Source organism: Nycticebus coucang, chromosome 8 (genome assembly GCF_027406575.1).
Source record: "Nycticebus coucang isolate mNycCou1 chromosome 8, mNycCou1.pri, whole genome shotgun sequence".
In the NCBI taxonomy this organism is placed as follows: Eukaryota; Metazoa; Chordata; class Mammalia; order Primates; family Lorisidae; genus Nycticebus; species Nycticebus coucang.
The window spans coordinates 94,490,036-95,000,469 of record NC_069787.1 but is presented as its reverse complement, the minus strand read 5'-3'; the positions used below and the strand labels follow the sequence as shown (position 1 = coordinate 95,000,469).

The 510,434-nt window shown below is 48.1% G+C and overlaps 15 protein-coding genes, 1 non-coding gene and 4 pseudogenes across 43 annotated transcripts; 13 read left to right on the top strand and 7 right to left on the bottom strand.

Moving 5' to 3' along the window:
* The first annotated feature begins 5,263 nt into the window (after positions 1–5,263).
* Positions 5,264–19,912, top strand: MST1R (macrophage stimulating 1 receptor). Of its 4 annotated transcripts, none has more exons than XM_053600256.1 (20): positions 5,267–6,782; positions 10,128–10,316; positions 10,398–10,526; positions 10,705–10,875; positions 11,199–11,359; positions 11,702–11,867; positions 11,976–12,112; positions 12,470–12,631; positions 12,726–12,819; positions 12,954–13,166; positions 13,249–13,395; positions 13,476–13,641; positions 13,813–13,914; positions 13,986–14,186; positions 14,702–14,782; positions 14,958–15,139; positions 15,277–15,347; positions 15,604–15,769; positions 16,597–16,733; positions 19,084–19,912. In XM_053600256.1, the coding sequence occupies exons 1-20, from the start codon at positions 5,553–5,555 to the stop codon at positions 19,265–19,267; spliced, it is 4,089 nt and encodes a 1,362-aa protein (XP_053456231.1). In that variant the 5' UTR covers positions 5,267–5,552; the 3' UTR covers positions 19,268–19,912. The 4 variants fall into 4 exon arrangements, with proteins under 4 accessions (XP_053456232.1, XP_053456231.1, XP_053456230.1 ...); XM_053600255.1 differs by having other exon boundaries at positions 5,269–6,782; positions 12,957–13,166; positions 15,238–15,347; positions 19,084–19,908; XM_053600254.1 differs by having other exon boundaries at positions 5,269–6,782; positions 15,238–15,347; positions 19,084–19,907.
* A 959-nt stretch (positions 19,913–20,871) lies between these two features.
* Positions 20,872–35,019, top strand: LOC128591400 (uncharacterized). The gene is made up of 2 exons (XM_053598843.1): positions 20,872–21,809; positions 32,841–35,019. Exons 1-2 carry the CDS (start codon positions 21,802–21,804, stop codon positions 35,017–35,019), a joined length of 2,187 nt encoding a protein of 728 aa, XP_053454818.1. The 5' UTR covers positions 20,872–21,801.
* Positions 35,020–38,938: 3,919 nt separating this feature from the next.
* On the top strand, positions 38,939–53,155 carry CAMKV (CaM kinase like vesicle associated). The gene is made up of 12 exons (XM_053600268.1): positions 38,939–39,277; positions 48,738–48,846; positions 48,965–49,096; positions 49,295–49,369; positions 49,583–49,721; positions 49,861–49,981; positions 50,131–50,206; positions 50,297–50,433; positions 50,599–50,677; positions 50,904–50,991; positions 51,282–51,384; positions 51,499–53,155. Exons 2-12 carry the CDS (start codon positions 48,752–48,754, stop codon positions 51,855–51,857), a joined length of 1,404 nt encoding a protein of 467 aa, XP_053456243.1. The 5' UTR covers positions 38,939–39,277; positions 48,738–48,751; the 3' UTR covers positions 51,858–53,155.
* A 151-nt stretch (positions 53,156–53,306) lies between these two features.
* TRAIP (TRAF interacting protein) lies at positions 53,307–90,021 on the top strand. Of its 8 annotated transcripts, none has more exons than XM_053600261.1 (15): positions 53,307–54,800; positions 62,210–62,267; positions 63,083–63,166; positions 67,000–67,039; positions 68,539–68,666; positions 69,889–69,980; positions 70,473–70,586; positions 71,414–71,501; positions 72,276–72,365; positions 72,780–72,868; positions 85,036–85,191; positions 88,242–88,290; positions 88,572–88,721; positions 88,832–88,882; positions 89,382–90,021. In XM_053600261.1, the coding sequence occupies exons 1-15, from the start codon at positions 54,703–54,705 to the stop codon at positions 89,499–89,501; spliced, it is 1,407 nt and encodes a 468-aa protein (XP_053456236.1). In that variant the 5' UTR covers positions 53,307–54,702; the 3' UTR covers positions 89,502–90,021. The 8 variants fall into 8 exon arrangements, with proteins under 8 accessions (XP_053456236.1, XP_053456235.1, XP_053456237.1 ...); XM_053600260.1 differs by having other exon boundaries at positions 69,886–69,980; XM_053600265.1 differs by lacking the exon at positions 63,083–63,166 and adding an exon at positions 68,357–68,414 and having other exon boundaries at positions 54,729–54,800; positions 69,886–69,980.
* Positions 66,628–66,766, top strand: LOC128592784 (U4 spliceosomal RNA). Its single transcript, XR_008382007.1, has one exon. It is a non-coding gene; the product is annotated as a U4 spliceosomal RNA (small nuclear RNA).
* Positions 90,022–99,660: 9,639 nt separating the features above from the next.
* On the top strand, positions 99,661–111,946 carry UBA7 (ubiquitin like modifier activating enzyme 7). Of its 6 annotated transcripts, XM_053599951.1 has the most exons (25): positions 99,661–99,882; positions 99,967–100,135; positions 100,231–100,365; positions 100,442–100,548; positions 100,858–100,948; positions 101,027–101,162; positions 101,361–101,458; positions 101,552–101,698; positions 102,135–102,305; positions 102,461–102,493; positions 103,360–103,467; positions 103,618–103,698; positions 103,778–103,933; positions 104,022–104,187; positions 104,266–104,471; positions 104,571–104,635; positions 105,300–105,483; positions 105,556–105,630; positions 105,870–106,053; positions 107,658–107,740; positions 109,099–109,191; positions 109,284–109,475; positions 110,987–111,079; positions 111,156–111,256; positions 111,717–111,946. In XM_053599951.1, exons 1-25 carry the CDS (start codon positions 99,827–99,829, stop codon positions 111,844–111,846), a joined length of 3,060 nt encoding a protein of 1,019 aa, XP_053455926.1. In that variant the 5' UTR covers positions 99,661–99,826; the 3' UTR covers positions 111,847–111,946. The 6 variants fall into 6 exon arrangements, with proteins under 6 accessions (XP_053455926.1, XP_053455927.1, XP_053455928.1 ...); XM_053599952.1 differs by lacking the exon at positions 102,461–102,493; XM_053599953.1 differs by lacking the exon at positions 105,556–105,630.
* A 177-nt stretch (positions 111,947–112,123) lies between these two features.
* INKA1 (inka box actin regulator 1) lies at positions 112,124–113,978 on the bottom strand. The gene is made up of 2 exons (XM_053599954.1): positions 113,693–113,978; positions 112,124–112,963 (listed from the first exon to the last, which is right to left on the bottom strand). Exons 1-2 carry the CDS (start codon positions 113,900–113,902, stop codon positions 112,166–112,168), a joined length of 1,008 nt encoding a protein of 335 aa, XP_053455929.1. The 5' UTR covers positions 113,903–113,978; the 3' UTR covers positions 112,124–112,165.
* Positions 113,979–116,278: 2,300 nt separating this feature from the next.
* On the top strand, positions 116,279–127,651 carry CDHR4 (cadherin related family member 4). The gene is made up of 19 exons (XM_053598842.1): positions 116,279–116,460; positions 119,932–119,986; positions 120,592–120,754; positions 120,831–120,922; positions 121,419–121,529; positions 122,441–122,544; positions 122,722–122,858; positions 123,054–123,237; positions 123,445–123,598; positions 123,826–123,919; positions 124,212–124,412; positions 124,493–124,632; positions 124,870–125,020; positions 125,116–125,336; positions 125,849–125,988; positions 126,492–126,548; positions 126,649–126,736; positions 126,966–126,996; positions 127,530–127,651. Exons 1-19 carry the CDS (start codon positions 116,279–116,281, stop codon positions 127,583–127,585), a joined length of 2,361 nt encoding a protein of 786 aa, XP_053454817.1. The 3' UTR covers positions 127,586–127,651.
* Positions 127,652–130,866: 3,215 nt separating this feature from the next.
* Positions 130,867–213,585, top strand: IP6K1 (inositol hexakisphosphate kinase 1). Its single transcript, XM_053599881.1, has 6 exons — positions 130,867–131,054; positions 178,418–178,768; positions 201,365–201,575; positions 207,351–207,532; positions 212,137–212,312; positions 212,843–213,585. The coding sequence occupies exons 2-6, from the start codon at positions 178,546–178,548 to the stop codon at positions 213,374–213,376; spliced, it is 1,326 nt and encodes a 441-aa protein (XP_053455856.1). The 5' UTR covers positions 130,867–131,054; positions 178,418–178,545; the 3' UTR covers positions 213,377–213,585.
* LOC128592048 (UPF0711 protein C18orf21-like) lies at positions 190,134–191,212 on the bottom strand (annotated as a pseudogene).
* Positions 213,586–216,525: 2,940 nt separating the features above from the next.
* GMPPB (GDP-mannose pyrophosphorylase B) lies at positions 216,526–219,028 on the top strand. 2 transcript variants are annotated; one of them, XM_053600038.1, is made up of 10 exons: positions 216,526–216,682; positions 216,802–216,935; positions 217,068–217,148; positions 217,239–217,287; positions 217,424–217,566; positions 217,781–217,939; positions 218,026–218,104; positions 218,178–218,305; positions 218,388–218,570; positions 218,654–219,028. In XM_053600038.1, the coding sequence occupies exons 2-10, from the start codon at positions 216,807–216,809 to the stop codon at positions 218,783–218,785; spliced, it is 1,083 nt and encodes a 360-aa protein (XP_053456013.1). In that variant the 5' UTR covers positions 216,526–216,682; positions 216,802–216,806; the 3' UTR covers positions 218,786–219,028. The 2 variants fall into 2 exon arrangements, with proteins under 2 accessions (XP_053456013.1, XP_053456014.1); XM_053600039.1 differs by lacking the exon at positions 216,526–216,682 and having other exon boundaries at positions 216,801–216,935; positions 217,072–217,148.
* On the bottom strand, positions 219,000–246,298 carry RNF123 (ring finger protein 123). Of its 5 annotated transcripts, none has more exons than XM_053600030.1 (39): positions 246,206–246,298; positions 244,661–244,778; positions 244,306–244,387; positions 241,666–241,745; positions 241,430–241,524; positions 240,985–241,039; positions 240,787–240,872; positions 240,412–240,498; positions 240,128–240,195; positions 239,855–239,980; positions 239,372–239,486; positions 239,187–239,291; positions 237,585–237,710; positions 237,374–237,466; positions 237,218–237,291; positions 236,341–236,458; positions 236,037–236,136; positions 235,800–235,861; positions 235,272–235,343; positions 234,937–235,057; positions 234,242–234,343; positions 232,862–232,968; positions 232,418–232,616; positions 231,606–231,751; positions 231,235–231,318; positions 230,394–230,501; positions 227,639–227,816; positions 226,779–226,853; positions 226,565–226,652; positions 226,388–226,475; positions 226,209–226,293; positions 224,660–224,799; positions 224,369–224,557; positions 224,204–224,279; positions 223,897–223,981; positions 220,128–220,270; positions 219,646–219,740; positions 219,431–219,516; positions 219,000–219,352 (listed from the first exon to the last, which is right to left on the bottom strand). In XM_053600030.1, exons 2-39 carry the CDS (start codon positions 244,740–244,742, stop codon positions 219,232–219,234), a joined length of 3,942 nt encoding a protein of 1,313 aa, XP_053456005.1. In that variant the 5' UTR covers positions 244,743–244,778; positions 246,206–246,298; the 3' UTR covers positions 219,000–219,231. The 5 variants fall into 5 exon arrangements, 4 of the variants coding, with proteins under 4 accessions (XP_053456005.1, XP_053456007.1, XP_053456006.1 ...); XR_008381787.1 differs by lacking the exon at positions 219,000–219,352 and adding an exon at positions 221,763–222,063 and having other exon boundaries at positions 219,475–219,516; XM_053600032.1 differs by lacking the exon at positions 237,218–237,291 and having other exon boundaries at positions 236,341–236,481.
* Positions 246,299–247,054: 756 nt separating this feature from the next.
* Positions 247,055–251,922, top strand: MST1 (macrophage stimulating 1). Its single transcript, XM_053600037.1, is given in 19 exon segments — positions 247,055–247,194; positions 247,906–248,053; positions 248,135–248,247; positions 248,327–248,441; positions 248,520–248,656; positions 248,743–248,837; positions 248,840–248,868; positions 249,016–249,134; positions 249,338–249,506; positions 249,684–249,814; positions 249,915–250,017; positions 250,145–250,281; positions 250,373–250,408; positions 250,498–250,612; positions 250,778–250,855; positions 250,992–251,138; positions 251,218–251,324; positions 251,423–251,562; positions 251,683–251,922. Coding segments are annotated over 19 exon segments (2,133 nt in total). The 5' UTR covers positions 247,055–247,142; the 3' UTR covers positions 251,845–251,922.
* Positions 251,923–252,303: 381 nt separating this feature from the next.
* APEH (acylaminoacyl-peptide hydrolase) lies at positions 252,304–261,519 on the bottom strand. 3 transcript variants are annotated; one of them, XM_053600034.1, is made up of 22 exons: positions 261,431–261,519; positions 261,223–261,355; positions 260,630–260,756; positions 260,121–260,214; positions 259,954–260,029; positions 259,705–259,865; positions 259,408–259,545; positions 259,221–259,312; positions 259,105–259,145; positions 258,899–259,020; positions 258,362–258,422; positions 257,131–257,228; positions 256,397–256,448; positions 255,109–255,197; positions 254,544–254,682; positions 253,978–254,061; positions 253,817–253,897; positions 253,381–253,469; positions 253,081–253,271; positions 252,870–252,972; positions 252,668–252,774; positions 252,304–252,567 (listed from the first exon to the last, which is right to left on the bottom strand). In XM_053600034.1, exons 1-22 carry the CDS (start codon positions 261,440–261,442, stop codon positions 252,462–252,464), a joined length of 2,196 nt encoding a protein of 731 aa, XP_053456009.1. In that variant the 5' UTR covers positions 261,443–261,519; the 3' UTR covers positions 252,304–252,461. The 3 variants fall into 3 exon arrangements, with proteins under 3 accessions (XP_053456009.1, XP_053456010.1, XP_053456011.1); XM_053600035.1 differs by lacking the exons at positions 259,705–259,865; positions 259,954–260,029; XM_053600036.1 differs by lacking the exons at positions 259,408–259,545; positions 259,705–259,865; positions 259,954–260,029.
* A 2,889-nt stretch (positions 261,520–264,408) lies between these two features.
* BSN (bassoon presynaptic cytomatrix protein) lies at positions 264,409–408,368 on the bottom strand. Of its 2 annotated transcripts, XR_008381786.1 has the most exons (12): positions 408,087–408,368; positions 313,910–314,318; positions 294,647–295,498; positions 285,961–286,470; positions 278,540–285,205; positions 273,586–275,653; positions 272,504–273,288; positions 272,271–272,370; positions 271,607–271,738; positions 271,298–271,352; positions 270,633–270,725; positions 264,409–268,319 (listed from the first exon to the last, which is right to left on the bottom strand). XR_008381786.1 is itself a non-coding variant. In XM_053600029.1 (11 exons), the coding sequence occupies exons 1-10, from the start codon at positions 408,284–408,286 to the stop codon at positions 271,312–271,314; spliced, it is 11,763 nt and encodes a 3,920-aa protein (XP_053456004.1). In that variant the 5' UTR covers positions 408,287–408,368; the 3' UTR covers positions 264,409–268,319; positions 271,298–271,311. The 2 variants fall into 2 exon arrangements, 1 of the variants encoding a protein (XP_053456004.1); XM_053600029.1 differs by lacking the exon at positions 270,633–270,725.
* Positions 306,216–306,605, top strand: LOC128592171 (60S ribosomal protein L34-like; annotated as a pseudogene).
* LOC128592168 (60S ribosomal protein L7-like) lies at positions 359,674–360,484 on the top strand (annotated as a pseudogene). The gene has a single exon (XR_008381789.1). The product of XR_008381789.1 is annotated as a 60S ribosomal protein L7-like (transcript).
* On the top strand, positions 361,657–362,010 carry LOC128592172 (selenoprotein K-like; annotated as a pseudogene).
* On the bottom strand, positions 384,846–385,340 carry LOC128592170 (protein mago nashi homolog). Its single transcript, XM_053600040.1, has one exon. The coding sequence runs from the start codon at positions 385,306–385,308 to the stop codon at positions 384,862–384,864; it is 447 nt and encodes a 148-aa protein (XP_053456015.1). The 5' UTR covers positions 385,309–385,340; the 3' UTR covers positions 384,846–384,861.
* A 16,991-nt stretch (positions 408,369–425,359) lies between the features above and the next one.
* Positions 425,360–510,020, bottom strand: DAG1 (dystroglycan 1). Of its 4 annotated transcripts, none has more exons than XM_053599347.1 (3): positions 509,575–510,020; positions 448,572–448,972; positions 425,360–430,135 (listed from the first exon to the last, which is right to left on the bottom strand). In XM_053599347.1, the coding sequence occupies exons 2-3, from the start codon at positions 448,854–448,856 to the stop codon at positions 427,733–427,735; spliced, it is 2,688 nt and encodes an 895-aa protein (XP_053455322.1). In that variant the 5' UTR covers positions 448,857–448,972; positions 509,575–510,020; the 3' UTR covers positions 425,360–427,732. The 4 variants fall into 4 exon arrangements, with proteins under 4 accessions (XP_053455322.1, XP_053455324.1, XP_053455323.1 ...); XM_053599349.1 differs by having other exon boundaries at positions 509,734–510,020; XM_053599348.1 differs by having other exon boundaries at positions 509,434–509,727.
* Between the last annotated feature and the right edge of the window lie 414 nt (positions 510,021–510,434).

The following is a 510,434-nucleotide window of genomic DNA, read 5'->3' as shown; positions in this document are numbered from 1 at the left end:
AGCCAGACCCTGTTTCTTAAGAAAGAAAAATTTATAAATAGACCCTAAGAGTAAGCTGGAGGGTCTGAGAGAAGGCCTAGTTGACCTGGGCAGGAGCAGATCTGTCCTAATAACGACTGAAGCTACTATGTGCACTGGGCCCTCTTTACCCTATTCCCAGTATGGCATAGTCAGACCATCTCCGGGTGCTTGGTGGTGAAGGCCCAACCCTCTTCACCCTGTCATGAGGCTCTCTTTGGGCATAGCCCTGAGCACAGCACAAAAAGCTTCCACTTTGCTGCTAGGTGGGGGTACGGAGCGGGGGTCTTCCGGTTCTGCTACAACTAACCATCTCATTGGCTAGGGGAAGCAAAAAGGCTAGGAGGTACTTATAGGAGAAAACTGTCCACTGAATGTGATCTTCAGACTGTCATAAAGAATCACTCTCATGCAGTCTTTGAGAGTTGGGTCAAGATTTTCCACCACTGGCTTGGCGCCCATAGCTCAGTGAGTAGAGCACCAGCCATATACACCATGAGGCTGGCGGGTTCAAGCCCGGCCCTGGCCTGCCAAACAACAATAACAACTGCAACCAAAAAATAACCGGGCGTTGTGGCAGGTACCTGTAGTCCCAGCTACTTGGGAGGCTGAGGCAGGAGAATCGCTTACGCCCAAGAGTTTGAGGTTGCTGTGAGCTGTGACACCATGGCACTCTACTAAGGGCAACATAGACTCTGTCTCAAAAAAACAAAAAAAAAAGAGGTGGCGCCTATGGCTCAGTGGGTAGGGCACCGGCCCCATATGCCAAGGGTGACGGTTTTAAACCCAGCCCTGGCCAAATTGCACCAAAAAAATAGCTAGGCATTGTGCTGGGTGCCTGTAGTCCGAGTTTCAGGAGGCTGAAGCAAGAGAATCGCCTAAGCCCAGGAGTTGGAGGTTGCTGTGAGCTGTTTGACGCCATTGCACTCTACCGAGGGTGATAAAGTGAGACTCTGACTCTACAAAAAAAAGAAAAAAGGGGAGTGGGTTCAAACCCAGACTCAGCCAAACTGCAACAAAAAAATAGCCGGGTGTTGTGGCAGGTGCCTGTAATCCCAGCTACTCGGGAGGCTGAGGCAAGAGAATCACCAAGCCCAAGGATTTGGAGGTTGCTGTGAGCTGTGACACCACAGCACTCTACCGAGGGTTAATAAGTGAGACTCTGTCTCAAAAAAAAAAAAGAAAAGAAAAAAGGGGCGGCACCTTTGGCTCAACAGAGTAGGGTGCTGGCCCCATATGCCAGAGGTGGCGGGTTCAAACCCAGCCCCGGCCAAAAACTGCAAAAAAAAGAAAAAAGAAAAAGATTTCCCACCACTAAAACCAACCCATATTGGAGAATGAGTCTGTGTGGGTGGCATGGGCCAGCGTACGCTGGAGCAGTTGTACTTACTATCGCAGAAAATGACAGCATAGCTCTGCCTTTGACCCCACTCGAGATCACAATGGAATGAGCATGGATGGCAGCAGGCCACAAGCCTAGATTACAAAGCCCCTGGGGAGCAGTTACAGGCTTGGTGGGTGCTGCTCATTCTGCACACATGTCCTGGGGTATCTTTTCTGCCTGTTTTCTGCTTCTGTTGCTCCCCTTGCTCTAGTTAGGACACCAAACCACTGCCTCTGGGGCCTGGGTGATGTTAGGGCAGCTGTCCTTGTTACTTGTGTTCTGGTCAACAATCAACCTCTAAGTGCCCTGACCACTGTAGGATGCTCAGCTTCTCTGTAGTTCAACATGTATTCTGGGCAGGGACAGGAGGGGGTTTCAGTTAGATAAGTGTGTGTACCTAGGAGCAAATGCATCTAGGAGTATGGTATTTACCTGTTTGGAGATCAGGGATGGAATGACAGGCAGATAGTCAGTGTTCCCGGCAGAGGAACCAGCATGTGCAAAGGAAAGGACTTGGTAAAGAACCTGGCATAAGGGTGGCGCCTGTGGCTCAAAGGGGTAGGGCACCGGCCCCATATGCTGGAGGTGGTGGGTTCAAACCCAGCCCTGGCCAAAAACTGCAAAAAAAAAACAAAAACCTGGCATAAATGATTTACAATGAAGCTGGAGAGGTTCTCAAATTCCAGGTAAAAGTCCAACAATAAGGGGCCATTGATTTTTTTTTTTTTTCTGAGACAAAGTCCCATTATGTCGCCCTCGGTAGAGTGCTGTGGCATTACAGCACAGATTGCGGCTGCACCCCAAATCCTAAAAACTTGGGCTCAAGTGATTCTCTTGCCTCAGCCTCCCAAGTAGCTGGGACTATAGACGCCCACCACAACACCTGGCTATTTTTAGAGACGAGGTCTTGCTCTGGCTCAGGCTGGTCTTGAACTCATGAGCTCAGGCAATCCACCTGCCTCAGCCTCAGAGTGCTGGGATTACGGGTGTGAGCCATGGCACCTGGTCCTTTTTTTTTTTTTTGAAAGAGTCTCACTCTTACCCTGGGTAGAGTGGTGCCATGGTGTCATAGCTCACAGCAACCTCAAACTCTTTGGGTTTGAGCAATTCCCTTGCCTCAGCCTCCTGAATAGCTGGGACTACAGGCACTTGCCACAACACCCAGCTAACTTTTCTATTTTTAGTAGACATGGGGTTTTGCTGTTGCTCAGGCTGGTCTCAGACTCCTGAGATCAAGCAGTCCACCCTCCTCAGCCTCCCAGGATGCTAGTATAACAGGTGTGAGAGTCACAGTCCCACTCCCCGCACACACACACACACCACACACACACACACCACACACACACACACACACACCCCCGCTTTTTTTTTGAGACATAGTTTCATTCTGTTGCCCAGGTTGCAATACTGTGGCCTCAGCCTAGCTCACAGCAACCTTAGACTCCTGGGTTCAAACCATCCTCCTGCCTCAGCTTCCCAAGTAGCTGGGATTACAGTTGCACACCACAACACCCAGGTAATTTTTTTATTTAGTTGAGATGGGGTCTTAAACTCCTGAGCTCAAGTTATCCTCCTACTTATCCTCCCAGAGCACTAGTATTACAGGTGTGAGCCACCATGCTTGGCTGCCACTGATGTTCTAAGCCGCAGTATAATGTATCATATTCCAATACTGCCACTAAGTTGATCCTCCAGGCTTATAGAAAGAGACTAGACCTAAGCCCAGGAGTTGGAGGTTGCTGTGAGCTGTGTGACACCACCGTACTCTACTGAGGGCGATAAAGTGAGACTGTCTACAACAAAAAAGAAGAGGCTAGGCCTAGTCCTTTGGAACAATGTCTACCTGGAGGCAGCCATCAACATGGCCACACAGTGGCAGCAGAGAAGCAACTGATTGCGGCTGCACCCCAAATCCTAAAAACTGGAGTAGGTGGGGTGTTCTAAGAGGACTTGTAAAGCCTCCTCTTAATACCTAGAAATCCTCTCATCTGGAAGAGGGATGGAGGTCATGAGAACCCATGTCTGGGCGCCAGGCAGAGGAAATTTCATTTTGACTTTGAGCTGAATGACTATCTTTAGACATGCTAACGGTGGGAACTCAGGAAATACACCATGGTTTTTGCTGAGTGTTTTTTTCATTTCCAGTTCAATTCTAGTTCAGGAAGGGAACACCTTTTCTGTTGCCTGGGGCACAGATATCCTTCCTACATTGGGTATAGCCACCCCCAGTTCTGTTTTCGCTTTCATTTACCAGGTGTTGATGGGGCTCCAGCCTGGAAGGAAGGGAAGTGTGGCTCTGGGGATGGAGAAAGAGGGATATATCCAGAGTTAACTGTGCTAGGGTGAGGGTACTGGAGGGTCTATGGGACTCAGAAGAGGGGCCTGTTGCAGATTGAGTCATGAAGGCTTTCTGGAGGAGGTGCCATCTAAGCTGTAAAAGGAGGAAGGGGAACAGTGCTTATGAAGGTCAAATTAAGAAGGGGATGCAGGCACAGAAGTATGGACTGGGTGAAGAAGTGAAGAAGACATAGCTCCCCAGGCCAGGCTAAATCCTGTTAGTCCTATTAGACTCTCTCCTCCAGCCCCCTTGTTTTCTACAGCGGTGGGATCCTGGTGGCAGGTCCAGGGCTACCCTATGAAGCTTCCCCTCCTTCCAGTGTCCAAGTCCACCTGGTGGAGGAGGCTGTCAGGCTAAGTTTGTCCCCCATAACCTCCCTTGTTGTTGAAGAGATCAGTTAATCAGTTGCCAAGGGACAGCTCTTCAGGTTCAGGTGAGGGAGATGGTAAGGAAGAACTAGGCTCTACCTACCCACCTACCCATACATAGGCTGGAAAGAGGACTCTGGTCAACCACCTAATCAGAACTACATTCTCATGACAAAATGAAATCCACCAAGGCTTACAGAGCAGGTTGGAGGTGCCCTGAGAGCCGAAGCACATGATCCCCCCTGGGGCATAAACAGGAAGAAAAGGGGATTCCTTCTTGAAGTCAGTATTGTGGGTTTTGCCCACCTCATATAGCTTGCACATTCTGAGGCTACACAGGAGGGAACAGAGCTAGGGTTGGTGCTCTACATAAGTTGCCTCTTTGACTCTATGTCCAGCCAGCAGGGCCAGGCCCTATACTAAAACTCTTATGGCCCATGGTTGGGCAGGGCACACATACCCTTTTTTTGTTTTTTTGGAGACAGCGTCTCACCATGTTACCCTCGGCAGAGTGCTATGGCATCACAGCTCACAGCGACCTCAAATACTTGGGCTTAAGGCTTAAATTCTTTTGCCTCAGCCTCCCAAGTAGCTGGTACTACAGGCGCCTGCCACAATGCCTGACTATTTTTCTTTTGTTGTTGCAGTCGTCACTGTTGTTTAGCTGGCCCGGGCCAGGTTCAAACACCCCAGCCTTGGTGTACAGGTGCCAAGCCACACATACCTTTTTCTAACACCTTGTTGCTGACTATTCAGGTAGGCGCATGGAAGGATGGCCCCTGACCACAAAGGGTGGCGGCCCACACGATTCCTTTGTTGGAGTCCTCTACGTCTCCCCTCTAGTTTTCCATATGTTCCTAGCCTTTGTTCCTCACAAGGTTTACACCCCCAAACTGCCTGTAGAAACCAGCTTCTGAGGGTGTTGTTGTAAGCTGTAAACTAGCTCCATCTCAAGAAAAGAGCCAGTGTCCTGCCCCCTTCTCACCTCGACCCAGACGGTTGTAAGGCTCAGATATGCTTACCTCTCTCTAGGCCACTAAGAAAAAGCCTCCAAGAGAAGGTGTAGGAGCCAGGATTCCTAAGGGCTGGTAGAGTCCACCTCACGGAGAGCCGGGATTAGGCCGGGCCTTCCGCGCGGCTCCGCCCCCAGCCCCGCCCCACCGCCCTGCCGCCCTGCGCCCTGGTGGATTTAGCTCTAAACGCCGGCTTGAAGCAGCAGGCAGGCATCTTGGCGGCGGGTGAGGCAGCTGTTCCATCCTGACCGGTGTGGTGTGTTCGCAGGCATCAGGTGCTCAGACCTGGGTGAAGGGGAAGGGAAAGAGGTTGGGTTTCAAAGGAATCCAGGGTGGGGGTCGGCTGCCCTGGAGCTCTCGTTAGCCCGGCCCAGACCCTCTGGAGTCTGCTCAGGCCCATAGGGGTCCCCAAGGGGCCCAGCTCGGCCTAGATGGAGCTTATACTGCTGCTGCCTCAGTCTTCCCTGCTGCTGTTGCTGCTGCCTGGGGTGCCTGCAACCAGCCGGGACTGGCAATGCCCACGCATACCCTACGCAGCTTCCCGAGACTTTGACGTGAAGTACGTGGTGCCCAGCTTCTCCACTGGCGCCCCAGTACAGGCCTTGGCAACCTATGACGGCGGCCGGGACGGGAGTGCTGTGTTTGTGGCCACACGCAATCGCCTGCATGTGCTTGGGCCTGACCTGCAGTCTGTGGAGACCCTGGCCACAGGTCCTGCTGGAGACTCTGGCTGCCAGACATGTGCAGCCTGTGGCCCCGGCTCCCATGGCCCACCAGGTGACACAGACACACAGGTGCTGGTGCTGGAGCCAGCACTGCCTGCCCTGGTCAGCTGTGGCTCAAGTCTGCAGGGCCGCTGCTTCCTGCATGAGCTGGAGCCAGATGGGACAGCCCTGCACCTGGCTGCACCAATCTGCCTCTTCTCAGTCCACCACAACTGGCCTGAGGACTGCCCCGACTGTGTGGCCAGCCCGCTGGGGACCCGAGTGACCGTGGTTGAGCAAGGCCAGGCCTCCTACTTCTATGTGGCATCCTCACTGGACCCAGCTGTGGCTGCCAGCTTCAGCCCACACTCGGTGTCCATACGGCGCCTCAAGGCAGATGCCTCTGGATTTGCACCTGGTTTTCCCGCGCTGTCAGTGCTGCCCAAGTACCTTGCCTCCTACCAAATCGAGTATGTGCACAGCTTCCATTCAGGAGTATTTGTCTACTTTCTGACCGTGCAACCGGCCAGTGTGACAGATGCACCTGGTGCCCTGCACACACGCCTGGCACGGCTCAGTGCCACCGAGACAGAGCTGGGAGACTACCGGGAGCTAGTCCTTGACTGCCGCTTTGCTCCTAAACGCCGACGCCGTGGGACCCTAGAGGGTCAACAGCCTTATCCAGTGCTTCAAGCAGCCCACACAGCACCAGTGGGCGCCCAACTTGCCACTGAGCTGAGCATCACTGAAGGCCAGGAAGTGCTATTTGGGGTCTTTGTAGCTGCCAGAGATGGCAGCCCTGGCGTGGGCCCCAACTCTGTCGTCTGTGCCTTCCCCATTGACCTGCTGGACACCCAAATCGATGAGGGTGTGGAGCGCTGTTGTGAATCCCCAGTGCACCCAGGCCTCCGACGAGGACTTGACTTCTTCCAGTTGCCCACTTTTTGCCCCAATCCGGTGAGCAGAAGAAAAGGGCCCCATCAGCTATGAGCAGTGTGAACATGGCTGAATACAGGCTGCTTCTTTCCACCACTGACAAGAGTCAGTGGGGAGAGGAGGCAGAGAGAAGCATTCTCTTTCAGCTAGGTCCTGAATGCTGAGGGTGGTGTGAGAAATCAGCCAAACAAAGGCCATGGTTGAGGCTCATCTCCCAGCAATGCTGGCCCCTGTCTCTGTCTCAATTTGCTCTTTCACCTTCTTGTCCATCATGGCCTCTAATTTTTTTAGGTAGTTATAGAGATAGTTGCTCCATAACTGTCTCTTCCAGCACAGCTCCCAAATGCTGGGTAGAATGATAGGCACCCCCTCCTATTTGCCTACCTCTCATCCTCTCAGGGGCACATGCAGAAAAATAGCCCCCCTCCCCATGCTTAAACATACAAGCAGATGCTCACAGATTCACACAGACTCACAGCTGCTTGCCAATACAGTTTCGCTTTTCCTTGTTTTGCTCTGCTTTTCAAAGGCAGGGGGCAGGAGTTTCAAAGAATCTCCCCTCATCTCCACCAGATTTCAGGGAGTCTCCTGGGCCTTGAAAGTCTGGGAGCTTGTTGGGGAGCCTGCATGGCCTGGACTTCATTAACCCATTCTCTATAGGGTGATTGGGGAAGGACCCAGGATATGTGGGAAGACAGCTTGGCCCTAGAATGTTCTGGAAGCCTCATCCCAGTCTTGTGCAAGTAACTATAAACATCTGGGGATGAGTAAAGGCCTAGGAGTGGCTGGTTGGAATTGGTCCACCTCAGACTTTCTTCCACCATAGTTGAGGCCCTACTCCAGATACGAGTTCTCACAGCCCATGCTGAACTGAGGGCTCCTTCCAAAGACCCTACCCTGATTTTCTCCAGCCATAGATAGAGAGAGGCAATAGAAACAAATGGGATTTCCTTAAAATGCTACCCTGAAGACAAAACTGAAACTGATTCCTTAAAACCAATGAAACAGTCCCACTAAATAGTATAAGAGATTAGAACAAAGAAATGGAGAGCAGCGCCTGTGGCTCAGTGAGTAGGGCACCAGCCCCATATACCAAGGGTGGCAGGTTCAAACCTGGCCCTGGCCAAACTGCAACAAAAATAATAGCCAGGTGTTGTGGCGAGCACCTGTAGTCCCAGCTACTTGGGAGGCTGAGGCAAGAGAATTGGCTGGAGGTTGCTATGAGCTGTGACGTGACAGCACCCTACTGAGGGCGATAAAGTGAGACTCTGTCTCTTAAAAAAAAAAGAGAGAACAAAGGAATGGGACCTATAAGTACTGCTCTCAGAGTCTCCATCCTGTGCCTCTATTCCTGTTGTGACATTCTGTACTGACTCCTTTTCAGCTCCTATTGATGCTTCAGAGGTGGGAGGAGAGATTACAACCAATGTGAAGAGGGGGATCTTCAGCATCTCTCCACTGAGTACATCAGGGTTGAGAGGCCCTAGTGATGTGGACTCCTTGCCTGGCCTGTTCTCCTTCCGTCTGGGAAGTCAGAACCTCTCCCCAGCTTGGCCAGTGATCAGTGGACCAAAAGACACCCAGCATGACTGGGCAATGCTAGGCTCCAGGAGGACTAACCTTGGGTCCTACCCACAGGCTGGCCAGGTCCTCAGGTGGTGTATGAACCAGTCTAAACAGTGTTTGTGTAGTGACTCTGAATGTGTAGACACTAGGGCAGCACCTAGGGCATGCTTATAGTGGTTGGCCTCAGGAGCCTGAGGGTCTCAGTGCTGGTGCCTTTTCTCCATGGCTTCAGGTAAGGTGCAGGTCCTCTGGACATTGGATACTTAAGCATTTTTAGGAGTCAGGGGCCTCTATCCTGAAAACTAAGATAAGGCCCGGGGGCCTAGGAAGGAACAGGCAAGGGGTGTGGACCTAGCTGGCATAGGGCCACTTTTCAGCTTCAGAGCCCCACCTGTCCCTGAGTCATATTGAAACCATCTGGCAGGCTTCTGGCTAGGGCCAGGCTGCTTGCCTGCCTCAAGTGAGGACAAAGTTCCAGTCCCCACCCACCTAGACTATAGACTCCAGGGTATGTAGTGTTTCTAGGCCCATCTATGCACCTGCTCTTGCTCCCAGGGCTACTGATCAGCACCAAGGTTCCAGGACTAGATTAAGCCTATTGGACCTGTGAGGCTCCTGCCTTGAGGAATGACCTCAGGGCTGGTGAGCAGAGCCTTGTGCACCTAGGGCTGGCTACAGAACCCTGCCTGTACCTTGCACCCAGCTCCAATACTTTATATTCATACCCTGGCTTCCTGGTTTCCCAGAAACTTCCACAGTTCTGCCTTAGGGCATGAGTATAGTCCTTGCTTGGTAAGGGCATAGGAGGCATTAGTGTCATCTAGCCTCTAGGGCCTATTCTTGACACCCAGGCTGTAGGGCCTTGGTTTATCCTTTTTGTACTCTGAAGGAGGTATAAGTAGCAGCCCATGGTATAGGAAGACTTAGAGTCTCAAGGACTATGTTACAAACCTTCTGTTGGCCAATTAATCTCAGAGTTTACCTCCTTATGCAAGTGGGAAAACTGAACCCCACTTTGGGGTTTGTTGGGGACAGTTTGCTGAAGTGCACATGAAAAGGCAGAGCAGAACCAGCAGGGGGCGGGAGAGGACTCTAGTTAAGAGCTCAGAGTTCCAGCTGGCAGGTGCAGTGGCTCACACCTGTAATCCCAGCACTCTGGGAGGCCCAGGAGGGAGGATCCCTTGACTCAGGAGTTTGAGACCAGCCTGAGCAAGAGTGAGACCCCTGTTTTTAGTTTTTCTACCAAAAACAGAAAAACTAGCTGGGTGTTGTGATGGACACCTATAGTCCAAACTACTCAGGAGGTTGAGGCAAGAGGATCACTTGAGCCCAAAAGTTTGAGGTTGCTGTGAGCTATGATGTCATGGCACTCAACCCTGGAGTGACATAGTGAGACTGTCTCAAAAAACAAAAAAAAAACTAGATCTGACCTGGCCCCTCTCCCGGGGGCTCTGAGGCCTTGGATGAGTCTGTAAGATGGGGGTGGTAAGAGCACCTGCTCTGTAAGTTGTGAGGGTGGAACGGGATTTGGTCTATGAGACTCAGTAATTTATTATCAGAATGGACAGGGCAGGGTAGGGTAAAGAATAGAGGGAGCCAGCCTTCCAGCCTGGCCTTCCCTGCCCTTGCTGCACTGAGAGCTCTCTGGGAGAGGTGGAGGCAAGTAACTGGTGGGCCAGGATCTTCTCCAGTCAGGCTGGGTGAGGAATGGGAGTTGGGCTGCTGTGGTCAACTGACAAAGGCCCCCAAGGACCAGTGCACAGGGCTGAACCCTGACTTCTTTTCCCCGACCCTCCCCAGCCTGTCCTGGAGACCACCAGCCCCAACACCAGCTGCCACCACTTCCCTCTGCTGGTCAGTAGCAGCCTCTCACGTGTGGACCTATTCAACGGGCTATTGGGACCAGTGCAGGTCACGGCATTGCACGTGACACGCCTTGACAATGTCACAGTGGCCCATATGGGCACAACTGATGGGCGTATCCTGCAGGTAGGTCTTCTTCTCCACATCCTCTTTGCCGCTAGGTCCCAGGTCTCCATCCCCATATTGCTCACAGCTGACCTGTCCTAGGTGGAGCTGGCCAGGTCACACAACTACTTGCTGTATGTGTCCAACTTCTCACTGGACAGCAGTAGGCAGCCTGTGCAGCGGGATGTCAGTCGTCTTGGGGACCACCTATTCTTTGCCTCTGGGGACCAGGTGAGGTGGGCAGGGTAAGGACCTAGGGTCAGGGCTGTCAGAGCACAGTCTTTCCATCTAATCCAGGGAGGCATCGACATACAGGTATCACCAACCTAGTTTGCAATGGGCTGAGGAGAGTCTATGGGGCCCAGTCTCCATCCCCAGCCACCCTGTGCCACCTGTCTGCAACCCCAAGGTGTTCCAGATACCTATCCGGGGCCCTGGCTGCCACCACTTCCTCACCTGTGGACGTTGCCTGCGGGCACAGCGCTTCATGGGCTGTGGCTGGTGTGGGAGCATGTGTGGCCGGCAAAAGGAGTGTCCTAGCTCCTGGCAACAAGACCACTGCCCGCCTGAGCTTACTGAGGTATGGCCTCCTTGTCATGAAACAGATAAGGGTGGGATAAGCTGAGCCTGGGTGGTGGTCAGCAAGCCTTGACCACAATCTTCCTCAGACCTGGAATATCCTCAGTATCTGCAAGGAGGGAATTCTTGGCAGAGGGAATGGCAAACTGCAAAGACTTAGAGGCAGAGGCAGGAACATGTTTGAACGAGGACTAGCCAGTGCCCCAGAATGGCTGGAGTATGGTGCAGGCAAAGGATTTTGGCAGGAGACTGGGAGAAGCAGAGGCAGCTAAGAGAGTCAAAACCCCACAGAAGGACTCAGGCTATCTGTTCCCTGCATTTCAGTTCTACCCCCATAGTGGACCCCAAAGGGGCAGTACAAGGCTAATCTTGTGTGGCTCCAACTTCTACCTGCGCCCTGCCAGTCTGGTTCCTAAAGGAACCTATCAGATCACTGTGGGCCACAGTCCCTGTCAGCTGTTGCCCAAGGATACCACAAAACTCAGGTAAAATTTGGTCCCTCCCTTATCCCTGATGGGGAAACCAAACTGCCCCTTCCCTGTGAGGTCCTGTTTTCTGCTTGTCTGGGTCAAAGGGGTATGGGGCCTGCTATGTGGCTCTCACTGCTGTCTAGGGAGATGTCTCTGTTCCTTTTAGAGTGTGCAAATGCCCTACCTATCTGTTGAGTCATGGACCAGGTAAAGTTCGTCTCTGCCCCACCAAATCCTTAGAGTCATGGGTAGAAAAATGCCATCACATCACTTAGAGAAGCCCCATGACTTGTGGTGGGCATGTAGCCAGGCCTGTGTGATTCCTGGCTAACTGCAGGGGTTCCCCTGGTGCTCCAGCCTCGTGCCCCGGAAGGACTTTGTAGAGGAGCTTGAGTGTCAGCTGGAGCCCTTGAGCACCCAGGCAACGGGGCCTACTAACGTCAGCCTCACCGTGACTAACATGCCACCAGGCAAGCACTTTCGTGTGGATGGCACCTCCATGCTGGGAGGCTTCTCTTTTGTGGTGAGGCCACCTTTCCCTATCTATGCCCTTGACCAGTGGGTGGTATAGGAAGGTAAGTGCTTGGAATGGAGGTCCTGTTCAACTTAAGCCACCTCTATGCCCTTGTAGAAGCCAATGCTGACAGCAGTGCAACCCCACTTTGGCCCACGGGCAGGGGGGACCTGTCTCACCCTTGAAGGTCAGGGCCTGTCTGTAGGCACTAGCCGGGCTGTGCTTATCAATGGGACTGAGTGCCTACTAAAACGGTATGTACCACCAAGCATGGGGATGGGAGGCTGCAGGGCCCTATTCAGGGGAGCCTCAACCAGGTGGAAGCCTAAATCCTGTTGGAATGGAGGGAAGAAGCCTCTGTCACATGCTCAGTGTGGGGAGCAGGTCCAAGAAGAAGGGCCTACTGCCCCCTCTGGCCTAGAGGCAAGAGAGCCCATGACAGAGTCCATTAGCTCCAGCTAAGGCTGTGTGGAACCTGTTCCTTCTGTGCTCTCCTACTGGGACCATCTATCTTCAGACAGACCCATGGAGTATAGGCAGGTGGGGATATGACCAACAGAGGAACTAGGGGTGACTGGCAAATCCCTGAACCCAATCCTTCATTCCTGCAGAGTCAGCGAGGGACAGCTTTTATGTGCCACGCCCCCTGGGGTTGCCATAGCCAGTGTCCCCCTTAGCCTGCAGGTGGGGGGTGCCAAGGTACCTGGTTCCTGGACCTTCCACTACAGGGAAAACCCCATTGTGTTGGGCATTAGCCCCAACTGTGGCTACATGTAAGTGCCACTTCCTTGCTCACTCTGGCCTCAGAGGTATGAGGGAGCCAACCCCAGAGAATATTCAAAGCCCACCACCCTGCTCTTTCCACAGTGGCTCCCATGTCACCATCCATGGCCAGCATCTGACTTCAGCATGGCATCTAGTGCTGTCATTCTTTGATGGGCTTAAGGCAGTGGAGAACAGGGTGAGTGGGCACTGGCCAGGAGAGAAGAAGGCTGGGCTGGTCCCCTGAGCTTCAGCACTACCCTATGCTGGGCTGAGGAGACTGGGGCAGCCATAGGTGGGGCACCTAGCTAACCATTTTCATGTCGGTCCCAGCAGTGTGAGGGGCAGCTTCCGGAGCAGCAGCAGTGCCGCCTGCCTGAGTATATGGTCCGAGCCCCCCAGGGGTGGGTGACAGGGAATCTGAGTGCTTGGGGGGATGGAGCTGTTGGCTTTACACTGCCTGGCTTTCGCTTCCTATCCCGACCTCATCTACCCAGTGCCAACCTATTTCCGCTGAAACCTGGGGAGCATGCCATTAAGTTTGAGGTAAGTGTGGGGGACAAGGGCAGGGATAATGGAGGATCAGGAAGTGCAGGCCACTGGCTGGTCCTCATGACTGTCTCTGCAGTATATTGGGCTGGGTGCTGTGGCTGACTGCGTCAATGTGAACGTGACCGTGGGTGGTGAGAGCTGCCAGCACAAGCTCCTGGGGGATGTGGTTGTCTGTCCCCTGCCTCCATCCCTGCAACTTGGCAAGGATGGCGCCCCACTGCAGGTAGGCAGCCCAGCTGACCCTCCTTGGGAAACATGGGCTGAGGACCTGCGGGCTTGGCCTGAGCTGCCATCTGCTCCCAGGTCTGTGTGGATGGTGGATGTCACATATTGGGTAGTGTGGTACGGCCAGACCCAGAAGGAGTCCCACAGAGCATGCTCCTTGGTGTCCTACTGGCTTTGCTCCTACTTGTGGCTGCACTGGTCACTGTGCTGGTCTTCAACTACTGGCAGTGGAAGAAGCAACTAGGTGAGCTCATTACTGCCACCCCGATTCATCCTCTACCCCCAAACAGTGGTATCTCCAAGTTCCTATACCTTCTCTGCCCAGGCCTTGGGGATCTTCCATACCTTCCCAGTGGGGGCTAGGCCCTAGGAGCTTGGAAACCAAGCCTGGCCACCAGGGGATATCTTTCCACAGTTTCTTCACCCAACCCAGATGTCCTGGAATCCCTGGATCATACTGCTGAAGTCATGCACCTGCCTGTGCTCCACTTGGGCTCTGACTGCAGAAATGGCCTTGGTGAGATGGTAGAAGCCCTGGAAACAAGGCACCCCCTCACCCTACCAGCCCCTCACTCCCTCTTCTCACAGAACTCCCTGCCATTGATGGTCTGTATTCCACTACTCGGGTTAACTCCTTCTCAGACAGTGAAGATGGATCCTGTGTTCCACTGCTACAGAAAGAGTCCATCTGGCTCAGGGACCTGGACTCTGCGCTCTTGACTGAGGTCAAGGATGTGCTGATTCCCCATGAGCGGGTGGTCACCCATAGTGACCGAGTCATTGGCAAAGGTGTGGGGGCCACATGGGGCAGGGGCAGAGAAGAAGTCCTAAGATGACATAGGGTCAAGGGACAATTGAGTCAGACTCTGCTCTGGCCTTCTTGCCAAACTGTGTGACCTTGGGTATACCATTTAACTCCCCTGAGCCTCCATTTGCTTGTCTATGAAATAGCGATTGGAAGAGTTCTGTTTTCAGTGGGTTCTGGTATGGATTATGTGGACATGGGAGGATTACAGGTTCTGCCATCATGCAGCTTCTGCTTGTTTCTTTTTTTCTTTCAGTCTTTTTATTCTTTTAGAGTCAGGGTCTTGCTATGTTTTTCAGGCTAGCCTCACACTTCTGAGCTCACACAAGCTCAGTCCCAAGTATCTGGGACTATAGGCATGTACCATTGTGCCTGGCTTCTGCTGCTTGTTTTTAATGTCAGATTGGCCAGTTTGGTGCTCTGAGGTCTGGTTGCCTATGAGAAGATGTGGTATGGGCCTGGAGTACCAGAGCTCCTCTCACCATTTCCCTTTTACCAGGCCACTTTGGAGTTGTCTACCATGGAGAATACATAGACCAGGCCCAGAATCACATCCATTGTGCTATCAAGTCACTGAGTCGTAAGTGGGGCGGAGGCTGGGAAAGCAGGGGGGAGCCCCAGGCCATGAGGTTTCTTGTTCCTGCTGTGCTACCACCTTACTGAGTGACCCTGAGCAGGACACCTTTATTTCTTATTGCAACCTGACCTTTGGAAAGGGCCTCCCTGCCCTGGGCCTGACTCGTGCCACTCTATAGGCATCACAGAAGTGCAAGAGGTAGAGGCCTTCCTTCGAGAGGGGCTGCTAATGCGTGGCCTGCACCATCCAAATGTGCTTGCTCTCATTGGTATCACATTGCCACCTGAGAAGCTGCCCCATGCGCTGCTGCCCTATATGTGCCATGGAGACCTGCTTCAGTTCATCCGCTCACCTCAGCGGGTCAGTGCTAAGCGAACCTTGGGTGGGGATGGAGGATATGACAACAGCTGTAGATGGAGCTGCTCTGCCCTTGCCCACCAACCTTTTTGTGCCTCCAGAACCCCACTGTGAAGGACCTCATTGGCTTTGGCCTACAGGTAGCCTGTGGCATGGAGTACCTAGCACAGCAGAAGTTTGTACACAGGGATCTGGCTGCACGGAACTGCATGTGAGAGGCCAGAGTAATGGGGTGAAGCAGAGGCGCAGGGCATGGGGATAACACAGCTGCCCGAGGCTACCTCAAGGAAGGGCCCTCTAGCCTTTGCTGTGCAGCCCTAGGCATGTCCTTCCCTCTCTGGGCCTCAATTGTTCTGTTTGCCCAGTACAAGCTTATACTGGACATTATGGCTCTGAAATTCTATAAGGAGCAGGTGGATCAGGGCCTGGTGGGATAAAGTACCAAGTAGGATTTCTCACTCTCCCAGGCTAGATGAGTCATTCACAGTCAAGGTGGCTGACTTTGGTCTGGCCCGAGGCATCCTGGACAAAGAGTACTATAGTGTTCGACAGCACCGCCACGCTCGTCTACCTGTCAAATGGATGGCACTGGAGAGCCTACAGACCTATAGATTTACCACCAAATCTGATGTGGTAAGGCCTCACCTGCTCTAGTGTCCAAATGGCCTCAGCACCCTAAGGCTGTGGGTCCCCAACTCCTGGGCCATGGACTGGTACTAGTCCATCACCTGTTAGGAACCAGGCCATAGAGCAGGAGGTGAGCAGTGGCAGGTGACAAGCAAAGCTTTATCTGCATTTACAGCTGCTCTCCATTGCTTGCATCACTGTCTGAGCTTCACCTCCTGTCAGATCAGCATCAGCATTAGATTCTCACAGGAGCATGAACCCTACTATAAACTGTGCATGTGAGGGATTTGGTTGGGCACTCCTTATGAGAATCTAATGCTTGATGATCTAAGGTGAAAATATAATGCTCTTGAATCATTCATTCCAAAACCATCCCCCTGCCCTGGTCTGTGGGAAAATTATCTTCCATGAAATGGGTCTCTGGTGCTAAAAAGGTTGAGGACTACTGACTTAGAGCATTGGGCCTTGCCTTTTTAGCTCTGAATGATCTAAGCCCAGGAATCCCCAGGCTGGGTAACTCCCACAACCCATCTCCCCACCTCTTGGGCAGATGTAAGATGGAATCTTACACTGGCCACGGCAAGAGGAGGTTAAACACTCATTGGCTCCTCACAGATAATCCGGGGCTTGCCCAGCCTCATCTCTGGGCAGGATGAGGTAGCGGGAGGAGACAAAGGGAAGACACTTATAAAGTATCAAGGAATGAGTTCTCAGTGGAGGGTGGAGTTCCCCATTTCCAGCTAAAGGACTTTGGGAGGTAGAGGCCCTGGGGGACCCACCTGCCTCCAAATTTGGGGTGAGAGTTGAGTCACCTCACCTCCCTCTTCCTACAGTGGTCATTTGGTGTGCTGCTGTGGGAACTGCTGACACGGGGTGCCCCACCATACCCCCACATTGACCCTTTTGACCTCGCTCACTTCCTTGCCAAGGGTCGGCGCCTGCCCCAGCCTGAGTATTGCCCCAATTCTCTGTGAGTATGTGGAGGTGATAGTGGGGAGGGAGACAGAGTTCCTGCTTGGCTTTCTGACTAACCCTCTGGTTGACCAGCAAAAGGACCCTCTGTGGGCCTCAGTTTCCTTACCTACGGGCTGGTCCCACCCCCATGCAGGGCAGGACACTGGGAAGACTTCACAGTTGCCATGGTAACAGCATTCTGAACTCAGGAGTCTGAGTTGAAGCTGGAGATTTGATTTCCTAGAACTGTTCCCCAAATCCTCCTAAGGGGGTCTGTTTACCATCTTTTCCACTAAGCTTCAAGGAAAGATGCCATTAGCTCCCACAGCAGCCCCCTCTATATCTTCAGATCAAGATTTTTTGTCAGTGATAGATTTCAGACTCCCTATTCCTGGAGGGATGATGGCAGCTGTGTTGTCCTGTGTTGTGCCTGAGAGGTGGGTTTGGGGCTGACATTTAACATCATAACTAGCAAGCATGCCTCAGCTATGTCCTGGTCTGCGTAGTTAAAACAGGAAGAACCAGATTACAGGTAAAAGTAGTTGGTGTCACCTGTCTCAAGCTGTGCTCCAGAAAGGATATGAGTAGACCTTCCTCATAGTCCTACCCTGCTTTGGGTTTGATCTTTATCATTCATTCACTAATGCATCTGGTTTGAAGGGAGGCAAATTAATTTTACTGCCTATCTGCATCCAGGTTGGACTCCCTGAAATAGACTCAAATGGATATTTATGTGTAAGAGGTCAGTTGGGAGCAAAGAAAGCAGGACTAGGCAGAGGGGGAAGTTGGGCTATGATACAGATGCAACAGAGGTCCATCCCATAGGGACTATTTGAGCTGGGATAGCCCTCTGGAGTTTTCTGAAATTGAAACAAAGCATCAGGTCTTTGTACCGGGCATTAATCAGTAACTGGTCACAGGCTATTCCTAGTCTGGGGGTGTGAGCTTGGCAGAGGCAGTTCTCTTCTACCTAGGGCCTAGAGAGGACCTAGGCCAAGACCCATCAGCAAGTAACACTCCAAGCCCTGGAAGAATAATAGGGGGATCTGGGTGGCACACCACAGTGTCCACTTCACTAGGGCAAGTCCCTTCTCTGGGCCTCAGTCTTCTCATCTGTGATGTGGTGATACATAGAAATAACACTACTGGGCGGTGCCTGTGGCTCAGTGAGTAGGGCGCCGGCCCCATATGCCGAGGGTGGCGGGTTCAAACCCAGCCCCGGCCAAACTGCAACAAAAACATAGCCAGGCGTTGTGGTGGGCGCCTGTAGTCCCAGCTACTCGGAAGGCTGAGGCAAGAGAATCGCGTAAGCCCAAGAGCTGGAGGTTACTGTGAGCTGTGTGACGCCACGGCACTCTACCCGAGGGCGGTACAGTGAGACTCTGTCTCTACAAAAAAAAAAAAAAAAAGAAATAACACACGGGCGGTGCCTGTGGCTCAGGGAGTAGGGCGCCAGTCCCATATGCCAGAGGTGGAGGGTTCAAACCTAGCCCTGGCCAAAACCAAAAAAAAAAAAAAAAAAGAAATAACACTACTAACCTTGGAAAACCTGAGAATTATATGGAGTATCATTAAGGCAGGGATGACATCCCCAAGATAATAGGACCCACCAGGTAAACCCAAAGAACTTCTGCTTGGGAACCAGGGTGTCACAGGTGCTACCACACTGTCCTGCTTCAGGATTTTTTTTTTTTTTGAGACGGAGCCTCAAGCTGTTGCCCTGGGTAGAGTACCATAGCATCACAGCGCACAGCAACCTACAACTCCTGGGCTTACGTGATTCTCTTGCCTCAGCCTCCCAAGTAGCTGACACTACAGGCACCCACCACAACACCTGGATAATTTTTGGTTGTAGTTGTCATTGTTGTTTGGCAGGTCTGGGTTGGATTTGAACCCGCCAGCTCTGGTGTATGTGGCTGGCGCCTTAGCTGCTTGAGCTATAGGCACTGAGCCACTTCAGGACTTTTTATCCCTATTTCACTGAACCCAGGCTTTCTTTGTGGAAGACCTGTGATGATAATCATGATAGCTTGTGAGTTGAGTTGTGTGCTAAGTATTTCACAGGCATCGTTTCACTCTATGTCCCTACTTCTCTATGACCAGAGGAGGACCCAGAGGCAGAGAGAGGTTAAGGAACTTGCCCAAGAAGGCACAGCCCAGGTCATAGAACATAGAAGCCCTTAACCCCTGAGGTAATTCAACTTCTGCAAGGTGGGAAGGCAAGACTGGAAAACAATCAAGTGATGCCCTTGATTGGGCAGTGCTGACCCTAGGCCCTGTCACCTGTCCTCATCCCTACGTGGCCCATCAGGGGTTTAGCAGCAGATGGGCATGCCTTGCCCCTGACATTTTCCTCCTCCCCACAGGTACCAGGTGATGCGGCGATGCTGGTCGATGGACCCAGAAGAGAGACCTACATTTGGAGCACTAGTAAGGGAAGTGGAACGGGTAGTAGCCGCACTACTTGGAGACCATTATGTGCAGCTCCCCGGAACCTATGTGAACCTGGGCCCTGGAACCTCAGATGAGGTGAACCTGCTCCCAGAATAGCCACTGTCCCCACCTGTGCACAGGAGCACATGACAGCCCCAACCACTCTCAGAGCCACCTCAGTCTACTTGACCTAATCCCTGGGCTGGACCTTCTTAGCAGCCTGGAGCTTACCCCAAGTTGCCTCTGGGCCACGCCAGGCTGGAGTGCAGTGGACCTCCACCTGTCCCTGCCCTTTAACCTTCAGAGGCGATAGGTGAGTAGGGCACATTAGATCCTTCTCTCCACAGAGTGAACCAGTTAGGGCAACGCTCCTGAAACATGTATTTATAGAGTGCTTGCTATGTACCATGTCTGCTGGGCACAGGGTCTCAGCAGTAACTATACAGACACTGACTTTTCAACCAGTAAAGGAACAAATTAATGTTTAAGTACAAATTGTTATAAATGATGTAAAAGAATGACAGGTGGCTGCTTTGATGAAAAGGAAAACTGCTTTAAATAGAAATGTAAATAGAGAGGTGAAGGATGCCTCTCAGAAGGTGACATTTTTGCTGAGGCACTATTAGGTGGGGAAAAGCCACAAGAATCAGAGTTAGAGAAAGAGAGTTTTTAGCAGTATGAGCAGCACACACAAAGCCTCTAAAGCCGGAATGGGGTTGAATCAATAAGAAGACTCCAGATAGGCTTAGGGCAGTGGCTCACACTTATAATCCTAACACTCTGGGAGGCCAAGGTGGGTGGATCATTTGAGAACAACCTGAACAAGAATGAGATTTGGGTTTGGCGCTTATAGCTCAGCAGCTAGGGCGCCAACCATGTATATTGGAGCTGTCAGGTTCAAACTTGGCCTGGGCCGGACAAACAACAATGACAACTACAACCAAAAAATAATCTGGGCATTGTGGCGGGCGCCTATAGTCCCAGCTACTTGGGAGGCTGAGGCAAGAGAATCGCTTAAGCCCAAGAGTTGGAGGTTGCTGTGAGCTGTGATGCCATAGCACTCTAATATTAGAGGGTGACATAGTGAGACTGTCTCAAAAAAAAAAAGAGTGAGATCCCATTTCTACTAAAAAAAAAAAAAAGGCTCAGTGCCCGTAGCTTAGCAGTTAGGGCACTGGCCACATGCACTGAAGGTGGTAGGTTCAAACCTGGCCCAAACAAACTAAAAAAAAAAAAAAATATATCTAGGCATTGTGACGGGTGCCTATAGTCCAAGCTATAAGGGAGGCTGAGGCAAGAGAATTACTTTAGCCTAAGAGTTTGAGGTTGCTGTGAGCTCTGATGCCACAGCACTCTACCGAGGGCAATAAACTGAGACTTTGTCTCAAAAAAAAAAAAAAAAAAAAAAACTAGCCAGGAATAGTGGCACATGCCTGTAGTCCCAGCTACTCTGGAGGCTGAAGCAAGAGGATCTCTTGAGCCCAAGAGTTTGAGGTTACCGTGAGCTATGACACCATGGAACACTACCCAGGATGACAGAGACTCTGTCCTCCCAATCCCCACCCCCACCCCCAAAGACTCCAGCAAATAGGAAGAGTAGACAAGGCCCATATCCAGTTTACAGGCCCTGGGTACTTTTGGAAAGGAGGTGAGTTGAGTACCCAGGCATGAAGTGGCCAGGATGGTTTTTTCTTTCTTTTTTTTTTTTGTAGAGACAGAGTCTCACTTTATGGCCCTCGGTAGAGTGCCGTGGCCTCACACAGCTCACAGCAACCTCCAGTTCCTGGGCTTAAGCGATTCTCTTGCCTCAGCCTCCCGAGTAGCTGGGACCACAGGAGCCCGCCACAACGCCCGGCCATTTTTTGGTTGCAGTTCAGCTGGGGCTGGGTTTGAACCCATCACCCTCGGTATATGGGGCCGGCACCCTACCGACTGAGCCACAGGCACCGCCCCAGGATGGTTTTTTCTGTGACCCAGGCTGCCTGAAACCCCTGCTCCTGGCCCTAGCATTTCTTCAGGGTTCCCTGCTCCATCTGTAACATTTCCCCAGTATACCATCAGGGGCATGGAGACTTGCCAGACCCCCAACACTGCCAGCATTGCATTTGGAACCTTCAAAGAGATGAGCCAGTGGCAGCACCTCAGCTCCACACTTTCAAGGAGCCAACTTCAAAGTGCCAAATGCCCAGGCTATTTATATTCATCAAGGATACTGCACAATAGCCACGAAAGGGGCCTGCTCCTCTGGAGACAGGAACAGTTTCCCCCTTTTCATCCTCCTTCCCTATACCTTGACTCCTAAGGGGAAGCTGAGCCACACTGGTACAGGTAGCTGAGGCAGCAGGGTACCTGGGCCCAGGACAGGAATCAAGGTATTTCTTCTGCCTTACTCAGAATCCCCATGGTCTCTATCCTTTCAGTTCAGAGACCCCCCAACTTACCTTCAGAGGGGGGAAGTTTCCCTAATTCTTCTGAGTCCCTAGTTCTCAGCCCTGCCATACATAGAACCCTGAGTTTGGTGTAGGAGTTCCCTGCTAAGCAGAGGGGGAGTCACCTTGGGACCAGAACTGCTCAACTGTTCTCCATTCTACTCACTCTGTCACCTTGGGACAGGGAAAGGCCCGTTCCTGGAGACCCTAAGGACCGTAAGGATGGATAGGTAAGGCTTAAATGGGGACTCTTCTGCTTCTGCTTGAGTGCAGGAGTTCAAAGATCAGAAACCTGTGAGCTGAAGTGGGCAGAAAGAGACAGGCTATCTGCCTATTTATTGCTATGCCTCTGATGCCTCTCAGTGCAGGTACTGGGGAGGTTGAGCCTTTCATGCTCAGCTACTAACCCCTTGTCTCTGTGTATGATCAGGAGACAGTTGTGTTACACCTGAGACTGGGAGAGAGGTGAGTCAAGTATCCTGTAGCCTCCTCCTCTCACAGTGGTGGTGCTGGTATGAGTGAAAGGACTACCTCCATCCCAGTTTGCAGTCCACAACCTTTAAGCCTATCCTGGGGCCCTATGGGTCACTCAAAGCCTAGGAGTTCCTTCCTCACTGAGCAACCTCTATGGCTCATAGACTACTAGTTTATCTGTTCACAAGAGCAGGGCTCAGAGAGGAAAGGGTAGGGGTGGGGATAGGACAGGAGGGGAACTTAGCATGGAAAGGGATCCCAGAGAAGGGAGATGGGAGGAAGCGCAGGGGGTGTCTGGTTTCCTGTGCATCCAGAATATGGGCTTTGGGCCTATTTCTAGGCCAAGGGTCTCCAGAGCCAGAATTCTCCAGGGAGAGCTTCTAGTTAAGCAAGTACTGGGGTCTTGGATTGTGACACACCTGTCTTCACCTCCAACTTCTACAGTCCTCAAATTCTGAGCTACATTCTCAGAGCCACCTGATAGTCCCAAGCCCATCTGGAGTACCAGGAGCTAAAACTGTTTTAGGACTTCAAATTTGTGACTGGGCTACCAGGGAGAACAGGTAGGTAGGGTCAGTTCTAAGTCCCTGGATAGGGAACCATGAGGCTTCTGAGTGACCTTCAGGTCTGGTGAAGGCTGGGCTGCCTCTGTCCTGGGGGAGACCTGAGTAGTTGCTCAGGTATGGTAGGTGGCCAGTGCAAGGGATGAGTTGCTAATGGCCATGTTAGGCTTGGGCTTGCCATCAGAGCGAAATGGGTTGAAGAGAGGTTTCTCCCAGAGCTTTGGGAAATCAACTTTCCTACCAAGAGCTGTGGAGAGCAGATACCAACACTTCTGCCTCATCTTCCTCCATCTTAGTCCAGTGGAACTGGGGGAAAACAGATACCAATAAAGGCTGGGGGGAGGCCAGGGTAGGAGCTGGGGCTGAGGAAGCAGCAGATGACTCATACCCTCCTGATAGCCCAGTCATGTCACTGTCATCTGGCACCTGGAGGGCATGCATGGAGTAGACTGACCTGCTTTGATGCCTTTTTATTCCTCTTATGCCTCAGCCCAGCCTTTCAGGGAATTTTCCCAGAGACCAAAACATTTTCTGGAGGACACACTTGAGGGCTCCAGATATAGACCCATTCCAAACCCAGTTTCACTGCTGCTCTGTGGGAGCTCAGGGGCCAGGCCCATTTTGGTTCCTATTTTGAGCTCAGGTGGTAGGAGCTAAGAGGAGTTGCTGACTCTTTGGTGCAGTTCAGCATGTGCAGGTGCAGAGGGATCAGTGAGTACCAGAGGCTCCAAAAGACAGGGGCATCTTTACCTTCTATCCTCTCCGATTCCTTTCAGCATTCTTGTGGCTAGTCTTGGACTGGGTATTTGGGATCTGGAGATGCCACAGAGAAGGCAGGGGGCTTGAAGCAGCTGATAGCCAAGATCACAGGGTTTAATCAACTTTGAAGCCAGTGCCACAAGTCCCTCCTGAGATGTTCCACCCCAGACCATGGAGAATCAGAGGCCCCAAAGGAGTCAGCTTCACCCCGAGCTCCATGGCAATGACAGCTTGAGCCAAGTATCAATCAGTCCTGCTGACATGTCCCTTGGCATGTCCTATGTAGGGTACGTAAGGAACATGTTTCAATGTTCCTTTGAAAGCAGGGAGCCCTATCTTCAAAGGGAGAAAGGAATCTTTTGAGCAGCTCCAGTCACCCTTCCATCATGGGTTTCTGCCCTGGTCTGGTTTCTTTGACTCAATCATCTGTTCTTTTTTTTTTCTTTGTCACCCTCAGTAGAGTGCTGTGGCATCCCAGCTCACAGAAACCTCAAACTCTTGGGCTCAAACAATTCTCTTGCCTCAGCCTCCCAAGTAGCTGGGACTACAGGCACCTGCCACAATGCCTGGCTATTTTTGTTGTTATTTAGCAGGCCCGGGCCAGGTTTGAACCCACCAGCTCTAGAGCATGTGGCTGGCACCCTAACCACTGAGCTTTGGGCACCCCCCACAGTCTTCTGTTCTTAAAGTCATTCCTACCCTGTTTCTCCGAAAATAAGACATCCTCCAAAAATAAGACCTACTTACAGGAAAGATAAGATGTCCCCTGAAAATAAGACCTAGCGCATCTTTGGGAGCACACCTTAAAATAAGACACTGTCTTATTTTCGGGGAAACAGGGTACCTCCATTAGGCCTAGGTTCCATAGGGACCCAGAAGGAGGGGAGTTCTCACATTCACTGTGAGACATAGTTCAAGGTCTCTTCTCAGCAGTCATGAATTCATGTGTTCTTTTGGCAGCACTTCCTTTGCCCCCACTTATACTGGCTTCTGGATTGGGGGCGGGGGGGGAGTTTCTCCCAGGCAAGGTAAGGAGTTCTCCCAGCTCCTAAGCCAGCTGTGGGCAGCAGTCAGGGCAGCTGTGCTGTTGCCCTCCGTCTGGGCTGGTACGGCTGGCTATCGTTCATGCAGAGTTACATAAGCTTGAGTCAACTGGGGCTCAGAGCAGTTCATTGTGGGCTATTTTTAAGCTGCAACACATCACAGCAGAGGGGTCACTGCACTGCCCTCACTTACAGGGAAGGTTGTTTAAACATCTGTTATTTAAATTTCTCTGTGCCTTAGAGCTTAGAAGCCATGTCCTCCTGGAATGAATGGGTTCTGCCTTTCACATCTCAGATTACGAACGGATTATCTCCCTTCACCCTGCCCTCGGTTCTCTATCCCTGGCTGTCCTCCTCTGGGATCAGGCAGATTGACCAGAGATCAGGAGGTTCCAGCTGCTTCAAACATGGTCCTGCCTCCATGGAATGGGTATATCCTGGCCAGGAGAAACTTCAGGGAAACAGGATGTCTAGAGCTCACAGGTTGATTGGCTATCTCCACAGAAGATAGTCAAGGGAAGAAGGAACAGACAGAATGCCAGGCACAGAGCTAGGAGACTGAGAGTGTATCTCTTTCTCTTTGGGGGCCTTGGTTTGCCATCAGCACCTAGAGAGGGTTGAAACACAAGATCTCTTGGGGTCTTTCATAAGCTTGCCTTTACCTGGACTGTGCTCCTAGCTGGAAGCAGGTCTAAATTCTATCCATCTATAGCCTCTGGGGCAGAAGGGCTGGTGTATGAGCCCCTGGACAGTAGCCAGGGATGAAGCCGTGGGGAAACAGGCCTTGCTTCTCGCTCCAATACTAAGTAGATGGCTGCACTGCGAGCTCTCTAAGGCTCCTTCTGATCCTAGATTTTTGGAAACATTTGGAGCCTTCTCAAAGGACAGAGTGAAAGGCAGGTAGACTGGAAAAGTCTGAGGCCAGGGACTTGACAAAGTTGTCTGCCTCCTGAAAACACAAGGGAGACGAAAAGAGGTGTGTGTTGAAGCAAGTCTGGGAGACTTGGTCAGCCATAGAGCTCCGAGTAGAATGCAGCTTCTGTGCTCTTCTTGCTACATACTTCTCTACCATCCTCAAAACTTCTGAAGTAGAAGTGTTCCAGAGAAGGGCGTCTCAGGGTGACTCCACTCTCTCCACAGGGATTGGAGCTTTCCCCACAAGACTGCCTGGAGGGGCAAGGTGAAGTGTGAGAGGAAGGCAATGGTAGGACTTGCCCTCACAGAGGAGACTTCCTCTAACCTCATCCCAAACCCGAGTTCCTTCCAGCTCCTCCTTGCCACCTACCTCCCACCTCTCAGTCCTTAGCCTGGGGAATGGGCTTAGCCTGGGGGAGGGGCTCCCCAGATTGCCATGGCAACATGTTGGCCCGCCTCACTTCCCAGAATCAGAAATAGAATTGGATGCCCTTCTTCCTGGTGAGAGACTATTTAAAAACATGTTGGGGGAGGGGTACAGAGGCGCTTTCCCTAGGGGTTGGGAGAAGGGGCCCAACCTGAGAGTCCATCAGGGTGGCTGCCCCTCTGCTGGATGAGATGGAAGTGGGCTTTGGCTGGTTAAGAATTCTGACACAAAGGGCTCAGTTTGGCCCATACTCGGCACTACGAGGTTCCTGGGAAGGTATTCAGCTTAGTGGTGCCAACAGAGAAAATGTGTCCTCCCTGGCCTGGGTTACCTGCTAAGCTATGGAAAGGAGGAGCAAGTCCATGCAGGACACAGTGTGGGTGTAGGGCTTGTGGTTGCAGCACTGGGAAGGGAGGCATGTTGGCTTCCCTCTATCAGGGCTTATGCCTGTGTGGCCCTAGGCACTGCACCCAGTGGTTGTACCACAGGTTCCTGAAGTGTGAATCCAGGCTCAGTGCCTGTAGCTCAGTGGTTAGGGCACTGGCCACATACACCGGGGCTGGTGGGTTCTAACCAGGCCTTGGCCAGCTAAAACAACAATGACAACAATAACAACAAAAATAGCTGGACATTGTGGCAGGCACCTGTGGTCCCAGCTACTTGGGAGGCTGAGGCAAGAGAATCGCTTAAGCCCAAGAGTTTGAGGTTGCTGTGAGCTGTGATGCCATGGCATTCCACCCAGGGCGACAGCTTAAGACTGTCTCAAAAAAAAAAAAAAAAAAAGTATGAATCCAGATCCTGATAGCCCAGTTTTGGATTCTGGTTCTACTACACACTAGCTGAAACAGACCTCTCTCCCCTTTCTGTACCTTGAATTCCTTACGTATAACATAAGGTATGATAGTGCCCAGCTCATGAATTCCTAAGAGTCTGGATTACAAGTGTTCTACATTGTGCCAGCACAGAGGAAGCACCTAGTCAATATCAGTCATTGTTTTTGCTGTAAGAGATGTTTGGTTCCTAGGTGGGAAGGGCCCTCTCTCTCATGGCTGCTTCCTTTGGGCTTTCTTTCATCAGCCAGGCTCTTCACCTTCTCTTCACCTTCAGACTTCAGGCCAGTTGTTCACAAAGGAGGCCAATCAGGGAATGGAAGGTTATGCCTCATTTCTGCAGGAGGTGGAGGATGGCTTAGTGGTCAGTCTGGATGCTCTCAGCATCTCCCTCTCCATGCCTTCCCAGTCCTCTCAGGCACAGCCCAGCTCAAATCCTGCACAGAGGCTAGAGACTGTTATTAGCATATTTGTTGTAAACAAACAAAAAAACCCACTAGCTTGTTCAAGCCAGAGATTAATGAAGTTAATATTGTTCAAATATGTGTGTACATGAATGTATGCACACACATGCACAGGCCACAGACCCTTGGGCTATGGACATCGGCATGAGGAGGACCACCTTCCTGCACTATACATGAGGGTGAACTACTCCTTGGTGTCAGGAGCAGTCTATTCTCATTCTCTTTTTATTTTATTTTATTTTTTGAGACAGAGTCTCACTCTGTTGCCTTAGGTTAGAGTGCTGTGCAGTCCTAGCTCACAGCAACCTCAAACTCCTAGGTTTGAGTCATCCTCTTGCCTCAGTCTCCCAAGTACCTGGGACTACAGGTGCTCGCCACAACACCCAGCTAATTTGTCTATTTTTGGTAGAGGTGAGATGTCACTCTTGCTCAGGCTATTCTCGAACTCCTGAGCTCAGGCTATCCACCTGCCTCAGCCTCCCAGAGTGCTAGGATTATAGGCATGAACCACCACGCCACCTCTGTTCCCATTCTTTTTTTTTAGAGGCAGTCTCACTTTTTTTTTTTTTTTTTTTGGTTTTTGGCCGGGGCTAGGTTTGAACCTGCCACCTCCGGCATATGGGACTGGCGCCCTACTCCTTGAGCCACAGGCGCCGCCCGAGGCAGTCTCACTTTGTCACCCTCGGTAAAGTGCTGTAGCATCATAGCTCACAGTAACCTCCAGCTCTTGGGCTTTGGTGATTCTCTTGTCTCAGCCTCCTGAGTAGCTGGGACTACAACTGTTCCCATTCTTAATTAAAGGAGCATCAGGGAAGGGGGGAAGGGTCCCAGGAAGCCTGACATGTGGCTGAGTCAGGCTTTGCCCAGTGCAGTCAGAAAGGTGAGGATGCAGCACAATGCCAGCCTTAGCCTTGCACCCCACGGCCAACTGTAAACACTATTTTTAATCTCTGTGAAAACACAGTTTCAGAGGATAAGCTTATAGCTTCATTCTCCACAAACCTGTGTCCTGGGTGGGAAGATTGAGATCTGAAAGGACACAGCCCTGGAAGACAGTGAGGAGGCCCAGAGCTTGGAGCTGGTGGGAGGGAAGATGGCCTGACTTTGCTACAGGTTAGAACCTCATAGGTCCTTGGCAATGAGCAGCTCTCCAAACTGCCACCTAGGCTTGTCCTCTGTGGCTACAGGGCAGCTCTGGGCCTAGGCTGGTGGTCCAGGAAAGTCCTATTCTCCCTTGTCCCTTTGCTTTTTCATCTAAGAATTGGGGGGAGGAACTGCCCACTTGTTTCCTGTTTTGTTTTATTTTTTTGAGACAGATCTTACTTTGTTCCCCTCAGTAGAGTGCTGTGGCATCACAGCTCACAGCAATCTCAAACTCTGGGACTTAAGTGATTCTCTTGCCTCAGCCTCCCAAGTACCTGGGACTACAGGTGCCCACCTCAACCCCCAGCTATTTTTTAGAGATGAGGTCTTTCTCTGGCTCATGCTGGTCTCGAACCTGTGAGCTCAGGCAATCCACTCACCTTAGCCTCCCAATGGTCTTGAACTCTTGAGCTCAGACAATCTACCCACCTCGGCCTCCCAGACTGCCACCATGCCCAGCCTTGCCCACCTGTTCTGATAGCTCACATTTCCTATGCTTCTATCCCATGTCCAGTTCTTTGTCCAACTTGTCCTTACTGTTGCCCGCTATGTACTGTGTGCCCACTATGCACTGTGCCCACTATGCTTTGTGCAGACAGCCTGTGTACCTACCATGCCTCATCCTTTATCTTTCTTTAGGTTTGGAAAGTTCTCTGTTATTTCTTTGAATAAACTTTCTACCCCAATCTCTCTGCCTCCTCTTTAAGGCCAATAATTCTTAGATTTTTCTTTTGAGGCTATTTTTTAGATCTTGTAGGTGGGCTTCATTCTTATTTTTTCTCTTCTAACTCTGTATTTTCAAGTAGCCTGTCTTCAAGCTAACTAATTCTTTCTTCGGCTTGGTCAATTCTGCTGTTGAGAAATTCTGATGCATTTCGCTGTTTGACAAGTAAATTCTTAAGCTCTAGAATTTCTGTTTTCTTTAGAAATTTCAATCTTTTTCTTAAATTTCTCAGATAGGCTTCTGAATTCCTTCTCTGTATTATCTTGAAGTTCATTGAACTTCTTTAGGACAGCCGTTTTGAATCCTTTGCTTGAGAGGCCCCCTACCTCAATATCTCTGGGATTGGTCCCTGGTAACTTATTTAGTTCATTTGGTGAGGTCATGTCTTCCTGGATGTTCATGATGCTTGTGTATGTTTGTTGATGTCTAGGCATTGAAGAATTAGGTATTTATTTCAACCTTTACAGTCTGGGCTTGTTTGAGAAGCTTTCCAGATACTCAAAGGGAATTTTTTTTTTTTCGAGACAGAGTTTCACTTTGTTGCCCGCGGTAGAGTGCTGTGGCGTCATAGCTTATATCAACCTCCAACTCTTGGGCTTAAGCGATTCTCCTGCCTCAGCCTCCCCAGTAGCTGGGACTACAGGCGCCCACCACAATGCCCGGCTATTTTTTATTGCAGTTGTCACTGCTGTTTTAGCTGGTTGGGGCTGGGTTCGAACCCTCCACCCTTGGTATATGGGACTGGCGCCCTACCCACTGAGCCATAGGTACTGCCCCTACTCAAAGGGAATTGAGTGTTGTAGCGTAAGTTTTTGGTCACTGTACCTGTATCAGCATTGGGGGGTGCCTCAGACTCAGTAATGTTAAACTCTTGCACACTCCTGGTGGTACCACCTTGGTTAGCTTGGTACCAATTCTTAGATGAGTTCTCTGGATTACCAGGCAAAGTGTTTGAGTCTCTTCTCTGAGCTAGGTTGCTGGAGTTGGGGGAGGAATGATCAGAGCACTTGTGGCCACCAGCACCAGGTCACACCTGAAGCTAGCCCATTCTCACCCAAAGCCAGTGGTGACTGTTGCTTGGCTACCTCTGATGTTTATTCAAAACCCAAAGGCTCCTTAGTTAGCAGATGGTGAAATTTGCCAGGACTGGTCCTTTCCTTCAAGGCAGCATGTTTCCTTCTGGTTCAGGATGGGTCCAGAAATGCTTTCCAGGAGCTAAGGCCTGGACTCAGGGGCCTTAAGAGTCTGCTTGGTATTTTTACTGTGACTGAGCTGGTATCCAAGTTGCAGAACAAAGTCCTCTGAGGTCTTCCCTTTCCTTTCCTCAATTTTTCCTGAGCCATGCTGCCTGTAGTTGGGGCAGACACTAGCTTAGCTGTAGCTGCTGGTGTCACACTGGGTAATGTGTACCGTTAAGTCCACTGGATCTGAGCCCACATAGCCACAGAAATTGCCCAAAGGCTGGATTCCTTGTCTGCCTTATGAATTTAATTCAGGCCTCAGATTGCTTTTTAGTCTACTGGTTGGTGGGGCTAGCATTATCTTGGGCTGGCTTCAGGGTAGAGGATTTCCCTCTGGCTGGGCTGGTCAAAATGCTCCTTGTAGGGCAGTGGTTCTCAACTTCCCAATGCCTCAAACCTTTAATACAGTCCAAAGGGGTCGCAACCCATAGGTTGAAAACCGCTGCTCTAGGGAATGCCCCATCCTTTAATTACCACGTGACTGGCACTGTGACCACCGTGGCCTAGCCCTATGCCCAGTGCTCTTCCCTCCCTCATGGGTAAAGTGAAGCTGATACAATGTGAAAAGAACTAGAACATTCTGACTTGAGGATTCTGAGCAGAAGTACAACCCCCACCCCTTCTACCCCTGTGGGATACTGGTCCTGGGCTTCAGGGACATGTGGCTCTGGAGAGGGGGTTCTGTGAGGCACAGGCAGAGAAGAACCATATGGAGCAGCAGAGACTGCCAAGGAGCTGCTGTCCCTGGAGCAGGAGCTAGGGAACATAGGAGAGGGGAGTTTGGGTCTGAGCCCAGGCCCCTCACCCAATTCTGCCTCTTGAGACTGAATAGTGAAGGAGCATCCCCCCAACCCCACCAAAGGGCCTGTACAGGGTTTCCTCAGAGTATCCCCTGCCTACCTTTATCCCCTGGCTTTAGATGGCCACCCCTTGGGTACTACCCTCGCTCTGGGGGTGGCCTGGCTGGGAAAGGTAGAGAGGGCTGGCCTGAAGCTGGTTGACTTCACTAGTGTCTCTGGGTCTTTCTGCCTCTAGAGGTTCCCTGATCAGGCCCCCATTCTTCAGGATGGGTGGGTCCCCTGGATTCCCACACTCTGTTACCCCCCAGGTCACTGGGGGCTGTGATGTGTAGGGTCACCATGGCAATGAAGTGGGGGCAGGGCACCTAGAGCATGGAGCAGGACTATGGAAGCCACCAAGAAGGTGGGGGGCCCTGATACATCAGGCCCCCAGGGCCACCCCTTGGACAGCAGCCAGCAGCTAGGGGATAGCCTCAGAGGGTCCCAGGAACCATGGATAAGCTCAGAATCCCCATATGCCAAGCCAGGATTGGCATTGTCTACCAAGACCGTCACTGATGGGACCCATGGCCCAGCCTCCCAGGCCCATGTCCCTGAGCCCATTCACCAGCTACTCCAGGACCCTACTCAGGTTAGCTCCCATGGCTGCTGTGAGCAGGCCTCCCAGGATGTCCCAGGACTCTTTTCCAACAAGCTATTTCAGAACCCCATCGTGGGAGCCCAACAGCATCTCATCATGGACGATGTGACCCTGACTTTACCAGTGTGCATGCGCAGTGACAGTACCAGTGACATAGCCCAGTATGGACCCTGCCGCCCCCGGCTTCGGGTGCAGATTGAGGGGGAGGGCAAGGCTCCAGCTAAGGTTCTAGTAGGCTGGGGAAAAGGCCCCTGCAGCCCCGAACAGATGGCTTCCTTAGGAACCAGGAAGAGTCGGTGGCTACCCTACTTCTTCTCAGGAGAGGATGGTGCAACTGAAGTCCAAGGTCCTCGTCTGACTCCAGCTCAGGACCTAGGTCAAGATCAGGGCCACAGCAAGTGCCTGTGTCCAAGTCAGGCTCCTGCCCTAAATACAACTTCTTTTCAGTCACTGGCTCCTCCAACTCCAGCTCTGGCTAATACTCCAGCTCTGGATGTGACCTCAAAGCCCACTGCAGTTGAAACTTACACCTGCACCCTTGATCACGTGACTGATACCACTGCTGTAACAAAGGGCCTGTCTCAAGACCTCCCCCTCAGGAGGTGTGACAACCAATGGTCAATCCTCTTAGAGTCTTCCAGAATGGTCACATCCTGCCAGGACAAAGTGAATTTCCACTCCAAAGAGGAGCCTCTCACCCCAGCACCTAATCCAGAAGAGTTCCCAGACAGTGCCCAGGAACATGAGGTTGCCAGAAGGCAGGTGCTACCCAAGCAGGCTGAGAACACAGCAGAGAAGACCCTGGTCTATACCTCCAGGCCAGGGAGCCCAACATCAGGCTCAGAGACCCCAGATGCCCCCAAGTCCCAGAGGAATAGCCAGGAGATCTGCAGCTCTCAGCAAGAGCAGACCCCTAATGTCTGTGACAATACCTGCTCCAATATGCCACCAATATACCAAGTAACCTACCACAAGCAGTCCCAATTTCAGTCTCCCAGGGAAGCCATGCAGATCCCCTCCCCCACTGCCCCTACCTGCCAGCTTCAAGAAGCTGTAGAAGACCATGTGTTGGTGTTTGATATGGCCACAGGCAATACCAGGATGGGGTTACTGTGCCATGACCCAATGGGCTCACGGGCAGTACTGGTGGGCCTCATGCCCAGCCACCCCTCCATCTATGTCCCTGAAAATATGCTGTCTGCCCAACTACTGACCAAGCCCATCCTGTCTCCTGACAGCAATAACTCCAGCTTCTGGTCCACACCCATTCTGTCCAGCCCGGTGCCCTCCAGCCTCTCATCTGGCAGCTATCGAGAAGTGGCCTTAGTTCCCAAGGAGGCCAGGCTCCACCTGGAGTCACGAGACTCCCCTGGTACTGAGACACCCTTAAAGGTCGGGATGCTCACTGGGCCTATTCCACTGGGGATGCCCCTCCAACTTGATGAGAGGATACATGTCCCTAGTCCTGAGTGGTCTAAATCTGATGCTGAAAAAAATGAATCTAGTCACACCATTTGGATGCTGGACTCCTCCAAGATGCCAAATGCCTCCACAGTCCAGACAAAGAAACTGCAGTGGATGAACTCAGAGCCTGCTATACCAGCCAGCACCCAAGAGGTGCCTAAACCTCTGTTCCAGGAGGGCCAACACAACCACAACCAGAAAGAGGTCATTACTGCTCACCCTGATAACCCACAGGCCAAAGATGCCTTCACCGGGCAGATCCTCTTTGCTGGACAGCACCCCCTAGCTGAGCAGCACCCCCTTACAAGTCTACCTCCTCTCACTAGGCAGATTCCCTTTGTCAGGCAGCTTTCTCTCACCAAACAGATACCCCTCACTGGGAAGCCCTCTTTTACTAGAGAACCCCCCATCAACAAAGAACCCACTCTTTTAAGAGGATCCCCTACCACTACTGGGGAGCCTAGCCAGGCCTGCACCCAGGAAGGTGAGCCCTCGGGCTTGTCTACCCATGTGCGGGTACTTGGGGTGCCCCTAGCCCCTGAGGAGACCTGTGTCTATATGAATAGAGACAAAGTTGGCACCAGTAGTGCTCAAAACTCCAGCATGAATCAGCTGACATCCTGGCAACATGGCAGCTTCCCCAGGGCCCAGGAGGAACAGCTTTCCGTGGTCACATTTACCACACCTAGCACTGGATGCAAAGTCTTCCCCATGGCTATGGTGGGCCCTGAGTCCCAGAATGCCCGGTTCAAGCTAACAGCTGAGGACATTACACACTCATCAGTTGTTGCACACCTTGGCTTGCTCCGTGGGGCCTGCTATGAGCTAGTGTCTGCCACAGACGCCCTGCCAGTGGGGTCGCCAGTGCTCTGCCGCCACTCACTGCGCACCTACCAGGACATGGCAGCTGTGGTGATTGATACAGGTACAGGATTCACTAAATGTGGACTGGCTGGAGAGGACCATGTCCTTAGTGTTGTACCTTCACGAGTCCAGCTGCTGCAGCACCCAGCCCAGGACCAGCCTCGGTATGCAGTGCCTGAAAACCGAGAGGGCTCCTACTCGGTGCTGAACCGAGGTGTCATCTCTGACTGGGATGCACTAGAGGTGCTGTGGCAGCATCTATTCTACTGCAGGCTGGGTGTGCAGCCTGAGGAGCTGGCTGTGCTTGTGGCCGACTCACCCATCTCACCACGCACCAACCGAGAAAAGGTGGCTGAAATACTCTTTGAGCGTTTTCAGGTACCAGCCATGCAGACAGTGCATCAGGCCCTGTTGGCGCTTTATGCTTATGGGCGTACCACTGGGCTGGTGCTGGGCAGTGGCCATGGCACCTCCTATGTGGCTCCCATCCTCACTGGGGATTTGGCCCCACTTGACACATACCGGCTGGATGTGGCTGGTGCTGATCTCACTGACCACCTGGCTCAGCTACTGCAGGTAAGTGGCCAATCACTGCCCAAGCCAGGGATGGTCAACCAGATTAAAGAGGCCTGCTGCTACGTGGCCTTCGATATGGAAGCTGAGATGGCCCGCACCCAGGCCCAGGCCCGGGTGGACTTTGTGCTCCCAGATAAGCAGGTTATCACACTGGGCTCTGAGCGCTTCTGCTGTCCTGAGGCCCTCTTCCAGCCAAACCTGTTAGGCCTCAACCAGCCAGGCCTCCCTCAGCTGGCTCTCCTAAGCATCAGCCGGTTGGAGGCCAAGCAACAGGAGCAGCTGCTGGCCAATGTAGTGCTGGATGGTGGCAGCACCCTGGTGAGTGGCTTCCCTGAGCGCTTGAGACAGGAGCTGGGCCCTGGTGCCACAGTACTAGGTTCTCCCCACCGTGCAGTTGCTGCCTGGCTTGGGGGCTCCATCATGGCATCTCGGGACTCCTTCCAGAGCCTTTGGCTCAGTCGCCGCGAGTACGACGAAGAGGGACCCTGGGCTATCTACAAGTACCAGCTATGAGCACATAAAAGTTCTGGTTCTGCTTGCTTTAAGCACTGCGATGTGTTTCAGGCATGAGGTGGTGTGGGAAAAGCGAGAGTCCAGGCATGAGGTTAGGGATGGGGCCCTGGCTCTGCACTCTGGAACTCCATTGACCCCTTAACCTGCCCTTTCTGGAGAGCCCTTGGAGTCCCTTCGCTGACATTGGCTCTTATCTGGCCTGACTTTTTACTATACCCCAAGGGCAACCACAGAGAGTGGCTGCTGTGGGTTTTGCCCCGTTGCCCTGACGACAAGCGCAATTACCCTTGATTGCCAGCAAGTTGCCATGGCAATTTCAAACATAATGTAATAACCCACACAGCATGGAGTGAGTCACAAGGTGGGGGACAGGGAGGGCAGCCCCCTCCCCTAGCTCCAGTGGGAAAGACTGTTTACCTCCCTCCACCCCCCTGGGCCACATCTTGAACGCTTTTCTTGGGGCTGAAGCTGGGGATGTGGACACAGCTGAGCAGTTCCAAAGATGATTGGGGACTAGGGTATTGACACCAAGGGAGTGTCCCTGTCAGAGTTCGGCTTCATAGGGGAGCTGGCCTGGTAATATAGGTACCTCCTAGAATCTGAACCTTGGCTGGATTTCTAGGCTGGGTTTGGAGGGTCTTTTATTGGCCAGGAAGAACATGAGGCATGAGAGTACTAGGTTTTGGTACCCTGGGATGGGGAATGGAGGGAGGGGCAAATGAATCCTGGATCCTGGGTGGGAAACCCAACCTGAGCTAGGGGATGAGGTTCTGTGAATACTGAGGCTCACATCTTATTCTGCCTCTCTGACTTTCTTGATTTGGTGGGAGCCAGAACTATAAATTTTGGGTTCTCTTTTCCTCTTCAGCTTTCCAACCTAGGTGGCCCCTGACTGGCTGCAGGGTGGCTGGTGTACAGCTTTTCCTTAGGAGGGTCCTTTTAGAGGCTACTGGGCAATGCCACCTGCCTCTGCTCTTGTCCCAAACTCTGCTCTATGCTGAAGGGCCTCCCACCATTCTCTAGCTAGTGAAATGGCTAGAAGCCATGTCCCCTGACCCCTCTCTGGCTTCGAATAGGGGGCATAAGAACAAAGCTCAGGGTGGCGCCTGTGGCTCAAAGGAGTAGGTGGCCAGCCCCATATGCCGGAAGTGGTGGGTTCAAGCCCAGCCCCGGCCAAAAATTGCAAAAAACAAAAACAAAAACAAAACAAAGCTCAGGTGGCTCCTGTGGCTCAAAGGGGTAGGGCACCGGTCCCGTATGCCAGAGGTGGTGGGTTCAAACCCAGCCCTGGCCAAAAAAAAAAAAAAAAAAAAAACAAAGCTCAGTGTTGGCCAAATCTATGCCCTGTAACAATTGAGAATTGTGGGGCCAGGCATGGTTATGCCCATAATGCTAGCACTCTGCAAAGTTGAGGCAGGTGGATTGCTTGAGCTTAGGAGTTCAAGACCAGCCTGAGCAAGAGTAAGACCCCATCTCTACTTAAAAAAGAAAGAAAGAAAGAAAGAAAGAAAATTAGCCAGGCATGGTGGCAGGCACCTGTAGTCCCAGCTACTTGGAATGAGAATAGCTTTAACTTGGTTTGGCACCTGTAGCTCAGTGCTAGGGCGCCAGCCACATATACCGGAGCTGGAGGGTTCGAACCCAGCCCTGGCCTGCGGAAGAACAATGACAACTACAACCAAAAAATAGCCAGGCATTGTGGTGGGCACCTGTAGTCCCACCTACTTGGGAGGCTGGGGCAAGAGAATTGCTGTGATGCCACAGCACTCTACTGAGGGCAACATAGTGAGACTCTGCCGCCCCCCCCCCAAAAGAGAGAGAATAGCTTTAACCTTAGGAGCTTGAGGTTTTGAGGTTGCTGTGAACCAGGCTAATGCCACAGCACTCAAGCCTGAGCAAAAGTGAGACTGTGTCTCAAAAAAACAAAAAACAAAACTGAGGATGTCATTTAGCTGGCATTAATACCCCCTGCCTGGAGGGCAGCAGGTGGGTAAAGCCAAAACGCTGAAGAGGCCCTTCCCTGTCTGAGCCTCTGTGTCTGGGAGTTAAAGGATAAGCCATTCCTCAGTCCTATCCCTGGGTTCTTATGTGCAAGTTGTTCTCTACAAATGGCAATGACCTGACTATTCCCACACACGTTTGAGAGCAACGGGCTACCCTGGTGGGGAGCCTGGAAACAGCCAATGATGTAAGATTATCACAAACCCTGCCTGCCCCAGGCATGGACCAGCCCCTTCCCCTGTCATGCTGTCACAGCCTGATTCAGTCTCCACAATCCTGAGATTTGTGTCAGGCACGAAGGAGATTGAAAACTCCAGGGACCAGCTACAGCATCCACACACGTGCCAGCAAGCATGCCTGGGTGCACAAGGAATGTAGACACACGTGCCCTTGGGCACCACTGCATACACTGCTGTTGCCATCTCCCTTGGCATAAGAGAGCATACACACACATACACGTGTGCACACACATCCTGCCACGTGCTGTCACCCACATGCACAGAGTATGCATAGAACCAAGAAGAGGTGGAGTACTGCCAGCAGCAGGCAGGGCTCTACAGATCCACCCCTTCCCCTGCCTATAAATCTTCATTCCAGTGTCTGCTTGGCTCCCATACCTGGATAGCCATGACCCTCAGTAAAGACAGAAAACATGTTTGCCATGTGTGGGGCTGGCCAACCATGGTTTGGCTACACCGTACCACTCAGAGACCCATTGTTTCAAGGATAGTGGGCAGATGGCAGGAAGGACTGAGTGCCAGGCCATTCATTCATTCTGCAGACATTAGCTGAGCATACTGCAATGAGAAGCAAGCTCTGGCCTGCAGATGCCCAGTCTGCCAGGAGATTCCTACTCAGTAGTAGGGTTGGTGCCATGATAGCGACCACCCAGAGCTCAGGGAGCCCAGAGACAGAATCAGTCTAGTCTGGAGGAGGTAACCCCTCCAAAAAAAAGGCATGAAAGAATGTGAAGGACTCCTCAGTATCCCCTCTGTAGGAAGATTTTGAGAGGGCTATTTGAAGCAGTCATTTTCCAACCTAGCCTCCTAGCCCCAACTTCTTCACTTGGACAGTCTCTCTTATCAACCACAGGTAGCCATGTGGGGGAGCCTCAATGTGGCTGAGAGTTTGGGGATACCCCACCCCAGCAGGGTCAGAAGGCTCACTTCTGGGATGGGATGGATCCCAGCTCCAGACATTGAGAGGCTCAAGCTTAGCCTCTGGGTGCTCAGGCTTGTGAGGGGAGTAAGGCGCCATTGGGTCCATGTGTGTCACTGACAAGGGACAGAGAAATGCTTTCAAAGCTTCTTCCTAACAGTTCTGAGCCTTCTCCCATCAGTCAGCGGCCAGACCTGGTGGGGCGCCTTGGTGCTATAGTTCTCTTGTGTCCCCATATCCCAGCCAAGCCCATTTAGAGTGATGCTGCTCATGAAGTGTTTAAGGGTGATTTGACCAAGAAAACAGTCACGCCATGTCATAGGTGACGTTTTTAGTTTAGGAAATTTGGTACCACACAGGAGGGTGCTGACTGGGCCAGCCACCCTAACTGGGACTTAGGACCGGTGAAGACTTTGGCCTTGCAGCAGCTGAGGGTGAGGTGAAATAGGAAGCTCTGTCATCAGAGTTTGAGGTCTTCACTGTGTTACCCACTAACTACCTGCACATATATACCTCTGTGTTTACTAATCCTAGCTAGGAGGTGCCCTAGCAACCACCCACGTGGTTCTTTTACGTGGGTACTGACTTTGGGGTCAGGTGTGGGGAGCTGGGCAAATTTTGAGCCCCTTGCCAGGAGACTCATGTGTAGCTCCAGAACTCCCAATTTCCCCCACGTCTCCATTTCTCACCCCTTACATTGGGCATACGAAGCCCCCTCCGACTCCTGCTGCGGAGTCAGGGGTCCGAGGGTCTCAGGGAGCGGTTGAGAGTCTGGTAAGGACCAAGCAGGCCGATGCTCACCAGCTCCACTGCCATCCCGAGGGCTCTTGTTCTGCAAGGGGGATTCTAGCTTCGGGCTCCGCTAGGACCGGGGCGGGCCCGCCTGGGAAGCCCCGCCTCCAGCCCGCCCCCGGCCCGGGATGCGAATCCGTTGCCAGCTAGCGGCTGGCGATGCTGGAGGTTCGCTAGCCGAAGCGGCTGCATCTGGCGCCGCGTCTGCCCCGCGTGCCCGGAGCTCTTTCTGCTCGCGGTCCCAGGAGCCCTCGGCGCCCAGCTGAGCCCGCGATCACTTCCTCCCTGTGACCAACAGGCGCTGCAGGTGCGGGGCGGGCCGGGCTGGCGGGGGAGGTGGGGGTCCTTGGGGGATTGTTTCCCTGGCTCGAGATTCGGGGTGCATAATGTGCGGGGGCGCCGCGGGGGCTTGAGGTCCCGGAGGGGCAGAGCGCGCGGACTCTGCAGATCCCGGGGAATGCGTGCGAGGTCTGGCTAAAGTTCCCCATTACCTCGGACGGCTTGGGGGTCCCGGGGAGATGCCTCTGCGGCTCCGAATTGTGAAAATATTAACCCTGGAAGATCTGTGGTCCCCTATGAGGGCAGAGGCCGAGGGCTGTGATGTCCCTCTCTGTTCCCAGAACTGCCATCAGCCCCTCCCAACTGCCGCCCCTTGGCCCCCTCCCTCCCGTTTAGCAGTCACTAATTTCCATGACAACGGAGAGTTCTTTATGGGCGACAACCTGGAGGGGGCTGGGCGGGGCTGCTGCGAGGTGGGGGAGGAGGCTCCTAGCCCGAGGGAACTAGCAGCCCCCCAGCCGAAATAGAGCTTCCTAGCCTTCACGTGGGGGCCACCAGGGGGTCCCAGTGCACGGACCCACGTGCACGGTGGGGGTGGGGGCGCACATGTTTCTGCTGGGAGGTGCCGGGCTTGGTGCTCACACGTGTGCCTCCCGCATGTGTATTGCTGTGCCAGCGGGGGCGAGCCAACAGCACTGAGGAAGGGGGTCAGGGTGGCACCACAGTGGGGAGCAGGGCTCGTGGCTGGGGGTGTAGGTATGGTGACAGTGTGCTTCCCTAGCTTGTATTGTCTGACAGAGACCTTGGGCTCCTGTAACCCAGCCCCCCAACAGCTCTGCCAAGCTGCTTTTGTTTGCACCCCTCAGGCAGAGACTGCTCCACCTGGTTCCTCTTAGGGATCAAGGCCTTCTGTCCCTCACCAAAAGCTCAGAGTCTGCAATAGTCCAGCCCTTGTACTGTTCCTTCCTGTTCCCCAGGCCCAGGCTTTGCGCCTCCAGAACTACATGCAGAGATCTGGTACCCTTCCCCCACCCTCAGAGTTGATCCCTGTCAGCTCAAGTGACTTCTGGGCTTCAGTTTCCTCAACTGGGAAATTGGTATCTCCACTCCCCTCAGAATCAGACTAGTCTCCAGGGATCTTCCTATCTTTTAAATTTGATGTGGACCCCCAAGTGCTCTAGACTGGCTATTTATGTCTTCTGGTGGTCCTCCTCTCCAGCCCCCATACCCTGACCACCACTCACAGGCAAGCAGTCCTCCACCTTGGGAGAAGGCCACTGAGTTCATGGTCTCTATTTAGGGAAACTGAGGCATGGGGAGGGGAGGTGCTATGCTGTTGTTATCCTGTTTCTGGGTTGCTTGTGGTGCTGTTTCTGTTCCTCTTGACACAATCTGCTGTGTGTGGGGGGTGGTGGTGATAGGGGATTAAAATATGCCACAGGGAGGACCCTAGGGACCCAAGGCCTAGAGAGGACAGCAGTCGGGTGAGGGAGCTTGGCTGGGGCTTTAGGTACAGCTGGATCACCTGAAAGGAGGGACTATAAAGGGAAGCAGTCAGGTCTATGAACCTCATTTCCATCCCCCCATGTTTCTGCCTTCCAACAGCCGCCTTTCCTAAAGATCTGTTGGATCTGCCTTACCGAAGCTGCCATGATGACAGGATGAGGGGCTGGGATATTGTTTTGTCTGGGGGGCTGTAACTGGCTTCTTTCCCACCAAGAAGCTCCAAGAAGTTGGCCTCTTTTTGGCTATGCCTCCCACGCCAAGTTCAGTGTATGTCTGGAAGATATAGGAGGGTGCAGTCTGAAGGATCCAGGTACCATGGCCCAGGGCACATGGACATGGAGGCCCTAGGGCTCTGCTGGGCATCCATCCCTTCAGAACTCCTGCCCACCTCCCTTTTTCTCCCCTCTGTGCCTGTGTCCCATTTACTTTGTTACTTCTTGTTCCTTGTCCATCACAGGTTCTGTATTTGTCTCCCTATGTCTCTGCTGCTCTCTCTCTTTTTCTTCCTTTTTATTGAGACTTACTCATGGCTAAAGTGCCATAGCATTATCATAACTCACTGCAGCCTCAAATTCCTGGGCTCAAACACTCCTCCCACTTTGGTCTTCCAAAGCGCTAGGATTACTGTCGTGAGCCACCACCTGGCCTTCTTCCATTTTTTCCAAAGTCTCACTTCCTCTGCCTCCCTTTCCTTGATGGGGACCAGGGTCACTGAGTCTTGGGAAAGGAGCCAGTTTAAAGTCTTAGGGAAAAGGGGGGCTGGGCAACTACTGTTACCCTCCCCTTGGTTTAAAACTTTCATCACCATACCAATCCTTTACTCTAGTGCCTTTCTCTGCATTTCCCCTCCTCCACCTACAGAGAAGCAGGGCCTCCAGTGGATTCTCCTTCAGGAGCTCAAATATTTCCCTTGGAGGGGCAGTTGACTCTTGGCTCTGCCTCTAGATTGAAAGCTGAACTTTCTGCATATAGCAATGGACTGATGCCATCCTGAAGGCTGGAGAGACCATTCTTCCCCCATTGTCTCTCATTAGATGTGAAGTCAGTCCCAGGAACTACTGCCCAGCTGGAACCTGAGACCCAGCCAGGGTAGCCCCTTAACCAAGTCCCAGAAGCAGTTAGATGATGGCGAAGGTATCTACTGAATGAGGTTTCCACCTCCACTGGTACTGTGAGTGAGGTTGGTATTCACAGCTGCTACTAAATCAGGTGATGTTGCCTACCATCATTGGGAGGAAGCTGGAGCTCTTTTAGACCTCTTGCTATCTTCCTAGATTTACTATAAGCTCTAGAGCCCCACATGACAGGGGAGTAGGGCAGCAGGAAACTCCTGTTTGTGAAAGGTAGGTCCTAAATCAGACTGACCCTGGTGGAGGAGGGAACAGGACCCCAATGAGGGGTCTTGGGACCCCTTGGCTTCTTCCCCTCTTGGGCTTTCCCTGAATCAGATTGCCTAGAGATAGAGAAGAGCCCCTAGGGTACCTTTTATTGAACAGACAGAGGCTCCCTCAGGATTGCCTGAGGCTCAATTCCTTGAGCCCAGTGGTCTGGCCCCAGGAGCAGGCAGTAACTGGAGTGTGCTTGGTCCTTAGGCTTCCTGAGAGCCATCTGGAGGGCAGTGGCAGCAGGAGGTTCTGCACTTCCTCCAAGATCCCTTTGGGCAGCCTCCAGTGCACACCATTTAGTTCCTCTGCAGAGAATAGAGGGAGCCATGTTTAGATGGTTTCTGTGGTGCTCTTGTGCCCTCCCATGGGCCCATATGGATCTGAGGTAGAGCCCAGGTCCTATTTCTGGGAGGAGAGCTCTCTGCTGGTGGGTATTGGGTTTGGGCCATGGGGGTGAGAAATACAGATCCTGTTCAGCTTGGATTCCCACCACCTGAAAGCTGTCCCTTGGCTACTTCTTCCAGCTTTGGGGACAGGGTCTCCTTTGTTGCAGGCAGGTACCAGGGGCTTGGTCCATATACTCACAGCGTCCCAGGGAGCAGCAAGGTAGCGATGGTGGAGTGGGTTGGGGGTGGAGGGGACCAAGGCACTAATTTGAAGCAGGGTTCCCCTTTCTCCTCTGTTTACTTTTGGGCCACGTCTGGAGGTCCAAGTGAGTAGGGTTAGACTGGTGAAGAGTAGTAGTATTCACTAGCTGAGACCTGGGCAGGCATAGTAGGGGGCAAAGGAGACAGATCTGTTCCTGTCTCAGGCTTGAGACCTGTAGGAATGGCTCCAGGCTGATGTTACTGTGAGTGGAGTCTCAGCTTTCTTTGGCGGAGTCAGTCTCTAAGACCAGCCCTGGGCACCTATGGAATTAATGCACATATAAAGCTGAAAGCTGGGGTCAGGATCAGGTGAGACATACATGAAACCTCCTACCCACACTATGCAGGCAGAGCCAGGAGCTGTTGGAGTGGGGTTGGCCGTAGAGGTTGTAGAAGGTGTCTCATAAAGGGGACATTTTGAGTCTAGCCTTGGAGCATCAGAACTCACAACCTTATAATGTCAGAAATCACAATGAAAGAAGAGATTCAGTTATAGTCTCAGCACTTTGCTTCTGTGGAGGCTGCTCCACAGGGAAACCAAGATAGGTAGTGCTCTCACCAGTGCCCGTACTTCCTGCCATTGAGTGGACACAGTTGAGCTGGCAAAACACCTGTTGTTGGGCATTTAAATAGTTGCTAAATTTTTTTACTGTTTTAAATAAATAATTCTATTGTAACAAATAAGATTCTGACATGGGTGGTGCCTGTGGCTAAGTGAGTGGGGTGCTGGCTCCATGTACTGAGGGTGGTGAGTTCAAGCCCAACCACGGCCAAACTGCAACAATAAAAAAAATTAAAAAAAAAAAAGAGATTCTGACAGGAGGCTTTGGGGGAAGGGCATTCCTGCCAGAGAGAATGGTGTAAGCCAGTGGTTCTCAACCTTCCTAATGCCACGACCCTTTAATACAGTTCCTGTGGGTTGTGACCCAAGGTTGAGAACTGCTGGTGTAAGCAAAGCAGCAGAGCTAGGACACAAGTCCCTCCCAGCCCTCTTGGGAAACCAGCTGGGTGAGGTAGTTGAGTATGGCCCTCAGCCTCTGGCCTGTGAGGGGAATTGCTGCCCACTGAAGTGGATGAGAGGGCTGATGCAGGCCCCCTCCCCCAGATGTTAAGGTGTGGAGATGTGTGGTCGGCAGTGAGTGGCTGTGCCTCTGCTCTGAGCTGTGAGAATGGGATTCCTGCCACATGCTTCTCCCCAGCGGATGCAGGAGCAGGGCTATGGCTGTGGTGGCAGACATGCAGTCAGCGATGATCTTCAAAGCCTCTCTTGTATGCCTCTGTGATGCCTCACAGGATGGCTTAAGCCCTGACTTCAATAATGCTGATGAAATGCATTTTATTCCCTGAGCCCAAGCAACTCAAAAGAAGAAAGATGGAATTTGTTTCCTAATGCTGAGGGCAAATTTTAGAGAGAACATCCAAGCCTCTGAATTCCTGGGAAGTGGGTGGCTGACCTTTGCCTGAGAGGAAGCAAGTAGCAGCCAGGGCTGGCCAGGAGGCTTGTCTGGTCTTTGGCTCTGGCTGGCAGAGTCCTGCCAAGCTGCCTCCTCTGGAGATGGCTTTCTCCCTTCTACCATGAGACTGTGAGTGCCTTTAGGTAGGGGGCCATCTATGTACCCAGGGCCCTAGTTCAGGGCCTGCACATAGCAAGTGCTAATGGTGTGGAGGAAGAACATACACAGCAGAGGCAGAGCAAATTCAGTGCAGCCTCAGTGCAGGGTTTGCTGTAGCCCCAGTGTCACACTAACTAGGAATTAGGGAGGTAGGCTCTAGGGTCAGGTCTGTGAAGGTCTAAAGACAGTCACCAATCTCCCCACCTCTGAGCAAGAACTCAGATCCTTTTTCTTTGGGTACTGGAGCCAGCCCACCCAGCACTGCAGATGAGGATTGGGCTGTAATTGGCAGGGTTGCACATCTGTGAAGCATCATAGATTGCAAAGAGTGCCTGGAGCCCGCTGAACCAGCTGTACCTGGTCGGGGGGACCTCTCAGCCCAGGTCTTCCGTGGGCCCCAGCACTGAAGCACTAGGCCGGCTTGTTTTATTCTTCCTGACCGCATGCTTCCTGGCAAATGCTTCCTTTTCAAGGCTCAGTCCTAATGGTGCCTCTTCCCTGAAACTTTTCTTTCTTTTTTTTTTTTTTTGTGGCCCTTGGTAGAGTGCTGTGGCATCACACAGCTCACAGCAACCTCCAACTCCTGGGCTTAAGTGATTCTCTTGCCTCAGCCTCCCGAGTAGCTGGGACTACAGGCGCCTGAAACTTTTCACCTGTCCATCCAGATGGTGATTCTCCCCCCTGAGGAATAGTCTTATGGCAATATTATTTACCAAATCCATTAAAGTAATCACAGTAAAAATTCCAACAGAAAATTAATAAAGGATAAGAATCTGTCCCTATGACATAGAATTCTTTGCCCCGAGGAATTTTTTCCTTTGGTGTCCTTCCAGAAAGGTGTTTATGAGTATACCCCAGTATATAAACTTTAAAAATTTTACCTAAGTTGGGCGGCGCCTGTGGCTCAGTCGGTAAGGCGCCGGCCCCATATACCGAGGGTGGCGGGTTCAAACCCGGCCCCGGCTGAACTGCAACCAAAAAATAGCCGGGCGTTGTGGCGGGCGCCTGTAGTCCCAGCTACTCGGGAGGCTGAGGCAAGAGAATCGCTTAGGCCCAGGAGTTGGAGGTTGCTGTGAGCTGTATGATGCCACGGCACTCTACCCGAGGGCCATAAAGTGAGACTATGTCTCTACAAAAAAAAAAAAAAAAAAATTTTACCTAAGTCAGGCATGCTTATAATCCCAGCACTTTGGGAGGCCAAGGCAGAAGGTCACTTGAGGCCAAATGTTTGAGATCAGCCTGGGCAACTCGGGAGACACCATCTCTAAAAAAATAGGTTTTTTTGAGACAGAGTCTCGAGCTGTCACCCTGGGTAGAGTGCTGTGGTGTCTCAGCTCGCAGCAACCTCCAACTCTTGGGCTTAAGCGATTCTCTTGCCTCAGCCTCCCAAGTAGCTGGGACTACAGGCACCCACTGCAATGCCTGGCTATTTTTTGGTTGCAGTCGTCATTGTTGCTTAGCAGACCCAGGCCAGGGGTTCGAACCTGTCACCCTAGGTGTATGTGGCTGGTGCCCTTGCCAACTGAGCTACGGGTGTGGCCTCTAAAAATATCTTTTAAACAATGAGCACAGTGGCTTCTGCCGTAGTCCCAGCTACTTGAGAGACTGAGGTGGGAGGATCATGTGAGCCTCCGAGTTTGAGGGTTCAGTGAGCTATGATTGTGCCACAGCTCTCCAGCCTGGGTGACAGAATGAGACCATGTCTTTAAAAAACAAACAACAAAAAACCCACCCAAATAGCAGCACCCTCTCTCCACCATTCTGTCTCTTACTTTTTTATTTAATAACTATCCTACAGCAGCATACTTTATTTATTTATTTATTGAGACAGAGCCTCAAGCTGTCACCCTGGGTACAGTGCGTGGCAGCACAGCTCACAGCAACCTCCAACTCCTGGGCTCAAGCGAGTCTCCTGCCTCCACCTCCCAAGTAGCTGGGACTACAGGCGCCTGCCACAACGCCCGGCTATTTTTTGGTTGCAGCCGTCATTGTTGTTTGGTGGGTCCGGGCTGGATTTGAACCCGCCGGCTCAGATGTATGTGGCTGGCGCCTTAGCCGCTTGAGCCACAGCCGCCAAGCCCGTACTTTATTTTTTTTAATAGCTACCAAGTATTCTTTAGGTATTCTTTAGTATGAATAGTCCTAATTGTTTTTGTTTTATTTTTTGGTAGAGACAAGAGTTTCACTTTGTCGCCCTTGGTAGAGTGCTGTGGCTTCACATAGCTCATAGCAATCTCCAACTCCTGAGCTTAGGTGATTCTCTTGCCTCAGCCTCCCGAGTAGCTGGGACTACAGGCAACCGCCACAACACCTGGCTATTTTTTTGTTGCAGTTTGGCCGGGGCTGGGTTTGAACCTGCCACCGTAGGTATATGGGGCCAGCGCCCTAGCCACTGAGCCACAGGCGCCGCCCAAATAGCCCTAATTTTTTATCATTTTGTATTGTGAAGTCTAACAAAAATCTAAGCATGTGTCCAAAATTTGTATGCACATTTTTATGAATTATTATAAAGCAAACACCTGTTCAGATATAGGTCCTCTTGCTGGGCAGTGTCTCATGCCTGTAATCCTAGCACTCTGGGAGGCTGAGACAGGAGTATTGCTCAAGGTGTGGAGGTTGAGAGTGGCCTCAGTTAAAGGTGAGACCCTGGGCTCAGCACCTATAGCTCAGTGGTTAGGGCGCTGACCACATACATTGAGGCTGGTAGATACGAACCTGGTCCGGGCCTGCTAAACAACAATGATAACTGCAACAAAAAAATAGCTGGGTGTTCTGGCAGGTGCCTGTAGTCCCAGCTACGTAGGAGGCTGAGGCAAGAGACACTTAAACCTAAGAATTTGAGGTTGCTGTACTAGGACACCACAGCACTCTACTGAGGGCGACATAGTGAGACTCTGTCTCAAAAAAAAGAAAAAAAAAAAAAAAGAGAGAGACCCTGTCTCAGCCCAAAATAGAAAAAATTAGCTGAGTGTGGTGTTAGGCACCTATGGTCCCAGCTGTTTGGAAGACTGAGGCGGGAGGATTGCTTAAGCCTAGGTGTTTGGAGGTTGTAGTAAGCTATGATGATGCCACTGGACTCTAGCCTGGGCAATGGAATGAGACACTGTGTCAAAAAACCAAGAAAAAAAGAAATAGATCCTCTAGAATCTCCCCATGGGTCCTTCATGACTCAGTCACAACTTTTCTCTTAGAAGGAACCATTATTATCTGACTCCTGGTGTTTATTTCCTAGTTTATCTTGACAGTTCTGCTACTGTGTTTGTAACCCTAAACAGTATAGGTCATTCTGCCTCTTTGAGCTCTACATTGACTACTATATGTATTATTTTGTGTTTTTTTGCTTGACACTATGTTTGTAATATTCACCGTGTGGTTGGGTATAGCTGTAGCTCCTTCATTTTCATTGCTATATAACACTCCATTGTGTAACTCTATCACAATACAAACCTGGCTGTTTCCAGTTTTTTGTAATTATGAATATGGCCACCATGAGCATTCTCATATGAGTGTCCTATTGCACAAATGTATGCACTTCTGTAGGACATATATTTAGGAGTGCAATTTGCTGGTTCATAGCAAATGTTTGTTTGATTTTCGTGACTTTGCCAAACTTACATCCAAAGGGAAGAGTTGCTGTCTACCAGCAGTGCTCATGTTCCTCACATCTTTGCAAACACTTGGTAGCTACAGACCTTCAGAGATAAATATCTGGTGGGTGAGGAGGGCCAGAAGTTCATCTTTGAAATAGCTGAAATTTAAAGAAGTTGTTTGAGGCTGGATGTGGTGGCTCACGCCTGTAATTCTAGCACTCTGGGAGGCTGAGTCAGATGGATCGCCTGAGTGCAGAAGTTGGAGACCAGCCTGAGCAAGAGGGAGACCCCATCCCTAAAAATAGCTCGGTATTGTTGTGGGTGCCTATAATCCTAGTACTTGGGAGACTGAGGCAAGAGGGTCACTTGAGCCCAAGAGTTTGAGGTTGCTGTGACCTATGATGCCACAGCCCTCTACCCAGGGAGACAGGGTGAGACTGCCTCAAAAAAAAAAAAAAATTGTTTGATAAATCTTTTTTTGATTGTAAATAATGCAGAACTATATACCCTGATGTGTCAGTTTAACACGTTTTTCACATGTATTAACCAAGGTAACCAAGCTCAGTGGCCGGATGTATGGCCAGAAGACAGGGGTAAGATCTGCGCTTGCTTCCTTCTAGCCCCTCTTGGTGTGGTCTCTACCCCTAATTTGGCCTGAGCCAACTTGGGATGTCTCAAAGGCAGCTCTCATGTTGTGAGGAGAAGTGGAGAATAATACAGCTGAGCCAGACCCTATCCTATTCACAGCTTAGAGTTTGGCAATGCCGTTTGGTTGTGTGACTTTGGGTGACAAGAAGAACTATAACCAGCCATCGGAGGTGACTGACAGATATGATTTGGGACAGGTCATCAAGACGTGAGTGCTGGGCCTGTCAGGCAAGGGTGGGTGGGCTGGTGGTCAAAGGCTGGGGAAGGAAGGGGTGGAATGCAGCTCATGCTGACGCCATAGCTGAGTGGATGCCTTTTGGCTACAGTGAGGAGTTCTGTGAAATCTTCCGGGCCAAGGACAAGACAACAGGCAAGCTGCATACCTGCAAGAAGTTCCAGAAGAGGGATGGACGCAAGGTGCGGAAGGCAGCCAAGAATGAGATAGGCATACTCAAAATGTAAGTGTGAAGCCTGGGGTCATGGTGGGGTAGGAGGTAGCATGAAGGGCTCAGGGGGTAGGTAGCCTTAGGTAGTATCAGTCTCCAGTCTCCAGTATCAGTCTCCAGTATCAGTCTCTGCTGTGGCTATAGTGGTGACCAGAGCCTCTGCTAGGGGTTCACTCAGCTTTAAATACTGGCTCTTGTCCCTGTTGCCAGGGTGAAGCATCCCAACATCCTACAACTGGTGGATGTGTTTGTGACCCGCAAGGAGTACTTCATCTTCTTGGAGCTGTGAGTGTGGTCTGGGGTCCAAGGATTCCCCAGTCCCCAGGGCCTTCACCCATCCTGCCCTCTTGAAGCTAAAGAAAGCCCCGTTTCTGGACCCTTGGGTTCCTGGTCCCTGTGCCTTGCCCAGCCAGCTGCCTGGTGCAGGCAGCCTGCCCAAGTGTTCCTGCCCCACCCCCGATTCTGCCCACGCCGGGCTCAGGGGCTGGTGTCCCTCAGGGCCACGGGGAGGGAGGTGTTTGACTGGATCCTGGACCAGGGCTACTACTCGGAGAGAGACACGAGCAACGTGGTACGGCAGGTCCTGGAGGCCGTGGCCTACTTGCACTCACTCAAGATTGTGCATAGGAACCTCAAGGTGAGGCCAGAGCCTGAGTCAAAGAGTCAATTGGCAGCAGGCTGAGGCTGGGGTGGGTAGCAGCTGGTGGCCTTGGTCCAGCCTCTGAGGCCCTCATGGTGTCTTTTGCTCACCCATATATCATTCCTGGCTGGAGTAGCTGGAGAACTTGGTTTACTACAACCGGCTGAAGAACTCAAAGATCGTCATCAGTGACTTCCACCTGGCTAAGCTAGAGAATGGCCTCATCAAGGAGCCCTGTGGGACCCCCGAGTATCTGGGCAAGCAGGGGGTGGGGCAGGGCGGGGGGCAGCTTTCAGGGAGCCTCTCTGGGCAAGAGGAAAAAGTTCCTATCCTGGGAATTGGGTATGGATGATTTCAAATCTGGCCAGGCCTAATACTGACCAGCATGTGGACACTGTGTTTGTAGCCCCAGAGGTGGTAGGTCGGCAGCGGTATGGACGCCCTGTGGACTGCTGGGCCATTGGAGTCATCATGTATATCCTGTGAGTGGATGGATAGATAAGCAGGCTTATAGACAGGTGGGTTGGGGGCCTGTTTCTTTGACCTTCCTGTGTGACCCTTTTCCCACTCAGGCTTTCAGGCAACCCACCTTTCTACGAAGAAGTGGAAGAAGATGATTATGAAAACCATGATAAGAATCTCTTCCGCAAGATCCTGGCTGGTGACTATGAGTTTGACTCTCCATACTGGGATGATATTTCACAGGCAGGTAAGGAGGTGCCCAGCATATGGGTAGAGTGCAGGATGGTAAGGCAGCTGGTGGCAGCTCTCAGCTCTTTCTGCTAGATTCTGCTCCTGCCACCCAGTACATTTATCCCCTCTAAACATTGAGATGGGGTGGTCATGCCTAGCTCCTTCCTGGCTTTGTCTCCAGCCAAAGACCTGGTCACAAGGCTGATGGAGGTGGAGCAAGACCAGCGGATCACTGCGGAAGAAGCCATCTCCCATGAATGGTGAGCAGGGCCCAGGGGAGGGTGGAAGAGGCCAGGATTCTCTTGATCTCTTTCCCTTTCACACCTAGGAGCCCCCATCTTTGAGGCTTTGAATGGTTAGGAGCACTCTGAACTCAAGCCAGTTTCTAGAGAGTCGGGTTGGTTGTCCCTGTATCCCACAAGGAAGGGCTGTGCAAAGCTTCCACAAAGGCCCATCCTCTCAAATCCAGATTTGCACCTATTCCAGGATTTCTGGCAATGCTGCTTCTGATAAGAACATCAAGGATGGTGTCTGTGCCCAGATTGAAAAGAATTTTGCAAGGGCCAAGTGGAAGGTAAGGCTTGGATAGTTCCTTTCTTGGCCTCATCCCAAATTCTCTTTCTGACACTTATAGTTTCTTGCCTGTATTACACCCCTGGAGCCACACTTGTGCTTTTCTCAGGCCATCAGATGTGGCTATAGTCACTGTCCTTATCTTAAGCAACAGTGCTGAGCAGCTGGGTCATTGGCCCTGGGGTGTTCAGAGGCAGCTGGGAGTACCACGGAAGGGGCTAGGTTGGCCATTTCCAAACAATTGGTCCCACAAGCCTCACCCTGATTCTTTCTCCACTGTCCTCCTTTCAGAAGGCTGTCCGAGTAACCACCCTCATGAAACGGCTCCGGGCACCAGAGCAATCTGCAGCCCAGTCTGCCTCAGCCACAGACACTGCTACCTCCGGGGCTGCAGGTGGGGCCACAGCTGCAGTGAGTGGAGGTGCCCTAGCCTCTGACAGCAGTGCTACCCCAGCCATGGAGGGTGATGCTGCTTGTGCTGCAAAGAGTGATAATATGGCCTCTGCAGACCGTAGCACCACCCCAGCCACCGATGGCAGTGCCACCCCAGCCACCGATGGCAGTGTCACCCCAGCCACTGATGGGAGCATCACCCCCGCCACTGATGGGAGTGTTACCCCAGCCACTGACAGGAGTGTTACTCCAGCCACTGATGGGAGAGCCACACCAGCCACAGAAGAGAGCACGGTGCCCACCGCCCAAAGCAATGCCATACCGGCCACTAAGGCAGCTGCCACCCCTGAGCCGGCTATGGCCCAGCCGGACAGCACAGCCCCAGAGGGCACCACAGGCCAGGTTCCACCCTTTAGTAAAGGGGAAGAGGCTGCTGGCTATGCCCAGGAGTCTCAGAAGGAGGGGACCAGCTGAGTGGGAAGCCTGGTTGGGGTGGAGGTGGGAGATGGGTAGGAGGGTGGGAATATGGATGCGGGGCTTCTCACTGTACATAGAGTCACTGGCATGATGCCCTCACTCCCCATGCCCCCGCATCCCCGTGGGGCATTCCTGGGGGCCACAGGAGAGTAGTCTTATCTCCTGTGTATATGTGTGTGAGTGGTGGGCAGGCCAGAAGCAGGGCCAGCCCCAGCCCCTGCATGGATTTCTTGTGGCTTTTCTGTCTTTTGCTAGCTTCACCAGTTTCTGTTCTTGTGAGATGCTGCTCTAGGGATACTCAGGGGGCCTCTACTCTCTTTCCTCTTCCTCTTGTCTCACCATTCCCCCAGGCAGGCCCTGCAGATTCCATAATCTCCCAGGCCCTAAACTTGGGTGGCCTTGCCCTGAGAGCTGGTCCTCCAGCGAGGCCCTGTCAGTGGTCTTAGGCTCCTACACATGAAGGTGTGTGTCTGTGGTATGTGGGCTGCTCTAGGAGTGTACACAGGCTGGTATAGAGGATTCAGAAATCTAGGGTAGTGTTTAAGTTAAGACTGGTCACATGGCTGGGGACATTGTGTGCTAGCTATGGGGGTCCTCAGGAGTGGAAGAGAATGAGTAGGAGGGTAGAAGCTTCCATCTTTATCTCTGGGAAGCCCCTCCTAAAACCCTGGGTTATTTCCTGCCCTCCTGAGTTCTTCCCTGGGTTGTACCTTCAGGAACAATTAAGATGTGGCAAGGAGGCCTGGGAGGGAAGAGTACAAGCCCAGCACCGAGTGCCCCAGCCTTGCTGGGTCCTTACCCTGGGCCAAATAGGAAGGGCTGATATCCTCTTGCTCTTCCTAGATGTCCACCGCCCACAGACTCAGTACACAATACATTCCATTACAGAGGGCCTGCTGCATGCCAATACTCTCATAGTCTGATTTAGGGGGTTGGCATTTATAGGAGCAGATTTTCTGTTCGCAGTTCAACTGTGAAATGGAGAGGAATCCCCTCTATTTCTACAGCTTACTTCTGGCAGAGGCCCAGGTGCCTCTAACCCATGTTGAGTTGCTTTTGCTGGGATGAGGAAGTAGAATAAGACTCCCCAGTTCCCTAAGGGAGGCTCCTGACAGGTGCCCTTGTCAGACCCTACCATAGCCTGGACAGGCAGCCACACTGGTCCTCGGCCCTTGCTCGGCACTCCGTGGTGGTCCTGCCCTTCTCCCTGCATGCCTGTGGGTCTGCTCTGGTGTGTGAAGGTCAGTGGGCTGTGTGCCTGTTGAACCTGGCAAATAAAACATCACCCTGCAAAGTCTCTGTCCACCCTCTCACTTTTACTTCCTCTGTGCTACTGTGGAGGAGCCCCTGGAAGGCAGGGGGGAGGGGAGAGGCTGGGAGCAGATTCACAGGTAGTGGCTAGTGCTCTGTGCCCTGTGGATTTTCTGGGCTGAGAGTGAAGATCACCCAACCCACAGTGCATTCCTAGATGGTTGTGGTGGGGATCATCTAGAAATCCATGTAGGTGGTGGGTCCTAGGCTGGGATTGGGCCAAGTAATACCTTCTGGGCTGAGAGTTGAAGTTAGGACTGCTTTTTTGACTACTGTTGACCAAGGAGCCTTTTTCTTGATTTGGGCATACAGCTAGAACCCACTTAGGGCCAACCATCATAGGGAGAAATCTTGCTGATTGCCAAAGTGGGCTTCCCTGGGCTGGGAGAGGGTAAGGGTGGGCCTTGCATAAAGGTTCTGTGTTACTCTAAATTGATTCCTTTTTCCTGTGAACACTGTACTTTCCACATAGGCCCAGGGTGAAATCTCATTCATCAGGAGCAGATCAGCTTTGTATCACAGGCTCTGTATAAGGTTTCTTCTGGGGGAGAGGGAACACTGCTACAAATACTACGCCTCTGAAAGGCCTAAGGAGACTAAGGTGGGCCTGGGTGAACTCACCAGGGATACTGCTCTTTTTCAGGGAAGACCTTAGATAACTTCTCTGATACATGAATAATAAAAAAGGTCTGTTGGTCCCTGGTTTTTGAAGCCTTTGGGCGTCCAAAATTCCAATCCTCCTTGCAGTCCCAGGCATAACTGATTCTCATGGGAGATCAGAGCTAAAGTCAGAGAACTGGCCCTAGTGTCTCCAAACTCAAGGATTGTCAGGTCTTGGTTGGATAAAGCAAGGTTGGCCTGAGATGACATACTGGCTTGGGACCTATGTGTCCATCTTTCTAGATTCTAGAAAGTGGTTCTCAACCTTCCTAATGCCGCGACCCTTTAATACAGTTCCTGTGGGTTCTAATATTTAGAACCACCTAAAATCAAGGATTGAGAGGGTGGAGTAATCCTTTAGTCTGTGGGAACTATGAACTGCCAGTGTATGGTCCCACATTGATAGAGCCCAGGGGACCCCATTGTCTTATTCCTTTTGGACTGCAGTTTTCTTGACCGTCCCAAGGTGCAGGGAAAAAAGAGCTGAGGGGCTTGGAAACAACGCGTTGCCTTGCGTCGGGAAAGGCTCTAGGTGGCAGGATCGCTGCTCCTCGCCCGGATGCAACCAGGCGCTCTGGAGGTGGCGGCCAAGTACTTCCAGGAGACGCGCGAGAGAAGCTACGCTCTACGGCGGGATTCCATACGGCGGCTGGGCCGCTAAGCCCAGCCCCTTGGTCCCGCCCCCGAGGTTTTGTCCAATCCAGACTAAGCATGCAGGCTCCTCCCCTGTCTGCCTTCGTAATTTCCTGTGCCTTCCCGGAAGTCGCGCGGTGGAGCCAAATTTGAAGTGAGAAGAAATGTAGGGGTGCGGCCACGAAGCTGGACTGGTTATAGTTTCCTTGGCTACCTGGACTCTCGGAGTCCAGCCATCATGCCTATCCGTGCGCTGTGTACTATCTGCTCCGACTTCTTCGATCACTCTCGCGACGTGGCCGCCATACACTGCGGCCACACCTTCCACTTGCAGTGGTGAGTGAACGCGGTGGCGAGACCGGCGCTCGCCACACTACCACTTCGGGTAATGGGGTGTCGGGCCTAGAGGTGATCCGTCCCTAGAACGCAGACGAGTGACAACTTTGTTAGACGGAACCCTAAAGGAGCATCTCGACCTGGGCAGAATTGGATTAGTGTAGGCTTTCTTTTTTTGAGACGGAGTCTCACTATGCGGTCCACAGCTCACAGCACCTCAAACGCTTGGGTTTACGCGAGTCTCTTGCCTCAGCCTCCCATAAGCTAGGGCCTGCAGTGTTTTTTTTTTGGTTGTTGTAGTTGTCGTTGTTTGGTAGGCCCCGGGCCGTTTTCGAACCCGCCAGCCCTGGTATGTGGCTGGCACCATAGCTGCTGAGCTACAGGCGCCCAGCGTGACTTCAAAACTATTAACCCGGTCAGGGTGATCTTCAGCTACCTTCACGAGCTCTTTTATTTTCTTCTCTAGGCTTTGGCTATGGGAGAGGTTTGTTGTGCTTTGCTTGATGGTTTGGAATTGTTCTTTCCAGAGTCCAAAGCGTATTCCTGGTGCCAGGAAACCCAGATTAACATGGAAGGGCAAGGAGGTGCTCCCCCTTCCAGGGTTCTTGCTGACAGTGTAGGACCATATGTTGAGTGTACAATTAGTGGGGAACATGCCCCAAGCAGCTGTGAACAGGCTGGTTTGGAGCTAACAGCAAAAGAGATAAGGCAAAATGACTCTGAGGAATGGTGTCTGGCAATAGTCACAGGGGGCTTGTTGAGCTAAAGGTCCCAGGAAGCAGAGAGTCAGGCACAACGCTGATGCTCGGTTCCCTTTAGTTGCAGAGCTTTTTTTAGACCTATGTTGCTGATAGCCTGGAGCTTCATGCTGATGGAGCATGGCTATTCCGTTAGACTAGAAATCAAGCTCACCTCTAAGAATGCTATACATTATTTTCTGTTTGCATGTTGGTTTTTTTTCTATCTTTTTACTTTAAACTTTTCTGTGTACTTAATGTTTTACATGTGTCTCTTGAAAACAGTATTTAGTTGGATTTTTCTTTTTTTTTTTGATAGAGTCTCACTCTCTTGCTCACACTAGAGTGCCATGGCCTCAACCTAGTTCACAGCAACTTCAAACTGGATTCAAGCAATCCTCCTGCCTCAGCCTTCCAAGTAGCTGGGACTATAGGTGCCTACCATGACACCTAGCTAATTTTTCTATTTTTGGTAGGGTTGGAGTCTCACCTTTGCTCAGACCTGTCTTGAACTACTGAGCTCAAGGGATCCTCCCACCACTGTGGCCCAGTTTGCTAGAATTACAGGCATAAGCCACTGCCCTCTCACCTCCCTGCCTTGTTGGATATTTTAAATCTAGTCTGATGGGTTAGTCTGAATTTTTAGTTCACTTAAAATTGTTGCAATTACTGATGAAAAGAATAGATCTATTATATTTAGTGTTTTTTTTTATTTTATCCTGCTCTTTCTTTCTTTCTCTCTCTCTCTGTCTCTCTTTCTTTGAGACAGTCTTACTTTGTCACCCTCCGTAGAGTGCTGTGGTGTCATAGCTCATAGCAACCTCAAACTCTTCAGTTTAAGCAATTCTCTTGCCTCAGCCTCCTAAGTAACTGGGACTACAGGTGCCTACTACAGCACCCAGCTATTTTGTGGTTGGAATTGTCATTGTTGTTTGGCAGGCCCAGACTGGATTCGAACCTGCCAGCTCTGGTATATGTGGCTGGCACCCTAGCCACTAAGCTACAGGCATCAAGCCCTGCCTATTATTTGTTATTCTCTCTTTTCTTGCTTTTGTTAGAATTGGTTAAATGTTCCACTTTTCCCTTAGTTTGAAAGTTATGTAAGCCATTTCCATTCTTTTAGTAGTTAGAAACTAAAATATGTATCCTTAAATTACCAAATTCAAAGTTAATCAACATCTTTCACATTTTCCCAGACAAGTCAAAGAGCTTAAAATATGAACACTCTAAACTAATTTATGGCTTTCATATGAAAGCTATAACCCAGTTATAACCTAAGAATACGGGGAGAGGGAGGGGAGGGAGGGGGAGGATGGGCAGAGGGAGGGTGATTTGTGGGATTACACCTGTGGTGCATCTTACAAGAGTACATGTGAAACTTAGTGAATGTAGAATATAATTGTCTTAACACAATAACTAAGAAAATGCCAGGGAGGCTATGTTAACCAGTGTGATGAAAATGTGTCAAACTGTTTATAAAACCAGTGTATGGTGCCCTATGATCGCATTAATGTACACAGCTATGATTTAATATTAAAAAATAATAAAATAAAAAAATATGAACACTCTCTCCCCACTTCTACCTTATTTTTATTGGATATGTGGTATTTTAATTCTATAATTTTTATAGTAAATATATTTGGTTTAGTCCATAAATATATATATGTATATATATATATACTTTTAAATTTAAATAGATCCTCTGGTGAGTGATGTGACGTCACAGCTCACAGAAACCTAACTCTTGGGCTGAAGTGATTCTCTTGCCTCAGCTTCCCAAGTAGTTGTGACTACAGGTACCTACCACAACACCTGGCTATTTTTTATTGCAGTTGTCATTGTTGTTTAGCTGGCCCGGGTTGCGTTTGAACCCTCCAGTTTTGATGTATGTGGCTGACGCTGTAACCACTGTGCTACAGGCACCGAGCCTGTATGTATATTTTTTTCGAACAGAGTCTCACTTTGTCACCCTTGGTAGAATGCCATGGCATCATAGCTCACAGCAACCTCCAACTCTTGGGCTCAAGCGATTCTTTTGCCTGAGCCTCCCAAGTAGCTGGGACTATAGGCACCTGTCACAATGCGTGGCTTTTTTTTAGAGATGGGGTCCTGTTCTTGCTCAGGCTGGTCTTGAACCTGTGAGCTCAGAGCAATCTACCCGCCTCAGCCTCCCAGAGTGCTAGGATTACAGGCATGAGCCACCGTGCATGGCCTCCCATCACTATATTTTTATTATTTTTATTTATTTATTTATTTATTTATTTTGAGACAGAGCCTCAAGCTGTCGCCCTGGGTAGAGTGCTATGGCATCACAGCTCACAGCAACCTCCAGCTCCTGGGCTTAAGCGATTCTCTTGCCTCAGCCTCCCAAGTAGCTAGGACTACTGGCGCCTGCCACACGCCCAGGCCATTTTTGGTTGTACCCTGTTTCCCCGAAAATAAGACAGTGTCTTATTTTAAGGTATGCTCCCAAAGATGCGCTAGGTCTTATTTTCAGGGGACGTTTTATCTTTCCTGTAAGTAGGTCTTATTTTCGGAGGATGTCTTATTTTCGGGAAAACAGGGTATTTGTCATTGTTGTTTGGCAGGCCTGGGCTGGATTTGAACCTGCCAGCTTTGGTGTATGTGGCTGGCGCCTTAGCTGCTTGAGCTATAGGCGCCAAGTTGATCATCCCTATATTTTTAAATAAATTTTTTGTTTGGATTTCTTTTTTTTTGAGGCAGAGTCTCACTTTGTCACCCTTGGTAGAGTGTTGTGGTGTCAGCTCACAGCAACCTCAAATTCTTGGGCTCAAGGGATCCTCTTGCCTCAGCCTTCTGGTAGCTGGGACTATAGGTGCCAGCCACAATGGCCAGCTATTTTTAGAAACGGGACTCACTCTTGCACAGGTTGGTCTTGAACTCGGGAGTTCAAGTGGTCTGTCCACCTGGCCACCCAGAATTCCAGGATTACAGATGTGAGCCACCACACCTGGCCCTTTTTTTTTTTTTTTTTTTTTTTAATAGCCTTGACACTTCTGAAGAGTACTGGTCAGGCATTTTGTAAAATGTCCCTCAATTTGAGTTTGTTGGATGTTTTCTCATTGTTAGACTGGGGTTATAGGTTTTGGGAAAGAATATCACAGACACGAGGTGCTCTTTTCATTGCATCTCACTGGGGGTACATGACATCATTAACATGACTTACCTCTGGTGATATTAACCTTAATTATTTGGTTAATGTGGTATTTGCCAAGTTTTTCCACTGTGAAGTTATTTTCTCTTTCAATACTCTGTTCTTTAGAAGCAAATCACTAGGCTTAATTCACACATCAAGTAGAAAGATGGACTTATGCTCCATCTCCTGGAGGAGTGATACCTAGATATATTATTTGGAATTCTTCTATAAGGAAGATTTGTCCCTTCTCCATTTATTTATTTATTCAGTCATTTATTTTATCAATATGGACTTGTAGATGTTTATTTTATTCCTTGGTTTATGATTCAGTATTATTTATTCTACTACTCAGAGTGGTCCATTCATCTACCCTCACTTTTTTTTCTTATTGCAGTAAAATGTATATAACATAAAATTTACCATTTTAACCATTATTAAGGGTAGAATTCAGTGGCATTAAGTGCATTTACAATGTGTGTAACCATTAGCATTATCTATTTTTAGAATTTTTCTATCACCCCAAATAGAAACACTGTACCCATTAAACAATAATTCTTTTTTTTTTTTTTTTTTTTTTGTGGTTTTTGGCCGGGGCTGGGTTTGAACCCACCACCTCCGGCATATGGGACCGGCGCCCTACTCCTTGAGCTACAGGTGCCGCCCTTTTTTTTTTTTTTTTTTTTTTTTGAGACAGAGTCTTACTCTGTCACCCTTGATAGAGTGCTGTAGCATCACAGCTCACAGCAACCTCAAACTCTTGGGCTTAAGCGATTCTCTGGCCTCAGCCTCCCAAGTAGCTGGGACTACAGGCGCTGGCCATAATGCCCAGCTATTGTTGTTGTTGTTACAGTTGTCCTTCTTTTAGCAGGCCCGGGTCGGGTTCGAACCTGCCAGCTTCTGTGTATGTGGCTGGCGCCCTACCCACCGAGCTACGCGCGCTGCCCTAAACAATAATTCTCTATTCCTCTTTTTTCCCAGCCCTAGAGAAGCTCTATTTTTCCTTTTGTTTCTATGAATTTTCCCATCTAGGTACCTCATATAAATGGAATCATACAATATTTGTCCTTTTAAATCTGATTGATTTCACTTAGCATGATATTTTCACTGTCCGTGTTGTAGCATGTGTCAGAATTTCATTCTTTTTTATGGTTAATATTTATTTGTATGTATGGAGATGCATTTTGTTTATCTACTCATCTATTAATAGACGTTGGGTCTGCTGTGGATAACGGTATTATGAACTTTGTTGAAACATTAGTGTACAGGTATCTATTTGGATCCCTATTTTCAGTTCTTCTGGTTATGTACCTAGGAGTGGAATTGTTTTTTTTTGTTTGTTTGTTTTTGTTTGTTTTTGGTTTTTGGCCAGGGCTAGGCTTGAACCCGCCACCTCTGGCATATGGGACCAGCGCCCTACTCCTTGAGCCACAGGAGCCGCCCAGGAGTGGAATTGTTAAACATACGGATAATTGTTGTTATTTTTTTGTTTTTTTTTTTTTTGAGATAGAATATGACTCTGTCACCTTGGGTAGAATGCCACGCTGTTATCATAGCTCACAGCCACCTCAATCTCTGGGACTCAAGTGTTCCTCTTGCTTCAGCCTCCTGAGTAGCTGGGACTACAGGAACCTGCCACTACACTCAGCTAATTTTTCTATTTTTAGTAGAGACAGGTTCTCACTGTTGCTCATTCTAGTCTTGAACTCGTGAGCTCAAGCAATCTACCTGCATTGGCCTCCCAGAATGTTAGTATTACAGGTATGAGTGAGCCACCACACCCAGACTAATTATATATTTAACTTTTTGAGGCCCTGCCATGTTGTTTTTCATAGCAGCTGTACCACTTTAAATTCCCACCAAATGGCTCGGCGCATGTGGCTCAAGTGGCTAAGGTGCCAGCCACATATGCCTGAGCTGGCGGGTTCGAATCCAGCCCGGGCCCGCCAAACAATAATGGCAGCTGCAACCAAAAAATAGGCAGGTGTTGTGGTGGGCTCCTGTAGTCCCAGCTATGTGGGAGGCGGAGGCAGGAGAATTGCTTGAGCCCAGGAGTTGGAGGTTGCTGGGAGCTGTGATGTCACAGCACTCTACCCAGGGTGACAGCTTGAGGCTCTGTCTCAAAAAAAAACAAAAAAGAAAAAAGTGCTTAATTCCCACCAAATAATTTCTCATTATTATTATTATTATTATTTTCTTTTTTTTTGGGGGGACAGTATTGCTCTGTCACCCCAGGTAGAGTGCAGTAGCATTATCACAGCTCATTGCAACCTCAAACTCCTAGGTTAAAGTGATCCTCTTGCCTCAGCCTCCTGAGCTGGGACTACAGGTGCCCGCTTCAATGTCTAGCTATTTTTAGAGACGGGGTCTCACTATAGTTCAGACTGGTCTTGAACTCCTAAGCTCAGGCAGTCCACCACCTCGATCTCCCAGAGTGCTAGGATTACAAGTATGAGCCACTGTGCCTGGCTTGTTTCTTTTCTTTCTTCCTTCCTTCCTTCCTTTCCTTCCTTCCCTTCCTTCCCTTCCTTCCCTTCCTTCCCTTTCTTCCCTTCCTTCCCTTCCTTCCCTTCCTTTCTTTTCTTTTCTTTCTTTTCTTTCTTTTTTATTTTTTGAGATACTGTCTCCCTCTGTCACCCTGGGTAGAGTGTCATGGCTATAGCTCACAGCAACTGCAAACTCTTGGGCTCAAGTGATCTTCTTCCCTCGGCCTCCTGAGTGGCTGGGACTACAGGCGCCTACCATGAAGCCCAGCTAATTTTTCTATTTTTTTAATTTTAATTTTAATTTAATTTTATTTTTTGAGACAGTCTCACTATGTCACACTAGGTAGAGTGCCATGGCATCACAGCTCACAAGCAACCTCAAACTCTTGGGCTCAAGCAGTTCTTTTGCCTCAGCCTCCTGAGTAGCTGGGACTATAGGCACCCCCATAATGCCCGGCTATTTTTTTTTTTTTTGTAGAGACACAGTCTCACTTTATGGCCCTTGGTAGAGTGCCATGGCATCACACAGCTCACAGCAACCTCCAACTCCTGGGCTTAAGCGATTCTCTTGCCTCAGCCTCCTGAGTAGCTGGGACTACAGGCGCAATGCCCGGCTATTTTTAGAGACAAGGTCTTGCTCTGGCTCAGGCTGGTCTCGAACTTGTGAGTTCAGGCAATCCACCTGCCTCGGCCTCCCAGAGTACTAGGATTACAGGCATGAGCCACCGTGCCCAGCCAGGGACTTTGGACTTTAACTGTCATCCTCTTTCCCCTGTCAAAGCCTTAAAGGTTGTCAGAAGAACAGCTTATGGCTAAGCCAACAGGGCCAATAAAGGCCAGTTGGTCTGAGTGCTGAGTACCAGTCACTCTTTGCAGGAAGTACTATAACTGTGTTTGGTACTCACCTCCTGTACAGGTAGCCACTGGGTTGAGGAGGAGCATGATAGACCCCGTTGTGGTCAGAGTGGCTGCCTGGCCTAGGTCCCAGTCAAGCCGGGACTCATCAGTCCATTGTTCTGCTTTTCATTCCAGCCTAATTCAGTGGTTTGAGACAGCACCAAGACGGACCTGTCCACAGTGCCGAATCCAGGTGAGGGTGCTAGGGTGGGACTACCTCAGCTGGAGACATCTTTTCCTTACCAGGGAGTAGGAACGTGAAATGATTTCTGAAACTGAGAAATATTTGACCTATTTGAACCCTCCTGGTTTGAGGCCAATTGGACCTCAACTTGTACCCTTGTGCTACTTAGGAGGCCTACTTGTACCCACAGGGAGCTAGAAGATGGACTTGTTGCCTAGGCCAGTTAGTTTTCACTTGGGTGGATTTGGCCTCCTCTGCTACCTTTTCCTCAGTGCCCCAGCACCTACAGTTGGGGTGTTTTTTGAACACTCATACATGGGTCTGCAGTAACTTTAGCAACCACCAAACCAGAAGCCCCAGCTTAGGGTACCTGTGGAGGTGAAAAGGTTTTCTGATTCTAAAGGATGTACTTTTAAAGATTAAGCCTGAGAGGCCAGGCATGGTGGCTCACGCCTGTAATCCTAGCATTCTGGGAGGCTGAGATGGGTGGATTGCCTGAGTTCACAGGTCCAAGACCAGCCTGAGCCAGAGTGAGACCTTGTCTCTAAAAATAGCCAAGTGTTGTGGCAGGTACCTGTAGTCCTAGCTACTTGGGAGGCTGAGGCCAGAGAATCACTTGAGCCCCTGAGTTTGAGGTTGCTGTGAGCTGTGAACTGTGACACCACGGTACTCTACCAAGAGCAACAAAGTAAGACTGTCTCCAAAAAAAAAAAAAAAGGTTAGACCTGAGAACAGGTCTGGCATCTGTGTTAGGCAAGCAGTCAGACTCACCTGCATCTCCTTCCTAGCTCCACGGTCATACTTTATCTTGTTTTCCAATCCAGGTTGGCAAAAGAACCATTATCAATAAACTCTTCTTTGACCTTGCCCAGGAGGAGGAAAATGTCTTGGATGCAGAATTCTTAAAGGTACTCAGAATTGATCTGATTCTACTTAACTCCAAGTCTTTTAGGAGTTTATTTCCTACTCCCACATGAGGAGAGTGCTTGTAGAGTATGGAGATGGGGTTGTGGAGGGGAAACTTGTTAAAGATTTCATGGCAGGCAGCATGGAGAGCAGAGGACAAATGATGAGACACAGTCATCAGAGAAATACACTGTAAGGCAGTGGTTCTCAACCCAGGTCGTGGTCTCTGTCTTGACCCACAGGAACTGTATTAAAGGGCTGCTGCATCAGGAAGGTTGAGAACCACTGCTGTAAGGGAAAAAGGAGGCTGCTTGACTGTGAACTCTTCCCTTGGGATTTCAGGGCATTTCCCACCAAAGGGTGGAGTGCCTCTCCTGAGGTCCCCTTACCTTTTGAAGGTGCTATCGTCATCCTTCTCAGTCTACTTTATTGCTGGGACAGTTAGTAACAGATTAGAAAACTCTTCCACCCTGCACTGTTGGACCCACTGTTACCTAGCCTGGTTATGCCTCAAAATTGCCTGAGGAGAGCGCCAACCCCATGTGCCAAAGGTGGTGGGTTCAAGCCCAGCCCTGGCCAAAAAAAAAAAAAAAATTGCCTGAGGAGCTTGGTATAAAGTCAGATGCTTGAGCTTTCCCCAAACCAAAAATAGAGGGCAGAGGCTCTGGAATAAAGATTTTCAGTCAAGGTGGAAACCTACCTTGCAGGGGAGAATGGGTAGATTTCCTCCTATATTTATTTTCTTTCCCTCCATATCTAAAATTTAGCTTTCTTTGTGCATGAAGGGGCTGGATTGGTAGAAGGCTTTTGAGGAAGTTTGTTTGGGATTAACGAATGATTCCTGGACCCTGAGAGTTAATTTACTGTGCATCTCTCAGATCAGAGTTCATTCAGCCCTAGTCCCAGAGTGTCATGATGTCCTTGGAACCTCTATTCTTCAAGAATAAGGAGTTTTTGGGCTTAGAGCTAACGTGTTCATCGTCATGGCAACTGCTCCCATCTGTCGCCCTTACTTGGTAGAGTACTGTGGTGTCACAGCTCACAGCAACCTCCAATTCTTGGGCTTAAGTGATTCTCTGCCTCAGCCTCCCAAGTAGCTGGGACTACAGGTGCCTGCCACAACGCCCAGCTATTTTTTGTTGTGGCAGTTGTCATTGGTTAGCTGGCCCAGGCTGGGTTCAAACTCGCCACCCTTAGTGCATGTGGCTGGCGCCGCAAGCACTTTTTCTGTTTTTCACAGCCAGATTTGTGAGACAAGGAAGCACTTTTTCTGTTTTTCAAGGCCAGATTTGTGAGACAAGGAGGTAAGTTCTTTAGTAGTTGTGAAGGTCAAGTGCAAGTTTGGAGCAAGGGCTTGGAAGCCCCTGCAAGGATGTGAAAGGAACTAGGGGCTATGGTTAATGGTGTAACAGTCTTGGGCTGGTGTCTGTTCTCAGGCAACCCTTGCATGCTGTTTCTACCTACCATTTCCATTCCCAGATTTCACCCTACACTAACCAGAGAAGCCACCAGAAGTTCCTGCCTCCAGAGTCCTGGTTAAAGTTTGATATCAGGGCCCACCCACTGGGCCTGGGCCTTAGTATTGGTCACCTATGAAATTCTGAGTCTTGTGTTCATCTTAGAAGGGGGATCTAGGCAGGGGTCCTCAAACTTTTTTTTTTTTTTTTTGTAGAGACAGAGTCTCACTTTATGGCCCTCAGTAGAGTGCCATGGCATCACACAGCTCGCAGCAACCTTCAACTCCTGGGCTTAAGCGATTCTCTTGCCTCAGCCTCCCAAGTAGCTGGGACTACAGGCGCCCGCCACAACGGCCAGCTATTTTTTGGTTGCAGTTCAGTTTGAACCCACCACCTTTGGTATATGGGGCCGGCGCCTTACCGACTGAGCCACAGGTGCTGCTCAGGGGTCCTCAAACTTTTTAAACAGGGGGCCAATTCACTGTCCCTCAGACCGTTGGAAGGCTGGACTATAGCTTAAAAAAGAAAACTATGAACAAATTCCTATGCACACTGCACATGTCTTATTTTGAAGTAAAAAAACAAAATGGGAACAAATACAATTCACACCGCCTCATGTGGCCCGCGGGCCGTAGTTTGAGGATCCGTGATCTAGAGTAAAGTTTGCTCCAGCCTCTCAGCATTTCTGTGGCATGGTTCTGGAACATATGCAAGGGCTTAAGGAATCTCTTGCACTTGACCTTCACAACAGTCTGGTTAGAGCCTACCATGTGTGAGATTTCATCCAGGGTTGGAAAGCTGTCCTGGCTTACCTACCTCTATTTGATCCTGGGGCTGGAAGGTTTGTGGTACACAGAGCCAGCTTAGAGCTTGGAAAGGAGATAGACTGTGATATAAACAGATTTAAGGTAGAGAGAAAGAGTAGTGGCCCAAGGTCCTTGACCTTTCCTATTCTGTGTCCCTGGTAAGTGCAACTAGTGCTCAGAGAGAATGAGGCCAGCACAGAGAATGAAGCCAGGAAGTGAAAGAAGCCTCTGCTGTTGAAAGTGATCACATGTTCTCAATTTTACTCCCCTTGCCACTATTCTACCTCTTTCTGTGTCTTGGGCCTTGCTCCTGAGATTATTTTTTCCCTCTATCTTTTTTTTGAGACAGAGCCTCAAGCTGTCACCCTGGGTAGAGTGCTGTTGCATCACAGCTTACAGCAACCTCCAACTCCTGGGCTCAAGTGATTCTCCTGCCTCCTCTTCCCACGTAGCTGGGACTACAGGAGCCTGCCACAACGCCCAGCTATTTTTTGGTTGCAGCCGGCACTGCTGTTTGGCAGGCCCAGGCTGGATTTGAACCCGCCAGCTCAGGTGTACGTGGCTGGCGCCTTAGCCACTTGAGCCACAGGTGCTGAGCCTATCTTTTTCTTTTTTCTTTTTTTTTTTAATTTGAGACAGAGTCTCACTTTATTGCCCCAGGCTGGAGTGCCCTGGCCTCAGCCTTGCTCACAATAACCTCAAAACCTCCTGGGCTCAAGCAATCCTCCTGCTTCAGCCTTTGAGTAGCTGGAACTACAGACACCTGCCACAACGCCCAGCTAATTTTTCTATTTTTAGTAGAGACAGGATCTCACTCTGGCTCAGCTTGGTCTCGAACTCCTTAGCTCAAGGGATCCTCCTTCTTCAGCTTCCTAGAGTGCTATGATTGTAGGCATGAGCTGCTGTGCCCAGCCTTTTTCTTCCATCTACCTACTTTTAAAAAAGGCACATAGAGCTAAGGTGGATGGATTGCTTGATCTGAAGAGTTTGAGACCACCTTGAATAACAGCGAGACCCCATCTCTACTAAAAATAGGAAAAAGTAGCTGGGCATTGTGGTGGGCACCTGTAGTACCAGCTACTCAGAGGGCTGAGGCAAGAGAATTGCCTGAGCCCAAGAGTTTGAGGTTGCTGTGAACTATGATGCCACTCAATCTAAGATGACAGACTGAAACTCTGTCTCAAAAAAAAAAAAAACCCTAGCTTTGCACAGTGGCAGTATTGAAGCCAATGAGGTTTATCCAAGGCACAATTATTGCTAATTGAAAACTTTTCCCAATACCCTGCCAACGACTTGAAATATAGTCAGCACTGGCAATTTTTGACGGTCTCTACGAAGACTGAATAAAAAAAGAAACAACACAAAAAACAAACAAAAAACCCCATAGAAATAAATTAGTGCTTATTTCTTCATTTTTGGCTTAGTTTGGCCTTGAGGTACAGTAGTATTCATGCCTTCCTGGACCTACAGGCCTCATTATCCAATCCTGGGGTTCCCCACAGCCTTATGGGAGGCCATGTGAAGGTTAGTTACGATACTTTCCTGCTACTCATTGTGGGTATTGTCTTCCAGAATGAACTGGACAATATCAGAGCCCAACTTTCCCAGAAAGGTAAGTTAGCAAGAGACACAAGGCTCTAGGAATTCCCTAACTTAGATGCTGGAGGAAAGGGCCCTAGGAGAAAGGCCTTTAACCTTTTGGCAGTCAGGAGTGCGCCCTCCTTTGTCCTGCTAGCTCTTGTGACTGGCAGAAAAAGAAAGGAAAGAAAGTGACTGAAGCTGTCCACCCAGACCAGGTGAGCCTCTTCTTTCTGTCTGCAGCTTCTTGCCCAGGCTGGGAAGGGCTTACCGAATGGGACAGAGTATCTACAGGAGAGGGCTCAGCTACTGAGTTTGGCTACAACCTACTTGGGTTCTGGGATGATGAACTGACCATACCCATGGGAGGGGGGTGGTAAAATCTTTTTCCAAGTAATTCAAGCAGCAAAAGGAGTGTTTGTCCCTGAATGGAGGCTCTGGCTTAGCTTCTCTAGTTTGGTGCATGACAGAGAGACACAATCCAGCCATCCAATTTTCTGGCCTAAACTTGTTCTTTTTTTTTTTTTTTTTTTGAGACAGAGCCTCAGGCTGTCACCCTGGGTAGAATGCTGTGGTATCATAGCTCATAGCAACCTCTAACTCCTGGGCTCAAGCGATTCTCCTGCCTCTACCTCCCAAGTAGCTGGGACTACAGGCGCCCGCCACAACCCCTGGTCATTGTTTGGTGCTCCTGGGCTGGATTCAAACCTGCCAGCTCAGGTGTATGTGGCTGGCGCCTTAGCCACTTGTGCCACAGGTGCTGAGCCTCCTTTTTTTTTGAGACAGATTCTCACTATGTCACCCTCGGTAGACTGCTGTGGCGTCACAGCAACCTCTAACTCTTGGGCTTAAGCGATTCTTTTGCCTCAGCCTCCCAAGTAGCTGGGACTACAGGTGCCCACCACAACACCCGGCTATTTTTTGTTTGTTGTTGTTGTTTTATTGCAGTTGTCATTGTTGTTTAGCAGGCCTAGGCCAGGTTCGAACCCGCCTGCCTCGGTGTATGTGGCTGGCGCCCTAATCACTGAGCTACAGGTGCCGAGCCTAAACATTTTTTCTTTTTTTTTTTCTTGAGACAGAGTCTCACTTTATCACCCTCCGTAGAGTGCCATGGTGTCACAGCTTACAGCAACCTCCAACTCCTGGGCCTAGGCGATTGATTCTCTTGCCTCAGCATCCCAAGTATCTGGGACCACAGGTGCCACCACAATGCCCAGCTATTTTTTTGTTGCAGTTTGGCTGGGGTTGGGCTCGAACCTGCCACCCACGGTATATGGGGCTGGCACCCTACTCACTGAGCCACGGGTGCCGCCCTAAACCTTGTTTCTTTCTTTCTTTATTTTTTTTGCAGTTTTTGGCTACCCACCACCTCCGGCATATGGGGCTGGCGCTCTACTCCACAGCCACAGGTGCCGCCCCTAAACCTTGTTTCTTATCTGGCTCAGGGATGAAGGGCTAGAACCCAGGGGCTCAGATTCTCATGCTGATAGGTACATTGACCTCTCTTTCTCCTTTCTCTTCCCCCTGTTCCAGAGAAGGAGAAACAAGACAGCCAGATCATCATTGATACTCTGCGAGACACACTGGAAGAACGCAATGCCACTGTGGAATCTCTGCAGCAGGCCTTAGGCAAGGCTGAGATGCTGTGCTCCACACTCAAAGTGGGTTCTGGTCTTATGGACACAGAGTTGGTAGGGAGATATAGCCCTAGTCTTGGGCCCACCATTCAGGGCTTATCTTTTGATTCTGCCCTAGTCGATACCTTGGTTTGAGGAGTTGTAAAGTGGAGGCTGATTACTTCTTCCCCAAGTCTTCCCATACTATACCCATCTAACCCATAAGAAAAATAATATATTGACTGTGCTTGTAGATTCTGTACTGAGTAGTTGGAGAGACAAGAAGCTTTTTCAGCACTTCACAGAGAGAATGCTCACCTAAGACCTCAGTGAGGCTGAGCCATATTTCCAAAAATGGTTCATACTCCACTGATGAGGCCAGCTTGAAGAACCTTCCATAAGCACTCCAGATCTTGGCTAGGTTGCTCCCTGGAGCCAGATCAAACAGCATCCCAGGGAAGAGCAAGGGCCTTTGAAGTCGGTGGTACTGAGCTGACCGAGCAGATCAAAGCCTGCAGAACAAACAGCCCTAGACCCAGATGAATTTTGTATCAGCCTGGGATGGTGAGCCTCTTGCTCTCCAAGGGGCATGAGGCGATTGATCTGAACCCATGATTGATATTCTGGCCTTTTAGACAGGAGCAGTGCTTGCTGTATGCCGTTTGAAAGGGAAAGGGAGCCATCTTTATGAACAGACAAGGCCTCAGGATATTCATTGTCTCTGTTCCTAGTCAGGGTCTGGGCCAGATCACATGGCATAGCTGGTGGGAAGGAGAAAACTAGCACCTGTCTGCAGAGCAGGAATCTCTGATGGCATTCTCACATCAGAGATGAGTGATTTTATGCTTAGGGCAACCTGGCCAGCTGGCCCTGGCTCGGTTGTCGTATCTTGGAAACTGTTTGTGGGTCTGAATGGTGGATGGTGAGGCCTAGGTTTGTGCCCTGGACTTCTTCAGCTACCGGCGCAACATGTACCATGAGGCTCAGATCACTGGATCTTGGCAGCTCATACTAGGCCTGTAAATGCTGGCAGTCGGCTGTGACTTTGCTAAGACGTATCTCAGGAGAAAGCAGGCCAGTAAGTGAGGAAGCAGCTGGCCTAGAGCCTCTTGTCAGAAAAAGCACAAGCCAGAGTGGGCCTTACCTCCTAGTATTTGGGGACATATGTTAGCATTTTCAAAAGATATGGTATAGACAGTTCTCCAGTGAAGTTTTCCCAGTGACTTTAGCTATGGCTCCTGGTATGGGTGTGTTTGCTCTTCAGAAGCAGATGAAGTACTTGGAGCAGCAGCAGGATGAGACCAAACAAGCACGGGAGGAGGCCCGCCGGCTCAGGAGCAAGATGAAGACCATGGAGCAGTGAGTGAACTGAGTTCTGTAGTTCCCAGGGCCCCCAGGTGGTACAGCTCTTAGGACTAAGCAGGGAATGGGGTTGGGTCACCTATGTGTTTCAAATCTCTGTAGGCCATGGAAGGCTCAGGCTAGCCAACTGTGGGCACATGTCTTCTTGCTTAGCTTCTGTGAACTTGCACTTTCTATGGGGGCCCTTGCTACATTTTTCCCTGTATCTGTTGCCTGTGGTCAGATGACCTGGCTAGTCTTTCCTTTCAAGAAACTGGGAAATCCCTGAACTTGAGGCCCTCTGTCAGTACCTCTTCTTTCTCAGCAGCATCCCTGGAGTTTTGCTCAGTTCTGCTGTGGGGCTTCTCCTTGGGCATACCCACCTGCCAAAGCATCCTAGCAGCCTAGGCTGTTACCACAGCAACAGCAGCAAAGGAAGGCAGAACTGTACTGGGTGCCTACCCATCAGCCTCCAGATTTCAGATGCTGTGGGCTGGACGTGTTTTTCAGGATTGAGCTTCTACTCCAGAGCCAGCGGCCTGAAGTGGAGGAGATGATTCGAGACATGGGTGTGGGACCGCCAGCAGTGGAGCAGCTGGCTGTGTACTGTGTGTCCCTTAAGAAGTATGTACTCTGGCCCCTTTCAACAAGCTCAGGAGCTAGTCCATGGGGCTCCAGCCATGCCACTGCTTCCTATCTCTTGTAAAGCAGATGGAGTTAAGGGGAAGGGGCAAGCTCTGGAACCATGCTGCTATAGTTTGAAACCTGACTTTACCTCCAAATCTCATCAGCTGTATGTACTGGGGCCAGTATTTTGGCTTCTCTAAGCTTCAGCTTCCTAAATGGAGATAGAATTAGACATGCCTCATGGTTGTTAAGAGAATTGAGTGTGAGGGTGGTGACTGTGGCTCAAAGGAGTAGGGCACCGCCCCATATGTCAGAGGTGGCGGTTTCAAACCCAGCCCCAGCCAAAAACTGCAAAAATAAAAGAGAGCGAGAGAAGAATTGAGTGTGAATTATATGTGTTGTTTCTAAAGGAGCTGATACATCCCTCTAAGCTATAAGCCCATCATGATATTAGCACTATTACTGACCCCCCCTGGCTTGCATCAAACTTTGCTCATATTCTCTGTGGTGGGTGGGAGGTTGGCGGGAAGCTGGGCCACTTGGCTGACTGGCACAGAAGGTCTAAGATGCCTCATATAGGGGGATGTAGGGAGCCCTCTAGTGAGGCTGGAGCTTCCTACATATCCTATTCCCTATAGGATAGATAGGGAGTAGAGTCTTTGTGCGTTACCCTCCATAGTGCCACCTGGTTGGACTCAGATAATAAAGCAGGAATGAGAATGAGCTGAGGGTTTGGGAAGTGCTTTGTGTTGGGTTGGTGCTGTGCCTGTGTCTGACCTACTGGGTGTTCTGTTCTACAATCTCTTTTAATGGCAACTTTACAGAGAGTATGAGAATCTAAAGGAGGCACGGAAAGCCTCAGGGGAGCTGGCTGACAAGCTGAAGAAAGACTTGCTTTCCTCCAGAAGTAAGGTAACTTAGTGGGGAGCAGAGGATAAAGGGAGAGGTGGCTTTCCTTTTGGCATGCTCACTCAGGTCTCCTGATCAAGGCCATGGGTACTGATGGCACAGCTGACTCCATGGGGCTGTTAGGTGACTTATAGAGACTGGTTACTGGTCCTTACTGGGCATTATCTATGTGGCTTGTCCACTTGAGGTACAAAATCATGGATATAGTCCCTCCAACCATGCATACTTATCCCCTCTGTTCTTCTGGTTCAAGAATCTAAGCCCAAAATATGACAGCTTCAAAGGCTTATTTTTGTACCAGGCCCAGAATAGGAGAGCTTCTAGAACTTGATTTGGTCTGCACAGCTGCCTTTACTTCTGTATGCTGCATCTAAGGGCTGCAGGGTAAGAAGCAGCTTTTGTTCCTGGGCAGCTCCAGATGTACTTTGCCAGACTGAGGCCCATCCTCAGATAGTTGAAATCTCTTCCTATATATTCAGTCTCTTCTGGACCCTAGGCTACCCTGACCATGCACTGGGTAGCAGCAGAGGGGGATAGAGCACATGGCCACCACTTGGCTCAGCGGTCCTCAACCTGTGGGTTGTGAACCCTTTGTAACAATGAAAATATATCCTGCATATCAGATATTTACATTACGATTCATAACAGTAGCAAAATTAGTTATGAAGTAGCAACAAAAACAATTTTATGGTTAGGGGTCACCACAACATGAGGAACTGTATTAAAGGGTTAAGGCATTAGGAAGATTGAGAACCACTGCTCTATACTTTCTTATAGTTGCAGACAGTCTACTCTGAATTAGATCAGGTCAAGCTGGAGCTGAAGTCAGCCCAAAAGGACTTACAGAGTGCTGACAAAGAAATCACGGTGAGGAACATCCCTGGCCTCATGGGAATGAAAGGTTTGTGTGCTCTCCGAGAGGAGGGCTGGGTTGTTTCTACCCAAGAACCTGTGCACCAGTGAATGGTGATGATTCTGGGGTCCTTGTATCCTCCTGGGTTAGGGTGTGCTTTTTGGCCCTGGTCTGGTCTAGAGTCTGGTCCTCCTTGGCAGAAAGCAGATAACACCATGGGTCTTCCCTCAGTCTGTCCTGTACCTACATCCTTGAGGTCCTTAGTCACCAGAAGAGGGTCTGTACCAAAGAGGGGTTCTAAAGTCTGATGGGCTTGGCCTGCTGAGCCTGATGTTGGGGTTTCAGCCTGTACTGCTCATGTCCTCTATATTATCTCTGGACTCAGTGCCTCAACCTTTCTCTCACAGTCTTTTCTTTCTTTCTCCAAGAGCCTGAAAAAGAAGTTAAAAATGTTGCAGGAAACCTTGAACTTGCCACCAGTGACCAGTGAGACTGTCAACCGCCTGGTTTTAGAGAGGTTTGTAGACCTTTTGGTATTATGCAGGGGTCACAGCTGGGAGAGCATCCTGTTAAGGGCTTTTAATCCTCTTAGCTTTGGTGAACTGTATGGCCTTTGTGGAACTGAAGTCTGTGGAACTCCTGCACTGGGAGCCAGCCAAGGTTTAGTTGGAAAGCAGTTTTGAGACAAATGTGGGGTCTGACAAGGAAAGGCTAAACAAAGCCAGAGAGAACCTGGGTATGTTCTGAGAATGAGCAGGTTCACTACCTGACTTTGGGCATACTGTTTATGAAGTGGCTCACTACATTTGTCTGTCTGCCTCAAATCTTATTTATTTTTTATTTAAAAATTATTTTTGGGACAGAGTCTCAAGCTGTCACCCTGGGTAGAGTGCCGTGGTGTCACAGCTTACAGCAACCTCTAACTCTTGGGCTCAAGCAAATCTTCTGTCCCAGCCTCCCAAGTAGCTGGGACCACAGGTGCCCACCTCAATGCCCAGCAATTTTTTTTTTTTTTTTGAGACAGAGCCTCAAGCTGTCACCCTGGTTAGAATGCTGTGGGGTCAGAGCAACCTCCAACTCCTGGGCTTAGGTGATTCTCCTGCCTCCGCCTCCCAAGTAGCTGCAACTACAGGCGCTTGCCACAACACCCAGCTATTTTTTGGTTGCAGCTGTCATTGTTGTTTGGTGGGCCCCGCCATCTCAGGTGTATGTGGCTGGCGCCTTAGCCACTTGAGCCACAGGTGCTGAGCCATCCTAGCAATTTTTTTTGTTGTATTTGTCATTGTTTTAGCTGGCCCAGGCCAATTTGAATCCACTAGCCAGGGTGTATGTGGCTGGTGCTTTACCCAATGAGCTACAGGCACTGCCTTCCTCAAATTTTAAAACAAATACTATACCACTCTAAAATTCCCCTGGTCCCAGGGAGGTGTACTTTTATTTATTTATTTATTTTGAGTCACCCTCAGTAGAGTGCCATGGTGTCATAGCTCTCAGCAACCTCAAACTCTTGGGCTCAAGCAATCCTCTTGCTTCAGCTTCCTGAGTAGCTTGGACTACAGGAACCCACCACAAGCCAGGCTGTTTTTTAGAGATGGGGGTCTTGCTCTGGCTCAGACTTGGTCCAAACCTGTGAGCTCAAGCGATCCACCTGCCTCAGCCTCCTAGAGTGCTACCCTGTTTTCCCTGAAAATAAGACAGTGTCTTATTTTATTTTTATTTATTTATTATTATTTTTTTTTTTGTAGAGACACAGTTTCACTTTATGGCCCTCGGTAGAGTGCCATGGCATCACACAGCTCACAGCAACCTCCAACTCCTGGGCTTAAGCGATTCTCTTGCCTCAGCCTCCCGAGTAGCTGGGACTACAGGCACGCGCCACAACACCCGGCTATTTTTTTGTTGCAATTCAGCCAGGGCCAGGTTTGAACCCGCCACCCTCGGTATATGGGGCTGGCGCCTTACCGACTGAGCCACAGGTGCCGCCTGACAGTGTCTTATTTTAAGGTGTGCTCCCAAAGATGTGCTAGGTCTTATTTTCAGGGGACATCTTATCTTTCCTGTAATTAGGTCTTATTTTCGGAGGATGTCTTATTTTCGGGGAAACAGGGTAGGATTACAGGTGTGAGCCACCTTGCCTAGTTGGGAATGTGTACTTTAAAGCTGCCAGCAGAGGGAGCCAAGAGAAAGGGATTGGTGTCCCTGCAGGCATGAGTATCCGTTTCTGCTCCTATGTTTCATAGAAACAGAGTAGCTAGCCCAGCCCAGACCATCTAAACAACAATGACAACTGCAACAACAACAAAACAATAGCCGGGCATTATGGCGGGACCTGCAGTCCCAGCCTTGGGGGACTGAGTCAAGAGAATCGCTTAAGCCCAAGTGTTTGAGGTTGCTGTGAGCTGTGACACCAGGCACTCTACTGAGGGTGGCATTGTGAGACTCTGTCTCAAAAGAAAGAAAGAAAAGAAAGAGAGTAGCTGAGAGCATCCTCAAGGCTAACTCCTGCCTGCAAGAGGACCTCAGCTAGGACGTAGACAGAAAACACACAAATCTTATGCATAACCCTTTTTCGTTTCTTTTCTTTTTTTTGTAGAGACAGAGTCTCACTTTATCACCCTCCATAGAGTGCCATGGCATCACACAACTCACAGCAACGTCCAACTCCTGGGCTTAGATGATTCTCTTGCCTCAGCCTCCCGAGTATTAGCTGGAACTACAGGCACCCACCGCAATGCCCAGCTTTTTTTTTTTTTTTTTTGCAGTTTTTGGCTGGAGCTGGGTTTGAATCCACCACATCCAGTATATGGGACCAGCGCCCTACTTCTTTGAGCCACAGGCGCCACCTGCTCGGCTATTTTTTTGTTGCAGTTTGGCTCAGGCTGGGTTTGAAACTGCCACCTTTGGTATATGGGGCCGGTGCCCTACCCACTGAGCCACAGGCACCACCCTCCTTTTTCTTTTTAAGAGACAGGGTTACCCAGGCTAGACTACCTTTACCCAATCATAGCTCACAGTGGCCTTGAACTTCTGGACTCAAGTGATCCTCCTGCCTCAACCTCCTTAGTAACTAGGACTATAGACAGGTGCCACCATGCCCAGCTAATTTTCAATTTTTTTTTTTTTATAGAGACAGAGTTTCACTTTATTGCCCTCGGTAGAGTGCCGTGGCATCACACAGCTCACAGCAACCTCCAGCTCTTGGGCTTCGGTGATTCTCCTGCCTCAGCCTCCTGGGTAGCTGGGACTACAGGCGCCCGCCACAACACCCGGCTATTTTTTTTTTTTTTTTTGGTAGAGACAGAGTCTCACTTTATGGCCCTCGGTAGAGTGCCGTGGCCTCACACAGCTCACAGCAACCTCCAACTCCTGGGCTTAAGTGATTCTCTTGCCTCAGCCTCCCGAGTAGCTGGGACTACAGGCGCCCGCCACAACGCCCGGCTATCGGCTATTTTTTTTTGTTGCAGTTTTGGCTGGGGCTGGGTTTGAACCTGCCACCCTCGGCATGTGGGGCCGGCACCCTGCTCACTGAGCCACAGGCACCGCCCTAATTTTCAATTTTTTTGTAAAGTTAGCAATCTTGCTTTGTCACTCAGGCTGGTCTCAAACTCCTGGCCTCAAGGAATCCTCCTGCCTCAGCCTCCCCAAGTGTTTGGATTACAAGGATGAGCCACCATGCCTGGCCTGCCCTTCTTTTAATTAGGCACAGTCTGTTCTATGTTAAGAGCCACAACTCTCAAAAATTGGTGAATCCTGGGGCACATTTTCTCAGAACCTCTTGAAATGATGTCATCCTGGCTATTGGCCACAAATACTTAGCTCAGAATAAACCTCGTTAAATTAAACAAAAAAAAAATTGTTGACTTCTCAGTGGTAGTTTTGCTATGTCTTTGTGCTCCGATAGCAGGGACCTTAAAACTACAAATGACCCCAAAGACCCTGCCTCTACCTTTCTTCTGTGACACCTGACATGTTGCTGCAGAGGTCTGGAAGAAGTCTTTCTTTTCCTGATATATTGCAATTTTGAGGTACATTCCTCCAACCGATGTTCAGATCTAAATGAAAAACAGGCTCAGCACCTGTATCACAGTGGCTATGGTGCCAGCCACATATATGGAAGGTGGTGGGTTCAAACCTGGCCCAGGCCTGCTAAACAAAAATAAACTGCAATAAAAAATAGCCGGGCGCTTAGCCGGGCATTGTGGCGCGTGCCTGTAGTCCCAGCTGCTCAGGAGGCTGAGGCAAGAGAATCGCATAAGCCCAAGAGTTAGAGGTTGCTGTGAGCCGTGTGATGCCACGGCACTCTACCCGAGGGCGGTACAGTGAGACTCTGTCTCTACAAAAAAAAAAATAGCCGGGCGCTGTGGCAAGTGCCTGTAGTCCCAGCTATTTGGGAGACTGAGGCAAAATAATCGCTTAAGCCCAGGAGTTTGAGGTTGCTGTGAGCTGTGATGGCACAGCACTCTACCAAGGGCAACATAGTAAGACTGTCTCAAAAAAAAAAAAAGAATAAAGGAAAAATAGTCCAGGCAGAGCAGATGGCAAGTGCAAAGGCCCTGATTTTGACTCAGCTGAGTATTCTTAGAGGAGAGGGACCGGTGGCAGGTGGGCCAAATCTCTGCAGTACTGCACAGGCTAGCTTTGTAGTTCATATTTTATCCCAAGGGCAATGGGAATTATTGAGAATGCCTGAGGAACAATCACTCTGGTGGGTCTGGCCTGTGTCTCTGATTTTTATTCTATCACCCATTGATGATTTCCTCAAACCTGTACTCTAGCCCAGGTATACCAATTCACCTGCTTTTTTTTTTTTTTTTTGACACAGAGTCTCACTTTATTGCCCTTGGTAGAGTGCTATGGCATCATAGCTCACAGCAACCTCAAACTCTTGGGCTCAAGTGATTCTCTTGCCTCAGCCTCTGAGTAGCTGGGTCTACAGGCACCTGCCACAACGCCCATCTATTTTTAAAGACAAGGTCTTGCTCTGGCTCAGGCTGATCTCGAACCTGTAAAGTCAGGCAGTCCATTCACCTTGGCCTCCCAGAGTATTAGGACTATAGGCGTGAGCCACCGCTCCTGGTCCCCAATTCACCAGCTTGATGTCTACCCCCTTATACTTCTGCTTCACTACATATGAAGACCTCATAAGACCACAGTGTCAGGCTAATTTGGGGAGTTGGATTTTAGATATTTCTTGATACTTTGGTCATTCTATAATTTTTAAATCTCCCTAGAATACATTAGAGATATATTCAGATCCAGTCACAGAAATCTGTGTAATTCCTCTTGACATTCAGGAGGAATTTTTAAGTTTTTGTTTTTATTTTTTGTTTTGTTTTCTTGAGACTAAGTCACTCTGTCACTCAGGCTAGAGTGCCATGACTTCAGCCTAACTCACAGCAACCTGAAACTTTTGGGGTCAAGCAGTCTTCCCGCCTCAGCTTCCCAAGTACCTGAGACTACAGGTGCGCGCTACCACGCCCACACAGTTTTTCGACTTTGTTTTTATTTTATTTATTTACTTATTTTTGCAGTTTTTGGCCAGGGCTGGGTTTGAACCCGCCACCTTTGGTATATGGGACCGGTGCCCTACTCCTTGAGCCACAGGTGCTGCCCTCTACTTTGTTTTTAGTAGAGATGGAACCTGGCTTTGCTCAGGCTGGTTTCAAACTCCTGAACTCAAGCAATCCTCCCTATTCGATTTCCTAGACCAGTGGTTCTCAACCTTCCTAATGCCACAACCCTTTAATACAGTTACTATGGGTCACAACCCACAGGTTGAAAAGTGATGTCCTAGAGTGTTACGATTACAGTTGTGAGCCATGTGTCTGCCTGAATTTTTTTTTTTTTTTTAAGACAGTCTTACTTTGTCACTCTTTGGTAGAGTACTATGGCGTCATAGCTCACAGCAACCTCAAACTCTTGGGCTTAAGAGATCCTCTTGCCTCAGTCTCCCAAGTAACTGGGACTACAGGCACCTGCCACAATGCCTGGCTATTTTTAGAGATGGGGTCTCACTCTGGCTCATGCTGGTCTTGAACCTGTGAGCTCAGGCAATCCACCTGCCTCAGCCTCCCAGAGTGCTAGAATTATAGGCATGAACCACCACGCCCAGTCTGAAATTTTTTTTTTTTTTTGAGACAGAGTCTCACTATGTCACCCTCAGTAGAGTGCTGTGGCATCACAGCTCACAGCAATGTCAAACACTTGGACTTAAGTGATTCTCTTGCCTCAGCCTCCCAAGTAGCTTGGACTATAGGCACCTGCCAAAACACCTGGCTATTTTTTGTTGCAGTTGTCATTGTTGTTTAGCTGGCCTGGGTAGGGTTCGAACCCACCGGTCTCAGTGTATGTGGCTGGTGCTGTAACCACTGTGGTACAGGGTGCCAAGCCCAGGCCTGAAGTTTTTTTTTTTTTTTTTTTTTTTTTGGTTTTTGGCCGGGGCTGGGTTTGAACCCGCCACCTCCGGCATATGGGACTGGCGCCCTACCCCTTGAGCCACAGGCACCGCCCGAAGTTTTTTTTTTTTTTAGAGACAGTCTCACTTTGTCCCCCTCAGTAGAGTACTATGGTGTCACAGCTCACAGTGACCTCCAGCTCTTGGGCTTAGGCAATTCTCTTGCCTCAGCCTCCCGTAGCTGGGACTACAGGCGCCCGCCACAATGCCCGGCTATTTTTTTGTTGCAGTTTGGCCGGGGCTGGGTTTGAACCTGCTACCCTCGGTATATGGGGCCAGTGCCCTACTTACGGAGCCACAGGCACCGCTCCCCGGCCTAAAGTTTTTTAATTAAGAAATTTAACCAGTCTGAGTCTCTACTAAAAATAGAAAATATCAGCTGGGCATAGTAATACACGCCTATGGTCCTAGCTACTCACTGCTTAGGAAGCTGAGGCAGGGCAATCACTTGAGCATAGGAGTTTGAGGTTGCAATGAGCTATAATGACACCCCTGCTCTCTAGCCCAGGTTACAGAGTGAGACCTTGTCTCCAAAAAAAAAGGCCAGGCACAGTGGGATCACATCTGTAATCCTAACACTCTAGGAGGCTGAGGTGGGCAGATTGCTTGAGATCAGGAGTTCAGACTAGCCTGAGCAAGAGTGAGACCCTGTCACTACTAAAAATAGAAAAATTAGCCAGGCATTATGGCAGGTCTGTAGTCTCAGTTCCTTGGGAAGCTGAGGGTTGTTTAAACCCAGCAGGCTGAAGCCACAGCACTCTAGCTACAGACAACAGAGTGAGACTGTCTCTGTCTCAAAAAAAAAAAAAAAAAGCCAGGTGAGGTGACTCACGCCTGTAATCCTAGCACTCTGGGAGGCCCAGGTGGATGGATTGCTTGAGCTCACAATTTGGAGACTAGCGTGAGCCAGAGCAAGACCTCATCTCTAAAAAATAGCCCGGTGTTGCAGCAGCCTGAAGTCCCAGCTACTTGGGAGGCTGAGGCAAGAGGATTGCTTTAGCCCAAGAATTTGAGGTTGCTGTGCGCTATGATGCCACAGCACACTACTGAGGGCAACAAAGTGAGACTTTGTCTCCAAATAAAGAAAAAAGAGAAGAAAAAATTTTAATTAAGAAATTTCTTAACTTTTATAACTTCTTACGTTAGCAGTACTTTTTTTTTTTTGCAGTTTTTGGCTGGAGCTTGGTTTGAACCCACCACCTCTGTCATATGGGGCCAGCGCCCCACTCTGTTGAGCCACAGGTGCTGCCCCAGCAGTACATTTTTTTTTTTTTTTTGAGACAGAGACTCAAGCTGTCACCCTGGGTAGAGTACTCTGGCATCATAGCTCACAGCAACCTCCAACCTCTTGCCTCAGTTTTTCTATTTTTAGTAGCAATGGGGTCTCACTTTTGCTCAGGTTGGTCTTGAACTCATGAGCTCAAGCAAACTACCTGCCTTGTCCTCCCAGAGTGCTAGAATTACAGCCCCCTGCCTGGCCAGAAGTATTTTTTATGGTAACATGTATGTTACATAAATTTCACAATTGTAACAATTTTTTTGTAATTTATTATTTTTTATTCATTAGTTCAGGTTCATTGAGGATACAAAGAATTAGGTTACATTGTTTGCATTTGTTAGGTAAAATCCCTCTTATAATTGTGTCCTGCCCCTATTGTAGCAATTTTCAAGTACAGTTTTTTTAAGTATGTACACATAGCTGTATAACCATCACCACTCTCTATCTCCAGGACTTTTCATGTTCCAATGCCTGAAACTCTGCCCTTTACACAATTCTGCATTCTCTTCTTTCCCTGGTCTCTGCATTACCATCTACTTCAGGTCTCTCTAACCTTGAGTATTCTAAGAGTATCATAACTGGAACCATACAGTATTTGTCCTGTTGAAACTGGCTTATTTCACTCATAAGAATGTTTTCTTTTTTTTTTTTTTTTTTCAGTTATGTTAACTTTATTTACAGGTATAATAACCTTAATCTTGGGCGGCGCCTGTGGCTCAATGGGTAGGGCACCAGTCCCATATGCTGGAGGTGGCGGGTTCAAACCCAGCCCCAGCCAAAAAAAAAAAATAATCTTAATCTTTCTCTTCATCTGATGTTTGATACTCTGGCAAAACTTTTGGTCTTTTAGCTTGAACCTGGAGCTTTATTCCATCAATGATATGATTTTCCTGTTGTAGTGCATTCTGAAGTTCTTCCTCTGCAGAAAATTGAACCCAACCCAAACCTCTGTGAAAGCCAGTCTCTTTGTCTCATTTTATTTATTTTTATTTTTATTTTATTTTATTTTTTTTGTAGAGACAGAGTCTCACTTTATGGCCCTCGGTAGAGTGCTGTGGCCTCACACAGCTCACAGCAACCTCCAACTCATGGGCTTAAGCAATTCTCTTGCCTCAGCCTCCCAAGTAGCTGGGACTACAGGTGCCCACCACAACGCCCGGCTATTTTTTGGATGCAGTTTGGCCGGGGCCGGGTTTGAACCTGCCACCCTCGGCATATGGGGTCAGCGCCCTACTGACTGAGCCATAGGCGCCGCCCCAGTCTCTTTGTCTCAATGCCGCTGTCCAAGGAATTTTTCTAACAAAACCAATGGGCCAATTAATACTCATACGCAGGGCCATGACACCCCTCACTGCCAAGGCCTCCATCTTTAGACTCTTAAGAATGTTTTCAAGGTTAATCCGTATTGTAGCATGTGTCAGAATTCCTTTCCTTTTTTTTTTTTTTTTTTTTTTTTGAGACAGTCTCACTATGTCACCCTCAGTAGAGTGCAATGGCATCACAGCTCACAGCAACCTCAAACCCCTTGGGCTTAAGTGATTCTTTTCCTTCAGCCTCCCAAGTAGCTGGGACTATAGGTGCCCATCACAACGCTTGGCTATTTTTATTTATTTATTTATTTTTTAGAGACATAGTCTCACTTTATCGCCCTTGGTAGAGTGTGCTGTAGCATCAAAGCTCACAGCAACCTCCAACTCCTGGGCTTAGGTGTTCTCTTGCCTCAGCCTTCCAAGTAGCCAGGACTACAGGCACCACAACTCCCAGCAATTTTTAGAGAAGAGGTCTTCCTCTGTCTCAGTCTGGTCTCGAACCTGTGAGATCAGGCAATCTACCCACCTCGACTTCCCAGAGTGCTGGGATTATGGGTGTGAATACATCTTTTGTAAAACATGCTATTCTCATTTTGTGGTATTACACGGCTGTTTGTCTCAGTCAGTGTTTGTGTATCATGGCCTTTCTCTTGGGCTCCTCCTCATGTGTAGTCATCCTTTGCTGCTTGGTCATCCTTTGCTGGCTTGGGAATATATGGCTAGGGTTTGCAGAGAATGTACAGTGAACTGGCATCATGCTGAGGGTCTTATCTGAACCCAGAATGCAAAAGGCTTTACTGTCAGGTCCAATATTGGCTGCCCTATGTCACTGTAAATAGATTTGCTTACTGTTTTTGGAGAAAGCTTTTCCATTTCTTGGTCCAGGGTAGCTGCCTGAGTCATGATTGAGCTGAGTACCTTTAGAACCCAAGCTGCACAAGACAGGGAATATAAACCTTTTCCTAGAATATCACTAAAGGCTGCTATCTGTGCCCTGGTTTTCAGGACTGCTGAATGCTTTTTGCATTTGCAGCCTCCTTGTGGATCGTGGCTGCTGTTTCATTTGCCCAATCCCCTAACCATACTTTCTGTCCCAGAATTTTGTAGAACTCCCTGGGTACTGATGGTATATTACCTTTCACACCTGCCATTTTAGGGAGACTTCAAGAAATAGCCACCACCCCCAACTATAGAGGGGATGTCAGGAAGACCTCTCATGGGTTCAAAGGCCCCCTGATCTCTGGGCAGGAGAGAGTTAGGGAGACCATTGCTTAGGGTAAGGCTACTAGAAGCTGTCTATTCATAGAGGAGATGCTGGCTGGGCATAGTGGTTCATAGCTACAAATCCAGCACTCTGGGAGGCTGAAGTGGTAGGATTACTTGAGGCCAAGAGTTTTAGACCAGCCTAGGCATTGCAAAATCCATATCTACCAAAAAAAAAAAAAGAGAGAGAGAGAGACATTGACTGACCCCTTGCCACACAGGAAATGAGTCTGCCCAGAACCTTTCCTCTGTTTTTATAAGGGGAACTTTGATTATCTTGCCCTACTTCCTGAGACCTCTGGCATGAAGCCTTGTAAATTGGCCATAGGTAGATGTTCCAGGAGTGTAACACGAAGGAGGGCTGCAAGGCAGGCTGTCAACCAGTGAGGGAGAAGACACTGAGCCCTAGATTCTTTCTTGTACAACAGACAGAGGTGGGAAGGAAAGAAAGTAGACCCTTGACAAGATGGAAAATAGATTTCATGGTCATAAAGGAGGAAGATACTGGGAACAGTCTGAGAGAACAAGAAATGTGTCCATATGAGCCAGACGTGGGTTTGGGGCCATGAGTGGGGCACTGTGAGAACCTCCTGAGTCTTAAGTTTAGAGTCGTAAATGCCCAGGAGGTGCTAAGGTGCTAGTGAAGACTGGCTTGACTTGAGCCAAGGCTGAGCATGTGCCTTGGGCCTCACTGAACAATGCCTGAGGGGATGTAGTAAGAAGTCCTTCCTTGAGCCACTTGGAGGATAAAATGGATATATTCAGCTAGACCCTGCCTTCCTCTTGAGTTCCTAACCTAAGCCTGGACTTGCTAGGGTTGGTAAATGGTGGCAGAATAATGGATACTGCAAAAAAGTTGACATAAGGTAGTCCTTAGCTGCTGCTTTATGCTGTAGTTCCCAAAGGGGGAAGAAAAGCAACCAGCAGCATATGGTTGGTATGAGGTAAGTTTGTGCAGCCTTTATTTCTACTTGCAAGCAAGGAGGAAAGAGATTCCAGGGGCCGGACCAGGAAAAGGGAGAAAGAAATAGTCTAGGCTTTCTGGGTTGCTTACCCACCCAGAAAAGTACAGCTAGCTCCCTTTCTTCTGATCTGTAGGCCCTAGTGACAGTGGGACTGTGGTATAGCCCGCAAAAGTTCCTGAGGCCAAGAAAGAGAGAGGGTATCCTTGGAGCTTCCCCTGCCACTCTCCCTTGAGCCACAGGCGCCACCCTGGGTGCAGCTTTTTAATAGAATAAAATCACACATACCCCCAATATAAAGTAAAAACACACTTATGGAGAATTTGGAAAATACAGTTATCACAGAGGTAGTTGCTATTGATATGTGGAATATTTCTTACAGTCCTTTTTTCTGCATATGGGGGTGGGGTATGTGCCAAATCATGTGATTGCACTAAACACAGAGTTTTTTGCTATTTAAATTTAATGTATGAATATTTCCCCATGTTATTAAATTTATATATATATATTTGTGTGTGTGTGTGTGTGTGGTGTTTTTTTTTTTGGCCAGGGCTGGGTTTGAACCCGCCACCTCCGGCATATGGGACCAGTGCCCTACTCCTTGAGCCACAGGCGCCACCCTATATATATATATTTTTAAGAGACAAGAGTCTTGCTCTGTTGCCCATGCTAGAGTACAATAGCATGATCATAGATCACAGCAGTCTCAAATTCCTGGGTTCAAGTGAGCCTCTCACCTTAACCTCCTGAGTAGCTGGGACTATAGACACATGCCACTGTGCTTGGCTGATTTTTCTTATTTTTTGTAGAGATGCAGTCTTGCTGTGTTACCTAGACTAGTCTCAAACCCCTGGACTCAAATGATCCTCCTATCTCATCCTCCCAAAACAGCTGGGGTTATAGGCATGAACCACCACACCTGGTCCCCATGTTATTAAATTTACTCTCCAGAAACACTACTTTAATGACTTTACCACATTCAGTTTATGGAAATGCTAGCCCCCTAGGGGAGTTAATTTTGATGATGTCTAATATTGTACCATGTGCCATGATAAGTAGCAACATCACAGGGGCAGGGATGGAGAACTCCACATTAGTCTATAATGTCTATAGTGACATTTCTGACTAGCTCCTTGCACTGAGTTCTGAGAAATTAGGCTTCATGCTTAGAAGGCGGCAAGCAGTCTTTTGTTTATATGTAGTGTTTTGGTCTGGGTTTTTGCTTGCTTGCTTCCTTACCTTCCAGACTGAGCCAAGTGATTTATTCCATAGAGATTTCGGGTTTTTTAGGGGGTGGTCCTCAGTTAGGAGTAGAGCCCCATACCCCTAGAGCTGAGCTATCTCTGATGCTTGAGGGAATGTTGTCCTTTGGCCAGCCACTATGGTCCCAAATAACCAGGCCATCTATACCTTCAGCCCAGCCCCTATGGAAATGTTGAACCTGAAGCTCCGCCCACCATCCTTTAGTGATGATATTGATCTCAACACTACCTTTGATGTGGATACACCCCCAGCCCGGTCCTCCATCTCCCAGCAGCGCCACTCCAAGAAGCTCTGCCTAGAGAAGTCATGGTGAGTGGTAGTCCACAGCACTGTCTGTGGCCTGGTAGGAGGAAGGCTAAGACAGCTGCCTTAGTGTAGGCCCTGCACTAAAAGTTCTAAGTGGCTGATGGGGCAGTGTGTGCTGCTTAGGCTTGACTGTGGCTTTGGTTCCAGCCACCTCTTCTTCCCTCCCTACAGCACTTAATCTGTGCAAAGCCCTTCTTTGGTATCATTAACTTACCATTATCCTTCAAGGTAAAGGTGTTACAATGTGAGTTAGAGAGAATGTAGGGGTCTCAGTATGGGTGGGTCTGGACTGATGGTATTGAGGAGGCTGGTCTCAATACTTTGAATGCTTGCCTATTAGAGTCCTACACCAGGGACTATGAACTTCCTCTGCCATTGTGTGCCTCTAAGGCCCATGCTTATGGTAGGACCATCTCAAACCATGGAGCCGAGGGCTTTACCACTCATGGGGGCAGCCCACAGAGGCAGGCATGAGGAGCTGTCTAGAGCTATAAGGCAGATAGGACCAGCACTAGGGGTGGAGTAGGACTGGGAAAAGAGACTATCTCCTTGACTAGGCCTGCAAACTGTGACTCACTGTGGAGACAAGAACTAGGCTCATTTGTACATGTGCATATATGCTACTCAAATAAGGAAGGTTGGGGGCTATGCAGGTTTCCTTTTTTTTTTTGAGACAGAGTCTTACTATGTCGCCCTCAGTAGAGTGCCTTAGCGTCACAGCTCACAGCAACCTCAAACTCTTGGGCTTAAGCAATTCTCTTGCCTCAGCCTCCCAAGTAGCTGGGACTACAGGTGCTCACCACAATGCCCGGCTATTTTTGGTTGCAGTTGTCATTGTTGTTTAGCAGGCCCAGCCGGGCTCGAACCCGCCACCTTTGGTGTATGTGGCCGGCACCCTACTCACTGAGCTACAGCGCTGAGCCCAGGATAAAGACTATGGATATGAGAGAAATAAAATTGAGATATTAGGCAGTGGGGGTGGAATAGGACATGAGAACAAGCCAGATGAGCTAACCATACCTCCCAAACTTCAGGGGCATACATACATAAAGGGCCAGGTCCAATAGCAATGATAAACAAACCTATGGCATGTGGGCTATAGTCAGGGAGCCTATCAGTGCCTGTTCCAGAGTCTGGTTTCTTCCTCTTACCTCTTCTTCATTTGTAAAGGTTGAAGGTGTGCCCCTGGGATCTTCAGGATGCTAGGCCTTTCAGAGACATTTCTACCATCTTGAGGGCCTGCTGGGGGCTGAGGGAGCCTAAGATGCCCCTAACTCAGTTCACCCTCCCCAGAGCCAGACCCAGAGCAAATGGACAGTCTTCCCATGGTCATCATGTGGCCTCTCCATAGGCTGTGGGTGTAGGTACAGAGGAATCCAGAGTTATCTGGCCCTGGTCCCACTTTTGTCTTCATGGCTTAAGGAGCCACAGAGTCGGGTGGCGCCTGTGGCTCAGTAGAGTAGGGCGCCGGCCCCACATGCCGAGGGTGGCGGGTTCAAACCCAGCCCCGGCCAAACTGCAACAAAAAAATAGCCAGGAGTTGTGGCGGGCGCCTGTAGTCCCAGCTGCTTGGGAGGCTGAGGCAAGAGAATCGCGTAAGCCCAAGAGTTAGAGGTTGCTGTGAGCCATGTGACGCCACGGCACTCTACCCAAGGGCGGTACAGTGAGACTTTGTCTCTACAAAAAAAAAAAAAGGAGCCACAGAGTCAGCCCTAGATCATAATCCTCCTACCCACTCAGGAAAATACCAGAAGAGGATATCTAGCTGCTAGGGTCCCCAGGAAACACAGTGTCCAGGTCTGGGGCTGGGAGTAGGAGCCTAGGACCTAGGACCATGCTGTACTCTGCTCCAGACCACGCTATCTGCACAAATTCTCTAGGAAGATGGCCTGGCCCTGTGGTTTTGTTTTTTTATTTTATTTATTTATTTATTTATTTATTTATTTTTTGGCCCTGTGGTTTTGGTTTTTTTATTTTTGTTTTTGTTTTGAGACAGAGTTTTACTCTATTGCCCTAGGTAGAGTGCCCTGGCATCATAGCTCATAGCAACCTCAAACTCTTGGGCTTGAGCAGTTCTCTTGCCTCAGCCTCCCGAGTAGCTGAGACTATAGGTGTGTACCACCATGCCAGGCTAGCTTTTCTATTTTTATTTATTTATTTATTTATTTATTTATTTTTGAGAGAGTCTCACTTTGTTGCACCCCGTAGAGTGCTGTGGTGTCACAGGTCACAGCAACCTCAAACTCTTGGGCTCAAGTGATTCTCTTGCTTCAGCCTCCCAAGTAGCTGGGACTACAGGTGCCCACCACAGCACCTGGCTATTTTTAGGGATGAGGTCTTGCTCTGGCTCAAAGTGGTGAGCTCAGGTAGTCACTGGCCTCAGCCTCCCAGAGTGCTAAGATTACAGGTGTGAGCCCCAGCATCCAGCCTAGTTTTTCTATTTTTAGTAGAGATGGGGTCTTGTTCTTGGTTAAGTCTGGTCTTGAACTCCTGAGCTCAAGCAATCCACCCACCTCAGCCTCCCAGAGTGCTAGGATTACAGGCTTGAACCACCACGCCCAGCCTGGCCCTGTGTTCTGAGAGTATTTTGTATACTACCTTACTGAGGTTAACTTACCAAGCATCTCTTGCATGTAGTGCCCCCTCTCTGCGTAGACAGGACTAAGCCTGAGCTCATTAGATGCCTCCTGCTTGCATTAGAGCATGACTGTTTTTCTTCCTGTGGGTGGTGAATTATTTGGGCTCCCCAGCCTCATGTGGAGCCTGGGACATGATAACGTGCCCAAGGACTTGGATATTATTGGAATTTGGCTCTGAACAGAAGCCACAAGATTTGGATGTGATCCAATAACTGTCTTCACTACCCTACTGGTAGTGGTTATCTAGCTATTTGCAGAACTGCACTTAGGATGGGTATCACCAAGGTGCCTGCCTAGAACACAGCCATGTCAGCAGCCATGCCTTGTGGACACCCCAAGGGGCATGTGCTGAGCCTGGCTTAACTTGCCCCTCATGTCTTACCTACTCCTTGCCTTCATGTCTCATTCTTTTAGCTCTTCCATTCAGGACGTCCCTAAGAAGGTACCCAGAGATTCTAAACAGGTAAGGGCAAAGGCTTCCCATAAGAAGCCTCTGAAGTCACCATCTAACCCTTGCCAAGACTGGCGTTGAAGCTGGACTTCTGGGAGGTCAGAATCTTGCCAGAGCTCTCTCTTTCTTGGCCCAAAACTGAGATACCTCAGGGCCACCCCTGGGACTCTATTCATTATTTTTCCCGCCTCCTAGTGAGGCATCAGAGATCCTGATCTTATTCCACCACCACTACTCTCCCTCCTTTACTGCCAACCAGTTCATCAAGTCTAGCTCTGAGATCTCCCCTGCAGGAATCTCAACTGTCACTGGGTGGCCAGTGCTGTGTAGGAGAGCCAGATGAGGAACTGGTTGGTGCCTTCCCTGTTTTCATCCGGAATGCCATACTGGGCCAGAAACAACCCAAAAGGGCCAGAGCAGAGTCCTGTCGCAGCAAAGATGTGGTGAGTATGGATTCCCATAGTGACAAGTGCCAGCCCTCTCAGGGGTGGAACTAGGTAGCCAGCCCCCTAGCTCAGTAGCCTGGCCCACTCATCTCTTTCTTCTGCCCTAGGTAAGGACAGGCTTTGATGGGCTTGGAGGCCGGACAAAATTCATCCAGCCTGTATCCTTGTTCTGTGGTAGTGGGCTAAGCTGAGCTATGGCGCCTACACTATGCCTCATCTGTACCCCCAGACGTCAGCCTGACAATGCCAGCAGCCTCAGGTGTGCAGAGCCTGGCCTTGTTCAGTGTAGCAGGGCTGCCCATCCCCAGCTAGCCTGGATATAAGCCTTTCACACTCTGCATTCCAGGGCGGCGCCTGTGGCTCAGTGAGTAGGGCGCCGGCCCCATATGCCGAGGGTGGCGGGTTCGGACCCAGGCCCGGCCAAACTGCAACAGAAAAATAGCCGGGCGTTGTGGCGCGCGCCTGTAGTCCCAGCTGCTCGGGAGGCTGAGGCAAGAGAATCGCGTAAGCCCAAGAGTTAGAGGTTGCTGTGAGCCGTGTGACGCCACGGCACTCTACCCGAGGGTGGTACAGTGAGACTCTGTCTCTACAAAAAAAAAAAAAAACACCCTGCATTCCAGTCCCTTCTCCAAGCTTCTTCCTTAACATCTCCTCCAGACTAACACAACCATGATCCGACCACTGTCTGTTAAGCCCAAGGCCAAGGCTAAGCAGAGAGTGGGGATGAAGACAGCACACACTTTCTCCCAAACCAAGCTGGATACCTTCCTATGGTAGTTAGAACAGTGAGTCTGAGTAGTGGCCAGACATACACCTCTACCTTGTAGACCAAGGACTGGCTAGGCAGGGCATTTTTAGGAGATAGGTACTCTACCAAAACCAGCCCCGAAGCAAGGCCAAACAAGCAGGTGAGGGTAAGAGTGATGGCCAGAGACGGTGCTCTTACTATCCTCACCCTGTCCCGTCCCCACAACGTCAGACCTACTACCTTTGGGGACTGACATGACCAGCTCATCATTCCTATCAGCAGGGCCTGCTCTGATCCTGGTTCCATGCTTCTATTTACAGCCATGATCAGATGTGGCTGGGCTTATTCTGGTCCTGGAAACCAGGGTCATTTGGTGACTATCTCTATGGACCAAAGTGCTTGAGGATTCTCAGGTAGCCTCAGCTTGAGCTTCTGTCTGCCTCTGACTTTGCTGCTAGGTATGGCTTGGCACAGGCAGGTTGGAGAATAGGGGATGGTGGTGCAGAAGGGATTGGGGGAAGATTTTCATGTAAAATAAAATAAATACAATCTTTTCTTCCTGATTCTGAGAGTGGAATTTTGTACCAACACTTAGGAAAACTGTTTGGCATTACTTTTTAAAGCAGGAATAGCACCTAGCCTCAGACCAGCAGATCCATCCCTAGGCATGTGCCCTCTCATGTGGTACAGGAAGACTTTAGTAAGAATGAGATCACTGCAGCTTTTTCCACAATCTCTAACCTGGGCACAGCAAAAGGTCATAAGCAGGAAAGCACAACAAATAACCAGTGGCCACTATCTTCCTTTTCTCCCCACCTCTAATTGCTACCAGCCAGATTACTAGTCTTTGAGTCTTGGCTTCAGCAGCACTTTCTCCCAGAGTACTTCCCTTGGTAACCCTTAGCCTGGATAAAACCCCCCTAAGTTCCCATACCCTCTATTAAATGGGAGTTCATCTGTTTGCCCAGGTACCCAGCTCCTCTTCAGAAAAATCTAGAGGAGTGTGGGGCTTTATGGAAAGGAGGTGATGCTCTTGGTTATGGAGCCGACTTGAGCGAAGACTTTAAGTGAGGGGAAGTGCAGCAGCAGTATAAGAGTATAGGGACTGGGCCGGCACCTGTAGTCCCAGCTACTTGGGAGGCTGAGGCAAGAGAATCTCTTAAGCCCAGGAGTTGCAGATTGCTGTGAGCTATGTGATGCCATGGCACTCTACCTAGGGCCATAAAGTGCAACTCTGTCTCTACAAAAAAAAAAAGTATAGGGACTGACAGGCTCGGCGCCTGTGGCTCAAGCGGCTAAGGTACCAGCCACATACACCTGAGCTGGCAGGTTGTTGTTGCCTGCCAAACAACAATGACGGCTGCAACCAAAAAAAAAAAAAAAAAAGCTGGGTGTTGTGGCGGGCGCCTATAGTCCCAGCTACTTGGGAGGTGGAGGCAGAGAATCGCTTGAGCCCAGGAGTTGGAGGTTGCTGTGAACTTTGATGCCACAGCACTCTACCCAGAGCAACAGCTTGAGACTCTGTCTCAAAAAAAAAAAAAGTATAGAGACTGACTGCCAGCACCCTCCTTACCAGCTGAGTGCTCTTAAGAAAATTACCTAGCAACTCAGGCTCAGGTTCTTTATCTGTAAAGTGAGGACAAAAGCACCAAGCTCCCACCTGTGGGGAATCTAATAATGAATCAGCATGTAAGTTAAGAACTTTCGACAGTGAAATAAGCCAAACGCAAAAATAATTATGGAGGCCAGGTGTGGTGGCTCATGCCTATAATTCTAGCACTCTGGGAGGCCAGGTGAATTGCTTTAACTCAAAGCGTTCCAGACCAGCCCAAGCAAGAATAAGACCCCGTCTCTACTAAAAATAAAAATAAATTTTTTTTAAACTGGCAAGAGGATTGCCTGAGCCCAAGAGTTTGAGGTTGCTGTGAGCTGTGATGCTACGGCACTCCACCGAGAGCCACAAAATAAGACTCTTGTCTCAAAAAAAAAAAAAAAAAAAGGTGATGGTGGCCCCATATGCCAGAGGTGGCAGGTTCAAACCCAGCCCTGGCAAAAAACTGCAAAAAAAAGAAGAGGTTGGTGCTTGTGGCTCAGTGAGTAGGGCCCCAGCCCCATATACCGAGAGTGGCAGGTTCAAGCCCGACCCTGGGCAAACTACAATGAAAAAATAGCTGGGCATTGTGGCGGCTGCCTGTGGTCCCAGCTACTTGGGAGCCTCAGGTAGGAGGATCGCCTAAGCCCAAGATTTGGAGGTTGCTGTGAGCTGTGACACAACGGCACTCTACCAAGGGCAATAAAAGGGCACTCTACTCTATTAAAAAAAAAAAAATAGCTGGGCATTGTGGCAGGTGCCTGTACTCCCAGCTACTTGGGAGGTTGAGCCAAGAGAATCGCTTAAGCCCGAGAGTTTGAGGTTGCTGTAAGCTGTGACACCACCTACGGAAGGCAACAGAGTGAGACTGTCTCTCTAAAAAAAAAAAAAGAAACAGAAATAGAATAGAGGTTACTAGGAGTTGGAGGAGGAGGGGGAAATGAGTTACTGCTTTACGTTCACAGTTTCTGCCTTAGGGTGATGAAAATGTAGAAATAGGGGAATGGTTACCAAAAAAAAAAAACAACAAACCTAAACATGTACTATAGAAAGACAACCTGTGTCCACAGATTGAAATACTCAACATTGTTAAGAAAGCAATACTGCCCCCAAGCAATCTACAGATGCAATACAATCCCTACCAAAATAACAATGGCCTGGCTCGGTGCCTATGGCTCAAGCAGCTAAGGCGCCAGCCACATACACCTGAGCTGGAGGGTTCAAATCCAGCCCGGGCCACCAAACAACGACGGCTGCAACCAAAAAAAACAGCCTGACGTTGTGGCAGACACTTGTGGTCCAGCTACTTGGGCAGCGGAGGCGAGAGAATCTCTTAAACCCAGGAAATGGAGGTTGCTGTGAACTGTGATGCCACCGCACTCTACCCAGGGTGACAGTTTGAGGCTCTGTCTCAAAAAAAATAAATAAATTCCAATGGCCTTTTTTTTAAGAAATGGAAAAATTGATCCTCAAATTTGTATGGAATTTCAGGAGACCAGTTTTTAAATAGTGAAGAAAGGAACATGTGTCTCAATGCCCATAGCACAGTGGTTATGGCATGGGCCACATGCACCGAGGGAGGCGGGTTCAAACCCAGTTTGGGCCAGCTAAAACAACAATGACAACTGCAACAACAACAAAAAATAGCTGGGAAAAAAAAAAATAGCCGGGCATTGTGGCAGGTGCCTGTAGTCCCAGCTACTTAGGAAGCTGAGGCAAGAGAATCGCTTAAGCCCAAGTGTTTGAGGTTGCTGTAAGCTGTGACGTCTTGGCACTCTGCCAAGGGTCATATAATGAGACTATCAAAAAAAAAAAAGAAAAGAAAGGAAAATGTTCTCAATTTTAAAATGTACTACAAAGCTACAGTTGTCAACAGTGTGGAGTGAAGTCGAGCATAATGGAAGTTCTAGACTCAGGTTGGTTACTATAATAGATCAAAGCAACCTTTAACCTGGAAAGAGGAACCATTGTAGTAAACTGTTTCAAAACTCTGAACCTGATCAGACATTTAACATCAAGAAGGTTGGTAGGTGAAGAGAAAGGCTGCTATTTGGTAAGAGAATGGTATGAATCAAGTAGTCATAATTCGGGTGGCACCCGTAGCTCAGTGGGTATGGTGCTGGCCACATACACGGGGGGCTGACAGGTTCAAACCTGGTCTGGGCCAGCTAAAACAACAATGACAACTGCAACAACAAAAAAATAGCCGGGCAATAGCTGGGCATTGTGGTGGGCACCTGTAGTCCCAGTTACTTGGGAGGCTGAGGCAAGTGAATCGCTTAAGCCCAGGAGATTGAGGTTGCTGTGAGCTGTGACGCCACAGCACTGTACCGATGGCAACATAGTCAGACTCTGTCTCAAAAAAAAAAACAAAACAAAACTGGGCATTGTGGCAGGTGCCTGTAGTCTCAGCTACTTGGGAGGCTGAGGCAAGAGAATCACTTAAGTTTGAGGTTGCTGTGGGTTGTGACACCACAGTAGTCTACCCAGGGCGACAGCTTGAGACTTTGTCTTTAAAAAAAAAAAAAAGTAGTTGTAATTTCCATTCCTTAGCCTCACCACAGTCAGCAACCCGAGTTCCAAAAGCACTTGACTGGTACCAGGGCAGGCAGTGGAGATCCTACCCTTCAAAAATTTAGAATTATGCACTTTGGTGGGGAGGTACCCCGAGATGCTTGCCTTGGTTTTAGCCCTTTTGTATATAGTACCTGGACTGCTTTCCCCCCACCTACTCCCATAGTCCCTATCTCCCTCCTGGGCATCTTTCAGAAGATTTAGAGAGCCCATGACTTTTTTTTAAGCCAGAAAAAAGTCTTTGTCAGGTCACTCACTAGCTGACTGCAGATAACAACAGAAATTTCTGTGACAACATGTAAGGAACACTGTGTAATAAATAGTTTGGAAAAAAATCATAAATAGGTGACTCCAGCCCTCAACAAAATTTAGCAATCTCTGAGGAATGGGAGAATAAGATTTCCAGAATTACCATAAGAATATACTTAAAATATTCAGTTCTCTCCCCCTTTTTTGTTTTTAGACAGAGTCTCCCTCTGTTGCCCCAGGATGCAGTGCCATGGCCTTAGCCTAGCTCAAAGTAACCTCAAATTCCTGGGTTTGAGCCATTTTCCTGCTGTAGCCTGAATAGCTAGGACTGTGGGTGTACCCACCACACCCGGCTACTTTTCTTTTTTTCTTTTCTTTTTTTTTAATTTTTTTGTTTTTTGCAGTTTTTGGCTGGGGCTGGGCTTGAACCCGCCACCTCCAGCATATCGGGCCAGCACCCTACTCCTTTGAGCCACAGGTGCCGACCCTACTTTTCATTTTTTAGAGATAGGTTCTCACTATGTTGTTTAAGCTGGTGTTGAACTCCTGGCCTCAAGCTATCCTCCCCACTTGGCTTCCCAAAGTGCTAGGATTTCAGGCTTGAACCACCATGCCCAGCCCCAACCACTTTCTAATATAGCATCAATGAACAACTGGAATTAAAAATTAAAGACACAATGCCATTTACATTAGCACCAAAAAAAATTTAGGTGTAAATCTATGCCTAAAATATATAAAAGATCTATGTGAAGGAAACTATAAATCTCTGATAAAAGAAATTAAAGAAGATCGGGGCAGCGCCTGTGGCTCAGTGGATAAGGCACCGGCCCCATATGCCAAGGGTGACAGGTTTGAACCCAGCCCTGGCCAAACTGCAATGAAAAAATAGCTGGGCATTGTGGCAGGTGCCTGTAGTCCCAATACTCAGGAGGCTGAGGCAAGAGAATCACCTACACCCAGGAGCTGGAAGTTGCTGTGAGCTGTCATGCCACGGCATTCTACCGAAGGCAACAAAGTGAGACTTTATCTCTTAAAAAAAAAAAAAAGAAAAGAAGAGCGGCACCTGTGGCTCAATGAGTAGGGCACCGGCCCCATATGCCGAGGGTAGCGGGTTCAAACCCAGCCCCGGCCAAACTGCAACAAAAAAATAGCCGGGCGTTGGGCGGGCGCCTGTCGTCCCAGCTACTCGGGAGGCTGAGGCAGGAGAATCGCTTAAGCCCAGGAGTTGGAGGTTGCTGTGAGCTGTGTGATGCCATGGCACTCTACCGAGGGCAATAAAGTGAAACTCTGTCTCTACAAAAAAAAAAAGACAGTCTTGGGGGCGGTGCCTGTGGCTCAAAGGGGTGGGGCGCCAACCCCATATGCTGGAAGTGGTGGGTTCAAACCCAGCCCGGGCCAAAAACTTCAAAAAAAAAGAAAGACAGTTTTGGGTGGCACCTATGGTTCAGTGGGTAGGGTGCAGGCCCGATATACCGAGGGTGTCAGGTTTGAACCCGGCCCCTGCCAAACTGCCACAAAAAAATAGCCGGGCATTGTGGTCCCAGCTACTCTGTAGGCTGAGGCAAGAGAATCGCCTAAGCCCAGGAGCTGGAGGTTGCTGTGAGTTGTGTGATACCACGGCACTCTATGGAGGGTAATAAAGTGAGAGTCTGTCTTTTTTTTGTGTGTGTGTGTGTGTGTGTGAGACTCTGTCTTTACAGAAAAAGAGCTGGTGGGTTCAAATTCAGCCCGGACCTGCCAAATAACAATGACAACTATAAAAGTAGTAGCCAAAAAATAGCTGGGCATGTGGCGGGCACCTGTAGTCCCAGCTACTTGGGAGACCGAGGCAAGAGAATCACTTGAGCCCAAGAGTTGGAGGTTGCTGTGAGCTGTGATGCCATAGCACTCTACCCAGTGCAACAGCTTGAGGCTCTGTCTCAAAATAAAATAAATTTCTTATAGAATTTCAAATAGTCAAAATAATCTGGAAAAAGAAGAGCAAAATTAGTGGACTTATAAACCTGGATCCAAAATCTGGCACCAAGTTAAAAGGCAAGATGCCAGGTGCAAATGACTACTGATATTGCAAATGGCCCTGCTCCTAGTGAACCTCTATGAACAGTTTTCTGCTCTGATGGTTGTGAATCTGACCAAGGCAGATTGCTCAGGTGTGAAGGTATGAATAAAGAAAAGTAAATTCATACCTCATGCTAGGAAGAAAAATGTAAATTCCAGGGACCCCTGCATCTGGGAGAGTGCCCTGGCCAGAAAGGGAGACAAGAGCCTGAAAACTCTCTGGACTCCAAAGGCAGTGGGTTGCCTGGAGATTCACATGAGACACAAGAGTAGTCAACAGCCACAAAAAGCCATCAGGGATTGCTTCAATTCCAGAACCTCATGCCTGTAATCCTAGTACTCTGGGAAGCTGAGGTGGGAGTATCACTTGAGCTCAAGAGTTCTAGACTAACCTGAGCAAGAGCCAGACTCCATCACTACTAAAAATGGAAAAATTAGCTGGGCATTGTGGTGGTCACCTGTAGTCCCAATTATCAAAGAGGCTGAGGCAAGAGGATCACTTGAACCTAGGAGTTTGCGATTGCTGTGGTTTAGGTTGACCCCCCTATCTAGGACAACAGAGTGAGACTGTCTCAAAAAAAAAAAAAAAAAACAACCTACCTCAAACCAACAATATATAGATATATAGACTAGAGACCACAGGAATAAATCCTGACATACATGGCCAATTGATTTTCAACAAGTACAACAAGACTATTCAATGGGGAAAAGACAGTCATTTCAACAAATGATGCTGGGAAAACTGAATATCCACATGCAAAGGATTAAGTTGACCCCTCCCTTATACTATATACAAAAATTAAATCAAAATGGATCAAAGACTTCAACTTAAGAGCTAAAGCTATTAGCCTCTTAGCAGAAAACACAGGAAAAATTTCATGATTTTGGATTTGGCAATGATTTTTTTTAACTATTTCTGAAACTACAGGGCCAGGTGCCGTGGCTCATGCCTGTAATCCCAGCACTTAGGAGGCTGAGGTGGGCAAATCACCTGAGCTCAGGTTCAAGATCAGTCTGAGCCAGAGTGAGACCTTGTCTCTAAAAATAACCAGGAATTGTGGCAGGCGCCTATAGTCCTAGCTACTCAGGAGGCTGAGAGCTGTGATGCCACAGCACTCTCCCAAGGGCAACAAAATGAAACTCTGTCTCAAATAAAGAAATGTACAGATAGCAGAAGAAATAAGTAGATAAATTAGACTTTTTCAAATTTAAAAGCTTTTTTGCATCAGAGAAGACTATCAAGAGAATGTAAAGACAACCAACTGAATGGAAGAAAACATATAACTGATGGGGGATCAATATTCAGAATGTATTAACAACAAATCCCAATTCAAAAATGGTCAAAGGACTTGAATAAACATTTCTCCAAAGAAAGTATATAAATTACCAGTAAACACATGAAAAAAGCTCCATGTCATTAGAGAAATGCAAATCAGAACTGCAATGAGATCCCACTTCACAACCACCAGGATAGCTATTATCAAAAAGATAAAAAAAAAAAAAAAAAAGCATGCTTGGGCATAGTGGCTCATGCCTATAATCCTAGCACTCTGGGAGACTGGGTGGGTGGCTCACCCAAGCTCAGGAATTTGTGATCAGCCTGAGCAAAGTGAGACCCGGTCTCTACTAAGAATAGAAAAACTAGCCAGGTGTCATGGTGGGCGCCTGTAGTACCAGCTACTGGGGAGGCCAAGGCAAAAGGATGGCTCGAACCCAGGAGTTTGAGGTTGCTGTGAGCTATGATGCTACCGCACTCTATCCTGGGTGACACAGTGAGGCTTTCAAAAAAATAAATAAAATGTGGAAAACAGTTTGGTGATCCCTCTAAAAGTTAAACACAATTACCATATGATCCAGCAACTCTATTTCTAGAATTACAGCCCTCAAAATTGAAAATAGGTACTTAAGTATTTAACAATAGCCAAAGGTGAAAACAACCTAGATGTCCGCCAACAGATGAATGGATAGCAAATTGCAGTATATAAATACTATATATATTTGGACTATTATTCAGCCATAAAAAGGAATAAAATATTGATATAGGCTACAACTTCAGAGAACCTCAAAATACGGTAAGTGGAAGAAAGCAGACACAAAACGTTGCATTTTGTATGATTCCTTTTATATGAGATATCCAAAATAGGCAGATCCCTAGAGACAGAAAGCATATTAGAGTTTGCTAGTGGATCACACTGGGGGTGAGGGATGTGTGGCAATTACTCAATGTGTTTGGGGTGTTCTGGGGTGATGACAAATTTTGAAACTGGAGGGAGGTGATGGTCATTGTGGATACACGAAATGCCACTGAATTGTACATTTTATTTTTATTTATGTTTATTTTTTGAGAGAGAGTCTCAAGCTGTCACCCTGGGTAGAGTGCCATGGCGTTACAGCTCACAGCTATCTCCAATTCTTGGGCTTGAGCGATTCTCTTGCCTCAAGTAGCTGGGACTACAGGCGCCCACCACAACACCAGGCTGTTTTTTTGTAGTTGCGGTTGTCATTGTTGTTTTGGTTGGTCCAGGCCAAGTTTGAACCCGCCAGCCTCAGTGTTTGTGGCCGGTGCCCTACTCACTGAGCTACAGGTGCCACCCAGAATTGTACATTTTAAAATGATTATGTTATATTAATTTCTCCTCAATTAACAAAAAAGAACTTAATGACTGGGCCAGGCATGGTGGCTCATGCCTGTAATCACAGCACTCTGGGAGGCTGAGGTGAAAGAATTGCCTAAACTCACGAGTTCCAGACCAGCCTGAACTAGGGCGAGACCCCATCTCTAAAAATAACCAGGCATTGTGGCAGGTGCCTGTAGTCCCAGCTACTCGGGAGGCTGAGGGAAGAGAATCATTTAAGCCCAAAAGTTTGAGGTTGCTGTGAGCTGTGACACCACAGCACTCTACCAAGGATGACATGGTGAGACTCTCTCAAAAAAAAAAAAATTCGGGGCGGTGCCCGTGGCTCAGTGAGTAGGGCAATGGCCCCATATACTAAGAGTGGTGGGTTTGAACCCAGCCCCAGCCAAACTGCAACAAAAAAATAGCCAGCTGCAACCAAAAAATAGCCAGGCGTTGTGGCAGACGCCTGTAATTCCAGCTACTTGGGAGGTGGAGGCAGGAGAATCACTTGAGCCCAGGAGTTGGAGGTTGCTGCGAGCTGTGATGCCACAGCACTCTACCCAGGGCGACAGCTTGAGGCTCTGTCTCAAAAAAGAAAAAAATCCTTGGAGGCTGAGGCAAGAGAATCACCTAAGCCCAGGAGCTGGAGGTTGCTGTGAGCTGTATGACGCCACAGCACTCTACTGAGGTTGACAAAGTGAGACTCTGTCTCAAAAAAAAAAAAAATATCTAGGCATTGTGGTGGGCACCTGTCTTAGCTACTCAGGATCACTTGAGCCCAAGAGTTTGAGGTTGCTATGAGCCATGACACCAGGGCAATCTATTGAGGGTGACGAAGTGAGACTCTATCTCAAAAAAAGAAAAAAAAAATTATTTCAAAATAAAGATTGAAAAGAAAAGTAAAGACATGCAGTTGTGGCTCCCCTATACCTCCCACCCTATGGTCTAACATTCAGTGACTGATCACCTCTCAAAGTCCTGGGACTTATCCCAGATGATAGCTCTCAATCAGCCCACCCAGGGCTGGCATCTGTTCTGGTCTGGAGGCGGGACCAGGGGTGGCTCAGAATTTAGTTTCACTTTTGCTTTCTCCCCGAAATGACAGGGGAACCAGAAAGAAAACTGTGAGCTGTTTCTCACTCCTATAACCTTGGTGCCTGTTTGCACTAGCCACAGCGGGGCACTGACCCTTGCTGTGACCACGTCCCAAACACAGACACTATCTATAAGCTCTGCAGCCTGCTATTCAGCCCCAGACTGGAGGATGGATATCCTGGAGACTTCCAAGCTGCTGGATGAGGAACTATATTCAAGACAGCTGTGAGGCCTGAGGTGGGGTAGAGAGTAGGGTGGCCTTGAGATCTCCAATCTATAACTACATGCCCTCCTACGTCCCATCCACAGGTATGTGTTGGGCTTACCTGCCATGCAGAGAATTCAGGAAGCCAAGGTCTTGCTGTCAGGCCTACAGGGTTTGGGGGCTGAGGTAGCCAAGAACTTGGTCCTGATGGGCGTGGGCAGCCTCACTCTGCATGATCCCAACCCCACCTGCTGGTCTGACCTGGCTGCACAGGTAAGTGCCCTTGGGGGCTATGGGCTTCCAAACCAGGGTGGAGGCAAGGCCCAAGAAGAATCTCTTTGCTTAAGCTGTACTGGTTTTCTCCCTAGTTTTTCCTCTCAGAGCAGGATTTGGGAAGAAGTAGGGCTGAAGCTTCTCAAGAGCGCTTGGCTCAGCTCAACAGAGCTGTCCAGGTCTTTGTGCACACAGGTGACATCACTGAGGACTTGCTGTTGGACTTCCAGGTAGGCCCAATCCCCCTGTCTAGCCTTCAATAGGGAAAGCTGGGAAGTGGTTCTGCTGATCATGATGTCCACCTAGGTGGTAGTGCTGACTGCCTCAAAGCTGGAGGAACAGCTAAGGGTGGGCACCTTTTGCCATAAGCATGGAGTCTACTTTTTGGTGACTAATACCTGGGGCCTTGTGGGGTAAGTGAGACTGCCTGCCCAAGCTATCACATTACAGCCAGCAATTGGTCACAGTGCTGTCCCCAGCTCCAGGCTTGCCCCTCCAATTCCACCTCAGGCCTTCAGCATTCCCTCCTCATTCTGGTTCCCAGTCCCATCCTCTGGTTCCCCTATTGTACATTCCAGACCTGCTTCAGTAACCCTCTCAAACTCTAGTTCCCAAGCCTTTAACACTAGCATTCCTTTCCCAAGTCTGGCCCTCTGAGCCTGACCTAGGGTCCCCTACCTTTAACTGCAACCTGTGAGCCACCTCACCCTACCTCACCCCAGGCAGTTGTTCTGTGACTTTGGTGAGGACTTCACTGTGCAGGACCCCACAGAGGCAGAACCTTTGACAGCTGCCATCCAGCACATATCCCAGGTGGGTGCTGAGCTGTGGGCAGTCACCTGCTGAAGGCAGGTAACAGGCACCCCTGAGCCAAGCCACTTCTCTACCCAGGGCTCTCCTGGCATTCTCACATTGAGGAGAGAGACCAATACCCACAAATTCCATGATGAGGACTGGGTGACTTTCTCAGGCATCGAGGGCATGATTGAACTCAATGGCTGTGCCCCCCGGTCCATCCATGTACGGAGTAAGTCAATCCCATTCTATCTTCAAGCTCAGTGGCCAAGTTTCTGTGGGGTCTGAATGCAGCCTAGTTCTTAGGGATAGATTCTCCTTCAATCTTCCTCAGAGTACAGCAAGGTCTGGGACACAGATGCAAGATAGGATGGGGTGTGGAAATTACTCAGGTTCAGGGGTCATGCTGACTAGGCTGGATCTTCCCCAGAGGATGGGTCCCTGGAGATTGGGGACACAACAACTTTCTCTTGTTACTTGCGTGGTGGGACTGTCACTGAAGTCAAGAGACCCAAGACTGTGAGACATGTGAGTGCAAGTGCATCTGAGGTGAGGGAGCTTGGGTGCCCTGAGGGGCCCACAAGTGTTCTGGACCTGACCCTGAGCCAATTGTCCCTGTAGGAGCCCCTGGACACCGCCCTGCTGCAGCCCCGTGTGGTGGCCCAGGGTGCCCAGGTAGTCCACCGTGCCCACTGCCTGCATCAGGCCTTCCGTGCACTGCATATGTTTCAGCACCTCAATGGCCGACCACCCAAGCCCTGGGATTCTGTGAGTGACCCTGTTGCCCCCACCTCCACCCTCTGTCTTATTGAGGTTTCACTTGTCAGATGACAATGACCATTCGCAGATCCAAGTTTGAATCCCAGAGGAAGTTTTCCCAGTCATCAAGAGGAGATAAAAAACACTATCTCTAGACTACAGGCTGGTTCCATGGAAGTGCCAGGAATGCATTATGGGGATCCCTACTACATCCTAACCTCTCAGATTGGTGATGGAAGCTACACTCAGATCGGCAAAGCCTCCAGGGCTGCTGTTGGTCCAGGCATTTCTAGGGGTGCTGCACAGGCTGGAAATGAAGCCAGGCCTTCCTCTTCAGGCTTCTGCTTCCCCTTCTGTGGAACAGGATGGATAGCTGCCTGAAGGATTGGAGTGGGAGTTGGTCCTCAGGCTGAGGTCACTATGCCTACAGAATCCCACCCCACAGGTTGATGCAGAGATAGTGGTACGCCTGGCCCAGGACCTGGAACCAATAAAGGGGACAGAGGAACAGCCACTGGATGAAGTCTTGGTGCGGACGTTTGCCCTGACTAGTTCTGGTGTCTTGAGTCCCATGGCAGCCATGATGGGTGCAGTGGCTGCCCAGGAAGTGCTGAAGGTACTTGATGGGGGTGGAGGATGACTCAGAATTTGTCAAGGTCAGAGTATGTGCTAGAGGGCATCCAGTACCACACAGTCACCCTAGAACAGTGGTTCTCAACCTTCGTAATGCCATGGCCCTTTAATATAGTTCCTGTGGGTCGCAACCCACAGGTTGAGAACTGCTGCCCTAGAGGCTTCACCAATGTGCGTATAACCTCTAGCTAGGGTCTGAGGGGTTAAAATTGACAGGAGGGCAGGGTGTGGTGGCTCATGCCTGTAATCCTAACACTCTGGGAGGCCAAGGAGGATGGATTGCTTGAGCTCACGGGTTCGAGATTAGCCTAAGCCAGAGCAAGACCCCTGTCTCTACTGGAAAAAAAAAAAAAAAACTGAGGCGAGAGGATCGCTTGAGCCAAAGAGTTGGAGGTTGCTGTGAGCTATGGTGACGCCATGGCAGTCTACCCAGAGCAACAGCTTGAGACTCTGTCTCAAAAAAAAAAAAGAATTGCCAGGAGGGCCAGCACAGTGGCTCATGCCTGTAATCCTAGCACTCTGAGAGCCTGAGGCAGATGCTTTGCTTGAGCTCACGTGTTTGAGACCAGCCTGAGCCAAAAGTGAGACCCTGTCTCTACTACAAACAGAAAAATTGAGGCAAGAGGATCACTTGAGCCCAAGAGTTGTAGGTTGCTATGAGCTATGATGCTAAAGCACTCTACCCAGGGGGATAGTTTAGTTTAAGACGCTGTCTCAAAAAAAAAAAAGAATTGGCAGGAGGAGGGGGTCCTGTAATCCTAGCACCCTGGGAGGCTGAGGCGAGTGGATTGCCTGAGCTCACAGGCTGGAGACCAGCCTGAGCCAGAGTGAGATCCTGTCTCTAAAAATAGCCAGGTGTTGTGGCAGGTGCCTGTAGTCCTGCTACTTGGGAGGGTGAGGCAAGAGAATTGCTTGAGCCCAAGAGTTTGAGGTTGCTGTTAGCGATGATGCAACAGCACTGGACAAAGTGAGACTCTGTCTACAAAAAAAAAAAAAAAGAATTGGCAGGAATCTCTAGCCTGAAGTGCCACCCCTAGGCAATCTCCAGGAAGTTCATGCCTTTGGACCAGTGGCTGTACTTTGATGCCCTCGACTGTCTTCCAGAAGATGGGGAGCTCCTTCAGAATCCTGAGGACTATACTCCGGTGAGAGCTTGGTGTGGGATTGCAAACCTTGTCCAAAATCAAGGCTAGGGAAGAAACATGGGGAATGGTCCTGAGGTCCTGATGCAGAAAACTCAATGTAAGAAGGAGATTCAGGCCAGTACTCATCACTGACCCCATCTGTGTCCCTAGAGAGACTGCCGCTATGATGGGCAAATTGCAGTGTTTGGGGCTGGTTTTCAGGAGAAACTGAGCTGTCAGCACTACCTGCTGGTGAGTTGTGGGGTGAGGTAGGGAGTGCCTTTGGGAGGTCTGGACAAGGCCCTCTGGCTAAGGCTGCTCTTGCCAACAGGTGGGTGCTGGTGCCATTGGCTGTGAACTGCTCAAAGCTTTTGCCCTAATGGGCCTTGGGGCTGGAGGCAGTGGAGCGTTAACTGTTGCTGACATGGACCATGTAGAGCACTCCAACCTCAGCCGACAGTTCCTCTTCAGGACCCAGGATATTGGTGTAAGTCCTGGCACTCCCCACACCCTTGCATCCCAAATCATTCTCTCATATAGCTCCCCCACCCAATATCTTCCTTCCTTCTTCCTAGAGGCCCAAGGCAGAGGTGGCTGCAGCAGCTGCTCAGGTTCTGAACCCAGACTTAAAGGTAACCGCACTTACCCACCCACTGAATCCCACTACAGAGCACATCTATGGGGACAACTTCTTCTACCAGGTGGATGGCGTGGCTGCTGCCCTGGATAGTTTCCAGGCCCGTGAGTGCTCAATTTTGCAGCTCAGCCCCTTACCTAAGACTGTGCCAGCTCCATTTCTGACCCTCTGCCCCCTTCTAGGGCACTATGTAGCTGCTCGCTGTACCCACTATCTGAAGCCACTGCTGGAGGCAGGCACACAGGGTACCTGGGGCAGTGCTTCAGTGTTCGTGCCACATGTGACTGAGGGCTACAGTGCCCCTGCTTCAGCTGTAGCTTCTGAGGATGCCTCCCACCCTCTCTGTACTGTGCGGCACTTCCCCACCACAGTCGAGCATACTCTAAAGGTGGGAAGCACCCTGAAGACCCCCACTCCACCCAGGTCAGCCCTCAGCTTGTAGACATCTTCTCCACCTGATATCTCATTGTTCCTCCCTCCTCCATAGTGGGCTCGGGATGAGTTTGAGGGACTCTTCCGACTGTCTGCAGAGACCATCAATCGCTACCAACAGTAAGGCCATCGACAGAGGTAGATGGGAGTCCAGGGCTCCCAGCACAAGAGTCTATGAGGCTGGCCCGATGTGGTGGTTCAGGCCTATATTCCCAGCACTCTGGGAGGCTGAGGAGAGTGGGTTGCCTGAGTTCATAGGTTCGATACCAGCCTGAGCCAGAGTGAGATCCCGTCTCTAAAAATAGCCGGGTGTTGTAGTGGGCAAATGTAGTCCCAGCAACTAGGGAGGCTGAGGGAAGAGAATCACTTGAGCCCAAGGGTTAGAGGTTGCTGTGAGCTATGACGCCACAGTACTCTTCTAAGGGTGACAAAGTGAGACTCTGTCTCAAAAAAAAAAAAAAAAAAAGAATCTATGGAACTTAGGCCAGGCCAGCAGCTCGTACCTATAATCCTAGTACTCTGGGAGGTTGAGGTGGGTGGGTAAATTGCTTGAATTCAGGAGTTCAAGACCAGCCTGAGCAAAAGTAGGACTACATCTCTACTAAAACTAGAAAAACTGAGGCAAGAGGATTGTTTGAGCCCAAGAGTTGGAGGTTGCTATGAGCTATGATGATTCCATGGCACATGGCACTCTACTGAAGGTGACAGTGTGAGACTTTGTCTCAAAATAGAAAAAAAAAAGAGTCTGTGGGGCTTAGTCTCAAACTTCTTCCTCTCTTTGCAGGGGATTCACTTCCCTGGCAGATATGAATGGGCCACAGACATTGACCTTACTGCAGCCAGTGCTGGGAGTCCTGAGAGCACGTCCACAGAGCTGGCAAGACTGTGTAGTGTGGGCTTTTGGCCACTGGCAACTACGATTCCATTATGGCATCAAACAGCTCCTGAGGCACTTTCCACCCGATAAAGTAAGTCGCTAGGGTTTGGGAGGCTGAGGGCTCAGGAGGAAACTCAGAGCCCAGCAGCCTCTATTTCTCTAGGTGCTTGAGGATGGAACTCCCTTCTGGTTTGGTCTCAAACAGTGTCCCCACCCCCTGGAGTTTGACATCAGCCAAGTGAGTGGGTTCCCTGGGGAATACCAAGAGCATTAGGAGGCATCTAATGTGGTGGTGGGCACCTGTAGTGATGCACAGATGCTGACAGAGAGCCACGTTTCTGCACATGTGGGTGTCCATATGTAAGGCAGAAGCAGGCACTTAAACAGATCCACAAACAGACAGTGGCCCTCACCCCATGCACCTGTACATGCTCACTGACATACATGCATCTGCTTCTGCTCTTGGTCTGGTTTCAGGACACACACCTCCTCTATGTGCTGGCGGCTGCCAACCTATATGCCCAGATGCATGGGCTGCCTGGCTCACAAGACCAGACTACACTCAGGGAGATGCTGAAGCTGCTGCCACAGCCTGACTCTCAGCACCTGGCCTCCATCTTCACCAGTAACCTAGAGCTGGCTTTGGCTTCTGCAGAGTCTGGTGAGACCCCTGCCCCTAGTCCCACATGCTGCTAATCAAAGGCCTATTCTTGCCCTATCCTTAGCCTGTGCTGCTGAAGGAAAATAGGGCCTGAAGACCTTCAGCCAATCAGCTACCTCTCAGTCCCTCTGACCTTGCTTCTCAGTATATTTAGGCCCATCGTCTGGTCCCTCAGTAGGCTTTTTCTCTCCTGCCTATCCCAAGTCTCAGTTCTCTTGGGAGATGCTCAGCCAAATAAGCAAATAAATAATAAAATCCACTGGGTTTTGGGGAGTAGATAGCTATGGCCCCCAGACAGAGTCATATAAATGTACATGCATGTGTGTACACCCAAGCATACACACATGGGGGAAGACTGAGACTGCTAGGGAGGAAATGGAAGCATTAATTAAGGGGGCTTCTTGATTTGATCCAGGAGTATTAAGTGGGGTGGGTGTAGTGGCTCCTAGCAGTCTGAGAGGCTGAGGATCACTTGAGCTCAGGAGTTTGAGATCAACCTGAACAAGAGCAAGACTCCATCCTTACTAAAAATGGAAAACATTACCCAGGCATGGTGGCCTGCACCTGTAGTCTCAGCTACTTGGGAGCCTAAGGTAGGAAGATCCCTTGAGCCCAGGAGTTTGAGGTTGCAGTGAGCTATGATGACTCACTGCACTCTAACTGGGGTGACAGAGGGAGGCTCTGTCTCTAAATAAATAAATACATACATACATAAAAGTAGTAAGTAGGGTGGTGCCTATGGCTCTAAGGAGTAGGGCGCCAGCCCCATATGCCAGAGGTGGCGGGTTCAAACCCAGACCTGGCCAAAAACTGCAAAAAAAGAAAAGTAGTAACTAATAGGATTGGCAGAAATCAAGAATAGGGGCCAGGTGCAGTGGCTTACACCTGTAATCCTAGCACTCTGAGAGCCCAAGGCGGGTGGATTGTTTGAGCTCACGAGTTTGAGAACAGCCTGAGCAAAAGCAAGACCCTGTCTCTACTAAAAACAGAAAAACTGAGGCAAGAGGATCGCTTGAGTCTGAGTTGGAAGTTGCTGTGAGCTATGACACCATGACACTACCCAGGGGGACAACTTGAGACTCTGTCTCAAAAAAAAAAAAAAGAAATCAAGAATAGGTAATAGGGTTCTCTCCCCTCCTCTCTCTTTTCTCTCTCTCTCTTTTCTCCCCTCTGTCTCTTCTTTTCTCTCCTCCTTGGTGCTGCTCTGCAGCATCCCTCCCTCATCAATAAAAACCTTTCATATAAAAAAAAAAAAAAGAGGGCGGCGCCTGTGGCTCAGTGAGTAGGGCGCTGGCCCCATATGCCGAGGGTGGCGGGTTCAAACCCAGCCCCGGCCAAACTGCAACAACAAAAAAAATAGCCGGGCATTGTAGCTGGCGCCTGTAGTCCCAGCTGCTCGGGAGGCTGAGGCAAGAGAATCGCGTAAGCCCAAGAGTTAGAGGTTGCTGTGAGCCGTGTGACGCCACGGCACTCTACCCAAGGGCAGTACAGTGAAACTCTGTCTCTACAAAAAAAAAAAAAAAAAAAGAATAGGTAATAGGCTCCTGGAAGAATACAGGAGACAGGGCCTAAGAACTGTCCCAATATGCCTTCTCCCCTGACAGGCCCTGAGCAGATGAAGGAACTACATAATGTCCTGGAAGTTTGGAGCATAGGCTCTCTCCTGAAGCCTCTGATATTTGAAAAGGTGAGGATAGGGCTGAGGTGAGTGGGTTGCCTGAGCTCACAGGGAGCAGCCTGAGCCAGAATGAGACCCCACCTCTAAAAATAGCCAGGCATTGTGGTGGGTGCCTGTAGTCCCAGCTGCTTGGGAGGCTGAGGCAAGAGAATCACTTGAGCCCAATAGTTTGAGGTTGCTACGAACTATGATGCCATGGCACTCTACTGAGGGTGACAAAGTGAGACTCTGTCTCCAAAAAAATAAAATAATAACTGGGCATTGTGGCAGGAGCCTGTAGCCCCAGCTACTCAGGAGGCCGAAGCAAGAGAATCTCTTGAACCCAAGAATTTGAGGTTGCTATGAGCTGTAACACCATGGCACTCTACCAAGTGTGTCAAAGTAAGACTCTGTCTTAAAAAAAAAAAAGAAAAGGCAGTGCCTGTAGCTCAGTGGGTGGGGCGCTGGCCACATATACCCAGGCTAGCCAGTTAGAACCCAGCCTGGGGCGGCGCCTGTGGCTCAGTGAGTAGGGCGCAGGCCCCATATGCCGAGGGTGGCGGGTTCGGACCCAGCCCCCGCCAAACTGCAACAGAAAAATAGCCGGGCGTTGTGGCAGGCGCCTGTAGTCCCAGCTGCTTGGGAGGCTGAGGCAAGAGAATCGCGTAAGCCCGAGAGTTAGAGGTTGCTGTGAGCCGTGTGATGCCACGGCACTCTACCCAAGGGCGGTACAGTGAGACTCTGTCTCTACAAAAAAAAAAAAAAAAAGAACCCAGCCTGGGCCAGCTAAACAACAATGACAACTGCAACAAAAAAAAAATAGCCAGGAGTTGTGGCAAGCACCTGTAGTCCCAGCTACTTAGGAGGCTGAGGCAAGAGAATTGCTTAAGCCCAAGAGTTAGAGTTTGCTGTGAGCTGTAACACCATGGCACTCTACCGAGGGGGACAAAGTGAGACTCTGTCTCAAAAAAAAAAAAAAAGAAAGAAAAAAGAAAAGGTGACAGCCCAAGTGGTAGTAAGGAGGTGTGGAGGTTGTGAGGGAAGGTGAGAAGTTTAGAGGGGAGTTTGGAGCTTTGGAGTTCTTGAGCTTGAGTTTTCCATCAGGGCCCTGGAAGCAGCTCTCCTTCCCTGAACTTTAGCTTCACTATCTGCTAAGTGAGGAGATGGTGAGCACCCATCTCACAGGACTGTGTTAAGACCAGTACACTAGCACACTGTTGGCCACAGTGAGAGGCATTGTTACAGTGTTGGGTTTTTTTGCAATTTTTGGCTGGGGCCAGGTTTGAACCTGCCACCTCCGTCATATGGGGCTGGTGCCCTACTCCTTTGAGACACAGGAGCCACCCCACTGTTGCAGTGTTAACACTACTGTGCCTTGAGTCTCACAGGATAATGACAGCAATTTCCATGTGGACTTTGTGACAGCAGCAGCCAGCCTACGATCTCAGAACTATGGAATCTCATCAGTCAGCCGTGCCCAGGTAACCCTGCCCTTTGGGGCTCAGGCCTAGAGGTGGAGGCTGAATCCTTGCTCTGCATCTTAGGCCTAGACCAAAGTTTCTGTCCTTGGCAGTGCAAGCGAATTGTGGGCCAGATTATTCCAGCCATTGTCACCACTACAACAGCTGTGGCAGGCCTGGTGGGCCTGGAACTGTATAAGGTGGTGGATAAGCCACGGCCTCTTGGTGCCTTTCGCCACAGCTACCTGCACCTGGCTGAAAACAAATTCAGCCGCTGGGTGCCTTTAGCCCCAGCCACCCACACGGTGAGTCCTTGACACCCCACCCCTATGCCCACTAGGCCTGGGTTTCCCCGAGCCTACCCAAATAGGCTCCACTCCAGCTGTGGGCTCTTACCAGGACCCTGAGTATGTGGGAGTCCTTAAGACTCTCTCCAGCTCCCTTCCTCCTATGAAGCCAGGCTGGGACCTGTCAGATACAGGAAGCAGCCATCAGCCATCCCCACCCCCCAACCCTTCACAGCCCCGGGTTGGGAGGAGCTGCCTTTAACTCATTAGTGAAGCCAGACATTCCCCACAGCTCCCTCCTTCCCAGAAGTACCCCTGAGGGGGGAGTGGTAAGGAGGGAAACTATGGCCCCAGCCCGAGAAAAAGTCTAACATACCCCTTTCTAGCTGAGTTAGACAGTAGGCTTGTCACCAGGGGTATGGGGTCTGCAGCTCTGTGGGAGTCTATGCATTCATATCACGTATATGAGTGCACTGGGGTCTGAGCATCCCTGGTGTGTGGACATGGAGGGAGCAAGTTCACACATATGTGTGCCAGATGGGAGTGCAGGGCTGTTCCTCAATGTGGGTATGTATGGATGTGCATGTGGGTACACAAGTGTGTGTTCCTGTGAGTACAGGGCTGTGAAGGCCTCTAGTGGTGTGCTCAGGCTCTACTGTAGCTGGCATTTCTTTGGGACACAGGAGAGGGGGTGAAGGGAATGCCCTCACCAGGGGAAAGAGCAGAGGTCATGGGCCAACACTGCTATTCTGTTGAGCAACCCTGGGGTCCCTTTAGACATAGCACACATAACCCCTTTGTGAGGCACCCTACCTCTAGCACACAGGCTTCCTTTGTCCTTGGAGTGGAGGGGGAGGACGGGGAGCCCCCGTCTTGCCTCTAGCCTAGTTTCTTAACCCCAGTGTGTTTTCCAGGGGACTGGCAGGGCTCCCTGTCCTGGTCTCTGGATGCCTGGCAATCACTCTTCTGTCCTCACCTCTAGGCACCAGAACCTCAAGATTTTTGAAATAGGGAAGGAAAGAAGGGTTAGGAAGAGGAGGCCTCTATGGACTGTGGCCCTGCTGGAGTCTCTGAGCAAGCAGAGCTCTAGTGGTCACTGTGCATTTTGCCCCTGAGTCCCTATGAGTAGTCCAAGGCCCTGGCAGGATGGGAGGACAGGAAGTGGCTTCCAGCTCCCAATCTTGTATCTGAGGAACAAGCAGCTTTATCAGAGATGGCAGGGGCCCTGCTCTGGCTTCCTCAGGAAGCACCACCCCCTCGGCCTTCCCCCAACACAATTGGCCAGTGTGATCTAGCATTTGTTTCCCTGTACAGGGCCCCACAGCCCCATTTCCTGTGCTGGCCCCAGCATGGGCAAGGAGAGAGCTGAGACTCTGGGCCTAGATCCCACCTTCCACCTTCCCACCCTCTGGCTCCTGCTTCCTGCTTCTAGTCCAGCTCTTCCTCTAGGAAAGGCTACTAGTAACTGGGTTAGATGTTGGGGGTGGGTGTAAGAAGTTCCTCCCTTCTTCCCATTCCCCTCCCTCCAGTTCCATCACTTGAAGTGGACCTGTTGGGACCGCCTGAAGGTTTCTGCTGGGCAGCCTGAAAGGACCCTGGAGTCACTGTTGGGCCATCTCCAGGTGTGCTCTGTACCTCCTTTGACCCCTAGTCTCAGCCCAGCCTTGCCCTGCTGGTATCTAACCTGTCTTTCTTTAGGAGGAACATGGGCTGAGGGTGAGGATGCTGTTGCATGGCCCTGCCCTGCTCTATTCAACAGGATGGTTGCCTGAAAGGCAGGCTCAGCATCTGCCCCTCAGGTGAGCCTATACCTGGCTTTAGCAAGGACCCTCCAGTACCTGGAGATTGGGGATGGGGGACATACAGCCTTTTCTCTTCTCAATCCCATCCTGGCCCCCTCACACCTTGAAGCATTCTTTTACCACATGGAGCCAGCAAATGGGCTGGGGGTGGGGCAAGGGGTGAGAACCTGAGTAAGAGCCTTCAGGAGCTGCTTGCTTGGCCAGCCCCACTGGCTTCCTCCCACCTTGCATGGCCCCCCTTTCACAGTTCACTTCCAGGGGACTCATGGCTTCCTGCCTCCTGCTCGCCCGCCAACTCCTCTTAAAATAGTTTCAGATGTTTCCTGTCTTGAGCTGCTCCTGCTCTTGGCTTGGGCTCCCTATGGTCTGACAGTGCCCGCTAGTCCTTGCCAGGCTGCCTTATGTCTGTTCACCTACCCAATCTCCCCTGAACTCCACCCCTCCCCGCACCCATCAGGATAACAGAATTGGTTCAGCGGGTGACAGGCTGGGTGCCTGAGCCTGGGCTGCGGGTGCTGGTCCTGGAGCTGAGCTGTGAGGGTGAAAAGGAGGATACTGCCTTCCCACCTCTGCACTATGAGCTGTGACAAGGCAGCCACCTCTATCAACTGGCTCAAGGAACTGAGCCCTGCATCCCAAGCCCTGAATCTTGAGCCCACAGTAGGCATTCAATAAATGCTTGTTGAAAGAAAGCATAGTGGAGAGGAGGATAATAGAACATGGGGTAATAATCCACATGGATGTGACATGGGCATAAGGCCCTCACAGGGAGAGAAAAAGCTCTTTAGAAGATTTGCCTGGCTGACCTGTCCCTCCCAGGGCTGGGGCTACCTCCTGGATCCTTAGAGGTAAAAAGTCAGAACAGTCTAGAAAAAGGCCTTTATTGTCCCAGGATGGAGGGCAGGGTCAGAGGTAGCTGACATCATTGCAGATGATGGGCTGGCGGCTACGGCAGCTCATGAGGGCTGCAAAACGTGAGATGTCTCCAGGCAGCTCGGGTTCCGGGCAAGGGGGGCATGACAGCCGCTTTCCCATCATAGCTGCCCGTCCAGCCCTGGTCAGCCGGCGCCGAAGCTGCTCCGAGAGGCCAAGCAGGAACTGTGGGGGCCGAGCACGGGCACGGTGCCCACTTCTATCACCCCCTTCACTGGCTGTTTCAGGCAGCTCCATCCAGTTGTGTACCAAGTCAGCAAAACAGTTGTCCCCCAGCACCAGGGGCTGGCGACTACGACCCCTATTCAGTAAAGCTGCTGTCCAGTCCTCTGCTTCCAGTCCCTGCCAATGCTCCAGGCAGGCATCTGGAGTGGACTTGGGGCGTGGACGGTGTACAGGTAGTACACTGGCTGCAGGGGCCCTGCTGGGAAGGGGGAGCCCCCTGAATGAGAGGCGTTGGTTATGAGTGGGCCATGCTGGGGGTGCTGGGTGCTGAGATACAGGCAGCTCTTCTTCTCGCCATGTGCTGCCTGATACCTCAGAGAAGCCAGAGTCCCAGTCCATTGCATGTTCCCTGGGGTCCCCTATGGCTGCACCCCTGTCTTTTGTCACCACTGCTTCCTCTTCCTCTTCTTCCACACAGCAGACAGAATTCTCATCCAAGGCATCTGAGGCCCTAAGCTGGTGGCTGGGCTGCACACCCAGGCCAGTTTTGGGGGCTGGTTGTAGAGGGCCAGGCATTGGGGGTGAGCCAGTGTCCCGGCCACACAGCTGAGGGGAAGAGAGGGCAAAAGTTGGAAAGATATTGCTTGTTATCCCTGCCTGCCCTCAGGCAAGGCCAACTCTGAGAACAGAGGATCCAGGAGGGCTTGATAGGCCTGCTGGGCTGGGTCACAAGGATGCTAGTGAGCACAGGGCCAGCATGGGAGTGCTGGCACATGTGTGGCTTTCATCCACAGACCTGGTGGTGGCAATCCTGCACGCTGCAGCACGCAGGGCTGGGCAAGTTGGCACCCGCCACCAGGGCGGGCAGGGTTGTAGACGTGAATGGGGAAGTAGGTCCTGCCCAGGGTTGGAGGGGCATCCCATGTCTCTTGGGGAATTTAGCTCTCCACATTCCAAAGTGTCTTTCAGAAAAAGACATTGTTTGTTAGGTATAAGGCAGAGCAAGGAGGTACAAGCCAGCCTGGGGTAGGGGGCGTTCACAGCAGCTATAGCACCTCTTTACTCCTTTGCCGCCCCATGCTCTGCCACAAAGGAAGCCTCCACCACATCCATTCTCCTCCACCATCCGCCCCAGCAGCATAGCCAGCTGGGTGGCTGGTACCTGATGCCCAGCGCAAACGCGGGCCATCTGGGCTGTCTGCGCCGCGCCACCCCGCCCCCATCCCGTCTCGGATGGGCACACTGGTACTATCTCACACTCATTGGTTATTCTGGACGGGCGGCAGCCTGGCACCCCACAAGTCCTCTTGAACCACACCCTTTCCCAAGCCTCACCAGTTCCCAGCGGAGCTGGCTGAGGAAGCTGTCAAGCCGAGCGCTGTGCATTTCCTTGCTGGTACCCCCACCAAGACTGCCAGTTCCTCTTGGAACCCGGGAGGGAGCGGTACAAAGAGGGCCGGGCTGGCCGGCCAGCGGCTCCCTCACTCCTGGTCTTGCCCAGTGGCTCCTCTCTCTCCTGAGCTCCCGCCGCCACCGCCCCAACATCTGGCAGCCCCGCCCCACGCGACGTAGCCAATGTGGGAGGGGCGAGGCTGAAACGGCCCTGTCTTTCAGGCTTCGCGGCTAGAGTAACCCCGGCGTACCCTCCCAGCTCCACAGCTGCTCCTGGGGAGAAGAGTGGGACTGTAGCTGGAAGCCAGACAAGGTCTGGCCTCGAACCCTCGACGCCCTGGGCAGTTGAGCTGATCCTGCATTGCTGCTTGACACGAGGCAGTTCGCTTCCACGCGGTGGCCTTATCTTATCCATTTGCCAATAGTGGTCCCTCCCACGGGGGCCGGGTGATGCGTCCGCGTGTGGGCAGAGCACCCCGATTGTTGGACCCAGAGATGATGTGGCCAACCCAGGGCCTGACCCACTAAACCTGTTCTTAAGATCGACCTAGACAATCCCTGAAAGTGGTGAGAGTGGAATTAAGCCCCTCTGAGGATTCCAAAGAGCGCGGGACCTGCGGGAGAGATCTCCGCCAAAGGCCCAACCGGTACTCTCCCAGCTGAAGTCCCGGCAAAGCTAGGCATGACTGCCCTCTAGCGGGGAGCGCGCCGCCAGCAGCTAGCTCAGCGGCTACTCCAGACCACCTCCCTTTGCCGGGTATCACGTGCAGACTGAAGATCGTTGCCGGCTTAGCGGAGAGCTACGCTCTCAGGATGGTATAGTCAGAGCCTGTCTCCGGAGGCTGCTCTGTGGATTGCAGGCTAGGCTCAAGCGTACAGGGTACCTGGAGACAGACTGGACTAATCAGCCGACAGGAAAATACCTGGGAATAAGGGCGATGGGCTACCCTGGGGGAGGGGACTCTCAGAGGATGTGATATCAAGATGCAGTCTGGATGAGTCATTATGGGGAGATCCAGAAGAGGGACATTTTAGTTGGAGAAATCAGCCTGTATAAAGACTCTGTGGGATAGGCACTAAGTAAGACCAAACAAAAGGTTCAGGTGTCTATGATTGGTGGAGGGAATGAAGAGATTAGCAAAACTAGTCTGTAGCAACCTTAGAGAGGAATATGGGTTTTGTTCTCTGTGATAAGAAGCATTAGGCCTTTGAGCAGGGAGGGAAGTGGGCTGGGCCTTTGTTTAGATCATTTATACTGCTTGGCCTTCACGTCTGTAATCGGAGGTGGACGGATTGCCTGAGCTCACAATTTCCAGACGAGACTGAGCTAGAGAGAGACCTCAACTCTTAAAAACAAAAAAACAGCTGGAGTCTCAGCGCCTGTTGCTCAGTGGTTAGGGCGGGGGCACATACACAGGGGCTGGCAGGCTCCAACCCGGCCCAGGCCTGCTAAACAAGGACAGCTACAACAAAAAAATAGCAGGGCATTGTGGCAGGCGCCTGTAGTCCCAGCTACTTGGGAGGCTGAGGCAAGACAATCACTTAAATACAGAAGTTGGAGGTTGCTGTGAGCTGTGACAGTAGGGCACTCTACCAAGGGAGACAAAGTGAGACTCTGTCTCAAAAAACAAACAAACAAACAAACAAAAAAACATAATTTAATCTACTTTGGGAGAAGGACTATGTACAGCTGTATAGTAAGAGTGGAGAGTCCTTCCAGGTGACATGACTCAGACCTGTAATCACAGTGACTAAGGAGGCTGAGGTGGGAGGATCACTTGAAGCCAGAAATTCAAGACCAGCCTGAGCAAGAGTAAGACCCTATCTCTACAAACAATAGAAAAGTCCCACAAAAAAGAAAAGAAAAGTCCCAGCTACTTGGAAAGCTGAGGCAGGAGGCTTGCTCTAGCCTAGGAATCTGAGGTTGCAGCGAACTATGATAATACTGCTGCACTGTAGCTGGGAAGAAAAAGCAAGACCTTGTCAAAAAAAAAAAGAAATAGAAAGAGAGAAAGTTAGCCAGGCGAGGTGGTACATGTGCCTATAGCCTAGCAACTTGAGAGGCTGAGGCAGGAGGATCCCCTGAGCCCAGGAGTTTGAGACTGCATAGTATGCCACTGCACTTACATTGGGTGATTCTAAAAAAATAATAATAATGGAGGCTCCTGTCCTCATCCAGGCAAGCAAGGACAGGGCCTAGGCTGGGTAGATGCAATGAATAGGGAAAGTGGGGCATCAAGGGGCATCAAGCATGATGCCTACATTTCCATCCTAAACAACTTGACTGGTTGTATGGAATTGCTATAGATTGAACTGGGAAAAGAGTGGGTTTGGGTTGGAAGGTCAAATGATCATTTGTAGACAAGTGACCTTTGAGATGTCTGCTAGACATCTAGGAGGGGAAGCAGGGCCAGCTCTAGGTGCATGGCTCTGGAGGTCAGGGAAAAGATCAGAATGGGAGCCTTGGATCTGGGAGGCAAAGCAAGTGGATATTATTTAAGGCCATGGACCTGGATGAGATAGAGGGAGATGAATACAGATAGAGGACAACAGCAGTTAGGACTGTGCCCTGGAACATTCCAGGGGGTGGAGGTAGAGGTGAGGAAGCAGAACCAGCAAAGGAGCAGCCAGAGAGGTGGGAAAAACCTGAGAGAATGTGGGGGACTTGGGAGCCAAGGAGAACCAGCATCAAATATTGCACTGGCAAGAAGGTGAGGCTGGAGAACAAACCTCTGGATTCTGCAATGTGTAGGTCATTGAAGACCTTGATAAAAGCAGTTTTGTGTAGAGAAGGACATGCCTGACTAGGGTGGGTAGAGAAGACAATGAGAAGTGAAGAACTGGAGAGAGCAAATGAAGAAAACATTTTTTTTTTTGGAGGCAGAGTGTTATTCTGTTGACCCAGGCTAGAGTGCTATAGTTGTCTGTTGTGAGCTTAGCTCACAACAATTTCGATTCAAGGAATCCTCCTGACTCAGCCTCCTGAGTAGCTGGAACTACAGGCAGCTGCCACAATGCTGGCAATTTTTTTTCTATTTTTAGTAGAGATAATGTCTCACTCTTGCTCAAGCTGGCCTTGAACTCCTTAGTTCAAGGGATCTTCCTGCCTCAGCCTCCCAGAGTGAGATACCAGGCCCAGCCTGAAGAAGACTTTTTAAAAAATTGACATAAAGCTCAGTGCCATAGCTCAGTGAGTAGGGCGCCAGCCTGGCGGGTTTGAGCCCAGCCAGGGCCTGCTAAACAACAATGACAACTGCAACTAAAAAAAAAAATAGCTGGGCGTTGTGGCATGCGCCTGTAGTCCCAGCTATTCGGGAGACTAAGGCAAGAGAATCACTTAAGCCCAAGAGTTGGAGGTGGCTGTGAGCTCTGATGCCATGGCACTCTACTGAGGGCAACATAGGGACACCATCTCAAAAAAAAAAAAAAAAATTGACATAAAAGGCTAGGTACAGAGGCTCACAGCTGTCATCTCAGCACTCTGGATGGGTGGATTGCTTAAGCTCAGGAGTTTGAAACTAGTCTCAGCAAGAGGGAGACCCTCAACTCTAAAAATTAGCTGGGCCTTGTGGCTGGTGGCTGTAGTCCTAACAACTTGGGAGGCTAAGGCAAGAGGATCTCTTGAGCCCAAAAGTTTGAGGTTGCTGTGAGCTATGACGCAATGGCAATCTGCTGGGGCAGAAAGTCAGACTGTCTCAAAAACAAATTTTTTTTTGACATAAAAAGGGGATGTGGGAGGGTGATTGGCAGATTCCCACCTAATGTGCACAATGTGAGGATATTTAGCACACCCCTGGGTGAAGGGCTCAACTACAACTTGAACTTTACCTTAGAAATGAAAACAGGGTGGTGCCTATGGCTCAGTGGGTAGGGCGTGGGCCCCAAATACTGAGGGTAGCGAGTTCGAACCTGACCCCATACAAACTACAACAACAACAAAAATAGCCGGGCATGCTGGTTGGCGCCTGTAGTCCCAGATACTTGGGAAGCCGAGGCAAGGGAATCACCTAAGCCCAGGAGTTGGAGGTAGCTGTGAGCTGTGATGTCACTGCACTCTACAGAGGGCGATAAAGTGAGACTCTGTCTCTAAAAAAAAAAAGAATGAAATGAAAACAATGTAACCTAAACATTTGTACCCTCATATTAATTTGAAATTAAAAAAAAAAATCTAGGGCGGTGCCTGTGGCTCAGCTGGTAAGGTGCCAGCCTCATATACCGAGGGTGGCGGGTTCAAACCCTGCCCAGCCAAATTGTAACAACAAAAAAATTCTATTATGGCTCAGCACCCATAATACAGTGGTTACAGCACCAGCCACATACACCAAAGCTGGTGGGTTCAAACCTGGCCCAGGCCAGCTAAACAATAACGACAACTGCAACAAAAAGAGCCAGGCGTTGTGGTGGGTAGTCCCAGCAACTTGGGAAGCTGAGGCAAGAGAATCACTTAAGCCCCAGAGCTGGAGGTTGCTGTGAGCTGTGACGTCACAGCACCTACCGAGGGCAACATAATAAGACTGTCTCAAAAAAAAAATTCTATTATACTATCTTGACAAATACTTCTCCATAGTGACAAGATTAAGGGTATACATGTAAAGCCATGATTTTTTTTTTTTTTTTTTTGTAGAGATAGAGTCTCACTGTACTGCCCTCGGGTAGAGTGCTGTGGCGTCACACGGCTCACAGCAACCTCTAACTCTTGGGCTTATGCGATTCTCTTACCTCAGCCTCCCGCAGCTGGGACTACAGGCGCCCACCACAACGCCCGGCTATTTTTTTGTTGCAGTTTGGCCGGGGCTGGGTTTGAACCCGCCACCCTCGGCATATGGGGCCGGTGCCCTACTCACTGAGCCACAGGCGCCGCCCCAGCCATGATATTTTTATATGGTTGAAAGTCAGGGGTGGCACCTGTGGCTCAGTCGGTAAGGCGCTGGCCCCATATACCGAGGGTGGCGGGTTCAAACCCGGCCCTGGCTGAACTGCAACCAAAAAATAGCTAGGCGTTGTGGCGGGTGCCTGTAGTCCCAGCTGCTCGGGAGGCTGAGGCAAGAGAATCGCGTAAGCCCAAGAGTTAGAGGTTGCTGTGAGCCATGTGACGTCATGGCACTCTACCCAAGGGCAGTACAGTGAGACTCTGTCTCTACAAAAAAAAAAAAAAAAGAGAGATTTTAGGCCAGGCATGGTGGCTTATGCCTGTAATCCTGGCACTTTGGGAGACTGAGGCAGTTGGATTGCTTGAACTCAAGAGTTTGAGATCAGCCTGCGGAGGAGCGAGACCCCATCTCTAAAAAATAGCGAGGTGTTGTGGTGAGTGCCTGTAGTCCCAGTTACCTGGGAGGCTGAGGCAAGAGGATCTCTTGAACCCAAGAGTTTGAGGTTGCTGTGAGCTATGATGCCATAGCACTCTACCAAGGGTGACAAACAGACTCTGTCTCAAAAAAAAAAAGGCTAAGATCTTGCATTTTATGTTATATGTATCTTACTACAATAAAAAAAATCTTTAAATTAAATGGCAAATATAATCAACCGAAAAATTGATATAAATACAATAAATGGACAAATCTCAAATCTCAATAAATGTTAAAATCTGTAGACACTTATGCACCTGCCACCTAGATCAAGATATAGAATATCCTCAGTAATTCCGGGAAGCCACCTTGTGCCCCTTCCAGTTGATATGCACAAAGGTTACCAATATTTTTATTTCTATCATGAAGGATTCCTTTTGCTTGTTGGATGTTGACAACTTTTCAGAAATTTTGTTTAGGGTCAGCCTCATATTTTGTAAGCAGATAATGTTCTAGGGGAGGGATCAGGGCAGCTGAAGTTCAGACTGTGGAGTAACAGGTCCTGGGCCTAATTTTCCTGAATGGTGTGCTTGCTCTGTCTCTAAGGATTGCCATGACCAGTTTTACCAACTGAACTTTAATCCTCCTCTCCTCACATCCCCTTGGGGTTGTGGTAATGAGTGGGGGCATTCATTGGGGGAAGTGGAAAATGGGATTTTCCTGGGCTCTAGAAGCCTTCCAGGGGTCTAGAGCTTAGTCACCAGGGATAGGTGGGGCTAGAATCTGGGAGGCTCAAGAGTCCTGCCTGCCTAGTTGTGTTTGAGCAACTGACCTGGCAACGGTGAGCCAACAAACAGCCTGGCTTCCTGAAGCCACTTCTGCTATCTATATCTTCAGACCACCATGGTGCTGCTCAGGTTCCTGGTGCTCCTTTTTGCTCTGGTTGTTTCTGGTGAGGAGCTGGCGGGTGGGCAAACCCTAATTTTCTCTTGGGAGTCCTGATCCTTCTCAAATAAGCTACCATGGAGGGCAAGGGTTAGGGGAGAGGCAGGAAAGCATAAGGTCTGAACCCCAACTCTTATTCCTTATCTTGGGGGTTTCCTGGACTAAGTTCTCATTCCCCATTTGTGAAATGTTGGATGTAGGGGCAAGGAAATGCCTTGGCTGCTTGGCCTCAAGATGTGGCCAGGCCCTATAGCAGAAGGACAGGACTATGCTGGTATGTGTGGTTCCATAAGTGTGGAGGGCCTCCAGCCTAAATCACTTGCTCCTCACAGACCTCCACAGCCTGCCTTGGTTTATAAATGTCTCCGAGAGCAAAGGCCCAGGCACCATCCTTCAGTTTTTCTCCTTCAACTGTTCCTTCCACATGCCTACCCTGGAGTTGCTCAATGTGCATCCACCTACCACGTTCTTCAACCCACCCAGCTTGGCCAGGTGGCAAGGAATCTATGTGGGCCAGGTAGAGTCATGGATACAGCTGGAGTCTGTGGGGCACAAGGGCAGGACAGACCTGAAATTTTCAAAGCCCCACATGGCACTGCCCACTTACCACAGGTAACCTTGAGCAGCTCATCTCGGCTGGATGCCCTGATGGTGAACCACTATGAACTGCAGCTTCGGTTCACCTGTGGCAACCATGTGATGGAAGGACCACTCTTTGTGGATGTGCAGCGGGACCCTGGCCGTATCAAGTGTGCTAGTCAATTTTCCAGCCCAGGTAAGGCCAGGGGCAGTAGGCAGGGTGTGGGAAGGCATGGCCTAAACAGATCCTCCTTGACTTCCTCTCTGGCTAGCTGGGGAAATGATTCAGGTGCCAGAGACAGTCACACCTGGGGCCCGGCTATACACTCTGCTGCTTCCAGGCCTAGAATTCCAGGGAGCCCAGGTAAGCCCAGCACATGTGACAGAGGATGACAGGACAAGGGCAGGTCATTGAAGACACATGTGTCTGGCCAGGCACAGCCTGCAGAGGAACCCTGCCACAGAGGCACAGCTAAGCCTCTGCATGATGTATGTTCTTAGAAACAGCTGCTGAGGGCTGTTCACCCCACAGTGACCATGGCTGTTCCCACAGGGACATCTCAGGGGATGAGTTCTTTCCAATTCACCTATGTGTTCTGAGTTTTCCGTGACAATTCTATATCAGTTTTACAATAAATATGTAGTTAAAAAGCAAAGTAATTGGTTTAAAAGCAGAAAGGATTGAGGATCAGAACCAGGGCTCAGGAAGGAGGCCAGGGAGTCCAGGCTGCAGTAAGGGTCAGTGGCAAGGCATGGGAGAACTGGGTGTGGGAGGTGCCTTCTAGATTGCTGAGGATGTTTATAGGGGAGCTCAAGGCACTGGGAGTTGAACAGGATTCCAAGCATCTCTGTTCTGTCAGATGAGCATTATCAGTGTCCAGGACCCTCCATACTTCCCTGGACCTTTCTCCATCAATGAGCAAGGTTGGCTGCAAGCACCATCTCAAGGCCTCAAAGGCCAAGCTGAAAAGGTGAGTGTGACCTGGGACCTGAGGGTATCCATGGATTGCATAGAGCCACTGCCTTCTGGAAATTTGTTTGTTCTTGGTCTTCTTGGCCTCCTTGACTAATGTTGCCTCTCCTAGTCCTGAATTTGCTGCACCATACTGGCTACCCTCCCACCTTGGCCTCATTCTGTGCTGGGCTCTGGAGTTCCAGAAAGAGGAGTTCCTGGCTGTGAGAGGTCACAGTCCTGCTGATAGAAAGGAGAGTGTTTAGGGCAATTACACATTAAGAAAAACTTCTGGGTGCCCATAGCTCAGTCGGTAGGGCACTGGCCACATAAACCCAGGCTGGTGAGTTTAAATCTGGCCCGGGCCAGCTAAAAAAAAAAAAAGATGACAACTGTAACCAAAAAATAGCCGGGTGTTGTGGCGGATGCCTGTAGTCCCAGCTACTTCGGAGGCAGAGGGAAGAGAATTGCTTAAGCCCAAGAGTTTGAGGTTGCTGTGAGCTGTGATGCTACAGCACTCTACTCAGGGCAACAGCTTGAGACTCTGTCTAAAAAAAAAAAAAAAAAGAAAGAAAGAAAAAGAAAAAAGAAAAAACTTCTGGGTAAAATGGCCAGTGCAGTCTGGAGGAGGTCAGAGAAGTTCCAACTTTAAATTTTTCACCTCTCAGTGACTGGCTGTTAGGTGGTAATTCAATTATGAATGACTCTGATATCATTCTTTCTTGAGCTATTTGCATACTAATAGAAGAATTTATGGCCCAAAGGTTAAGGGCTCAAAAGAAAACTTGTCAGCAGAGTTACAGATCATGGGAAGAGTGAAGGGCTCTTTGTGGAGGTCCTGAGGGAGATGACCCTTTGAGGGCAGGACTGGGCATGGACAAAGACATGGACAAACACTGTGGTTCCTTCTTTATTCTCTGTGCACTGCAGGTCTTCCAGTTGCAGATCTCAGTGTCTTATGGACAAGGCCAAAGCTGCCAGGGGATGGTTATGGTGAAGGTTCTGCCTGCTCCCTCTCACCAAGTCTCTTTCCTGTAAGGCTCCCTACCCTGGGCACAGTGGGGAATTCAGGGCCTAGCCCCAGGGAATCAGGGTGCTGACTGCTAGAGCATCATCCTAACTCATGTAGGAAGGGAACCCAGGGAAGGCCCTGTGGACTCCACCAGGGAAAGCAGGAGATGACAGGAGCTAGTATCCCTTCTTTGGTTCAGGAAGCAGGCCCAGAATATCACCATCACTGACAACCTGGTCCCTGGGAGCGAGGTGGTTCAGGTCCGGGCCCAGGGCTTTGACTTGCGCTACGAAATCCTCTCCCCGATGCCAAGCCCACTCTTCTCCATTGGACATGGTGAGGGGTATCGGGGGAGGGGCAGGTACAAGAAACCTATGGCTGGTCCAGAGGTGCCCCATCCACCTCTTTGCCTTCCTGTTTGGGGACCTGGCCTTGGAGGAAAATTGACTCTCCTCCACCAGAGGATCTGGTCATGGGGGCCAGCTGAAAGCAGGGCAAACTCTGCATCCCTTACCCTCCCACTCTGTCCAGCAAATGGCGTGGTGCGGACCACTGCGCCACTGGATTTGACTCATGCCCCAGGTGTGGTAGTCACCAGGCTGCAGGTGAAGGCCTTTGAGTGGCTCCAGCCATGGGCCAGTGCCAAGCTCAACCTTACGGTGAACATGCGGTCTGCCAACCACTGGCCCCCGCGCTGCCTCCCAGCGCTCCTGATGTAAGTACATGAGTGTCTTTTTTTTTTGGCAGTTTTGGCTGGGGCTGGGCTTGAACCTGCCACCTCCAGCATACGGGGCTGGCACCCTACTCCGTTGAGCCACAGGCACCACCCAGTACATGAGAGTTTTACCTGAGATGCTGGGGCAAGAGCCATAGCTCACTGCTGGATCAGACTCCCACTTTGTCCCTTGCCCTCCACTCCCAGGTCTCAAATCCCTGAGACTGTGCCTGTGGGCACTGTGCTGAATACCCTGAGTTGTACTGATCCAGACTCTGCTGGTGCCACCCTTGCCTACCAGCTATTGTTCCATAGCCATCCCAACCCTGACAGCTTCTACCTTCGCAACAAAGTCCTTGAGGTGCCCAGTCTCTGCTCCCAGACCCATTTCTAGGGTGGTTGCAGGACAGGATGGGTGGGCTAAGGGTTTGTGGCAGCTAAGACTATGGGGGTGGGGGGTGGGTTTGAGGGAACCTGCTTTGCAGTCTAGGAAACAGGTTCAAGGTGGTCTGTCTGGCCAGAGGTAGCCCAGTGTGGCTCAAGGCTCCAGGTCCTGGAGGGGCCTCACTCTCTGCCCTGTCTGGCCAGGTAAATGCCACATTGGACTGTGATACTCCTGAAGCCTGCTTCCAGCATGTAGCCTCCATCCTGGTGCTTGATGGTGGTCAGCCCCAGATGACCAGTGAGTGACTATACTGAAGCCTGAACTTTCAGGACAGGACTGTTCTGTTCTCCCTATTTCTCTCCCCAGGACAGGTCCTCTCTCCACTGTCAGAATCCAGTAGGGTAGTGCTGTCTCCATTTTAACCCCCAGGTGTTTCTCTAAGACCACCAGCAGGAAAGGGTTACTACCTCCCTCCAGACCTTCTTCCTCATTAGACCTCTCCAAGGCAGAGCCATGTCTCCCTTCCCCAGACCCCCAGGTCAGGGCTAGGTACCCCAGGCCAGCTCTTTGACTGCCAAATGGCCCCCAGCTGAAGTGCCAGTACTGGTGATGGTGACACCCGTCAATGAGTTCTCCCCAGCCTGTGCCCCACGCACGTTCCGGATTCAAGAAGATGCACAGCCCCATACTGTAGGCTCTGTGGTGGGCACGGATATGGATTACCCGCATGACAGCATTGAGTATTACACCTCTGGCTGGCCGGACATTTTTGCTGTGGATCGTCTCAGTGGTACTTCTACCTCAGGGCTGGGATGGATGGGTAGAGCCAGAGTTCGCTCTGTAGGCTGAGATGGTGGCTACCCCCTCTAGGGGAGGTTCATCTCCTGGGATCTTTGGACTATGAACAGCAGAGAGTGTACAGGCTCACTGTCCTGCTGATTGACCGTGGCCAAGACTGGGACCCCACCTATCACCGCTCAGGCTCCTGTACCATTACCATTGAGGTTGAGGTAATTGAGCCCCAAGGCCTTGGAAATACTTGGAACAAAGTATTATTCTCCTCTCTCCCCTCTTGCATTCTGTTTTTCCCTGCTGTGCCTCAGTTTTTTTCCATTAGTTGGCTGAAGGGGAGTGGGGCCTGTTGCCTCATCCCTTAGCTTTGGTTGTGGTAGGAGGAAATTGAGGGGGTGGCTTAGAAGTTTGGGGAGATGGTTGCACCCACTCCTAACTTGGCTGCCTTTCTGCAGGATGTGAATGACTATGCCCCCGAGTGTGAGCCCTCACTTCAGGAACTCACCATCTACACTCCTCTGGGCCATAGTGTGGAAGTGACCAAGGTGTCATGCTGGATCCCTCAGGAGCCACAGCGCCTGGCCTTCTCCTATAACATTGTGGGAGGTAGGAGCTATGGGAACCATGGGGAATACTGAGTTATGGGTGAGTGGCAGGCCAAGGCCAGCAATGGTACCCACCTTCTGCCACTCTGCTTTCAGGGAATAGCCAGAGCCGATTCAGCCTGCAAGGAGCCTTCCTGGTGTACTATGACCCTGTGTTGGAGTCCCCTTGGCCAGAGCAGCCCCATACCTATGAGCTATTGATTTGTGTGGCCGATGCAGGGCCCTCCATCTCCCACCTCAGCACCACAGCCACTATCATTGTGCATCTAGTTCCCTGGAAGGCTAGCACAGTGGCCATCAGTACCCACAGAGCCACAGTGAGGGGGCTCCTCAGGCCCTTGTGGGTGGGAAGAGAGGAACTTGGACAGTGAGGAGATGCAGTTTTTTTTTTTTTTTTGTAGAGACAGAGTTTCACTTTATTGCCCTCAGTAGAGTGCCGTGGCTTCACACAGCTCACGGCAACCTCCAACTCCTGGGCTTAAGCGATTCTCTTGCCTCAGCCTCCCGAGCAGCTGGGACTACAGGCGCCCGCCACAACGCCCAACTATTTTTTTGTTGCAGTCTGGCCGGGGCTGGGTTTGAACCCGCCACCCTTGGTATATGGGGCCAGCATCCTGCTCACTGAGCCACAGGCGCCGCCTGGAGACACAGTTTTTTAGGAGGAATGATGGGGAGAGGCATTTCAAAGGAAACTGTTGAGTCCAAAGACTCTAGCAATACAGAAGAGCAAATCTGGGGTGTGTGGTGGCACAGCTCATGGAAGAGTTTGAAGGCAGGATGGTCCAGGCATTTTGGCAGGGCAGTCGTAGGGCTGTGCCTTTCATTTCAGGTACCCTCGATGATACCTCTGCTTATAACAGACACAGAAGTCTTCTGGCAGCCTGAGCCCTGGTTTGTGGCAGTACTGACAACAACTGGTGCCCTTCTCCTCTTGGCTCTGGGCTGGCTCCTCTGCAAACTCCTCCATAGGTAGGATTTCTATTCTTGTGTTCTTTACCTATCCCCAGACCACTTATGGACCCTGGTAATGATAAGTGGTTTCACCCAAGATTTGAGATAATGCCCAAGTTGATGGCCAAACTGACATTAAGGAGGGCTGCTCTCCCTCCTGAGGTCTTCAGATTAGAGTCAGAGAGACACTGGGAGGAAGGGATCTTCATCATTGGCATATCTCAGTCTTGGAATGGGATGGATTTGGATAAATTCAGGGCTTAAAACACTTAATCTTGTCATGCTTTGAGTATTTACCCCTATTCCTGACCCCGTCCTTTACTGGAAACCTGCCCTGCTCCTACAGACTCTGAGATCCGTGGTCGGATAGGACTGAGCCCAGGGGACAGAGGTATAACAATATGGGTATTGCATATACACCTTGACTCTTCCCAATATAAAGGGACAGATGAGTGGTACTGGTTCCTGAAACCAGTAGGCCTACTGCCCTCAGTGCTTGGTTCTTCCTCCTGGCATTTTAGCTTGGCCCAGTTGCTGCAAGAACCAAGAAAACCAGCCCAGGCTGTGCTGCTCACCAGGTCAGTCTATTTTGTGTATCTCTATGCCTTGGTGGCCAGCTCTTAAACTCAGGCTGGGCCTAGAACTTTATCCCATATTCCTGTTTCTGTTTTCCCCCAGCATCCAGGGAATTGAGGGGGCCATTGAGAGGTCTATGGAAGCACCAAGGATGGAGATGTCCCCAGCACCCAGCAATATCATAAGCCTGGTATGTCAACTCACCATCCTGAGAAGGGGGCACTGAGGCTGCCAGAGCACTTGCCTGTCCTTGCCAAGCCTGCCCACTTTCCTGTGAATGGCTATCCCTGTGGGAGAGACCACTCCAGCACAATCAGGATAGAGAAGGCAGATGGGTTCCTACCCCTCTAGGGGCAGGCCTCCATCTGCTGCCCTGTGGGCAGGGTTCAACTCATTGAACATCTCATATTTCCCCTCAGAAGCACTTTGATGGCAGAGCACAGGACTGCCGTGAGTTCCTCTCTTCCCACATCATTCTTTATCTGGGCCTTCATCCCATTTCAGTATCTCCTATTCTCCTAACTCCAACTTAGTATCTCCTACTACTACCAGGCATCTACTATCTCTTTCCTGAATTGGGTCTTCTCTCACCCCACCCCACCCCTCCAGTTGACCTTTGTAAACAAACACCTGTAGGGCCAGAAGATGACTCATACCTGGTTCGGTCCCTGCTCATGGGGGAGGAAGGTTGATGGTGAGGGGAGAGGCCCCCAGATACTCCAGTATCACCAATTATGGCAGAGTGATCTAGCACTGGCCTTAGAAAAGCTGTTGTCCAGTTCTGGAGCATTGAAGAGGTTTACTGTGAATCTGTCAGACTTCAGAGAATTTGCTGAGAAGGGAGGGAAGGCCCAGCTTGGATCCCAGCAAAGGCAAGGTGTCATACTTAGGATTCTAGAATGTCTTCCCTTCTCCTTTGGGGAGGGAGGCAGTTCTGCTGTGGCCAGCAGCACCATTTCTCTCTCCTGCTCATCTGGACTTAGGTACAGGGAGAGACTACCTATTCAACACCCACACAGGAGCTCGGCGCTGGCTCTAAGGCCAAGCATCTGCTTCACTCTGTGTGGAATTTCTTTTGCCCGCTGTGTTTTCAAGTTGATTCAATAATAAACAAAAATATAGACAAGGCCAAGCCTTATAATCTTTGTGTGGGAGAATCTCTGAGATCTGTACTTTCTTGTTCTTACTTGGAGAACTACCTTATGAGAATACTCTAGGGCGGAAGGTAATTTTTTTTCTTTAGAGACAGAAAGAAAAAAATGTTCTATGTTGCCCAGGCTTGAGTGTAGTGGCTATTCACAGGTGTGATCCATGCCCAGCTTTATTTTTCATTTTTCTTTTAAGAAGGCATTAGGGTGGTGCCTGTGGCTCAAAGGAGTAGGGCACCAGCCCCATATGCCAGAGGTGGTGGGTTCAAAACCAGCTCTGGCCAAAAAACTGCAAAAAAAAAAAAAAAGGCATTAAATGGCTGGGTTCCCATAGCCCAAAGTTAGGGGGCTAGCCACATGCACACTGGGGCTGGAGGGTTTGAACCCACGCTGGGCCTGCTAAAACAAGAAAAATAGCTGGGCATTGTGGCGGGTGCCTGTAGTCCCAGCTAATAGGGAGGGTGAGGCAAGAGAATCACTTAAACCCAAGAATTTGAGGTTGCTGTGGGCCATGATGCCATGGCACTCTACCAAGGGTGACAAAGTGAGACTCTGTCTCAATTAAAAAAAGAAAAGGCATTAAATGATGCTGATAGTGACTGACATTTTACAGGGGTGAGAGGCTGTTATCTTTGTTGGTGAGTGAGGAAGCCTCCAGTCAACATGGCCCCTTGGAGGCCACCACTTCCTTTTCTTACAGAGAGGAGGCCAGTATTGCTTTTTGAGGGCTCCACAAAATTTCAGGGCAGTTTGCCAACTGTGTGGAAGTTTTCTTGGGAAGGCTCTGAAGCATCAGCAATGGGATGCTGTATGATACAGACTTGAGAACTCTATGGCAAGGCTGGTCCTGGATTAACAGAGGCCCTTCTGTTAATCCCTTGGGGAGACATTGCCTTTTTTTCCTAATCTGTTTCCCTTGCCCTCATCTCTCCAGTGTTGAGTTGAGCTGCTGGCGTGTAGTCAGATGGCCTATAGCAACCTGCAAGACGGTAAGTCCTGCTGGGTACAATGCTGGCCCACTCCCTATATCCAGACTGGCATCAGGTCTCAGGTTAATGCCAGCTCTCCAAGAGGATCTGCTGTCTAGGTGGAGGCTACCCTTACCTATGGTATCCTCAGGCTATTTCAATCTTTCCCCTTCCGGCAAATCTGTAGGCCTGGACCCTCACAGGGCACTGAAAGACCTTCCGTCCTGAGCTAGTTATGGTATTCCAGACCCAGGAAGAAGCTGAATGTCTTCTTTGGGTCCCACCAAGAGAGTGTTAGAGCAGGCCTCAGGGACACCAATCTGGAAATAGGCTGCTACAGGAAAGGGCTATAGGCAAATTTTTCCGGAGTACTAAATCTGCCCTAAGGACTCATTAAATCCTTATCTCTGAGTGATTTTTATCCTTACTTTACAAATGGAACAATCAAAGCTCTGAGACGTTGAGGCTCAAAAGTCAGAGTTAGGGCTTGGTGCCGCCCACATACACCGAAGCTGGCAGGTTCAAACCCGGCCCAGGTCAGCTAAACAATGACAACTGCAAAAAAAAAAAAAACAATGACAACTGCAACAAAAAATAGCCAGGCGTTGTGGCAGGCGCCTGTAGTCCCAGCTACTTGGGAGGCTGAGGCAAGTGAATAGCTTAAGCCCAAGAGTTTGAGGTTGCTGTGAGCTGTGTACTGCCTTGACACTCTACGGAGGGCAACATAGTGAGACTCTGTCTCAAAAAAAAAAAAAAAATCAGAGTTAGGTAGCTGGGGTATTTGGGTGTAGAGCCAGGCCATGTGTTTTCATCTGGTTTCCTAACCCTGAAACCAAGCCCAGGTAGGTGCTCTGTATGGGGAACAAGGTATCACCGTCTTCCTGGGACTCAACCTGGAAGGCAGGTCATGACAATCCAACACTGATAGTGTCCTAGGAACTCAAGATGCTTTTGCAGGGGTCCTCAAACTTTTTAATTTTTTTTTTTTTTTGTAGAGACAGAGTCTCACTGTACCGCCCTTGGGTAGAGTGCAGTGGCGTCACACGGCTCACAGCAACCTCTAACTCTTGGGCTTACGCGATTCTCTTGCCTCAGCCTCCTGAGCAGCTGGGACTACAGGCGCCCGCCACAACGCCTGGCTATTTTTTTGTTGCATTGTTGCAGTTTGGCCGGGGCTGGGTTTGAACCCGCCACCCTCGGCATATGGGGCCGGCACCCTACTCACTGAGCCACAGGCGCCGCCCAAGGGTCCTCAAACTTTTTTTTTTTTTTTTTTTCGGCCGGGGCTAGGTTTGAACCTGCCACCTCCGGCATATGGGACCGGCGCCCTACTCCTTCAGCCACAGGCGCCGCCCAGGTCCTCAAACTTTTTAAACAGGGGACCAGTTCACTGTCCCTCAGACTGTTGGAGGGCTGGACTATAGTTAAAAAAAAAAAAAAAACTATGAACAAATTCTTATGCACACTGCACATATCTTATTTTGAAGTAAAAAAAAAAACAAAACGGGAACAAATACAATCACACTGCCTCATGTGGTCCGCGGGCCATAGTTTGAGGACCTATGCAGGGTAAAGAAAGCGAGTGCCCGCTGTGTCGGATGTTGTGCCCAGTATTTAGGCAGGAGAAGAGTGGTCAATGAATCAGAGACTGCTGGGGCAGCACAGAAAGCTGTACCTCGGCAAAGTTGAGGAAGCCACCGGGAAGAGGTTTTTTTATGCCCTGGAACCGGTAGGAGAAGATGCGAGACCAGGGCTTCCACTTCCAGAGGTGGCATGACCTTGGCTCTGCCTCCCTTCTCTGAACCTCAGTTTCCTCACCAGAGTGAAAGGGAGTCAAAAGCCCTCTTCCTCTCAGCAAATAGCACACCACTGACATTTAAGTGTGCACGAAAGAAGTACGCACCCGGGACATTCGAGCAGCGAAGCCAAGGGCGATTCGGCCTCGCAATCACTCGCAAAACCGCCGCCGCCAGCGACGCTAAGAACGGCGCGCATGCACCAACCCGTGCCGTCACAGTCACGTGCCCCAGGCCTTCGGCACTGGCTCCAGAGGCAGGATCTGACTGACAGAATGATTGACCTGTCATCGGAAAGCGCTCTCCCGAGCATTGGGCGAAGAGGTTGTTGATTGGGGATAGCCTCAGTGGGGGGGCGGGTTCTTTACCGCCCTGGTTACTATGACGCCCGCCCCCCGCCCCCTCGGCTGGCCGCCATCTTGTTGTTGATCGTACTTAGTGGGCAGCGCCGGGAGCTGGACCGAGCGGCCGGGGAGGGCCGCTGCTGCGGGGCTCACCCACCTGCGCTGCCTACCAGGGGGCGGGCCGAAACTCAGAGGCCCTGGGGGCCCAGCTCCCATAGGGAGCTGTGGGCACCCGCTGCCCAGGCCAGGCCGGTGAGTGGACATAAGCCGGGCCGAAAGACTGGCCTTATTACGCCGGTGGGGAGGGTGACGGCGGGCGCGGGGTTGGAGCGGGCGCGCGCGTGGCTGGGGCTTCTGCCGAGCATTGCTGGAACATCGCTCCAGCATCCTGTCCTGACCTGCCCGCTGAGCCTCCCAGATGTTGGCACCGAAGCCGAGGGGCAGCCCAGGTGGAGGTCAGAGAGCCCAGTGATTGAAGATTGGTCGGCAGAGTAGCGGGAAACTAGCTTCTCTGACTGAAACCCTGGGCTTTGCTGACCCGGAGCGCTGAAGCGTGTCCGGTGCCAGCTTGATGCTGTCCTGGGCGTTATGTTGTTTCTGGGTGGGAAATACACTTAACCATTATCGCTCCTGCGAGTGATTTTCAGACCGGTAGAGATTAAGACCAGACGAAGCAGGCCAAAGCCCCCGCAAGCCAGGCGGATCGGTGTCACGGCCCTGTAATTCTGGCAGGGCGAAGACCCTTTGCCTGGCTTCTTCCTCTCGAGACTAGTTTCCAAGCTCACCGTTTGCTTCCTCCTGAAGAGACGGGTTAAATGTCCATAATGTCTGAATTTTACCTTGGAACATATTTCTTTTGGTTCTTGACTACCACTTTTGGAGACTGATAATATCTTTCTCTTTTTCCTTTGAAAGCGAGTACTATGGTGATGATTAGAATAATTTTATATCCTAAAAGGTATTCCATCAGTTTATCAAGAGACAAAGGAAATGAAGAATCAGAAAAATAAATAAGACTTGTTGTGGATGGTATTCCACTGCCAAATTCACTTTTTTTTTTTTTTTTTTTTAAGACAGGGTCTTTCTCTGTCACCCCTGCTAGAGTGTGGTGGTCATTATAGCTCACTACAACCTCAAACTCCTGGACTCAGGTGATCCTCCTGACTCAGCCTTCCAAGTGGCAGCTACTATAGCCATGCTACCACGTCCACTTATTTTTTCTTTCTTTTTTTTTTTTTTTGTAGAAACAGGGTCTTGATTTTGCTCAGATGGGTCTCAAAGTCTTGGCAGAGTGATTATTCCTCCTTGGCCTCCCAAAGTGCTAGGATTACAGGCTTGAGCCACCAGGCTGAAGTGTTAAATTCACTTTTAACAGTGCTGGTGGATGAAAACAGACCCCTTTCCTGCAAGGGTAGGAGGATTGGAGATCCTGGGCAGAATTGTACAGGTCTAGGAAGACTACTGACTGCTCCAGAACACATTCTATTTACAGGTCCCTTGGGTTCTTTGCACAGGCGTGTATGTGGTTATCACAAACCTGCATGAGATGGTAAGAAGTCAAGTAGCACTACTTTGTGCATTTCTGTTAGGTATGATCTTGTCATTTCTGAATTTTTAATTTTGAAAGAAAGCAGTTCCTTGGTCAGCAGGAGATCCTTTTGGAAAGCAGATACAGAAATCAGAGGAGGCTGGTAGCTTCTTGCTGTTAGCCTAAGGTTATACCTTATTTAGAGAAGAGAGAAAAATTGAGTAGTCTTTAGTTATTTCATTGCCCTCTTTTAGACCTTTTTAAAAATCTTTAATGAGTTTTGACTTCAGTAAGACCAGTTCCTTTAGCAGTTCTTAAAAAGAAAGAAGAGAAATACTAAGTTGTATCAAAATTGTCCCAACTTCACCCTCCAATTAACAGATCCTTTAGAAAGTTAAGGTATAGGCCAGGCTTGGTGGCTCATGCCTGTAATCCCAGTACTTGGGAGGCTGAGGTGGGTGGATTGCCTGAGCTCACAGGTTGGAGACCAGCCTGAGCCAGAGCGAGACCTTGTCTCTAAAAATGGCCGGGTTTTGTGGTGGGCTCCTGTAGTCCCAGTTACTTGGGAGGCTGAGGCAAGAGAATTGCTTGAGCACAAGAGTTTGAGGTTGCTGTGAGTTGTGACTGCACGGCACTCTACCCAGGGTGATAGCTTGAGACTGTCTCAAAAGAAAAAAAAAAGTTTGAGGTTGCTGTGAGCTGTGATGCCACTGTACTCCAAGGGTGACATAGTGAGACTATAACCCCCCCCCCCAAAAAGAAAAGGCAACCACAAGTTTAAATTCTTTCTGATTTCTGTTAAAATAGATAATCTAAGTTAGGCTTTTATCCTGTTTTGTATACTGGACCTCTTTGAGATTTAGAAAGAGACACTAACTTTAGTCAAGTTCACAACACTGACCTTTGCATACAGTTTTACATGGTTCAAGGGCCTATTCCATCCATGGTATAAACCTGTGCTAGAACATCAGAATGCATGAGAACTTTGCTTTTGTTTAATGGTTTTTACCATCATATGAATATGTTGGAGTAGCAAATGGTAACTTAAACATGGGTATTACAGTACTATAATAGCAGTACTTCTAATTAGGACATTTTTAAGGGTAAATGAATGAGGCTGTTGTTAAAATAGCAGACCCTCTATCTACTTTTATTTCTTTTTCTTTTTCTTTTTTTTTTACACTTGGTAGAGTGCCATGGTGTCATAGTTCACAGCAACTTCAAACTCTTGGGCTCAAGTGATTCTCTTTTATTTATTTTTTTCTGAGATGGAGTCTTACTATGTCATCCTCAGTAGAGTGCCATGGTGTCACAGTTCATAGTAACCTTAAACTCTTGGGCGATTTTCTTGCCTCAGCCTCCCAAATAGCTGAAACTATAGGCGTCCTCCACAGTGCCTGGCTATTTTTAGAGATGAGGTCTTGCTCTTGCTCAGATTGGTTTTGAACCTGTGAGCTTAGGCAATCCAATTGCCTCGGCCTCCCAGAATGCCAGGATTACAGGCGTAAGCCACTGCGCCCGGCCCCACTTTAATTCCTTTGTATTATTTTTTTGAGACAGAGTCACTCTGTTGCCCTTGGTAGAGTGCTCTGGCATCACAGCTCACAGCAACCTCCAACTCTTGGGCTTAAGTGATTCTCTTGCCTCAGCTTCCCGAGTACCTGGGACTACAGGTGCCCACCACAATGCATGACTATTTTTTGTTGCAGTTGCTACTGCTGTTTTAGCTGGCTGGGGTTTGAACCTACTACCCTTGGTATGTGGGGCCGGCGCCCTACCCATTGAGCCACAGGCGCCGCCCAACTTCACTTTTATTACTTTTTTTTTGAGACAGAGTCTCACATTGTCACCCTTGGTAGAGTGCTGTGGCATCATAGCTCATAGCAACGTCTAACTCCTGAGCTCAAGGGATTCTCTTGCCTCAGCCTCTCAAGTAGCTAGGACTACAGGCACCCGCCACAATGCCAGGCTGTTTTTAGAGATGGGGTCTTTTTTTTTTTTTGTAGAGACAATAGTCTCACTTTATGGCCCTCGGTAGAGTGCCGTGGCCTCACACAGCTCACAGCAACCTCCAACTCCTGGGCTTAAGCGATTCTCTTGCCTCAGCCTCCCCAGTAGCTGGGACTACAGGCGCCCGCCACAACGCCTGGCTATTTTTTGGTTGCAGTTTGGCCGGGGCCGGGTTTGAACCTGCCACCCTCGCTATATGGGGCTGGCGCCTTACCGACCGAGCCACAGGCGCCGCCCCTAGAGATGGGGTCTTGCTCTTGTTTAGGCTGGTCTTGAACCTGTGAACTCAGGGCAATCCATCTGCCTCGGCCTCTCAGAGTGCCAGGATTACAGGCGTGAGCCACCACACCCGGCCTTAAACTTCACTTTTTTTTTTTTTTTTTAGTTTATTGTTGGGGATTCATTGAGGGTACAAGAAACCAGGTTACACTGATTGCATTTGTTAGGTAAAGTCCCTCTTGCAATCGTGTCTTGCCCCCAGAAGGTGTGGCACACAGCAAGGCCCCACCTCCTTCCCTCTCTCTGCTCTTTCCCCACCCCTCCCTCCTACTTTCTCCCTCTGCTCTCCCCCACCCCACCCCCACCGTGTCATTAATTGTCCTCATATCAAAATTGAGTACATAGGATTCATGTTTCTCCATTCTTGTGATGCTTTACTAAGAATAACGTGTTCCACTTCCATCCAGGTTAATACAAAGGCTCTAAAGTCTCCATTTTTTTTAATGGCTGAATAGTATTCCATAGTGTACATATACCACAGCTTGTTAATCCATTCCTGGGCTGGTGGGCATTTAGGCTGTTTCCACATTTTGGTGATTGTAAACCGAGCTGCAATAAACAGTCTAGTGCAAATGTCCTTATGATATAAGGATTTTTTTCTTTCTGGGTTAAACTTCACTTTTAAAACACTTCATAGCCTGTGATAGAGATCCTACAGTGAAGTCAGGAGCTAGGGTAGCCTTATGGGATGAGATCTTATGTTCTAATGTGACATTCAGGGTTCTTACTGCCCAGCTGGCTTTAGTTCACCTCTCCAGGGTTTATCTTAATCCCCACTAACCGAAAGGTTTGCTAAACATTCCATACATATTATTTATACAAATTCTCTCACTGCTAAATTCAGAGACCTTTGCCCCTGTTTGGGATGCCTTTCAGCTTTAGTTTTGCTACTTTTTTCTTCAGTATGCAATTAATTTTCTACCTATCTTCTTATAAAACATTTGTAAAACATTTCAGCTCCTGGGGATATCACACATACTTCACTCCCTCTGAACTGTAGTAGCATGATTGCCCTTAAGTAAAAAACAAACTAGTGTTTCCTCTTTTAAGAATAATTTTTTTTTCTGTTTCTCTATTTTATACTTTTTTGTATCTTTTATTTATTTATTTATTTTTATTATAAAATCATAGCTGTGTACATTAATGTGATCATGGGGCACCATACACTGGTTTTATAAACAGTTTGACACATTTTCATTTTTTTTTGCAGTTTTGGCCGGGGCTGGGTTTGAACCCACAACCTCCGGCATATGGGGCCAACGTCCTACTCCCCCTACTCCTTTGAGCCACAGGCACGACCAGTTTGACACATTTTCATCACACTGGTTAACATAGCCTTCCTGGGGCGGTGCCTGTGGCTCAAGGAGTGGGGCGCCGGTCCCATATGCCGGAGGTGGCGGGTTCAAACCTAGCCCCGGCCAAAAAAAAAATAAAAACATAGCCTTCCTGGCATTTTCTTAGTTATTGCGTTAAGACATTTATATTCTACATTTACTAAGTTTCACATGTACCCTTGTAAGATGCACCACAGGTGTAATACTTTTTTGTATCTTAAAAGCACTTGCAAGTTGTAGATGAGGACTAAATATTTATAAAGATGTACAAAATCTGTCTGAGTTGGAAGGAGACACCCCCTGTAATTGTGGTCCCCAACCCCAGGTCCGAGGATTGGTACTGGTTTGCTACCTGTTAGGTGCCAGGCCACACAGCATCACTACTTGAGCTCCATCTCCTGTCCCATCCCCACCCACTACCCCCTACTCCAATCTGTGGAAAAAATGTCTTCTACGAAACTGGTCCTTGGTGCCAAAAAGAGTGGGGACCTCTTTTCTGTAATTAAATGGGGAAATGGAAGGGAGTGAGCAAATAGAAATGGGGGTTTGGTGGCCATGAATTTCTACCTTCTACCCTGCCTAAAGTGCTTGTAAATGTTAGTGCCCTATGGAGGCAGGTATGTCCTCAGAGTTGCAGAACTTGCTCAAAGAGTAGAAGAAGTAATTGCACATTTCAGGAGGGGCTGTGTATTGATTCTTGGCCTTTTGGCTAAGGTCAAGTGCAGAAGGGGCTGTGTGGCCCATTCCCTTTCCTGGCTAAATAACGAGTTTTGACTTGGTGAACATGAACATCATGACATTGGGTGCCAGTTTTCTTAGGTCTTCTTGATTGTTTCTTGGTCTCATTGGTACCCTGGGCTGCTGTAAATGGTAGCATTTGCAGTCTGCCCTCCTCTCAGTGCTTCATACAGTTTAAAGAGCAGTGTTGAGGGAAGCTAGGGAAAGGATGCACAGTGCATTCTGTGACTTGGAGCAAGGAAGCAGTTAAGCATTTTGTGTCTTTGTGGTACTGGGTTTGTGCTTTTGCACTGGTTTTATTTCGTTTCTTTTTTTGGGGGGGACAGTCTTAAGCTGTTTCCCTGGGTAGAGTGCTGTGGCATCACAGCTCACAGCAACCTCAAACTCTTGGTCTTAAGTGATTCTCTTGCCTCAGCCTCCTAAGTAGATGGGACTACAGGTGCCCACCACAACACCCAGCCATTTTTTTGTTGCAATTTGGCCTGGGCCAGGTTCGAACCTGCCACCCTTGGTATATGGGGCTGGCGCCCTACCCACTGAGCCACAGACGCTGCCTAGAGCACCTTGAATTTCATAAAATCATCTGGGTGTATTGTGATTGAATGAACAATTATTATTTATTTTATTTTATTTATTTATTTATTTATTTATTTATTTTTGGCCGGGGCTGGGTTTGAACCCGCAACCTCCGGCATATTGGACCTGCGCCCTACCCGCTGAGCCACAGGCGCCGCCCTGAATGAACAATTATTAAACAACTTATTTGATAATCAGAAAGAGCTGAATATGGTGGCTCAATTCTATAATCCTAGCACTCTTGAGAGGCTGAGGCAGGAGGATCCCTTGAGGTCAAGAATTTGAGACCAACCTGAGCAAGAGTGAGACCCTGTCTCTATTTTTTTTTTCTTTTTTGAGACAGAGTCTCACTATGTTGCCCTGGGTAGAGTGCCGTAGTGTTACAACTTACAGCAACCTCAAATTCCTGGGCTTAAGTGATTCTCTTGCTTCAGCCTCCCAATAGCTGGGACTATAGGTGCTCTCCACAACGCCCGGCTATTTTTTGGTTGCAGTTGTTGTTGTTTAGCAGGCCCTGGCTGGGCTTCAACCCTCTAGCCTTAGTGCATGTGGCCAGCGCCCAACTCACTGAGCTACGGGTGCCGAGCCGAGCCGAGCCGAGACCCCGTCTCTATTAAAAATAGAAAAATTGGGCAGCGCCTGTGGCTCAACAGAGTAGGGCGCCCACCCCATATGCCAGAGGTGGCGGGTTCAAACCCAGCCCTGGCAAAAAAAACCTAAAAAAATAAAAAATAAATAAATAAATAAAAATAGAAAAATTAGCTGGGTGTTGTGGTGAGCATCTGTAGTCCCAGCTACTCCGGAGGCTGAGGCAGGAGGATGGCCTAAGGTGAGCCCTGGAGTTTGATGTTGCTGTCCATGGCACTCTAGCCTGGGGCCACAGACTTTGTCCAAAAAAATAAAGTTAAACAGAACTGGCTCGGTGGCTCATGCCTGTAATCCTAGCACTCTGAGAAGCCAAGGGGGTTGGATTGCCTGAGCTCACGAGTTCGAGACCAGCCTGAGCCAGAGCAAGACCTCATCTCTAAAAATAACCAGATGTTGTGGTGGGTGCCTGTAGTCCCAGCTGCTTGGGAGGCTGAGGTAAGTGAATCACTTGAGTCCAGGAGTTTGAGGTTGCTGTGAGCTGTGATGCCACAGTACTTTACTGGGGGCAACAAAGTGAGACTCTGTCTCAAAAAAAAATAAAACCAAATAATGACAAGTGTTAGTAGGGCTGTAGAGAAGTTGGAGCTTCATGTACTACTGGTGGAAATGTAACACGGTCTCTTTAGAAAAATAGTCTGGGGTGGTGCCTGTGGCTCAAGGAGTAGGGCGCTGGTCCCATATGCCGGAGGTGGTGGGTTCAAACCCAGCCCCGGCCAAAAAAAAAAAAAGAAAAATAGTCTGGTAGTTTTTAAAGTCTGAAACATAGAGTTAGCATATGACCCGGTAATCCCTCTCTTCAGTGTCTACCCACGATAAATGAAAACAAATACCCACATAAAAATTTGTGCATGGAAGTTTATAGCAGCATTATTTGTAATAGCCAAAGGGTGAAGCAACCCAAATCTCATGAGCTGATGAATAGATAATAAAATGTGGTTTATATGTATAGCGGAATGTTATTCTGCAATAAAAAGGAATGAAGTATTGTTAAATGTCACAATATGGATGAACCTCAAATGTTAATTGAAATTAGACACAGAAGTCCATATTTATATGATTATGTCCAGAATAGTCAGGCCTATAGAGACAAAGTGGTTGAGTGATTGCTTTAGGGATTGTGGGGTGTTGGGAGATAGTGAAGTGATATCTGAAAGGGTATGGGACTTTTTGAGGAGGTTAGCATACCAAAACCTGAGTACTTGATCACCAGGGAACTTTGAGGTAGTGATGGTAGCATCTGTGAGTATACTAGTAACCATTGAATTATACATTTTAATGAGTAATTTGTATGATATGTGAATTACATCTCAATAAATCTGTTATTTAAAAACATAAAATATGGGCGGCGCCTGTGGCTCAGCGGGTAGGGCGCCGGCCCCACATGCCGAGGATGGTGGGTTCAAACCCGGCCCCGGCCAAACTGCAACAAAAAAAAAAATAGCCGGGTGTTGTGGCGGGCGCCTATAATCCCAGCTTCTTGGGAGGCTGAGGCAAGAGAATCGCCTAAGCCTAGGAGTTGGAGGTTGTTGTGAGCTGTGTGACGCCACGGCACTCTACCAAGGGCGATAAAGTGAGACTCTGTCTCTACAAAAAAAAAAAAACAAAAACATAAAATATTAGCCGGGTTTTGTGGCAGGTGCCTGTATTCCCAAGCTGCTCGGGAGGCTGAGGCAGGAGAATCGCTGAAGTCCAAGAGCTGGAGGTTGCTGTGAGTCCTGTGACATCATGGCACTCTACTGAAGGCGGTAAAGTGAGACTCTGTCTCTACAAAAACAAACAAACAAAAAAAACATAAAATATATTCATTAGTAAAAATATGTAAGTAGACAAGAAGGAATAAAAATACAGGATCATCTGTAACTTTACTGTTTGTGTTTTAGTGTATGACCAGACATCTTTTCCTGTCATAACTTGCAAAACTGGGAGTCAGCCATATATCATAAACATCTGTATTGGTAAAAGGTGCATTCAGTATACCTCAGTGGCCAGTTGGCAGTGATGGAGCAAAGCAGGAGTGAGGAGGAACGGCATTGAGGAGTGGTTGGAACCAGGGTGAACAAGAGAGAGAACACAGTCTCTAACGGGTCGTTCTCAGTTTTTTGTGTTTTTTTTTGAATTTCAAAGTATTGTGGTGGGTACAAGTATTTTTGGTTACATAGATTGCTTTTATAACACTTGAGTTGTGGTTATGGGAGTATTCTTCAGGTTAAAACAATTGTTGTTAGCAGATCTTGTGATTTTTATTTTTATTTTTTGAGGCGGAGTCTCATTTTTCTTGCCCTGGTAGAGTGCTATGGTGTCATAGCTCACAGCAACCTCAAACTTTTGGTCTTAAGCGATCCTCTTGTCTCAGCTTCCTAAGTAGCTGGGACTATAGGCGCCAGCCACAATGCCCAGCTAATTTTTAGAGACAGGGTCTCCCTCTTGCTCAAGGCTGGTCTCAACTCCTAAGCTCAAGCAATCTACCCACCTCAATTACAGGTGTGAGGCCCAGCCCTGTGATTTTTTTTTTTGCAGATTTTGGCCGGAGCTGGGCTTGAACCCGCCACCTCTGGCATATGGGGCCAGCGCCCTACTCCTTTGAGCCACAAGTGCTGCCCAGCCCTGTGATTTTTTAAAAAGAAAACCAAAGCCAGTGTGATGGCTCACGCCTGTGATCCTAGCCCTCTGGGAGGCTGAGGCAGGTGGATTGCCTGAGCTCAGGGGTTCAAGACCAGCCTGAGCCAGAGTGAGACCCTGTCTCTAAAAAATGAAAAAACCTGGGTGTTGTGGCAGACGCCTGTAGTTTCAACTACTTGGGAGGCTGAGGCAAGAGGATCAGAGGATCAATCATTTGAGCCCAAGAGTTTGAGATTGCTGTGACCTGTGACACCGCAGCACTCAACTGAGGGCTATAAAGTGAGACTCTGTCTCAAAAAACAAAAATTAATAATAAAAGAAAACCCAAAATTTGGATTTTAATATGAAATTTCCTGATTTTTAAAAAATTTACAATTTTTTGAAGCAAAATCTCATTATGTTTCCAAGTTGGACTTGAATTCCTTTGCTCAAGTGATCTGCCTCAGCCTCCCAAGTAGCTGGGATCATAGATGTATACCACTGGGCCTAGCCTAATTTTTTCTTTTCTTTTCTTTTTTTTTTCTTTTTTAAGATAGTCTCACTTGGGTCACCTTTAGTAGAGTGCCGTGGCATCTTAGCTCACAGCAACCTCAAACTCATCGGCTCAAGCGATTCTCTTGCCTCAGTCTCCCGAGTAGCTAGGACTACAGGTGCCTCCCCCGCACCCCACAACGCCTGGCTATTTTTTTTTTTTTTTTTGTGGAGACAGAGTCTCACTTTATTGTTGTTGGTAGAGTGCTGTCCCATCACAGCTCACAGCAGCCTCCAGCTCCTGGGCTTAGGCGATTCTCTTGCCTCAGCCTCCCCAGTAGCTGGGACCACAGGCACTCACCACAACGCTCAGCTATTTTTTGTTGCAGTTTGGCTGGGGCCGGGCTTGAACCCACCCCCCTCTGTATATGGGGTCGGTGCCCTACTCACTGAGCCACAGGTGCTGCCCTATTTTGTTTTTTGTTTTTTGTTTTTTGTTTTTTTTTAGAGATGGGGTCTTGCTCTTGCTCAGGCTAGTCTCAAACCTATGAGCTCTTCCAAGTGCTGGAATTACAGGTGTGAGCCACTGCAGCCGATCCCAGCCTAAATTTTTTTTTTTTTTGTAGAGACAGAGTTTCACTTTATTGCCCCCAGTAGAGTGCCGTGGCATCACACAGCTCACAGCAACCTCCAACTCCTGGGCTTAGGCGATTCTCCTGCCTCAGCCTCCTGAATAGCTGGGACTACAGGCACCCGCCACAACGCCCGGCTACCAGCCTAAATTTTTTATTTATTTATTTTTTTTTGTAGAGACAGAGTCTCACTTTATGGCCCTCGGTAGAGTGCCGTGGCCTCACACAGCTCACAGCAACCTCCAGCTCCTGGGCTTAAGCGACTCTCCTGCCTCAGTCTCCCGAGCAGCTGGGACTACAGGCGCCCGCCACAACGCCCAGCCATTTTTTGGTTGCAGTTTGGCCGGGGCCGGGTTTGAACCCGCCACCCTCGGTATATGGGGCCGGCGCCCTACCGACTGAGCCACAGGCGCCGCCCTAAATTTTTTATTGATCGATTAGACAGATTCACACTCTGTTGCCCAGGCTAGAGTATCATGGTGTCAACCTAGTTTCCAGGAACCTCAGACTCCTGGGTTCAAGCCATCCTCCTGCCTTAGCCTCCTGAGTAGCTGAGATAACAGGTGCCCACTACAATGCCTGGTTAATTTTTTTCTATTTTTATTTATTAATTCTTTTTTTATTATTTGAGACATAGTCTCAAGCTGTTGCTTGGGTAGTGTGCCATGGTGTCAGCTCACAGCAACCTCCAACTCTTGGGCTCAAGTTATCCTCTTGCCTCCTTTTTTCTTTCTTTCTTTCTTTTTTTAATTTAATTTTATTTTATCATCATCATTATTATTTTTTTGCAATTTTGGCCGGGGCTGGGTTTGAACTCCTCACTTCCGGCATATGGGACCAGCGCCCTACTCCTTTGAGCCACAGGCGCCACCTTTTTTTTTTTTATGAGGCAGAGTCTCACCATGTTGCCCTCGGTAGAGAGTGCCATAGCATCACAGCTCATAGCAACCTCAAACTCTTGGGCTTAAGTGATTCTGTTCCTTCAGCCTCCCAAGTAACTGGGACTACAGGTGCCTGCCACAATGCCCAGCTATTTTTTTGTTGTAGTTGTTATTGTTTAGCAAGCCGGGGCCAGGTTTGAACCTGCCAGCCTCAAGTGTATGTGGCTGGCACCCTAATCCCGGAACTATATGCTCCAAGCCAGTTTTTCTATTCTTTTGGTAGAGACAGAGTCTCACTCTTGCTCAGGCTGGTCTGGAACTTGTCAAGCAGTCTACCCACCTTGGCCTCCCAGAGTGTTAGGATTACAGGTGTTAGCCACTGTGCCTAGCCTTTTTTTCTATTTTTAATAGAGATAGGGTCTTGCTCTTGCTCAGGCTGGTCTTGAACTTTTTTTTTTTTTTTTGAGGCAGTGTCTCAAGCTGTCACCCTGGGTAGAGAGCTGTGGCATCACAGCTCACAGCAACCTAAAACTCTTGGGCTTAAACAATTCTCTTACCTCAGCCTCCCAAGTAGTTGGGATTACAGGTGCCTGCCACACGCCTGGCTTTTTTTTTTGCAGAGACAAAGTCTCACTTTATCGGCTTTGGTAGAGTGCTGTGGCGTCACACAGCTTACAGCAACCTCCACCTCCTGGGCTTGGGTGATTCTCCTGCCTCAGCCTCCCAAGCAGCTGGGACTACAGGCGCCCACCACAACACCCGGATATTTCTTTGTTGCAGGTTGGCCAGGGCTGGGTTTGAACCTGCCACCCTCAGTATATGGGGCCGGCAGCCTACCCACTGAGCCACAGGCACCACCCCCGGCTATTTTTGTTGTTGTTGTTGTTGCAGTCGTCATTGTTGTTGTTTAGCTGGCCCGGGCTGGGTTGGAACCTCCCACCCTTGGTGCACGTGGCTGGTGCTGTAACAACTGTGCTCTGGGCGCTGAGCCAACGCCTGGCTGTTTTTTGGTGGCAGGTGTCGTTGTCTGGTAGGTCTGAGCCGGGCTTGAACTCGCAAGCCTCAAACCCGCCAGCCTCAGGGTATGTGGCTGGTGCCCTACTCAGTGAGCTATGGGTGCCGAGCCTGGTCTTGAACTTCTGAACTCAGCCTCCCAGAGTGCTAGGATTATAGATCTGAGCCACCATGTGTAGCAAATTTAAAAAATTTTTAACCCTTTTTTTTTTTCTTTTTAAAGTCAAGGTCTTGCTATCACTCTGGGATAGAGTGCAATGACATGATCATAGCTCACTGCAGACTTGAACTCCTGGGCTCAAGTTGTCTTCCTACCTCATCCTCCTGAGTCACTGGGTCTGTAGTGTCTAATTTTTTCTTTCTTTCTTTCTGTTTTTTTTTTTTTTTTTTTTGCTACAGAGCCTTGCTTTGTTGCCCAGGGTAGAGTGTGAAAGGGTCATAGCTCACAGCAACCTCTCACTCTTCGGCTCGAGCAATTCTCTTGCCGCAGCCTCCCAAATAGCTGGGACTACAGGCCCCCACCACAATACCCAGCTACTTTTCTTTCTTTTTTTTTTTTTTTTGGAGACAGAGTTTCACTGTGTCGCCTTGGTAGAGTGCTCTGGCGTTGCACCTCACAGCAACCTCAAACTCTTGGGCTTAAGCAGTTCTCTTGACTCAGCCTTCCAAGTAGCTGGGATACAGGCACCTGCCACAACTCCTGGCTTTTTTTTTTTTTGAAGACAGAGCCTCACTGTGTCACCCTCAGTAGAGTGCTGTGGCATCACATCTTTTTATTTATTTATTTATTTTAAATAGTTTTTTGGCCGTGGATGGGTTTGAACCTGCCACCTCCTGTATATGGAGCTAGCGCTCCACTCCTTGAGCCACAGGTGCTGCCCCTGTGGCATCACATCTTACAGCAACCTCAAACACTTGGGCTTAAGTGATTCTCTTGCCTCAGCCTCCCAAGCAGCTGGGACTATAGGCGCCCGTCACAACGCCTTTTGTTTTTGTTGTTGTCATGGTTGTTTAGCAGGCCTGGGCCAGGTTTGAACCCACCAGCCCCAGAGCATGTGGCCTAAGTACTGAGCTACAGGTACTGAGCCAAATGCCTGGCTATTTGTTGTTGTTGTCAATGTTGTTTATCAGGCCCAGGCCAGGTTCAAACTTACCAGCCCTGGTGTATATGGCTGGTGCTCTAAGTGCTAAGCTACAGGTACCAAGCCAAACCTGGCTACTTTTTGTTGTTGTTGTCAATGGTTTTTTTTTTTTTTTTTTAGAGATAGAGTCTCATTTTATCACCCTTGGTAAAGTGCTATGGTGTCACAGCTCACAGCAACCTCCAGCTCCTGGGCTTAGGCGATTCTCTTGCCTCAGCTTCCCGAGTAGCTGGGACTACAGGCACCTGCCAGCCACAATGCCTGGCTATTTTTGTTGCCGTTTGGCCTGGGCTGGGCTCAAACCCTCCACCCTTGGTATATGGGGCTGGCGCCCTACTCACTGAGCCACAGATGCTGCCCTGTTGTCAATGTTGTTTATCAGGCCCGGGCCAGGTTTGAACCCACCAGCCCCTGTACATGTGGCTGGTGCACTAACCCCTGAGCTACGGGTACAGAGCCAGTATAGCAGGGGTCCTAAAACTTTTTAAACAGGGGGCCAGTTCATTGTTCCTCAGACCGTTGGAGGGCTGGACTATAGTTTTAAAAAAAATACTATGAACAAATTCCTATGCACACTGCACATATATTATTTTGAAGTAAAAAAACAAAACAGGAACAAACACAATTACACTGCCTCATGTTGATTAGGTGATTCTCCTGCCTCAGCCTCCCAAGCAGCTGGGACTACAGGCGCCCACCACAACGCCCGGATATTTCTTCGTTGTAGTTTGGCCGGGGCTGGGTTTGAACCTGCCACCCTCAGTATATGGGGCCGGCAACCTACCCTGTGGGCCGCAGTTTGAGGACCCCTGCTATAGTGTCTAATTTTTACACTTATTTTGGAGAAAAATCTCCCTGGTTTGCCCTGGCTGATCGTGAATGCCTGACCTCAAGCAGTCCTCACACCTTCTTCTTCCAGAGTGTTAGACTTACTGGTGTGCACCTGGCCTTTTTGTTGATTTTGATGCTTAAACTGGCCCCAGACTTAATGTTGAAGGTGCTGTTATGGTGTTCTAAGCACATGAAGGCTATGATAGGTCTTACAAAGAAAATAAGTGTGTTAAATAAGTTTTGTTCAGGTATGAATTATGCTATGAGTTCTGTGTTAATAAATCAGTAATGTGTATTAAATAAAGTGTCTTTAAACAGACACATACATAAAAGATTTTGTATATGTGTAGATCTGGAAGGTTATGTATTGATTGGTTGATGAGCATGTTGTGTCCAGAGGCTCACAGGAACTTCCATTCATATTAATTAATATCTAGGTGCAGTGGCTCAGTATTTGATAACCCAGTGTACACAGGACTATATAGAACATTAACTACCATCAATAATGAGAATTGACTGTATAATCTGTTGTGTTCTAGCTGATTGTTCTAGATTTTAATTTCTGGGAGCCACAGGTAGTGCTTACGGTGATGAGAATTCATCCCTTAAATTCCTCCTCCTTTTAAAGGTATTTCCTTTTTTTTTTTTTTTTTTTTGTAGAGACAAAGTCTCACTTTATGGCCCTGGGTAGAGTGCCGTGGCATCACACAGCTCACAGCAACCTCTAACTCCTGGGCTTAAGCGATTCTCTTGCCTCAGTCTCCCGAGTAGCTGGGACTATAGGCCCCGCCACAATGCCCGGCTATTTTTTTGGTTGCAATTCAGCGGGGGCCAGGTTTGAACCCACCACCCTCAGCATATGGGGCCGGCGCCTTACCAACTGAGCCACAGGCGCCGCCCTATTAAAAGTATTTCCATAGGTTGCCTGTTTTGAGTAGCTCAGCCTGGAATATTGTATTCTGTTTCACTGTTGATTTCTTGGGCCAGTGTTCAGTGATTGGTTTCTTTGTAGACAAGCACTCAGTTATCATTGTCCTTTTTTAAAACTCCCCACATCTCTTTTTATTTTTTTATTTTTTTGTAGAGACAGAGTCTCACTTTATGGCCCTCGGTAGAGTGCCGTGGCTTCACACAGCTCACAGCAACCTCCAACTCCTGGGCTTAAGCGATTCTCCTGCCTCAGCCTCCCGAGTAGCTGGGACTACAGGCACCTGCCACAATGCCCGGCTATTTCTTGGTTGCAGTTTGGCCGGGGCCGGGTTTGACCCCACCACCCTCGGTATATGGGGCCGGCGCCCTACCGACTGAGCTACAGGCGCCGCCCAAAACTTCCCACATCTCTTAAGAAATTAAATTATTTTGGCTTGGCGCCTGTGGCTCAAACAGCTGAGGTGCTAGCCATATACACCTGAGCTGGCGGGTTCGCATCCAGCCTGGGCCTGCCAAACAACAATGACGGCGGTAACCAAAAAATAGCTGGGCATTGTGGTGGGCGACTGTAGTCCCAGCTACTTGGGAGGCAGGGACAGGAGAATCGCTTGCGCCCAGAAGTTGGAGGTTGCTGTGAGCTGTGATGCTATGGCACTCTATCCAGGGCTACAGCTTGAGGCTCTGTCTCACGAAAAAAAAAAAAAAGAAAAAGAAATTAAATTATGTTTATGGAACTGGTAAGATAAACACTTTCAGGATGAGACAGGCTAGGGATTTAAGTGGAATGGAACTTTAACATAGGATTTGGTTGAAGTAAGAAAATTATTTAAGTATTGTGCTCTTTTGAAGATATTTTGTTAAAATATTTGGTGTATATTTTATTTACAGTTTACCATATTTTTTAATAGTTGATTGGAAGAGAATCAGTATGTAACATTCTTCTCACTTGATTGGAATCTTTTATTTCCTGGTCTGCATGTTTATTTTTTTAGTTTATTTTTATTTATTTATTTGTTTATTTATCGAGACAGAGTCTCACTTTGTTGCCCTGGGGTTGAGTGCCATGGTGTCATTGCCTCAGCCTCCCAGATAGCTGGGAGTACAGGTGCCTGGCACAATGCCTGGCTATTTTTCTTTCTTTTTTTTTTTTTTAGAGACAGGGCCCAGCTAGTTTTAGAGATGGGGTCTTGCTTTTGCTGGTCTCAAACTCCTGAGCTCAGGCCATCTGCTGGACCTGTATATAACCTTTTTGGATTGACTGCTTGCACTTAGTAATATGTATTTAAGGTTTCTCCTTGACTTTTAATGGCTTGATAGCTCATTTTTAGCTCTAATTAATATTCAGTTTCTGTCAGTACCACGGTTTATCCATTCACCTATTGAAGGACATCCTTATTGTTTCTAAGGTTTGGTAATTATGAATAAAGCTACTTTAAATGTCTAATTGTGTTTTGTGCAAAATAGATTTTGGTGTTTGTGGTTCTCTTTAGAACAAAAAGCTCATTTTATTATTTTGTTTTAAAAGAATGGCTCTAAAGAAAAGTAATATACCATTTTATATTTGTCATAAATTCAGATGGATTTTTAAAAGCTATTAGAAAGTGGTGCCTGTAGTCCCAGCTACTTGGGAGGCTGAGTCAAGAGAATCCCTTAAGCCCAAGAGTTTGAGATTGCTGTGAGCTAGGACTCCATAGTGCTCTACCAAGGGCAACATAGTGAGACTCTTTCTCAAAAAAAAAAAAAAAAAAAAAAATGGCTGGGTGCCAGTAGTTCAGCCGGCCACATACACAGGGGCTGGGTTCAAACCCGGCGCGGGCCTGCCAAACAATGACAACTGCAATAACAAAAACAACAAAAATAGCCGGATGTTGTGGCAGGTGCCTGTAGTCCCAGCTACTTGGGAGGCTGAGGCAAGAGAATCTCTTAAGCCCGAGAGTTTGAGGTTGCTGTGAGCTATAATGCCACGGCATTCTACTAAGGGCTACATAGACTGTGTCTCAACAAAAAAAAAAAAAAAAGAAAGAAAGTGGGCCACACGCAGCTTTCTTCTTTTTCTATGTTGGTTTTCATCTACCCTGTTTCCCTGAAAATAAGACAGTGTCTTATTTTAAGGTGTGCTCCCAAAGACGCGCTAAGTCTTATTTTCAGGGGACGTCTTATCTTTCCTGTAATTAGGTCTTATTTTCTGGGAAACAGGGTACTTGTCGTCTGTGTACTTCAATGTCTTCATCTGTTAAATGTAGGCAACTTTTCTTTTCCTTTAAAGCAGCTTTACTCCCTGGCATGATACTTGGGAAATTGGGTTGTGGGTAGGTAATTATTTCATCTGGGAAAATGTAATCTGTGCTGTTGAGCAAGCCTTGTTTCTGTCTTGTGGGCCTTATTGAAATACTAGGGCACTGCTGAGAGCCTACATGTTGGAGCTAATTGTAAAGTATCTTGGGAAAAGAAGTTTCTTTGGTAAAAATCTTTATTAAGAATCAGAGGCCTGGGGGCGGTTCCTGTGGCTCAAAGGAGTAGGGCGCTGGCCCCGTATACTGGTGGTGGTGGTGGGTTCAAACCTGGCCCTGGCCAAAAACTGCAAAAAAAAAAAAAAACATCAGAGGCCTGGGCAGTGCCTGTAGCTCGGTGGGTAGGGCGCCAGCCACATACACCAAGGTTGGGTTCGAACCTGGTCTGGGCCTACTGTACAACAATGACAACTACAATAACAACAAAAAAATAGCCAGGCGTTGTGGAGGGTGCCTGTAGTCTCAGCTACTTGGGAGGCTGAGACAAGAGAATTGTTCATGCCCAAGAGTTGGAGGTTTCTGTGAGCTGTGACTCCATGGCACTCTACCTAGGGTGACATAGTAAGATTCTGTCTCAAAAAAAAAAAAAAGAATCAGAGGCCAAGCATGGTGGCTCATGCCTGTAATCCTAGCACTCTGGGGGACCGAGGTGGGTGGATTGCTTGAGTTCAAGACCAGCCTGAGCAAAAAAAGCAAGACCCCACCCCCACCCCCTCTACTAAAAAGAGAAAAACTGAGGCAAGAGGATCGCTTGAGCCCATGACTTGGAGGTAGCTGTGACCCTGTGGCACTCAACCTGTGGCGACAGCTTGAGGTTCTGTCTCAAAAAAAAATTGGAAGGTTAATAAGAAAACACCAGCAAAGTATCGAGAGTTCCTTTTTTTTTTTTTTTTTTTGAGACAGTCTTGTTGACCTGGGTAGAGTGCTAGGGCATTCTATCTCACAGCAACCTCCAACTTGAGCTCAAGCTATCTTTTTTCCTCAGTTTTTATATTTTTAGTAGAGATGGGGTCTTGCTTTTTGCTCAGGCTGGATCTCAAGCAATCCACCCTCCTTGGCCTCCCAGAGGGCTAGGATTACAGGTGTGAGCCACTGTGCCGGGCACATGAGTTCCTTTTAGGTAAGAGCACTTAGAGGTGAGAAAAATCAAAACAGCTCTGCTTTAAGATTTTTTTTTCCGTTGTTGTTGTTGAGACAGAATTTCACTATGTCGCCCTTGGTATAGGGCCGTGTGTGGCATCACAGCTCACAGCAACCTCAAACTCTTGGGCTTATGTGATTCTCTTGCCTCAGCCTCCCAAGTAGCTGGGACTACAGGCACCCACAACAATGCCCGGCTATTTTTTGTTGCAGTTGTTGTTTAGTCTGGGCTGGGTTCAAACCCGCCACCCTCAGTGTATGTGGCTGGCGCCGTAACCACTGTGCTAAGGGCGCCAAGCCAGAATTTTTTATCTTTTTAGGTATAAAACTATTGTTAGGCTCATACCTATTTAATGGAGCAGGTAGGTTTTCTAGCCTTTATACAATCTGAAATTAAGATAAAAATCTTTCATTAGGAGATGTTCAGATAATTAGTTCTATAATTGTTCATTTGACTTAGTAAACCATAAAAGCTGGTTGGGAACTTTGGTTCTCCTCTCTGCTCATGTGAGTAGTAGTACCCTTCGGTCCTTGCAGCCAGTCTGGTTGCTGTGTCCACTAAAAACTATGTGAGTGGCCCTTGTAAACTGGCTGTCTTTGCTACACTTTCTTCTCATATCAATAATTTTGTTTTCATATGTTACTACTTCAGCTTTCCTTGTAAAAAAAATTGGAATTTTGTGTTAAATATTGCCAGTGGAGCCCCACAGAGGCCTTGTATCTGAATTAGAGCGTTGTCTGGATTGTTAAAGTTATGCCAACAAGTTTGCTTCCCTGCCAGGGTAGAGAGTGGAGGAGGATGATAGACTATTTCTTTGAGTTGGCTTATAAGTTTTTTTTTATTTTTGAGACAGAGTCTTGTTCTATCACTCTGGGTATAGTGCAGTAACATCATCATAGCTTACTGTTACCTTAACTCCTGGGCTCAAGTGATCCTCTTAACTCATCCTGAGTAGCTGGGACTATAGGAGCACTACCATGCCCAGCTAATTTTTTCTATTTTTGTAGAATTGGGATCTCTCTCTTCCTCAGGCTGATCTTGGGTCTTGCAAATGCTCAGGCTGATCTTGGGTCTTGCATATGCTCAGGCTGATCTTGGGTTTTGCATATGCTCAGGCTGATCTTGGGTCTTGCATATGCTCAGGCTGATCTTGAAGTCCTGCCTTCAGATGATCCTCCCACCTCAGCGTCCCACAGTGCTAGGATTACAGGTGTGAGGCATTGTGGTGGGCCTAGAAGTTAGTTATATAGTGCAAGTTACTGGATGTAGAATTTTTTTTTGAGGAAAAATTTTCAACTTTTTTTCAGAAAATTTTCTCCTGAACTATGGGCATTAATGGTGGTTGTCAGCACTGAGTATTTCCTGGGGGATTTAAAAAACCCTCCAAAATTATATTATCACCCTTGAAAACATAGGAGCTGTAACATGAAGGTTGTTATGATAATGTTCTTTCTTCAGGTGAAATAGTTATAGTATCTTACACATATTTTAGAGTAACTTTAGTAATTGTTGTCTTCAGGTTTTACTTGATGACTAAAGTTGCACTGAGAGAGTAAACGACTTTTTTTTTATTAAGTAATTAATTTTTTTATTTTTTATTATAGCTGTGTACATTAATGCGATCATGGGACATCATACACTGGTTTTATATACCATTTGACATATTTTCATCACACTGGTTAACATAGCCTTCCTGGCATTTTCTTAGTTATTGTGTTAAGATATTTATATTCTACATTTAGTAAGTTTCACATGTACCCTTATAAGGTGCACCATAGGTGTAATCCCACCAATCACCCACCCTCAACCTATCCTCTCCCTCCCTCCTCTCCCTCTCCCCCTTCTCCATATTCTTAGGTTATAACTGGGTTATAGCTTTCATATGAAAGCCATAAATTAGTTTCATTGTAGGGCTGAGTACATTGGATACTTTTTCTTCCATTCTTGAGATACTTTACTAAGAAGAATATGTTCCAGCTACATCTACATTGGATACTTTTTCTTCCATTCTTGAGATACTTTACTAAGAATAATATGTTCCAGCTCCATCTAAACAACTTTCTTAAGGACACACTGTGGGTTAATTGCAAGCATGGTTTGAAACTGGTATTCTGACCATTTTCTCACACTCTGTGGCCTTGGTACCCTGCAGTGAAAAGGAACATGGAGAGTATTGTCTCTATTGTCTGAAACATTTCCCACATCATTTTACAAAGGCAGTAAACTGAGCAAATGATCCTACAGGTGTACTCAGGCAAGAGTGCTAACCTTACTCAGCTCTGCACCAAGGCATGCTTGCCTCTCTTCACATTACACTGAAAAGACAGATTGTAGCATTCTCTTAGGAACTAGGCAAGGAAAGCAAATGCTGGTGTTGGTGTTTTTAGTACATTCCAGCTGTGCTGCCTTATTTAGGTGAGTCAGCTGACTTCTCTTTCTACTACTTTCTTGTAATATTGGATTCATAATACCTATTTTTTCTGCCTCATAGAGTTGATCAGATAGAAGAGAAGTTTGTCAAATGGTTGGTTAACTTAAGTCTTACTTAGGTTTTTCAAAAGTATTTTGGGAATAATTTGGTTTGACTGTTACAGTCTTACCTACTCTACTCCACCTCACCTCACCCCACCCTGAGCCACCCTGCTCCACTCTGCTTCACTCCACTCCACACTGTGGCCAGTGTGAGCCACTGTGCCCGGCCTATAAATTCTTTTATTTTTTTTATTTTTCATTTTTTTTTGGGACAGAGTCTCTACTCTGCCTTGGGTAGAGTGCCATGGTGTCATAGCTCACAACAACCTCCAACTCTTGGGCTCAAGCAATCCTCTTGCCTCAGTTTTTCTATATTTAGTAGAGACAGGGTCTTGCTTTTGCTCAGTCTGGTGTTGAACTCGTGAGCACAAGCTATCCACCTGCCTTGGCCTCCCAGAGTGCTAGGATTACAGGCATGAGCCACTGCGCCTGGCCAATAAATTCTCCTCCCCCCCAGCAAAAATGTTTATTTTCTCCTTCATATATATACAGTGATTCTGTGCCACTGCTCTAAATTCTTTTTTTTTTTTTTTTTTTGTAGAGACAGAGTTACACTTTATGGCCCTGGGTAGAGTGCCATGGCATCACACAGCTCACAGCAACCTCCAACTCCTTGGCTTAAAAGCGATTCTCTTGCCTCAGCCTCCCGAGTAGCTGGGACTACAGGCTCCTGCCACAACACCCGGCTATTTTTTTGTTGCAGTTAGGCCGGGGCCGGGTTTGAACCCGCCACCCTTGGTATATGGGGCCGGTGCCTTACTGACTGAGCCACAGGTGCCACCCTGCTCTAAATTCTTTTAAAATGTTTTTTTTTGTAAATTTTATTCTAACAGTCTCTGATTGATTTGGAGAAATTATAATTTGGACAAAATTATATAGTTGTACCAAAAATTGGTTTCATGGTAAGTAATATGAAATTTATAAAGATTTCTGCTCAACTGGAAGATGTTGTGTGGGTCAGGGCTAAGCAGCACTGTAGATATTCAGGCAAGCACAGGATATGTATAGGCTTTTTGGGTCATTGTTTTTGGTGTTCTTTTTTTTTTTTTTTTTTTTGTAGTTTTTGGCTGGGGCTGGGTTTGAACCTGTTACATGCGGTATATGGCGCGGGTGCCCTACTCCTTTGAGCCATAGGCGCCGCCCCTGGTGTTCTTTCTTTTTGGATACAATGCTGCAAAAATTAAAGTGAGTTCATTAGTACAGAAAATATAATGAATATTAAGTTTCTTGTCCAGCTGTAGTGGCTTATGCCTGTAATCCCAACCCTTTCAACATTTTGGGAGGCTGAGGCAAAGGATTTCTTGAGACTGGGAATTTGAGACCAACTTGGACAACATATTGAGACTCTGTTCTCCGCCCCCCCTCCCCAGATGAGCTGAGTGTGATGATGTGTACCTGTAGTTCCAGCAACTTGAGAGGCAGGAGGATTGCTTGAGACCAGGAGTTAGAGGCTTCAGTGAGCTATGATTGAGCCCACTACACTCTAACCTGGGTGAGATTTTTTTCTTAAAAAAAAAAAAAAAAAGTATTTTCTCTATTTGGGAAGGTGTATTATAAAACATGTGGTTGTGTTAGGTATTTCATGAATATCTGCTAAGAATGTGCTGACTTTGGCCTCAGGAAGCCAAGTATTAAGTTTGAGTAACTTCATGAAACAGAGTATACCGGGCCACTTGGACCTTAAGCATGTTAACTTGGCTGTTCACACTATTACTTTTCTTTGGTAGAATTGGGATTATATAAACATTATCTGTAAGAGAGACTGAAGAGACTTTCGACTAGTCAAAAGTAGAGAGAACTCTCAAGTGTATAGGAAGACAGTAGGAGCAAGTGTATAGGAGCGGCTACTACCCCCTAGGGCTGAATCAGTGCTCAAATAAGGCACCCTCATAGGATTGAGATCTATACTTTGTTGGAGGGGAGGGAATGGCCATGCCTAACTAGATGGCAAAAAGAGTAATTGTGGTGCCACACTGGCAGAACATGCTGGAAATCAACCCTCTAAAACTTGCTGGAACTCTACCCTTTAGGTTATTGATAAAAGCCATTTACAAGAATGTGTCTTGGCCAAGGCACTCTGCTGTGAAACTGGTTGATTGAGGTGTTTGAGAAAGTTGTAGTCCACTGTGCATTGTGGGAGTCAACAGTGTCTGGACACAGGGGAGCTGACTGTAGCAGGGGCCTGATGAGAGGAGCATAATGGGAACTAGGAAGAAAAGCTTTTTCCTTTTGCATTGTTTCTCCAGTGTCTAAAAGTCTATTACCTGAGACACAATATTGAAATTAGCCCAACTAGGCTGAGTGCTGTGGCTCATGCCTGTAATCCTAGCACTCTGGGAGGCTGAGGAGGTCGATTGTCTGAGATCAGGAGTTTAAGACCAGCCTGAGGAAGAGTGCAACCCTATCACTACTGAAAAATAAAAAACTAGCTGGTTGTGTATTCCCAGCTACTTGGGAGGCTGAGGCAAGAGGATTGCTCAAGTCTAAGAGTTTGAGGTTGTTGTGAGCTATGGTGATGCCACAGCACTCTACCTAGGACAACTGAGTGAGATTCTGCCTCAAAAAAAAAAAAAAAAAAAAAGAAAACGAAAAGAAATGAGGCCAACTAATGTTACAGTGGCCTCTAAGTGTTCACCTGCAAAGAAGAGTCACGTCTCTCACTTTATTTTTTTTTTTTAAATTATTATTTTTTTTATTTTTAATTTCAGTGTGCTTGTTCATGTTTGTTTGAAGTACTCCTTTTCTGGTGATTTTCTTCCTTCTCCTGCGGTGCTGGCTGTTTTTGATGTTGTTGGTAGAGACGGGGTCTTACTCTGGCTGACTGCTGCTCATATGGGTTTTGAACCTCCGAGCTCAGGCAATCCACCCGCCTCGGCCTCCCACAGCGCTGGGACTACAGGCGTGAGCCACCACGCCCGGCCACGTCTCTCACTTTAAAGAAACAAAATAGAAATAATTAAACTTAGTTTTAGTAATATGGATAGAAGATGAAACTAGCCACAACATTCCCTTAAGCCAAAGACTATTCCAGAGTATGGCTCTCACTCTAATTCTATAAAGGCTGAAAGGGTGAAGAAGCTACAGAAGGAAAGTTTGAAGCTTAGCAGAGGTTCATGAGATTTATAAAAGAAAAAATAGAAACAAAATCTAAGGAAAGATGACGTTTCCATAATATAGAGCAGTACAAGGTGAACAGCAAGTGCTGTTGTAAAACGTGTAGAACATCATCTGAAAGATTGCCAAGGATAATTGATGAAGGTGGCTACACTAAACAGATTTTCACTGTTGGTAAAAGTCTTCTTTTTTTTTTTTAATTTATTAAATCATAGCTGTGTACATTAATGCAATGATAGGGTACCATACACTGGTTTTATATACCATTTGACATATTTTCATTACACTGGTTAAATAGCCTGCCTGGCATTTTCTTAGTTATTATGTTGAGACATTTACATTCTCCATTTAGTAAGTTTCACAACAGTCTTCTATTGGTAGAAGAAGATACCATGTATGTAGGACTTTCATAACTAGAAAGGAGAAGTCAGTGCTTGGCTTAAAAGCTTCAAAGGAGGTTGGCGCCTATGGCTTAGTGAGTGGGGTGCTGGTCCCATATACCGAGGGTGGCAGGTTCAAACCCAGCCCTGGGCCAAACTGCAACAACAACAAAAAAATAGCCGGGCGTTGTGGCAGGCGCCTGTAGTCCAGCTACTCAGGAGGCTGAGGCAAGAGAATCTCCTAAGCCCAGGAGTTGGAGGTTGCTGTGAGCTGTGTGACGCTATGGCACTCTACCGAGGGCGACAAAGTGAGAGTCTGTCTCTACAAAAACAAAAAAAAAAAGCTTCAAAGGACAGGCTCTCTTTTTAGGAGCCAGTGTGGCTGGTGGAAGTTTCCTTCTATTTTTAATTTGTTGAGAGTTTTAATTAACATTAATTAACAGATCCCTAAGAGTCAGAGACTGACCTCACTGATAGCTTTTTTTTTAGAGACAGTCTCACTTTGTCACCCTTGGTTGAGTGCGGTGGCATCACAGCTCACAGCAACCTCTAGCTCCTGGGCTTAGATAGTTGTCTTGCTTCAGTCTCCTGAGTAGCTGGGTAGGTTTTTTTTTTTTTTTTTTTTGTATATTTATTTATGTAGGACAACCAAACATACAAAAAATAAACATCAGCATGTTTCTTTTAATTATGAATAGGCATGGAATTTTGTCAATTTTTTTTTTTTTTTTTTTAAGACAGAGTCTCAAGCTGTCACCCTGGGTAGAGTGCCATGGTGTCATAGTTCACAGCAACCTCCAACTCTTGGGCTCAAGCAATCTTCTTGCCTCAGTTGTTCTGTTTTTAGTAGAGATGAGTCTTAAGCTATCCACCTGCCTCAAGCCTCCCAAAGTGCTAGGATTACAAGCATGAGCCACCTCACCTGACCTTGGCCTGGAGAGATTTTTGATAGCAAATTAAATACATTTTATTTTTTTACCAGTTATGATAAATCGTATTTTTCTTTTCTTTTTTTTTTTGTAGAGACAGAGTCTCACTGTACTGCCCTCGGGTAGAGTGCCGTGACGTCACACGGCTCACAGCAACCTCTAACTCTTGGGCTTACATGATTCTCTTGCCTCAGCCTCCCGAGCAGCTGGGACTATAGGCGCCCGCCACAATGCCCGGCTGGTTGATAAATCGTATTTTTCAAAGAATTTGTCCCTTTTGTCTAAGTTGTTGAATGTGTTTGCATAAAATTGTTCATAATATTCCCTTCTTACTCTTTTAATGCATGTGGGATCTGTAGTGAGATACTTTTTTTCATTCTTAATAGTGGTGTCCTCTTTTTTTTTTTTTATTGACCAATTTCTTTGGATGTGTATCAGTTTTATTGATTTCTATCCAAAAGACTTTTGGCTTTATTTTTTCTTCTTTTTTTTTTTTCTTTTTTGGTTTTTGGCCGGTGCTAGGTTTGAACCTGCCACCTCCGGCATATGGGACCGGTGCCCTACTCCTTGAGCCACAGGCGCCACCCTATTTTTTCTTCTTTTCTCTTTTTTATATTTTATTAAGTTCTGCCTTTATCTTTGTTATTTCTTTTCTTCTTTGGGGTTACTTTGTTTTCTGTCTTCCTAAGGAAAACAGTAGGTCATTAATTTTATATGTTGTATACTTCTAAAGCTTTTAAACTTCAGCATTGTCTTAGCTGGGTCAGTATAATACCTAATTTTAACATATTTTTTCATGTATTATCTCTTTGAGAGAATTTATTTCCCTGTCTAATTTATTGACAGGGAAAATAGATAAATTGGCATATTGTAGGGTACCCAACTTTTTTTTTTTTTTTGAGACAGAGTCTCACTCTCACCCCAAATATAGTGCCATGGTGTTAATAGCTCATAGTAACCTCAAACTTAGGGTCAAGCAGTTCTCTTCCCTCAGCTTCCTGAGTAGCTGGGGAACTATAGGTACCTGCCACAATGCAATTCTTTTCTTTTCTTTTCTTTTCTTCTTTTTTTTAGTGGAAATGGGGTTTTGCTTTCATTCAGGCTGTTCTCAAACTTCTAAGCTCAAGTAATTAACCCTAGGATTGCAGGCATGAGCCATTGTGCCTGGCTCACAACTTGTTAATTGTGGAATTGATGCTTGTTTCCACTCTTTATTTATTATTATTATTTTTTTTGGAGGGGGCCGGGCATGAACCTGCCACCCTTGATATATGGGGCCAGCACCCTGCTCCTTGAACCACAGGTGCTGCCCAACCACTCTTTATTTTTTTTCACATTGTTTCTGATGCCCCAAATCCTGAGTGCTCTACAAGTTCAGGCTGTTTACGTTTTTTTTTGTTTTTTTTTTGAGACAGATTCTTACTCTGTTGCCCTGGGTAGAGTGCCGTGGTGTGTTATAGCTCACAGCAACGTGAAACTCTTGGGCTTGAGCAATCCTTTTGCTTTAGCCTCCCAAGTAGCTGTGACTGTAGGCATACGCCATTGTGCCTGGCCAGTTTTTCCATTTTTATTTTTATTTTCACTTATTTATTTATTTATTTTGAGACAGAGAGTTACTTTGTCTGTGGTATCATAGCTCACAGCAACCTCAAACTTTTGGGTTCAAGTGATTCTCTTGCCTTAGCCTCCCAAGTAGTTGGGATGCCTGCCCCAATGCCCGGCTATTTTTAATTATTTATTTATTAATTTATTTTTAGAGACAGAGTCTCATTTTATCACCCTCAGTAGAGTGCTGTGACTTCACAGCTCACAGCAACCTCTAGCTCTTGGGCTTAGGCGATTCTCTTGCCTCAGCCTCTTGAGTAGCTGGGATTACAGGCACCCACTACAATACCTGGCTATTTTTTTTGTTGCAGTTTGGCTGGGGCCAGGTTCGAACCCACCACCCTCGATATATGGGGCTGGCACCCTACTCACTGAGCCACAGGTGCAGACCCTCCCCCTCCACCCCACCCCCCGGCTATTTTTTAGAGACAGGGTCTCACTCTTGCTCAGACTGGTTTTAAACTCCTGAGTTTAAGCAATTGGCCCGCCTCGGCCTCCCAGAGTGCTGGGATTACAGGCATGAGCCACTGTCCTCTGCCCAAAAGTTTTCCTTTTTTTAATTTGTTTTTTGTTTTTTGCAGTTTTTGGCTGGGGCTAGGTTAGAACCCGCCACCTCCTGTATATGGGGCCAGTGCTCTACTCCTTTGAGTCATAGGCGCCATCCCCTAATTTTTCCATTTTTAGTAGAAATGGGGCTTGCTCTTCCTCAGGCTAGTCTTGAACTCCTTTCTTTCTTTTTTTTGTTTTTTGAGATAGAGTCTCACTATGTCACCCTGGGTAGAGTGCTGTGGCATCACAGCTCATAGCAACCTCAAACTCTATGGGCTCAAGCGATTCTTTTGCCTCAGCCTCCTAAGTAGCTGGGACAACAGGCGCCCGCCACAATGCCTGGCTATTTTTTGTTGCAGTTGTCATTGTTGTTTAGCTGGCCTGGGCTGGGTTCGAACCGCCAGCCTTGGTGTATGTGGCTGGCCCCATAACTACTATGCTATGTGTGCCAAGCCTCGAACTCCTTTCAGATGATCCTCATGCTTCGACATTGCAGACTGCTAGGATTATAGGCATGAGCCACCCTGCTTGACCTGGGCTGTTTAATTTTCATTTTATTTCATTTCTTTCTTTTTTTTTTTTTTAATTTTTGATTCATAGTTTCACTGTCACCCTCGGTAGAGTGCTATGGTGTCACAGCTCACAGCAGCCTCAAACTCTTGGGCTTAAATGATTCCCTTATCTCAGCCTCCTAAGTAGCTGGGACTGTAAGTGCCTGCCACAACACCTGGCTATTTTTTTGTTGTAGTTGTCGTTGTTTAGCAGGCTTGGGCTGGATTTGAACCTGCCAGCCTGAGTGTATGTGGCAGGCACCCTAACCACTGAGCTATGGGTGCCGAGATGAATTCTTTTTAAATTAAATTTAATTTTTTTGGCTGTTTAATTTTTTTTTTTTTTTTGTAGAGAGAGAGTCTTACTTTATCCCCCTCAGTAGGGTGCTGTGACATCACACAGCTCATAGCAACCTCCAACTCCTGCGCTTAGGCAATTGTCTTGCCTCAGCCTCCCAAGTAGCTGTAAATATTCATTTCTGAAGAATTTGACCTTTGATTATATTTTCAGATATTCTTCAGAGTAGTGTAGCATCAAGACAGTTAAATGTGTGATTGTACCCCCAAAGGAAGAGTCCTTTGAATTGTAGCCATATCTGAGTTCTAGATATATGTTGTCTTTTGGTGCTTCTTCTTTTTTTTTTTTTTTAAATTGAGACAGAGTCTCATTTTTTTCACCCTTGGTAGAGTACCATGGCGTCATAGTTCACAGCAACCTCAAACTCTTGGGCTCAAGTAATTCTCTTGCCTTAGCCTCCCTAGTAGCTGGGACTATAGGCGCCCACCACAATACCTGGCTATTTTTGTTTGTTTGTTGAGCAGGCCCGGGCTGAGTTTGAATCTACCAGCTCTGGAGCATGTGGCTGGCGTGCCCTAATGACTGAGCTGCGGACATCCAGCCTCTTTTGGTGCTACTTTTAAAATAGTATAGAATTTAGTGTTTTAGGGCGGCACCTGTGGCTCAAGGAGTAGGGTGCCGGTCCCATATGCCGGAGGTGGTGGGTTCAAACCCAGCCCCGGCCAAAAAAAAAAAAAAAAAAGAATTTAGTGTTTTAAAACTTACACCTTTTGGAATTCTAACGTGATGTCATTGAGGTACCATGGCCAGACAGGAGCCATTTCATGATTGCATATACCATGGAAACTAACTCCGGAGAGTTTCTTGTTTTAACCTATTTTTAAACTCTCATCTTTGATGAGAGTTTCTTTTTTTTTTTGCAGTTTTTGGCCGGAGCTGGGTTTGAACCCGCCACCTCTGGAATGTGGGGCCGGCGCCCTACTTCTTTGAGCCACAGGTGCTGCCCAAGAGAGTTTCTAAAGTGAGGCTCTCAGATGGTTTAGAAGGTCAATACTGTTGTGTGACCAGAGCTTTTGGTTTACCTCTCCTAGGTGTAAGAAATTTTTTTATCAATCTTTTACCTCTAATAGTAGGGTATATGTAAGTATCACTAGTATAAGGTGGCAGATTTGTGCCTAGGAGAACCTGTGTTAGATTTAATTGAGATTAGGATGAGTGACAAGAATTATTGCTCTTTTATTTCTGTTCTGAAGTGGAGTAGATTTTATTCAAAAGATAGTATGATGAGGGAAAATTCCCCAGTATGGAGGTGTGTATACTAGTCTTACAGTGACCTTAGAAGTTTGTTTACTTCTGCCTCAGTCCTGCCAGTTTGCCTCTACTGTGCTCAGTTTCTCTTAGCTGAGCTACAGTAGAGTAGAGGTAAAGAAAAGGAACCACAGTTTACCAATCATGCCAGAAACCTAGGCTATGAGAACAGATCTGGTATCACCCATCTTTTCAGTTGTATAGAAGTTTCTCTTTTCAGGGCGGCGCCTGTGGCTCAGCGGGTAGGGCGCCGGTCCCACATGCCGGAGGTGGCGGGTTCAAACCCAGCCCTGGCCAAATTAAAAAAAAAAAAAAAAAAGAAGTTTCTCTTTTCAGCTTTGGTCTCCAGTGGGAGTAGTGGTAGGAATTAAGTCCAGGAAGCTCCTCATTCCATATTTTAGCAGTTTAGATAGTCTTAATTATACGCTTTCTGTGGCATTGTGTTTTTTATTTTTTTAATTGTTTGGGATTCATCGAGGGTACTAGTGATACTTATATACACCCTACTATTAGAGGTAAAAGATTGATAAAAAAATTTCTTACGCCTAGGAGAGGGTATAAAGTCCCTCTTATAATTGTGCCATGATCCCTCATCCCTCGTCCTCCTTCCTGGTATTGTATTTCTTTTAGAACTATTTCTCCCATCCTTCTACATGTATGCTTTCTAGGTTTGACCATATTTTTTGTTGTTGTTGAGACGGAGTCTCACTATGTTGCCTTGGGTAGAGTGCCATGGTGTCACAGCTTACAGCAACCTCAAACTCTTGGGCTTAAGCGATTCTCTTGCCTTGGCCTCCCAAGTGGCTAGGACTACAGGCGCCCGCCACATGCCTGGCTATTTTTTGTTGCATTTGTCATTGTTTTTTGGCTGGCCCGGGCTGGGTTCGAACCCACTACCCTCAGTGTATGTGGCTGCCACCATAACCACTTTGCTACAGGCGCCAAGCCGGTTTGACCATATTTAGATTCATTTATAAATATGCTAGATGATAGGGCTTGCCTGTAGTATTTGGTCACAGCACAAGTTTTCCCATGGTTTCTTCTTTTTATTTTATTTTATTTTATTTTATTTTATTTATTTTTCATTTATTTATTTTTTTTTGGGGGGGGGGAGAGTTTTACTTTGTTGCCCTAGGTAAAGTGCTATGGCATCATAGTTCACAGCAACCTCAACCTCTTGGGTTCAAGCAATCCTCTTTAAAGTAGCTGGGACCACAGGCACCTGCCACAATGCCCAGCTATTTTTAGAGACAAGGTCTCGCTCTGGCTCAAGCTGGTCTTGAACTCATGGGCTCAGGCAGTCCAACCACCTTGGCCTCCCAAAGTGCTAGGATTATGGGCATGGGCCACCACACCTGGCCGTCCTTCTTTCCTCCTTCCCTTCCCTCCCTCCCTTCCACTTTGTTGCCTTTGGTAGAGTGCTGTGGTTTCATAGCTCACAGCAACCTCATATTCCTGGGGTCAGCCTCACCAGTAGCTGGGACTACAGATACCCACCATCATGCCTGGCTAGTTTTTCTATTTATGGTAGAGATGGATCTTGCTCTTGCTCACGCTAGTCTCCAACTCCTAAGCTCAAGCATTGTACCCACTGCTGTCCCTAGAGTGCTAGGATTAGTGTTAGCCCCTTGCCCCGCCTGTTAGAGTGACTTATCAGTTTATAATGTTCTTTTCAGTTAATTTTGTTATTTTCACCTGATTGTATAAAACAGTAAAAAACAAAGTGAAGAGACATTTGCTAAAACTAAGAATACTCTTGCCAGAATTTTACTTAGCATTCCTGGCTTACCAAGTTTAACTTTAAGGAAAAAAAAAAATCCCGGGTGGTGCCTTTGGCTCAGTGAGTAGGGTGCCAAGCTTATATACCTAGGATGGCAGGTTCGAACCTGGCCCCTGCCAAACTGCAACAAAAAAAAATAGCTGGGCGTATGGCAGGCGCTTGTGGTTCCAGGTACTCTGGAGGCTGAGATGAGAATCACCTAAGCCTAAGAGTTGGAGGTTGCTGTGAGCTTTGACACTACAGCACTCTGCTGAGGGCGACAAAATGAAATTCTGTCTCTAAAAAAAAAAACCAAACAAACCAAATTTTACGATTTTTTTTTAAAGGGGCATCATACTTTGTTATGATAACTTAGTGCGTAAGTGAATATGGTTAATTTCAGAGATGTTAATAGAAATACTGCATTTGTAAACCAATATTTTATGAGATTTTGAAGAAATTTGCCTGTGAAAGAAGGCAAATTTAAAGAATATACCTGTGAAAAGCAAAGGTACAAAGGATGCTTCACTTTATAAAAAGATTGCATATCAAATCCCAGTGGTTAATCTGAGGCTATAAAAGTGTTTTTGCCACAGAATTTGGAACTCTAACCCAGCTTCTTAGAGTACATGCCGTCATTGTTGTTTGGCGGGCCCAGGCTGGATTTGAACCTGCCAGCTCAGGTATATGTGGCTGGTGCCTTAGCCACTTGAGCCACAGGCGCCAAGCCGAGAAAACACTGTTTTTTTTTGTTTTTTTTTCTCCTCTCATTTATTGTCTGATTCTGTCAGTTAAGTTATTATAAAAGCAGCAAATGGGAGAGCTTCTGTAAGTTTTTTGGTCTTGTTCACCTTTTATAGTTGAGATTGTGTGTTTGGCTGCTACTTTTTACCCTTGTGTTTCTCTTTTGTATCATAGATAAAAATAGTAACCCTTTTCCTTATAGGCTATCTTCGGTTTCCTTCCATTTTAATTAGATTTTTGCTGTTTTTGCTATTCTTATTTAGGTATATTTAAACCTGTTTTTCTTTCATGTATCAAATCTTTTTTAGAATCAAAAAGAGAATTTTGTGTTCTCTTTGCTGATTTGGAATTTCGTAATTAAACCATAAACACATAGATTATGTATACATTAATGCATTTATGGGGTACAGTGTGCTGATTTTTTTTTTTTTTTTTGTAGAGACAGTTTCACTTTATGGCCCTTGGTAGAGTGCCATGGCATCACACGGCTCACAGCAACCTCCAACTCCTGGGCTTAAGCGATTCTCTTGCCTCAGCCTCCCGAGTAGCTGGGACTACAGGCGCCCGCCACAACACCTGGCTACTTTTTTGTTGAGTTCAGCCGGGGCCAGGTTTGAACCCGCCACCCTCTGTATATGGGGCCGGCGCCTTACTGACTGAGCCACAGGTGCCACCCCAGTGTGCTGATTTTATATAGAATTAGGAACACTTACATCACACTGATTAATATATACCTCATCTCGTTTACTTAATTATTGTGTTAAGACATTTATGCTTCATATTTAATACATCCGATGTGTACCCTTTCATTATGCACCATAGGTGTGATCCCACTATTCACCTTCCTTCGATCTGACCTCCCCCATCCCCTCCCATTCCCCCCTCCTCCATCCTTCATCCTGGGCCATAGTTGTGATCTATTCTTCATATGAAAGTGTGAGTGATTGGCTCATTGCCCAAAGCTCAGTGACTAGGGTGCTGGCCACATGCAGCAAAGGTGGAGGGTTCAAACCTGGCCTGGGCCTGCTAAACAACGATGACAACTGCAACCAAAAAATAGCTGGGTGTTGTGGCAGGCACCTGTAGTCCGAGCTACTTGGGAGGCTGAGGCAAGAGAATCGCTTAAGCCCAAGAGTTAGAGGTTGCTGTGAGTTGTGATGCCACAACACTCTACTGAGGGCGACACGGTTGAGACTATGTCTCCAAAAAAAAAAAAGTGTGAGTGATTGTAAATTGGTTTCATAGTAATACTGAGTACATTGGACATTTTGTCTTCCATTCTTGAGATACTTTACTAAGTAGGATATGTTAATATACCTGTGAAGAGTATATAAATGTAAAAGTGTATGTGTGTATGTGGCTGACGCCCCAGCCACTGAGCTACAGGCACCAAGCCAAATGTCTCTTTTTCAATGAGGTATGCCCTAATCTCTCTAATTCAATTTGCAAACTCTCCTGTACTCCATGCCCCGTTAATCTGCTCTACTTTTGTTTTCATGGCACTTATCCCCCCTGACATATTTCTTACTTTACGTACTGATATCTGTTGTTTACCATTTATTATCAGTTTCATGAAGATATCCTATAAATGTAAAAGAGGTAAAGTCTCCATCTTTTTTAAGGCTGCATAATATTCCATGGTATCCATATACCAGAATTTATTAATCCATTCATGGGTCGATGAGCTCTTGGACTTCTTCCATGACTTGGCTATTATGAATTGAGCTGCAGTGAACAATCTGGTGCAATTATCTTTGTTATAAAGTGATTTTTGGTCTTTTGGATATACACCTAGTAGAGGAATTACAGGATCAAATGGCAGGTCTACTTTTAGATCCCTGAGTATTCTCCATACTTCTTTCCAAAAGGGACGTATTAGCTTGCACTCCCACCAGCAGTGCAGAAGTGTTCCCTTTTCTCCACATCCACGCCAACACCTGCAGTTTTGGGATTTTGTTAATGTGATGCTGATTTGGAATACTATCATGAGGCTAACATACTTTCTTTTTCTTTTTCTTTCTTTCTTTCTTATTTTTTTTTGGAAACTTACTCTGTTTTCCTGGGTAGAAGTGCCATGGTGTCATAGCTTACAGCAACTTCAAACTTTTGGGCTTAATTAAGTGATCCTCTTGCCTCAGCGTCCTGATTAGCTGAGATATAGGCACCTGCCATAATGCCTGACTAGTTTTTCTAATTTTTAGTAGAGACAGGTCTTGCTCTTGCTGAGGCTGTCTCAAACTCTTAAACTTAGGCAATGTACAGTGTTATAGTCATGAGCCACCACTGTACTGGACCAACATACTTTATTCTTTATAAAGCCATATTACCTCTTTGTTCTAGAAGTTCGTAAATCTTTTTGGTTTACAGCCCTAATTTTTTTTTTTTTAAATAAAGAACTTGTCCCTTCATAAACATTTCTCAATATATTATATAGTTATGCTACTATATATAACTGTTAAGTTCATCATATACGTACGTTCATTGTTCAGCTATATTTATTGTGTTGAGTACCACATGCCAGGCAGTGCTCTGGGCACTTAGGATATCTTCATGGAACTGACATTATAATAATATATGGTAAACAACAGATATCAGTACGTAAAGTAAGAACTATGTCAGGGGGGATAAGTGCCATGAAAACAAAAGTAGAGCAGATTAATGGGGCATGGAGTACAGGAGAATTTGCAAATTGAATTAGGGAGATTAGGGCATACCTCATTGAAAAAGAGACATTTGGCTTGGTGCCTGTAGCTCAGTTGCTGGGACGCTAGCCACACACACCAGAGCTGGCAGGTTCAAATCCAGCCCAGGGTCTGCCAAACAACAATGACAACTACAACCAAAAATAGCCAGGCGTTGTGGCAGGTGCCTGTAGTCCAGCTACTTGGGAGGATGAGGCAAGAGTATCATGTAAGCCCAAGAGTTTGAGGTTGCTGTGAGCTGTGACACCACTGCACTCTACCAAGGGCAGCAAAGTAAGACTCTGCCTCAAAAAAAAAAAAAAAAGAAAAAGAAAGAAAAGAAAGACCTTTCTTTGGCTTAGCACCTGTAGCTCAGTGGTTAGCGTGCCAGCCACATACACCGAGGCTGGCGGGTTTGAATCCAGCCTGGGCCTGCTAAACAACAATGATGACTGCAGCCAAAAAATAGCCAGGCGTTGTGGCAGGCACCTACAGTGGGCGCCGATAGTGGTTGCCTGCAATCCCAGCTACTTGGGAGGCTGAGGCAAGAGAATTGCTTAAGTCCAAGAGTTGGAGGTTGCTGTGAGCTGTGATGCCACAGTACTCTACCCAGGGTGACATAGTGAGACTCTGTCACAACCTCCCACCCCCCAAAAAGACATTTATTTGATCAAAGCCTTTTAAAGGAAGTGAGGGAGTTAGTCATGTGTATATCTGAGGAAGAATGTTTTAGGCAGAGGTAATGGTGCAGGGGTGTCCAGCCTGTTTTTTTTCTTCTGTACAATGGAAGACTTAAGAATTGTCTTGGGCCACACATTAAATATACAAACACTAATGAAAGCTGATGAGCAAAAGAAAAGATCCATGTATACTTTATGCAGTATCCAACACCACAGGAAAGCAAAATAGTCCTCGAATAATCAGCATGCAGCCCTTGGGCCTTAGGTTGGATACCCCTGGTACTAATGTAAAGACCCTAACATGGGAATATTCCTGGTGTGTTTGAGGAATGGTGTGGAAGTCAATATACCTGGAGTGGGATAATAAAGGGGTGAGGGGTAAGATACGAGGTCAGAAAGATAATAGCTGTGAGGTTGATTATAGATCTCATGGACTTTTGTAGGCTATAGTAAGGAGTTGGGTTTTTATTCTGAGATGGGAGCCATTGTGGGATTTTTTTTTTTTTTCCATGAAGTTCTTTTTTTTTTTCCTTTTTGACACAGTCCACTATGTTGCCCTCAGTAAAGTGTCCTGGCGTCACAGCTCATACCAACCTTAAGCTCTTGGGCTTAAGAAATTCTCTTTCCTCAGCTTCCTAAGTAGCTGGGACTATAGGCGCCTGCCACAATGCCCGGCTATTTTTTTGGTTGTCATTGTCATTGTTGTTTGGCAGGCCTGGGCTGAATTCAAACCTGCCAGTTCTGGTGTATGTGGCTGGCGCTCTAGCCACTGAGCTGCAGGTGTTGAGCCAAATTCTTTATTCTTGATATTAAAACTTACACAGAATAATCCTGGTTATTCTGGAAGAAGCACTCTATTTGTAACGATCATTTAATCCTTTTCTAAAATCACTTTTCCATGAAGCACCTTTCTTCTTGGATGTAACATGATAGTAGAGTTGTGCAAACAGTGGTATATATAAGGCTGTGGTTAGGAAGAAAATAATAGTAATTGGACACTGTGTTGGGAAGTCTTAGTGAATACATTCTGGTTTTCTTATATGTGGAAAGGCAGCATATATTGTGAGAGGTAACCAGCAATACTGACAGGATACAAACTGATAAAAAAAATTATATCGGGTGGCACCTGTGGCTCAACAGAGTAGGGCGCCGGCTCCATATGCCAGAGGTACTGGGTTCAAACCCAGCCCCAGCCAAAAAAAAAAAAAAAAAAATTATATCTCGGCTCGGCGCCTGTGGCTCAAGTGGCTAAGGCGCCAGCCACATACACCTAAGTTCGCAGGTTTAAATCCAGCCTGGGCCTGCCAAACAACAATGACTGCTGCAACCAAAAATAAAATAAAATAAATAAAAATAATAATAATAATAATAATAACCGGGCGTTGTGAAGGTCACCTTTAGTCCCAGCTACTTGGGAGGTGGAGGCAAGAGAATTGCTTGAACCCAGGAGTTGGAGGTTGTTGTGAGCTGTGATGCCACGGCACTCTACCTGGGATGACAGCTTAAGGCTCTGTCTCAAAAAAAGAAGAAAAAAACAATTATATCTCAAGGCAAATATCTGGAAAAATTTAAGTTGTCTTCTGAATACTTTTATATAAACCTCTTTGTGTTCCTTTTCCATATAAAAATTTTCGTAACATGGCAATAGCTGGAACCAACTGGCCCACGGTCATGGCAATGTTGTAGAAGGTGAGCCAGGTGGTGGCCAGGAAGCCAAGGTGCTGCTTCTTGCCAGTGGCCTCCTCCTTACTGGCCTCCAAAGTATTGCTGTGGTGCCATTCTCCTTGCTAAATGCCACGGTGGCCACGCCCCCAGAGGACATGGAAGACAGGAGCCAATTGCAGGAGTTTTTGCTCACATTGCAGGAGCCAAGTCATGCTCTGACTCTCATTTTAACAGAATCACTGTGGCTGCTCTATTGAGAACAGACTGGAAGGCTGTGTGAGAAGTAGGGAGGCCAGTTAGGAAGTTAGAGCTGTTGGGGATCACACCATGACAGTGGCATTGGAGGTTGTGAGAAGTGCTTGGATTCTGGATATGTTCTGAAGATGGAGTCTGTAGGATTACATGGTGTGGGGTTTGAGAGAAAGAAAGGAATCAAGAGTGATTACCAGATTTTTGGTGAGTGTGGTTGTAAAAATGGAGTAGGGGACACTGTGTAGAGGGGGATTTTTTTGGGAGAAGAATGGATTTGTTTTGGCTGTGTTAAATTTAGACTTCCTAGACTTAATAAGCTGGTAGATATGTGAATCTGGTGTTCAACAAAGAGGACCAAAGGCCAGGCGTGGTGACTTATGCCTGTAATCTTAGCACTCTGGGAAACTGAGGCAGGAGGATTGCTTGAGCTCGGGAGGTTCATTTGAGACCAGGAGTTTGAGATCAACGTGAGTAAAGTCAGAACCCCATCTCTACTAAAAGCAGAAAAATTAGCCAGGCATGGTGGCTCACACCTGTAGTTCCAGCTACTGAGGAGGCTGAGGCAGGAGGGTTGCTTGAGTCCAGGACTTTGAGAGATTGCTATAAGCTAGACAGAGGCTAGGGCATTCTAGTCTGGGCAACAGAGGAAGAGTCTGCCTCTAAAAAAAAAAAAAAGAAAAGAAAGAAAAGAGCAAAGACAGTCCCACGGCTTCCAACATTAAGAGATTAAGAAGAAGAACCAGTAAAAAAAGATTGAGGAGAGTGTGGTGCTTGAAGGCCAAATGAAGAAAAAAGATAAAGGAGTTCTTAAATTTTTTTCCCACAGGGCTATGATGGTATTCATACCCAATCTTAGAACTATTGATAGTGTGTTCTTTCCCCTATCATTTACTGTATGACACAAGTTTGTTTTTTAAGCATAATAGACATTTTGTTTTTTATGAAATCTAAGTACAAAGAAAAAATACTATTGTACTTGACACAGATTTTAAAATGTTAACATTTTGCCATATTTGCTACAGACTTTCTGTTTTTCTTCTCTGAGGCAGAGTCTCACTATGTTTCCCAGGCTAGAGTAAGTGGTGTCATCACAGCTCACTGCAAACTCAACCTCCTGAGCTCAAGGGATCCTCCTGCTTCAGCCTCCTGAGTAGCTGGGGGCCATAGGTGCACTCTAGTATGTCTAGCTAATTTTTCTATTTTTAGTGGAGTTGGGAGTCCTTTTTGCTTAGGCTAGTCTTGAACTCTTGATCTTTAGCAATCACCGAGCCCTCCCAGAATACTAAAATTATGGTTGTGAGCCATCTTGCTGGCCTGCTTCAAACTTTTAGAAAAATATTGTAGATAAAGCTGAAATTATTTTTTTCTCCTAGAGACCAACCCTTTCCTTTTCTCTCCTCTAAAATTGGTGCATACCCTTCCATTCCATTTCATTTCATTGTTCTTGTTAGTATATGTGTTCATAAATTCATATTCACATACAATGTAGTACTGTTGTATGGATTAAAAAATTACAGTAATGACATCATACTAGTGCTATCATTTCTTTTCTTTTTTTTTTTCCAAGACAGAGTCTCACTATGTCGCCCTCAGTAGCGTGCCATGGTGTCCTAGCTCACGGCAACCCCAAACTCTTGGGCTCAAGTGATTCTCTTGCCTCAGCTTCCCAAATAGTGCTCGCCACAATGCCTGGCTATTTTTTTTGTTTTTTGGTTGTAGTTGTCATTATCGTATGGCAGGCCCAGGCTGGGCTCAAACCTGTCAGTTCCTATGTATTTGGCTGGCACCTTAACCACTGAGCTGTGATCTCATTTCTTAACTTGCTTTTACCAATTTTGTTTTAAAGTTTTTTCATTTTGGCATATGTAGCTCATTCAGTACTCTACAGTTTATGTATATAACCATTTATCCATTCTGCCTTTGAAGTACATTACGTGGTTTCCCATTTTTCTCTTGCAACAGTGCTGTAGCTGTGTGTGGTGGCTCATGCCTATAATCCTAGCACTATGAAAGGCTGAGACAGGAAGATCTCTTGAGTTCAGGAGTTCAGGACATACCTGAGCAAGAGGGAGACCCTATCTTTACTAAAAATATCAAAAATTAGGCTGGGTGCAATGGCTCATGCCTGTAATCCTAGCATTCTGGGAGGCCAAGGCAGGTGGATTGCTTGAGCTCAGGAATTAGAGATCAGCCTGAGCAAAAGCGAGACCCTGTCTCTACTAAAAACAGAAAAACTGAGACGAGAGGATCGCTTGAGCCCAAGAGTTGGAGGCTGCTATGAGCTATGGCACCATGGCATTCTACGCAGGGCGACAGCTTGAGACTCTGTCTCAAAAAAAAAAAAAAAAAAGTCAAAAATTAGCTAGACGTTGTGGTAGTTATCTATAGTCTGAGCTGCGTGGGTGGGAGGCTGAGGCAGGAGGATTGCTTGAACCCAGGAGGTTGAGTTTGCTGTGACCTAGGCTGAGGCCATGGCATTCCAGCCTGAGAAACAGAGTGAAACTCTGTTTTTAAAAAAAAAAAAAAAATTATAGGGCGGAGTAGGGCGCCGGTCCCATATGCCGGAGGTGGCGGGTTCAAACCCAGCCCCGGCCAAAAAAACCAAAAAAAAAAAAAAAAATTACTGAAAGTCATTGCATTATACACTTAGTAAATTTTGTAGTGTGTAAATAAATTTTAGTGCATGAAAGCTGTTAAATATTTAAATCATTTTAATATGGCCTAATTTGTCAGTGCTTTCCATTATGGTTTGGGTGTTTTTACATCTTGGAATTTAATCTTTTGTCAAAGGAGAGTTCAATTTTATTCTTTTTTTTTTTTTGGCTTATTTGTTTAGCAGGCCTGGGCTGGGTTCGAACGCACCAGCCCCGAAGCATGTGGCGCCCTAATCACTGAGCTATGGCACCTCTCAATTTTATTCTAATTACCTTATAGTTTTATTTTGCACATTTAGATCTCGAATATATTTATTATATTTGGATATATTATAAATGAAAATTTATTTTGGAGTACTGTTGGAGTTAGTGATGTAGTTTTATCTATGTACATATCCTGCTATTCAAGCTCTATTTTTGACATAGGATCATCTTTTCCCAGTTGATTTAAATACCACCTCAGTCTACTCCACTCTCTTGTCAGTGTGTGTCAGTTTCTTTGCATTTTTTTTCTTTTAGAACAGTGCTGCTGTTAGGCATATGGGGCCGGCGCCCTACTCACTAAGCCACAGGCGCCACCCTGTCTTGTTTATTTTTTTGAGAGTCAGGATCTCACTTTGTCTCTCAAGCAGGAGAATAGTAGTGCGATCATAGTTCATTGTAACCTCAAATTTGTGGGCCCAAGCAATCCTTCTCCCTTAGCCTCCTGAGAAACTGTGAGTACATGTGTGCCACCATACCCAGCCAGTTTTAAGAATTTTTGTCAAGGGTGGCGCCTGTGGCTCAGTGAGTGGGGCGCTGGCCGCATACATCGAGGGTGGCGGGTTCAAACCCAGCCCTGGCTGAACTGCAACCAAAAAATAGCTGGGCGTTGTGGCGGGCGCCTGTAGTCCCAGCTACTCGGGAGGCTGAGGCAGGAGAATCACGGAAGCCCAAGAGCTGGAGGTTGCTGTGGGTCCTGTGACATAATGGTACTCTACTGAGGGTGGTAAAGTGAGACTCTGTCTCTACAAAGAAAAAAAAAGAAAAATTAAAAAAAAATTTTTTTTGTCAAAATAAAAAAATGTATATATCAAGAACAAAAACAAAATTTTTTTGTCAGGACAAGTTTTCACTAGGTTGTCCAGGCTGATCTGAAACTCCTGGCCTGAAGAGATCCTCCCACTTTTGTCTCCCAACATCCTGGGATTATAGGCCTGAGCTACTGTGCCTGGCCCTTTTTAGGATTTGACTGTAATTGTATCGTGTTTCAATATTGAGTATCCCCTCACATAATATGTCTTCTTTTATTTATTTTATTTTATTTATGTATTTATCAATTTATTTATTTTTTAGAGACAGGGTCTTGCTCCTGCTCAGAGTGATCTCAAACTCCTGAGCTCAAGCATTCCACCTGCCTCAGCTTACCAAGGTACTAGGATTACAGGTGAGCCAGCACAACTGGCTAATCCATCTTTTAGATCCTTCATTAAAGTTTTATTATTGGTCTGGCATAACTTTTTTGTTTTCTTTCTCTAGAGCTATTATTTATTTATTTTTTAAATTTCACATCAATATAAGGGTGCATACAATTAGGTTATATTGTTTGCATTTGTTAGGTAAAGTCAAGGTTGTAGTTGAACCCTTCACCCAGGACTGCATAACTTTTAAAAATGTTTAGGTATTTTATAGGTTTGGTTGCTATTGTGATTGGGATATACAGTATTTATTCTTTTTTTTTTTTTTTTTTTTTAGAGACAGAGTCTCACGTTATTGCCCTCGGTCGGTAGAGTGTGGTGGTGTCAAACAGCTCATGGCAACCTCCAACTCCTGGGCTTAGGCGATTCTCTTGCCTCAGTCTCTTGAGTAGCTGGGACTACAGGCACCCGTCACAAGGCCCGGCCATTTTTTTTTTGTAGAGACATAGCCTCACTTTATCACCCTTGGTAGAGTGCCATGGTAACACGCAGCTCACAGCAATCTCCAACTCCTGGGCTTAGGTGATTCTCTTACCTTAGCCTCCCAAGGAGTTGGGACTACAGGCACCCACTATAACACCCAGCTATTTTTTGTTGCAGTTTGGCAGGGGCCAGGTTCCAACCCACCAACCTCGGTCTATGGGGCTGGTGCCCCATCCACTGAGCCACAGGCACCGCCCGATATACAGTATTTAAATGGTCTTCATTTTCTAATTGTTTTTTGGCCAATTTAGAGCAACACTATTTTTTCCTTGTTATTGAGCCTAACTTATAGAAACCTACATAAATCCAAGTACACAGCTCAGTGGTTATAGTATTCACCATGTCACCTGCACTATGTCCTTTCTTACTCAGTATTTTCTGAGAGTAACTTCTTGTTGTCTCCGTCATCTTGAATTTCATATAAATAACACTTTTTTTTTTTTCCACCCTGGGTGAAGTGCTGTGGCTCACAGCAACCTCAAACTCTTGGGCTTGAACAATCCTCTTGCCTCAGCCTCCCTAGTAGCTGGGACTATAGGCATGCACCACCATGCCTGGCTAATTTTTCTATTTTTAGTAGAGACAGGGTCTTGCTGTTGCTCAGGCTGCTCTTGAGCTCCTGAACTCAAGGTCTTCCTGTTGCTCAGGCTGGTCTCAAACTCCTGAACTCAAGCATTCCTCCTGCCTCAGCCCCCAAAGTGCTAAGATGATAGGTATGAGCTACTATATCCAGACCTAACACTTAATTTTTGTGAAAATAGCTTCTTTGGTGTCCTAGATTCTTTCTTGAAAAATCATGTCTATGAGATTAATTTTTTTTTTTTTTTTTTTGTAGAGACAGGGTCTCACTTCATAGCCCTTGGTAGAGTGCCGTGGCCTCACACAGCTCACAGCAACCTCCAACTCCTGGGCTTAAGTGATTCTCTTGCCTCAGCCTCCCGAGTAGCTGGAGATTAATTTGTTAACGTCTTGTGTGGCAGTACTTTTTAATTTCTACATAGTATTCCATGTGTGAATATACTGCAGTTTATCCATTTTAATTTTTTTACAGAATTAAATATCCCTTTTATTAATTTACAAACCATAATAAAATGTAATAGTCATTTCACTTCACCAGCAGCTCTTGCTTTGAAAAAGGAAAAATTGATACATGAATTTCAGCAACAAGAGAAACTTTTTATTTTGAGACAGTCTCTGTTCCCTTTGGTAGAGTGCCATGGGACTACAGCCATGTACCATTATGCCTGGCTAGTTTTTCTGTTTTTATTTATTTTTATTTATTATTATTATTTTTTTTGAGACAATCTTAAGCTGTTGCCCTGGGTATTGTGTGGCGTCACAGCTCACAGCAACCTCAAACTCTTGGGCCTAAGCGGTTCTCTTGCTTCAGCCTCCCTAGGTGCCTGCCATGATGCTTGGCTATTTTTTTGTTGCAGTTGTCATTGTTTTAGTTGGCCTGGGCTGGGTTCAAACGTGCCAGCCTTGTGGCCAGCGCCCTACCCACTGAGCTGCAGGTACCACCCAGTTTTTCTGCTTGTAGTAGAGACTGGATTTCGGTCTTGCTCAGTTTGGTTCTGTCTTTTTCTTTTTTGTAAGACAGAGTCCCAAGCTGTCGCCCTGGGTAGAGTGTTGTGGCATCACAGCTCACAGCACCCTTAAACTCTTGGGCTTAAGGGATTCCCTCACCTCAGCCTCCCAAGTAGCTGGGACTACAGGCGCCTGCCATGACACCTGGCTATTTTTTGGTTGCAGTTGTCATTGTTGCTTGGCAGACCCGGGCCTGGTTTGAACCTGCCACCCTAGGTGTAAGTGGCCCACACCCTTGTTGACTAAGCTACAGGTGCCTTTGTCTTTTTTAAGAGACCTTGGTTTTGTCTTTTTTAAGAGACCTTGCTCCATGATACAGGCAGCCAACATCATTATCTGTAGCCCTCTCAGTGTTTTTTTTTTTTTTTCTTTTTTCTTTTTTAGACAGAGTTTCATTCTGTTACCCAGGCTAAAGTGCCATGGCATCAACCTAGCTTACAGCAACCTCAAACTCCTGAGTTCAAGCGATCTTCCTGTCTCAACCTCTCAAGGAGCTGATACTACTGGCTTCTCTCTATCACACCCAGCTCGCTTTTCTATTTTTTTTTAGTAGAGATGGGGACTCACTCCAGCTCACACTGGTCTAGAACTCCTGTGCTCAAGTGATCCTCTCAGATTGTTAGGATTACAGGTGTGAGGCATTGTGCCTGGTCTCAGTCAGTGGTTTTTACAGTAGCCTCTGGTTTATAAAAAAGAATCAGAGCTGTGGCTATTTCCAGTGCTTCCAGTGTTGGGTCCTTTATGTACACCTGCAAATCCCACAGGATCAGGAGTGGGCTTATCTTCATTTTACAGGTGAAGGAGAAGTTATACACCTTGTAAATCTGATTTCACAGGGATTGAGAGGGTTCTGGGCACTTTTTCTTCTTTTCTTTTCTTTTTTTTTTTTTTTTTTTTTTGAGACAGTCTTATTGTGTCACCCTCAGTAGAGTGCTATGGCGTCATATCTCACAGCAACCTCACACTCTTGGGCTTAAGCGATTCTCTTGCCTCAGCCTCCCAAGTAGCTGGGAGGTACCCATCACAATGCCCAGCTATTTTTGTGTTGCAGTTGTCATTGTTTAGCAGGCTCAGGCCGGGTTCTGCCTGCCTCAGTGTATGTGGCCAGTGTCCAAACAACTGAACTGCGGGTGCTGAGCCAACACTTTTTTACCTTTTCAGTTCTAGATTTATTATAAAAGAAATACCAAAACAAAGAAATGTGGTATATTCTACCTGTTTAATTCTAGGAAAATATTTCAAACATAAAAACAATACCATGACTTTACATAGACATCCTGTAGAAATATCAGAAGTCTAGCTATTACTGAAGATTTTATATTTGTCCTTCTGTCCTGTGCAAGCTGCAGAAGTTTCAATGGATCTCTCAGAGAATGGCCATAGCCTTGACCTTCCTCCTACCCAAGACATCTGGCACTGCTGACTCCTCTCTTTTCCCAGCTACCTGATAACCCAGTCTAGAAAAGTTAGCATTCTTCTTATATCCCTAGTCAAAGGCAATCCCAAAGACAAGTGGGGCCAGAGATAAGCTTTTTTATTTTTTGAGACAGAGTCTCCCTGTGTCACCCTCCATAGAGTGCTGTGGTGTCACAGCTCATAGCAACCTCAAACTCTTGGGCTTAAGTGATTCTTTTGCCTCAGCCTCCCAAGTAGCTGGGACTACAGGAGCCTACCATGACGCCCAGCTATTTTTTGTTGTTTTTGTTATTGTTTAGCAGGCCCGGGTCAGGTTTGAACCCACCTGCTCTGGTGTATGTGACTGGCGCCCTAACCACTGAGCTATGGGCGCTGAGCTGAGATAAGCTTCTTTTAGTCTGTCTGGGGCAAGGTAGCAATTAATCAATAATAACTGACTAGAGTTCCCTGCTATAGTGAGTACCTCCAGAGACCCTGACCTGTCCTCCCCTGGAGAAAAGGCCCTCTGCCATTGCTTACCCATTTTTTGCCCTAAGTGTTGATTCTTTGCCATTTATTTCATGTTTTGCTCTTACTCACGGTGCTCTGCCTAGGATTGTTTAATTCATTACAACAAGTCTTTTTTGGGGGAGGGAACACTTAACTATGTGCCAGGAACTGCTTTGGACCCTGGTTATGGAGATAAGAGTTTATGGTTTGGTGGTAATGACAGAAAAGTAAATAAGTATGTTGATGACAGTACAGTGGCATATTGCTGTGATAGAGGTGGCATCAGGCACCTTAGGAACCATAGAAGTGTACACTGTATTCAAGTGTGGAGAGAATGGAGTCTGAGAAAACTCCCTGAGTCAGGAAGTCGATTGAAGGAAGACTAAATTGGATAACTAGGCAAAAGAGTGTGTGGATTAAATAGTATAATCTAGGGCAGTGATTCTCCATAATGCCGTGGCCCTTTAATACAGTTCCTGTGGGTCGTGACCCATAGGTTGAGAACCGCTGATCTAGGGGAATGGGAGTAGAGAATATTTTGGTGACAGCAGTGAGATAGAACATAGCTTCCTGGGTGCCTTTGGGTTAAGAAGATTTTACAGGTTTTCAGGAGTGTTCTTATATAGCCCCGTTTTGTCTATAATTATGATGGTCAGTGAAAAAAAAAGAAGGTTTTTGCAGATAGGACCATATTCCTGTTCCACAAATATTTCTTTTTTCATTTTAATCTTTCAGATATAGTCTCGCCTGTTTGAGTCCTAATATTAAAATGTACTCAGTATTAAGGAAGTTACCAATGACTTTAACTTTCTTTAGAGGAAATTGGGAAGTGTTTGATTACAGAGCTTTTCCTTATCCCATTGGTTGGTATAGAGTCAGAGGGAAAGGTGTTAGACATACTTATAAACTGACAGCCATGTATATTTAAAGTAGAAGAAATCTGAAACCTGAGTTCTTTTGGGAAAAGCAAAACCTTCTCTACAACTCATCAAGGAATGGCTTTTCCTGTCTGGTCAACCCCTTCCTTTGAAGAAAAGACTCTTACTACTACCAGATATCATTAGGAAACTGAATAGAACAAATTCTTGTTGCTTTCTATTTTTTTCTGATCTCTTCATCTTTGAATACAAAGTAACTGAAATAGTTGCTTTCTTGATGTCTTTTAGAGAACTGAGAAGAATCTGAGAACTAGGAAAGGAAGAGAATGAGGGCTTCTGTGCACAAATGATGGTTAGAGGAAACCAAAGTCACACATTCAACAAAAATTTACCAACTGTTTCTCATGTGCTAGGCAGTGTTTTATATGCTTGGGATACACATTGCTGGGAATAGAGTCTCTGTTCTTATTCACAGAGCTCTAGGGAAATTGTGCCTTGCCAGATGTTTTGATTTCCTCTTCCTCTCTCCTTTTCTGTAGGACAGAATAATAAGCTGAACAGGATCAGACCATTGGCTTTCAGCTCACCAGGAACTTCTACCTAGCTCTCCTTTTGTGGCCCATGTGCTGCATCCTCTGTCCTCAGTGTGCAACTGGCCCCCAACGCAATGTGTGTTTGTCAAACCATGGAAGTGGGGCAGTATGGCAAGAACGCAAGTCGGGCTGGAGACAGGGGAGTCCTCCTGGAGCCCTTCATCCACCAAGTGGGCGGACACAGCAGCATGATGCGCTATGATGACCACACTGTGTGCAAGCCCCTCATCTCCCGGGAACAGCGCTTCTACGAGTCCCTTCCTCCTGAAATGAAGGAATTCACCCCTGAGTACAAAGGTCAGTCACTGGCCAGTTTAGTGAGAGCAGCAGGCTTGGGCTAAATTTATAGACCCTGGACTACGTTTTCCTTGTTTGGTTTGCCTTGTGATGCGATTGTAGGTCTCTGTTGTCTCAAAGCAGCTAAGTCACTTGATTAAGCAAAATTCGAAGCTGAAAGCATCAGTGTGGTCTTTAGATCTTGAAAATTGAATTCATTGATAAATGAAGCTAGAATTCACAGAATTAAGTCTCATTGGTAGAAAAGAGCATGTTATTGTCAACAGTGTCATGTTACCACTGTTTTCTGTGGTAGTCTAGGAGGGAAGAGGGAAGCACTTCTTTGGCCCCAGAGGAGGACAGATTGTCCAGGTTAAGGCAGTTTGATAACTGGTAAGGAGGCTCTGTGGAACCTGTATCTATATGTGCTGAAAGATGAATTGATGGTAGAAAAAATTCAGAGAAATTGGGTGGCGCCTGTCGCTCAAAGGAGTAGGGCACCGGCCCCATATACTGGAGGTGGCAGGTTCAAACTCAGATCCAGCCAAAATTTTTTTTTTTTTTTAAAGAAAAGGGTAGTGCCCGTGGCTCAGTGAGTAGGGCGCTGGCCCCATATGCTGAGGGTGACAGGTTCAAACCCAGCCCTGGCCAAACTGCAACAAAAAATAGCCAAGCATTATGGCGGGCGCCTATAGTCCCAGCAAATGGGAGGCTGAGGCAAGAGAATCACCTAAGCCCAAGAGCTGGAGGTTGCTGTGAGCTGTGACAGCACAGCACTCTACTGAGGGCGATAAAAGTGAGACTTTGCCTCTAAAAAAAAAAAAAAGAAAAATTCAGAGAATTTCTACGGCCTGGAAGCCCTAACATTTGAAGGAAAAAATAATTTGTTTTAAGATACAAATTAACTTTATAGCAAAGAACCCCATGGGGTGGTCCCCTTAGCTCAGTGGGTAGGGTGCCTGTCACACACAGGCTGACAGGTTTGAACCAGGCCCCGGCCATCTAAGACAACAATGACAACTGCAACAGAAAAATAGCCAGGCCTTGTGGCAGGCACCTGTAGTCCTAGCTATTTGGAAGGCTGAGGCAAGAGAATTGCTTGAGCCCAAGAATTTGAGGTTGCTATGAGCTGTGACGTCACGGCACCTTGAGACTCTGTCTCAAAAAAAGAAAGAAAAGAACCCCGTGAATATTCAATTGGAATCAACTCACTTTGTCCTATTTTATTATTATTATTCTTGTTTTTGTTTTGAGACAGTGTCTCACTTTGTTACCCTTGGTAGAGTGCTGTGGTGTTATAGCTTGTAGCAACCTTTTGGGCTCAAGCAATTCTCTTGCTTCAGCCTCCCAAGTAGCTGGGATTATAGGTGTGTGCCACCACTCCTGGTTAATTTTTCTATTTTTAGTAGAGAAGGTCTCACTGTTACTTGGGCTGGTCTGGAACTCCTGAGCACAGGCAATCCACCTGCCTCTGCTTCCCAGAATGCTAGGATTATAGCATGAGCCACTGTGCCTAGCTTCCCCCACCCCCGAACAGATGGGGTCATGTTCAGGCTAGTCTCCAACTCCTAAGCTTCAGCAATCCACCCACCTTAGCCTCCCAGAGTGCTAGGATAACAGGCATAAGCCATTGCACACTGCCTATCTTATTTCCTTTTTCTTTCTTTTTTTTTTTTTTTTTTTGTAGAGACGGAGTTTCACTTTATCGCCCACGGTAGAGTGCCATGGTGTCACATAGCTCACAGCAACCTCTAACTCCTGGGCTTAGACGATTCCCTTGTCTCAGCCTCCCAAGTAGCTGGGACTACAAGCGCCCGCCACAACGCCTGGTTATTTTTTTTTTTGCAGTTTGGCCGGGGCCGGGTTTGAACCTGCCACCCTCCGTATATGGGGCCAGCGCCCTGCCCACTGAGCCACAGGCGCAGCCCTATCCTATATACTTAAAAAAATTTTTTTGTTGTTGTTGTTGGCTCAGCGCCTGTTGCACAGTGGTTACGGCTCCAGCCACATACACCACATTGGCATGTTTGAACCCAGCCCAGGCCAGCTAAAATAACAATGACAACTGTAACAAAAAATAGCTGGGTGTTGTGGCGGCCGCCTGTAGTCCCAGCTACTTGGAAGGCTGAAGCAAAAGTACGCTTTAGCCCAAGAGTTTGAGGTTGCTGTGAACTGTGCTACCGCGGCACTCTACCAAGGGTGACACAGTGAGACACTGTCTCAAAAAAAAAAAAAAAAGATATATGTTTTTTAAATTAAGGTAATAGAAATGAGGTCTTGCTATATTACCCAGGCTGGTCTTAAACTCCTGACCTGATTTATTTTGTTATTTTTAATTTTTTAAATTTAATTTTTTATTGTATTCTATAATGCTTATTTTTCTTGAAACAGAGTCTCAGTTATCTGAGCTACAATACAGTTGCATCATCAATAGCTCACTGAAACCTTCAGTGTTTGAGCTCAAGGTTACTCCTATCTCAGCCTCCCTAGTAGCTGGGACTATAGGCCTATACCACCATGCCTGGCTAATTTTTCTATTTTTAGTAGAAATGGAGACTCAGTCTTGCTCAAGCTAGTCTTGAACTCCTAAGCTCAAGTAGTCCTCTCACCTTGGCCTCTCAGAGTACTAGAATTACTGCATGAGCCACTATGCCCAGCCAGAACTCCATTCTTTTTTATGGCCAAATAATATTCCATTGTAAGTATATACCACATTTGTTTTTGTGTTATCTCTTGATGGACCCTTGGGTTATTTCCATCTTTTGGCTATTGTAAATAATGCTGCTGTGAACATTGGCTTACGAGTATTCATTTGAGTATCTGTTCTTTGGGGTATATAAGTATATGTAGTAGTAGAACTACTGGATCATATGGTCATTCTATATTCACTTTATTAAAGAAATACCTAACTGTTTTCCACAGTAGCGCTCTACTTTACATTCTTATTAGCAGTGTTCCTATTTCTCCACATTCCTGACAACATTTCTTTCTTTTTTTTTTTTTTCGTTTTTGTTTGTTGTCTTTTGAGACAGAGTTTTACTTTATTTCCCTTGGTAGAGTGCTATGGAGTCACAGCTCACAACAACCTCAAACTCTTGGGGTTAAGTATTTCTCTTGTCTCAACCTCCCAAGTAGCTGGGACCATGGGCACCTCCCACAATACCTGGCTTTTTTTTTTTTTTTTGTAGAGACAGAGTCTCACTTTATGGCCCTCGGTAGAGTGCCGTGGCATCACACAGCTCACAGCAACCTCCAACTCCTGGGCTTAAGCGATTCTCTTGCCTCAGCCTCCCGAGTAGCTGGGACTACAGGCGCCTGCCACAATGCCCAGCTATTTTTTGGTTGCAGTTCAGCCGGGGCCGGGTTTGAACCCACCATTGTCGGTATATGGGGCCGGCGCCTTACTGACTAAGCCACAGGCGCTGCCCATATACCTGGCTTTTTTGTTTGTTTGTTTGTTTAGTAGGCCCAGGCCAGGTTCCAACTTAACCAGCCCCAGCACATGTGGCCGGCACCCTAACTGAACTATGGGTTCCCCCCTATTTTTTTTTTTTTTTTTAACCAGTTAGATGAAAATATTTTATTTTTATTTTATTTTATTTATTTATTTATTTTTTATCTATTTCTTTTTTATTGTTGGGGATTCATTGAGGATACCATAAGCCAGGTTACACTGATTGCAGTTGTTAGGTAAAGTCCCTCTTGCAATCATGTCTTGCCCCCATAAAGTGTGACACACACCAAGGCCCCACCCACCTCCCTCCTTCCCTCTTTCTGTTTCCCCCCCCATAACCATAATTGTCATTAATTGTCCTCATATCAAAATTGAGTACATAGGATTCATGCTTCTCCATTCTTGTGATGCTTTACTAAGAATAATGTCTTCCACATCCATCCAGGTTAATACGAAGGATGTAAAGTCTCCATTTTTTTTAATGGCTGAATAGTATTCCATGGTATACATATACCACAGCTTGTTAATCCATTCCTGGGTTGGTGGGCATTTAAGCTGTTTCCACATTTTGGCGATTGTAAATTGAGCTGCAATAAACAGTCTAGTACAAGTGTCCTTATGATAAAAGGATTTCTCTCCTTCTGGGTAGATGCCCAGTAATGGGATTGCGGGATCAAATGGGAGGTCTAGCTTGAGTGCTTTGAGGTTTCTCCAGACTTCCTTCCAGAAAGGTTGTACTAGTTTGCAGTCCCACCAGCAGTGTAAAAGTGTTCCCTTCTCTCCACATCCACGCCAGCATCTGCAGTTTCGAGATTTTGTGATGTGGGCCATTCTCACTGGGGTTAGATGATATCTCAGGGTTGTTTTGATTTGCATTTCTCTAATATATAGAGATGATGAACATTTTTTCATGTGTTAGCCATTCGTCTGTCGTCTTTAGAGAAAGTTCTATTCATGTCTCTTGCCCATTGATAGAAGGGATTGTTGGCTTTTTTCATGTAGATTAATTTGAGTTCTCTATAGATCCTAGTTATCAAGCTTTTGTCTGATTCAAAATATGCAAATATCCTTTCCCATTGTGTAGGTTGTCTCTTTGCTTTGGTTATTGTCTCCTTAGCTGTACAGAAGCTTTTCAGTTTCATGAAGTCCCATTTGTTTATTTTTGTTGTTGTTGCAATTTCCATGGCAGTCTTCTTCATGAAGTCTTTCCCCAGGCCAATATCTTCCAGTGTTTTTCCTATGCTTTCTTGGAGGATTTTTATTGTTTCATGCCTTAAGTTTAAGTCCTTTATCCATCTTGAATCAATTTTTGTGAGTGGGGAAAGGTGTGGGTCCAGTTTCAGTCTTTTACATGTAGACATCCAGTTCTCCCAGCACCATTTATTGAATAGGGAGTCTTTCCCCCAGGGTATGTTCTTGTTTGGTTTATCAAAGATTAGGTGGTTGTAAGATGTTAGTTTCATTTCTTGGTTTTCAATTCGATTCCAAGTGTCTATGTCTCTGTTTTTGTGCCAGTACCATGCTGTCTTGAGCACTATGGCTTTGTAGTACAGACTAAAATCTGGTATGCTGATGCCCCCCAGCTTTATTTTTGTTACAGAGAACTGCCTTAGCTATACGGGGTTTTTTCCGGTTCCATACAAAACGCAGAATCATTTTTTCCAAATCTTGAAAGTACGATGTTGGTATTTTGATAGGAATGGCATTGAATAGGTAGATTGCTTTGGGAAGTATAGACATTTTAACAGTGTTGATTCTTCCCATCCATGAGCATGGTATGTTCTTCCATTTGTTAATATCCTCTGCTATTTCCTTTCTGAGGATTTCATAGTTTTCTTTATAGAGGTCCTTCACCTCCTTCGTTAGGTATATTCCTAGGTATTTCATTTTCTTTGAGACTATGGTGAAGGGAGTTGTGTCCTTAATTAGCTTCTCATCTTGACTGTTATTGGTGTACACAAAGGCTACTGACTTGTGGACATTGATTTTATATCCTGAAACATTACTGTATTTTTTGATGACTTCTAGGAGTCTTGTGGTTGAGTCTTTGGGGTTCTCTAAGTATAAGATCATGTCGTCAGCAAAGAGGGAGAGTTTGCTCCCATTTGGATTCCCTTGATTTCCTTGTCTTGCCTAATTGTATTGGCTAGAACTTCCAGCACTACGTTGAATAGTAAAGGTGACAGAGGACAACCTTGTCTGGTTCCAGTTCTAAGAGGAAAAGCTTTGAGTTTTACTCCATTCAGTAAAATATTGGCTGTGGGTTTGTCATAGATAGCTTCAATCAGTTTTAGAAATGTGCTTGGGCGGCGCCTGTGGCTCAAGGAGTAGGACGCCGGTCCCATATGCCGGAGGTGGTGGGTTCAAACCCAGCCCTGGCCAAAAAACCACAAAAAAAAAAAAAAAAAAAAAGAAATGTGCCACCTGTGCCTATACTCTTCAGTGTTCTAATTAGAAAAGGATGCTGGATTTTATCAAATGCTTTTTCTGCATCTATTGAGAGGATCATGTGATCTTTATTTTTGCCTCTTAATATGGTGGATAACGTTTATAGACGTGCGTATGTTAAACCAGCCTTGCATCCCTGGGATGAAGCCTACTTGATCATGATGAATGACTTTTTTGATGATAAGCTGTAATCTATTGGCTAGGATTTTGTTGAGAATTTTTGCGTCTATGTTCATGAGTGAGATTGGTCTGAAATTCTCCTTTTTGTTTGGGTCTTTTCCTGGTTTTGGTATCAGGGTGATGTTTGCTTCATGGAATGTGTTGGGGAAGATTCCTTCTTCCTCAATTTTTTGGAATAATTTCTGCAGTATAGGAATAAGCTCTTCCTTGAAGGTTTGATAGAATTCTGGAGTGAAGCCATCTGGACCAGGGCATTTTTTGGTTGGAAGCTTTTTTATTGTTTCTTTGATCTCAGTGCTTGAAATTGGTCTGTTCAGGAGCTCTATTTCTTCCTGGCTGAGTCTAGGGAGAGAGGGTGTGATTCCAAATATTGATCCATTTCTTTCACATTGTCAAATTTCTGGGCATAGAGTTTCTGGTAGTATTCAGAGATGATCTCTTGTATCTCTGTGGGATCAGTTATTATTTCCCCTTCGTCATTTCTGATTGAGGTTACTAGAGATTTTACTTTTCTATTCCTCGTTAGTCTGGCCAATGGTTTATCTATTTTATTTATTTTTTCAAAAAACCAATCCTTGTTTCATTAATTTTCTGAATGATTCTTTTGTTTTCAATTTCATTGATCTCTGATTTGATTTTGGATATTTCTTTTCTTCTACTGAGTTTAGGCTTAGATTGTTCTTCTTTTTCCAATTCCATAAGATCTCTTGTGAGATTGTTGATGTGCTCTCTTTCTGTTTTTCGAATGTAGGCATCTAAAGTGATGAATTTTCCTCTCAAAACTGCTTTTGCAGTATCCCACAGGTTTTGGTAGCTTGTGTCTTCATTGGTATTATGTTCAAGGAAGTTAATGATTTCCTGTTTTATTTCTTCCTTCACCCATCTGTTATTCAACAGAAGATTGTTTAGTTTCCATGCCTTTGGGTGGGGTTGAGCATTTTTGTTAGAGTTGAGTTCCACCTTTAGTGCCTTATGGTCTGAGAAGATACAAGGTAAAATGTCAATTCTTTTGATTCTGTTGATATTTGTTTTGTGTCCCAGGATATGATCAATTTTGGAGAATGTTCCATGGGGTGATGAGAAGAATGTATATTCTTTATCTTTGGGATGGAGTTGTTCTATATGTGTCTATCAAGCACAGTTGTTCTAGGGTCTCATTTAAGTCTCTTATATCCTTGTTTAATTTCTGTTTAGAGGATCTGTCCAGCTCTGTAAGAGGAGTGTTAAGGTCCCCTGTTATTATGGTATTATCAGATATCATATTGCTCAGACTGAGTAAGGTCTGTTTCAAGAATCTGGGAGCATTTAAATTGGGTGCATAGATATTTAGAATTGAAATGTCTTCTTGTTGTATTTTCCCTTGACCAATATAAAGTGACCATCTTTGTCTTTTTTGACTTTAGTTGCTTTAAATCCACATGGATCTGAAAATAAGATTGCAACTCCTCTTTTCTTCTGAATTCCATTTGCCTGAAAAATTGTCTTCCAACCCTTGACTTGGAGCTTTAATTTGTCTTTTGAAGCCAGGTGTGTTTCTTGCAGACAGCAAATGGATGGCTTGTGTTTTTTAATCCAGTCAACCAATCTATGTCTCTTCAGTGGGGAATTCAAGCCATTAACATTTATTGAGATAATTGATAAGTGTGGTAGTATTCTATTCGTCTTATTTTGTGAGAGTCCATTGCTTATTGCATCAGTGTGGAGGTTTGGTTCTGTCCTTTAATTTCTGAGTTCTTACTTTGCTGCTGATCCATTGTGGTGGTCAGTGTGCAGAACAGGTTGAAGTGTTTCCTGTAGAGCTGGTCTTGTTGTGGCGAATTTCCTCAATGTTTGTATATCCGTAAATGATTTGATTTCTCCGTCAATTTTGAAGCTTAGCTTAGCAGGGTACAGAATTCTGGGCTGGAAATTGTTCTGTTTAAGTAGATTAAAGGTAGATGACCATTGTCTTCTTGCTTGAAAAGTTTCATTAGAGAAGTCTGCGGTCAATCTGATGGATTTGCCCCTGTAGGTCAACTGGCACTTACTCCTGGCAGCTTGCAGAATCTTTTCTTTTGTCTTGACTTTGGACAGGTTCATCACAATGTGTCTTGGAGAAGCTCGGTTAGAGTTGAGGCGACCTGGGGTCCGACAGCCCTCTGAAAGCAGTGTGTCAGAATCTTTGGTGATATTTGGAAAATTTTCTTTTATAATATTCTCTAGTATGGCTTCCATTCCTCTGGGGCATTCTTCTTCCCCTTCTGGAATTCCTATAACTCGTATGTTGGAACGCTTCATAAAGTCCCGCAATTCTGACAGTGAACGTTCTGCTTTCTCTCTCTTCTTTTCTGCCTCTTTTACTATCTGAGTTATCTCAAAAACTTTGTCTTCTACCTCTGCAATTCTTTCTTCTGCATGGTCTAACCTGTTGCTGATACTTTCCATTGCATCTTTAAGTTCCCTGATTGACTGTTTCAGTTCCTTCAGCTCTGCTATATCCTTTTTATATTCTTCATATCGTTCATCTCTGATTTGATTCTGTTTTTGGATTTCCTTTTGGTTATTTTCCACTTTATTAGCAGTTTCCTTCATTGTTTCCATCATTTCTTTCATTGTTTTCACCATGTGTATTCTAAATTCCCTTTCTGTCATTTCCAACATTTCTGTATAGGTGGAATCCTCTGCAGTAGCTACCTCATGGTCCCTTGGTGGGGTTGTTCTGGACTGGTTCTTCATGTTGCCTGGAGTTTTCTGCTGATTCTTCCTCATGGGTGATTTCTTTTATCTGTTTCCTTGCCCTAATTTTCCTTTCACTTCCTCTTGCTCTTTACGTTCTCGTGCCTGTGGACTAAGGGTTACAGGACCAGAAGGGTGAGAAGGTTGAAGAGCAAAAAAGGGATGAAAGAAAGGAGGACCGAGTGATAAGAAAAACAGAGAAAGGAGAGGGGGTGGGTAAAAGGAATATTGACAAAAAGAAGAGAGGCACAGAAAGAGGGAGACAGAGCAATATAGGTGTACAGTAGGGTACTTTGATACAACCTTAAAAAAAAAACTACCTTCTGGGGGTGCCCAGTTGGGTGGTTCCCTTGAGGTCAGCAGCTCTTTGCTAACCTGATCAGACACAGTACCCCACCTCCACCAAGTAGAGAGGAAAGACAAAAATGCTATAAATCAAACCAAAACAAGCAAACAGAAAACTTTACAGGATAAAATTGGCTGGAAAAACCAAATAATAGTGGTAGAAACACTAACAAAAATGAAGTTCTAATTATTGAAATAGGCAGCAATTGGAAATTATAATTAAACTAGAAAAATTGAGAAAGAAAAAGGATCTGTATGGAAAAGGTTGAACTTAAAAAACAAAACAACAATCCACAACATCAAAATAAACAAAAAAAAAAACAACGAAACAAACAAAAAAAAAAACCACAACCAAAAACAAAGCAGTATGTATATGTTATTGAATATTGTCTGGGCAACACGTGGTCTTCTGGGGTATGAGATGTCAATCACAGTTCTGATACGACTGGAGGCTGCCAGTTTCTCAAACCCCAGCAGGGTAGACACCCTAAATCTCTCTTCAGCCCACTTAAAAGGCACTTTGAACTTGTTTACTTACTGAGCAGAAGCTTTCTCAGGGAAGTGCTTGTCGCTGGAATCACTGCTGAAGTGGCTATCCACTTACCCTGTGTGTCAAAACTGGTCTCCCTCTGCCCCCGAGGGTTAGGGCTGCAAGGCGGCTCAGACCCCGCCCTGAGGCTACTTGGTCGCTGGGTTACCAGCTCCCACCCAATTCCAGCTCTGCGACCCTGAGGGTGGAACTTGCCGGGGCAGATCACTCACAATGTCTGCCTGTGACCCAGAGCCAAACACTATTAGCTCCGTCTGGCTCAGCGGCTCAGACTGGGGCCCTAGACAAAGGCCAAAGTTCTCCGCACTCCCGCTCAGGCTCTCCCCAAGGCAGTTCAGCTGAGTGCCAAGTCCAAAGACACCAAAACAGTTCACAGGTAAGGCCTTTCTGGTTTGCAGTCTCGCTGCTACTGAACTTACAGTTGCAGGCGGGTTTAGACGGATTGAACACACGCGACCACTTGCCGGTTTTCCACTGTTTTAGTCCTCCTCTTGGGGTCCAGAAGTCTCTCGCTGACTCCCTGTATCCTCTCAGGGGTGATGATAGGCAGATCCCACCAGCCAGAGATGACTGGAGTCCTATATCCCCAGACTCACGGTGCCCAGATGCAAGGAAGCTGTTACTTGGCTGCCATCTTGCTCCGCATTCCCCCCTATTTTTTAATTATTATATCCATCTTAGTGGGTATGAAGTGGCATCTCATTTTAGTTTTGATTTGCTTTTTTTTTTTTTTTTAACACAACAGAAGATCTTGAATCCCATGCATTTTCTTTCTTTCTTTTTGTTTTTTTAGACAGTCTCATTATGTTGCCCTCAGTAGAGTGCAGTGGCATCATAGCTCACAGCAGCCTCAAACTCCTGGGGCTTAAGTGATTCTCTTGCCTCAGCCTCCCAAGTTGCCAGGACTACAGGTACCCACTACAACGCCTGGCAGTTTTTTTATTGCAATTGTCATTGTTTAGCAGGCCCAGGCTGGGCTCTAACCCACCAGGCTTGGTGTATGTGGCTGGCACCCCATTCACTGATTTACAGGCACTGAGCCATGCATTTTCTGTTTTTTTGAGACAGAGTCTCACTGTGTCACCCTTGGAACAGTGCCTTGGCATCACAGCTCACGGCAAACTCAAACTCTTGGGCTAAAGTGATTCTCTTATCTCAGCCTCCCAAGTAGCTGGGCCTACAAGTGCCCGCCACAATGCCCGGCTATTTTTTGTTGTTGTTTAGCAGGCCTGGGCCAGGTACAAACCCTCTGTAACCACTGTGCTATGGGTGCCAAGGCCCCATGCATTTTCTTTTCTTTCTTTCTTTTTTTTTTTTCAATGTACACAGATACATTTACAAGGAACTTTCATATATTTTTTTGATCCTTGTTTTTTTTTGTTTTTTGTTTTTTTTCTTTTTGGTCGGGGCTGGGTTTGAACCCGCCACCTCCGGCATATGGGACTGGCGCCCTACTCCTTGAGCCACAAGCGCCGGTTTCACTTACACATTCTAATGATGTCTTTCCCCCATAAACACTGAAGGATGCCAGGAAAAGTCTTCTCTTAGACCTCTATGTATTCAAAGAATGATGAAAAAACTGTTTTACTAACTTTAGTTTCAGAAATTACACTGCACATATCTTCTTTTCTTTCCTTTTTTTTTTTTTTTTTAAGTATTTTATTCTCTTAGTTACCACTGTGAATGGGATTGAGTAATCTATTAGAGAGTGAGCTTTATTTTTTGTTGTTGTTGCAGTTTTTGGCCGGGGCCAGGTTTGAACCTGCCACCTTCAGTATATGGGGCCGGTGCTCCACTCCTTGAGCCACAGGTGTCACCCCCACATATCTTATTTTCAAAGTCCACCCTTCAGAGAAGATAAGAAATTCCTGAAGTCCAATTTTGGATTATTTTGAGATTCATTTTGACTAAGCAACATTTTTGGTCGAGAGAAATGTTTCTTTGTGTTGCTCACATTCTTTGAGGAGCCAGCAGACACTGACTGTTCAGTTATAGGTGTTCTGAAAATAAATGCTGGGCTCTTGCCTTTGGAACCAGACATATCATGACTTAGGTTTGCTGAAACGAGAGTCTTTCCCTCTGGTGTCTTCGGGCTAAGTTTACTCATAGGAGCGGTAGGATTGCTCTTCAGTGCTGACAGAAAGCTTCTACTGGGTAGCGCCTGTGGCTCAGTCGGTAAGGTGCCGGCCCCATATACCGAGGGTGGCGGGTTCAAACCTGGCCCCAGCTGAACTGCAACCAAAAAATAGCCAGGCGTTGTGGCGGGCATCTGTAGTCCCAGCTACTCAGGAGGCTGAGCCAAGAGAATCGCTTAAGCCCAGGAGTTGGAGGTTGCTGTGAGCTGTGTGATGCCACGGCACTCTACCCGAGGGGTATAAAGTGAGACCCTGTCTCTACAAAAAAAAAAAAAAAGAAAGCTTCTACTTTTACCATGATGTTTAACTGTTCTGTTGCATGTTTTATAAGTGACCAACAATACGCTTCTGGAGTCTTTGTACTTTTTCACAATCTTTGCTTCTTTAAAACTGAGTGTATAATTTCTTGCTTCTCGATTAAGAAGTTTCTGTATTTTGGGTGTCAATTTGGCCTTGGGTTTGAGGCGAACTCAAGAGTTATCCAGAACCAAAAACTGGAAACGGTATGGACATGTTTCTTCAAAAGTGCTCTTATCATCATGTGACCAACTGTAGGCCCAGAGGAGATAGCAGGCCTGGCCCGGGCAGCTATCCTGTAGTCTCCGCGCCGCAGACTCCAGGTAGTGCTTCTGCCTCATCGCCACCGTCGCTTTCCGGCCACTTGCCCACCACTGAGACGCCATGAGAAACGGGGACGCGGGCTGCCAACTTCCCCGGGTTGCAGTCGTCAGTGTCGGGATTTCCCCATGCATTTTCTTTTCTTTTTTTTTTTTTTTTTTACAGAGTCTCACTGTGTCACCACAGTAGAATGCTATACTATTACAGCTCGCCTCCAACTCTTGGGTTTAAAGGATTCTCTTACCTCAGCCTCCCAAGTAGCTGAGACTACAGGCACCTGCCACAACACCTGGCTATTTTTTGTTAAAGTTGTCATTGTTTAGCTGGCCAGGGCCCGGTTTAAACCCGCCAACCTTGGGTACGTGGCTGGGTATGTGGCTGGCTCCACAACCACTGTGCTTTAGGCGCCAAGCCCCCATGTATTTTCTTAATGACTAATAATGTCGATATACAAATGTTGATGGCCATTTGTATATCTCTATTCAGAAACCTCTTTTCTTTCTTTCTTTTTTTTTTTCTTTTCTTTTGAGACAGTCTCATAGTCTGTTACCCTTCATAGAGTGGCATAGTGTTACAGCTCTTAGCAACCTCCAATTCTTGGACTTCGGCAATCCTCTTGCCTCAGACTCCCAAGTAGCTGGGACTTCAGGCTCCTGCTACAATGCCCAGCTATTTTTAGAGATGGGCTCGTTCTCTTGCTTAGACTGGTTTCAAACTCCTGAGCTTAAGGAATCCATCTCCTTTGGCCTCCCAGAGGGCTGGGATCATATGCATGAGGCACTGTGCCTGGCCTCAGAAACGTCTTAACAAGTCCTTTGTGCAGTTTTTAATTGGGTGATTTGTTTTCATTGCTTTTGAAACATCATTAGAAGAATATTAAATTTGGAAGAATAAATGTTCTAGGGCTGCAAGATGAGAGAAGCTGAATCAAACACACTACCTTTTAGATGCTGTATAAATGTAGCTTCCTCTGCCTAACTAGCCGTACTTAATATATTCATAGCCAAACCTTCTGCCATAAATATGACAAAACCAGAAAGAGAACTATAGGTCTTGTTAGCTCATAGAGTCCTTCTGATGGTAAAGGAAAGCATCCCTTCAAGGGTGTCAGGCCCAAGCTCCCAGATAGATGTTCTCTAAATTATAACCACCAAAACTAGGATAAGACTATACAACCTGAAGGTGCCTCCTGGAGAAGGATTGGCAGTCTTTAGCATTGGTTCAGTATTTCCCTCGGCCTTTTCCTCTCAAATTGGGGAATATCAAATCCTTTAAACCAACTTAATTTTTGATATTCAGGCTACATTTTCACTAGGGAAGAATAAATATATTTCCTCAAAAGTACAGTTCAATTGAATTAAAATTAATCCCTTCTTTTTAAGACCAATGAGGCCCTATTTATTTAAAGAAAATAGGAGAGAAAAAGAAAAAAAAAAGACTCGGTGCCTGTGGCTCAAGTGGCTAAGGCGCCAGCCACATAACACCTGAGCTGGCAGGTTCAAATCCAGCTTGGGCTTGCCAAACAACAATGATGGCTGCAACAAAAAAATAAAAAAAATACCCGGGTGTTGTGATAGGCGCCTGTAGTCCCAGCTACTTGGGAGATGGAGACAGGAGAATCGCTTGAGCCCAGGAGTTGGAGGTTGCTATAAGCTGTAATGCCACAGCACTACCCAGGGCGATAGCTTGAGGCTCTGTCTCAAAAAAAAAAAAAAAAAGAAAAAGAAAATAGGAGAGGCCGGGCTCAGTGCCTCACGTCTATAATCCTAGCACTCTGGAAGGTTGAGGGAGGTGGGCCTGAGCTCAGGAGTTGGAAACCAGCCTAAGAGCAAGACTCTGTCTTTAAAAATAGCCAGGTGTTGTGACAGGCACCTGTGTCCCAGCTACTTGGGAGTTGGAGGCAAGAGAATTGCTTGAACCCAAGAGTTTGAGGTTGTTGTGAACTATGACACCATGGTACTCTACCCAGGACAACACATTGAGACTCTGTCTTAGGAAAATTGGAGAATATTGGTGGTGCCTGTTGCTCAGTGGGTAGGGCGCCAGCCACATACACCCAGGCTGGCAGGTTCGTATCCGGCCCAGGCCAGCTAAACAACAATGACAACTGCAACAAAAAAATAGCTGGGTGTTGTGGCGAGCACCTGTAGTCCCAGCTACTTGGGAGGCAGAGGCAAGAGAATCGCTTAAGCACAAGAGTTTGAGGTTGCTGTGAACTGTGACACCACGACACTCTACCGAGGGTGACATAATGAAACTCTGTCTCAACACCCCCCCCCCCAAAAAAAAAAAAAAAAAAAGGAAAATATTGAAAGATATTTCTCTGGGAAAACAGGCCTGGCTCAGCATCAGTAGCTCAAGCAGCTAAGGTGCCAGGCAGAGCTGACAGGTTCGAATCCAGCCTGGGCTTGCCAAACAACAATGACAGCTACAACCAAAATATAGCTGGGTGTTGTGGCGGCTGCCTGTAGTCCCAGCTACTTGGGAGGCGGAAGCAGGAGAATTGCTTAAGCCCAGGAGTTGGAGGTTGCTGTGAGCTGTGATGCCATAGCACTCTACCCAGAGCGACAGCTTTAGGCTCTGTATCAAAAAAAAAAAAGGTCAATGGGCTTGAATAGATAGTTCTCTAAGAAATTATACAAATGTCCAATAAATGAAAAGATGTGGGGCTCCGTGCGGTGGCTCACGCCTGTAATCCCAGCACTCTGAGAGGCCGAGATGAGTGGATTGCTGGAGGTCAGGAGTCCAAGGCCAGCCTGAGCAAGAAAGAGACTCTGTCCCTAAAAAAAAAACTAGCCGGCCTTTGTGGTGGGCACCTCTAGTCCCAGCTACTTGGGAGGCTGAGGCAAGAGGATCACTTGAGTCCAGGAGTTGGAAGTTGCTGTGACCTGTGACACTATGGCACTCTACAGAGGGCAACTGGGGGGGGGGGGGCAACTCTGTCTCAGAAAAAAAAAAATGCCAGGCATGGTGGCTCAGGCCTATAATCCTAGTATTCTGGGAAGCCGAGGTGGGTGGATTGCTTGAACTCACAGGTTTGAGACCAGCCTGAGCAAGAGTGAGACCTCATCTCTTAAAAAAGTCAGGCATTGTGGTGGGCACGTGTAGTCGCATCTACTTGGTTGGCTAAGGCAAGAGAATTGCTGGAGCCCAAGAGTTTGAGGTTGTTGTACGCTGTGATGCCACGGCACTCTACCCAGTGCGACATAGTGAGACTCTGTCTCAAAAAAAAAAAAAAAAAATCTATAGGGGTGGCACCTGCGGCTCAGTGAGTAGGGTGCCGCCCCCATATACTGAGGGTGGTATGTTCAAACCCAGCCCTGTCCAAACTGCAACAAAAAAATGGCCAGGCATTGTGGCAGGCGCCTGTAGTCCCAGCTACTTGGGAGGCTGAGGCAAGAGAATCGCCTAAACCCAGGAGTTGGAGGTTGCTGTGAGCTGTGATGCCATAGCACTCTACCGAGGGTGATAAAGTAAAATTCTGTCTTAAAAAAAAAAATCTGTAGCTAACGTAATATTTAATAATGAAATGGTTGATTTTTCCCTTAAGATCAAGAAATAAGACAAGGTTTTCCATGCTTTCCACTTACAGTGAACATTTTACTGAAGGTTCTAACCAGGGCATTTGGGTAAGAAAACAAAAGGTATGAAGAAGTAAACGTGTATTTGCAGACAACATACAATTCTCTGTCTTCAGGCTGGATGTGGTGTTTCACACCTGTAATCATATCACTCTGGGAGGCCCAGCACGTCAGATTGCTTGAGCTCAGGAGTAGGAGACCAGCCTGAGTAAGAGCAAGACCAGGACCTTATCTCTTCTAGCCAAGTGTAATGGCATGCCTGTACTCTCAGCTACTTAAGAGGCTGAGGCAAGAGGATTGCTCAAGTTCAAGTTTGAGGTTGCTGTGAGCTCTGTGCGCCACAGAACTCTACCCAGGGTGACAGCTTGGCGCCTGTGCACAGTGGTTACGGCGCCAACCACATACACAGAGGTTGGCCAGCTAAAACAGTGACAACTGGGACAAAAAATAGCCGGACATTGTGGCAGGCGCCTGTAGTCCCAGCTACTTGGGAGGCTGAGGCAAGAGAATTGCTTAAACCCAAGAGTTGGAGGTTGCTACGAGCTGTGATGCCATGGCACTCTACTGAGGGCAACACAGTGAGACTCTGTTAAAAAAAAAAAAAAAAATGCTCTCTTCAGCCAAGCAGTTAATTAAGCAAACAACTCAGACACTTGACCTCTTGTGTTCCCTTTCTTAGGAAACTTTTTGAAGATACATTTCAGGCCAGATTGGTGGCACATGCCTAATCTTAGCACTTTTGGAAGCCCAGATTGGAGGATCACTTGAGGCCAAGAGCTCAGGACCAGCCTGGGCAGTAGCAAGACTCCATCTGTACAAAAAATTAAAAAATTAGCATGTGGCACGTGCTTGTCTCACCTACTCAGGAGGAAGGCTGAAACAGGATGATCTCTCTCTCTTTTTTTTTTCTTTGTAGAGACAGAGTCTCACTGTACCGCCCTCGGGTAGAGTGCCGTGGCGTCACACGGCTCACAGCAACCTCTAATTCTTGGGCTTCCGCAATTCTCTTGCCTCAGCCTCCCAAGCAGCTGGGACTACAGGCGCCTGCCACAACAGCCCGGCTATTTTTTTGTTGCAGTTTGGCCGGGGCTGGGTTTGAACCCGCCACCCTCGGCATATGGGGCCGGCACCCTACTCACTGAGCCACAGGCACCGCCCAGGCATTTTCTTAGTTATTGTGTTAAGACATTTATATTCTACATTTAGTAAATTTCACATGTACCCTTGTAAGATGCACCTTAGGTGTGGTCCCACCGATTACTGGCTTTTTTTTTATTACTAAGAATTGCCTTGGTTATACGGGTTTTTTTCTGGTTCCATACAAAATGAAGAATTATTTTTTCCAAGTCTTGAAAGTATGATGTTGGTATTTTAATAGGGGTAGCATTGAATCTATAGATTACTTTGGGAAGTATAGACATTTTTTTTTTTTGGCCGGGGCTAGGTTTGAACCCGCCACGTCCGGCATTTGGGACCGGCGCCCTACTCCTTGAGCCACAGGCGCTGCCCAGGAAGTATAGACATTTTAACAATGTTGATTCTTCCCAGCCATGAGCAGAGCATGGTATGTTCTTCCATTTGTTAATATCTTCTGCTATTTCTTTTCTTCTTCTTTTTTTTTTTTTTGGAGACAGAGTCTATGTTGCCCTCAGTAAAGTGTCCTAGTGTCACAGCTTTTAGCAACCTCAAACTCTTAGGCTTAAATGATTCTCTTGCCTCAGCCTCCCAAGCAGTAGCTAGGACTACGGGTGCCTGCCACAATGCCTGGCTATTTTTTGTTGCAGTTGTCATTGTTGTTTGGCTGGCCTGGGCTGTGTTCAAACCTGCCACCCTCGGTGTATGTGGCTGGCGCCATAACCACTGTGCTACAGGTGCCAAGCCTGCTATTTCTTTTCTTAGGGTTTCATAGTTATCTTTATAGAGGTCTTCACCTCTTCTGTGAGGTATATTCCTAGGTATTTCATTTTCTTTGAAGCTACTGAGAAGGGAATTGTGTCCTTGATTAGCTTCTCATCTTGGCTTTTATTGGCATATACAAAGGCTACTGATTTGTGAACATTGATTATGTATCCTGAGACGTTACTGTATTTTTCGATCACTGCCAAGAGTCTTGTGGTTGAGTCTTTGAGGTTCTCTAAGGATAAGAGCGGATAGCCCTCAAAGAGGGAGAGTTTCACTTCCTCTGCCCCCATTTGCATGCCCTTTATTTCCTTCTCTCACCTGATAGTATTGCCTAGAAATTCCAGCACCATAGTAGTGGTGATAAAGACAACCCTGTCTTATTCTGAGTGGAAAAGCTTTCAGTTTTACTCCATTCAGTATAATATTAGCTGTGAGTTTGTCATAGATGGCTTCGATCAGTTTAAGACATGTGCCACCTATGCCTATATATTCATCAGAGTTCTAATTAGAAAAGGGTTCTAATTAAAAATAAAAGTTTAATTTTATTGAGTGCTTTTTCTGCATCTATTGAGAGGATCATACAGTCTTTGTTTTTGCTTTTGTTGATACGGTGAATTACATTTATGGATTTGTGTATGTTAAACCAGCCTTACATCCCTAGGATGAAACCTACTTGATTGTGATATATGACTTTTTTAATGATAAGCTGTAATCTATTGGCTAGGATTTTACTGAGAATTTTTGCATCTATATTCATTAGTGAAATTGGTCGGTAGTTCTCCTTTTTAGTTGGATCTTTTCTTGGTTTTGGTATCAGGGTGATATTTGCTTCATAGAACATTAGAACGTGGTGGGAAAGATTCCTTCTCAATTTTTGGAATAATTTCTGCAGTATGGGTATAAGCTCTTCTTTGAAGGTTTGATAGAATTCTGGTGTGAAGCCATCTGGACCAGGGCATCTTTTTGTTGGGAGATTTTTGTTTCTTTGATCTCAGTGCTTCAAATTGGTCTGTTCAGAAGATCTACTTCTTCTTGATTAAGTCTAGGGAGAGGGTGTGATTCCTGCTATTGATCCATTTTCTCCACATTTGTCAAATTTCTGGGCATAGAGTTTCTTGTAATATTCAGGGATAATCTCTTGTATCTCTGTGGCATCTGTTGTTATTTCCCCTTTATCATTCCTGATTGAGATTACTACAGATTCTACTTGTCTGTTTCTAGTTAGTCTGGCCAAAGGTTTTCTATTTTATTTACTTTTTCAAAAAACCAAGTTTTTGTTTCAATTTCATTAATCTCTGATTAAATGTTGGCTATTTCTTTTCTTCTGCTGGGTTTGGGTTTAGGTCAGTTTTCTTTTTCCAATTCCATAATATGGTTTGTGAGTGTGCTGATGCTCTCACTTTCTGTTTTTCAAAGGTAGGCATCAAGGCAATCAGTATTACTCTCAGGACTGCTTTTGCTGTATCCCAGAAGTTTTAGTAACTTGTGTCTTTATTGTTATTATGTTTGAGGAAATTAATAGATTCCTCTTTATCTCTTCCTGAACCCAGCTATCATTCAGCATAAGTTTGTTTAGTTTCCAAGACTTTGTGTGGGGGTGAACATTTTTGTTGAAGTTGAGCTTCACATTATTGCCTTGTGGTCTGAAAAGGGGTAATTTCTATTCCTTTAATTTTGCTAAGGTTTGATTTGTATCCTGGGATGTGATCTATTTTGGAGTATGTGCCATGAGCTGATGAGAAAAAAGTATATTCTTTGGCTTTGGGATGGTGTATTCTGTATATATCTATTAATTCTATTTGTTCTAGGGTCACATTTAAGTCCTTTGTATTCTTTTTTTTTTTTTTTTTTGAGACAGAGTCTCATTTTATTGCCCTCGGTAGAGTGCCGTGGCGTCACAGCAACCTCCAACTCCTGGGCTTAGGAGATTCTCTTGCCTCAGCCTCCCAAGTAGCTGAGACTACAGGTACCTGCCACAACGCCCGGCTATTTTTTGTTGCAGTTTGGCTGGGGCCGGGTTCAAAAGTGCCACCCTCGGTATATGGGGCGAGCGCCTTACCCACTGTGTCACAGGTGCTGCCCAAGTCCTTTGTATCCTTGTTTAGTTTCTGTTTAGAGGATCTGTCCAGTTCTGTCAGAGGAGTGTTGAAGTCCCTGACTATTAAAGTGTTCTGGGATATTATATTGCTCAGATCCCTCAAGGTCTGTTCAGTAAATCTGGGAGCATTTAAGTTAGGTGCATAAATATTTAAAATTGAGATGTCTTCTTGTTGAATGGTTCCTTTGACCAGTATGAAGTGTTCATCTTTGTCTTTTCCTTTTTTTTTTTTCCAAGACAGAGTCTCACTTAGTCACCCATGGTAGAGTGCTGTGGCATCTTAGCTCACAGCAGCCTCAAACCCTTGGGTTCAAGTGATCCTCTTGCCTCAGCCTCCCAAGTAGCTGGGACTCCAGGTGCCTACCACAATTCTCTGCTATTGTTTAGAGATGGGGTCTCACTCTGGCTCAGGCTCATCTCAAACCTGTGAGCTCAGGCAATCCACCTGCCTCAGCCTCCCAAGTGCTGTGATTACAGGCATGAATGATCCACTGCTCCTGGCCATCTTTGTCTTTCTTAACTAAAGTTGCTTTGAATCTGCTTGTATCTTAGAATAACATTGCAACTCCCTCCTTTCTTCTGATTTCCATTTGCTTGAAATATTGTTTTCTATCCCTTAACCCTGAGTCTTGATTTGTTCTTCAGGGCTAGATGTGTCTCCTGGAGATAGCTAGCATATGGGTGGCGTGTGTGTGTGTGTGTGTGTGTGTGTGTGTGTGTTTTTAGACAGACTCTCGCTCTGTCACCCTAGATAGAGTGCCGAGGTGTCACAGCTCAGAGCAACTTCAAACTCTTAGGCTTCAGCGATTCTCTTGCTTCAGCCTCACAAGTAGCTGGGACTACAGGTACCTGCCACAATGTCCAGCTATTTTTGTGTTGTAGTTGTCATTGTTGCTTAGCTGTCCCTGGCTGGGTTTGAACCCGCCAGCCTCAGCATATGTGGATGGCACCGTAACCACTGTGCTACAGGTGCCGAGCTGACTTGTGTTTTTTTATCCCATCAGCCAACCTTTGCCTCTTCAGTGGGGAATTCAATCCATTGACATTTATTGAGAGAATCGATAAGTGTGGTGGAATTCTATTCATCTTATTATGAGATAGTTTGTTGTATAGTTTTATCCTTTGTGCCATTGGGGAAGCTAAGCTCTGGCCTTTGGCTTCTAGGTGTTTACTTTGGTGGTGCTCCATTGTGGTGTTCAGTATTGAGAATAAGTCTAAGTATTTCCTGTAGGACTGGTCTTGTGATGAATTTCCTCAGTGCTTGTATATCTGCCCAAGATTTGGTTTCTCTATCAGTTTGGAAGCTAAGTTTAGCAGGATACATGATTCTGGGCTGAAAATTATTTTGTTTAAGGATGTTGAAGGTGAATGATCATGCTGTTCTGGCTTGGAAAGTTTCAGCCAGAAAGTCTGCTATCATCCTAATGGCTTTGCCCTTATAGGTCAGTTGGTGCATATTCCTAGCTGCTTGCAGATTTTTCTCCTTCATCTTGACTTTGGACAGGTTTATTACATGTGTCTTGGAGAGGCTGTTAGAGTTGAGATGACCCGGGGTTCGACATCCATCTGAAAGGAGTGTGTCAGGATCTTCAGTAAAACTTGTGAAGTTTTGGGTGGTGCTTGTGGCTCAGTGGGTAGGGCACCGGCCCCATATCCTGAAGGTGGTGGGTTCAAACCTGACCTCCCCCAAACTGCAACAAAAAAATAGCCAGGTGTTGTGGCGGGTGCCTGTAGTCCCAGCTACTCAGGAGGCTGAGGCAAGAGAATCGCCTAAGCCCAAGAGCTGGAGGTTGTTGTGAGCTGTGATGCAATGGCACTCTACTGAGGGCAATAAAGTGACACTGTGTCTCTAAAAAAAAAAAAAAAAAAAAGGGCGGCACCTGTGGCTCAACGGAGTAGAGCACTGGCCCCATATGCTGGAGGTGGTGGGTTCAAACCCAGCCCCGGCCAAAAACTGCAAAAAAAAAAAAGAAAGGATGACTTACACCCTGGGTTAGCTGCAGTAGAACAGGGCCCAGCCTGGGCTCTTCGTGGCAGACCTAGAGGACACTCTTGAGCAGAGTGTGAGGGGAAGCCTAAGGGACAAAATTGAAAGGCATTCAAACAAGTAAAACAGGAATATACAAACAGAATAACTTCCTGGAAAGGCAGCCATCTACAAAAGAAAGCCAGGGTACAAATGTGAAGCCTTCTAAAGTGAGACATGAGTTTAATGTAATGGGACTGTGGAAAAAGAAGAAAAAATCCATTTCACTTTGATGTTGCAAGGTTTTTTTTTCCCCCCATAAGGGCCCAGTGACTGGGGCATTCCACCCCTGGAGAGAAGAAAATGAACCAAAGAAGAATAGTCTCGGTTTGGCATCTTGACATATTTGTAAATGTTTATCACCAATTTTCAGATTATAGTATGATGGATGGTCATCTGTATTTTAGAAAGATGGGTGTCTGCTGGCTGTTCTTTCTACATCAATCCATAGTTGGTTCAGTGTAGGTGATGTCTGTGTGCTGTGGGAAAGTAAGTGCCAACAGTCTATTCTGCATGGACCCAGGTTGTGTCGACATTTGTTGATTGGCTGTCTTTTTTCCAACAGGTGTGGTATCTGTCTGTTTTGAGGGGGACAGTGATGGTTACATCAACTTGGTGGCTTACCCTTATGTGGAAAGTGAGACTGTGGAACAGGATGACACACCAGAACGGGAGCAACCCCGGCGCAAACACTCCCGCCGGAGCCTGCACCGGTCAGGCAGTGGTAGTGACCACAAGGAGGAGAAAGCCAGCCTATCTCTTGAGACCTCTGAGAGGTAAGAGGGTGATGAACCAAGCTGCAAGGTACATGTCTTGCCCTATTGGCACAAGCACTCAGAGCATATCTAGAAACCTGACACATCATGGGGCAGCAGGGCTTGTGATAGGGAGGATGTCGGTATTCTCAGGACACCCACACAGGTGTGGCCTCTTCTATGCAGTGTATCACCCCAGTGATGCCACCCATGTATGGCTGTAGCTGGTTGAAAGGGAAAGTGAATCTCTGTCAGCCCTTTGGAAGCAGGGATGCCTTATGCTAGTGACAAAAGTTTCTCTGGCTTTGGGTGGCGCCTGTGGCCCCATATACCGAGGGTAGCGGGTTCAAACCCGTCCTCTGCCAAACTGCAACCAAAAAATAGCCAGGCGTTGTGACGGGCACCTGTAGTCCCAGTTGCTCGGGAGGCTGAGGCAAGAGAATCGCGTAAGCCCAAAAAAAGCTGGAGGTTGCTGTGAGCCGTGTGACGGCATGGCACTCTATGGGTGGCAAAGTGAGACTCTGTCTCTACAAAAAAAAAAAAAAAGTTTCTCTGGCTTTCTGTTATATCTCACCCTCCTTAAGACAAAAAGATCAAAACACATTGGTCAGCGAGGCTCCAGAAGTTTTAAAGTGTCTTTAAAAAAAAAAAGCTTGGGTTCTGTGCACATAGTACAGTGGTTACGGCACTGGCCATATACACTGAGGGTGGTGGGTTCCAACCTGGCCCGGACCAGCTAAACAACAATGACAATTGCAACAACAAAATAGCCGGGCGTTGTGGCAGGCACCTGTAGTCCCAGCTACTTGGGAGGCTGAGGCAAGAGAATCATTTAAGCCCAAGAGCTGTGACTCATTCCACAGTTAATACATTGACTGACATAGAAAGAAAATTTTTTTTTCCCTTGAGGCCATGGTGTTTTATTAGGTCAAGCACATTAACTGCCACATGAATTGTATTTAACTCATGCAAGTTTTCAGCCCGGGGCTTCATGAAGCATATATAGTAGTCCTTCTGTAAGCTGATGACCCAAGGGACTATAACAAACTAGTCAACATACAGAGGTGGTCAACATAAGGAACTAGGCCTATGGTACTGATATATATATGGTGCATGTCTGGTCTGTGAAAATGAGATCAACTTAAGGAGGTGGTCGATGTAGAGGTGGTCAACTCTGGAGGTTCTGTATAATTCATGTCTTTGCTCTCTGTAGAATGCCATGATGTCATAGGTCACAACAACCTCAAACTCCTGTGCTGAAGCTATCCTCTTGCCTCAGCCTCCCAAGAAGCTGGGTCTATAGGTGGCTGCCACAATCCCCGGCTAGTTTTTTCTATTTTTAGTGGAGAGGGGGTCTTGCTCTTGTTCTTGCTCAGGTTGGTCTCCACTTCCTGAGCTCAAGCAGTCCACTTGCCTCAGCCTCTCAGAGTGTTAGGATTACAGGTGTGAGCCATCTCGCCCAGCCTAACTCACATGTCTGTTGATGTATCTTGACCTAATAAAACGTGGTACCCATAGCTCGGCGCTCGTAGCACAGTGGTTACAGCACCAGCCACATACACAGAGGCTGGCGGGGTTGAACCCAGCCCTGGCCAGCTAAACAACAATGACAACTGCAATAAAAAATAGCCGGGCTTTGTGGCGGACGCCTGTAGTCCCAGCTACTTGGGAGGCTGAGGCAAAAGAATCACTTAAGCCCAAGAGTTGGAGGTTGATGTGAGCTGTGATGCCATGGCAGTCCACTGAGGGCGACATAGTGAGACTCTATCTAAAAGATACAAATAAATAAAAATTTAAAAAACGTGGTTTTTCCTTGTATGGCAGGTCTCAGTGTACAAGAGACCTATGTGTATGTACGCTTCATGAGGCCTTGTCTCAAAATTAGCATAAGTTAAATATAGCTCACATAGCATTTAATGTGTTAAAAGAAAAAGGCCAGAAGTTCTGGAAAGGAGAGTGGTATTTGAAATTGCTGCAGTGCTTTGCTTCTGCTCTGAGCCACAGGCTTGCAATTTGCAGGGCACATGGTTTTACCAGTAGTGTGGTTTTCTTGGCTTATCAGTGTAGTAAACAGTACTTTAAGCAGAGATTTTTATGTTGGGGCATAAGGAAATTGTGGCAATGTTCCAGTATTTTCACTTGGACTTACTTTTCCACCAAAGCTCCTTTATAGTTTGACTTATTTTATAAATAATGGTGTCATGCTTTCTATAGGGACAAACCCTGTCCAGGAAAACACAGGTACTTTTGGGTATGCTCAAGGGTGGACTATATCCTGCTGTTTTTTCTTCCTTCTTCTAGGTCTAATGCAGAGATGTATCTAATGTACAGATACTAATAAGCATGATGTCTTCATATGATTTCTTTAAATCTTATTAGAGGAAACTATCCTACATGTTGTAGACAAAGATAGAACTGTTACTTAAATCCTTAGCAGTGGCTTGGTGCCTGTGGTTCATGCGGCTAAGGCGCCAGCCACATACACCTGAGCTGGGGGTTCGAATCCAGCCCGGGCCTGCCAAACAACAATGACAGCTGCAACCAAAAAATAGCCGGGCCTTGTGGCGGGCGCCTGTAGTCCCAGCTACTTGGGAGGCGGAGACAGGAGACTCACTTGAGCCCAGGAGTTTGAGGTTGCTGTGAGCTATGATGCCACAGCACTCTACCCAGGGCAACAGCTTGAGGCTCTGTCTCAAAAAAAAAAAATCCTTAGCAGTGACATCCCATATTCTACCCTGTATTCATTTAGTGTAAAACTATGTCCTTACTTTTTATTTGTCATAAAATATATGTAAGATAGAATTACCATTTTAACAATTTTTAAATGTACAATTCATTGGTATTAAGTATAGTCACATTATTACCCAGTTAATTTCCTCTTCCGCCTTCTCCTAGTCCCTGGCAACCACTATTCTGCTTTCCGTCCTTATGAATCTGCAGTTACCTCCTATGAGTAGAATCCTACAATGTTTGTACTTTTTTCTCTGAGTTATTTCAGTTTGCAAAATGTTTGAAAGTTCATCCACGGGTGGTGCCTGTGGCTCAGTGAGTAGGGTGCTGGCCCCATATGCCGAGGGTGGCGGGTTCAAACCCAGCCCTGGCCAAACTGCAACAAAAAAATAGCTGGGTGTTGTGGCGGGCGCCTGTAGTCCCAGCTGCTCGGGAGGTTGAGGCAAGAGAATCGCCTAAGCCCAAGAGTTAGAGGTTGCTGTGAGCCGTGTGACGCCACGGCACTCTACCCGAGGATGGTACAGTGAGACTCTATCTCTACAAAAAAAAAAAAAAAAAGTAAGTTCATCCACATAGCATGTACCAGAATTTCATTCCTTTTTATAACTGAGTAATATTTCATTGTATATATGTACCACATTATGTTCATGCATCCTTTGAGGGACAGTTGGGTTTATTTCTACCTTTTGTTTATTATGAATAATGCTGCTAGGGACATAGGCAAAAAGTATTTGAATCCCAGTTTTCAATTTTTTTTTTTTTTTTTTTACCATAGCCTTTTATTTCTAATACCTATTATGCTGTGAATTCATAGGGAAAAGGTTCCAGCAGCATGGGGAAGCACCTTTCCATTGAATGTGATCAAGCTTACTATGCCTATTATGATTTCTTAGGGAATAGTTTTGTACTGTTCATTGATTCTCTTGGTTCTCCTGTTTGACCTGTGTGCTATGCTGTACACCTATTATGCCATGAATTCATGAGGAATAGGTTCCAGCACTTTATGCTCCTGCTCAGCTGGTTCTCTTGGTTTTCCTGTGTGCTGTGCTGTACGCCTATTATGCCATGAATTCATAGGGAATGGGTTCCAGGAGCTCAGGCTCCTTTCTCTTGGTTCTCACAAAGTGTGCTTCTCTGAGTGGAGCAGGCTGGCACTTCAGTTGAACCCAGGTACCTTTCTCTTTGGCTTCCTTCTTTTTTGATCATTTCCTTTCACACGTTTTAGGAAGCTATCTCGGCTTTTAGAGTGCTTAATATGCTCAATAGGAGCATTAATTCTCTTGGCAAGAGGGCAGTGCCTGTGGCTTATTGAGTAGGGCGCCAGCCCCAGCCAAACTGCAACAAAAATAGCTGGGCATTGTCGCAAGCACCTGTAGTCCCAACTACTTGGGAGGCTGAGGCAAGAGAATCGCCTAAGCCCAAGAGCTGGAGGTTGCTGTGAGCTGTGACACCACGACACTCTACTGAGGGCAACAAAGTGAGACTCTGTCTCTAAAAAAAAAATTCTCTTGGCAAGAATCTTGCTCTTGTTTGTTTACAACAATGCCAACAGCATGCTGGGTAACATTGTAGACTCTTCCAGTTTTGCCATGGTAACATTTGTGGCATGCTTTTTGAACAGTACCCCTTCCCTTAATGTCTACAGTATCACCTTTCTTATAGATTTGCATGTATGTGGCCAAAGGAACAACTCCATGTTTTCTTTTCTTTCTTTCTTTTTGAGACAGAGCCTCAAAAAGAGGCTTGGGTAGAGTACCGTGGTGTCACAGCTCACAGCAACCTCCAACTCCTGGGCTTAGGTGATTCTCTTGCCTCAGCCTCCCAAGTAGGTGGGACTACAGGTGCCTGCCACAATGCCCAGCTATTTTTTGGTTGTAATTGTAATTGCTGTTTAGCGGGCGCGGGCTGGATTCAAACCCACCAGCTCTGGTGTATGTGGCTGGTGCCATAGCCGATTGAGATACAGGTGCCGAGCCACAACTCCATGTTTTCTAAAAGGCCTAGAGAACATGTATCAGGTACCTCTCCTCTTTCCTTTTGTATTTGTCATTTTGGTGAATTATTGGAAGATGGCATCCAGTCAAAAGGAAGGCCAGTTTTCAGTCTGGGGGGATATATACCTAGGAGTAGAATTGTTTTCTTTTGGGAGGAAGGCAGAGTCTTGGGCTCGCCCTGGGTAGAGAAGAGTGCTGTGGTGTCACAGCTCCCAGCAACCTCTAACTCTTGGGCTTAAGTGATTCTCTTGCCTTAGTCTCCCAAGTAGCTGGGACTACAGGCTCCGGCCACAACACCTGGCTATTTTTTTTGTTGTTGCGGTTGTTGTTTTAGCTGGCCCAGAATGGGTTTGAACCCCCCAGCCTCGGTGTATGTGGCCAATGCCCAAGCTATGGGCACTACCATAGAAGTAGAACTGTTAAGTGAGAGAACTCTATGATTAAGTTTTTGAGGAACTACAAATTGTTTTGGTGGCTGTGCCATTTTACATTACCACCAGTAGGGTATGAGAGTTTTCGTTGCTTCACATCTTGGGCAACACTTTTTTTTTTTTTTTTTTTTGAGACAGAGTCTCACTGTGTCACCCTTGGTAGAGTGCTATGGTGTCACAGCTCACAGCAACCTCAAACTCTTGTTAAGCAATTCTCTTGCCTCAGCCTCCCAAGTAGCTGGGATTACAGGCGCCCGCCACAGTGCCCAGCTACTTTTCATTGCATTTGTCATTGTTGTTTAGCTGGTGGGGGCCAGGTTCAAACCCACCACCTTTGGTGTATGTGGCTGGCGCCATAACCACTGGGTATGGGCGCTGAGCCAGGCAGTGCTTTTTAAAGTGGTATCTGTATTATATAATTTGATAAAAATTATGTTTCTGACAGTTTTCAAAGACACAGAAAACTACTCATATCATTTACTCACTTTTACTCATGGTATTTGCAGCATCCATGCTATCCATTATTAGGGTCTATGGGTGACAGATTAGGCTTGATCTAGATCTCCCCTACCATGTGTAGTGAGACCCCAGAGGATGACTTGCCTGAATCCTTTAACAATGTGTATGTTCTTCTTTCTTAGCTCCCAGGAGGCAAAGAGTCCAAAGGTGGAGCTTCACAGCCACTCTGATGTCCCTTTCCAGATGCTAGATGGCAACAGTGGTCTGAGTTCTGAGAAAATCAGCCACAATCCCTGGAGCTTGCGCTGTCACAAACAACAGCTGAGCCGCATGCGCTCTGAATCCAAGGACCGAAAGCTCTACAGTATCCTTGTTGCCTCTCCTTCAGCAGTGTCTACTGGAACCATAGGTCCGTCCCTTATTAAGGCACTGTCCAGCCTATGACTGAGGTCTTTCTCTGTCTAGGGGCCCCTCTTTATTCTTATCTTTATTTTTAATAGATTTCCTCTTCCTTTTCCTTTTACTTTCATAACATGTTTTATCTGCCTTTTGTATTTGTTAAGACTGAAACTTGAAACTTGACAGTCTAAAGGCCAGGGACAGTGGCTTAGACCTGTAATCCTAGCACTCTGGGAGGCTGAGGTAGGAGGATCACTTCAGGTCAGGAGTTCAAAACCAGATTGAGCAAAGGAAGACCCCCATCTTTACTAAAAATAGAAAAATTACCAGGCATGGTGGTGTGCACCTATAGTCTCTGCTACTTGGGAGTCTGAGGCAGAAAGATCACTTGAACTCAGAAGTTTGAGGTTGCTGTGAGTTAGGCTGAGGCCATGGCACAGCACTATAGCTGGGGCAACAGAGGGAAACTCTGTCTCAAAAAAAAAAAAAAAAAAACCCCAGACCTTGGTAGTCTAGTACAGTGCTGTCCAACAGAACTTTCTGTAATGATGAAAGTATTCTGTATCTGGTTTTCAATATGGTAGCCCCTGGCTACACTGAGTTGGTGATACGTGGCTACTGTGACTGAGGTACTGAGTTTTTAATTTAATTTTAATTAATTAAAATCTGAATTTAAATCACTACTTGTGGTTAGTGGCTACCATATTGATCAGTGCGTGTCTAGAATCTTATGTGCACATATAATTATCCCCTCTTAAAAGATTAATAATTTAAAAACTTATATTTTGGTTGGGTTTTTGTTTGGTGATAAACATCATATCTATACAACATAAAATACGTGTAGATTTAAGATGTTAAAAAATATAGGATGAGAATTCTTATAATTGTTCAGTATTTTGAAGCAGTAGACATAACTGAGCACTTTGTATATCTTCAGTCAGTGTTTTGTTTTTTTTTTTTTTTTTTTGGTAATCTACTTTCTTAGGTTGATTACTCAATTTTCACAGTAATTTTTGAGGAAGGAACTATTATTTCTGTTTTACAGATGAGGAAATGGAAGCATAGGGAGATTAAGTGTTTTACCCAGAGTTAGTGAATGGGCAAAACAGGATTTAAGAGCCCATGTTCTCTCTCAGGCACTGTTGAGATATTTCTTTAGCCTTTTTTAGATTTTATTGGCACTTGTTTATGGGTTATAGCTGGTGATAGGATTAATTGAGGGCCAAATACTATTTTCTGTAAGTCACTATTTTTTTTTTTGAGATAGAGCCTCAAGCTGTCACCTTGGGTCGAGTGTCGTGGCATCACAGCTCACAGCAACCTCCAACGCCTGGGCTTTAGCGATTCTCCTGCCTCTACCTCCCAAGTAGCTGGGACTATTGGCACCCACCACAATGCCTGGCTATTTTTTTTTTTTTTTTTTTTTTTTTTGTAGAGACAGAGTCTCACTGTACCGCCCTCAGGTAGAGTGCCGTGGCGTCACACGGCTCACAGCAACCTCTAACTCTTGGTCTTACGCGATTCTCTTGCCTCAGCCTCCCGAGCAGCTGGGACTACAGGCGCCCGCCACAACGCCCGGCTATTTTTTGGTTGCAGTTTGGCCGGGGCTGGGTTTGAACCCGCCACCCTCTGCATATGGGGCCGGCGCCCTACTCACTGAGCCACAGGCGCCGCCCGCCTGGCTATTTTTTGATTGTAGCCGTCATTGTTGTTTGGCAGGCCTGGGCTGCATTCAAACCCGTTAGCTCAGGTGTATGTGGCTGACACCTTACCCGCTTGAGCCATAGGCACCGAGCCTATAAGTCACTTTTAAAAGAATTAGGAGATTTAAAATACTCATCAACAGAGTGATGCTGATTGTCTATCCTCTAAGATATGATTGCTTTCCAGCACCTAAATATGGATTTGAGGCCCAGGCCATTAGACCCAATGATTTTTTGGCAGACATGTGACAAGCCGTATGCCTTTATATAAAAATTCAAATAAAAATAAGATTGTTACAGACAGTATATCTGGATGAAAACATGAATGTAAATGCTTGGGGACCATAGAGCAGTTTTGAGCAGAAGGGATAAGTTATAGTAGAACTTCTGTAAGTTGACAACCCAACGGTCTATAACAAACTTATCAACATATAGAAGTATTCAACATAAGGAACTAGGCCTGTTGTACTTAAACGTACATGTGCTACATGTGTGGTCTTTGAAAATTAAGTGAACTTAAGGAGGCAATCATTGTAGGGAGGTTGTCAACTATGGAGGTTCTACTGTGTATAGTTTTGCTCATTTGAAATTTAGTGAGAAAATGGCAAGATAGAAATTTAAATCCAGCCTTTTCTAAAGATTTGTATTTGGTAATGTTAGAATCTGATTTCTTTTTTTATAGTAATGCCAGAAGGATATCTTCCTTATTACTTGAGCTTGGATGAGGTGCTGGCTCAGCCTCCCAAGTAGCTGGGACTCCAGGCTTGGTTTATTGTTGGTGACAGGGATGTATCTAAATCTGCCAAATCTACTTTAGTTTGTGTAGCCTGCAAGATAGATCTAAAGCAGCAGTTCTCAACCTGTGGGTCACGACCTACAGGAACTGTATTAACTGCATTAAGGTTGAGAACCACTGATCTAAAGAATAATGAAAATAACAATGTCAGTAATTATTCAGCCATTTTTTTTTTTTTTGTAGAGACAGAGTCTCACTTTACTGCCCTTGGTAGAGTGCCGTGGCGTCACACGACTCACAGCAACCTCCAGCTCTTGGGCTTACGTGATTCTCTTGCCTCAGCCTCCTGAGCAGCTGGGACTACAGGCACCCGCCACAACACCCGGCTATTTTTTTGTTGCAGTTTGGCCGGGGCTGGATTTGAACCGCTACCCTCGGTATATGGGGCCGGCGCCTACTCACTGAGCCACAGGCGCCGCCCTATTCAGCCATTTTTAAAAGGAATAAAATTTGGATATATGCTTACAACATGGATGAACCCTGAAAACATTCTACTAAGTGAAACAAGCTAGACACAAAAGGATAAATATGTGATTCCACTTACAGGAGGTACCAAGAATGGACAAAATTCATATAGACCAGGCAGAGTGGCTCGTGCCTATAATCCTAGCACTCTGGGAGGCCAAGGTGGATGGATTGCCTGAGCTCAGTTGCCTGGGTTCAAGACTAGCCTCAGCCAGAGTGAGACCTCTTCTCTAAAAAATAGCCAGGCATTGTGGCAGGTGCCTATAGTCCCAGCTACTTGGGAGGCTGAGGCAAGAGAATCGCTTGAGCCCAAGAGTTTTGAGGTTGCTTTGATATGCGATGCCACAACACTCTACTGAGGATGACAAAGTGAGACTCTGTCTCAAAAAAAAGACAAAATTTATACAGACCGAAAGTAGACTAGAAGTTCCCTTGGGCTGGGAGGAGGGAGAATAGGGAGTTACTGTTTAATGGGCACAAAGTTTTAGTTTGGGAAGATGGGAAAGTTCTGCAGGTGGACAATGGTGAAAATGGCTGGGTGCGATGGCTCTCAATGCCTATAATCCTAGCACTCTGGGAGGCCAAAGTGGGTGTATTGCCTGAGCTTAGGAATTCAAGACTAGCTCCAGCAAGAGTGAGACCCCATCTCTACTAAAAGTAGAAAAACTAGCTGGGCATGGTGGCAGGTGCCTGTAGTCCCAGGTACTCAGGAGGCTGAGGGAAGAGGATTGCTTAAGCCCAGGGGTTTGATGTTGCTGTAAGCTATGATGCTACAGCACTCTACCCAGGAAGACACAGTGAGAGCCTGTCTCTTAAAAAAAAAAAAAAAAGGTTAAAATTTTGTTATGTGTCTTTTACCACACAAATTTTTTTTTTTTCCCAAAAAACAATAAGGGTTGGGTATGGTGGCTCATAGCTGTAATCCTAGCATTCTGGGAGGCCGAGGCAGGTGGATTGCCTGAGCTCACAGGTCTGAGACCAGCCTGAGCCAGAGCGAGACTCTGTCTCTAAAAACAGCAGGGCATTGTGGTAGGCACCTGAAGTCCCAGCTACTTGGGAGGCTGAGGCAAGAGAATTGCTTGAGCCCAAGAGTTTGGGGTTGCTGTGAGTTAGGACGCCATGGAGGTGACAGAGTAAGACTCTGTTTCAAAAAAAGGTTCTGTGCCTGTAGCAGAGTGGTTACAGCTCCAGCCGTATACACCAAAGGCTGGTGGGTTCAAATCAAACAACTAAACAGTTGTTTAGTGGGGCCAACTAAAACAACAATGACAACTGCAACCAAAAAATGGCTGGGCATTGTGGCAGGTGCCTGTAGTCCCAGCTGCTGGGAGACTGAGGCAGGAGAATCACTTGAGCCCAAGAATCTGAGGTTGCTGTGAGCTATGATGCCATACACTCTATCGAGGGTGACTCTGTGAGACTCTGTCTCAAGAAAGGAAAAAAAAAAAAAGAAATAATAGGCCTGTGGTGTGAAACCCATATTTGAGAGTTGGTAAGGTGAGTCTATATTGTATTAGGTCAGTGCCCCTTTTATAGAAAATCTTGGTTGTGCTTTCCTGGGGGCTGTGGTGAGTATGGTTGTTGTTATCCTTGACCGTGGCCCAGAGTTCCTCTTGCTTGAGAATGTGGTGCACCACTTTAAGTACCCCTGTGTGCTGGACTTAAAGATGGGAACCCGGCAGCATGGTGATGATGCCTCAGCTGAGAAGGCAGCCCGGCAGATGAGGAAGTGTGAGCAGAGCACGTCAGCTACACTGGGTGTCAGGGTCTGTGGTATGCAGGTGAGTCACTTCTGGTGAGAGTCTAGGTGCTGGTGCTTATATGTTTTGGATTGTGCCTATACCTGCCTGCCACCCATGCCTACCCATATTGGCCTGTAATCTCCTGTGAGAGGGACAAGTCCCCCACAGGGTACTGAGTGTGTCCTTAGAAGTGTATTCCCTGAGCCTTCCTGTCCTTATCTGGTGTTCAGGCACAGGGCCAGTGTGAGAGCCTTCTGCTTCGACAGTGGGGCAAGTAAAACTTTTGTCTGTCAACAAGATATTCCTAGTTAAGAGTCTAGCTGGGCCCTAGGGCTAGCCTTGGAGGAGGGCTTCAGAGGTGATGGCAGGGAATCCATAAGCCTAAAGTTGGTTTTCTCTTGGCTCTACAGGGGAAACCCAGGGAGAATGGGCCTGCCTGCTCCACTTGGAAGGATAAGCAGAAAAGTTTAGATTTATCAGAGTGCTTTCCAGGCAGCACTTTTCCCAGGGCATGATGAGGTCATCAGACTTCCCTGGTTCTCACTCTATCTTATCTCCTGGGATTTCAGGTGTACCAGCTGGACACAGGGCATTACCTCTGCAGGAACAAGTACTACGGCCGTGGGCTGTCCATCGAAGGCTTCCGCAATGCCCTCTATCAGTATCTGCACAATGGCCTGGACCTGCGACGTGACCTTTTTGAGCCTATTCTGAGCAAACTGCGGGGATTGAAAGCTGTGCTAGAGCGGCAGGCCTCCTACCGCTTCTACTCCAGTTCCCTGCTTGTCATCTATGATGGCAAGGAGTGCCGGGCTGAGTCCTACCTGGACCGCCGGTCTGAGATGCGTCTCAAGCACCTGGACATGGGGCTCTCTGAGGTGGCATCATCCTGTGGCCCTAGTACCAGCCCCAGCAGCACCAGCCCTGAGGCAGGTCCCTCCTCACCACCTAAAGTGGATGTCCGCATGATTGACTTTGCACATAGCACATTCAAGGGCTTTCGGGATGACCCCACTGTGCATGATGGGCCAGACAGAGGCTATGTATTTGGCCTGGAGAACCTCATCAGCATCATGGAACAGATGCGGGATGAGAACCAGTAGGCCCTGTTCTGGGCTCCTAGAAACCCCTTCCTCTCCACCCGCAGGCAGGGACCATTGCTCTGAACTCACCGTGAGGACACACAGACTTGCTTTTAAAGGGTTATATTTCTCTTTGGTGTAAACTAAAAGAAATGTTTTTAGCTGTAGCCTGGAATCCATATATATAAAGTGAAAGAGGGCAAAATATATGTCCTCTCAGCCAGGCTCCTTAGCTTTATGGCTCTGACTGCTGTGTCCTGGCTGACTTAGTGAGGAAGAGGTGCCCCTGGTGGGCTTGACAGCAGGGACAGGATGCCCTGGGACATTGGTTTCTCTTACCTAGGTCTTTGGGGTCTGTGGCTGCAGGGCCCTGCTAATTATCAGGTGAAGCCCTGGGCTGGTGCAGGGCTTCCTCCCCCTACCCCCCAATGTCCACTTGTCCCTTTTTCCTCAGAAGTAGAAGGGATTTGGCTCCCATCTCTTGGGGGCTTTCCAGTTTTGTGGTGTGGATGTCAGTTAACTCTTTAATAGATGCCCTCAGGGCACCACAGTCTTGCACACAGCTGGATCCATCCTTGGGTCTGACCTTAGCATGGAACTAGATTAATGAACCTGGACTAAAGCCAACTCATGGCAGCGGGCAGGCCCTAGGTTTCATAGGCACCTATTAGCACGAGAACCTCCTCTGCCTGCAATCCCAGCCAGCTTCACTCACCAAGATCCCTTGCCTAAGGAGGCACTCCTTTGTGCCTCACTGAAGGGAGTTGCAGCTCTGTTTGCCAAGAAGAATGGATATCCTAGTATGCCTCAGGGCCTCTGGTGGCTCTGGCCCAGCCAGTATTTGCAGTTCTTGTGCTGTGGGTGGGAATCCTCCTCCTCTAGTTTGGGCAGCTGTGCTGCCACTGGATGGGGTCCTCCCAGGGTTCTAGGGCTGTGGTCCGCTCAGGGTCTCACATTTCCACAGGCCAAGCTCAAGGCAGCAGCCCTTTGTGAGTCATTCCAGGACCTGGGCTTGGAAGGAGAACTTTAAGCTTGTCTGTTCATAGGGACATTGTCTGAGCTCTAAGTTCAGGTGCCCAGATTCTTCTAATGAGAGCTTTGTCTGATGAATCCTGGGGTCTGTTTATCCATGTGTCCACCTGCCATCCCCCATCTTTTGAGATCCTTCCCTAGGGTGTAGCCTTGCTCATTAGTACATACTGATTTCCTCCTTACTTTCCTCAGCAAAAAACTCTTTCCTGTTTCTGAGGTGAGCTTTTGCCCCTTTGCCCTCCCTCTGCAGGTGCTACCTTTTTATAAAGACTTGGTAGCAGAAAGAATTGTAGGTAGAGTTTCCCTGCTGACCCAGCACCCTTCTGTGGGCTTCAAGTATGGACCTCAACACTGACAGTGGGGCAGTTAAGGCTCAAGGTTTTTGTCATTTTTGCTGCCAGCCCTTAGTGGCACAGAAACCTCTAAAACAGGATGTGACACTGAACTCAGCCATTGCCAAGGTTAATACCCTGTTTTCTGAGCCTAGGGCCAGTGTCATTGTCACTTTTGGCAGGTTCCTGTTTTAGCATTAAAAGCCAGCCAGCTAGCCTGTATCTGTGAGAGGCCTTGGTAACTGATGGAATAATTTTCCAGCCTCTTAAATGGGCTCCTTACATGAGAGAGTGGATCCCTTCTCTCAGCACTCTGACCCTGGTGCCAGTCTGGGGCAGGTTCCCATTCCTTGGGCCTGGGAGGTGCAACTTGCCTGTTTCGGGTTAAAAATGACCACTTCTCTGCTGTACCATTTTGTGGCTTCAGTCATGGGGGTAGTAGCTGTTAGTCATTCCCTGGTAGGGTACAGGATAAAACAAAGGGTCTGTAGCCATTCGTGACTGCCTGGGGGTGTTCTGTGCCTCCCAAGTTCTAGATTATGGGAGCAAATGCTGCCCCCTTCTGTTGCTCCTCGTAGCGAGGGAGCCTGCCCCACTAGATACAGTGTTTGGCAGTAAGGAGTGGAAAGGCCTGGAATTTGCTGCTGCTCCCCCAGGGCAGGGCCCCTCTTTTCAGCACTTTGAACCTGGATACCCAGCCCTGTTATCTGATGGTGGTGGGCAAGTGTGTGTGCATACTTAACTGCCACCGCTTTTTCCCTGCCCCAGGTCAGAGGGCCCTGTCCCTGCCAGGCCCTGCCTTCCCAGCCCTAACTTGGGACCAAAGTGCAACATGGGATCATGGGTTTGGGGTTGCCGAGGTGACTCCTCTCTGTTGTGCTTCCCTGGGCTAAGCCCACACCAGCAGAGGGAGGGGAGGCATGATGGGTGGTGCTTCAAAGAGGAAGGGGACCAGTATAGCTAGGGACCCTACCCCCCTTCTCCTTCTGTGGGTCTATGCAGTGGGCATGGGGATTCCCACCAAGGGGCAGGGGGTCCTGTGCTAGTTCAGTAGCCGCTGTTCATGCGCTCACACCTGGCCACATGCACGTTCCCTAGATTCAAATTGCTTTGAACTTTAAAGCTGTACAATTTGGTTATGTTTGTGCCGATTTAAATAATGAGAGAAAAAAAAAAAAGGACAACCCTGGGAAAGGCCTAATTTTTTCGCTTCTCGGGGAACTGTAAGACCTCGCGTTCTGTGAATCGCTCCCTGCTGCCCTTTTCCAAGCCTGTCCACACCGGCTGAGGCCTGCATCTGGATACTACACGTGGCTCCGGCCGCAGTTGCGCGTTTTCTCGGGACCTTGCCTGTGGGGGAGGGGAGTGCTTGGGCTGAGCCCTCCCCTTTCTGTACACCTGGCGCTGCCCACCCTGCTTGTGTCTGAGGTCTTGTATGTCAAAATAAAGCCGCTAGAAACAGTCGTGTTGGTGTCCTTGTGAAAATCCCGCTATTTCCGGGTAGTAAGGCTGGCAGCCTGCTAAACCAATCCACGGCCCCCAGTCCCTTCTCCGCGCTGGAGTACAGGGGGAGAGGCCAGGGGCAGGGCAGGGTTGGAAACCGCCGTTCCGTGGACAACCCATGAACCTGTAGGAAATTAGGCCTCGCCCTTGGCGCCAGTTCCGCCTTTGGATCTGCCAGTGGGCTGCTGACCCGCCTGTTCCGGCCTCGGTTTCCATGGCAGCCTGGCAAGCTCGGGCTCTCATTGGCTACGTCTTACGCAGCGACGTTCCCCCTCTGTCGGTCGCCGGCGGCCGTGCCACGTATACAACAACCGATTGGCCCGCCAGGGGTACGACACTGCCCGCGCCAGGTCCGGCCTGAGTCGGGCCCCTGTCCTATATCCTGCATCGTGTGGTGGGTTGTGGCTGCCCCAGATCCGGCATCAGAACAGACCGGGAGGGCGAAGTGGAACCAGAGTCGGTCAGTCAGGCTGGTGAAGGGCGCGGGGCCGAGGATGGCGGTGGGAGTGTGTGGCAGGGGACGGCGTGGCAGGCGGCAGGCACCTCGGAGCCCAAGACTCACTCTCCCGTCGCCCGCAGGTTCGATGAAGGCACTGATCTTGGTGGGCGGCTATGGGACGCGGCTACGGCCGCTGACACTGAGCACCCCGAAGCCACTGGTGGACTTCTGCAATAAGCCCATCTTGTTGCACCAAGTGGAGGCGCTGGCCGCGGTAATGCCCGGGATTGGGATCTGGGTCTTGGTCGTACCTGGCTGGACAAGGGACGGACGGCTAGCACTGGGAGTTAGGAAGGGCCGTACCTTCCAGCTGAGCCCGCCTGTTAGCCTGCGTTCTGTCCGGCAGGCAGGCGTGGACCACGTGATCCTGGCCGTGAGCTACATGTCACAGGTGTTGGAGAAGGAAATGAAGGCGCAGGAACAGAGGGTGAGGCACGGACTCTTGGCCCTTATTCTTGGTCTTTGCTCACCTTCCCAACTTGGCAGGTGAATCTAACTGGGACCTTCTTCATTCCAGTTGGGAATCCGAATCTCCATGTCCCATGAAGTGGAGCCTTTGGGTACAGGTCAGTAGAGACAGGAATATTCTTCGGGGAGGTTAGGGCCAGGCAAGAGGTAAGACCCATCCTGGATTGGGCCTGCTGAGCCTGAACCCAGGGATTCAGATCCCTAGCAAGGTGGTGACCTGCTCTTTCCCCCTAGCTGGGCCCCTGGCATTGGCCCGTGACCTGCTCTCTGAGACTGCAGACCCTTTCTTCGTCCTCAATAGTGACGTGATCTGCGATTTCCCTTTCCAAGCCATGGTGCAGTTCCACCAGCACCATGGCCAGGAGGGCTCTATCCTGGTAAGAAACCAGGTCTTACATCTCTTTTGATATTTCCACCCCTATGCCTGGCCTTCCCTGGCCCTCAGACTTGAATTACCCTCTTACGTTATGGATGCAGAAGCTGTGCAGTATTAATCTTTAAGCATTTGGGAGCGAATCCCTGAGATTTGGGACAGCATGCACATCAAAGCTCAGGAACACTGGACTAGGCTTGAGGTGCCTCTGCATTCAGGTGACCAAGGTGGAGGAACCCTCCAAGTACGGTGTGGTGGTGTGTGAGGCTGACACAGGTCGAATTCACCGGTTCGTGGAGAAGCCACAGGTATTTGTGTCCAATAAGATCAACGCAGGCATGTACATCCTGAGTCCTGCAGTGCTGCAGCGCATCCAGGTGTGTAGGAGACAGCTTCTGGGTGGGCTGGGGTGGGGCAGGCCATCACCACTATGATCCTCCTTACGAGCTGCCTACTCCCACAGCTGCAGCCTACATCCATTGAGAAGGAGGTCTTCCCTGTTATGGCCAAGGAGGGGCAGCTATATGCCATGGAGCTGCAGGGTGAGGCAGGAAGGCCACAGGGTGGGGGTGGTCTGTGGCTGGGCTGAGCCCCCTGATGCATCCCTCCCTACAGGCTTCTGGATGGACATTGGGCAGCCCAAGGATTTCCTCACTGGCATGTGCCTCTTCCTGCAGTCAGTGCGGCAGAAGCAGCCTGAGCGACTATGCTCAGGCCCTGGCATTGTAGGCAACGTGCTGGTGGTGAGGCTCTTGCTCAACCCATCATAATGCCCTCAGTCTTGGGAGACAAATGGCCCACTTTTATTTTCTCTACTGCTCTCAGGACCCAAGTGCCCGCATTGGCCAGAACTGCAGCATTGGTCCCAACGTGAGCCTGGGTCCTGGTGTGGTAGTGGAGGATGGTGTGTGTATCCGGCGGTGTACAGTGCTGCGGGACGCTCATATCCACTCCCATTCCTGGCTGGAGTCGTGCATTGTGGGCTGGCGCTGCCGTGTGGGCCAGTGGGTAAGCCTGCAGGCTAGGTTAAGTGGGGAGAGCAACAGGGAGTGTGCCTGTCTCACTGACAAGATTTATCCTCTCTCTCCAAGGTTCGCATGGAGAACGTGACAGTGCTGGGCGAGGATGTCATAGTTAATGATGAGCTATACCTCAATGGAGCTAGTGTGCTGCCACACAAGTCTATTGGCGAGTCTGTGCCAGAGCCTCGCATCATCATGTGAGGATGATGGGGCTGGTCAAGCCCTGGTTTTCCAATTGTTAAGGGGAACACTGGCCTGATACATCAGAAGACCCTGGACTTGTTGCCATTTGGGCAGGATTGGATGAGGCTGAAGCTGGTGGACACCTGCCTTCTCATGTGAATATAATCTGGCAGAACCTCTGCTGGGCACTCTCCACAAACTCTACTCCCTCAAGAAGGGCCGGGGCCAGGGCTGTGTGGAATAATAATTTAATGCTCACTGCGGCCCTGACTGAAAGTCAAGCTCAGGCACAATTAGGGCTATGCCCGGGCTCCCACTAATGAAGCTATAGGCAGGCAAGAAGAGGATGGATGTGGTGGGGGTGAGAGTGTTATAGGTAGCAGGGCAAAGGGAGCTCATAAATTTGGCCCAGCCCGGGCCTGGATTCAAAGGTGAAGTTTCCAGTGTGTTGCAGGCTGTAAGGGTTAGGCAGCTGAGGAGGAGGTACTTGTATTGGCTGCTTTTTCCCAGTCCTCTACAGAAATGATGGTGGCTTTGCAGAAGAAGCAATCCTTGTTGTTCATCAGGTGCTGGTTGATGCAGGCTCTACAACAGTGGAGGGGTGAGGGCTGTCCTGTGTGTTCCTACTGCTCTCCCCCCACCAAGCCCATGGGGCCTACTTACTTGCAGGACTTGTGGCCACAGGGCTGGAACACAGCAGAGATGGGATGGGCATAACAGATTGGGCAGAGGTCCTCCTCACTGGTGGGCTGCAGGGAGGACAGCGGAGGGTGGGTTGGAGTTGGATGCCCAGATAAATGGACGTACACTGTGCCCACATAAGAGTGCACACATGTTCAAATAGCATGGACTTTGGTGTATACTCTAGTCCCACTCACCAGGGAGGCAGCTGCTGCCTGGGCAGATGCTGAGGTCAAGTGTGCCAGCATCTGTTCCACTTGGGCCAACTCCTCAGCGCTGATATAATCCGTATCTGGGGAGTGGTAGGTAGAATCAGGCCAAATGTGGCCCAAGAACACGGTATCCCTTGAATATTCCCAGCCTGGGGCGGCGCCTGGGGCTCAGTCGGTAAGGCGCCGGCCCCATATACCGAGGGTAGCGGATTCAAACCCAGCCCCGGCGGAACTGCAACCAAAAAATAGCCGGGCGTTGTGGCAGGCGCCTGTAGTCCCAGCTACTTGGGAGGCTGAGGCAAGAGAATCGCTTAAGCCCAGGAGCTGGAGGTTGCTGTGAGCTGGGTGAGGCCACGGCACACCGAGGGCCATAAAGTGAGACTATGTCTCTACAAAAAAAAAAGAATATTCCAGCCTGGGAATTTGCTGTTTTCAAGGCACCTGACCGCCTTCCCCACCCCACTCACAGCTCTGCAGGGAGAAGCGCTTCCGGTCAGGGACTGGCAGGGCAGTGCCAGGTGCTGGGGGCTCTGGCTGCCCCAGGAGATAGGATATTGAGCGGAGCTGAAAGCAGGGATCTGCCAGAAGCACTGATGTGGCTCTTTCTGTCCTAGGTAGGGAAGAGTGCAACTGTAGTCAGAAGGCTTTGGAGCCTGTCTGAAATTAATCTCTAACAGGGGGAAGGAAGAGTGGGTGCCATGACACGTGCATTTTTATCTCCTTTCGACCCTCACATTTTGTTTAGCAGACCCCCAGTAAGTCCTAGATCCCTGTAAGATCCTACCCAGCCTAATTAACAGTTTAAAAGGGCTTAGGGAAGCCACCAAATTAATCCTTAAAAAATCACTTAAAATAAACACAAAAAACATTAACAGAAGCTTAGAGATATTCTTCCCACACTAACTTTTACTCCTCCAAGAGAGGAGAGCTACGGGAAGCTGTTGCCCAAAGGCAGGCTGGGACACTAGGGTCGGACTTGCGTCCTCTCTGACAGCCACAGGGGACAGCTTAGCGCTAAGACGCAGCCGCCCCGCCCCCCGAAACAAGAACCAATAGGAGCTAGGGTCCCGCCCACTGGGCCACCCCATGCCCGACTAGTATTTAGAAACCAACCCGGAACACGCCCGGAGAGAGATAGGAAAGCTGAAGGTTGCCTCATGACCTGGGAATGAGGGAGCAGAAGCAGTCGGCCGCGCGGGGCAGAACCTGCATCGTGCCTCCTTAGTCATGAGCTGTCTGGTGCCACGGACGTCCAACCAGAGAAGTGGGTGAGTCCTGGAGCTGTGACCTGCACAGAGCTGCCCTGCCCTATCCCTGGTAGTCACAACCATGGCCCGGCTGGTGATGCTGGGCACACTCCTGTGCATGTCGCGGGTTGGATTAGGCACCCGGGACTCGGAAGACTTCCCACCCCTTGCATCCCACAGCTGCCCCTACAAATGCGTCTGCGCCGCCGATCTGGTGAGCTGCGCAGGGCTTGGGTTGCAGGACGTGCCGGCCGTGTTACCTGCCGCTGCTGCAGACCTCGACCTGAGCCACAACGCACTCCAGCGCCTGCGCCCCGGCTGGCTGACGCCCCTTTCCCGACTGCGCGACCTACGACTAGGCCACAACAGGCTCGATGTACTGGGTCGCGGTGTCTTCACCAATGCCAGCGGCCTGAGGCTGCTCGATCTATCATCTAATGCCTTGCGGGCGCTCGGCCGCCACGACCTCGAGGGGCTGGGGGCGCTGGAGAGGCTGTTTCTGTTCAATAACCACCTGGTGCACTTGGATGAACATGCCTTCCACGGCCTGAGCGCGCTCAGCCATCTCTACCTGGGTTGCAACAAACTCGCGTCCTTCTCTTTCGATCACCTGTACGGTCTGGTTGCGACCCACCTGCGTACTCTGGATCTCTCCTCCAACCGGATAGGACACATCTCCGTACCAGAGCTGGCTGCACTACCAGCCTTCCTCAAGAATGGCCTCTACTTGCACAACAATCCGCTGCCCTGTAACTGCCACCTTTACCACCTTCTGCAGCGCTGGCACCAGCGGGGCCTAAGCGCCGTGCGTGACTTTGCCCACGAGTACATGTGCCTGGTCTTCAATGTACTCACGTCCCGCGTGCGCTTCTTTGAGCACAGCCGAGTCTTCGAGAACTGCACTGCTGCCCCAGCTTTCAGCCTAGAGCGGCCGGAAGAGCAGCTGCATGCGCAGGTGGGTCGGTCCCTGAGGCTATACTGCAACACCAGCGCGCCGGCCCTGCGCATCGCCTGGGTTTCACCACAGCATGAGCTGCTCATGGCGCCAGGATCCCGCGACGGTAGTATCACAGTGCTGGCAGACGGCAGCTTGGCCATAGGAAACGTGCAGCAGCGGCATGCGGGCGTCTTCGTGTGCCTGGCCACGGGGCCCCGCCTGCACCACAACCAGATGCACGAGTACAACGTGAGCGTGCATTTCTCTCGCCCAGAGCCAGAGGCCTTCAATACAGCCTTCACCACGCTTCTGGGCTGCGTTGTGGGCCTGGTGCTCGTGCTGCTCTACCTGTTCGCGCCACCGTGTCGCGGCTGCTGCCGCTGCTGCTGCCGCCGTACCTGTCGCTGCTGCCGCCGCTGGCCCCAAACACCCAGCCCGCTCCAGGAGCTGAGTGCACAGTCCTCGGTGCTCAGTGCCACACCGCCAGATGCGCCCAGCCGCAAGGCCAGTGTCCACAAGCATGTGGTCTTTCTGGAGCCAAGCAGGGGGGACTTCAATGGCCGCGTGCAGCTGGCGGTAGCTGAGGACTTCGATCTCTGCAACCCTGTGGGCCTGCGGCTTAAGGCTGGCTCTGAGTCTGCTAGCTCCACAGGCTCAGAAGGTCTCATGATGACTTAGGCTACCTAGGACCCCCCACTCAGGCCCCCCACCCCTGCTACTTGCCTTGCTCCCTGCTGCAGCCCAGAGAACTATCAAGATGCTGGAGAGAAGCACTGTGCCTGGTTCCCCAGACTCCTGTGTGGGCCTGACTTGAACCACAATGGCCCTACTTACTCACTGGTGGGACATGTAGGGTCTCCAATTTGCCTCCTGCTCTGCCCTGGCAAAGGCCCCAAACCCTTGTAGGGCCTGCTAGTAGTGCTGGCTTTCCCTGGGACTACCCAGGGCCCAAATGCCCAGTGAAGCAGCTGTCCTATACAACTCAAGGAGTGGTACAGAAGAGATGAAGTGTAATCCCTTTCCAAGGTGCTGAGGAAGGAGTGGGTCCTCAGGGGTAAAGGAGGAGGTCTCTGTAAGAAGATCTAGCCCCTAAGCCCAGGATAGGAAGAGGAAACATGCCCTCCCTCTGGTGAAATAGGACCCTCCCATTCACCAATATCCAACCTACTGAAAACTTCACAACTTCAAGCTGAGTCTGGGAGGCAGGCATTAGGCAGGTAAAGCCTCCTTGAGAGACTCCTGGGGGGTCTGGCCTGAGCTCCAACCAGAGTGGCCCTGCACTCACTGGCCAGGGGCATCCAGCTGTCACTCTGAAGGCAGAGCCCATTGCATAGGCTTACAAGACAGCTGTGAAGAGCACTGTGCCCTGCCCCTGCCCCCAACTCCTCCCACTCTCGCCCCTTGTTTATCAGCAGTAAAAAGCCTAGTGAACATGCCAAGCTAGGAAGGCTGAGCCGGAACTAGATGTCTCTTGAGGGCAGGAACCTCTTAAAGGTTGGCACGGGTCTCAGCCTAATGGCTGAGGCAGTGTCCTGGCTTTATGTGTATCTTGCAATGTAGGGAGGCAGGGAGGAGAGAACTGGGAACCCTTCATGGTGGGGGAGTAAGCTTGGGGTCCCATGGGTGCCCTGGGCTCAGCTGTTGAGAGTTTCTTAATAAAGGCAGTACATGCTCATTGCTAGAGCCTTTGCAGACAGAGGTAACATGGTGTGTGCTCAGCTCCTAATCCGGTGGTGTTGCCCCGGCCATTGCAGGACGGCATACCCTCCAGAGTCCTGGCTCCCATGTCCCCACCTAGGCATGGCACAGGCCAGTGGCTCTGACTGTGAGCCAAAACACCCTGTCCTGCTGCGGTCCCTGATTCTCCTACTTAAAGCAGCTGCAGCTGACCCTATTTGGGTAGCTCACACCTCATCACCATCCCTCTGCCTCAAAACCTGACACTTAAGTCCATTTGTGAGATGAGGAAACTGAGGTACGGGGAGCCCTCTCCAGTCCCGTCACATCAGATGCACCCAGATCCCATGGGGGCCCACAGTCCCGAACACTCACTCTGAGGCTGAGCCATGTACCAGGAGCTGTACCAGGATGCCCGTCACTGCCACCAGAATGGGGTAATGGTCCACACTCTCTAGGCCTAAGAGGATGGGGGAAGGAAGGAGGTGACCTACCACTGCAGGAGCTCCAGTCCTGGCTGACACCATCCACCCTTCCCATCATCCATCCTACAGAAGGGAGAGTTGAGCCAGGAGGGCACTGAGTCAGAATGTCCTGGGACAGAAAGGAGGATCAGGCAGCACTACTGGCAGAGGAACTGAGGCCTGTGGTGTGCTGGAGTGCAGGGCATCTAGGTCCTCACCAGGCAGCCGTAGGGTTACCACACGGTCAAACAGGTTCCTCTCAGCTGTCACCCGGTTCAACACCTGGTTCAGCAGCTGTGAGGGCAGGAGACCATTGGTGAATAGGCAGGGTCACCACTGGGGTGTTCCCCAGAGTCCCACCCTTCTTGCACAGATGGACACACCTGTGCAAGACGCCGCAGGAGCATCTCAGAGTTAGGTCGAGCCCAGTCAAGGAATATCTCAGGCACTAGCGTGATGGTCATCTCCAGGACACGCAGCAGGCTGACCGAGAGGTCAAAGCAGGTGGCGCATACCTTGAGCTGCCGGCTGTCCACAAAGTTTCGCTCCAGACGTTCAGCAGCCTGCTGAATCTGAGCCACCATCATATTGGTGAGCAGCAGTGAGTGGCCTGGCTACACCTTGTCCTTCCTTGTCCCTTGTACCACCCTGACTCAGGCCTCACTACAGCATACCTCCTGAATCATGCCAATGAATTCAGAGAATGCCCAGTTGAGCTGGTTGAGGACGCTGTTGAGGAAGCTGGGTGCTACATCAGGGCCTTCCCGCAGCAGGTCCGCCATGTGCTGCTGCAGCAGGGTGGAGGGGCAGGGCTCTGCAGGAGGATGGGGAGGCAGTAGCATCAGAGATTTAAGTGGCCACTGTCTACCTCTTGGGCCACTGGTGTAAGGACAAGAAAATGGCTTCCTGAGAATGCTCAGGTCATGAGGTGGGGGACAGGGTGCAGCCGCCTGGAGATTAAGGCTAAATCTGTGCCCTCTTTCTGGTGGGCAAACCACTGGCTGCAGTTGTTTCCACCCCGTACACCACCCCATTACATGGCGGACCTGCTGCGGGAGGGTCCTGATGTGGCACCCTACCTAGAGCAGTCACACAGCCCAAGCCTGACCCCCAGTAAGTTCTGAGACACTTACCCTTCAGAGAGACTCAGACCTAGACAAGGCAATAGATTCTTCCCTATAGATATCAAGGCCAGCTTCTCTAGAGCCTACTCTGAGCCCTGCTGCAAGCCCTACTGTCCTCTACCATCCTTTGCTGCCCTTGGCCTGGTCTTGGCATATGGCTCAGGTGGTGGGTGCCAAGTCTGGACTCGCAGGCAGCTGTAATCAGAGCCCTCAGCTGCTGTTGGCCTGGCTGCCACCCCACCCATCTCAATGCAAATCAATAGTTCCTGCAGCAACAGGACACATATCTGACCCCACAGCCACTCTCCACTTACAGCTAAGTTCCGCCCAAGAGGCAAGACTAAGGCAACTGGAAAGGACCTGCTGTGTGACTAGGCACTTAGCCTTTCTAGGGACATCCTTCAGACCAAAAACACTGCCCACAAGGGCAGAAACACACTACATGGGCCAAGAAGAGCCACCATACCTGTGCAAGGGTATGTACAGTGTGAGTACAGTGTGTGACAGTCTACAAACTGGATGGCCGAAGACCTGAAGTCAGGCCTAGCTTAAGCTCACAAGCTTTGCTGAACCCTGGAGAGAGAGTACAGTCCCTGCTCACAAAATGTCCCTTACTCTAGGAAGCCCCGTGACCACTCTTGGGTCCTAGCCAATTTCTAGTCTGTGCCCCTGCTAGACTCAGATGTTCAAGGCTCTGGGTCTGGCACCAACACAGACCAAAAGAAGAATGGAAGGACATGGTACTGGGAGGCCAGAGAGCTGGCTTAGACATCAAGGGACAGAGTGGTCTGCATGAGCTGCCGACAGGCTGGGAGGATGTTGCCTCCTTCCACTGGGACCCAGGCAGAGTGTATAGGTCCAAAGGGTGAACATGGAACTGTGGGGCAAGGAGTAGCAGTCCCAGAGTACCCTTGGGCTGGGAGAAAGCACACAAAATGGAAACCCTAGGGGATAGGCAGGGAGGCTGGGGCCCGAGAGTAGTACAGGAGAGGGGCTGGAAGGAGTAGAAGAGTTTGAAAGGACTCAAGAGTCGTGGGTAAGGGTCACCAGCCCACCCTGCCCAGGATGCTGCCAGGACCTGCCCAACCTAGATACTCACTCTGGAGGCTCGGCAAATTGGCATCCTCAGGCTTGGTTTTCAGCAGATGTGGTAGTCGTGTATAGCGGTACCCGAACCCACAGCCCTGAGAGGTGGTATCAGTGGGGGGGGGGGTCAGTGGGACAGGGCAACTTCTCCCTCCAGCCAGTCTTGGTCACCTCCCGTCAGGTCAGGCTTACCCTCCACAGCCGCACTAGGATCCAGTTGGTCTGGGCCCAGGGCCGCTGCTCATAGGGTGCAAGGAGGTTCTGTATCATGGCGATACGCCTGTGAGGACAAGGAATAGCAGGCATAGGGTGAGGCTGGGTATGGTGTGTGGCAGGACAGGGTGTGAGGTCCCCCCAGCCCCCACTCACTGCTCCTCGGGGATTCGTTCCACAGCCCGCAGGGAGTGTGGGTAGCACACGTAGCTGGCCAGGGCCTGCATCAGTGAGTCTCGGATGTCTAAGGGGACAGGCCATGCCTCAGCCCTGGCCCCATGCCTCATGCCTACCTGGCTGCATTTTTCATAGCAGCCCACAAGAGATGCTATCCATCCCTATCCCCTTGGCCCTCTATAGGGCACCTCACCAGTGCCCACGATGCGTGTGTCAGCGAAGTGTTTGGCAAGGATGGCAGCCAGGCGGGTCAAGGTCTCTTCATAGCCTGCAAGGGTGGGCAGTGAGAACTGTTGATGGGTGTGGGGGCTCTAGTGGTAGGTACATCCTTTGGCACAGTGGGTGGGCTTGGGTAGCAAGTTCCAGAGCTGGCTCCAGGGGCTAGTCTGGACCCAGGTTGGCATCTAGGGACATTGGGCAAGGCATTCCCTGGCAGTTGCAGAGGGACTAAGGCATAGGTTCAGTGTAGGGGAAGGGCGGGTCCTGGCAAGGCCTTGACCTGAACTCAACCTGATGCAGTACATACACTTGCTGACTCAGCAGGGAGAGCCCCTAGGGCACTTTCAAGTCCATCTTTGAAGACAAAGCCTGCAACAAGGCCAGGGGCCTGACAGCTCACAGCCTGATCCAGACAAACTGCCAAGCTCAGGTTCCTAGATGGCCTCAGTAGGGTCCCTTCCCCCTGCTATGATTTATAAAGACAGACCATTCTGCCCCTGACCAATTACCACACTCCATGACCAGTGCTAAGGTAGGAGAGTGAGGGACCAGCCAGCTACTAGACCACAGCAGTTACTCAGCAGCGGCAAGAGGAAGTAAAAGCCAAGGGCTCCCCACCTGGTGCTCTATCTTGTCTGTTTTCTTCACAGCACCATGGCTGCAGAACCAAGGCAGGATGCAAATGCTTATTTGCTACAGGGTGAGCCAGAGTAGGACCAGCCTCCCCTTGCCCCCATGTGGAGGTACGCTGCTGGGCATGGAGGGTTCAGACCAGGGCCCCTAGGCTCACACTAAACGGTCCCTTTTCTGCCCCAGCCTGAATGGCCCCATCACCTGGGAGCTCCTCCATGCTATGCACAGGGCCGAAGTAATTCTTGAGAGCACTGTAGCTGTTGATGGCCACGCTCAGGTAGAACTCAGGCATAAAAGCAAAGAGAGAGCCTGTACGATCACTGTGCTCAATGGTCCGCAGGCAGATGCGCAGCAGCCAATAGATGTCCAGCATCTTCTCCTGCAGGAAGCACACAGGGTGCTACTAGGCTGTTCACCATAAGGGTCACAGGGGACATGGCTCAGTCTGGGTATCAGGAAAAGACTCCACAGGACTGTGACCTGGATTGCAGGCAGTGTGAGTAGCAGCTCAAGCAGAGACCCCTAAGTCCTAGGCAGGCTAGAGAGTGCACTGGCCTGGAGAAGGCAGCACTGTGACCCAGACCAGAACTCTGCGTTGCATGTTTTAAGAGGCACTGCAAGATTTTAAGCAAGGGTGTGAGATGGCAGAACCTTGTGCTGGAACACTGCCTAAGGCAGAAGGGACTGTAGGGCAAGTGTAGGTAGGACAGTGAGGAAGCCAGTCTTAAGAAGGCAGACAAAAGACTGGATAACCAGAACTGAAGACATACTTGTGGGCTGTGGGGAGAAGGGAAAAGTTGCACTGAGAATGGGGCCCAAGTTCTTGGGGTGGTGGAGCCTCTGCAGAGGTCACTAAAGGAGAAGCAGGCCAGCAGCAGGGCAAGGGCATGGACAAGTGGAGTGTGAGACACCTGGGGATACCCCAGAGAGGTGGTGGGAGGAGGCAAGTAGAAGTTTGATCTGGAGCTCAAAGAAGGTGGTGGGAAGACAGGGGTGAGTATGACTATTAGTGGAACAGAGGCCACAGGGAATGAACAAAACCTGCTGAGAGCCCTGTTCCCCAATATGGTTCTCAGAGATTCTGTGTCAGGATCACACACTAAGGCCCAGGTCCAGGCCTAGACCCACAGCCTTCATATCTCTTGGAGCATTTGGGCTTTAAACCAGCTCTGTTATGTGCTCTAAACCAAATGACTCAGGGAGATGTGAGCAAGAGGGTGGGGGAGGGGAGCCTGGGTGCATACAAGGCAGTGGAGATCATGCTCCCAGGGAAGGCTGAGTCTGAGGAGGAGACAGCAAAGGTTTCACTGGAGCCAAAGGGCCAGTGCGATGAAGATGGAGATGTGTCAGCAAGGCTGGGGGTTATGGGGAAGATGGGAACTTTGGCAGAAATTTCAGAGATGTGGAAGAACCTATGCTGGGCTGAGGGGAAGGCAGAGATGAGGGAGCTAAGACACAGAGAAAGGGGCACCTGTAGGCAAATGTTGAGTCAAGGAAAGGCCTCCTAGGGTCTTCTTTAATAATGGGAGAAACTGAATGAGAAAGAGACAGGTGAGTAAATGCTGAAGATGAAGAAGAAGGCAGTTCAACATGAAACATGATAAAGGCCATATATGAAAAGCCTACATCTAACATCATACTCAATAGTAAAAGACTGAAGTCTTCTAAAACCAAGAAAAGGACAAATTAGCCCACTTTTGCCACATTCATTCAATATAGTACTGGAAATCCTTGCCAGAGCAATTATGCAAGAAAAAAAGAAATAAAAGGTATCTTAATTGGAAAGGAAGAAGTAAAATTATTTCTGTTAACAGACTGATCTTGCATATAGAAAACCCTAAAGATTCCACACACACCAAAAAACTACCTAGAATTATAAACAAATTCAGCAAAGTTGCAGCATATAAAATCAACACACAAAAATGAACAATATGAACGGAAATCAAGAAAATAATTCCACTGGCCTCCCTGGGCACAGTGGCTCACTAGCACTCTGGGAGGCCAGGGTGGGTGGACTGCGTGAGCTCAGGAATTTGAGACAGCCTGAGCAAGAATGAGACATCTCTACTAAAGAAAGAAAGAAAGAAAAATTAGATGGGCATTGTGGTGTGCACCTGTAGTACCAGCTACCGAGGAGGCTGAGGCAGGAGGATCTCTTGAGCCCAAGAGTTTGAGGTTGCTATGAGGTATAGACTCTGCCTCAAAAAAAAAAAAAAGAATTGGGCGGCGCCTGTTGCTCAAAGGAGTAGGACCCATATGTCACAGGTGGCGGGTTCAAGCCCAACCCCAGCCAAAAACTGCAAAAAAAAAAGAAAAGAAAAAAATAACTCAATTTATAACAGCATCAAAAAAATACAGGGGAATAAACTTAATCAAGGAGGCAAAAAGACTTGAAGCCACACTGAAAACTACAAAATGTTGCTGAAAGAAGTGGCACAGCACCTATAGCACAGTGGTTACGGCACTGGCCAAATGTACCTGCCACCGCTAGCATATGGGCCCAGCGACCTACTCCTTTGAACCCAGCCTGGGTCAGCTGAACAACAATGACAACTGCAACAATAACAACAACAAAAATAGCCGGGCATTGTGGCAGAGCCTGTAATCCCAGCTACTTCGGAGGCTGAGGCAAGAGAATTGCTTGAGCCCAGGAGTTTGAGGTTGCTGTGAGCTGTGACACTACGGCACTCTACCGAGGGTGACATGAGACTCTGTCTCAATTAAAAAAAAAAAAATGTTGCTGAAAGAAATTAAAGATCTAATAAATGGAAAGATATCCTGTGTTCGTGGTTGGTAACTTAATGTTAAGATGCCAGAGTCTGAAGGTTGGAAGGAGCATGTGTGTGCCAGAGGCTCAAGGAGGCAGGAAGTATCAAGGGTCCTGGCATAAGCCTGCCCCACACATGACCAGACAGTGAGGTGGGGTGGGGCCACTAGCCAAGGCCACCCTACTAACCTGGGAATAGACAGTGGCATGGACCCAGGCAAGACGGCGGCTCAGATGGTCCAGCTTTTCTGAGAAAACTTTCTGACTCTTGGTCAATTCTGCAAGGATGTCCTTCCTCTGCCACCCAAGGAAAAAGGAAGAAAATCAAGATGTATCCCCACCACTGCAACCCTCACTAAAGAATGCAAGGAGTTGGGCCCCAGTTCTCAAAACCCTCTCCTGCTACTGATAAGCAGGTGACCCCAAGCAAGCCTCAGAACAGGGCCATGGACATCCCCTCAGGATGTGAAACTTAGGCCCAGCTGGGGTTCTGGGAGCTGCAGCCCAAGCACCACAAGGACTTGGTGCCAGAAGTGCAGCTGCAGCAGCTGGCCAGACCCAGGGATCAGCTGACAGGTGAGAGCAAAGGGCCTGCCCAGGAAGCCCATCCAGGGCATACGTGACCCCACTCCCCAAGACAGAACAGCTATGGCAGTGGGGGTCCTGGAGAGTGGGGGAACCAGGCCCTGCTTCCCGCTGACTCTGCACGTAGCTGAAGAAGCACTCACGGTCAATCCATAATTGATGACGAGAGTGGGTGAGCTGCAGCACTTAGTGGGCTGGTGGGTGGGGCACCTTGACACAGTGCATATGGTGATAGGCTCAGGTCATGCCAAGACCTGCTTCCAGGCCCTCCTACCAGCCCTTCTCTCACTAGTGTATGGTCAGGCTGGGATGGGGACAAGGACAACTGCTGGGGCAGCCTCAGAACCAGATTTCCCTTGTGGGATCCCCAGGGCACCCTGAGTAAGCAAATTGCCCTGTGCAACATTCCTCCCTCCCAGGATCTGCCTGCCTATCCACACCTTACCCTCTTGGGGCACCGGCGCAGCTTGTCCTCTGTGTCCCTCAGAGCCATAGCATATTCATTGACATCATCGGAAACACCCACCATCTAGAGCATTGGATACAACATGTCCATAGTGACTCTTGGGCACATCATGCAGGCTTATTCAGACCCAACCTGGACACCAGCTCTGCCAAACTCCCAACTTAGGCCCAGGGTGGCCCCTTCCCACAACAGTCAAGGTCAGACCTGAGCAGCAGTGACAGAAACCAGTGTTGCTGTAGCATGTGCTTGTGTGCACAGCCATGCGTAGGCAGCCCTGCAGGCACACAGGAGGGAGCACACACATGCAGAATACCCCACCACCCAACATGCACAGACCAACAGTGCAAGACCTTGCCCAGCTGCTGGTGGACACTAAGATTATACATCATGATGGCACCATCCAGGACTTCCAGCAGCGAGTTCTCAGTGAGGGGCTGCTCAGGCTCCTCAGGGGGCCGCCCCAGCAGCAGGCCCTCGTTCCAGTTGTTGCCCTCAACTAGGGAGTGGGAGGAAAGAGTCACAGTCAGGGCCAGTCTGGGGCTGCTTCTCTCCTAAGCCTGCGCAATCTGGATAGGCCTTACAGCAGGAGAGGAAATTCTCTTTCCCCTTCCTGTGTCCAAGGAGGAACCTACAGGGAGGACATGGGGTGGGGTAGGGGTGGGAGCCAAGTCCCTGCATTGCCAAGGACCTATTTCAGCAGCATTGATTTCCTGCCATCAGAGTGCCAGAATGCTGCCAGGCTACAGAGCTGGGAAGGTGAGGGAGGGTATTTGGGGGGTTCTTTTTTGTTTTGTTTTTTGAGACAAAAGTCTCACTTTGTCATTCTGGGTAGAGCGCCGTGGCATCATAACTCATAGCAACTTCAAACTCTTGGGCTCAAGTGATCTTCTTACCTCAGCCTCCCTAGTAGCGGGGACTAAAGGCATCCACCACAACGCCCAGCTATTTTTAGAGACAGAGTCTCACTCTTGGTCAGGCTGGCCTTTAACTCCTTACTTAGCTCAGGCAATTCAACTGCCTCGGCCTCCCAGAGTGCTAGTATTACAGGTGTGAGACACCAGGCCTGGCTTGAGGGGCGTATTTCAGGCTTTGCAAAGGGTAGAGGGCTGTATATAGGTAGAAGGTTCCTTCAACGCCCTTCCTGATCCCACCCAGCACTCACTGTCCTCACGTGTCCTCTGCTCCACGCTCAGTGTGCGGACCTTCACTTTTTCTGAGGTGCTCAGAGGCCGCCGTGGAGTCATGAGGCTCACAGCCGCTGTGCTGAGGAAGCGGTTAGCTCGGCCCAGGGTTGGAGAACTGAGCCAGCCAGGCCGGGGCAGGGGCAGTGCACCTCCCACAGCCAAGGCCTGCGTGGGGCGCTGCAGTGGAAAGAGGAGGCCAAAGGCTACTCAGCTCCCTAGAACCACAGCTGGCTCAGGGATCCTTGACCTCTGGGGCTGAGGAATGGGAAGGGAGGGGTCATGCCTCTACCCACAGCAAGGGACATGCCTGGTAAGGAGCCCCTTGCCTGTACAGAGGGGAAGGTGACCCTGTGTGATATCCCTGCCCATATGATAATGGAAAAACCCGAAAAAAAGCCCTTCGCCTGCTCCTACTGTGACACCTGGGCCACAGCTGGGGCTGGCTCTTCATCTTCGTCTAGGTCATCCATGGTGGCCGCCTGGAGCTCTAGTGGGTCAATCACAATGTTGGCTTTGGAAGCAAGGTCATCTGGTAGGAAGGACAAGAGGGTTCTCAGGTCAGTGGTGTGTGAGAGGGTACAGGTGGAAGTGCCCAGAGCAGAGAGAGCACCAGCAGCTAGGCAGCAGGCCTTGCAGGGCCCCGTGTACCACTGTGTCTATCTCTCAGTCCTGTGCTTACTCCAGCCCAGCCTTCATTCTGCATCCCAAGGGTGCCTCATCTAGCAGCAACTCAGTGGCAGGTGGCCTTTACCATCACACTCTTCCTGTCAGTCTCTAATTTTGTTTCCTGGGACCTATGTACTCCAGGGCTTCCCTGGTTCTCTGGCTGCTCCATTAAACAAACAGAGATACCAGACTGCCTAGGCCTCTGCTTCCTCACTTTGCACACTCCCTAGGGGAGTCAAGCCTCATCCCAGGCTTGTCTCCACCTCTTTGCTAATAGCTGACTATACCATCTCAGCCTCCAGCCCTAGCCTCACTCCTGGCTTTGTCCCTGGGTACCTCAAATATGCTGTGTCCAACACTAAACTTGTCATCTCACCTTTCTCCTGCAGTCCCTCTCTCTGATGAAATCCCATCCATACAACCTCTGGCAGGAAGCCTGGGTCATCCTTGATGCCTCCCCTACATCCCTCGTACAGACCTTTATCATCCTCTGTTGCCTGGACAACAGGCCTCCCTGTATCTCAGTTCCTGTACTTGGGTCTTTGAGCTTCTCACAGAACAGACACCCACCTCAAACTCCACCTTATAGCCTTCCAAAACACCTCTGGAATAAGTCTACATCTGTTTTGTGGACTACAAGGCCCTCAGATTCTGCCCCTGGGACCCCGTGGCCTCAATTCCCACCACTCCCTGCCTCACATCTACTCCCCAGCATACCAATTGCTTCTAGCCTCCAGGGCCATGCTGGACTGTTTCAGGCATCCCTTCCTTGCTTGTTCACACTGGTCTCATGCCCTTTGCACTGGAGCAACTTGTGCTTACCCCTGACAGCATCAAGGGATCACCTGCACACACACACCCCCACCTCACCAAGATCCGGTGGCCCTTATCAGCCCGCCTGCACCCTATTTCAATACAGCACTCCCAGCATTCCCTTCGGGTGGATGCTTAAGGGAGGGGATAGCTGGGGCCAAGCCCAGAGGCAGAACAGATCAGCATCTCCCTGCCTGAGCCAGTGGAGGGACTCGGGCGCCCTCTGGTGGGCACAGGACAGCTCAGCACCCACAGCACAGCAAGCTCAAGGCCTGAACCCAATAGACCCTAGACCTCTCTCCCCCCCAAGGGCCTACACGCACCTTTGAGGGTTTTCCGAAGGTGTGAGAGGAGGCCCCCCAGGTGCTGCAGGTCGAAGTAGTCCACCTTGCCATTATAGAAGACCTGAGGCGGGATGTAGGCCTCTGCAAGGAGTCAGGGAGGCCAGTCCAGCAGTCAGGGCCCAGCAAGAAGACCCTCCCCAGAGGACTCCCATCTACTCTGACCTAGCTTAGCCAAGGACTTTTGGCCTTGGATACCTACCCAGGCAGAGAGTGGGACCACAGTAGGCCTCTCTTACCTCCCCCACTCCCTGCCATTTCAGGTAAATGACAATAACTATACAACTTAGGATGAAGGGGGCATTCATGATAGCTGGTCACTCAGGGGAGAAGCAGAGAGGCCCAGTCCTTGCCCTACAGATACTCACCCTGATGGAGATACAGGGGAGCACCTGCACACCCCACCCCCATCTTGCCAAGGTCCCCTGTCAGGCCACCTGCTACCTATTTATTACCGTGCTTCCAGACTTCATCTGGGATGGAAGGCCTATCCAGGGTGGGTGAAGCTCCCACTGATGCTTGGGGACTCGGTCCCACACAAACACAACCACCCACCCACCCCCACCCCCGCCCCACAGGAAGCCAGTGACAGCTCCCTTCAGCCCCTCACCCCAGCTCAGCACTCCATGCCAACACTAGAGGCTGGCTCGCTGACCTAGGTCCCCTGTCCTACTCACCTTCACTGAAGGAAGCATGGGGGTTGGAAGCCTTGTACTCATCCCAGTAGTAGCGTAGGGCAGAGATCAGCCGATGCAAGAAGCAGACCATATACTCAGGCGGGCAGAGCATGGGCATGTTCTGTGGGCACAGGGCACAAATGTGTCTTGGTGCCAGCCCAGAGCCCAGCCCATTCCTCATCCAAAGCCCTGCCCCAGGCCCTGGGTTGACCAGAGAGGGAAAGACAGCAGAGGAAGGAGCAGGGGTGAGGCAGCCTGAAAGGCATCAGAGCTCAGGATGCAGCCCCTGCAACACAGCCAGGTGTCCACAGTAGGCTGGCCCAGAAGAAACCTACCCCTCGACCACTGGCATTCTCCTGAAGAAACTTGCGGAATTTGGTCAAGAAGATGTACCTCGAAGCTTCGCCCTTTTGGGGGCGGAAAATGAGGCAGTGATGAGCTGAGAATGCTGGCTCAGACCAGACTCACTCAGTATACCTTTTTTTGAGACAGAGTTTCACTATGTTGCCCATTAGAGTCCCATGGGGTCACAGCTCACAGCAACCTCAAACTCTTGGGCTTAAGTGATTTTCTTGTCTCAGCCTCCCAAGTAGCTGGGACTACAGGCGCCTGCCACAATGCCTAGCTATTTTTTGGTTGTAGTTGTCATTGTTGTTTGTTTGGCAGGCCCAGGCTGGGTTCCAACCTGCCAGCTCCGGTGTATGTGGCGGCCCCTAGCCACTGAGCTACAGGTGCCGAGCCACACTCAGTGTATCTTACCCTGGGCTCTGCCATGGGAACTTGCATCAGCCCCCACCCTGCGGTGACCCAATATAGTATCCCTCCTGATCAGGGACCCACACAGGGGTCTGGGAGTTACTTACCCCGTTGTCATCTTTATTGTCCAATAGTAGCTTCAGGATCTGGACCTGCAGTTCTTCTACCACTGGTGGTAAGGAGGGGAACATGGCCTCAGGCTCCCAGGGATGCGAGGGGTAGCAGGTTTGCGTCAGGGTTCTACCACTAGAGTTCCCCAAGCCCAACCGAGGCATGGTCACTACCAAGCACCTCCAGTATACACACACAAATCATCCCCACTCAGCGCCCAAGCTGGGGCTGACCTTCAATGCGCTTCTTGAGCCTTTGGCAGCCCCGTTCGTAGGCTCGCCGCCGTATCCGCTCCTCAGCAGCCTCCTCCTTCACCCCCTTACTCTCTTTGCCCTAGGCAGGGGCAGGGGGATGGAAGACAACAGGGTCACCCAGGACTTAGCCAAGCCTGCTTCAGACAGAAGACACCTCTGCCCCACTCCAGAACTCCAGGGACCAGGGCTGCAAAGAAGCCTACCATGCATGTAGGTGGCTCATATTCCCCGGGCCAGTCCTCACTATGACCACTTCCCACCCTGCTTGGCCACTTCCACCCACCTCCCTGCTGGAGCGGTGGGGCCACCAGGTGGTGGGAATGAGCTCCTGCAGGCCAGCCTCCTCCACACGGAGGGGGCTCTTGATGTAAAAGAAGACAACGGACCGGAGCACGTCGAAGCTGGTGGTTGTCAAGTCAGGACTCTGCTCAACAAAGGGCACTGCACGAGTTCTCCCTGTGAAGCCTATCCCAAGGTGTACCCACCAAAGCTTGCCCACCACCAACGGTGCCATTACCACTATGTGCCTATCTCCCCAGAATATGAGCCTGGAGAAACAGCTATGGCTGTCAAGCCCACCAAGTCCAATACCAAGCAGGTGCATAATAAAGGCTTGTCACAGGAACAGATGACCATAGGACAGGCTAAAGAGAGGACCTGGTGGCCTCTTCACCGACCCTAACTCTGGCCCCCGGGTCTTCTGGCTTTGTTTCCGTGGAGGCTGGAAGACCCCAGACCAAGAAGACAGCTATGAGCTCAGGCTTCTCAGCCAGGAGCCCAAAGCCAGACTCTCTGACTTGTGCAGTTCTTAATACTTTTGGGAAGTGCAAGAGCGCCTGCCACAAGATTTTACAGGAATCCCCACTGAGGAACTCAGACAAAAGTGCAGGGTTTTGGCTGAAGAGGGCAGGCCCTGGTGGCCTTCCCACCCCTCCCTGTAGACCAAACCTGCAGCTATGTAGAAAGCCCTGCCCAGGCAGCAATAAGCCTGAGCTCTTTGCTCTACTTCCCTGCTCTGTAGAGAAAGTGCCACAGATTGAGTAGCTCTGATCCTCCTGAGGCTCCCTGGGGAGCCCTGGACAGACAGACAGTGCCCTCTCTGGCCTCTGCTGACTTTGGAAAGCACATCTCTGGCCTGCCTGGCAGCAAGCGGAGGATACAGGACGTTGCTAAGCAGAAACTTGCGGGATTTCCTATGCTTCAGGATGGCAATAGTGAGCTGCAGGTAGTGGATCTGTGGAGAGGGAATGCTCAGAGTAGAGTGGGTACGTGAGGCCACGGGGACTTGGGGCAAGGGCAGGGGCAGGCACTCCCACCTGTAGGCCTAGGTCTGGGACAATGGGTGAGAACCGGTACAGCCGTAGCAGAGACATCATCAACTGCTTGAGGCAATCCTGTACCTCATAGTCCTGGGGGAGAGATGCCAGGGCAGCCATGTTTGGAGCATTTCTCAAGGCCCTCCCTGCATCTCACCCATGTTAGTGAAGGCTGACAGCTTGGCCTGAGGCCTGAGGTAAAGAGCCTCACCTCCATGAAGAGCCACAAGAGGTCCAGGACCTGGTGCACCATGGTCTGTGCCTGCAAAGGTGTGCCCTTCTCCACGATGCCCAGCAAGAAGTTCATGAGCACAGCTTCCACCAGGTATACCTTGCGCTGCACCAAGGGGAGATGCTGGTGAGATGGTGACCTTCTACCCTGGTCAAGACCATGGTAAAGGCTCAGGCCTCAGGCATAGTTTTGAACCCAAGCAACCCCAACACACCTTCTGGGGTCTGACTGAGAGATAAGAAAGGGCCACTGCCTCACAGCCCCTCTGGGGCTTTGCATACACAGTTTCCCTGGTCTGTAACATTATTACCCTTCAATTTTCTTTCTTTCTTTTTTTTTTTGAGACAGAATCTTACTTTGTTGCACTCGGTAACCAAGTGCTGTTGCACACAGCTAACAGCAATCTCAAACTCTTGTGCTTAAGCGATTCTATTGCCTCAGCCTCCCAAGTACTGGGACTATAGGCTCCCACCACAATGCCCAGCTTTTTTTGTTGTTGTTGTAGTTGCCATTGTTTGGCAGGCCAGGCTGGCTTTGAACCCACCAGCTCTGGTATATGTGGCTAGCGCCCTAGCCGCTGAGCCACATGTGCTGAGCCTATTTATTTATTTTTATTTATTTATTTATTTATTTTGAGACAGAGTTTCACTCCGTCGCCCTCTGTAGACTGCTGTAGCATCACAGCTCACAGCAGCCTCCAGCTCTTGGGCTTAAGCGATTCTCTTGCCTCAGCCTTTCAGTAGCTGGGACTACAGGTGCCCGCCACAACGCCCAGCTATTTTTTGTTGCAGTTTGGCCAGGGCCGGGTTTGAACCCACCACCCTTGGTATATGGGACCGGCACCCTACTCACTGAGCCACAGGCGCTGCCCTATTTATTTATTTATTTATTGAGACAGAGTCTCACTTAGTCACACTTGGTAGAGTGCTGTGGCCTCATAGCTCACTCCAACCTCCAACTCTTGGGCTCAATCTATCCTCTTGCCTCAATTTTTCTATTTTAGTAGAGACGGGGGTCTTACTTTTGCTCAGGCTGGTCTTGAACTCATGAGCTCAAGCTATCCATCCACCTTGGCCTCCCAGGGTGCTAGGATTACAGGTGTGAGCCACTGCGCCCAGCCATACCTGGCTATTTTTGTTTGTTTGTTTGTTTGTTTTGCAGTTTTTGGCTGGGCCCAGGTTTGAACCCGCCACCTCTGGTATATGGGGCTGGCACCCTACTCCTTTGAGCCACAGGCACCGCCCCATACCCAGCTATTTTTACAGGCCGAATTTCGCCCTGGCTCAGGCTGGTCTCAAACCTGTGAGCTCAGGCAATCCACCCGCTTCCGCCTCCCAAGTGCTGGGATTACAGGCCAGCATGCCTGGCCTTACCTTCAATTTTCTTTCTAGGACAGCCCCTAACCCCCTTAGCTGGATGTGTCCCCTCCTCTCCAGAGTGCTATCCTTGAGACGTGAGGGCTCTGGTCACAGGGAGCCCCTGCTAGAAGATGCTACTGGGAGTCATGCACCCCAGCACCCCTGCCCATGACACAGGCACATGCAGCAGAGCCCATCTCTTCCCCTCCCAGTGTCCCCTCACCAGCAGTGGTGCGAAGTGATGGAAGATGTGGGCCAGTGTAAGGAGGATGGTGGGCTGGCCCTGTAATTGCCACTCGGAGCCCTCCTTGTCCAGCAGCCGCCCCTCCTGTGGGTGGGGAAGGTAGGCTGTGAGGGGCAGAGGGTTGGGGCAGGCCTCCTGCTCGCTCAGCCCAGATACCAGCTCACCACAGGGTCCAGCTCCACACTCAGCACTGCCTGGAAACAGCCCAGCAACCTCTGTGCCCGCACCAGGTCAGCACATGGTGGGTCCTGCAGGGGCCGGTAGCCTGCCACCGGGTAGGTGCCACAGAGTTAAGCCAGCAATGCCTGATCTGTGGCTGAGACAAACACACTCCCTTCCACTGACACCCCTGAGAAGGGGCCTGGGCTCTAGGGCAGGGTTGGTTTGAATCACAACTCTCTCATAGAAACCCCACGGAGTAAAACTTCTGCCTTTCATGTTCTTCATCTGCTCAATAGGAGATAACGGTACCCACCTAACAAGGCTGCTAGGATTGTTGTACTCAGCACCCTAAGCTGCACCCTACTCACTTCTTGTGGCAACCAGGGCCTACCATCAGCCCACAGAGCTCATGGGATAGGGATCCCTGCATCCCAGTTTCCCCAAGAGCTTCTAAGCAGCTCATAACCATCTTTCCAAAATGATATCGCAGAGGACGGCTGCCGAAGTTGAAGGCGACGGATTCCTTGAAAGAGAGGCTGATGGCTGGGAAGTAGGCCATGCCCAGGCCCCTGGAAAGGTTCTCAAAGGCAGTACCCAGTGACACACCATTCCTGGAGAAGAGAGGTGGGTCCATGAAACACTAAGAAGGATATGGCTGCCCACCCTCAGCTACCAAACCCATTACAGGGACCAGAAAACTGGGGTCAGTCCTGGGAGGCTCCAGAGGCCAGGCCTATGAATAGAGGTGGGAGACTCACAGGCAGAAGGACAGAGTACCATCATCCAGATCAATCAGGCAGCTCACGATGTCCCCTGCTGCCCATGCCTGCCGTGAGAGGAAGCCTTACAGACTTACAGAAGCATGGCAGCCTGCCCACCCTGCAACCCCCAGCTATATTTCTAGGACTGGCCACAAGTATAAAGGACCTGCGTTCCTGTCCCTTCTCTGGTGCCCTACAGTTTACTCATGACTGCCCAGGGGCTCCAGATTAGCTGTAGGGATGGCCTGGGGGAGGTGATCCACAGGAGGCTTGGCCCTCACCTTGCCATAATTCGTTGTGGTCACATTCCACTTGCGTACCCGGTTGCCATCATAGGCATAGGAGTTGTGTGTATCTCCAACCCCCTCCTAGGGAGGAACCGCCTGTGAGGCCTGGGATGAGGTGGGTAGTGGCAGGGCCAGAAGCCACCAATCACAGCCTTGGGCCCACATGGCCCTAGAGAGGGGAATGATGCCTTAAGAGGAGTGAGGGGTCTTTTCTGGGCTGAAGTGCCCTGGCCACAGGTTGGGACTCCTTCCTTCTCCAGAGGGCAGTCAAGGTGAGGATCTTGAGCAGGTCTGAGAGGCTTCCAGAGCCCTGATGAGGCCTGTGGCAGGAGAAGGTCTCTTTGGGAAGGGCCCCTGCCCTGCACATACCTCCTGATTGAAGCGGCAGTTGATGGTGCACCAGCCGATCTGCATGAGCCCTTGGGAGGAGATGAGCACCTCGTAGACCCATTTCCCTGGAAAGAGCTGAGTTAGGCTCAGCAGGTGGATAAAGACTGCCTCTTGCCTTATGCCTAGGCCCTCAAACTTCCTCCCTGTGCTTTGGGACACAGTGGAATATGATCTCACCTTTGTACACACATGTGGTAGAGCGGATAGTGCCAAAGTTGCTGTGTCCAATCACCTGGGTGAAGAAGTAGGGTGGTGGGCTTCCTCCCAAGCACACAGAGCACCTCCCGAAGGGAGAAAGACCCTCTCCCTAACTGAGCATGGGACCTGCCTGCCATGGCTAAACTGCACTGTGCCTGAAGATGGTGGGTGGGGTTAGGCCTGTGTCAGGAGGAACTCTGGGGCTGGGCATGATGAGAAGGGCTCAGGGCTGTATTGGGAAGAGCTTGGAGCTAAGGTCCTAAGAAAAGTGTTTCAGGGATATGTCAGGAGGGCTGGAGGACTGAGAATGCAATGGTCTGGGGCCATGGTCGAATGAGTTTATGGCTGCAGCCCTACCATGATGAGTAGAGAGATAGGAGGAGAATGAACTGGACCTAGGACCCCATACCTCACCCTCACTCACCCCCAGCAGGTCGTCATCTACCAGAAGAAGCCCCTCAAAGCCACCTGTGTGGTCCAGGACTACAGTAGATGGGCCAAGCCGCCCTTCAACCTGTCCTAAGAAGGGGAGAGGCAGGGGTCAGGCGGGCTGAGGGTCTGGCAAAACACACAGGGTGCACTGAGCTCACCAGAGAAGCTTCCAGGCCCTTCAGGTGCTACCTCTGCACCCCTGACCCCACTCCAGAGGCTGCTACATACCCTGGCTTTCCTCATCCTCATTGTCCACCTGTAGCAGCTGGTCCAGATGTTCTGTCAGGTTCTGGAAGTTCAGGGGTTTCCTGAGGAAAGTGAGAGGCTGCTAGGGGCCACAAAACCTTGAAATCAGCCAGATAACACTAAACCTCTTTCCCACTCTTGCTCCTGACCTTCAGAGGGTGGCTACCTAGTTCTAGACTCTGGCATGCTGTGGGTTAGAAGGCTGAATTACCCACTCAACTAAAAATTTGGTGCACCTCAGGACTATTAAAAAAAAGTAATATCCCTTTTTAAGCCTTAACCCTCACCCGTGAAAAGGGAACAATATCTGCATGTCAGAGATGCTGCAAAGATTCCAGGAGCATGTGCACAGCCCATATAACCTGCCTGCTCTTTGAGGTGGCTATGTTGAGTATGTCTGTGAGGAGCCTGGGAGAATTGCTGGTTCCCAGCATGGTTATTACCAAGCCTGCCTAGGCCAGCCTTTGACAGTAGGTCTGTGGTTCCTTTGGGGGCAGACTTCCAAACTCTCTGTCACCCAGCCAAGGAAGACTGTGTTGAATCAGACATTTCCTGGCAGTATGAGGGGCTCAGCCCTCTGAGCTGCTGGCTAGCTCTGTCATGAACCCACTTGTCCTTAAATGGCCAGGAGAGCACAGGCCCACCTACCTTCCACCTGTTCTAGTCAAAAGTGCTAGGAAGATCTCTCTGGGTGGCCCCCTGAACCTCTCAACACACATGCCCAGAGAAGAAAGAGCACTGTCTAATTCTGGCCAGCTGTCCTGAGGTCAGGTGTTAAGAATAGCAGTGTATAGGGTGGTGGTAACCAGGACATGGGTAGAACAGAGGCCTGATGCCTATTAGGATTCAGCCACAGACTGCCAGTATCTGCTTGTCCACCTTTAATCTCAGCTCCTACACTACTCACCACCTCGACAGTAGGACTTGGAAGGGGACGTAGGTAGATGGGCCAAAGCACCAACTCTCTTACAAGGCAGCTATAACCCAGGCTCAGGGACATTTTCCCTGATTGTGAGCCATTACTGGCTCTGAGCTGCAGGAGGTAGAGATGCACAAAGGCCCCTTCTTACCCTTGCTGAGCTCAAACCAAGTCCCGGTGATGACTAGCCAGTGGGGTGCCCAGCCAGCAGCATGGAAGGCTAATGCCAACCCCATCTCTAAACACTTCAATGGGTCTAGGGAGAGCATAGTTCTTGTAGACCCAATCTTAGGAGGGCTACTCTTACATTTCCTCCCAAGAGCAAGTTTTGTGCCTGACCCCAGAAGCAGGCTACATATGGCTGTGGGCAGCTGGCCTGACATAGACTCTGCTGGGTGTCTGCAGCATTGCCCATTTGGCCACCCCCAGCACTTGCCTGCCCTTTTTGGATTTTCTAGGTCCCAGCCTGGGCCTTGCACCCCATTATTGACTGTTCCACACCAGCTCTCCCTCTTGGCAGCCATGGCACCAGTAGTAGCAGGACCATCTCTGGTGTCACATGAGGAAGGGATCAGATGGCCCTGGAAACAGGCCCGGACTGGGAATGAACAGTAGCCCTCTGCAAGTAGGAACTTTCTGGCCACCATAGCTGCTTAAATAGAACAGGCAATGGTGCTGACTTTTTGGCCTATCCAAAGAGCAGAGACTGTAAAGGGCAGAAGAGCTGAGGCCAGTGAAGGTGTGAGAGACAGGACACCTATGCCTCATCGCAGGGAGAACCTACATGATCCTTTGAAGAGATAATTTGGCAATAGTCTTCAAAGTGAATGTGGCACACTCTAGCCACATGACTCTGACCCTGGGCATCCTCACAGCATTATTTAGAAAAGCAAAAGTCTCTCCAAACTAGGGCAGTGCTATGTGCCACAGCAGACCCCCTCATCCTGGCCCTAATAATGCCCACTAAAACAGATTTGTAACATGGAAAGATACTTATCAGATAACATTTAATGAAAATATAGGATTAAAATTTCTATAAACTTTTGAAAGTAAGAGATATGTTCATTGCTTTGATGAGTGAGGGTTTAACAGGTTCATATGTATGTTAAAACTTATCAAATTGTAAACTTTAAATATGAACACTTTATTGTAGGTCAATTATAGCTCAATAAAAAACTTTTTAAGCAAAGAACTGAAGATGACAAATTTTTAAAAAGTTCTCTATATAACATACTCTGAACTATACATACTATGAGATAAAGAAAACAAACAAAAAAATCACATTCAAATGGTCACATTAGAATAATGAGATGACAGGTATTTTTCCTTCTCTTTCTGAGCTTCTGCTAAGTATACTTGTAACTTTTGTGTGGACTAAATGTAAATGTATTAAACTTGCAAGGAAAAGGGCCTAGTGGGGGTTGCCAGATGCTGAATGTGGATCAGGTGCCAGGTACTATACTGGGAATTGAATGTGCACCTGCTCCCTGACCTGCAGGACACTCTCAGAGGAACTAGCACTGCCTGAAGAAAGGAAGAAATGGAGTCCAGAAGGCAGACTCTAGTCAGAGGTCTCACAGCCAGGATCAGTAAGAAGAACCCAAGTCAGTCTGCCCAAAGCCCATGCTCCCCTTCCCTATGACTGTAGCCTCAGGCCTCTGGTCTGGCCCAGCAGTGAGGAGAGGCTACCCACTCAGCCATACCTGCTGGAGGCTGCGAGGGGTTCATGGTCAGAAGAAAAGACGCGGTGCAAGTAGTCATTCAGCAGCTTCTCATGCACAATGCCTGAGCCACAGGTCAGAAGGGGGTAAAGGTCACATCAGTCATTCCTGCCCCTGTTGGCTCTAGAGACTGCTACCCTAGGCCAGGCACAGGGGTCAGAAGAACAGCCACATTGGGTGCACAGCTCCCCAGATGCAGATAGGGATGAGCTTGCTCACAGGAACAAGGGATACAGCAAGGCCTGAGGTACACTGGACCTGGGACTTTGCTGCCTTTGTCCCTTTCTTCTCCTTCTCTCAACAAGAGAAACCTCCGTCCTGCCCTGCTGGCCCTTACCTGTGACCCTGGATTTCTCAGCATCTGAAGTCAGCCTATAGCTCTTGCGGGAGAAAGACATGCCGGCCCCCTTGGATGCCATCCTTCATCTCTCATGGGCTGCCAGTGGTCCTGGAGGCTGAGCCACATGCAGAGCCTGTCTACTTGAGGCCAGCCAAAGGCCCTTATACTTTACCTTATCCTGCATTGGCAGCAAGGCTTCGGAACAGGTGAGGCCAGGGGCCATAACCCAGGGCAGGGGAGAGCAGGGGCTCCCAGTTTCTATTTAAGGAGGGTAGGTGAGATCCCAGACCCATGTGACAGGGACAAATTCTTGTTCACCACTGTGTCCCAGTGCCCAGCACAGGGTCTGATAGAGAGCAGGTGCCAGATATGTTTGCTAAATCATACTAAGTGTCTCAGGTCTGGGGAAATCAGATAAAATGTTTCAAGTGACATGGCCTAGGGTATCCATCTCAGTTGTAAGCCATACCAGGTCCAGCTCCTATCTAGAAGCAAGAACCCCGCAGAACATCCCCCAGGTGCAGACCACCACTGGTCTGGCCATCTCCAGCCACAAGTCCCACTCACCCTGAGGTTCCTTCCTTCTCTAGTCAGAGGCCCTGCTACCTTGTATGTTCCCAGACACATGCTAGTCTCCCACTTTAATCAAGCACCAGCCTTGCCCAGATGTCATCGCAGACTCCTTTGGTCTTCCTACTGCTGCCTGTCCCTCAAATATCATGTTCTTTCTACAGCTGCTCCAGAACCCACTCTTTAAGTTCCTGGTGCTGTACAACATAATAGCTACCACCCCCAGGAGGTTATTGAAATTTCTTTAAAGTTTTAAAAGTTAGTGATCCAATTTTTCAATTACATTAGCTACATGTTAAGAGTTCAATGACCACATATGGCTGATAGTTACTCTACTGGACAGCACAGAGGGAGGACATTTCCACCTGGCACAGAAAGTTCATAAAACAGCGCTGATCTAGAGCTTGGCTCCGCGGCACTGCCTTAGCCAGCACTCCCTTTTCTGCGGCTCAGTCTCTTATCTCACCCCAAACAGGCCCTCTACTCCCGCCACAAACCCTTGTCTTCTGCCCCTCAGGAAGGTGATTCTCCCGCCCCGCAGCCCACCACGGGCCCTTAGTGGGCGTGTGTGATCGGTGGCCCCCTCACACCAGAGCAGTTGCAGGACTGTCAGATGTAGTCATTCATTTGGTTAGACACCCATTCCAGGTGTCAGGTGCTAAGGACCCAGGTAAGAGGCGGACCCTACCCCTGTCCTGGGGCTCCCTGCAACAGCAATCTTGTCCCACCCCACCGTGGAATCCGGGCTCGGAACCGAACCGACTCGGTCTAGGAGCCCAAGGGCGGTGAGGGCAGGGCATGGCACCCCCTAGTCGCCCCCGCCTGGCCAAGCTCCAGACGACCTGCCAGGGCAGCTCCCTCTCGCACAGGCCGCGACCCCTGCGTGGCAGGCGCCCTTGCACTGGACCGGCCGGGGTCGCGGGGGAAGCCGCGGGAACCCGCCCTGCTTAGAGCCTGACCACCCTCACTCACCCCTAGCCTCGGCCGCCGCGACCCGGCTCACAACATCCGCCCAGCCTCTAGGCTACGGCGTCCGTCCAGGACCAAATCAAGCGTCTGTTCGCGCGCCGCGCCGCGCCACCAGCCGCGCACGCGCATCGGCCCGCGCCCGGCTTCCGCTAGCGGACCCTCTCTGCGGCCTCCGGACCAGGTGTTCCCTGCATCAAGTTCAATGAAAGGCGGGCGCTCTCAGCCCAACCTCCGAGGAACGCAACGACGTTCTAATCGGGATCCCTAGGCCACCTGTCTTAACTCCTACTCATACCTGTAGACCCAGCTCAGACGTCCCTGCCAGAGTCCCTGCTACCTGTCACCCCCACCCCTGTTTAGGTCCAATGGACAGTCTTTCTCACCTTCCCTGGGATGGCACTTCTGGTGGGCGCGGTGGGACTCCCTGGGCTCCCCTGCCTGGGTGTGGGCTGACCTCCCTACAGCTGGGGCCGATAAGTCAGCAAATGGGGGAGGCAACATTGGAGCTGGGGTAAGTAATGTTCCCCACTTTACGAGGGAAAACTGAAGCTCAGGAAAGTTTAATGTCACCACCCAGGGGCTGGAACCCAGGTCTCTGGCAGCTCCCACTTTTACAATGCCTTTGAGTAGACTAGGCTGCAGAGGGCATCATCCCCACCTCAAGGCACCCACACATTCCCACCAAACCTTCCCAACACCTAGCCACTGTGTTGGGAGGACTCTCAGGGGTCTAGCTATACCGGGGTGAGGGTCCTTGCACCTGACTCACAGGGCCTGAAGCCTGACCCCACCCAGATCCTGCCACAGGGTCTCTCCGATCAGGCCCCAGCAGGCCTACAGTGGAGGTGTGGAGCCAAAGCCACCCAATCCTGTAGGGACAGATTTCACAACTTCCCGGATAGGGCTGTGTTGAGTCATATTGCAGCCTTCAGCTAGAAGAATGGGGTGGCTCTCGCTCCTGCTGCTCCTGATGCAATGTTCAGGGGTCCCTGGTGAGTACCCCCTACCCTGATCCCCATCTACCTTCAGGAGAAGGTTGGCCCCATCCTACTATTCCAGGATGGAAACTAAAGGAGGAGCTCACTTTCCTACAGGGCATGGAGCAGTGACCTTGGCCTCCTGAGCAGAGCTTAGAAGCCCTGGGAACACACACACACTGCCCACTCAGGCCTCCATTAGCATGTCTGCTGCAGCATTGAAGCTGTCTGTATTGGAACCACACAGATGTGCAAACACACATGTGTGGACAGTGACCCCCTCCTGAGTCTGAGGTACCCCTCTAACTTAGCATATGCCTTTGTGCAGGTGAGAGCCCAGACCTGGAGTCAGAGTACTTAGGCTTGGTCCCTGCCTAGGTAGTGTGATGGCTCTGAATCTTAGCATTCTCATCTGAGAGATGAGATGGTGCAAGCTCCATAGAGCAAGCATCATCACTCACGGTTCTCATGGAGTATATGTGTTAGACTTAAGCCCAGTGCCTGGTGAGTGGTAATAACCACAATGTCTAGGACTGCTTCCCTCAGGACATTTTCTTAACAAGTAACTAAACAGAGGGCTGGGATGGCCTTCAAATATGCACACAGGGCTTATTCTAGAAGCCTTGCAGCTTTCATCCACTAAATGAACAAGATGTGGCTAGGCCAATATACATGTATTGACATGTATGCCCACCTGCACTGTGTCAACACATATTCAACCTGCAGGGCAGCGCTCGCCATTGAATGATTTCCAGGTGCTCCGGGGCACAGAACTACAGCACCTGCTACATGCAGTTGTGCCTGGGCCTTGGCAGGAGGATGTGGCAGATGCTGAGGAGTGTGCTGGTCGATGTGGGTCCTTACTTGACTGCCGGTGAGTGGCCACCTAACCTAGATATGACTGGAGATGATGGAACATGAGCTGCCTGCTTATCCTGTGCCTTCTCCTCCCCAGGGCTTTCCACTATAATGTGAGTAGCCACGGTTGCCAACTGCTGCCATGGACCCAGAACTCACCCCATACACATCTGCAGCATTCTGGGTGCTGTGACCTCTTTCAAAAGAAAGGCATGTGACTGTGGGAGTGGGGCAGCAGTAAGGGACCTAGGGCCTCAGCCTGCGTTGATCTTCCTTCTGTTGCTCCCAGACTACATACGGACCTGCATCATGGACAATGGAGTCCAGTACAGAGGCACTGTAGCCACTACCGCAAGTGGCCTGCCCTGCCAGAGTTGGAGCCACAAGTTCCCCAATGACCACAAGTGAGGCAAACACCTTCCCTCTTTCCTGCCTGGAGCCTTCCCCTAGCGAGCACTCTAGAGATGCTCTCTGCCCCCCAGGTACACCCCCACACTCAGGAATGGCTTGGAAGAGAACTTCTGCCGCAATCCCGACGGGGACCCGGGAGGACCCTGGTGCTACACCACAGACCCTGCCGTGCGCTTCCAGAGCTGCGGCATCAAGTCCTGCCAGGAGGGTAAGGGGTGCAGGCTCAAGCTCCAGGGAGGGAGGGAGGGACTGGCCCCAGGCCCAACCACCAACGCACTGGCCTTGTGCCTCTAGCCGCTTGTATTTGGTGCAATGGCGAGGATTACCGTGGCGCGGTGGACCGCACTGAGTCGGGACGCGAATGTCAGCGCTGGGACCTGCAGCGCCCGCACCGCACCAGCACCCCTTCGAGCCGAGGAAGTACTCGTGGGGGGGATCAGCGCCCAAGGGACCTGGCTAGGGGAGGGCCCAGAACTTTAGGAGCAGGGCCCTATATAAGCAAACTGGGCGCAGCCAGATGAGCCTGAGTCCCAGAGTCTTTGTTCCCGTCTCGTTATTAACCCCCAGGTTCCTCGACCAAGATCTGGACGACAACTATTGCCGGAATCCGGACGGCTCGGAGCGACCCTGGTGCTACACCACCGACCCGCAAATTGAGCGAGAGTTCTGCAACCTCCCTCGCTGTGGTAGGCGGCGGGAACTGAGCCTGGGAAATACGGGAGGCTTAGCTTGACTTAGCTAGGGAGGGAGTAAGGGCTGGGCGTGATCTGGGGGTGAGCTGAGAGCAAATTCCGCGCGGCACTGTAGACTAGCGAAAGGCGGGCCTAGTCCCTATCCTAGCGGGATCTCAGCTCCAACTTGGGGTTCGACCTGCCTCGGTCCATCCAAGGGTCTGTGGCACAGCCCCACCACGAGGCGACGTCTCTAAACTGCTTCCGCGGAAAGGGTGAGGGCTACCGAGGCACAGTCAATACCACCGCCTCAGGCGTACCTTGCCAGCGTTGGGACTCGCAGAGCCCACATCAGCATCGCTTTGTGCCCGAGAAATATGAGTGCAAGTAAGGTGGCACATGGGCGCTAGGGATGTACTTCTGTGGGAGGATGGAGGAGGGTAGTCCCTGGGCGTGAACTGAAGGAAAGTGGGGTCTGGGACAGAGCTGGAGACCCTGCCCTACTGGGAGGCTGGCTGATGGCTAGGTGGGACTCTTCCATGGCTAAGTGGGGCTCCTGCTTAGGGACCTTAGGGACAACTTCTGCCGGAACCCCGATGGCTCCGAGGCACCCTGGTGCTTCACATCTCGGCCTGGCATGCGCGTGGCCTTCTGCTACCAGATCCAGCGTTGCGTGGACCATGTACGGACAGAGGGTGAGACTCCAGCAGGGGGGCCACAGAGCCAGGCTGTAGGCGTGGAACCTGAGAGAGTTGGGGTGAGGACTGGGGCTGATGGCCACCCTACCTGCCACAGACTGCTACCATGGCACAGGAGAACAGTACCGCGGGACCGTCAGCAAGACTCGTAGGGGTGTCCAGTGTCAGCGCTGGTCAGCAGAGACCCCGCACAGACCACAGTGAGTCTGTCAGTGCACCTGGCCTCACCTGGGCCTTAATCCTTCAGTGGCAAGCTTTGGTATTTCTGATAGAGTCTGGACAAGGCTCGAGGGTACCCTGCTATGATTTGCTCCCCATCCTGCCTAGGTTCACACCCACCTCTGCCCCACACGCCCAACTGGAGGAGAACTTCTGCCGCAACCCTGACAGGGATAGCCACGGGCCCTGGTGCTACACTATGGACCCAGGGACCCCATTTGACTACTGTGCCCTGCGGCGCTGTGGTAAGCACTGGTGACATTCCCCCATGACCCTGCCTCAGCACATACTTGGAAAGGTTGGCCCCTCTTAACCCTAGTGAATTTCATCTTTCAGATGATGATCATCTGCCATCCATCCTGGACCCACCAGGTTTTGACTTGGGCCATTTGTGGGTCAGGGCCCTTTTGTTCTCTACCTCTATCCAATCAAGGGTTCATCCAGCACACTTCATCCCCCAGACCAGATGCAGTTTGAGAAATGTGGCAGGAGGGTGGATCGGCTGGACCGATTCAAGCTGCGTGTGGTGGGGGGCCAGCCAGGCAACTCACCCTGGACAGTCAGCTTGCGTAACCGGTGAGGCATAACTGTGTTTCCCCAAGAAAGGAACTGAGGCTGTGTCCTCTGTAGTTATGGCAGTAGAGGGTGGGAACCTGTCCCTATCACACAGATCCTAGCCAGACTGCAGGTTCAGCCATGTCTCAGGACTCACTGTTCCCTGTATAATCTACACTTCTCCAGGAAGGGCCAGCATTTCTGCGGGGGGTCCCTAGTGAAAGAGCAGTGGGTAGTGACTGCCCGGCAATGCTTCTCCTCCTGGTGAGCCTCCCTTAGGTTTGGGAACCCAGGCCCACCCCTTTGGGTTCATCCCTCCCCCTGCCACCTTCCCCAGACAAGCCAACCTTGGGACAGCAGAATGGGAGTTACAAATGATCTAGCAGAGTTTCTCTCCCAGCCATATGCCTCTCACGGGCTATGAGGTATGGTTGGGCACCCTGTTCCAAGACCCACAGCCCGGGGAGCCAGGCCTGCAGCAGGTCCCAGTAGCCAAGATGGTGTGTGGGCCCTCAGGCTCCCAGCTTGTCCTGCTCAAGCTAGAGAGGTAAGTAGACAAGTTGAGAGGGTAAGATGGGGCTAGGCCTTGTGGTCTCAGGCCCTGAGTGTCCCCATTCCTGCTAAAGATCTGTGACCCTGAACCAGCGTGTGGCCCTGATCTGCCTGCCCCCTGAGCGATATGTGGTGCCTCCAGGGACCAAGTGTGAGATCGCAGGCTGGGGTGAGACCAAAAGTAAGAGCACAGTGCATGGGCATGGACTGTTCTAGGCCTGGAGGTCCAGTTCTGGATCCTGCTGCAGGGCCCTCTCCTCCATTTTCCCCTCACTGTAGATACAAGTGATGGCACAGTCCTAAAGGTGGCCTTGCTGAATGTCATCTCCAACCAGGAGTGTAACATCAAGCACCGAGGACGAGTACGGGAGAGTGAAATGTGCACTAAGGGACTGCTGGCCCCTGTGGGGGCCTGTGAGGTCAGTAGCAGGGCCCCAGGGCTAGTCCAGGGAGGGTATGGGGGTCTGGAAGTGTACTACTTCATCACAGGAGGCTAGTCATTGCCCTGGTCCTCATCATGTGGTTCTCCAATCTACCAGGGTGACTACGGGGGCCCACTTGCCTGTTTTACACATGACTGCTGGGTCCTAGAGGGAATTATAATCCCCAACCGAGTATGTGCGAGGCCCCGCTGGCCAGCTGTCTTCACACGTGTCTCTGTATTTGTGGACTGGATTCACAAGGTCATTCGGCTGGGCTAGGCCCAGCCCCAACCATATATGCTTTGAGGAGGATGAAACTTCCTGTCAGACATAAAGTCACCTTTCCTCTTTATGCCTCCACAGAGTGCTTCTTAGCCTCTGCTTCCAGGGAATGAGTTGGTGACGCCTCACTAGCGCCTGGATGGTTTGAACTTAGTACACCCTGGGGGTTAGAGGTCTGGCCCTGGAACTACCCTGCCTGAGGGTGCTGTGGATGAGGCACGGCCTCACTAATCTCCCAGATATCCTCTTAGGAAGGGAAGGGTGATACAGGGCAGTTTCTAATAGCAGGGACTGCATTAGAGAGAGCTAGCTTGGTGTGGAGTCCAGTCAGCCAGGACAGGCAGAGGCTGAGCCTCCCACTGCTCCCTCTCCTCCCACACTGGAGACAGATGAAGCCCTGGGTGTAGGATGGGTGTGGGGATGGCTTGGTACAAAGTACCAGCAGGAATCATGCTTTGTGTCCTAATTTATTATAACTACATAGCCCCCATTTCTCCACCCACCCAGCCATGGAGTCCAGAGCCTAGAAAGCCTCTTACTCCTCTGCCAGACCTGGGGGCTCCCGAAGAGCGAAGTATGGCACAGGCTGGCCAGGTCAACAGAATGGCAGGGCTTTAGTAGCCCAAGTGCATGCGTAGCCAGAGCACAGCATTCATGAAGCTGTCTGACTCCACCTCCACCTCTGATAGGGCGTGGGTACTTTTGGGATAGAGCAGAAGCCTGTAGGAATTGGGCAGCAGGGTTTAAGGTTGGAGGGTCTTCCCCTGCTCACCTGCCCACCAGCTGCCAAGGCCATCCACTCAGTCTGTGTTGCACTCACCGAACAGGCACATTCCGGGCCTTGAGGGCCTGATAATACTCCATGCCCTGCTTGAAGGGCACGCGCCGGTCCTCCTGGCCCAGCATCAGTAACAGTGGCGTCTTCACCTGGGTGTGGGGGGCAGGGTGGGGAGCCATGGTAAGCTGGGCCCTGGGTTCTAGATAGATGGGCAGCATACAGGGCAAGGAGGAGGGTCACATACCTGAGGGATATATTTGATGGGTGACTTGTCCAGCATCTCAGCCCACATATTGAGGTCTGGCAGGCAGTCATTGCTGTAAGGAAAGCCAGTCTCCACCACACACCTGTGAGAGATTGAGCTGATGTAGCCCCGAGAATTCTGAGGCTAACAGGGGCCACATGGAAATATAGGGTAGAGGAGAGAAGGGCAGGGACCTATGGTGCACACCCACCAGTCAGGGATGTCCGTGGAGCCCATCATGGAGGCAATATTGATCACAGGGTTCCGGGCCACACAGGCACTGTAGGTCTCTGGGTACTGACCAATCAAGTGGCAGGAGAGGAAGCCACCATGGGAACCACCCATAAGGGCCACACGGCTTGCATCAAAGTGCTCCTCCTGCAGCACCTGCTCTACTGCAAACTATAGGGTGGGGCAAAGCATGCTGCAGCCAGCTACCCACCCAACTGGATGAAGCCACACCCCTGACAGCCCACCCTCCAGCTTGTCCAGAAACCTAGCCCCCTGCTACCTGGACATCCTTGACATCCTGGTGGCCTATATTGCCTGGAAGAGAGAGAATGCTGTCCTGGCCAAAGCCTGTGGAGCCACGATAGTTCACTAGAGACCAGGGAGGAACCAGACAGGGTAGTAAGGCAACATTCCCGGCCCCTCCGGATACCTTTTCGCACATCTGTGAAGTGGGCTTGAGGACTAGATGTACCACAGACTATCAAGGAGACAGATTTGAGGCTACTGTTCAGTGACCACCCTTTCCATGGAAGTCCCAAGTTAGTCCACCACGCCATGGAGCCAGAGGCTGGGCCAGGGTAGTTCTTGGTAGTAGTTACTAGGTCTGGGCTACAGAAAAGCCTAAAGACTAGAGTGGCACCTATGGTGCTTATCAAAACAGGCCCACCCCCTCACCCCACCATAGCCCTAACAACCACAGGTCCCTGCTTGCTCACCCAGTAATACTGCAAAACCCATCTTGCAAAGCATGGCTGGGAACAGCATCCAGGCAGTGACAAAGGATGAATGGGGCCCTCCTGCAGATAGGGAGCAAAGAGTGAAAGGGCCAGCTAGGAGGCAGGGTGGGAGGGCACGGGCTCTTAGGCCAGATGCCTACCATGAGGCAGGACCACCATGGGCACCTGGGTCTTATCTGGAGGGTTGCTGGGCTGCAGCAGGATTGCTTCAAAGTCAAGGCCAGCTGTAGGGAGAGGGTAGTGGTTAGTAGGGCCAGTGCTACTACCCAGGGGCTTCTCTCCAAGGTCCCATCTATAGCTGCAGGTTTGGGGCTCACCTCTAGAACACAGACCTGGCTGAGGTAGCCCACAGCTCAACATGTGGACCCTAGAAGGCTCATCATGCTCCTTCTGCCCTAGTCAGGGAGCCCCAGTCTCTGTAAGAATAGCATTTTGGATGAGGTATGGTCACTGAGATCTTGTATAAGGCCTATTTTCTATGGGCCTTGGTTTTTATACCACAGATGATTAGGCCCTGCAGTGCCCAGTTCTGATACACAGAGCAGATGCTCAGGTGCCTAGATGACACTTCATGACCATCCACAAAAACAGAAAACTTCTTAGAGGAAACCCTACAATGGGAGATAGGAGGCAAGGAAGGGTCGCCACAGATGCCCCATGCTGGAGAACCCGAAGGAGGCATCCCCCGCTACCTGGCCCAGCTCACCATACTGCACATTCTCTTGCTCTTGGGGTGGCTGTAGCACCCGGATGCTCCAGTGTATATCAGGAATGGACTCAGCCTCTTCCAGGGACACCCACAATACTGACTGTTCCTTCCCTGGAGGAGGCAGGAACCCAACTTTCTGCCAAGGGGAAGGAATTTGTCATAGGTAGCCTCGCTGCCTCCCTGCCCTTCTACTTTTGCCCGGAGTTGGAGGTAGGCAGCTGTCACTATGCTGGGCCCTTTACCTACCTCCAGAGGGTACAACATGGCTTACTGTTGTGAGCTGGTGTACACCAAGGTATTCACACTGACATACAGCTCCCCCACTCCCAGCTTCTAGGCTCTCCTGTCTTTCTGTGCTCCATCATTAGAGGCTGGGCACTTCCCCAGACACACTATTCTGGACAGAGTAGACCTGAGCCCTGTCCAAACCCTCATGGACTATGTGCTGGACCTGTGTCTTGGCCCCTCTACATGCTGACCAGTTATGGTCGGACCCTAGGGCCAGGGGAGCTCTACCTGCCTAGAACCCCTGCCTCCTGGTTTGGGACCTGCCAATACTCACCAGGCTTGGGGGTAGGCTGGGTGTGGAAAACTGTGCCACCATAAGGTCCTGGTCAATTGTGAGAAGCTTCCAGCTTCCACCTGATCCCCCTGGAGAAGGCAAATGCCTAAGTGCCTGGCAAGAGCTACTACCTTTCCCACCATCTCTCTGCAGAGTCCCTGACTGGAGGCTCAATGGAAAGGTACCCTCACTTTCCCCCCAAAGAAGCATCTCTCACAAACATGGCTCTGGGTGACCTTCCTGCTCAGTCCCTTGTTCATCTGGCAGATAAGGTCTGGGCCTGGGAACTGCTAGACCTGGGGACACACTAACCACCAGGCACATCTGCCTATCCCTTGATGACTGCAGTGTGCCATGGTGGTGGCTAGGCCTAGGGAGTCCACTTGTGGGTGGGGGAGTGTGCTGATTCTGGGCAGTGTGATCCAAGCACATTCTTGTTGTTGTTGTTGAGACAGAGTCCCACCCTATGCCCTGAGCAGAGTGCAATGGCATCATAGCTCACTGCAACCTCAGACTTGGGCTATGGGTATCCTGCTGCCTCAGCTGCTGGAAGTCGCTGGGATTACAGGTGCTCACCAAGACGCCCGGCTGGGTCTTTCCATTTTTTTAGGAGTCAGGGGTCTCACTCTCGCTCAGGTGAGTCTTGAACTCCTAAGCTCAAGCAATTCTCCCTCCTCAGACTCCCACAGTGCTGGGATTATAGGCATGAGCCACTGTGCCCGGCCCAAGCAGATTCTTAAGCAGGAATTGTACAATGAGAGGTACCTTTAAACTACGTTTTGGCAGCTTTGTGGAAGAATGGGTACAGTCAGGGCAGGTGAAGGACTCAAAAGACATTTGAGGGGCAGAATTACCAGGCCCAAGTATGGAAAAGATGGGGGAGTCAACCCTGGGATTCTCCTTGGTCCTGAGGTGGCAGAGCTGTCTCAGCCTGAGAGTGGGCCTCCAAGGTTTGGGGAGGGGAAAGAGGATTCTGGCAGGTCTTGTAAGAAAGTTTGGTGTTTGGTGGGTTTTAGGAGCAAAGGTGGGGCCATGCTGAGGCTGGGCCAGGACTCCTGGAGCACAGTTGGTGCTGGAGGGCAGTGGAGCAGGGAAGGTTGTCGACTAGGTCAGAACCTTACATAGGCAGAGTCTTTGGGGGGACTTTTAATAAAGGCTGCAGAACAGTCAGTGATACAGAGTGGTGAAAAGTGTGACCACTGCCCCATGGGCTTGACCCAGCTCCACCCCTGACCAGGCTGCCTGCCCACCAGTTCTGCCCTCAACTCCACCCTGATGTCATGCTCACCAGCTGTGAGGGAGGTCACACTGCCCATCTGGGTGTTCACAACAAACAGGTCCTGAAGCAGAGGGGAGGCCACATGTGGCACCACATCCAAGAGTCCCAGAGGTGCCTCCCCTATCTCCTCTTTACCCTCCTGGGACCCCTGGGCCAGGCCAGGACTGTGAGTAGCTATGGTGATGGCTCCTTAGTGCAGCAGGGAGTAGCATGAGGGTCTGAATGCAAATCTCAGCCCCATCACAACTTGCTGAGTGACCCTGGGCAAGGTAAGAAATGCTCTTGAACTTGAGTTAGCATGAGGACCAAATGATATGACACCCAAAAAGACCCTGCCACATAGCATGGATGCCCTCAATCCATCTCTGGGGGGAAGGGCTCAGATCTTTCTTTAACAGCTGCCCTTAAAGAGTGTTCAGGAATACACCCCAGTGGTCCCTGAACCTCCCACAGTCTGTCGTCTACCTGGCCTGGAAGGGGTTCCAGGTTGGTCTTCTGCCTCAGGTGAGAAGGCCAAGAGTTCTGTTGTGGGACATTGGGGGAGCCAGTCCTCTCAAGGAGAAGTTGAGTCAAGGACAAGGGCAGGAAGTTTTAGGGACCAGTGAGACCTTGTGGCTAGCTATTGTGTGTGTGTGTGTGTGTGCGCGCGCGCACGCGTGTGCACGCGCACACTAAGCCTCAGAGACCTAAGGGTTCCAGGGCTTGGTCATAGGGGCTGCTTTTCAACAGTCAGGGTCTCTCACCTGCCGGCTGCGCTGAGCTGAGTCGAAGACCACTCTCTGGCTGTCAGCTGACCAGCATCCCAGAGACAGAAGGCTGCTATAGATCCCAGAGAAATTGTCTGCAAAGATAGGAGGGCTGGGGCTGCGTCCAGGAATGGAGTTTGGAGGGATCAAGACAACAATAAAGGCTGAGCTCATCTAGGGCCCCTCCACACTGTGGCAGAACAGCAGTCCCCTATATAGGTGGTGAGAAGCTGCCCGAGTAGGGGGCTGAGGGAAATAGCTCAAGAGCTTTTGAGACAAATCTTGGGTGCTCAGAAGAAAAGCACTTGCTTTCCTAAAGTTGCTCCTTTTAAGTCCCTCCTAGGCATGAGGTACTTTAACCAAGGTAATACCTATCTGTCCGCTGTCATGCTTAGTACAGCACCTGGCACAGATGGCTCAATAAATACTATCCTTTAATGTCATCACTCATTTAATGCTTACTCCAATCCTACAAGGCAGGTAGGGACACAAGTGAAGAAATAGAAGCTCAGGGAGACCAGGACACTGTCCAAGGACATATAACTAATTAGGAAGAGAACTGGGATTCAGAGTAGCTCCCTACCACTGTATCCCTGCAACCAAAGAGAAAACAAAGAGCCCATCCTTTATCTACTGAACTCCTGGAACTGACTGGTTGGTCTGAGAAAACAAGAAATTTTCACCCTTCATGGCCTTGGGATGGTCCAGAATCCCTAGCAGAGCTGTGAATACCTGGGACTAAGACAGGAACCTCTCAGCCAAGAGCTACCCTCCCAGAGACCTGGCTGACCCAAGGGCTCAGAATAGATAGAGGTTGCTGGGATGTGGGTGGAGGGTAGGATAATACAGTACACTTAAGCCCAAGGCTTCTCAAGTATGGCATTCCTATCTAGTGTAGATCCTGAAACCCATTCAAAGGAGCAAGGATTTTAACCAGCTATTGGAAAAAGAAAAGTCAAATTATAAACTGCAGCACAGGAATTAAGTCATCTAAATCCTTAGCTAGCTTGGACCACTCTGATCTCTGCTTTGGTCCAGCCAACTCCTTCCTATCAGAGCTCTTCCCTATAGTGACAGCCTGTGGAGGCTGAGCATAGGGCTGGCCCAGCAGGGAGGAAGGGCCCTCAGAAAGAACCTAGGAAGGAAGAGCTGGGTAAGGATGACACAGATGGTAGGAAAACACAGAGCTGCAGACCCCACTGCACCTAGTCAGCCAGGTACCCCTTACCTCCCAGCTGCCGAGGCACAACATCCACCACCACTGAGGTGACCTTGGTATACCAGTCATACTACAAGAGAATACACGATACATGGTCAGACCCACCAGGGGAGGGAGGGAGGACATGAGATGAGCCTGACATATCTTTTTTCTGGTGACCTGGACCAGATGCCTACAGGGCTTCAGAAAGGCAGTCCCTCTAACTTACATCAACGATCCCAAGCTCTCCCTGGAAGGGACTAGGACTGTGTAATCTCCTTGCTATAGCCCAGCCCCTTGCAGGGCTATAGAGAACAAAAGAGAGGAGCATTCCCAAAGACAGAAGATACTCTGAAGGTGGCAAGTTCTAACAATGCAAAGCCCTCCAGGCTAGCACTCTTAGTCTCCAGGCCCTACCTGGAGAGAACAGGCAGAATTCCTACCACTGCAGTACCTGGGACACAAGGGCATCCCCTGAGGGCCCATGGGGGAGGATGGTGGCCCTTCAGGCCCATCACCTTTTCTTCTTGCTGATCACCCTCCTACCCATGCCCACCTCCAGCTCACCAGGCACAGCTGGCTACACTGATGATGGGGAATCAGAGATGGGTACCGCAGGTAGACAATGCGACACTGGTCTGGACTCAGCCGGGGAGAGGAGATAGCCAGGGAGTCATCTGAGAGGAGCTCTGGGCCAGACGGAAAGGTGAGCATCACATAGGCTGGCAAGGCCAACATGTGTCAGCAAAGCACAAGGAGGTACAGCCACTTACCACACTTTCCCCCAATTAGGTCCACATAGTACAGGGCTGACCTGGAACCACCAGAGATACACTTAGTTTCAAGGCCAGATGCTCTGTAGGACCCCTTGCCCTGCCAAGTCCCTTACCTTCGATTGGTGCAAAAGCGGATGCCCAGCCGGAAGGGCTCATGCCACCAGCCCACGAATACCACACCCGTGTCTCCAGGGGCCCAGAATGCCTGTAAACAAGACCATAGGACAGGTATGAGCAGGGACAGTAGTTCAAGCCGGGTCCCCAGACTCCAGGAGTGACACAGGCTGAGTTGTTGCTGACCTGTCCAGGGGACACATTCTCAGGGATTCCCTCAAGTACAGAGATGTTGCCACTCTCAATATCCAGTACACAGAGAACAGGGGTGCTTTTGGAAATCATGTTTTCTCCCCAGTCTTCATAAAATACAAACTGATTCCCCTAAGAAAACAAGATACTCAATGTTCAGCCCGTCTACAAGATCCTGCCCTGCTTCCTGGAAACCAGTGCTTCCCCAGTTCCAACAGGTACAGTGTGAGAAGCAAGCACACTGAGTCCCAGGGCTACCCTGTAGGGTCTTCATGGACTGGCCATGAGCACCTTGATGGCCTGTTCTGGCTTCTTCGACCTGGCCATCTCATCATCATCACTGATGTCCAAGGCTTTGGTTTGAAAAAAGGACTCAGTCTTGGGGCGCTTCTTCTCTGCCACATACAACAAGTGTGTCTCTGAGTGTGACCAGGACAGGCAGCCAAAGCAGTCTGAATGCAGGAAAGGCCAGTCAGCAGGAGCCCAGTCTTTGGCTGTGCCTCCTGTCCACCCTGCCTGCTCACCAGCCAGGTGCCTTACCGTCCTCATAAATGGGCCCGTGTTTCTCCAGTGCTGATAGGTTGAAACTCTTGAGTTTCCAGTTCTTCTCCCAGACCTGAAGACATCTAGGCATAAGGCTACCTGCCCAGACTGATCTATGGGGCTCAGTCCCCAGTTGCCCACCACCTGGTCCCTTGCAGACTTACCTCCAGGAACTGCTTCTCCTCTCCAGGGCCCGTACCTCCAGCCTTGCGCAGCACAGCTTTCATGGTGCCTGAAGGAGACTCCCTGCTCAGCAGTCTGAGGAAGGTGTGGAATAGCATGTCAGGATTACCTTGCACCCAACAATAGCCCTGTCCTACCCTGGCTGGTCACAACCTCACATTCCTGAGGCTTTGGCTCCACATCAACCCCTGCAGCACTTCTAGCCCCACTATGGCAGCTGGCCTTGCCTCTCTTCTTTGGGGCAGGGACTCTATACTCTACCAGCAATCCAGGCCACCATATGCTCTAGTCTAGGTGGAGTTTGGAACAAACCTCCAGTGCTTATCAGGCCATGCCACCAGAGACTGCCTGAGCTCCCAAAGGGCAGGAACCTGGCTCCTGGCCTTCCTTCTAGTCCTACCCACATTTAGGTACATAAAAGGGCATTCATAAAAGCCTTGCATTGCAAATGGCTATGGCACTGTCCGCAAGTTTTTTTCCTCAAACTTACTCCCCCCGTGTTTCCACACTGTTGCCTGCAGGCCCTGCAAACACCACTGAATCTTCATCATGGAACACCAGGTACTGGCGGCAGAATCGGATGTTCTCCATGCGTTCCAGGTCCCTCTGGGTCCACTCTGTGAGGTGAGGCATCAGGTTGCTCAACTTGACTTGGTCACTGCCCCTCACCAAGGAAGGCCCAGATCCACCTCCCCCCAGTCTGTCTCCAAACACCCCAGTGCAGGCTGGACAACAGTTGGCCACAACCCAAGTCCCTGGCCTCCAAAGTCTGTGTTGACAGCCTCTTAGAGAGAACCCACTTACTAATCTCACCACCTCCCCCCACCACAATCTTGAGGCTAGCCTGACATGTATATGGGTTAGGGTGGTAGTGGAGAGCCTTACAAGGCCCACACATGCATGGCACCGTTCAGTGATGCCTTTCATGCACCCCTCTCCCAAGTGTGTGCGCGTAACTATGGGAGTATACCCTCCAACCCAAGGCCGGCTTCCTCCACACCCGTGTGTCCTGTCCAGTGCCAGCCCTCCACATTCCCATCCTGTCAACCAGAGTGCACGGCCCTCTTCCCTCCATACACACACCGGTGTGCACCGTCCGGTAGAGGCCCCCGTACTGTGTGGTGACTTCCGGGCCCAGGCAGGCGGCGCTCAGCGCGGGCTGGCGGCTAAGGACCCGGTACAGCGCCGCCGCCTCTTCGGGCTCGCTCAACGGCACCTGCTCAGGGGATACACCAGGGTCAGGCGCAGCCCGGGCTGCAGGGACCACGGGAACCGTGGGCCGCGCCCTCACCTGACGTTCCATGGTCTTGTCTCAGGCGACGGGGAGGCGGGCTGTGACCCCGCGTACTAATTCCCGGAAGTGTAGCTTTGGAAGGCGGAGCCTGGGGCGACTTGGCCAGTTAACTAGGCCAATGACGAGTGGGAGAGAACCTTTGGCTGAGGGGGCGGGGCCTGTAAGGGAGAGGTCCTGGAGCCGAGGGAGAAACAAACAGCTAACTGTGCAGGCCTCCATGGCCTGTGAGTATCCAGGCTCGGGAAAAGGAGCAATCCTTTAAGGGGCGGACTTAGCAGGTGGGACCCAGGCCTCTTCCTGAGAGGGGAGGCAGTGAGATCTCCGAGGAGGAGGGGCGGCCCAGTGGAAGCGGGGTACAGGAGCGGGTTTTCAGGGAGGGTTGAGGTCTGTGAGGCCTGAAAGGTCTACGTGAGAAGGGGGTGGTGACTGAGTCAGTACGAGGCTGAGTGGCGAAAGAAGCGAGGTCAGACAGGAGTTTGTGGACAATTGGATCTTTGTGAATGAAGGGCGGGAAGGATGCTGATCAATGAACCCATGAGGGTGAGGGGTGGAGCCGTAGCTGGCCGCGTGGTCTTCTGTAGCTCTCGAGCTGACTATAGGGTTCTTCCCTGTCCACTACGAAGTAAACATTCACTAGACGGTGCCACGCCCTGCCCTGGGCCCAGGCAAATGAAGGAAACGGCGCAGGTCTGGGAGCAGCGTGCGGAGCAGGGCTCTTGGATGGGGAACAAAAAGGGGCGGGTGCCGGAGTTTTCAGACGCTGCCTGGACTTATCGGTCGGCCTCCAGGCCTGCTTCCAAAGAGTTATCTGTTCCCACAGCCTTCACCCGCCCTTCTTAGTGGCCTTTTGCTGGGTATCGTGAGCAGGTGGGCCTCTAACTTCCTCCCCAGGCCTCTATCTGCCTTCCTCCCAAGCCTCTGCTCAAGCTCTTGGGTGTGTAGGGCCTGGTGGACTCAAGCTCCATCCAGGATCAGAGAGCTTCCTTTAGAAAAAAGAACCTGGGCATGCAGGCTCCCTCTGCACATGGCACAGGATTGGGCCGGTTAATATGGCAAGGGAGGGCAGAAAAGGCTGGGCAGCAGTCAAGCCAGTAGGGATGTTGCTTCCTCCACATACCATCAGCCTGGCTGGTCTTCCACACCTCAGGGCCCTGGCTCTCTGCACCATGCCTTGCTTTTGATAGAGATTCCCACTTGCCTGGCCTGCAGTTACCCCTTCTGCATCACCACATCATAACTTACTTACTACTAGTTAAATAAAAAGAGTCCTGGCTTTCTAAGGTCACTTGCATTTGTGAACACTCAGCGTGTATAGGACTATATCAAGGCCAGAACCAAGAGAGGTGCGTGGCTCAGTGAGTATGGCGCCAGCCCCATATACTGAGGATGGTGGGTTCAAACCCAACCCTGGCCAAACTGCAACAAAAAATAGCCAGGCGTTATGGCGAGTGCCCTAGTCACAGCTGCTCTTGGGGCTGAGGCAAGAGAATCGCCTACGCCCAGGAATTGGAGGTTGCTGTGAGCTGTGTGACGCTGCGGCACTCTACCGAGGGCGATAGTGAGACTCTGTTTCAGAAAAAAAAAAAAAAAAAAGGCCAGAACCAGGAGAAGAAAGAGTGGCCCCAGCCACCAATTTGGGTAGAAAGGTTGGAAACTGGGGTGTTTATGAAGTGGTGTTTATAATAGGAAACCTGGGAACATGGTACCTGTTCTTTAGGATGTGTGCAATAGACTGCCTATAAATTCCCTGTGTATCTCTGAATGCTGGGCACTGAAAGATGAACATTCAAGTACCTGGAATGAACATGTGGAAATGAACAGGAGCCTAGAAAACAGGGTGCACTGTACCTTCTTGCTTTTATTTAAAATGAAAAAGAAGGCTGGGTGTGGTGACTCATGCCTGTAATCCTAGCACTCTGGGAGACTAAGGTGGGTGGATTGCTTCAGCTCAGGAGTTCGAGACCAGTCTGAGCAAAATCGAGACCTTGTCTCTACTAAAAATAGGAAAAAAAAAAGAAAACTAGCTAGGCATAGTGGTGCACACCTGTAGTTCCAGCTACTTGGAAGGCTGAGGAAAGAGGATTGCTCAAGCCCAAGAGTTTGAGGTTGCTGTGAACTGTGATGCCATGGTTCTCTACCCAGGGCAACAGAGATTCTGTCTCAAAAATAAATAAATACAATTAAATAAAAAGGAATATAGAAATACAATCAAGGACAGACATGCATCAAGATGTTAATATTCTTTTTATCTGTTTTTTTTTTTTTTTGAGACGGTTTCACTATGTCACCCTAGGTAGAATGCCATACTGTCACAGCTCACAGCAATCTCAAACTCTTGGGCTTAAGCTATTCTCTTGTCTCAGCCTCCCAGTAGCTGGGACTATAGGCACCTGCCACAATGCCTGGCTATTTTTTGTTGCAGTTGTCATTGTTGTTTTAGCAGGCGCAGGCCAGATTCGAACCTGCCAGCCTCGGTATATGTGGCTAGTGCCATAACCACTGTGCTACGGGCACCAAACTTGTTTATCTGTATTTTAAAAAAAATTTCTAGCAACTCTAGGAAAGGAGTAGGATCTGGTAGCTATCAAGAGTTTTGGGTTGCAACAGGCAGAACAAGGAAAAGAGGTGTAGGGCTTTTTGCAGCACCAGGGGCAGCACTTGCTCACATATCTTGCAGGAACTAGGTCTCAGAAAAAGAGTGTGTGTGTGTGTAGCCTGGATATTCACAGACCCGTGGGTCTGCACAGTGAACTGCTTGCTCCAGGTCCAACCTTGGGCCTGTCCCTTGGGCATCTTTGTGGAGGGCTCATTGTTTGTGTGGCTTGGTGTGAACTTAGCTTCAGTCACGCCAGCACTTCTACAACTTTTCCCAGTCATTCTTCCCCCTTTAACTGTGGACAGGATTGTCAAAAATTTGGGGATTTTCTCCTTTGGCTAAGCATTCTCACTCCAGAAACCATCCCAGAGACAGTCTGTAGGTTGTTTATATCAAGTCCTTTTATTCTGATACCACAGAATTACCGTGTCACAATACAGGGGGAGGGACACTGAAGAGTTCTCACAGAGCACAGGAAGGTGGCACACAATTCACAAGGGTCATGTGGAGGACTCGGGTCATTGCACTTACAATTGTAAACTTGTTGTTTGACTTTGTACAGCACTCTTCCCCCTCAAATAAAGAAGGAGAGAAGGAAAGAAGAATAGAAAGGTAGAGAGGGGGAAGGGAGGGAAAAGCAAAAACAAGACATGAAAGCTAGAGGAAAAGGTATTGAGTGGTCATTACTCTCCAGGTACTGCACTTGGAGAGAAGCTGATCTGACCCCAGAGGCCAAATGAGGCAGTTACACACACACACACACACACGCATGTTCATGTGCATACACATAACAATATCTCATGACTTCCATGGTTCTCCAGTGCCCTCCAGTATACTTGGCAGCAGGGCTGCTGGCACCCGGGGAGAGAGATGGCATCTCTGAGGAGTTTCAGTTGATTAGGCCTATCCCTTTGACCCTGTTGAATTTCACAATGAGAAGTATTTACAGCATGGGGGTGCTAAGGAGACAGGGGAGGGGCCAATAGGGCATAAGACCACATGGTTGTGGCAAAGGACCTGCCTGGAAAACTCCCTACAGGTGCCAGAAGACAAGCCATAGTTGCTGTCACTGCTACTCTTTCATCATGGGCCCTTGGAACATATGCTCTGCCCAAAGATAAGGAGATGGGGATGCTGTTACTATGAAGTGAGTGCATTGGGCCCTGAAGTGGGCAGAGGAGGCAATGCCCTTGCTCATGGTGGTGGGGACAGGGGTATGGAGAAGGCCTGGGCTGTACACCAGAGACCTGCTGCCCATTTGGAGATATGCCTGTTGCTTTCTACTTTCCAAGACACCAAATGCTGGTCCCTCAGTTTCTGGCTGAATTGCCCTCAGAGTCACAGCTGTACAAGGGCCAGGAGGGACAGCCCTTTCTCCAGCCACTTTCACAGAGGGGCAATGATGTATCTAGTGGGTACAGTGGGAGGTAGGGAGTGGAAGATGTCAGGATTTCAAACTCAGTGGGCTTTACCAGAAAGGAAATTTGCTGAAAAGTCAATACTTCAGAGCCTAAGAGGGCCTGCTAGAGGCTGACCTGCTAACATCTCCCTGCCTGTTCCCTGCTCCCCATCCCATCCCTTGGCCTTTAGTAGAAAGGATTGTTGCCTTGGTCTCCGAGTACCCAACTGCTAGGCACAGACCTGGTCCTGGGTGGCCAGAGGTGCTAGATGATGGTTTTCCCTCAGCCCTTGGCTTTTTCCAGTCCCAGGCCTGATCTCTGGGGTGAGGCAGGTGTTCCACGGGATGGGTGAGGCAAAATTCCTGCAGGAAGGCCAAGGTCTTAGGTCTAACACAGATATAAACAGCTTCCTGTCCTGTCCAGAGCTATCAGAGGTGGGCCAGGATCCCTCACTGAAGTGGTCTGTAGACCTTATTGAAAGGCATGTGGACCCCTGAGAAATGCATGGTGTGAACCAGAGCACTCTGGAGGAAGGTCAGCCATGAGGGGTCAGGCAGCTGACCTGGCTGTGCTCCTGGCTGAGTGGTTGAGAAGCGGATGAGCAGTGGAATACTTGGCTTTTGGAGAATGGGATGTGTAAGGAGGGTAGGTCCTAGGGTCAGATGCAGAGAGGGCCACATAGGACCTTCTATAAGTGTTACTGTTTAAGAAACTCAGCTTGAAGCCACCATTTATGTGAATACTTCACATGCTCTGGTTCCAGATGACATTGTTAACTGTCCTCACCACAAGTACCAAAGACCCAGCTTTTCCCTTTGATTCCCTGGCTCCAGCCCAGATCTCCTGGCTCACAAGCCTTTGAACCTCCCAGTCACAGAGAATAGGTATGGAGCAGGTACATTCAGGAGCTGGGGTCTCTGGGGTACAACCAGACTCTACCTTTGGCTTTGCCTGTCTGGCCATGGATATGGCCCTGCTCTGCCCTTGAGCATTGCCTGCTGGGAAGAGGTGGCAGATACCTATGGCTCAGGGCTAGTATAAGAAGGGAAAACAGCCTATAGATAGAAATCCTTAGCAAGCCTTCAGAATATTCATACACACACATCCTGTGTGGGCTCCTACCATTGTATCTGCTCCAGGGATTCCTTTTTACCTGCTTCACTGGACAGAGAAAACTTCAGGGTGTGTGGAGCCTTATGCTGCCAGCTACACAGCCTGGCACACTCAGGCAACAATACTGGCAGTCCTCACTAACTTGTGCAGAAGTCAGCTAGAAGTGCTCCTGAAGGAGAGGTTCTGAGGCAAAAAGAACTCCAAGCAAGAGGGTCGAGCATTTAAAATGGATGAAATCATGCAAAGAGGCTGCGAGCTGTGCATGCTCCGCTGCAGGACAGGTGGTGACTCGCCTGGCAGTAGCAAGTCCTGCCACAGGTCAAACATGCCACAGACTGAGAATTTCACACACACACACACACACACACACACGGTGGGAGGAGGAGTGGGGTGGGGGTGATATGAGCATATCTATCCAGTTTCTCAATTGCATGTTTGCAATTAACTCCTTATACATAACATGGAATTTATTAAATATTAACAGTTGTCTTTGAGGGTTTATATTTCATTGCATAGAACATTAGAGATGAGACTTGTGGCTGTGCACAAGATAAAGGGAGGCCCCTAAGTGAAGGGCCTTGGGGAGGAATGCCACCTAGTCTACCAGATGGATAGACGGTGCCACACTCTCTCCAACAGGGCTCTGGGCCTTTTCCTTGGCTGTCAGAAGCCCTGGCCCTTCTGCTCTGAGCACACCCTCTGGTGATGGCTTAAGAAGGACTGGAATTGCACAGTAAACAGAGGCGGGCTGAGGGGTCTCCCTAGACCTCGCCCTGGGGTTGTGCTCTTGGTGGCCTGCTGCCCCCTATTGCTTCTAAGTCAACATTCTCCCTGTGCTGAGCAGGGGCAGAGCAGAGAGGAACCAAACCATCAGTCACAAGGTGGTAGTGAAAGGGCAAGGCAAGGGGTGAACAAAGAGAAGAGAGAAAAGGAGAAAGAGAAACAAAAGAAAAATGTTTATGAGGTATACACATAAATCAAACTGGAATGATTAAGGCTGTTCTTGAAATCAAAAGAAATCCCCAGGTGTACAGACGAGGAGCTGGCTGGTTGAAAACAATAGCCGTGCCGCTGGGATGCTCATGATGGCTAGGGAGATGGCTTTGAGGTGGTGGCAGGTGTGCTAGCACACTGCCACCCACAGGCTGGGAGAAGACTCAGCCGGCGCCCACGCTGCTTTTCGGTGCTATGGCCTCTTATTTCAGTGATGAGACAGTGTTAGGTCCTAATGTTTATAAAGTTCTCCCAACCCCACACTGGCCACTGGAGGTCTGTTCTGATGTCCCCCAGAGAGCAGGGTGAGGGGGCAGGGCCCTATGGCCACAGAGGGATCTGGGCCAGCTGGAATGTGAAGGAAATGGAGCCCCCAGGCTCCCAGCCCTCAATCAAAGCCCCTCTCCAAGGCTGTGGAAAAACTTCTGGCATCTCGGAGGAAGGGCAGTATGCGCCCAAACTCTGTGTATAACGCATTGGAAGCCTGGCTGACCAGGCGGCAGAAAGGCGGCTGTGGGAAGAATGGCAAGACAGCCATGGTGGCAGGGTTCTAGAGAGGGCTCCTCCCTCCCAATGACAGTTTTGCCTTGAAGGTGGTGCCCTGAGGAGAGCAGGGTCTCTGGAAAGACAATCAAAGGTCACCCCAGGCCAGTGGTCCCACTTGTCCAACAGATGCGTCACCAGGCAGCTGCTGTTAGAAAACATCCCATTCTCAACTGAGGCCTGCCTGCCACATCCCACCTGGTGTGAGTCTTTGGGCCAAGGGTTTGCCAGTTTGTAGATGCTTGGAAGAGAAAAGGAGGGAGGGAAGAAGGAAAGAAGAAAAGAAAGAAAGATTTTGTCAAGAACTGTAGACAGCTGCTTCCCACCCTCACATTCCTCTCAGCCAGCTGCCATCTGCCAACACCCTAACTCTTTAGCACAGAATGTCAAACCACTGAGGTTTGGGGAGATGAGTGCTTGAGCAGGTTGGGGGTCACAGAATAGACAGGAAGAAAGAAGAATCAGGTTGGCCAGGAAGGGACATTTCTTTTAATGTAACAAAACTTCCTTTTTGTTTTGCTTCAGAGTGAGGGACATGGGATTTTGTTTAAAATGGCAAGGCTCTACCTGCCTATCTCTGAAATTGCCATAAAGAACACCAGAAAGGCTGAGTGCAGTGGCTCATGCCTATAATCCTAGCACTTTGGGAGGCTGAGGCAGGGGGATCGCTTGAGCTCAGGAGTTTAAGACAAGCCTGAACAACAGTGAGACCCGGTCTCTACTAAAAAATGGAAAAAAAATTAGCTGAGTATTGTGGTGTATATCTGTAGTCCTAGCTACACAGGAGGCTAGGCAGGAGGGTAGCTTAAGCCCAGGAGTTTGAGGTTGCAGTGAGCTGTGAGGATGCCACTGCACTCTAGCCTAGGGCAACAGAGCAAGACTATTTAAAAAACAAACACCCACCAGGAGCTGGCCAATTACAGCAGCATTGGCCACTTGACCTAATTATTAACTGAATGTTAGAACTTGAGAGAGATTCCTTTAACACAAAGTCAGTGGTCTCAGTGTCCACTCAAACTGTGTAGCAGGACACAACAAAGCCATGTCTGCATTTTCTTTCCCTGCTCAATAACAGTGCCCTGGACATCTGCTGGCAGTGCTGAAGTGACCTGTTTGCTGACCGCCAGGTCCTGCCCTGGACACTATACACATACATACCTGCATGCCATGAAAGCATCCAAACCTCTGAATTTTTTTTTTTTTTTTTTGTAGAGACAGAGTCTTACTGTACTGCCCTCGGGTAGAGTGCCGTGGCGTCACACGGCTCACAGCAACCTCTAACTCTTGAGCTTATGCGATTCTCTTGCCTCAGCCTCCCGAGCAGCTGGGACTACAGGTGCCCACCACAACGCCCGACTATTTTTTTGTTGCAGTTTGGCCGGGGCTGGGTTTGAACCCGCCACCCTCGGCATATGGGGCCGGCGCCCTACTCACTGAGCCACAGGCGCTGCCCAAACCTCCGAATTTTTTTTAGAGATGGGGTCTTGCTTTGTCACTCAGGGTGAAGTAGCACAATCATAGCTCATGGTAGCCTCACACTCCTAGACTCAAGAGATCCTCCTTGCCTCTGCCTTTCTAGTAGCTGGGATGACAGGTATATGCCACCACACATGGCTAAATTTGTTCATTTCTTAAGATATGTGGTCTTGCTCTGTTGCCCAGGCTGGCCTCGAATTCTTGGCCTCAAGTGATCATCCAGCCTCGACCTTATGAGTTGCTGGGACTATAGGCATGAACCACCGTGCCTGATTCAAACCTCCATGTTATCAACGCTAAAGTGGCAAAAGAGGGGGAAAAGGAGGGCCCTAGGCCATGGGATGGTGGTAGGTGGTCCTGGCTATCCACAGAACAGCACAAACAGCCCAGCTGCTCTCCACCACCCCGGATAATACACTTCCTCTTCCTCCCACAGAGGCAGGGCCAAGGCCAGGACCAGGATAGCCTCCAGTCAGTGGCATCCCATCCTGTCCTGGCCATTGCAGTCCAGACAGAGCTAGGACTCCCATGCTGAGGCCCTTCTACTCTCTCCCTGGGCTGACCTAGTCTGGGGCTGAGACTGCCTGTCCAGTGCTCTCCCTTTCCTCTATGTCCCTTTCTACTCATTCTACTCTTCTACTTTATGGGCCATTACCTCAGCCTGTGAAACCAAAAGTATCTTGACTTCATGCCCAGAGCTGCTAAGCTCTGCAGGGTCTGGGGACTCCAGCCTCTTCAACTGGAGGGAGCAAAGCCACCAGCACCAGACATCAGAGAAGATGTGTACAGGGGCCACAGGCTAGCCTGTACTTCAGGATGACTTTGGACTCAGTGCCCCATGTACAGACCTCAAGTTGTGGGGTACAATTGGGTTTGCTGGGCCCTTCCCCAAAGGTACCACCTGACTCATCTGCTACCATCTCAATCAGTTCAGTGGCCTGCTTGGCCCATCACAGCTGAAGAAACCCTACCAGGCCCTTCCTAGTTCACACTTGTAGGAACTGAGTGGATTTGGTTAGCCAGACCTTGGCTCTTCCCCACATCCTCTGGTTCATTCCACCCTGATCCTGACACTCACAGTTATACGCAGAGTCCAGAGCTGCGCCCAGGCCTCTGACTCCAGAGATTTTTCCACAGCACTGATATCATCTCTCTTCATCTCTTCAAGAGCCTGTAGAGCATTTACAGGGGAGAGTTTGGGAGAAGCTGCACCCCAGGGCTTCCTATCTATACCCTAATACCAGCCCATAGCTGTGAGAGCCTGTAGAGGGATGGGGGATGGTGAGAAAGATAAAGGGACATTGGCACTTTGCTGGGGATCTTTACTGACTTGGCCCTTTGTGGGGCTCTGTGTACAACACCTCTCTTTTTCCTCTTTCTTTTTTCCTTTTTTGACAGAGTCTCATTTTGTCACCCTCAGTAGAGTACCATGACGTCACTGCTCACAGCAATCTCAAACTCTTGGGCTCAAGCGATCCTCTTGCTTCAGCCTCCCAAGTAGCTGGGACTACAGGTGCTCACCGCAATACCTGGCTATTTTTTAGAGATGGAGTCTCGCTCTTGCTCAGGCTGGTACCTCTTCTTCTTTTTCCTCCCATACTCATAGAAGAGCACATTGCAGCTCTGGCCACACTACCTACTGACTCCTTCTAGAAGACCCCTTGGGACTTAGAGCTCTCCCCATCCCCACTTGTACCTCAGGCCTTTCCCAGGAGAGGCCAGGTATAGGCCACTCATACTTACCCTACTGGGCATGGTCACCAGAAGGAAGAAAATTTTTTGCCAAAAGCAGACACAGCTGTGACATAAAAAGAAGAAAGAAGCATCAGGAAATTGAGCCAGACCCCTCCTCGTCAGGTCATCTGGCATAATGAAGCCAAGCTCAGCCCTAGGTATAGAGACTGCCCAGTTAACCTCTGGGCAAGCAGTAGGTGGGCCCTCTGGTTGGCCTGTGCCTGTATGATTGAGCCTGGAATCATCTCACAGACCCAGCCTCCACTAGAGCAGGCTCCTAGAACAGCCACACACCAAGAACCTGGTCACAGTGCATACCTTCTGTCAGCTTGCCAGCTTGCTCTGCTGCCCCACCAGGGAGGATCTTGGAAAACATACTCTCTCCCTCAGTACCTGGCTGGCCAGCAGGAGCCCCTGGAGGCCCTGCAGGCCTGGCTCCAGCCTTCAGGCCTAGAAAGAAAGAAACCACCATCATCAGTTACCCTTGAGTTAGGTCTTCAGGGTCCAAGTGGGAGAGTAACCACATGGGAATCTGAACACAGGTACCCTGTGAGATGGGAAGATGAGGAAGCTGGGAGAATGAAGAGAGGAAGATAAGAACAGAAAGAAAATGGATGGGATGAAGCAGAATAAAAAGGAGGTTGAGGAAGGTAAAGAAGAAGAAAGGGAAGAAAAAGGCAGAGGAAGAGGAAAAGGGAGGGAAAATAAGGAAGGGTAAAGAAGGAAAGAATAAGAAGCCCTGGCCCTGCCTTCCATGTTCTCTGCCCAGAAATACCAGCACCCTAAGGACCCTGTGGTGGTGACCTCATTGCTCATTCTAACCCCAAGCTCTTTTTCTGCTGGAGAGGTCTGCAGCCCACTGGCACCTTCTTGGGATTAGTATGGGCCAGCAGTGCAGGGGAGCTCAGGGTGCAATTGGGTGTAGGGAGAAAACAACCTGGGTACTCTGGGCTGCAACCAAAGGCACCAAACGTAGGCTCACCTGCAGGTCCTGGTCCTGGTGTTGGCTGGGCCTGAGAAGCCCTTCCCTGTTGGGGTGCTTTGGCTGTCCCTTTAGAACCGTTTGTCTGTTCTGCCCGTGGCTGCAACAAAGAATCTATAGCTGAGATTGTGCCCACTGACACTGCCCAGGCCCAATCTGGAATCAAGGGTTTGTCCAAGCTTTAGTCATAGCATCTGCCCTGGTTAGGACTCATGCATGGGAGCTCTACTTACCAGTCCTGCTGGCTGGGAGCCTGCAGCTGTCGTGGGGCCTGGCTGAGGCTTCCCTACTGGCTGGCTGGCAGCAGGGGCTGGACCTCGGGTGGTGGGCTGGCTCTGCTGCTGCAGCCGAGCCTGTGAAAGGGCCTGCTGGCTCTGCTGCAGCCCAAGACCTTGTTGTTGTTGCTGCTGCTGTATCTGTGGCTGGCGCGATGCTGCCCCTGAGGGCATCTGCCTGGATGATAGTGGCTGTGACTGCTGTGGCCCTGGAGTTGCCTGCCGACCTTGCAGCTGTGGCTGCACCTGGGGTTCCTGTTTTGTCTGCAGTGCAGCCTGCCGGGAACCCTTCTTACTGTCAGAGGCATGATGGTATGCTGATGGAACGCGGGATGGCTGTGAGTATTCAGCAGAGCTGGCGTACCCAGACTGACCCTTCTTCGGCATGGCTGGGGCAGGGTTGGGCTGAGGGTGGGAACGGGCCTCATGGCGACCCAGGTCCCGAGCATGTGGTTTGGCAGCACGCCGTCCCGGCTCCTCACCAGTGTGGCGGCTTGAGTGCCGCCCGTGGTCACTGTGGTGCCGATGTTCCTTGGCTGAGGCATGGCGGCCTGGGCCACCCTCATCGTGAGGCCACAGGCCTTCTTCAGGGGGTTCATCATAGTCATGGTAGCTGTGCCTGGCAGGGCCTCGCTTTTGGGAGGAGGAGGAAACTGCATGGCCCCCATGGTGCCTGAACCGGTCGGAGCGGGCATCCCGGGGCTTATCAAACCAGTCTGTCTCCTCCTGGCCTAGGTGATACGCTTCAGAGACCAAAAACAAAACACCATCAACCCCCAGGTTGGCTGCAGGGGGAGGCCTAGCTGAAGCCATGCAAAGAAACCAGAGAGTGGGTGCCACAGCCACAAGCAGATCACTAGGCCCCCAGCCCACCCTCCCACTACCAGGGACAAGGGTGCAGGTGGTGCAGGCAAGGGCAGCCTAGAGCAGGGCCCACTGTATGAGGTGCCAGGCCAGACCCTGCTGGGACATCTTGGGGCCTACAGCCCCACAGGTGGGCAGGCCCCCCAGGTGCAGAAATCACCCCTGGCTGCCATTACCTTCACTGTCGGAAACTACGCAGTGAGAATCATCCAGGATGTAGCCCTCCTCACGCTTATATGCATGGGCCCGGGGTCCATCCTTGACATGCTCCTGGACATCAGGCATGGAATGGCTGGAGCAGAACTGTGGGCAGGTATCCCCAGGAGGGAGGGGCCCCCCAGCAGGGCGGGGCTGCCCCAAGGGGCTGACAGGGCTCTCCTCTTCAGAGGCCTGGCTCCGCATGGGTGGCCGTGCCCGGCTGTGGGCCATGCTCAGGGATGAGGGCTTAGGGCTCGCTTTTTGAAGTCGCTCTACAGCTTCTCGTTCCCGTTCATACCCCTTGCCTCGGCCACTGAAATCATGACTGGGCAGCTTCTCCCCACTGTATGCAGATGAAATCCGGGACCGGCTGCTCCCACCATACATGTGGTCGTCCTCCTCCACCAGCTCCCGGGTTGACACCCCGTAGTACCTCTGCTGTTCGTACACATTCTTCTTGAGCCCATAGGTGATTTCATCCTGGAACTTCCTGCCCCGAGAAGCCAGGCTGCTGCTGACTGCAGGTGGGGGGTAGGAGGCCAGATCTGACTCCACATCCTTGGCCTCTTCGATAGGTGAGAACTTGGAGATCTTTTGCTCCATGCCTTGCTTCCGGTGCTTGCTGCGCTTGGAGGAGATGGCAGCCGGGGCCAGGCTCTTGGAAGGATGCTTGGGCCCTGGGCCATACTTCTCTGCTCGAGTCCCCTGTCTATAGTCGCTGTTATTGTAGTAGTGGGCACTGGCTGATCGGCCATTACTCTCCATGTTCCGGTGGTGGCTGACCTTCCCACGAGGGTCATATGAGTCCTCCTCGGATTCTTCTTCCCCTCTGCCATAGCAGCAGGGCAGTGCAGACCCCTCAAGGACACCTGGTTCTCCAGGCTCCTTCCCTGGACGCCCACTGCTGCCTGGCCCTAAGGGCTCTAGCCGCTGGCTATCAGAGGCAGTAGAGGCACTGTCTTTAGTCAGCTCACTGATGTCGTCAATCATCACATAGTTCCGAGGAACATTCTGTTCCAGACTGGTGTAGTGTGAGTCAGAGGGGTAGGTAGGGGCTGGGCTCTGGCTCACACTGCTACGATCACTGGCCCGGGGTAGCTCAGGGGCCTTGCCTTGTTCATAGCCACTGCTCACTCCAGGGCCACTGTAGCTGGTTTCAGAGGGGGCTGAAGATATGGCCACAACAGGGCTGGCGATCACCTCATAGTTGGTAGGCAACTTCTGCTCCAAGTCAGCTAGAGATGTCTGGCGTGGCTTCTGGTGGGGGGCACGACTGTCAGCTGGGACAGGAAAAAGGGTGCTCTGTGTGGTTGGCATGGGTGTTTGGGCTGCACAATGGCCTGTGGGATGGAAAGCCTGTTGGTTTGGGAGACCAGGCTCAGCGGTATAGCCGGTGCCAGGAGGAAAGGAAGATGCTGGGTATGTGCTGGGGCCAGAGTAGGTGGGTGGTTGGTGGGCTGGGAATCCATTCTGAGTTGGTCCACTACTGCCTGCAGTGTACTGTGAGGCTGGAGGTGGGAACCGGGACTGTTGGAAGACAGTGGGACCGGAGGGGGTGGCAGGAGCCACAGCAGTGGCGGGGAAGTCCATGTACTGGCCAGCAGGAGTAGAGCACCCCTGGAGACGCAGCTGGTTGAGCTCACTGTCTGACAGGTAGTCACGATGCTCACCAAGACCACGCAAGGGTGGGTAGTCACGGCCACCTCGGTCTTTGGCCAAAGACTCTTTGCGCTGTGTGATGCCCAGCTCCAGGTACTTGAGCTTGGCATCAATCTCCTTCTCCTCCTCATCCAGTTCTGCCTGCTTCTTGCGCAGCTTGGTGGATTCATGCTCCACCAGCCGGAGGTCCCGGTCCAGCTCCCGGAGCAAGCTGGCCTTGGTAGCAGGGACAGTGGTGGGCCCCGCCAGCCCTCGCTGCAGTAGACTGGCTGCATACAGCTGTGGGGGGGCCTGGCCAGCCAGGGGAAGGTGAGCCTCCTCTGGAGGGGGGCTGGGTAGTGTCCGCTTCACCTTGCGGACCAGGCTGTTGGGTGGCAGCGCCGACACCTGAGACAGAGGGAAGGGTGGGCAGCACTGAGACCCAAGGTGTGGGTGACTTGGAGGGGCATGGGGTAGAAGAACCCAGGCCTGGGCTGGGATTGGGGGCTGGGCTCCACACTGTTGGTGCCTGATTTACTAGGCAGCCTCGAGGCCTATCCTGCCCACCCATTGGCCTTGGTTTCTTTGCCTGAGAGGGAAGGTCTGTGATTATTTTACAGGCCTTCTACTTCCCAGAACTCTGGGAAGTGGGAGAGTAGGGAAGGAGCAGATTTCCTTCTGTATAGGGTTCCAGCACTGGCCTAGCACACATGGCTTTGCAATCTCCTGCACATCCCTGATGGGCTTGCCACCATCTGAGATAAGGAGAATATAGGCCTGACTGTGGGTTTGGAACCTAACAACTGATAGGAGCAGACAGCAGTAGAGGACATGAACAGGAGGAATAGAGTAGCCCACCAGGCTCCTCAGAAAGGGCACGTGCTCACAGTGTGTTAGCTGTCACAGGCTCTGAACCTTTTTCTGCTTCTTGCCCTATTCCTCTCTAAAATAACATGTTCCTCAGCCGCCTGCTCACCCTCCTTCTCTAGTGCCCTGCACCACACCCTCTGCCAAACCTTCTGGGCTGTGCTCTTGCCTCAGTCCCCACCTCCCTCCATACTCCTCTGTGAACCAGCTGCTCTCTGGGGCCAGTGTACCTCTAGGTCCTCCACAGCTCTGTCTCCAGCAGCATAGCTACCTGGTCCACCTAAAAGTGCCCACCACGGGGTCCTCCTTACCCACCCCTGATGCTCTGTATTGCTGGAAGTCTGCATTGCCGGATGGTTCACTCTGGGTGCTCTCTTTAGCTCCCAGCCTTTCCCAAAGCCTCCACACTTTTGGGCTTCATGAACCACTCAAATCCCCAAAATATACTGGGACTAACCTCAAGATTCTTACTCTTTTTTAAAAATTATTATTTATTTATAATTAATTTTTTTTTTTTTTTTTTTTTTTGCTGCAGTTTGGCCAGGGCTGGGTTTGAACCTGCCACCCCTGGTATATGGGGCCAGCACCCTACTCACTGAGCCACAGGTGCCACCCAAGATTCTTACTCTTTTTTTTTTTTTGTAGGACAGAGTCTCACTTTATGGCCCTTGGTAGAGTGCCGTGGCCTCACCCAGCTCACAGCAACCTCCAACTCCTGGGCTTAAGCGATTCTCTTGCCTCAGCCTCCCGAGTAGCTGGGACTACAGGCGCCCGCCACAACACCCGGCTCCAAGATTCTTACTCTTTACCTTGACAAGAAACTACATAAAAACTTCTTACCTATTTTTACCATGTATCATAAAAGAAATGACAGTGTAACCCCAAATTCTCAGAACAACAGGGCGAGCCTTTAATGGAATAAATTTGGCTTTTTTTTTTTTTTTGAGACAGAGCCTCAAGCTGTCCCCCTGGGTAGAGTGCCATGGCATCACAGCTCACAGCAACCTCCAACTCCTGGGCTCAAGCAATTCTCCTGCCTCTGCCTCCCAAATAGCTGGGACTGCAGGCACTCACCACAACGCCCAGCTATTTTCTGGTTGCAGCTGTCATTGTTGTTTGGTGGCCCAGGCTGGATTCGAACCCGCCAGCTCAAGTGTATGTGGCTGGCGCCTTAGCTGCTTGAGCCACAGGTGCTGAGCCAAATTTGGCTTTTTTTAACTCTTCACTCTGTTGTCTGGCTTTTCTTATTTTGGCCACACATCATGAGTGCCCATCATGGCCTGGCCCCACATGGCCAGCTCATGGGACCTTCTATGCCTACAGCCAGGACCACCCTGCCTCTCTGACCTGCCCCTCTGCCAGCCTAGACTCTTTGTCTCATCCCCACCCCTATCTGGCCTGCACACACTAGGGCTCTTCACTACCCAAACTCATTACCTTCACAACCCTACTCTGATGCACCACTTTTCTCCTCTCTGCTTTGCACTCAGAAAATGGACAAATATACCTCATAATGCCTCTGGCTCCTATCTCCTCTCCTAGATCTCTTCCTTCAGCCCATTGGTCATAGTCTGCCTGGGAAGCTTTCCAAAATATCCATCTTGTCCTGTCTCACCTGCCTAAAACCTCCAGGGTCTCCCAGAGCCTTCAGGAAAAGTCCACTGTTTTCAGCCTGGCACTCAGTCCTTGACATCTGACACTGGTAATCCTCTAACCTCACTTCCACTGCAGCCATGGGCCAGCTATCTTTCATAGTTCCCATATATCACTGGCAACTAGAGCCACAGCCAAGGGTAAGTTTATGCCCTAGGGAAAAAAAAAAAGTTTATGCTCTAGGAGCCCTTATCTAAGGGAGCAAACAGGTGTGTAAACAGATTTACTGAGGGCCAGGTAGGTGTGTGAAACACTATAGCCTGCTGGGATTGAGGCTCAAGGGCTAGACCATGGGGCTTGGTCTTCCTAAAGAGCAACAGAAGCCAGGCCAGGGCTGGGAAGTGGGGAGCAGCCCAGCCAGATTTATGTTACTCATTTTTTCTGGAAACATTCATAGATGAAATTTGAAGTGGGAGGGGTCCAGATTGGAAGTGAGAGCTGAAGAGACCTGAAGGAGAGGTAGCAGGAGCTGGACTAGATGGGAATGTTTGTGTGTGTGAGAACACAGTAGCAGGGAGAGGCTGAAGCTTCTAGCAGGGTGTCAGGCTGGATGGCTGTGGGGGCCATGTGTGTTGTATCTGCCCAAGCTGGCCCTGCTGGCTGCGGGCTCTATCAGATGTGCATCAAGGAGAGTGTGTTCCTTGGCTTCTTGCCCTGGGCCTCTGGAGCCAGAGGTGACTCCAATCCCACCCCAAGCGAAGCCCCTCCCTATGGGGGCCCCTCAGGCTAGGCAGAGACCCCTGTCCCACCCTGGACCAGCCCCTGTGCCCATACCTGGCTACCCAGTCCCCCCTGGTGCTGGTAGAGGGAGAACCTCTCTTTGGCAGACTCCTCGGCGGTGGGGCTGAGGGGCTTAGGGTCAGACAAGGACCGCTGCAGGGTCTTCATGGGGCGAGGCAACGTCGGCTGGTGGAGAGTGCTGTCAGTCGTGAAGTGCTTCTGGGGACTCACGTGAGCCTTGTTCAGCCTCTCACTGGAAGCAAAGGATGTGTCCAGGAGCCGGTGTGGGGACAGGGGCGAGACTGGTGAGTAGAGGACCTGGGGGGACTTGGGAGGCTGGCGGCTCACAAGCTGTGAGAGAGACTCTGGGGGCAGGTGGGTCTGGTACCCAATCTCCAGAGGATCCGGCTTCTTTTTTTCAAACCTTCCCAGAGGTCCTGGGGTGACGATCTGGATGCCGGGCAGATAGGGACTGATAGCAGTTGGCCCTACGAGCTGAGGTCCAGTCACACCCTGAGCCTGACCATCTGGCTCTGTCTGACAGGCCAAGCTCTCCCCACGCCCAGTCTTCTCTGGTGCTGATATGTACCTGACAATCTCCACCTTGGGGTCAGTGGCAGCTATGATGTGGATAGCTGGAGAGACCCTGGGCAGCTGATCAGGCTCTGTCTGCACGGAGCAGTCACTGATGGTCTGGATGCCCACGCTGCTCATGGCCCTCGCAGCAGCAGTGGCAGTGGATGATGAGGCAGTGGCATCGTGCTTGCTGTCAGAGCCAGAGTCAGAGTGGCGGGAAAGGCGGGACCTGCGGCGACGCACTGGCTGCTCCCACTCTGCACTGTCCTCGTCATCGGTCTGCACACTGCAGTCAGCACTCCGCCGTGCTCGGCGCCGCCGGCTCAGGAGGTAGCGGCCCTCCCCATCCTCATCATCTGTCTGCACGCTGCTATCTGCAATCCTCCTGACCATACAGGGCTCAGGCCCCGACTCTGGCTCACAGGCATCCCGCAGGCGTGGCATGGAGTGCCGCTTCTTGATGCCACTGCGGCCTGCCTCCCACTGCTCCTCAGTTTGCAGTGACATGTCTGAGGCGGAGCTAGGGAGACCCCGATGCAGCATAGGCTCACCACGAGGCTGCCCAGTCCCCTCAGGCCCTGCCACAGCAATGAAGGCTGTATGTGTCAGCGGGGGCCAGTACTGGCCATTCTGGGCCAGCTCAGTGGCTGCTGGGGGAGGCCCTCGGCCAGGTGCCTCACAGGCTGCAGGGAAGGGAGCCTTCTGCCGCTGCTTCTGTTCCTCTAGCTGCTGCTGCAGCTGCTGCTGCAGCTGCTGGATCTGCTCCAGCTGTAGACGCTGCTGTGCTAGCTGCTCTCGCTGCAGTGCAAACTGAGCCTGGCGTTCCTCTTGCTGCTGCTGCAGCACATGGTGCTTGATGGTCTGCAGCTCCTGCAACTCCCGTTGCACCAGCAGCTGTTCTTCCTCACGGTGCCTCTGTAGCTCCACACGCTCCCGCTCTAGCTCCTCTTGCAGCCGCAGCTGTCTCAGCTTCTCTAACTCCACCCGCTCCCGCTCTAGCTGGAGCAACTGCTCCTGCTGCTTCCGCTGCCTCTCCTCCTGAGATGCTTCCTCCTTCTCAAGGCCTGGCCGGTTGAGAGCCCCACTGCCACCCCCAAGAGCAGCATCTCCTGGTGGCTTCTGGCCAGTTAATGGGGAGGAGGCTGGGGCTCCTGCAGCCTCCTTGACAACAGCAGGAGTGGTTATAGAAAGAGACTCTTCCCGTGCAGCCCCTGTGGGCAGCTCTCCCCTTGGTGGACCCCCAGCCCCTGGGGCCTTGGCAGCAGCAGGTTTCCCCAAGTAGACAGGCCCCTCAGCAGATGGAATGCTGGAAGCAATGGGGAATCTACTAGGTACATGATAACGGTATAGCCCTGTGGGCCCAAGAGGTACCCGGGGGGCAATCATGGGCACACGTGTCAGGCTGGTGAGCGGCACGGCTGTGACTCTACCAGATGCATAAGGCCTGTACATGCCACCACGCACCATGGGCCGCAGTACTGAGGCAGGCTGGGTGGTGATGGGCAGTGTTGCAGCAATTGGGGTATTGATAGTTGAATAGATCATGCCATCTGCTGCACGCACAGTGGCTGTGGATGGCAGCAGCTGTCTGATTGCTGTTCCCTGGCCTGCTGCAGGCCCATACTGGGCCAAGTTCCCAGGACTTGGGTGGCCCTCTGGAAAGGTGGGGTTACCAAGGAGTCCAGGTCTGGGGGGAGCCAGACCCTGAGAAGCAGTGATCCGAGGCCTGTGCTGAGGCTGGTATTGCACAAGATCAGTGCCACCACCACCACTGCCATGCCGCCCACCATACTGGTCCATAGAGTTGAGGGCAGCACACATGCGGCTGATCTCACGGGCTGTGGTGGCACTGTACTGGGCCAAGCTGGCCTCTTGGAAGCCAACTGCATCTCCCCGCTGGCCATACCTGTAGTCTGAGTAGATGTTCGACACAGAGCTATAACGCCGCATGGGAAGTGGGTGACTTAAAAGATCTGTAGGATGACGCAGGTCTGTGAATGAGCCATATTGCAAACCCTGCCCTAGGTAGCGTCCGTCTGCAAAGCCCAACCTGTAGGAATGCTTCAGAGAGCTGAGATCCACAGCTGAGTCTCGTCCAGGGCCTTGGAAGAGCTGCCCAACCCGGTGAGCATGGTAGTTGAGACCAGCCTCAGCCAAATTGGTGTCAGACATGGAAGAGTACAGCCTGCCAGGGAGACCCTGTGGGTAGGGCCTCTGTTCCTCAGCAGCCCCAAGCCCCACTAGCCCCTGTGCCTGGTAGGTGGGGGGCTCGAGAGGCTCAGGGTCTTGGGGACCATAGAAGGGGCCACTACTCTGGCCTGGTGGGGCAGCATCTGCCATGCTCTTCTCAGGCACATTAGGAGTGGGCTGGAAGGTGCCAGTGCAGCTACTGCCAAAGGGGAACTTGTAGACCATGTCACAGCATGCCAGCTGGCTCTCAGGCCTCATCCCAGTGAGGTCAAGGGCACCTGTTGGCTCCTCTGGGAGCAGTGTGGTCACAGTGCCTGCTGTGCCCTCTCCCATCTGCACTACCACTGCGTGTGGCTTCCTGGCACCTGGAAGAGCATGTGACCGTAGCTCTGCAGGAGTGGCCTGGTGGGGCTCAGCAGCAGGTTCTGGCACTGGACCTGGCTTGAGGCCAACACTCTGTGTGCTGCCCATCTGAGTGATCAAAACATCCCTTCTGGCCAGAGGCACTACCTGGTTGGGCAGGTTATACCTGGCAAACTTGGTCTCTCTGGGTCTTCCCCGGGGCCCGCCTCGGTATGGAGCTGTCTGGACACCCTGTTCTATCTGCTTGACCTGGGCCAAACACACAGGACTACCTGAACCCTGGCCAAAGTCAAGGCGGCTCTGGAAGGGGTCTCCATAGACCACAGGCTGCTTTTGCTGAGCCATGAGCACAGATGAGGCCATAGTGATGCTAACGGTGGTGGCAGTGCCAAGCAAGGCATGGGTCTGTTCCTGGGCATTGAGGTTGATAACCAAGGGCTGCACAGCGGTCGACTGCCGTCCTGGTATTGGATCCAAGGCAAGGCCATACTTCCTTGCTTCCACGGCAAGTGAGGTCAAGTCCATGCCCTGGTCAGTGAGGATGATAGGGGTGGGCTTAATGGCTGTGCGGAGGTCTACCACTGCACTTCCAGGGGTTCTGGGGCCTGGTTCAACCCTAGACGTTCCAGGGACAGAGGAGATCCGACATAGGGAGATGTTCTCAGCAGGGAGGGCACCCCAGCCATAAAGTGCCAGGGGCCCATCTGTACCCACACTGGGCATCCTTGGGAAGCCAGGTGGCCCAGGTGGCTCTGAGGACATCTGAGAGACACTTGGAGGTGTCGTCTGGCTGTAGCTATGGGTGGTGGGCTGGGTATCAGTAGGTGAGCACAGTGGGGAGGTGGAGGCACTGGCATGTACCATCCTGGTCTGGCTGGAAGCATTTGATGCCAGCGTGATGACCATAAAGGGAGCCTCCTGCGAGGACTGCTGCCACACCAGGCGAGGTGTGCTGGGTCGGTGTGGTGTTTGTGTGCCCTGGGCTACCATGGATGTTGGGGTGGGGGCACCAGGACTCCATGGCATGTCTGAGGCAGGGGTTAGACTTGGCGTCTGTGTAGAGAACTCGGCTGTGGCCCTTGGGCCCAGCTTGCCAAGAGAGAATGTAGGACTCTCTGAGGGAGAGGATGGAGAAAGAGGTGGGCTAGAACCTGCAAAATAGGAATATGCCCGAGAATGCTGGGAAGTGGCACCCTCGTTGTCACTCCCACTCAAGGTCTTCTCTCTGGCAGCCCGTCCACCTGCAGCAGGGGAACTGGGGACCCGGGATAGCTCCTCAGTTTGAGACCCATAGTTTGCAGTGGTTGGGCTTGGTCCATAGTTGCGGCCTGTGGAAGATGGTGAAGGGCTCTGCTCAGAGACTGCTGGAGATGTTGGAGTTATATACCCCCGTGGCAGGCTAGCTGGACAAGGAGCCACAGTTGTGGTGGCTGGAGTCTCAGGGCCATGGGAGAAGGACATGCCTACCTCCTTGGAGGCTGAGCTGGGGGAGGCAGGAGAGCTGTGTAGCTTGAGGGGTTCCTGAGGCTCCTTTGCAAAATGCTGAGTGACACGAACATCGGGAATAACTCGGCCTCCACTGCTGTCTGAAGAGGTAGAGGTGGAGAAGGACACAGGGGCAGCGAGCTGGGTGGGACTGGTACCAGGGGTAAGTGGGCCACCATTTTGCTTCATTGGGTCCATGTATGCACTCTCAGCATTCAGAAACTGCTTTTCCTTCTTCTTGTCCTCAGCAAAGCCCAGGTCCTGCAAAGAAGCCTGCCGCATGCGAGCTATGCTCTGTGATGTCTGAAGAATCTCCTCATATGTGGCTGTTCCTAGGCTGGCCGGCGTCCCTTCTGAGGTAGGCTGAGCAGCTGGGCCATACTCACGGTCTGGAGCACCTTGGTATTCAAAGGAGCCCTGGCCCCGGGGACCTGTGGGCTGAGAGGGGCCACCCTGGGGCCCCCGGGTGCCTGACACCTGGCTTTGTTGCCGCTGGAGCAGCTCGGCTTTTCTCATCATCTCCTCGTAGGCCTCCTCAGCACTCTTGAGGGGCCGAACAGAACTGGGGGTGGTGGAACTTCCTGATGGCATCTCAGTTGGTGAGTAGAGGGACATGAAGGTGGGCAGGTTGTACTCACTGCCTGACTTGTAGAGCCGGCTAGGGCCGCTATCCAGGGCCTCAGCCTCGGAGTCAAGGGAGGGCGAGGGTGAGTACTCAGAGCAGGAGGAGCGATGCAGCTCCTCCATCTCAGCTGCCTGCCTCAGCTCCTCTGTAGGGGAGGCATCCTCAATGGGTGACAAGTTGCTAGGAGGTGTCTTGGAGCGCTCACGCCGCCTCTGAGCCCGCAATTCTTCCTTGTCACGCCGGGTCTTCCGGGCAGTGCTACGGATGCGCTGCTGCTCCACCTCCCTCATCTTCTCCTGCTCACGCAGCAGCTCTTCTTCCTCTCGCAGCTCCTCTTCCTCTGAGGAGTCCTCAATGGTGGGCAGCAGGGGCCCATGGGAGCGGTGCCGGGCCTTGCGCTGCTGCTTCGCTTCTTCTAGCCGCTGCCGTCGGCTGGGGCTGCTGTCACTGTCTTCCTCTAGAGAGGACAGGGAGGTGGGGGAGGTGCCTGACGTGTAGCTGGGGGTAGATGCGGGCAGTGTAGAGGAGTGCTCTCCACGGGAGCGGTCCTCAGGAGAGCCTGTCAGGCTTTCCATTTCCAGTTCGGGTTCCCGGTCCAGGTTGGTGTCAGGGCCCTGGTCCAGGTCTAGCTCATGGCCATAGCTGCCCGTGCTGTTGAGCTCAATGGTCTTGAAGCGGCGGAGACCACCTTGCAGGGTCCCACTACCTTCAGTGACCTCTGTTGGGCCTCCCTCAGACAGCAGCTCCTCATAGCCGGTGGTGGCATTGTGGGGCAGGCGCTTCTTGGGCAGTGCTGCTGGTTCTTGGTTAGGCTCAGGCCTAGGCCTAGGGGCACCCTTCTGGGTGCCATGTTTGGCCAGGCCATGCCTGGAGGTGGCAGTGTCATCCTCCTCCGGGTTGTCTTCCTCAGCACTCATCTCTAGGATCTGCCGTCGCATGAACTCCTCATCAGTCAGTTCTGCTGCCCGGGCTGGGGGCTGGGGTGGAAGAGGGGACAGGCCACCCTCACTGCTGTCTTCTACATAGTCATGCCTCAGCTGGCTGCCATAGTCATCCGAGGACTCAGCTGCGTCCTGTTGCTCCCTCCGGTGCCTCCAAACAAGAGAGTCTTCCTCTTCCTCCAGGATATCCTCCAGCTCCTCCTCAGAGTCAAAGGCCTCAGGCGTGATTGACAAGGAGTGGGGACGCTGTGTCTGTTCCTCACCAGTGCTGCTGCAGGGTGGCTTGCTCTGCTCACCAGTGGAGGTCAGGCCCGGTGGCTCTGGCAAAGGCGGCATACTGCTTCCCACCTTGTGAATCTCTGAGGGGCTGGGTGGGCGTGGCCCTGTCACCCCAGCACTATCCAACTGTTCCACCTCATGCTGCACAACTCCTGTGATTTCACTCTGGGAGCTGGAGACACCGTCAGAGGAATAGCCTGTGTCACTGAGGCTCTGTGGGCTCCGAGAAACATCCTGAGAATAAGGCTTGCTCACTGGCTCCTGCAGCAGGGTGAGAAGCAGATACTGACTCCTGTGGCAGACAGCTCATGGGGGAAGCCCAGCCCTTCGTGTCAATCCCAGGATCCTGGGACAGGTTCCCTCCACGTCCCAAGGGTTTATGGCCCCCAACCTCCCCATCTCACTTCCCAAGGGTTTAGGGCTCCCCACCCAATCTTTCTGGCCTTGCAGTTTCCTTGGCAAGCCTTAAGCAGCCCTACGTCTTCAAAGAAAAATTTTTACTAGATCAAAGGTATCAAACTCAGCAAAGTGGCTCGCGCCTATAGCTCAGAGCTTAGGGCGTCAGCCACATGCACCAGGCTGGTGGGTTTGAACCCAGCCCAGGCCTGCTAAACAACAACAACAAAAAAAAAATAGCCGGGCGTTGTGGTGGACTCCTATAGTCCCAGCTACTTGGGAGTCTGAAGCAAGAGAATCACTTAAGCCCAAGAGTTTGAGGTTGCTGTGAGCTGTGATGCCACGGCCCTCTACCAAGGGTGACATAGTGAAACTCTGTCTCAAAAAAAAAAAAAAAAAATCCAGCAAAGCATCCACCAAGATGCCAGACACAGGCCCAGACTCAAACTCCCAGTCTCCAAGCCTGCCAGAGCCTCTCCTAGGCATTTCTTCTGTTGGGGCATCCATGTCTCCTTCTTTGTCCTCTCCCAGGCCTACATCCTCAGACCCCGGGGAGGCAAGCTTTTCCATAAACTGTCCCATCTGAAAGCAAGGGTCCCTGGGAAGCAAATGGGACTGACCTCTGCCTCCCCACCCTTAGGGGTTTCTGGAACGGCCTTGATGACAGGGGTGGCAGGTTCAGCCTTCTTCCCCATACTCTTTGTTTTAGGTATCCCAGAAGAGGGGGTAGTCTCTGGAGGTGGCTTCGGCACAGGCTCAGCTTTAGCAGGGACTCCTGTCTTCTTTTCCTGGGCACTGCTGGGGGTCCTGCTGGGTTCAGAGGCCTTGAGGGGCTTGGCCTGGGGGCTGGCCTTGGTAGGAAGAGGGCTGGTCTTGGTAGGCAGAGGGCTGGCCTTGGTAGGCAGAGGGCTGGCTTTGGTGGGTAGGGGGCTGGCCTTGACAGGCAGGGGGCCTGATGGCTGGCCAGTCCCCTGGGGGCCTTTCTGCTTCAGAGGGGTTGTTCCAGCTACACGGTGAGGGGCCCCCACCGGGGGCTGCTGTGAGGTGGGCAGCGGCGGAGGGATCGGCTCTCCTAGGCTGCCCTCCAATAGCCGCTTAGTTTGGCAGTTCAGACAGAGCCACTCTGTTTTCTGCAAGGAAACAGGAGAGGGGGTTGATGAAAATTACAGACACCATAGTACTCAAAGGATATTCTGTAACCTTAGGGAGAAGAGTCTTTCAAAGCATGACACCAAAGGTACAAGGAGAAAAAGACTGATAGCCCTTTCAGGACGAGATGACATCCAGACATGGAGGGCCTTCCTGGTGTACTGTCCTCCTGCCTCTCAGTTCTCAGGTCTGAAACATCCTTCCCCACACTTTTTCCAAAGTAATAAGGGCTGTTTTGGGCAGGATGCAGATGTTGGGGTTAGGAGAAGAAGTTGGTAGAATCCCTGCATGGTGAGGGGATAGGAGCTGAGCAGTCTTTCCTGCTCACACTCCCAGCCAGCAAAGAACTTAGGCAGAGGCCTCCTCCTGCGCCCAAGGCTCTGGACTATTCCTCTGTTGGGGACTGTGTATGATGACCTGGAATCAAATTCTCAACCATCAATCAGTCCACCACTCTCAGGGTCATCCATTCTGTTTCAGGCTCAAAGACAGCTATGAGTAACATAGACAGACAGGGACTGGCATGCAGCCTTCCTGAAGCCCACAGCCCCAAACAGGTCATCAACAGTATGACACAGGTATTAATGGTGAAGCCCCCAGAACATCAGAAGTCAAGTCCAAGTCCTCCAGCTCCAGCTGCTTGTGCAGTGGTGGGGTTTGGGCACTTTTTACTCTGAGTGGGTAATTCCTACAGCAGGACTGAGGCTGAAGAGGGCCCTGGGAAGGTCCTCCTGGGCAGGATTTGAGGCCCTGCCCAGGCCCATTTGGGGGAGTAGGGAATGAGGGTTACAGTGGCACTGAAAGCAGGGTGCCACTGACACCTATGCCTGCTCTCACCCCATGGGTGCAGAGCTTTGGCACTCCCTCCTCCCTGTTGCTGTTCATCCTGGATTCCTAGACACATAGGCTCCCACTAGCAGCTCTGCCACTGGGATGGACCATTATGAGAACAACAAAGTCACAGAGACAGGGAACATGAAAAAGAGGCGATTTTGGCCCTTCCACGCTCCAGGTGGGGTAACAACCTCAGCACCCTCACCTCACAGACTGCCTCTAGACCTAAGGCAGACCCTAGCCCACTAGACAGAGCCTTGAAAACCTGGTATCACCCAGGGCACCGGCCCTCAGCTTGGCATCTTCAGACCAACATGGCAGATAATATGTCAGTAATTCTGATTTGCAGCCCACAGAGCCATACTCTACATCTCTGTCCTGGAGCTCAGCAGAGGATAGCTGGGCAGGTGGCAGGACCTTGGCGTGTGTTAAGGGACAGGCCTGCTCCACAGGATTGTTGCTCAGGGTCTTGGGATTACTTCCCTGAGACTGGAGCACCTGCTCTTCTCTGAGGCCCAACCCCATGCCTAGATAGTCCCCAGGCAGAGGGATGGGGTAGTGGGGCCCAGCTGTGGAAGGTACCATCCCCTACATGTACTTACCCTGATGCCTGTAGGGCCCAGCCCTAGGACCACTTCCCTTGAAACTTACCTGATACTCTGTCCTCCACACAGAGCCCTAAGAGGCAACAAGGCTACTGGCTGAGCCTTGGGCTCACTTGGCCCACCCCTAGAAGTGCCTGGGGAGAACAGTGAATAGGTTGAGACCAAGCCTTACATGGACAGGACACATTGAAAATCCCTCTATGTCAAGGAGGACTGTCAGATGGCAAAAAGATGTTGGAGAGATGGTAAGGTTGTAGCAGAGGTCAAGAGAGTGTTCTGGAAATGAGCCAATAGCCCAGCCCCAGTCCCAGGATCAGTACTATGGAGTTAGGATCTAGGCCCAGACAGCAGGCTGGCTCAAGGCAATGCTGCCCTGACTCTTGTCTGGGGTGCTGTGTACATCCATCCCAAGTTAGGCCTCTCAAACTTTGGTCATCTGCCTTGGCCCACCTTGGTGGCTTGGCAAACCCCTGACCCCACTTCTTGGCAAACCCCTGACCCCACTTCTATAGACCCACCCCAAAAACAACAGCATAAATGAAGCAAGGTCACCTTGGAAAGAGTCTGGACAGAGGAGGAAAACCCAATGCCAAGTGTTCAGAGTCAGCCCCTGTAGAAGCCTGCTGACCTGAGCCCAGAGGCCCAGCCTTCAGCAGAGCATTAGTTACCTGTGGTCACATTCTCCCTGGGGCTTTGCTGCTTCACACACTTATTCATGGAGGTAGCCAGGTTGCAGGTTGCCCGGCAGGGCCTCTTGCTCCTGGCTTTGCTATAGTAGGCAGGGAGGGAGAGAAGGCAGGCAGAGGAGGCGTGTGCAGTAAGAGCCAAAAAATAAATAATTTGGGCTCAAGGTGGTGGCTCACACCTGTAATCCTAGCATTCTGGGAAGCTGAGGCAGGAGGATTACTTAAGCTCAAGAGTTCAAGATCAGCCTGAGTAAGAGTGAAACCCCATCTCTCCTAAAAATAGAAAAATTAACTCAGTGTTGTGGTGGGTGTCTGTAGTCCCAGCTACTTAGAAGGCTGAGGCAGGAGGGTCACTTGAACCCAGGCGTTTGAGATTACTGTGAGCTAGGCTGACATTGAAACACTGAAGTACTCTAACCTGGGCAATGGAGACCTGTCTCAAAAAATAAATAAATAAAATAAATAAAATTAAATAAATAGTTGGCCTGGCTGCTGGAGTCCCTTCCCAAGTCCACCAGGGGGTGAGACACATTTTCTGAGGTCCTAATCCCTTTATTCACTCTATTCTCATCTCCCCCAATACCAATGTGCCCCCCCTGCCTAGATCATTCATTCCTTTGTTCTTCTAATTCCTTGTTCGTTCATTCATTCCCCCACTTCAGTGTTTATTCCTTCATTTATTCGTTCACTTGCATATTCTCTCTCATACTTGCTTCATCCAGCCCAAGCCAGCCCCTGTCCATGGGGAAGTGCTGCCTGCTCACCCCTTTACTGGGCCTCTTCGGCAAGTGGGCAGGGGATGGACAATGGGAAGCTCTGATGACCATTTCTGCCTCATCTCCCTCTGGCCAGTTTCTTTCTGGGGCAGGAAGGTACAAATTCCCCAAAGATAATTATCACCTAAAGGTGGGAGATGCAAGTGTGAGGACATTAGATGGAGTTCAATGCTTCAGGATATCACTGCTCAGGGTAAACAAGGGGAAGAGAGTTGACTGAGAAGTTCACTGGGGTACCCTACAAGCGCGTAGGACCTGCTGCCTTCTGGGACCACTAGCTAGTGTGCCTTGTGGGTCAGGGCAGACTAGTGAGACTGAGATAGATGCTGGGCATTTTCTTTGCATTGTCTGCCATCATCTGAATGTGTCTGCAGTCCATAATCCCTTCTTTTGTGGAGCTGGTCTGCAAGCCAGTCTAGTTATGGTTATACCATGTCAATCAATACCCTATGGCCAGCTGCCTGGCCCTGCGCACCCTCAGCCCTGACTTTAGACCAGGGAGAATGAATGAGAATCCAGAGAAAACGATTCTCAGAGATAAAGGGCCCAAGACTTGGGCACTGGCCCAACATCAGCCTCACTGATATTGCTGTTCCTCACCTGACTCTGTGATCCTGCCCCATCCTATCCCATCCTGTCCCCAGCTGTGCCTAAGCTCCTCCTTTCTGGGCCTCTGCCTCCCATAAAAGGAATCCTCCCTGGTGTCCCCAGTGTTTACCCTTGTAACTGGACTGTGCTTCCTTCATGCCCCAATACCAAATGTGTTTGTTCTCTATGGGGCCTCCCTCATGAGACCAAGGTTTTGCATTGGCAACAGGGTCCACTCACACCCAGATAGTCAGTGGCTTGGAGGGACTCTTCCTCCCTCACACAGAGACTCTCCTTTAGAACACTCTTGCTCCTGGCTCAAGAGCTATGTCAGGCCTTGCATAAGCATCAGCAATATAGCATCTCACCTGGTTCTTACAAAAACCTAAGGGGGAATACATAGGAGGCAACAGGTCTCCCTGAGATCACTATCCCAGAGGTAGCCTATGGCAGATCAGGAGCAGAGGAGCTACTGGCCTCTCATCTGATGCCCCTGCTACAGCCCTGATAAGCCCAGCCTAGCCTCACATATCCACGTGCCAGGCCATTTACCCAGGGAGGCCCTATTTCTCAAAGATAGAGCTGGAATGTTGGCAATTACAGTATGATAAGAAACTGGCAATGTTACTGTAACAATTCCAATTCCACTAATTTCTTTATAAATTCTATTTTGAACTAAAAGTTCAATTAAAAATTAAGCAGAGAGAACTATTATCCTTCAAAAAGATAAATAGATTAAAAAATAGAGAATGAACACTTCTTAATTATGAAATGACTCACTAAATAGCACTTTGGTTATTTTTTTCAGAGGAAGTTTCAAATGGAAAAGGATCCAATTTTACTGCCTCCTCTATTATAAACTCTGGACTCCCTATCTAGGAAGCAGGGAAAAAAAAATTTTTTTTTTTTTGAGACAGAGCCTCAAGCTGTCGCCCTGGGTAGAATGCTGTGGCATCACAGCTCATAGCAACCTCCAACTCCTGGGCTCAAGCGATTCTCTTGCCTCCGCCTCCCAAGTAGCTGGGACTACAGGCACCCGCCACAACACCCGGCTGTTTTTTGGTTGCAGCTGTCATTGTTGTTTGGTGGGCCCAGGTTGGATTCGAACCCACCAGCTCAGGTATATGTTGCTGGCACCTTAGCCACTTGAGCCACAGGAGCAGAGCTGGAAGCAGGGAAAGATTTTTATAGCTCAGAGATGTTGAGAAAAATTTCCAACCTATTGGGGAAAATTCCTAACCTCTTGGCCCAGATGGTTGGCTCAGAAGGAGCCCTAGGAGGTCTACTAGGCCTGTGGGGAATTGTGAGTGGGGTTCCCCTTGTCCATCCCTCCCTCAGGCCCCCAGACTGCATGCAGACACTGGAACCTTGGCCTCACACTATGCATAGATACAGCATAGTCATTCTGAGCCTGGCAGGCTAGCTTTGGCCAAGAAGGCCGTGGGAAGAGACAGCTTCAGCAGACCTAGCCCTACAACCTGGAGAAGGACTGGCTGTCACCTCACTCCCAAGGCAGGGTAAGTGTCCCAGGCACCTGAAAATTAGAAGCTTCTAACCAAGAACACACAAAGTAGGTCACATGAAAGCAAAAAATTTCTCAGAATGCCAAGTGGCCATTTATTTATTTTTTATTTATTTATTATTATTTTTTTTTGGCCGGGGCTGGGTTTGAACCCGCCAACTCTGGCATATGGGACCGCCACCTCTGGTATATGGGACCGGCCCTACTCCTTGAGCCACAGGCGCCACCCAAGTGGCCATTTATTAAGGAGAAATCAAGGTAGCCATGGCCTGATTAGTAGCCTCAGTGAGGAAAAACAATGCTGTGGGAGGAATGGGGGCTGCACTAGCCCCTCTCTACTAGCCCCTTGCAAGACCCAAGGCAAGTGAAGCCTCAAGAAGATTTTGATCAGGCCAGGCACAATGGCTCATGCCTATAATCCTAGCATTCTAGGAGGCCAAGGAGGGTGAATCACCTGAGCTCAGGAGTTCGAGATCAGTCTAAAGACTGATCAAGAGCAAATAGAAAAACTAGCTGGGAATTGAAGTGGGCATCTATAGTCCCAGCTACCAGGAGGCTGAGGCAAGAGGATCTCTGAGCTCAAGAGTATGAGGTTGCTGTGAGCTATGACACCATGTTGGTACTCTACCCAGGGCAACAGTCAGACTCTGACACACACACACACACACACACACACACACACACACACACCCCGCCTGCCAAATAAAATTGTGTGGGTAAGGGAGGAAAAGGAAGAGGGGACTAAGGCTGTGGCCATCGGAGGGAAAGAGGCCAAATTCCTGAGACAGTGGGGAGGCAGAGATGGCAGAACTTGGTCCAAGAGTGAATACAGAGAGGAGAGAGGAGTTGAGGATGACCCCAGGCTGCTGACCTGTATCTCTGATAGTGTTTGGTGGTACAGTATCCACAGTAGGAACCAGGGGAAAGGTTACCCTGTCCACACTTTCCCTAGAGGGGACTAAGGCTATGGCTGTAGGAGGTAAAGAAGAATGTGCATAGAGAGGACTGGAGACAGTAGCACTGACCCACAGACCCATGAGGAGAAAGGAGTTAGAAAAGGTTTGCCACCTCCCTTACTACTCTCAGAAGCAGCAGGCAGGGAAGCAGAGGGCCTGGACTGAGAACCAAGATGCCCATCAACTTTGCTTTCAGGCCCATGGGACCCATCAGACCCTGAGGGAGACAAGGGTAGTCCTGTCCAAGGAGGTGGCAGTAGGGCAGGACATGGAGACAGCAGGACATGGGAGCAACAGGGGAAATACTGGCCCTCAAGAGATGAAGTCCAAGGTCCAGGAAAGGCAGAACCAAGTAGCTAATGAGAGACCTAGATAAGAATCCAGATGTCCTATCTAGAGTCAGCACGTAACTGACACATTATTGTTTGGGTCAAATCAGCACTTCCTGTGGCCTGGCCTAGGGGCTGCCAAAAGGAGATGTCAGTAATGTTTATACTCCTGGACACAGACAATTTCTTCCTTATCTCTATGCACATACTGCTTAATGAGGAAACGTGGCCTGGAAGGTCTCTTGGGACCAGAGTCCTCCAGGCCAGGCCAACTCAGGAGTCCACTGGGGTTCACAGCCCCTCAGTGTTAGTGTGCCCCACTAGACTGGCTTTGAGGTTATACCTGGAAATCTCTGGGCACAGCAGGCAGTTGAGATTTCCCCAGTCCTATGATAATCCCTTGTTGCATCCCCTCACCCAGCTAGCCAGGCAACCTGTATTCCAGTTAGCCATTGGACCTAGAATTTAGAGAGGTGGTACTACGGGGCCTGGAGGATTACATAAGTGTCACATGAGGAAGTCATTTGTCTTGCACAGAGCACATCGGGCAGTATGGCCTTTGGCAGCAAAATCTGTCTTTCTAGTCACATGGGTCTCCCCTAGGAGTTCCCATGGAGGCCTGGCCTAAGGGAACACAGAGACCATGGCAACATCATGCTCTCCTCTCTTATCCTACCCTGGCCAGTGGTGGTTTGCACTCCACATGTTCCTAGCCCCACCATCAGCCACACTTGACCCAGACCCAGAGCCCAAAGGGGTCAGGAAGCTGCCTGTGTGCAGGAGGCAGGAGCCTTGGCTTGAATGTCTCCTGATATGACACAGCTGGGAAACATCTATCTGTCAAAACAAGCTAATCACAGACCCTGGGGGCACTCTAAGGAAGAAGACATACCCAGCTATGCCCAAGCCAGCCACATGGGGTTTACATGGGTGGCCCTGAGCAATGGAGAGTGAGTAAAGGAGGTGAAGGGGAAGCAGAAGCAGACTCCAGGCCCAGGCCAGTCCAGAGGGTGCCTTCACCCTTCTGAGCATTTCAGACCATACTACATGCTTCAAGAGAACACAGGGGCTACACTGGGCCGCCTGCTCCCTTCTACCTGGCTCTGCACAGTGCCCTATGCCTTCTCTGGAGCAAGGACTACAGAGAGACCAGCCCCAGATTTCCCTCAAACTTTCCAATAGGCAAGAGGAGCATCTCTGATCATCCCCACACTTAGGCCCAAGAAGAGCCCAGGCCCAGCCAAGGGAAAATATGCAAACCAAAGCCCGTGGCTTTGACAAATAGACATTAACACTCATGACCTCAGAAGGGAGGATTGAGAGTGGATATCAGTTGGCTGGGCTACAGCCTGCACAGAAGAGCATGGCCTCCCCTTCTGTGAAAAAGCCTCCTGCCCCACCCTGGCCATGGGGATAGCCCTCTGTCCCACAACCCTTCAACTGTTAACCTTGTAGGGTTATAGATCAAAGGCAGGTGGGACCTCAGGTTCTTCCTAACCGGAGCAGGGGATGTTGGCTTCATCCATGGTAGGTGAAAATGAGGAGGCCATCTCAGGGCCTCTGGACTCTGAGATCAGCCTTTGAGATCAGCCTCAAGGCACTGGTCAGCTGGTCAGAGATATTAGGCAGCATTACCCCCACTCACCTTGCCGGTTAGTTCTCTGAGAGGCGGGACAGGGGGCCTGAAGTAGGAACAGGAAAGGAAGCACAGCCCCTTGCAGCCTCAGCTGGGTAGAGACAGCTCTGTTACTGCTGCAGACCCAGTGCTCTGTGGCACTTTCTGGCTCCCATGCCCCCCTTTACCCCAGGCATTGTCCTCTCATCAAGGTTCAAGGGAGCATGTTTGGTCTAGCTCTCTTACCTCCACTAGGTGAGGTGTTGGATTGAAGCCACACAGGTTGCACACCTGGAGCTTGCAAGTGGTGCAGGTGTTATAGTTGGCTGGGCCCTTGCTGCCCACGTTGAGCTCAGCTTGGCACAGTGGGCAGGTGGCCTTTTCCTTTAGCATGGTCTTTGGCTTAGCAGCAGCCTTGGATGCTGCCTGATGTTCTGCTCTGCCATGCTTTGGGCTGGTTGTTCCCCCAGTTTTCGGCAGGGCTCCAGGCCCTGATCCAAGACCTGTTCTAGCTCCAGGCTCAGTTTTGGCTCCAGGTGCTGGCCCTGAGCCCAGGGATCTTGGGTCAGCATCCTTGCTGGCATCACTGAAGACAATCTTGGGCGGTCCCTTGCTGGGGGTAGGCTGGCCTTGGGGGTCAGCCTCGGGCTGCACAGACATGAGAGTGCTAGCTTGGGTCAGCAGCGATGCACCGAGGCCAAAGAGCTTACCAGTGAGGCCTTCCTGTGTCTGCTCTGCAGCACCAAGCCCAGAGGGCACTGCAGTGGCACTTTTGGCTGGGGCCTCTCCTGCAAGTGGCCTGGGCTCTGCTGTGGAAGGCTTGGTGGGGAGAGAGGGCTGAGGAAGGGCAGTTACTTGGGCAGGCCCCGGCACTGTGGTGGCCCTGGCTGTCTCAGCCTGGCGGGGGCCAGGCTGTGGTCCCCCTGGACCCTGATATCTCTCTTGCTCTGGCTTCCCCAGGGGCTGTTTGGCTGGGGAGTGGGCAGGAGACAGGGCTGGGGAGTGTAGCTGCTGCTGGCTTTTGGAGCGAGGCGCAGTAGTCATGTCCATTCCCAGAGCCCTCTGCATCTGACAGTTCAGACAGAGCCACTCCTTCACCTGAGGAGAGAAACAAAATAGTCAGCAGGGTGGCCAGGGTTGGTGGTGCTCAAGGCCCAGGTCAGTGTCATTCGCACAACAGCCATGGCTGACCCCTAGCATAGGCAGGAGCATCAAGCCCTGCTCAGGTGTTTCTGGGCTGCCAGGGGCAAGGGTGACTCTCCTTTGCCCTCTAGGAGCTGCCAGGCATGTGGGGCAGGACAGAGGCAGTCCCACACTCCCCTGCTCATCCCCAATTACAAACCCACACCTGCCAGACCTTCCTGTGTAAGCGTCCTGCCCCTGGAGATTCCTCCCCAGCACCCAATGGCTGTTCTTCAGGTTGATGTCCATCATGCCACCTCCACATCCCCCTCACCTTTCATTGCTGCTCTCCTGCCAGACAGATGACCCCAATAGCTTCCAACTGGTTATTCTCCTTCCCCTGCTTCTCCCTTCAGGCCATTTCCACACCACAGTTAGTGTGATCTTTTAAAATGTAAATCAGGAGGGAAGGCATGGCCCTAGAGCAATCTCAGGAATGAAAAATCTTGAGCACAAAATAAGGGCAAAATAATGAATGTAAATGAGTGACGTAAGTAGAATGGAATCCAGATTTGTTTTTTTTTGTAGAGACAGAGTCTCACTTTATAGCCCTCGGTAGAGTGCCATGGCATCATACAGCTCACAGCAACCTCCAACTCTTGGGCTTCAGCGATTCTCTTGCCTCAGCCTCCCGAGTAGCTGGGACTACAGGCACCCGCCACAACGCCTGGCTATTTTTTGGTTGCAGTTCAGCCGGGGCTGGGTTTGAACCCGCCACCCTCAGTATATGGGGCCGGCGCCTTACCGAATGAGCCACAGGCGCCGCCCATCAGATTTGTTTTTTTTTAATGGGATAATTCATGCCTCTGGAACAAACAAGACACATGCTGCTATTCACCTGATAAACGTGGAGTTTCTCTTTGTCATTAGCCTCATACAGGGATGGGCACAGTGACCTGTCCAACAGGGCCAATTAGAGCCCTCCGTGTTATTTGGTAAATGAACAAGAGCAGAGAGAGGGTCTTTTTTCCTTTTCCTTTTGAATTACTAGCCAGTAGGATGTAGCTTTAGAGTAGTCAGCACCTTCTTTCTCAAAATGCAGAGAGATACTAAGAATAAAGTCAGTAGATGATAGGAGATGGGGTTAAGAAAAGGAGAAAGGAGCATGTCTGATGACATCACTTAATTCCCTGAATTTAGCTATGCCTTAAGGCTACCCGTGGACTTTCAGTTATATGAGCCTATATTTTTTTTCCTCCAAAAACGCACAAATAAATCAGAGCTTATCACTTAAGTGGATTCCACTCACACTATGGGAACTCTTTACCATGCCCCCATGATCCACCCTGGCCCACCCACCCCTCTCTCTGGCCACTTTTCCTGCCATCTCATATTGGCTATCTCGCCCCAGAAACCTCAAGCTTTCTGTTTCACACAGGGGTCCTCTGAGCCCATGTTTGCACCAAGGCCTTTCCACTCACCATCCCCTCTGCCCTTCAGGCCAGCCTATGGTGCAGGTCCCAGATCAGGTGTCACTTCCCCACCAGGTCCTCTTCCTGAAAGGGCAGACAGATCCCATTTTGCACTCTCTTTCCACCTCCCCTCCTCATCACTACCTGCCCCTGAGTACCCTGCTGAGATGGGGGGAATTAGCTCAGAGTTACAGACCCTTGTAAAAGCACATTCCTATCTACACAGACATTTGGATCCCCATGTAACTACCCAACCCCTTACCCTATAGATCTAACCTTGCAAAGTCTCACTTTTATAAACTGCTAGCTTTAAGGATTCCATACCTTCACCCTCCAAACTGAAAGAAAGATATAAAAACTTCCTTCCATTGTTATGCAGTGGTAGAGAGAGTCTTTGGGTGTGAACTCCCTCTAGGTCTTGGCCAATAAAGGACCCCATACTCAATTTGAACAGTGTGCTGGTGTTTTCTCTATAATTCCACTCAAGTTGGATGTAACATTCCCATCCACAATCTGACACCCCCAGGTACTCTGTATCAAATTACCCAGTTTATTTTCTTCACAGTGCTTATGCTTTCCCAAAGTGTATACTAACTTGTTTACTGTTTCTTGTTCCCCCAACCAAACCACCAAAGGGTGTTCTCAGGGCTGTGCACTATGTGTGGCATAGAGCAGGGCTCATCCCAGAAAGGCTTGCTTATGAGATCAATCCTGACAACTTAGTAAATGTGAGGCACAACTGCCACAAGGCTGAAGACATGAGGTTCTGTGCCTCAATAAGGAGGTTCCTCCTCGTCCACCAGAGCTGAGGTTGGAGGTCAAGGCTATTCCCCTATCTGTGGTTAAAGCCAGAGGTTGTGAATGTACCCTGGGGGACCAGTTATCACCAGGGAAAGGTCTAGTTTTGTCCCAGGGGCAGAGGCCCCTTTTGTTCACCCTCAGGGATGCCTCCAGCCCTGCACTCTGTCTTGAGGTCCCAGGTCTGCACTACTGCTGCTGCTATAGATTGACTTGCCAGATGGGGAGCCTGGGCTCAGGTGTCTTACCCCAGTAATCCAAGAACAGCATCCAAAAAGGGAGAGAACACTTCATCTTGGTGGGCATCCCTTGTGCCAAGCACTGCACAGGGCATGTTCATAGGCGTTCTCTCATTTTGTCCTCACGGTAGAGAAAACCAAGATTTGAGATGTTTCAGTGACATACTCTTGTGGTTACCTGGCAAGGAAGTATTGCTGCTAGCAAGATGGCACCCGACAGCACTACCCTGTTCCTGAACCACAGCCTGCAGCCTAGTGCCTTCTACACGCCTGCCTCTTCTGAAGGCTACTCAGCTTCATGCAAGCCAAATCAGGGATCTGGAGGTCACTCTTTCAAACACTGGCAGAGCCCCCCTAAAGACTAAGCCCAGGGCAGTGCCTGTGGCTCAGTCAGTAGGGCGCCAGCCCCATATACCGAGGGTGATGGGTTCAAGCCCGGCCCCGGCCAAACTGCAACCAAAAAATAGCCGGGCGTTGTGGGCGCCTGTGGTCCCAGCTACTCGGGAGGCTGAGGCAAGAGAATCGCTTGGGCCCAGGAGTTGGAGGTTGCTGTGAGCTGTGTGAGGCCACGGCACTCTACAGAGGGCTATAAAGTGAGACTCTGTCTCTACAGAAAAAAAAAAAAAAAGACTAAGCCCAGCTCTAGAAACTCAAAGAACAGTTTGAGTGAAGTCATCCCCTCAGCTGGGAACCACTCAGATGCTTTTTAAGACCCAGTGCCACTTTGTCAATGTTCAGGCCATGAAAGCCACAAACAGGGCAGTGCCTGTAACTCAGTGGGTAGGGCGCCAGCCACATACACAAAGGCTGGTGGGTTCAAACCTGGCTTGGGCCAGCTAAAACAACAATAACAACTGCAGGCTCAGCGCCCGTGGCTCAAGCGGCTAAGGTGCCAGCAACATACACCTGAGCTGGCGGGTTCGAATTCAGCCTGGGGCCCGCCAAACAACAATGACGGCTGCAACCAAAAAACAGCCGGGCGTTGTGGCAGGCACCTGTAGTCCCAGCTACCTGGGAGGCTGAGGCAGGGGAATCGCTTCAGCCCTGGAGTTGGAGGTTGCTGTGAGCTGTGATGCCATAGCACACTACCCAGGGCGACAGCTTGAGGCTCTGTCTCAAAAAAAGAAAACAATAACAACTGCAACAACAACAAAAAAAATAGCCAGGCGTTGTGGCCGGCGCCTGTAGTCCCAGCTACTTGGGAGGCTGAGGCAAGAGAATTGCTTACACCCAAGCGTTTGAGGTTGCTGTGAGCTGTGTACAGCACTCTACCAGGGTGTGGCGTCAGCTGTCTACCAGGGCGACAGCTTGAGACTCTGTCTAAAAAAAAAAAAAGCCATAAACAATTTCAGTCTCTGAGACCTAGTCTAAAGACCTCTTTAGAAAGGTCTTTCTTAGAGGGGAAGGGCTCATTCCCATCAAAGCAGGAGTTCCCAAGCAAGGCCATTTCTACTCCTCTTGAGAAGGACTCTGGGAAGGGATTACCACCCTAAGACGAGGTCCAACCTCTGGTCCAGGGTGGCAACCACAAACTCAGTTCCTGCGGTGAGTACCCAACCCATGCTCAAGATCCCATCTCTGTCATTTATCTGTGGGCTTCAGCATGCCCTGAGGTGAGACTTCCTGAGAAGGGGGATCTTAGAGGTAAGGATCCTGGGGCTTTGGGGTAACCTTCCCTTGGGTTCTGGATGCGTGCTAAAACTCCTGCACTGTGCTAAAACTCCTGCACTCACAACCAGAACTTTCCTTTCTCCAGCCCCCAGGCTGTGTCACAACCATCTCACCTAAAATAGAACCTTTCCAAGAAAGGCTGAAACGCCCCTCAGTGACTCATCGCCCAGATGGACGCAGCTATTTCTATCCAGCCTCTTTCAGACTGTGAGAAGCCTTGACCGTGCCCTTCCCCATCCCCCCGCACGCCCCCATAGTTTCTCCCAGGCTCAGGCCCAGGCAGATGGGCCCAGCATGCAAGGCTTCCCAAGGAATACACTGTGGAGGGAGCTCTCTGAACCCAGCAAGACTTCCCTCTCTTTGCATCCCTCACAGATCCACAGCAGTTTGCTGGGAGGGGCACATTCTCAGTCTCTTCCTCCCTACTCCCAGGTCCCTACCCCCACGCTAGAGGGATGGTGCACTCCCAGGCTGGATGAACTTGGGCAGTCCTTTGGCATACTCTCCTGGCCTTAGGACCGGTAGCAGTTATACCCTTCCTTACCTGCACACAGTGATGCCTCCTGGTTGGGAGGCTGAGCCCAGAAGTTCCCCTGTGGCTCCTAGGCACCTTCCAAGCTGGCTACCCATTAGAATTAGAGGTGTGACAGGAAACCACTCCTAGGGCCCTGATATCCAATACCTCCATGAACCTGACTTGGCACATGGCCAGGAGACAGGCATGTCAGCCCAAACCTCATGTCCCAGAAGCCAGGGGTAGAACTGAGGGGACATCCCAGGGCTACCCAAAGGTGGATGGCTCTGCCAAGTACTAGCTGTTATCAAGCTGACCCTTCTTGCCAGCAAGGAAACCCACCCTGCCAACTGCAAGGGCTGCCAGGGACCTCCATGGAAGCCCACGTACCTTGGCCAGTGGGGACCTGGGAAGCAACAATAAGAGTGGGAAGTCTCCATGTGGCATGCAGGATCAAGAGATGATTTTGGAGGTGGGGGAAACAGAAGCTACAGGCAAATGGCTTCAGAGGGAGGCACTGCTCATTTTTCCAGGAGCCTGCTGGGGATTTAGAGAAGCAAGGCCTGTGGGCTCTGAGAGGACTATCTTCCTGAGAAAAATCTTTCCCAGCTGCTCCGTTACTCAAACTGTTCAATGTGAAAAGGGCAGCTAAGGCAGCACTGTCCACCAAGGATCCAGAGGCCTGGGGACCAGGCTGGGGCCTTATGGACCATAAGACAAATGAGCAGCCATGGTGTGTCTATAGTGGTCACTCTCCACTGCTCCCTCCATGGGGCTCTGGTGCAGGGAGGACAGTAAGGGGTGCTCTGGGAAAAGCATCTACATCTTCCCTGCAGGGACACTGGCCATACTGAGACCTATCATCCTGCGTCTCAGTCCCAGAGAGTAGGATCCAGCCTTGCTTGTGTATCTGGCCCCAGAGTATCCTCCTGGGTACAGCCTGCTTCGTTGTCACTCCCATGGCTATCAGAATCCTCTGAGTGCACCAGATGCTCAGTATCTGCACCCAGCAGTAACATGTTCTCTCCCCCACTCCAACAAGGAAGAAGGAGGGTTGCAGACATCACTCAGCCTCTTTTCTGTGGAGAGCAGCAACCTGTCTCTGAGCCCCAGCCCTCCCTGGGCGAGCAGGCATTCAGTGTCTGAGCACTCGGCCCTGACATTATGACTAACACTGCATTCATGCTTTCCATTTTGGTACAAGTTGAAACATCACGGTAACAGCTCATAAAGAAGCCTTCCCTGGTCAAAGCCAGAGGTTCCTGGGAGGGCTCCACTGGCCAGCATGACTATGTACCTTTCTGGGCTATGAGTCATTTGTCAGGTCTGCACAGGAGGAACATATCCCCTGGTAACCCCTGGACAAGAAGGGTAGGCTGGTGGGAGAGGGGGAGGGTAGGTCTGGGCCTTTGCACTGCCACAGGAATTGACATGTCACCACCCCCATCCAACACCCTGCTGTCCCATGTCTGCTAATGATCTACTTCACCTGTCAGCTGGCTGATCTCAGGCTTAGGGAGAAGGCATCATAGGATCCCAGAGGACAAAAGCACATTGATCCAGTGCTGGACCAGGGATGGTGTGTGCCAATCTATCAGGTCAGGGCCCTGAGGGAGGCCTTGGGAACCTGCTCAGCATCCACACCAAGGATTTGGGGAGTAGAGGCTGAACCTAGCTGCTCCTTAGGGTGGGAAGGCATCATTAGCCTAGAGCTCTATATAATGGAGAAAATCCATCTTCTTGCTCATTCCTGAGCACATCTGCCTCTTCTCTGCACACAATCCCTCAACTCCTCCCATACTTCTCTGGATGGCCTCACTGTCCACTGTCCCCTGTGATATACCCTGTCTGTGACTGGCCAACTCCCCAATTCTCCCCTGACATACTTCCCTTGTCCCCAAACCCTCCAGAAGAAGGTGTACTCCCTGGACTTGCCTCACCCTTTCTTTAAAATCCTGGGGACCCTCAAGGCTCATTCCTTGGCTTCCCCACTCTTCTCCCCTCCTGGCTTCTGTTGCCTTTCAGGCCCTGTTAATCCTTGGCCCTTACCTCCTAGGCTCCTACTGAATGACTCCCACAGTCACTGAAGATGACCCATGACTCCCATGGGACTGACCCCTAATGCCTCATCAAAGCTCACTGACAAGAACATAAGCTTGGCTCCCCAACACTGAGAAGAACGCAGCAAAAGTGGAAAGGATAGCACAGAAAGCAGAAATTTCATTCTATGTAAATTTTACTTAAATAAACACTGAACTCTAGTTAATGATATGCTTGCTGAAGTTTTTAGTGGGAAGTCTACTGGTCTCTGCAACATACTTTGAATTTCAACAAAAAATAAGATAGATAAATAGATGGACAGATAGACAGAAGGATGGACGTGTGATAAAGCCAGGAGAACAATGGGTTGATTATAAATCTAGGCGATAGATTTGTGAGTGTTTCTTGTATAATTCTTTCAACTGTTCTGTAGTCTTGAAATTTTTCATGATTTTATATGATGTTGGGAGAAAAAAGAGTAACTGTTTTGTGCTGCTCCCCACAGAAGGCATCGAGGGCTCTCCTGGCAGTTGGCTCCCCACCTCTGCCCAGGACACTCTTTCTTTCCAGACCTCTGGCCCTCCACCTGCTGGCATTTCTGCTCTTCTGTGCTATCCTTTCCAGTCACTTTTGCTGGGTTCTTCTCAGTGTTGGGGAGCCCAGATCCTGACACCTCTTCTGTCTTCCCCCATATCTCTTCCTATGGCACCTCTTTTTTATTTTGTTTTATTTATTTATTTATTTTTTTGAGACAGAGTTTCATTTTGTCACCCTCGGTAGAGTGCCATGGCGTCACTGCTTATAGAAACTTCAAACTCTTGGGCTAAAGCGATTCTCTTGCCTCAGCCTCCAAGTAACTGGGACTACAGGCATCCGTCTCAACACCTGGCTATTTTTGTTTAGAGATGAGGTCTCACTCTGACGTAGGCTGGTCTTAAACTCATGAGCTCAGGCAATCCATCCACCTTGGCCTCCCAGAGTGCTAGGATTACAGGCATGAGCCACCACACCCAGCCCCTACGGCATTTTGAATGTCACTATATGCTTGTGAATCTCAAACAAAGGTCTCCATCCCAACCTGTTTGCTGCCTGCCAAAGTCTTAGATTTGTTAGGTTCCTTCAGCTTGATATGGCCCAAACAGAATTCATCCCCTACCCTCCATGCTGAATTCATTTCAAAACCTGTTTAGCCACTAAAATATATCAGAAATCTGTCACAGTTCTCCACAGCCATCATCACCATTCCCTCAACCCCAGCCCCAGCTCCAACCCTAGCCCCAGCCCCTACAGCCTCTCTGGCTCCTGGAGCCCACCTACAGGCTGTCACAGAGCAGCTGGGAGGTGGGGCGGTATATGTATGTGTGTGTAGTGTTGTTTTAGTATATACACATCTTATATGTGTGTAGGTTAAGATAACTATGACATCAAATTTGTCATTTTGAGCATTTTAAATATATAATTCGGTGGTATTAATTACATTTATAATGTGTAACCATCACTACCATCTATTTCCAGATTTTTAAGTTTTTATTATTTTTTTGTTGAGGTAAAATATATATAACAAAGTTTACTATTGTAAGCACTTTTTTTTTGAGATAGATTCTCACTATGTTGCCCTCAATAGAGTCCCATAGCATCACCGCTCACAGCAACCTCAAACTCTTGGGCTTAAGAGATTCTCCCGCCTCAGCCTCCCAAGTAGCTGGGACTACAGGCGGCCGCCACAACACCCGGTTATTTTTTGTTGCAGTTGTCATTGTTGTTTAGCTAGCCCAGGCTGGGTTTGAACCCGCCACCCTCGGTGTATGTGGCTAGCGCCGTAACCACTATGCTATGGGCACTGACCCTTAAGCATCTTTAAGTATACAGTTCAGTGGTATTTATGTATTCATTAAATACATTCATAATGTTGTGCAAACATCACCATCTTCCATCTCCATAAGTCCTTCCATCTTATAAAATTGAAATTCTGTACCCAGGAAATAGTAACTCTCTATTGCCCTCTTCCCCCAGCCCCTGGCAACTGCTATTTTACTTTCTATCTGTATGATTTTGACTACTCTACCTATGTCATAAAAGTGGAATCACACAGTGTTTGTCTTTTTGTGACTGGCTTATTTTATTTAGCATAATGTCCTTAAGATTTATCCACTTGTAGTATGTGTCACATTTTCCTTCCTTTTTAAGGCTGAATAATATACCATTGTATATATAGCATATTTTGCTTATTCATTCATTTCTTGATGGGCAGTTGGGTTGCTTTCACATTTTAGCTATTATGAATAATGCTGCTATGAATATGAGTGTATAAATATCTTTTTGAGGCTTTGCTTTTAATTCTTTTGGGTATATAACCAGAAGTAGAATTGCTGGATCATATGGTAATTCTATTTATAACTTCTTGAGAAACCATCCTACTGTTTTCCACAGTGGCTGTACCATTTTACATTCTTATGAACAATGCTCAAGGGTTCTAATTTCTTCACATTCTTGCCAACATTTATTATTTTCTAGGTTTTTTTTTTATAATAGCCATTCTGATGTATATGAGATATTAACTCATTGTAGTTTTGATTTGCATCTCTCTAATGATTAGTGATGTTGAACATTTTTCATGTGCTTATTGGCTATTTGTATATCTTCTTTGGAAAAAATTTTTTAAGTCACTTTCCCATTTTTGAATCAGGTTGTTTGATTTTTGTTGTTGAGCCTTCGGATTTCTCTGTATATTCTAGATATCATTCCCTTATCATACAATTTGCAAATGTTTTATCCCTTTCTGTGGGTTGCCTTTTTACTCTGTTGATAGTGCCTTTTGATGCACAAAATTTAATTAAGTCTAATTTGTCTATTTCTTCTTTTGTTGCCTGTGCTTTTGGTGTCATATCTAAGAAATCACTGTCAAATCCAATCTCATAAAGCTTTTCCCCTATGTTTTCTTCTAAAAGTTTTATAGTGTTAGCTCTTATATTTAGGTCTTTGATCTGTTTCCAGTTAATTTTTGTACATGATATAAAGTAAGGGCCCCATTTCATGCTTTTACACTTGGATATCCAGTTTTCCCAGCACCACTGGTTGAAAAGGCTGCCCTTTCCCCCATTGAATGGGCTTTGCACCCTTTTCAAATCATGTGACCATATATGTGAGGGTTTATTTCTGCTCTCCCTATTCTATTACATGGGTCTATATGTCTGTTTCATGCCAGTACCACTGTTTTGATTACTGTATCTTTATAAAAAGTTTTGAAATTAGGAAATATGAGTTCTTCAACTTTGTTCTTTTATTTTTCAATACTGTTTTGGCTATTTGGGGGGGGTGTCCCTTGAGATTCCATCAGAAGGGTGTCTTTAAAGGCACATCTATCCTTCCTACTTCTACTTTCCTAAAACCCTTGGGAGTGTATCTGGAGACCCCAGCAGGCCCAGAAGCACCTGTATGCCTGCCGGTCCTGGCTATAGAATGCCAGCCGTCCTGGACTTGGCTTGTTCCAGGGCTCTCACACGGACCAAGCACGTTCCCTCAGACCACCCCTTCTTCCACCTGTCTCCTGTCTGGTTGCATTCTAACACTCTATAGTCTAATGCCCCCTCCTCCAAGAAGCCCCCAAGAATTTTGCCCACCTTCCTCCTAGTTCAACTCAGCCCTGACCCCAGGTTTGATTGTGCGTTTGCTTTGTGGTTCCTAGTGAAAGGGCTTCCTCCTGCACTGGCCTGAAGGCTTCACAGGACTACACAGCATTCTTCACTCTATTTATCCAGTGTCTAGGACAGTTCCCAGCTTATCATAAGAACTCCAAAAGCATTTATGAAGGAGAAAAAGATGGGAAGAAGGGAGAGGGCCACCCTCTGACTCAGTGGGACAAGCAGCCCTGTCCAGGCCAAAGTTCGGGCAAAATAAAGAGGAGGAACAGATTTTCTTTCTTTTTCCTCTTCCAGGGACGCTATCTAGAGGCACTCAAAATGGTGCAGCAGTTGACATACCATCGTAGGCTTTCCTACAATACAGCCTCTAACAAAACCAGGCTGTCCCGCACCCCTGGTAACAGAATTGTTTACCTTTATACCAAGAAGGTTGGGAAAGCACCAAAATCTGCATGTGGCGTGTGCCCAGGCAGACTTCGAGGGGTTTAGCTGTGAGACCTAAAGTTCTTATAAAGTTGTCTAAAACAAAAAAACATGTCAGCAGGGCCTATGGTGGTTCCATGTGTGCTAAATGTGTGCATGACAGGATCAAGCGTGCTTTCCTTATTGAGGAGCAGAAAATCATTGTGAAAGTGTTGAAGGCACAAGCACAGAGTCAGAAAGCTAAATAAGAAAATGAAGGGTTTTTTTGAGTAATAAAAATTAAGACTGAAAAAAAAAAAAAAAAAGAGGAGGAACAGCAAAGCCAACGAGTTACCAGCCAGCCACTTGGAAATCTTTACCAAGATTTCCTGTTCTCTGCCTCTTTCTGCCTTTGGATCTCTTTCCATCACATCCCTTTCCTACTTCTCCCCTCTCATGTCTTCTACCCCTTTTCCCACTCCCACTTTACTTATTTCTATCTCTCTCTCTCTCTTTTTTTTTTTGAGATAGAGTCTCACTACTTCGCCCTCGGTAGAGTCCCATGGTGTCACAGCTCACAGCAACCTCAAACGCTTGGGTTTAAGTGATTCTCTTGCTTTAGCCTCCCAAGTAGCTGGGACTACAGGTGCCCACCACAATGCCCAGCTACTTTTTGGTTGTAGTTGTCATTGTTGTTTGGCAGGCCCAGGCTGGGTTCGAACCCACCAGCTCTGGTTTATGTGGCTGGCGCCCTAGCCGCTGGGCTACAGGCACCAAGCCACTATCTCTCTTTTTTTTAAATAAAAATTAAAATTTTTAATTTAAAATTTAATTTTATATTATGTACATATTTTTTGAGACAGAATCTTGCTCTATTGCCCAGGGTGGAGTGCAGTGGCATGATTATAGCTTACCGTAACCTCAAACTCCTGGGCTCAAGTGTCCTTAGTGTCCTGAGTAGCTGAGGTTATAGGTACATGACACCATGCATGGCTAATTTTAAAAAAAATTATTTTATTTTATTATTATTATTTTTTTTTGAGATAGAGTCTCAAGCTGCTGCCCTGGGTAAAGTGCCGTGGCATCACAGCTCACAGCAACCTCCAACTCGGGCTCAACTGATCCTCTTGCTTCAGTTTTTCTATTTTTAGTTGAAACAGGGTCTTACTTTTGCTCAGGCTGGTCTTGAACTCCTAAGCTCAAGCAATCCACCATCTCAGCCTCCCACAGAGCTAGGATTACAGGTATGAGCCACCATGTTGCTCAGGCTGGTCTGGAAGTCTTAGGCTCAAGTGATCGGCTCACCTTGGCCTCTCAAAGTGCTAGATTACAGGCATAAGCCACTGCCTCTACTCATTTCTCTTTTCCTATTTTATTTTATTTTATTTTATTTTATTTTTTTTGCAGTTTTTGGCCGGGGCTGGGTTTGAACCCACCACCTCCGGCACATGAGGCCGGTGCCCTACTCCTTGAGCCACAGGCACCACCCTTCCTCTTCTATTTTTACTCCATTCTATTTCTTTTGAGAACAAAATGAGAACATATGAGAACAAATGTTTTAGGGATAAAATTTCATCTTTTTTGTTCTAAATTAATTTTATATTAATTCTTTTTTTTTTGTTGTTGAGATAGGGTCCCACCCTATGCCCCTGACAGAGTGCAGTGGGCGTGGTAGCTCACCACAACCTCAGACTGGGGCTGCGGGCACCCCGCTGCCTCAGCCTCCAGAAGCCGCTGGGATTACAGGTGCTCGCCTGGGTTTTTCCATTTTTTTCACGAGTCGGGGTCTCACTGTTGCTCAGGCAAGTCACGAACTCCTGAGCTCAAGTGATTCTCCCTCCTCAGTCTCCCACAGTGCTGGGATTACAGGCGTGAGCCACCGCGCCCAGCTTTTTTTTTTTTTTTTTTGAAACAGTCTTACTTTGTCACCCTCAGTAGAGTGCTCTAGCACCATGGCTCACAGCAGCCTCAAACTCTTGGCCTCAAGCGATTCTCTTGCCTGGCTATTTTTAGAGACGAGCTCTCACTCTGGCTCAGGCTGGTCTTGAACCTGGGAGCTCAGGCAATCCACTCTCCTCAGCCTCCCAGAATGCTAGGATTACAGGCATGAGCCACGGCACCCGGCCCTATATTAATTCTTTTTTTTTTTCTTTTAAGAGACGGAGTCTCATTTTATCACCCTCGGTAGAGTACTGTTGCGTCACATCTCACAGCAACCTCCAACTCCTGGGCTTAGGCAATTCTCTTACCTTAGCCTCCCGAGTAGCTGGGACTACAGGCACCCGCCACAATGCCCAGCTTTTTTTCGTTGCAGTTTGGCTGGGGCTGGCACCCTACCCACTGAGCCACCGGCATCGCCCCCTATATTAATTCTTAACTAAACTTATAGCTCTCTTTCCTAACTAAAAGGTAGAATTCCACGTCTGATGGCTCTAACACAGTTGTCTCTTTCTCGTGTCCCCACTGGCTCTGGACTCTACCCTGCAGTGGTCCAAGCAAGTAGAACGAAGGTCCTGTCTTCTGGGAACATGATCCACCTGGGGGCATGTACTAGCAATAGTAGCTGGCTGCTACTACAGGGCTGATATAAGTTTGGAAGGCATTTCCCTATTGACTTGGAGATTATGTAGATCAAAGTGGCTACCCTAAAGCAAACTGCCCAAAGACTAGACATAGGGTGGGTGAAGGCCTGTCACCTGAAGATCCACTTCCTTATTTTTTTATTTTTTTTTGAGACAGAGTCTCACTGTGTCACCCTTAGTAGAGAGCGGTGGCGTCACAGCTCACAGCAACCTCAGACTCGTGGACTTAAGTGATTCTCTTGCCTTAGCCTCCCAAGTAGTTGGGACTACAGGCTCCCGCCACAATGCCTGGCTTTTTGTTTTTTTCTGTATTTGTTTAGCTGGCTTGGGCCAGGGTCAAACCCACCATGCTTGGTGTTTGTGGCTGGCACCATAACCACTTCCTTATTTTTTAGATGTAGGGAATGGAAGGCTGGGCACATGTGCAGACATCTCCTCCTGGGCCTTAAGGGGGAGGATGGCTTTGCCTCTCCTCCACGCACTGCTGATCCCATTTCCTGACACCTGCTCCTCATTCCTGTCTGGCCCAGATAGCAATGTGGCCAGGAGGGAGCAGAGAGAAAAGGACAAGGCTGCTGGTGGCATCGGAGGGATTTGTGCTGAACTCATAGCATCATCCCCAAGCCATCTGGTGCCCTAGCCCTTGCCGGAAAGCAGTGGGATGCAGGCAGCAGAGGGAGAGACCCAGAGCCACTGTATTGTCTCCCTCCCTTCTCCACACCACCCACCCTGGGTAACTGCCTGGGCCCAAACTTGCCATCAGGTAGAAGTGAGGGGTGCAGATAGGTAAACTTTGCCTTTGGCCTGATCTCAGCAAAGTTCACACCTTGGGACAGGGAGGGAAGACCATGTTCCCTCTTCTGTAGTTTTCTTTTTTTGTTCAGGGTGGGACAAGGGGAGTTTTACTCTTTTGCCTGGGATAGAGTGCAGTGGTGTTATCATAGCTCACAGCAACCTCAAACTCCTGGATTCAAGTGATCCTCCTGCTTCAGCCTTCGAAGTAGTTGAGGACTACAGATGTGCACCACCATGCCCAGGTAATTTTTTAATTTTTTTTTTACAGATATGGGGTCTTGGGCTAGGCTCAGGGGCTCATGCCTGTAATCCTAGCACTCTGGGAGGCTGAGACAGGTGGATTGCTTGAGGTCAGGAGTTTGAGACCAGCCTGACCAAGAGGGAGAACCTGTCTCTTAAAGAAAAAGAAATAGGCTGAGTGTAGTTGCTCACGCCTGTAATCCTAGTACTCTGGGAGGCCAAGGTGGGTGGATTGCCTGAACTCACAGGTATGAGACCAGCTTGAGCCAGAGCAAGACCCCATCTCTAAAAATAGCCAGGCATTGTGTTGGGCACTTATAGTCCCAGCTACTTGGGAAGCTGAGGCAAGAGAATTGCTTGAGCCCAGAAATTTGACATTACTGTGAGCTATGATGCCACAGCACTCTACCGAGGGGAACAAAGTATAACTCTGTCTCAAAAAACAAAAACAAAAACAGATAGAGATGGGGTCTTGCTATGTTGCTTAGGCTGGTCTCAAATTCCTGGCCTTAAGCAGTCCTCCTGCCTCAGTCTCCCAAAGTGCAAAGATTATAGGCATTCATTAGCTGCAACCCAGCTAATATTTTCTGTTTTTTTGTGGAGACAGGGTCTTGCTATGTGTAATTTCCTTAAAGAGGTATAGAAGTGAGTCTGACTAGAGCCAGGGGGGTGGGAGGCAGATGGAGTGCCCAGATCTGGAAGGCTAGAGATGAGATAGCAGGCCTGCTGCTCTCCACTGGAGCAGAGGGTGTGCCTCCTCACTTTAGGTGGTACTCTGGGAGCACTCAGTTTATCAGACTGGAAGCACGGGTATGTGGGCAGCCCTGCCTCTGCACCACACTCACTCCTGGGATGCTGCTCTGAGGGCAAAGACAGGCTCACATTTGGAGGAGTTCCAAGCTAGGATATGCTGTTGGAGCTGCTCTAAGAGGGGGTGGGTGGGTTGTTGGAGGGCCTCTGAGAGGCTGGCAGAAGTGGGCTGTGTTGGCCCCAGTCACTGCTCACTTCCTCAGCAGCTAACTGCCCACCCCAATAGCACCTTCCATCCTCTACCCAGCTGGCTCATGCCCACGCCTAGGCTCCTACACACAAGTTACCAGAACAGAGACCTGACAAGGGCAATGAGGACCTCCCTTCTGGTAGAAAAAGGGACAGCAGGCCCAAATGTAAGTCACTGAAGACTGTAAGGTAGACTTACAGGCCTGAGCAGGAATGGGCATCAACAAAGTCACTGAGGCCAGTGCCTGGACTCCTACTTCTCCTTTAGAGAAATCCGATGTTCAGGAAGTTTAAGATACTTTTCTGAAAACTTACATCTATGGGGAAAAGAGGAAGACCATCTTCTTGCCTTCTTCCCATTACGGGGGACTGAATGCTAACAGCTCTGGCCTTCCAGTGTCAGTGAACTATCAGAGAGAGGGTCTCAGAACCAGCCACTTGCACATGCTCAGAACCTCAGGCCAGACAGGATCTCAGCCCAGAGGAACTAGGGTGATCCTAGACAGCCTTCTTGGCTGACATAAGGACAACTTATAGATGGCCAGAACAGATGTGGTCTGACTAAAACATATCTAACAGATGTGTGAGGGAAACCTGCAAACTTATTTTCTCATTATGTGGAAGCAAGACCAGGAAACTGAATCTACTTTTAGCAAAGTAAAAAAGGGCGATGTACTGGCTTGAGAATTATGCTTTGCTATCCCTCAGGAAAACACAAGTGTTACTTTTCCTTGACAGAAACATGACTGAAAGCCAACTCTGGGGAAGCAAAGGTTCTGGCTAGAGATAAGGCATTTTGGGCCGGGTGTGGTGGCTCATGCCTGTAATCCCAGCACGCTGGGAGGGCAAGGCAGGTGGATTGCCTGAGCTCACAGGCTTGAGACCAGCCTGAGCCAGAGTGAGACCCCACTTCTAAAAATAGCTGAGTGTTATGGCAGGCGCCTGTCGTCCCAGCTACTTAAGAGGCTGAGGCAAGAGAATTGCTTGAGCCCAAGAATTGGAGGTTGCTATGAGCTATGATGCCACGGCAGTCTACCAAGGGTGACAAAGTGAGATTCTGTCTCAAAAAAAAAAAGGAAAAGAAAAGGGCGTCTACCATGTCTGCACTTGGAGAGTGGACTAGATCAGCATTTTCCAAGCTGGGTGCCATGGAACGGCAGCTCCTATCATGTTCTATGAAAGGTTGCCAACTATAATCCTGTCTTAGAGCTCCATAATGCCCCTCAGGATGTTGAAAACCCTCAGACATTCCACAGCAAAGAACCATTTCATTTGCCTAGTTCAGCATTTGCTTGAAGTACTTGGCCAAGTTCGGTTCACCAAACATGAATCTGCAGTAGGTTTCAGTACCCCTTTCCTCCTAGCTCTGAGCCTTGGCTTCCTCTCAACACAATGAGGCAGATGGACTGAGTGTGTTCAAGGTCCTCCTACTCTGCTGTTTCTCCAGGCACAGCCAAAGGCTAGCTCCTTTATCACCACACTAAAGGTCCTGGTATCACCACACTAAAGGTTCTGGTATCACCACACTAAAGGTCCTGGGCCCAATGGAGCAGAGATAGGCCACCAGGTGTGGCCCTCCCTTCCAAAGCTGTGCAGATGCTCCAGTTCAAGTGAGAACCCAGAGAGGTGAGGCTGGCATAATGAAGGGATGTCCCACAGCACTGTGAGCCACCTGCCAAGCCTCCCTCCTCCTATGATACCAGGTGCTTCTGGCCTCTCATTGGCAGAAACATACAGGTAAGTTTTCCTGGCTTTAATCACACTGTTCTAAATACTGAACAGCAAACACTTATCTAACTCATCAGCATATGATGGGCCTGTTTCTAATCACAGATGCAACAATCACGAGCATGCAGCCTCCTCAGGAAGCCCCCACACTCCAGGAGCAACTCCATAGGCACTGAGTCATCTCCCCACACTGACAGTTTCTTCCTTGGAATCTCACACTTACCTCTCACAAACCACACATCCCACACCCACAGCACCTCATGGCAGAAATAGACCCTGACCTGCAAACAGTTATTCTCACTCATCCCCCTCCCACATGGTCCAAATGGTTCCAACTGCTGCTAATCCCACAGGCAGCCATGCCCATGCCTACAGTCAGCCACTCTCCATCTTGTCTAAGGACAGAGCCTTGGGGAAGAACCAGAGGCTCCTGTCAGTTACCCTGAAGGAGTAGGAGGAAGTCAGCAAACCTACTCAGTTCATTTCAAGGAGATGGCCCCAGTTCAATACATTGGAGCACCCAGCTTCCAAGTCACCAAAGAGAATCTCCAGGGCTTAGTTAGGCATCCCATACCAACTCAAAAAACCTTGAGCAAAGCTGGGATGGGGTGTGGACTCAGACCAAACTCAGAGAAATGGTTCTACAGTGGCTTCTTTGTGAGTGTAGGACACTGGTCACCCTTTGTGAGTGCTTAGCCCCATCCTAGATCTCTACTTTACCCCAACATCATTTTCTCTGGGAATAGGTACCTTTTCCACCATCTCAGGCTCCAGCTAACTGAAACTGAAGTCAGAGGAGGAGTTTCCCAGAGTCTAGCTGGAAGGCAATTTCTTGCCTCCCCTAAAAGTTTGCTCTCCTCACCAGCATTCCCCCACCAGGGCCCACTGTCAAGGTGAGAGGCAAGCCTAGGGCCAGGGAAATTGTCTCCCTTTGGCCCTCTCCAAATGAGCATTTATTGGGAAAGTTGTTCATAAGATTGTCTTTGGCCTTCTCTGAGTCCATTTTTTCAAGACCAAACTTGGACCAGATAATGAAGTATCTTCTACTCTGGGATTCTCCTCAAGATTTCAGGGGATGAAGGAATCTCTCTAGGAGATCTGTGGCCACATCATGAAGCCAGGACACACAGCCCGCCAGAAGACACAGATGCTGGTAGCCAAGGAAAATGACCAGAAAAGACAGTTGGTGAAAGAGAAGAAGGGAACCAGGGGAGGCACAGCAATGAGGTGGCAGGTAAGTGGGGAGCTGGCACAGAGGGTGGTTACCTGGGTGAGATGAGGATTGGGGTTGAACCCACACTGGTTGCAGACCTTGTTGTGACACTGGGTGCAGGTGTTGAAGTTTGGCTGGCTGGGAGTTGAAGTGAGGTCCGAGGTCTTGCATATGGGACACAGGGTGCTGCTGGGAAGGGGTGCGATCTGAGGGACGGAGTAGGGTGATGTTGGGGTGCTGCTTCTGTCCGGTGACACTGAAGGGGACCGCCCTGATCTCTGTGTCCTGCTGTCTACCTGCAGCGTCCTGCGTGGACCATCAGCCTCCTGGCCTGCTAGGCCCTGTGTCCTCGTCTCCAGGGGGCTTTCTCGGCCAGGAGCAGTAGCAGAAGCCTGCTTCGGAGTTGGGGAAGCTGCTCTCTGGCTACTTGGGGGCTCCTTGGGGTCCAGTCTCCGGGAAATGCTGAAATGACATTGAAAATGACTGTTAAAGACACAACTTAAAGAAGGATCCCACAGAGGTCTCTAACAAGCTGGGTGACCTCACCAAGCCCTTTATCACCCTCCTCCTCCTACCCAGTAGCAGCACCACAGCTACCATATTCTATGCCCTGACAAGAATCTCCCATTGAACTCCTGGTACCAGGTCACGTGGCAAGATCTGAGTGCCCCCTCTTATATTCTGATTCAGTAGGTATGGGGAAGAATCTGCATTTTTAACAACTTCCAAGGTGATATCAATACTTTAGTTTGCAGACCACACTTTGAGTACCAAAGCTCTAACATACACTTTAGAAATACCCAGGGTGAAGCCAGCCATGATAGCACATGCCTGTAGTCCCAGCTACTCAGGAGGCTGAGGCAGGAAGATCTCTTGAGAACAGGTGACAAAATAAGACCCCTTTCTAAAAAAATTAATTAATTAATGAAATAATTAATTAAAAATTATGACTTCAAGACTGTACCCCAGACAAATTATATCCAAATCCGTGGGGTAAGAATGCTGGCATTAGTATTTTTTCCTCCCTGGGAGATTCCAACATGTAGTCTAAGTTCTGAGATACTGCCCTGATAGATCTGTTCTATCCTGGCTTGTTCCCTTCAGAGGCTGAACTCAAGACAGTTGGGAATGGAGGGGGATACCCCAATGGCTAGTTAATGCCATCTCCACCAGGGGTCTGTCTGTACACAAAGGACAATTCCTTCTGGTGGCCCTCCAACCAGCCTGATGCCAGATCAAATCTATAAAGATGGGATGAAGTTACTTTTCTTTTGGGGGTGGAGTTCTAGGATCTAGCCCTCACATTAAGATCCAATGTGGCTAACCCCCACCTCTATCCCAACATGGCTACAGAGGAGTCAGTAGAGTTGGGTAGTGCGATGAGGTAGAGGGTAAACCAGCAGGCTAACATCCAATCTCTCATATTCCTTCTCCTTTGACCCAACTTAAGTTCATTTCTGCCAATTTTCCTCTTTTTCAATTTGAATGCACAAAAAGTCAAAGATAATACTTTATATTGTCTTTCTGAAATGTTATACTTGCTTTGGTCTATATTCATTTGGGTGCTGGCACCCAGGAGACAAGGCAGACATGCTAGACAGCCACTGCAGAGGATCAACAATAGCTGTCTGTGGAGAAGCCTGCCCTGGTTCCTTCTGCCCCAGTTCCCCCCAGTCCTTGTAAGGTCTGATTGCTGCCCCGTGTGAAGGCCATCTGCTTGCCAAAAAGATTTAGGAAGCAACTGGTAGGGCATCTTAGAATAAGGCATTTCAGAGGGGAGCTGAGGAGCTCACCTGGGAAGGCCCACCCCAAGACACTGCAGTCCTTCCTTCCTTCCTTCTGAGGACCTGGAGGTGGTGAAACATACCCTCCATCTTATACTCGCCAAGAAAAACGAAATACTAGTAAATGTTCACTACACATGCCTGTCAAAAATTATCAATAGCATATACCTAGCCGTCCAGTCACAGACCTGCCACTTTTTTCTTCAGTAAGATTACAAGTTTGGGTCTAACCCCTGTGGAGCATCTTATCGCCAGCTGTGAGGCCCGGTATGGTGGTAGGCATAGCCTCTCAGGCCTACACTTGGAATTTGGGCTCCTCTAGGGCCTTTCAATATACCAGTTTCTAGGCTCGGCGCCTGTGGCTCAAGTGGCTGAGGTGCCAGCCACATACACCTGAGCTGGCAGGTTCGAATCCAGCCCAGGCCAGCCAAACAACAATGACGGCTGCAACAAAAAAAAAATAGCCGGGCGTTGTGGCAGGTGCCTGTAATCCCAGCTACTTGGGAGGCGGATGCAGCACAATCGCTTGAGCCCAGGAGTTGGAGGTTGCTGTGAGCTGTGATGCTACAGCACTCTACCCAGGGTGATGGCTTGAGGCTCTGTCTCAAAAAAAAGAAAAAAAAAAAAATATATATATATATATATATACCAGTTTCTAAGTATCCTAAGGAAATATTTCCTACTTGGTTAAATTAATAGTTTCACTTTTTACTTAGATTACTTGCGGCTGGAATTTATTGGTAACTCTTAAAAGCAAATCAGCGCCTACTGAGAGCCCTTTATAACAACTGAATAAGCTATAGCTCCCTCTCCAGGCTGTGCAAGGTTTCTGAGAAATCAGACAAAAGTAATAGGCAATCTTCTGTGTACACAATGACTTTTTAATTCCATGTTGCATCACAATGTAGTCTTTTTTTTTTTTTTTTTTTTTTATTTGGCCGGGGCTGGGTTTGAACCCACCACCTCCGGCATATGGGACCGGCGCCCTACTCCTTGAGCCACAGGGGCCGCCCACACAATGTAGTCTTTTAAGGAGACATTTTATGTGAAGATTAGGAATATAAATTTTAAGTTAACTCCCAACTCAGAGGTGGTGACAGTGAATATACAAACAGTATCGTCTGCACCCAGCAGAGTCTGCACTGCAAGGGCAATGCTCCCAACATTGATGTATGCCCACAAACCACATGGTGGCCATTGTAACACCTGGTGATCGCAATGCTTGTCTGTAGTCCCTGAATTCTCCTGCCTTCCTGGATGATTCCTCACACCCTGTCCTCATCTTCCCTTGGGTGTGTTCCTCCTGGTCTTCCCCTTGGTACCATCTCTGACTCCCTCATCTCTCATCCTACATCAATCCCTCAGTAAATCTTGTAGGTTTCAGATTCTGGCCACTACCCCTGCCTCCTCACCCCACCTGGTCCAAGCCACTGTCATCTCCTGTTTCAGTACTCTAGAGCCTGGCTCTTTCCACTCACCCCTCTATGGGTTTCTCATCATGCAGCAGCCAGGAAGGCTCTAAATACTCATTAGCCCACTTCCCTCCTCTGGTTAAACCAGCGGTTCTCAACCTGTGGGTTGCAACCCACAGGAACTGTATTAAAGGGTTGCGGCATTAGGACCCTTAAATTCTCTGGGCCTTAAATTCTTCACAGGTTCCTTTCCCTCCCAGGAGAAGAGGCAAAGGCCTTACAATGGCCCATAAGACCCTATGAGCTTTGCCACTTTCTCTCTGGCCTTGTCTCCTTCTATTCTCTCTCTCTCTCCTACCATTTCCCTCATAACAGGCCCAGTCTTGCCTTTGGCTAAGTGTGTTGGCTATTCCTTCCAAAGGCACTGCCTCCTGAGTCCTTGCTCTGAGTGTATCCAGTCAGGGTAGGTTTCCCTGACCACTCTATTTAAAATTGCACTTATGTCCTCCTGCCTCTTTGTTCTCCTGGCACAATGATAATCTGAACCATCATAAAACAAATTTATTGCTTTTGTGTTATCTGTGGGAGGTAGATAGGTTGACTTCTCAACTGGGCACCTCAATCTTGAGGTATCCAGGGAATGCCCATAAATGGACAATCCCTGGAGGTTCTTCAAATCCACTGAGGGGAAAAGAACTTGGAGGTGCCAGGACAGGCTAGACTAGGCCCATGGGTTCAAAAGTCAACAAATATGGGGCGGTGCCTGTGGCTCAAAGGAGTAGGGTACTGGCCCCATATGCCGGAGGTGGCAGGTTCAAACCCAGCCTGGGCCAAAAACTGCAAAAAATAAAAATAAAAGTAAAAAAAGTCAACAAATAGGAGAGATTGCACTCTTTAAATATGTAATTAGAGTGCAATCTCTCTTATTTGTTGACTTTTTTTATTTTTATTTTTTGCAACAAATAGGAGAGATTGCACTCTTTAAATATGTAATTAGGCCGGGCAAGGTGGCTCACGCCTGTAATCCCAGCATTGTGGGAGGCTGAGGAAGGAGAATCGCTTGAGCTCAGGAGTTCGAGACTTGCCTGAGCGACAGTGAGACCCCGACTCATGAAAAAAATGGAAAAACCCAGCCAGGCGCTGTGGCAAGCGCCTGTAATCCCAGCGCTTCTGGAGGCTGAGGCAGCGGGGTGCCCGCAGCCTGAGTCTGAGGTTGCCCGAGTCTGAGGTTGGGGTGAGCTACCACGCCCACTGCACTCTGCTCAGGGGCATAGGGTGGGACCCTGTCTCAACAAAAAAAGAAAAAAAAATAAGTAAAGAAATAAAAAATAAGCAACGAAATAAAATAAAAAAGCCAAAAAAAATAAAATAAAAATAAATATGTAATTAGATTAGGAAACTTGGTTTACTTCGCCCGCAGTCAATAGAACTAGTTTCTCCCTCCCCCTTTATTTAAATACATCATAAGCTGTTTATCAACCCCGGCCACTTACCCAGTCTCTCTCTATATAGTGTCCCTGGGGACTTGGGATTCTTTCAACCTTATTTTTTGCATATGCATCTTCGTTAGAAATCAATACAAGTCTTCTGAAGAGGCCAGAGAGAGGCTGCATTTTCTTGTAAGCCTTCTCCAGGTATTCTCAGACATTATGTCTTAAATTGGAGTGAATTATTTATTTTCAGCACAGTTGTCCCAGCCGGCTTTCAAACCAGGTCAGAGTTCACACCCTGACATGTATCCTTTAGGATCTCTGAATTAAACTGCCAGCCCTGTGGGCTTTCTGTGTCTCAGTGCCTAGCACAGTGCCTGACACAAACTGGATGCTCAATATCTGTTTCCTGAATGGGAGGACTATAGGCACATCATGAATCAGATCAGCAAAACGTGGCCCATAAGTGTTTTGGAGCTGAGGAAACACAGCAAGTGCCTGACAGAGCATTCAGCCCTTCTCTGGATCTGACTTCAGGCAGGAGAGAACTATAGGAACAATACCAGAAGGCTCTGCTGGTGGTAATGTTGGTAATGCTGACTGACTCCTTATTATGAACCTGCTGTCACATATTAACTCCTTTAAGCCTCACAGCAAATTCACTGGGTAGGATCTATTTTGCCCACTTTGCAGACAAGGACACTGCTACACATAAAAGTTAAGTAACTTGCAAAGCCATCATGACTTGCAAGTGGTGGAGCTGGGATTCCCATATCAAGGCCACCAATCCATGTCCTTAACCCCTATCCCATGCTGCATTTTTAGGGGAGCACAGTACAGTTAGAGAGGGTGGGAAACATTGAAATTTGGATTCTTTTTTCTGAAGAGCTAAAGCAGAAGCTCCCTAGGAAGAGGTCTCTGACCATTTTGCTCTCCACTGTATCCCTAGGACCCAGCAACATGCTTGCCACTGAGTGGATACTCATTAAGTGTATACAAAGTGAACAGTAAGATGTGTGAACAGTATAGCAAGCCCACAAAGGAGGGCTGAGTTAGAGCAGTGACATCATTCATTTATGACCACTTTACCTGGAGGTTTGCTCATCAGTGCTGAGAGACTCACAGAGAATATGACTCCAACAAGAGATATTCACTCATTCATTTATTCAGCCATTGGCAAACATTTACTGACCCCTGGACTGTTTCCAGGCCCTGTGGTAGGTATTGATGGAATGAAGGAAGTCTATCTCTTACAATGGGAGGTAGATCCACAGGTATTCATCATATTGTTATTCTTTACATCTTATACATATTTTATAAGTATTCTTAGATGCTTTATAAATATCAATTCAATATTTAATTCAAATAAAATGTTTAAAAAGTAAACCAGACAGGGATCCAGTCCTCTGGGAGCCTCTGGTCTAGAGACGAGACAGATGTGCAAACAAATCCTTGCCACATAGTCTGGTTAAAGACAGACTTCATCCTTTAAGGATGAAGAGACATTGAAACCATGGCTTAAAGGATAGGTTGTTCACCCCAAAGGAGAAAGGGCAATCTAGGAAGAGAGAACAGCACACATAAAGGCCCAGAGGCAAGGCAGAGCCTCCTCAGTCTGGGTAGCTATGCAGGGTGAGCATCGCAGATGTAAGTCATTGCTATTCCCAGCACCTAGAATAGCTCCAGGCAAGAGTGTGTGTTGAACTACCTGAGCTAACTAGGAAGCTAAAAGCTAAAATTAGAGGGACCAAGATAATAGGGCCTCTAGGTTTTTAAACTGGGGAGTGTTTAGGCTCTGTGTCAAAGAGGAAATGATGGTAGAGGTAGGGGAACTAGTGAAAACAAGGCACTAGCCCAGGAGATAGTCCATGGGGTGAGAGGGAGGGAAGGTATAGCAGAGGGTGTTTTGGCTCACACTCCAGAGGGCAATATTCCTTTTAACTGAAATGGGGAATTTTCCAGGGAGAAAAGCCAATTGGTGGATGGGGAATGGGGAATGGGGAGTGAAATATTAAAATCACAAACTGGGTTTGGGTTGTATTGAGATGGGGGAGGGGCCTAAGAGACTTAGGAGACAGGTTGCAACTTGGGTTCAATTCAGATAAGTCTAGATATTTTTATCTGGGAGACTTAAAGGTCCTGTTCACAGGCAGTTCCCAGGGATATAGATTATCCAGAGAGCAATGGTCCAGTAAAGCCTCCTGGGGGAGCATCAGCATTTATAGGAGCCAAGAAGATGCTAAAATCAGAGCAGTCAGAGCAAGGAGAACTAGAGGAACTGACCCCACAGGGTTAGAAAGCTCCCATGAGGAAGACCATTCAATAATGCTATATGCTATGACAAGTCTACAAACTTGTAGGCTGAGAAGTCACAGAAGAAAAGGGCCACATCCATAAGGGCCACATATTGTGAATGCTGAATCCTCTCTCACTTCAGTCCAGCTTGGAAGGAGCCAGTTCTTTCTTGGCTGAACACAGGGCCCACCATAGCAGGAGCTCCAGGGGTCATGACTATGCTACACACCTAGACACAAGTCCCAAGGGAACCAGGGTTGTTAGAATAGCCTGAGGCTTCCTCACATGGAAGAAGTGAGCCCTCTAGGGCAGTGATTTTCAACCACAAAAATTTTTAAAGATCATTAATTAAATTATTTTCAAAAGACGTTCGAAGCACAGTAAGTATATTCTTTTCTTTCTTTTTTTTTTTGTGGTTTTTGGCCGGGGCTGGGTTTGAACCCGCCACCTACAGCATATGGGACCGGAGCCCTACTCCTTGAGCCACAGGCACCGCCCAATATATTCTTTTCTTAACTCTTTTTTTTTTTCTTTTTTTGGTTTTTTTTTTTTTTTTTTTTTTTTTTTTTTTGTGGTTTTTGGCCAGGGCTGGGTTTGAACCTGCCACCTCTGGCATATGGGACCGGCGCCCTACTCCTTCAGCCACAGGCACCACCCTTTTCTTTTTTTGAAACACAGTCTCACTATGTTGCCCTTGGTAGAGTACCATGACATCACAGCTCACAGCAACCTCAAACTCTTGGGCTTAAGTGATTCTCTCTCTTGCCTCAGCCTTCCAAGTAGCTGGGACTACAGGTGCCTGCCACAATGCCCAGCTATTTTTTTTTCTTTTTGTTGTTGTTGTAGTTGTCATTGCTGGTTAGCTGGCCCAGGTTGGGCTTGAACCTACCAGCCTCGGTGCATGTGGCCAGTGCTATAACCACTGTGCTACAGGCGCCGAGCCTCTTTTTTTTTTTTAATCAACATAATTTAAGTGTGCTGTGGAAGTTTAAAAATACTAAAATACATGGTTCAAGTGTACCATGACATAAAAAAGGTTGGAAAACACTGCTATGGCTGGCGCAGTGGCTCACACCTATAATCCCAGCACTCTGTGGGGCTGAGGTGGGTGGATTGCCTCACGAGTTCAAGACCAGCCTGAGCCAGAGAGAGACCTTGTCTCTAAAAAAATAGCCAAGCCTGGTAGCGGGATCCTATAGTCCCAGCTACTTGGGAGGCTGAGGCAAGAGAATCACTTAAGCCCAAGAGTTTGAGGTTTCTGTGAACTGTGACACCATGGCACTCTACCGAGGATGACAAAGTGAGACTCTGTCTCAAAAAAAGAAAAGAAAAGAAAAACACTTCCAGAGGCTTGCCGTATGGGGCACAAAAAAAGGGTCTTCACCAAAATATTGCTGCTGTGTAGGAGAAAGGAGGTAATGAGGAAAAGGAGAGGAAGTTGTCCATGGCAGGACCTAAACCAGCCCCAAAGATGACCTGGTCTCTTGAACATGGATCATTAGTAGTGAGGCCCCTTGAAGTCAGTGCTCCTCCCAGCAGCCTTGGGAGCCCTATTGCTTAGGGAGGGTTGGGGTAATAAGAGGTAAGCAAGGCAGGCAGAGGGATACAACCACAAAGCGAAGACACAGGAGCACAGGCAGGTGAGAAAAGGAGAGGGCAGAGATGTATGAAGGAATAAATGGAAGCCAAAAGCTGAGATTAACACAATTCCTTATCTAGGGAGAAATATTTTTTTAACATGGCCAAGAATGATAGAGGATGTAGAAATAGCCAGATCAGTACTAGTTTTCCTTCCTTTCAGCATTTAGGGCCTTCGTTGATCAGAAAGGATCTTAACTCAAAGCTGTCTGCCACAGAAGGAAGAAGCTCCCTAGCCAGGAGGGCTGTTAGAAAAGGAGACAGAACTAACTCAGTTAGCCTCTCCCTCACCAACCCTCTGGATCCCTGTGGCCTCCTGTCCCAAGCCATGTTTACTGCTAGGGAAAATAACAGTCCAGTCAGAATCTGGGCTCCCCTCTGCCAGAAACCCACAGGAAAGGAAGGCCTGAAGCTAAAAAGTTCCAAAGACTAAAAGATGCTGTCCTTTTGGAAAGACCAGGCTACCCTGGTGCATGGTGGGAAGGAACCTGCAGCCCCTCTGGCAGCTTCACTGGGCTGAAGCAGATGAGAAGTAAAAGCAGGAAGGCAGGAGCCTGTGTGCCCAGAAGGAAACCAAGCTGGGCTTCAGAAGGCAGCATTCCAGAGCTCCCCCACCTCCCACCTCCCGTTGAACATTTAAAGAGAAACATTTCACATTAATAAATGGCTGTCTTTGTTCACCAAGAGGGGAGTGAACTTAGGGAAACTCTTCTTTTCATCAGAAAAGCAAGCAGAGCCCCACAGCTTCAAGCAAGGTTTTAATAAATTCATGGCTGACCTTTCCATAATGAGCAATTATGGCTCGCCAGGTGTTGTAGAAGGAACTTCTCCTGTGAGGCCCATGTAAGGAGGGGTCACTGGGCCACTCCAGTGGTCCCTGCACATTCAAGCAGACAGGTAGAGGCTGTAGAAACAGTGGGTCCAGTCCTGGAGCTCCTCTCTCAGAAACAGATGTGAGAATTCACAAAGTTTGGGCTTAGAAAAAAATCCCAATCCAGTTTTCACACAAGAAAGCATTTCCTGACCTGCCCAGCCTCAGGCCAGTGTCTGACTACCTTTTTGATCACGTATCCCTAACAATAAAATATGCTTGTGCATCCCCAATATGAATGGTTACCTACCAACTATGCGTATTTATGTTATTGATAAAACTCACCTCTCCAATGGAAAAGTTTTAGAGGATGTGAAAGAAAATAAATGTAAATAGGAGTTTTCATATTATCTGCCTTATTCCCTTTCCTGCCACTACTTGGCATATATGCCCTAGTTTGGAGGCCACTGCCAAGGAAATTATTAAACTCCCAATCCCCAATCTTTAAAGTAGTCTCTGTTGGTTTCCCAGATCAGATTCTGTCTTGCCCCCCATACCCCCTCCCTGACATCTGCTCCATGAAAGATGTACTTAGGGTGACACCTATAGCTCAGTGGGTAGGTCGGGTGGTGCCTATGACTCAGTGGGTAGGGTGCCATCCCCATATACCGAGGGTGGCGGGTACAAACCCAGCCCCCGCCGAACTGCAACAACAACAAAAAAATAGCCGGCCTTGTGTCAGGCACCTGTAGTCCCAGCTACTCGGGAGGCTGAGGCAGGAGAATGGAGTTGGAGGCTGCTGTGAGCTGTGTGACGCCACAGCATTCTGCAGAGGGTGATAAAGTGAGACTCTGATTCAAAAAAAAAAAAAGAAAGAAAGAAAGAAAAAAGAAATGGGTTGGAATTGTGTGCATGTGAGTGCTTGGAGACTGACCTAGACAGGTAAACAATAGGTGGGGTTTCACACCCCGCCCCCCCCATTCACAGGGTAAAACTAATGTGTGAGTGTCCCCTTCTTCCCTGCTCCAACTTTGTCCCCTGGCTATTCTGAGAGAAACTAGAAGTTCCAGGTTTTCCGATTTCTGTCTTTGGCTGTGGCCACGTGGCCATGTGGGACTTAGGAGAAAATGAAAAGACATTAGAAAGGATGTTGTTATAGTTTTGTTACTGGAATTTCTTCAGTGAGTCCTTGGTCTCAGGAATTTGAGAATTGAGCCTGCGGGACACAGATCAGTGATAAAATAGGATTTTGTTGGACTGAGGGTCATGCAGAGGGAGTGGAGAGTGCCAGAGCTATTGGCAGAGGGGCTGTGCCTTGGAAAGTGTTGCGGTACCGGCAGTCCAGTGACCTCTGGATGGCCCTTGAAAATATGGGGGAGAGAGTGTAAATCTCCTGTGGGGCAGGGCTGTACCCATGTCCACAGCAGGTCTCCAAGATGAGTAGCCTCTGGAAGAGGGGAAGAGGCCCAAGTTAGAGGTTTCCTGGAAGAGTCCTTTGTCTAGGGGTAAATAATTGGCTCTGAGAGATATTTTGGCCAGGACTGGGTAGATGGAAAAATACCTTTACAAACTGAATGGGTGTTCTAACAAATGAATGAACGCAGCCCCTCACCTTGGGCAAGGTTATTAGGTCTTTGCTGCAGTTTTCATCTGGGTAAAGGATTAGGGTGTGTGCTCCTTAGGGTGGAGCCATCCAAAACATTCTGGGGCTGCTTTGTTCATGACCTTGCTAGGACTCAAAGGGTATGGCCTGCAACATGTTTGTGCCCGGAGAAAGGAGTCTGATGTCTGAGCTCACCTGAGTCTGAAAAATTGGGGTTCCCTGTTCAGCCCTGAGTGAGAAAATCTGTATCAATGTTATATTTCATTAAATGTCTCTCATTTGTAATAATAATTTGGTTGTTTAAATTGTTGGAGAAACTGAGTCTTTGCCAAAGGTTACGATTCTTGCCTTTTAAACCTTCTAATTATCAGTTTGGCCAAGTGAATGGGTGACCTCATAGTAAACTGGGATCCTGTTTTATGGAAAGTGGATTTTTGAGAGTAAGAGAAATTAGACAGAAAGGAAAATGGCATTATGTAAGGAAAGAATCTTGTGTGTGATTTGTCCTGAAACAGAATGATTGTTTAAGAAAGTGAAAGGCGGGACAGCGTCTGTGGCTCAAAGGGGTAGGGCGCCAGTCCCATATGCCAGAGGTGGCGTGTTCAAACCCAGCCCTGGCCAAAAAAAAAAAAAAGAAAGTGAAAGGCAGGACAAAGGTTAAAGAAAGTTTAGAATGTTTGTAAATTATCTGTGCAGGTTAAATGACTCTCATAAAAGGGAATTTTCTTTTAAAATCTTTTGGCTTGTAATTTTGTTTAAACAAATGTTTTAAGCCTCTGATAACTGACAAACCTTTCAAAATCAAAACTCTAAATTTGGGGCTTGGCGCCCATAGCACAATGGTTGCAGTGCCGGCCACATGCACCGAGGCTGGTGGGTTTGAACTCGGCCTGGGCCAACAAAACAACAAAAAAAACCCCAAAAAACACTACTCTAAATTTGGTCTTCTTGAAATATTAAGATCACTGAAAGTCATAGGAAAACAAATTAAACTTAATTGATTTATTAAAAATGTATGGGAAACACTGTCAAATATGAAATGGTGATTAATTTTGTCTGGGTTATATATGTTCCAATATTATTAAGTATTTGTCTGTCCTAATGTATAGAGCATTGGTCTGTCCTCACCTATAAAGCATTGGTCTATCCTAACATATAAGACATTGATCTGTCCTAACATATATTGTCGGTAATAATTTTAATTCATCTAAAAAAGAAAGTATATTTTGTAACTGGCTGAGTTCAAAGTTTATCCTAAAAAGAAAAAGAAATATTGAGAGAAGCTGACAAATTCTCTTGAATTCAAATTCCTAATGTCTTTGGAAATTGAGTACCTTCGGACTAAAAGCAGACTTTTAGAACTTTGAATGAAAAGTTAACATATCTATGAGTATTGCTAACCTAACTTCAAACAGAACAGAAATCAGTTACAAGGAGCTGAGCTAATTTGTTATGACTTTTTGTTCAAAATATTGTTGATTCTGTCTGTGTTCTGTTTTCCAGAAGTCAAGAAAACCATTTTCTGTCTTTTGAGCTATTTGTAGCTTTTCAAGCAATGTATGTACTTATGAGCAAAATTTGAAACATGTATTTTTTCTCTGTCCTTGATTTCTCCAGAATTTGAAAGCCATTTGTAAGTATTGCTAATTTCTGACAATACAGTTATTTGCATAAGTTCAATAAGAATCTGCTTTGTTCTACAGGACATAATGAAGGCACTAGTTATTTTGCCAAGGCTTTGGCTGGAATAGCATTTCCAGAGGTGTCCTGACTGCGTTAAGGAATTAAGGTTGACTTTATGAGGCCAATAAAAAAGCCCTTTAGAAAACTGGCCAGATACCCATCAGTAACGTTTCCTGATCTGTGGTAACTAACGAAGGTCATTTGCTGATGGGTCTGGGAACCAAAATGGGCTTGGGGACCTCAGGAGAAGAGGAATTTACCCAATGCATACATGTATCTAATAGCACAGATGAAACCTGGGCTCTGAAAAGCTCTCAAGTCTTAACCTGAAACTCCTTATAAAAGGTTCCAACAAAGCCAATTTCAAAGGAAAGAAGAGCCTAGATGGCCAATAATTATTCTGACTGCACTTTATGCAAATAATCAGACCCAGTATACTGAAGGTACAGTTTACCTTGGCAACTGAGTCGGTTCTGCTGTAATTTGTCTTTAGTGGAAAGAGAAATCGGAGAGAGAGAAATGATTTTTTTTTTTTTTTTTTTGAGACAGGGTCTTACTTTGTCAACCTCGGTAGAGTGCTGTGGTGTCACAACTCATAGCAACCTCCAGCTCTTGGGGTTAGGTGATTCTCTTGCTTCAGCCTCCTGAGTAGCTGGGACTACAGGCACCTGCCACAATGCCTGGCTATTTTGTTGTTGTTGTTGTTGTTGTTGCAGTTTGGCTGGGGTCAGGTTCGAACCTGCCACCTCATATATGGGGCCAGCACCCTACCCACTGAACCACAGATGCCACCCAAAAGAAATGATTTAAAAGAAAAAAAAAAAGTCTGTGGCCCACCCGTATTAAATCCCAGCCTTGTCTGTACTGTCAACTCATAAAATGAGACATAACCATTTTACTAAATCAATCTGTTAAATGAGACTAAGGGACTGGCCAAAGAGTATAGAATTATATGCAGCAGTTATATTTTCTCTGAAGCCTTAAACTCAACAAAGGTCACCTGTTGGCTACACTGGAGAAATTTGGGCAGTATTAAATGTTATCTGCTGTGTCTATATAGATACCTCAAGAAAAATTAGGACCTGAATGAAAATTTCCCAGTAAATGGTGTAACTGTAACACTGCATGTTACTGTGCCTAAGACACATACTCTGCTGAGTCTGCTGCCAGCAGAAGTCAAGTGGTTTACTTACCTGGACTTAAAAGATGCCTTTTTCAGTGTAAGGCTGGCTCCAGAAAGCCAGAGGCTGTTTGATTTCCAGTGGAAGAGACCAGACATGGGAACTGGGATCCAGTACACATGGACTAGTTTGCCACAGGGGTTCAAAAACACCTATGATTTTTGGTGAAGTACTGGCTTGTGTCCCCCAGAAATTCCTGGCTGAGGAATTAGAATGTGTGCTGCTCCAATATGTCGATGACTTCCTTTTAGGGCACCCTACCCAGGAGGGCTGTGCCCAAGGCATGAACTGTTTTTTATGACATCTAAAGGCATGTGGCTAAAAAGTGTCTAAATAAAAGGTCCAGATTTGCCAGCAGCAAGTACATTATCTAGGATTTACTATCCAGAAGGGGGAGGGAAATCTAGGCATATAACAGAGGCACACCATTCATTACCTCCCCACAAGCCAAAAGCAACATCAGGAATTTTTAGGCGAGGTAGGGTCCTGACACCTTTGGATTCCCAAGTTTGCCACCTTGGCCAAAACCTTGTATGAAACAACTAAAGGAGAGGAGGGAGAGCTCTTAGAATGCAGGGGAGAACAGAAACATGCCTTCTCCCAAATAACTGCAGCAGCATTGGGACTACCAGATGTGGCCAAGCCCTTCACTCTATATGTTTCAGAGAGAGAAAAGAGACTGTGAGTGTGTTAACCCAGCTGGTTGAGTGCTGGCCAAGATCTGTAGCTTACCTCTCTAAGCAGTTGAATAGAGTGGCAAAAAGATGGCCACCATACTTATGGGCTCTAGCTGCTACTGCTCTCCTTGTGCAAGAAGCAGACTCTAGGGCAAAATGTCAGAGTGAAAGTACCCCACACTGTGGCCACTTTAATGGACACCAAGGGACATTTTTGGCTCTTTAATGCAAGAATATCCTGAACCCAGCCATGCTCCCTCCAGTCAGTGGAAGAGAAACTTGGAAGTCATGGAAGCATGACTGTATGGAAGTTATGGATAATGTATATTCTAGCAAACCTGACTTGTGTGACCAGCCTTGGATGAATGCAGACTGAAACTTGTAGACCAAAGCAGTTACATGGTGGGAAAGGTAAGCAGGCTGGGTATGCAGTGGTTACCTTAACAGAGACTGTAGAGGCTACTAAACCCCTACCCCAAGGAACATCAGCTCAGAAGGCTATTAATTGCCTTGACCCAAGCCTTAGAACTAGATCAAGGGAAAAGTGTGAATATCTACACAGACTTCAAGTATGTTTTTCTGACTCTCCAAGAGTACACAGGGCACTGTACAAGGAAAAAAGACTATTAAATTCTAGAGAAAAGGACATCAAGTATCAGTAAAAGGACATTAAGTATCAATACTTCAATTGCTAGAGGCAGTATGGAAACCCTGGAAGGTGGCAGTGATGCACTGTCGTGGACATCAAGGAGATGCTTCCACCATCACTAAAGGGAACACTAGGGTTGGTACTGAGGCAAAAAGGACTGCACACAAACTGTACCAGGTGTTGCGATTGGCAATCCTGTGGATTCCGGAGCTCTCACCTATCTACTCCCGGGAAGAGAAAGAATGATTGGCAAAGGAGGAGAACCAGGAAATAAAGGGAGAATGGATAAAGATGCCAGATGGACGAGTAGCAATCCCCCAGCTTCTAGGAGCCACCATGGTGACAAAAGTCTTTAGTGAAGTTGCTGGGGTGGTACCTCTACATCTCCCACCTGGTAGCCCTAGCCAAAAGTGTTAGTCTACAGTGTATCACCTGCAACTAGTTCAACACATGCCAAGGACTGACAGTACCCTTAGGAATCTAGTTGTATGGAACAGTGCCCTTAGAGGACTTCCAGGTAGACTTTACTGAAATGCCCAGGTATAGAGGGAAAAAGTACTCACTGGTGATGGTCTGCACATACTTGGAATAGGTAAAAGCCTTCCCCACCAGGATAAAAAGGACTCCTGAAGTAGTACAAGTGTTGCCCAAAGAAATTATCTCATGGTTTAGGTTGCCACTCTGGTTTAAATTTGACAATGGGCTAGCCTTCATAACAAAAATAATGCAAATAATATCTAAAGCTTTGGGTATCACCTGGAAACTATATGTAACTTATAGGCCTCAAAGTTTGAACAGGATAAAGTGCATGAACAGGGCCATAAGAACAGGAATTGGTAAACTCTGCCAGGAAGCAAAGCTTAATTGAATACAGGCCTTGCCACTAGTGTTGTTCAAAAAGACCTCTGTCAATACTCTGCAATTTAGCAGGGCCTCCTAAAAGAACTAAGAGAAACTGAATTGAATAGACAAAAACCCTAGAAATCTCCACTTGGGTAATTAACCGTGTTTTGTTTAGTCTTTTGTGTCTGTACATCCTTTTTCTCTGGAGGATCAAGGGGACCAAGTCTAGGTCTAGAATCAGAACCTGGTCTCCCTCAAACCAAGGTAGAAAGCACTTTACACCATCATACTGACTACACCGACGGCAGTGAAGGTACAAGGAATCCTCACCTGGAGTCATCACAGCTTGCTGAATAGAGCTTCACTGCCCCTTGAGAAATAAAGGTAATATATATATATATATTTTTTGGCCGGGACCAGGTTTGAACCCTCCACCTCTGGTATATGGGGTCAGTGCCCTACTCCTTTGAGCCATAGTTGCCACCCAATAAAGGAAACACTTAAGACGGTCAACATGTCCTGCTCCAGCCACATACTGGGAGCTGGATGGTCAACACAGCTAAAGCCTGAGGAAACTCCTCATGGGACTTGTCTTAATTGGACTTTGGACTTTAGGAAAAGGGGGGAAGAATGTCACACAGGAAAAAAGTAAAAACTCATATGTATATTAGCCCACCACCATGGTACTATTAAGGCCTAACTAGAGAACCCAAGAAGTGTCACAGTCCCTAAAATCTCAGTGCTGAAAAGTAATTAATATTGGCACATGCAGAAGCAAACTGATATTGAGACCCCAAATTAAAATATATTGGTGTCTCAAAAGCGGAGAATGAGAGAGGATACCTGAGAAGGGTGAGGTCTAGGAGAACAGGTCTTCTCGAGGAGACCACAAGGATACACCTGCGGGGTCCTCTCCATGGTGACTCAACTCTTAGGAATTTATAAACTTCTTTTTTTTTTTTTTTGAGACAGAGCCTCAAGCTGTTGCCCTCGGTAGAGTGCTGTGGCATCACAGTTCACAGCAACCTCCAACTCCTGGGCTCAAGCGATTCTCCTGCCTCCACCTCTCAAGTAGCTGGGACTACAGGCACCCACCACAATGCCTGGCTATTTTTTGGTTGCAGCCATCATTGTTGTTTGGCAGGCCCGGGCTGGATTCGAACCCGACAGCTCAGGTGTATGTGGCTGGCACCTTAGCCACTTGAGCCACAGGCGCTGAGCCAGGAATTTGTAAACTTAACTTCCTGTAACTTAGAAATTTCCATGTCCTGGGAGGCTCCTGTGGCTCAAAGGGATAGGGCGCCAGTCCCATATGCTGGAGGTGGTGGGTTCAAACCCAGCCTCGGCCAAAAAACCACAAAAAAAAAAAAAAAAGAAAAAAGAAATTTCCATGTCCTGTGAAATCCTGTAGTTTTGTAGGGGCTGGAATAGCATCTCCCGCTTGATTCAAACTGGCCAATGAGAAAGGTTCCTATGGGCTGGAACTTTTTGACTATCGATAAAAAAGGAAAGACCAAGCCAGTTGGAGAGTGCAGCCATTTGGAATTCTTCTATGCCATAAACTCCCGGCTGGTAAATAAAACCCTTCCTCCTATAAACATGGTGTTTGGGTGCTCTCTCCATTGGGCTTCGTCTTCCTCCAATACCCTCAGCATACAAATGAAGGAATCATTGGTTTTAGACATACCAGCTTCCCACCACCTCCACTCATTCTTCCTATTGAGAAACTTCTAGCAATTGAGCCTCTTGCTATGACAAAACAACAAGCTTCATTTGGTTTTAGGCCAGTCTGTTTGGGCCAGCAGAGAATAAGTTTAAGCTCTGACTTATTTGTTGTTATTGAGGGGAAAGAGTTTGGGATGCGACTGTAGGTTCAGCAAGGAGAGAATGTAGCAAGAGGGACTGTTAAGAGGAACAAGAGTCTCTGTCATCAAACACAGGAGCCAGGGAAAGCTTGCAGCATCACAGGAAAGACCCCCAGAGTCTGGGAGCAGAGGGAAGGAAGGCCATGACTACAACACCAGCAAACCCTGGGGAACTCATTCTCTAGTCTTGAAGCCTGAGTGGGTCTGCTGGGTAGAGCAATTTCTCAGGGCAATCTGATTTGACCTTGATTCCCTTCAGGACCAGACAGTCTCCAGAATCCAGAGCAAGGATGGGAAATGAGGATAATTTTCTTCTAACACCAATTAATTAGTAGTGACTGCCTGGAAGGCTGGGTTTGGGAAAGATCAGGAGGAAAGATTACTACCATTGATAAAGCACGAAGGTTATGGACTTGTCATCCACAATGCAGAACAAAAACCAAATTCTTAGATCTACCTCAAGTGATACCTAGCTCCTTGGATTGTCTCACTCAAAATTGGGCCAGGCCCACCTCAGGTCAAATTCATCCTATGCTAGAAAGAGACCAGTGAGTATAAATAGCAGTTCATGTAGTGTTTACCTTGACCTTCCCCTCAGTCTCCATCTCATGGCTTTCTCAGAGTCACAAGAGCTATATGTGGCCATCCGTCAGCTGAAGCCTCAAATGCCATGAGCTTAGTATAACTTTGAAGGCTGAATGTCTCTTGCACTATGGTGTCTGTGACAAGCTTTGTGTGACTGATGACTCAACTGAGGGCAAGCAACCGGTAAATGCAATCCTCTTAACCTAAGGATTCTGTTTAGGGGTTCCTAGACCTTTGATCATAGCACCTCTGTGGTTCTCAGGAACCAAGATCCCCAAGTTCTTCAGTGTCTAACCATACCTTTTTTTTTTTTGAGACAGAGTCTCAAGCTGTCACACTGGGTAGAGTGCCATGGCACCACAGCTCACAGCAACCTCACACTCTTGGGCATTAGCGATTCTCTTGCCTCAGCCTCCCAAGTAGATGGGACTACAGGCACCCGCCACAACAATCGCCTATGTTTGTTGTTGTTGTTGTTGCAGTTGTCATTGTTGTTTTAGCTGGGCTGGGCTGGGTTCAAACCCATCAGCCTCAGTGTATGTGGCTGACATTGAGCTATGGGTGCCACCTGACCATATATACTTTTGTGACATTTAAAACTTAAGCAACAGCTTGCTGGACATAAAATTCTAAACTCACACTTTCTTTCCTTGAGGACTTTGCAGATATAGCCACTCTGTTTTCTGTCACTGATTATGACTGGAGAGCTCTGAGCCAGCCTGATTTTCTCCCTTTATAACTATATTAACTTTTCCCCTCTAGAGGCAACAGAATTCTTTTTTTCTGTTTGAAGTTAAGTAGCTTCACCAACATATGTTTTATGGTTGAATATTTCATATCTATTTTTCCTGAACTTTAGTATGTCCTTTCAAAATAAAGATTTATGTGTTCCTTTATTTCAGTGAGGAAAGTTCTCTTCTATTATATCTTTTTTTTTTTTTTTTTTTGAGACAGAGTCTCACTGTGCCACCCTCGGTAGAGTGCCATGGTGTCACAGCTCACATCAAGCTCCAACTCTTGGGCTTAAGCCATTCTCTTGCCTCAGCCTTTCAAGTAGCTGGGACTACAGGCACCCTCCACAATACCCAGCTATTTTTTGTTGCAGTTGTCATTGTTGTTCAGCTGGCCTGGGTGGGGTTTGAACCCACCACCCTTGGTATATGTGGCTGGCGCCATAACCACCGTGCTATGGGGTCCGAGCCTCTTTTATTGTATCTTTGTATATTTCTGTGTTCCATTTATTTTGTTCTCTTCTCCAGAGATACCAATTATACATATTTTGAATTTCCATTGTCTTTCCATTCCCTAAGCTGCTGGCAGCCTATGGTTTTTTTCTTTACCTGCTACATCTTGTTCAATTCCTTGGGCAATTCCACCTAGTTAGTAACTCCTTAGAATAACACAGGGTTCAGAGATGCTCCCTAAGCTTCTCTACATATGTTGGTTTTGCAAACCAGTCCAAGAAGAGGGTTATTGGTTTTAGCCTTCTGAATTCTGATCTCTCTGCTCTAGTTCCACAGAAACAAGTTTCACTTCCTAGTGTCTTCCCTCATCCTAGACTGATTTTTCTATTCTTAGAAACCATTCTTTGTTTACTGTGTTTTAAGTTATGAGTGTTTGTTAGTTTTGTTAAAGGTAGAGCTTTCGTTTTGTTTCCTGCTCTTCTTCAATTTTTTAGTTAGTTCAGTAAAGAGACTGAGCAAAGGGCGCCGCCCTATTCCGATCATCTTTTACAAAGGGCAAGTTCAACTAATTATTTACAAATGCCAAGAGGAAGTGATCTAAAGATTGGGTTTACTACAATGCAATAAAAAAGCTGGCTTCTGGGCGGCGCCTGTGGCTCGGTCGGTAGGGCGCCGGCCCCATATACCGAGGGTGGCGGGTTCAGGCCTGGCCCCTGACAAGCTGCAACCAAAAAATGGCTGGGCGTTGTGGCGGGCGCCTGTAGTCCCAGCTACTTGGGAGGCTGGGGCAAGAGAATCGCTTAAGCCCAGGAGTTGGAGGTTGCTGTGAGCTGTGTGGGGCCACGGCACTCTACCAAGGGCCATGAAGTGAGACTCTGTCTCTACAAAAAAAAAAAAAAAGCTGGCTTCTGGGCGGTGCCTATGGCTCAGTCGGTAGGGCGCCGGCCCCATATACCGAGGGTGGCGGGTTCAAACCCGGCCCCGGCTGAACTGCAACCAAAAAATAGCTGGGGGTTGTGGTGAGTGCCTGTAGTCCCAGCTACTCGGGAGGCTGAGGCAAGAGAATTGCTTAAGCCCAGGAGTTGGAAGTTGCTGTGAGCTGTGTGATGCCATGGCACTCTACCGAGGGCCATAAAGGGAGACTCTGTCTCTACAAAAAAAAACAACAACAACAAAAACTGGCTTCTTTAGCTAGAATTCTACTGAATTCTAGTTTAGTAGGAGGCAGAGAGAGCATTACACCTTTGAAATGATGACCTAATGCCTTTTTCCTACTCAGTTATCAAACATGGGTAACAGCTCTTCGGTAGGAGATTCCCTGGGGAAGCCAGGACAGGTGGGAAACCATGATGGGAGCTGAGAGGGCCAGAGGAGGACCTAAAAAGGCAAGCAGGTGGCCAGGCCAGGGTCACTGCCCAGGGCCAAGACCTAGTTTAGCATTCCTTGAAGGACTTTCTCTATCATCAGCTAGGCTTTCCAGATGGCTATGGCATAGGACACCAGAAAAAATGAGGGCCCCAACTTTAGAGATTCTTTCTTTTGGAAAGGGACTGAACCCAGGACACTGACATTTCTCTGGTCAAATCACAGCACATTCCTGCACCTAAGGCTTCCTAGGATGTCCAGTCTGTAGTGACTGGGGCACCCTTTAGAGTGTCTCCAAGCCAACCAGATGTCTTCATGAACTCCCCTACCAAGATCAGTTTTCTAAGGGTATACCTGGCTAGCCAGGAAAACTCTTAGCCACCTCTTCACAGCCTTCTTAAGAGCCTTTGGCCCTGGTGCCATCCCTCTGTTCACATTTCCTAACCTGTCTTCTGGGAATGCCATGGCTCCCAAGTGTAGCCCAGAAGCTCTGAGTCACTGAGGCCCCTGCAAACCCCAACTTGCAGACATAGACATTGGGACCCCACATGGGCACAACTTTGAGCCGTGCAGCATCTCAGTTTTCTGACCCAAGGAAAAAGCTTCTAAAACTAGGAAACGCTAATCAGGAGTTGGAAGTTATTACATAAAGCTGAACCAGCTTTTCTCAGATTCCAACTACTGCAAATTCTACTACTAAGCCCATTACCAAGAGGACAGTGCTACGCTTATCAGCTCTCTTCTAAATTCTGCTGTGAATAGGAAATTGAAACCCAGTCCTCAGACCCATAGTGAGAAAAGACTCAGCACTCAGCCTGCTCTCAGCACACATCCTCAGCCCACAAAGATGGCTAAAGGCCTACTTCATACCCAGCCCTGGTCTAGGCACAAGAAGGGAGCCAGAGGCCAAGAATGTAGTTAGCAAGATAACCCAGTGTCTGCATCACTAATATGTGAATTCGCTAATACGTGAATATGTTTTAGGGGATTGAGGTGGTCCTAGAAACATCCTAGTGTATGGTGATTCCCAGAGCCTGCTGTTCAAGATTTCCGGGGATACCCTATCTGGCCTGAAACCAGGCTCCTTTCTCATGGGAAGTCAAAATTTATGTCTATTGTCTATTTTGGGGGAGAAAGAAACATCAAATAATGTCTGCTCATCTCATGTTAAAATGTTTTCTGTCCATGGCCCTGCACCTGTAGCACAGTGGTTATGGTGCCGGCTATATGCACCAAGGCTGGAGGGTTTAAACCCAGCCTGGGCCAGCTAAACAACAATGATGACTGCAACAACAACAGCAAAAAAAAAAATAGTCAGGAGTTGTGGCGGGTACCTGTAGTCTCAGATATTTGGGAAGCTGAGGCAAGAGAATCGCTTAAGCTTAAGAGTTGGAGGTTGCTGGCTTATTGTACCCTCAATGAATCCCCAACAATAAAAAAAAAAAAAAAAAAAAAAGAGTTGGAGGTTGCTATGAGCTATGAAGCCACAGAACTTTACTGAGGGTGACACAGTGAGACCCTTTCTCAAAAAAAAAGTTTTCTGTCTAGAAATCAAGCCTACTTGCTTTTCTTTTCTTTTCTTTTTTTTTGTAGAGACAGAGTCTCACTGTACCGCCCTTGGGTAGAGTGCCATGACGTCACACAGCTCACAGCAACCTCTAACTCTTGGGCTTACGCGATTCTCTTGCCTCAGCCTCCTGAGCAGCTGGGACTACAGGTGCCCGCCACAACGCCCGGCTATTTTTTTGTTGCAGTTTGGCTGGGGCTGGGTTTGAACCCACCACTGTTGGCATATGGGGCCGGTGCCCTACTCACGGAGCCACACGCACTGCCCCCTACTTGCTTTTTAAAAAATCCAAATTAAAGAAAAAATGTTTTTAGTAGCAATTGACTTTTTTTTGTTTGTTTATTTTGTAGAGACTAAGTCTTACTTTGTTGCCCTTGGTAGAGTTCCATGGTGTTACAGCTCACAGCAACTTCTAACTCCTGGGTTTAGGCAATTCTCTTGCCTCAGCCTTCCAAGTAGCTGGGACTACAGGTGCCCGCCACAACACCCAGCTATTTTTTTGTTGCAGTTTGGCCGGGGCTAGGTTTGAACCCACCACCCCTGGTATATGGGGCTGGCGCCCTATTCACTGAGCCACAGGCTCCGCCTTACAAATGACTCTTTTTGTTTTTGAGTCAGGGTTTTGCTCTATTGCCCTGGTTAGAGAACAGTGGAATAGTCACAGCTCACAGCAACCTCAAACTTTAGGCTCCAGTGATCCTCCTGCCTCAGCCTCCCTAGTAGCTGTAACTACAGTTGTGTACCCCCATACTGAGGGGTATACATAATTTTTCTTATATTTTTCGTAGAGCTGGGGATCCCTCTATGCTGCCCAGGCTGGTCTTGGACTCCTGGCCTCAAGCCATCCTCCCATATCAATCTCCCAATTGACATTACTACAGGCACGAGCCACCACACCCAGCCAACCTGCTTGCTTTTTATGATTCTATATAAGAACAAGGTAAAACTTACCTGTAACTCCAAGACTGTAAAAAAAGCTTGTGATTGGGGATCACCTGTGACCCTTACTTCTAGCTCTGACTCTAACAATAGAGTCAGCTATTTCCCACCCCTACTTGTCCCCCAGAATCACCCTGTTGGCACTTCTGTCATTTACCCTCACAGCTTGGGACACTGTGCTAGTTTCCAGACAGGGCTGTTGCAACACCTGAAGAACCCCACCTTGGAAAAAGAGCTTGCAGCACTGGTTTGAGTCAGGGAGTTCTTGGCACTAGAAATAATAGGAAGTAAAATAAGAATGAAACCCTTTGAACCCTACCTTTGCTTTACAATTTCAAATTTATTGCAACCAGAAGAATTCAAGATGAGTGTTTTCACACATAAAACTCTTATCTATCACATACAAAATAATGAGGACTTGAATTTGCAAACTTGTATGTGGCAAGAGGGGAAAGTGGTCCAGGAGCTCCCAGAAGGAGAAATGTGAGCTGGCAGAGTCAGAGAAAACCCTGGGGAAGGGGAGCAGCTCAAGAGAAAAGTGGGCCATCTGCCTTTCCTCCATATGTGGTGACTTCTGAGTCATCAGAGTATGGCACAAGGTCCAGACCACAGTACACTCAGTAGATGTTTGGGAACTGATTACCAAAGGGGTTAGGATTGATCAGGGAATCAGAGGCTGTCTGTGTTTGTGGTGGCCAAAACACTGGGCATGTGGCAATAATCCTGGGGCCTGCAAGGCATCCTAGGGCGATGATAGGCAAGAGATGTACAAGAGATGATGTACAAGAGAAAAGACTCTGAAGTCTGGGACACGAGGGTAGGCCCTGCTCAGGAATCTCACTCAGAAAGCTTATTTGAAAAAGGTCTGGGTTTCCTGTGTCAATTGTCACCATCACAGCTACACATATGAAGCCTTGCACAGGCCACATTGTGCTAAATGCTTACTCTTCCCATTCAAGGAGGTGCAAGAGTGCTGCCACCAACCCCACTGCACATAGGTGGAGACACTGCAGTCTCTCCTATTAGGCAGTTTCTTCTTCCTACACTGCCTTCAGGTGGGGACTCCAGAGGCTTTTCCCTGACCCCCCCCTTCTAACAGCTCATGTTCTATTCTCTTTCTGCAAAGCCCTTTCCTTAAAATCCAGTTCAACTTTCAAAACCCAGCTGAAGCACCCTGCCCTCCACTGGCTCTCACTAGTTCTGAGAACTCTTCTGTGTCTTCCTACAGACTCCTCCTGGCTTCATGCAGGGAGGGCTCCTTTGTGCTCATGGGCCCTCTGGTCTCTCTCTCTCTCTCCTTGCCTGCATGTAGCATAAGGCCAAATGCCCAGACAGGGTTTGTGCTAAAGAAGCATTGACCAACTGAATGCAATTCTTTATAAAGCTTATGAAAGACACTAAGAATGATAAAAAATGAGACTCAAGATTCCAGCAGGAAATATATTCTACTTCTATCAATAAATCTCACTTCAAGACCAAAGGACATTTAAAAAGGGAAGGGAAGTCATCATCTTTCCAGCTTTAACATTAGCATGTCAATTGTTCCACATAACTCTTGACCTAGCAGCAGAAAAATGTACATGGATGGTGGCTCATTTTATTTTGTTGCCAAAATGAAGTCTTTCTTACATTCCATATGTGAGGGGTCTAACTCAGAAGGAGAAATCCAGTATTGATTGGTGGTGCTTTGGCCCCCATCTTTCCTTCTCTCAGACTGTGAGGGCCAGGAAAGAGCTAGGTGTTCATTACTTGATCCCTCTTGTGGACCATTCCCCTTATCGGCCTCTTAGGGAGCTTGCCTCTTACTGGCAGAGACCAACCAGTGAAAGGCTTCCTACAGGAGATGCACCACCTCAGCCACACTCCTGCCTCAGAAATTGATTCTCAGTGCCCCTCACTGCTCAGCCTAATGTGAGGTAATTATAGCCCTGAAGGCCCGGACTAAGGCCAAAACCTCCCACCTGAGGAGCCATAAATCTCTTTCAGGTGGCTTTGCCCACTGCTGACTAGAAGAGCCCTGCACCCCCGCTGAGTATCAGAAGCCCCCTTCTTACTCTAGTCCCTTCCCAGGGCTCAATGTCTGGGGAACACAGGCTCAAGGCACATGTTCCTTACCTGACATGTTTTCACACATTGAGAACATTAAACTCAGCTATTGGGGCCTAAATCCCATCAAGATAGGTGTTCTCATAAGGGAAATATCTGCCTGTGGGTCCAAGAGTGGTGATTAAGACCTGAGGAAAAAAGTATGATGAGACCTTGTATGCACACATGTGTAGGCACATGTGTGCTAGGGTGTGCATGCATACTGTATGCATGCAAGCACATGTGTGAGCACACTCTCCATGGCACATTGCTAGCTACTGAGTAATAAGCTACACACTGCCAAGGAAGGAACACACTTTCCAAAGGGAAGGGCACATGCTCTGGGGCACAAGCCTCAGAATCACCATGCCCAGAGTACCTGGGCCAGAATGGGCCAACAGAAGGGCTGAGGCAACTCCAGCATGAAGAAGAGCAGTGCCAGGTACATAGTAGGTACTGAGAAAAACATTAGCCCTGTCTTCCTCCCTTTCTGGAAGGAAGGTTTGACAGCAAATGAAGCAGGCAGGAAGCCTGGGATTTGGATGCCAAAGTCTTTAGGGAAGTGAGAAGTAATGGGAAGTCCAGCCAACAATGCTGAGAGAAAGATAGTGGTAAAACTGTATGGCTTATGTCTTATAAGAGGGGAAAGATCAATGTTTGAGAGCCAGGCTCATGCAGCAGGCCCAAAATCACCCTGAAGAGGGTGTGGGAGTCCAGCCAGGCTTGCCCAGGGGGCAAGGGGAATATTACATACTCAGGCACAAATCAGATTTTCACCTAGCAGAAGGTAGAGGTAATGTCTAGGAGAGGTACTAAGGACATAGTAGTTTGGGAGTTCCAGAGAACAGAGTGGGGTGCCTGTGATGAAAGACATAGTGAGGGAGGAAGGAGGATGGGCGGAGGGAGGGTGATTGGTGGGATTACACCTACAGTGCGTCTTACAAGGGTACATGTGAAACTTAGTAAATGTAGAATATAAATGTCTTAACACAATAACTAAGAAAATGCCAGGAAGGCTATGTTAACCAGTGTGATGAAAATGTGTCAAACGGTCTACAAAACCAGTGTATGGTGCCCCATGATTGCATTAATGTACACAGCATGATTTAATGATAAAAAAAAAAAGAGAGAGAGAGAGAAAAGAAAGACATAGTGAATACAAATCCAAATATGAGAGGGGGTTAGGGCTTCAATGGCAGCCAGAACATCTTATGTGTGGTTTTTTTTTTTGTTTTTTTTTTTTTTTGTTTTGTTTTTGGCCAGGGCTGGGTTTGAACCCGCCACCTCCTCTGGCATATGGGGCCAGCGCCCTACCCTTTGAGCCACAGGCGCCACCTTATGTGTGGTTTTACCAAGCATCTGATCCTTGTCAGGATCCTGGGCACCTGGCCCTGGGCTGCACTGTAGACATTGGCTCCTTAGCAGTGAACAAGGCAGATTAGCCACTCAGATCATGGAATTCACCTTATACAGGATACAGGCAAAAACCACGAAGACAAATAGTTAAGCTCAATTCATCAGAGTATAACAGGTGCTTAGAAGAACAATATGGATGAAGAAGGAGGGAGAATACCCTGGTGGGTCAGAGGGAGCACTTCTGAAGAGAAGACACCTGAGCAAGGCATGCCATCATTCTGGTAGGGGCCATGCCAAGCCCCAGGGAAGGCCATCCCAGGGGAGGAAATGACAGGGTCTTAGGCTTTGAGGTGGGAGTGTGCGTTGCAGGTAGGGAGCAGCAAGCAGGCTAGTGTGGCTGGAGGGGTATAGAGGGGAAAATGTAGATCTGGAAGGCCTGGAACATGGGAACAAACCCCTGCAACTGTCCACTAGGCTGCTGCAGTGCTTAAGAAGCTCTGCAATATTTATACTGGTCAGACTAGTACAAGCAACCCAAATGTCCATTGACACATGAACAGATAAACAAAATGTGGTATATATACACACAGTGGAGTATTATTCAGCCTTTAAAAAAAAGAAGGAAATTCTGGCTTGGCACCTGTGGCTCAAGCAGCTAAGGTGCCAGCCACATACACCTGACTGGTGGGTTCAAATCCAGCCCGGTCCTGCAAATAACAATGACGGCTGCAACCAAAAATACAGCCAGGTGTTGTGGCGGGTGCCTGTAATCTCAGCTACTTGGGAGGCAGAAGCAGGAGAATCGCTTGAGCCCAGGAGTTGGAGGTTGCTGTGAGTTGTGATGCCACGGCACTCTACCCATGGTGACAGCTTGAGGCTCTGTCTCCAAAAAAAAAAAAAAAAAGAAAAGAAAAGAAAAAGAAGGAAATTCTGACACATGCTACAATATGGAGGAATCATGAAGACTTCTGCTAAGTGAAATACCCCTGACACAAACACTGCATGATTCCATTTATATGAGGTACCTAGAAACTTAGAATAGTCAAATTCATAGAGACAGAAAGGAAAACAGTCATTTCCAAGGGCTGGGGGAGGAAGGAATGGGGAGTTCTGCTTCATGGGTATAGACTTTCAGTATGGATGATGGAAAAGTTCTGGATGTGGATGGCAGTAATGGCTGCACAACAATGTGAATGTACCTAATGCCCACTGAAGTGTACAATTAAAAATGATTAAAATGGAGTGGCGCCTGTGGCTCAATGGGTAGGGCACTGGCCGTATATACTGAGGGTGGTGGGTTCAAACCCAGCCCCAGCCCAACTGCAACAAAAAATAGCCGGGCGTTGTGGCAGGCGCCTGTAGTCCCAGCTACTCAGGAGGCTGAGGCAAGAGAATCGCCCAGGAGTTGGAGGTTGCTGTGAGCTGTGACGCCACGGCACTCTGCCGAGGGTGATAAAGTGAGACTCTGTCTCTAAAAACAAACAAAAAAAAACAATTAAAATGGTGTATTGTTTGTGATGTACATTTTACCAAAATAAACAAAACCAAACAAAAGGAATGAAGTGCTGATACTTGCTACAATGTGGATAAACCTCAAAACATGATGCCAAGTGAAAGAAGACAGACACAAAAGCCCACACATTGTATGATTCCATTTATATGAAATATCCAGCATAGACAAGTCCTTAGGAATAGAAAGAAGACCAGTGGTTGCCAGGGGCTTGGGGAGGGGGAAATGAGAAGCAACTGCTTGATGGGCATGGGGGTTTCTTTGGGGTGATGAAAAAATTTTGGAACTAGATAAAGGTGACGGTTGCATGAATGTATTCAATTGTGAATGTATTAAATACCACTGAATTTTATTTTATTCATTTTATTTTATTTTATTTTTATTTTTTGAGACTGAGTCTCACTATGTCGCCCTTGGTAGAGTGCGGTGGTGTCACAGATCACAGCAACCTCAAATTCTTGGGCTTAAGTGATCCTCTTGCCTCAGCTTCCCAGGTAGCTGGGACTACAGGCACAACGCTCAGCTATTTTTTTGTTGCAGTTGTCATTATTAATTTTAGCTGGCCCGTGCTGGGTTCGAACCCTCCAGCCTCAGTGTATGTAGCCAGCGTCCTACCCACTGAGCTATGGGCACTGCCCAAATTGTTCATTTTAAATTGGTTAATTTTATGTTATATGAATTTCACTTTAATAGACAGAGAAGGAGGGTGGCACCCATAGCTCGTAGGTAGGGCGCCGGCCACATACACCAAGGTTGGCAGGTTCAAACCCAGCTTGGGCCAGCTAAAACAACAATGACAACTGCAAAAAAAAATAGCCGGTCATTGTGGTGGGTGCCTGTAGTCCCAGCTACTTGGGAGGCTGAGGCAAGAGAATCACTTGAGCCCAGGAGTTAGAGGTTGCTGTGAGCTGTGATGCCTTGGCACTCTACCCAGGGTGACAGCTTGAGGCTCTGTCTCAAAAAAAAAAAAAGAGAGAGAGAAGGTGAGAGAGAATCCTTGCATAATATCAGAGAATGGCTGGGTTGCAGAAGTCCTCTTCTATTCATCTTCTTCCCACCATAAGGCAGCTTTCACCTAATTCCCCAACAAACCTACAGTTATTTTCTCCCTGACGAACAGGGTCCACTCAGCATTCCTCACACATGGGGGCCCTCTGAGACACGACTCTAGTCATTTGCTAATTCAGTCATCATGACTTAACCCAAGAGGCCTGTATCGCCTAGGGTGGCAACCTTGGCAAGCAACTCCTGCCAATACACCTGCAAAGTCAGGAAACTGAAGAAGAAATCAGGCAAAGCTAGTGGCATCTGCTCACAGATCCACACAACTACTTCAACTTGCCCCATAGAACGAAGAGTCCACCAAGGTTCCACAGTAGCAGCATGCCACAAATGACCAGATATAAATGAACCTCAGAGGCAAGGGCATTTCCCATGACAGCACAGAGTCCAGGACTAGTGCTGAAGAGGAAAGATGCAGAGTGGGGCCTGTGCCCCTCGAGTTCCCAGGCTGCCAGCAGTAGAGAAGCATGATTTGATGGGCTCAGCCCTGACCACGGGAGTGGAAAGCCAGGCCCCAGCTGCCCTGTGAGAGGCAGGTATGGCCAAGTAGGTCAGGCCAATCTGCTGATTGAGCACGAGGCTGGAGCAACTCTGCAGGGAGCTGCGTGGGATGTCAGCATCTTCCATGCAGTGCCCCAACTCATAGCATGCCTTTCCTATCACTGTGCACATGAGCACGATCTGTCACTGTTGAAGTGACAGAGTGTTCAGAAGAGAGTAGGCCAGGCCACAGGGGAGGGTCAGGAAACTGGTTGAATTTAGCACATGCCAGATACTTTACATCATTTCAGTTAATCCTCATAACAGCTCAGATGAGGAAACCAATGTATAAAGAGAGGACCCAGGTGCAGTGGCTCATGCCTGTAATCCTAATTCTCTGGGAGGCCAAGGCAGGTGAATTGCTTGAGTTCATGAGTTCGAGACCAGCCGGAGCAAAAGCAAAAATAAAAAAATTGAGGCAAGAGACTCTGTCTCAAAAACAAACAAACAAACAAACAAACAAACAAACAAAAAAACATATAAAGAGAGGAAGTGATAAATGCAAGGCAAAGCTTGGTTTGTTACTTAGGTCTCTCTTCTCTCTAGCCTGTACCCTTTCCCCTGTCTTATGCTCCCATGACTCTTCCTGATCTGAGGCATTGCCATCTGCCTTTAAAGAATTAATTTAGTCAGAATAAATCTATTTTATTTTAAGACAGGATCTTGTTCTGTTGCCCAGGCTAGAGTACAGTATTTTCCTCCATAGCTCACTGCAATCTCAAACTCCTACCTCAGCCTACAGAGTAGTTAGGACTACAGGCAAGCACCACCATGCCCAGCTAATTTTTCTATTTTTAGTAGAAACAGGGTTCTTTTCTTGCTCAGGCTGGTCTCAAACACCTGACCTAACATGATTCTCCTGCCAAGGTTTCCCAATGTTCTAGGATTACAGGCATAAGCCACCTTGCCTGGCCTGCAATAAGTTTTCTTTCTGCCCCAGGGACACAAAAGGCAGCATCAGGGCACATCAGTCCAAAAAACCTGAAGAAACCATCCCTGAAGTACATGTTCCTCTTTCTGACATCCAAGGGGCAAATTCAAGGGCGCTCCGAGTGCAGCAGACAAGAAGCCCTTGGGTCCTGCTTCTACCTCCACTTACATAACACGCTCACTGCAGGGATCTCAAGTTGAGAGGCTCTCAAGAAACAGGGTCCACTTTCCCATATCTTTACTTAGGCAAGGCTTGTGCCTGACAGGTAGGGCCAGCCATGGTGAGTTCAGGGAACAGCAAGTTCTGCTTCCTTCACAGCTCAGTCACAGAGAACAGAGCCGGGGACCATGCAAAGCAACAGATGGAGTCCTCTCTATTTCAGCCAAATGCTGTGACTCATTTAAACAAATCCTACAGTTTCCAGAAATCTAATAACTATTGAAAAATAAAAGAGTAAGTTCTTCAGAACTAGTGACAGACACAAAAAATTGGAAAATTGTTCCACTGGTGTCATTCTGAGACTGGGCATAAACCAGGCTTGATTCAGAATCAGCCATCACTCTGAACAACAAACCATGGAACAACGTTAGTGAGGAAAATGGCCTCAAGAGGAACCTGTTCCTAGTACTATAACCCAAGCAGTGGGCTCTATTTGCTGGATTTGGCTTCACCCTTAACCTTTTTGGCCAATATACAGAGCCATAAAGTAGTACGAGAGGAGGTGCTATATTCAGAAGAGCAAGTACAAAGAAGCCAGGCTCATACTAAGGTCTCTCTAAGTTTCCAGTCACTCTCATGAAGTCTTGGAAAGGCAGAGCTAAGCACACTGGGACACTCATACTCAGAAATTCAAGTAACTCCTGTAAAACCTTTGGGGAGAAGTTCTCATGTGTGATACCCAGGCAGCTCTACCTGCACTGCAGACCACTTCCTCTGTCCCTCAGATGTTCCTGGCCATACTTCTAGGCCACCACCCCCACCACCACCATCTCTGGCTTCCTTTCTCTGGAGCTCAGAGCCCTCCCTACTTGCCTTCCTCTTGAAGAACCAATTCTTCTATCTGCTTTCCTAGAGGAGTTTTCTTTAATAGAGTTGATATCTGCCACTGGTCACTGTTCATATCATAGTAGTTAAGAAAAAATAACAGTGACTTCTTGCCTTGGCTTGACCAAGGCTTGAAGATGGTTCCTCATCTATTCTTCTTCCTCATTTTCCTGTCTCAGATCATTTCAGTCAAGACAGGGCTCTGTATTGTGACTATAGCTTCCACTGATTCCCAGGGACCCAGTCTCCCCTCCTCCATGCATGTACAGTGGCCAGAAGAATTTTCCTAACAAATCTCAGCAATCTTCAAGGGCTCTTCTGCTATCTTTAGACTCAAGTCTAAACCCTTTGGCTTCTGGTCTCACTATCTCATTCAACCTTATGTCCAGAAGTCCCTCAGGCCAGCCCTTCCATCCAGCCAAGCTGGCCTCCTCACAGCCCCTGCATACTCCACAGATAATTATGTTTTCACTGACTTCCTTGCTTATAGCCTATTCCCTAAACACTTCCCGCCACCCCCCTGCCACAATCTCCCAGTCCTAGACCCAGATGAAGGCTTGGTTCTTTAAGGCCTGCACTCGGACTGCCAATTCAGGATCTGCCTCTGAGCTCTCTCTTTTCCTCCTGAACTAACATAGATGTTGTTGTGAGAATCCTCTACCTACCATCTCAGCCCCAACTCATACATTATACCCCAAGGTACCTGATGATGAACCTGATGATTGCTTCCCATTGAGGTTTCTTCTACTCCTAGAGTACAGAGGGCCCAGCCCTGTGCTGTCCCCAGCAGCAGGCCAAGGCCTAAGCACACAGAAGGCCTCCCTCACTCCTTTTATGGGGAAGCAAATTCAAGTCTAACAACAGAACCAATGATATTTACTCAGGAAGATTCTTAGCACCATGAATAGAGTAAATATGAATTGATGAGGAAGAACAACATCTGGCTCTATGCTGAGGAGTTATAGTATTTTTATAGGCAACTTGGGGAAGGACTTATGGAATGGTGGAGTGAAGAGAATGGCCAGTTCTTTTCCCAAAGAACAACTTAATTGGAGGAAATTATAACAAACAATCATTTAAAGTCTCTGTAAATTGTCCAAAGGGCATACAGCAAATGGAGGAATATTCATTCAAGAAAGTCTACTAAATCCTGGTAAGAATGGAGAGAGTCCAAGGCATTTGGGCCACAGCTCACTCCCTTCCCCAACCCCCATTATAAGATAGAAAATATCAATAAAGAGAAATTATAAAAATAAACTAGAAATTCGGGAGTTGAAAAGTATAATAATGTACTTAATCACTAGAGGGATTCAACAGTAGATTGAAGCTGGAAGGAGAAAGAAACAATGAAATGAAATATAAATCAATAAGATTGGGCAATCTAAAAAACAAAAAGAAATTAAAACAAATAAAGAGGGCTACCAGGCAGGGTGGCTCATGCTTATAATCCTAGCACTCTGGGAGGCTGAGGAGAAAGGAGCCCTTGAGCTCAGGAGTTCAAGACCAACCTGAGCAAGAGCAAAGATCCCGTCTCTGCTAAAAATAGAAAAATTAGCTGGGCATTGTGGCAGATGCCTGTAGTCCTAGCTACTCCAGAGGCTGAAACAGGAGAATCACTTCAACCCAGGAGTTTGAGGTTGCTGTGAGCTAGGCTGATACGGAAGCACTCTAGCCTGAGCAACAGAATGAGACTCTGTCCAAAAAAATATGTATCAGCAAACAGGAATGAAAGGGAATTACATTTCAATTTCACGCATATAAAAAACTCACAGCCACTATATTATACTTAATGGTAAAAGACTGAATGCTAAGCCTGGAGTGGTGGCTCATACCTGTAATCCTAGCACTCTGAGAGGCTGAGGTGGGCAGATTGCCTGAGCAAGAGCAAGACCTCATCTCTAAAACTAGCTGGGCATGGTGGTGGGCACCTGTAGTCATAGCTACTTGGGAGGCTGAGGCAAGATGATCACTTGAGCCCAAGAGTTTGAGGTTGCTATGAGCTATGATGCCATGGCCCTCTATGAAGGGTGAGAAAGTGAGATTCTGTCTCAAAAAGAAAAAAGAAAGACTGAATGAGACTGAATATTTTCCCCATAAAATGCAAGTTCTAGCCACTGCAAGAAGGCAAGTAAAACAAATAAAAGGTGTGCAGATTAGAAGGGAAGAATTATTTTCAGAAGACCAGATTGTCCACGTAGAAAGATTCCAAGTAAAATAAAAAAAAACTGTAGAATTATTGAGTTCATCAAGATTGCAAGATAAAAAATAAACACATATACTAACAATGAACATGAAGAAATCAAAGTAAAAATAAAACACTGCTTATAATCCTCCAAAGAAATGCAATACTTAAGTATAAACTTAAAAACCAAAATAATTTATAGGCCTAAAACAATTCTTATAAGAATACCAGCAAGATTTTTATAGACATAGACAAACTCATTCTAAAATGTATATGGAAAGGTATGGGGCCTAGAATACTAAAATAATCTTGTCACAAAAGAATAAAGTGATTCTATTCAAGGAAACTGTAAAAAGTTTTTTGTTTTTTTTTGAGACAGAGTCTCACTATGTCGACCTCGGTAGAGTGCTCTGGTGTCACAGCTCACAGCAACCTCAAACTCTTGGGCTTAAGCAATTCTCTTGCCTCAGCCTCCCAAGTAGGTGGGACTACAGGTGCCCACCACAACACCTGCTATTTTTTGGTTGCAATTGACATTGTTGTTTAGCAGGCCCGGGCCGGGCTTGAACCCGCCAGCTCTGGTGTATGTGGCTGGCACCCCACTCACTGAGCTACAGGCACTGAGACTGTAAGAAGATTTTTTTTCTTTTAACTTTTTTTTTTTTTTTTGTAGAGACAGAGTTTCACTTTATCGCCCTCGGTAGAGTGCCGTGGCGTCACACAGCTCACAGTAACCTCCAACTCCTGGGCTTAGGCGATTCTCCTGCCTCAGCCTCCTGAGTAGCTGGGACTACAGGTGCCTGCCACAACGCCCGGCTATTTTTTTGTTGCAGTTTGGCCGGGGCCGGGTTTGAACCCGCCACCCTCGGTATATGGGGCCGGCTCCCTGCTCACTGAGCCACAGGCGCCGCCCCTGTAAGAAGATTTTTAAAAAGAGAATAAAATGGGAGGAATTATTCTACCCAGTTTAAGGCTTACTATGCACCTATAATAATTAAGACAATATAGTATTGGTGGAAGGATAGACATATAAATCAAGAGAGGGTTCAGAATAGAGGATGAAGTAATAGAACCACACAGATGTACTCAAGTGATTTTTACAAATGTATAAAACCAACTGAATGGAGGAATGATAGACTTTTCAATACATGGTACTAGAGCAATCAGCCATCCACATTAAAAAAAAAAAATTCACCCCACATCACAAAATCCCAAAACAACAGATGTTGGCGTGGATGTGGAGAAAAGGGAACACTTCTGCACTGCTGGTGGGAATGCAAGCTAGTACATTCCTTTTGGAAGGAAGTTTGGAGAATACTCAGGGATCTAAATGTAGACCTGCCATTTAATCCTACAATTCCTCTTCCAGGTGTATACCCAAAGGACCAAAAATCATTTGGCAATAAAGACATTTGCACCAGATTGTTCATTGCAGCTCAATTCATAATTGCCAAGTCATGGAAGAAGCCCAAGTGCCCATCAACCCATGAATGGATTAATAAATTGTGGTATATGTATACCATGGAATATAATGCAGCAGTAAAAAAATATGGAGACTTTACTTCCACATGGATGGAGCTGGAAAATATTCTTCTTAGCAAAGTATCTCAGGAATGGGAAAAAAAGTATCCAATGTACTCAGTACTACTGTGAAACCAATTTATAGTAACTCACACTTGCACATGAAAAATGAAACACAACTTTAGGCTATAATGAAGGAGGGAAGGGGAGAGCAAGGGATAGTAAGGGGGTGGGAGGGATAGTAGGGGATAGTAGGGGGATCACAACTGTGGAGCACACTGCAAGTACAAGTTGGTTCTATCATGTGTAGAACACAAATGTCATAATGCTATATTTGGGTAAATGAGATGAAAGCTATGCTGATTAGTATGATGTAAGCACTCCAATTTGTACAAATAATCAACACACTGAAATGGGCATAAATGTATTTATGATCTGTGTACAAAAGACTTAATGGGGGGAAGGAAAAGCAGAAAGAGGGACGGAGGGAGGGGGGTGGGGCCTTGGTGTGTGTCACACTTTATGGGGGCAAGACATGATTGCAAGAGGGACTTTACCTAACAATTGCAATCAGTGTAACCTGGCTTATTGTACCCTCAATGAATCTCCAACAATAAAAAATAAATAAATAAATAGTAAAAAAATAAAAATAAAAGACTTAATAAAAAAATAAAATAAAAAAATTCACTTTGGCCTAAAGCCTCAAATCTTATATAAAAATTAACTCACAATGGATAACAGACTTCAATGTCAAGAAAATGTCCAGGATCTAGGGATAGGCAAAGAGTTTCTTAGACTTGATGCTAAAAGCATGATCCATAACAGGAAAATCTAATAAATTAAATTTCAACAATTTTTTTTCCCTTAAGACAGAGCCTTAGGTTGTCACCGTGGGTAGAGTGCCGTAGCATCACAGCTCACAGCAACCTCCAACTCCTGGGCACAAGCAATTCTCCTGCCTCCACCTCCCAAGTAGCTGGGATTACAGGCGCCTGCCACAATGCCTGGCTATTTTTTGGTTGCAGCCATCATTGTTGTTTGGTGGACCCGGGCTGGATTCGAACCCACCAGCTCAGGTGTATATGGCTGGCACCTTAGCCACTTGAGCCATAGGCACCGAGCCAATTTCATCAAATTTTAAAAGTTTTACTTTGATAAAGCCCATGTGCAAAGAATAAAAAGAAAAGCTGGGCGGCACCTGTGGCTCAGTCAGTAGGGCGCCGGCCCCATATGCCGAGGGTGGCAGGTTCAAATCCAGCCCCGGCCAAACTGCAACCAAAAAATAGCTGGGCGTCGTGGCGGGCGCCTGTAGTCCCAGCTACTCGGGAGGCTGAGGCAAGAGAATTGCTTAAGCCCAGGAGTTGGAGGTTGCTGTGAGCTGTGTGATGCCATGGGACTCTACCCAGGGCCATAAAGTAAGACTCTGTCTCTACAAAAAAAAAAAAAAAAGAAAAGCTACAGGACTCAGCTCCTGTAGCTCAGCAGCTAGGGCGCCAGCCACATACACCAGACCTGGCGGTTCGAATCCAGCCTGGGCCTGCCAAACAACAATGACAACTAGGGCACCACCTGTGGCTCAGTGAGTAGGGCGCCGGCCCCCTATACCAAGGCTGGTGGGTTCAAAGCTGACCCCGGCCAAAACTGCAACAAAAAAAAGAAAAGAAAAGCTGGGAGAAAGTATTTTGGGAGGGACAGAGTCTTACTTGGTCACCCTCAGTAGAGTACCATGGCATCTTAGCTCACAGCGATCTCAAACTCTTGGGTTCAAGAGATCCTCTTGCCTCAGCCTTCCAAGTAGCTGGGATTACAGGCACCCGCTACAACATCTGGCTATTTTTTTAGAGACAGGGTCTCACTCTTGCTCAGGCTGGTCTCAAATTTATGACTGTCAATCCACCTGCCTCGACCTCCCAAGTGCTGGGATTACAGGCATGAGCCATTGCATCCGGCCTACGAGAAAGTATTTGAAACCACATATCTAATTAAAATAAAAAACAGCTAGTATTTAGAACATATAAAGAACTCTCCAACTAGGGCTAAAGCAATCCTCTTGCCTCAGTTTTTCTATTTTTAGTAGGGGGGGGGTTTCCTTTTTTGCTCAGGCTGGTCTCAAACTCGTGAGCTCAACCAATCCACTCACCTCAGCCTCCCAGGGGGCTAGGATTACAGGCGTGAGCCACTGAGCATGGCCAGAAAAAAAGCTTTTTAAATGAGCAAAAGACATGAACAGACATACCAAAGAAGATAGCAAATAAGCATACGGAAAGATATTCAACAGCATTAGCCATTAGGGAAGTACAAATTAAAACCGCAACAAGAGGGTGGTGCCTATGGCTCAAAGGAGTAGGGCACTGGCCCCATATGCCAGAGGTGGCGGGTTCAAACCCAGCCCTGGCCAAAAACTGCCAAAAAAAAAAAAAAAAAACGCAACTACATTCACTATTGACCTAAAATTATAACTAAAATTAAAAATAAGGACAACACCACATGCTGACAAGGATGCAGAGAAATTGGATCACTCTTTTTTTTTAGAGACAGAGTCTTACTTTGTTGCCCTCGGTAGAGCGCCGTGGCGTCACAGCTCACAGCAACCTCCAACTCCTGGGCTTACACAAATCTCTTGCCTCAGCCTCCAGAATAGCTGGGACCACAGGCACCTGCTACAAGGCCCGGCTATTTTTTCTTATTGCAGTTTGGCTGGGGCCAGGTTTGAATCTGCTACCCTAGGTATATGGGGCTGGCACCCTCACTCACTGAGCCACAGGCACTGCCTTTTTTTTTTTTTTTTAGAGACAGAGTCTTACTTTGTTGCCCTCGGTAGAGTGCCATGGCATCACACAGCTCACAGCAACCTCCAACTCCTGGGCTTAGGCGATTCTCTTGCCTCAGCCTCCCAAGTAGCTGGGACTACAGGCATCCGCCACAATGCCCAGCTATTTTTTTGCTGCAGTTGGGCCAGGGCTGGGTTCAAACCTGCCACCCTTGGTATATGGGGCTGGTGCCATACCCACTGAGCCACAGGCACCACCCTGGATCACTCTTAAATTACAGTAGAAATTTAAATGGCACAGCAAACCTGGAAAAGTTTGGCAGTTTCTTTAAAAACTAAGCATGCAGGGGCAGCACCTGGGGCTCAAAGGAGTAGGGCGCCAGCCCCATATGCCAGAGGTGGTGGGTTCAAACCCAGCCCCAGCCAAAAACTGCAAAAAAAAAAAAATCCTAAGCATGCAGGCCAGGCACGGTGGCTTACGCCTGTAATCCTAGCACCATGGAGACGGAGGCAGGTGGATAGCTTGAGCTCATGGGTTCAAGACCAGCCTAGCAAAAATTGTGACCCTGTCCCTACTGAAAATAAAAAAACTGAGGCAACAGGATCGCTTGAGCCCAAGAGTTGGAGGTTGCTGTTAGCTATGATGCCATGGCACTCTACCCAGGGCAAGAGCTTGAGACTCTGTCTTAAAAAAATAAATAAATAAAAACTAACCATACAGGCCAGGTGCAGTGCTTCATGCCTGCAATCCCAGCACTTGGAAGGTCCAGGTGGGTGGAATGCCTGAACTCATAGGTTGGAGACCAGCCTGAGCCAGAGGCAGACTTCATCTCTAAAAATAGCCTGGCATTGTGGCAAGTGCCTATAGTCCTAGCTACTTGGGAGGCTGAGGCAAGAGAATCACTTAAGCCCAAGAGTTGGAGGTTGCTGTGAGCTATGACGCCATAGCATTCTACCAAGGAGTGATAAAGTGAGACTCTGTCTCAAAAAACAAACAAACAAATAAAAAACTACACATGCAACTACCAAATGACCCAGCAACTGCACTCCTGGACATTTATCCCAGAGAAACGAAAGCATGTTTGCACAAGAATCTGTGTATGTATGCTCACAAAAGGTTTTGTTTGTAATAGACCAAAACTAGAATCAGCCTAGTTGAGCTTCAACAGTAAATGGTTGAAAAACTGTGATATATACATATCATGAAATATCACTCATCAATAAAAAGCAATAAGAAACTATTGACATGTGAAATGACTTGGATGAAACTCTAGGGAATTATGCTGAGTGAAAAAAGTCAACCCAATACTAGGCTGGGCACAGTGGCTCACACCTGGAATGCTAGTACTCTGGAAGGCTAAGGCAGATGGATTTCTTGAGCTCACGAATTCGAGACCAGCCTGAGCAAAAGTGAGACCCCCGACTCTACTAAAAATAGAAAAACTGAGGCAAGAGGATCACTTGAGCCCAAGAGTAGGAGGTTGCTATAAGCTATGACACCACTTACTCTACCCAGGGCAACAGCTTGAGACTGTCTCAAAAAAAAAAAAAAAGTCAACCCCATACTACATTATTTCACTTATATAACATTCTTAAAATGACAAAACTTTTTTTTTTTTTCTTTTGGCCGGGGCTGGGTTTGAACCCGCCACCTCCGGCATATGGGACCAGCGCCCTACTCCTTGGGCCACAGGCGCCGCCCAAAATGACAAAACTTTTTAAATGGAAGACAGAGTTGTAGTTGCCAGGGATTAGGGATTGGGGAAGGGGGGGGAATCAGGAAGGAGGTGGTGTAGTTGTAAAAGGACAACACAGTGGATCCTATGGTTGGAACTGTTCAGTATCTTGACTGTGGCAGTAGATACACAAATATATACAAGTGATAAAACTATATACAAATTAAGCATATATAAATGAGTACAAGTAAAACCAGGAAAATATGGGGCAGCACGTGTGGCTCAGTGGGTAGTGTGCTGGCCCCATATACCAAAGGTGGCAGGTTTGAACCTGGCCCTGCACAAACTGCAACAAAAAAAAAAAAATAGCTGGGTGTAGGGCGGCGCCTGTGGCTCAAGGAGTAGGGCGCTGGTCCCATATGCCGGAGGTGGCGGGTTCAAACCCAGCCCTGGCCAAAAAACCACAAAAAAAAAAAAAAAAAAAAAAATAGCTGGGTGTTGTGGCAGGCACCTGTAGTCCCAGCTACTTGGGAGGCTGAGGCAAGAGAATCGCCTAAGCCTAAGAGCTGAAGGTTGCTGTGAGCTGTGACGCGACAGCACTCTACTGAGTGCAATAAAGTGAGACTCTGTCTCTAAAAAAAAAAAAACCAGGAAAATATGAATAAGATTAGTGAATATTGCGAATGTTAGCATTTTGATTATAATATTATATTGTACTATTTTACTAAATGTTACCTCTGGGAGGAATTAGGCAAAAAGAGAAAGGAATCTTTCTGTATTGTTTCTTACAACTGCATGTGTATCTACAATAATCTCAATTTTTAAAAAATCAAAAATAGGCTGGGCATGGTGGCTCACGCCAGTAATCCTAACACTCTGGGAGGCCGAGATGGGCAGACTGCTTGAGCTCAGGAGTTGAAGACCAGCCTCAGTAAGAGTGAGACTCCAACTCTACTAAAAAGGAAAAACTGAAGCAAGAGGATCACTGGAGCCCAAGAGTTTGAAGTTGCTGTGAGCTATGACACCACAAAACTCTACTGAGGGTGAAAAAGTAAGATCCTGTCTCAAAAATAAATAAATAAATAATAAATCTCAAATTATCCTGTTACATTGGCTTGCCAATGAAAAAAATTATGAGATATCTGTTGGTATTTTTTTTTTTTTTTGCAGTTTTTGGCCGGGGCTAGGTTCGAACCCACCACCTCCGGCATATGGGGCCAGTGCCTTACCCCTTTCAGCCACAGGTGCCGCCCGTGTTGGTATTTTTTATCATTTTATAATATTATTCTGCCTTTGGTTCTCAATCATCAGAGCCAATGATCTTTAAAATAATAAAGTAAGCTCAAAAATCTCTGGAAAAAATAGATAATTTTTAAATGAAGGCAAAATAAAGACACTAAGGCTGAACACGGTGGCTCACGCCTGTTATCCCAGCACTCTGGGAGGCTTAGGCGGGTGGGTTGCCTGAGCTCAGGAGTTTGAGACCAACTTGAGCAAGAGCGAGAGCCCAAATAGCCAGGCGTGACAGATGCCTGTAGTCCCAGCTACTTGGGAGGCAGAGGCAAGAGAATCGCTTGAGCCCAAGAGTTTGAGGTTGCTGTGAACTGTGACCACAGCACTCTACGGAGGGCAACATACTGAAACTCTGTCTCAAAAAAAAAAAAAAATATTTGGCAAAGTACATTCATTCATTTAACAAATATTTGACTTCACTACTTACTAAATTCTGTGGTAGATCCTGGCGACTCAAGTAAAAGTGTCTGCCTCTGCCCTTCAGGAGCTCACAGCCTACAAGGTCTGCCCAGGCCTGCTAAAACAACAATGACAACTGCAACAAAAAAAAAACATAGCCAGGCATTGTGGCGGGCGCCTATAGTCCCAGCTACATGGGAGGCTGAGGCAAGAGAATTGCTTAACCCCAAGAGTTTGAGGTTGCTGTGAGCTATGATACCAAGGAAATCTACCAAGGACAACAGAGTGAAACTCTGTCTCAAACAGAAACAAAAACAAAATAAAGACACTATCTGGCAAACAAAACCAGGGGGAAAAATATTGTTGGTAGAAGATTGCTTTGTAAGAAATAATAAAGGAAGTTTTTCAGGCAGAAGGCAAGTGACACCACATAACACTGATTCAAACCCACACACAAAAAAACCCAGAGTGCTGGGAAAGGTAGTTATGTAGATAAGTATAAAAGAAAGTGTAAGGCACATTTCTTCTCTTTTATTCTCTTAACTGATTTAAGAAACAATTGCACAAAACAATGTGTATGTGTATCTGTATTGTTTCTGTATAACAAGTAGAAACTTTATGTGTATGTTTATATGTACTGTTTCTACATAACACATAGAAAAGTATTACGTTCGACAAAAAGGACACAAAAGAGGTAAGTGGGAATAAAACTGTATCAAAGTAAGGAAATGACATCATATAGTGACTCTAATCTACAGGAAAATATGAGGAGACTCAGAAATGGTAAATAAGAAAGGTAATATAACAAGCTCTGCAAATATAAGCTTGCTCTCCTTTCTTTCCTTTCAGCTTCTTTAAAATATCATATCAGGGCTCGGTGCATGTAGCTCAAGCAGCTAAGGTGCCAGCCACATACACTAGATTGGCGGGTTCAAATCCAGCCTGGGCCTGCCAAACGACAATGACAACTACAACCAAAAAATAGCCAGGCATTATGTTGGGCCCCTGTAGTCCCAGCTACTTGGGAGGCTGAGGCAAGAGAGTCACTTAAGCCCAGGAATTGGAGGTTATTGTGAGCTGTGATGCCACAACACTGTACAGAGCGTGACATAGTGAGACTCTGTCTCAAAAAAAAAAAAGAATTGAAATAATATAAACATATAAAATAAAGCATGTTTTCTGAATACAACATACTAAATTATAAATCAGTAAAGGTATATGAAATTTACAAGTAAGTTAAATAACACATTCACAAATACCCAATCAGTTGGAGAAGAAATCACTAGGACTATTCTGTGAAGGAAGGATCCTAAAAAAAAAAAAGAAGAAAGAAAAAAGAAATCACTAGGAAAATTTTAAAATATTTTGAGACAAATGAAAATGAAAACACTGCATACCAAAATACATGGGATGCTAGCACTCAGGGAGGCTGAGGTGTGTGGATTGCCTGAGCTCACAGGTTTGGGTGCAGTGAAGCTAGTACTCAGAGAGAAACTTTGTTGTTGTTGTTGCAGTTTGGCCAGGGCTGGGTTTAAATCCTCCCCCCTCGGTATACGGGGCCAGCGCCCTACCCACTGAGCAACAGGCGCTGCCCCAGAGAGAAACTTTGACCTTAAAAACCTATATTCAAAAGAAGAGGAATGCTCTTTAAGAGCATCAACAGGCTCGGCACCTGTAACTCAGCGGCTAGGGCGCCACCCACGTGGATGGGACCTGGGGGGTTCAAATCCAGCCCTGGCCCGCCAGACAACAATGCTGACTACAACCAAAAATAGCTGGATGTTGTGGCGGGCGCCGTAGTAGGCCCAGTTACTCGGGAAGCTGAGTGAGCCACATACGCCACCCCATTGTCCCCTGTGATGATGAAGCATGGTTACATTGGTGAATTTGAAATCCTCAATGATCGCAGAGCTGGGAAAATTGTTGAGAACCTCACAGACAGGTTAAACGAGTGTGGAGCGATCAGCCCCAGGTTTGCTGTGCAACTTTAGAAAGATGGCAGAATTGTCTGCTCCCATCCCGCCAGTTTGGTTTCACTGTACTGACAACTTCAGCTGGCATCATGGACCACGAAGAAGCAAGAAGAAAACACACAGGAGGGAAAATCCTGCGATTCTTTTTCTAGGGATGCAATACATATTGAACAAATGAAATACCTCAATGAACACAAAACAAAAGAAAACAAAAACAAACAAAATGATCAGTCCTGTACTCTACCTAACTCAAAAAAAAAAAAAAAAGAAGAAGAAGAAGAAAGACTTCAAACCAATAATCTAAATTTCCCCCTTTTTTTGGAAAAACAGGATCTCAATCTGTTGCCCAAGATGAATAATGATGTGATCCTAGTTCAAACTCTATGGGCTCAGGCTATCTTCCTTCTTCAGCCTCTTTAGTAGTTTGGACTAGAGATGCATGCTGCCACATCTAGCTAATTTGTTGGGTTGTTTTCTTGTTTTTTTTTTTTTTGGGGGGGGGGCGTTTATTGAGACAGAGTCTCACTTTTGTCTCTCTGCCCACCTAGGCCTCCCAGAGTGCTGGGATTATAGGCATGAACCACCACCTGGCCCACGTGTTCATTTCTACTTTTTTTGAGACAGAGCCTCAAGCTGTTGCCCTGGGTAGAGTGCCACAGCATCACAGCTCACAGCAACCTCCAACTCCTGGGCTCAAGCGAGTCTCCTGCCTCCACCTCCCAAGTAGCCTACAGGCACCTGCCACAGCGCCGGGCTATTTTTTTGGTTGCAGCCGTCATCGTTGTTTGGCGGGCCCAGGCTGGGTTCGAACCTGCCAGCTCAGGTGTATGTGGCTGGCGCCTTAGCCACTTGAGTCACAGGCGCCGAGCCATTTCTACCTTTTTGTTTTTGTTTTTAAGACAGAGTCTCACTATGTCACCCTCGGTAGAGTGCTATGGCATCACAGCTCAAGCAACCTCAAACTCTTGGGCTCAAGTGATTCTCTTGCCGCAGCCTCCCAAGTAGCTGAGATTACAGGCACCTGCCACAATGCCCAGCTATTTTCCTGTTGCAGTTGTCATTGATGCTCAATTGGCTGGGGCTGGGTTCGAACCCACCAGCCTCGGAGTATGTCAACCAGCCACCAACCACTGCACTACGGACACTGAGCCTTTTTTTTTTTTTTGATACAGAGTCTCACTATGTCACCCTGGGTAGAGTGCTGTGTGTCACAGCTCACAGCAACCTCAAACTCTTGGGCTTAAGTGATTCTCTTGCCTCAGCCTCCCAAGTGGCTAGGACTATAGGCACCAGCCACAACACCCGCTATTTTCGTTATTGTTGCCATTGTTGTTTAGCAGGCCCTGGCCAGGTTCAAACCTGCCAGCCCCAGTGCATACGGCCTAACCACTGAGCTAAGGGTGCCAAGCCCCACATGCTCATTTCAATTGATACATAAATCTGGGCGGCGCCTGTGGCTCAAAGGGGTAGGGCACCAGTCCCATATGCCGGAGGTGGTGGGTTCAAACCCAGCCCCGGCCAAAAACCACAAAAAATAAATAAATAAAAAAGGGGGGGCGCCGGCCCCATATACCAAGGGTGGTGGGTTCAAACCCACCCCAGCCAAACTGCAACAAAAAAAAATAGCCGGGCATTGTGGCGGGTGCCTGTAGTCCCAGCTGCTCGGGAGGCTGAGGCAAGAGAATCACGTAAGCCCAAGAGCTGGAGGTTGCTGTGAGCCATGTGACGCCACGGCACTCTACCGAGGGCAGTAAAGTGAGACTCTGTCTCTACAAAAAAAAAAAAAGGTAGAAAGTTAAATTTAATTTCTATATACTAACAGTGAACACGCCAGACGGTGACATAGTGAGACTCTGTCTCAAAAAACAAACAAACAAACAAAAAGTGGAGAGACATTCTGTGCTCATCAATTGCAAGGAAATGTTGTTAAAATCCACAGATTCAGCTCTTTTCCGGCTGGAACCATGGAGGGTGTTGAAGAGAAGAAAAAGAAGGTTCCTGCTGCGCCAGAAACCCTTAAGAAAAAGCCAAAGAATTTCACAGAGCTGAAGATCAAGCATCTGAGAAAGAAGTGTGCCCAAAAGATGCTTCAAAAGGTAAGGAGGAAGCTTATCTATGAAAAAGCTAAGTATTAGCATAAAGAATACAGGCAGACATACAGAACTGAGATTCGGATAGCTAGGATGGCAAGAAAACCTGGCAACTTCTGTGTACCTGCAGAACCAAAATCGGCATTTGTCATCAGGATCAGAGGTATCAATGGTGTGAGTCCAAAAGTCCGAAAAAGTATTGCAGTTTCTTGGCCTTCGTCAGATCTTTAATGGAACTTTTGTTAAGCTCAACAAGGCTTCCATTAACATGCTGAAGATTGTAGAACCATATATTGCATGGGGGTACCCAAATCTGAAATCGGTAAATGAGCTAATCTACAAGCATAGCTATGGCAAAATCAAAAAGAAATGAATTGCATTCACTGATAACAGTTTGCTTGCACGATCTCTTGGTAAATATGGCATCATCTGCGTGGAGGATCTCATTCATAAGATCCACACTGTTGGAAAATGCTTCAAAGAAGCAAATAACTTCTTCTGGCCCTTCAAGTTATCATCTCCATGGGGTGGAATGAAGAAAAAGACAACCCACTTTGTAGAAGGGGGAGATGCTGGTAACAGGGAAGACCAAATCAATAGGCTTATTGGAAGAATGAACTAAGGAATCTGACCTGATTATTTTTGTAATCTGGTCAGTAAATAAACAGTGACTGCTTTCAAATTGGAAAAAAAAATAAAATCCACAGATTCAATGCAATCTGTATCACAATCCCAGCAGCATATTTTTTTCAGAAATAGAAAAACACAATCTAGGCTTGGCACCTGTGGCTCAAGCAGCTAAGGTGCCAGCCACATACACCTGAGCTGGCGGGTTCGAATCCAGCCAGGGCCCGCCAAACAACAATGACGGCTGCAACCAAAAAATAGCCGGGTGTTGTGGTGGGCACCTGTAGTCCCAGCTACTTGGGAGGTGGAGGCAGGAGAATCACTTGAGCCCAGGAATTGGAGGTTGCTGTGAGTTGTGATGTCACAGCACTCTACCCAGGGCAACAGCTTGAGGCTCTGTCTCAAAAAAAAAGAAAGAAAGAAAGAAAGAAAAACGCAATCTAAAATTCTTATGGGGGCGGCACCCATAGCACAGTGGGTAGGGTGCCAGCCACATACATCCAGGCTGGTGGGTTCAAACCCAGCCAGGGCCAGCTAAACAACAATGGCAACTGCAACAACAAAAAAGGAGTCCCAAAAAAGGAGTTGCTGTAGTCCCAGCAATTGGGAGGCTGAGGTAAGAGAATAGCTTAAGCCCAAGTGTTTGAGGTTGCTATGAGTTGTGATGTCATGGCACTCTACTGAGGGCAAGATAGTGAGACTCTGTCTCAGATGAAAATGAATAAATAAATAAATAAATAAATATTCTTATGGAAGCTCCAGGGACCCCCAAATAGTCAAAGCAATCTTGAAAAAGAAGAACATACCGATTTCAAACATATTACAAAGCTACAGTAATCAAAACAATGTGGTAAATACAGTCATATACATTCCAATGAAATGCAACAAAAGCCCAGAAATAAGCCCTCATATATATGGTTAAATGATTTTTGATGCGAGTACCAAGACCACTGAATGGGGATAGAAAAATCTTTCTTAGCCGGGCGTTGTGGCGGGTGCCTGTAGTCCCAGCTATTCGGGAGGCTGAGGCAAGAGAATCGCTTAAGCCCAGTAGTTGGAGGTTGCTGTGAGCTGTGTGAGGCCACGGCACTCTACCGAGGGCCATAAAGTGAAACTCTGTCTCTACAAAAAAAAAAAAAAATCTTTCTGACAAATGATGTTAAGATAACTGAATATTTATATATAAAAATATAAAGTTAGAGTCACTCAGAAGCAGGGAAACCAGGCAAGATGGTTTACATCTCGAATGGGCAAGTATTGGACAGCCAGAGTCAGTCTCCATGGAGATTATCTTTGATAACAGATTTCTTCTGGGGAATAGCTGAGTTTGTGGTTTTGTTTTTCAAAACTCTGCTTCAGCAAGATGTGAAGAAAAGAAGAGGCTATGGAAACTCATCTGATTCCAGATATGATGATAGAAGAGGGCCACCGGGAAATCCTCCCCGAAGAATGGGTCGAATCAATCATCTGCAAGGCCCCAGTCCTCCTCCTATGGCTGGTGGATGAGGAAGGTAAATGTCTGCTCTAAGAAGCAGACAAATGGACAAGCACATTCATAGCAGAAGGAAACCATCAAGAAGTGAAGGGCTGACCACAGTGGACAAGTAGATGAATGTGTGCATCTAAACAAGGATTGCTCTGTGTCTTCACAGATGAATGAGGTCAGGCTGGGAATTCTCTCTGTAGGGAACTGGCCTGACTGACATGCAGTTCTATAAATGTACCTTTTGTCTCATCTTTTTTGTATAGTTTACTAAAGTATTAATAGTTTTAATAAGTAAATATTTTTAGGTTGCAAAAGTGATTCTTCATCTTTATATATTTGAATCACAAGCTCTGAATCTGAAGAAATAAAAAGGTGTGCATTCAATACTGTTAGTGTCACCTTTTTCAATTTCTGAAATACTGTTCATTGTCACTTTGTTCTTCTTTATAAATAAATCACATTGTATTTATTTCAGTACTATGCAAAAAAAAATATATAAAGTTAGACCTTCTCTTACTCAGATACAAAAATTAATTCAAATGAATCAAATATCTAAGCAGAAGAGCTCAAACTATAAAATTCTTAGAAGAAAACTTAAGGGGTTGGGCATGATGGCTCATGCCTGTAATCCTACCACTTTGGAAGGCCAAGGTGGGAGGATTGCTTGAGGTCAGGTGTTTCAGACCAGCCTAAGCAAGAGTGAGATCCTGGGCATGGTGTTGCGTGCCTGTTGTCCCAGCTACCCAGGAAGCTGAGGTAGGTGGAATGCTAGAGCCCAGGAGTTATGGGAATGAGCTAGGCCTAGGCTATGGCACTCTAGCTAAGCAACTGAGTGAGACTGTGTACTCCTCAAAAAAAAAAAATTTTTTTTTTAAACTTGGCAACATAGGGCACTAATAAGAGAGAAAAGACAACTCACAGAATGGGAGAAAACATTTGCAAATCAAATATCTAGTAAGTGATCAATATCCAGAATATATAAAGAACTCCAACAACTAACAAAACACCAAACAACATGGCTAAAAAAATAGGCAAAAGACTTGAACAGATGTTTCTCCAAAGAAGATACATGAATGGCCAATAAGCACAGGAAAAGATGCTCATCATCATTAATGATCAGGGAAATACACATGAAAAGTACAATGAGATACCACTTTACACTCTTTGGGTTGGCTATTATTAAAAACAAACAAACAAAAACCTAGAAAATAAATGTTGACAAGGATGTGGAGAAATTGGAATCTTCAAATAATGCTGGCAGGAATGTAACATTATGCAGTTGCTATGGAAAATTGTTGGCAGTTCCTCAAAAAGCTAAACATAGAATTACCATATGATCTAGTAATTCCATTCCTAAGTATCTATCCAGAGGAACTGAAAGCAGAGACTGGAACAGGTATTTGAATGCCAATATTCCTTGCACCATTATTCACAAAACAATAGTCCCTCCTTATTCTTATGCAATAGGTTCCAAGATGAATCCAAGTGGATGCCTAAAACCACAAATAGCGCCAAACTCTATATATGCTATTTTTTCATATATATATACACACATATATATATATTTATGATACTATATGTATATACTTATGATAAAGTGTAATATATAAATTAGGCTAATGATTAACAAGAACTCATAAGATAGAACAATTATAACTGTATGCTATAATAAAAGTTATGTGAATGTGGTATCTATGGTACTCTACTACAAGTAACTGAAACCACAAAGAGTAAGACCATAGATGAGGTGGGATAGATGAGGTGGGATACAGTAGTCAAAAACTACAAATAGGCTCAGTGCCTGTAGCTCAGCAGCTAGGGTGCCAGCCACATATGCTGGACCTGGTGGGTTCGAACCCAGCCTGGGCCTGCCAAACAACACTGACAACTATAACCAAAAAATAGCCGGCCGTTTTGGCGGGCGCCTGTAGTCCCAGCTACTTGGGAGGCTGAGCCAAGAGAATTGCTTAAGCTCAAAAGTTGGAGGTTGCTGTGAGCTGTGACACCATGACACTCTACTGAGGGTGACATAGAGAGATTGTCACAAAAAAATAAAATAAAATAAAGTAGAAATAGCCCAGTGTCCATCTATAGATGAATGGATAGATTCATCTATATACATATGTATCTAGATACATATATAATGAAGTATTATTCAGTCATAAAAAGGAATGAAGTTCTGATTGCTATATTATGGGTGAATCTATAAAACAAATGTTAAGTGAAATAATCCAGACACAAAAGAACAAATACTGTGTGATTCCACTTATTTAAGGTACCTAGAATAGTAAATTCATAAAGACACAGAGTACAATAGAAGTTACCAGGGGCTAGCTCAGCTCCTGTAGCTCAAGCGGCTAAGGCGCCAGCCACATACGCCAGAGCTGGTGGGTTCGAATCCAGCCCAGGCCTGCCAAACAACAATGACAACTACAACCAAAAAATAGCTGGGCATTGTGGCGGGCATCTATAGTCCCAGCTACTTGGGAGGCTGAGGCAAAAGAATTGCTTAAGCCCAGAAGTTGGAGGTTGCTGTGAGCTGTGATACCACAGCACTCTACCCAGGGTGACAGCTTGAGGCTCTGTCACAAAAAAAAAAAAAAAAAAAAGAAGTTACCAGGGGCTGGAGAGAGGGAAGAATGTAGACTTACTGGTTAATGGTGATAGAGATTTTTTTTTTCTTTTTTTTCTTTTGGAGATAAGAGTCTCAAGCTGTCGCCCTGGGTAGAGTGCTATGGCGTGATAGCTCATAGCAACCTCCAACTCGGGCTAAAGAGATTCTCTTGCCTCAGTTTTTCTATTTTTAGTAGAGATGGGGTCTTGCTTTTGCTCAGGCTGTTCTTAAACTCATGAGCTCAAGCAATCCACCTGCCTCGGCCTCCTAGAGTGCTAGGATTACAGGTGGGATTACTGTACCTAGCCTGAGTTTCTGTTTAGAGGTAATAAAAAGTTTAGGAAATAAATAGTGGTGATAGCTGTATAATATTGTGGATATACAATAATTAATGCCACAAAATTGTACCCTCAAAATGGTTAAAATGGTAAAATTTTATGTATGGCTTGGCACAGTGGCTCACACTTGTAATCTTAGCACTCTGGGAGGCTGAGGCTGGAGGATCACTTGAACTCAGGAGTTCAAGACCAGCCTGAGTGAGACCCCATCTCTACTAAAAACAGAACAATTAGCCAGGCATAGTGGTGGGCACCTATAGTCTCAGCTACTCAGGAGGCTGAAGCAAGAGGATTGCTTGATCCTAGGAATTTGAGGTTGCTGTGAGCTAGGCTGAGGCCACCACCCTCTAGCCCAGGCAACAGACTGCCTCAAAAACAAGCAAGCAAACAAACAAACCTAGCAAAACAAATCCAGCAACATATCTAAAGGACTTAACACGATTACCAAACAGAATTTATCCTAGACTTTCAATGATTTAACATAGAAAAATCAATTTCTGTAAAATATCACACAAATGAGTTAATAAACAAAAATGAGAGTCATCTTGACAGACCACATGATTAATTATCTCAATACATGCAGAAAAAGCATCTGATACCTTTTCCATCCAGAATTTTTTTATGATTAAAAAAAAAAATTAAGGCAGTGCCTGTGGCTCAGTGGGTAGGGCACTGGCCCCATATACCGAGGGTGGTGGGTTCAAACCCAGCCCTGGCCAAACTGCAACAAAAAAATAACCAGGCGTTGTGGCGGGCACCTGTAATCCCAGCTGCTCAGGAGGCTGAGGAAAGAGAATCGCCTAAGTCCAGGAGTTGGAGGTTGCTGTGAGCTGTGTAATGCCATGGCACTCTACCAAAGGCAACAAAAAAATTTAAAGGCCAGGCACGGTGGCGCCTGTAATCCTACCACTCTGGGAGGCTGAGGCGGGTAGATTGCCTAAGCTCACAGGTTTGAGATCAGCCTGAGCAAGAGCCAGACCCCATCTCTAAAAATAGCCAGGTGCTGTGGCAGGCGCCTGTAGTCCCAGCTACTCTGGAGGCTGAGACAAGAGAATCTCTTGAGACCAAGAGTTTGAGGTTGTTGTGAGCAGTGACACCATAGCACTCTACCAAAGGCAACAGATAAGACTCTGTCTCAAAAAAAAGTGAGACAGAGTTTCACTTTGTCACCCCCAGTAGAGTGCTGTGGCATCACAGCTCACAGCAACCGCCAACTTTTGGGCTTAGGTGATTCTTTTGCCTCAGCCTCCCGAGTAGCTGGGACTACAGGCACCCGCCACAAGGCCCAGCTATATTTTGTTGCAGTTGAGCTTGGGCCGGATTTGAACCAGCCACCCTCAGTATATGGGGCCAGCGCCCTACCCACTGAGCCACAGGCGCTGCTGCCCCCCCAAAAAAAAAATTTAACACCACATTTGTGGTGATAGAAATAAAAATTCCACAAAGTACAAATAGAAAGGAACTTCAGTTTGTTAAAGAGTACTTCTAAAAAACCCATACCTAGGCTCGGTGCCTGTGGCTCAAGCGGCTAAGGCTCCAGCTACATACAACTGAGCTGGCGGGTTCCAATCCAGCCCAGGGCTTGCCAAACAACAATGACAGCTGCAACCAAAAAACAGCTGGGCGTTGTGGTGGGTGCCTATAGTCCCAGCTACTTGGGAGGCGAAGGCAGGAGACTTGCTTGAGCCCAGGAGTTGGAGGTTGCTGGGAGCTGTGATGCCACGGCAGTTTACCCACGGCGACAGCTTGAGGGTCTGTCTCAAAAAACAAAAACAAAAAAAAAACCCATACAGGGAGGCGCCTGTGGCTCAAAGGGGTAGGGCGCTGGCCCCATATACCGAAAGTGGCAGGTTCAAACCAGCCCCTGCCAAAAACTGCAAAAAAACCCCACAAAAACCCATACCTAATCTCAACCATACTTACTGATGAATGGATAAAGTGTAGTGCATCTATACAATGAAATATCCTTGAACAATATAAAGGAACAAACTACTGACATAAGCTACATCATGGGTGAGCCTTAGAAAGCATGCTAAGTTAAAGAAATAAGAACCAAAAAAACATATATTGCATGATTCCATTTATACAAAATGTCAGAAATAACAAAAGTACAGCGGTAGAGAAATTAGCCATTATCTAGGCCTGAAGGGTAAACGGAGGGAGGTAGAATAGAAAGTGACAGCTGATGGGTATCAGGTTTCTTTTGGGGATGATGATTAGATTGTGGCTTTGGTTATACAATTATAAATGTTCTAAAAACCACTTAAGTGGGTGAATTTTATGATATGTGAATTATATCTCAAAAAGATGTTAAAATATACAATATACACTTTAAAATTGTAAGCATCTACTACTATGCTAATGTATTAAGCATTCACAAAATTAGAAAATGAAACATGATATTTAAAATGAAAAACAGGCTCGGCGCCTGTGGCTCAAGCGGCTAAGGCACCAGCCACATACACCTGAGCTGGCGGGTTCGAATCCAGCCTGGGCTCGCCAAACAACAACGACAGCTGCAACCAAAAAATAGCCAGGCATTGTGGTGGGTGCCTGTAGTCCCAGCTACTTGGGAGGCAGAGGCAGGAGAATCGCTTGAGCCCAGGAGTTGGAGGTTACTGTGAGCTGTGATGCCACGCACTCTACCCAGGGCGATAGCTTGAGGCTCTGTCTCAAATAAATAAATAAATAAAAATAAAAATGAAAAACAAGAGGGCACCCGTAACTCAGTGATTAGGGCATCGGCCACAAACACTGGGAATGGTGGGTTCGAGCCCAGCCGGGGCCAACTAAAACAACAGTGACAACTGCAACAACAACAACAACAAAAAAATAGCCAGGTGTTGTGGTGGGTGCCTGTAGTCCCAGCTACTTGAGAGGCTGAAGCAAGAGAATCACTTAAGCCCAAGAGTTTGAGGTTGCTGTGAGCTATGATGCCACAGAACTCTACCAAATGTGTCAAAGTGAGACTCTGTCTCAAAGAAAATGAAAACCAAAACCAAAACTTAGCTATGAAACAGGTAATGATTTCAATGCCTTTCATTGCTGAGAGTCAGAACAGTAACACCCCCCACACACACACCAGCTGCTATGTTTTCAGCTCACTGTGTGCCAGGCTCTTCCTTTACATAACCAATCGCCTAACAACCACACAGGTAGGTATTCTTATCATTTCCATTTTTCCTGAGAAAATATAAGATTAAAGAAACAAAGCAGCTTAAGGTCACCAGAAAAGTAAGCAGTAAGGAGAAGCCTAGCCTGGGAGCTCCTGACCCTCTGAAGTAGTCCCTCAGAAATACACTGAGAACATTAATGTACACAGCTATGATTTAATAATAAAAAAGAAGGGCAGCGCCTGTGGCTCAAAGGGGTAGGGAGCCAGCCCCATATGCCAGAGGTGGCGGGTTCAAACCCAGCCCCGGCCAAAAACTGCAAAAAAAAAAAGAAAGAAAGAAAGAAATACACTTAGAAGGCTAGTTCCTAGAAAACATATCTCCTGGCTATTTGCCATATCATAGAAAATGAAAATGTTCCTAGTAGGGTAGAATTTGAGTTAAGAGGCTGGGAATAGTGGCTCATGCCTATAATTCCAGCACTTAGGAGGCTGAGGCAGGTGGATTGCCTGAGCTTACAGGTTTCAGACCAGCCTGAGCCAGAGCCAGACCCCCATCTCTAAAAAAAAAAATAGCTGGGCATTTTGGTGGGTGCCTGTAGTTCCAGCTACTTGGGAGGCTCAGGCAAGAGAATCACTTGAACCCAAGAGTTGGAGGTTGCTATAAGTGATGACGCCACAGCACTCTACCCAGGGTGACATAGTGAGACGCTGTCTCAAAAAAGAACAAAAAAAAAAGAATTTAAGTTAAAACCCAGTAATATACAAGATGCCGCAGGGCACAGTGGATCACGCCTGTAATCCCAGCACTGTGGGAGGCTGAGGAAGGAGATATAAAGTAACAAAGTTATCAGGGCCAAAACACTAATCCTTTGAAACTTTGAAACACAAGAGAGTGGGGAAAAGCATCTCCTATATTGTTCAGTGAAAAAAGCAAAGTACAGGAGTTGGAGGTTGCTGTGAGCTGTGTGATGCCATGGCACTCTACAGAGGGCGATAAAGTGAGACTCTGTCTCTACAAAAAAAAAAAAAAAAGCAAAGTACAAAGCAATGTATTTAACATGATCCCATTTCTTCAAAAAACTACGTGTGTGTGGGCGGCACCTGTGGCTCAGTTGGTGGGGCACTGACCCCATATACTGAGGGTGGTGGGTTCCAAACCCAGCTCCAACCAAACTGCAAAAATTAGCCAGGCATTGTGGTGTGTGCCTGTAGTCCCAGCTACTAGGGAGGCTGAGGCAAGAAAATTGCCTAAGCCCAGGAGTGGGAGGTTGCTGTGAGCTGTGTGATGCCACGGCACACTACCGAGGGTGATAAAGTGAGACTCTGTCTCTACAAAATAAAACTACATGTGTGTAGGCTTGGCACCTGTGGCTCAAGGGGCTAAGGCACCAGCCACATACACCTGAGCTGGCAGGTTCGAATCCAGCCCGGCCTGCCAAACAACAGTGACAACTACAACCAAAAAATAGCCAGATGTTGTGGCAGGCACCTGTAGTCCCAGCTACTTGGGAGGTGGAGGCAAGAGAATCGCTTGAGCCCAGGAGTTTGAGGTTGCTATGACCTGTGATGCCATGGCACTCTACCCAGGGCAACAGCTTGAGGCTCTGTCTCAAAAAAAAAAAAACGAACAAACTGTATGTGTGTATATACACAATAGATTCATGGCTATAAATGCCCTGGGAAAGATCTTAGAAACATGCACAGAAAAGTAATAGTGCTAGAAAAGGAAGAAGTAGAAGTTTTACTCAGTATATGCCGAATTATTTAAATCACAGAACATGTTTGTGTCGTGCTTGTATAATTTTTTTTTTTAATTTAAGCCAAATCAAAAAATTCCAGAAGTCTTTTTAAACATTGCCACTCTTGAGGCCCCCACCATGCCCCTCCCAACTGGGCACTCAGTATCCCAGGGCCCCTATTACCTAATCTGGAATGGAAATACAGTACATTCACTCCCCACGTTCCAGTAATGCTAAGCAACCATACCACACTGTGGTCAGTAGTGTCATTGTCACCTGAGAAAAACTACCTCTTCCAAGCTTTCTTGCCTGGTGCCAGCCTCACAGTGCACATCCAGTCTCTCACTTACATATCTCTGCTTCTTTGTGAACTCAGCCAGACCAACAGGATCAGCACTGAGGGTTTTTGTTACATCTGTCTGGAGGTTTGGCCTTGGCCTCTCAAAAGTGTGGGTTTTTCCGTGGGGGTTTTAAGAGGTTTGACTGGCAGCTAAACTATGACAGGCTGGTATAGCTAATGAGGGTTACCTGGCTTGTTTCAGGGTGCCCTTGGTGCACACTTGCTTAGAAGGGGGGAATGGGCAGTGTCCTTAGGGGAAGGCCCCAGCAAGGATATACCAAGCCTCCAACTCCAAGAGAAACACCTGAGCCTACAAACTGCCAAGGCTTCTCCACAGGGAGGTCATAATTCACTACGGCTGACCCTAAACTCCATCCCTTCCCAGTGTTTCTTTTTTTTTTTTTTTGAGACAGAGTCTCACTATCTTGCCCTCGATAGAGTGCCGTGGCATCACAGCTCATAGCAACCTCAAACTCTTGGGCTTAAGTGATTCTCTTGCCTCAGCATCCCAAGTAGTTGGGTCTACAGGCACCTGCCACAATGCCTGGCTATTTTTCTTTTGCTGTTATTGCAGTTGTCATTGTTTTTAACAGGCCCAGCCAGGGCTCAAATCCAACAGCCCCAGTGTATGTGGCTGGCATCCTAACAACTGAGTAATGGGTGCTGAGCCCTTCCCAGTATTTCTTGACGGGTAATACAGAGTTCTTTTTTCTTTTTCTTTTTCTTTTTTCTTCCTTTCTTTTTTTTTGTTTTTAGACAGAGTCTCAAGATGTCACTCTGGGTAGAGTGCTGTTGCATCACAGCTCACAACAACCTCAAACTCTTGGGCTTAAGTGATTCTTTTGTCTCAGCCTTCCAAGTAGCTGGGACTACAGTTGCCTGCCACAACCCCCGGCTATTTTTTTGTTGTGGTTGACATTGTTGTTTTAGCTGGCTTGGGCCGGGTTCCAACCTACCAGCTTCAGTGTGTGTGGCCAGCGCCCTACCCACTGGGCTACGGGCACTACCAACACAGAGTTCTTGTCCTTGAGAAGTCTGGTGAGTGAGCCTCAGTGCTGTTAATAGCTGCTTAGCACTGCTTTGCCCTGAGAAAAGGAGGGAGCAGGATCTCCCTTGCACCTACCCCCACATCAAGCTTTTGGACTGCTATGGTTTGAATGTTTGTGTACCCTCCAAAATTTACGTTGGAACTTAAATCCTGATGTGATAATATTAAGAGGTAGGGCCTTGAAAGGTGATTAAGCCATGAAGGCAGAGACCCCATGAATGGCACTAGCAACTTTATAAAAGAGGTGGAGAGAACTAGCAAGGCCCTTCTGTGTCTCCTGCCACATGAAGACACAGCAATTGCCCCTTTCAGAGGATGCAGCAATAAGGCACCATCTTAGAAGCAGAGACTTAGCCCTCACCAGACGCCAAACCTGCCAGTGCCTTAATCTTGGCTGTCCATCCACCAGAAAGGTGAGAAATTAAATTTCTGTACCTTTTAAGTTACCCAGTATCGGGTACTTTGTTATAGCAACAGTAAGAGTGTATTCATGGAAGAGAATATAGGACCAGCAACCCAGCAACCAGGACCTCAATAGGGAATAAAGAAAGTTTGAGGCCTCAACCTCTGGAATATGTCCAACCTCTTCCCAGACAAGCAAAGAATCATGCACAGGAGCCATCCTCCACTCTTAGGAGGATGCACTCTGGCAGTCACCTTGGCCCACCTGGCCTTCTCTGTCTCACTCGAATACCAGTTTCTCCAGGGTGTAAGATAGAGTCCAAAAGGCTGCATGTGGAAGAGGTTTTACAAGGACACTTTCATGTGCTGGCCAAAAGCAGAGATCCTGTAGATGACCTCTGAAGATGAGCAGTGAGCATTCCACTTAGTAGAAGAACCTGATGTAGTGACCTCCAGCCAGCAATCACCCCTAACAGTGCTTCTACTCCTGGCGACCCCTGGGAAAGGGACAGGAACTTGACTATGTACTCAAAAACCGTGTCTTAAAAAGTACTGCTGCCACCTCTCTATTTCTTCTCAGGGCCACCAACTGTTTGGATGCCTTCCACAGTGGCAGGAGAAGCTAGCTGGACAAGCAGCCCAAAAGCAGGAAGAGGTAGTGGGCTCAGCTACTGTTGGAGCCCAGAAGAAAAAGCCAGGGAGGGCTCAGCGGCCTGTAGCTCAGCGGCTAGGGCGCCAGCCACATATACCAAGGCTGGCAGATTGGAACCCAGCCCAGGCCTGCGAAACAAACAACAATGACAACTACAACAAAAAATAACTGGGTGTCGGCTCAGCACCCGACACATAGTGGTTACGGCGCTGGCCACATGCACCGAGGCTGGCAGGTTTGAACCCAGCTCGGCCAGCTGAACAACAAAGACAAGTGCAACAAAAAATAGCCAGGCATTGTGGCAGGTGCCCTTAGTTCCAGCTACTTGGGAGGCCAAGGCAAGAGAATTGCTTAAGCCCAAGAGTTTGAGGTTGCTGTGAGCTGGGACACCAGAGCACTCTACTGAGGGTAACAAAGTGAGACTCTGTCTCAAAAAAAAAAAAAAAGAAAAGAAAAGCCAGGGAGTGGTTATAGAGGAGAAAGGGGAGGTGGATCCTCCGAACAACCAGCCCCAGTAATGGCAGCAGGAAGATGTCCTTGCTGGAAGCAGGCTGGGTACATTATTGCCAGAACATACCCCTTTTCTTCCATTCATGCTTCTGGTCTATCTTCCACTGAAAAGAGAACACCTGCCTCTTTGAACATGACCCTCAGGGCTTTTGCATGTGTCATACCTGGAAGGCTCAAGCCCCTTGCTTCTCTACATACCCCCATACTTGATTCCTACTCACCCTTAAGTCACAGGCACACACAGCCCCACTCCAGAATCACTTTCTCAGGGCACTATTTCTTATTGATTGCTTCTGGTCCTACTTCTTTGATAGCATTTTGGTTTGTGTGTGATTAACATCAGTCTCTTCCACTAGACCCTTAGCTCTTGGAAAATAGGACTATACTAGCTTTGCTCATCACCACATCCTAGAACCTGGCACGGCCCCTGGGAAGGAAGATAAAAAAGTTTCCATGAGCTTAGGTCCCTCAAGGTAGCCTCCCTAAGTCTCAGTGTACCTTAGAGTAATTTCTAAGAAAGCAACATGGCAGAGACAGCCTATACCCTTTCTTTTGCACATGCAGCTGGGGGATCTAAGGAGGCCATGAAAATGAAAGTTGGTCCCAGTAATGAAAAGGGATTGTCAAGAGCAGCACAATCCCATCATCTATGAAAACAGACTGGAATGAGCCCTGCAGGGTCAGGTCTAAACAAGGGCAGCTGAGTTCATTACATGAACAGGGACTTGTGGGTCAGGCTAGAAGAGATTGTGGGTCAGGCTAGAAGAGAATGGATAGGCCAGTGGCAAAAAAAAAAAAAAACAGCTGGAGAGGTAGCCCTGGAGTTAGTCCTGCCTTGAGAGAAGAAGGAGAGAGAGGTAAAAGGAAGAGTGAGCAAGAAGAATTTACCTTTTAAGCTTTTCTGTCCGTGCCACCGTGGTGCGCATGAATGCTCTTTAAGAGCATCAACAGGCTCGGCGCCTGTAACTCAGCGGCTAGGGCGCCACCCACGTGGATCGGACCTGGCAGGGTTCGAATCCAGCGCGGCCCCCACCAGACAACAATGCTGACTACAACCAAAAATAGCCGGGTATTGTGGTGGGCGCCCGTAGTAGGCCCAGTTACTCGGGAAGCTGAGGCAAGAGAATTGCTTAAGCCCAAGACTTGGAGGCTGCTGTGATTTTTGGCCAGGGCTGGGCTTGAATCCGCCACCTCCGACATAAGGGGCCAGCGCCCTACTCCTTTGAGCCACAGGCGCCACCCATTGTCCGCTGTGATGATGAAGCATGGTTACATTGGTGAATTTGAAATCCTCAATGATCGCAGAGCTGGGAAAATTGTTGAGAACCTCACAGACAGGTTAAACGAGTGTGGAGCGATCAGCCCCAGGTTTGCTGTGCAACTCTAGAAAGATGGCAGAATTGTCTGCTCCTATCCCGCCGGTTTGGTTTTACTATACTGACAACTTCAGCTGGCATCATGGACCACGAAGAAGCAAGAAGAAAACACACAGGAGGGAAAATCCTGCGATTCTTTTTCTAGGGATGTAATACATACTGAACAAATAAAATGCCTCAATGAAAACAAAACAAAAGAAAACAAAAACAAAAACAAACAAACAAACAAAAAAAGAATTTACCTTTTAAAATTTTCCCTGAGTTCTCCTATCTTAGTCTATCCTGCTTAATGGAGGGGGCCATTAGGACCCCGATCTACAAGCTGGAAGAGAATGAATAGGTCAGTGGCAAAACAAATAGCTGGGGAGGAAGCCCTGAAGTTAGTCCTGCCTTGAGAAAAGAAGAGGGAGAGAAGGGGAAGAGTGAGCAAGATGAATCTACTTTTCAGAATGTGTCTTGTGCAGACTGTGTGATGCAGACTGTGCTGGCTCCTGGGCCATGTTGAGCCTCTCAGAGTCTTCCCCCTGGAAATCTGAAATGGTGAGAGAAAGGAAAGCAAGGAGAGGAACATGTGGGCTGTGAGTTGCCAAGATTCCATCATCCTTGAGGAGCCAGAATTGCTAGGCTAAGAGAGGAAGAAACAGCAAGGAGGTCAAAAACCAGGTGGAAGATGGTTCCCCTGATTCCTCATCCCTGTCTGAGACGTGGCTGCAAACTAGCATTGGGTTCTGAAAGACACTATTCTGATCTTACGATGTGACTGCCTTTTTGGCCTAAGGCCTTGGAAATCCAAGTTGAATTATGATATATCCCATTAGAAGTATTTTTCACCCATCAACCACAGCCTGCTCAGCTGCCCTCACCAACCCTCAGGTCCTGGGAAGCCCAAGCCTGAGTCTAGGAAGAGGCTCCACTGTCAAAAAGACTTTTAAAAGTCTCTTAAGGACAATGAGCAAAATACTTGATTTTGTCCTCAAAAACTCTTTTTGTCAGATTAATTCCATCTGCAAGTTTAATAGTTAAGTTTTCCCAAGAAAAAAGTTCTTAAAAACCTTGGGTGGCGCCTGTGGCTCAGTGAGTAGGGCACCGGCCCCATATGCCGAAGGTGGCGGGTTCACACCCAGCCCCGGCCAAACTGCAACAAAAACAAAAAAATAGCCGGGCATTGTGGCGGGCGCCTGTAGTCCCAGCTGATCGGGAGGCTGAGGCAGGAGAATCGCGTAAGCCCAAGAGTTAAAGGTTGCTGTGAGCTGTGTGACGCCACGGCACTCTACCCTAGGGTGGCACAGTGAGACTCTGTCTCTACAAAAAAAAAAAAAAAAAAAGTTCTTAAAAACCCAATAGTCAGTACTATTTCAACCAAGGAGGTGAGCAGCAGGCAGGTGATGGCATTATGAATGGGAGGTGCCCGGGAGTTGCCCTATGAAGACAGCCACTGGACATGAGAAAACCTGAGCTGAAGAGAGGTTAGGGAGCCATCAGCATGTAACACCTTTCAAGCCAAACACCTGTATGGGGCCTAGTGAGAGAAAGAAGAGACATGGCTAAGGGCTGAGTCCTAGGAGCTCAGGCAGGCAGAGCAAGTGGTGCCAAAGAGGACACTGAGAAGGAGTTGCTACAAAAATCTAGAAGAGTTTCCAGAAGAAGAGTGTGGTCAAAGGATCTGAGCCCACAGGGAGGGCTAGGCTGCTAAAGTCAGGAAAGTATCCTCAGAACTTGACCATTAGGTTATCCCTGGAGCCCCAGGAGGTAGCAGGGTCACGGTGTATGCATGTGCATGCATGTGTATGCAAGTGTGTGCATGCATGCATGTGTTTGCATGTGTTAAAGGAGGGACAGCCATCAGTTAGGCTCAGACTTGCCCAGCTACAAAAGAAATCCTGCCCAAATTTACAGGACACCAACATTCTGAGACCAGTGGGGGCTCCAGAGAAGTCTCGCTGCCCCTTTCTCTTAACCATATGATTTTAGCAGCCAAAGCTCTTTGTGCTCACCCAGCCTGTGGGATCCAAAGAAGCTAACTGTTGTGTTTCCTCTGTGAATTCAGAGCCTGTGTGACTTTTTTTTTATTATTAAATCATAGCTGTGTACATTAATGCAATCATGGGGCACCATACACTGGTTTTATATACCATTTGACATATTTTCATCACACTGGTTAACATAGCCTTCCTGGCATTTTTTTAGTTATTGTGTTAAGACATTTATATTCTACATTTAGTAAGTTTCTCATGTACTCTTGTAAGATGCACCGTAGGTGTGATCCCAGCCTGTGTGATTTCTAATGCACAGCAGGGACTAATAAATGCCTGTTGAATGAATGGACAAAGAAATAACATTCCCAAAATGAGGCTGCATCTTCTGGGGAGCAAAGCCTTCCCTAGAAATAAAGCAGGTCTCTGGAAAAGCTAATATGTTAAGGGGGAGGCGTTGGTAGTCCTCCACCCCCCATGCATGCCATTGAATAATCATTGGCATACTTTACTAGAATCACTTATATGGTTGTAGGTCTTACTTCTGAAAGCCATGGGCTCCATGAGAGTGTTGACTTGTTTACTGAAGTATCCTCTGTGTCGGTAGCAGTTGGAAGAAGAAAGGACTGTACAATTTCTGTCCTCATTCCCCTGAGGCCTCTGGGGCCTGGCATAGAGTGAATGTATAGCAAAAATGGGCTATCCCAAGTAGTCTTACTGCAGCAGAGCTCTTGTTCCCATCCAGTGAGACCTGGACTCTTCTCTTCTTTTGACACTGGAGGCTTATACTCCAAGACTCTCCTGAAGCTGTCCCCACCTCAAGTCTACTCTATTCAGGGGCCTGTGCTCTTTGCAACAGGGGCAAGGCATGTGCCAGTTCTGCATGCTGGATGCTCTGACTCTTCACTGGATACACAAAAGTATCTTCATTCCAAAATTTCCAGGATTCGTTGAACAGAGGCTAGAGCTAGGAAGCCCATGTACCTATTCCCTGCCCTGCTGTGGGGTACTTGGAAATGCCTCTCTAGAATCAGTATTTCCACCCCACTAGTGATCCTGACCCTCTATTGTCCAGAGCCACACAGGTAAAAAAAAAAACAAAAAAAAAAACAGAATATAAACAAAATCCCTCAATTACTACTAAGCATTTTTAGTATCTTTTCAAAAGCAATGCATGTCTTTATCTGAACTTCTTGTTTTTTCTGAGTCACCCAGTAGGAACTCAAGAAAAGGAAGCTGAGAGAGGCTGACTAAGGCCCATGTTCCTTGCTAAATTTGCTAGGAGGTTCAGCCCTGGTCATTCTTAGGATCACTTCCTCTTGATTTCACAGGCCTGAAAATCTCAGAGTGAAGTGTTCACATGGAAGTTCAGAAAACACAGAATGCTTTCCAAAAAGGCAAAGTTCTTTCCTCCTTGCCTTCAAAAACAGGTTCTTAGCACCAGCAGACAGGCCCAGAGTATTGAGCCAAGGTCTTGGCTTTGGAACAGGAAGTGTTGCTCTCAAGGGTCCCCCACCAAGCTCTCTGGCTCTCTAAGTTAAGAACAGAGAGGACGGTTGTGATGATTTCTTTTTTCTGAGTTGAGTTTTGCAAAATCAGTAGTTCTAAAACATATCAGCTTAAGGATAAATTAAGCATCCACACTTAAAATGAGAGAGAGGAGAGAGTTCAATAACTATTTTGATTCTTAGGCTAGTTAAGTATCACTATTATAACCATCTTAGCTATCATTTAAAATTGTATAACTTAAATACGAATTTAAAATTGAAGAGGAGAAGGTACTTTAAATAAAACATAATTTAAAATAACCCTTAGAGCCAGGCGCCGTGGCTTATGCCTGTAATCCCAGCCCTCTTGGAGGCCAAGGTGGGCGGATCACCTGAGTTCAAAAGTTTGAGACCAGCCTGAGCTAGAGCAAGACCCCATTTCTAAAAATAGCCCCACGTTGTTGCAGGCGACTGCCGTCCCAGTCACTTGGGAGGCTGAGGCAAGAGAATCGTTTGAGCCCAAGATTCAGAGGTTGCTGTGAGCTATGACACCACAGGAGCAACACTACCAGGGGCAACAAAGTGATAATCTGTCTCAAAAAATATATAAATAAATAAATAACCCTTAGAATATTGCTAAGGTTTTTCTTATGTTCAAATTTTAAATGTCATTTCTCACAACTAAGATTTATTTATAATTATCTTTTTTTGATATTAATAGTAAAAACTTCCAACTCACTTGATGAAGTAGTTATCTTCTTTTCTATATAATAAAATTGTCTTTTATCAAATAATTATTTTCTGTCTTTCCAATAAACAATTTATGATTTAAAAAAAAAATAAAACAGAGAGGACATTTTTGCTTTCCTTACTTGCACTCAGGGGTATAGAGGTTTTTGTTTGTTTTTTTACCATTTAGAAAAGAAGCTGATTGTTTGGTTCTGGTGTCTGTCCTAGAACCCTGGATAGCTTCCCAAGGCTCCCTGAACCAAACTGGGTGCCTAGGTAGAGATAATACAAAGTGTATGTGCTTATTGCCCTTATGTAGCAAGGCTAGATACACACCAAAATAGCCTGGTAAGTACAAAGTACCAAAAAAGAGTAAGAACCCATGGATGGATTCCAACATGTATCTGACATAGCTGGGGAGTAAGGAGTTGGGTGGAGGGCAGCAGTGTGGCAAATCTGAACTCTTGGAAGCACCCAGAGCAGGCTCCCCTGTTCTGTCTTCCCCCTTCTTTCCTTTCTTTCCCTGACTTAGCCAGTATCAGAGAGAAACACCCTCTGATTCTGCTCTAGGGGCAGTGTATCTCAGACTGCTAGGCAATCAATACTAAGCACCACCATCTGCAAAAGTACTTTTAGCATGGTGGGGAGGGGGAAAAGCAGGGATGAATGCTTAGCCACTGGGAAAGTCCTACTCCAGTGAGCTAGTTCCATGTGCCATATTTGGGTCTGGGGCCGAGTGAAATATACATCCCAGAGTTCAATTATGGTGTCTCTGCTCAGCTGCCCACCAGCAGATTATAACCCAGAGCAGCAGCCCCAGACCAGGAGCTCCTTCCCTCATGCCCTTTTCCTAGTCCCCAAAATCTGCCAAGGGGTCCCTGCCCCATTCCACTCATTCCAGCACCCTTAGCCAGGCTTAATGAAGTTTCATGAACCCAAACAAGGGCTAAAGAGTTAAAGTGACAGTATTCCCATAGTGAGGGGCTGTTTTCTGTGGTTCTAGTGATCTGAGCATCAACTGACTAGCTCTAGTCTCTGAGAACCCATGGAATGGGCCAGGCCTTTCAAGTGAATTCTCCAGTCTGAGCCTCAAATTCTGTATGTTTTAGCAGCTGTACATGAAGATAAAGAGGATGGACTAAAGCAGGTCCCCAACTCCCCTAGGTATCTCCTACTGACTCAGAGTTTCAAGAGAGCAGGGACTATATCAAGTTTAACTCAAACATGCCCTGGGGTAGGAAATATGGATGCTAATCTACGTTGTTCATCTTTTTATCCTCAGCCCTGGGCATGGAAGCTGGCATCAACTAATCAGTATTTAAAGTCAGGCCTCATGCTGAGTGTTTTCTTTCTTTCTTTCTTTTGTTTTGTTTTGCAGGCCAGGGCCAGATTTGAATCTACCAGCCCTGATGCATGTGGTCAGCGCCCTAACCACTGAGTTACAGGCGCCCAGCCCATCACTCACTGTCTTGGATCCCTAGTATTGCCTCTATTTCCTCCTCTTCCTTATCTCTTTTTCAGGGTAGGAACAGGTGGCATTAATATTAAAGCATGTGAAGGGCAGGTGAAGTGCTACTTTACTTTTCCAGCCCAAACTTGAACACCCAGCTGTCAACCTAACATCTCAGTTGAATGCCTCTAAACTACAACTTGTCCAAGAACAAACTCCTGATATTAGGCCTCATCCCTGTTCCTCCCAGTGTACACCAGACGCTGAGGCCAAAACTCAGGGTTCCTCCTGACTCCCCCCTTTCTCTAACTCTTCACAGTCAACTTTCAGCTATCCTTCTGGCTCTATTTCCATAATTCAGAAGTTAAACACTTTTACTACTCTTATCACCCTCAACTCCTTTCCCAGCCCCCTGTCTTGTCCTCCAGCCTGGGTCCAGTGACCATTCTCTCACCTCTGAATCTTATCCAAGTGCCCTCACCAGATCCCTGCTTCTGCCCTTGTCTCTCAGATTTAGCATCATACAGAAAAACAACTTACATAATTACCATTTGTTTCAGCAGTTCTTTTAAGAAACCATCTCATAGACAAACTGGTAAAATTATAAAATGACATCTGCACCAGGTTCCTCACTATGGTTCTATTTGTAAGAGCAAAAAACTGAATGCAGCCCAGTGTCCACAGATAATAGCACATTCACACAGTGGAGCATGGAACAAATGCAAAAAGCAATCAGGAGGATTTCTATGTCCTGCTACAAGGTGATCTTCAAGATACATTATGTGTCATGCCTGTAATCCTAGCACTCTGGGAGCCTGAGGCGAGGGGATCATTTGAGCTCAGCAGTTCAAAATCAGCCTGAGCAAGAGATCCCATCTCTTCTACAAATAGAAAAATGAGGTTCGGCTCCTGTGGCTCAAGCAGCTAAGGCGCCAGCCATATACACCTAACCTGGCGGGTTCGAATCCAGCTGAGCCTGCCAAACAAAAATGATGGCTGCAACCAAAAAAATAGCCGGGCATTGTGGCAGGCGCCTGAAGTCCCAGCTACTTGGGAGGCAGAGGCAGGAGAATCACTTGAGCCCAGGAGTTGGAGGTTGCTGTGAGCTTTGATGCCATAGCATTCTACCAACGATGAGAGCTTGAGGTTCTGTCTCAAAAAAAAAAAAAAAATAGAAAAATTAGCTGGGCATAGTGATGAGCACCTGTAGTCCCAGCTACTCAGAAGGCTAAAGTAGGAAGATCACTTGAGCTCAGGAGTTTGAGGTTTGTGTGAGCTAGGCTAGTGCCACAGGCAGACAGCATGGCAATCTAGCCTGGGCAAGAGACTGAAACTCTAGGGGGGCACAGTGGCTCACACCTATAAGCCTAGCACTTTGGGAGGCGAAGGCGGGTAGATTACCTGAGCTTAGGGGGTTGAGACCAGCCTGAGGAAGAGCGAGACTCCATCTCCACTAAACATAGAAAAACTAGCCAAGCATTGTTCCAGGCACCTGTATTCCCAGCTACTTAGGAGGCTGAGGTAAGAGAATCGCTTGAGCCCAAGATTTGAGGTTTCTGTGAGCTATGACACCACAGCGCTCTACTGAGGATAACAGGGTAAGACTCTGTCTCAATTAAAAACAGTAACAAATAGCCGGGCGTTGTGGCGGGCGCCTGTAGTCCCAGCTGCTCAGGAGGCTGAGGCAAGAGAATCACCTAAGCCCAAGGATTTGGAGGTTGCTGTGAGCTGTGTGATGCCACGGCACTCTACCGAGGGCGATAAGGTGAGACTCTGTCTCTACAAAAAAAAAAAAAAACAGTAACAACATCTATACAGAACTTCAATTAATCTACAAGAAAAAAAAAAAAAAAACAATCCCATACATCAATGGGGAAGAGAGATGAATAGAATCTTCTCTAAAGACAACAGATGAATAGCTAGCAAACATATGAAAAAATGCTCATCATCCCTAATTATTAGAGAAATGCAAATTAAAACCACCCTGAGATATCACCTAACCTCAGGGAGAATGGCCTATATCACAAAATCTGAAAACTGCAGATGCTGGCGCGGATGTGGAGAGAAAGGAACCCTTTTACGCTGCCGGTGGGACTGCTAACAAATACCTTTTGGAAGGAAGTATGGAGAAACCTCTAAGAACTCAACCTAGACCTCTGGTTCAATCCTGCAATCCCATTACTGGGCATCTATCCAGAAGGAAAAAAACACCTTTTATTATAAAGACACTTGTACTAGGCGGTTTATCGCAGCCCAATTTACAATTGCCAAAATGTGGAAACAACCTAACTTGCCTTCAACCCAGGAATGGATCAGTAAGCTGTGGGATATGTATACCATGGAATATTATTCAGCCATTAAAAAAATGGAGATTTTGCCGGGCGCGGTGGCTCATGCCTGTAATCCCAGCACTGTGGGAGGCTGAGGAGGGAGAATCGCTTGAGCTCAGGAGTTCGTGACTCACCTGAGCGACAGTGAGACCCCGACTCATGAAAAAAATGGAAAAACCCAGCCTGGCGCCATGGCGAGCGCCTGTAATCCCAGCGGCTTCCGGAGGCTGAGGCAGCGGGGTGCCCGCAGCCCGAGTCTGAGGTTGTGGTGAGCTACCACGCCCACTGCACTCTGCTCAGGGGCATAGGGTGGGACCCTGTCTCAACAACAACAAAAAAAAAAAATGGAGATTTTGTAGCATTTGTATTAACCCGGATGGAGGTGGAACACATTATTCTCCGTGAAGCATCATAGGAATGGAGAAGTATGAATCCTATGTACTCAATTTTGTTTTTTGTTTTTTTTTTGTAGAGACAGAGTCTTACTTTATGGCCCTCGGTAGAGTACCGTGGCATCACACAGCTCACAGCAACCTCCAACTCCTGGGTTTAAGTGATTCTCTTGCCTCAGCCTCTCGAGTAGCTGGGACTACAGGCGCCCGCCACAACGCCCGGCTATTTTTTGGTTGCAGTTTAGCTGGGGCTGGGTTTGAACCCGCCACCCTCGGCATATGGGGCCGGCGCCTTACCCACTGAGCCACAGGCACCGCCCAGAATCCTATGTACTCAATTTTGATATGAAGACAATTAATGACAATTAATGACATGGTGGGGCATGGGAGAAGGGGAAAGTAGACAGAGAAGGAGGGAAGGGGTGAGGGAAAGGAAAAGAAGAAAAACAAGATTAGAAAAGAAAATAATGACTAATCCTCACATAAATTGGTTTTAATTTTGACTAAAATATATTAATATTAATGTTAATATTAAACATTAATTTTTAACTCAATTTGTTAATATGTTGTTTAGGATATTGTATCCTCATTTATAAGTGACGTATGTTTGTAATTTCCCCTTTATAGTAATACATTTTCTCCAATTTTAATATCAGGTGTACCCAGATCAAGTAGAATGATTTTGAAGTATTTCTTCTTTTTCTATTGTCTATAAGATTTAGCATGATCTGTTTTTTTAATTATCTTTTACTTTTATTTATAAATATTAGTTGTATATTTTTTGATACTTAAAAAAAAAAAGAAGTTAACTGTGACTCCATACTGAATCTCATAGTCAAAGCATTCTATAATAGATATACTCTTATTTGACCATGTGAATGTTACTTTCTTTGCATTATTATTATTATTGCTTAATATTTTGATGTAGCAATTGTCTGATTCTTTTTCTGAATGTATTTATGTTTGCTCATTCTTTACGAGGTTTTTGTTTCTAGTCCGTATCTTAAACATTAATATTGTTATTAAATTTTAAGCCTTTTTAATTTTGTAAAGGCAAAAAATGGAAACCTAATAAACACATGTATATGTAAAAATTAAAAAAAAAAAAAAACAGTAACAACAACAACAACAAACACGGTGGTGTCCTTAGCTCAGTAGGTAGGGCACCAGCCACATACACCCAGGCTGGCCGGTTCGAACCCAGCCCAGGCCAGCTTAACAATGACAACTGCAACCAAAAAATAGCCAGGAGTTGTAGCAGGTGCCTGTAGTCCCAGCTACTTGGGAGGCTGAGGCAAGAGAATAGCTTGAGCTCAAGAGTTTCAGGTTGTTGTGAGCTGTGTGGCCATGGCACTCTCCCAGGGCAACATAGTGATACTCTGTCTCAAAACAACAACAACAACAGGCAGTGCTCATAGCTCAGCGTGGGGCACCAACCACATACACTGGGGCTAGCTGGTTCCAACCCAGCCTGGGCCAGCTGAACAACAATGACAACTGCAACAAAAAAATAGCCACGCAATGTGGCAGGCGCCTGTAATCCCAGCTATTCGGGAGGCTGAGGCAAAGGAATTGCTTGTGCCCAAGATTTGGAGGTTCCTGTGAGCTATGATGCCATAGCACTCTACCAAGGGTGACAAAGTAAGACTCTGTCTCAAAAATAAACAAACAAATAAATAAATAAATAATAAAAAATTGTTATTTGAGGGCTGGGCATGGTGGCTCACTCCTGTAATCCCAGCACTTGGGAGGCCCAGGCAGGTGGATTGCCTGAGCTCACAGATTTGAGAACAGCCTGAGCTAGAGCAAGACCTCATCTCTAAAAATAGCTGGGTGTTGTAGCGGGTGCCTGTAGTCCCAGCTACTTAGGAGGCTGAGGCAAGAGAATCGCTTAAGAGTTTGAGGTTGCTCTGAGCTATAATGCCACGGCACTCTAAACAAGAGTGACAAAGTGAGAATCTGTCTCAAAAAAAAATTTGTTATTTGAAGCCACTGGAAAGCTTATAAATGGAACACAGGCTGGAAAAAAGCTTACTTTTATATCCTCTTAAATGCATAACCACACAAAGAAGAATAATTTCTAATAACTCTTATAACTCTTAAACTACATTCATGATCATTATTGTTAATAAAAATATTTACATTTTACATTATTTTGAAACAAACGCATATACACACATATATACATTTACACACATATACATTCTATATATTCATATATATTAGAATAAAGTAAATAGATAATAGCACAAGTATTTTAAGAACTTTATTTATTTATTTGTTTTATTTTTTTATTGAGACAAAGTTTCACTTCGTCACCCTCCCTAGAGTGCTGTTGCATCATAGCTCACAGCAACCTCAAACTCTTGGGCTCAAGCGATGGGACTTGGGACTATGGGACTACAGGTACCTGCCATGACACCCAGCTAGTTTTCCTATTTTTTTTTTTTTAATTTAAATTGGTTTAATTTTGAAGTGTAATCCAATGAGACTGAAAACTAAACATTTTAGGTCTTGTACCAAGTAGTAAAATACTCGAAGGCCTTCAGGATCCTTTGACTGATTTACATCAATAAGAGAACCTATTTTTGATGTGGTAAAAGAAATGTGCTCATCTCCAATAACAATTTCCAGCTCCTGTCGGCCAACCCTGTCAGGGGGAGGCCACAAAGCATCATCTTCTTTTGTAATTTCACTGTCATCAATAATTCTCTTCAATTCTTCCATCACACTCTTGTGTACGTAAGCCTCTTTTCTGATCATCACATCATTTTTGTAATTACTGTTGTTGGCATATCTAAGCTTTCCGTCCGGCCGAAACTCGAATTCTAGAAACTCGTGTCCAAACTTGCCCTTGTGCCCTACATAGTAGCGCAGGTAGAAATCGCTAGCCATAGACATTTTTGTCTCGGGAAGCCCGCCTAAATCCCGGCCAACGTCTAGTTTTCCTATTTTTAGAAGAGATGGCTGATCTCAAATTCTTGAGTTCAAGAGATCCTCCCACCTCAGCCTCCCAGGGTGCAACGATTACAGGCATGAGTAAGCCCAGCCAAGAACTTTAAAAACAGATTTTTTGTTTTTAATTAAGAGAAGGAATGGAGTCTCGGTGCCTGTGGCTCAAGCCACATACACCTGAGCTGGCGGGTTCGAATCCAGCCTGGGCCCGCCAAACAACAATTACGGCTGCAACCAAAAAAATAGCCAGGTGTTGTACCAGTTGGGAGGCTGAGGCAAGAGAACTGCTTAAGCCCAGGAGTTGGAGGTTGCTGTGAGCTGTGATGCCACAGCACTCTACCCAGGGCGATAGCTTGAGGCTCTGTCTCAAAAAATTAAAAAAAAAGAGAAGGAATGGAGAAATTAAGTAAAACCCCAGTCTGTTGGATAATTCCTATAAATCTACTTGGAAATATTAGTATGAACTCTGAGATAGATAGATATTCCATATTTATACAATAAAAGACCTAGAAGCAATAACACCTCAGTAGTAATGAGCACTCCTCATGTCCAGACTGCAGTCTCTAAACACCATTTCTGTTACAATGAACCAAAACTTCTGGAAGAAATGGCCAATTTTAGGTCTGGGGCAGCAAATAAACAAAAAGCAAAAAAGTTATCTAAAAACACGGATGTCAAAAGAATGTAGGAACCAACCTGAAGGAGTTATCACTGGCCAAACGGGACAATTTAAACATCAAAAAATTAATGACTACAGTGAATTATTATATATCATATGTGTTTAAATTCATTTGTTTATAATGATATTAAAATGAAACAAAAGTATTTATCTGGTTTGTATATGAACTGAATTTCAGGATAATTAAGTTATTTACAGATAATTTTCTCTATAGAATTTCAGCTAATTTTTTTTTTTATTAAATCATAGCTGTGTAGATTAGTATGATCATGGGGCACCATACACTTGGTTCATAGACCGTTTGACACATTTTCATCACACTAGTCAACATAGTTTTCCTGGCATTTTCTTAGTTATTTTGCCAAGACCTTTACATTCCACATTTACTAAGATTCACATATACCCTTGTAAGATGCACCGCAGGTGTAATCCCATTAATCCCCCTCCCTCTACCTACCTCCCCCCTCCTTCCCCTCCCTTTCCCCCTTCTCCCTATTCTTAGGTTGTAACTGGGTTATAGTTTTCATGTGAAGGTCCTACATTAGTTTCATAATAAGGGTGACTACATTGGGTACTTTTTCTTCCATTCTTGAGACATTTTACTAAGAAGAATATGTTCCGCAAGACATGATTGCAAGAGGGACATTGCCTAACAATTGCAATCAATGTAACCTGGCTTATTGTACCCTCAAGGAATCCCCAACAATAAAAAAAAAAAAAAGAAGAAGAATATGTTCCAGCTCCATCCATGTAAACATGAAAGAGGTAAAGTCTCCATCTTTCTTTAAGGCTGCATAATATTCCATGGTGTACATATACCACAATTTATTTATTTATTTATTTATTTTTGTAGAGACAGAGTCTCACTTTATGGCCCTCGGTAGAGTGCCGTGGCATCACACAGCTCACAGCAACCTCCAACTCCTGGGCTTAAGTGATTCTCTTGCCTCAGCCTCCCGAGTAGCTGGGACTACAGGCGCCTGCCACAACGCCCAGCTATTTTTTGGTTGCAGTTCAGCCGGGGCCGGGTCCGAACCCACCACCCTCGGTATATGGGGCCGGTGCCTTACCGACTGAGCCACAGGCACCGCCCTATACCACAATTTATTAATCCATTCATGGATCAATGGGCACTTGGGCTTTTTCCATGACTTAGCAATTATGAATAGGGCTACAATAAATATTCTGATACAAATATCTTTGTTATAATGTGATTTTTGGTCTTCTGGGTATATGCCCAGTAGAGGGATTACAGGATTGAATGGCAGATCTATTTTTAGATCTCTAAGTGTTCTCCATATCTCTTTCCAACAGGAATGTATTAATTTGCATTCCCACCAGCAGTGCAAAAGTGTTCCCTTTTCTCCACATCCGCGCCAACATCACTGGTCTTGGGATTTTGTGATGTAGGCTAGTCTCACTGGAGTTAGATGATATCTCAAAGTAGTTTTGATTTGCATTTCTCTGATGATTAAAGATGATGAGAATTTTTTCATATGTCTGAAGGCCATGCGCCTGTCTTCTTCAGAGAAGTTTCTCTTCAAGTCCCTTGCCCAGCCTGCGATGGGATCCCTTGTTCTTTTCTTGCTAATGCATTTGAGTTCTCTGTGGATTCTGGTTATTAAACCTTTGTCGGAGACATAACCTGCAAATATCTTTTCCCATTCTGAGGGCTGTTTGCTTGCTTTACTTACTGTGTTCTTGGCTGTGCAGAAGCTTTTTAGTTTGATCAAGTCCCAATAGTGCATTTTTGAAGCAGCTTCAATTGCCCGGAGGGTCATTCTCATAAAAAACTCGCCCAACCCAATTTCTTCAAGGGTTTTCCCTGCACTCTCTTCTAGTATTTTTATAGTTTCATGTCTTAGGTTTAAATCTTTAATCCAGTGAGTCTATCTTGGTTAATGGTGAAAGGTGTGGGTCCAGTTTCAGTCTTCTACAGGTTGCCAGCCAGTTCACCCAGCACCATTTGTTACATAGGGAATCTTTTCCCCATTGAATGTTTTTAATTGGCTTATCAAAGATTAAATAACGGTAATTAGCTGGATTCATCTCTTGGTTCTCTATTCTGTTCCAGACATCTACTTCTCTGTTTTTGTGCCAGTACCATGCTGTTTTGATCATAACGGATCTAGCTGAGGATCATTAATGAATGCTAAAACTATTAGGTAAAAGGTAGATAGGGACTTTATAATGGATAAATCACTGGTAACACATGAACCCCTTGATCAATCTTTTTTTTTTTTTTTTTTTTTTGTAGAGACAGAGTCTCACTTTATGGCCCTCGGTAGAGTGCCATGGCATCACACAGCTCACAGCAACCTCCAGCTCCTGGGCCTAAGCGATTCTCTTGCCTCAGCCTCCCCAGTAGCTGGGACCACAGGCGCCCGCCACAACGCCCGGCTATTTTTTGGTTGCAGTTTGGCCGGGGCCGGGCCTGAACCTGCCACCCTCGGTATATGGGGCCGGCACCCTACCGACTGAGCCACAGGCACCGCCCCCCCTTGATCAATCTTTTCATCACTGAAGTGGAAAAAGAAATTATGGCATCCCTCTGGGATGCAATAGGAAGTATACAATACCATAGTATTCTTAGCAAAAAGATTAAACCTGAATCTATTCTGATATAGAGCTAACCATGAGTTTACAGAAAATCTGAGGACACCAGAGAACAAGTAAAACAATATCATTGGATGTGCTCAGCCAAAACCAAAATGGAAAAGATAAATTTCCCACTTTTTTTCCACAAAAAAATGGCATTTTAAAAAAGTAGCAAAGGAAACAGAGTAAGAAATGCAGAGAACACACATCAACCAGTTGCAATGTGTAAATCTTGCTTGAATCCTGATTTAAGCAAACTGACTCTAAAAAGTCATTTTTTAGATAATCAAGGAAAATTGAACATGGATGGGTGTTAGGTTATAGCAAGAATTTATAGCTAACTTTATTGGTTGTGATAATGTCATTGAATTAAATTTAAGGCATCCTTTAACTCAGTGGTCCTCAACCTTCCTAATGCCACAGTGTATTTTCATTGTTAAAAAGGGGTTGCAAGATATTTGCAGGTTATGTCTCTGACAAAGGTTTAATAACCAGAATCCACAGAGAACTCAAACGTATAAGCAAGAAAAGAACAAGTAATCCCATCGCAGTCTGGGCAACGGACTTGAAGAGAAACTTCTCTAAAGAAGACGGGAGCCTGGCCTACAGACATATGAAAAAATGCTCATCATCCTTAATCATCAGAGAAATGTAAATCAAAACGACTTTGAGATATCATCTAACTCCAGTAAGATTAGCCCATATCACAAAATCCCAAGACCAGAGATGTTGGCGTGGATGTGGAGAAAGGGAACACTTCTACACTGCTGGTGGGAATGTAAATTAATACATTCCTTTTGGAAAGATGTTTGGAGAACACTTAGAGATCTAAAAATAGATATGCCATTCAATCCTCTAATTCCTCTACGAGATATATACCCAGAAGCCCAAAAAACACATTATAACAAAGATATTTGTACCAGAATGTTTATTGCAGTCCAATTCATAATTGCTAAGTCAGGGAAAAAGCCCAAGTGCCCATCGATCCACAAGTGGATTAATAAATTGTGGTATATGTACACCATGGAATATTATGCAGCCTTAAAGAAAGATGGAGACTTTACCTCTTTCATGTTTATGTGGATGGAGCTGGAACATATTCGTCTTAGTAAAGTATCTCAAGAATGGAAGAAAAAGTATCCAATGTACTCAGTCCTACTATGAAACTAATTTATGGCTTTCATATGAAAGCTATAACCCAGTTATAACCTAAGAATATGGGGAAGAGAGAGAGGGAGGGGAAGGAGGGGGGCATGGGCGGAGGGAGGGTGATTGGTGGGATTACACCTACGGTGCATCTTACGAGGGTACATGTGAAACTTAGTAAATGTAGAATATAAATGTCTTAACACAATAACTAAGAAAATGCTAGGAAGGCTATGTTAAACAGTGTGATGAAAATATGTCAAATGGTCTATAAAACCAGTGTATGGTGCCCCATGATCACATTAATGTACACAGCTATGATTTAATAATAATAAAAAAAAGTAAATTAAAAAAAAAAAAGGTCGTGACCCATAGGTTGAGAACCACTGCTTTAACTATTAGAGGTACATCCTAAAATGCTTATGACTAAATGATATGTTTGGATTTTGAATGAAAATACCCCAGACAAAATAAAAGAAAAAATGTTGGATGAAAATACCCCAGACAAAATAAAAGAAAAAATGTTGGATGACAAAAGAAAATAAGTTGGTAAGATATTGTTAAAGCATCCTTTCTCCTTTTATATATATTTGAAATTTTCATCTGCAGAGTAATTGCTGCTCCTAGGACATCTACTCTACAGAGCCAAAGGCCTGTATAACTACCTCAAAGAGAGAGACCAGCATGACATGGCTCACCAGGAAAGGACAGATCTCCACAGAGTGTCCTCTGCAGTACAGAGGGGCTGCCATGGCTAGGGTGCAATGAGTGGTTGCCTCTCCAATATGACCCAAGTTCTCCCACTCTGCTTAGCTGGCACCACTCAAAACTTGAGCTAGCAAGGCCTAAGCCTTCAGAGTCCAACACTGGCTACTCACGGTCAGAGCCCATGGAAACTGTGCTCACAGGGCTATAGGAAGGGGAGAAATTCTCACACTACAATTCCTGAAACAAGCACATTGCCTTAATTATTGCCTACTTCATGGAACAGAGTTAGGATCGAAAAGAGTCTCATTAGAATACCATGGAATACTATTCAGCCATTTAAAAAGATGGAGAACCTAATATCCCCAGATAAAAGAGCCCACATGGAGACTCCCAAGTGAGTTCTTTAGTTCTTTCCCCCTTCCAGAAGCTCTGGTGCTTTTTACTTCTTCTGTATTCCTTTCTAACTTCTAATAAAAATCCTATCTTACCACTAAAAAAATAAAAAACAAAAATAAAAAGATGGAGACTTTACATCTTTTGTATTAACCTGGATGGAGGTGGAACACATTCTTCTTAGTAAAGCATCACAAGAATGGAGAAGCAAGAATCCAATGTACTCAATTCTAATATGAAGGCAATAGATGATCTAATACAAGGGGAGGGAGTAGAGGAATGAGGAATTGAGGAGAGGGAAGAAGGTAGAGGGATGGGGGGTTATGATGTATGGCATACCTTTTGAAGGCAGAAATTACAACAGGGACTTTACCTAACAATCGCAATCAGTAACCTAATTCTTTATACCCTCGGGCGGCGCCTGTGGCTCAAAGGAGTAGGGCACTGGCCCCATATGCCAGAGGTGGCAGGTTCAAACCCAGCCCCTGCCAAAAACTGCAAAAAAAAAAAAAAAAAATTCTTTATACCCTCAATGAATCTCAAACAATAAAAAAAAAAAAAGTCTCATTAGGTTGGAAAGGATCTCCAAGTAGAACCAGAGAAAACATGGCAGGGACACATGAAGGCCCCTATAGATTCATACTTGGGCTGTGTAAGTCCAGTTCAGAAGCACCTACCTTTCACATAAAGATGCCCAGCATGAAGCTGGACAAGTGTGGGAGTAGCTGCTAAAGAGTTCTCAGAAAGGAGTAGGAAGGTGTTCTCATGCCGAGTGAGTAAAGGCCCCTTTTCCTTCGGTCTATATTACTCATAGTCCGTATGACATGCTGAGCCCTGGGCCCTGTTCTCTAGCTTCCCTGTCCTCAGGACACTGACAGCCTTGGGAAAAGCAGGCCAAGTCAGCAAGTGTCCCAGATCCCATCACAGCCACAGGAGATAGAGATGTCAAGTCCAGTGAAGAAGATCAGGTTGAGGAGATAAGAGCACAAGGTCCCTCAGGCCTAGCACGTGGCAGGCATAATGAGCACCTGCTAAACCTGTGAGCAGATAAGTCAGCTGTACCAGAGAGCACAGCTAGGACCAGCAGATAAAATATAATAAAGAAACTCATTTCAGACACAAAGAAAAAAAGAACATTCTATCAGTGGAGTCATCTTCTTGGGAAGGACAAAAAGCCACTGGCCACTAGCATGTTCATACCAAAGCAGATTTCCAGCTTGTGCAGAGTATGACAGCAGACATTCTGGCATTCATTAGGGTTGGATTAGATGATCAAAATAAAAGGAGAACAAACCAAATATATCATCTGCTGAAGCCAAACTATGCTCTTGAAAGAAGCAGCCTCATGTGACATTGGAGGCAATCTGGCCTGAGCCCATAGAACCCACAAAGCTGCAGAAGCTACAGAGAATACTATATCCATCTCTTCACTCTACAAATAAGTCTACCCAACTGCCCAACTGGAGGTGAAAGAACTAAAGTCCCTTCCAGACTAGCCTTTTTCTTTTCTTTTTTTTGAGACAGCCTCACTCCATCACCCTAGATAGAGTGGTGTGGTGACATCTCACAGAAACCTCAAAATCTTAAGCTCAAAGTGATCCTCTTGCCTCAGCCTGCCAAGTAGCTGGGACTACATGTGCCTGCCACAATACTTGGCTAATTTTTCTATTTTTAGTAGACATGGTTCTCACTCTTGCTCAGACTGGTATCAAACTCCTGAGGTCAGGCAATCCACCCTCCTTGGGCTCCCAAAGTGCTATGATTACAGGCATGAGCCACACTGTACCCGACCTCAGACTGGCCTTTTTCATGCTCTACCCTTCCCCACCACAAGCATTTGCCGAATCCATTTCCCCAAGAAATCATGGGCACCCCAGCTACTGCCAGAGCACCCACAGGATGTGTGTGGAACAATACTCAGGAGATAAGCAGCAGAGCACATCTGGGAACAGAGAGCCTACAGCAGGTTCTGTGGGGGCAGGTAGAAGTCCTGCTGGCTAGCCAGCCAACTCCACACAAAGAGGATGACAGCTTTCAAGAGCCCCTGCCTATCAGAAGCAACCTAGAGGCAAGATGCTAACCAGCCCCTCTTTTGGCTCCAGGCTTAGTGTATAGTCATTTTGTTCATTCTGAAAAATCTCTGCAGCACAATGTATAGAGCTACCCTCTTCATTTAGAGCTGCTTCTAACCAACCTAAAGGGTACACTTGTATATATATATATTTTTTTTTTTTTTTTTTGAGACAGTCTCATGCCATTGCCCTAGGGTTGAGTGCTGTGGTATCATAATAGCTCACAGCAACCTCAAACTCCTGGGCTTAAGAAATCTTCTTCTTCTTCTTTTTTTTTTTTTTTTTGCAGTTTTTGGCCGGGGCTGGGTTTGAACCCACCACCTCCAGCATATGGGGCCGGCGCCTTACCCCTTTGAGCCACAGGCGCCTCCCTCAAGAAATCTTCTTGTCTCAGCCTCCTGAGTAACTAGGACTACAGATGTGAGCCACCACACTAGCTTTTTTTTTTTTCTATTTTTAGTACAGACAAGTTCTCACTCTTGCTCAGGCTGGTCTTGAACTCCTGATCTCAAGCAATCCACCCGTCTCAGCCTCACAGAGTGCTAGGATTACAGGCATGAACCATAGCCCAGCTCATATTATACTTTGTTGCCCAGCCTAGAGTGCAGTAGTTTACAGCAACCTCAAACTTCTAGGCTCAAGAGATCCTTTTGCCTCAGTCTCCCCAGTAACTGGACTGCAGATGTGTACCACTACGCCCAGCTAATTTTTCTGGTTTGTTTTTTTTTATTAAATCATAGCTCTGTACATCAATGCGATCATGGGGCACCATACACTGGTTTTATAGACCATTTGACTTTTTTTTTTTTTTTTTTTTGTAGAGACAGAGTCTCACTTTATGGCCCTCGGTAGAGTGCCGTGGCCTCACACAGCTCACAGCAACCCCCAACTCCTGGGCTTAAGCGATTCTCTTGCCTCAGCCTCCCAAGTAGCTGGGACTACAGGCGCCTGCCACAAAGCCCAGCTATTTTTTGGTTGCAGTTCAGCCGGGGCCGGGTTTGAACCCGCCACCCTCGGTATATGGGGCCGGCGCCTTACCGACTGAGCCACAGGCGCCACCCCATTTGACATATTTTCATCACACTGGTTAACATAACCTTCCTGGCATTTTCTTAGTTATTGTGTTAAGACATTTATATTCTACATTTACTAAGTTTCACATGTACCCTTGTAAGATGCACTGTAGGTGTAATCCCTTTTCTGGGTTTTGTAGAGATAGGGTCTTAGTCTTGCTCAGGCTGGTCTTGAACTCCTGGCCTCAAACAACCCTCTAACCTCAGCCTCCCAAAGTGCTGAGATTACAGGCACAACCTCCCGTGCTGGCCTATGACCTTGTTTTCAATCATGATTGGGGATGAAGAACAGTGGGAAGGATTACCCTTCCTTTTTATACACCTCAGAAATCAGCTATCAAAGCTAGAAGGGACTTTGGAGATAATCTAGTCAAATCTCTCATTTTAGAGTTGGAAAAACTGAGGCCCTCTCCAACATGTACGAGCCAGTTTGGGGCAATGTCAGGATTGATTTCTGACCCCTATCCAGTTTGCTTCCACTATCCAACCCCATCACCCTCCCCTGTCCATTGCACATATGTCCCACTTCCTGATCCATTCTCCCTCCTCAAAGCCCTTGCCATCCTGTAGCTAAATTTCCCATCTTTTCAGAGAAGGAGGCAGAAGGGGTGACATGGTTCTCTAGCTGTGTTCAACATACGGCATTTTGGCTTGCTAAAGTCTGTAGCTGGCTGTTCTAAAAATTGCTCACTTAGGACTTTGGAGCTTCCCGACAGAATAAGTTAATGTTGTTAATGTGTTTTGTAAGCTGTAAAAAACCATACAAATATATACTCTACTATTTTAGAATATGAAATAATATAACCCCTTTTATTTGTGCTCTCATTTATCTTACCTCTACAAAACAAAGAGAAGACAGGAACAAACTCTATTTTAAGGGAGAGGAAGCTGAAGGTAAAGACCTGGACACATGTTTCTCCTTCAGACCATAGGCCCTTGAAGGCAGAACCCATTCTGTGCTCCTTCTTTTCTTCCTCACATTTCACCTAGGGATAGGCATCCAACAAGTGTTCAGCAAAGGGTTTCCTGAATACATGCATACAATTTTACCTTAAAATTCATTTACCTGTGGCTTGGCGCCCGTAGCACAGTGGTTACAGAGCTGGCCACATGCACCAAGGCTGGTGAGTTCAAGCCCAGCCTGGGACAGCTAACCAACAATGACAATTGCAACAAAAAAATAGCCAGGCGTTGTAGTGGGTGCCTGTAGTCCCAGCTACTTGGGAGGCTGAGGCAAGAGAATCATTTAAGCAAGAGTTTGAGGTTGCTGTGAGCTATGATGCCACAGCACTCTACCCAGTGCAACACAGTGACACTCTGTCTCAAAAAAAAAAAAAATTTTTTTACTTGTAAGGAGACTAACTGTAGAAATCCTCACAATCACTCCCATATACCAAAAAAAAAAACAGTGCTGCCCAGGCACCGTGGCTCATGCCTGTAATCCTAGCACTCTGGGAGGCCGAGGCAGGTGGACTGCCTGAGCACACAGTTTTGAGACTTGCCTGAGCCAGAACAAGACTCCATCTCTAAAAATAGCAGGGCGTTGTGGCATGCGCCTGTAGTCCCAGCTACTCGAGAGGCTGAGGCAAGAGGATCACCTGACCCCAAGAGTTTGAGGTTGCTGTGAGCTATGACACCATGGCACTCTACCAAGGGCAAAAAGTGAGACTCTGTCTCAAAAAAAAAAGCAAATAAAATAAAAAAGGTGGTGGTGATGGGGTGGAAAGGTTAGGGAGACATTGACCAAATAATATAAAACTTCAATTAGATAGGAGAGGAATAAATTCAAGAAATCTATTGTGCAACACAGTGGCTATAGTTAAACAGCAATGTATTGTACTTTTTTTTTTTTTTTAAGAGACAGACTCTCACTTTGTTGCCTTTGGTAGAGTGCTGTGGCATCATAGCTCACAGCAACCTCCAGCTCTTGGACTTAGGCGATTCTCTTGCCTCAGCCTCCCGAGTAGCTGGGACCACAGGCGCCTGCCACAATGCCTTGCTATCTTTTGTCGCAATTTGGCAGGGGTCGGGTTTGAACCTGCCATCCTCAGGGTATGGGCCAGCGCCCTACTCACTGAGCCACAGGTGCCACCCTGCAATGTATAGTACTTTTATAAATCACTGAGAGTAGATTTTAAGTGTTCTCACCAATAAGTATACATGGTAATGAATATTCAATTAGCTTGATTTAGCCATTTCACAATATATATAATATTTCAGAACATCATGTTATAGAAAGTAAATATACAGTATACAATTTCTTTTATTTATTTATTTTTATTTTTTTGAGACAGAGTCTCACTATGTCGGCCCCGGAAGAGTACCATGGTGTCACAGCTCATGGCAACCTCAAACTCTTAGGGTTAAGTGATTCTCTTGCCTCAGCCTCCCAAGTAGCTGGGACTACAGGTGCCCGCCACAACGCCTGGCTATTTTTTTGGTTGTAGTTGCCATTGTTGTTTGGCAGGCCCAGGCTGGGTTTGAACCCACCAGCTTTGGTATACGTGGCTGGCACCCTAGCTGCTGAACTATGGGCACCGAGCCAGTATACAATTTCTGTCAATTTAAGTAATTAAGTAGTTTTGTGTTTGTTAATTCAGTTGACCCTTGTTACGTGTCTACAAACATGACTGGAACAGTGTAATTATCAGGAAATTTTCTTACCTACCCTTTCTTCCAAAATACCCAAATGCCTTAATGATTCTTCCAGCAGCTTTGGGAAATTCAGTTCCCTCCTTGAGCCAGTGGCACTGGAGAGCTTGAGCTTTTCTGGATATCTAAGGTAGCCCCAGATGAGACTGGGGCCAATGCTTGTACTTTCCCTCAGGGAAAATTTCTTCGCCTTTGGCCCTGACAGTAACCCCACCAACTTCACAGATAACTAGGCCTTTCCAGGCAGTTCTGGATTTGATCCCAGGAGTAACCTAGAATTCTTTGGAAGTTTCCAATGTGCCTCCATGTGACCCCCTTGTTAGAAAAAAGTAGGAATACTAGGTAAAGTGTATTTGTCAGAGCAAAGCTCTCTTCAGAACACCAGGTATCCATAGGAGTAAAGAACATGAAGGAGAAACAGAGTAGCCCTGTGACCATCCCAGGGTCCACAGATGAGTCAGGAAGCATGCTCACCAGCCACATCCCACAGGAACAACTGATCAGAACCTAATATATAAGAGACAAGGGCTGAGAGAATGCCAGGAGGTGACAGACACCCACTAGAGGCACAATCTGACCAGAATTCCATCTCCCCTTCCACAGGCCAGTGTCCCATTCATTCCACAGCTTCCACCATTGTGCTGGTGAACAAAGATGGCAGAAGGCCCTGCAGGAAAGGAGCATAACAAACGCTGCAAGTATAGTATGAACACCAGCATGAAATGCACCAGGCATCAACTGAAAGGAGTGGGGCGAGAGTCCCCATAGCTAGATTGTCCACCAAGTCCCAGCTTACCAGGAAGGACTCACATTCTAAAGTAACACTCAGTCCTTGCTGTAGGCATGCGGGTCTCAGCTACCATTTCACCATTTAAAAAGTTAGTCCCGGCTCGGCACCCATAGCTCAGTGAGTAGGGTGCCGGCCACATACCCCGAAGCTGGAGGTTCAAGCCTGGCCAGGCCTGCTAAACAATGACAACTGCAACTAAAAAATAGCCAGGCATTGTGGCAGGCCCCTATAGTCCCAGCTACTAGGGAGGCTGAAGCAAGAGAATCGCTAAGGTTGCTGTGAGCTGTGATGCAACAGCACTCTACTAAGGGTGACATGGTGAGACTCTGTCCCCCCTCGCCCCCCAAAAAAAGTTAGTCCCCAGACAGGAAGGACAAGTAAAGCCAGGTCAGATGGGATCTGCAAGAGCTGCACAGCTAGGCAAATGAAGTGAGAAATAAAACACCTACTAGAATGTGTGTGATGAATCAATTATCCAGTAATGGTATTATAACTGCTATGACAGTGTTGACAACTTATCTCCACAGTCAGCCCCATCTACTGCACATGGCCCACAGGCTCTCCTCAAATAGCCCACACATAGCAGGGTCAACCTGTGTGGGTCCACCTCATCACCAACAAGAGGAAAGGGTCCTCTTCAGAAATGCAGGACCTATAAGAAAGGGAAGGATTTATTGAAGCCCCCAAATCCTATCTCCTAACAGCCTCCTATACACAGAGAGCTCCCCCAAGCTGGGGTGAAAAGGCATGACCCATGGGCCTATGTAAGCTTTACCTTCTCTTTGTAGAGACAGAGTCTCACTTTATCGACCTCGGTAGAGTGCCATGGCATCACACAGCTCACAGCAACCTCCAACTCCTGGGCTTAAGCGATTCTCTTGCCTCAGCCTCCCGGGTAGCTGGGACTACAGGTGCCCGCCACGCTGCCTGGCTATTTTTTGTTGCAGTTTGGCCAGGGCCAGGTTCGAACCCGCCACCCTCGGTATATGGGGCCGGCACCCTACCCACTGAGCAAAAGGCACTGCCCAGCTCTACCTTCTTAAACTCAAAACCCAACCAACCCTGAGGAAGGGGTCCCAGAGAAAAATGACCCACTGCATTGTTCTTTGGCTCCCAATTTTCAGTGAAGTCCTAGGCTCTCCATGTTCAAAGCCCTTAAGAACCCCCCATTCATGGCGGTACCTGTGGCTCAAGGGGGTAGGGTGCCAGCCCCATGTGCCAGAGGTGGCAGGTTCAAGCCCAGCCCCAGCCAAAAACTGTAAAAAGAAAAAAAAGAACCCCCCCCTTCTTTTTTGAGACAAAGTCTCACTCTGTCATCATCACCCCCACTAGAGTGCTGTGGCATCATCATAGCTCACTGCAACCTCCACCTCCTGGGCTCAGGTGATCTTCCTAACTCAGCCTCCCGAGTATGGGGACTACAGGCCAGTACCACAATGCCCGGCTAAATTTTTCTATTTTCTGTAGAGATGGGGTCTCAGTCTTGCTTAGACTGGCCTTGAACTCCTGGCCTCAAGAAATCCTCTATCCTCAGCCTCCCAGAATGCTAGGATTACAGGAGTGAACCACTGTACTTGACCAAGAAACCTTTTTTTGAAAAGCTACAACTGGGCTCAGTGCCCAAAGCACAGTAGTTATGGCATCAGCCACATGTACCCAGGCTGGCGGGTTGAACCCAGCCTGGGCCAGATAAACAACAATGACAACTGCAACAAAAAAATAGCCAGGTATTGTGTAGGGTGCCTGTAGACCCAGCTGCTTGGGAGGCTGAGGCAAGAGAATCACTTAAGCCCAAGAGTTTGAGGTTACTGTGAGCTGCGACACCATGGCACTCTACCGAGGTCAATAAAATTAAAAAAAAAAAAACCTACTCTGTCTCAAAAAAAAAAAAAAAAAGCTACAATTGGCCAGGTGTAGTGGTTCATGCCTATAATTTCAGCACTTTGGGAGAACAAGTCAGCAGTATTGATTGCTTGAGGCCAGAAGTTTGAGACCAACCTGAGCAAAATAATGAGACCCTCATTCTACAAAAAATTTTAAAAAATGAGCCAGGTGCTGGGAGCTATGATTGTGCCACTGCACTCTAGCCCAGGTGACAGAGTAAGACCCTATCTCAAAACAAAACAAAACAACAACAACAAAAAAAAACCCTAGAATTTCTTGGCCAAAAGAATGAAGTTTGGGGGTGGGGCCTTGGTGTGTGTCACACTTTATGGGGGCAAGACATGATTGCAAGAGGGACTTTACCTAACAATTGCAATCAGGGTAACCTGGCTTATTGTACCCTCAATGAATCCCCAACAATAAAAAAAAAAAAAGAATGAAATTTGAATCAGAATAGCTTCTAGATAGAATTCCCATTTTACAGAAAAACCATGGGACAAAGGAACATCTTAAATGACACAATACTGAAGCAATCAGCATTAATCTCTGGACAGGACAAATGACATAGCTCTTTAATACATAAATTGCAAGGGGAAAAAATAAGAAGGAATCTATATATTTAAAGAAACTGAGTGCCGGGCATGGTGGCTCATGCCTGTAAGCCTGGCACTCTAGGAGGTGGAGGCAGGTGGATCATCTGAGCTCACAGGTTCGAGACCAGCCTGAGCAAGAGTCAGATCCCAGGGCGGCACCTGTGGCTCTGTGAGTAGGGTGCGGGCTCCATATATACCAAGGGTGGCAGGTTCAAACCCAGACCTGGCCAAATTGCAACAAAAAAATGGCCGGGCATTGTGGTGGGTGCCTGTAGCTCTAGCTACTTGGGAGGCTAAAGCAAGAGAATCGCCTAAGCCCAAGAGCTGGAGGTTGCTGTGAGCTCTGATGACCCAGCACTCTACTGAGGGCAACAAAGTGAGACTCTGTCTCTGAAAAAAAAAAAGATCGAGACCCCACCTTTAAAAATAGCAAGTGTGTGGTGGGCACCTATAGTCCCAGCTGCTTGGGAGACTGAGGTAAGAGAATCTCTTGAGCCCTAGAATTTGAGGTTGCTGTGAGCTATGATGCCTCGGCACCCTACTGAGGGCGACAAAGTGAAACTCTGTCTCAAAAAAAAGAAAGAAAAAGAAACTGGGGAGATGACAAATGCAATGTGTAGACCCTATTTAGATCACAATTCAAGAAAAAAACAGTAAAAACAAATTCATGAGACAATCAGAAAAATAGAACTCTGACTGCATATTTGCTGAATTTAAGAAGGGATTGTATCCTATTTTTTTTAATTTATTTTATTTATTTATTAATTAATTTTTTTTTTTTTTTGAGACAGAGTCTCACTATGTTGCCCTCAGTAGAGTGCTGTAGCATCACAGCCCACAGCAACCTCAAACTCTTGGGCTTAAGAGTTCTCTTGCCTCAGCCTCCCAAATAGTTGGGACTACAGGTGCCCGCCACAAGGCCTGGCTATTTTTTGGTTGTAGTCGTCATTGTTGTTTAGCTGGCCTGGGCTGGGCTTGAACCCACCAGCCTGGGTGTATGTGACCAGCGCCCTAGGCACTGAGCTATAGGCGCCGGCCTGTTATCCTGTTTAGATGTGATTATGATCTGTGGTTATGTTTTTAGAAAGCCCTTATGTCTTGGAAATACACACTGCAATACTGATGATGAAATGTTGGGATGTCTGAATTTACTCCTATGAAGAGCAAGAAGTAAAAGAGATAAGACTAACCTGGACTGGCCGTAAATTGACTGGCTGGGCAATAGGAACACAGGAGCTCTTTAGACTATTCTATTTTTATATATGTTTGAAATTTTCTCTAATAAGAAAAATTCATTTTAAAGATAGCCTTTGTCCCCTCATCTATCCATTATAACTTTTGTTTCTTATCAACAGAATCTTATCAGTCTTATCAATGTTGAGAACACTATGTTATCAAAGCTACCCATCTTTCCCTAGCAAGAGATACAAAATGGTTGCCCACTTTGAGTAAATTTTTTTTTTTTCTGTAGTTGTCACTGTTGTTTAGCAGGCCCAGGCCAAATTCGAACCTGCCAACCCTGGTATATGTGGCCAATGCCGTAACCACTGAGATACAGGTGCCAAGCCTCCTCTGAGTAAAATTTTTGATGTGATCACCATTCAAATGTGATGTCACTTTAGTGCATACCCATGACTTGCCCTCTGTAAAAATCCAGCCACTGGGGCCAAACAAGATCTCTAAATGATAAAGGAGAATTATTTCCAAACCTGGCAATTATATCCCTTCATTTTATCTTTAGTCCCAGATTTCTCTAAAGTCTGATTGTTAGTTGATGTAACAAATCTGGCTAATCCCAGACTACAGGCCAGATAAGTCCATTTTGAGAAAAGAATTCTGGGTGTGATTCTCAGCGCAGTCTCACCCACTTTCCAGCAAATGACTAGGTTCTCTGTACCTAGCTGCCTTTGGCTCAAAATGTCTCCTGGCATATGGGCAAGAAGTGAGCAGAGGAAACTTCAGCCGTGACACAGATTTTGACAGGTAATAAGGAAGAAGTGCCTCACCTGGCTTTGCCCAGTTCTCCTCTACTCAGCCTCACTCTCTGCTCACTGTTCCTGCCTGTGTAAGCCATACTCTTCATGCTATTTCTCTGTCTCTTTCCACCTCTCTTAACCCCATAATTTTTCCAAGATGCCTTGGATCTCTACCTCCAGTGAAGTCTGGCTCTGCCTCTCCAATCTTCCCATTTGACAATCCTTCTAGAAGCACTGCCTATTTGACACTTCTTAGACACTGAACTGTCTACAGTGACTCTTCTAAAGCTCTTCAAAAGCTTCTTTTTTTTTGAGACAGAGTCTCATTCTTTTGCCTTGGGTAGAGTGCTATGGCCTCATAGTTCACAGCAACCTCAAACTCCTGGGCTAAAAGGATCCTCCTGCCTCAGCCTCCCAAGTAGCTGGGGCATCTGCCAAAATGCCTGACTAACTTTTTTTTCTTTTTTTTCTTTTTTGACAAGAGTCTTACTTTCTGGGCGGCGCCTGTGGCTCATTGTGTAGGGCGCTGTCCCCATATACCATGGGTGGTGGGTTCAAACCCAGCCCCAGCGGAACTGCAACAAAAAATAGCCGGGCATTATGGTGGCCACCAGTAGTCCCAGCTACTCAGAAGGGTGAGGCAAGAGAATCGCCTAAGCCCAGGAGTTGGAGGCTGCTGTGAGCTGTATGACACCACAGCACTCTAACAAGGGCGATAAAATGAGACTCTGTCTCTACAAAAAAAAAAAAAAAGGAGCCTCGCTTTCTCACCCCAGTAGAGTGCTGTGGTGTCATAGATCACAGCAACCTCAAACTCTTGGGCTCAAGTAATTCTCTTGCCTCAGCCTCCCAAGTAGCTGGGACTATAGGTGCCCGCCACAATGCCCAGCTATTTTTTAGAGAGGAGATCTTGCTCTGGCTTGGGCAAGAGCTCAGGCAATCTACCTTTCTTGGCCTCCCAACTGCTAGGATAAAAGGTGTGAGTCACCACACCCAGCCAATTTCTTTCTTTTTAGTAGAGATGGGGGTCTTGCTTTGCTCAAGCTGGTCTTGAACTCCTGAGCTCAACCAATCCACCCACCTTGGTCTCCTCGATTGCTAGGATTACAAGCATGAGCCAATGCCAGGTCTACTATGCTTGTTCTTGATAGCTGGTAAATACACCTTAGCTGATTGACTGAAGGTCAATTTGAAAATGTCAAAATGGTCTTGGGAGGCTGAGGCAAAAGAATTGCTTAAGCCCAAGAGTTTGAGGCTGCTGTAAGCTGTGATGCCACAGTACTCTACTGAGGGTGACATAGTGAGACTGTGTCTCAAAAAAAAAAAAAAAAAATATATATATATATATATATTAAAAAAATGTCAAAGTCGGGTGGCATCCATAGCTCAGTGAGTAGGACGCCAGCCACACACACCAAGGCTGGTGGGTTCAAACCTGGCCCAGGCCAGCTAAACAACAATGACAATTGCAACAACAACAGTAAAATAGCTGGGCGTTGTGGCGGGCGCCTGTAGTCCCAGATACTTGGGAGGCTGAGGCAAGAGAATCGCTTGAGCCCAAGAGTTTGAGGTTGCTGTGAGCTGTGTTGCCACGGCATTCTACCAAGGGTGACATAGTGAGATTCTGTCTCAAAAGAAAAGAAAGAAAGAAAGAAAATGTCAAAATGGGGAGGCACTCATAGCTTAGTGAGAAGGGTGCCAGCCACCTACATCAAGGCTAGCATGTTCAAACCCAGCCCGGGCCAGCTAAAGAACAACGTCAACTTCAACAACAACAACAAAATTAGCCAGGTGTGGGGGGTGTGCCTGTGAGGCTGAGGCAAGAGAATCACTTATGCTCTGGAGTTTGAGGTTGCTGTGAGCTATGATGCCACAGCACTCTACCCAGGGCAACAGCTTGAGAATCTGTCTCAAAAAAAAATAAATAAATAAATAAAATGTCAAAATGTATGCAAGTCTATACAGCTGGTGTAGACTAAGATAGGCTGCCACTAGTTGACATGGCTCCTTTGTGCAATTATTTTATTTTGGGAAGGTGGTTGATTTCTTTTCTCTTTTTCCTTTTTTTTCCTGGTGTCTGTGTGTACAATTATTTTTAAAAAGTACTTTCTGGGGCGGCGCCTGTGGCTCAAGGAGTAGGGCGCCAGTCCCACATGCCGGAGGTGGCGGGTTCAAACCCAGCCCCGGCCAAAAAAAAAAAAAAGTACTTTCTGGAGGCTGGTGTGGTGCCTATAATCCTAGTGCTCTGGTAGGCCAAGGCAGTTGGATTACTTGAGGTCAGGAGTTTTAGGCCAGCCTGAGCAAGAGTGAGACCTCATCTCCACAAAGAATACAGCAACTATCCGGGCATTGTGGTGGGCGCCTGTAGTCCTAGCTACCTGAGAGACTGAGGCAAGAGAATTGCTCAAGCCCAAGAGTTTGAGGTTGCTGTGAGCTATGATAACACCATGGTATTCTACTCAGGGTGACAGAGTGAGACTCTGTCTCAAAATAAAAAAAAAAAAAGTACTTTCTGGGGTATGATGAAGTTCTATCTTGATCTGATGGTGTATCACGGGTTATGCGTGTGTGTATATAGGTAAAATCTCATCCCACAGTACATTAGTCATGACTCCCTAAATAAGTGAATTAATGAATGAATGGGAGATGCTCCTCTGCTCAGCACCTGTAGCTCAGTGGTTAGGGCACTGGCCACATACACTGGGGTGGAGGGGTTCAAACCCAGACAAGTCCTGCTTAAAAAAAAAAAAAAAGACAACTACAACAACAACAACAACAACAACAAAATAGCCTGGAGTTGTGGTGGGCGCCTGTAGTCCCAGGTACTTGGGAGACTGAGGCAAGAGATTGCTTAAGCCCAAGAGTTTGAGGTTGTTGTGAGCTGTGATGCTATAGAACTCTACTGAGGTTGACACAGTGAGACTCCTGTCTCAAAAGAAAAAAAAAGGCTTGGCACCTATAGCACAGTGATTATGGCACCAGCCACATACACTGAAGTTGGCAGGTTCGAACCCATCCTGGGCCAGCTAAATGACAACTGCAACAAAAAAATAGCTAGGCGTTGTGGCAGGCACCTGTAGTCCCAGCTACTTGGGAAGCTGAGGCAAGAGAATCGCTTGAGCCCAAGAGTTTGAGGTTGCTGTGAGCTGTGATGCCACTGCACCCTACCAAGGGCAGCATTGTGAGACTCTGTCTCAAAAAAAAAAAAGAAAAGAAAGATGCTCCTTTCTCTAAGAGGAAAGCCACATCAGAGTGCACAGCTTGGAGAATGGAGCCTGGGATGGAGTTCAGCCTTCTCCCAATCTGGCACTCCTTAGGATAAGGCATAGCCTATACAATTATATATGGCAACTCTGAGACCAGAAGCAGAAAGCCGTCCCTTGTGGTAGTCTTCAAGGCCAAAAGCCCAAAGCCCCACATTACCCCCAGTGCACTATGGGTGTGGAATCACTGCTACTCATGGGATTCAAGGCAGGCTCTTCACAGGCAAATGCTCAAACCATCCCTTCACAGAGTAAAAGTCAGTTCAGTATAAGGATGAAAAGACTAATTCAGCCTGGGGTGACAAGAGGTTATATGGTAGTAAGAAAGAGCCAGGATTCAACTCTCTCAAGAACCTCAGTTCTATCCCCCCTCTAGGGTACATAAAATGATCTCCTCTTTACCTCTCTATCTACTTCTGTGAGCAGACTGCCCCAAGATTCACAATCTTGCTGGAAACAAATATGTCCCTGTGCTAATGGTCTTTCCTGAATGCCCAGAAGCACATGGCATAGGGCTTTTTCTCCATCAGCGGGCCAATCTATTCAGCAGCATCTCAGAACAGAACATGCTAAATTTGGCATCAGGTATCTGAGATGCTCTGGAAAGAGGAAATAGAAGCCCTCTGATTTGGGGTGGCGCCTATGGCTCAGTGAGTAGGGCGCCAGCCCCATATACCGAGGGTGGGTTCAAACCCAGCCCCGGCCGAACTGCAACAAAAAAATAGCCGGGTGTTGTGGCAAGCGCCTGTAGTCCCAGCTGCTTGGGAGGCTGAGGCAGGAGAATCGCGGAAGCCCAAGAGCTGGAGGTAGCTGTGAGTCCTGTGATGTCATGGCACTCTACCAAGGGCAGTAAAGTGAGACTGTCTCTACAAAAAAAAAAAAAAAGAAGAAGAAGAAGAAGAAGCCCTCTGATGCTGAAAGAGAGACAGACCACCGAGGTGTTGCTCAACTGAGATGCTATGATAAGCTGAATGTCAGTTGGAAGAGTAATCCCACCTCCTAAGGGTCCCCAGTTCTGATCTTTGGTGACAAATAGCCAGCTCATCTCCTGAGCCTGACAGTCACAGGATCTTAGCACCACAGGTTCCTGCCTGAGCCTTGCCCCCAGCCAGATAAGAGATTGTGTGACTGCTAAATCCATGGTTTCCCTCACCCACCGCAGTTCATGAGTCTGCCCTAAAGCAGAATGCACAGGCAAAATAGAAATGAAACATTAAAAAGGAATAAGAGAAGTAGACATCAGCTTCCTTCCTGTCCCTGTGAGCTATCCAAGCCTTTCCAAAATTTCCTATTTTTGACTCTGCAACATCTGGTAAACTACAAGCAGAGAAGCCTGTTTGGTTACTGGAAGAGAAATGCCAAATTCCCCATAAAGAAAACTCCCAATGACAAGGTGTTTTTCCATTCAACTGTAGAGCACTAACGCCTGAGTGAGCCTCCCTCAAGCTAAAACCCAAACAGCTTAGCACACAGCAAAATGGACAGTGTTTGCAGTGCTAAGGGCTATATGTTACCCAACTGCATTACTGTAATAACTAAAGTGGACAAATCCCACCTCTAAAAGGGTTTCTCACAGGCTGGCCTGTCTGTGGCAGGTTTCAGGCTACTGACAGCTATTCATTACTATTAGTTGTCTAAGAAATGACTTCTGAGGAAATAAACACACAAGAAGCATAGCTGGGTAGCCAAAGAATAAAAAATTATGCTCCCTTGGGTGGCGCCTGTGGCTCAAGGAGTAGGGCGCCGGTCCCATATGCCGGAGGTGGTGGGTTCAAACCTAGCCCTGGCCAAAAACCACAAAAAAAAAAAAAATTATGCTCCCTCACAGTTGATGTGTTCCCACACAGAAAAGCCAAGGCAACATATACCAGCAGACTCACACGGGGCCGGAAGTACCTTCCCCCAACACCATCGGGGTTTTGCTACTCCCCAGGCCTATTCGTTGCAAAGCTAATGTCTTCCATTTTATCCTGTCATCTCTTAGTTTTCCTGAGTTTTTAGTCCACTGACTTATTACATACATTGGCATTCACCTGCAGTGCATTCATCACCACTTGATTGTTTTTGCAGGACCTGGGTTGGAATACATTTAACAACAAGCTAAGTTTCACAGCATTTGAGCAGAAATGTTCTGTTTAAACCATTATATGTGGGTTTCCCCTTTCCCACTGGTTTGAGGTAGTGATCTAAATCATAAGGTAGCATACATCTGGTGCTAGATGACTCAATAGACATTTTTGATTTGCCCCAAAGTGTTTCATTAAATCTTGGTGAAAGCACATGATCCTGTTAGCATTCTTGGACCTAAATAAGTACCTTTTGGTGTCCAGTGGGCAATTTTCCTTCCCCCAAAGATGATTACATCCACTAAATACCAGAGGAAAGCACAAGACCAAGTTCACGGTTCAACTATTTTCCTCTCTCTGTTCCTCGCAGTGACACTTATCTTCTCTGACAGCCACTCCCATTGTGCTCTTTCCTTGGCCCAACACAATGGACACATGTAGACACCAGCCAACAGGGAGGATGTTTTCCATCCCTTTGCTCCCCTGTGAGGCGGGACCAGGCTAAGGTTACATAAGCCCCTCCTGTATTGTCGGGCCCCAGCGTTGAGAAGAAGTGAATTTGGGGTTCGTGACGGAGTCACGGTCTGCAGGCCCAGACTGACCCTGCGCTCATCCTGCCTCGGCAAAGCAGGGCACCTGGAAAGGAAGGACCGCTGCCCAAGACCACTCAGCTCACGCCAATCTGGCAGAGTTCAAATTGCGGCTGGTCGTCGAATCTTGCAGTCCATACTAGATCATGGGATCCCGGGCCTTGGCCCCAGCCTCAGCTGCAGCTCACCGCCCGCCCCCCCCCGAACCCCTCCTACCCCCAGCGCCAAGACACGCGCTTACCTGCCCGGGCCAGGGCCAGGGCCAGGGCCAGGGACCTGTGGCCCCGCGGTAGCCCGCGCTGCGCCGGCCGCAGGGAGCTGTCCGCCGCCGGCCGGTGCTGAAGACGGCTTCCCTGCGCCGGGGCCCGGGCCGGGACCAGAGCCTCCGGGAGGCGGGGGCCCGTCGCCAGCGCCGCCCTCCAAACTGGCCTCGTTGCCCATGGCGGGCAAGAGGGAGGGCGGGGTAGGGGTCGCACTGCGCCCGAACCGGCGGCTCCCGGGCTGTGCTCACACTCTAGGTGCTGCCGCCGCCGCCGCCATCTCCCAGTTCGGCGCTCGCCGCCGCCTGCCAATACGCATGCGCACCCTGCGCGCCCCTTCCCTGCACACGCTCACCACCTCTCGCGCGCGCTCCCGCTAGGCTCGGAGTCACCAGGAAACCGGGGCTGGCGCCCGCGCATGCGCCATTCGGGACTGACGTGGCTGGCTTGGGCTAACTGGAGCCAGGTGGGGGTTGGTGGGAGCGTTTCCCTGGACTCGTGGAGTGAAGTACTGGCCACTAGAAGCGGTCTCAAGAGAGTCGCCTTATGCCCTGCCCTGGAATCAGTGGCGCTTTCTGCCTTGGCGAACTCGGGAGTGACAACTCTCCTTTGAGTAACCTGAGTGCTGCAGTGGGCTTGAGTCATAAGGATAGTCCTCAGAAAGGGGCAAGCGGAATGCGGATGCATAAGAGTTGGAAAAGCAGGCCGGGCATGGTGGCTCACCCATGTAATCCTAGCACTCTGGGAGGCCGAGGTGGGTGGATCTCTTGAGCTCAGGAGTTCGAGACCACCCTGAGCAAGAGTGAGACTCCATCTGTACTAAAAATGAAAAACTGAGGTAAGAGACCACTTGAGCCCAAGAATTTGAGGTTGCTGTGAGCTGATGCCTCCGAAATGAAACTCTGTCTTGAGAAAAAAATAAAAAAAAAAAGAGTTGCAAAGGCAAAAGAACAGGGGTGTTCGGAGATATAAGGTTGTAGAAAGAAAGAGACAGAGGATGCTGGGTGGTAAGGCCGGATTGTGAGGGTCTCCAAGGCCAGCTAGGAGTGAAGACTGTCCAGATGGCAATGGGAACCATATGGGGTTCATGCTGAGGCCTGGTCTCAAGGAACAGGAGTCTCAGGAAACTCTGGGGAAAGATGAAGGGTGTGTCCAGGCTGGCTTGAAGCCAGCTGTAAGGCCACCTCAGCAGGACCTGAGAGAGTGGCTTTGTAAATGGGGAAGGGATTTGATGTTTCTCAGAGCCCTTGAGCTGTGGTTCCCGAGGTCTGTCTAGATGAGGGGATTAATGTTGCCTCTGCATCAACCTGAGAGTGCAATGAATTTCTTTTCCCTTATCTCATGTTTACAAACTAGAGATTGCACACTACTCAGCATTATCTGTCTTATGTCTTCTCACACAAGCTTGTGGTTTCCTGAGTGAGAATGTTTCCTATAAGCACTTCTCCCCTCATAAATCATGGCTGAATAGAAGGGCTTAAATAACTTGAACCCATTTTTTTTTTTTTGAGACAGTCTCACTGTGTTGACCTTGATAGAGTGTTGTGGCATCACAGCTCACAGCAACCTCAAACTCTTGGGCTCAAGCGATTCTCTTGCCTCAGCCTCCCAAGTAGGAGGGACTAAGGGCGCGCCAACGCCTGGCTATTTTGTTGTTGTTGTTGTAGATGTCATTGTTTGGCAGGCCCAGGCTGGGTTTGAACCCACCAGCTCTGGTGTATATGGCTGGCGCCTTAGCTACTGAACTACAGGCACCAAGCCACTTGAACCCATTTAAAAAACCCATTTAGAGTGGCACAGGTAGTTCAGTGGGTAGAGTGCTGGTCACATATACTGAGGCTGGCGGGTTCGAACCCAGCCTGGGCCAGCTAAAACAACCATGGCAAAAAAAAGAAAAAATAGCTGAGTGTTGTGGCGGGTGCCTGTAGTCTCAGCCTGAGGGATAGCAAACCTAAGGCTGAGGCAAGAGAATAGCTTGAGCCCAAGAGTTGGAGGTTACTGTGAGCTGTGATGCCATGGCACCCTACCCAGGGAGACAGCTTGAAACTGTCTCAAAAAAAGAAAAAGATAAAAACCCATTTAATTGGCTCAGCGCCTATGGCTCAAGCAGCTAAGGCACCAGCCACTTACACCTGAGCTGGCCGGTTGGAATCCAGCCCGGGCCGCCAAACAACAATGATGGCTGCAACCAAAAAATAGTCGGCCATTATGGCAGGTGCCTGTAGTCCCAGCTACTTGGGAGACGGAGGCAGGAGAATCGCTTGAGCCCAAGAGTTGGAGGTTGCTGTGAGCTGTGATGCCACAGCACTCTACCCAAGGCAACAGCTTGAGGTGCTGTCTCAAAAAAGAATAAATAAATAAAACATTTAATTCTCCTTGATGAAGAATAATCATTTAAGATGTTAGTAGGGGCGGCGCCTATGGCTCAAGGAGTAGGGCGCCGGTCCCATATGCTGGAGGTGGCAGGTTCAAACCTAGTCCCGGCCAAAAACCACAAAAAAAAAAAAAAAAGATGTTAGTAGATCTGGGTGGCACCTGTGGCTCAAGGAGTAGGGCGCCGGCCCCATATACTGGAGGTGGTGGGTTCAAACCCGGCCCCAGCCAAAAACTGCAAATAAATAAATTAAAAAAAAAAAAGATGTCAGTAGATCCAACCTCACCTGGAATAATCCAGGAATTCCAGTGAACATCAAAAGCCAACCTGGACACCTGTGGTGCATCTTACAAGGGTATCTGTGAAACTTGGTAGCTGTGGAATGTAGATGTCTTGGCACAATAAATGAGAAAATGCCAGGAAGGCTATGTTGACCAGTGTGATGAAAATGTGTCAAACGGTCGGGCAGCGCCTGTGGCTCAGTGAGTAGGGCGCCGGCCCCATATGCCGAGGGTGGCGGGTTCAAACCCAGCCCCGGCCAAACTGCAACAAAAAAATAGCCGGGCGTTGTGGCGGGCGCCTGTAGTCCCAGCTGCTCGGGAGGCTGAGGCAAGAGAATCGCGTAAGCCCAAGAGTTAAGAGGTTGCTGTGAGCCGTGTGACGCCACGGCACTCTACCCCAGGGCGGTACAGTGAGACTCTGTCTCTACAAAAAAAAAAAAAAAAAAAAGAAAATGTGTCAAACGGTCTATGAAACTAGTGTATAGTGCCCCATGATTACATTAATGTACACAGCTATGATTTAATAATAAATAAATAAATAAAGCCAACCTGGTGGACAGACTGGCACTGTGCCAGGGTTGGGAGAAGGGTCAGGAACCTCCCTGGGCCTTCCACTATGCACTTCTTAGCTGCTCCTCCCAACCTTTGGGATGAAACAGGTAACAGAGAAAGGAAATGCAGAGCCCCCACTTCCTAATGTTCTCTTTTGACGTTATATCTCCTTTTCAGGCTAAACTGCCTAGCCTCAATGGGACTACATAGGATGAAGAGAGTTTCTCTGCCTGTTTTACTGTGTTTCCTGTTGTGTTCTAGGATGTTTGGTTTAGCTTCATGTGTGCCTGGTGACTTCTTGTGCTCATTTAGGCTCCACAAGAGTCCATATCTCATCCCCACCATTTCCCAGACAGGACCGTGGCAACTAACTTAGGTTTGCTGCACCTCTGTTTCCTAGTCCACAAAGTTAGGTTATTAGTAATTTCTCTAATATGGAGAGTTATAAGAGTGGAGTGGCTGACTATAGGTAAAACACAAGGACAGATACCTGGCACACACACATGACAACTCTCTTATTGGTTGTCTATCTAGTGGTGGTCTGGGATTTGGGGGTTTTATGCCACATCTTTTCTCTGGGGGGAAGAACGTGCACACAAGCAATATAGGCAGACCAGTGGCTATTCTGGCTTCAGACACCAGTCAGTGTGGGTTGGGCTACTTGGAAAGGGGCAAAAGGTATTTATTTTATTTGTTTTTTGTTTTTGTGTAAGCCACAGCTCCTCTGGCTTTCCACAGATTTAAATCAACATGCCCCTAATTCCTGTGGGGATAATTAGCCCTACCCAGCCAGCAGGCCTGGGGAATTGCCCTCCTCAGAATGGATTCCTGCCTGTTAGCAGACCTCCAGGTTCTCTGCTGTCTTGATGGCAAAGAGCACAGCACAGTGCATGCAGGAGGACGTGGAAGTATGGGTTAGTAATGTCCCTCTTCTCCTCTCAGACTCTCTCAGTTCCATTTCCTCTGAGAAGCATCCCCAGGAACATTGATGCCCTGTCCAAATCTACACCTGGCATTCAGCCCAGAGGCTCTTATCAACCATGGGATGGTACTGGCCTCTGATTACCTGGGGGAAATCTATTGTTTTTTTTTTTTTTTTTTAGAGACAGAGTCTCACTTTATCGCCCTCGGTAGAGTGCCATGGCGTCATAGCTCACAGCAACCTCCAACTCCTGGGCTCAAGCGATTCTCCTGTCTCAGCCTCCCAAGTAGCTGGGACTACAGCCACAACTCCTGGCTATTTTGTTTTTGGGTTGCAGCTGTCATTGTTATTTGGTGGGCCCGGGCTAGATTCGAACCTGCCAGCTCAGGTATATGTGGCTGGCGCCTTAGCCACTTGAGCCACAGGCGCCAAGCCTGCCCAGCTATTTTTTTGTTGTTGCAGTTTGGCTGGGGCCGGGTTCCAACCCGCCAGCCTTGGTATATGGGACCCGTGCCCTACCCACTGACGCACAGGGACCACCCAAAATCTCCTATTTTTAATCACTGTTCCAGGGATGGTTTTCTTTCTCTTGACCTAACCTGGGGCTCCTGAAGAGTAGGACCTTGTCTGATTTGTTCTTTCCCCTTGGCTGCTTCAGCAGGCCCTCAGGGGCTGATGGTTGGACTAGGTTCTCCTTGATACTTGCTCACTGGCACTCCCAAGGGATTCTCTAAAGAACGGGTATAAAAGCATCCAGAGAGGCCAGGTGAGGTGGCTGTCGCCTGTAATCCTAGCACTTTGGGATCTGAGGCCAGTGGATTGCCTGAGCTCAGGAGTTCAAGACCAACCTCGGCACCAGCGAGACCCCATCTCTACTAAAAATAGAAAAACTAGCCAGGTGTTGTGGCACATGCCTGTCGTCCCAGCTACTTGGGAGGCTAAGGCAAGAGGATCACTCGAGCCCAAGAATTTGAGGTTACTGTGAGCTATGATGCCACTGCACTCTACCCAGGGTGACAGAATGAGACTGTTTCAAAAAACAAACAAACAAAAAACACCCAGAGAGGTCTTTGGCTTTAGCTCTGACCTAATAAGTAACAGGAAGAGTGCTGAGATTGCATTCAGTTTCTCCTCATGCAGGACTTGTTGATGAGCTGTAGTCACTCACCAAGGAGAATTCACTAGGTTTGACTGTACAAATGAAAAAACAAATCTCTCTGTGCAAACCAGCTATGAGGTATGTCATACCATTCCCTCCTGGTTCCAGGGATAGAATGGACGTGGAGGGCTGACCCATGGCAGCCATTTTGGATATGGCCAGATGTGGAGAGAATCAGTCCATTTGTCAAAATGGACATGTGTCCACTTTCTTCTCCAACCTGTGCTCTGAGACCAGAGAAAAAATGGAATCTGAGAGAGAGAGGAAAAAAAAAAGGGTTGGGTGCAGTGGCTCATGCCTGAAATTCTAGCACTCTGAGAGTCCAAGGCAGGTAGATTGCCTGAGCTTAAGAATTCGAGACCAGCCTGAGCAAGAGCGAGATCCCATCTCTAAAAAACTAGCACCCACCTAGTTTGGTGCCTATAATCTCAACTGCTAGGTGCTAGGGAGGCTGAGGCAAAGAGGATCTCTTGAACCCAGCAGTTTGAGGTTGCCATGAGATATGAGCCATAGCACTGCACCCAGGGCAATAGAGTGAGACTCTATCTCAAAAAAAAAAAAAACATCCATGTAGGAAAAGACCAAGTCAGAGCCAAATCACTGCTGGGATTAGTGGAAGTGATCAGTCACTAGGAACTAAATCTTAGAAGAATGAAAAGATGGCAGAACCCTAGGAACTGTACCCAGAGGCCAGCTGGGCCATGGGTAAGGCAGAGGAGAGGCACAAGGTCTTTCCTGCTTCCTCCCACAGCCCAGTTCAACCGGGGCTGATGCATTCAGTATGGTGGTCTTCACAGGGAGGCACGGAATCCAAATATGAAGATGTCTTTGCAGGTAAAGAAGAATGGCAAACTTTGCAGGCAAGAGTAGGAGATAGAATCTGGGCACAGTGGCTGGGCACACCTGTAATCCCAGAACTCTTCAAGGCCAAGGCAAGAGGATCCTTTGAGCTTAGGAGTTCCAGACCAGCCTGAGCAAGAGACCCCATCTCTACTAAAAAATAGAAAAAATAGCTGAGTGTAGGGGTGCATGTCCGTAGTCCCAGCTACTTGGGAGGCTGAGGCAAGAGGATTACTCAAGCTCAAGAGTTTGAGGTTGTTATGTTCTATGATGCCACAGACCTTCTACTTAGGGTGACAGAGGGAGAGTCTGTCTCACAAAAAAAAAGTAGGAGATCATAAGTGGAAGAGAATGGGGAAGGATGATAGAGGAGAGACCATATCTGGTTAAGGTAGTGCTATGCTTGGGCTTTGGCCCATTCCAGAGAGGCTAGGGAGAACTGACTCCTCTATCTGTAGCGGTCCCTGAACTCTGTACCTTTCCTTTCTATAGTGCTGCTGAAGCCTGTCTCACCTCCCAGTGAGAAGCAACTCAGGAAATTGGCTCCTTGCCCTCAACCCTCCTCTGGGAGTGAGAAACAGATCTCATGAGGAAGAAAGGAAGGAAGCCCAAAGAAACAGAAGCTTTCCCTCCTGGCTGAGGTTTGTCAGCACCACCCACTAACACAGGGAATAAGGCAGTTCCCGGAAGCAAGCCTCAGGCTGTCATGAATCTACCAAGAGAAGAGACTTGGTCTTCTTTGTCCTGCTCAGCAGTCTGCCAGGGCTGACCTGAACAACCTCACTAGCATACTAGGATTTTTAGCTAGCCAGAGATCCTGGTAGAGCAGGGAAAAGGAATAACACTGGAAGGCACAGAATTTGCTTGATGCCTTGCATGCATAATTCTTTCCTGTTGCAATATTCAAGTTTTTATTTGCATGAAGTTAAAAAAAAAGCAGTAAAAAAAAAAATGTCAGAAATGTTTACCACAAGCCTAACCTCACCGCCCATGCATTGCTCTCAAGAAAGCTAATTAAGCCCCAATGCTATTACAGTTACATGCTTCCAAAGACTTGTTGTGACAAGAAAAAATAATGAAGCCACAGTTTTTGCAAGTTGTAAGCATCTGAGTCAAAACATACTGCTTCCCTTGCCCCTCTATGCTTCCCTAGACAGGCCCTGGGCTGGCTTTGCCTATCTCACTAATGCATGCACTTACCTTCCTTTAGCAGACATGTCCCAACTGCTACTCAGGTGCTAGACCCAGAGAAGACTGTAGGACCTGCCCTTTAGGAGCTCTGTAGAAAGAGTGAGACAGGCGCACAAATCACTTCCAATAAGCTGTAGAAAATGCCACCTGAAACACTATTGTGATTCTTCCCACTAGGATCCCAATTCTAATGGAGTGCCCCTCACTCCACCTCTGTTTCAAGGGGGAAGGGAAGAGGGGACGCAGGTGGAGAACAGAACCAGGTAGAAAATCATGCAATTATGCCTTCTCGTGACCAGCCCAGGCAACAGAGGCTCAGACATGACTGACAGTTCAGAAGGAGGGACAGTTTGCTCAGCCCTTCCATCAGACTCAGTTCTGTATGTCTTCAGGGATATCTCTTAGAGTGGGGCCTGCCTCCTTACCCCTCTGAGGCACTGCCTATAGCAAACCCAGGGACATTTCCGAAAATCACCTTCTACCACAAGGGACCTTAGGCCATGGGACAAAGCTTTCTCTCCACTGAGCTCCAGCTCTGTCCTGACCAGACTGGATTGTAGTAGGACATGTTTCCTCTATCATCTTTACTAAGTGCTCATGTAGCTCCCAGGAGCCATAGGAAGAGCTCCTACCTTCTAGGAAAGATGGATAGAATGGGGCAGGAGTGAGTCTCTGATGAAGCAAAATCCTATGGCAAATATAAAGGTCCACAGGATCTCTGTGCCAAAGGTCCCCTAGGCCTCTGTAAGGATGGATGATTTCAATTCAGTTAAATCTGGTGACTTGGGCCCTAAGATGAGGACAGCACTATACTAGGTCCCAAGAATATAGCAGAAATAAGACTGTTGAGCCTACTTTGCCCTCATTGAGCTTATGATCTCCAAGTCAGGCCTTTGCCTGTCTACTGCTCAAACCATACCCTGAACCTGGAGGGCTTAACTCTTAGCCCTCAGTAAAGGACAACTATCCTGCCTTGCAGTGGTGGGTGTGGCTACACATCACAGGACAGACTGTGAGAGATAAAGTCATACTCAGGCATCAGGGTTGTCTGAGGAGAATACTCTCTGGCCCTCCCAGGTACTAGGCTGGCACCAGGTATCAGCTGGGAAGCAACATCTGGGTTGCCAAAGCTATTTATGGATTAATAACCCCTCCACCTGGGAGGCTTGGCATGGGCATCATCTTCCAGGAAAGGCACTCTTTTTGATAGTACAGACAGAATTTATAGTAAGGGTGGGCAAAGAACATCCTCCATCTGCTACCAAAAGAGCAAAAAGGTCACATGTTCAGCTGAGATCCCAAGCAGCACCCCCCCATCTCTAGCTGTGCTCCAGGGAACCTCTTGGGGCCGACAGGGTGGACATATCCTCCTCCTGGCCTGTCAAAATCCTGGACCTCACCGAGGATGTTATGTTGCAGGAAGATGAGGCCCAACGGAGAGAAAGAGCACCCAAACACCATGTTTATAAGAGGAAGGGCTTTATTTATTTTATTTTATTTTATTGAGACAGAGCCTCAAGCTGTCGCCCAGGGTAGAGTGCTGTAGCATCACAGCTCACAGCAACCTCCAACTCCTGGGCTCAAGCGATTCTCCTGCCTCCGCCTCCCAAGTAGCTGAGACTACAGGCACCCACCACAACGCCTTGCTATTTTTTGGTTGCAGCCGTCATTGTTGTTTGGCTGGATTTGGTTGGATTCGAACCCGCCAGCTCAGGTGTATGTGGCTGGTGCCTTAGCCGCTTGAGCCACAGGCACCAAGCCGAGGAAGGGCTTTAAGTACCGGCCAGTAACACAGCCATTTGGAATTCTTCTATGCTGTAAGCTCCCGGCTGGTAAATAAAGCCCTTCCTCCTATAAACATGGTGTTTGAGTGCTCTTTCTCTCTGTTGGGCCTCATCTTCCTGCAACATTTTTGGTTCCCTGACTGGGAAGCGAGATCATCCTTGGAGGGAACACACACCTAGTGGTTGCTGCCAATCCTCTGGACACCCAGGTGGGGGCCCCTGATTGGCCTGGGCAACAAGAACCACTGAGCGTGCCAGGAAGGCAGTTTGGCCTTCCTGTGTGGATGCCTCGACTGGGTGGAGGAAGGATCCCTTCGGTGGGTCTTCAAGGAGTCAAACACCAGGAGGAACTGGCATGCAGGAACATGTACCTACACAGGGAGCCGTCTAAGGCAAGGTATGATCAATCTGGGGGTTCCACTAGTTGATCACCCTCCTTCTTTTAGTGGAAGAAGGAGCCTGATCAACTCCTTGGGCATTAGATGACCAGCAGGTCTGTTGAGAGGTGTGTGAGAGTGCGTGGATGTGGTGTGACTGACAGAACTCCAAGGGTGGAGTTGGACCTCTCTTCACAGGGCCTAGGGGAGTATTGGTTTGCCTCCTATGGCTAAGTGGCAGCTGGAGTGGGAAATTGAGGCTGCCCAGGTTAAGAAATGGGTTGGAGTATTGGTTTGCCTCCTATGGCTAAGTGGCAGCTGGAGTGGGAAATTGAGGCTGTCCAGGTTAAGAAATGGGTTGGAGGGTGGTGCCTGTGGCTCAGTGAGTAGGGCGCCGGCCCCATATACCAAGGGTGGCGGGTTCAAACCCAGCCCCGGCTGAACTGCAACCAAAAAATAGCCGGGCGTTGTGGCGGGCACCTGTAGTCCCAGCTGCTCGGGAGGCAGGAGAATCGCGGAAGCCCAAGAGCTAGAGGTTGCTGTGAGTCCTGTGACATCATAGCACTCTACTGAAGGCGGTAAAGTGAGACTCTGTCTCTACAAAAAAAAAAAAAAAGAAATGGGTTGGAATTGTGTGCATGTGAGTGCTTGGAGACTGACTGAGACAGGTAACAACAGGTGGGGTTTTGTGCCTCTCCCCTCATTCATGGGTTGAAATGAATGTGTGTGCCTTTCTTCCCTGCTCCAACTTTGCTCCCTGGCTATTCTGAGAAAAACTGGAAGTTCCAGATTTTCCGCTTTTTGTCTTTGGCGGTGGCCATGTAGAACTTGGGGAAAATGAAAAGATATTAGAAAGGATGACTGTTGCGGTTTTTGTTACTGGAATTTCTTCAGCGAGTCTTTTGAGAATTGGGCACGGACCACAGATCAGTGATAAAAATGGGATTTTGTTGGACTGAGGGGTATGCAGAGGGAGTGGAGAGTGCCAGTGCTATCGGCAGAGGGGCTGTGCCTTGGAAAGTGTTGTGGTTTGGGCAGTCTGGTGAGCTCTGGATGGCCCTTAAAAGTCTGGGGGAGAGAGTGTAAATCTCATGTCAGGAAGGGCTGCATCCATATCTGCAGCAGGTCTTCAAGGTGAACAGCCTCTGGAAGGGCAGAGGAGGCCCAGGTCAGAGATTTCCTACATGAGTCCTTTGTCTAGGGGTAAATAATTGGCCGAGAGAGATTTTGGCCAGGACTGGGTAGATGGAAAAATACCTTTACAAACTGAATGGGTGTTCTAGCAAATGAATGAACGCAGCCCCTCACCTTGGACAAGGTTATTAGGTCTTTGCTGCAGTTTTCATCTAGATAAAGGATTAGGGTGTGTGCTCCTTAGTCAGGGTGGAGCCATCCAAAACATTTGGGGCTGCTTTGTTCATGACCTTGCTAGGGCTCAGAGGGTATGGCCTGCAACTTGTTTGTGCCTGGAGATGGGAGTCTGATGTCTGAGCTCACCTGAGCCTGAAAAATGGGAGTACCCTGTCTAGCCCTGAGTGGGAAAATCCCCTATCAGTGTTATATCTCATAAAATGTCTCTCATTTGTAAAATGTAATAATTTGTTGTTTAAATTGTTGGGGAGACTGGCTTGGCGCCTGTGGCTCAAGCAGCTAAGGCGCCAGCCACATAGACCTGAGCTGGCGGGTTCGAATCCAGCCCAGGGCCTGCCAAACAATAATGCAACCAAAATATAGCCTGGCGTTGTGGCCGGCACCTGTAGTCCTAGCTACTTGGGAGGTGGAGGCAGGCAAATGGCTTGAGCCCAGGAGTTGGAGGTTGCTGTGAGTTATGATGCCACAGCACTCTACCCAGGGCGGGAGGCTCTGTCTCAAAAAAAAAAAAAAAAATTATTGGGGAAACTGAGTCTTTGTCAAAGGATAAGATTCTTGCCTTTTAAACCTTCTAATTATCAGTTTGGCCAAGTGAATGGGTGACTTCATAGTGAACAGGGATCCTGTTTTGTGGGAAATAGGTTTTTGAGAGTAAGAGAAATTAGACAGGAGAATGGCATTGTTTCTTTTTCTTTCTTTCTTTTTTTTTTTTTTTAGTTTTTGGCCAGGGCTGGGCTTGAACCCGCCACCTCCAGCATATGGGGCTGGCGCCCTACTCCTTTGAGCCACAGGTGCCGCCCAGGAGAATGGCATTGTGTAAGGAAAGAATCCTGTGTGATAAATTTTGTCCTGAAACAAATTTTTTTTTTTTGAGACAGAGCCTCAAGCTGTCGCCCTTGGTAGAGTGCTGTAGCATCACAGCTCACAGCAACCTCCAACTCCCGGGCTCAAGTGATTCTCTTGCCTCAGCCTTCTAAGTAACTAGGACTACAGGTGCCACCACAATGCCTGGCTATTTTTTGGTTGTAGTTGCCATTGTTGTTTAGAAGGCCCAAGCTGGATTCAAACCGCCAGGTCTGGTGTATGTGGCTGGCACCTTAGCCACTTGCGCTATAGGCACCAAGCCCAAAATGGTTATTTAAGAAAGTGAATGGCATTACAAGAATCACAAGAAAAACCAATGTGTTTGGTAAAAAAATAACTACCTCCTGCTACCTCCTAACATTGTCTGAGAAAAATCTAGGAATAGATTTCTTGTGATTACACAAAGCCTCTCTTGTAGGAGCACCCTGTACCTTCCCTGACATTGCTCTAGCTTAGCTGTGACATGGTGGCATGATATAGTCTACACTATTTTCTCCATAGCTTTACTGAATCCGAATTTAGAGAAGACAATTGAATGTGTCAAGAGAATTGTAAAAGGGAAAGATGGGATGAGATTATGGTCAGCTTATTTAAGCTGGGCTCAGCAGGACTTGGCTCCAGCTAGCAGCTGGGTTCAGCAAGCCCAGGCTGGATTCAAACCCACCAGCCTTGGTTCATGTGGTCAGTGCCCTAACCACTGAGCTATAGGTGCCCAGCCTGATCTTCTGAATTTAATACAAAATGACTGAGTTTACATTGAAGAGGGAAATATGACTTAATGTGCTTCAGCTGACCACTAATTACTTTCACCAGAGGAAGTAGGCCCTACTTTCAGATACTAGCACATTGGGGATGCAGATTTCTCTTTTTTTTTTTTTTTTTTTGCAGTTTTTGGCCAGGGTGGGTTTGAACCCACCACCTCCGGCATATGGGGCTGGCGCCCTACTCTATTGAGCCACAGATGCCACCGGGGATGCAGATTTCAACATAAGAATTTTGAGAGGACACATTCAGTCCATAACCTGACCTGAGTGAGCCAATCTGACAACCTTTTTGAGGAGTTTGGGATTGTGCTGTGAGAAACACAGAAGCTGGAAGACAGCAGAGCTTAGTCTCTTTTATGGCAAAGTTCTAACAAGAAGGTATTTCCAACTGATGAAGCATCTGGATCTTTTGTTGGTTCCTGGCCTTCTGGGATACATGAGATACCGTGAATACTTCCACTGTATACTCCTGTGTGCAGGTCCCTCTGGGCGTAGCCTGGAGGCTTGCAAAAGCTAAGGTGAGGGAGAACACATAGGAACGGCTCCACTAGGTCTCAACTACAGTGCATACAACTGGATTCCAGGTTTGCTGGCTGGGGCCCAGGAGCGGAAGCCTGGGCCCCAAATTGGCCCCTCCCTATTCCCTGCCAGCTTCCTTTTCCAAGGGAGAAGGGCATCAGTAAATGACCAGGCTCTGAACCTCCGCTATACTCGCCCTGATGCCCTCAGGGACTGTTAGGTGGTGGTGCAGAGACCAACCCAGTTAACACTACCAGTTCGCGGCTGGGCTCAGAGTAGCTCAGGTTCCGGGCCACACACGCGCTCAACTCCTTTGCGGCCTTAGCCCAGCAGGGTTCCACCACGCCCCAGCTGAGACCTGAGCCCCACTTACAGCCCCCGCGGGTCCCTGTTTTTAAGCCTGCAGCCTTCTCAGCCCCGCCCTCCCCTGGAGGCTTAGCCCAACCCACGGCAGGCTGCTTAGTGATCTGGCGCCACCTCCTGGGAGACGGTGGACTCTTCCCCCTCTTTGGCCCAAAGAGGCTGTGTGGCGTTCCACTCTGCTATGTATGCTAGGGAGCATCTTGAGCCACTATCAAGGTTGAAAGCTGCCCCTATCCCTACCCCGAATCTGCCTAGGGCCTGGATCCGGCCACATGGACCCTTCCACAGCAACATGGACAGAACTTCCCCCATCCCACCTGAGACTACAGGGTTAACTCCACCAAAGCTGGGGGCCATGGAGCTAGCAAGTGCCCCAGCAGCCAAATCTCTCATGCTGCCCATAGCCCCAGGGTGTTCTCAGATGATTTCCTCCTGCAGGAGCACCCCAACCCCCAGCTGATCTGAACCTCTTACCCTATCTACTCCTCCAAGTCTTCTAGAGTCCCCAATAGGGAAAAGATATCCAACATCCCTCAGTAGAAGTTTTAAAGAATTCTTTGCTTCTGTACAACAGGAACACAATTTTATAGTCAGGAAAAAAAACTACTAAAGTGTTTGTGTCACACTCAAAGAATTGAATGAGCCTCACACCAGCCGCAAGACCTGGACCAATTCCCTTGCCCCCTTTGGGCATCAGTGACCTTACTTCAAGACAAAGGTTGAGAAGGTGAGCAATGCAGGAAAAGAGTAAGCCACCAGCCAATTTGGATTTTCAAGATACAGAAAGGGAGAGAGAAATGAAGTTCATACTAAAAGACTGATGCTTGAGGCTTGGCGCCTGTAGCTCAGCTCACCTCTTACATACATAAGAGCTGGCAGTTTCGAACCCAGCCCCAGCCTCCTGAACAACAATGACATCTACAACCAAAAAATAGCCAGGTGGACTGCTCAGTCAGTAGGGCGCCGGCCCCATATACCAAGGGTGATGGGTTCAAACCTGGCCCCCACCAAACTGCAACAAAAAAATAGCCGGGTGTTGTGTCAGGTGCCTGTAGTACCAGGTACTCAGGAGGCTGAGGCAAGAGAATGGCCTAAGCCCAAGAGCTGGAGGTTGCTATGAGCTGTGATGCTACAGCACTTTACCCAGGGTGACATAATGAGACTCTGTCTCAAAAAAAAAAAAAAAAACAAAAAACTGGGGTGGCGCTTGTGGCTCAAAGGAGTAGGGCACCAGACCCATATGCTGGAGTGGTGGGTTCAAACCCAGCCCCAGCCAGAAACTGCAAAACAAAAAACAAAACAAAAAAAAAACAACTGATGCTTGAATTGGGCCAGCCATGCTTTTACAAGAGCTGGGAAAGGACCTCTCCTAGGAGATTGTTCAGCCTGTTGGGAACAGGAGAGGCCAGACTTGGGGCTGCAATGAGGCAAGTAGTGTAGAGACTCCAGTCCCCACCAAACGGGTAGTATTCCAGAGGGTCAGGCTCCCCACTCATTCCTAAACACCCAAGATTCTCCTGTCAACAGTCCTGACCCAAGGATTTTTTTTTTTTTTTTGTAGAGACAGAGTCTCACTTTATGGCCCTGGGTAGAGTGCCGTGGCAACACACAGCTCACAGCAACCTCCAACTCCTGGGCTTAAGTGATTCTCTTGCCTCAGTCTCCCGAGTAGCTGGGACTACAGGCGCCCGCCACAACGCCCGGCTATTTTTTTGGTTGCAATTCAGCCAGGGCTGGATTTGAACCTGCCACCCTCGGTATATGGGGCCGGCGCCTTACCGACTGAGCCACAGGCGCCGCCCTGACCCAAGGATTTTGGTTGGTCCAAGGCAGTGTGCCTTTATACCAAGAGAATGCAGATCCTCTAGCCTCACTTGGATTCTCTGACCCTTTTGCAGGCAGACACATATTGGGGGTGACCCGTTATCTCAACTCCAATCTCCAGTTCTTAGGATGTTCCAGAACCCCCTAGAGATTAACACTGTCTTTGTATCACAAATGGGAAGGCCAGACCTGAGAGATCCCAGGAATCTGTCCTAAGAAAGAAGCAGATGGGAAGGCAGATTACTGTGGGTCTGATAGTCCCTTCCTTCCTGCCCCTCTCCCCATTCCTTTCTCTCTAGCTCAAAAGACCTGAGCAAACAGTACCTACCCCAGCCAAGGAAAGGTCACAGGGATCTGGCAGGATTGCTGGGGGACAGGAGTCTGTCAGGCCTAACAGCAAATATTTCCTTATCCCCCGAAGGAGGTAGGGTGGGCTGAGGTCAGAAGTCCTTACAGCTTTTCTTCCTGCCCTAATGGGCCTTACTATTCTCTGCTGAAACCAAGTATCCTTACTTAAACTCAGGACAATGAACTCCACTCACAACCAGTGGCTTTGGGTTACACACTGAGCAGAACTTCCTGAAGTCGAGAGAAGGGGCAGGGTCATTTCCTGCTGCTAGGCCTAGGGAGACATGTCCCTGAACACATGTTGGGGATAGCCTTTCCTGGCAATTAGTGTGGTGCCTTCTCAGGTCCTAACTCCACAAGTAGTTGTTTGACCTTGAAGAACTGCCAACTCTGGGACTGAGCTCTATCAGCAATATGAGACCAATCTCTTCTCTGTTTTTTTCTTTTTCTTCTCTGGGTTTTTTTTTTTTTTGTAGAGTTTCACTTTATGGCCCTTGGTAGAGTGCCATGGCATCATACAGTTCACAGCAACCTCCAACTCCTAGGCTTAAGCGATTCTCTTGCCTCAGCCTCCAGAGTAGCTGGGACTACAGGCACCCACCACAACGCCCGGCTATTTTTTTTTTTTTTTGGTTGCAGTTCAGCCGGGGCCGGTTTGAACCCGCCACCCTTGGTATATGGGGCTAGCGCCTCACCAACTGAGCCACAGGCGCCGCCCTCTTCTCTGGGTTTCAATGGCTGTGAACAGAAGACCAGCCTGGGAATGGCAGGAGGTTATGGTAAGGAACTAGAAACTATTGAGACTAGAGATAAGCCCAGAAGAAATACCAGTAGATCTTGTGACCAATGGCTTGATCCTGCCTAAGACACAACTGCTACATCTCTTACCTCCCACATATCAAGCAGTCTTCCAGAACAAACCATCTGTCCCTTCTTGGGTACTGAGTCACGCTCAGCTTACCCAATTGCTTGTCCACCCCCGCCCAACAGGCTAACAGGCCAACAGGCCAACCAGGGCTGAACAGCCCGGCCAGAAACTTTTCACCCCTTCTCACCCCAAGACCAATGCCAAACCTGCCTTGAGACTGGGTAAAGGAGCTGAGATAGACCTGCAGCAAGGGACATCTCTAGGTCTCCATCTTCTCAGAGTCCCAGCCCAAAGTACCCTTGGCCAGGAAGTGAAGGGGAGACCCACTCTGGGGCAGAAAGCCTGTGACAGAACCTTTCCTATCACCCTCCCTCACACCCAGTCTCACTGGCTTCACTTAGCCCTTACAGATAAGGAAATTGAGGATCAAACAGACTTGTCTTAGCTGGTTCACAAGCAGAAGAGGTGCCATGGGGGGGTTTACATGTTGGCAGAGGTTCTGGAGCACACACTCAGCCCTCCCAGTACAAAAATAATATGGGAAGGCAGATTCCTGTGGGTCTGATAGTCCCTTCCTTCCTGCCCCTCCCCCACATCCCTTTCTCTCTAGCTCAAAAGACCCGAGCAAAACAGTACCTACTGGAGAACAGTAGGATGGAGACCCCTCTCCTCCTGCTAGATCTCCTGTCCTGAGGCAGCACACACAAATCCTCTGCAAAACAGATATGGCTTAGAAGTAGCTGCTCCGTGTGCAAAGGGGCCTAGCTGAGTCCCCACTTCTGTCACGTGGGCTCATCACTCGTGTCCAAGAAACTGCCCAGGGACCAAGGGAAATAGATGCTCAGAGGCAGCATTGTAATAAAGACACTGCTTTTATTTAGTCTGATATGCTTCTATACAGAATGCAGAAAACACATCTCAAAATCATATAGAAGGAAATAAAAACACATCAGTGGTTGGTGAACACTTGAATGTGAGATTGACTCTCCATCTCAGAGTCCAATGGCCATCACCAGCCCAGTGCTCAGGAGACTGCCTGCAAAGGCATTGTTGCTGTTGTTATTCTGTTCATTGCCCCATCACCTCCAGTTGCTATGGCAACTGGCCATTCTGGGCCAGCCACATCTTTTGCGTGGTAGTGCCTGAGGTGAGGTTGCTAGGGGCAACAGGGCTGTTTGGAAGGCCTTGCAAAGCCCTCACCTTGAAAGTTGGGAATTGTTTATTTGGAGGTCATCAGAAATAATCTCACCAGATTCCACTTGTGCTCCTGTCTTTGGGGCATCAGGGAAACTCCAGCTTGAGCCAAGGCTTAGAAGCATGATCCCTGTTACTTGCAGTCCACTGAGCCCTCATCTACAGGCTCCCCTCACAGAGGCACTATTTACTCCAGAGTACCCTGCTGGGGGCTGGGACAGGAGAGAGGGGCTAGGCCCTGTGGAAGAAGGCGCAAGGAGTAATGCCCTCTGGAGAACAGTAGGAAGGAGACCCCTCTCCTCCTGCCGGACCTCCCGTCCTGAGGCAGCACACACAAATCCTCTGCAAAACAGATATGGCTTAGAAGTACCTGCTCCGTGTGCAAAGGGAGCCTAGGTCCACCCACCTACCCTCGATCAGAGAAGGGATACATTATTGCGAAAGGCATTCCTCCCTTAAAGGTACCCAAAATAACTCTCAGACATCAATGAAAGTCATGCTCAAAATGGTTTCTTTCAAAGGAGAAGAATGGAAGCAAAGTGGTTGCCCCTGAGTCATGGGACAGAGATGCAGATGGACAGACGGATGTTCTGCTAAAAAAGGCAAAAGAAGCCCCAGTGTAATTCCAGAATTTAAACTTTTAGGAAAAGAAGGGTGAAAAAAAATCAAAATGAGCAAAGCCGTCAGTTCCATGGAATCAACACTAAAAGCTTGTACAAACTGCTGTAAGCATCACCATTTTTAATCTTTTTTTTAATAAAACAATTTGAGGCTGTATAAAAACTTTAGTAAAAAATTAGCTTTGAGAGCCCACAGATTTTTACTATGAACTATTGCTGGCACTCCTCCCCAGCCACCAGACCTTTTCCAGTTGTTCAGGCCCAAGGCCTGGGACTGGAGCGCCAGATAAAAGGGCACGGGGTAGGTAGGGTGGGGCTGTGGACTACTGGGACAAAGCAGCCAAGGTCAAGTGAGGAAAGAGCATCACATGACATAAAAATATTGCATCTTCACCAAAACGTCCCCCACTGAGTGTTTCAAAAACCATGGTGTTCCTTTTGGGGGGGGGGGCACAGAAGAAGGATTAAAAAAAATATTGATGTGGTAGAGTCCCTCGTCCTCCCAGTCTCCCCTTGAGCAGCTGGCCCACCTTGGAGCACCTAAGTTGGGGGCCACAGCCACTGCTGACTCTTGGAGTCCCCTTTCCATGGAAATGAAGGCCCCTTGGTGGTGGGCCACTAGTGTACATGGGGTGGAGGTGGAGGTGGGGATGTACACAGCCCAAGAGGCCCCTCCAGCTTCTAAGCCCCCAGCAACAGTGGAAGAATTAACCCAGCACCAGGGCCCTGGCTCTGGGATATCAGAGCAACCAAGTTGACATAGTGTGAAAAAATAGGATTCCTTTGATAAAAAATACTGTCCCTTGGTCTTCTCCAAGTTTGAAACACCCTGGGAGCTTATTTTTAGCAAAGCAATTCCCCATACCCACCCAAAAATCATACATACAAGTTTAGGTAAACAGCAGATTAAATGTAAAAACTTAACCTTAACTTCTGAAAGTCCTCTGAATTTAATCTTTAGCTACTGTTTTCCATGTTACATCCTGCAGCTAGACACACGTGAATAGAAAAAACAGTACAGTTAGTGTTAAAGGCAAAATGCAGAGAGCTGGGGGGCTGCCCAGCACTGCCTGCAAGTTCATTCACGGTTCCTCGCTCCCTCTATCTACCTCTAGTCAAACAGTGCTTTCAGAACCAGCTATCAAAAACGCAGCGAAGAATTTTCTATGAACAAACAAAAAGCTGTTAGGCAAAAAATAAAAATAAAAAAGTCCCCAAAGTCTTTTCAGCTGCTTTGGGGTTTGGGAGGACCAGAGAGGGCGGGCTTGTCTAGGCCCCATGTGTCAAGTGTGTGCTAGGTCAGGTGTCGGCTCCTGGTGGGCAATGGTCTGCAGGCCACCAGTTTCCAAAGACAACACCATGTTGTCTCTAGGTCCCTGCCCTACCCCTGCCTCCACCCAGGCGCTTATGGGTTAAGGAGGGACATAAGGAGGGGGTGACCGGTATGGGGTCATGTTCTTGGGACGGGAGCCCTTGCCCTCCATGGGGGCTGTGAAGGGCGGAGGTGGCTGGTAGGGAGGTGCATTGGGATCCTCATCCCTAAGGGGTGTATACTCTCCCACGGTGTCCTGGTTCAGAGGGGTGGTCTCGGGCACATTCTGGTTGGGATACTCAGGAGGAGGCAAGGGAGCCTTCTCCTCCTGCAGAATGAGTGGCATACTGGAGGAGGGTGGGGGCTTAGAGTCATCCAGTTCATCTGCAAAGATGATAGGCACCCCCTTCTTGATGAAGGTGGCCTGGTCCTCGAGGGTAAGCTTTCCCTTCCGCTTCTTGCGATAGCAGATCATGGCAATGATGCCGGCAATGAGCAAGATGGCTGCAACCACCACAGCAGGAATGACGGTATGCAGGTAGACATCATCCTCACTGCTCTTCTCAGGGTCCCTGTCTGGTACCTCTGTGGGCGGCACCTCTGAGGGCACCTTCTTGGCTGGTGCCATAGGGATAAACTGTAGGTGCCGACAACTACCAGAGCCTGTCACAGCAATGCTCGTGGCCTTAAAGTCAGGCTCCAAGGCATTGGAGAAGGCAGGCCGAGGTTTCCCATCATCTTCAGCAATCCGCCGGCTCAATCCCATGATCTGCTCCTTGGGGCAGGGTTCCAGGGGCAATGTGTTGTTGATCCATTCCACCACAATGGAACCCCGGGTGATATTCTGCAAGGTGATAGTGCTACAATTTCGGTCCCCAAAGGCAAAAGCCAGCTTCTTCACCAAAGCAATCTTCCTGTGGATGTCACTGACCACTGGTGCTGGGTCACCCACAAATTTAGCCTTGAACCGTGCAGGAGCCTTATCTCCTTGAGGGCGCCTATGGACGTGTATCTCGAAGGCATCCACAGCTGATAGACCCCCCTTATCTGTGGCATGCATGAAATATTCATGTTTGCCCACATGGCTGCTGTCAGGCAGGCCATACATGAGCTGGCTATTGCTATTGAACTGTACCCAGGACTTTTCATCTACCAGCTGCTGCTCCCGCAGCTTCAGGGTCAGCTTTAGTTTGTCAGTGGTGGTGTCCTCCTTGTCATAGAAAGTGTCTGATGGGATCTTCACCTCAAAGTAGGTACCAACCCAAGCATCTACCCTATCAATGTGGTTCTTGAGCTCTGGGCGTTGATTAGGTTCTCCCCCTCGGGGCACTCCACTGGTGGTGGTACGGATGCGAGTAGGTGGAGAGGCAGTTTCCAATCTGGTGATGGGAGCTTTGGTGGTAACTCGGGGTACTGGTCGGGGAGTTCGTGGTTTCTTTGTTGGCCTGCGAGTTGTGGTGGTTGAAGAGTCAGTTGAAGGCGTTGCTGGTTTGGGTGTGGATACTCGTGGCTTCTTGGTGGTAGTTGTGGGAGGGGTAACAACTGCAGTGGGTTCAACATAGCCAGGAATAGTCATGGTTGGACGAATCTGGCCAGGAACTGTGGTGCCAGCTTCTGACACCCGAGTGGGCTGGATAGGGCCTAGGGTTGGGGTCTGAATAATGGCACCTCGAGTCCGAATGGTGACTGTGGGCTTCCCAGGAATAGGATCCCTGACTGGTGGGGCCATGGTTTCTGTAGGAGGAGCAATGGATGGAGATGTTGGGGTGGGCACAATCCTGGATGGTGGCTCCTGGATAGCTGTGGTTGGGGGCCCAATGGCGGTGACAGGTGTGGGTGTGGCATGGATTTGCCTCCGAATGCGTTTGGGAAGAGAGGGTTTCTTATTGGCAATGTGCCAACCCACCACAGGGTAACCAAGGTGGGCAGACATAGCACCCTCCCTGGCAGGGGCCTCCACACCACGAATATCAGGCACATTATTCTGGTTCAGGGAGCAGCCTAGCTTCCAGGAGAGCAAGGCCCCATTCTCTACCACCTTTTTTGCATTTCCTGGGCCAGCCATGAAGGCCGACATGTCAAATAGTCTATTATTCACTACAGGCACCAACTTCATGTTGTGAAGCTCCACTTCTGAGAACCTGTGCATCCTGTGCAGGAGGTCAATCCTTTGCTTTGGGGTCATCTTGGTGAGGTCAGCATCCAAAATCACTGTCAAGACAGTCACAGGCTCATCAGCAACACAGGCAGATGATAGCAGATCACCAGGGTCTGGTGAGGCTGCCCGCACAGACTGTGGCTCACTGTGGTCTTCAGGATAAACCTCAATGGAAAACACACTGGAAGTCTGGGGAACATGACTCCCGTTGGCCCCCAGCCGTGCAGCACTTACTGAGATGTAATGCACACCCTTATCAGTGTCAAGGGGGAGGCCCTCCAGGGTATGGCTCTCCAGATCCCAGTACAGCCAAGATGGCAAAGCCTCCTTTCCCACAGCTGATACCTAGAAAAGACAAGCATAAATTATAATTGCTATTGTCACTGCAAAGCCTCCTTTCCCACAACTGATACCTAGAAAAGACAAGCATAAATTATAATTGCTATTGTCACTCTGAGAACTGTCACATTAATTAGCCACTAGCCTACCCTGAATTGGGTGATAGGCTTGAGGTATAGTTCAGAATTCCTGTTGGGGAAGCCAATTCCTCCCCCCAGAAAGGGGGGAACTGTCACAAAAGACTGGGACTGCAAGATGGGATAGATTGGGGGCAAATAATTCACCCGAAGGCCACACACTGGGGAGATAGTAGTACTAGCATTCAGGTACATCTTATTCCAGAGAACTGATGTAATAGAACTCAAAAATATTGTGGATTTTTGTTTTCTTTAGAGATAGAGTTTCATTTTGTTGCCCTCGGTAGAGTGCCATGACGTCACACCTCACAGCAACCTCCAGCTCTTGGGCTTAGGCGATTCTCTTGCCTCAGCCTCCCAAGTAGCTGGGGCTACAGGCGCCTACCACAACACCCATCTATTTTTTTTGTTGCAGTTTGGCCAGGGCTGGGTTCAATCCCGCCAACCTCGGTATATAGGTCCAGCACTCTACTCACTGAGCCACAGGTGCTGCCCAACAATGTGGAATTTTTTTTTTTAAAGAGACAGTTTCACTTTGCCACCCTTGGTAGAGTGCCGTGATATCACAGCTCACAGCAACCTCCAGCTCTTGGGCTTAGGCGATTCTCTTGCCTTAGCCTCCCAAGTACTGGGATTACAGGCGCCTGCCACAACGCCCAGCTATTTTTTGTTGCAGTTTGGCCAGGGCCGGGTTTGAACCCGCCACCTTCGGTATATGGGACCGGTGGCCCTACTCACTGAGCCACAGGCACCACCAACATTGTGGATTTTTCTTTTTTGGGCAGTTTTTGGCCGGGGCTGGGTTTGAGCTCGCCACTCCAGCATATAGGGCCAGCGCCCTACCCCTTTGAGCCACAGGCACTGCCAACATTGTGTATTTTTATAACAGTGAGACACCCTGCCACCTATTCACACACTCTATCTGTAGAATGAAATCCTAGCATCTCATCCTAGCCTTCAGCGCTTCTCTCCAGTTGTTTTTTATTTTTTTTATGAGACAGTCTCACTATGTTGACCTTGGTAGAGTGCTGTAGCATCACAGCTCACAGCAACCTCCAACTCTTGGGCTTAAGCTATTGTCTTACCTCAGCCTCCCAAGCAGCTGGGACTACAGGCGCCCACTACAATGCCCGGCTATTTTTTTTGTTGCAGTTGTCATTATTGTTTAGCAGGCCCGGGCCAGGTTCGAACCCACCAGCCTGGGTGTATATGGCCAGCGCCCTAGCCACTGAGCTATGGGTGCTGAGCCTTCTCTCCAGTTTCACCTCAGACTTCTCTTCTTTGCCCGCCACCAACACTATGCCTTTGCTCAGGTCATATACCTGGTCTGGTGTATCTTTCCTATCCAGAAATGCAGATGCATTCAGGTCCTGGTACAATGCTCCAAAGGACTCACTTTACAATCATCATGTTACATTCAAGTGGAGTGCGGTATATTTATATAAAAATAAAGTTAGCTGTATCTAATGTTTTAATTAACCCTGTTTCTCAAACCTCAAGAAAAACTGTTGTGTTCGGGGTAAAGGGACCAAAATCAACTATTATTCTAGAATAGTGTTTATCAGACAAATCTCAAGGAGATCTGGTCTCTCCCAACAGTCTATGGGAACTATACAGAGCTCTCTTCTGCCGTTGGAGAGCCTAAGCACAAAAGGAAGCCTAAGGAGCTCATCTCCTTATTCCACCCAATAGCACCTTCCACTTCTTTCAGTGTGGAAATCCTTTTCTACAGGGACATAACTGATAAATGGTCAGAGCATCAAAAGGAATGCTGCCATAGAAACTTCTACTATCTGTTAACAAAAGGGAAATAAGATTTCCCAGACGGTGCCTGTGGCTCAGTGAGTAGGGTGCCAGCCCCATATACCAAGGGTGATGTGTTGGAACTTGGCCCCAGCCAAGCTGCAACAACAAAAAAGAAAATAGCCAGGTGTTGGGACAGGCGCCTGTAGTCCCAGCTACCTAGGAGGCTGAGACAAGAGAATCGCCTAAGCCCAAGACCTACAGCACTCTACGGAGGGCGACAAAGTGAGGCTCTGTGTCTAAAAAATTAACATAACATATAACATAAAACATCATATCACATCACATCACCACACCACATCACATCACATCACATCACATCACAGTGCCTGTGGCTCAAGCAGCTAAAGCGCCAGCCACGTACACCTGACCTGGTGGGTTCGAATCCAGCCCAGGGCCTGCCAAACAACAATGACAGCCGCATCCAAAAAATAGCTGGGCGCTGTGACGCGCACCTATAGTCCCGCTATTTGGGAGGTAGAGGCAGGAGAATCGCTTGAGCCCAGGAGTTGGAGGTTGCTGTGAGCTGTAATGCCACAGCACTCTACCCAAGGCGACAGCTTGAGGCTATCTCAAAATAATAATAATTTTAAAACCTTTTTTAAAAATTAAAATATAAAAAATAAGATTTGCCTCTTTTTTTTTTAAATAAGATTTGCCTCTTAGGGTGACACCTGTGACTCAGTCGGTAGGGCGCCGGCCCCATGTACCGAGGGTGGCGGGTTCAAACCTGACCCGGGCTGAACTGCAACCAAAAAATGGCCGGGCGTTGTGGCGGGCGCCTGTAGTCCCAGCTGCTCGGGAGGCTGAGGCAGGAGAATCGCTTGAGCCCAGGAGTTGGAGGTTGCTGTGAGCTGTGTGACGCCACAGCACTCCACGGAGGGCCATAAAGTGAGACTCTGTCTCTACAAAAAAAAAAAAAAAGAAAAGAAAAGATTTGCCTCTTGCTCAGGCCCAACTGTGGCTCCTCTCACCTTTGGAAAATACTCCTGTTCTCAATGCAAGAAAGGGGACACCACAGGTGGTCTACCTGAATGCATTCTCAGATCTACTACTTTATACCAAGTCCAGAGACACATTGGCCAACACATTGGCCAGCACATCTCACTACCAGCCTCAGCCCTTCCACTTCACAGCCAGTGCTTATCAGCAGAAGGAAACTAAAATGCTTCCCTCCTTGTGGCAGGATAAGCTAAAGCCAGACTGCTGGGTTCTCCAGTGACTCCATTTCCCTGAGCTTCTTCCTGCCAAAAGCCTAAAGTACCTGAGGAAGGAAACCCCAGGCTTATACCTGATACTCCTAGCCAGGACCTAAGTGTCCAGGCAGCAACTTTATGAGACAGTGGATACTTTATTTCTTTTAAACTGGTTTAAACAGGTTTCCCATCTCCAGAAAAACCCTTAAGACGACAACTGACCAACTGACATTACTAAGAGTTAGTATTGCCAGGCATGGTGGCTCAGGCCTGTAATCCTAGCACTGTGGGAGGCTGAGGAGGGAGAACTGCTTGAGCTCAGGAGTTCCAGACTCACCTGAGTGAGAGTGAGACCCTGACTCATGAAAAAAATGGAAAAAGCCAGCCAGGCGCTGCAGCAAGCAGCTGTAATCCCAGCGGCTTCAGGAGGCTGAGGCAGCAGGATGCCCACAGCCCGAATCTGAGGTTGCAGTGAGCTATGATGCCACTGCACTCTACTCAGGGGCATAGGGTGGGACTCTGTCTCAAAAAAAAAATAAATAAATAAAAAGAGCAAAGAAATAAAAAATAAGCAAGGAAATAAAATAAAAAACAAAAACAAAAAGAAAAGAGTTAGTATTATTAGAATAACCCTTTTCTGATTGCTCTGAGCCACACACTGAGGTCTATAAATAGTATTTCTTTCCTGACACCACATCCCATCAGTTCTTAAGTATACCACCATCTAATTAATGTACCACTAAAAATCTCCCACTCCATCACTCACCAACAAGGGTATTTTCTTTTTTTCTTTTCTCCTTCTTCTTCTTTTTTTTAGTAGAGACAGTCTCATTTTATCGCCCTCAGTAGAGTACTGTGACATCACACAGCTCACAGCAACCTACAACTCCTGGGCTTAGGCAATTCTCTTGCCTCAGCCTCCCAAGTAGCTGGGACTACAGGCGCCTGACACAAAGCCTGGCTATTTTTTTTTTTTTTTTTGGTTTTTGGCCGGGGCTAGGTTTGAACTCGCCACCTCCGGCATATGGGACCGGTGCCCTACTCCTTGAGCCACAGGCGCCGCCCCAAGCCTGGCTATTTTTTTGTTGCAATTTGGCAGGGTCCGCTTTTGAACCCACCACCCTCGGTATATGGGGCCAGCACCCTAATCACTGAGCCACAGGCACCGCCCCCAAACATGGGTATTTTCAAATCCATCAAAAACACTAAATAAAATTTGTCCTTTAAAATATTTTTCAGTTACAAAAATAATACACATTTCAAACGTTTTGGGTGAAAAACCTATGCTTTAAATTTTTTCAATTCACTTATGTTAGATATAAAAACTGCCACATCCACATGTGAATGTTAAGAAGCAAAGGCTGAATGCTCTTGTTTTGTAAAATACATGAAACAAAGATGCTAGGTCCAAATGGAGTGTTCATGGAATCACAAAATGTTTTACAGGAATAGAATAGGAATAGGGGTCCTCAGAAAAAGTAGTGAGTTAGGGCCTGGACTCAGGTCCCTTGCCACCTGAGGGGGTTTCCCTAACCCCACTCCATTCAATGACCACAAATGGGATGTGAGCTTATGGCAGAGGAAGGTGAGAAGGAAGGCCTGGAATGAAGCAATGGGTAAGGCCAGCCACAGAGAAGCCACTTGCAATGGAGAGTTAAGAGGGCTGGCAGAGACCAGGAAAGGCTCCAGAGGTGATGGCAACTGGCTGGCCAAACCCATGGGACATTCCTGAGTGGCTAGGACACTTGGACTGGGCCCAGCAGTGTGTGCTTCATTAGCATAGATGAATGAACAGGCTGATGCTTCTATAAGTCTATCTCCAAAAAGTACACAAGGGTACTTTTTTTTCTTCAGTTTTCAGATGGGGCCGGGTTTGAACCCGCCACCTCTGGCACATGGGGCCAGCACCCCACCCCTTTGAGCCACAGGCGCCACCCACAAGGGTACTTTCTTATTTATTTATTTTTTGTAGAGACAGAGTCTCACTGTACCGCCCTCGGGTAGAGTGCTGTGGCGTCACACGGCTCACAGCAACCTCTAACTCTTGGGCTTACGCAATTCTCTTGCCTCAGCCTCCTGAGCAGCTAGGACTACAGGCACCCGCCACAAATTTTTTTGTTGCAGTTTGGCCGGGGCTGGGTTTGAACCCGCCACTCTTGGCATATGGGACCGGCACCCTACTCACTAAGCCACAGGCGCCACCCCACAAGGGTACTTTCTAAAATAAAAAACAGAGGAGAGCCCTGCCTCCTCAAAACTTCCCAGCCTGACTCACTTCCTCTTCCTCTCCTGCCAACCCCAACAGCCAAAGATCTGCTGTGAAACATTTCCTATAGAACAGCGGTTCTCAACCTGTGGGTTGCAACCCATCGGAACTGCATTAAAGGGCCTCGGCAGTAGGAAGGTTGAGAACCACTGCTATAGACCTCAGCCTTCTCTATGATCAAGGCTCCCACACAGCCAGCATTGGAAACCATACACTTAACTATGCCAAGCAACATTATAACATGTTAGTATCATGTAACACAAGTAATTAACAGGTTTTACCAAAGCAATTTATAACCCTTAATTTCAAATTGGGAAACAGGAGTTGAGAATTGGTAGCTTTATTTTCATTACTGAAAACAAATTCTTTCCCTATCTCCTACACATGGTCTTTACAGCCATGTAAAGTTTACCCATGGCTTTGAGGCAAGCCATGTCAGAGAAACATAAGCAAGACTTGCCAATTTATACTTACTTTCTCCTCTGGAGATTCTAGCTCCTCAAGGTCCTAAGTCCTGACCATGAACTGGCTGCAAGACAGGCGTCCAACCTGGATCTACAGCACCAAAGCACATGTCTCCCTTGGGTCAATGAGTACTCCTCAGATAGGAAGAAAAGATACTAACCTCAACACTCTAAAACCCCTGATCTCCAGGCACCTTGGTACTAGGAATGTCAGGCCCAGCAGCTCTTTGAGTAGCAATGATTCATTTTAATAGAAAGGCTACAGGAAACAAAACAAACCCGATGGGCGGCACCTGTAGCTCAAAGGGGGTAGGGCACCAATCCCATATGCCGGAGGTGGCAGGTTCAAACCCAGCCCCGGCCAAAAAAAAAAAAAAAACTCACAAAAAACAACAACAACAAAAACAACCCTGATTTTCACAAGGAACCTGGCCAAGTCAGTTATACTGACCATACCAACATCTCTGCATTCAAAGCCATCTGGGGAAAGCCCTGACCCAGGAAATATGAATATGCTTGAAGGACTGGCAGTGTACACAGTTCCTGAAGGATTTGTCTAGCAGTCCCTCCCTCTTGAAGGCACTCAGCTCAGGGTGTAGTTCACTGCGGAGGTGTTGGAGAGGGAATACCTGCTCAACTCTGACAAAACAGGAGTGTCTCAGCTCATAAGAATTCTGGATTACTCTCCTGCCACTCAGCTTTCTTTTTTTTTTTTTTTTTTGTAGAGACAGAGTCTCACTGTACCACCCTCGGGTAGAGTGCCGTGGCCTCACACGGCTCACAGCAACCTCCAACTCCTGGGCTCAAGCGATTCTCTTGCCTCAGCCTCCTGAGCAGCTGGGACTACAGGCGCCCGCCACAACACCCGGCTATGCCACTCAGCTTTCAATTTTTTTTTTTTTTCTTTCTTTTCTTTGAGACAGAGTCAGCCTCGGTATAGTGCCGTGGCATCATAGCTCACAGCAACCTCAAACTCTTGGGCTAAGGCAAAAGAATCACTTAAGGGTGGCGCCTGTGGCTCAGTGAGTAGGGTGCCGGCCCCATATACCGAGGGTGGCGGGTTCAAACCCAGCCTCGGCTGAACTGCAACCAAAAAATAGCTGGGCGTTGTGGCGGGCGCCTGTAGTCCCAGCTGCTCGGGAGGCTGAGGCAGGAGAATCACGGAAGCCCACGAGCTAGAGGTTGCTGTGAGTCCTGTGACATCATGGCACTCTACCAAAGACGGTAAAGTGAGACTCTGTCTCTACAAAAAAAAAAAAAAGAATCACTTAAGCCCAAGAATAGGAGATTGCTATGAGCTATGATGCATAGCACTCTACTTAGGGTGACAATGTTAGACTCTGTCTCCAAAAAAAAAAAAAGAAAAAAAGAAAAGAAAAAAAGCACAGCCAATCAGATCAGAAGCTTCATTTATTTTTTTTAATTTCACTTGCTTGTTCATTCTTCTTCGTTTGAAGTACTCTTTTTGTTGTTCATTTTTTTCTTCCTCTGGCAATGCTCTGTCCCGTTGCCTCCCCAGTAGCTGGGATTACAGATGCCCACCACAACATCCGGCTGGTTTTGATATTAGTAGAGACGGGGTCTTACTCTGGCTCACTGCTGCTCATACTGGTCTCGAACCTCTGAGCTCAGGCAATCCTGCATTGGCCTCCCACAGCGCTGGGACTACAGGCATGAGCCACCACGGCCGGCCGAGAAGCTTCATTTCTAACTATGAATCCCAGCTCCAGGCAGGCTGAGGTTTGACCTTACCCACAGTGTCTTCATCTACAAAATGGGGGAACCAATCCCACGCTTATATGGTTATAAGCCAGGCACCTAATGGACTCTCCACCAGTGCTGGGTTCCACCAGCTCCTATCATCTGTGAAAGGACCCAGGAAACAATGTAAGGCTGCTGCACAATGGGCCCAGGGCATGTGTAGGCACCAATCCCCAGTCCTTAACTGGCCTTGGACCCACTGTCCACTGGGTCTTGTCTCCCCGTTCCTATCTCAAAGCAAAAGCTCAAATCATCTAAGTTAATTGGAGAGGCTACAGGCAAGGGGAAGCCAGGATCCTATAGGGGAATAAGTCCAAGGCTAGGCACCCTCGGGGAGTTGCAGGCCTATCAATATCAAGATTTGTCTGCCAAGAGTGGATGAAAACCCTGAGGGGCATGGGTTTTCAGCACTTTGCCAAGGTGCCAAGGGCAACACTGTGAGACTATCTCCAAAAAAAATGCTGCCCATCCCTTGCAAAATAAGGGGCAGCATAATATAGTTACAGCCACTGAAAAAATTCTCAAAATCTTTCATTTCCAAGTTATCTATTCCACAGTGTCATATTCTCTTTTAGTCCTTGCCAGTAATTTTTCTTTAAACATAGAAGCCTATATTTTCAATAAATATGTGAGTTCATGAGTCTGAGCAAATGCCATTCTAACAGTCTACCCCCAAGGATGCCTTCCTTCGCCAACAGGCATTTCCCGGTGTGCTGTGTTCACAATGAGTCCATTCAGAACAAGGGAACACCCACTTGAGGCAGGAAGAAACTGTAGTTCATCATACAGGCAGGGTTGCCACAAAGCTCTCAAGCATCCAGAAAAATGCTCCTTTCATGAACTCCCCTTCCCAGCCAAAGAGAGTGCCCATTGTTCTCAGGAGAACAACTGGGGGCCCAAGCCAGCAGCTGAGAGCACAGTCCCAGGAAGGACTGCTCCCAGCCTGCCGACATCTTGGGCTGAGGGAAAGCCCACATTGTCTGTAGACAAGGAGGCTGAGGGAAAGCAGGATGAAAAGCCATCTTCCAAAGGCTCTACCAAAATAAGACATTCTAGGGAGCAGCCTAGTCATTTCATGAGATGCAAAGACAGCTCTCTTTCACTACCCTAAAGAGGAGGGATCAGAACATTTCTAGGCATTTAATCACATTCCTCAGCCAGTTCAACACTCACTCAAATCAAGAGTCAAGTGAGCTGGCACCAATACCAAGGGAAGCAAGAGTCGGGGTGGGCAGTTTATACTGTGGCAAGAGTTAAGATGGGTGGCTTATACTGTGGCCAGCCCAGAGCAGGCTAGAACCTACCAAGGAAAACCCAAGTCGGCTTTTGCAGGACCCATTGCCATAGCTCCTGATAAGGAGATAGGGTGTTCTCAGATCTAAAAGCAGCTAGCTATGAGAGGAAAAGACAGTTAAGACCCAGATGAGTTAGTTCTGTGCATCCAGTGTGATTTAAGGGGCTATCCACCAAGATCATTTGCTTTAGGATATCCTGAAGCCACAGGAGAAGAAATTAGAGCCCCATGACCCTGGATTCTCAGAAAGGCTAGCTAGCCACAAGGACCTAGAAGCAGCCTATATAGCCCCTTTCATAATGTCTGGTCAAAAGAGTCTATTTGGGAGTTAAGTTAGGGGAAGATAACTACAAATCGATTCTCAAGGCAGAGCTAGAGAATAACAGAATAAACAAGTACCAGCCAGACTAAGACAGGACAAGGGCTGTCAGAACATGAAAGGTGATCAGGCTGGGCGGCGCCTGTGGCTCAGAGACTAGGGCACGGGCCCCATATACCCAGGGTGGCAGGTTCAAACCCAGCCCTGGCCAAACTGCAACAAAAAAATAGCCGGGCATTGTGGCGGGTGCCTGTAGTCCCAACTACTCGGGATGCTGAGGCAAGAGAATCTCCTAAGCCCAAGAACTGGAGGTTGCTGTGAGCTGTGACACCACTGCACTCTACCGAGGGTGACAAAGTGAAGAAAGAAAGAAAGGTGATCCGGCCAAGTGCAGTGGTTTATGCCTATAAACCCAGCACTTTGGGAGGTCAAGGCAAGAAGATCCCTTGAGCCTAGGAGTTTGAGACTGCAGTGAGCTGCTATCACACCACTCCAACATGGGTGACAGATTAAGACCCTATCTCTTTAGGAATAAAGGAAGAAAGAGAAAGAAAGGGTATCAGAGCAAAGGATCCAAGATCTCAGGGCTATATCCTCCAGGCAGCAGGTCCCTTCATGGTTCTCCTGTAGACTGCTATATAAAGTATACACACACATAAAATATAAGGAAGCTCTTGCTTTTAGGAGCTGATGTTACCAACGTGCCCTCCTGACACCAAGCAGCACATCCTGTGCCATTATGACATCCAGAGTAGCCATGACCTCTTAAAAAAGTAATCCATACATGTTTTGCAGGCAGCCAACATAGCTCACTTAGAATGAGACCTTAATTTTCTATCCCTTCAACAGACCAGTACTCAAGTGTTTTGTAAACACTGGATTATTCTATCATCAACCCACATGCACACACCCTAACCAGTCAGCAAGTATAACAATCATACCATCCCATCTCACCAGAACTCAGGACAAAGCATGTTCCACCTGTGAGTCCTCGTTAAGCAACTCAGCCATGTCCACACAGGCTAAAAGAACAACCCCTACCTGTGAATTAGGAGGAAGCCAGGCCAGATCCAGTATCTCCTGCCTCAGTTCTCCACCCAATTTTTCCTTCTCTGGTCCCTAGGGAAGACATCCTTAACAGCCATCCATGGGCCCACTTCTCTCTCCATTTACCTTTACTCAAACTGACAATGCTGTCATGAGTTGGCAGTGGCCTCTCTCTGCTGAAGACCCCAATTCTACATCCTCCCAACAATTTCTTCTCAAATTTCCTATATGGAGCTCCACAATCCATCATCACCAACAAATCCTCCCCTTGTTTCTCCATGTCTATTAATGTTTCATCACACAGTAGCCTTTATTTGGGCACCTACTTTGAAACAGGCCCCATGCCAAGTACTTAGAATGCTAACTAGGGAACTACGGATACCCTATGACCCAGGCATCATCTTTCATTGTACTCCCAGAAAGTATCTTGGGTGCCCATATAAACTATGTGATCTGGACAAGTCACTTAATTACCACTCTGTCATTTAAAAAGGAAGCCACATTTAATGCTGAAGGGCCCAATAGCAATGACCTCACTCAGTACCCAGATCTGATCTTCAGTAACATTCACCATCAAAAGAATCAGACTCTTTGAGGAAATGGTTGAGGGAGGGTGAATATAAAATGAGCCAAAAAGTAAGGAAGTGCTAGCCTGATGCAGTGGCTCATGCCTGTAATCCTAGCAGTCTGGGAGGCTGAGGTAGGAGAATCCCTTGAGCTCAGGAGTTCAAGACCAGCCTGAGCAAGTGTGAGACCCCACTCTCTACTAAAAACAGAAAAAAATCAGCCAGTCTTTGTGATGGGTGCTTGTAGTCCCAACAGTCCCACGTACTGAGGAGAAAAATTGCTTGCACCCAGGAGTTCGAGGTTAGGCCTAGGTGACAGAGTAAGCCTGAGCTAGGCCTAGGCGACAGAGTAAGACTCTGTCTCAGGGGAAAAAAAAGGAAAACAAAAGAAAAGGTAAGAAAGTGCTTAAAATATTGGCAGGGGCACATTACAAAAACACAGGAACCAACTCAAAGGATTATCAGTGGTCAAATCTGTGACAATCTGAACATCAAAATTTAAGAACAAGGGAGGCGCCTGTGGTTCAGTGAGTAGGGTGCCGGCCCCATATACCAAGGTTGGCAGGTTCAAACCCAGCCCTGGCCAAACTGCAACAACAACAAAAATAGCCAGGTGTTGTGGCGGGTGCCTGTAATCCCAGCTACTTGGGAGGCTGAGGCAAGAGAATCGCCTAAGCCTAAGAGCTGGAGGTTGCTGTGAGCTGTGACACCATAGCACTCTACCGAGGGCGAGAAAGTGAGACTCTGTCTCTAAAAAAAAAAAATAAAAAACAAATAAATTATAAAACGATTCAGTCTGTATTAATAATGGATCAATAAACACAAGCTAAGAATCACTGTGATAGGATAAAATCACCTTCCAATGTCAAAACATAACAAAAAAGTCAAGTTTGAAACTATGTGTGTCACAGGGCTTAGGGACACTGTTGAAACATCAGGTGAGTTTAGTCCCTTGCTGCCCCAGCATAGTCTGACATTCCTCCCAGCATATAGCCAGGCAGTCTTTGACAAGTGAAAACAGGTTTGAAAGTGCAGAATGGGGTGGCGCCTGTGGCTCAGTGAGTAGGGCGCCGGTCCCATATGCCGGAGGTGGCGGGTTCAAACCCAGCCCCAGCCAAAAACCAAAAAAAAAAAAAGAAAGTGCCAAATGGGTCTTCATTCCATCTGCCAGCCCACAAATATTGGAGGACCCAGTATGTGATGGGGTGCAACATGCAGACAAACAAAAAGCAAGAATTTCAAGTACAGGCATTTGCTAAGATAATATAGGACTCTGTGGTGGGAAAGGGCTCTAATATTCTAAATGATGTTCACATTGAGCATAAAAAGGGTGGCTAGACCCACACCTGAAGAGGAAAGAGCCAAAGGCTTGGGATGGGCCCTGACCTAGGCATGATCACAAGGCATAAAGGGGCCATAGTGGCTGGGACAAGATATATAAAGAGGGGAGAGAGGGAGAAGAGGCCAAAGGCTAGATCACACAGGGCTTGATCCTAAGTACAGCTCAGTACTGAGGGATTCTGAGAAGATTAAAACTTTATAAAGATAAAAATGTCTTTTACCTCAATGTGAGAACAAACTGAGGGGTCAAGAATGAGGGCAGGGGCTAAGCACAGTGGCTCAAGCCTGTAATCCTAGCACTCTGGAAGGCTAAGACAAGAGGATCACTTGAGATGTGGAGTTTAAGACCAGCCTGAACCAGAGAGATCCCCTCTCTACTAAAAACAGAAAAATTAGCTGGGTGTTATGGTGGGTGCCTATAATTCCAGCTATTTGAGAGGCTGAGGCAGGAGAATAGGAGTTATCACATGAACCTGGGAGTTTGTTGCAGGAGGTTTCTGTAAGCTAGGCTAACAGCACAGCACCAACCTGTTTTAACAGAATGAGACTCTGTCTCAAAAAAAAAAAAAAAGGAAAGGATAAAAAAAGAAGGAAGGCAGAGGGGCTTAGGAAGAGACTGAGGAAGCAGTAGACTGAATCAAGGCAGTAGTGATAGGCCCTGGATATGATTTGAGTTACCCCAATATGCATACTTGGGACCAATATCTGAAATATTCCTCACATAAGAACATTTGGCAGCTATTAAGTTACATTACCAAAGAAAGTGTAATGACTATAGGAAAAAACCTCAAGTTAACAGTGAATGAATAAAGGTTAAAAAATTATGTCTAGGGCGGCGCCTATGGCTCAGTCGGTAAGGCGCCGTCCCCATATACCGAGGGTGGCGGGTTCAAACCCGGCCCCGGCCAAACTGCAACCAAAAAATAGCCGGGCGTTGTGGCGGGTGCCTGTAGTCCCAGCTACTTGGGAGGCTGAGGCAAGAGAATCGCCTTAAGCCCAGGAGTTGGAGGTTGCTGTGAGCTGTGCGAGGCCACGGCACTCTACTGAGGGCCATAAAGTGAGACTCTTGTCTGTACAAAAAAAAAAAAAAAATTATGTCTAGTATGATCCCAGGTCTGTAAAGATGTCTCTCTGTTTGTATGGCAAGGATACCTCTTAATAAGCAAAGAAAATGATGAAGGACTTTACTCTGAGTGGTAGAAACCACAAGAAATTTTCTTTTCCCCTCTATATTTTCTATAATGCACACTTAAGCATCATTAGTGTAATAATAAGAAAAAAAAAATAACTCCTTTAGGCCAGGTATGGTAGCTCACACATGTAATCCTAGCACTTTAGGAAGCCAAGAGGAGAGCTTAAAGCCAGGAATTCAAGACCAGCCTAAACAACAAAGCAAGATCCATAACTACAAAACATTTTAAAAAATTAGTTCAGTGTGGTAGCACGTGTCTATAGTCCCAGTTTCTTAGGAAGCTAAGGCAAGCTTTCTTTTTCACAAAAGGGGGAAAAAAAAAAAAAACCTTTAACAGAACACTTTTGCAATCTTGTTTTACAGATGGGGAAACCAAAGCCCTAGGAACAAAGTTAAGGTTTTCTGACTTTCTAGCTCCCAAGCCACACAACCCTGATAGTTAAGACTGAGATGAAGAGTTACACATCTTTTTCTATAGGCTCCTCAGTTACTAAATGACCTGCTTTCCACACATAAATATGCTCAGATAAAATCCTGTTTCCCAAGAAAAATCTCTTTTACTCCCTCATGAATAAGCCTGTTAACTTTCTCTTTGCCAGACACAGCAAGTATCTGCTCGCTGTATCAGTTCAAGGCATTTCTGATAAAGATTAATCCATGTAAAACATTCCAATGGCCACTTCAACAAAGGTAACCAATGCAGAATTTGGATATTCACAGGATCAAATCTGAAGACATATACTCTATAGAACTTCCACTCTTGGGCAGCGCCTGTGGCTCAGTGAGTAGGGCACCGGCCCCATATGCCGAGGGTGGCGGGTTCAAACCCAGCCCCGGCCAAAGTGCCACAACAACAAAAAAAAACAGCCAGGTGCTGTGGCAGGCGCCTGTAGTCCCAGCTACTCGGGAGGCTGGGGCAAGAGAATCGCTTAAGCCCAGGAGCTGGAGGTTGCTATGAGCTGTGTGATGCCACGGCACTCTACCAAGGGCCATAAAGTGAGACTCTGTCTCTACAAAAAAAAGAATTGCCACTCTTTATTTAATGGTCAGACTAACATTTGGCTTGCTAAGGTACTATGAAGATTGCAAGGAAACCTTAAACAAAGGCTCCGTAAACTAGAAAGAGCTCTGTGGAAGTGAGCTGATACATGGCCAAGATCTTTAGAAGTATGGCTGTCCCTGAGATCACAAAGCCACCCTGAAAACAAGCCATGACCTAAAAAGAAGGAAGCCCACAGGAAAAGGAAGGGAGCACAAATAGGGTACAGGTAAAATGTAGGTCCACCCAGATTCAAGGAGGAGGGACAAAGACATACTTACCTCTCCAAGGGAAGAGTAGCATAGAATTTATGGCTATTTCCAATCTAGGTGCTTAGGGTTCATGGGTCAAAGAGGTCATAGGTGCTTAGGGTTCATAGGTCAAAGCTGTTAAGGATGCACCAGAGCCTACATGTGCTTCAACCAATAGAGTTCAGTGGAAGTATTACTATGCAAGTTTTCAAACCTAGGCCTTAAGACACTGACAGTTTCCTTTCCTGTTTCTTAGAAATCTCAAAACCTAGCTGTTGTGCGATAAGGACACTAACTACCCAGCCCATGGAGAGGAACCAAGGACCTTGACCAACAGCCCCAGCTAAGCTCTGGTCAACATGCAGCATCAACTTGTCAACCATGAATGAGCCCCCTTGGAAGTTGATCCAGCCCTGTATGAGCCACTCTAGCTAATGCCATGTGAAACAGAGATAAGATTCCCAGACAATTAGCACTCTGGGAGGCTGAGGTGGGTAGACTGCCTAAGCTCAGGAATTTGAGACCAGCCTGAACAAGAGACCCCATCTCTAAAAATAGCTGGGCATTGTGGTAGTTGGGAGTACAGGCACACACCTGAGGCAAGAGTATCACTTAAGCCTAAGAGTTTGAGATTGCTATAAGCTATGACACCATGACACTCTACTCTACCCAAGGCGACAAAGTGAGGCTTTGTCTCAAAAAAAAAAAAAAAAAAGATTCCCTGACAAGTCTTGAACCCCTGAATTCCTGACCACAAAATTTTGAGCAAGACAAGCTGGTTGTTTTCAATCACTAAGTTTGGAGGTTTAAACACATCAATAGAAGCTTGGCGCCTGTAGCACAGTGGTTACAGAGCCAGCCAAGCACACTGAGGGAGCCGGGTTTGAACTGGGCCCAGGCCAGCTAAACAATGACAACTACAATAAAAACAGCCTGGGCATTATGGCGGGTACCTATAGTCCCAGCTACCTAGGAGGCTTAGGGCAAGAGAATCGCTTAAGGTCAAGAGTTTGAGGTTGCTGTGAGTTGTGAGACCACAGCACTCTACCAAGAGTGACATAGTGAGACTGGGGGAAAAAAAAACAACAACAAAAAACACACATCAATAAAGAAGATACAAAAACTACCATTAACTACCATGACAAAGTATAGATCTTACAGTATTTTTTTTTTTTTTTTTTTTTTGTAGAGACAGAGTCTCACTTTATGGCCCTCGGTAGAATGCCGTGGCCTCTCACAGCTCACAGCAACCTCCAACTCCTGGGCTTAAGTGATTCTCTTGCCTCAGCCTCCTGAGTAGCTGGGACTACAGGCGCCCGCCACAACACCCGGCTATTTTTTTAGTTGCAGTTTGGCCGGGGCCGGGCCTGAACCCACCACCCTCGGTATATGGGGCTGGCGCCCCACCAACTGAGCCACAGGCGCCGCCCAGATCTTACAGTATTTTTACCATCTAAGCCATACTTCTAGGGAAAGAATGCTATAGGGCAGGAGTCAACGAACCATCCCGGTGAGCCAAATCTGGCCCACTACCTAATTTTGTATTTTCAAGTAACTGAAAAAATGATAGAAGAATAGTATTTCTCTCTTTCGAGACAGAGGTTCACTTTGTCACCCTCAGGAAAGTATCATGGCATCATAGCCACAGCAACTTCAAACTCTTAAACTCAAGAGATCCTTTTACCTCAGCCTCCCAAGTAGATGGGACTTCAGGCACTTGCCACAACACCCAGCTATTTGTAGAGGCAGGGTCTCGCTCTGGCTCAGGCTAGTCTCAAACCTATGAACTCAGGCAATCCGCCCACCTCAGCCTCCCAGAGTGCTAGGATTATAGACGTGAGCCACTGCGCTGCCAAAAGAACAGTATTTTCTTTTTTCAGAGACAGAGTTTCACTTTTTTTGACATGTAAAAATTATACGAAATTGAGCAGTGCTGGCTCAGTGAGTAGGGCACCAGCCCCATATACCGAGAGTGGTGGGTTCAAACCTGGCCCTGGTCAAACTACAACAAAAAACAGCCAGGTGTTGTGGTGGGCGCCTGTAGTCCCAGCTACTTGGGAGGCTGAGGCAAAATAATCACCTAAGCCCAAGAGCTGGAGGTTGCTGAGAGCTGTGCTGCCACAGCACTCTACCGAGAGTGACAAAGTGACACTGTCTCTTAAAAAAAAAAAAAAGAAAATCACACAAAATTCACATTTCAGTTTCAGTATCCACAGTAAGTCTTTCTCTACCTCAGGGAATAAACACTCATTTAAGTAAAGAATAGAATAGTGGGCGGCACCTGTGGCTCAGTAGGTAAGGCGCCAGCCCGTATACCCAGGGTGGCGGGTTCAAACCCAGCCCCGGCTGAACTGCAACCAAAAAAAAAAAAAAATAGCTGAGCGTTGTAGCGGGCGCCTGTAGTCCCAGCTACTCGGGAGGCTGAGGCAAGAGAATCACTGAAGCCCAGGAGTTGGAGGTTGCTGTGAGCTGTGTGATGCCATGGCACTCTACCAAGGGCCATAGGGTGAGACTCTGTCTCTACAAAAAAAAAAAAAAATAGAATAGTATGTGTTAGACATCCTCTACCTCCAACAGGTCTAAATATTCTCTTTTTTTTTTTTTTTTTTTTTTCTGGAGACAGAGTCTCACTATATTGCCCTTGGTAGAGTGCCATGGTGTCACAGCTCAACAGCCTCCCCAATAGCTGGGACTACAGGCACCCGCCACAACACGTGTTCAAACAGGCCACCCTCGGTGTATGTGTCTGGTGCCGTAACCACTGTGCTACAGGCACCAAGCCAGGTCTAACTGTTCTTAAGCAAATAGGACTTCTTAGTCTTTCTCTGGCTCTGGTGGATCTGGACATTTATTAAGTAAAGAAGAAAATTCCCCTTGAGTTTTTGGTTCTGTTGAAACAGTCCTTCCAGGTTACAGAAAACTTCCTACAGATAATCCTCCCACCTTTTCTAAGGCCTCCAGCAGATGACCTTTGATCTCTATGATAGCACGGTCCACAATCTCCTGAGCTACACATGTACCATATCCTGAAACGCTTTGAAAGAGGCCCCTTACCCTAACTGGGTGCTGCCACCATTTTCCATCTTCGGAAAAGTTAAATTGAGGGGTGCATCCCACCCAGAATTCTAGGGGAAGTCCAAGGTTCCACAACCTCACAGGGATGTTGCTTCTTCACACCAAAGCTTCCTGTTTTACCTGATTTCACCCTGAGTCATCCAAAAACACTTTTCTATACACAGATCCCTTTGTTCTCTGGATTGCTTCCCCAAAAGGATATGGAACAAAGCTAAAGTTTAGGTACTAATTTGATTCTTAAGTGACTTAATATATCAGTAAACATGAATAACCAAATTACAGTGGAACTCCTGTATTTATTTACATCTTATTTTAAAGAATATGTTCAAACCACAAAAGTTCTGTATTTCTTGAGTTTAACTCCATCGTTCATGAAACCTTTTGCTATACACATGACAGTCCCTTCCACCAATCTCTAAATCAGTGACCAGGAGATTTTCCAAAAGACAAAGCAAAGACTTTTTCATGGTGACACCCTCAGAATGGGAGCAAGAATAAAGTATAGGATGCTATTCTGAGATACATGGAAATCTTGTGAATATCAGTGGCTATCCCTCTCCTCCCAGGCACTTACCAGGTACTGGAAGAATTGAGCTCAGAATTGCTAGAGTTTAAAACTGAGAAGGAAAAGACATCAAAACTAAGTTGGAAGATGAGAATTCTCCCTCTTTTATGCTTTATATCCTCTCACCTTGATGACTTCTCCATTGGAGGCAATTAAATCTGTTGGAATGGTCACTCGAAATGAGCGCCCAACAACAGCTGTGCCATCAGGAATGCCAACCACTGTGGGAACAGCCGCATGGAGGTCTGAGAGCACTGAGTGCATGGATGCCTCGAGGTGGTTCTCCCAGTCCCTGATGGCCTCTGATGGTTCACTGGGCCAGCGAGACTGAGCCACAGCCACGGAGAACAGAAGGAATAAGGTCCTCCCCCATAGAGGGAGCAGCAGCAAGAGGGCCACAGACATCCTCATCCCAGGTCCGAGTTTGCTCAAGCTGATAGTCTTGCTAAGTAAGGAAGCAAATGACTTGGTCCCAGAGCTGGGTCCTCACCCTCTGCACACCTGCTCCATTCTAGAGCACTCAGAGCCTGAAAAAGAGGAAGAGCAGATTCAGACTTGAGCAATCCCCATGGTTTAAAGTTATGCACTACCCCCCAAGTGTTCCTACCAAAAACGCTGATACTGAGTTGGTTCAAGTTTTTCTCCCCATGCTCTCTAGTACTGGAAATGTGGCTGGTTTATTCAATGTAAAATACATGGGTATGGTGGCTCACACCTATAAATCCATTTAATCACTTTTTGTAGGCCACGGTGAGACAACTGCTTGAGGCCAGAAGGTTACAATGAAGTTATGATCATATCATTGCACTCCAGCCTGAGTAAAAGAACAAGACTCTATGTCTCTTAAAAAAAAAAAAAAAGTAAAATATACACCGGATCTTGAAAATTTTGTATAAATATTAATTGCATATTAAAATGATAGTATTTTAGATATAATCAAATGTATTAAATATATTAATTAAATAAATTGTAAACAATAAAGAAATCTATTAAATAAAGATATTACTGAAATTAATTTCATCTGCTTCCCGCCGCCCACCCCACATGGCTACAAGGAAAAACTGAAATGACATTTATGTATTATATACCTGTTGGGCATCACTGCTCTTTTTTTTTTGCAGTTTTTGGCTGGGACTAGGTTTGAACCCACCACCTTCGACAAATGGGGCTGGTGCCCTACTCCTTTGAGCCACAGGCGCTGCCTGGCATCACTGCTCTTGATCTACTTTCAATTTGCAGGAAATAATGGGGGCCATGAAAAGAAATAAATCTAGAATGTGGGACCCTATACAAGACAACTGGCCTGATCTCTCTAAATGCTGAGATCCCTAGATACAAGGTGACTGTTCTAAATAGACCAGGACAAAATTTAATACCTGCATCTTTTTTTGAGACAGAGTCAAACTTAGTCATTCTTTTTTGTGTGTGTGTGTGGTTTTTGGCCAGGGCTGGGTTTGAACCCGCCACCTCCGGCATATAGGACCAGCGCCCTACTCCTTGAGCCACAGGCGCCGCCCAACTTATCACAGCTCATAGCAACTTCAAACTCTTGAGTTCAGGGAGGTGCCTGTGGCTCAGTGGGTAGGGCGCCGGCCCCATATACCAAGGGTGGCGGGTTCAAACCCGGCCCCGGCCAAACTGCAACAAAAAATACCCACACGTTGTGGTGGGCACCTGTAGTCCCAGCTACTCAGGAGGCTAGGCAAGAGAATTGCCTAAGCCCAAGAGCTGGAGGTTGCTGTGAGCTGTGACACCACAGCACTCTACTGAGGGCAACAAAGTAAGACTCTGTCTCTAAAAAAAAAAAACTCACGGGTTCAACTAATCCCCTTGCCTCAGCCTCCCAAGTAGCTGGGACTACAGGCACCCACCACAATGCCAGGCTATTTTTTAGAGACACGGTCTCACTCTAGTTCAGGCTGGTCTTGAACCTGTGAGCTCAGGCAATCCACCTGCCTCGGCCTCCCAAGTGCTGAGATTACAGGTGTGAGCCACCCCACCCGGCTAATTTGTGTATCTTGACTGGATCCTGGATTTACTTCACATGGGATGAGTGAGGAATTTGTATGCAGGCAAAAGATCAGATTTACTGTTTATTTTCTTAGGTGGCAGCATAGAAGTGTGGCTTTACAAAGGACCATTCGCAACGCTGTATTTGAAGTATTTAAGGATAAAGTGTCAAACACTCTGCAACTCACTTCGAAATAATTCAAGGGAGAAAAAATATATATATAGAGAGAGAGACAACCCTGAAGCAAATCTAACAATAAGGCTTAAAAAATACTTTTGAGGCCATGCTGTGCAATATGCCTATAATGCTAATACTCTGGAAGGCCGAGGTGGGAGGATCCTTTGAGCTCAAGAGTTTAAGACCAGCCTGAGAAAGAGGAGCCACTTCGGAGGCTTAAGCAGGAGGATCACTTGAACCCTGGAGTTGGAGGTTACAGCAAACTACTATGACACTAATATACTCCATCTAGCTCAGGCAACAGAGTGAGACTCTACCTCAAAAACAAAAACAGGCTAGGCATAGTGGCTCACAACTATAATCCTAGCATTCTGGGAGGCTGAGGAGGGAGGGTCTCTTGAGCTTAGAAGTTCAACACCAGGCTGGGTAAGATCAAAACCTGGTCTCTACAAAAAACAGAAAAATTAGCCAGGTATTGTGGTGGGTACCTATAGTACCAGCTACCTGGGAGGCTAAGGCAGGAGGATATCTTGAAACCAAAGTTTGAGGTTGCTGTGAGGTAGGGTGACACCACAGCATTCTGGGCAAGAGACTCTTGAGACTGTCTCAAGAAAAAAACAGATGAGGCATGGTGGCTCATTCCTATAATCCTAGCACCCTGGGAGGCCAAGTCTGGTGGATTGCTTGAGCTCAGTAGTTTGAGGCCAAACAAGAGCGGACCCTGTCTCTACTAAAAATAGAAAAACTAGCTAGGCATTGTCGCAGGGGCCTGTAGTCCCAGCTAACTGGGAGGACGGCACTCTATGCAGGGTAACAGTGAAACTCTGTCTCAAAACAAACAAAACAACTTTGAAAAAAACAAAAGAACTGTCCACACAGAGAAATGCAGTAAGTGCCCACTCTTCACACCCAAACACTAATCATAGGACTAATTTATTAAATACATATTTGCAAATCATGTGCCAATACAAAACTTATTTGGAGGGCCAGGCAATGATGGCTCACATCTGAAATTGTAGAACGCTGGGAGGCCAAGGCAAGATTCCTTGAGCTCAGGAGTTTGAGACCTGCCTCAGCAACATAGAATGACCCTATCAGTACAAAAAATAGAAAAATTAGATGAGTGTAGCGGCATGTACTTGTAGTCCCAGATACTCAGGAGACTGAGGCAGGAGGATTGCTTGAGTCCATGAGCTTGAGGTTGCAATAAGCTATGATGATGCCACTGTACTCTACCCTGGGCAACAGAGCAAGACTCTGTCTCAGTGGATTTGTTCCCAGTTGGAAATCTCACTCTACCTGTACCCAGGTGGAATAAAGCCATTTTAATTGCACAAACTAGGCCTCTGTTTTCCTTTCATCTCACTCCTCGGAATAAACTTTCATCTTTGGCTCCATAATCTTTCATTTGGTGCCAAACCCAGGATGGAGAGAAGCCCCTTGGGGGGCTGAAGTATAGCCCATTGGACCCAGCTAAATGGACCGTTCTTCCAGTGAGATGAAATAAAACGGGAAACCTCTCCAACCCTAGCTAAACTTTATCTAGTTGTAAAGTTGTAATGTTTTGAACCCACTGGCCTCATGTCTTGAATGTTTTGAACCTTCGCCTCATGTAATGTTTTGAACCCACTGGCCTCATGTCTTCAATGTTTTGAACCTTTGCCTCATGTCTCAATTTATTAACCAGTCACCTGAAAACAACTCCTCATATCCTCACCTTACTTGATACCAACCAGCTCAGACTGAAAAAGCCAAAGACTTCCTACAGACACCACTCCTTACCCCATTCCTCTCCCCCTACCCCCAAGGAAGTAGTCAAAGACATACCATGCCCATCATCCTTCCTCCTTATAATAGACAAAAAGACTGGAATGATAGGGCAAACCCCACCCAAACAGGGTGGACCCGCCTAAAAGAATCAAACCCCTCCCCTCTCCCACCAAATGTCCCACCCAAGAAGGGTGAATGGGTCAACCCCCTACCCCCGACCCTATCCCACTGCATGTCCCACTCTGGGAAAGGTAAATGGGCCAACCCCCATCCTTACAACAGATGTCCAACCCAGAACAGAAAAGAGAATGTCCCAACCCCCACCTTCCTGACCTTTAAACCCCCCACACCCTCCACCCCCATTCACCATTATCCACGTGTGGATTTCTTCCCTGTTGGAAATCTCACCCCACCTGCACCCAGGTGGAGTAAAGCCATTTTAATTGCAAAAAAAAAAAAAAAAACCAACTCTGTCTCCAAAAAAAAAAAAAGAACTTATTTGTCTTTTCTTGATCCCCATCCCCAATAAAGTGACTAGAAATCTGCATATTTTCCTCCACTCCTCCACCAGCTTTAGGCAGCTCAGGACACCTATTCTAGGATGGCACCCACACAGATGCCTTATGGAACATCTGAGATAATAAGGATTCTATTGTGAACATTAGTGGTTGTCCCACAGATGACCATGGCCATGATGAGCAATTCCTCATTCTAGAAAAAGATTAAGGGCCCTGCCCTGAGCCCATGCCATTAAGGGGCCACATGACATCATTTGACCTGGGTAACGCAAAGTAAATAAACCCAAAACTGCTAAGGAAAACAAAGCCCATGAAATAGGCAGAATACTCTAATAACATCATTGCTGTCTATTCCACTGGTTCTTTTTTTTTCTGGTTTTACTATTCCTTATTTTTATTATTTCTTTTGTTTTTGTTTTTTTGAGACACAGTCTCACTTGTAGCCCTAGGTAGAGTGCTGTAGCATCACAGCTCATGGCAACCTCAAACTTTTGGGCTCAAGCAATTCTCTTGTCTCAGCCTCCTGAGTAAGCTGGACTACAGGCGCCAGCCACAATGCTTGGCTATTTTTTAGAGATAGGGTCTGGCTCTTGCTCAGGCTGGTCTTGAACCTGTGAGCTGAGGCAATCCACCAGCCTCAGCCTCCCAGAGTGCTGGGATTACAGGTGTAAGCCACTGTGCCCGGTCTTTTATTCTGTTTTTGAACTAAAATTCATGAGACAGAACCAAAACCCAAGAAAGTAAAACAAGGTTGGGAGTCTTGTCCTACCAAACATAAAAACTTAGCATAAAACTATTGTTTCTAAGCCAGTATCACATGGGAGCAGAGTAGACAATAGACTGGAACCTGAATAAAAGCCCAAAACCAGCTTGCAAAGGTGCAGGAGCAAATGGCCATCTATGAAGAAAACAGATACAATCTGGATTTTCCCTCACTTCTCTGTCACAAACAAAATAAACCATAGTGAATTAGATATACAAATATAAAAAGTAGAACTTTGGGGTGGGGGAAAGAAGGAAAAAGAAAAAAAGAAAAGAAAGTAGAACTTTAGGGCAGCACCTGTGGCTCAAAGGAGTAGGGCGCCAGCCCCATATGCCGGAGGTGGCAAGTTCAAACCCAGCCCCGGCCAAAAACTGCAAAAAAAAATAAAAAAATAAAAAGTGGGGCGCGGTGGCTCACGCCTGTAATCCCAGCATTGTGGGAGGCTGAGGAGGGAGAATTGCCTCAGGAGTTTGAGACTCACCTGAGTGACAGTGAGACCCCACTCATGACAAAAATGGAAAAACCCAGCCAGGAACCACGGTGAGCACCTATAATCCCAGCAGCTTCTGGAGGCTGAAGCAGCAGGAAGGCTGCAGCCTGAATCTGAGGTTGCAGTGAGCTACCACACCCACTGCACACTGCTCAGGGGCATAGGGTGGGACTCTGTCTCAACAAAAAAAACAAAAAACAAAAAAAAAAAAAGTAAGTAGAACTTTAAAATTTTTAGAAGACACTATAGTACAATGTCAGAATAAGGACTTCATTTAAAAAGATATTAAAAAAACACAAAGCAGGCTCGGCCCCTGTGGCTCAAGCGGCTAAGGTGCCAGCCACGTATACCTGAGCTGGCGGGTTCAAATCCAGCCCGAGCCTGCCAAACAACAATGACGGCTGCAACCAAAAAACAGCCGGGCGTTGTGACAGGCTCTTGTAATCCCAGCTACTTGGAAGGCGGAGGCAAGAGAATCACTTGAGCCCGCGAGTTGGAGGTTGCTGTGAGCTGTAGTGCTATGGCACTCTACCCAGTGTGACAGCTTGAGGCTCTGTCTCAAAAAAAAAAAAAAAAAAAAAAAACCCACAAAGCATAAGGCACAGCACCTGTAGCTCAAGCGGCTACATACACCAGAGCTGGCAGGTTCAAATCCAGCCTGGGGCCCAAACAATGACAACTACAACCAAAAAATAGCCGGGCATTGTGGCGAGCACCTGTAGTCCCAGCTACTCGGGAGGCTGAGGCAAGAGAATCGCTTAAGCCCAAGAGTTTGAGGTTGCTGTGAGCTGTGACGCCACAGCACTCTACCCAGGCAATAGCTTGAGACTCTGTCTCAAAACAAAACAAAACATAAAGCATTAAAAACAAGACAACTGAACTTCTATTTCCAGAAATAGATATTTTCTGTTATTGTTGCCATTAAACACAATTAAAAATCCTAGATATTATATGTAAACAGAAGAAGATTCTAAAAAAGAAAAGGTAACAGATGAACTAGGAACCCCAGAACGCAAGGAGTGACAAAGTGGTGAGTTCCCTGAGATTTCTTTTTGCTTCATACTGGAGCCGAAAAAGCTGACAAACTGGAAATCCCAACAAATACGATTAAAAACAAGTTCCCCCAAAGCAGTCTCTCTCTAGCCAAAAGAACAGGAAAGGGACAGCTTAGCAGGAGAGAAACCTTTAAGACAGTAAAACATCTACTCCAAACACCACAAAACACAACCTCAACCCCACCCACACCAGTAAAGGCCAAACAAGGAGCCTAGACTTCCACCCTTACAAGGCTATAACAGGTACCCCAAATATTCCCACTAAAGTAGTGTCAGAGGAAACCTAGTATGGAGGAACTAGACTTTTTTTTTTTGAGACAGAGTTTCACTTTGTTACCCTCGGTAGAGAGCCCTGGCTTCATAGCTTACGGCAACCTCAGACTCTTGGGCTTACGTGTGTCTTGCCTCAGCCTCCCAAGTATCTAGGACTACAGGCACCCACCACAACGCCTGGCTATTTTTAGAGACGGGAGTCTCACTCTAACTCAGGCTGGTCTTGAACTCTTGAGCTCAGGCCATCCGCCCACCACAGCCTCACAGAGTGTTGGGATTACAGGCATAAGCCACCAAGCTCAGCAGAGGAGCTAGACTTTAATTCCTACCAGCCTGTAATGATGTGCTGCTCTTCTTCTAGACCAGCGGTTCTCAACCATCCTAATTGCATTGTTGTTACAAATGGGAAAAAGAGGTTGCAACCCACAGGTTGAGAACCACTGTTCTAGACCTAGTCAGTGGAAACCAGATGAGCAGCTCTGATTTCCATGCCCACCCAAAAGTAACAAGCAGCTCTCCTTCTCTTTGCCGGGATGCTATCAGAGAAAGACTAGCAGAGAGGGTCAGAACTTTCACCACTGCCCAGCAGTAACAAGGACTAACCCCCTTCCCTCAGCTGTGAACAAAGGCTAAGTAGAAAACCTTGACTTCTACCTTCACTTGGCAATAAAACTTCCCCAGTCTTTCCTTGGCAGAGCAATCTCAGAAAAAGATGGCTGAAACAAATGCAGTTTCAGGACAAAACACAAAAATGTCCAGGTATCAAAAAATAACCCAACGGGCGGCACCTGTGGCTCAGTTGGTAAGGCGCCAGCCCCATATACCAAGGGTGGCGGGTTCAAACCCGGCCCTGGCTGAACTGCAACCAAAAAAAAATAGCCAGGCGTTGTGGTGGGTGCCTGTAGTCCCAGCTACTGGGGAGGCTGAGGCAAGAGAATCGCTTAAGCCCAGGAGTTGGAGGTTGCTGTGAGCTGTGTGATGCCATGGCACTCTACCGAAGGCCATAAAGTGAGACTCTGTCTCTACAAAAAAATAAATAAATAAAGAACCCATCATACCAAGAAGCATAAAGATTTCAAATTTAATGGAAGAAAAGACAATAGATTATCAATGTACACAGCTATGATTTAATAAAAAAAATAAAATAAAAAAAGACAATAGATGACAAAACCAAGATGATAGAAATGATAGAATTATCCAACAAAGATAGGCTTAAAATAAAAGGACACAAAAAGATGTCCTTTTAATTAATGACAAACATTAATTAAATGAAAGCAAGAGTGGCTATTTTCATGTTAGATAAAGTAGACTGCAGAGCAAAGAAAATTATGAGACAGGAAGAGAACAGAATGTAAAAGCTGAGGCAGAGCTTGTGGTAATGCAGTGACAACTCAAGGCATGTCAGCAGCCACCAGAGGCTAAAAGACGCAGGGAAATGGATTCTCCCCCAGAGCTTACAGAAGGAGGTTCAACAACTTTTGGCCTTTGCCAAAACCTTGATTTCTTTCTTTCTTTTCATCCTTCCTTTCTTTTCTTTTTTTTTGAGACAGTCTCGCTTTGTTACCCTCAGTAGAATGCTATGGTATTATAGCTCACAGCAACCTCAAACTCTCGAGTTCAGGCGATCCCACTGCCTCAGCCTCCTTAGTAGCTAGGGCTATAGGTCCCTATCACAATGCCTGGCTAGGTTTTTGAATTTTAGTAGAGATGTGGTCTCACTCTTGCTCTAACTCATGAGATCCACCCACCTGAGCCTCATACAGTGCTAGGATTACAAGTGTGAGCCAATGTGCTCAGCCCAAAACCTTGATTTTAGATTTCTAGTTTCTAGAACTGTGAGGGAATAAATATGTATTTTAAGCCATGAGGTTTGTGGCAAACTTTTCTTTTTCACAGCAGCCCTAGAAAACTAATATAAAGTGTAATACAATTCATATCAATATCCCAGAAAGATTTCTTTTGTAAACATAGGTAAGATTATTCTAAAACTTACATGTATAGAAAGGCAGTGGAGGTAAACAGCCAAAGAAATTTTGAAATACAATAAAAAGGAATGATTTTACCCAATATCAAGTATCATTATACAGATACAGTAGGAAGATACTATTGGTGGAGGTACAAATATATAGCTCAATGGAACAGAATCCAGAAATAGACCCATACAAACATGTCCAACTGATTTTTGACAATGTTGCAAAAGCAATTCAATGAAGAAAAATTTGCCTGTTCAAGAAATGGTGTAACTCAAATATCCTTCAATTGGTGAATGATTAAACAAATTGCCTTACATGCATACCATGGAATACTAGGGAATGATAAAAATGAATGAATTATTGAGACACTCAACGTAGCATGATTGCTTGGAAATTCATCCAAGTAAAAAAAAAAAAAATGCCAATTCCAAAAGTTTACATGCTATATGATTTCATTTTCATATTCTTGACATGACAAAATTACAGAAATAGATAAGTGGTTGCCAGTTTAAGAAAGGCGTCAGGGCGTGAGGGGAGTGGCTATGAAAGGGCAACATAAGAGAATCTTTTTTATTTTTTTTTTGTAGAGATAGTCTCAGTTTATTGCCCTCGGTAGAGTACTGTGGCCTCACACAGCTCACAGCAACCTCCATTCCTGGGCTCAGGCAATTCTCTTGCCTCAGCCTCCCGAGTAGCTGGGACTACAGGCGCCCACAACAAACTTTTTTTTTTTTAAAGACAGAGTCTCACTTTGTCGCCCTTGGTAGAGTGCTCACAGCAATCTCCTACTCTTAGGCTTAAATGGTTATCTTGCCTCAGTTTCCCAAGTAGCTGGGACTACAGGCGCCCACCACAATGCCCAGCTATTTTTTTAGAGCTGGGAATCTTGCTTTGGCTCAGGCTGGTCTCAAACTTGTGACCTCAGGGCAAGCCACCTACCTCAGACTCCCAGAGGGCTAAGATTATAGGTGTGAGCCACCATGAACAGCCCACAAGAGAATCTTGTTAAGGAAATGCTTCTGTACCTTGACTGTATCAATTTAAGAATCCTGGTTGTGATATTGCAAGATGTTACATAGGGGAAACTGGGTAAGGGTACATAGGAGCTCTATTATTTTTCTTGGTGTAGGGGGTGGTTTTTTTTTTGTTTGTTTTTTTTTGGAGACAGAACCTTAAGCTCTCGCTGTGGGTAGAGTGCTATGACATCACAGCTCACAGCAACCTCCAACTCCTGGGCTCAAGCAAGTCTCTCTCTTGCCTCCACCTCCCAAGTAGCTGTGACTATAGGCACCCCCCACACTGCCCGGCTATTTTTTGGTTGTAGCCATCATTGTTGTTTGGTGGGCCTGGGCTGGATTCGAACCCGCCAGTTCAGGTGTATGTGGCTCGCGCCTTCGCTGCTTGAGCCACAGGCACGGAGCCAGTGATATTTGTTTTTGAGAGAGAATTTCATTCTGTTGCCCTGGCTAGAGTACCACAAACTCAGTCTAGTTTATAACAACCTCAAACTGCTGGTTCAAGAGATGCTCCTGCCTCAGACTCCCAATTAGCTGTACTATAGGGGCCTATAACAATAGCTGGAGTGTGGCACTTGTGGCTCAAAGGAGTAGGGCACCAGCCCCATATGCTGGAGGTGGTGGGTTCAAACCCAGCCTCGGCTGGAAACTGTAAAAAAAAAAAAAAAAAAAAAAGCTGGCTAATTTTTCTATTTTTAGTAGAAACGGGGTCTCACTCTTGGCTCAGGCTGGTCTTTAACTCTTGAGTTCAACTTCTCCTGTCTTGGCCTTCCAGAGTACAAGGATTACAGGTCTGCCCAGCCTTCTTTCTTTTTTATAATTCCTAGTCTCTTGTCTGTGTTCCCTCTATGTCAACTTTATAGTTTATTGTATCACTTTATCTTTTAAATTTTCTTTTCTTTTTTTTGAGACAGAGTCTTACTTTACCGCCTTCGGTAGAGTGCCATGATGTCACAGGACTCACAGCAACCTCTAGCTCTTGGGCTTCAGCGATTCTCCTGCCTCAGCCTCCCGAGCAGCTGGAACTACAGGCGCCTGCCACAACGCCCAGTATTTTTTGGTTGCAGTTAACCTGGGGCTGGGTTTGAACCCGCCACCCTCGGTAGATGGGGCCAGCGCCCTACTCACTGAGCCACAGGTGCCACCCTATCTTTTAAATTTTCTATGTCTTGGGCTGTGCCTGTGGCTCAAGGAGTAGGGCGCCGGCCGCATATACTGGAGGTGGCGGGTCAAATGCCCCCCCCCAAAAAAAATTTTCTATGACTTTTGATTTATTGTTATATATCACTTTCTTTAATGTCCTTTTCCTTTCTTACACAATTTTTATTTCTTTTGGAGACGGAGTATCACTATGTGGCCCTGTAAAGTGCATGACATCACAGCTCACAGTAACCTCAAACTCTTGGGCTTAAGTGATTCTCTTGCCTCAGCCTCCCAAGTAGTTGAGACTACAGGCGCCCACCACAATAACCAGCTATTTTCTTGTTGCAGTTGTCACTGTTTGGCAGGCACAGGCTGGATTTGAATCCGTCAGCTCTGGTGTACGTGGCTGGCATCCTAGCTGCTGAGCTATAGGCACCGAGTCCATAGGACCTTTTTTTTTTTTTTAGGCAGAGTCTCCAGTTATTGCCCTGGTAGAGTGCCGTGGTGTCACAGCTCACAGCAACCTCAAACTCTTGGGCTTAAGCAATTCTCCTGCCTCAGCCTCCCCAGTAGCTGGGACTACAGGCACCCACCACAGGCTATTTTTTGTTGCAGTTGTCATTGTTGTTTAGCTGGCCCAAGCAGGTTCAAACCTCAGTGTATGTGGCTGGTGGCCTACTCACTGAGCTACGGTAGTCTACAGGACCGCTTTTTTTTGTAGAGACAGTCTCACTTTACCACCTTTGGTAGAGTGCCATGATGTCACAGGACTCACAGCAACGTCTAGCTCTTGGGCTTCCGCGATTCTCCTGCCTCAGCCTCCAGAGCAGCTGGGACTACAGACGCCCGCCACAACGCCCGGCTATTTTTTTTTTTTTTTGGTTGCAGTTCAGCTGGGGCTGGGTTTGAACCCACTACCCTCAGTATATGGGGCTGGCGCCCTACTAACTGAGCCACAGGCACCACCCTGCAGGACCTTTTTTTAAAGCTTCTTCCTATGTCTTTACTCTTTAGTTCACTCACTTTTCCACTTATCAGGTTGACCTTTTACTTTTCTAATCCAATTCTCATTAAATTCTCAGCTTATTTGAAAATAGCATCAGTTATAAGACACACCCTGCCCTACCAGGCACATATGCTCAGTCTGCTGTCTGCAGACATATGACGATATAGGGTGTCTGTTTCATGAGCATGACTAAGTGCTCTGGATTTAGCAAGTAGGCAATGTTCAGGGCACAAATCCAATTACTATGTGTTGGTTTTCCATGCTCTAGGGAGAAAAATCCTTTTGCAATTTGGTAAAAAGCACCCTGTGTCTTTCTTTCTTCTTTTCTTTTTTTTTACGAGAGAGAGAGTTTCGGTGGCGCCTGTGGCTCAGTGAGTAGGGCACCAGCCCCATATGCCGAGGGTGGCGGGTTCAAACCCAGCCCCAGCCAAACTGCAACCAAAAAAGAGCCGGGCATTGTGGTGGGCGCCTGTAGTCCCAGCTGCTCGGGAGGCTGAGGCAAGAGAATCGTGTAAGCCCAAGAGTTAGAAGTTGCTGTGAGCCGTGTGACGTCATGGCACTCTACCGGAGGGCGATACAGTGAGACTCTGTCTCTACAAAAAAAAAAAAAAAGAGAGAGAGAGAGAGAGATTCACTTTATCGCCCTCAGTAGAGTGCCTTGGTGTCACATAGCTCACAGCAACCTCCAACTCCTGGGCTTAGGCGATTCTCTTGCCTCAGCCTCACAGTAGCTCGGACTACAGGTGCCCGCCACAACACCTGGCTATTTTTTTGTTGCCATTTGGCCTGGGCCGGGTTTGAACCAGCCACCCTCAATATACGGAGCCGGCGCCCAACCCACTGAGCCACAGGCACTGCCCACCCTGTGTCTTTTTGATGTTGGTTTCCTATAAGCAAAGGTCATGTTTATCTGTGCTAAGAACCTGGTAGTCTGTATCCTGGACATCCCTCTGGACAGTTTTGGGGTTTTTTCTTTTTGAGACAGAGTCTCAAGCTGTTGCCCTGGTTAGAGTGCTATGGCATCACAGCTCACAGCAACCTCAAATTCTTGGGCTTAAGCCAGCTGTTCTCAACCTGTGGGTCGCTGCCCACAGAAACTGTATTAAAGGCCCATGGCATTAGGAAGGTTGAGAACCACTGGCTTAAGCGATTCTCTTGCCATAGCCTCTGCCACAACACCCAACTACTTTTATTTTATTATTTTTTTTAGAGACAGTCTCACTTTGTTGCCTTCAGTAGAGTGCAGTGGCATCACAGCTCACAACAACCTTCAGCTCTTGGGCTTAGGCGATTCTCTTGCCTCAGCCTTCCGATTAGCTGGGATTACAGGCACCTGCCACAACACCCAGCTTTTTTTTTTTTTGAGACAGAGCCTCAAGCTGTCGCTCTGGGTAGAGGGCCATGGGATCACAGCTCACAGCAACCTCCAACTCCTGGGCTCAAGCGATTCTCCTGCCTCTGCCTCCCAAGTAGCTGGGACTACAGACACCTACCACAACGCCGGGGTATTTTTTGGTTGTAGCCATCATGTTGTTTGGCGGGCCCAGGCTGGATTCGAATCCACCAGCTTAGGTGTATGTGGCTGGCACCTTAGCCGCTTGAGCCACAGGCACCGAGCTAACACCCGGCTATTTTTTGTTGCAGTTTCACCAGGGCTGGGTTTTAACCCAACACCCTTGGTATATGGGGGTTTATGGGGTCGGCAGCCTACTCACTGAGCCACAGGCGCCCCCATGCCCAGGTATTTTTGTTGTTGTTGTTGCAGTTGTCGTCGTTTTAGCTGCTCTAGGCTGGGTTCGAACCCGCCAGCCTTGGTGTGTGTGGCTGGCACCCTACTTACTGAGCTACAGACATTGCCTAGAAAGTATTTTTAACACACAGTCTCATACTCACATATTTGTCATTCAGAGATGGAGGCATTGCAGAGATCCTCCTCCTCATCTTTCAGAGACCAAGGACCAAAGGAAAGTAAACAACAATAGTCACACAGAGCCTGGTGGCCAGAATATGGTGGGAGTAAAGGGTGCTCAGAAACCACAGAAAGATTCTAGCCAGAGTCACTCTGTCTTCCAGACAAGGCTGCCTATTCTAACACTTCACATAGACACTAACACCATGCCTTGTGAAACACTAAGAAATACTCATGGCAGCCTAAGAATGTCTCAGCTCAACTCATCACTGTCTAGCTACCGGGAACTGCCAAAACTATTGAGAAATAAACAGTAGGAATGAAGAACTCATTTGTGTGCCAGCACCTAGTTTAGTGCCCACAACTAAATCCGAGTTCTTAGCACTGCCCCAGATCCTAGTTAAATTCAAATTCATGATAAGGAACCCTCTTATCATGAGTTTTGGTAAAGCTCATGAGAATTTTGGTAAAGACCCTGGCTCTCTGAACACGTATCCAGCAGCCACAGTATACAGGGTGACAATATGGCTGCCAGGCAGCAGTTCCACCCCTCAGTCTTGGTCAGAGAAACCTTTAAAGTGTTAGAGCCTCCAAAGCCTGGACAAGGCACAGCCTGCTAGGATACTGCTATCTCACAGCAGCCACTCAAGCTTCCCTTTCCCTCTTCTCTTTGTAGTCTATGTTCTTGCCACAAGAGACTCTAGCACCTGGGAAGAGAGCCCCATGGTACCCTAGGTATCCATCCCACCCCACTCCCTGGGACTGGGGTACATTTAGCACCTAAAATATCCCTGTGGCAGCATTTCCACAGAAAGCTAGCTAGGAGTACAGGAAGAATACCTGAACAGGAAGAGTCTCTGAGGGAGAGTCCCCAACAATGAAAGCACAGTCTATGTTGAAATGCTCAGGGAGTCCCAGACTTCCTGTGGAGAAGCATTCTAACCCAGAAAAACCCAAGCTAATTAAGGGTGAAGTCAGCATGTGCCTTGGGCTAGGACAATGTTCCTCCCAGCTAAGACATGAGGGGTCTCTCAAGTGATGGGCAAAAGTAAAAAGTCAGTCGTTTTTAGTGTTTCAGTAGTACCTAAAAGGTGATGTTGGCTAGGCATGGTGGCACATGCCTGTAATCCCACCTTTTTCTTTTTGAGACAGAATCTCACTCTGTCACCTCATGTAGAGTGCAGTGGCATCATCATAGCTCACTGCAACCTCAAACTCCTGGGCTGAAACAATCCTCCTGCCTGAGCCTCACAGAGTCCTAGGATTACAGATGTGAGCCATAGTACACAGGTAATCCTAGCACTTTGGGAAGCTAAAATGGGAGGATCACTTGAGGCCGGGAGTTTAAGATCAGGCCCCAGCAATATAAAAAGACCTCTATCTCGGGCGGTGCCTATGGTTCAGCAGTTAGTGGGCTGGGCCCATATACTGACGGTAGCGGGTTCGAACCCAGCCCTGACCTAACTGCAACAAAAATTAGCCGGGCATTGTGGTGGGCACCTGTAGTCCCAGCTACTTAGGAGACTGAGGCAAGAGAATCGCCTAAGCCCAGGACTTGGAGGTTGCTGTGGGCTGAGTGATGCCATGGCACTCTAACGAGGGCAATAAAGTAAGACTCTGTCTCTATAAAAAAAAAAAAAAAAAAAACCTCTATCTCTACAAAAAAAATAAGAAAAATTAGCCACTTGTAGTCCCAGCTACTCTGGAGACAAAGGGCAGGAGGATCATTTGAGTTCAGGAGTTCAGGGCTGCACTGAACATAGACCATGCCACTACACTTCAACCTGGGTAAGAGCAAGACTCTATCTCTAAAAAATAAATACGCAGGCTGAGTGCGGTGGCTCAAGCCTGTAATCCTAGCACACTGGGAGGCTGAGGTGGATGGATTGCCTGAGCTCATGCGTTCAAGACGAGCCTGAGCAAGAGTGAGACCTCATATCTAAGAATAGCCAGGTGTTGTGGTGGACACCTATAGTCACAGCTACTCAAGAGGCTGAGAATAGAGAATCACATGAGCCCAAGAGCTTGAGGATGTTGTGAGCTATGACGCCACAGCACTCTCCCGAAGGCAACAAAGTGAGACTGTCACAAAAATAAATAAATACATACATAAAGAAAAAATAAAAAGTATGGCTCAGCGGCTAGGGTGCCAGCCACATACACTGTAACTGGCAGGTTCAAATCCAGCCCCGGCCTGCCAAACAACGACAACTCCAACCAAAAAATAGCTGGATGTTGTGGCGGGTACCTGTAGTCTCAGCTAGTTGGGAGGCTGAGGCAAGAGAATGGCCTAAGTCCAAGAACTTGAGGTTGCTCTGAGCTGTGACGCCACGGCACTCTACCCACGGCAACATAGTGAGACTGTCTCAAAAACGAACAAAAATAAAAAGTGGTGTCCTTTCTAACCAAAATACATAAAAACTACCCTAGAAACAGGTATATTTACAGTTTACCGTAACAGTCACCATGGATACTAGGGAAGCAAAAACATTCTATAGCAGTGACTGGCAAGGATGACAGGCATCCAAGGGACTTCAGCAGGAAAAGATCCTTCTGGCCTTTTCTTTTTTTCAGACAGTTTCACTTGGTCACCCTTGGTAGAATACCATGGCATCATAGCTCACAGTAACCTCCAACTATTGGGCTCCAATGATTTTCTTGCCTCTGCCTCCCAAGTAGCTGGGACTACAGGCGCCCACCACAACACCTGGCTATTTTTAGAGATGGGGTCTTGCTCTAGCTCAGGCTGGTCTCGAACCTGTGAGCTCAGGGCAATCCACCTGCCTTAGCCTCTCAGAGGGCTAGGATTATACATGTGAGCCACAGTGCCCAGCTTAGATCCTTCTGGCCTTACTTGTCACCAGTACCAATCCCTATCCACATGCAACTAGTGCATGTTGCTTGGTGAGGGTTAGGTGTTTATGAGAAACCAGCCCTATGACCCTATTATGTCCAGACAGTCTTATATCCTTGGGAAACAAAGAAACCCCACTGAATCCCAGCACCAAGAGAGGCTATTCTACTCAAACTGCCTGCCCTGAGGTAATGAGTAACCCAATGCATGCAGGAAACTCAGTCACATTCCATCCTAGTTAGTATAGTGGTATGTATCCCCCCTGTCGCACAGGAAGAGAAGGGCTTAAAAAAATGCATTCCATTCCATAAATGTGAGAAACAAATGTATATGGGGCACCAAATTGATTCAAAATAAACTTAATGGCTCAGCGCCCATATCTCAATGGTTAGGGTGCCAGCCACATACACCGAAGCTGGAGGGTTCCAGCCCGACGCAGGCCTGCTAAACAACAATGAAAACTGCAACAAAAAAATAGCTGGGTGTTGCTGCGGGTGCCTGTAGTCCCAGCTACTTGGGAGGCTGAGGCAAGAGAATCGCTTAAGCCCAAGAGTTTGAGGTTGCTGTGAGCTGTGATGCCATAGCACTCTACCCAGGGTGACACAGTGAGACTCTGCCTCAAAAAAAAAAAAAAAAAACTTAATGGTGTAGCACCTGTGGCTCAAAGGAGTAGGGCACTGAAAAAAAAAACAAAAACCCTTAATGATTTCTCACCCATAGAAAAAATGATAGTAAATTAAACTTTCAGATATCCATTATTATTATTTTTTTTGGCTGAGGCTGGGTTTAAACCCACCACCTCCAGTATATGGGGCCAGTGCCCTACTCCTTGAGCCACAGGTGCTGCCCAGATATCCATTATTTTAAGTATCTTTGTTTTTTGCTTTGTTTGGTTTTTCACAAGGGCTTTTATTATTATGCCACCCGGGCTAGAGTACAATGGCTATTCACACCATAGCTTTACCACAGCCTGGAACTCCTGACCTCAAGTGATCTCCTCACCTGAGCCCCTGAGTACCTGGGATCACAGATGTATGCCACCACACATGACTCTGAAACTTTCAGACATCTTAAACTAAAAAACACTGAGAAAACAGTTCTCTGGGGTGGCGCCTGTGGCTCAAGGAGTAGGGCGCCAGCCCCATACTGAAGGTGATGGGTTCAAATCCAGCCCTGGCCAAGAAACGAAAACAAACAAACAAACAAAAAAAAGTTCTCTGGCCAGGTGCAGTGGCTCATGCCTATAATCCCAGCACTCTGGGACAGACTGCTTGACCTCAGGATCCTGTTCAAGACCAGCCTGAGCAAAAGCGAAATCCTATATCTAAAAAAAAGCTGGGCATTGTGGCAGGCGCCTGTAGTCCTAGCTCCTTAGGAGGCTGAGGCAAGAGGATAACTTAAGCCCAAGAGTTTGAGGTTGTCGTGAGCTACAATGCCATGGTACTCTACCAAGGATGACTGAGACTCTGTCTCAAAAATAAATAAATAAATAAAGTCTCTACTAGTTGTTCCTTTCCAAGAATGAAGGAAAAATTGTGAAACTCAACCCATTATTAACCACACAAAATGAGGCAGGTGTAGCTCACCCCACCAGTCCCAGGAGCCCCTACTCCCCAACAGTTGTTACCTAAAAATAGTATTTAAATCCTCCAAGTGCTGGCTCAGGGTCCGCAGCTCGGAGTGGTTAGGTGCCAGCCACATACACCAAGACTGGGTGAGTTCGAACCTGGCCTGAGCCAGCTAAACAACAATGACAACTGCAACAAGAAATAGCCAGGGCTCAGCGCCTATGGCTCAAGTGGCTAAGGTGCCAGCCACATACACCTGAGCTAGCGGGTTCGAATCCAGCCTGGGCCCACCAAACAACAATGATGGCTGCAACCAAAAAAAGCCAGGCGTAGTGGCAAGCACCTGTAGTCCCAGCTACTTGGGAGGCGGAGGCAGGAGAATCGCTTGAGCCCAGGAATTGGAGGTTGCTGTGAGCTGTGATGCCATGGCCCTCCACCCAGGGCAACAGCTTGAGGCTCTGTCTCAAAAAAAAAAAAAGAAATAGCCAGGCATTATGGCAGGTGCCTATATTTCCAGCTACTTGGGAGGCTAAGGCAAGAGAATCACTTGAACCCAGGAGTTGGAGAGTTAGAGGTTGCCGTGAGCTGTGACATCATGGTACTCTACCAAGGGTGACACAGTGAGATTCTGTCTCCAAAAAATGGAGATTTTCCAAAAAAAAAAAATAGGTCAAAGTGCGCCTGTAGTCCCAGCTGCTCGGGAGGCTGAGGCAAGAGAATCGCTTAAGCCCAGGAGTTGGAGGTTGCTGTGAGCTGTGTGAGGCCACGGCACTCTACCGAGGGCCATAAAGTGAGACTCTGTCTCTACAAAAAAAAAAAAAAAAAAGATAGGTCAAAGTGCTGTCATTTAAAACCATAATGAGATTTTCATTTTAAATCAAGACTAAAGGGTGGCACCTGTGGCTCAGTGGGTACGGCACCGGCCCCATATACCGAGGGTGGCGGGCTTGAACCTGACTCTGGCCAAACTACAACAACGACAAAAATAAACATAAAATAATAATAAATCAAGACTAAGAAAATCAAATTCTGGGCACACCTGTGGCTCAGTGGGTACAGCGCCGGCCCCATATACCAAGGGTGGTGGGTTCGAACCTGGCCAAACTGCAACAAAAACCTGCCAGGTGTTGTAGCAGGCGCCTGTAGTCCTAGCTACTCCGGAGGCTGAGGCAACAGAATCACCTAAGCCCAAGAGCTGGAGGTTGCTGTGAGCTGTAACACTACGGCACCCTACTGAGGGCAATAAAGTAAGACTCAGGTCTCTAAAAAAAAAAAAAAAATCAAATTCTATGCCTCTGTTTTAAATGGTTTTGAAAGGGCAGAGCCTGTGGCTCAGTGAGTAGGGCACTAGTCCCATATACTGAGGGTCATGGGTTCGAACCTGGCCCTGGCCAAAACTTCAACAAAAATACAGCCAGGTATTGTAGTGGGTGCCTGTAGTTCCAGCTACTCAGGAGGCTGAGGCAAGAGAATCGCCTAAGCCCAAAAGCTGGGGGTTGCTGTGAGCTGTGATGCAACGGCGCTCTACGAAGAGCAACAAAGTGAGACTGTCTCTAAAAATAAAATGAAAAATAAATGGTTTTGGAAAATGTAAAATGCAAAAATCTTATCTAAAACATTTAGCAAAAAGGCTTTAGCCAAACACTCAGAAGTTAAACAAATATTAACCCACATTAATATAAAAATTCTGGAGGTTAACCAGCTTAACACAGCTCAATCTGATGACCAACAGGATGTACTTAAAACAATGGTGTGAAGTCATTGCTTATTTGGGTTCCAAATACCAAAAAGACAGGCAGATTTCTGTTAAAAACAGGACTTTTTCACTCACTGGCATCAGATGAAGAAGGTCTTAAGCCAAATCACTTGTGAAAAGCAAGGTATAACCCTAAAATCACTCTCAGTTCAGGAGGCAGGTAAGATTTCTCTGATATGGGCAAGTTCCTTCTTTGCCTGCTGATATATAAGCCCACCACCAGTAGTACTGGGGCAGCCCCAAGGAGACACCATCAAAGTGCTGAAGGACCAACAAGAGGACCAGGGTCATGAAAGAGATTCAAAGATAAAAATATGGACAAGAAAAAATTACTACCTCTGAGAAGCAAGCACTACACCACAGTTTATCAAACAGAAAACCTACATTAAACACGTCTCTCAGCCAAGCACAGTGGCTCATACCTATAATCATAGCACTTTGGGAAGCTAACACAGGAAGATTGCTTGAGGATCGGATAGCGAGGGAGAGTAGTGAATGCTTGAGCAAGAGCAAGACCCCACCTCAACATAAAATAGAAAATTAGCCAAATGAGGTGGAGCATGCCTACAGCCTCAGATACACAAGAGGCTAAGGCAGGAAGACTGCTCAAGCCGAGGAGTTAGATGATGTCACTGCACTTTAACCCAAACTCTGTCTCAAAGGCAGAAAGAGGGTGGGCACGGTGGCTTATTCCTGTAATCCTAACACTCTGGGAAGCTAAAGTGGGAAGATCACTTGAACTCAGAAGTTCGAGACCAGCCTAAGGGACAGGAAGAGCAAGACCGCACCTCTACTAAAAACAAAGTATTGGCCAGGAGTTATGGCATGTGCCTATAGTCCCAGCTACTCAGGAGCTGAGGTAGGAAGATTACTGGAGCCCAGGAGTTTGAAGTTGTGAGACAGACTGATGCCACTGTACTCTTGCCTGGACAAAAGTGAGACTGTCTCAAAAACAATAACAAAAAAGCCACTTTTCTCACTTAGAAAATGTGTGCAAATTCGCACTCATCACAGAAAAAGCAGAGATACACAAAGGGAAGTGGTTTCTGCTGATGGTGGCTTGTTTTTTTTCCAACAAAAGCAGGAGGGAAACAAAGGATTAATACCTGGGTATAAATTTACTCAGGTGTAAAAATGTCCTAGAGAAAAGGTAGAAAGAAAAAAATTCAAACCCCAGGCTAACCAGTCATTCTCCACTGAACCATGGTCTTTAATCTGAGTAGATTTTTAACATCTTATATGATGGGACTCACTGAAAAAGAATTCCATCTACACTCCACTGAACTCCATAGGCCACTGTTAAACATTTACTACTCAAAAGTACATTTTATAACTGCCAAAACGGTAAATTTTTTTTTCCTTTTACAGACAGAGTCTCACTTTATCGCCCTCAGTAGAGTGCCATTGCGTCACAACTCACAGCAACTTCCAACTCCTGGGCTTAGGCAATTCTCTTACATCAGCCTCCAGAGTAGCTGGGACTACAGGCACCCGCCAGAATGCCTGGCTATTTTTTTCTTGCAGTTTGGCCGGGGCTGGATTCGAACCCGTCATCTTGGTGTATGGGGCCGGCACTCTACCCACTGAGCCACAGGCACCGCCCTCAGTGACATCTCCTAAACTCTTAGGTTCTCAACTTATTTTCTTTTTCTTTTTTTTTTTGTAGAGACAGTCTCACTTTATCGCCCTCAGTAGAGTGCCATGGCATCACACAGCTCACAGCAACCTCCAACTCCTGGGCTGAAGCGATTCTCTTGCCTCAGCCTCCCGAGTAGCTGGGACTATAGGCGCCCGCCACAACGCCCAGCTATTTTTTGGTTTGCAGTTCAGCCAGGGCAGGGTTTGAACCCGCCACCCTCGGTATATGGGGCCGGCGCCCCACCGACTGAGCCATAGGCGCCACCCAGTTCTCAACTTATTTTCAAGACTGGGCTTCAAGCTCTCCTCTCCTGAAAGACCACCCTTCCTTCACTACTCCAGAAATGCCACTCCCTCTATCCATGTCCAATCCTTGCCACACATTTAATAATGAGTATGCTCCATAATACACTGTCCTACACACAGAGCCACACGTGTTCCTACAGCACAATTATGCTCCACTTACTGTTTATTCCCACAACACCCAGTCCAGTTCTTCAATGGAATAGAAGCTCAATAAATATTTGGTTGATGACTTAATACAAACCAATGTTTTTCCTCAAAAGTGGCTCCATACCAAAATTTACTCCCTCCTTTTGCTTTATCACTTAAAAAAAAAAAAAAAAAAAAAACAACTAAACAGGCTCGGCGCCTGTGGCTCAAGTGGCTAAGGCGCCAGCCACATACACCTGAGCTGGCAGGTTCGAGTCCAGCCTGGGCCCGCCAAACAATGATGGCTGCAACCAAAAAATAGCCAGGCGTTGTGGTGGGTGCCTGTGGTCCCAGCTACTTGGGAAGCGGAGACAGGAGACTCACTTGAGCCCAGGAGTTGGAGGTTGCTGTGAGCTGTGATGCTATGGCACTCTACCCAGGGCAACAGTTTGAGGCTCTGTCTCAAAAAGAAAAAAAAAAACTAAACAACTTGGCTCCTGTAGCTCAGGGGCTAAGGCGCCAGCCAACATACACCAGAGCTGAAGGGTTCAAACCTAGCCCAGGTTCAAACCTGCCAAACAACAATGACAACTACAACCAAAAAATAGCCAGGCATTGAGGCAGGCATCTGTACTCCCAGCTACTAGGGAGGCTGAGGCAAAAGAATCGCCTACCCTCAAGAGCTGGAGGTTGCTATGAGCTGTGATGCCACAGCACTTTACCAAGGGTGACAAGGTGAGATTCTATCTTTTAAAAAAAAACAAAAACAAAAATTACATATTTCCTCAAAGGAGAGCCCATCTGAGGCAGATAGTCACCAAACAATTGGGCTTTGGGTTGCCTTGGGTAGCTGGTGCATCACCTAAGGGAAGGCTTCTGCTTCCCTCTTCCTGAGAATGCCCATCTAAGGGGTAGGTTTGTTGGCACCTTCTAAATGTTCACTTCTACCTTTGTAAGACTAAGTTTCTTACTTCACCTGAGGACACAAGTTCATTTAAGCTCTCAAACAGTGGATGTAGACTCTGGCTACAAATTATAATCACCAGGACAGGGAACTTAAGCTGATGCTTGGATCAACTGCGTCTCATATAGATTCTAACCAATCATAAACCCTGCTCTAGAGACAAAGCAGCTCTGAAACAGAATAGAAGGTGGACAGTGGGGTTAGAGGCCCAGACTACATGAGCAGCTGGTTCCGAAAGAATTGAAAAGTAGTGCAGCTGAGGAAAAGGGCTCAGAAATGCAGAGAATTGGCTTGGTGCCTGTAGCACAGTGGTTACAGCGCTAGCCACATACACCAAGGATGGCGGGTTTGAACCAAGCCTGGGCCAGCTAAGCAACAATGACAACTGCAACAGAAAAATAGCTGGGCGTTGTGGTGGGCGCCTGTTGTCCCAGCTTCTTGGGAAGCTGAGGCAAGAGAATCGCTTAAACCCAAGAGCTTGAGGTTGCTGGCACTCTACACAGGGCGACATAGTAAGACTCTGTCTCAAAAAAAAAAAAAAAAAGCAAAGACTTGGTCACAATCCAACACACCCAACCAATCCTCACTAGAGCAAGCACACCTGTATTGAAATACCAAAACCTCAGATATCCTGCCTCCTTCACAAAACACATCACCCAGCCAAGGCAACAGCCAAATGCTGCTGCTCAGAGGCACAAGATACCACATGAAATGTCCATGAGTGGGTACTGAAGTTGTTCTCTCTTCTGCCTACCTGGCCCCAAACCTCATGAGGGTGACAGCACTGCTACAGTCCCTGGTTCCAACCTGATAGTGAGGTGTGAGCTCAAGGACCTAAGTTGACCTCCAGCTACTGCCAGGTGGCAGGTTCAAATCCAGCCCTGGCCAAAAACTGCAAAAAAAAAGACTGCCTCTTTCACTGACTATGGTTTACTTTATACATACTCAACAGCCATAATGAGGACTGTCATGTTCTGGATGCTACAATGCCATAAAGCTGACAGGTGACACCAGATCCTCAAAACGACCCTAAATAGCTAATGTCTACTTTATGACATGAAGAAACTGAGATCCACTCCAAGTCAGAAGCAGAACCAAGAACTGAAGCCCCACTCATCAGATTAACTCACCCAAGCCACAGTTGCCACCACATGGGTCACCACATGGGTCCAAGCAATTCACAGCTGCTGCCCATGGATCAAGTCCAACCACTTGCTGGGCTTAAGACCCTACAAAATAGCCAGGGGGTGTGGCAGGCACCTGTAGTCCCAGCTACTTGGGAAGGACATTGTGGCGGGCACCTGTAGTCCCAGCTATTTGGGAGACTGAGGCAAGAGAATCGCCCAAGTCCAGGAGTAGGAGGTTGCTGTGAGCTGTGTGACACAACGGCACTCTACTGAGGGCAAAGCAAAACTCTGTCTCTACCAAAAAAAAAAAAAAAAAAAAGCATGCCAGGTCCATAACACTGCACTATTAACTGAAAGCCCTGATAACTGCACAAATAGCAGTGCCTCAGAAAGCTGGGCTTCAGGCAGCTGGCACCAGCAGCTGGTCCCTGGCATCAGCATCCTCGCATATCCTTCCTCCTTAGAAATCAACTCAATAATTCCAATAATTTCCCACCACTGAGTAGAAATAAATTCTTTCTGAGGGAGGCAAAAAAAAAAAAAAAAAATTCTTTTGTTATTGAAGTCCATTTTATTCTGCTAATATCCACTTAGAACAAAAATCAAGAATTGGACACTCGGGCGGCGCCTGTGGCTCAGTGGGTAAGGCGCCGGCCCCATATACTGAGGGTGGCGGGTTCAAACCCGGCCCCGGCCAAACTGCAACCAAAAAATAGCCAGGTGTTGTGGCGGGCGCCTGTAGTCCCAGCTACTCGGGAGGCTGAGGCAAGAGAATCGCTTAAGCCCAGGAGTTGGAGGTTGCTGTGAGCTGTGTCAGGCCACGGCACTCTACCGAGGGCCATAAAGTGAGACTCTGTCTCCACAAAAAAAAAAAAAAAAAAAAAAAAAGAATTGGACACTCAAGAAACCCCTTTATTCAACTGCCACCATGATTATGTAATCAAATACAAAATTAATTTATTTTTGTTTTTAGAGATAGGGTCTCACTATGTTGCCCAACCTGGAGCACAGTGGCTGTTCACATATGTGACTATAGTACACTGCCATCGAACTCCTGGGCTCAAGTGATCCTCCCAAGTAGCTAGGACTACAGGTGTGTACCACTGCACCTGGCTAAAACTAGATTTATTTTAACAGATTTTCAGGGGCGGCAGCTGTGGCTCAATGGAGTAGGGCACCAGCCCTATATGCCAGAGGTGGCGGGTCCAAATCCAGCCCTGGCCAAAATAAATAAATAAATAAATAAAATTATTTAAAAAAAAAAAAGATTTTCAGGCCAGGTGTAATGGCATATGCCCTCTGGGAGACAACGGTGGGTAGATTGCTTGAGCTCAGGAGTTTGAGACCAGACTGAGCAAAGACAGAGACCCCTGTCTCTACTAAAATTAGAAAAATTAGGGCGGCGCCTGTGGCTCAGTCGGTAAGGCGCTGGCCCCACATGCCGAGGGTGACGGGTTCAAACCCGGCCCCGGCCAAACTGCAACCAAAAAATAGCCAGGCGTTGTGGCGGGCACCTGTGGTCCCAGCTGCTCGGGAGGCTGAGGCAGAAGAATCGCTTGAACCCAGGAGTTGGAGGTTGCTGTGAGCTGTGTGAGGCCACTGCGCTCTACTGAGGGCCATAAAGTGAGATTCTGTCTCTACAAAAAAAAAAAAAAAAATAGCCAGCATTGTGGTAAGTATCTGTAGTCCCAACCACTTAGAAAGCTAAGGCAGGAGGATTGCTTGAACTCAAGAGTTTGAGGTTGCTATGAGCTATGATGACACTATGGCATTCCACTCTAGGGCAACAAAGTGGGACTCCTAAGGAAAAAATAAAATAAAATAATTAAGGATTTTCAGTAAATAGGGACTGGGCAAGGTGGATCATGCCTATAATCCTAGCACTCTGGGAAGCCAAGGTGGGTGGACTGCCTGAGCTCACAGGTTCAAGACCAGCCCGGGCAATAGCAAGACACCCATCTCTAAAAATAGCTGGGCATTGTGGTAGGCGCCTGTAGTCCCAGCTACTTGGGAAGCTGAGGCAAAAGAATTGCTTGAGCCCAAGAGTTTGAGGTTGCTGTGAGCTATGATGCTACAGCACTCTACTAAGGGTGACAAAGTGAGATTCTGTCGCAAAAAAAAAAAATTTTCAGTAAATAAAAACATGTACCATGCTGGCGACACCTGTGGCTCAAGGAGTAGGGCGCCGGTCCCATATGCCAGGGGTGGCAGGTTCAAACCCAGCCCCAGCCAATAACCAAAAAAAAAAAAAAAAAAAAAAAACATGTACCATGCTAATTGCCATTCTTTTTTTTTTTTTTTTTTTGTAGAGACAGAGTCTCACTTTACTGCCTTTGGTAGAGTGCCATGACGTCACAGGACTCACAGCAACCTCCAGCTCTTGGGCTTCCGCGATTCTCCCGCCTCAGCCTCCCGAGCAGCTGGGACTACAGGCGCCCACCACAACGCCCAGCTATTTTTTGGTTGCAGTTCAGCTGGGGCCAAGTTTGAACCCACCACCCTCGGTATATGGGGCCGGCGCCCTACTCACTGAGCCACAGGCGCCACCCTACCATTCTAACTAAAAAGGACCAAGTGGCTTACAGAATGAGACTAGCATCAGACAGGACAAGAAACCTGAAATCTTTTCGTTCTTTTTTTTTTTTTTGGAGACAGAAGCATGGTGTCAGCCTATCTCATAGCAATCTCAAATTCCTGGATTCAAGTGATCCTCCTGCCTCAGACTCCCAAGTAACTGGGACTATAGGCACCCACCACAATGTCCAGCTAATTTATATATATGTACATACATATATATATTTCTTTTTTTTAATAATAATAGAGATAGGGTCTCACTCTTACGTTGGTCTCAAACTCCTGACCTCAAGCAATCCCCCAGCTTCAGCCACCTACAGTTCTAGGATTAGAGGCGTGAGCCACCACACCCGGGCAGAAGCCTGAAATCTTGTTGCACCAGCAACTCAGTAAGAAGTCAATGATGGGGCGGCGCCTGTGGCTCAGTCGGTAAGGCACCGGCCCCATATACCGAGGGTGGCGTGTTCAAACCCGACCCTGGCCAAACTGCAACCAAAAAATAGCCGGGCGTTGTGGCGGGCGCCTGTAGTCCCAGCTGCTCGGGAGGCTCAGGCAAGAGAATCGCTTAAGCCCAGGAGTTGGGAGGTTGCTGTGAGCTGTGTGAGGCCACGGCACTCTACAGAGGGCCATAAAGTGAGACTCTGTCTCTACAAAAAAAAAAAAAAAAAAAAAAAAGAAGTCAATGATGAAGATGCATCAAAGAAAGGGGCAGCAGTTCAGCACCTATAGCTCAATGGTTAGGGCGCCAGCCACATGCACCAGGGCTGGGTTCAAACCCAGCCAGGGCCTGCTAACAACGACAACAACAAAAAAATAGCCGGATGTTATGGTGGGCACCTATAGTCCTAGCTACTTGGGAGGGTGAGGCAAGAGAATCGCTTAAGCCCAAGTATTTGAGGTTGCTGTGAGCTGTGACACCATAGCACTCTACTGAGGGGGACACAATGAGACTCTGCCTAAAAAAAATATATATATACATAGGGCCATCATAAAGGGGCTCCCACTGACCAAAATCTGGACAATCTGGGCATTAGAATGAATAATGACATAAATATATTATACCACACTGAATAAGTTACCAATATGAATTATTTATTTATTATTTTGTAGAGACAGAGTCTTACTTTATCACCCTTGGTAGAGTGGCGTGGCATCACACAGCTCACAGCAACCTCCATCTCCTGCACCTAGGTGATTCTCCTGCCTCAGCCTCCCAAGTAGCTGGGACCACAGGCGCCCACCACAACACCCAGCTATCTTTTTGTTGCACTGTTTCCCAGAATCAGGTACCCTATTATTATTTCCCAGCCAGACTCACAATGATGCCATCAGCTGGCTGGTCTTCCTCTTTTGACTCAATGTAGAAGTAATCCACATGAAAATAAAACAAATTCCAACAACACACCTGGGCACAAGTCAAAAGCAGGTTTCCTTCCCAGACCCTCAGTGAGCAGGCTAGGTTTCGTCAGTAACTCTCCATCAGTGACACATTTTATATTTATTTCTAATCTTTTTTTTTTGCTTTTGAGACAAGAGTCTCACTTTGTTGCCCTGGGTAGAATGCTGTGGCATCACAGCTCACAGCAACCTCAAATCCTTGGGCTTAAGTGATTCTCTTGCCTCAGACTCCCAACTAGCGGGGACTACAGGTACCCCCACAATGCCCAGCTTTTTTTTTTGTTATTGTTATCATTGTTGTCTAGCAGGCCCTGGCCGGGTTTGAACCCACCAGCCCTGGTGCATGTGGCTGGAGCCCTAACAACAGAGCCACAAGAACTAAGCCCAAAATAACTTTCAATTCACACTCCCTCATAAGATATGAGTGACTTCTCGCTTATTTTCAGTAACACTGAGTCATTATCAAACTTGGGGCACAATAAAATAGCATGAGACAGCAGTTTGATTAATGGGCATGGTGGCAGCAGTTCTCACACATTCAAGCTGGCCTGCATGAGAATACAGGAGGGTGAGCATCTAGATAACTAATAAATCAAAACATGATGCTATGTTTTCTTATTCAAACTTGACTACCTCAGAGGAAAATTGCTATCAAGAATTTATAGGCTGGGCAGCACCTGTGGCTCAGTGGGTAGGGCACCAGCCCCATATAGTGAGGGATGCGGGTCGCATCTGGCCCCTGTTAAACTGCAAAAAAAAAAAAAAAAAGAATTATAGGCTAACTACTTGAAACAACAAGGCATCTTTGGTGCTATTGATGCTTCCCTGTGTAGTCTCCTCTGAGCTACTAGCTCTCTGAACCAGGGCACCTCCTGGGCCAACCCCAGAACTCTATCAGGGTGGCGGGAACAAAGACATGAGTGCCAAGCACTACAGGACAAGGAAGCTAGAGAACATTTTGGGGGCTCCTAAGGAATCTTCAGACTATATTTTCACTGTTCTAAAAAACATTAACCTTTTTCTTTTTTTTTTCTTAAGAGACAAGAGTTTCACTTTATCGCCCTAGGTAGAGTGCCATGGTATCACAGCTCACAGCAACCTCCAGCTCTTGGGCTTAGGCAATTCTCTTGCCTCAGTCTCCCAAGTAGCTGGGACTATAACATCTGGCTATTTTTTTGTTGGAGTTTGGCCAGGGCCAGGTTTGAACCCGCCACCTTCAGTATATGGAGCCGGCACTCTACTCGCTGAGACACAGGCGCCGCCCAACATTAACCTTTTCTAAATCATTTCCAAACCTAAAGTTGATGCCTACTGTCCTCCAGCTAAGGAGCAAGGCCTGAGAGGAATGCTGGAGCCTGCTAGAGGTCACACCCTCCAGGGTTCCAAGAGGAACACAGAAAACAATGGTCTTCCACTCTAGACCAGTACTGCCATCTGGGACAGACAGCTGTGTGCCCTGACAAAAAGGAAATACCCTCCAGTCCACTTCTCATCTTTCACTGAAATCAGTCTAACCTGTGCACATGAATAATTAACCCAACAGAAACTGATGCCCACAACAGTGACTTGACCAGCCCAACTCTACCCTGTTGTAGGTTACCGGTTCAAAAGCTCCCTGCAAAACCCAAGCGACCTAGGAAGCTTCACCAAGATGAGGAGAAAAAGGAGTTCAGAGCCACATTCCACCATCAGGACCACCATGGAAGAACACCAGGATCAGAGAGGAGCACGAAGTCTCTCAGAAGATGATGTGATTGCCGGCGCCTGTGGCTCAAGGAGTCACCCCATATGCCAGAGGTGGCGGGTTCAAACCCAACCCTGGCCAAAAACCAAAAAAAAAAAAAAAAAGATGATGTGATTACATTATTTTTTAGAGATTCATATTTAAAAAATTTTGGATGAAATAAAAGAAATGTCGCAGATTTCCTTAAAAATAATATGGAGTATGGCTTAGCACCTGTAGCTCAAGCAGCTAGGGTGCCAGCCACATACGCTGGAGCTGGCGGTTCGAATCCAGCCCAGGCCTGCCAAACAATGACAACCACAATGAAAAAATACCCAGGCATGGTGGTGGGCGCCTGTAGTCTCAGCTACCTGGGAGGCTGAGGCAAGAGAATTGCTTGAGCCCAAGAGTTTGAGTTTCCTGTGAGCTATGATGCCACAGCACTCTACCAAGAGTGACAAAGTGAGACTCTGTCTCAAAAAATAAAACTAATAATAATAATTAGAGCAGCGCCTGTGGCTCAGTAGGTAGGGCACCAGCCCCATAGACCGAGGGTGGCAGGTTCAAACCCAGCCCAGGCCAAATTGCAACAAAAAAATAGCTGGGCATTGTGGCGGGTGCCTGTAGTCTCAGCTACTCGGGAGGCTGAGGCAAGAGAATCGCCTAAGTCCAGGAATAGGAAGTTGCTGTGAGCTGTGTGACTCCACGGCACTCTACCCAGGGCAATAAATTGAGACTGTCTCTAAAAATAATAATAATAATACTAATAGTAATAATAATAATAATAATAATAATAATGTAGCGCCTGTGGCTCAGTGGGTAGGGCACCGGCCCCATATACCAAGGGTGGCAGGTTCAAACCCAACCCCAGCCAAACCGCAACAAAAAAACAGCTGGGCATTGTGGCAGGTGCCTGTAGTCCCAGCTACTCAGGAGGCTGAGGCAAAAGAATTGCCTAAGCCCTGGAGTTGGAGGTTGCTGTGAGCTGAGACGCCACAGCCTCTACCAAGGGTGATAAAGTGAGACTCTGTCTCTACAAAAAAAAAAAAAAAAATTTAATTAATTAATTAATAATAATAATAACAACAGTAATTAAAACACCAACTCTTGGCTCGGTGCCCGTAGCACAGTGGTTATGGCACCAGCCACATACACCAAGGGTGGCAGGTTCGAACCCAGCCCCGGCCAGGTAAACAACTGCAACAAAAAAATTACCAGGCATTGTGGTGGGCACATGTAGTCCCAGCTACTTGGGAAGCTAAGGCAAGAGAATCACTTAAGCCCCAGAGTTTGAGGTTGCTGTGAGCTCTGATGCCATAGCACTCTACCAAGAGTGACATAGTGAGACTTTGTCTCAAAAAAACAAACAAACAAAAACAAAAAAAAAAAAACCACCAACTCTTGTATATACTGTCAGTCTTTTTTTTTTTTGTAGAGACAGAGTCTCACTTTATTGCCCTTGGTAGAGTGCCACAGTGTCACACAGCCCACAGCAACCTCCAACTCCTGGGCTTAGGTGATTCTCTTGCCTCAGCCTCCCGAGTAGCTGGGACTACTGGTGCCCACCACAATGCCTGGCTATTTTTTTATTGCAGTTTGGCCAGGGTCAGGTTTGTACCCACCACCCTCAGTATACGGGGCCGGTGTCCTACCCACTGAGCAATAGGCAGGGCCCAATGCTGTCACTCTTCTATACCAAGACGACGTGTTCTAAAACTCAGATCAATATTGTTCATGATGGTCAGAAACTAGGAAAAAAAAAAAAGTGTCCACCAACAGGAAAAGCAGTACATTGTGATATATTCCTATGTGGAATATTACACAGCAATAAAAGAAAACAAACTGCTATAAAGAACCACACAGATGAATTTCATAAACATACAAATTTAAGCAATAAAAGACAGGCACATGACAGCACATATATACACTGTGATTCCACTTACATGAAGGTGAAGAATAGCAAAACTAAGCTATCAAAATAGTCAGAAAAGTGGTTACTACCTCTGGAGAATGCTGACTGGGAAAGGCACCATGGAACCTTCTAGAAATATTCCATATCTTTGTCTGAGTGGTATATACATACAGGGTGCCCATAAAGTTCATGTGCAATATACAATGTAAACCTAGTTGGTTTTTTTTAAATTTTTTAATTTCAGCTTGCTTGTTCATTCTTCTTTGTTTGAAGTACTCTTTTTTGTTTGTTTGTTTTCTTCTTCCTCTGGAGATGCTCTTTCCCATTGCCTCCCCAGTAGCTGGGATTATAGACGCCCACCACAACATCCGGCTCTTTGATGTTAGTAGATACGGGGTCTTACTCTGGCTCACTCACTGCTGCTCATACTGGTCTTGAACCTCTGAGCTCATGCAATCCACCCACCTCGGCCTTCCACAGCACTGGGACTACAGGCGTGAGCCACCACGCCTGGCCCGAAAAACTAGTTTAAATTGCCTGCAAACTTTATGGACACCCTGTATATAAAAATGTAACAAAGTGTTAACAAGCTGGCAGAGTGGGAATTTGCTGTGAGCTATAATGCCAGTGGCACTCTAACGAGGGTGACAAAGTGAGACTCTGTCTCAATTAAGAAATAAAATAAAATTTACTGGAAGATCAAAGGCAAAAGTTGTGGTCCTGACTTCACTAAATTGTGGTGATTCCATTTCTATTTATTTATTTATTTAGTGTGAGATTCCTTTTTTTTTTTTTGAGACACAGTCTCACTATATTACCCTCGGTAGAGTGCTGTGGCGTCATAGCTCACAGCAACCTCAAACTCCTGGACTTAAGCAATTCTCTAGTCTCAGCCTCCCAAGTAGCTGGGAGTATAGGCGTCCGCCACAACCCCTGGCTATTTTTTGTTGTTGTTGTAGTTGCCATTCTTGTTTCATGGGCCCGGGCTAGATTTGAACCAGCCAGCTCTGGTGTACATGGCTGGCACCCTAGCTGCTAAGCTACAGGCCCCAAGCCAAGATTCCATTTTTAAATTTAGTAGTAAGCAGGACAGATTCTGCCCTTCCCTCACTGCCTCAGCTGCTGCTGGCAATCTGACACCCACTCCTACAGGCAGCTCCTGAGTACTGCCTCTCTCAGCCCTTTGCTGACCACAGCCCACACCTCCCTGACTCTAAAATTCCATACAGTCTCCTTCTAAAGAACAACTCTGACAGGTGGATTGCCCTGAGCTCACAGGTTTGATACCAGTCTGAGAAAGAGGGAGACACCATCTCTAAAAATGGCTGGGCATTGTGGTGGGTGCCTATAGTGCCAGCTACTTGGGAGGCTGAGGCAAGAGAATCGCTTGAGCCCATGTGTTTGAGGTTGCTGTATGCTGTGATGCCATGGTACTCTACTGAGGACAATAAAGTGAGACTGTCTCAAAAAAATAAATAAATAGGCTCAGCGCCTGTGGCTCAAGCGGTTAAGGCACCAGCCACATACACCTGAGCTAGAGGGTTCGAATCCAGCCCGGCCCGCCAAACAACAATGATGGCTACAACCAAAAAACAGCCAGGCATTGTGGCAGGTGCCTGTAGTCCCAGCTACTTGGGAGGCAGAAGCAGGAGAATCACTTAAGCCCAAGAGTTGGAGACTGCTGTGAGCTGTGATGCTACAGCACTCTACTCAGGATGACAGGATGACAGCTTGAGGCTCTGTCTCAAAAAATAAATAAATAAAAAGAACAACCCTCAGAAAACTTAGATTCAAAGAAAACAAAACCTAGCCTACCACCTTAGACCTAAGCAACGTTTTGATATACTTTTAAGATAAAAAATCTGAATTTACTTGGCTTCAAAATTATTTAAGCGTAAAAAAAAAATTTTTTTTTTCTTTTTTTGCAGTTTCTGGCCGGGGCTGGGTTTGAACCTGCCATCTCTGGCATATGAGGCCGGCGCCCTACTCCTTTGAGCCACAGGTGCTGCCCTTAAGCATAAAAATTTTAAATTAAGTGGGTAAGATAGGCTCAGCGCCTGTAGCTCAGCAGCTAGGGTGCTAGCCACATACACCAGAGCTGGTGGGTTTGAACCAAGCCCAGGCCTACCAAACAACAACAAGTACAATAAAAAAAAAAAATAGCCAGATGTTGTGGCAGGCGCTTGTAGTCCCAACTGCTTGGGAGGCTGAGGCAAGAGAATTGCTTAAGCCAAAGAGTTTGAGGTTGCTGTGAGCTGTGATACCACAGTACTCTACCAAGGGCGACATAGTGAGATTGTCTCAAAAAGAAGAAAAAAAAAATGGGTAAGATAATAGCAAAACAAACAAAAACACCATAAACACAAGTTAAATATCCCATACAAGACACTTTCTCTCAGAGGCAACTCCCAGTTTAGGGACAATGGGGCTTAGGCAAGGTTTCAGAGTCCTTGCAACAAAGGTAAAGGCCAAACATGACTATAGCCTTTTGCCTCTGGATCCTCATAGCAACATCCAATCAGGCAGTGGATCTGGCTCAGATGTGAGCAACAAGTGACTCTCACACAAGACACAGGCTGGACTACACACATCAAATTTCAGGGTAAGCTAGGGTAGGGCCTACACACAAGAAATCAAGAACTGGCTGACAAGTTCTTGACCTCTCCCTACACTGCTCCTCACCTGCCAGCATGGTAGCAGCACAGACAGCTTACACACCTCCTACTCTAGAAGGTAAATCTCTGTATCCAGAGCTTAAGACAAGCAGGTGTGGCCATGACCACACTCCACAGAACCTTCCACATTCACCCAACTTACACAGCCCAATGATGCAAATAGAAGGAAAGACTAGATTCTGGCTGCTCTCATTGCTCCATTTCCAGACCTATGCCCTGTGGCTCAGTCGGTAAGGCGCCAGACCCATATACCGAGGGTGGCGGGTTCAAACCCGGCCCCGGCCAAACTGCAACCAAAAAATAGCCGGGCATTGTGACAGGCGCCTGTAGTCCCAGCTACTCGGGAGGCTGAGGCAAGAGAATCGCTTAAGCCCAGGAGTTGGAGGTTGCAGTCAGTTGTGTGATGCCACGGCACTCTACCGAGGTCCATAAAGTGAGACTCTGTCTCTACAAAAAAAAAAAAAAAAAAAGTTTTCAAACACAGTATGCAAAACAGAAAAATTATGAGACAGAATTTGGTACAACCATTTAAATTACCATTCTATGGATAGGGAAACCTAGGCTTCCACAATCCCCCAGTGAATTATCAAGCACTACGAGAACCCCTGTCCTAATCCCCAACTTTTTTCCAACCAGAACACTATATAAACAAATAGGAAAAGTAAGAGAGGAAACCTAAGCTCAGGTGAAGTGGCTCGTGCCTATAATCCTAGCACTCTGGGAGGACAAGGCAGGTGGACTGCCTGAGTTCACGGGTTTGAGACCAGCCTGAGCCAGAGCGAGAATCTGTCTCTAAAAAAAGCCAGGCGTTGTGGTGGGGGTCTATAATCCCAGCTACTCGGGAGGCTGAGGCAAGAGAATGACTTAAGCCTAAGAGTTTGAGATTGTTGCGAGCTGTAATGGCATAGCACTCTGCCGAGGGCAACAAAATGAGATTCTGTCTCAAAAAACAAAAAAGAGAGGAAACCTAAAGAAGGAACAAGATAGGGAACAGACAATGAAAGACAGGGAAGCTCAAAGTAAGGGGGTGGGGGCATCATGAAGGGAGAAAGGACATCCTAGAGGGGAAAGTTCATCTAGGTAAATCAGGCCAGTGTCACATTCATACTAAGGAGACTAATTTGACAAGGATTGCTGGACCAACCTCTCCTCAGACTCCACAGTCTTCCCACAGAAGTAATATTCTGGGTACCTGCCATGAATAAACCGTGAGACAGATGAAGCCAGCATTTCAGAGGTAAGACCCAAAGGAGTCCCAGCTGCCTATTTCCAAGAAATACAGGGGGAGGGCAGAGAACGGGAGGAGGAGGGAGGGAGGGAAGGAAGGAAGGCAGGCAGGCAAAGAAAGAAATACAGAGAAGAGCAACAACCCTAAGATTCAGACCACTTCATCTGGACTGTGAAAACTCAGGCCCAAGTTCTTCTGCAGATACAAAGAAAAAAATAGAAGGGGAAAAGTGTAGATTAAAGAAATTTAAAAGATATTCCAAGTTCAAAAAAGACAAAATTAAAATACAATGGCTCAGCACCTATGGCTCAAGCGGCTAAGGCGCCAGCCACATACACCTGAGCTGAGGGGTTCAAATCCAGCCCAGGCCTGCCAAACAACAATGACGGCTGCAACCAAAAAATAGCTAGGTGTTGTGGCAGGCGCCAGTTAGTCCCAGCTACTTGGGAGGCAGAGGCAGGAGAATCACTTGAACCCAGGGGTTGGAAGTTGCTGTGAGCTGTGATGCCACAGTACTCTACCCAGGGCGATGGCTTGAGGCTTTGTCTCAAAAAAAAAAAAAAAAAAGAAAGATTAAAATACAGGGCGGCATCCGTGGCTCAGTGAGTAGGGCGCCGGCCCCATATGCCGAGAGTGGCGGGTTCAAACCCAGCCCCGGCCAAACTGTAACAAAAAAAAAAAAAATAGCCAGGCGTTGTGGCGGGCGCCTGTAGTCCCAGCTGCTCGGGAGGCTGAGGCAAGAGAATTGCGTAAGCCCAAGAGTTAGAGGTTGCTGTGAGCCGTGTGACGCCACGGCACTCTACTGAGGGCGGTACAGTGAGACTCTGTCTCTACAAAAAAAAAAAAAAAAATTAAAATACAGTACACAGGATGCATACTTGGGAAATAAAACTATGAAGAAACATAAGTAAATTAACATGAAAAGTCACATTGGAATTCATCTTTGGAAAGAAGGAGGTGGCTATAGCAGGGTTAAGGTCCACAAAAAGGCCTACAGTGTAGCTAGGTGCTGTGGCAGGCTCCTGTAGTCCCAGCTACTGGAGGCTGATGCAAGAGAATCGCTTAAGCACAAGAGTTTTGAGATTGCTGTAAGCTGTGATGCCACAGCACTCTACTGAGGATGACATACTGAGACTCTGTCTCAAAAAAAAAAGGGCGGCGCCTGTGGCTCAGTGAGTAGGGCGCCGGCCCCATATGCCGAGGGTGGCGGGTTCAAACCCAGCCCCGGCCAAACTGCAACAAAAAAATAGCCGGGCGTTGTGGCAGGTGCCTGTAGTCCCAGCTGCTCAGGAGGCTGAGGCAAGAGAATCGCGTAGGCCCAAGAGTTAGAGGTTGCTGTGAGCCGTGTGAGGCCACGGCACTCTGCCCAAGGGCGGTACAGTGAGACTCTGTCTCTACAAAAAAAAAAAAAAAAAAAAAAGCCTATAGTGGATCCATTTCTTAACCTTATAGTCACTAAGCTACTCCATATTTTTGGTTTATTTTATATTAATGAAGAAAAACAGTTGTAGAATATATTTCAATTCAATTTTGTTTTGACACACAATCTCAGTCTGTTAAACAGTTGTAGAATATATTTCAGTTCAATTTTGTTTTGACACACAGTCTCAGTCTATTACTCAGGAGTGCAGCAGTACAATCTGTGGCTCAAACTCCTGGGCTCAAGCAATCCTCCTGGCTTAGTCTCCTAAGTAGTTGGCAAAGCACATGGGCACCACCACACCCAACTATTTCTTTTTGAGACACAGTCAAACTTTATCACTCCCTAGAGTGCCATGGCACATAGCTCACAGCAATCTCAGACTCCTGGGCTCAAGCGACTCTCTTGCCTCAGCCTCCCAAATAGCTGGGATTACATGCACCCGCCACAAAGCCCAGCTATTTTTAGAGGTGGGGTCTCGCTCTAACTCAAGCTGGTCTGCAACTTCTGAGGTCAGGTAACCACCCGCCTCAGCCTCCCAGAGTGCTAGGATTATAGGCATGAGCTATCCTGCCCAGCCCGCCCAACTAGTCTTTGTATTTTCTATAGAGGCAGGGTCTCACTATATTGCCAAGGCTGGTTGTGAACTCCTTAGCCTCACATGACTCTTCCACCTCGGCCTTCCAACATGTTAGGATTACAGGCATATGTTCCCATCCTGGCCTAGAATACATTTTTAAAGCCAGGTGCAATAGATCACACACATAATCCTACCACACTGGGAGGGCAAGGTAGGAGGATCACTTCAGGACAGAATTTGGAGACCAGCCTGAGAGAAATGAGACCCTATCTCTACTAAAAACAGAAAAATTGGGCCAGGTATAGTGGCTCACGCCTGTAATTCTAGCACCCTGGTGGGCAAAGCAGGAGGACTGTTTGAGCCCAGGAGTTTGAAACCAACCTAAGCAAGAGCATGCCCTATCGCTACTAAAAATAGAAAAACTAGCTGGGTGTAATGGCGAGCACCTGTAGTCCCAGCTACTTGGGAGGCTGAGGCAAGAGGATGGCTCAAACCCAGGAGTTTGAAGTACTGTGAGCTATGATGCCGCCACAGCACTCTACCCAGGGTGACAGAGGGAGAATCTGTCTCAAAAGAAAAAGGGTGGGGGCACAGTGGCTCATGCCTGTGATACCATCTCTAAAAAATAGCAGGCCACTATGGCGGGAGCAGAGACAAGAAAATCACTTAAGCCTGGGAGTCTCAGGTTGCTATGAGCTTTGACGCCACAGCACTCTACCAAGGGCGACAAGTGAGACTCTGTCTCAAAAATTAAATAAATAGGGCGGCCCCTGTGGCTCAGTGAGCAGGGCGCCGGCCCCATATACCGAGGGTAGCGGGTTCAAACCCAGCCCCGGACAAACTGCAACAACAACAAAAAAAATAGCCGGGCGTTGTGGCGGGCGTCTGTAGTCCCAGCTACTCGGGAGGCTGAGGCAGGAGAATTGCCTAAGCCCAGGAGTTAGAGGTTGCTGTGAGCTGTGAGATGCCACGGCACTCTACGGAGGGCAATGGAGTGAAACTCTGTCTCTACAAAAAAAAAAAAAAAAAAAAATTAAATAAATAAATAAAAGAACTAGCTGGGCATTGTGGCAAGTACCTGTAGTCCCAGCTACTCAGGAGGATCAGGCAGGAGGATGGCTTGAGCCCAGGAATTTAAAGTTGCTGTGAGGGCTTGGAGCCTGTGGCTCAAGAGGCTAAGGCACCAGCCACATACACCAGAGCTCAAGGGCTCATATCCAGCCCAGGCCTGCCAAACAACAAGGAGAACTACAACCAAAAAATAGCTGGGTGTTATGGCAGACGCCTATAGTCCCAGCTACTTGGGAGGCTGAGGCAAGAGAATCGCTTAAGCTCAAGAGTTGGAAATTGCTGTGAACTGTGATGCCATGGTACTCTACCCAGGGCAACAGCTTGAGGCTCTGTCTCAAAATGGGGAGAGGAGGGAAGGGGAGGGAAGGGGAGGGAAGGGGAGGGAAGGGAAGGGAAGGAAGGCAGACAGACAGGAAGACAGAAAGACAGAAAGAAAAAAAGTTGCTGTGAGGAAGGCTGAGGCCATGGCACTCTAGCCAGGGCGACAGACAAGACTCTGTTTCAAAAAAAAAGAGGGAATCTGGCCTGTTTTGTGGACTTACTTCCACAAAAAGTTTCTTCTGTTTCTACTGAACAGAGATTATAATCAGCATCTGTACATTCCTTCTTTCCAGTGCAGAACATTCTGAATTGCCCCAGAACTCTTCCAAGGCTGGGAGCAGATGTGTGGGCTCTGCTTCCCCTCTAATTTATCAGAGGATTTAAAGTGAGTATTTAGAGCTTTATTTTTGGCTCTCCTCTGTTAGTATGTGGTACTTTCTTTTCTGATAAGAGCCAACAGCTCAACCTTCATCTCTTTTTTATTTTTAAATGAGATATGATACCTGATTGAGCTCACTCACCTCTCATACAAAGACCAGAGACTAAATGCCTCCTACTATCTAGAAATCACCTGGAGCCCTCGCCACTGGGAGCCCAGACCTAAGCTCCCCATAACGTGAAATTATAAAATATGGTGCCACTGGCAGGGCACAGTAGCTCATGCCTACTATAACTGCAGACTTCGGGAGGCCAAAGCAGGAGGACAAGTTGAGACCAGGACTTTGAGACCAACCCAGGCAACAAGTGAGACTCTTGTCTCTGAAAAACAAAATTCTTTTTACATAAGCTGGGTGCAATGGTTCACACCTGTAGTCCTAGCTACCGAGGAATCTGAGGCAGAATGATTGAGTTAGCCCAGTTCTAGTGTGGGCAAGAGGGCAAGATTGTCTCTGTAAAAACAACAATAATAATTTTTTTTTTTTTTAATAAAATATAGTAACTTGACTCGGCACCCGTAGCACTGTGGGTACAGGGCCAGCCACATACATAGAGGCTGGTGGGCTTGAACCTGGCCTGCACCAGATGAATAACAATGACAACTGCAACAAAAAAAATAGCCAGGCATTGTGATGGGCGCCTGTAGTCCCAGCTACTTGGGAGGCTGAGGCAAGAGACTCGCTTAAGCCCAAGAGGTGGAGGTTGCTGTGAGCTGTGACACCACAGTACTCTACCGAGGGTGACATAGTGAAAGACTCAGTCTCAAAAACAAACAAACAAAAAAATAGTACTTTTGTCATCTGGAGGCTAAAAATCCAATTTTTTTTTGCCATAGAGTAGATAATCCTCTGCTCAGAAACTGGGCAACTAGTGCTGACACCCTCATCTTCCTCATATCCCAGGGCTCACCAATATGTTCTGTGCTTAATTTATCTCAAGGATTCTGAAATCCCAAGACAGATCAGGTTTCCAGGGAAGATGTTGACTTTACAGAGTAAAATTCAGACATTCTTTACTAAATTCAACCTATTAACCAAAAAAAAGTAAAATAAAATAAAACCACCCAAAGCACCTCAAATTACTGTTGTTGTTTTGCAGCTTGTGGCCGGGGCTGCGGTTGAACCCACAACCTCCGGCATATGGGGCCAGCACCTTACTCCTTTGAGCCACAGAGCCACAGTTCCAGGCTCAGAGCCCATAGCACAGTGATTACGGTACCAGCCACATACATTGAGGTTGGCAGGTTCGAACCCAGTCAGGGTCAGCTAAGCAACAATGACAACTGCAACAGAAAAACAGCCAGGTGTTGTGGGGGGCACCTGTAGTCCCAGCTACTTGGGAGGCTGAGGCAAGAAAATTGCCTAAGCCCAAGAGTTTGAGGTTGCTGTGAGCTGTGACGGCACAGCACTCTACCAAGGGTGACATAGTAAGACTCCCTCTCTCAAAAAAAAAAAAAAAGGCTCGGCACCTGCGGCTCAAGCAATTAAAGCGAAAGCCACATACACCTAAGCTGGAGGGTTCGAATCCAGCTGGGGCCCGCCAAACAACGACAGCTGCAAACAAAAAATAGCTGGGCGTTGTGGTGGGCACCTATAGTCCCAGCTACTTGGGAGGCGGAGGCAGGAGAATCGCTTGAGCCCAAAGAGTTGGAAGTTAATGTGAGCGGTGATGCCACAGCACTCTACCCAGGGCGACAGCTTGAGGCTCTGTCTTAAAAAAAAAAAAGAAGGCTTGGCACCTGTGGCTCAGGGGCAAGGGCGCCAGCCACATACACCCGAGCTGGCAGGTTCAAATCCAGACAGCCAGGGCCTGCCAAACAAAAATGACAACTACAACCAAAAAAATAGCCAGGGGTTGTGGTGAATGCCTGTAGTCCCAGCCACTTGGGAGGCTGAGGCAAGACAATCGCTCAAGTCCAAGACTGTGAGGTTGCTGTGAGCTGTGATGCCCTGGCACTCTACCTAGAGCCACGTAGTGAGACTCTGTCTCAAAATAAGTAAATAAATAAATAAAATAAAAACAAAAAAAAGTTCTAACTATATGCTATATAGCTCACTTGAATTACATGTTCCAGGTATAGAATCTGCTGTTGCCCAACATTCAACCAGGAATATCCACTTACTCTAGGTCTCTTAAAATGCATCTACTGACCAAAAGGTTTAAGTTTGGCTTTTGGGGGGGAGACTTTTTGAAACAGAGTTTCACTCCTTCACCTTGGGTAGGGTGCTATCGCATTACCATGGCTCAAAACAACCTCAACCTCTTTGGATCAAGCGATCCTCCTGCCTCAGCCTCCCAAGTAGCTGGGATTACAGGTATCCACCATGATACCTAGCTAGTTTTTCTATTTTTAGTAGAGATGGGGTCTTACTCTCGCTCAGGCTAGTCTCAAACTCCTGAGCTCAAGCAATCCATCTGCCCTGGCCTCCCAGAGTGCTAGGATTATAGATGTAAGATACTGTGCCTAGCCAAAAGTCTAAGTTTTATAATTTACCCAGCTAACAAGTGATATGAGGAAAAAAATAAATATATGAACAGCCCTTTGAAAACCAAGGGCTTGTCATAATAGGCATACATTGCTATTGATAACTCAAACAGAAATAAATGATAAACAAAACATAGAAAATGGGGCAGCGCCTGTGGCTCAGCAGGTAGGGCGCCGGTCCCATATGCTGGAGGTGGCGGGTTCAAGCCCAGCCCCGGCCAAAAAAAAAAATAGAAAATGAAGCACTTTCCAGTCACCCTCAACTCCCATAAGGACCTGACAGGTCTATACTTTTACTTTGGAAGGTTCAAGAAAACAGACCTCAGTACATCAGAAAATCTCTGAAGAGGGCTCAGTGCCTGTAGCTCAGAGCTAGGGCGCCAGCCACATATACCGAAGCTGGCAGATTTGAACCCAGCCCACGCCTGCCAAACAACTTCAATTACAGAAAAAAAAAGAAAAGGGGTGGCGCCTGTAGCTCAAAGGGATAGGGCGCTGGCCCCATATGCTGGAGGTGGTGGGTTCAAACCCAGCTCTGGCCAAAAACTAAAAAAAAAAAAAAAAAAAGTTTGGGCAGCACCTGTGGCTCAAAGGGGTAGGGCACTGGCCCCATATGCCGGAGGTGGCAGGTTCGAACCTAGCCCCCGCCAAAAACTGCAAAAAAAAAAAAAGCTGGGCATTATGGCCGGCGCCTGTAGTCCCAGCTACTGGAAGGCTGAGACAAGAAAATCGCTTAAGCCCAAGAATTTTGAGGTTGCTGTGAGCTGTAACGCCACAGCAATCTACCAAGGGTGACATAGTAAGACTCTACCTCAAAAAAAAAAAAAAAAAAAAACAGAAAGAAAGAAAAGGCTTGGCGCGGGCGGCGCCTGTGGCTCAGTGAGTAGGGCGCCAGCCCCATATGCCGAGGGTGGCGGGTTCAAACCCAGCCCCGACCAAACTGCAACAAAAAAATAGCCCGGCGTTGTGGTGGGCGCCTGTAGTCCCAGCTACTCAGGAGGCTGAGGCAGGAGAATTGCGTAAGCCCAAGAGTTAGAGGTTGCTGTGAGCCATGTGACGCCACGGCACTCTACCCGAGGGCGGTACAGTGAGACTCTGTCTCTACAAAAAAAAAAAAAAAAAAGAAAAGGCTTGGCGCCTGTGGCTCAAGCGGCTAAGGCGAGAGCCACATATACCTGAGCTGGTGTGTTCAAATCCAGCCCAGGCTCACCCAACAATAACGGCTGCAACCAAAAAAATAGCCGGGCGTTGTGGCAGGCACCTGTAGTCCCAGCTACTTGGGAGGCGGAGGCAGGAGAATCACTTGAGCCCAGGAGTTGGAGGTTGCTGTGAGGTGTGATGCCATGGTACTCTACCCAGGGCAACAGCTTGAAGCTCTGTCTCCAAAAAAAAAAAAAGAAAGAAAGAAAGAAAAAGAAAAAATGAAAATCTCTGAAGAAACTGCCTAAAAATATAAACAGGCCAGGTGAGGTGACCTGTAACCCCAGGACTTTGGGAGACTGAGGTGGGAAGATTGGGTGAGACCAAAAGTTTGAGGTTAGCTTGGACAACATGGCAGGACCCTATCTCTACAAAAAATATTTTTAATTAACCAAGAAAGGCAGTGCACACCTGTAGTCCTAGCTATTTGGGATTCTGAGGTACAAGGATGGTCCGAGCCCAAGTGTTCCACATTACAGTGAACTACAATAACGCCACCACACTCCAGCCAGGGCAACAGAGTGAAACTCTCATCTCTTACAAATATATATATATATGGGGTGGCGCCTGTGGCTCAAAGGGGTAGGGCGCCGGCCCCATATGCCGGAGGTGGCGGGTTCAAACCCAGCCCTGGCCAGAAACTGAAAAAAGAAAAATATATATACGTGTGTGTGTATGTGTCCGGGTGTGGTGACTCACACCTGCAATCCTAGTACTCTGGGAGGCTGAGGCAGGTGGATTGCCTGAGCTCAAGGGTTCAAGACCAGCCTGAGCAAGAGCAAGACCTCATCTCGTAAAATAGCCAGGCACTGTGACAGGTGCCTATAGCCCCAGCTACTTTGGAGGCTGAGGCAAGAGAATTACTTAAGCCCAAGAATTTGAGGTGGCTGTGAGCTATGACGCCACAACACTCTACTGAGGGCACAAAGGGAAACTCTGCTTCAAAAAAAATAAAAAGAAAGGATATTTGATACACATACAACTTATTACGTATAAAACATAATAAAACATCCCTGAATCCACTCAACCTAAGAAAATATGTCCAGGGTCTATCAAATATCAGACTTTCAGTTTACACCAGAATGAAAAAAGACAGATAGCAAGTAGTAATTATGAAGAGCAGCCAGGCACTATGGCCAGGGCACATTACTAGCAAGCCATTTGTTTACTTATTAACAGCCTATAGGGAAAAGAGTCTCAATTTTACTGAGGCAGAGTAATCAAGGGCCCTACTTAAGACCACATTAGGGGGCTGCGCCTGTGGCGCAAGGAGTAGGGCACTGGTCCCGTATGCCAGAGGTGGCAGGTTCAAATCCAGCCCTGGCCAAAAACTGCAAAACACAAACACACACACACCATTAAGATGGGAGGGCCCCAGAAACTCTCACTCACACACACACACACACACACACACACACACACACCATTAGGATGGGAGGGCCCCAGAAACTCAATACCTCTGGTAGATTCTTTCTTCAGGATCAGGTTTCTACTGCTGAGAGCACTCAGTGTTCACTGTCTAATGTCATCACAATCACATTTATGCCAAAAAATAGACACTCTTGTGAAAAAAGCAAGGGCCCTCAGTGGGTAGATCTTACCCCTTGGAAAGCCATGATTCAAAAAACCACAATATAACCAGGCCCTATTTGAAAAAAGAGTTCTCTCTGAGAGAACTCAATACCATCTTATAACAAGTACTGGCATTTGGAGTGTGATTCCAGTACGGCCAGTTTGGTTTATTGTTTTATTTGATAAAAACTGAAATGCCACTCTGAATCCTAAAACAAAGAAAGTAATGTATCACTGTGCTCAAGCAGAAATATTTTTTTAAAAAAGACTGGGCTAATTTATTTTTTCTGTAATAAAAGGAGAAAAAAGGTAACAAGAAGGTGAACACCTGAAGCAATGCCAGTGCTAGCTGCTCCTTTCACAAGATCCTTGCATGGAAGACAAAGAAATTGTACATACATATTCATATTAAAGCATCATAGAAAGAATGAAATTTTTTTTTACTCTGGAGATCAAGAACAAATTCCAGAACCATTCTAAGTCTACCTCTGTGAGTTTCCTAGGAGCAAATTCCTCAGCAGCTATCCACACTATATAGATCTCAGAGAGAAAAGCCTTTTGCCAACTTTGAGGAAAAAGGATGCCCTCTTCCATCTTCCACCCCAATAGCTCACTCATGTATCTTTCACAGAACGTGCTAAAGCACAAGTTGGTCATACATCTTTATCCCTGTATGAAGCTAACATCCCTTAAAAGGGGGGGAGGCAATGATCTATCTGTCCACTCATCAAAATCCTAAGTACAGTTCATACATTTTCCCTCCAGGGTGAGAAGTAGAACTGCCCGGTGGGCATAACAGCTAGCTTGATGTCAGGGCAAAGCACTCGTATACACAACAAATCTGTTTTTTAAAAAGCCTTTGGCTTGGTATCTGTGTAGCTCAAGCGGCTAAAGTGCCAGCCAAATACACCAGAGCTGGCAGGTTCGAATCCAAACTGGGCATGCCAAATAAAAATGACAACTACAACCAAAAAATAACCAGGAGTTGTGGCAGGCTGAGGCAAGAGAATCACTTGAGCCCAGCAGTTGGAGGTTGCTGTGACACCATGGCACTCCACCCAGGGTGACAGCTTAAGGCTCTGTCTCCTAAAAAAAAAAAAAAGCCTCTGGCTTCCAATACCTAGAAAACCATATTCGGGCAATTCATATCTTCAACAAGTTCTAAAGTAGGCCAAAGTCAAAATTAAAAAAAAAAAAATTAAAAGTCCAATGTATTCACAAATGAATTAATCTTATGCTTCCCAGTGGATGTGCAACATAAGAAAGGCCCAGGGGCAGCACCGGTGGCTCAAAGGAGTAGGGTGCTGGCCCCATATGCTGGAAGTGGCGGGTTCAAACCCAGCCCTGGCCAAAAACTACAAAAAAAAAAAAAAAAAAAAAGGCCCAGGCTGGGTACAGCAGCTCATGCCTGTAATCCTAGTACTCTGGGAGGCTAAGTTGGAAGAATTGCTTGAGCTAAGGGGTTTGACACCAGCCTGAGCAAAAGCAAGACCCCATTTCTATTAAAAATAGAAAAATTTGGCTCGGCACACATAGCACAATGGTTACAGCGCCAGCCACATACACCAAGGCCAGCGGGGTTCAAAACTGGCCCAGGCCAGCTAAACAACAATGACAACTGCAATTAAAAATAGCCAGGCACAGTGGCGGGCACCTGTAGTCCCGGCTATTTGGAAGGCTGAGGCAAGAGAATCGCTTAAGCCCAAGAGCTTGAAGTTGCTGTGAGCTGTGACACTACAGTACTCTACACAGGGTGACAGTGAGACTGTCTCAATAAATAAATAAGTAAATAAAATAGAAAAATTAGCATGTGTCTCGGCACCTGTAGCTGAGTAGTTACGGCGCCAGCCACAAAAACCAAGGCTGGTGGGCAGTGCCTGTGGCTCAGTGGGTAGGGCACCGGCCCCATATACAGAGGGTGGCGGGTTCAAACCCGCCCCAGCCAAACTGCAACAAAAAATTAGCCAGGCAGGGCGGCGCCTGTGGCTCAGTCGGTAAGGCACCGGCCCCATATACCAAGGGTGGCGGGTTCAAACCCGGCCCCGGCCAAACTGCAATCAAAAAATAGCCGGCGTTGTGGCGGGCACCTGTAGTCCCAGCTACTCGGGAGGCTGAGGCAAGAGAATCGCTTAAGCCCAGGAGTTGGAGGTTGCTGTGAGCTGTGTGAGGCCATGGCACTCTACCAAGGGCCATAAAGTGAGACTCTGTCCCTACAAAAAAAAAAAAAAAAAAAGATGAAAAAATTAGCCAGGCATTATGGTGGGTGCCTGTAGTCCCAGCGACTTGGGAGGCTGAGGCACGAGAATCACCTAAGCCTAGGAATTGGAGATTGCTGTGAGCTGTGATGCCACAGCACTCTACCAAGCGTGATAACGTGAGACTGTGTCTCTAAAACAAAAAAAACCCCGAGGCTGGTGGTTTCGAACCCAGCCCAGGCCTGCTAAAACAATGACAACTACAACAAAAAAATACCTGGGCTTTCTGGTGGACACCTACAGTCCCAGTTACTTGGGAGGCTGAGGCAAGAGTTCAAGGTTGCTGAGAGCTGTGATGCCATGGCACTCTACCAAGGGTGACACATGGGACTCTCTCTCAAAAAAAAAAAAAGGCAGCACCTGTAGCTCAGTGGGTACAGTGCCAGCCACATACACCAAGCTGGTGGGTTCGAATATGGCTTGGGCCAACTAAAAACACAATGACAACTGTGAACAAAAACAAAGAAAAAAATAGCCAGGCATTGTGGTGGGCACCTGTAGTCCCAGCTACTCGGGAGGCTGAGGCAAGAGAATCACTTAAGCCCACAAGTTTGAGATTGCTGTGAGCTGTGACACCACAGCACTCTACCCAGGGAGACAGCTTGAGACTGTCTCAAAAAAAAAAATAAGAAAGGGCGGCGCCTGTGGCTCAGTGAGTAGGGCGCCGGCCCTATATAACGAGGGTGGCGGGTTCAAACCCAGCCCCCAGCCAAACTGCAACAAAAAAATAGCCGGGCGTTGTGGCAGGCGCCTGTAGTCCCAGCTGCTCCGGAGGCTGAGGCAAGAGAATCGTGTAAGCCCAAGAGTTGAGGTTGCTGTGAGCCGTGTGACACCAGGCACTCTACCCGAGGGCGGTACAGTGAGACTCTGTCTCTACAAAAATAAAAAAAAAAAAAATAAGAAAGAAAAGAAAAGAAAAATCAGCTTCGCATGGTAGTGCTTATAATGCCAATGCCAGTTACTTAGGAGAATGAGGTAAGAGGATCACTTGAGCCCAGGAGTTTAAGCTTGTAGTAAACTATGATGATGTCCCTGCTCTCTAGCTGGGGCAACAGAGTCTCAAAGAAAAGCCCAGAGGGAACTCCCAGCATTGTGTAATCAGGCACTCAGCCACCCTTGTGAGCAGCAGGCTTGCATCTCCAAATATGGCCTTATATCTGCTAAGAGAAGAGAGCTCCGGCCTACAAAGGGGTCCACAAGAATGTTTAGTAAGGCGGCGCCCGTAGCTCAATGGGTAGGGTGCCGGCCACATACAACAAGGCTGGCAGGTTTGAACCTGGTCTGGGCCTGCTAAACAACCATGAGAACTGCAACAAAAAAATAGCCACGCATTGTGGCTGGCACCTGTAGTCCCAGCTACTTGGGAGGCTGAGGCAAGAAAATCACTTACACCCAAGAGTTTGAGGTTGCTATAAGCTGTGACGCCACGGGACTCTACCCAGGGTGGCAGCTTTAGACTGTCTCAAAAAAAAAAAAAGGGTGGGCTCGGCGCCTGTGGCTCAAACGGCTAAAGCGCCAGCCACATACACCTGAGCTGGCTGCTGGGGCCCGCCAAACAAAATGACGGCTGCAACCATTGTGGCAGGCGCCTGTAGTCCCAGCTACTTGGGAGGCGGAGGCAGGAGAATCGCTTGAGCCCAGGAGCTGGAGGCTGCTGTGAGCTGTGATGCCACAGCACTCTACCTAAGGTGACAGCTAGAGGCTCTGTCTCAGGAAAAAAAAAAAAAGGCTTGGCACCTGTGGCTCAAGCAGCTAAGGCACCAGCCACATACACCTGAGCTGGCGGGTTCGAATCCAGCCCGGGCCTGCCAAACAAGGATGGCTGCAACCAAAAAATAACCGGGCGTTGTGGCGGGCAGCACCTGTAGTCCCAGCTACTTGGGAGGCTGAGGCAAGAGAATCGCTTAAGCCCAGGAGTTGGAGGTTGCTATGAGCTGTGATGCCACGGCACTCTACCCAGGGGGACAGCTTGAGGCTCTGTCTCAAAAAAAAAAAAAAAAGAAGAGGCACCTGTGGCTCAAGTAGGGCGCTGGCCCCATATACAAGAGGTGATGGGTTCAAACTCAGCCCTGGCCAAAAACTGAAAAAAAAAAAAAGAATATTCAGCGAGGCCAGGTACAGGGGCTCAGACCTACAATCTTAGCACCTGGGAAGCCAAGATGGGTGGATTGCTTGAGGTCAGGAGTTTGAGACCAGCCTGAGTAAGAGCAAGAGCAAGAGCAAGAGCAAGAGCAAGACCTTGTCTCTAAAAAATAGCCAGACGGTGGCGGTGCCTGTGGCTCAAGGAGTAGGGCGCCGGTCCCCTATGCCGGAGGTGGCGGGTTCAAACCCAGCCCTGGCCAAAAACCACACACACACACACACACACAAAAAAAATGCTTTAAAAAATAGCCAGACATTGTGGCAGGCACCCGAAGTCCCAGCTACTAGGGAGTCTGAGGCAAGAGAATCAATCACTTGACCCCAAGAGTTTGAGGTTGCTGTGTGGTATGATGCCACAGCACCTACTGAGAGTGACAAAGAAAGACTCTGTCTCAAAAAAAAGGATGTTCAGCGAGACACATCAAAATCAGAGGGCACACTTGAAGGCAAACAAAGCAAAAGTAATATCCTTCAGAACACTCCTGAACAGCAGGACAGCATTTAAGGAAGCATTGGTTTGCTGGGTTCTGATACCCAGTGACCACCAGACACAGACGCTACAGCAGGCCTGACACTGAAGCAGAAAGCTGTGTCTTCAGGCACAGTCACAATGAGCCCCATTCTCCCTGGAAGCTCACGGCAGAATGGAAGGGGGGAGACCAGGACATTCCTCCACCCCCTCACACACAGGGAAAGGGCACAGGCAGCCCTGGGCACCAGAGGCCACCACAGGAAAAAATCTTTTTTTTCATTTTGAGATAGAGTCTCAAGCTGTTGCCCTGGGTGGAGTGCCATAGCATCACAGCTCACAGCAACCTCAAACTCCTGGGCCCAAGCAATTCTCTTGCCCAGCCTCCCAAGTAGCTGGGATTACAGGCGCCCCCGCCACAATGCCCAGCTATTTTTTGGCCCGGGCTGGATTCGAACCTGCCAGCTCTGGGTGTATGTGGCTGTAGCCACCTGAGCTACAGGCACCAAGCCCACAGGAAGAAATCTTTTTTTTTTTAGAGACAGAGTCTCACTTTGTTGCCCTCAGTAGAGTGCTGTGATGTCACAGCTCACAGCAACCTCCAGCTCTTCGGCTTAGGCGATTCTATTGCCTCAGCCTCCTGAGTAGCTGGGACTACAAGGCACTCGCCACAACACACGGCTAAATTTTTTTGTTGCAGTTTGGCTGGGGCCGGGTTCGAACCTTCCACCCTGGGTATATGGGGCTGGTGCCCTACTCACTGACCCACAGGCGCCGCCCAAAACAGGGAGAAATCTTAAGCAGACATTTTCATCTCTAGCTGTTAGAATCAAAAAGAATCTTCTCCTCCCAAAGAGGCAGTGAGAAAAGGACAAACTCCAGTACCATCTGACTAAATCAATTACCTATACAGGAGACCCCTCTCTAACCAGCAATGTCAACTAGAAAAAAAAAAAGCACAAGGTTTTGAGGAGACAGGGAATCCCATGGACCCTTTCAGCTCATGGCTGGCAAAGCAAGCAGAACCAACTCTGCTAAGAATTTCTTCCCTATGTCAAGGAATCCAGTCACTCTCTAGGCTACTTTTTTTGTGTGTGTGTGTGGTTTTTGGCCGGGGCTAGGTTTGAACCCACCACCTCCGGCATATGGGACCAGCGCCCTACTCCTTGAGCCACAGGCGCCGCCCTCTCTAGGCTACTTTTTTTTTCTGTAGAGACAGAGTCTCACTTCATGGCCCTCGGTAGAGTGCCGTGGCCTCACACAGCTCACAGCAACCTCCAAATCCTGGGCTTAAGCGATTCTCTTGCCTCAGCCTCCCGAGTAGCTGGGACTACGGGCGCCCACCACAACGCCCGGCCATCTTTTGGTTGCAGTTTTTTTTTTAAAGAGAGAGAGTCTCAATTTTATCAGCCTCGGTAGAGTGTCACAGCTCACAGCAACCTCTAACTCCTGGGCTTAGGCGATCCTCTTGCCTCAGCCTCCCAAGTAGCTGGGACAACGCCCGGCTATTTTTTGTTGCAGTTTGGCCAGGGCCAGGTTTGAACCGGCCACCCTCAGTATATGGGGCCAGCGCCCTACCCAATAAGCCACAGGCGCCACCCTAAATGCATTTTCTTAGAGAGCAGAGGCCCTACAGGAAAAGAAGGAAACAAAACTAGTGAATGCCCACAACTGAAATAGAATTACACCACACTGACCAACTTCAAAGAAGTAGGGAATGCCACTCAGTCTCCTGTCCACACTACCAATTAGTCACCCTTCTTCATCAAAGGTCATAGTAAGAAAATAAAATGTTTTCAGTACAATCAATCCAGAACCAAAAATTATGACAATCAATTTCAGTACAATCAATCCAGAACAAAAATGTCTATACTTTAGACAGAGGTTTTTTGTTTTTTTTTTTTATAGAGACAAGAGTCTCACTGTACCGCCCTCGGGTAGAGTGCCATGGCGTCACACAGCTCACAGCAACCTGTAATTCTTGGGCTTACGCGATTCTCTTGCCTCAGCCTCCCGAGCAGCTGGGACTACAGGCACCCACCACAACCCCCGGCTATTTTTTTGTTGCAGTTTGGCCGGGACTGGGTTTGAACCTGCCACCCTCGGCATATGGGGCTGGCGCCCTACTCACTGAGCCACAGGCGCCACCCTAGACAGAGGTATTTTTAAAAACTATTAGTTCTCTACTTGGGAGGCTGAGGCAAGAGAATCGCTTAAGCCCAGGAGTTGGAGGTTACTGTGAGCTGTGTGAGGCCACGGCACTCTACCGAGGGCCTCTGTCTCTACAAAAAAAAAAAAAAAACTATTAGTTCTGCCAGGAGTGATGGCTCATGCCTGTAATCCCAGAACTCTGGTGGGCCGGGACAGGAGGATCACCTGAGGTCACAAGATTGAGATAAGCCTGAGCTAGAGTAAGACCTCAAATTCTAAAAAATAGCCAGCACAACTATGGCCCAAGATGAAGGAGGGAGGAGGGGGGATAGGGAGGGTGAATGGCGGGATCACACCAATGGTCAATAATGCAAGGGTACATGGTCAGATCTATTAGTATAGAGTATAAACGTCTTAACATAGGCAGCGCCTGTGGCTCAGTGAGTAGGGCGCCGGCCCCATATGCCAAGGGTGGCGGGTTCAAACCCAGCCCCGGCCAAAACTGCAACAAAAAAATAGCCGGGCGTTGTGGCGGGCGCCTGTAGTCCCAGCTACTCGGGAGGCTGAGGCAGGAGAATCGCCTAAGCCCAGGAGTTGGAGGTTGCTGTGAGCCGTGTGACGCCACGGCACTCTACCAAGGGCCATAAAGTGAGACTCTGTCTCTACAAAAAAAAAAAAAAAAAAAAGTCTTAACATAATAACTAAGTAAATGAGATGAGGTATATATTAACCAATGTGATATAAGCATTCCTAATTCTGTATGAATTCAGCACATTGCACCCCAGAAATACATTAATGTATACATGATCTGTGTTTATGATTTAATAAAAAAAATTTTAATTAAACAAATTGAACATATATATACATATATACATATACATATAAGAGGCAGGCTAGACCTAAAAAAATAAATAAAATAAAAAATAGCCGGGCGTTCTGGGAGGTGACAGTAGTCCCAGCTACAGGGGAGGCTGAGGGAAGAGAATCGCTTAAGCCCAAGAGTCTGAGGTTCCTGTGAGCTATGAATCCATGGCACTCTACCAGGGGCGACAAAGTGAGACTCTTATCTCAAAAATAAATGAATAAAAATAAATAAAATAAAATAAAAATAATTACTTCAAGAACGTATAACTGGGCTTAGCGCCTATGGCTCAGGTGGCTAAGGCGCCAGCCACATACACCTGGGTTGGTGGGTTCGAATCCAGCCTGAACCTGCCAAACAACAATGATGGCTGCAACAAAAAATAGCTGGGCATTGTGGCGGGTGCCTGTAGTCCCAGCTACATGGGAAGCAGAGACAGGAGACATGCTTGAGCCCAGGAATTGGAGGTTGCTGTGAGATGTGATGCCACAGCACTCTACCCAGGGCAACAGCTTCAGGCTCTGTCTCACAGAAAAAAAAAGAAAAAAAAAAAAAAAAAAACAAAAACTCAGTGCCCATAGTTCAGTGAGTAGGGCACCAGCCACATACACCGGGCCTGGCAGGTTCGAGCCCAGCCTAGGCCTGCTAAACAATAATGTCAATTCCAACCAAAAAAAAAAAAAAAAATAGCTGGGCATTGTGGCAGGCGCCTGTAGTCCCAGCTACTCAGGAGGCTGAGGCAAGAGAATCGCTTAAGCCCAAGAGTTGGAGGTTGCTGTGAGCTGTGATGCCACAGCACTCTACTGAGGGCAACATAATGAGACTCTGTTGGAAAAAAAAAAAAAAGGAATTGCTCTCTGAGCAGTATTAACTAATGATCAAAGTGAGGGACAGTCAAAAGCAAAGAGGTGATGAGAGTCCTAGAAAGACTGCTTAATACCCAAAGGCATGGACACACAAAGACTGCAAAATGGTCAGATTAATCACCAGTTTGTTCAAAACTGTAATCACCTTACTCCAAACCTAGACTGCCAATAGCTTAAGGGCGGCGCCTGTAGCTCAGTGAGTAGGTCATTGGCCCCATATACCAAGGGTGGCCAGTTCAAACCCACCCCCAGCCAAACTGCAACAACAAGAAAAAAACAGCCCTGGAGCGGCACCTGTGGCTCAAAGGAGTAGGGCACCAGCCTCATATACCAGAGGTAGAGGGTTCAAACCTGGTCCTGGCCAATAATTGCAAAAAAGAAAAATAGCCGGGCACCGTGGTGGGCGCCTGTAGTCCCAGCTACTCGGGAAGCTGAGGCAAAAGAATCGCCTAAGCTCAAGAGATGGAGGTTGCTGTCAGCTGTGATGCCACAGTACTCTACCAAAAGCAACAAAGTGAAACTCTGTCTCTAAAACAAAAACAAAAACAAAAAAAGAACGAGAAGAAAGGGGCTTAAGAAGCAACAGTGTGGGGCGGCGCCTGTGGCTCAGTGAGTAGGGCACTGGCCCCATATGCCGAGGGTGGCGGGTTCAAACCCAGCCCTGGCCAAACTGCAACAAAAAGATAGCCAGGAGTTGTGGTGGGCGCCTGTAGCCCCAGCTGCTCGGGAGGCTGAGGCAGGAGAATCGCCTGGGCCCAGGAGTTGGAGGTTGCTGTGAGCTGTGTGATGCCACGGTACTCTACCGAGGGCAGTAAAGCCCTCTACCAAAAAAAAAAAGAAGCAACAGTGTGGCCGGACAAAGTAGCTGATGCCTATAATCCTAGCCCTGGGGAGGCTGAGGCTGGCAGATTGCCTGAGGTCACAGGTTCAAGACCAGCCTAAACCAGAGAAAGACCTAGTCTGTCCCAGCTACTTGGGAGGCTGAGGGAAGAGAATCACTTAAGCCCAAGAGTTGGAAGTTGCTGTAAGCTATGACGCTACAGCACTCTACTGAGGGTGACATAGTGAGACTCTGTCTCAAAAAAAAAAAAAAAAAAAGCCAGGTGTGGTGGCTCACGCCTGTAGTCCCAGCGCTGTGGGAAGCCGAGGCGGGTGGATTGCCTGAGCTCAGAGGTTCAAAACCCATATGAGCAGCAGTCAGCCAGACTAAGACCCCGTCTCTACCAACAACATCAAAAACCCAACAACAGGGCGGCGCCTGTGGCTCAGTGAGTAGGGCGCCAGCCCCATATGCCGAGGGTGGCGGGTTCAAACCCAGCCCCGGCCAAACTACAACCAAAAAATAGCCAGGCGCTGTGGCGGGCGCCTGTAGTCCCAGCTGCTCGGGTGGCTGAGGCAAGAGAATCGCGTAAGCCCAAGAGTTAAGAGGTTGCTGTGCGGTGCTGGCTGTTTTTGATGTTGTTGGGTTTTTTTTTTTTTTTGTACCGCGGTACAGTGAGACTCTGTCTCTACAAAAAAAAAAAAAACCCAACAACATCAAAAACAGCCAGCACCGCAGGAGAAGGAAGAAAATCAACAAAAAAGGAGTACTTCAAACAAACATGAACAAGCACACTGAAATTAAAAATAAAAAAAAATAAATTTAAAAAGTAGGCTGGGCACAGTGACTCACGCCTATAATCCTAGCACCCTGGGAGACCAAGGCAGGTACATCACCCAAGCTAAAGAGTTTGAGACCAGCCTGAGCAAGATCAAGACGGTATCTCTACTAAAAATAGAAAAAGTAGGGCGGCACCTGTGGCTCAGTGAGTAGGGTGCCAGCCACATATATCAAGGGTGGTGGGTTCGAAACTGGCTCTGGCCAAACTGCAACAAAAAATAGCCAGGCATTGTGACAGGTGCCTGTAGTCCCAGCTACTTGGAAGGCTGAGGCAAGAGAATCGCCTAAGCCCAAGAGCTGAAGGCTGCTGTGAGCTGTGACGCCATAGCACTCTACTGAGGATAACATAGTGAAACTGTCTCTAAAAAAAAAAAAAAAGAAAGAAAGGGGTGGCGCCTGTGGCTCAAAGGGGTAGGGCGCCAGCCCCATATGCCAGAGGTAGCGGGATCAAACCCAGCCCCAGCCAAAAACTCCAAAAAAAGAAACAAAGAAAGAAAAAGGTAGCTAGGCGTTGTGGTGGGTGCCTAGGGTCCCAGCTACTTGGGAGGCTGAGGCAAGAAGACTGCTTAAGGCCAAGAGTTTGAGGTTGTTGTGAGCTATGATACCACAGCATTCAAACCAGGGCAACAGAGTAAGGCTGTCACATACATATACACATACATACATTATTGGGTCTTCTAGACCATGTGTTCCCGAATGCAGGCTCCTCCTCTATCATGACTTGACATCACCTGTATGCTACTTTTTCAGCCTCTCTTCACATGGCTCTCCATCTTTCCTCTGTTGGCTGACTTTAACTGACAGAGGTCCTGACCCCCAACCTCTCCCGGCCACTCCCTAAGTGGCCACCTTTCTAAATACAGGTCAGATTCATGGCATTCCACTGAATAAAAGCCTTCATAGCATGCTGTGACCTGAGTACAAATTTGGAACTCCTAAACACGAGGTCCATGGCTCCCACTTGCCAAGCTGGAAGACTCCCATGCACTATTTTAGACACTTGTGTACATGTGGTTCCCTGTGTCAGGCTTTAATGTTCCCCAGCCAATTCCTGTTGGCCCTGAAAAGCCACAGCTCAGGGATTCCCTCACTCCTCAGGCCTACCATGTAAGCAATACTTAGTGGACAGATACTAGGCTACCATGTATGCAATACTTAGTGGACAGACACTATTTTCTTTTTTTTTTGAAGACAGAGTCTCATTTTGTCACCTTTGGTAGAGTGCCGTGGCATCACAGCTCAGAGCAACCTCAAACTCTTGGCAAGTGATTCTCTTGCCTCAGCCTCCCAAGAGGCTGGGATTACAGGTGCCCACCAAAATGCCCAGCTATTTTTAGAGATAAAGTCTCTCTCTGGCTCAGGCTGGTCTCAAACCTGTGAGCTCAGGCAATCCACTCAACCAAGGACTCCCAGAGTGCTAGGATTACAGGCCTGAGCCACTGCACCAGCCAACAGACACTATTAATCATGGGTTTCCCCATCCCCAATGATACCCAAACTGAGTTCAAAGTTCCTGAAGGGCAGAGGCAGAAAATTTTACTTGAGTCCCCAAGATCTACCATAGAATTTAGTTAGTAGTGAAGTCAAATACTTGTTAAATGAATGAATGTACTTTGCCAAATAATTTTCTCTTTTTTTTCAAGACAGAGTCTCATTATGTTACCCTCAGTAGAGTACCATGGTCACAGCTCACAGCAACCTCAAACTCTTGTGCTTACGCGATTCCCTTGCCTCAGCTTCCCAAGTAGCTGGGACTACAGGCGTCCGCCACAAAGCTCAGCTATTTTTTGTTGCAGTTGTCATTCATTGTTGGTTAGCTGGCCTGGGCCAGGCTCAAACCCACCAGGCTCGGTGTATGTGGCTGGTGCCATAACCATCGTGCTACAGGCAATGAGCCCAAATAAATTTTTAAGAACAGTGAGGACTTGCCCTCTGCCTCTTTCAAAAACAACATATATCAACACAAGCTTTCATGTTCCAAACAGGTGGGTGTTTTGTTTCAGTTTGGTTTGGACTTTTGTTGTTATTGCTTTTGAGACAGAGTCTCACTCTATTCCCAAGGCTAGAGTGCCGTGGCATCAGCCCAGCTTACAGAACCTTAAACTCCTGGGCTTAAGCAATCCCCCGCCTCAGAATCCTGAGTAGCTAGGAATACAGGCACCTGCCACAACGCCTGGTTAATTTTTCCATTTTGAGTAGAGATGGGGTCTCGATCTTGCTCAGACTTAATCTGAAACTCCTGAGCTCATGTGATCCTTTGCTTCAGCCTCCCAGAGTGCACGGATTACAAGCATAAGCCATCTTGCCTAGTCCTATTTTGTTTTTGATACAGACTTTAGCTCTAATTCCCAGGCTAGAGTGTTGCGGTGTCATCATAGCACAACTACAAGAACCTCAAACTCTTAGGCTCAAGGGATCCCACTTCAGCCTCCTAAGTAGATGGGACTACAGGCTCACACCACCACATCTGGCTCCATTTTCTTGTTTTTTGGGGTTTTTTTTCCATTTGGTTCAATTTTCTTTCTTTTTTTTTTTTTTTTTTTTTGTAGAGACAGGGTCTTCCTATGTTGCTCAGGATAGTCTCAAACTTCTAGCCTCAAGCAATACTCTTGCTTCGGCCTCCCTAAGTGCTAGGATTACAGAGGTGAGCCCTCTACCCAACCAGAGAGTTATTGTCTTTATAGTGCTGCCTACTCTCACTTTTTCTCAGTATCATGGAAGTCTCATCCTATCCAGCTAACTCTACTAAAATCTGATTTCTCTGCTCAGCATCTGTAGCTCAGTGGTTACAGTGCCAGCCACATACACTGGGGCTGACAGGTTCGAATCCTGCCCCAGCCTGCTACACGACAACAACAACAAATATCTGGGTATTGTGGCAGACAACTGTGGTCCCAGCTATGTGGGAGGCTGAGGCAAGAGAATCCCTTAAGCCCAAGAGTTAGAGGATGCTGTGAACTGTGACAACATGGCACTCTACCGAGGGCAATTTAGTGAGACTCTGTCTCAACAAAATAAATAAATAGGGCAGCGCCTGTGGCTCAGTGCGTAGGGTGCCGGCCCCATACACCCAGGATGGAGGGTTCAAACCCCACACGACCAAACAGCAACAAAAAAATAGCCAGGTGTTGGGTGGAGCCTGTGGCTCAGTCGGTAAGGCGCCGGCCCCATATACCGAGGGTGGCGGGTTCAAACCCGGCCCCGGCCAAACTGCAACCAAAAAATAGCCGGGCATTGTGGTGGGCGCCTGTAGTCCCAGCTACTCGGGAGGCTGAGGCAAGAGAATCGCTTAAGCCCAGGAGTTGGAGGTTGCTGTGAGGTGTGTGAGGCCACGGCACTCTACCGAGGGCCATAAAGTGAGACTCTGTCTCTACCAAAAAAAAAAAAAATAGCCAGGTGTTGTGGTAGGAGCCTGTAGTCCCAGCTACTTGGGAGGCTGAGGCAAGAGAATCACCTAAGCCCAAGAGCTGGAGCTTGCTGTGAGCTATGATGCCATGGCACTCTATCAAGGGTGACAAAGTAAGACTATGTGTCTAAAAAAATACATAAATAAGATAAAAATAAAATCTGGCTTGGCACCTATAGCTCAGCAGCTAGGGTGCCAGCCACACACACAGGAGCTGATGGGTCTGAACCCAGCCCAGGCCTGCCAAACAATGACAACTACAACTAAAAAATGGCCAGGCACTGTGGCAGGTACCTGTAGTCCCAGCTACTTGGGAGGCTGAAGCAAGAATCGCTTGGCTCAGCACCTGTGGCTCAAGGGGCTAAGGCACCAGCCACATATACCTGAGCTGGCGGGTTCAAATCCAGCCCGGCCTACCAAACAATGATGGCTACAACTAAAAAATAGCCGAGCATTGTGGTGGGCTCCTGTAGTCCCAGCTTCTTGGGAGGCAGAGAAAGGAGAATCGCGTAAGCCCAGGAATTGGAGGTTACTGTGAGCTGTGATGCCACAGCACTCTACCCAGGGCACCCAGGATGACAGCTTCAGGCTCTGTCTCAAAAAAAAAAAAAAAAAAGAATTGCTTACGCCCAAAAGTTGGAGGTTGCTGTGAGCTGTGACACCACAGCACTACCAAGGGAGACTCTTGTCTCAAACAAAAAATAAATAAATAAAATCGGATTCCTCAATAAAAAAGCTCCTCACCCACTTTTAGGCATGTAGGCCATGAGCACATGCAGGCCATGAGCACTTTCTTGGACTAAAGGCAAAAAAAAAACAAAAAAAACTTCAATTCAACTTCTCCATATTCAACTATAGATTTTAGATCTCCAAAATGTGTTAAGGTCGAATTCCTCTCCAGAACAGGAATATTACAAAATTATCAAGTCTGCGGGCGGGGCCTGTGGCTCAGTTGGTAAGTCGCTGGCCCCATATACCGAGGGTGGCGGGTTCAAACCCAGCCCCAGCCAAACTGCAACAAAAAAATAGCTGGGCATTGGGGCAGGCGCCTGTAGTCCCAGCTATTTGGGTGGCTGAGGCATGAGAATCGCTTAAGCCCAGGAGTTTGAGGTTGCTATGAGCTGTGACACCAGGCTCTCTACCCAAGGGCGACACAGTGAGACTCTTGTTTCAAAAAATAATAATAATAATTACAATACCCCATCTACACCTGACTTTCCAAAACACCTAGAACCACATCCAGCTCTTTATCTGGACTTACGTCCTTATAAATATCACCCACCCTTCTATGCCAGGAGTCACTGCTACTGGCTCATTTACGGAAACAGCAGACTGGACTCTTAAGTTAGAACTTTAAGCGATAAAGGTGCTGATCTGACCACGCAAAACTTAATTGTCACCATTAAAACTTACTCTAAAGTAACTCAATTTACAAATCTAAGAGCTTCTCAAGTTACATAGACTAGGGCGGCGCCCGTCTGTGGCTCAAGGAGTAGGGCGCCGGCCCCATATGCCGGAGGTGGCTGGTTCAAACCCGGCCCGGGCCAAAAAAACTGCAACAACAACAAAATAATAAATTAGTAAATAAAATGGAATAACCTAAGCCAGATAAAACTTTTTAAAAAAGGTTATAGAGACTAAAGGATGCATTTTAAATTATCAGTTCAGTTTTTAAGAAATTAACTTTGAGTTTATAGCAAAAGGATTTCTTAGCCAAGACAGCATTTTTATGGGGGTATTTTCCAAATAAAATGCGCAGATGAACCTGGTCTTCCAAATATCAAGTGAAAAGGTAACCAGATTTCCGAAGGACTTATATGGGAGGCATGAACCCCCCAAGGTCTGAGCAAACGGTGGCGGTGCCCTTCCCTCCCTCTGGCTAGGTCTCGACGCCCCATAGTCGGGAACCGGCCAAACAGGGCTGCGACCCCCCATTGGATGCCTGGGAGACCGCCCAAAGGCCGCACACACCCGCGGCCGACGCGCAGGCCCCGCGTTCCTGGGAGCGCGGGCAGGGCTACGGCCCGGCCGACTGCCGCGGCGCGCGGCCCAAGCCTAGCAGCCGAACACTCCGAGCCTTCGCCTGCGGGGCTAAAAGCAAAGGGGCGGCTACACTAGGGCAGCGCCGCCTCCTCACCCGCAAGGACGTCCGCGGCCGTGTCCCCGCCCCAGACCGTACAGCGAGCAGCAGCAGGTGTTCCGCGGAAGGCTCAGGCGGCTGCGGGGATGGGGGCCCAAGCGGCCAGACACGGCAGCGAGGGGCGGGTGAAGCACTCACTCAGCGCTGGCGGGCGGGCCGCAGCAGGTGTTAGCCACTCCTGGCCCCAGGACGCCACCGCCGCCGTTCCCCCGGGACTCGGCGCGAAGCCGCCGCCTCTGCCACAGCCGAGCCCAAGGACCGCGAACGCAGCGCCGCAGCCTCCGCGCGAGCACGTACCGGGCGGTGAGAGGGCGCCGAACGCGAAGGCGGGGCACGGGTCCGGAGCCTAGCAACCGCTTGACACGCGAGTACCACAGCCAATCCTACGGCCAGCTCTGCGCGGCGCCGACTAGCCGTCGCGCACAGCTTGCTTTTGCCTGCGTCGGCCGCCCTGCAGCGCGCCGCACTCGCGCGCAGGCCCCGCCCACCCGCTCCTGTCTGTTCATTGGCCCGGCCCGCCCCCGCACGAAATGCCACGCCTCGTTAAGGAAACCACGCCCCCACCATGAACGAGGTGGGTCTCCCGACAAACACCGGGTAATCCCGGTCCAGGTCCAGAACTTGGGGGAGGGGCGCCCCGTCCAACCTCAGGCCTTTGGGCTTCTAAGACTAACTCCGGTAGACAGGCCGGAAAACAGATCCAACCATAACTAGCCACCAGTCGATTGCATTCCACCCTCCTAATTTCTCGTAAACACAAATCAAGGAATATTTCTAACCCATGACAACAAAAAGGAATCTTCTCAACTGCAAAAATGAAGGTCCTGGCTCAGCTCCCATGGCGCAGTGGTTAGAGCGCCGGCCACATACAACGAGGCTGGCCAGGCCAGCTGAACAATGACAACTGCAACAACAACAAATAGCAGGGCCTTGTGGCATGCGCCTGTAGTCCCAGCAACTTGGGAGACTGAGGCAAGAGAATTGCTTAAACCCAGGAG

Excerpts from the sequence above, each read along its gene's own strand:
- APEH (XM_053600034.1), bottom strand. Across the intron at positions 260,757-261,222 it reads CTACCGGACGGTGCACACCG|AGTGGACCCAGAGGGACCTG; the intron begins GTGTGTGTATGG and ends CTCACCTCACAG. Across the intron at positions 254,683-255,108 it reads CCAGCCTACCCCCAAGCCTG|AAAGTTGGGTTCCTGCCTCC; the intron begins GTGAGTATTGGC and ends TCCCCTTGGCAG.
- LOC128592170 (XM_053600040.1), bottom strand. The coding sequence starts at position 385,308 with ATGTCTATGGCTAGCGATTTCTACCTGCGCTACTATGTAGGGCACAAG.
- RNF123 (XM_053600030.1), bottom strand. The coding sequence starts at position 244,742 with ATGGCATCCAAGGGGGCCGGCATGTCTTTCTCCCGCAAGAGCTATAGG. Across the intron at positions 232,969-234,241 it reads CCTTCGGAAAACCCTCAAAG|ATGACCTTGCTTCCAAAGCC; the intron begins GTGCGTGTAGGC and ends CCTTCCTACCAG. Across the intron at positions 230,502-231,234 it reads TGCGCCGGTGCCCCAAGAGG|AGGAAGGACATCCTTGCAGA; the intron begins GTAAGGTGTGGA and ends CTTGGGTGGCAG.
- GMPPB (XM_053600038.1), top strand. The coding sequence starts at position 216,807 with ATGAAGGCACTGATCTTGGTGGGCGGCTATGGGACGCGGCTACGGCCG. Across the intron at positions 216,936-217,067 it reads AAGTGGAGGCGCTGGCCGCG|GCAGGCGTGGACCACGTGAT; the intron begins GTAATGCCCGGG and ends TCTGTCCGGCAG. Across the intron at positions 217,288-217,423 it reads AGTGGAGCCTTTGGGTACAG|CTGGGCCCCTGGCATTGGCC; the intron begins GTCAGTAGAGAC and ends CTTTCCCCCTAG.
- CAMKV (XM_053600268.1), top strand. The coding sequence starts at position 48,752 with ATGCCGTTTGGTTGTGTGACTTTGGGTGACAAGAAGAACTATAACCAG. Across the intron at positions 50,678-50,903 it reads GAAGCCATCTCCCATGAATG|GATTTCTGGCAATGCTGCTT; the intron begins GTGAGCAGGGCC and ends CACCTATTCCAG. Across the intron at positions 50,992-51,281 it reads TTGCAAGGGCCAAGTGGAAG|AAGGCTGTCCGAGTAACCAC; the intron begins GTAAGGCTTGGA and ends TCCTCCTTTCAG.
- INKA1 (XM_053599954.1), bottom strand. The coding sequence starts at position 113,902 with ATGTTGGGGCGGTGGCGGCGGGAGCTCAGGAGAGAGAGGAGCCACTGG. Across the intron at positions 112,964-113,692 it reads GCCAGCTCCGCTGGGAACTG|CTGTGTGGCCGGGACACTGG; the intron begins GTGAGGCTTGGG and ends TCTTCCCCTCAG.
- DAG1 (XM_053599347.1), bottom strand. The coding sequence starts at position 448,856 with ATGAGGATGTCTGTGGCCCTCTTGCTGCTGCTCCCTCTATGGGGGAGG. Across the intron at positions 430,136-448,571 it reads CCAATGGAGAAGTCATCAAG|GTATCAGCTGTGGGAAAGGA; the intron begins GTGAGAGGATAT and ends TGTCTTTTCTAG.
- BSN (XM_053600029.1), bottom strand. The coding sequence starts at position 408,286 with ATGGGCAACGAGGCCAGTTTGGAGGGCGGCGCTGGCGACGGGCCCCCG. Across the intron at positions 286,471-294,646 it reads CAACACCTCACCTAGTGGAG|AAAACAGAGTGGCTCTGTCT; the intron begins GTAAGAGAGCTA and ends GTTTCCTTGCAG. Across the intron at positions 272,371-272,503 it reads GCTCCCAGCCAGCAGGACTG|CCACGGGCAGAACAGACAAA; the intron begins GTAAGTAGAGCT and ends TCTTTGTTGCAG.
- IP6K1 (XM_053599881.1), top strand. The coding sequence starts at position 178,546 with ATGTGTGTTTGTCAAACCATGGAAGTGGGGCAGTATGGCAAGAACGCA. Across the intron at positions 201,576-207,350 it reads TCTCTTGAGACCTCTGAGAG|CTCCCAGGAGGCAAAGAGTC; the intron begins GTAAGAGGGTGA and ends CTTCTTTCTTAG. Across the intron at positions 212,313-212,842 it reads TCAGGGTCTGTGGTATGCAG|GTGTACCAGCTGGACACAGG; the intron begins GTGAGTCACTTC and ends CTGGGATTTCAG.
- MST1R (XM_053600254.1), top strand. The coding sequence starts at position 5,553 with ATGGAGCTTATACTGCTGCTGCCTCAGTCTTCCCTGCTGCTGTTGCTG. Across the intron at positions 12,632-12,725 it reads AGCCCCAACTGTGGCTACAT|TGGCTCCCATGTCACCATCC; the intron begins GTAAGTGCCACT and ends CTCTTTCCACAG. Across the intron at positions 15,140-15,237 it reads TCATCCGCTCACCTCAGCGG|AACCCCACTGTGAAGGACCT; the intron begins GTCAGTGCTAAG and ends TTGTGCCTCCAG.
- UBA7 (XM_053599948.1), top strand. The coding sequence starts at position 99,827 with ATGGATATCCTGGAGACTTCCAAGCTGCTGGATGAGGAACTATATTCA. Across the intron at positions 99,883-99,966 it reads GAACTATATTCAAGACAGCT|GTATGTGTTGGGCTTACCTG; the intron begins GTGAGGCCTGAG and ends TCCCATCCACAG. Across the intron at positions 103,468-103,617 it reads ATCCTGAGGACTATACTCCG|AGAGACTGCCGCTATGATGG; the intron begins GTGAGAGCTTGG and ends CTGTGTCCCTAG.
- CDHR4 (XM_053598842.1), top strand. The coding sequence starts at position 116,279 with ATGAATACAGATAGAGGACAACAGCAGTTAGGACTGTGCCCTGGAACA. Across the intron at positions 123,920-124,211 it reads TGGTCAGCCCCAGATGACCA|CTGAAGTGCCAGTACTGGTG; the intron begins GTGAGTGACTAT and ends AATGGCCCCCAG. Across the intron at positions 124,413-124,492 it reads TGCTGTGGATCGTCTCAGTG|GGGAGGTTCATCTCCTGGGA; the intron begins GTACTTCTACCT and ends TACCCCCTCTAG.
- TRAIP (XM_053600260.1), top strand. The coding sequence starts at position 54,703 with ATGCCTATCCGTGCGCTGTGTACTATCTGCTCCGACTTCTTCGATCAC. Across the intron at positions 63,167-66,999 it reads TGGATGCAGAATTCTTAAAG|AATGAACTGGACAATATCAG; the intron begins GTACTCAGAATT and ends ATTGTCTTCCAG. Across the intron at positions 69,981-70,472 it reads AAGATGAAGACCATGGAGCA|GATTGAGCTTCTACTCCAGA; the intron begins GTGAGTGAACTG and ends CGTGTTTTTCAG.